The sequence below is a fragment of the Pelodiscus sinensis genome, chromosome 3, assembly GCF_049634645.1.
Source record: "Pelodiscus sinensis isolate JC-2024 chromosome 3, ASM4963464v1, whole genome shotgun sequence".
Taxonomy (NCBI): Eukaryota; Metazoa; Chordata; order Testudines; family Trionychidae; genus Pelodiscus; species Pelodiscus sinensis.
In genome coordinates, this window is record NC_134713.1 from 64,584,850 (window position 1) to 65,161,565 (window position 576,716).

Below are 576,716 nucleotides of genomic sequence, written 5' to 3' on the forward strand. Positions count from 1 at the left end.
TGTTGTTAGTATGTTCCAGGAAGGTTACAAGGATAAGTTGTTCCCTTTGATTAAATCAGCAGTTTTCCTAGGCACCCCTTAAAAGCAAAGGCTAGTTCTTGCTTTGGTTTTAAGGAATTATTGCCCTTAGAATGATTTCCTAGTAACTTCCTCCATTGGCTGCTTTCTCTCGTTGAGCTTTACAGCTCACAGAAACTACATCAAACTGTGGTTTATTTAATCTGTTTCTCCACCGTACTTGAACACAGTGCTCACATCTTTCTGGCAGTCTGGCACAAATACACAATGATTTCTAGAATCCCACACTCTCCTTGTCTTTGGAATGACTCTCCTTTAAAACAGACATCTCTTGCTAACAGATTTTAGGGGTTAAGTGTCGACTTTGGGGAACAGCTAGTAACAAACAGAGAGAGAAACACTTACACCCACTCAGTCATATTAATGGGCCTTGGAGCTATTTTTGAATTGCTCTGCAGAAGGATTTTCACACCTTCTTAAAGTCTTCAGCTCACGTGATCGGGATTAGTTTGGAACTAAGTTGATATTTACTAGTAGGTTGTCGTTGGGTTTTTTTGCATTGGGGGAGGGAAAGACTTTGGTCTCTTCTCTCTCTTTCTCTCTGCAAGAGTTGTACACTTCAGACTTGGTTTACCAGATGGTCAGAGTTTTTCACTGGATTAGGAGATTGTGGAGGCCTAAGTTAGAGCAAGAGGGGGCCCCTTCCCACTCATTCCATGTGAAGTCCCCCCTGCACCAGCCTTTCAGTGCTCCTGCCAGGAAAATGGGGTCAGGGCACAGTGGCTTCCCTCCCCACATGGCATTCTTGTTGGGAAATGGGGTCAGGACATATGGACTTTTTCCCACTCACTGGCAGGAACACCAGATGGGTAGAGTGGGTCTGGGCCTGGGGTGCCCATTTTTTCAGAGGCTACCTCAGCCCTAAGCATGGACCATGTTATTCCAGTGGCTAATCTGCCACTGCTTTCACCTTTTGTTCTTTGGATGGCCAGTCCAGGGAAGAAAATAGGCTATATCCTTACTCATCTTTAGGGGACACCTAAATATCTTCAGAGGCCAATATCTGAAGAAAGTCAATGAGCTGGCATCCCTGGCATTTGAAGTCACATCAAAGATTCTAGGTTAGCAGTGTGTGCATATCATAATAACCACAAATGGATGTCCTTTGAAAACAGGATACAAGAAAGTATGATGCGTTCATGAAATTATCAACAGACTTTCATTTAGGCCCAAGACATCATTTTAAAAATATAATTAATAATTTGTCAGTGTTTACTTACTCCCTGACCTTCCAACACATCCTTGTGGCAATGGATTGAGATACCGGGAAAAGAATGATCAGGCCTGGGTTAAGTTCAGGGGAAGTGTTTGGCCTTATTTTAATAACCTTTTGCCTACGAACCAGAAAACTGCTTCAAATTTCTAGTAATTTAACTTGCATTAAACATCTGACCAATGAAAGTTACTCAAGCCTAAATCCAAATATAGCTTATGTTCCCTACACAATTAAACCAACCTATTTCTTCTCCAACAAAAGTCAAGATATTCTCTACTCCTAGGATATTCTATCAGAACTTGTTCTTCAACATTAGCGGTGACAAATTGATTTATAGCTTCATTTAAACACTCTTTACATGAGAGAGAAGAAACACAATGGAATAACATAATTGCCAAGTCCCAGGCTAGTAAAAACCACACTCGTACAGCTTCAACTTTGCCTTTGCTAGAGAATTTTAGAAAAAAATCCCCACCAGTGAATTTTTTTGCTAAAATTCCCACCATTGCTAGGACCAGTTCAATTGATATAAACACAGGAGAGTCCTAGTATAGATGAGGTTCCAGTGACTTCCAGTATTTTACCATCTTAGTGAAATCTAAGGGTATGTCTACACTACCCTCCTAATTCGAACTAGGAGGGTAATGTAGGCATACAATCCGAACTAGCTGTACTCCTCATTCCACGAAGCCTCCTCATTAGGAAGCCTAATCTGAACTAGCTACTCGGTGCCACGTGTAGCCGCGCGGCACAGGGTTCGAACTGCCGGCATTTAAAAATGGTGCCGGCCGGCTTCATGCAAATGAAGCCTGGGAAATTCAAATCCTGGGCTTCATTTGCAAGTGCGGTATGCCTACATTACCCTCCTAGTTTGAATTAGGAGGGTAGTATAGACATACCCTAAGGGAAGTGATACTAGACAGAATATCTATGTTCACATTAATTTTAAAAAAACAGTTTTGAAAGCTCCCACAGAATTTCTATAACCTGCCTCACTGAGCTGCCTCAGAAACCAAGGGCTCATGTTGCAGAACTTAATTCTTGTTTGATGACAAGCAGAAGAGCCTTTGGACTTCAGCTAATTAAATGGCTTTTGCTACACTCACTGATAAAAAAAAATCTTAAAAACCACTCAGTTGTGTTTCCCATTCTATCTAGAAAGATACTCACAAATCCTAAATGTACTGTTCAAGCCAAAGCCCTGCTGACTTTAGTAAAGGTTGCCCTAATAAAATCCCGCTTCCTGCAAACTCTTTGCATGCAAGTATTCCTGTTGAACTGAATGAGACTACCCAGAGGTGCAAGGTTAGAAATATGCTCAAATATTTGCAGGGTTGCAGCCTACATGAAAACTTCAGGATTGTGCTATAGTTGGTAGGAAGCCATAGGATTAGGGCTGTAAAGTAGTAGCAAGAAAAGTCTCATTTCAGGCCTATGTTCCAAAGAACCCACAGTTGAATTAACTTGCCTGCATGGGTTATCTCTTGAAAACACGCTGTACTAGCTGTATCGTATTCAAAAGCAAAGAAAGAGTCACTGCCACTGAAACAGACTGGGCAAACAAAAATAAACCATTTAAATCATAGAAAGGATATGATGTAAGTGAGGAAGTAGCATCAAATTTATCACTGAAATCTGTCTCTAAGTGCTTGGTACGATCTTGTTTTTGCATCTGTCACTCACCACCTTAATAGGATCTTAATTCTCTGTCTGTATTACTGAACCATTGATTGGAAAACTTATGAAGTTTTAAAATCTCCTCCCTTATGCATGTGTTATAAAGCAAGATGAAACAGTGTTGTTGAAAACAGCTGAAAAAGCTCCCATTTTGTAGAAATGTGGGATGCTTTAACAACATGGGATTTTTCTATTTCAGACATGAGCCACTGATGATGGGGGATTGGAACTTGCTGGGCAGCATCCTAGAGGAAGTGCATATCCATTCCACCATCGTGGGCAAAATCTGGCTCACTATCCTTTTTATATTCCGCATGCTGGTGCTGGGAGTGGCTGCTGAAGATGTTTGGGATGACGAGCAGTCTGAGTTCATTTGTAACACCGAGCAACCTGGCTGCAGCAATGTCTGTTATGACAAAGCCTTCCCCATCTCTCTGATCAGATACTGGGTGCTACAGATCATCTTTGTCTCTTCCCCATCCCTAGTCTATATGGGGCATGCACTTTATAGACTTAGGGCCCTGGAGAAAGAGAGGCAAAAGAAGAGAGCTCATCTCAGAGCCCAGCTAGAAGAGCTGGAGCCCATCCTGGAAGAGCACAAGAAAATGGAAAGGGAGTTAAGGAAGTTAGAAGAACAGAAGAAAGTGAACAAGGCACCCTTGAGAGGGTCTCTATTGCGCACCTACGTCTTGCATATCTTAACCCGTTCCGTGGTGGAAGTAGGTTTTATGATAGGCCAGTATGTTTTATACGGGCTTCAAATGCATCCCCTTTACAAATGCACTCGGCCTCCCTGCCCTAACACAGTGGATTGTTTTGTGTCCAGACCCACAGAGAAGACCATCTTTATGATTTTTATGCATAGCATCGCAGCTGTCTCCCTGTTCCTGAACATCCTGGAGATTATCCACCTGGGACTAAAGAAGATAAAGACAACCCTGCACGAGAGGCAAAGAAGAGAGACAGCGATGGCAGAGGAGGAGACAAGCATTTGCAACTTGAAGAAGAACTCGGTGGTACAGCAAGTTTGCATCATGAGAAATTCCTCCCCCCAGAATAGCTATAAACTTTTGCCCACCCAGCAGGGGGGGCTGCCTGTTTATCTGCCTCCAGCACAAGGGTACAAAGTGCTCCAGACCCCTGCTGATCATGGCCAGCGGGCAGTAGGGATGGGTGCTGAGCAGCGCCGGTGCAGCACAGACAGGCCTAAGAGTGACCAGCACCATGGACAGGTCCCTCGCCTGTACAAGCACCCAGAGCACCCCCAGGAAAGGGAGCAGCACCACAGACAGCTCCCCAACCAGAATGTGGGACAGCCACCCAGACACCCTTCCTCCAGCAGCGAGGAGACCCACAAACAGCCCCAGCAGAGTGTTGAGAACTGCCCAGAGAGTGAACAGCACATCCCAGAGCCGCCCAGAAACCCCGTGCAGCCAGCCAAGACCCCCACTAATGCTGGTCCACTAGAGATTTCCCAAGGCCCCCGCAACATGCTCCGCAAACACAGCCGGGTGAGCAGCTGCAAAGATTACGGGGATGATCGTGTTGACTCTCCAGACAGTGGGCACTATCAGGGCAATCGCAAGGCCAGCTTCCTGTCCAGGGTGCTGTCCGAGAGCCAGTTGGCCAGTGACACAGAGAGCTCCGATTCCAGGAATGGCTCCAGCTCTGAAGCCAAATGCAGAGAGGAGAGCAGCCCTCCCATCACCCCACCACCCCCTTCTGCAATGGGTCGCAGGATGTCCATGGTAAGTAGAGCCAATAGTAGAGCCCTCAATAGCTGCTAGTGAGAGTTAATGCTCTTTGGAGGGCAGCTGAGCTTTAGGCCAGGACTTCGGGTGGCCAATCTCTGGCTAGAGTAACAAATGACATATCCTGACCTAGTAATGGGTTAGAGCCATTAATGGTGAAATGGCAAAAAGGTTGAGAAGAAAAAAAATACAATTATTTCCTATATGTCCCTAATAATCACTGGAGGTTTCAAATCAAAATATCTACCTCCTTAAATTGGATGGTCTTTGGGCTCTAAAGTGAACATTATTAGTAAGAGGTCATTTCTCACTTTATTGGCTTTGGTCACTCAGGTTTCTTTTATATTTAAACTATATAAATATACACCCCAATAGATCTTTCTTTAAGGGATTTTACCAAACCTTCATAGAGGTTCATCCTACTCCAGGTTTCTTCATAGTACAAGGAATTAAAATCCTGGATCGACTGAAATCAGTGTGACAACTCCCCTCAGTTTGTGGGGGCAGGATTTCTCTTGGACTATAACTTTGGGTTAAAGCATTGCCTAAATGGTTTATTAAGTCTTTATAAAAAATGTAAAGTATCAACTAGATTAAGTATTTTTTGCCATAAAACACTAAATACAGCAAGTGGCTAATTTCATTTTTAGCAATTGTACCTATTCTATAACCACACACTCTTTCTGAAACTAGCTTGTTTACTTTCAAACAATTACAATTTGGATCCTGATGCCAACAAAGTTGAATTTTAAAATAACTTAAGCTCAGTAGTTGCAAACTATTAGTCAGGATCACTGGCTTGTGGGGGGCCTGGATTTCAAAAGGGACTATTCCAGTCAGTATAGATTTGCAGTCCTTCCGATAAGAATTATTTTAAAAGAAAACAAGCTTCCTTTGCAAAACAAATTAATTTCCTTAGCATTCTTTAATAACTACCCTTTTTAATAATAAAAATATATGTCTGAATGCCTGCCTAAAAAGCAGAAAATATATTTGTACATTATTCAGCACATTAGCATTTATAGTCTTCAGTTTCAATTGTGTCATAATCTCTTTAACTCATAGACAATCAGCAAATACAATGCGGAAGAAAATTCTCATTCTCTTAAAATACAGAATCATCATTTTCTTCTTTGCTGTTTCCAGTATTGCCTGATGAGATGGATCAGAGTCCATCTTGCTGGTTTTCTATGTCTCCTTAGAGCCTGAGGTCTTTTTCCTCCTCAGCAACACACTATTATGAGCAAATCCTACCTGTCCTCTTCTGTCTACTGTGACTTGCCACAGAATTTTGAATCAACTTTAAGGTCTGGGTCCTTATCTTGAAGGAGTTTTATGACCTGGACCCAGAATATCTGAAAAACTGCTCCAGAATGAAGACACTGGATAACAACCATGCTCCCTTGGCACAGTGGACTCTTGAAAAGAATAGGGAAGTTCAACTGTGCAGGAGTCAGAGTTTTCACAGGAGCCAGTCTGTCTCTAGAGTAAACTCTCCCAGGAGCAATGACAAGGCTCCCATTACAAGTACAAAGTGTATTTTCTTTGACATTGCTATATACATACATAGGAACAGACATATTTATACAAAACTACCCAAAACAAGACACTCCACTGCATGTTTCTCTTATGGAGAGAGGATGAGAGAACAAACAAAACATGACAAATGTTAATCCTGCTGTTTATTGCACTACTGGAAGATATTCAGATACTCTGATGATAAATGCAGCATGTGGACTTGTATAGAATAGAATGGGATTATTTAAATGTTAAGCAGTAAAACCAGACTAGAATTTAAGCAACATCTCAAAGAAAATTTATGACAGCCTTGCCTGATAAGTATCAGAGGGGTAGCCATGTTAGTCTGAACCTGAAAAAGCGGAAAGTGGGAATTTCCACTACATGCATCTGATGAAGTGGGTCTTTGCCAATGAAAATTTATGCTCCGATAAATGTTAATCTATACAGGCAGTCCCCAGGTTACGTATAAGATAGGGACTGTAGGTTTGCTCTTAAGTTGAATCTGTATGTAAGTCAGAACTGGCGTCCAGATTCAGCCACTGCTGAAACTGATCAGTTTCAACAGCGGCTGAATCTGGACGCCAGTTCTGACTTACATACAGATTCAACTTAAGAACCCCAGGCATCCCCAAGTCAGCTGCTGCTGAAACTGATCAGCGGCTGATTCCAGGAAGCCCGGGGCAGGGGCTTCCTGTAGTCAGCCACTGGTCAGTTTCAGCAGCGGCTGACTTGGGGACGCCTGGGGCAGAGCAGCTGGGGTGCTGCTGGGTTGGTCCAGTAGCATGGCCGCTCCTCGGCGCTACTGGACCAACCCAGCAGCACCCCAGCTGCTCTGCCCCAGGTGTCCTGATTCAGCCGCTGCTGATCAGTTTCAGCAGCGGCTGAATCAGGACTCCTGGGGCAGAGCAGCTGGGGTGCTGCCGGGTTGGTCCAGTAGCGCCAAGGAGCGGTGCTGCGGGACCAACCGGCAGCGCCCCACCTGCTCTACCACAGGCCCGGGGCTTTGCTCCCCATCTCCCTGGTCTGCTGGGGGGGGGCACTAGCTGTGCCCCCCCCCCAGCAGACCAGGGAAACGGGGAGCAAAGCCACAGCGGCGGCAGGGTGCCGCGCCTCCCCGGCTTTGCCAGAGCAAAGCCTCAGAGGCGCAGGACCCCTCCACCTCCCCGGCTTTGCTCCAGGTGTCCCTGGTCTGCTGGAGACGGTCCCTAGCAGACCAGGGGCACCCGGAGCAGCTTTTCTCACCCCGGAGGTCGAGGTGGCGGGACCGCTGCGCTCTGGGCGGTCCTGCTGCCTGCGAGCTCCGGGGCGAGAAAGCCCCGTTCGTAAGTGCGGATCTGACATAAGTTGGATCCGCGTAACTCGGGGACTGCCTGTAAAGTGCCATAAGTCTTGCCTGAAATTCTTAAATACTGAGGATGGCAATCTCTGGCAATGTCTTGCCTTTGGGATCAGATCTTCCAAAGTAATATATAGTCAATTTGCAAAATTAAATTATTTCAGTGTTCTTGAAAGCAGCACACATTGTTTAGCACACCAGTGTCTATGGTAAGCACCCTTCATGGAACTTTATCAGTGTGACTGTCACTAGCATTTTGAAATCTGTATACACACCTCAGCTAATCTGTCACTTTCTGCCCACAATGTATCCATGAGATCCCAAGCCAGACACGCTGTTACATACAATTTGATCACTACATGCAGCAAATGCAGTTTGGAACAAATACTGCTAAGAGACTTGATGAAGAACAATATAAATCTTCCAATGCACCAAAAATATTGCCCTAGGAAAATGAAAACACTATACTCTAATGTTACTAGTGTACATATCATTGGCCAAACTTTGCTCCTGTTTACATCAATGAGAGTTTTAATATACAATAAGGTTTAGATTAAAAAAAATTGGTACTATTTACTTACTTCTTCATCAAGAATATTGGGAGGATTAATTATTTGATCTTAATATAAGGCAACAAAAATGAAAACATTTAATAAATTTAAATTGAAGTACAAAATAGTCTATTTCTCCTTTGTTTAATAAAGGCCTGAAATAATTATCCAGACAGACAAAGAATAGCCACCCTGAAACTTGGTAAACCTACACAGCACAATACCTAGATACATTTTCAAACAGCAATTTAAACAGCCAGAAATACGATTCAGCATCCTATCAGTGTGGACACGCTATTTTGAAATGCATTTTGTGTCTAGATGCGTTATTTCAAAATAAGTTATTTTGAAATAACGCTTTAGTGCAGACATACCCCTCTACATTTGCTGGAATAGGGTCTCAGATAGATTTTTCCTGTCATCTATACCATAATCTCTACCAGACTTTGAATAAGGCACTCAGCAACATCCATTGGATGGGGTAGAGCAAAGCTGGTTATGTGCATCTGAAAACACAGTCTCTGCCTAGTTATTCCCCTCATTACAGATAGAATCCTGCTGCACCCCCTATCTGAGATTCCTAGGCCAAGCAAAGCTATTGCCAACAAATGAAGTCTAATCTCTTTCTCTCTGTGAGATAAAAGTTTGAATTTACAAAAGAATCAAAACCATCCACTGCTGCTAGTGTTTGTATGTGAGTCAACAACATCCCATGATTAATGATATTGAAGGCAGCTGGTAGATCTAGTGATCTGATCACAGACACTTGATTTGATCCATTACCAGGAGGAGATCACTAACCAATATTATCAATCTCCTGGGCAAACAGAAGTTTCTACACAGATTGAGAAGGGTTCAGGAGACCTGTAGAGTCTAGATGCTATGAGACAATCCTCCTCACAACTCTTGCTATATTATTATTCAAAAATTTAAGACTGGATGGTGGGCAGTAATTATTATGATTTTTTCACAAAAGGCTACATCACTGCTTCCTTCTAAGTGTTAGGCAATTTGCCCTTCTTAAGAGGCATTAATTTCTACCAGGGATGGACTTAATACTTCTCAACTGGCCCTCCCCAGTTGGGAATAAAATTGGATCTTAATTAGAGATCTAGCACAAAGTTCTTCAACATCTAGGGTACTTCTAAGCAACACTGTCCTTAACTGAGTTTGCCATCTGGGATACATCCTTGTCCTCACAAATGCAAATGCATTGATCTGGATCAGATTACTTATATTTGCAAAACAATACATTTAATCACCAAATGTAGGGCTCAGACCAGCCATTGAGAATAGACAGTCCAGATTAGTTCAATTGACTCTGAAATTTGATAGAAGCTAAAACCATTCTTTTGCATCTCTTATAGCCATGGCATAAGCATTTTAAAAACCTTTTTGAAGCTTTTACCCAAGACTTTCACCATGGGCACTCTCACTTCATTTGTCAGAGGTGATTCATAAACCAAAGAAAGCAGTAAGAGTGAACCTGGGGAAGAGAACATCAAGGAGACACATTAGGAGGGGAGGCCAAAAGGCTATTAAAATATCCTGTGGACAGAGCCATGCTTTGCAAAAACAACATTTTTCCTCAGAGCTCTTCAAAAAACTGCTTGATTTTCATTTAGAACAGTATTGCTTAGATGTACTTCAGATAGACCATCAAACAGGGCCTTCATTATGACAGGAGAGAAGTGCTATAAGCACAAGGTTGGGAGAGAATGAATATTCAGCCCATGATACAGGTATAATTTCCACCTGACACAAACACAACCACCAGAGCATGACTTACTTTATGCGGGAGCTTGCAACAAGCTAGAATATTTCAAGGCCATCATGGTTGTCATGAAGTCCTCAGCTGACTCAGGGACTTCGTCATCTATGTGCATGCTGACATCAATAAGAACGATGAGCCTCAGAGGTTCCAGAACCATAGTAGTCAGGAATTTCATCAGTTCCCACAGAACCTTTTCAGCAGGGTAATCAGGACAGGGATATGGGTCCTCTTTACCCCAGGACTCACATGGAAAATGTACACCTAGCTTATCTGGGCTCAATCTGCTCTATTACACAGCTATAACCTCTCCTTCCCCCAGTTTAATCATGTAACTGAAGGGAAAATGGAATCCTGCTTCAGGACCTGACCGTACAAGTCTTCTTCACATCAGTAGTCCTCCCTTGAACAAGTAGTCACAGAGAAGTCAATGTGAAATGACCCATTGACTTCAATAAAACTACATTCATGAGGGAGGATTTACTGAGGCATGAGTCCTTGCTATTTACATTGGTTATATTTTACCCTTTGGGTTCATTCCTCCATTAACTAGATCAGATACAAAGTGGACCAGTGAAGGACCTGACCTTTTGAATATTTATGTCTGTAACTTTCTTCTCATGAGGAGACCTAGTGATATCAGTAGAACTCCCATTTCTTGACCTAGGAGCGAGCAAATGCAGTATGCTTGTCTGCACTGAAAGACAAGCAAGGAGTGATTGACTCACATCATTCCAATAAGCATTTTATAGTTTCAAGACAGAAAGGGCAGTTTGGGCCTCGTAATATTTTACTTAGACAGCTGAGACTTAACATGTTGTAGCTGACCCACATTGCATACCTCAGAGCTCCCTGTGGGTCAGGAGGCCTGATAGACACTTATCTCACTCTGGGTTCCAGGAAAAGTAAGTTGAACACCACTCCAAACAAAACTGGGAGCTATTTGGTTCCTGGTCTAGGAGTTACCTGAAACTTCTCAGTGAGGAGCAGAAAATGTTCTACTTTGTGTTCTACTTTGACAAAGGGATAAGAGGAGAAATTTATTTCCAAGTAGTCACAAGTGGAAGGGGAAGATCTCTTATCTTTGCTGACTGGTATATGAAAGGCCTGATAATGAAGTAAATGAAAGAGAGGCATGAATGCACAGAATGACATTTATAATGTAGAGATGCCCTATTTGAGCATGATCCCATAGTTGCTAAGGCCAGATCTACGCTATAAACTTAAGTCAATCTACGTTAGGTTGACTTACAGGTACCACATTATTTACCAAGTGGGGAGTGGACAGCCTGGTGGGGTGGCTGGGCTTCGGGCAGGGAAATCTGCACTTGGTGTCTGGTCAGCTGCCACATTCCCACTGGGGAGCTCAGAAGCCTGGTGAGCTGCCCTATTACAGGCAGGGAATGAAGAGCCCAGGCAGCAGCTGAACTTCCGGCAGGGAGATCTGCACCTGGAATATGGTCGGCTGCTGTACTCTTGGTGGACAACAAGGAGCTGGGAGCCTGGGTGGCAGTGCAGATTGGTGTGGGGAGCCTGGTCAGCAGGCCAGCTTGGAGCAGAGCCTGAACATTTGGAAACTGACAAGAATCAGAGCCTGTAGATGTAAGTGACGTGGTGTCTTAGAGGGAAACTGCATTGATCTAACTACACCTGCATAAGACCGACACCTCTCATGGAGGTGAAGTTATGATGTCAGTGTAGTACGATGTCAATACGACATCGCTGGAAGCAAGGTGGTAGTGTGTATGCTGACATAATTAGGTTGATGTAAGCTGTCTTACATTGACTAAACACTCTAGTGTAGAGCAGACCTGTGTCCTCTGTTCTCAGTGAAGATATTGAGAGTTGCGTGTGCTCAGAACCTCACAGGATCAGACCCAAATTGGGTTTCTGATTTTTACCTGTCAGGGAAAAGGTATCAGTGGGTAAAATCTTGGCCATACTGAAGTCAGTAGGAGGTTCCCTCCCAACTCTTGCTGCTTACTTCTCCATTCAGCTTTGGGTTATTTCCCCAATGGTAATATGGCTAGTAGTGTCTAGAGATAATGCAGACAGCTGAGAGGCTGCTGTTCAGTTTGGCCTCTTACAATCTTTTCAGCACACTCAAACGGTCACACATCCTTTTGGCAGCACTTAAGGAATAAATAGCCATTAATTTAAACTGAAACCTGCCACACCCTAAGGCCTTGAACCAGCTAATGGAAATGACTGCATATTAAAATAATGATATGGGTCTGTTTGCTACTCAGACAGCAAGGACTGTGACAGCTGAGTCTCCTCAAGACATTGTGTTGGGATGGAAAACTGAGAAAAGCCACTTTGTTTTACTCAGACATTGGAAAAGCTTTGAACATGAATTTGTTATGGTTGTGTTCCTCTATCAGCTCTTGCTGTTACTTTTCATGCAGTTTATTTCTATGTGACTTTTTAAATTCTTGAATCCTCTGGATTATTTGTATACTGCAAAGTGAGCTCTGGCCAGAAGTGCTCCAATTTTGTTTGTGAGGAAGACAGCTGATGTAATATGGCCTCTAAAGTTTACTTGATCAACTAAACTAGTCCTCCATCAGGCTCACAGACCATGCAGGTTCAAAATGACAAACTGGTGGGCTAATAAGAAATTGATGCTCAGGTGTCTACCATCTGAGAGATGAGTATATTAACAGGGACCGGGCTCTTATGAGTGTAAATCTTTGTCCATTCATCTTTAGCAAACCTACAAAATGTTTACGTTCATTTGCTTGCATGTTTCCAGCATCAGATTGGCAGGATTGACTTACTGACTTTAACAGAGTTACTCCTTTTATGGATAAAGACAATAGGGACTTTTCTGTTACAATTGAAAAATATAATGTAAAAGTATTAAACAGATTTTTTTTGAAAATTCCAACTATATTTTGATGGCACCTAGGTTAACAAATGACCTCTCTGTCTTCTATGAGACCAGTCTCACTCTCTCTTTTTCATTATCTTTCAGAGCATGCTCCTAGAACTATCATCTATCATGAAAAAGTAAAGCCAGTCTGAGGTCAAGAAACAAACTAAGGAATCAAGTACAAACCATTGCTCAGCAGGAAGCAAAAAAAAGCAGCCTGTTTTTTTTCTGAAGCTAAAAAACATGATGGAAGAAAGCCCTTGCTTTATACACTGCTAAGATTTATGTCAGCACATGTAGAGCAACGTAGCCTGACTCCTGTGGTGGGCTGACAACCTGCTTAAAAACCTCAAGATTTCGCTCCCATATACCAAGCAGTAGGTGCTTTGTGTGTGCAGTTATTGCAGATATAGCTGTGTGTCCCTGGAGAACATATGGGAGGCACAGCTTGTAGAATTTCTTTCTAGAAGATGCAAAATCTATACTTTGAAAGGAGTGGTAAGACTTAAGACATCTGCAAGGAAGGGTTAGATATGAAGGCTTTCTGAAGGATACTCTTCTATCCCCTTCCCCAGGGCCTACCAGCCAGTGAATAAAAGATGAAAGCAGCATGCCAGGCAGTTCTCCTGCTTCAACAAAGAGATATGAATCCATGCTGCTCCTCACCAACCCCTACTAACCTCTGCTAAAGTGAAGCTCATAGTCTTTTAGGGATTATTTGCTACTCTGACGCTATCTTCTCAGAGTCAACACCCTCACTTGAAAACAGTGCACAAAAATCAAATTGGCTGATTGCTTTCAAATGTGAAGCATATGCATTCTTCTTCAGTTTGCTAAATGAGAGCCTTAAAACATCCACTCAGGATCATAAACATTTCATTCCTTTGTCCATTCTGTCAGTTCCTATATGGACTGCATGAAAGAAAAAAACCACAGCTGGTTTGACAGGAAATAGCTGCGCTAGATGACCGGATTTCTAACATGTGCATGACCCAAGACAATTGCTTTTCCAATCCATGTATCTTAAAAATAAGGCGTCCCCTCCAAGACTATCCATGTCACTGTCCCCAGTCACATGCTCATCAACTCCTCCTGTTCATTATTCATAAACATATTCTTGCCTTTGTTATCAATGCTCCATTTGTTCCAGTGGAGAATCACATTTTTAAGCAATCTAGTTGGTTGGTGTGTCAGTCTCCCTAATCATGCAAAGCCTTTGTGGTTCTGACAGCTGCACAAGAAATAGTAGTAAAAAGCACACCCCTCCCCCCAAAAAGCACCAACTGTAAAAAGCGATTAGGCTGCTCACTGAGCTTTCCTAGTGCTTTTATCCTGGTTTTAATGACTTCCAGCCATATTCCTCAAAGACGGGTCATTGCCTCAGTTACACACTGTTTGGTTAAGCTATTGCTTGTGTTGTTTTTTTTTTTTAAGTGAAAAATGAAACCGAAAACCCCAGCCATTAAAGCAGCAGCCGAGACTTCTTACAGATGGATAAACAAAGCTTGACTACAGACTGGGAGTAGAGTATGTGCTGTATGGAGATATAAATGATGAAGTGTCTTCTGATAGACTTGAGAGGAAAGGGGCTTTTGTTGACATATGTTCCAGCTTTCCCAGCTAGCTGGAGTGTAGTAGTACCATTCTTTTTTCTGTGAGGGGTTCATTTTCCTTATAAGGACATGGCTGGTTTAAAAAATCATAGACCAGATTCACTCCTGTAGAAGCAAGAGAGGGCAAGTTACATCTCCAGGAGCAGCTGCACAGGGCAGATTGTGATATACTTTTTTGTCTATAAAAAGCTCCCAAAACTTCAGAGGAGCCCTTCCCAAGATAGGCTTGTAATAGTGCAGTCAATTAAATGATAAGCAAAAGCTTGTAGGTTAATGCTATAGACTAAATGCATTTCCTCCACCTTCCCACCAGTCAACTTTTTTGCAGGCTAGCCAGCAGCTCAGCTCAGTCCGGGCTTGGACCAGGTTCGGAACCTATCCCTGCTGTGGCTCTGCATTTAAAGCACATTAGAGCCACCCGGGCAAGCAGCCTGGCTCAGTTCCGGCTCATGCCAGGTCTGGGAGCTCAGCCCCTCCTCTCACCCCGGACAGGGGCTGCTGCACCCAGAGGCACCAGCGTGGAGTGGCAGGGGGCTCCTAGGGAGTGGGGCCGGAGCGCACTAGCTGCTGGCCCCACCCCCAGGAATGTAGAATAGTTGAGTAACTGATAGGGATTCATGAGGTTAAGTGACTGTATTTTACATCCCTACCCCCAGAGGCCTCCTGGGAAGAGTGTTGAAGTAATGTGCGTCACCCAGCGGGCCTGGCTAGGTCACACCCACTTGGGCCCTGACTCAGCAAATCACTGAGCATGCTCTTAATTCAAATTGTATCAAGGCCTTTGTTGGTTGTGCTTGTCACTTCCAGGCTCCCAGCTGGATTTGGGATTGCAGGCAGCTCACATTGTGGTCTTTTTCCTTCTGGCAATTTTACTATTATGGGGGTGCTTGTAGCCATCAGAAATTAAAAAACTGCAGTAAAACTTCCTTGTCTGAATTACCACAACCTTAACATTAAAACAATACAATTTACTTTCTTTAGTTTACACTGTTTATTTTTTGAATTCCTCTCTGCTTGAGCAATGCTAACAAGTCAGCCCATCTCATTTCCAGGTTTCTACTCGTTAGTGGAATGCTGCAGTGTTTGGGTTGAAAATGCTGCAGGGATTTTTGGTCGCTGATTTGCTCTGCATTGGAATTTTTGCTTTGCTTTGCATTTCCATAGAAACAGTTTTATTAAAAAATATTACAGCGCCTACTTAAGTGATGTTGAGAATGAGGATGAGCAGAACTAGCTTGAATCAGTATTATGGTGACATAGTTATGTGAGTTACCCAATACACTACATCAACACGCCTCCAACTGATCTACCAGCTGCGCAAATAATCAGACATGCGGAATTGGGTCTAAAAGAGTGGAGGTTTTGTCCTGTGGTCAAAATTAACCACATTTCGTAACTTCTCCAGAAACTAAACTATTATACTTGCATTAATAAATATGACAATTTCAGAGGCAAGAAAAGTTGATATACACTACATAATGATATGTCTTTATTTCAACAGAAATGGTGTCTAGACAAAATTCAGTTAACACTAGCAATTCAAATGAATGGAAAGGTTTTTTTTTTTTGCACAATACTGTATTTACAATGAGTAAATGAAGTTTTAAATTCATTAGTTCATAACAATGCTTTTTTTTTCCAAAAAGGTAAAAATTCTTAGTAACAGAGAATAAGCATCAACAGCCATCTCATTTATACAATAAAAATCACAAGAAACCACAGTCACCTAGAAAAAAATAATAAAGACAAGCTTAAGAACTAGTACAATAAAATGATGCATTGAATTAAGTTACATTAATCGCATAGAATCTGTGTAAAAAGTATGTAGAAAAAACACCTGATGTAACCTGTTACAGTCATTGACCAGTTATGAGAGGTACAGAGGATTATACAGGTAGATATGTGTGAAAACTGTCCATATACTGTTTGACCTGTGGAGGAAGAGAAGAGGGGTTTGTACCCCCTTGCATACACTGATAAAACCCTGTTTTGAATATGGCCTCTGAAATCTGTAAGGCATATATTAGAGGTGCACTTGTATCCAACTGGTTCTGGAACAAACTCTTAGGGCAATTCCACCCTTGAAACCAAAAAGATATTTGAAATTAATAGCAAACAACAAAGCATCAAAGATCACCAAAGTGTTTAGTATAATTTCTGCTAGTTTGAAGGATCCAGATACTTTCGTTCAGAGCATGAGAGTAGCAAATACAGTATCTATACAGGTAAAATTCTCTTGATTATAGGTCAAATATAGGATAACATTGTCTTAATAAAAATGCAGTGTTCTAAGTATGATAGGTCCAATAGAGAACAACAATCCAGATAATAATAGCTCACTCATCACACCACAGGGTTGTTGGTTTGGCTCTATTATAGAGATGGGCCCATCTGCAAAATCTAGACCTCGAGTTCAAATACTGGACCCAAAGGTCAGGAGAGGTTTGGATCCACGGTTTGATTTGGAGCTCTCTCTAGTTCTAAGAAACCAAGGTGATCAAATACTGACAAATTCTGTTATATTCATTCTTTCTGAGTCAGTTATTTTCTGCATGCCCTTATTTGGCCCATAGGGACAATTTCTGCACTGCATGTGAGTTTTTTTAATCATGTGGGTAGATTTCATATAAATTTAACAAAAACCAGAATAAGGATGGGATTTACCCAATGGTTAATTTTCCTATGGTTTGATTTGGCTAATTATAATGTCTCAGTTTTTAAAACGTGTTTAAAGATTCCTCACTGCCAAAAAAAAAAAAAAAAATTAATTTAGTTGCCCAATGGCAGCTTTATATGTGTATTACAGTAAAAAAACATAACACTAGTTTTAATTTGATATAAATACTACCTATCCTGGTGGAGTGTAGGAAAATACTGTACATTTTGTCCATTGCAAATAATGCCATTATATCTTTCACTCTAAAGAGAATAACTTATTATTCTACAATCCACCAACAATAGATTTTTAATATAAAGAGACACTTTTTGAATGCACATGTATATACATATATAGTATTCTGCAGCATCAGGTATGATGCCTGAGTCATGAAATATTCCAAACAGTATTATAAATTTACAAATATGTATTATAAACAGGTGAACACACACAAACTGTAATCATATATGTATTTAAATTTTAGATTGTCTTGGCAGAGACAAACTACAATATAACCTTAATGTGTAGAGAAAATACACATTATATGTTGTAGGAGGCAAGAGAATGTAAATTTATATGTTAATCTTTTTAGCTGCACCTTATTTTAGATAAAAATAAGACATCCCAAACTCAGCAGCTCCTCTTGGCTACATCATCAACTCCATTGCACTTACTGCAGCTAAACCTTCTCTAGACAGATCCTAAAAGATAGACATTAAACATGATGCAAATGTAGACTACAGGACCTACTAACAAATCATCATAAAACAGATTTCAAATTGTTGGAGATGAAAAAAATTGCGTCTCGTTTAAATGAAGTTAATCAGCTGAACTGCAAAGAATTTGATGTAAATTAGAATGCAAGATAGTGTAGGCTTGACTAATATTTCCTATGTCTTATGGTACAATATTCTGTAGTTCTATTATCTAATCAAGGCTTATTTCTATTTTAACATAAATAGCAATGGAATATATGACTAGGTGAGGATGTGATAGCTTCTGGAAATACAGAGTTTCATCATGTTTTCTTTAAAGGACCAAATTTTCTCTTACACGATTATGCCAACTCTCACATACAGGTTTGTTTTCTTTAATCGGCAATCACAAGGTTAAATATTAAAAATCTAACTATACAAATACACATTTCTATTTAAGATTCTTAACATAAAAGACTTGACAGTGTTGAAGTTAGGATTAACAATCATACTATCAGCATTATTAATTTATCTGGCAGCCAGTTATTCTATTTGACAAAGTTACTTTTATCTAGTTCCCACTCTCTCTTTTAAAGAGAGATAGCAGTTGGCATACTAATCACTGTGGTTTGCCTTTGCAACACAACATTTTTTAATTCCTTGGGAGGGGGGAAATACAAGGATTAGATCCAAAAATATAGTGCATCTTAAAAGCAGCATATACCCTTAGAAAGACATATAATAAATTACACATACAATATATAAAATAATAGTTTTTATACTGCAGCATCAAATTCTGACGCCTGAGTCATCATATGTTAGGAAGTCCGTGATATACATACTGGGATGTCCTGATAACGTGGCTGATTTTTTTTTACGCTACCTCTTTGTTCCAGAATCAGCTTTTAATTAACTTAAATTACTTCCAAGGCACCTCCAGATAACGCAGAGAAACAATACATTATATAATGTAGTACTCATTTGACACAAGTATAATAAGCCTAAATGAAATGAGGTTTTCTGGCAATACAAGTATAGCAAAGGTAAATAAAAAGGAGAACTAGATGTAGACTGGACAAAGCTAGATGTTCAAAAATTCTCACACGTGCTATGTTGGTGCAGAATTCAAGATGGCAGACCAACTGTATCTAGCACAAAGTTTCAAAACAATTTATTAGAAACCAGAAGCTGCTGCTTTCTTTATGAATAACTGCATGATCCATATTTAAAAAGATATGTTTTTGTTGGCTAACCCTCTTAGTTTGCTAAATATTGTAGTTTCCTTTTTTCAATTGCATTTTTGGTCAACTGTTTTAATATCTCACTACAGAATGTTAATTCAACCAGTGTCCAGATGTGAAGCTAATTCTCCTAGATGTTTCCCTTTTAAAGTTAACCAATAACAGTTTTGAGAGCCAAATGGTTCACAATAGCAAAAACATACATGCGTAAATATAGGTCAACGAAGCAATGACAAATCAGTTACTTCTGATGGTGAAGAATGAAATCAAACATGACAAGCTTGAAGGGAGAGAGGAAGAGAGAGAGAGAGAGACTCTTATTTGAGCAGTGGTTTTAAGTATCAGTTCCCATGAAAAAGAAAATCAGGAAGCCCGGCACCAGAACAAGCCGAATCAATCCCAAGAGCTGCAGCATATGTTCTGTGGATGACTTTTTTTGTTTGTTTGTTTGTAACCATTGGAATGAGGTCAAGAGTACCAGTTGCACATGAGTCATTAGCAGGGCAAATCTTCATGACAGGAAGCTAGTTCAAACTTGGTTTTATACTCATAAAACATTGTGTCTATCTATATGGGAAGCCACTTAAAAATAAAAGGCAACAGAAACGTCTTTAAAATACTGTCAGTTGACAAAAAATAGTTATGACACTATAATGTGATTCACATTTAAACTCTAGTTTCACTACGGTCTCACAGAAACAAGACTTCTCTGCAAAACACGGAGCTGCTCTGCAACGTCAATGAATTCAAAGGAAAATCACCCCCTCCCCCGCCAAGAGCTTCTAGCACAGTTTCCTGCACACACTGGCTGGGGTTGGCAGGAAGTGTTCCAAATATATTTTGATCTGCATCTTTTAAAAGAAAGGATGATTTCCCCCCTTTTCAAACATGTGAATTGGGAATTTGTGGCATTTGGATATCTTTGAACATTTAAAAATAAGGATTTTGCACAGAAATGGTTAATACTTAAACATGAATTAGGATTTTAAAAAAACCACATGTCCTACGTTATATACTAATTTCTTTGTACATGCAGAAAAACATTTTTCAACAAACATGGCACATGCTATTTGCATTTCCTCCTCTGTAGCTAGGCTACTGTCGTTTGGGAGAAGAAAGCAGAAGCTAGATTGGCAAGTCTGTTACGGCCCATGAGCACAATCTCAACACAAAAAGAGAGGAGAGAGGGAGCTGATTCCTCCTCCAGGAAAAGATGCTGATTCACTGAGCGCCTCAAAAGAGCACCAGGACACACCCCTAGTGTAAACATTAGAACAATAGAACCTATTGTCACATAGTGCTTGTGAAAAGCTGCTTTTCAAACAGGTGTGCCCAGCTGGTCAATTTTGCAACAAGCGTGAATAAATGTGCACCTGTAGAGCATGGGTGGTGTTGTCCAGGATAAGCCTCAGTACTAGCCACACACCCTGGCGCAGACAGGGCAAAGAACCACAAAATAAAATTCAATACACTTATAATAGTAATACTGATACTACTACTACTAATTAAAAATAAAAATATTAGGAGGACGATTTTCTGTTTATGCTGTACATAGATGTTATGTTTGGAAAGCTGCTGTCACACGCTATCATTCACTGATCACCTGTTTTACCTGATCACTTGAGATACAAGTTCAATACAGTTGCAATTAAGCCAATTCTCTGAGCAGTCTCCTTTGAGACAGCATTCTTTTAGCAGCCGACTTGTGCTGATGGCAATGATATAGAATAAGAGGGTTCTATAACACAACACTTCAAAGGGTAAGCAATCAAATCAGGTATGTTTTGCTCCTTGCAGGATACAGTGTTCACTTGACGTTTGTAAGCAAATATCTGCAAGTCTCAGTTATGGACTTCCATCTTTCAATTGTTTCCTATACAACTAGTCAGACAGATTTCTACAGGTCTGATTTTGATTTCACACTGGTGAGAATCATGAGTAAGTCTACAGAAGTAAATGGAATATACCTGTGTAAAACTAGTGGGAAATCAAAATCAGGGCCAAAGGGACTATATCAATGGGCTGCAGCCTGCTTGAGGCCCAATCAGCACACAGCCATGGCCCATGTGACATCCTTGGGGCCAAACAGATATATATAATGTGTGATGTGGCCCACATAACAGAAAGAATTACGTATGTGGCCCTTATGGTAAGTAGATTGAGGACCACTAGATGTATGACTAGATATTATTTGCCTGGGAAGAGGTGCAGATTTAGGATCTAATCCAAAACCCATTAAAATTGGTGAGCGTGTTTCCATTGACTTCAATCTGCTTGGAGGACTTTGGACCCCAATTTAGGAACAAGTGCTTGTTATATTTTATTAAAGAGCAAAATATACCTTACTGGATAGGAGTCCAAAAGTATAATTAACAGCATTTAAACTTTTTGTCAGGGAAAGAGAAAGAATATAAAAATATTCAAGCAGATATTCTTTTACACATTATATGGTGAATTCAGCATTTGGCAAGATTGTTCTTCCTACATAATCATCTCCTGAGTGTTTTTAATATTAGCTAAAACTTTATTATTTTTCAACTATAAAGCAAAGAGTACAGTATACTCAAGTTATACTGAAGTCACAACTTCATTATGAAAAGAGGTTTGACCAGAAACTCAGTGCAAGTGGCAAAGTTGACCATTACTGTACAGTATCTGCAAGAAAATAAAATAAATCCACATTGCTCAAATGGCACAAAATGGCTGTGCCAAAACCAAAAACTTGTTTATAATAAAAATCTCAGATAAGCTTCCAACACTAAAATTGTATAAATAAGTACAAACTGAATGATATTGCTGAACTGTGAACTAAGCAAAAAAAATCATGTAACAAGTTACCAAACTAGTTCTAGCATCAAAGACAAAAAAGGAATGTTGGAACTTGTTTATACAATATAAATGAAAGTTTCCAGTTGTAGAATGAGAAAAATTGAGGCATGCAGGGACTTTTGCATATGGATATATATATTTTATATATATTATATATAATATGTACAGTTTAGCTATAAAACTTTGATGTGTAAAGAAGCTGTCTTCAATGAAAAATTGAACATTCAGAGGAAATTCCTGAGTTAGGGTTTTGTGACATGGGCCACTGAGAAAAAAGCTGCAGTTGGGTCCTCAGAGGTGTTATGTCCATCCCTGTTAAGATTGAAATTAACATACAAAAACAGACAGTGTTGCCACTGTTTAATTCCCTGCCTGAGCAAGGGATAGCACCATTGTGAAGATAACTCCTGCTTGTAGAGAGGAGGGAATACTTAAAAACAGTATTGCTGCTAAGACCACTGTAGTGTGCACCAAATACGTTCTTCTAGACAACAAATGAATACTGCCACTGGCTGACTGAAGAACACCTGACCAGGTGTAATGTAAGGTTACAAGTCACTAGGTGTAATCTTTCCTAGGCTGCTCATCTGTTGTACATTTATCAGTCATTTCCTGACAGAAGTCTACTGTCACTGTTTGGCTACTCTGTTCTAGAGGGAGCTCTCTTTCTGAGTAAGTACCTTGGTCAGCTCCATCAAGCCCTCTTCCGGCTGTACAATTTTCTGAGACGTTGTTAGGTAGCCAGTGAGCGCCTAGCTGCACGGAGTCTTGCTCTGAGCAGCACTGCATGCCTTCCCCAACACACTGGGGTGTCACTAGGTTTTGCTCTACTCCAGTTGGTGAAGGGTTGATATTGGTGGCTGTTGGCAGATCCATAGGCCTGAGAACAGGGAAATATCGGTGCAAGGCTTGGATCTGTTCAGGGCTCTGCATATCCCTACACACTTCTTGGGAAAGACATGAGAAGTTATCTAACAATTCTCCCATGCATGCTTTCAGCTGGTTCCTTTCAGAGAGTAATTTCTCTTTCTCACACACCTGAAAAAGAAAGAAGGTATCTTAGTTTCAGGAAAGGCCACTTACTGCAGTTAAGGCTTGAGTCCCATTTTACATATGGCTTTAACCAGTAAAAATCACAGACCACCTTCCGATTTTGTGTGGCACAGGGTAAGTCACAGACACATGCAATGCTTTGTTGTCTACCTGTTCTGCATGCACTTTTTGCAGATGGCAGCATGTAAGCAACATGATTGGTTTGAAGAGAATATAGCTGCCAATTCCTGGATGGCAGCTGTTTTTGTCATACTGTGGTCACATGATACACGCTTTTGGAACAGAACTATTTTTTATGGGAGAAATCCACTATCTGTATAAAGTCAGACAAACTGGGTTCTAAGAAGGATTGGGGAAGTAAAATTCACCCGAAAGCCAAAGGTCAGTCTATGATGAGACAACTGTGCATTCCCCCTGCGGTTTACGTTCCAGCCTACAAGTAACGGTAGCTCTTCTGCATGAGTTGTGTGGACCACAAGCTCTAATGTAAAAGTGATCCTGTGGTTACTGCCAGAGCCTTCTCCTTTTGTGGCCTTCTGCTCCTGCCTATGTGCAGCTGGCAGTGTGTCTCCCATGAAAAATGTAGTGCATAGGCAAATCTTTTAATGAGTCCTATGTGATACAGAAGGCCTCATGCTGCCTTCATGCACCACAAGTTAATTTCATTATGCATTAATTAGACTAGCAAGTCTTCTATGTTAGCCATTAGGAACTAGTGAACTGGGGTCACACATGACCCCTGCATTATTTATCTAAGCTCCCTCCTCTTCTATTGGCACCAATCATTACCGTATTGGAACAAGTCCCACAAATAAATACACCAGTGAGATCTCTCTTCTTTCCCTTCTGGCAAGGGCAACTTGTAGGTTTGTTTGTTTTTATTAATGTAGAAAACTATTAAGGTATAAGCAAGAAAATAAGCTGGGTTTCATAATTTGTTCTGAATGTAGCAAAATTAGTGGTCACTGTTCCATTGTTTGGCAGCAAGTTCCAGAAGCTGGGTGTAAACTGTTTCCTGTGCTCATAAATCTTTTCTCATTAGACAACAGTTTCATTATTCCAGCGGCACAAAGCTCTTCTGGGCATCTGTAGTTAGGACTAGAGAGACAGTCCCAAGTTGCCAGGACCTTTCACTCAGAGCTATGAAAATCAGGACAAAGACCTTGGACTGAACTCTATGTTCAATGGGAAGCCAGTGCAAAGAGTGGAGAATCATGGTGATACGTGTCTGACAACTTGTATTGCTTCGTAGATAAATTGAGTGAGCGCACACACACACACACACACACACACACACACACACACACACACACGTGTGTGTGTGCACATATTCTAAAGAAGACCTGAGGGTTTCTCTCAATGAAAAATATTGTCAAAATGCAAAAAGCTGATAAAATGTAAAGAAAAGGCCTGAAATTATGTACAACAGATTTTTAAGCCAGAAGGGACCATTATCATCATCTGATCTGATTGCCTCCGTTACACAGGGTGCTGAATTTCACCCAGTAATTCATGAGATATATTGAAGATGCTGTTTATTGTTTAAGAAAGTACATGCATGAAAGTTAGCTGGAACATGACAATGGGCATCAATTTATTATGTCAGTTTCAGACCCATCATCAGAATCAAGGTTTCTACACAGCCATGAGAATGGGAGAGAGACAAAGAGAACAGTTTACATGAAAAAGAACACCACCTGCCAAAATATTGATAAATCCACCAACAAAACATAAAAACTAAACAGATGCCCAAGTGCATCTTGAAATGAATAAATTATGTAAGGAAGTGTATAATATAATTGTGCAGACAAGGGAGAGAACAAGTGGGTGGATGGATGGGTCTCTGAGAGAAGCGCGCAATGTTATGAACAGGGAATAACATTTCATACTGTGTCTGTCCTTACCCCCCCCCAGTTTAAAGGAGGTTGCTGACAGAGCAGAGGATAGTTTGGGGTGGCTGCTCTGAGCTCCATGCTTGGGGGACCCTGCAGAGGCTTGGGTGGACTGGGGGATTAACTAGAAGGGCCCAGGGCCAGCACAGCAGGGGTTGAGCCACCCCGTACTCACTAGCAGTAGCGGGAGCCATGGAAAGCGGAGTGACCTAGCCCCAGCCTGTTCCACTCCTCCAAGGCACATGTCTGGGATCCAATGCAGTGGAGTAGGCTGGTCCAGGCTGCTCCGCTTCCTACTGTCACAGTGAGTGCAGGGGTGGGCCTGACTATTGCTGCCAGTGCCAGGCCCCCTGGCAATTTCTCAGGCAACATCACTCGGGAGAGGGTGCTTGAGGTAAGTGGTGCAATGAGGGTAGGAGGAAATGGAATAAGAGGTGGAACTTGGGGGGAAGCGGGGAAGTGGGGCAGGGCAGAGGCAGAAAGAAGCGAGGGGGGGGCTGGGGTACAGTGAGGGGTTGTCCCCAGGCCTCCCATATCCCTAGGGAAGGTGCTGGTTGCTGAGGACTGGGAAATAAGGACAATGAAAATAATTCCATTCTAATTAAAAAAGAAAGCACTCCAGGTGACACTATATACATGAAGAAATGGGAACTTATTGATCACCATGTGACAAATTAATTTCAAATAAAGGCCTTGAGCCTTTAAGTCAATAGGAGTTTTGCTACTGGTTTTCTTAGGCAAAAGTTAATGTGCGATCCTGAAATTGAACATTGTCTTGCAATGCATATATTCAAAATGTCAGAATTAAGGCTGTGTTAGCTCTTTTAATTTTGGCATTTCTTAACTTCATGCTTCATTTAGTTCTTTTAATGTATTTTGTAGAGTAAAAAATGCATGGAATATGTTAGGGAAAAAAGCAAAAGTGTTAGAACAGAAGATGTTTTCTAATGTCATCCTTCATGCCAGCGCTATTGCAGACCAGAAGATGAGGCTTTCTGATCAGTTCATAGACATGAAATGAAACTCTGGAAGTGAGGTTGGGACAGTATTACTTTGGTTTCAGGTATCTTCTAGTGTTATTGCTATGTAGCTCTCATTTCTCTGGGTATCTTTAGATTCTATGTCTTAAAGCTTTTACAGTTTCTTTGCTATATTTTCAGTCTACTTTCTAAGTTAAGAAGTTGAAGATAATTTGTGCTAAGCTGAAACAGTCAGGAAAAAAAAGAACCCTGTACTAAGCATAAGAAATTAATTTCACGTGGACAATATTCCACGTAACTGAGCAATATACTCCATCTTACTACTACTAATAATCTTGGTCTACAAACATTTTGCATATTTGAAGATTTTAAAGACATCATCTTGTTACTCCCCACAGCATTTGTGAGAGGATGTTCAAAATTATAATTTCACAGATAGGAAGATTTAAGGCATAAAGATTAAAGTGACTTATACAAGACCACAGAGAGGGTTGGTTGGAGATGGAGACACTCTGGTATTTCAGATTTCCAGTTCAGTGCTTGACATTCTAAATCAAGTATCACTGCAAACTTTAGTTTGTTTGTACTGAAATTAAATAAAATGAAGGAACATATTCCCTCCTTCCCATTATGCACAGCACTGTCTTTGATGCTGTCAATAAGGTATTTTGATTGACATAACTAGTGACATGAGTATGCAAGTGTGAATCTAGATGAAGTGTAATTGCTTTGGTTCAAAACCAAAACAACAACAACAACAACAAAACCCAAACAAACAAAAAAACCTCACTCAACTATTTGCCTTGAAAAATAAAAGGAAGCTGGTTATTGTGATTTACTTCACTGAGCGTAAATTAACTAAAACCAGTATTGGAATTGTTTTGAATATTTATCCATCGTTAACAGAGAGCCCCATTATCAGATTTAATTGAGGCAAGTAACTCACCAATTTGCGGATTTCACATTCTAAGTTCTGAATACAGTCCAATTTCCTTTTGCGGCAGCGCTGAGCTGCAATCCGGTTCTTACTGCGCCGGCGAACATCATGGATGAACTCTAACTGTTCTGAGGTTAACTTGTGCATCTTTATCATCATCTGGAAATCATTCCGTGGAAGATCTGTGATTTGATCTACAGGAAAAGGAAGCTTCACCTAAAACAAAAGAACAAACACCAACCAATAAAGTTACAATTTGCTTGGTTAATGCAATAGGAACAATGTTGTAAAAGTCACTTAATTGTTTTCCCCCCAAACAAATAGAATTGCAAAAGTTTCATAATCTCTTTGATAACAATCAACAGCTCATCAAAGCTAACAAACTAATCAATCCACCAAAGCTTATTGCTGCCCTATATTTGATTTTGTGGGGGAAATAAATTATTTGGGCCAGATTATCAACTGCTGTAAACCAATGTAGTTCCACTAAAATCAACACTGCTTTTCTGATTTGCATCTGCTAAAAACCTGGGCCTATGAAAATAGTACTTCAAAGGAATTCTCATAGACTCTCCTGCACAAACATGGAGCCTAAACCTCTCCAGTGGTAAATGTGTTTTGGGAGCAGTTAATAGCTATTGATTTCCATGCGGGTAGAAGATGCCAAATTCCTCACAAGATTTGGTCCAACTTTGAGATAGGAGTTTTATCTGCAAAAACTAAAGCCCAGATTAGCTGCAATGTTAAAAACGCAATCTAAAACATAAATGTGATCATAAGTTATACATAACAGCAGCTAGGATTGATTTTACAATCAGTCCAATTAACAGCACACCATGTCATTTAGAAGGGTCAGAGTAACTGAAAAAAATCCTTTTTCTTTCTTTACTAATGTATGTAAAAATACATTTACTAAAATTCCAATAAAAATTATAGGACCAAGTCACATTTACTAGAACAAATCTAAAACCCCAGTAATTGAAATTGAAACAAACATTTGTTTTAAGCTCTTGTACCCTTGCTTTGATGCCACAGCTGAATAAAGACACACTAGTCATCTTTTATTTTATTTTGGAAATTCTATCCTTTCTCCCACAGTTCTTACTGAATATGCTTTAATTATCAACCATCAACCCGAAAACTGGGGATGGATCACTTGAGGATTACCCATTCTGTTCATTCCCTCTGGAGCCCCTGGCGTTGGCCACTGTTGGAAGAAAGGATACTGGTCTGACCCAGGATGGCTGTTCTTATGGAAATTAAAGCTGTGAACACAGTCTTTGAAACAGCTAATATGTCTATGCAAAGGGAATATTGATGGATAGATTGAAATAAAAAAAAATGTTGGTCACAAAAACTGTGTTTCACATAATTGTGTGACAAATGAAAGTTATGTGCAAAAAGGCCAAATAACTTATTTTCTTGTTAGTCAGACAAGCTTTCAAGCTAACATAAAGTTCTTCTTTAGGTTCTTACCCACATAGCTTGTCTTTCTTACCAACACAAGTTGGTCCAATAAAAGATACAGAATCATCCATCTTCTCTCCCTAATATCCTGGGACCAACAGGGTTTCTTTTTAGTGTCATACCTATATTGACCAAAAGGTGGCAGTAAACATTTAACTTTTACTGTGATTATACAATGAGCAGTCCCTTGGCACCTTAGAGACTAACAAATATATTTGCTTTCATTGGTAAAACCCACTTCATCAGATGTGATTGTATAGTTCAACTCTTATTTGAAGTAGAATGTATAGTTAACAATTGGCTATCAGAGAAAATTCTCTAGCCAACCTAAAAATTCTGGTGAAAAGGCTCCTCTGATATTCAAACATGTAATTAACATCCTTAACCAGTGCACTTTAAAATATATGGCAATAAAGAGATTAAATACAGGGATAACTATAAAATGAAAACATCTTTTACCAGTTTGTTTACATACAACAGTTTGCTAAGGACCCGTACATAGAAAAACACACTTTGGCATTCATGATAATTTAATCTGTCCACATCAGCAAACATGCCAGCAATTTCCTCACTTCTTTCTTGTTGGCTTTCCATTCCATGCATTCTGATGTCATTGTTCCATTTATCTCCAAGCCCCAGTCACGTGAAACTTGGTACAAGCTTCCCACTGTATCCTTTCACACAGTTTTCATGCAAAGAACTTTGCCCCCCATGAAACTATGGCTCAGACAATGCTTAATATTACAGGGCATCACACTGCAGATCAGTTTAATGGAAGAAAAAATGCCAAGTAGGTGCTGACAGGGAAAACAGTGCTTTGTTTATATTGACAGAGATTGACCTCAGACATGGTGATGTGGACTACCTTGTTTGCAGACTACTACCTAATGATAAGAATGTTTGATTTCCCTTTCATACCCTTTGGACAGTAAACAGTGTCATGTAGTTTGATCTTAAGACTCAGCCAATGCCTGGAAAAGCAGTTTGTGGATTCCTTTGGAAGACGCTGCAGTTTAAATAGGAAAATAAGGCTTTTACATTCATGTTTTGACATTAGGGGTACGTCTAAACTACATGGCTCCGTCGACGGAGCCACGTAGATTTGTTTTTTTGGCAAAGGCAAATGAAGCCGCGATTTAAATGATCGCGGCTTCATTTAAATTTACATGGCTGCCGCGCTGAGCCCACAAACAGCTGAACAGCTGTTTGTGGGCTCAGCGCGCTAGTCTGGACGCTCTCGAAAGCTCTCGAAAGCTCATGATACCTTCTACATGTTTTGTTAGTCCTTAAAGTGCTACGGACTATTGGTTGTTTTTTAAAATTTTTTTAATAATATAGTTATACTTTATGCTGATTGTGGAGCAGATTCTTGACTGGCATAAGCTACAACAGAGCTATGTTGAGTCCTTCAGGTTGAGGATCTGGTCTCCAGCAATCTCTCAAAGGTGAGTAGCCTGCTGTATAAAATAGAACAAAGAGCTGCTTCTGAAACAAAATGAAAACTTTTTTGAACTCAGCCTTTCAGAGAGTAAGCAATTTTCTAGCCACAGTTTGGGATATTTCAAGTCAGAAACATCCACAGAAGCCCCATTCTTTACTACAGCAAGAAGCTATACACTTAGAGTAGGGAGCTGATAAGTATCTACCTGTACAATTATTTTTGCTGGATTTTTACATCAGAACAGAGGCCCTGTTCTTCACCAAAGATACCTCATAAATACTGCAGTCTTTATCACTACACATGCCAACCCATTTTGCTATTGTTGTAATTCATCTCTCTCCTGAATTATGGATGATATGTTCAAAGGAAAGACAGCCAAACTACACTTATGAAAACTAAAATCTGCTTATGATTTTGGGAAGTTTTTCTTCATTATTTCCATGAGAGTGCCTGTGTAAATGTCATTACATCTAATGGCTAAGCAAGTTAGTAGTGACCTAGATAGATAGGGACAGCCCGTGAATCAGCAAGTGAAAAGTGCATACATAATCAATTAATTCTTTCAAGCTTCACCGGCTAATTCCTGCATGGATAGCGTATTTGCTACTGCACTGCTCATGTACTGTAATAATTACTGCTTTTCTTTCACTAAACGGACTGAATCAGGCCCAGTATAATCCACACGAGAGATGTGAACATTCAGTGACTGGAATTTTTCCTATTTAATAAGTATCGTTAGCTTTTTACTTTAATTGAATTTCCAGAGCATCTTACTTGGGCTGCTAAATCTCATCAAACAAAATGCCAGAAAGGTGGCTGAAACTCCTTGAGCCTAACAGCAACCTTAAAGCAACGGAAGAGTCTACAGGGAAGGGTAATAAAGTTGGGAACCCTAGACATGACTGCATCTTTAAAAACAGATGAACAAAATCTTGTTTTCTTGCTGTTTGCTGTGTTTACATAACTTCAAAACTGCCAGCTCGTTCTTTTTAAACTGAAAGCTGCAACCTATGGACGGCCTCACAGCTTGCAGCTCCTGGTATTACACCGGAAGTATGGATTGTATCCTAGGAGTGACTTTTTGTTGTATGTATGGGGATGAGAATTATTTGTTACAATCTGAGGATACAGTCACTGTTGTTATTTTTGATAGTATTTTCCTAAAAGACATTTAGAAGAGAATTTTCAAAAGTGTTCTACGTTGGCTTAAGCTGACTGCCATTGAAGTCACTTAACTCCCAACAGGAGCAGCATTAGGCCAACATTGGGGCTTCTGAACAACCCTCTTTCCCCGCATGCACTCCATGATATATTTGTTCCTGTGCACTGTGGTGAAAGCTTTCAGAAACACAAACTGGTTACTGTATCCAAAATCTCCCCTTCTCTACAAGGATCCTTCCAGCCTATGGCAAACAGACTTGCCAAGCTGAAAACCAAGAGATCTGTGGGACAAGCATGCATAACCTGGAAGGTCAGGTTAAGGAACTCAACTCCAGCTACATAAAATACATAGCTGGAGTCAGCTTACCTTAAGCCGAACTTGGCACCATCTTCACAGAGGGAGGCCAACGGAAGCAAATGCTCCCGTCGTGTACAGACGTGGCCTTAGTCTCATGGAGAGACTGCTCACTCTGCCTTCCCTCTTGAAAATACTCTTGTCTCTTTTTGCTCCACCAGCCAGTCCTTCTCCCACCTGGAGCATGCCAATCATTGTTATCATCCATCCGCCATTGTTCTACAGCCAACAGTTTTCACTCTGGTCTGCCCTTTTTCCCCTCCCTCTGCAGTGTCAGTCTTTTCACTATTTATTATGTGGGCGCTTGGTCATGGGGCAACTGCCCGACCAGCTCAGTCAGCACTGCTGCTCAAGCCATGTGCTGACTGTGTCAGACTGTGAAAATTCCCTTTGGAAAGTGAGTCCCTGGTCCAATGGGCAAGTCTTCTTAAATAGAAACAAAAGACATGTCAAATGTGATTCTCTGGATATTAATAGTTCTTGGAAAACTCAACCTCTTAACTCCTTCTGTCCTTGTGTATTCTCTTCAGAGAAATTGCATTAAAGTGGCCTGAATTTAGATTTTGTTTTTACCTAATGCAGAAGAGTGTGATGAAACAAATACAAATGCATTTTATTACAAATGATGTTTAGAATCAAGTTGACTCAGACTATTTTATAACAGCAAAAGGATATTTAGGAATATAAATTTTAAGAAAGCTAAGCACCATTGGGGAGACAGTTTCTGCTCTGGATGTGCTACCTTGTTCTTGAGGATTCATTATTTATGGTCTTATTTTTGTAGCTATTTTAAGCAATATTGTTGGAAACTGGCTGTGAAGCAAAAACAGTTGTATTCTTGTCAGTCATATTACATTCCAATAATTGACTTCAACTACTCTCCAGAGGCTGAGAGGACTGAGTGAAGAGAAGGATTTGTAGGAAATTGGCTTTCACATTAAACAATATGCTAATTCCATAAAATCCCAGCAGCTCAAAGTCTCTCCTTTTTGTGCTTATAACTGTTCTGCATTGTAACAGGGATAATTCTGTTTGCACCTGCTATTTTTTCTACCAAACATTAACTGAAAACAAAAGTCTCAGTAACTCAGTCATACTCACAAGACTCTTTCCAAAGGAAGAGACAGTCATACAACAGAAAGGCATCCCCCCTCATCACACCAAATATTTTCAGTATTATCTGATTTTCTAGTAAAATAAGCCATGTGCTTTTGCATGGCCCACATTCCCCTAGAGAGCATAGTCACCTGAAGGAATGAAGTAGAAAATTTATTTTCACTTATTTCTCACCTTATCACTATCCCAGGAAATGATATTTCTGTTAACAGCACTTCTGGGCACTGATGACAAGATGGGACCCAAATCAAGAACAATCGGTCAAAAATCTAAGCGACCTTAGATATTTTGATAACTGAGGTCCAGAGTCCATCAGCCATGCTCACATTGGGCAGTCCCCTGAAATCAAGGCAACTACACATTGCAATCAATGGGACTACTCAAGGAGCAAGGTACTGCTCAGCATGAGTGGGAATGCAGACTATGGCCCCTTAGACAGTAGGAATTAATTATACTCACTCAACTATTTCATCAGCTACACTTTAAAATACAAACTATAAATAATTTCATGTGATGTTACATGGAGATTGAGGACTTAGAGACCAGTCTATAAAGTAATAAAGCTAGCAAAGGGCAAAAAGCACATTGTAAAGGTTGGAGAAAGCTCCAATTAAAAGCCTAAGAAGAGGCACTGACAGCAGTGGTTAAAATTTCAGACCGTTACACGCGCTGCCCTCTGATCTTAATGGCAGCTGAGTTGCTAAACCTAGGCATAATGATTTGAAAAAAAACACCCTTCTCCCTTAGGTATTTTACACTGTTTGATACCTTTCCCAGAGGCTAACTTCCAGGGACACGGATATTAGAGAGTATTTTGAGATGTCTATATTATAAGACACTTCTTAAATGAGATTGCATTGTATTTCTATCAGCTGCTCTATTGCAATCTCTCTCTCAAATTCCCTTTTCAATCTAAGATCTGAACTGGGACTTAGAGCTCACACAATCTAATTTCCTGTAACCTTGTGTTGCTTACTTGGGTTCCGAGGAGATCAATACCACCTCATGGAGTATTAATTTACTCCCACTAACAATACTTTTCATCAATACATCTCAAATTGTACATCATAATTACTGACTTGTGCATGAGGCACAGAGAGTTGACTTGCCCAGCATTACATGGAAAGTCAGTGGCAGAATCAGGAATAGAATCCAAGCATCTTAACCTTCAGCCCAGTGCTTATTGAACAGACCACTACTGCTCCTTGCAGCCAGAAGGATTCTAAAGCCAGTGTCAATACCCAATATGCCTGTTTCTCCCATGAATGTTACCCTCCTTTTGTTCTTGCCACCCCATATGCATACAAAGCTCTGAGACCATCCACAATCCCATCTTCCTCATTCATCTCCTTCAGACCCACCTCTGCTGCAGCATCTACACACAATTAGCCAGCAAAAATAGCTAATTAGTCGTTTAAAACAAGCTAACAAAAATCCCAATCTCCCAGCCTCTTTACTACACCATGCTATGCATTTGCCCTCACTGAGTAACAAAATGAATCTGTGCTATGACTGTTTTCTCTCTTCCAACTCTCTCCCTGCTGTCTTGTTTCCCAGCTGTAAATGTGACATTTAAGATAGCGCTAGAGTGTGACATGGCCATGCAGGGGCATGAGAGGCCTCACCCATTGCTGCTTTAGGACTTGGCTCTTGGTCCAGTGAAATGCTCCAGATATCTCTGAGGGTGAAAAGGGGCAAGAGAAGGAACATTGTCTCCACTGCAACACACCACTGCTTCCCTCACAAAAGCTAACCACACAGTGGGAAGTAAGGCACACCCTTATAAAAATACTTCACTGCCATCAATTGTGACTCCAAGTCACAATGTGTCCCGGGCCTGTTCAGCTGCACACTACCCCTTACTTAGAGCCAAGTGTAAAACAACCCTCTCCAATCTCTTCCTTGTAAGTCTTGCTGTTTTGGGAAGCACCAACCACACCTCAGGAGGAAGGTAAGAATAACAATACGTAGCAACAATGGGTTGATGTTTTGAAAAATTAAACCACTTTATACAGAAAGTGAGGGATAAAATAAAATACTGGATTATTTTTGGGTCCCTTCCTTTCTCTTTTTCATCCTAAGTTCTCAAAACCCATGCTAATCAGGCAATGAACTTATCTGCTTCCTATGCTAGAGCAGCAGGTCTCAAGTGAACATTTTATTGGTCTGACCCGGGACAGCAGATACCCAGTTCCATACAAAAATTACTCCAGAACACTCTGCTCAGTTTCCCTAAAGGAGTTCAGAAAAACACCTCTTCTCTTTTCAACTCTCAAGCCCTGTACTATACCCTTCAATCTACCAAGCTTATGCACTTACCCTGAAATACTCACCCCATATTCATAAATTGCCACTACAGCCTTTTTGCCTTTGTAAAATGACCCTATTTCTCTCTCACTGATGGAAGAACATGGAAACTCACAGCTTGTTTCTTGGGCCCATATTCTTTCCCTGCTTCCCTCAATAACTCCTGTAAATTCAAGGATAACATTCCTCGATATTTTATGTAATGGTCTTCTAGTGTACCTCAGTTATGAGGAAAGGGAGGTCCTAGGCAGGAAGTATAATCCAAATACTGTAATAAGTTTGATGAGAGGGAAAGCCCCCTGGTTGCAAATAAAGGCAACACATAGTGAGGCTGCACAGTTTAGAGGACAGACCACAAGTCTGGAAGGAAGCAAACCTGGGTTCTATTCCTGGCTCTGTCACTGACCAGCTGTGTGATCTCAGGTTAGTCATTTCACCTCTTTGTGGCACTGGTTCTTCTCTCACCTTGGGTGCGCCTCATACAGATTGCAAGTGGTTTGGAGCAGGGACTCTTTGTTTATACAGTGCAGTGCTTAGCACGACAAGGTCCTAATCTTGGCTGGGCTCTGTAAGTGCTACCATAGTATCACAGTCTATAAAGCAGGCTGAAGGAAACAGTACAGTTTTAAGAGTGAAAAATATATAATTCCTTTATATATATATATATATCACATATATATATCACTAGGTGACAAAGAAAAAGAGAGGGGACAGCATTTGTACGAACACAAATTTACTCATCACTCAGCTGTTACCTGCTTCTTGTTTAATATTAAAATTTCAGTTAAGTGCTAAGCCTCCAGGAGATGAACTCAGCTATTTGTGATCTCTCCTCTGTTCAGCATGCAGACTCAGCTGAGGAGGAGATGAATACACATTACCCCTTGCCTCTGTAAATTAGAAAGTGCTGGGCAAATGCCAAAAGTTATTTAAGAGAATAAAGGACTGAGTCAACGGGTCACAATGACCATTACATGTGTACTTATCTTAATTCCCTACCTCATGTCCTCTGTCTTGCACAGGACATGATTCACTGTCTGCTTCTGAGAACGACCCAGATTCATCACTGGAGTTTGTTCCATAGGATGGCTCACATTTAATCTGGGGTCTGACTTGGTTGTACATTCCATCTCCCATCATGCCTGGCTCCTGATGTTCAGGGGCCAGGAATCGAGCTCCTTGGGAACAGGGGGAAGATGAAAACTCACACAGAGGGAGGCTACAGGGAGAACCAACACTGCCATCCTCTGCATATGAGTAGGAGGAACATGAGCTAGAGGTCCTGGTTCTGGTTTCCAGAGGAGGCGAGCGAGGGCAAACTTTAATTGGCACCGGGCAGCTGGTGTTGGGCCGCATCCTTCCTGGCAAGTGATCAGCTGTCAGTCCACTGTGGGAATAGGTCTGTGAACTGGGAAGGGACTGGCTGCCTCCAGCCCACAGACCCTTTGGCACAGTCTCAGTGAGGTCTTTGTCCAAGCTGCTCACACCAGAATATGAATGCACCGAAGTGTTTACTTGGTCACAAGCATTTGAAGAGAATATAACACTCCTCCTATCCAGTTCACCTTCCTGCTTATACAGTGTTTCAAAACCAGGTCCTCTGAGAGGCGATCCCATAGTGAAATTGGAAGCATCCTTCTGAACGGCATGGGACTGTCCATAATTCCCTGTGAAAGGGCTGTAGTCAGTTTTCTGGTCACCCTGAGTTGTCCCTTTGTCAAAAGGGCATGCTGGGCTCCTGGCAAAGTGCTGTTGGGAAGTACTGGGGAAGCCAACCAAATCTATGCTTTTTGTTCTGTTGAAGAAAGACCTTAGGCAGGAAGGAGAGGACATACTTTTAGACCTATCAACACAAGTGGGGCTTGGCTGTTTCCGGTCCATTTCAACATCCCCTTCTTTATCCCTGACATCAGGTTCATCTCCAGACAGACAAAGCGTTATGCTTTCTTCATCATTTTCCTCATTCTGAGGCTCACTTTTGATCTGGCCCACAGCAAGTCCTGATTTGAGGCCATTTCCAGAACCCTCTTCACTGAATGTGCTTGCAAAACCTGAGGTACTGATGAGTGATGTGTTGCAGATATTCTTGGTACAAGCAAGCTGATATTTCTTATATCTCGGGTACCGTGTTACCGCGTCTTTGTCCAAACCGTCCTTGCTATTTCTCAGCATGTCAGAATCAGGCAGCATCCCTTCTTCCTTGTCTGCTCCAGAACTAGTGGATTCAAAGTTAAAGGGTTCTTGAGGCATTCTGTCCCTTGGGCAAGATATTTTTGAAGTCTCCGATTCCATAGTTTCCTCCTCTTCACCATCAATGTTCTCTTCATGGTGCATTCTCTGACAGGTGGTATCCTTTTTGCACAGGAATAAGCCATCTTCATCATTCAGCAGCTGAGTCTGAAGGAAGCTGAAGCAGGAGTCCTCCAGGTTGTGCATGCGCAGGAATTCAGCACAGTGGATGACCTCCTGTATGTTTTCTCTGCTGAGTAACAGCTTAGCAGTGTAGGCAAACTGTAACAACGGACCAAATCCCCTGGCAGTGACCTGCAAAAACAAAACAAAACAGGAAAATTGACAGTGTTATCATCAGCACAGCTATTGTCCCAAACTTTTCAAGTGTAGTTAGATAACCTGACAGCTCTAATATCCATAAATAAATACTCTAACGTACCAGTTAATCTTTCATCAGGTCAGCAATGATGCTACTTCCAATAATTAATGCTGCCTGCTTGGTGTTGCTTTTACACCTCATATTACAAGCTGAACTAAACATTACATAGACTGAGTGACTTAAAGAACTATGACCAAGGCATTTACACTGATAAAAATGTAAAAAATACACATTAGCATACACACTGTTAATCAGAATTAATAGTTCTCTGTAAACATGATGCGTTGCAATAAGACAGTACAAATTAGAGTATATTTCTTCTAATTCTGATGCAGAATGGGCTGGAGGATAAAGGTGTAACTTAAGTTTGAACAATGTTTACTGATTGTTATATGAAAATTCGGATGATAACTTTTCCCTCTAGTTTGAAGGCAACCAGGCTAAAGTTTCATCAAATCTATGCTAGCCATCATTTATCAAGTTACTATTTCATAAATAATGGAAGATTTTGAATTTGTACTGCTAATGAGTTCTCTTCAACGTAGGGATGCTAGCTATCAGGGAACTGAACAGTCGTGTAACCGCATGATATCTTTGCAGTTACATGACTATTCAATAATCCCCGTGGGTGGGGCTGGCAGCAGCATAGGGTGCCAGGCAGGAGCTGGTCTGTAAGGGGAGCCAGTTTAAAAACCAGCTGTCCTCACAGACTGGCTGCCTGCCACCATACACTGCTGCCTCTGACACAGAGGCAGGAGCTTGGGGTGGCAGCAGGCTCTGTCCGCAAGGGGTCTGAGCTCCCCACAGCGGCTGCTCCTCATCTCCTGGAGCAGCCTCTGTTTGTGATGGGCCCAAGCTCTGATAGAGGCAGCAGTGCGGGGGGGTGTGGTGGGGGAGAGTGGCACCACAGAGCCAGTGCTGGGGTTTTTAAGCTGGCTTCCCTCAAGACCAGCTCCTGTTTCCTCCCCATCCTTGCTCCCTCTGATACAGAGGCAGCAAGGGGGGGGATGCGAGTAGTTGACAAGATTAATCAATAAGCCTAGGCTTATCAGTTAATTGTCTAGTTGACTACTCATTGACATCCCTACCTCAATCAATGGAATTGCATTGTTTCTGGTTTCCATGAATACGAATTACAGCACATAGGGAATATATTTGCATTCATATTCAGATGCACTGCACTACACCCCAGATTAAAAAACATAGCAAGAGACCTAAAAAAGAGTCACCGTGGCTTAACCACCATGTAAAAGAAGCAGTGAGGGACAAAAAGGCATCTTTTACGAAGTGGAAGTCCAATCCTAGTGAGATAAATAGAAAGGAACATAAACACTGTCAAATCAAGTGTAAAAATGTAATAAGAAAAGCAAAAAAAGATGAGGAGTAAAATTAGTTCGGACTAAGGGCTTTAGTCCGAACTAACGCGTCCCGGAGCGCACTTCCTGGTTTGAATCAGCTGTGATTCGAACTAGCGCGCCGGCGAGATCATGTTAATGGAGCACGGGATATTTAAATCCCCGCTTCATTAACTACTTCGATTGTCTCCATTTGCATCCCTAGTTCGAACTAGGGATGCAGTGCAGACATACCCTTACTGCCCCTGTATAAAACTATGGTACGCCCACATCTTGAATACTGTGTACAGATGTGGTCTCCTCACCTCAAAAAAGACATTTTGGCCTTGGAAAGGGTTCAGAAAAGGGCAACTAAAATGATTAGGGGTTTGGAACGGGTCCCATATGAGGAGAGGTTAAAGCGACTGGGACTTTTCAGTTTAGAAAAGAGGAGACTGAGGGGGGATATGATAGAGGTATATAAAATCATGAGTGGTGTGGAGAGGGCCGATAAAGAAAAGTTATTAGTTCCCTAAATAGAAGAACTAGAGGACACCAAATGAAATTAATGGGGAGCAGTTTTAAAACTAATAAAAGAAAGTTCTTCACACAGCGTGTAGTCAACCTGTGGAACTCCTTGCCAGAGGAGTCAGCCACCCTAGGTTTGAGGCAGTAACCAAGCTCCTGTGCAGGGCTCAATTGGAAGCTATGTGGCTATGTAGCTTAGCAGGAACTTCCAGGTTGACTTTGTGAAGAAACAATTCCTTTTGTTTGTTTTACACATTAATTTAATTTGGTGACTCCTAATTCTTTTGTTATGAGAAGCAAATAACTTTTTTTATTTACTTTCTCTCACTAGTCATGAATTTTGTAGATCGCTATCATATCCCCTTGCTTAGTTGTCCCTCTTCCAAGCAGAAAAGTCCCAATCTTATTAATCCCTCCTCATATGGAAGCTGTTCCATATCCCTGAACATTTTTGTTACCCTTTTCAGTACCTTTCCCAAGTCCAATATATCTTTTTTCAGATAGCGTGACCACATATGCGCATAGTAGTCAAGATGCGGATGTACCATGGATTTCCATAGAGGTAATATGATATTTTTTGTCTTATTATGTATCCCCTTAATGATTCCCAATATTTGCTTTTTTGACTGCCGCTTCACATTGAATGGATGTTTTTGGAGAACTATCCACAATGATGCCAAGATCTCTTTCTTGAGTGGTAACAACTAATGTAGTCCCCATCATTTTATGCATATAGTTGGGATTATGTTTCCCAATGTACGTTACTTTGCATTTATCAGCATTGAATTTCATCTACCATTTTGTTGCCCAGTCACCCAATTTTGTTAAATTCCTTTGTAACTTTTTACTCTGCTTTTGAATTAACTAGCTTGAGTAATTTTGTAGCATCTATTAATTTTGCCACTTTACTGATTACCCACTTCTTCAGATCATTTAAGAATATGTTGAATAAGATTGGTCCCAGTACAAACAGAAGGTGATTTAAATGTGCCATGTAGAAGCCATTTTTTCTTGATAAGCTACAAAATGAGTCTCTAAGAGGAGTAGATAAGGAGCAGTCAATTGTTTTTTGTGAAGGTCCACATTTCTGGTCAAGGTATCGTCAATGTCCACACTCCAGAGAAAACAAACAGACAATAATAAATAAAATAAACAACAATCACAATAATAAAATAATAAAAATAATAATAATAATAATAATATAGTAAAAGATTTCAGGGTCTGTTCAAAAGCACCTGGTGGTTTGGATTTGGCTCATGATCTATCTATGAGTACACCAGCAGTAAATGAGAGTGTATTTGAAATCGGAAGAGACTCCCTGGAATAAATAGCTTCTCATGATAGTTATCTTACATAACCACTAGGGGGAATGACTGCAAAACAAATTGAAGCACTAAGTGGTTCTACTACGTTTTCACCTGTGTTGTTTGCTACAGTGTAGATAGTCTAAAAAAACCTTGCAACTGATTTATTCCACAATACAGCTATCTTCCAGGGTGACTTGATCTTTCAGTCCTAATAACACCAGATGATAAATACAGAATTCAGGACAGCTGGTACCTCTGTTTCATGCAGAGAATGTCAAAAGCAGAGCTCTAGCCATGCAAAGGAGAAAATATGGAAGACACTTCTTTAAGATATATAAAAAACTCTGAATGAAGGGCAGATGAGAGAGACAGTCAGGCCCACACCTTGAATTATTTTTAATCGTACATGGAAATTTGTGTAACTCATCACTCTCCTAATTCATTTACAGACACAGAGGTAAAATTACCAGTAACACACTGAAAGGATAATATTTTCAGCTCTAATAGATGGCTCCAGGGAGGCGTTTCTGACATGTTTCAGTTCAGAGCTAATGTTTTAACTATTCAAACAAACTTTGATAATAAATGCATGCAACCACTTGCTGGTAAGTGTTAAAATTAGCAGAATCCCAGTAGCCTGAAGCGGTCTAAATATTGATTTGGCTTCTACTGTGGTTCTACCTTCTTATTGCCTTTGGAACTGTTTGTAATTAATTCACCGTGATAAGAATGCACATATTTAGGCATTGGAATATGATTATACACATTGTACAGTTTGAAAAGGAAGGTTTAAAAGCTGCATATATTACAGCCACCCATGCACTTCAATTCCATCAGATTGTTTTTTATAGCAGGAATGGTCTTTTAAAAAGATCATGCTATAGATGTGTCAATTTGTGAAATGAAGGTAATGTGTTTTACTAACAGAATTGGGTTTAGTAACCCAAAATAATGTTCTTTGTTTATACATTGGAAAAACTCTGGGCAGATGGAAAAAATGCTATTCACATATCAAAAACCACAACCAGAAAGTTCAGTTTGTGGGAACCTGTATGGAGCATCCTCTCCAAACTGATATGTCAGGCCACTACAGCACTAGCCTCTCATCATACAGCTCTTCCAAATACCCACTTCTATAAAATTAACCACAACAATCAGTAGATAGTAGGAAAAAATTTGCGTGTACAAAACCACAACCTAGGCAACAAACAAGCGCTGGAACAATATATGCATGCCAGTTCTCTGACTGTATGCTACAGCCCTTTCTTTTACCCTTTGCTGTATTTTTGATTGTCAGCTAGACTTTGTCCTCATGTATATTTTAAATGTGCCTACCACACCTTTATCGCATCCTAAGTAAATGAAGAATTTTATTCTGTTTTTTCTTGTGTAATCCCCTGGCCTGTAGATTTTAAATAGCTCATGCTGTGTCCCAGCCACATCGGCTACCTAACTGTGATCGGTCGGTCTACAGAGTCTGGCTCTTTAGCTCAAGTTTCAGACATTCCCTTTTTAGGCTCATGAGGTCTCTGGTTCAGCTCCTGAGTTGGCCACGATGGCAGTTGTCATGCTTGCTCTCAACAATAGACATTTAATGTGGAACTCTTAGTCAATTTTGTTTATGTAGCAACACGAGGCCTGGCTAGTGGTGGAATGGAGGAATCTGATGCTGATCATGACTAGCACACTGTAGAATGAGGAGGTAATTATCAAGAGAATGTGAGATTATAAGGCCATAAGGGACTACTGTGGTCATCTAGTCTGGCTTTCTGTGTAATACCAAATCCATGGGCCATTTTGGTGAATTACACAGTCATAGGATTTTAAACATCAAATTTCATTATTTCAGCTATTTAAATCTAAAATGTCAATGTATTGTAATTGCAGGAGTTCAGACCCTAAAAAGGAGTTGTGGGGAGCTGCAAGATTATTGTAGGGGAGTTGTAGTACTGCTACCCTTATTTCTGCACTGTTGCTGGTGGTGGACTTGCCTTCAGAGCTGGGCAACCAGTGTGAGAGCTGCTGGCTGGGATCCCAGCTCTGAAGTAAGGATGTTAAATATTGAGTAATTTACTAGTTGAGTAGTTGATGGAATTTCCATCAACTACTTGAATAGTCGATAGGCACTTCCGCATTCCTCCTTTGAAATGGGGCTCTTGTACATTTCAAAGGAGGAATGCGGCTCTTGTACATTTCAAAGGAGGAATGCGGAACTCTGCATCCAGCCCGGGGCCAGTGGGAAGTCCCGTTGACTCCAGGCTCCACGCCATGTGCCAGTTTTGAAATGTTCAAGAATCCCCAGCTAACCCTGGGCTCCGCGTGGTATTTCAATGGTGAAGTGCCCTCATGGAGCCTAGGATCAGCAGGAAACTCAGAGTCTCCCGACGACCCTGGACTCCATGCTGTGCTGCCACTTTGAAATGCCGTGACCCTGGGCTCTGCACAAATGCTATGATGGACTCCGAATCAGCTGGGGAATCCCCAGCTGACCCCGGGCTTCACGCCATGGCGGTGTTTCAAAGTGGCAGCGCCACACAGCTGAACCTGGGATCAGCTGGGCAGCACTGCCCCTTTGAAACACTGCCACAGTGCCCGGGTACAGGCTCTGTGCAGTGCTGCCGATTGGAAGTACCCTCTCTTCCTCCCTCCCTTTGCTGCCTCTATCTGATAGACTAGTTGACTCGACTATCCGATAAGTATTTGCTTATTGGATAGTCAACTAGTCCTTAACGTTCTTACTCTGAAGGCAGAGCCAATGCCAGCGATACAGAAGAAAGAATGGCATGGTATGGTATTGCCACCTTTATCTCTGTGCTCCTGCCAGCGAAGCTGAGCCCTTAGTCAGTAGACACCACTTTGTCCACCTAGCTCTCAAAGCAGCAGCTCAGAAAAAAGAATAGTGTGGTATGGTATTGCCACCCTTATTTCAGCGCTGCTGCTGCCTTCAGATTTGGATGCCTGGACAACAGCTGCTGCTCCCCAGCCACCGCTCCCTGGCCACCCAGCTCTGAAGTTAGTGCAAGTAGTAAGTATGGCCCTAAAATAACCTTGTGACTTTCCCCTAAACTCCCTTTTGGGTCAGGACTCCCAATTTGAGAAATGCTGGTCACACTCAAGAAATAGGGTAAATTCACACAAAAGGCCAGATTTTCTGGTGGGAGATCAGATTTCATGCTCCATGACACTTTTTTTTCATGTGCATGAATTTGGTACGGCGCTAGCCATAGGACTTCACTAAATTAATTCCTGTTTCAACATCATATATTTTAGAGAAAGAATGGCTAATTAGCATTAGAAAATACTACACTTATTGGCAAGTCCAACCCATTAATTTAGAAAGTCACAGAAACTAAGGATCAAAAACTCATTTTAGACTATTCTGTCTCTCCCTTTGCTACTCAAAGAATAAATGCTGAGTGTTAAGTTTTAATTGACTTAAGTGACCGGACTTCCACTATTTCCTTTGGGAGACTGTTACTATAACCTACTTAAGACATATTGCTAGGAAATTTTGCTTTCCTTATATTTAGTTTATGTACTTGGAACACTCTAAACACTTCTTCTCCCTCTTGGACATTTAGACAATTACCATAGTCCCTACCTCACACATCCTTTTTTGGTATTAAATCAAAAAACTAGGAAATACTTGGAAAATAATGGAGCAAATTAGGCATGAGCAGTCAATGCAAAAATGTTAGCAAAACTACCTATCCCATTATGGCTGCACACAGAAAGGTGTCATTCTTATTTAGAAATATCCAGAACTGCCTGCAGTATCGTAGGAGTAGTTCAATTGTAGTCATTCTCTAAGTGCATTTGTGACATTTTACTGCAAATGTTGCATAGAGTTCAGGACAGTTCAGTATTACCAATATGTCAATAAATGGGAGCAGAACTCAAAGAAGAATGAGAAAAGTGATCAAGGGGCTGAGAGAAGTCTTATGAACGAAGAGTGAAAGAACTAAACGTAAAAACTGGCTCAGTGATAGCTAAAGAAGAAAAAAATTCCATTTACAATAGTGGGAAGAGTGTAAATGCTGAGGACAGAGAGGAATTGGTTAAGATGTTAAAATGAGAAACTGTTGGGGGCAATGGAATAAAACTGAAAAAGAAAAGATTTTGGGAATTTTTTCATACTCATCCTAGTCATTATCTTTTGAGTGTGGAAGGGTTTCCCAAACAAAGTGATGAATGCCTTATTGCTTGAAACTAGAGAAAGAAGTGAAAAATATATCGCAGAGAAAAAAAAATCTTATCCTGGAAGAAGTAGACTAGATAACTTGATGAGTCTTTTCCAGCTCTAATTTCTAGGACTGAGAGTGACATCATTCATAATTTATCAGAATGACCAAAAGTTGCTATTTTGTAATTAAAATATCTTGGGGGTTTAAAAGGATAATTATTTAAAACCAGCAAGAGGGATTAACCTGTTCCAATGAATGCAAAAAGTTCTGTGGAGTGTTAGCCACATAAGCACTCAATGCCTTTAGCAGGAGCATAAATTGCTGGGACAGAACTTTGCAATGCTTTGAGAACTTAGGGATAGTTATAAAAATAGCTGAAGGCCTTCATTCTGAAAGCACTTATGCAGACCATTAACTTTATGCTCATGAGGGGCAGGTGAAGGCCCAGCTAGGGAAGGCTAGCCCCAGCTCTGCCCCCTACCACCAACCCTTCAGCAACCTGGTCCCATGGAGCTAAGCCCAGCCCTGAAGCCCGATCCTTCTTGGCCAGCCAGGCTATGTCTACACAGCAGCATCTTTAACAAAGAGCGTGTCTACACTACAAGCCATTATTTCAAAATAATGGCGAGCTGGAGGACTTCTGACTCCGACTCCTGTAACCCTAATTTTACAAGGAGTAAGGGAAGTTGCAGGAAGAGTGTTCTTCCTTTGACTTCTTGCTGTGTAGATAGTGCCAAAAGCCGAATTAAGCTATTTTGACTTACGCTACACAATTGGAGTAGCTCAAGTTGAGCTGCTTAATTCAACTTTTGCCCGGCTGCGTAGACGTATCCCAGAGATCCTTCCTGGGAGGAAGGTTAAGAAGAGTAGGCAATTTTGGGAAGTTAATTCCTTCACTTGGCTACATTATTCACCACCCCCTTTCATGTTGAAAGCTAAGCATGTAAAGTGCTTGTAGGATCACAGTTTAAATTTATAATATTCAGAATTTGCAACCCGAGGACATCACAAAAACATCTAAAACAGTACAAATAGTTTCTCTTCATCTCTAACTCAAAACAGTGATTTATGTAATTTCAACATTTTTTTGTGAGGTAAGGGGAAAAGAAAACTTAGATAAAGGCTGACAGTTTGTAATTTGACATTCAAGGTATTAATTAACAATACGGAGTAATAAACACATAAAGAAAGAGGGTATGTGGGTGTTAAAACTGAAATTAGGAATAATCTTTTCATTATTTTATTGCTATATAGTGTTTTTTATATAATACACAACACTAATGTTGAGGAATGTGTAAAGGCTTTATAATCAACCTCAGAGTTGAAGATTGTTTCCTACAAGCTTAGTCTTATTAGTCAAATTAGTAAGGATGTTCTAGGCCAGTAAGTTCCTAACTACAACTTATATAATCAAACATACCCTAAAAATAGAAAATAAGATTAGTGACAGTAAACTGTTCCTATTTTTTTCCCCCACATCCAGAAGAAGATCTCAGGCATTAAACATCTCTAATCTTATTTGCTACAATTAGCATACACTTTATTCTTTTTCTTTTGTAGGTAATGTGTGAGTATAGTATGTGCATTATTTTCAGAGTGTAATAACCAAGATCAGTAAACATGATATTATTTCATTAAGAGTTAAGTAACTTCCTGATTATTTACTTAGTTATTTGGAATAGGGTTTCATGGCAGATTCTGTTTTTCCCAGCCTGGACATTTGATTGCTTGTTTTAAAATCTTTTCCACCAGTTTGCCAGATATCCCACTATATTTGCACAGGTAAATATTCAGTTGCATGTGCAAAATAGATCTAGATTTTCATGATTTGCTATATAAATGCCTATCACCATGCATAAGATTGGTGTGCACAAGAGTAGATGTTGCTTGTGAAACTGAAGTCTTTTATGATAATATAATAACACACAGCAGGCAGGAAAAGGGACCCAAAGATGAAGATGAATAGGATACAAAAATAATGAAGTATTTATTTTTTAAAGCCAGAGACAAATATGGCAACCTTACACTGACTCTTTTGGCTTAATTGTGTAGTTTAAGTATCCCTCAACTCCAAAAGCTTAAAGAATGGTAGCCCTGCAATCACAACAGTGCACATTTCCCCTGCCTGATAATTATCAAGAGGCCACTGGGTTAGACCCATTAATCTAATTTCATTTCATATAAGAAATCAGCAATCAGTCTCTAAAATCTAGTTTGGTGCAGAAGCAGGGAGGCTACGTGAATCTGTATTTGGGCTTTTAAATACAATGTTAAAAGCAGTTCTCCTGCTGGTAAAGAAGCAATGAAAGCACTAAGCAAGTCCTGCAGTTTTGCTTGAAAAATGCCTTTGTGCTCGACCTATTTTTAGCTTGAGTTTTACTTTCTGCCCACTTATGCTGGCGATCACAAATTTCAATGCAAGACTGATCTGATGTCAAATTGATAGTCTGATAACTTTTCAAAGGTGTGGAAATTGTGAGTGACAACATTACAATGGAAACATCTTCTCATCCATGCATTCTGATAAAAGGGAGGTACCCAAACCATAAAGCTTTTTTCCTTCAAAATGCTGATTTATCTTTTTTTCCAGTGAAAATAAAAACTAAAAAAGCAGCCCCACCACCAGAAAAGCTACTCGGCAGCCAGGCTTTGGATGTAGGAGAGCAGCATCTCTTTGAAGTACATCCATTTCAAATGCCTCTTAAAGAGGTCAGACTTCAGTGCTTCAAGAAGTGCCTTAACTCCCTTTGTTGTTTTACTTTTATTTTAGAGACCAAACTGGGAGCACTTTTATAGCATCCAATTTTGCTTTTACAGTAGAAGTTTAAGCATAGCAGCCTCTATGACCAGCTCCAGCTTCTGATCTGGAAGGGAAGAGGTCCATTACAGTTTTTGATTGCCTTGGCAGTAATATTTATAAATTGAAGGAGAAAAAAAAATCCTATTTCCTTTTCCTTTGTTCCCTTGACTTAATGAACACCTAGTAGCATGGGCAGTGGCTAAAAGAGGCAAGGAGAGGCAATGTCTGCCCTGGGCCTTAGTGCTCAACCCCTCCTCTCTTTCCTCTCCCTATTTTGACCATTCCTAAAGGTTCCCACTGCAGTCTGTTGCAGTTTGCAGACTAGTAACTCTTCCCCCAAAAGGTCTCACGTGTGTTAATCTGTATCTGCAAAAACAACAGAGTCCTGTGGTACCTTAGGCTATGTCTAGACTACATCCCTCTTTCGAAAGAGGGATGTAAATTAGACATATCAAAATTGCAAATGAAGCCAGGATTTGAATTTCCCGTGCTTCATTTGCATAATCATGTCACAGTGTTCATTCGAAAAATGCTATTTTGAAAGTGAAATTGCAGTCTAGATGTGGTTCTTTCAAAAAGAAAAGCCTTTTTCGAAATATCCTGTAAACCTCATTTTTTGAAGGAGTACAGGATCTTTCGAAAAAGGCTTTTCTTTTCAAAAGAACCATGTCTAGATGGCGATTTCACTTTTGAAAAAGCGTTTTTCAAAAGAACGCCATGATGCGATTATGCAACTGAAGTGTGGGGCATGCACCAACAATAGAAACGCATGTTGTCCACTGTGAGCAGCTGTGGGTGCCCTACTAATCAGCGAGGTGGCCCCTGAATCTTTGCTGGGCGGCTGCCCAAGCGCTCAGCTTCTAGGGGATATTGGGCAGGGCCTAGGTAGAGCAAGGGTAGAGTATGGGCAGAGTCACTGGCTGGGGAGCTTGCCTCTGCAAGCAGCAGCTTCACCCATCGCCCATGCCTAGTGGGTCAATATTTCAGAGAGGAGCCCACTTGCATGCTCTTTAGCAGATCAATGGCTATTTAAATGCTAGTTTGCAAACTTATCTAATACCTAGGCACAAATTCCAGCTGCTTGTCCTTACCGAAAATGAAGTACAGGCAGTCCCCGGGTTACATGGATCTGACTTACATTGGATCCCTACTTACAAATGGGGTGAGGCAACCCTGCACTAGCTGCGCTCCGCATCTTCCTGGTCTGCTCCCCCCCCCCCCTCAGCAGACCAGGGAGACGCGGAGCGGCTTTTCTCAGCAGACACCTCAGCTTGAGAATAAAGGACTGAGGGAAGTGAGGTGTGGGAGAATAAAACTGAGCTCTGGAGAAATGTTTGGCTAGAGTTTCCCCTACAATATGTACCAGTTCCAACTTACATACAAATTCAACTTAAGAACAAACCTACAGTCCCTATCTTGTACGTAACCCAGGGACTGCCTGTATTTAAAAATACCTCTCTAAAAATAAAACCTGACTGCCCACTCTGACTTCAGACTTTTTTGTCCTGTATTTTGATCTTCACTGGTGGAACCTGGCAGTAGGCCAACTGAATTCAACTGGACTGGGTGGGGTTAAAATTTCAGGACTGAAACCATAGCATTTGAGCAGTCAGGGTCCAAAGACTTGTTATAACTTGGGGGAGAGGGGGGAAGAGACTCAGGGCTGGAGAGCGTTCAGGGTGTGGGTTCTGGGTAGCATTCACCTCAAGAAGCTCCCAGAAGTGGTGACTTGTCCCTCTTGCTCCTAGGTGCAGGGACAGCCCAATGGCTCTATCTGTGGCCTTGCCTGTCGGCACTGTCCCGCAGCTCCCTTTGATCACTGTTCCCAACTACTGGGAGCTGTGGAGCCGGTGTTTGGGGTGGGGCAACACTTGAAAAGGGACCAGGCAGCCTCTGCACCTAGGAACCAGAAAGACAAATCACCACTTCTGGGAGTTGCCTAGCGACCACAGGGACATGATAGACAATTCTGGGAGCCACAGGGAGTCTGCTTTAGCTCCACTGCACTGCTAACTGGGCTTTTAGTGGCCCAGTCAGAAGTGCTGATTAGAGCCTGCCAGGGTCCCTTTTCAATTAGGTGTTCTGGTAAAAACAACAACAACAACAACAACAACAAAAAACACCACACCTGGCAACCCCACGTGACACTATCTATGCTTCAGGAGTGTCAGATCTATAAAATAAACTCAAATTAAGATTAAAGACAAACCAACCACATTTTGAAAGAGAATATAGGACACAGTAGATAAAATAAAACAGGATGAGGAAGAGGAGGGGAACAAACCTAAAGAGAAGTTTGGACATTTAAAATATTTACATGCAAAAGCTGTCAAGTTACACCAGCAAACATTAAAATAGAAAAAAGTAAAGACACACACAGAAGGAACTTCACAATTCAGAGTGTGACTAGGAGAGTGGATTTGGATGACTGAGTATTTGGTAGCAGCAAGTAAGGAAACACACCTAAGAAAAAATTAACAATGCACCACAAATGATACACATTATCTCTCTCTTTTTTAAGCAAGTGGAGTTAAGTTTCAATTATTTATATGAATTCTTTGGACTGCCCTGGAAAATACATTACAGTAGTATATTTTGTAAATACAGCAGGATTGTCACAGCAAGAAATCTCACTACAGCATCTGCTATTATATGTTGCTGATGTAGGGAAGACACAAACATTTGTGTATATAGTTTAATGAAATACTAATGAGCAAAGTTATAGTATAAAAAGCAAGCTGAGAAGGAAGGAGACAATAAGGCTATTGAGATATAAGACTGGAAAAATAGGAACAGATGAAAACAGTGTTGCAAAGGGATTCTTTGTCTTGTTTTTCACAAGATTATCATCAGTCAGGAGATAATGCCTTATAAGATACCAGTATTCCAGTGTTTCCTGTTACTGAAAACTAGCATAGCACTGAATAAAAAAATCACTAGCTTCCTTATGCTGGTTAGGAAGAGAGTATGGTTCAGTAGACTAACATTCCAGATACTGGGATGTTTTAGCTGTAGTGTGGAAGGAATAATGTCAAAAGCTTTAGTATTACACTCAACTAGAGAAATAAGTAATTAGAATTAACTAGTAGGCTGCAAGCATGTATAAATATCCCATTATCCTACAGGTCACCATATTTGTAAATGAAAACTGTATTTGCTTCAGTTTTCCTTTTACTTTCCAATATTTGGAAATGCACAATATATACACTCAGAACATGTTGATTCTTTTCTCCTATGCTTCAAATAGATCTGAGGATTAGTATGGCTTGTGTTTACTTCTTTGTGTTCAGATTTCATTATGACATCAGCACAATTCAGGGAATGCGATTTGTAAATAAAATGCCACGGCAGAACTGACAAAGGGAGTAAAATCTTGTTTGGTTCACAACCTACAAAAAGAGCAGTTAATTCATTCTATGGAAGTGTAAAACAATACCCACGCCTCAATTTATTACTCAATACTATTTATCTCTATTAGTATCATTGGACAGGATATTTCAAATGTGTCTACATTTGCTGCTATTTCAAAATATTTGGGACATAAGCAGAGAAGGCTTGATTGTCCATTGCCTTGCATCTTGTTTAGGTATTTACACTTTTTCAGAATTAGTGCATAGTAGGGTGGCCAAGTGCCCTGTTTTCAATGGAGAATTCAGGTCAAAAAGGGGATCTGACAGTGTCTGACGGGATACCCAAAATCTGGTTACTGCAAGGGAGGAAAGCAGGGAGATGCAGGGTCATCACCCACACAAACTCCTAATCAACCAGGGCCACCTTCTACTTGTGTTGAGTGACTGCAGCTCCCAGCCCCAGTTCCCGCCATGGATGGGAGCGAAATGAGGGGAAAAACAGTGAGAGCCAGAAGGAAGAAGGAAGAAGAGCAAATGGGGCTTGGAGTCTTGGGGGAAGAGATGGGATAGGGCCTCAGAAACAAGGGCAGGACAGGGGAAAAGCCTTGGGGAAAGAGGAGGGTAGGGAGAGGCCGTGGGGACACAGAAGTGGGGTAGGGAAGTTCTGAAACTCCTGTTGGAGCGTCTGATTTTTTAATTATTACAAAGCTGGCAATTCTAGTGCACAATAAGTGTAAAATGATACCAAATGAGACTGGAAGCACTTCATGGGTGTAAATGACAAAGAAATAAATGCAAAGTAATCAGGACATGACTGAGGTCTATAAAATCATGATTGGCATAGAGTAAGTAGAAGTGCTATTTAGTCCTCATAACATAAGAACGAGGAGGTCACCAAATGAAATTATTAGGCAGAAGGTTTAAAACAAATAAAAGGAAATACTTCTTCACACAGTCAAGCTGTGGAACTCTTTAACAGAGGATGTTGTGAAGTCCAAGATTATAGCAGGATTCAAAACAAGACAAGTTCATGAAGGATAGGTCCATCAATGTCTATTACCGAAGATGGGTAGGGATGGTGTCCTTAGCCTTGGTTTGCCAGAAGCTCGGAAAGAATGATAGAATAGGACAGATCACTTGAATAGATCACTTGATGATTATCTATTCTGTTCTTTTCCTCTTGGGCACCAGGCACTGGCCCCTGTCAGAAGACAGGATATTGGGACAAACAGATTTTGGACCGAGTCAGCATGGCCATTATGAGGTTCTAGTGGAGAATCAGAGATAAAGATTTTTTTTAAGTCTTTCAATCTTTCCTCCAGGCATTCAATACCAGAAATGGAGATATAGTATAATAATAAGTACCGATGCACTTGTTTCATTTAGATTCTGTAATTATCTAGAGAGAAAATGAAATATATAGACAATTCCAACTGGAATACAGAATCATAGAATACTATAACTGTATGGGACCTTGAAAGGTTATTAAGTTCAGTCCCCTACTCTCATGGCAGGACCAAGCACCATATAGATCAGGGGTAGGCAAAAGGACCTCTGCGGGCCAGATCCGGCCCACCAAGTGCGTTGATTCAGTTCACAGAGGTCCTGACACTCCCCTACCCCCAGGCCAATCAGGGTCTAGGGATGGGGGATGCGCAAAGTCTCCTCCCACCCTGCTCCTTGTAGGATAGCGGCAGAGTACATAGAGACTTTGCATGCTCCCTTTGTCCCCAAACCTTGATTGGCCTGCGGGTGGGGGGAGAGGAAGCAGGCAAAGTTTCTGCTTGTCCTGCAAGGGGCTCGGCACTTGGGAGTCAACTGCCAGCTGCTGCTCAGCTGGTGGGTGACTAAGCATGTGGTGCTTCCTTCATATGCTCTCCCGACCCCCAAGCTCTGACTGACCTGAGGGCAAGGGGGGAGTGGGGAGGCGCGGAAGCACGTGAAGTCTCCTCCCAGTGCCAAGGGTGTGGGCACCTAGAGGGAACCTCCAGCTGTTCAGAACATCTGGTGGTTCTTTCTAGGGGAGGTGGGGGCAAAGACTTCACATGTTCCCACACCCACAGACCAATCAGGGTCTGTGAGCAGGGAAGCATGGAAGTGTCCTGGCCCCACCCCTTTTAGGAAGGCCTGGGGCTGCTTCAAAATTTTTTGAAGTGTCCCCGGTCAAAAATTATTGCCTACCTCATGATCTCGATCATCCCTGATAGATGTTTATTTAACCTGCTCTTAAATATCTCCAATGATGGAAATTCCATAACCTTCCTATGCAATTTATTCCAGTGTTTAACCATCCTGGCAGTTAGGAAGTTTTTCATAAGGTCCAACATTGCTGCAAGTTAAGCCCATTGCTTCTTGTCCTATCATAGATGTCAAGAAGAAGAATTTTTCTCTTCCTCCTCGTAACAACCTTTTTGGGTACTTGAAAGCTGCTATCATATTCTCTCTCAGTCTTCTCTTTCCAAACTAAACAAACCCAGTTCTTTCAGTCTTCCCTCACTGGTCATGTTTTCTAGACCTTTAATCATTTTGGTTGCTCTGTTTTCCAATTTTTCCATGTTTCCTGAAATGTGGCGGCCAGAACTGGACATAAAACTCCTGTTGAAGCATAATCAGCACAGAGTAGAGCAGAAGAATTATTTTTTGTATTTTGCTTACAATATGCCTGTTATGACCCAATGTAATGTAGTCTTAGTACTGTCTTGTCATATGTGGGTTCAAGTCAGACATTTAAAGCTATTTTGACTCTGTGTGTGTGTGTGTGTGTCAGAGAGAGAGAGTGTACACACTTACATACACAGAGTGATATGTGAGAAGTGTGTGTGTGTGTGTGTATGAAAGAAAGAAAATGCATGCAAGAGAGAAAATAACTTCCATCTGTTTTGAAAAGATTGTGTTCTCCTTGGATTTTTATAACCATCATATTATTGCTACACTGGAGTGCATCTAAAAGGCTACCGTTCTGGCAGTCAACATTATTACAGCTGCATAGCTTATTAACAAAATAAATAAACTCAAACACACTAGCAAGAAAATATTCACTACAATTATTGCTGTCTGATAAAATAATGAGTAAAAAACATCATTCTGCTGTCCCATCTACAAACGTGCATTTACTGCTGTATATGATGAAAAATAGTTTCTTTGTATGGTGAATCATGCTAAAATTTGTTCTTTAAAAAAATGTTTGGAGTTGGTGCCTTTCAATTCCTGAGACACTTCATTTTCTAAATTCAATATGCTCCATTTCCCTTACTGCCCATAAAATCCCAATACTTCCCAACTTTGGATGTAAGCAACTAGTCAAGTGACCACTAGATTAGTCGCTTCCCTCACTTTCTGCCTTGATTAGAGGCAGCAAAGGAGGGGGAAGCTGGAGCCAGTGCTGGAGGGAGCCAGCTTAAAAGCCAGTTCCCCTCAGCACCATCTCCGCTGGGGGGGTAGGGGAGGGAGAGGCACAGTGGGGGACTGGGTGCAAACTGGGAATCAGCTGATTCCCAGCTTGCACCCAGTCCCCCGCTGCCTTTTAAATGTAGTAAGAGCCTAACAGCTCTGCAGTTTCCCCCCTTATTGACTAATTGAGTAGTTGATGGAAATGCCATTGACTACTCGATTAGCTGATTAAACAAAATTTAACATGCCTATTCCCAACACAACTGAACAGAAAATGACATGTGCACATAATGACATACAGTTTTGACACAGGAGAAACTGGTAAACTATGCAAAAAAAACCCAGTGGAGAAATACCAATGAAAGGTCTTTAGGAAAGCAGAAAGTATAAAATGCTGTGGTGCTCTCAGAGACCAAAGGCGAGTTACACAGCACCTTTTGTCCATCTGTCATTTTCTTGCTGGCTCCAAGCAAGGGAAGTGGTCAAAATGGAACCAAGCCAGTAAACTGCTGCTAAGATGATTGTCCTTTCTTTTCCCTTCTCCAACTGATGCCTCTTCTCTTCGCATGCTCATTTTTCCTGATGCTTCCCCACAGCCCTGTTAGCTCTTGAATGATATACTCAAGCAGTGTCTTTTCTTGACAGTGTTAGAAAACTCAGTTTGGGTTTTATTAACATAATTTATCATTTCACTACAAATGTCAGGGTTTTTAAAGATATTTAGAAAGAGAGCAGGAGAGTGACTGAAGGACTATTACACACCAGTGCTGCCAAGCAGCTACACAGTGTTATTTTCTTGATATCATATATATATAGTAGCCCAATGTCTGTGACTCTGTAACGCTGAAATGCTGGCTGTTGCCTCTGGGCGGTGCTGTTGTCCGAGTCACGTCCTTCGCCTCCCGCCGTGGCACTCGGCTGACTTCTGCGCCGCTCAGCCGGGCCGCGGGAGCAAGTGGTGCAAGTGACCGTTTCGGCTCTGCAGTCCCCCAAGTGAGAGGCAGGAGGAGGAGGAGAAGAGGAGGAGGAGGAGAAGAGATAGAGATGGAGAGAGAGGTAGAAGGCGGACGAGAGCTGAGAGAAAGGGGAAGACAGTAGGAGGAGAGAGAGAAAGACGTGGAGGAGAGACCCAAAAATCCCGTCTTATGACGGGCTATTGGCTAGTTGGTCTATAATCTGTTAACTTGTGCAACTCCTTACCCAGTGGTTTGATACCATTTATTACAGAGTGTAATTAGGTTAAATCTAGAGTCTAGTCATCATTCTAATTAAAGAGACACTGCACCCTTTCAAGTCTAGCTTAATATCTATACATTATCACATTTCCATGAAAGTACTGAATAAAAACCCTATCAGGTTCTTAGACTATGCCCACCATGGTAGTATCTGAACACCAGTGCAGAGAAAGATGCAGCAGTAGCCCCTTTGAAGTCAAGGGGACTATTCGTAACAGTAAACACTGTGCTCAGTAGTGTTCGCAAGATCAAGCCCTTCGCATCAGTGGAGGCTGGTGACATCTGAGCAGGTGGAGGTAAATCTGACCTGTGCCTCCAGAGGTCCTTGCAGAAATCCTGGCAATTTCAGATAGTATTGGTACAATATGATTTCTGCTAGCCATATCATTCATTTAATTACAATGGTGGCTGGTTTATGCAAGTTTCTGAATGAGAGAACAAGATCATCTCTAGGGTTCAAAATCTGCCAGGCAGATAGAGAAGGCTCATATCTCATGCAGCTCTGAAGAAAAAAGGAAAGATCAAATAAAAATGGTGGAGATGGGGAGGGGGGGAAAAAAATGGCAAAAAGCAGCAGCTAGGAAAAGAGAAGGGAAGAAGGGATTATCACACCAAAACTGCAGCAAAATAAATATATGCCCACTATATCAGCTCCTCTTTGGACATGCATCTGTGGAAGAAAAGTCTGTATCTTCTTTTCACCATTGTCCCATTGCTCCCTCCTCTATTCTCCTTTTATTTTTCTGACCCTACCTAGAGTGACTACATCCCTCCTTTTTTTCCTCCCTGGCCCTTTTAGCCTCAATTCCAAAGTGGGCTTCACAGCCCAACAACAGGTCCCTTGATACCTTGCCTCCTTCCCTCCATAAACCAACTTAGCTTTTTTCTCTGACTAATTTCACAATGTTTGTGGCAAGGCAGGGAAGAAGATGGGATGCAAAGCAGGAAAGACAGAGCAGCTTTGGAGCAGACTTTCCTGCCCTGTATGCTAGGTTCAAGTGGAATGGCTGCTTAGGAGAAGACATGATGATCTCACCCCCTTTCCTAAATACCACTATTTTTTAGACGAGGTTGTGCCAAGTCTTCAGCTTCCCTCTCAAACTTTTTGCTTGCCCCTTCTTCCGTTTCAATAAGAGGTCCCATCTCGCAGTCTAAGCAGGACAGGCATTGCTCGTCCTGGACAAGCCACCTGTGTTACTTTTTCTTTATTAAAAAAAGTTCCTGTGCATAGTTTCATCTGCATTACAAAGACAAATTAACACTCTTCAAATGAATTACTGAAAAAACTCCTTTGGAAGGCAAAATACAGAGAGAGGTACAGGAATCACTGGAGAAGAACTGAAGTTCATTTTAAATCAGTGTACCATGTACAAATAATGTCTTACAAACAGGATTATTTAATTTAAACCTTAGATCTGTCAAGTTCCATTACTTCAAATGGAGCCTGACGTTCTTGGCTTCATTATGAATCAGGATTATATTACAATTGATGTTAGGTTAAGTCATTGCTTAGATACAAGGCGGCACAAAAAAAATTACACAGCAGTCAGTAAATAGAGCAAAGTCATTGCACTGTTCTGAAAGGCAAAAAGTCATCTTGCTAAATGAGGATCCAAGCTGTCCTTTACCAAGAGTGTTACTAATAAATAAAAGACCTCTGGGAAAAGTGCTGAGCGAACGCTGGGTCTATTTTCAGCTTGCATCAGCAGCTGCTGCCCCTGGGATCACATCTTTACTCATACTCTACCCCATATGTAATCACTCCAGGGCTGCAACCAGTAAGATAATGAAAGAGCATGGCATAAATCTATACTTGAGTGGAATGCTAAATGAGAAAAATAACACAAAAAGGGGAGAAATAAACCACATTTTCAAGTCATTAGGAAGAAAGACTTTGACATATGAAGTGTTGCAACCATTAATAGCACTTATCATATAGAGTGGAGACAAAGAGACAAATTAATCAAACTGACAGAACTGGGACATTTTATGCTAATGCAGGCTCCTGGGTTTTAGTGTGTATTCCTCTGTGTCTGGAAAACTGATACCATTACAGGGCAGGAAATTGCATGAATAACATGCAACAGATCATAAAAATTCACACACTGAGCGCAAAAACACAGCCAAAAGCACTGTAAAAACAAGGCTAGAGACCTCAACAGAGGAACTACCAACAGCTAATGAATGCAAATAAGTACAGGAATATTTTCCATTCATGCATAACAATTAGACGATGGCTGTGACTTCACAGTCTCAAATAACATAGGTAAGATAAAGCCTGGAGAGCTAACATGCAGATAGCCGGGAGAATTGCTGGCCAAGTCAGATTCTAAATTTGTTTGCAGTATTGCAGCCAGCAGTTTACAGCCATTGGGGAATTAACCTGGCCAAGTGCAGTCTCTGCCTAAATCTATTGCCATATTGTTGTTGCATTTAATGTATAAAGGGGAGGAATAAAAGCAGAAATAGAAATAAAAGTAGCATTCCCATTCCAACAAATTAACCCCTCCCAACTGTGTAAATGCAAAGCACACAATTGGAGTGATGGCAAATGAAAAACATTTTAAAGTCATCCTTTTGGGGAATGTATAGTCTCTTCCTGACCAAAGCCACAGATATGTTGTGAGAAGCAGGAAACAGCAGGAACAAAAGAAATGCTGGGAAGGGCAGTGTGGAGCAGAGGATCTTGCCAAGGTTACTTGGTCTGCCATAAAGGCCTCTAAAGAACATTGAAAAATCACTGTCAAAACCAGCACCGGTGAAGTGTAGAGCTAATCATCCACGTAAACATCAAATGACTGACAGTTAATTTCATGGTCAGCAAAGGCATTGCTGACTGTGGTCTGCTTCCAAAAGGAGGAAGATGCTTGGTTGATAACGCATAACGCATACATACAGTAGCAGCATTCGGAGGTGGAGGAATTAAGGCAATAAATAAAACCAACCTGTAATAAAATAGTTACTTAAGTATATTTGGGGCTGCATAATTTCAAATCCAACTCCTGCCTCCCACCCCAAAATATATTTTGATGTGACTGTTAATGCTAGTATTGTTGGACAGATTTTGAGCACCAATGTTATAGGCACAAACAGGGTGAGACTGTTAATAGCATGAAATGGGCAGGGACTTGCGGCTTCCTGCATGAGCAGTAAAGTATCAATCTTGCACATAACTCTAGGGCTGGGGAGCCGCCTTCCACAGTGGAATAGGTGCAGTTCTATTTATTCAAAGATGGAGGGGAGTTGACCAAAGGGTGCAGATACCCTTCCTAGGGTGGAGTCCAGTTCATGAGTGCTCTCTGAAGCACTCTCTAATAAAGCACTTCGGGGGGTTGCTGCAGATTTCATGTGTGGAATCTGGGCAAATATCAAAGATTGAAAATCTTACCTAGCTTGTCTTATTGTTTTTTATATTGTGCACAGCACCATGTTGAAGCTTAATACATAAGAGATTATAATGGAGCCTGTTCTGATGAGGCTATAATCTAAATATACAAAGAAATATACATACACACATAAAATATAGTTAAAATATAGGTTGATTATGGAACCATTTCTTCCTTTCAATTTTTTTTGCAAGTAAATGTAGACAATAATAATGTAGAGGCATCTGATTTCTTCAATTCTTGGAAGGTCCCAGAAGTGTTCTGCAAACATCAAAGATGCATCACTCTTTAAACTTCTCCGATTGTAAATGAGAATACATGTTTTCTTTTCCCAAATTCTAGTTACAGTGAAATCTGAAGACCTTCCTTAAAGAAATATTGAGACAGGTGCTCAACACCAATTTATCTCTCTGAGGAGAGGGACAAGGTGCAATGATAAAAGTTGACAAACATTTTCCCACCTTCTTGGCTAAAGTGACTGCTACCAGGAAAACCAGTTTTGAAAATCTGGTCATAAAAATTCAAAAACTAAGCACCAAGCAAGGCCTTATGGGCACTTTTAGAAAGCATGGATTTGAAAGTGCTCTTGGAAGGCAGAACAGGCATCCACTGTACCTTCAGCCTCGATAATATTAGACTAGTGTAAAGGCCATCCTAGTTAGAACACTGCATTTTCTGAGTCCTACCATGAACTGGCTTTGGCAAAACACAGAGGGGACCATCAAATGAACTTGACAACAGGGCAAAAAAGGAGCCACAAAGCCACCACTGACCACCCTGGGGAACAGCTGTCAAAACTTTAGGATCTTAGAGGGAAACTCTTAGAGCAGTGTTTCTTAAACTTTTTAAGACCGAGGAACACAATTTTTTTTTTAATATGAGAAACACCAAGGATTTTTGGTTGAGCGAAAAAAAAAAGTTCAGGGGAAAAGGGTCGGGAGGAAAGTTATTGGCGGGGGAGGGGCGGGGAAGGTTACCTGCCCCTTTAAGGGCAGCCATTTTGAGTGCTGTTGTTCTCCATGGCACACCTCCGACTGCCTTGCAGCACACCAGTGTGCTGCGGAACACAGTTTAAGAAATACTGTCTTAGAGGGAAAGATAGGACTGGAAGGGCCCTCCAGAGATCTAATCCCCTTCACACACTTCAGTGTTTCTTATTTACCTACGGGTTCTGGTTAACTATGCTTCAGAGGCATCTCAGACACTTGGATTGACAAACAGGATGCATAGAGTGGCAATGCTCTCCTTTGATCTGTTGTTCCAAAGAGAACTAGTCATAAGGAACTTTTACTCTAGACCAGTGGTTGTCGGGCGCCAGGGGGCGTGGCCGTTCGCCCGCAGGGCACCAGGCGGCGGGGACACTTGCGCCCCAGGGGCGGCCCCCCCCATAGCCGCATGCCTGGGGCCGGCGCTCCCCCCGCCAGCGCCGCACGCCCGGGGCCGGCGCTCCCCCTGCCATGCGCCATGCGCCCGGGGCCGGCGCTCCCCCCGCCATGCGCCAAGCGCCGCGCACCCGGGGCCGCTCTCCCCCCGCCATGCGCCGCGCGCCCGGGGCCGGCGCTCCCCCCCGCCAGCGCCGCGCGCCCGGGGCCGGCGCTCCCCCCGCCAGCGCCGCGCGCCCGGGGCCGGCGCTCCCCCCGCCAGCGCCGCGCGCCCGGCGCTCCCCCCGCCAGCGCCGCGCGCCCGGGGCCGGCGCTCCCCCCCCGCCATGCGCCCAGTGCCAGGCCAGCCCCGAGCACCTGGCGGGCGCATGGAAATGCCCCCGCGGGCGTCATGGCGCCTGCAGGCACCGTGTTGGGGACCACGGCTCTAGACAGAGGCTAAAGTTTGTGAGATGTGATACAGACCCTTTACTAAACGCTAATCTCCATACAGGACTACAGAGTTTTGTGAATGAGACAAATCTATCCTACCCTGCTTTTCAGTGTCTGATGAGGAAGATGCTTTCTTATGTGAGAGATCAGTAGTTGCTGAAAGGAAGAAATTGGGGCTTGTGGAAAGCTGATAAACAACAAACTAAGTTAATCACATAAATGCTTACAGTTAGGCCTCTCAATAAAAGTGGTCTGATTTGCACAGGTGTTGAACATGTACAACCTTCATTTATTTCTGTTGCTAAGTTCTTTGGCTTTATTGTCCTATCCTATGTTTGTAGTGTCTAGAACAATGGTGTGCCTGTCCATTCCTGAGACTCCCAGGAACTACCACAATATAAACAACAACAACAACTAACTTAGATGCTTACAAGTTAAGTACCTAAATTCTAAAATGTACTCCTAAGCACACAGCTAACAGAATCGAGCTTTTTTTCTCAGCCTTAGAGTCTACAAAGAGTTTGGCAATCCAGGTGTGACAGCTTGGGGGATCTGCATAAGGATTGTGCACTTATGAATTCTGGTTGATTTTGAAATTGCTGTCTGAGTGAATGCCTTAGTGGATTTGGAACAACCATCTGCTATCAGGGCTGGTGTCACATCACTTCCAGATGAGGGCATGGGTGATGGAAGCTTGCTTTGAATGCAGCCGCAGAGGTATAGGAGAGCACTAGGAGTGAGTCCTCTGCATGAGGAGTATTGTGACAATTGTGCCCACAAATTTATCCTGTTGTGAACTCAACCGTAAAAAAGTGACAATTCATAAGATGTTACAATAACCCTGAATAACCTAATGTCGAACCTAAATCCCCCTTACTGCAATTTAAATCCATTGCTTTTTGTCCTCTTCTCAGAGGTAAACAACATTTTTTTCTCCCTCCTCCTTACATAATCTTTTATGTACTTGAAACTGGCTATCATGTCCCCCCTCAGTCTTTTCTTCTTCAGATTAAACAAGCCGAGTTTTTTCCCATTTGGCTTCACAGGTAATCTTTTCTAGAGGTTTATTTATTTGTGCTGCTCTTCTCCAGTTTAACCACATATTTCCTGAAATGTGCACCCAGAACTGGACACAATACTCCAGCTAAGGCCTAATCAGTGCAGAGCACATCAGACAAATAACTAGGAATGTAAAACTTTGATTATTTGGCTAATCAAATAGTTGATGCAATTTGCATTGAATATTCAATTAGTCGATAAAGGCACTTTGGCCTTTGAAGTGTAGCAACTGCCCTGGGACTGTTGCTACACTTCAAAGGCAAAAGCGCTGCATGGAGCACGGGGCCAGCGGGGGACTCAAGGAGTCCCCTGCTGGCCCCAGGCTCCCTGCGGCGTTTCAAAGCAGTAGCACGGCATGGAACCTGGATCAGCGGGGGAGTCCCCAGCTGATCCTGCACTCCACGTGGCACTGCCACTTTGAAACGATGCGGGGAGCCCGAGGCCAGCTGGAGATCCTAGGCTGCACGTGGCATTTCAAAGTGGCAGTGCCGCGTGGAGCCTGTGGTCAGCTTGGGACTCCCACGCTGACTGTGGGATCTACGCGGCGCTGCCACTTTGAAATGTCTCATGCAGCCCAGGCCAGCTGGGGACTCCCAGATAGCTTGCTGTCTATTTTTTTATAGAGGCAGCAAGAGGGGCTGCGACTAGTCGACTAGCCTGTCAACTATCCGATAAGCATTTGCTTATTGGATAGTCGACTAGTCCTTAACATCCCTACAAATGACTTTTGTGTCTTGCTTACAACACTCCTACTAATACATCCCAGAATGATGTTCACTTTTTTGCAACAGTATTACACTGATGACTCATATTTAGCCTGCGGTCCACTATGACTCCCAGATACCTTTCTGCAGTACTGCTTCCTAGACAGTATTTACTATTTTGTGTAACTGACTGTTTCTTCTTAAATGAAATACTTTGCATTTGTCTTTACTGAATTTCATTCTATTATCTGCAGACCACTTCTCCAGTTTGCCTAGATCATTTTAATCTTACCCTCTAATGCACTTGCAACCCCACCCAGCTTGGCACTGCTCACAGATTTTATAAATGTACTCTCTATGCCATTATCAAAATCATTGATGAAGATACTAAACCGAACTGGACCCAGAAATGATCTCTGTGTGACCCCACTCAGTATGCCCTTCCAGCATGACTGTGAACCATTGATTATTATTCTCTGGGAATGGTTTTCCAACCATTTTTGCACTTACCTTTTAGTAGTTCCATCTAGATTGCACTTCCCTAATCTGCTTATGAGAAGACCATGAGAGACAGTATCAAAAGCTTTACTCAAGTCAAGATATACCACTTTCCTGGCTTCTTCCCTAGTCACAAGACTTGTTACTCTGTCAAAGAAAGCTATCAGGTTGGTTTGACATCATGCATCCAAAGAGTGGTATATATTAGCCAATAGCAAAGCATTCAGGTCCCTTTGCACTATGGACAGGTATAGCAGTGATGCTGGAAGTTTTGGGAGCGGGCGTGCTGCTAAGCTATACCTCCCTTTATCTCCACATGCCTCTCATTGCCCGCTGGAGCTGGGTCCGGCAGTTGAGAGGGATCCTTGGGCTGATCCTTTAGCAGGATCCAGCAGAGCCGAGGATGAGAGGCCAGTGGCTGAGTGGGATCCCAGGACCCATAGCCAGGGTCAGCGACTGAGTGGGACCTGAGCAGGACCTGGGGCTGGCATGGATGCCAGGCACAAAACCTGCGGGTGCTGCGGCACTCTCCATACCTCTACTTCCTGCCCCTATGCATGCAATAGATACGTGAAATCATAGTCAAGTTCTCTACAATGCCCAGCCACAAATGGGTGGGATGTGGCGGGAATTTCAGATGTACATTCTTGCTGCTTTCAGGCGTGAGGGGAGAAAAAATATTATGATTTAATTTTCTGTATTAAAATACATACATTGCTATGTCCTTGTGGCTCCTCCTGAACCAGAGTCATGCTACTAAACCCATCTAGATTTATACACGTAGTGAGCATTATTCTCAATGTACCTCTCCAGTGCACCCTGCAATAATTATTCTGGATTCACCGAAGTGTGTGCTGTGAACGAATCTGAACAACAGTGCACATTCCATACAATGAATCTATAAAACTGTATGCAAAGTAAAAATCCTTAGGAGGAGTGATTGCCTTGCTTGGGGATTAATGAGAATGGCACTTGTGGTTTCAGGCTCATGAAATATAAATGTGTTTAGGGCTTGGCTTTGTTAGTAGCTTTGAGAGTTTGATGGATGTTACTCATGTCATTCTACAGACAGCTCTGCAAATAAAGGGGTTGGGAGTACTGCATGCAAGTCAGATTAGTGCAGTCTGCTGAGTCAATGACAGAAATAATTCCAGACAGCGACTGTGATTTGCCAAGAACATTAATAGTGGATGCAGACGTGAAAAGGGACTACCGCTTTAAAGCCTACTACTTTCTGAGAGGTAACATTAGATATTCCTAATGCTGCTCTTTGGACTGCCAAGGAAAGAAGAGCTTTCATAGTTGTCCAACGCTGGACAGCATCTTCCCATTTGAGGAACAAAGTGCCAAGCAGATTATTTTACCCTCACATTGTCTTTTCCCCCTTCCAGATGTAAACAGACTCTTCCATTCCAAACTCCTGGGAAGCTTCCTCTCAAAGCCAGTCAATGAATTCCTTAAAAATATTATATTCATATGTGCACACAGAGAATGAAGATAAGGTAAAAGGACACTTTATTTTTAAAAAGATTAAAAAGGAATTGTAATCTCCTTCAGTCATCAGGGTGCTGTAATATCGGATATCCTGCAGCCTGCCTTTGATTTTCTCCTGAACCCAATTCATCTTTTGTTAGCTAATTCGCAGCATTTTTTCCTCAGGCCAGTGGACTGGCTTGGATGGCTAACAGCTGCCAGTATTTCTCATGGCTGTCAGTTAAGAAACATCCTAAGGTTAGATGCCTGTTTCCATCCCACCCAAAGTGTTGAATGCATTAGCTTTCTAGCATACTCAGTCTTTGGCAGCCAGAATCTCACTCAGCCTGCATTTCTCCTTGGAAAGATTAACTATTCCAGTCCATGCAAATTAAAGAAATACATAACAGATTTTAGGGTCCGGTCATCATTGGAAAAATGGAAAATTTTATAATGGACCCCAAGTTAATGACAAAAGGCTCTAAGAGAGCTTATGCTAAATCCATTTGCTATCTCACTTGTAAATATTATTCTATTAATGAAAAAAGATAATGGACATTCGTGTCTCTTTTTCCTGGAAGCTCATTAGCTTTGGAAAGGTCCCATTAATACCTAACCTCAGCATTAGCTGTGAATTTCTTCAGACGACAGAGGCACTGGGAACCAGAAGATAAAACAGATTCAAGTGAAGATAGAAAAGTTAATTGAGGAGGAGAAAATCATTCTTATAATGCCAGTGGTATCGCCTGGTTGGTTGTGGAGATACAAACCTGCTATTCCAGGTTCCTGTATCTAACACTTATCACTTAAAAAAATGCCGAAGAGAATTCCATCATGGTCTGAAAAGTTACCTAATACTCTTAATGGATTTATCATCTTGAGTGCCTAAAATTTGTTCCAAACACTAAAATCTAAAAGTATAGGCAAAACTGAAAAAGAGACCTGTGGATGCTAGCTTTGGTTATTTTAGCTGGGGTTTCTTATTTTCTTGTGACAAGTTGTTTTTAAATGCTTTCAGAGTTTAACCAGAATCTTAATTTTCAGGAAGCAAAGAGAAATGATATATTTAATTTATTGTTTTTCTTCTGCTCAGCTTTTGGCTTCTTGACAGGGACTAAATGCCTCTGCACTTTTATTGGCAAAGCAATGCAGGTAATAACAGTGAATAAGAAACCTATTCTTAGAAGTACTGGCTCTTTCACAAGTAAAGTACCACTACAGCATGAATGACTCAATCATCTACTCAAGAGCTATTACTTGCTGCGATGAAGCAATGTTAATTGGATAATGGCGAGCTGCCAGCTAATATTGGCATGACCTACAATACCCTTGGCTGACAGCCATGTATGCTCTATCACACCTTTTTTTTTTGTAATCTGGATGGGAAGTGGAAGCCATTAAAAAAAAACCTCCCAAGTGATATTTAACTTCTTATCATGAATTAAAAGCTTAATTAAGTGCCTTGTTAAAGGAAGGAAGACCAGTTTTTATGATTAAATAAAACACAACAGTTAGGGATATGGATCAAATTAACATTTTTTAGAAACTTATTATTTTCTGAGAACAGAATTAATTTGGCTCACATTTAATAAGAGCAGCTAGGACAAGAACCTAACAGAACTACTAAAAATAGAACAGGTAAAAAAATGCACAAATTTTGGAGAACAAATAAAACAAGGTGGGTGAAAAATTTTATAAAATTAATAATTAATGCTCATAGACATGGTTCTTATTCATTCTATTCTGCACCAAGCTATGAATTTAGTATGTGCTCGGTCATCTGTAAGCAAATTTACTAACGATGTTCTCTGAAATCAATTTAGTTAGGTCTGTATAGAAAGCTATGTGCACACTACTGAATTGATATAAAAATAGCCTGTACTAATTTGGCTTAAATTGATTAGGAAAAGGTTTAAACTAAACCAAAATAAGCTACTCTTATTACTAAAATAACCAACATAAAAACATCTAACACAAGATAGTGTACTGGTTTTAAAAAACAATTTAAATTGAACCATTCCACATTCTGTGGGTAGGCAAGATATGACGATATTTCATCAGTATGGTAGAAACAAACATCTTTTTAAAAAGAAAAATGATTCAAAATAAGTCCATCCACATTGTTTGTCTAATTTAAACACTATCAATTTGACAAGAGACCAGATGTCCTAATTCCAGCCTCTAAACAGAAAACAAATCTGCAACTTAGTCTTGAAAGGAAGATTTATTACTTTGGATAGTTAAAAATAAGCTTCTGTTAAAATAAAACAAATAACTCAGCTCATATGAGCTATTGTATTGACATAAGGTAAGTGTGGCGGTAACTGCTTTTATGCTATTCTGTACACCAGTGCCACATTGAAACCTTAACTGGACATTAACTTCTATTTTTATAATTTCATATTTTTGCCATTTCAAAGCACAAAGAGAACCTAAAGCTTGATGCTTAGAAATATTTGTGGTATATTACAAGTGCTTCTTACTGTTTAGTGAGCTTTTGAGTGATCAGGGCTTTTTAAAAAGGACAACTTAAGGGTACTTTTGTTCTTGTGGTACTAAATATATCCCAAGCTAAATGAGCCTTTTCTAAAAAACATCAGAGCATTAAGTGCTGACAGAAAATCTCTGGGTTTGAAAAGTTTATTAGCCTAGGATACAGCTACTACCTAGCGAACTAATGCTTCGTCCTATTTTCCTGACCCCTCTTGCAAAATTTGAAGGTTTTCTGAATATAAAGAAAGAAAGAAGTCAAAGAAACCATCTTTGATGATGGCACACAACTTTTAAATCTGTAAGTATAGGAGACTATGAAAACCACCAGATAAGAATGGCCAACAAAAGCAGAGAAATTTCATGTGCCATTAAATTCCATACTATGGTCATGCATAACATTGATCTCCAATTGACTAAAAATGTCTATTTGACAACTGAAGTTAAAGAATTTGCATAAAATAGTTATTCAAATAAACAAGTGACTGAATAAATAAGACCTCTTAGCCAATTAGCATATAGGGATTTACATATGTAAGAAACCAATACCTGTACTTTATCCCCCTCTGACAAACAGAATTATCTCAATCTAAAAAAAGTAAAGCCTTGTTGCCATGTAATAAATCTAGGTCAATGGAAAACTAACAATTCTTATTCCCTATATAGTACTTTGTATTTCAGGCCACTGAAAAATATTAAAAGCCAGATTCTCTGATTCTACTGACTCCAATGGTGTATGGTAGCAGATAATTTAGCCTTAAATCCTTACACGTTTTGAATTTCACATATATGGTTAAGTAACAGTGTCATATTAACCCAAAAATAATGCTATATACTATTTTACTATTATACTATTTACTTCAATGGTGATGGTACATAATAGAAATCATGTATGGTTGAAATGTTATATATGGTGCGAATAATTTTTATATTTTAATAGCAGTGTCATTTGTAATGTTTCATATTCTTTTTTTAAAGCTACCAAAATTGCTTTGCAATAAAAATACTGCCTATACCACTAAGTTACATAGGTTTTTCCACAGCAAGATCATGAACGAACATTAATTATGTATAATACAAGTGATGGTGTGGGTTTAATGATTTAAATCATCCAGGGTTTAATGATTTAAATCACACAAAAAATAAAAAAATCATTGCTTTAAATCAAGTTTCCCACTGATACTTCTTCACATATTTCTTAAATAATGGTGCAAATCTGATCACTAAAATATGTTAATTTACAGGTCAGAACAGCATTCTACAACATCTACAAGAGTGTACTTTGTGTATTTTTAGATAACTTGATTTTTATTAATTTAGGAAATAATACATACTACTCATTACCTGTGTCAAGCTACAGATGAAGCAGTAGTACATTAGGAATGGTAAGAACCAAATCATTCACACAAACGCAAAAAGTACTTATTTTTGTTAAACTAAATCTTAAATGTTACATAAATGTTTCATACTGCAATTGTAGCGGCCTCCTGAGTTGCCAGCTGACGGATGTCCTTAACCCCCCTTTTTTTTAATTTCAAATTTTATTAACTCTAACAGACAAGTCTGGAGAACTCTAAATGTCTAGGGGGCTGACTGAAAACAGTATAATAGTATAGGATGAGGTTCCTTTGGGAAAAAATGAGTTATGATGAAATAAAATATGGAATAGACTTATGGCATTATCATGATGGTCTCTGACCATGATGTTCCAAAATACGAGGCATGTATTATGTAACATAAAGCAAGAGAATGATACTCAGTGGCAACTGGCAACTCTAGATTTCTCCTACTGTAGCTTTCTGGACTGTATATGAGGGTGAAAGATTCTAAACCTACTTAACTAATTAAAGAAGATATAAGGATTAGCTAAGCTAAACTTTTTTTTTTTCTAGTAACACCCAACATACCAAACCCCTTGGGAATTTATTTGTTAAATCATACCCTATACTGCAAGGAATAGAGAGAGTCTTGAAGAATGATGCATTGCAAAGTTGATCCACATTATTCTTCAGATATACCTACAGTTTTGTTCACATTATTTTCTCCCAATAAGCATCCTTATGATGTTTCATTCTTGCAGATAGGCCCTGCATCATCATTATGCACTGCTTACACTTGACACATTTTCCTTTTTTTAACCTAGGGAACAAATTTCTTCAAAATATTCCCAGATAGAGTCTTACACCCAGAAGCCACGATAGTTTTTCTATGGCAAAAGTGTAGTGGAATACAGGAAGCTGTGTGTGTGCTGAATAGTATGTTCCCTTTTCCTTTAAGCTCCATTCCACTGTTCCTTTCTATGCTGCCTCTGTCCTAGGGATGCTAGATATCAGCTAATTCAATAGTCGTATAACCACATAAAATATTGTCAGTTACATGACTATTTGGTAGTCTTTGGGGGCGGGGCTGGCAACCAGTGCAATCCAGTTCCCACTTCTGGGGAGCCCCCTGCTACCATGTGCTGCTGCCTCTGTATCAGAGGTAGCAGTGTGGGGTAGCAGCAGCCCCTCTCCACAGGGAGTAGGTCTGATCTCCCCCCGAACAGGGGCTGCTGCCAGCGACCAGCCTTTGTCCGTGGCAGACCCAGGCTTGATTCAGAGCAGCCTTTGTCTACAGAGAACTTGGGCCCACTGCAGACAGAGGTGGCTTCGTGGCAGCCTCCCCTACCCTTCCTACCACACTATTGCCTCTGATAGAGGCAGCAGCAGGGAGTGGGGCAGGCGACTCTGCTGAGCCAGTGATGAGGGAAAGACTTTTAAGATGGCTCCCCCAAGCACCAGCTCCTGCTTCCTCTCCTGTCCACTGCCTCTGAGAGAGAGGCAGCAAGGGGGAAAAGGTATGTGAGTAGTCAACAAGGTTAACCAATTAACCTAGGCTTATTGGTTAATTGTATAGTCAACTATTCATTGACATCCCTTCTCCATTGTTTCCTTTATATTGTTCCTGTCTTAAGACACTGTCTAAACTAATTATGCTGTGTGTGGCCCCAGTTTACCACCAGATAAGTGCAGAACAAAAACAATCCTATCCAGCTTGGGTCTGTCTCTGCACATATTAGTCTGCTGTCAACCAGAAATTGAAGACTGAGAACTTTCAGGAATCAAGAACTAGTTGTTAGGCTGGACAAACTACAGCCATTAATTCATTTTTATGAGACTAAGTGTAGATATTACATATTTGTGTAGCATGTTAACTGTAACGGATTTTTAAATGAGAAATTTAATATTTTTATTATTTTTATACAAATCCAATTTAAATAAAAAAATCTGATTTTATTTGAAAAAATCATAAATTTTTATACCTCCTGATGTGTCCTATGTGATACATATGAAGTATTAGCTACAGTTTATTTATGACAAATTATTTTAGTTTGCAACGTTACGTTGAAATTCATCTGGTACTTGAATCACCTATTTCAATTGGGCTGTCTGGAAATCAGCATAACTGGCATTAATCCAGTGTAGAAATATAATACATAGCAACACTATTACTGACATTGACATGGTGTTAAATGATAATTCTGTTGCTAGGGTAGTTTTTAAACACGCAAAGGTAGTGTACAACAAAACATACATTAAGTAACTTTAAGGTCAATTTAAGAAGACAAGAACTTAGAAGTTATACACAGTATTATTTGAAGGAACCAGAGCAAAGGGTGTATTCAATACATAACTGACGTTTACTGTTTTAGTTTCGGGACTCATTAAATTACACGGACTGATTTCCACTCTAATTCATTAATTTGTACTATGTGGGGAACACAATATTTTATGTCCAGCACAACATCTCCTCCTCCTCATGGTAAAGCCACAAGTGAGCCTCGTGTAGCTGTTATGTCAGATTGATGCATGCTAGTGAAGTGCAATGGAGCAGCAGTTTCCAACCGTCGGTCTGCAGACTGGTGACGGGCCATCAACCCCTGCCTGCTAGGCCACGGAACATTCCCAGGCCTTGCTCCCAGCTTTTAATTAGCCCTGCCTGCTTGGGTTCTCCATAAGGTGTGCGCCCAAAAAATTCACTTCCCTCTCTTCCCCACACAGCAGCAAGGTGAATGGCATGGCTGGCAGCCGAGTGTGCTGCAGCTGGAGTCAGGGCCACGGTAAGGTTGTCCCTACTGGGGCTGCGTGGAGGGCAGGGCCAAGAGCTGCATGGGAGTGGCTGCCGCAGCCACCGGAGCCAACCGCTGCACAATGGTGGCTGCCCCAGCACCACATGATTGGCGTATGCCCCGGCTGTCAGGGCCAAATGCCATGTGGTGGGCGGCTGCCCCTGCGACCCCGTTCTCTTCCTTCCCCGCTTGGCAGGTGCCTTTTCCTGGCCTCCAGCTGCTCCCAGCCAGGATGCATTATTAAGTGGATAGGAAAATATGAATGTGCAGAATGTGTCAGCACTGTCAGACCAGTTAACTCCTGCCTCTAATTCTGGTGCAATTGAGGCAAAAGGTTTAGACTGGAGAATACTCTTTAACAAGTATTAGCAACTACAAGTATTAGCAACTATTTTATTGTTTTTTTAAAAGTGTGTGTGTGTGTGCAGCAGTTTTTCAAATTCTTGTTAACCAGCATGTCCCCTCCTTTTGATTTGATGGATATACCATGGGCTAAAATTACCGCAACGAAGATGCAAATGTACAAGTAAATTAATTACCATAATGAAGATGCAAATGTTTCAGTACCAGTCCGCCAACAGTTTTTGAATGAGTTGGCCGGTCTATAGTATAAAAAAAGTTGGGAACTACTTCCATGGAGTATGAGCTAGCAGGTGTGATTTAGTGGCAAATTACAACAAAAGATGTATTTTCCCGTGAGCTCTGTCTTTAACACCTCCTGTCCATTGCTATTAGGGGCTATCCTGCACCTTTAATACCTATACAATTATTTTCCAAAATATTGTGTTCAGCATATTTTTTCAGCCTAAATCATGTGACTTGAGGCAGTTAAATATCACACTAGAGATGAGCAGAAGGGAAAGGAAACAAGGCTGAGCAAGAAATACAGGGTAAAGAACAAGAACCAAAACACGGCTGAAAAGGGGAGGGTGGCAATTAGAGATGTAAGAAGTATAATCATGTAAACGACTAACCGATAAGCCTGGACTGTTAACGGTTATCCACAGGCTCCCACCCCACTGTTAGGGAGCTGGTGTGTACAGGAAGCCAGCTTAAAAGTTAACAATAAAAGGCAAATGGCCCCCAGCGTGCAATGGCTCCAATGGCTACCCCATGCTTGTGCTTTTGTATCAGAGGCAGCAGCGCTGGGGTGGCAGACAGCTTCCCGGGAGCGGAGCTGCAGGTAGGAGCCAGCATGTGCCAGGAGGCAGCTTAGAAGCCAGCTCCTAGGGAGCTGGCTGCTGCTCTGTGGGTGCGTGTAACCGCTGAAATTTTCAGCAGTTACACAATTACTCACATCCTTAGTGGCAATGAGGCCCAAAATACTATGACAAGTCAAATGATTTTAAACAATATCCTACTTTGAGAGCCAAATGGCATTTTAAATTTCCCATCTAGAAAAGCAGAAGAGTATTAGGGTCCAGATAATGTACTGAATGGTGCTATAGTCATTAAATGACCTCTGTTGGGGTACTACTCTTTCAGCAATGGCAAGAAAAGGAAGCTCAAATATTTAAAAGCTTTGCTATAGTTGTTAGTTTGAAATGCTGGCTGCTTTTTTTCCAGCAGAGATGGTTCTGTGAATGAATACGTTCATGCTTTAATTCTCAAGGGGCATCCAACAATTCTTAACCAACCCAAACAGAAAAATCATAGCAACAGTCATGCAGAGTCAGATCCAAAAATCTGCACATTTGGATTAGTTTTTTAAGACCTTGAGGGTTAGCTGGCTAGCAGCAAGTACACCATTACTGCCATGTGAGAGGGGGTTGTTTTTACAAACAGATGAATAATGACATACTGTACCTCCTCTGGCAGGCTGACAACCAGGTCATTTTCCGTCTGCCCAACCAGCGCCTGTAAGAAGTATTCACTGCAAGCAGCCAGCACAGCCCGGTGGGCTCGAAACTCTTTCCCCTCCACAATCAAAGTCACATCACAGAGAATATCCTGCTTCCGCTGGTCATTTAGGCACAGGAGGATATTGGTACAATGGACTGTTGACTCATACACATACATGGGGGATTCAGTCTTCTCATCCACAGACATTCCGTTCACACCCTAAAATAGAAACAGCAATGATAAGGAGAGATATTGCTGAAGAATGATTCCAGCAATCACAATTTTAACAGACACACGGAGGTAACATAATTAGTGTCTTGCAAGATCTAGGCAGCAAACTGCAGAACTAGTGCTGAGCACATTAATTCTTAATCTGAACAAAGAATTCAGGAAAGTTATCTGGAAAGATGCTTACATTACATGCCTTTGTTCTACCTAGTTTAATGGACTCCCTCCCACCCCCACATACACAGTATCAAAACTAGATTTCAGACTTGTCCTCAAAAAACCTACAAATAAGAGACTACCAATATTTTAAAAAATGTATAAGTAATTACACTTAAAACTTTGGAAAGTTATAGCCAAAAATAGGAGAATATTGGGTCTTCCACAGAAAGAGCAGGTTTTGACTCTTACACTTCTGCTTTGTAATGCCAAGAAGCTTTGCATTACATAAGTTGCATTTGCATAAGTTGAGATGTACACATTCAGGTGGACAGCACTTTTAGAATTTACACTGAAAACCCTGGCTTTACTGAGAAGGAACAAGAGATTGTACTTGACAAAGAGAACCAGTGCTCCCTATAAACCGAGTGCTTGGGCAGCTGCCCAGGACAGATTTAAATGCTGCCCAGATGATTAGCAGAGCACGCACAGACTGCAGCATGTATTTCTGTTGGTGATGAATATCTGCACATGCCTTGGTGCACATACATTTTTTCTGCCCATGGATTGGAAAAAATAGAAGGAACATTGAAGAGAACCTACCTATGAAGACCTCATTTCCTATTGTCTCAATAACTAGATCTGTTTTTCAAAATCAGTGTGTGTGTGTGTCTGAAATAATGCATATTCATTGGTTGTTTAAGACATTTATTGAGAAATGAAGAATAGTTTCTACTTTTTCTAAAGTGCCACAGGAAACTCCTCGTCGTTTCTTCTACTTATATTTCTAAATTAGGAATCCAAGATTCCAACTTCGCAAGTTTATATGCAGGACCAACTCTGAGCCTGGGCAAAGCCCCAGTGAAGTATCTGGGTGCAAAAGAGTTTTCCCCATCTAGAAATGTATAGAAGCATGGATTAAATAGTTTTTTCCTGACCATGCATTTCTATGATGCAAGTCTTCATTGCAAGAGTGCTAACTGGGAGACTCCTTATTTGATTCTGATGTACAACACCCTGTATATATAAACAAAATGATTTTTTTCTTCACTTACCTTCTCTCTCATCAGTTTGGGAATTCTAAGTGTACCTCAATAATTAAACAATTTATTCTCCATGCTTCAATATCTTAGGGTTCTGTTTAGCATGGAAGTCAATCTCATTGTTTGCTTTGCTTTCTCATTTTAATTTCTGTGGCCAGTAAACAACAGAAATGTATTCTATGCTATATTTAGGCTTACCATGCAAAATTCAACTTTTATTTTCTGCTCATTTCAATGGGCAATATTGATGCTGATTTTAAACTATTTTTAAATCATCAATTTAAATTCTCACCGCTTCAGGAAGTTGGGTGAAGTCCAGACAATAATTATTTACTGTGATTAGACAAAGTTTCAAAAAGTTAAAGTTTTATAACCAATATAACACACAGTATCACTATCAAATACTGAAATATACAAAGTAAGTATCCTTAAACACTAATAAGTTCTTGGAGAGCAATTTTTGTTACTTTGTCAAAATTGTGTGATCATTACTGAGCAAAACGTTGCTGTTGGTTTGCGTATGTACAGTGTAACCACCATTTAACAAACAAACAAACAAACAAACAAACTTTTCAAGCCTGCCTAACTCCCATGGTGGATTATTCAGAGTCTTTACAGTTAATTGTTACCAACCAATTTGTTTTGATACACTATAGCTTACATAAATACCTGAATCTACAGTAGGAAGGTGATGCAAAATTCCTCAGCTGTTAGAAGATTTTTACTTTGATAATGTTGGTTTTGTGGGCACTTGTAAACTCAATTCAGCTTTGTTCCTGTGGTTCCAGATTGAAACCTAGATATTTTTCCTAACAATCATCATCATGCAGAAGGTCCGATGCTTTAAAAAGCTATCAGGAAAAGGCTTCAGAATGGACCTCTTTGCTACATGTAAATGCATACTAGAGATGTTAAAATGCATTTAATTCCAGTGGCCAGGGAGAGGGGGCCCGTGCCCCTGCCTCTGACACAGAGGCTGCAGCCGCAGGGGGTGGAGGGGAGCTGTGTGTAACCAGGCACTTTAACCAATTAGCCCAGGCTCATCGGTTAACCATGCAAATGGTTATATTTTCACATTCCCACATACTAGGGTTGTAATAGTGTAGCCGATTAACCAAGAAGCAAAAGCTTACTGTTAATGCTATAGACTACACGCGTTTCCCTCCTCCTAACCAATACAGTTTTTAGCAAACTGACCAGCAGCCTGGCTCAGTCCTCGCTTGTGCTTAGTCCAGGACCTACCCCTTATGCATTTAAGCGTATTAGGAGCTGGGCAGGCAGGCTGCTGCTACCCTGCTCTGCTGCCTCTGTATCAGAGGCTGCTGTCTCTGGTTTTTAAACTGGCTCCCCTTGCGGACCAACTCCCACCTGGCACCCCATGCTTCTGTCTGATACAGGGGGTTCTTCGGGAGTGGAGCCAGAGTGCACTAGCTGCTGGCCCCACCTCCCTGGGACTATAGAATAGTCAACTAATTGATAAGAATTCATGAGGTTAACTCATTCTTCAATTAGCTGATATTTAGCATCCCTAATGCCTACTCACTCTTTCAATCAAAGAATATTCCTCAACTCAATTAAGTTTAGAAATTCATAGATTACAAATCCAGAAGAGTCCATTGTGATAATCTACTCATCTCCTGAATAACACATGCCACAGAACTTCACTAAAATAATCTTAAAGCATATATATAGATAATATTCTGTCTGATTAGGGCTAGTAACATGGATTAATAAAAATGAAGTTTTAGACTTCTGTAAAGCATAAAGACCATGATTTAGATCTTCTTTCAATAACTCTGACATCCCAGAACTACTATAGGAATTCCTAATGAAATGCTTATGACTTATGAATATTTTGCACTTTCTGATGAAGGCCAAGATTTTCAACAGTAGGCGCCTAAGATTAAGCTCCTGAATAAGTGTCTTGATTTTCAGAAATGCTGAATACCAATCATCTACCTCTCATTTATTGTGTCTTTTTATAGATATGTACCCGATCTGCAGTGGAAGGATGTCATTTTGTTTTTCTGCAGTTTTACTTTTTGTTATGGGTTTGGTTTCTTAAATTAAGAAAATTTATGCTCAAAAATTCTTCTCACGAAGTGAGATTAATGATCAGAAATGGTTGCAATCATTTTATTAGGATTATGGTAAAGAGAAAATGATACTCAGCCTACTCACAGCTTTCTGCATAACTGATCTTAGATGCTAATGATAATGTAAAATAGTGTTTTAAGTGGTCACTCCTGATTAGTGTAAAATGTGAGGTTTTACAAGAAAAAATAAGTGGGAAAATCTGAAAGTCACAAATGACAATTAAATGGAGAATGTAGTTTTTCAGGCAAATCTCATATCTGTAATGTCTGAGATGATTCTGAAACTGTAAAAGTAACCTGAAACTTGGCAGATAATAAAAAGAATTGATTATATTTTCAGTTTTAAAAAAAGACACTTTGCCTGAAGTTGCAATCTGTTTATTACAGTAATAGTGCAATAAGGAAATACTTGTGTGAATCAAACATTACATTTTTGGTTACTAGTTAGTAATTTCCCTCTTTAACTATTGCTCTTATCAATTTTTTAAAGAAGTTATTACAAAGCTAGTGGAATTATTACAAAGCTGGTCAGAACATCACCATGTGTTTCCCCACTAGTTACTCAGCAAGCCTTTAACTACAGAAATCCCTGGTTTGAATTTGATCTGTAATGACTGTCACCAGTCATTTCCCTAGCAGCCAGTGGCTATATCTAACCCAATATGAAATTAATTGGTTGTCTAAGCCTACTTTTTTGTACCGCGGACAGTTATTTGTTGACACGTGCCATAACAGTGGAAGTGGAGGGTTCAGGCAGCCTTTCTATACCAAATCACCATGCTGGAGAGGAGAGATGGAAAAGGCTCTTGTTAATTCAAGTATTGTCTGATGGCCTCATTTGGCCCATAATGAAAACAAAGATGACTCTTTAGTTCATGATGTACAAGCATTAAGGTCAGGGATACGAGACTGAGCATTTTACAACACTTTTCTGGAATATTACAGCACTCTAAACAACTCTGCTGTAATATGCCAGGAAAGTTTTATCTGGTGTCGCCTCAATTTGACATTCAATTTTTAGCATGAAAGCCTACAAGTAAAACTGTGTAATTTACCATTAAGAATCACAGCACTGGATCCAGTGCAAAATGAATGGCATGAAATGCTAGGAAACATACCATAGAGGTTGCATTAAGCCCTGTAGAAAAAAGATTCCAGTCACTTTTTTCTGGATCAAGCCATGAGGTCTGATAATAAAGTACAGTTTTTTAAAGCTCTATTTCATAAATTACATTTTGTAATATTTTCAAAAACTACAAAAGCTTTTGTTTTTGCAGATCCAGACTAACACGGCTACCCCTCTGATACTTTCAAGAACTAGTTACCCAGAATAAGGGTTTTATGAATAACTGTAAAAATAACTGCTCGAGCACAAGAAAGAATCCCAGGTCAGACTTAGTTAGAAAGACTGTACAGCAGAAGTGCACATAAATTGGCAACATCTCTTTTCCAGCAGGATGAAGTCATGGTTCTGAGCTTTTCTGCTCTTGCACTGGCTACAAGAGATACCAATTAGGATTCATGTGAAAATAGTTATTGCAAAGGTTAGTCGAGAAACAGTAAATACTCCTTTTAGGATTACAAATCCTATCTTTGTAGAGGGAAGCTATGTAGTGTCTCAAACAGTTGTAAAGGTGAAATAAGGAGAACTGGTTAATCGGTCCCATCTTCCAATTTTCTCCTAAATATCTCGTTCCATGAAGATTACTTGCTGAATAAAAGCAGAAGTTTGGTATTAGATGAAACCTATCAAAGTTCAATGCATCAGTTAACAAGTTCCTTAGAGCTGTGGAAAATGACCAGCATTAAAATCTATTATTTTGAGCTCTTAATTATTTATATTCCTATTACAAAGGAATCATTTATAATCAATATACCCATTTATATCTTTGCTGCCTCTCCTTAAAAGAAACTATTGAAAAAGCTTAATGATTAATTCAGCAGTTTTGAGAGCTCACTAACAGCAGACTATACACAAAGGTCTCTTCAGTGAACTCATTATTTAATTAATAAATGTTGAACACCAAACATTTCGCAGTCATCTGAAACTCCCAAGTATTGCGTGAGTTTTTATCAATTAATTATCAATTACAACATCATAAAACATCAGCATAAAAATAGAAATAATGAAATTTAATTATACATTATTCTTTTTAGTTGCCACAAAAGCTACACAAGACTGATTTGGATTAATAATTCATACAGCAATAAAGTATCAGGAAAGATAATTATACAGTGCCACAATTCTCACACTGATTTTTGTAATTACAGATTACAACCGTGTTAGCAATTTAAAAAGGTTAGAGAGCAGGAGTAATTTGCTATGTCATCCTCAGACACATTAATGTCTTTTTCTTTTATCACCAAAGTTTACTGAAAATACAGCAATGGACCAGTCAAGGCTACACGGGCCTGCTTAAAGTCAAATATACGGTACCTGGGCCTTTGATCATTTGTGACTGAGTCCTTAGTTGATTAGCTTCTTGTATTGTTTAAATAGTATGTGTCTCAAAGCCCGAGGTGCATTGCCAAATGAGAAAAATGCAAATTAATAAAATATTTTCCAGTATTTAGAAACAAGATCATGGAATATACTAGAGGACAATGAACAGAAGCCAAGTCTTTGTATCCATTATGACTATTGCCTATGCAAGTTGAACTGTAGAGCTGGTGGGGAATATTGCTAGAATATTTTTGGTCGGTAAATGCTGATTCATTGAAACAGTTTCTCAGGATTGTGAGGGAATTTCTGGGAAGATTTCAGGCCACTCACTAACCTATTGGCTATTCTGGCATGGGTCTCTCAAAAAACTGAAACAGTCATGATTTGGCTCCAACGTAAAACTAATTTCAAAACCTCAACTTGTTCTGTGAAACAGAATGCTTGTTTTCTAGCTACCCCTTCTGAATATACATATGGAAATTGTCCAATCCAACTGCTAGGATAGTTTATACAATGTGACCTGTCAAATTCCTCCAGACTTTGTGCTCTTCCACATTATTAGAGTTGAGAATACTGAAAATTCATTCTTAGCTTTAGGATAAAGACTTGTCAATAGGTGCATAAGTTTGGAAGCTTACTCATATTGTTCAGTTGTGCATAAACACAGCAGATGAATATTAGCTATAGAAAGAAGATAGGTTCCAGTGCAAAAACAGATGGTAAGCTCCTAGAAGGCAGAACTACATTTTACTGTACGTGTGTGTTGTGCCTACTGCAATGTGACCCTAATTTGGGAGAGAAGCCTTTCAGTGTGACTTGTAAGCCATCTGTTTGAGTCCTGGGCCCCTGGCCTGTGCTCAGGCCTGTAAGTAGAGGTCTAATGGGTCCATCCAAACTGGGGAGCCCTAAGAGCAGGGCAGTCAGTGATACGAACACCGTCCCACAGTCTATAAGCCCGAGGCCCTGGTTCAGGTGGGCAGTAGAATGAAGCAGTTCCAGTTAGTAAGGCTCAGGCCCTGGTTCAGGGTGGGCAGCAGAATGAAGCAGTCCTAGTTAGTAAGACCCAGGCCCTGATTCAGGGCAGGGCAGCCAAACAAACACAGCTCCCCAGGCACAAGCAGGGAGGTGGAGACTGCCACTCGGTATGTGGGATGGCAGAGGGGACGCAGGCAGGGGGGCCCCTCAGCCCAGGGCCCTATTGGTGGCAGTCCTGACTACCACTGGGGGTCAGTGGGGATCCCGCCCATAACATGCTGACACACTCATCCTGACAGTTGTCAGCTTCCCCTGGGCCACTTCCTAACTCCCCCCTCAGCATCTATCTGGCTCCACACTGGCTGCTGGTTCTCGGGGTCATGCAGTCTGAACCCTTGGGCAGGGTGTAGACGGTCTCCTCTTCAAAGCAAGAGCCTGGCAGTCTGGGACAGTCCTCAGCCTCTGCAAGGTCCTCAAGGCCCTCCTGGCTTGAGAGCTCAGGGCAGGCCTCGGTTTCCTCCAGCAGCTGGGCCCTTACTGAGCTCCTGGGCTGGGCTTTTATTCTACCTGCCCCACCCGTTGACCTCTGTGGAGTTAAAGGGGCAGGATCTGGCACAGCCCACCAGGCCTTGGAGAGAGGTTCTTCCCCCTCGGGGTCAGTGAGCAGCCACCCCTGCTCACTACAGACTGCAATATAAAGAAAATGAAATACACCAGCACAATAGCAACCATGTACACAGAACTTGCTGATTACAGATATTGCTATGCTCATAGACCATTCATTGTTTTTTAAGTTTTTTCAGTTGCAGACGAACACAGCTACCCCACTGAAACCCTTAGACTGTCTTCCATATCTGGAAGAATCCTTATCTTTGACTCATTGCATTGATGTTTACATTCTTTGACAAAGGAGAAGGCTCCCAACTTTTCATGAATAACTAATCTGGCTGGATGACACTGCAAGACTGATTTTAGCCCAATCTGAAATTGCTGGATTGTGCTATTTGCATCCAATTGCGAGTACATAATAGTAGGCCCCATGCCATGAAACTAGATCTAAATGTATCGTGTGTGTATCCAGAGGGACTACAGAGGGAAAATCTAACAAACATCTTAGATGTCTGTATACTAATGCAAAAAGTACGGGAAATAAACAGAATGAATGGGAAATACAATTACAACATAATTGGCATAAAAAAGATTTAGGGAGATAATTTAGATGAATGGAATATTGGTATAAAAGGATATAACTTGTTCAGAAAGGACAGGCTGGGAACAAAAGGAAGAGGTATTTCCCTGTATACCAAGGAATTATACTCTTGTACTGAGGTTGAGATAGAAGTAAGGCAGAACTGCTGAACATCTCTGGGTAAGAATATAACCAGTAAAAGCAAGGATGATGCTATGGTGGGGATCTATCTACTATAGATCACCTAAGCAGGAAGAAGAGGTGGACAAGGCGAATAAAATCATCTGAAGCACAGGACTTGATGGGAGAGATCAGCCTCCCAGGCATCTGTTCAGAAAACAAAAGAGCAAAGCACAGATTTTCCAAAAGTTTATTGGAATATGCTGGAGATCATTTTTTAGTACAGAAGGTGGAAAAAGTGATTAGAGGAAAGGTACTTCTAGATTTGAGTCTGACAAATAGAGTGGAACAGGTTGAAAATCTGAAAGTGAAAAGCAGCATGAGTGAAAGTGGTCATGAAATGACAGTATTCATGATTCTAGGAGTGGCAGGAAGGAAAACAGAAAAATTAAGACAGTGGAATTCTAGAAGACAGACTTTAGCAAACTTAGATAATTGATTGGTAAGATAGCATGGAAAGCAAATCTAAAGGAAAAATGAGTTCAGCTGGCATGTTTTTAAAGAGATGTTATTAAGGGCACAAGAACAAAACTATCCCAATAGCAGGGAAAACAGGATATATGGTAAAAGCTTATTCAGATACGAAGCTCAAAAAACATTCATACAAAAAATGGAAAGTAGGTTGAAATAGTAAAAATTAATACCCCCCCCCCCCCAACACCACAAACTTTTAGGGACAAAGTTAGAAAGGCAGAGGCACAAGAGGAAATTAAACTAGCCGGGGACAAAGTTTAACAAGATAACAAATTACAAATACATTAGAAGCAAGAGAAAGACCAACAACAGAGTATGCCCATTACTCAAAGGAAGGAGGAAAAGACTATAACAAAATACATCAAAGTCCCAAGTGTTAAAGTACTTTTTAATTTCACTTTTTACCACAAAGACTAGTAGATACATAATGAGCGTCATTGTAAATGTGTCAGAAACTGAGGCTTAATTAGGGAAAGAGCACGTTAAGATGTTGAATCAGACACCTTCAAGTTGGCAGTGCTTGACAAAATGCATCCTAGAATACTTTAGGAACTAGATAGAGTGATCTGAAAATTCTTTAAGAGAACTCATGGAGATCAGGAGCGATCCCAGAGGCCTGGAAAAGGACAAATACAGAACCTAACTAAAAAAAGGGGAGTAAAGGACAACCCATGAAATTATAGATCAGTCAGCTTAGCTTTGGTATCTGGTAAGATAAAGGAGCAAATAAATAATCAATCTGTAAGCATCAAGAAGATAATAAGGTGACAGATAAACATCAACATGGATTTGTCAAATCAAATCATGCGAAACCAACATAATATCCTTATTTAACAGGGTAACAAGCCTTGGGGATAAGAGGGAAGCAGCGGTTCTGATATATACTTATTTTAGGAAGGCTTCTGATATTGTCTCTCATGACCATCTGTAGCCAGACATGAACCCCATTTTGTTTCTCCCCCAACCCCCAGAGAGCAAGAGAAAGGCAGTCAGCCTTTGATGCCCTGGGAACGCAGGTGTGCTGCCTGTCCCTGACTCTACCATAAACAGAAACCAGACAGTAAATGGGCTAGCTGATGACTGGGAGGCCTCCCGTCGCCGTGATGGCTAGTACCAGTAATTGACACGCCTTCACTGTCCCAGGAGAGGAATCTTCGCCCATCACATACCAGAGGTACCCATTGTCTGCATTTTCCCAGGTGTGAATTATGCTTTGCACCCTTCGTGGGAAACTTGGCATTCAAAGCCATTTTTCCTAATTGGCCACTTGAGACCAGGAAGAAGCCTACATGACCCAAGGGGTATAAAGAGGGGTTTAGTAGCCCACCCCATTTGAGCTCCAATCATCTACACCTGCTGGCAGGTATTGATTGTGGGACGCCCAATCTCGCCCTACTTCTTCCCGAGGGATTGAGAAAAAGACGCTGGCCACGCCAACTCTGGAACGCAGGGGTGAGAATATATACCTGCTAGGTGTCTATTTTGCATGCATTTAATAAGAGCTCAGAGAACCAAAAGGGTTTCATGGTACCTGTAAGTGACTTCTTAGTGTAATTTCTGTCCTGTCCTTTGTAGTGGCTGTGTTATCTGTAACACAGCAGTAGCATTTAACAGCTAAGTTTACCCTGTAACAATAAAATAGTACGGTAACTGTTTAAGCTTTAACCTGACTCCTTCAGTTGCTGTAACAGAACCAAGCACAATTTAAAAGAACTTCAGCCGGTCATAAGGGACTCACTGCCCTGACCGTCGACTGACACCATCTCATCCATAAACTAGGGACATATTGCCGAAATGGACCTACCATAAAAGTAGGTGTACAACTGGTTGGAAAACTAGCAAAAGAGTAGGGATTTTTAGACATTCAAGCTCTAAGGGCATATCAATTGGTGATCTGAAGCAATCTGTCTTGGGTTTGGTTCTATAAATAGCTTCATAAATAATTTGGATAATAGTATAGAGTGTACGCTTATGGTTTGCAGACAATATCAAGCAGGGAAGAGTTGCAAGTGCTTTGTAGGACAGGAACAACATTCAAAATGATCTTAAACTGGAGAAATGGTCTGAAAAACAAGGTGAAATTCAGTAAGGACACATGCAAAGTAGCAAACTCAGGAAGGAAAAATCAATTGTACAAATACGAAATGGGAAATTACTGGAAGAAGTACTGCAGAAAAAGATCACGGTAGCTTAGTAAATCATACGCTAAATATGAGTTAACAGTACAACATAGTTGCAAAAAAAAAGCAAACAACATTCTGAGAGGTATTAGCAGGAGTGCTGTAAGCAAGACACACAAAAGTAATTCTTCCACTCAACTAAGCACTGATAAAGCTGAGTTGTCCTGTTCTGGACACCACACTTCGGGAAAGATGTGGACAAATTGGAGTAATGTTCACAGAAGAGCAACAAAAATTAAAGGTCAAGAAAACATGACCCATGAGGAACCATTGCAAACAGTGTGGAGAAGAGAGGACCAAGAGAGGCAAGATAACAGTGTTTAAGTATGTACAAGACTGTTATAAAGAGGAAGATGATAAATTGTCCACTGAGGACAGGACCAGAAGTTTATCATCAGAAGTTTATAACGTGGGGATCTAGCCAGATTTCTGAATAGCACTACTGGCCAAGATGGCTCCCCCCCCCCCTTAACCTGCACATAGCCAGGAGTATGCAACTTTGGCTTTAAATAAGAATCTTATCACTGAGATTTATGCCTCTGGCACTTTAAAAGTGGATTACTGCAAGATGAACATGTGACTACACCTGAAAGCCATTCAGAAGCTAAAACTAGAGCAGAACACAGAAGTCTACATGTTGTAGGAGACACCTTTTATCAATACCTCAAGAGCAGCACTGGCTGTCTTCAACAGACAGAGTTTAAATCAGATGGTTTTGATGTATAATCCTTTAATAGCTTGGGATCATCATCCTGGAGCCATCACCTGTCCTTATCATACTGCCACAGTTTAGCTCAGTGGAGACATTCAAGCTGTAGGCTCCCTGGATATATACAAGGGAAGTGTCAGAAGGCCCTTTGATGGTGGAATACCTCCTTCCTGGCTGGTCTAAAATAACCAAAATATGTTGACATTCAGGTTGTGGTAGAAAGCCCATTGTCTTAAAATGGCATCTTGAAAGTTTTTTAAGATGGCATTGTGGTTGGGACTTTTTGATTGAATTCATAACATGATTTTGCTGCCAGCAGGTTACATGCATGAGAAGAAATGTTCTGCTGTTTCAGTTTTGTAAACATTTTTGTACTATCTTTTAAACAGTGAAAACAACAGTGTCTGGAGAATGGGAAAAACTCCCAACCAAGCTATGTTTGAGCACTATCAGTTATATTTCAGTATGGCTGCGTCTACACTACGAGTACTCTCAGCAAAAAATATGCAAATGAGGGACTCATTTGCATGAGTCACAATCTAATTTGCATATTTTCTGCTGATCCGTTTTTGTGCTGGGGTTTTTGCGAAAAACAAGCAGTGTGGACGTTTTCTTTTTTCAGAAAAAGGGGGTTTTGCGCACACACAACTAGGATATTGTAATGTTCAGTGCAGAGAGCACCTCCACCATTAGGTGGTGCCATTTATTTACCTTAGCGTTAAGCTGTTATTTTTAATGTTATGTTGTATGCCTGGGGGTTTTAGCAGGAATTGCAGTCCGTCTGCGTGCACCAGAGTTGGTACTTACAGTGCTTACTGAATGAGCCCAGACTCATCAGTTAACCATTTACAGTTACACTTTCACATCCCACTATGTCTCTTCAATTTGGAGTGTGACTCCTATTGCCCAAACAATAAATCACTTAACAAAAGGTGCTACTGAGCAGGGCCCTACAGGACCTGCTGGTTCTCAAAGAGGAACAGGGCAGGGTGTTTGGAGAAGGCACTGCCCATGAACCTTTCCGGCTATATGGTCCCCAGTTCAGGGTCAATCTTGTACTTGGCTTCCCAGAGAAGAACCGATCTCTTCTTCTGCTATCTGTTCACTTTGCTTAGGTTTCTGAGCCTAGGCGTCTCGATATTGGTGGACATAATAAAATTCATTCTGCACATAATCTGTGGCGGGGCAGGGCTGAGGGCAGGTCTGCTGACAGGAAGGGACAAAAGGGACAACTGCCCCAGAACCCGGCAATTCAAAATAGTCCAGAGCTACCACTGCCACCCTCAAGGCCTTTCATCTCTATAAACAGAAAATGGAATTCACAGTTTACATAGACCACAGTGCCCTACATTGGCTCCTTACAAGATAGATCCCAGGGCACCTGTGCAGATGAATTCATAAACTGTCTGAATTTACAGTCACAGTTCACCATAAATTTTGATAGCCCAGTGTGGTTGCAGATGCTCTCAGCCACATAAAGGCAGAGAGGGCCTGGTCTTTTGAAGACATCTGGCAAGAACAGTCTAAGACCCTGTGTTACATTTGGTGCACCAGTAGATTACTGAAGGAGATCCAGATTGGATCGCAATTCAACACAATTCAGGAACAATTACCCGTTGATACAGCTAACAACTTGCTGGTACATGAAAGTAACAAGACTGTCTTGCCAGCAAGCTTACAGAAAACAGTACTACAACAGTATTTTCATGACAATGAAGTGGTAGCCCACCCAAGGTATGAAAAAAGACAGTCAGATATCGACAGACTTTTTGGCTGGGCAGGCCTGCAAATGGTAAGAACTGAGTACTTTCCTGTCTTGACTGTGCAGAAAGGAAAGCACCAGCAAGGAGACAGAGTATTCTTCAGGGAAAATGCCCCAATCTAGTAAACTGTAGAAGTTCATACAGATCAACTTGAAAGATTCACTAGAGAAATACCAGCTGGAAATTAGTATTTGCAGGTAATGCATGACATCTTCTCAAAATATTTGATGCATATTGAAGGATAAGAGGCCAGACAGCAATGGCTGCACTGATGAAACACATATGAAACAAGATGCACCTGCAGTGATCAGGGGAAGAAATGTGAATTGTGGTTAATAAACAAGTTTGTTGATAACTCCAGATAACCAAGGTGAATAACAGAGTCACTAACCCTTTGAGTAACGGAGAAACTGGAGTGAAGTGAGTAAACAAAACCCCTAGTTCTATGCTTATAATTTTAGTCAGTGAAGACTAATAAGACTGAGATATGAAGACACCTTTTGTATTTGCATGTAACAGCAGCCAGCATTCCAATACCCATTACCCTCCTTCTGAGATTATTTTTGGACTCCGCAAACCTATTTTTCCCCTCTGACTTGATATTTAGACAGTAAGAACAGCCAAGACTCCCTGCATCTACACAGATAGGAGACACAGCAAAGTCTTATATCAGTGTTCCAGAAGGCGGAGGAACAAATGAGCCGGAAGCAAGCATGCCAGCCACAAATGCCAGGGAAAAAAAAAAAAAAAGAAGAATCACAGTCCTATCTAGAAGGTGCAACTATGCAACTGGAAAAAGCAGCATGGAAAAAAAAAATCCCAAACTTATTCCTTTCAGGAGGGAACTTACATGGTAATAAAAAAACTAAACAATATGTCTGTGCTGTTTCAAAAAGCAAGAACTTGCCTGGTAGTGGTATTTATAACTTATGCACAGATTCATTACAGGTTGGACCTCCCTAATGCAGCACCCTTGGGACCTGACTGGCCCCGGATGAGGGACTTTGCTAGACCATGGAAAATCATTTTTGGACGCTTGACACCACCCCCCTGGCCCAGCCACTGGCCTCCCAGTCAGCTCCCCACCTCCTCAGACCTCGCTGCTCTGCCCACCCACTGGGCAGCTATTGCTGCCATGGCTTCGCTGGGCAGTTTGGCACTGTGGGCCGGGGCTCCAGGCAGCCATGTGCACCAGGGCTCCCTGGGCAGCCACATGTGCGCCGTGGCTCTCAGCCCCAGTGGGCAGCCACATGCTACCCATCAGCTACCTGCTGACAGCCCACCTGCTGACAGCCTACTGCCATGCCAGCCCCGCAGGAGTCTCTGGTCCTGCAACATCCATGCCGGATCATGGATGTTGGTGGAACAGAGAATCCTGCTTAAGAGAGTTTCAACCTGTACAAGAAATGGGAGGATAAACACTGAGGATGTTCATCATCCAAGAGGGACGGAGAAAAAGATTTGGAGTTACCCCAGCAGGCTCCTGTGACTTCTAATTGGAGACCGGCTGAGAAGAAGAATAGCCAAGGTGTCCTTGGAACCTCAATGCTCTGCCTTCTGCAAGTGTCTATGTCCACAACAGATAGGCCTGACTTAGGGAACATGAATGCACTGATAATAGATCCAGCTACCATGTTAGTCTGCCCGCTCAAGTCCTATATTCAGTCTCCATGACTGAATTTAGCACTTGAGCGGGCAGACTAACATGGTAATGTGCATGGGTTGCAGACTGGCTGGATTCCCAGTAGTTACTATTTTAAGTTCTTATTTAACGGGAGGGGAGAAGTTAAATGCACACAGCATCTTTAGCAGTAGATGGTGCTGTATTTTTATCTTCCTACAAATTGCTGCATCTAATCTGTGTGTTTTAGCAAGAAATTCATTCCAGCCTGTACTGGAATGTACAGTGTATTGTAGTTGGTACTTGAAGTGTTCAGTAAATCCCTGTGATTCTATAAGGCTACATCTACACTGCAATGCTATTTTGGGATACTGAAGTATCCCGAAATAGAACATAAGAACGTCCGTACTGGATCAGACCAAAGGTCCTTCTAGCCCAGTATCCTATCTGCCAACAGTGGTGCCCCACTGTTGCCCCAGAGAAGGTGGACCGAAGACAATGATCAAGCGATTTGTCTCCTGCCATCTCTCTCCAGCCTCTGACAAACAGAGGCCAAGGACACCATTTTATCCCCTGGCTAATAGCCTTGTATGGACCTAACCTCCATGAAATTATCTAGCTTCTCTTTAAACACTGATATAGTTCTAGCCTTCACAGCCTCCTCTGGCAAGGAGTTCCACAGGTTGACTACATGCTGTGTGAAGAAGAACTTTCTTTTATTAGTTTTAAACCTGCTACCCATTAATAGCTATTCCGCATATTCACAGCAAGCCCATTATTTTGAAATATAACGGGCTCACTATTCCAATGTCCCCGTAAACCTCATTCCATGAGGAGAAGTGAGGTTTCCCAATAATGGGCTATTTCAAAATTTGGCACTGGGGAGCGAAATAAGCTATTTCAAAATAAGTTTGAAATAAGATACACAATTTGCGTAGCTCTAATTGCATATCTAATTTCGGACTATAGTGCAGTGTACATACACCCTAAATGAGTGTTACCATATATATGTAGAAAGCAACACATTTGAGAAGAAAAAATTCATTATTTAATCTCGCCTCTCTTGGTTTCCATTTCTAACAACCTAGACAGTGCACTGATTATGACAACTGGGGGATAAACCAGATCCACCATATTGCTGCTAAACATTGTCTACTCAGAAGCTGTCCAAAGTGGATTATGCCTAAAGCAACAATAGGGCCAAGATGATGACTGTTAGCCAAAACAATATTTTTTATTTTGCTGATTTATTTCACTGTGTAACTTGGATAGGAAGACATAGGATTTCAGTGAAGAAAAATCAGATAAAAGCAATTTCTTCTTTTTCCAGAACTCTTTCCATTCCTTATACTGTGGTATTTACAGCAGTGCAGATGCCCAAGGAGGAATAAAAATCTAAGTATATGCATTTCAAAGTTTCACATGGACTACAATTGGTATTGTAATACAGGCCCCAGTACTTATCCCCTGAAGACTGCACTAAGCTAAGGCCTGTAAGTCTTACTATGCTTTGAAAAACTAAGTGTGCTGAGGCCCAGGTGATAGCTTTGTGAGATCCTATAAGAGACTTGAGCTCTTTCCACACAGGAGGTGGCTTGTGATCTGTGGAAGATTCTGTGAATTTTCAGGAAGAGTCTTGCCTTTTGGTTTGAATGCTTCAGATACCAAGCCTTGATCCATCTTACAACTGAGGATTTTGAGATTCTTTTTTCACTACGGAGTGGTAGAGAGCACATGAGTGATTTTCTGAACTTTTCAATTTTTGACATACGTATCATCACCTCTCTTCCAATATCCGGTTTCTGTGCCATGTTCTCTCATAAGGCTGTTTTTGGAAGAAGTAAAAGAGTGCAACATCCTGAAAAAATGAGCTATGCTTTGAGTCAATACTGCATCAATCTTCAGTGCTTGGTGGAATGTGCTATTCTGGAGTATTGTAGAGAGGGATTCCTATTTCAAAGTTCTTCTTGATATGATGTGAAAGGCCAATTTGATAGTACATATACAAATGCAAAGAGGTTGAAAGAGCAAACAATACTATGTATTGTGCTGACAATACTAATTTAGGATCCATGTGGGAAATTATGAGCAGGTGGCAGACAGATTTGTTGTGCTGCTTTCAGCAACCTTTTCACATGAAAAATGAATCAAGTTTATCTGGGTAATCTGTTGTCCTTAGTGCTCTCCTGGGTTTTAGCTCCAGATTCAGCCCAGCCTGTACCAACTCCAGTAGGGATAAACTTTAAAGAATAGTACTTGAATATTTTGAATATTATTAGTGCTTAAAATTCCCACAATAGTGCATGTTGAAAGAATACTCCTGAATGAAACTAGTGCGCTGTTACAGGTTGAACCTCTCCACTTCAGCACTCTCAGGACCTGACAGGTGCCAAATCAGAGAATTTGCTGAACCTCAGGAAGTCAATATTGTCTAGCAGCATTACCAACATTTCCACCGCTTACTGAGCTCTTAGAATAGTAATAGAGAGGTAGCCGTGTTAGTCTGATCTTGCTAAAACAAAAGGAAAAACTATGTAGCACTTTAAAGACTAACAAGATGGTTTAATAGGTGATGAGCTTTCGTGGGCCAGACCCATCATGTGCCAACAAGGTCCGTCTGCTAAGTATATTGGACAGACTTCTCAGACACTTCGCCAAAGAATTAATGCCCACAAATCAGACATCTTCACAAGGAAAAACCAGTTGCTTTTCATTTCAACCTACCTGGACATAGTCTTAATGACCCTAGTACATGCATCTTACTTCAAGAGACTTTAACACCAGAATATAGAGGGAAAAACTTCAGAACTTTCTTTCATGCTTAAATTAGACACTGTACGAATAGGCCTTAACAAAGATGCTAATTACCTTAACCATTACAAAGATAGCTTCCCACTTATCACCCTGATTAGCCATTCATTGACTCATAAGTCGCTATTCCCTCCCTCCCTGTCCCTCACCCCACCTTCTGTACTAAATCTGATTTGTCAGTTTAATAATGTGTTCACTTTTTTCATTGTATTTCTTTGGTATATATGGTCATGCCAATTCTCTTCCAAAATATGATCTTAGGAAGCGAGTCTGGCCCACGAAAGCTCATCACCTATTAAACCATCTTGTTGGGCTCTTAGAAGACATTTAGGGGTAAACTGGAGCTAGGTAACAGCATAGAACACAGAGCCAGGACTAGTGGTTGTAAACAAACTTTATCGGACAGCGGGAAACTTGGCCACACCCATGATAAGTGGACATCCAGCTAACTAAAATCATGTAAGACAACGGATATTGCCAGCCCAGAGTGTGCCAGACTAGAGATGTTCAACCTGCACTTTTCCATGTTAATTTTTTCAGGTATCACCATCTAGTTCAGGGGTGGCCAACCTAAACCTGAGAAGCAGCCAGAATTTACCAATGCACATTGCCTAAGAGCCACAGTTATATGTCACCAGCCCTCCCCACCACCACTCTCAGCACATCCTGCCCACTGGTCAGTGCCTCTTTCTCCTTTTCCTCCTGCCCACTGGGATCAGCTCTTTCTCAGTGGGAGACACTGGAGGGGGGAAGCATGGGTGTCACAGGCTCAGTGTAGAGGGTGGGAAGTGGCAGAATCCTAGGGGGAAAGAGTGGCGGGGGACAGTGCCTAGAGCAGAGCTGGGGGTTGAACAGTGAGCTCCCTCTGGCCCGGTGGAAACTTGGCACCTGTAGCTCCAGCCTTGGATTTGCTACCTGTGTAAGGAGTCGCATATTAACTTCTGAAAAGCCACATGTGGCTCTGGAGCCACAGGTTGGCCACCCCTGATCTAGTTAATGAAACATTGTTGTCGAGTTTTATATGCAAAACTGGGCTTGTGGTTGAGGAGGTCTTCTCTGCATAGTAAGAAAACATGTTTCATTAATTACAACCTCAACTGACGGGAACTATGAGGCTGATCATGATTTGTTCCTGTTTGACATATGGACTATATAATATGAGAGGAACCTAAAAAGTGTTTGCAAGCTTTTTATCTTTGCTGTAACCTACAAGGCATTTAGAAAACTGTCCATACTCCCTTGTTTATGGATTCTCTTGGGTCTCTGCCTGTCTGTTCTGATTAACATGAAGAAAGGGAAGGCATGCAGTTGTTGGTAGGGTTTTATGTATATGGCAGTGTTTCTAAAGCTAAAGCTTCCTGGTTTCTCCTTCTGAGAAAAGACCAGGTGTGTCTCGTTCCCCCTAGATATAATGCTGCTATTCACTTGCTCAGCGCTTTCCAAGATGAATGGTGGGTGTCATGATTGAAGTTCCATGTAGATTGCTGATGACATTTTCTTTGTACGTAGAGCCTCAATGAATAAAATGATTTTCTCTACCCACTTGGAAAAAAAAAGACAGTGGTAATAAATTTACAAGACTAAGTTTCACAAGGCTTATCCATAGTAGGTAGATTTTGCCAAAAATTCCAACCGGTTCTTAAATCTTAAGGTGAAAATTGATTCCAGTAAAATGATTAATTCTATTTAAACCTGTTTATTAGGATTCGGTGCTAAAATCGATTTTAGTAAATTGGTAGAATTTTTTGGAGGAAGGCCTTGTGGTTAAATCTTCAGAAATCCAACCAGAGCTGTTAGGTTAGACAGAATGGCTTTTTCCAGCTAGAGATCTAAGGTCTGCATCATTTGGAAAAAATCTTTTCTTGCTAGCATGTTTTTTTCTTTTCTTCCATGACTTGGCAAATGCTTATATGCTTGTTTAAGGTGCAGAGGAGGATGAAAACCTGACCATTTTGACAGTCCAGAACAATGTAGTGTGGCCAATATAACACTGTAGTATAGACCAACCCTGAGTATGTCAAAATGACCAGATTTTCATTCTCCTTGTGCACCTTACCTGTAAATATCTCTAGTAGGAATCCTAGCCATTGCCTCTGCAATGACTGCCCTAGGTGCTACAGTAACACAAATAAACATGTTGAATAGTAGTAGAGAGGTAGCCGTGTTAGTTTTTCCTTTTGTTTTAGCAAGATCAGACTATGTAGGACTTTAAAGACTAACAAGATGGTTTAATAGGTGATGAGCTTTCTTGGAGGAAGTGGGTCTGGCCCACGAAAGCTCATTACCTAATAAACCATCTTGTTAGTCTTTAAAGTGCTACATAGTTTTTCCTTTTGTTTTAACAAATAAACATGAACTACAGAACTTTAAATGAAGTCAAGAAGGAAAGAAAAAACTGGATATCGTGCATTTAGGAAGGTCCACCTCTGCCTGATACTGTCCTGAGGATTAAATATGCTAGGTTTAGTAGCTATGCATGTGGTAGAGCACTATGAGGGAAAAACCAAAAAGGCATGGACAGAGATGAAAAAAATTATGGGTAAGATCCTCAGGGGGTACATGTGAACTACCGTGCAGTGGTAAAGAGCTGGGTGTTTTAAGAAGTGTCTATGTGCCTATTCTTTCCCAAATGATTACTGGGTAATAACGAGGAATGCAAATAATTTTAAAAAAAAATTCTTCACTGTAACATACAAATACACGTGCCTTTTACCCGTTATGCTTATTAAGGAAGTGCCTATAAAAGCACTAAAAGGCTAACATTCTCATGTTCTAATAATTTGACATTAACTAAGACTAGCCATTTGACATACTGGATCCTATAGCAGGGCCTTTTGTTTAAAAGTGTAACCTTATCATCATCTTTATTAAATTTAACAGTAGTATCTTTGTTTTCCTTTTGTTACAACTTATAATAATTGCATTTAAAGACCAAATTCACACGCTTACACAATTGAAAATATTGCCATTCTTGTAACTAGAGTTTAAAAAGATAATATTTTTCATATGCTGTCCAACACTGAACACATGGTTGGCCCGAAATAAAAACAAATTTAATCTCATGTTAAAATATTTATTACAAGTTTGCTCTACTGCAAAAAGCACTGTGAAATGTATACGGTGTGCTAACTTACACTGGCACATTACGGACCTGATCTAGCAAGATGCTCGAGTGCCTTCAACTTCCACTGACTTCAGTGAGAATTGAGGGAGCTCAACATCCAACAGGATCAATCTCTACGAGGATGAAAACAAGTGGATTCATAATTCCACAATACAAGTAATTTGACGAGAAATAAATCTCTGTTGTTCCATTAGAGATTGACATGTTTATGTGCAAAGCAAGGAAGCTATAAAGCTCTCTAATTTGGATGGCAAATGAAGCTTAATTGAAGTATATTCCTAATTAATATTAACTACGTTGTATAATACAAACAGCAGCTAAAAGGGTATCAATACATCCCACAGACAGTAGAGCTCTAAATCATTTCTCTTGCTACTGGGACCAACCCATTTGACAACTTCTGGTGATCAACAACAATCTTGTGTCTCAATCTAAATGTAAAGAGAAAGTATTCTGGATTATAAAGGTTTAAATCTGCTTTTCCCCCAATCGCATATATGAAAAATGTGCTTTCCAAGCAAACCATAATACACATGTCCCTGTGCCCATATCTTGGATGTACTGTGTTACTAGGACTGTAACAAGAAACGTAAAAAAAAAGTGAAGTAAAACTTACAAATCCAGTATTTTTCGACAATATGTTGCATATATGGCACAGTTTATCTTTGTGAAAAGGCAGTTTTTCAGTCAGATTCAATACAGACTTCGCCATTAGCAGAATCCACTTTTGTAAACAGCATCAGTTAATTCATATTTATCAGAAGTCAAGATCAGGTCACTCGATCCACATGTATGTATGGTTACTTCAAGAAATATATTAACAGAAATGAATAAATTTTAAATATGCCCTTAGGCACGTGACTTGATTGGCAAAATAAGGGAGATATTCACTAATTTCTACTAACTGATATTATTCTTTTCCACCATAATTATAACATATTACATTTCAGTTGATTAGTAATCCTGATATGAAATATACCTATGCCTTTTCCTTTAATAACCGGGGAGATGTGTATTTGTTTCCAGTACTGTCCATAGTGCTTGGCATATTTTTTTTAGACATAAAAGAGGCCAGGTCTCTGGAAAGAAGATCTTTGGGATGTATCTATCAATAGAGCAACAAAGATTTACATTAGGGATGTAAGTGACTAGTCGAGTAGTCAACTATCCAATAAACCTAGGCTTATCGGGTAACAGTGTCACTACCTGACTACTCATCTGTGTGTTGTTGGGTGTCGGGGGGGAGAAGAGGGCAGGGCAGGCAGAGGCGCTGCAGTCTGGGACCCGGTACAAACTGGGACTGTTGAGTCCCGGCTCACGCCAGGTCCCAGACCTACCCCCACTTTGGCTCTACAGTTTAAATGTAGTAGGAGCTGGGCTTTGTGTGTGCCCGGCTCCTTACTACATTTAAATTGCAGAGCCACAGAGGGGCCCCTAATTGACTAATTATGTACTCAATACAAACTATATCGAGTACACAATTAGGAAATTTTCCTGCTCCTTAACATCCTTAATTTACATGAGCAGAGGAAATGGCCCTTTGTTTCTTAGGAATTTACATGTTAAACACTGCCATTCTTACACCTATAAGAATTACCCTTCTGTTTAATTCTCACAAGTAGTGAAAAAATATCCCCTGGTTGTGAAAATATTATGATTTCAAGTGCATAATAAACAGAAGAGAAATCAAAGATTTGAAACAGAGCCAATGTTTCTGCAAAAGTCTTCAGTAACAAAAAACAAAACAAAACAAAAAAAGGTGGAGGGAGAAATACAGAGAGAAAATATATGATAAAGAGTGGGTCCAGAGCTGACCATCAAAAGTGAAAAGCAAGGGGAAAAAGGGAGAGGGGACATCAACATGGAGTCTGAGGTCAGAAGTGATGGCTGGAAGAGACTGAGATCAGGAGGAGAACAGAGCTTTATGCCAGATACAGGAGAATCTGTGAAACAGCAAGTGACAGCCATAGTGAAGGGAAAGGGAGAAGAGATAACTGAGGTGTATTTCAAAGGAGAAGTATGTAGATAGAAAGGGAAGTTGGATGTGGCAAGAGATTGGAAGCAGGAGCCAAATTCTACAGTGTTTGCCCCCAGGGCTAGGTGTAAGGGCGCAAGAGGAGAGAGTGCTGAAAGTGAGAGCAGCTATGGAAGATGAATCAGAACAGAAAGCCTATTTCTAATGAATGAAAAGGAAAATGAAAGAGCAGGAGACAAAATATTGCATATTTTAGTCAGTTTTTTCAGCATGGAGTGGGAGGGAAAGGCAGGCAGAAGATAGAAGAAATGTTGCTTAGAGTGATACCAGGGATGGAGAGTTTGGAAGGGAGACATGGAGAGGAAGATGTTGAGAGAGACGTTGGCAGAGATGAGGAAGAAAAGACAGAGAAGTGGTGCTGATGGGGGAATAAGAATAGCAGCAAAAGAGATGAATGGGCAAAAAGAGGCTGTGGAGGTCAAAAAGTTTCAGGCTGGAGAGTTAAGATGCAACAGAGATCATTCTTTGCAGAAAGGCGCAAAGTAGCTGAGGAGGCAATGGGAACAAATACAATCTCAGCCAATAAGAAAAGGAAGCATGGTAGGTGACAAGTGGGAGGCAAAGGGGAAGGAACAGAATCATAGAATCATAGAATAATAGGACTGGAAGGGACCTCAAGAGGTCATCGAGTCCAGCCCCCCGCCCTCAAGGCAGGACTAAGCTCCGTCTACACCATCCCTGACAGATGTCTATCTAATCTGTTCTTAAATATCTCCAGAGAGGGAAATTCCACCACCTCCCTTGGCAATTTATTCCAATATTTGATCACCCTGACAGTTAGGAATTTTTTCCTAATGTCCAATCTAAACCTCCCTTGCTGCACTTTAAGCCCATTACTCCTTGTCCTGTCCTCAGAAACGAAGAGGAACAAATTTTCTCCTTCCTCCTTGTGACACCCTTTTAGATATTTGAAAACCGCTATCATGTCCCCCCTTAATCTTCTTTTTTCCAAACTAAACAAGCCCAGTTCATGAAGCCTGGCTTCATAGGTCATGTTCTCTAGACCTTTAATCATTCTTGTCACTCTTCTCTGTACCCTTTCCAATTTCTCCACATCTTTCTGGAAATGTGGCGCCCAGAACTGGACACAGTATTCCAGCTGAGGCCTAACTAGTGCAGAGTAGAGCGGCAGAATGACTTCACGAGTCTTGCTTACAACACACCTGTTGATACAACCTAGAATCATATTTGCTTTTTTTGCAACAGCATCACACTGTTGACTCATATTCAACTTGTGGTCCACTATGACCCCTAGATCCCTTTCCGCCATGCTCCTTCCTAGACAGTCGCTTCCCATCTTGTATGTATGGAACTGATTGTTCCTTCCTAAGTGGAGCACTTTGCATTTCTCTTTATTAAACTTCATCCTGTTTACCTCTGACCATTTCTCTAACTTGCTAAGGTCATTTTGAATTATGTCCCTATCCTCCAAAGAAGTTGCAACCCCACCCAGTTTGGTGATATCTGCAAACTTAATAAGCGTACTCTCTATCCCAATATCTACATCATTGATGAAGATATTGAACAATACGGGTCCCAAAACAGACCCTTGAGGAACTCCACTTGTTATCCCTTTCCAGCAGGATTTAGAACCGTTAACAACAACTCTCTGACTACGGTTATCCAGCCAATTATGCACCCACCTTATCGTGGCCCTATCTAAGTTATATTTGCCTAGTTTATCAATAAGAATATCATGCGAGACCGTTTCAAATGCCTTACTAAAGTCTAGGTATATGACATCCACCGCTTCTCCCTTATCCACAAGGCTCGTTATCCTATCAAAGAAAGCTATCAGATTAGTTTGGCATGACTTGTTTTTCACAAACCCATGCTGGCTATTCCCTATCACTTTATTACCTTCCAAGTGTTTGCATATGATTTCCTTAATTACCTGCTCCATTATCTTCCCTGGGAAGATAAACTGACCGGTCTGTAGTTTCCTGGGTTGTTCTTATTCCCCTTTTTATAGATGGGCACAATATTTGCCCTTTTCCAGTCTTCTGGAATCTCCCCTGTCTGCCATGATTTTTCAAAAATCATAGCTAAAGGCTCAGATACCTCCTCTATCAGCTCCTTGAGTATCCTGGGATGCATTTCATCAGGACCTGGTGACTTGCTGACATCTAAATTTCCTAAGTGATTTTTAACTTGTTCTTTGTGTATCCTATCTTCTAAACTTACCCTCTCTCTGCTTGTATTCACTACGTTAGGCATACCTCCAGACTTCTCGGTGAAGACCGAAACAAAGAAGTCATTAAGCATCTCTGCCATTTCCAAGTTTCCTGTTACTGCTTCTCCCTCCTCACTAAGCAGTGGGCCTACCCTGTCCTTGGTCTTCTTCTTGCTTTTAATGTATTTATAAAAGGTCTTCTTGTTTCCCTTTATGCCTGTAGCTAGTTTGATCTCATTTTGTGCCTTTGCCTTTCTAATCTTGCCCCTGCATTCCCGTGTTGCTTGCCTATATTCATCCTTTGTTATTTGTCCTAGTTTCCATTTTTTATATGAAGAACACAAAAGAGTAAGCTTCAAAATAAGAAGACAAGCAGCCCCAAAATACTGCCAACCAGAAACAAAGGATCTCACTCCCTAGGCCCTGACATTGCTCAGCACCAACTGATGTCTCCAGCTTGGTTTCTTTTCATGCCTTACATCTACCCTCACAACCTTGGCAGGCTGGGTTTCTTTTCAAGGGTGACATTTTGGGAGAGCAGGGGAGGGGTGGCAACAACTTGCTTTTCTTTCCGTTCCCCTGACGATAAGGGAGAGAGGGGAAAGTACTTGCATTCTGTGATTTACTCCTCTGCCTCATCCTTTCACCAGCCAACGTGAGAAGCATGCGTGTAAATACAAGTATTTTCCCCTAGCTCCCTGACAATCTGGAGAACAGGAAGAAAAGCAAACCTAGTCCCAGTACGCATGGCTGCTGTCCTCCCGCTTCCCCTCTCCGATCTCTACCCTTGTTTCTTTTCTGTCAAGTGCCTACCACTTCTCTGGACATGGACCAAGTTAAAACAGAGCACAAGATCTAGCAACAGCCATTAGGAAAACAACCTTACCTAAAAGATGGAGTAATTGCCAATTAACAAAACATGGGAGGAAAGGGGGTAGGAGACACTAGGTGGCTGTCGAGCATTTAATACAGATGCGTGGCTTCATTAAATGAAGCTTCTGTCTGCAAAATCCATGAGGGTAAAGCATTTGAAAATGATCTGCTTCGTAAGACTAGAGGGACTGAATGAAATTCCAGCATACTAGAAAGGTAGCAAGAAAACTATAATGTACTGGCTTGTAGAAGGTGATGCATAAAGTACTGAATCATAATTCAACAGCCAACATGAAGTATTTTCATGGTTCTATTCTAAAAGTGATTTATCCAGCAGCATGAGGATTAATGGATCTGAGGCATGAGAAAGTTATGAGTATGCTTATTACTAAAGTATCAGCTTGACATCCTCCATACTAAAAGTGCCCGCCTCTTCAAGAAAATGCCTGTTGAATAAATTAATCATGAACTATGGTATTTGACAGAGAAATTGATATCTAACTTAACAAATGAGACACTGTAGCCCTAATTTCATCATGCATATTTTTATGAATGTTCTTTTTTTAGTAGTAAGTAATTAATCATATGCTAGATTCTGAAAAGCATGTACTAGCTGCTAACCTACGATAGCTAGAAAATGCCTACTCAGGCTAGTAGGTCTATAAAAGTAATTCAACTTGCAAATTACCTCTTTCAGAAATAAGGTTGCCAACCACCATTCTAACATTTTGCTAAGAGTGGCATATAACTCTCAGGATGCTGCTACTCAATCTGTAACAAAACTAAGTAGCTCAGAAAAGAAATTAAAACAACTGATTTGCATAATATATTAAGGAGGGAAATATAATGTAGAAATAGTGTTTGGCTGATGATCCATTTAAGTATAAACAGTGTTTATCGAAGTTGTAAGGAAGCATTCACCTCTTGAGTGGCAGATAAGACAGAATTCAAACCTATGCATAGGAGAATTTCCACTGCCTTACTAATCTCAAGAAGTGGGTTGTGCCCACGAAAGCTCACGATACCATGTACATGTTTTGTTAGTCTTTAAAGTGCTACCAGACTATTTGTTGTTTAAGTTTTTACTAATCTATTGCATTTACAGCAGTATGCAGCTTTCAGACAATTTAGATGTGATTATGAACTGACAATTACTTCCATATAAAATATGCAAATTTTCAGTGCTTCCCTAAGATACTGCACTGAGATCAAGAATCCTGGAGGCAGAAGTTCTGGGATCCTCAGACATAGCAGAAGCACTACAAGCTTCCCCACTTTGTGCTGCAGGTGTATTTCAAGTGTAAGTAGATAACTGTCTCCAAGCCTATTTATTTTCTTTGGCAACCAGATGGAGCCAGCTGGTGATATTTGTGATGAGAACAACTGTTCAGAAAATAAGAGGGGATGTTTTTAAAACAAAGATCTGCTACTGATCATTTCGGGGTGTGTCACCATTAAGTCAAATGTCTTATTTTATTAATGTTGTTAATCTCCAGCAAGCCATTCTGTTTAGGTGAAAAAATACATTTCTGCTTTTCCTTTCCACTTTATGAGACAGAAATTACTAACTCATTAACAATGGGAAAAGAAGCTAAACCTCACTAATTAGTGACATGCTCTCGTCTTTATTAAGCAATCTTTTGAATGAGGTACAAGGCACAAAGCTACACAGTTTATTCATTGAATGCCTGCAGTAACAGTTTCCTGTTACTGAGAGGTTTCCTTGAAATCACTCCACAAATGTATTGCAACCACAGTGCAAAAGAAACTACTTTTCCTGCTCTGATTTCCCACTTGAACTTTTCAAGAAGGTTGCATTTAATTTACTACCAACTCTGCCTCGGGCTTCCTGTAGTCAGCCGCTGGTCAGTTTCAGCAGCGGCTGAATCTGGACGTCAGTGCCGACTTACATACAGATTCAACTTAAGAACAAACCTACAGTCCCTATCTTGTACGTAACCCGGGGACTGCCTGTATTTGCCTAGAAGCCCAAGCCAAGATGCCAGATACTGTAAAAACAGATAGTACAAGACAATTTGAAAAACTTGCATAATTTAAAACAGATGAGGGACAAAGGGCAGACATAAGTTCTTAGTAATATCTGCACAGCAGATTTCACCAGCATGAAAATAATAAACATTTAATAAACAATCTTGACTAAAAATTAGGGATGTTAAAATTAGATCAATTAATCGAATAGTCAATGGAATTTCCATCGACTATTCGATTAGTCAATAAAAGTGCTTCTGCTTTGAAATGTAGCAAGAGTCCCTCCTCCCCCCACCCTTGCTGCCTCTTTTTGATAGAGGCAGCGGTGGGGGTAGTGGGAAGCAACTGGTCAACTAGCGTGTCAACTATCTGATAAGCTTTTGCATACTGGATAGCTGACTAGCTGATTAGTCACTTATATCCCTATTAAAAATGAGGCCCTTTAAAGAAACTGAAGAGTACAGATTCAAGTACTGAGTCTAGAGGCAGAGTAATGAGTGAAGAGGCAGGAAAACATTCACTCTACCTATGCAAAAGAGTCAGAGGGGTAGCCGAGTTAGTCTGTAACAGGAAAAACTTAAACAACAAATAGTCTAATAGCACTCTAAAGACTAACAAAACATGTAGATGGTACCATGAGCTTTCGTGGGCAAAATCTACTTCTTCAGATGAAGTAGCGGGTTTTGCCCACGAAAATTCATGATATCATCTACATGTTTTTGTTAGTCTTTAAAGTGCTACTCTACCTGTGGTTAGGCAGGTACCCCGAATTCTGAAGTATTTGACTCACATCTATTATCCAAAAGTCTGACTTTGTTGAGCACTAAGAAAAGGTTTATTATTTTCTGCCTTCTTTAATCCACGAGTAGATTCCTACTTTCCAACGCCAGAAGGGGCCACTTGAGGTCACCTAGTCTGTACTCCTATAAAACAGTGTTTCTCAACCAGTGGTACGAGTCCTCTTAGGGGTACTCGAGAGAAGACTGAGGGGTACGTCAACATAACTGAAATTTGGAGAAAACTGAATTTTTAAGTTTTACAGCCCTTTATTATTTTTGTACTTTTTACAATAAAAAATTTCATTGCCCACCCAGTTACAATTAAGTTGTTTAAACAAATGCATTGCAATGGTAGAAAAAAAATTTGTGTCTCTGAACACTATAGATACTGGGGGTACTTTTTTTTTTTTTTGGTAAAAGGTACTTCATAAAAGACTGAGAAACACTGCTATAAAACACAGGGCACAGACCTTTCTCAATATAATTTCTAGAGCATATCTTTAGAAAAAACAAATATTGGTTTAAAATTGCCAAAGATGGAGAAGCTACTTATGTTTTGACATATAAGCTAGTTTTTAATCCATTTAGTTGTTTATATTCTAAGTTATATATACTGGCCATCAAACCAACTCAGAAAAACGTACACTATCAACAGGTCAAATCTATGTACACAGCAAAGTTAATTACTTCAAGGAATAAACATCTGAATACAAAGTAAAATAAGCTTTTCAGATATGCGGAAAGCAAATTCAGTGAAATGGAGCAAGTCACTTACAGTTTTTCTACTAGGAACACTCTCCATGCAGGAAGAAATTAGAAAGGAGTCACTGAAACTATGCCAAGCTGACCAATCCTATAAAAATGGAAACCAACACCACCAAACAGGAACAGAATTCAAGTGTAGCTTCTTTCATTAAGAAAAAAGAATTAATGTAGCTATGGCACACTGATACTAAACAATGAAATAACAACTAGTTAAGTGTTCACCAATGCAGTCACTGGATAGCCCCCCAGCAGTAAAATGTCCTACTAGAAGAGATGGGAGAAATGAATGGGCACAAGGTCCTTATAGTCTCCCATTGGCTGCAAGGTACAGTCCAGAGGTATATCCCTAAAATGTATTATGGCAGCTTGAAATGCATTCCACCTGCGGAACTCTGTGTGACAATTAAAGCTTTTATTCTCCAGCAGAACCAAAGTGGCAATTTGCACTTCCCTACACCAATGAAGATGAATCCAACCTTATGTCTTAACAAGAGAGAACACTACCTAAAATACGTATGCAACTGAGATGCACCAGTCAAAACCTAATGGAATGTGAATAGTAGTGCCGCAATAGCCATCATCAAATGTTCACTGCCCACATTCGCTAGTTGATTTACTGCACTAAGATACCACTTATTTCAGCATTAATAAAACAAGCTCCCCAGTACTGAAGTATTACTTTCCAATGCCTAAGATGGTGACTGAAGCAGCAGTAAAGCCAAATCTCAGAAAACGGGGTAAGTTGTGTGTGTGTGTGTGTGTGTGTGTGTGTGTGTGTGTGTGTACTACTATAGATTCCACAATGTCCAAACAACAGAGAAAAATTGTTCTCTTTAACCTCTGAGGACAGGACAAGAATCAAGGGGCTTAATTGCAGCAAGGACAGTTCAGGTTAGACATTAGAAAAAACTTCCTATCTGTCCACGTAGTTAAGCACTGGAATAAATTGCCTAGGGAGGTTGTGGAATCTGAGTCAATGGAGATTTGTAAGAGCAGGTTAGACAAACACTTCTCTGGGATAGGCTGGAAATCTTGCGTTAATTGCAGGGGAATGGACTAGAAAAGTTTGAAGGTCTCTTCCCATCCTTTGACTATGATTCTATAGCTAAATTGATGTACTCTGTTTGGAGAAGGATGAGAACTCTGCTTAAAACTACATAGAGGTATACAGCCAGTACTTGAAATTAAGGGCAGAAAGCAACCAATCTTATCTCTATTGCATCCCAGAACTCCACACAGAATGCACCAAACATAAAATGGAAGATTCGTTATATATATTTCTGTTACATTAAAAACCCAACCTCCAAAAACTAACCAGCCGAAACTCCTTGCTAAAATGCCTTCAAACTTCCCAGATAATTCATGTTTCCCTGACAAAGTATAAACATTTTCAGCCCCAAAGTATTTTTGAGATGAGTTTATAAGGAGCCATCTTCCAACCTCAGTCTCCAGGGCCTCTTCTATTTCTTCACTCAAGTGCCTCTAAACAGTCACTTCTTCTGTAAAGCCCTGTATACCTTCCTCATTCTTCTGTCTTCTGGTCTGTAAGCTTTCTTAGTCAGGGCCTGTCTTTATAGAATTATTTTAGCATCACATTGTGGTAGCTAAATTAATAATAAAACTGAAAGGCAAAGGCTTACAATTGAATGATTAATGGAACCTTAACTACAGTGTCACCAGTACATTCATACATTTCCTACTCATCCCGTGCACATGAAATGGTGAAAATGAAAAAATTAAGAAATGCAACAGATGAACCCAGATCCTCTCTCCCTGAAAATCACCACCATCTAGTTCAGGCAATGTTTCAAATATTTTTGGATCTGCCAATGGCTTATTAATGATCAGGGAGGATTGAGAGGATTCCTTTAGAACTCTGGTTATATATATATATATATATATTGTTTCCAACAGTCTATTCCTCTAGCTGAAAGATCGCTTCTTTCCCTTAAACTAAATCCAAAGAGAAAACTAATCTTCTCTTGATTTAGAGCTGACAGGTGGTACATGCATAATTAAAGATGACCTAACACAGAATGCTCTCATTTCTGGCATATAATCAGACACTTAAGCAAAGCAATTATCAGTAGGCAATCTTTTGTGTCAACAGAGATCGGGATGAAACATTTGTCTGGTCACAAAGATTTTGTAATGATGCTGCATATGCATTTGCAAATACTTCAGCAACATTACAGATTAAATCTCAGTCATCTCTGACAAAGGTCTTTATCATTTCCAGACAACTACAGTATCCTGTCTTACTTTGATGGAAGGCTTACTCTTACAGTATAAGCACAGCAACCAGTGCTTGAGAAATGGTCCCAGATGTCAAAAATCTTTTCAGGGCTCTGCCACGCCATTTCCAAGAAACTGAGGTACATTCGATATACACATTGCCTTATCCCCGATTAGGTCTGTGACCTTTCTTCCTCCTACATTCCCCTTCCACTCCCTCACTCTGTTCTTCAAAGCGGTTCTCATTGTCCTCTTCTGTAACTCTTGACATTATGCCTCCTCTATACCATGCCTTACGCTTCAGCAGACTGCCAACTGACACATGCCAAGAACCTTTACTTTCTTCTTTCAAAAAACCTCTTGAAAACCCATCTGTTCCATTAAGCAATCCAGCTGTAGCAGACACACTGCATTTGTTTCGCATTGCCTCATGCTGTATTTTCCCTGCTTGTGACTCTCTAGGTTGTGGACTTCACAAGCTAGGGATTTTGTTCATTGTATAGCATGCTTTATTTACTGTCAAATGCCTCGTGAACATCTGTCCTGTACAATTGTGCTATTTGGCCCATAAATCATCTTTTATTTTTGGCTTTCAAAGTGCTTCTTTAAGGTTGGTAGGCATTATTATCCCTATTTTACAGATAGGGAAATGGATGCAGACAGTAGTTCAGAAGCTTGTGTGAGGTCAGAAGGATGTGGCAGAACTGAGAATAAAAGCCAGATCTCCTTTTGTATCAGAAGATAGCACTGCCTCCTTGAAATAAAGACTTCCTTACCATCTGAAAGGGAGAAAATTTAACTTAAACCTTTAATATTTTCCCTTCAAACAATATTTTTTTGGAATCCAAAGAGTCTCCAGAGAATGAATAAGCCATTTAAACAGATGGACATTCTAAAAAGGGTCTCCTTGGAGGTGCAGAGTAAAATTAATTTAGAAGAGGAAAGCCTCACACTGAGGTGGTTTCCCTGGTTTTGAGGAAACAGGGGGTTGTAAACCACGATTAAAACCCCTCCCACCTTCTTTGCCCTGCAAAAGAGCTGCTCTTAGCATATAAAATTACTTCAATATTGCAGTGAGAAAAGTGTTTTTTAAAGAGTAGCTTATGGTAATGGATTTTCAAAGCAAAACTAAAGCTGCTTTCCCTGAGAATAGGGTTTTACAGATGGGGAACTTCACAATGCTAGTGGTGGGCATTTTACTGCATTTCACAGGATTTTTCATTATTTAAATTCCTACGTACTTACGTCATACATGAATAAATGACCTTATTGTTCAGAACATGTCTTTGTATGAACATCTCTGCTGTTAGGATTAGTGTTATTTTGCATTTTTCTTCCTTATCAAGTCAGAACAAAAGTTTCTTTTACTGCAGTTTTGGGAACTTCATGCAAATGTCAGTTTTTACACGTCAATTGTCAGTTTAACAACATATAATGATATATGCAAGAGTAACATTAATATTAAGGGTTGGCTTTTTAATGAATGAATCAAAGCTTATAGACAAATGTCTGTTAATGCACTACCATGAAGTTTGCCTTACCAAAAGTGCGAGTAATAAGTTTTAAGATTACAATATTTAACTGTTAGAGGGCTGAGTTCAGCTACGGACATTTTCTTCTAAAAGCATATTTATTTACAAATTCTTTATACAAGCAGCAACCTTTTTAAAGGGATGGACAAAACAAAATTTAGTGTGTGATTAAAAATGATTCAACATGCTCAATTTACCTCACAAAGTAAACATTTTCTTAACAACTTGGAGGAATACTGGTTAGTCTCTTCCTAAGAGACACATATTCAAGTTTAGTTCTCGCTCTACTGAACCCAGTGCTACAGTGTTATTTAGGATTCAATGTCATAACCCTTACTCATCTTGAGTACTTCTGTGGGCTGCTCATGTGAGTAAGGGCATCAGAATCAGCTCCAGAAAGAAGAAAACACCACAGCTATGGAGGCAGGAACAAAGTGTTTTAGAGAGAATGAAGGATGAGGATTGCTTTGCATAACAGAATGCAGAGACGACACTGAGTATAAGCTACATTTTAAAACGTGGAGAGATTACGTCATGAAATTGAAATGGCATGTTAGAAAAATGTTTTATTTGGAAGCGTATTTCTTATGGAGCTCTGCAAACATACAAATATATTCAGTATCCAAAAATGGTAGCTTTCTGGAGCTAAAATACCATATGTGAGGCATGTTAATGTACAATATTTTTATACATGCACAAAAAACCACAGACTGCTTATAGTATGATATCCAGTACAACTGTACGTATCTACCTCATGAAGATACACAGATACACCCCTACACAAAGCAATACACATTAACATAAAATGAAAAATGGAATTTCAATGAGACAAACACCCAGATGAGATGTAGTTAGGCTTTGCCCCCTCCCCCTCACCTCTACTATATGGTAAGCATTGACTAATTTCACCCACTAATTTAACGTGTCCCATCCCATGGAGGACACCTTTTTAATGATGCTCCATCACTTTTTCTTTAACATGTCCTGTTGTACTTTTATGGATGATTTTTTCAGTCATACTCCTACATCCACCACAGAAGCCAATAGGGGTTCACATGAATGCAAATGAGGAATTTGATCCTTATTATTAGAGATGGCTAAATAATGCTTAAAACATTTATTATACACATTGTTTGATATGTGATTTGTTTTAAATAATCCACTCCTCTCTGCTTAATTGTGCCATGCTATAAATTACTCAGTGGGTGTTTTCGTGCCATTTTGAAATGTATGTTATTAAACATAAATGTTTATTCTTTCTCTGCCATCTCTTCTCAAAAGCAGTTCTCATAGATGATAGTGCAGTTCAGTTTTTGCCAAATTATTTGGCTAATGTTTATATAACTTAAAACCATAATTACAGGTGAAGAATGACTACCGTAATCCAGTAACAAATAGAAAACTGTTAGCTCAGATGTTCTTCGTGGACACTATTCTGCTATTTAGGAGGCTAGCTTCACATCAGAAGTAATGTGCACATCAGAATTCTGGAGAGGGGTAACTGAGTGTACTCACTTGTTACCATTTACAACAGATATATTCAATGAGTTTTAATGAGCAGGCAGGTGGAAGAGATGTAATTAAGCAGTACGAAGTTGTCAAAACTTTAATAGAAGTGCCTTGCAGACTTTGATGCCTCAGAAATGATACACATGATCTTTGGGGGAGGTGCTGGTCTTATCTTAAAGCAGCTCCATTCACGTATTCAAGAAATGGCATTAACAGGCAGTTCTGGAGAAAGTTGGGAGGTATGTTTTCTTGGCCTAAGGAAGGCGATTAAATAGAAGCAGCTAGTAGAGGTTTGTGCGAACATGGGATTACGTTCAATAGAAAGATTACAGAGGGAAAGTAGCCTTCACAGTATACATTTAGGTGGATATAATCTTAGCATTTTTGCTGGACTACCATCACTAAATAATCTTTCCTGCTGCTTACACTGTTCATCACTACAATATCTGAATACCTAAAAACTAGAATGGAGAAATAAAAGCTCAGGCATGCCAATTTCTAGCTTCCTGAAACCATAGAAACTAGAATCCCTGGAGCCCATCCGAATGAAGACATTTTAAAAGACCACCACACTAATTTTGGATCAAACTTTCAGAGGTGGGGGGGAACTCACAATTCTTATGCAAGGTAATGGGATCTGTGGATGTTCAGAACCTCTGAAAGTGAGACTTATTACATACGGTACAAATAAACATCTGGAACATGTTATTGTCTCACCAATGAAGTTGTAATGAACATTTAAAAAATATTAACAAAATAAACATCTGAAGTGCTTTATATGGTAAATATCAGAAAAAAACTGATTTCCAACCCTGCAGCCAGTTGTTCTGCAATATTGTCTGCTTTGTGCTGACAACCTTCCCTCCCCCCCATCCTCCTTCCCCCGACTCATTCAGACACAATGCCTTCAGGTCTGTCTAAGTAATGTAATTTACTGGAGTGGAATTCCCTTGATACCTTCTGCAGCACTCAGTGACAATATCATTTATACTCTACACTGTCATGCCATGACACTGATACATTGGCTTTCATCCCTCATTCACTGCAGTGTGTGCAATTTCACCTTCCATTGTGTCCTTTTGTAGAGTGCATGTACAAATTCACTCCATTCATCCCTAATTATAAACCTCTGCTGAAATACTCTCATTAGATTTATATTTCTTACTGCAAATGTCAATCTTATTTGAAAATTCCAATTTTCCTGAAGATTCATCCATTAGCAATAACCTAAAGCACTTTTTAACTGAATGCATTAAAAGCAAAACCAACAGAGCAGAGATACACTTAAAATACATCATTATAGTAAATCTCCATTGCTAATGTTTTGTATTATTCAAGTAATGTAATAATGAGCACTTGACTGGCCAATTCTTTTCTTCTAGCACTAGAAAGGCGTGAGCTAATAATCATCTGTAAGTCAAAGTCAGATCATACTGTACAACAGGGTAGCATTGCTAAGCCTTTGTCATTATGTATGAACATGTGGGAGGGGCATCACAGGCTCAGCATGATCTTTCACCACCACCTTTTGTACTTTTTCACCACAGCCTTAGTCCATGACAAGGTGCAATAATGCAGAAGTGGCTATATTAAGTAAATCTTTGTGTCCAAGGAGATCATTCTAGGGCATTCCAGCTTGGCTTCCTATGTCAGGAAATGAAATGCAAATTTAATGATTTTATGAAAAATAATGCTGGCAAAAGTTCTTGATTACAGGTGTATTTGCCATGGGAAGGAAAGGGAGATTAAATAGCAGATTTTGCTGATTTCCAGATGTAGATAACCTGCATCACATATCCTAACAGGATGCTAACCTTCAGCTGAAGCGCTCTACCACATTCTCTTATAGTAATTTCAATTCAACTCCTTCATTTGCGACTGTTCACCCTGGACAGTCTATACAACAAAAAGCAGACAAATTTAACAGGGAACTGATAAAACTAGAAAGGATCCTTCCTACTTCCTAGGAGAAAATACTGTATTCAAATTATAAAAATATTAAGCCAACCACATTGCTTACTGACTCTTAGTAATGGCAGGTAGAATGCATTGCACAAAAGTATCATCTGAGTGATATGCACAGAGAAGTATCGAATATTGCTCATTGGAAAGCACTGAATCAAGTGAGACAGTTCTCAACATAGGATACAAACTCTTCTGGCATTTTCTTCAAAACAATTTGATATGACTTCATCCATGCTAAACTTAGTAGCAGAAAAAACATTTCTACATCTATATCAAATATGGAGAATCCATAATGAAAATGACAACTAATCTTTTCCTGCTTGTCAGCATCTGGTCACTTACAGGATTAAAACATGCAGATAATTATAACAGATGTAACGTAATTCCCTGCAGAAAACACCACTGCCACAAAAGCTAATTACTCCTGAAGTTTTGCCCATTCCCATCTGAAGTATTAAAACATTGATTACTGCATCAACTCTCTAGCCTTGTACAGAATATCAGCCATTAGTACAATTGATGGGTAAAGATGCTAGAACAGAAATATGCATTTAAATAAAAGGTCAGAGATGATCAGATAAGTGTAGACTAATGACGACACACAACACAGTTCCGCTCATAAAAGATATGGGGGGAAGAGATTACACTGAGCCAATGTAATAGGATTTAATCTTACATAGTAAAAAACCCAAAACCAACCCACCACAGACAGCATCAATAATCCATGGAACAACTGTGTGTAGTTTAAGCGCTTGTGCTATACCACATCCTCTTTACTGCATGGAGTTTCATAGCTTTTTAAGAAAGAAAAGGCTATGAAGGAGAAGCTGAGAAACAATGGAAAAGAAGTTTTTCAGCCTTTGTACCTTTGGCTCTTTGCCTCTTCACAGAGAGGCAAAATTTCAGGAGCATCTGTACTCCTCCATTTCAAGAACTGTAACAAAGTGAAAAGCTAAAAATGCATAGATACACTCATTCTTTGGAAATGCCACAGCTACTTAATGAGTGAAACAGGGACAGCACCAGAGAAGAGACCATAAAGTTATGAATTTCCCTGTAAATGCCAATGTTTCTCTTTCGTGTTTTTCTTGGCCACAAGCTGAAATGTTATTAATAAATGTGGCCAAAGTAGATTTAGCAGCTCAATAAAGGTACATTTTAACTCATTTAACCAACCCTTTAACAGCTGTGGCTACCTGGAGAAACTACCAAGCCAGCAGTTATCCATGCTATCACCTTATAGTGCAAACAAAAGGGTTTCATATGCCATTGGTCAACATTTAGAATTCCTTTTCTTGCTGTTCACAAGGCTGGCAAAGAGCATTTATATTAAAAAGATTAAAATTATGGACCAACAATTCAAGTTCTACAATGATACTATTGGATGGCTGATTTTAAAAATATTTGTGAGACAATTCTGCTTCCAAACCCCTTTCATCACCATCTCTCATTAGCTATACTTTGTTTTTTTCAAATGAAAAAACACTGATAGAGTATTAAGTGTACAGTGTAAGTAACTTCTCTCTCTCCTTCTTATTTCAACAAAGACAGATTTACAAGTACTCAAATGTAGAACTTACCAGACAGAGGCAAAGCTGCATGCAATCCAGTCATCAGAGCTAACAGAATGATTCTGCTTGCTCTACAGATTCTGAATCGTCTGAGTCTTATTTTTAGTTGTACACAAAGGGCAATAAATGGAAAATCTTATTGTAACCACTGCTTTTTTCTTGGCCACCCACACTTCCAACACCTACAGCGCATGTAATCAAATGCAAAAAACCCAGCACTGATGGCTCATCTTAACAAGGGATGCAAAGTAGCTAAAAAAAAAAATCTATTGCATATTTTTCCAGTTTATATTTATGGTTTAATTCTGCTATTTTAACGGTGAGGATACAGATTACAATGCAGATAAACTGCAATAGTCTATAAATGGGGCTTTCATGCATTTAGCCCATTATTTTTGTTCTTATTCACTGTCTGGCAAACAGGTTCTCAAATTGAAGATGGTTAATCACTGACCAATTTTAAAGTCACTAATGAGGATGCAACCAGATAAAGGTACTCTTCCTTTACTAGCTTCTCCCAATGATTTATAAAGAGGTTACTGATGCCCTTTTATCAATGAGAAATTATCCTGATTTTTTTAAAATCCCTTCATACTCATAGTAATAGTATTAGAAGAACGACACAGCCTGCTGATGAATGATTTCATCATGCTTAAAAAATTCTTGCTTTGCAAATTACTTTGTAATTTCATACATGGCACAAATCACAACCTAGTAATACACTGGTTCTATTCACGATTCTTCTCCAAACCTGACCTTTTTCTAAGTACCCTGCACACCTTTTGAAGCAATACAAATGTGAGCATAATTATCTGGTGAAAACCTCCATGGGACTAATCCAAACTGACTGATTTGAGCGGTTTTAAAATAAAATAAAATAAAATAAAATAAAATAAAATAAAATAGCAAAAGACCATTCACAGCAGATTGCCAAAGAGGATCAGTCAAAGAGTTTGGGGATTCAGGAATGAAAAATGTCTGTCATTAACTACCCACTTCTTCAAAATACAATATTATGGCTACTAAAGCATCAACAATATTCTTGCCTCAACTTGCAAATCATAACAGGAAACACATGCAAGTAGCCTACAGACTCATTATTTCAACAAATAATATTAAGACATAAAGTATCAACTCCAGAAAATTTGACTATCTATGCTTGATGATTAATAACATACTAGACAAAACTACCTGTCATCTTCTAGTAATTAACATGGAACCTAATGCACAGCCAGCTGCTCTGAACATATTGCAGTTTACACAATATTGTTAAAATCAGATGCATGCTTTTCTGGTGATTTTATGTCGGAGGAACTTCTGCTGTGTTGTAAAAGCACAGGTATCTAAGTATTATGAAAAATGGGTCATACGCCACTGAGTCTCAACCACACCACCCCCAAGTCGGGCACCAGATGACTGTACACTGTGCTGAAAGAAGTAGAGGGATGGATTTCAGCAGCAGTGAAAACAAAACTTTTATGTGGTAAGATGTATTTTAGTTTTTACTGGCTTAGGTTAGAGAAAGTTGATTTCACTGTCACCATCTTTCAGTATTTTCTTAAAATAAATGACAAGCGCTGGCAGGTACTTGAGAGCTGGCAAAGGTACTGTCCCACCTATGGAAATGCTAGTTATCAGAGTCCCTGTGGTAAAAGGAAGCTTTACCAAGATTGAAGTGAGAGCTCTGACTCAGGCAGGTTGACACAAAGACTGTCACCAGCAACGCCTGGAAGAAAAACTTTGTCACAACATCATTGCCACGTGAATAGAAAGTAAATAAATCAATGATGCTTTGCACGTATGCAGCACTTCACACCTCTGAAGCGAGACACAAACATTAATTAATGGCAGACAGGGAAGAGATGTCAAAATAATTCAATTTTGGTGTGTTGCATCGTATATATGGAACAGTTCTTCTAAAGCCTAGCAATTACCTTTTAGAGTGTAAATGGTATTTGCTTTAATTTAATGACTCCACAGTACTACTTTTAACATAAGCATCAAATGAAAAGGGAGATGGCTGTTTCTTCCAAGTATCCTGCCATATATTCAACAGTGAAGGTGTTACAGCCATCATCGTACCATGGGTTTTCGGTTCACACCCTCCCCACATACTATTTTAGATGATCTCCACACACAAATGCACATGTACTTTAATTTAACGTATAATTGCTGCCTGGTAGATATATCCTTAATATTTTCCAGGTTATATTATGAAGTAAAACTTACTTGATGCAAATGTATTCAATTTTTCAGAATATCAACAAAACCAAACGTTATTTCCAGCTTAGTCAGAATGGCCAGCTAAAAGCAAAACTGGTTCCTGTGTCACTAATATTGTTATGGAACAGACAAACTGTAGGGAAAAACCATGGAAAAAGGCTTCCACCTTAAGAAAGGCTCCGAAAACTGACACCTACTTCTAACCTTAAACCTCTACTGCCCCAACCTCCAAAAAGGAAGTTAATAAAATCTAGCTATCAAACAATCAAAAACCCTTACCCCAAGCAAAATTCTGAACCCAAAAAGACAAACCAGAGACTCCATGAAGTCCACTAGGGACTTTCCTACTTATTATATGTGGAAGGTATTTGGAGGTATAAAATGGAGTGAGGGAGGGAGGGACACACACACACACACACACACACACACACACACACAAAAAACGTGAGCCAGTGCACAGTACTCTCCTCCAGACTCCTAAGACTGCTCATTCACATGAAAGTAAATGTGCATTAATGTGTGGCCATGTTCTCCAAATATGAAGGACCAAATTAACAGGAGTGCATAAACATTTCTGTGAGAGCCTAATTTGTGCATAGGCTGTACCTGATGTGTGTGCTCAAATTGGGTTTACATGTATCCACAGCTATGTAAGTGCTATAGGCAAATCAGATGTGCACTTTTGAAGCCGCGAGCCTGACTTATAGCTAGTGGAGGTGAGCAGGGGACTGACCACTTTTAAGCATGTAGGTGGAAAAATAGCATTTTTAATGGCATGGGTTTTAACTGGCTTTGATGTTTTTTTGACTCTCTTGCTGGTCAAGAGATGTAATTGAACAGGGTTTTTTTGCTGCACATATGAACAGAGATTTTGTAACTAGTGACCGTACATATTATGTCTAGGAGCACACCTGGGTCTCATCCTGCAGGCTTGACTCTTACTTGTCAGCTGCCAGAACTGGAGCAGCTCCTTTAAGCACCAGGAAAGGGCCAGACCCATCATCCAAAAGTGAGGCTCACCAGCAGGAAGAGGTTAAGTAAGGGTGGGCGGAGGGGAGTGGGAGAAGAGGGAAGCAAGGGCTTCTGGAAGGGGATGGTACCAGAGAGGGCAAGAGGATGATCAGGAGGGAGATATGGGCTGCAAATCTGTGTGTGCATGCACGTGTGCGTGTGCATGCACGCATACTCTTTAAATGGTACTCTAATGCTCCTGGTCTGATGTGAATAATATAGCTGTTAAACCATCATGTAAAATATAAGCACCAAAGGTGGGAAAACAAACTATATTTCCTGGTATATGTGGCACATCTGAAATTAGAATCTGCTCCCGGATGCTCAGTGGCACAAAGACCATCTCTCTTCTTACCTATTATCATGACAGTTGAGATCAGCTGGGCTGCTCTTGATAACAGTAGGGAGAGGTATGAATGTCTACTGACTAGGTGTTCCAGTGGTTGTAACGTCAACTTTGAAAACTGGACTTCCCTGTTGGTCCAATGAAACACAAGTTTCTGACCTATAGACAGACAGTAAAGCCTATCTATTTGCTCATTATTTGGCAGATGGTAGGCGGGTGACAGACATTTAGTCATCAAATGGTGTACTTCAAAATGTTAAATTAATTTCCATCTGCCCAAATTGCTGATGGACAGGTTTTAGAAATCTAAACATTAGACTTAAAAAGAAAAAAAATACTTGAAGAGGCCTCTAGTACCTTCAAATTACAGAAATGAGTTTTTATTTAATTTTATTTAAGAATCTTACTGGACTCTCAAGACAAGAATTTACATAACTAATATAAATTCAGGAAGTCCATTATTCCTCAGAATGCCATTGATTAGTATGTTATTTTTCCTCTTTTATGATTTCTTTAAAAAAACAGACAAAAAAAAATGTAAACTTAGCATTTAAATTACAATTCAGAATGTAGCATAGCTCCATGGTGATGTCAACAGGACAGCTGTGCAGCCGCATCCTAACATTGCAATTCAAGTAGCATCTGATCAAAGCCCTTTTTTGTTATACGTTTGTTTTGAGCTATTAGATAATGCAGTGCAACAAAGTATGGGCTGTTTAGGGATGAAAACAGCTCTTCCCAACCTCCCTAACTCCACTACTGTATAAAGGTTCATGAATGGTGCCGTGACATTAATCAATCAACAAAAGCTTTGACTGCACCAGAATTTGCTACTGTGGATCCAGATGCAGGCTTGAGCCTAAGCCAGTAACCAGCTGCTTCATGACACTGCAATTAACCATACTCTTTGGGACAGGGCCTCTGTCTTCTAAGTTTTGCATGGTCAGGAACACATTGCTGGCCAGGGGAAAAAAAGATTTTACAGCATTTTTTTTCAAATCCATGCCCCATTTTTCAATTTAATTTAGTGCTCCAACACCGTACACTGTTAGAATGAAGAATACGGATTATCCATGGAACAATCCACAGCATTATAAGAATTCCTATGTACCTCAGCTTTGACCAGGTAAGAGAGTTTTTCAGTTATGTCCATTCAGTTCCTGACTGCTCTTTTTACTCTGCCACTTAAGAGTGCCATTTTTAAGTTAGTTTCTCTGACATGGACTTGCAATATTGCTAACAATGAACAACCAACAATCATGAGCAAGGCCCCAAAAATCACAAAAGATTTATAAACAACAAAATCTGGTTTATTTCCATTTGTCTTATGGCTTTTAAGCCTCCAAAGTTTTCAAGCTTTTTCCCCTGAAGCTATAAGGACTAAAAACATACTTTAAAAAAGAAAGTATGAAAGCTGAGATGCCCATAATCCTACAATTCCAGGTCCAGCGGCTTTATGGGAAAAAACCCCACACTAAATACTGCAAGATTCATGACAGAATTGCAAAAGTCTACAAGTAGTTTGCATCCACTAGAACAGGGGTCTCCAAACTTTTCAGCCCGAGGGCCGCATTAACTATCAAACAGCAGTTCGGGGGCCGACTACACACTTGAGGTCCAAATAAAAAACAATCAAAACATGGATGTTGTTTTTAATTATTTATTTAATATTATTTTATTCAGTTATTATTTAATAACACATTGATACACTACACATGAACACCTGTATTAGTGTAAATGGTGAAATTGTTTCCTGGATGCCAAAATAGCAGACATTTCTGGCTTTAGATTTGTTGTCCCTAACATCAACAGTGACCTGAGATTATCATCGGACAAGTTTGTTCTCAAATTTCCGTAATTTTTTTTCCGTAGACAAAAAGGTCTCCACGGGCCGGATGAGAGGGCCTCGCGGGCCGTAGTTTGGAGACCCCTGCACTAGAAGATGAACAAAAGTCACCACATCATTTCACACAGGCCACTCAGTTGCTCTCTGATAATGACTTTCACTCACTGCCTAGCCTGGGCTAGAATTCTGTGTCTTACCTAAAAATAAATGTTCTATTTTCCAAGCCTTTCAGCCATCCAACATCTTTTCATTTTCTTAATTTTATGATTTTTTGGTACAATCATTTATTTTGACCAGCTGCTCTTCTTCTAGATCTTGTGATTCACTGACAAACATATATTGTGTGTCTCTACACCCCCAACTCCTCTCTCACACTTCCCATTTTTTCAATAATAGTTACATATTTGAAAATGTTCTTTTGACAGCAGATAGTTTTTTATGAGTGTTGCTGCAGGAAAATATTTAACTGTATTTACACTTTTCACTAGGGATGTTAAAATGCATTTAATTATGTAACCATGTAACCACTGAAAACGTCAACAGTTACACTGTTACACGCGGGCAAAAGTCGGCTTTCCAATTACTCTTTCACATCCTTACTTTTCACCTACATAAACATGATACGCTCCAGTTTTTCCTGATACCAATGGTTCCTACGATCGACTATTTTTATTAAAACTATACTTTACTCTTCATCCTTAAGGAGGAATAAACGTGCCTGCTTTTACTTGGATTTTTTTCTAGATATCCCCCTCTCCTCCAAGATCATGGTAAAATTCATACCTGAGCCGTTAGCTTACATTGCACCTACTATGTTGAAACATTCAATGCCATAACATGAATATTGTAAAGAACAGAACAAGATTTAAAAGTGTCCTGGTGAGTAGCTAGGATGGCAGATGTCCTTACACACACTTCAGCAAGCCCCAGACCTCGGGCCAATATGACTTTTCATTCCATGGATTCCCTTAAGGTTTTTCTGGTAGAGTTATCTGACCAACTGCTAGTGTCACATGCTTGTGCAGATAGGAATGTGGAACATAACCAATGCAGAAATGTAGCCGTGTGCAGGATCCTTATCAAAGCAGCTGCATTGTTGCTCCCAAAAGTGAGGATGTGTAAAAGTGGGGTGCATATTAGCAGGTATGAAACCCCCCAAAAATGTCTTCAGTTAAAATACACTGTCCACATTATGTGGATCTGTTATCTATAGTGGATAATAATTACTAATCGATGTGGAGAATTGGTAAAAAACCAAAAACAAAGATCCGAAGCACAAATTTTATCTCTGGGAAAGTGTATGCCTTTCCTCGAATTTCTCTAGAACAGTTCACATATCAGCGAAAACCAAAACACCGCTCCCCCTGCCCCCGGGCATTTAGTTTAATCAACAAAGAAATTAACAGGATAAAGTTCAACTCCAGCCTTCTCCTAAGCTTGGCTGCTCCTACAGTTACACCCTTGGGATCACTCCACCCACACTTGATATGCAGCCTCCTTGACAGCTCACTTCCTCCACCTGAGGACCCTTCCCTGCATAGTTTCAGCCCCATCTCCAGAAAGCTGATCTCTTTTTGACCTGGCCCAGTGGTGTTTTGTCCAGCCTCCTATACCATCTCCAGCAATCCACAACAGATAACACAATCATATTCTCTGTGTGCACCCTCAATGCTAATGCACAGCCTCTATCATTGTTATGGCAGGGGAAGGAGTATGGTCCAGCAATTAGAGGCAGGACTGGGATTCAGGGCTCCTGGGTTCCATTCCTGACTAACTCTGCCATTGACTTGTTTTATGATTTTGTGCATTAGATACTTTAGAAAAACCTAATCTTTGCTGCAAGCCACTTAACTAGTTGGTGCCTCAGTGAGAGCCTCACATGGAAAGGTCTGAGTAATTGACAAGATGTGGTAGCTGTAACAGACATAAGAGGCGACACTTTATAAAGTCTCTGTGTTAGCACCCTCACTGGTCAATAAAGCAAGGAGACAGAAGGCAATAAAGAGGGTGAGTGCAACATGGAAGGGAGAACGATGGTTCTACCATGCAGAATCTAAGGAACACCCACAGTAATGCCACACAGCATCTCCATTTGAAGCAGCCTCTGAAGAGTGGTTCAAGTATGCTTTGGGAATGCATGTACATGCAGGATTGAAAAATAGAGATAAGAACAAATCAAATACACAATAAAGGAAGTTATCCTGAAGTAACAAAAAGGTAGGCACGTTTCACACAAATACTCAAGCTATTTTTTAAAACTTTTTTGCCAAGGTCTATGATGAAGCAGAAAAAACAAACAAACATAGAAATGCTTCAAAATGACAGTCTCTTTTCAGTTTTCAAATCCAGTCACAGGAATTCAGTAACCATCTAGTTACAACCTAATATTTTATGACATTTTTTAAATGGTATTTATTCACCTTTCTGTCTGAAAATATTTCATTTTTATACTTTTTTATGGAAAAAGTTGAAATCAAGACTTACATGTAATTTTTCTAGGTTCTGTGCTGGCTAGTTTTCTCACGATGCTGGGAACTGGATGAACGGAAAAATTAAGTGGCTACAGCAATCCATTAAGATGTGGACTATCAAAACTTTAGGAGGCAAATTTCTGGCAGCTCAGTTGATATAAACCTAAAACAAAATGAAGACAATCATTAAAATTCAGACATCAAATTTAAAGTAGATGTTACTTTTGGGTTCTACTTCATTCTTTTGCCTAGAGAATCTTCACAAATCAGGCTATAGGGTTCTTGCCTATTCAGCAGCAGCAGCAGCAGCAGCAGGTGGAACCAGGGAAATCCATTCTCAAGGTATTTACATAGAGCCATATATTTTTGAACTCATTTTGGCTCCACAAAACATTATGACTACTCTATAGATTCTTTTCCGACAATTAGATAAGCTCTTTGGGGGCAGGGACCATCTTTCTGTTCTATGTTTATGCAGAACATAGCATACTATAGACTATGACTAGTACACTTCAATATTACTGCAGTACATGACGACACTTACAAAACCAACAAACATTCCCTAGGTCACTATAAGCTCAAGAATATTTACAAACAGAAAGTGACTGATGGGTGGTCTGCCACTATGGGGCCTATTTCCATGCCTCTCTAGTGTCACGCATCCGGGCAGAGTTCCTCTGAGCAGTATCCATTGGCTCCCTAGACAACTTCGAGAAGCACTGGACGCTGTCCAAGGTTCTCTCCTCAGTGTCCCTTTCCAGTTCTGCACCCCTGTTTTTCATTTGTTATCCCAAGCAATCACTTGAGCCCCAGGTCTAGTGGTACCTCCTGCAAGGCTGGGGGAGGGGTTTTTAGAAGTGGATGGGCCCACCTCTGTGGATTTCAAATAGAGCGACACTGCCATCTTCTGTCTTTCTGCTGAGAGATCAGTTTTATAACTAATGGGAGAAGTGTACGCATCACACATGCAGCAATGTGTCTCTCTCTATATAAAACATTTTTCCTGCGGGATGACAGAGTGACATCATCACATCACTCTGCGTCCTGCTGCCCTCCGCCACGCAGCTTCCCACCCCTCCCCGGTGGCCCTGCCTCAGGAGCCCTGACCATGTGACTACTCCATGAAATGAGGGTTGGGGAGGGGAGGGCGGAGATGGTGGCATGCCCCTTGAAGCAGCGTCCACTTGTCTCTGGGTACCATCCCCAGCCTGCCTGGCCCACGTGCTTGCTGCGCAGCTTTGCTCTGTCCGGCCCAGGCCCAGCCACAGTGCTTGGGGGCTGTGCTACAGGTTTCCCCCTGAGCAAGTAGCTGTAGCATGTGTCAATGACTGGGACTAGGGCCCTAGCTCAGGCACCCTCTCCCGGGCCCGCTGCGAGCTGGGCAGGTCTTGGTCACACCACACACGCATCCCTTTAGGGATGGTACGGTTATGCTGCACTAAGGATGCTAAATATGGAGTAATTTAGTGTTTGAGTTGATGGAATTTCCATCGACTACTCGACTAGCCGATAGGCACTTCTGCATTCCTCCTTTGAAATGTGCAAGAGCCCCTCCTGGGTGGAACTCCACATGCAGCCTGGGGCCAGCAGAAAGTCCCGCTGACTCTGGGCTGCATGCCGTGCCAGCTTTAAAGTGTACAAGAATCCCCAGCAGGGGCTCTTGTGCATTTCAAAGCAGAAGTGCCCTCAGGGATCAGCAGGGGACTCAGAGTCCCCCGCTGACCCTGGGCTCCATGCTGTGCTGCCACTTTGAAATGCCACACTGAGCCTGGGTCAACTGTCCCCAGCTGAACCCAGGGTCCACACATACACCGCAGTGGCGTTTCAAAGGGGGCAGTGCCACACAGCTGATCCCGGGCTCAGCTGTGTGGTGCTGCCCCTTTGAAATGCCATCTCAGCATTTCAAAGCAGAGCCACACGGAACTGACCCCTAGCTCCATGCGGTGCTACCCCTTTGAAACGCCACCATGGCATTTGCGTGGAGCCCGGGTTCAGCTGGGGATAGCTGACCCAGGCTCCGCATGGCATTTCAAAGAGGCAGTGCAGCATAGAGCCTAGTGGTCAGCAGGGGACTCTGAGCTGTGCAGTGCTGCCACCTTGAAGTACCCCTCTAGCCCTCCCTTTGCAGCCTCTGTCTGATAGAAGCAGCAAGGGGGAGGAAAATCGACTAGTTGACTTGACCTTAACATCCTTACGCTGCACCCCAGTCCTCCAGAGCAGCCACTCTGTGCTCCGGGCTCCCTGGACTCGCCACGGAGCAAAGCTGCCCCAGATGCCATTCACACAGCATTATACAAAGGCCAATTCAGAAAGGCTGGGCTGAGCCTGAGGGTACACAGCTCAATGAATTTGTGTGTGTGGGGGAGGGTGGTCATGGTGTGTGTAGGGAGGAAGGAAGGGGGATAGGGTGAATGTGGGGATGAGTGGTGCAGTAAGGGGGGGATGGTGGGAGTGAGGAGGATGTAGGAATGGAGGCAGGGGGATGGGCAGTGTGGGGGCGTGGAGGGGAAGGGGTTAGGAAAGGATGGGGGTGTAGGAATAGAGGATGGAGATGAGAGAAGGCATAGGCATGGGGGTGCAGGTGGAGAGGGGTTAGGCAGGATAGATGCGTGTAGAAATGGAGGCAGGAGGATGGGGGTGTAGGGATAGAATCACAGAATCATAGGACTGGAAGGGACCTCAAGAGGTCATCGAGTCCAGCCCCCCGCCCTCAAGGCAGGACCAAGCTCCACCTACACCATCCCTGACAGATGTCTATCTAACCTGTTCTTAAATATCTCCAGAGAGGGAGATTCCACCACCTCCCTTGGCAATTTATTCCAATATTTGACCACCCTAACAGTTAGGAATTTTTTCCTAATGTCCAATCTAAACCTCCCTTGCTGCACTTTAAGCCCATTACTTCTTGTCCTGTCCTCAGAAACCAAGAGGAACAAATTTTCTCCTTCCTCCTTGTGACACCCTTTTAGATATTTGAAAACCGCTATCATGTCCCCCCTTAATCTTCTTTTTTCCAAACTAAACAAGCCCAGTTCATGGATGGAGAATGGAAGTGGGGATAGGGATGGAAAGAGGGGGATGGGCCGTGGGCTATGAAGCTCTGGCATAAGGACTAGCAGCCCAGATTACCCCACCAGTCTTTCTTTCTGCGGGACCCAAAATCTGGTTCTCAGTAGGGCACAGGCGTATAAAGCTGGGGGCTCCCCCATGGCTCCATGTCCCTGCATTGCACCCTGGCTGCACAGAGCATGTCCCAGCCCTGCAGCAGGAGCTCACTTGCCAGCTGGAAGGGCACATATGGAACGCTGCCACTCTGCAAAGACAGGCAGTAACCGGGTGTGGAGAGTGGGGAATTCTCTCCCTAACGGGCTGCTCACATGTAACCCAGCCCCTTCCCCTTGCTATTGAGCTGGGTGCCCAGGAGCACCTGGAATGGAGGGGATTCATTTGGAGTTGGGCCACATTTTACTGATTGTTTTTGGTTTTCATTTAGACGTGAGACCCACAAGTTCTCAGAGCATAGCCCTTCTTGGCAGGTCATTTCTCCATAGCCCCCTAATTTCACTGTAGGGAGGGCAACTTGAAACAGAACAGGGAAGCAAGGAGAAGGGAGAGAAATCTTTATGATCACAAACGGACTATAACATTACGGAAATAAAATACAAATATTAATTCTGTCAAATCACAAATCACTTGTAAAACAAAAAAGAAACAGTCACTCAGTACAAGAAGAAATAAAACTAGAAAATGTAATGGAGGCAAATTTATACATTCATGTTACAATTACACTTGCTACAGTATGTCAGGAGAGGAGGAGGAGAATAGAGGGAGGGAAGGGGAAATGAAGAAAGAGGAGACTTTCAGTGCTACCCTGTTCCTGGAAGGTGTGATTGATGTCCACTGCTGTAAAAAGCATGGGACCGCATCCCAAACATTTCATTCCTTTCTGCAAATGTCTCACTCTGTTTCTCTGTGTTCTGAGATAGCCTTACATTACACGGGGTGTGCCAGAAAGCATCGGGTTTTACACATGAGCTACAACATGAAAGCTGGAATTTCTCTGCCCAGACGTCAGACCAGGGCAGGATGAAACCTAAGCTCCTACACAATTCTTTGTCCAATGCATATTCTGTTGCAGGTTTCCATCTTATGTAGGATTTTTCTTTGTGAAAATAGGGAATGATTAAAACAAAGTTTTCCTTAAAACACAAAAAAACCCTCAATCATAAGATATGAAAAGCAAAGCAAAGGTGCAAAGAAAAGCAGAGATTTCTGAAGTTCTGTTTTGACTGGTATTCGTAACATGAGGGTGTGTCTAGACTACAGGTTTTTTTTAAAAAAATAGTGGTCTTTTTTGGAAAAAAACCGTACCCTGCGTCTAAACTGCTGCTGTGTTCTTTCGAAATTAAATCGTTTTTTGACCGCGGTAAACCTCATTTTACGAGGAAGAACGCCTTTTTTCAAAAGTGCTCTTTCAAAAAAAAAAAAAGGCATTCTTGAATGCAAACAGGGCTTTTTTGAAAGAAAGCATCCAGACTGCCTCGGTGCTCTCTTTCGAAAAAGTGGCTTGCTTTTTCAAAAGAAGTAATTACAGTCTAGATGCTCTCTTTCGAAAGAGGCTTGTAGTCTAAACATACTATAATTGTCTGAGGCTATGTCTACACTGCAGGCTTCTTGCACAAGAAGCTTTTTGCTGAAGAGATCTTCCACAAAAATTTCTTGCGCAAGAGTGCATCCACACTGTAAAAGTGCATCGGAAAAGATTTTGCACAAAAGAGTGTCCATGCAGTCTCACAAGAAAGCTCTGATTAGCATTAACAGAATGGCCACCAGGACACCTGTGCTTGTTTCGATAGCTGTTTTTGCGCAAAAAACCCTGCTGCCTGTTCACATACAAGAAGGAGTTATTCCATGTAGAATGAGGAATACCTATACCACAAAAACCCCTCTGTTCTGTCGATTCACTGTACATTTTCTTGTGTAAAAACACACTTGAGGTGTGAAAGCTCCACAAGATTTTGTGCAAAAATAGCTGTTTTTGCACAACAACTCTGCAGTGTAGATGTAGCCTCAGTTGGGATTGGGATCCCATTCTGCTGAGTTCTGTACAGACACAAGAAAACAGTTAGCATATGCTGTGTGCCCTTTGTGGAAAAGTGCAGAGTACTTCTTCTTGAGATGGCTTTATTGTAACTTTTTTTGAACTGCTGAAAGGATTATTTGGGGCTCAGAATACATTTATAACAAGATTGGTTTTTATGACAGATTTCAAGACCTGAAGGGACTGTTGTGATCATCTAATCTGATTTACTACACAACACAGGAGACAGAACTTCCCCAAAATAATCCCTATAACACATGTTTTAGAAAAACTTCCAATTCTGATTGAACAATATCCGGTGATGGAAGAAAAATCCAGCACTACCCTTGGTAAACTGTTCCAATAATTAATTACTCTCATTTAGCAAATTCAGAGCCCATTTCAGAGGAGGTAAATAATCTTACTTTTTTCCAATTAAAGACAATTTCTTGTACATATAACAAATCTACTATATTCTCATTACATTCAAAGCAAAAGGGACAAATTCAAACAATTTATATTTGTGTGGACTAGCACCAGGAAGAGGACACTCCAGGCTGAAAGTCTGAATGATAGGAGCTTTCAAGATCAGAGAATGGCTGCAACTTCCTCTCCAGCAGATGGGATGTGAAATGAACTTGGGCAGATAACGTGTGCAGGTCAGCCAGGAAATGCACTGATTCAGTGCATCCCCAACTGGCAGGAAGCACTGACCACAAATTAAAGCTCCCCAGTCAGGCCTGCTCCATACTGCAAAATGTTATCTGGACAACTCTTATGAACACCTGAGTTAGTAAAGACAATGCCACGCATGATTAACTGTCAGTGCAGACTAGGGCAAACTGTGTTCAGAACCAGCCCAGCTAACCATAAACACACTGCTCAGAACAGTGGTCAGGTGACCCGATGTTAAAACAGAAATTGTTCCCAGTCTACACTGATGTGATGTGTTTAGCATCTTGTTGGCTGACTGGATTCTTCAAACAACTGTGTTGAACAGCATACAGCATTCCCAAATGGAAAATTCTCAGATAAGGAAGCAGGTTTTCCACCATCAGTCCTCTCATTAGGTGAATTCCTCCTGGGATACACTAGCCAGATACAGGCAAAAGATGTAGGCTTTACCTTTGGAAACCATATGGCTCAAAACTTATAAGCTAAATATTTTAAATGTAGAAATATATTTGAAAAAAAACCCCACTTCCATTATCACCTAAAATTCCCTTGCAGAATATGAGAGGAGTAATCACTAGAATGAAAAATGAGATGATATCTTGTAAATAACCTCTCCAAATGACAAACACAGTTTGACTCTTTGTGTCCCACACAAGAAGGTATTCTTAATGCCAGTACACAGAAAATCATGTTAAATTTGATAAAGGATTCAGTTTCTCTATTAGGGTTAGAGAGTTAAGTTAGAGTTTTCATTAACATGCCATGATAAGATGGAATGGAGACTAGACTGAAATCACTAAAACCACCACAGAATTTTGTTACGAAAACTAGAGTCCCAGGACTGATGTGTGATTTGACAGTGTATTCAGTTTCTTCAGTTAGGACACTTACAACCTGTATGCCATTGCTAGATAACAGCCTACAGGGCTTATGCTTTGGGATTCACTCCATGAAACATGCAGATCATGTGGATTTACTCGAATTCTTATTGAAAGCTGAACATTTTCAGTGCTTGTCATAATTTAACTGATCATAGCTAGGATAGGTAGAAATGGTGTCCCTAGCCTCTGTTTGTCAGACAAACAGAATGGATGACAGAAGAGGGATCACTTGATAAGACCTGTTCTGTTCACTCTCTCTGGCATTGGGCACTGTCTGAAGACAGGATGCTAGGCTAGATGGACATTTGATCTGACCCAGTATGATCTTTCTTATGTTTCTATGTGCAATATTTCTTTTAAAAGTATTCTAAAAATAAATAGTCCTAAAAAGGAATGGACCACTCAGGAAACTAATAACTTTCGCCAACAAAACATAACACATGAAAGAGGTATTGTAAATGCCATGGAAGAGGTAAAACCTAAACAGTAAATAGTAACAATGTCCACCTTAATGTTTTGATTTTAAAAAGGTTTTTCTAGGAAATTTCTGTCAGTTTTCTATGAAGGCCTTATTAACTCAACTACAAAAATAACTGTTTAAACACAAATAGGAAACACAATTCTGGCCCAAAAGTTTATAAGTAAAGCAGAGCTCAATTTCAGATCATTTCAAATTTGGGTAAAATCTGATATTTTACAAGTCAGATAAACATCTGTGAATGCAAAAAAAGTTGCACAATCAGCTGAATGTGGCTTTCATTAACTAATCAGTGGAATACCTACAGATGTACTTAACATTAGGGCAGATAAAATTAAGGGAAAAACAGGTTGAAACAAAAAGTTGTAAAATTCTGCGGTGTTTTATCTGAAGTGAAAGTCTGGCCCTTTGCTTACATATGGCTATAACATTAAGGAATTATGTTTTTACTAGAAGATTTATCCAGCCTTGCTCAGGCCCTTAATTCAAGTAAGTTTTATTTTTCTTCGTTAAAATCATTTGTCTGAGGTGGGGCTGCAGATGAGGGATTTAGTATAGCGGCTGCCCTGGAGAGAGAGGACAACCCCAGCGCTGTCACTGCAGCATCTTGGGACCAGGTGAGAAGCACCTATCCGTGGCCATTTCAGCTGTAGCGGGCACAGCCAGGGGAGGGGTGCATGTCCCCAGGTGGGGGACAGACAGACAAACAGAAACAGACACTCTCTGGAGAGACACTGGATCACTGGGTAGTGCAGTGCCACATATGAAAGGACTGCTTTTTCACTTCTCCATCTTTACTCTCAAAGTAAGCTGGGGAAGTTTAAAAAAATTCAAGTGTCAGTTTGTGGGTTATTTTTCATTCTGTTGCAATGAAAAGTAGAATCATGAGAGGAAAGGGGCTCAGAGACAATTCTTTGTGTGAACTTAAAAAGAAAAGCCAATAAGGCTATGCACACTAATGCTGAGAAAAAGGAAATGGTACTTCATTTCAGCCAAAGTCATAAATCTTACAAGCCAGACTAACGGCAAAACAGCAAGCAAGGGAATTTTTATAAACAGATAATTAGTTGTGAGCTGAGATTGGGTTTACTGTACTGTCTATTTTGTGTCAGTAGCACTGACTCTGTTTCACGAGTGCTCAAAGAATTGTGGCAGGTTTTAGCATTGACTTCCACTGACTTGACTAAGAGATGCATGGCTAGAACTCCCACAAACGACTATAAAAATGAGTTGTGTGCAGATGGATACTTTTGCTCCACATAAAACCAATAATAAAATTCTTCTAAGAACTGAGAAAGATTTTCAAAGCAGAAAACATCCTGACAGCACACAATGTTCATAAATCAGTTTCTGCCATGTGCGCACCCCAAAAAAGCCACCTATCCCAGCCTGCATTTCTGGCCCTATCTTGGAGCCTGCACTCCTAGCTGCAGCCCTTACACTGTCTCACATGCCAAGCCCCTACCCAGCCCAGAGCCCGTTCCTGTACCCACCCCAAATTTGACATGCTAGTGGACCAGTAGCTTTCCTTTCCCCTCCCACTCCGCCTTGCTGCTTCTATTAGAAAGACGCAGCAAAAGTGAGGGGAAAACAATGAGCTGCTTCAAAGTGGTACCTCCGTTTTGAAATCATAGAGCTGAAAGAGACCTTAGAAAGCCATCAAGTCCAGCCCCCTGCCCAAGGCAGGACCAATCCCAAATAAATCAACCCGGCCAGGGCTTTGTCAAGCCAAGACTTAAACACCTCTAGGGATGGAGACTCCATTACTTCCCTAGGTAACCCATTCCAGTGCTTCACCACCCTCCTAGTGAAATAGTTTTTCCTAATATCCAACCTGGACCTCCCCCACTGCAACTTGAGACCACTGTTCCTTGTTCTGCCATCTGTCACTACTGTGAACAGCTTTTCTCCAGCCTCTTTGGAACCTCCCTTTAGGAAGCTGAAGGCTGTTATCAAATCCCCCCTCACACTTCTCTTCTGCAGACTAAATAGACCCCACTCCCTCAGCCTCTCCTCGTAGGTCATATGCTCCAGCCCCCTAATCATTTTGGTCAAGTTGAAAGTAGGAATAAGAGATCCTCCGGAAAAGGGCTTATTTTCCGGAGAATCACGTCTAGACTGGCACTTTTCTCCGGCTTATCCCCAAGCCGGAAAAAAGCGGCAGCCATGTAAATGCAAATGCCGCGGGGGATATTTAAATCCCCCGCGGAATTTGCAATTGCGATGTGTCTCATTAGCATCTCTTTTCCGGAAAGGGATGCCAATGTAGACACAGCCGTAGTCTATAGCATTAATGTATAAGCTTTTGGTTATCAGTTAATCGACTACACTATTACATTCCTAATCCTAATAGCTAGAAAAGGGTGATAGTGTGAGAAATCTATTCCCAGTCACTGCACATGGTGAGCTGGTATTACACAGCAGCACCTGATGATTAGAGTATTCCTCACAGTGCCATCTCTCTGCAAGCCTCCAAGACCCTGGCATTTTATGCACAGATAATGGTTTGATTTTGAGGCATGGCAAATCTGGAAATCTCTCCCAAAAGGACACTCTCCCTCTCAGCTTAAATTAAGAACAGTACTATCAAGGCAACAACTCTTTAAAACTCTTTCATGCCGACAGAAGTTAAGCAACCAAGGAAAATCCATTCCTCTCACTACGATATTTGAGAATTAACTTGACTCAAGGTCATTCACAGTTCTTTGAGCATCTGGGTCAGTCATAGGCTCTTCAAGTGGGAAAGAAGCAGTCATAAGCAGTAGCAAAGTTTCACTTTAGGCAATGCAGCCATGGTTAATGAGGAGCCAACTCCTTAAAATATGTTTAGCTTTGTTGCTATGCAGCTCGGGAAACCAGAGGAGCCGCTGAAGGCTAGCAGCAATGTAGACAGCTTTCTGCTAGCTATGGCTCCAACACACTATACTGATTGTGCTTACTACTTTCTCCCTTCTTTCCACTCATTCCATTTCAAACCCATGCAAGGCCAAGCACCATGGCAGGGCAATCAATCATGCTCTCCTGTTGGCCTGAGGGATCACTGGAGAAATACACATGATGAAGCATATGACGACTCTACAATTTGTCAGCTCCTGCCAGCATGGGGTTAAGGGGCAATGCTTGAGTCCAAAACTTGGATACCTCACTAGTAATCGCTAAACTGGAATTAGGATTCTTTACACATTCAGCCTAGTGATAAGTCGTAAATCTCTCAACACATCACTGGCTCCCACTAAGTTGATTAACTGGATATCTGTCCAAGGTCAAATTTCACCCGAGTAAAAAAGACTGGGAAGTGTCATTCTGAGTATTGGATTAAATGAAAAGTTACAATACAAATTAGGGATGTTAAGTAGTGATTAATTTGCTAGTTGAGTAGTCATGGAATTTCCATTGACCACTCAACTAGTTGATAAGCACTTCTGCTTTCCGCCTTTGAAACGTACAAGAGTCCCAGTGAGACTGTCATGGAAAAGCCGTGTGGAGCCCAGGGCCAGTGGGAAGTCCCGCTGACCCCAGGCTCCATGCGGCGCTTTTGCTTTGAAATGCACAAGAGCCCCTGCTAGAAACTCTTGTACATTTCAAAGCTGGCACGTGCGTGGAGTCCAGGGTCAGCTGGGGAGTCCCCAGCTGATCCTGGATTCCAGATGGCATTTTAAACAAGCAGCGCCGCACGGAGCCCGGGATCAGCTGGGGAGTCCTCAAATGATCCCAGATTCCACCCAGCATTTCAAAGCAGCAGTGCTGCATGGAACCTGAGATCAGCTGGGGACTCCATGCGGTGCTACCTCTTTGAAATTCTGCGAGAAGCCTGACACTGGGCTCCCTGCAGCATTCAAAGCAGCACTGCTGCATGGAGCAGCTGACCCCGAGCTCCATGCGGCTCTGATAGAGGCAGCAAGGCGGGGTGGGGGGGGAGAGGGAGGAGGAGAGAATGACTAGTTGACTATCCTGTTGACTATCCGATAAGCATTTGCTTATTGGACAGTTGACTAGTCCGTAACATCCCTAATACAAACCAAAGTTTTATTATTTAAGACAAAAATTCTTCCAAATTGCCATTTGGCTGTAAGAGCAACATGCAGTAGACTAGGCAGTGACAACAGGTTCTACAGTTGCCAGACTAATCTAGGAGTGTGCCAATGTATGTATTTCCGATCCTGAGCTCAGGGACAATCTACTAAGACACTGACCATACCACTAAATGTGAAATCCACACCCCAATGCAGGTTTCAAGGAAGCTTTTTGGATTAGGGATGTAAAAAGTTGGTTATCTAGTAACCAAGTAACCACTAGAAATCTCAGCGGTTACACAGTTACATGTGCTGTGCGCTCTGCAGTATGGAGCTTGAATAAGCTTTATGCTGCAGAGCCTGAAGCAAAGAAGCCCAGGAGTGGGGCTGCTAGCCCCTGCTAGCTTCTCCTCCCAGGGAGGAGGCTTCCATGCCACAGCAAAGCCACCTCCCTGGGAGTGGGGCTGGGAGCCCCTCCAGCCCTGCTCCTGGGGATGCTTCATTGTGGGCTCTGTAGGTGGTTCCCTGGGAGCAGGGCTGGCAGCCCTTGTTGGCCCCACTGCTGGGAAGTCAGCGCGTAACCTATGGTGCGGGGGAGGAGTTGGATTGGACCCGCAACGGACAGGAGTTGCTTTGGCCAGCTGGAGCATCCCTGCCTGTGATGGGCCCCATGGGGCTGGCGCAGTCCCCTGCCTGGGGCAGGTGGGGAACCACACCAGTCCCTGTGGTTAACCAGACCCAATAAGCATTACCTGTTTAGGGTGATGCTTGCCAATTAACCTTTCACTTTCCTAATTTGGACATATTTGTACAACAAAACAACAAATCCTTCAATTCAGCAGATTCTCTGTATAGATTTTTATTTAATATTTATTTCTATAGCATCTGCTTTTAACAACAGTATAATACTATATTTATTCTTTAGATGTTTTATTATAATTAATTGCTATATATCACCCACTCACACACCACTAAAATAAATATCCTTTGGAGTAGTAAATGTTCCCGCAAGAATTATTTTAACAAGAGTTATAATGAATATGCATTGCTTTTACTTGATTGATTGTAAACTCTATTTAAGAAAAAGCTCTGGATTTTCCTTTGTAGAATATTTATTATTGATTCACCAGCCCCTTTCAAAGGGAACTGCATGATAGACATACAACTTTGCTCTTCTGTAGTTATTTCTATAACTGGAAGTGCCTTACAAAGTCCATGCAAGCTCCATTTTACAGAAAGGGTAAACTAACAGTGACTCACCCACAGTGCTGAAGTAAAAACAGAGTTGAATGGCTTGGCTTGGCTACCATAAAGCAGGGGTGGGCAAAAATCAAGCCCAGGGGCTGGATCAGACCTGCCAAGCATTTCTTTCTGACTCACCCAGATGATTAACAGAGATGCATACTTACATCTGGTGTTGTCCAATCAGCCTGGCCACCACTGATGGCGTGCAGCTCGGGGCCACCCAGGGTGGGCTGCGCCTGGCCGTGCAGGCGGGAAAGGAGCTGCTCGCTGGTGCTGCGAGGGTTAACATGGCCCCCGCCCCGGGCAGCCGCTGCAGCCCACCTGGAGCTGGGCGCCCCCCGTAGGTTGGTGCCCCGGGCAGCTGCCCGGCTAACCCACCCCTTAGTTTGGCCCTGCCGGGGAGTGCCTGTCTTAAGAGGCTGTGCATTGTTTCTAAGATTTCAGTGCTCATGCTTGCTCTCACTCACTCACTGTATGTCTACACTACAGCGCTAATTCGAACTAACGCATCTAGAACTAAAAACTAGTTTGAATTAGCGTTTTGCTAATTCGAACTAGTGCGTCCACATTAAGTGGACCCTGAAGCGGGGTTAAGGATGGCCGGAAGCAGTGCCGGCAGGGCATCAGATGAGGACTTAGAGCGTGGAGATGCTGTCTCAGGCTAGCCGAGGGCTGTGCTTAAAGGGTCCCGACCCCCACCCTAGACAGACAGTTCTCAGGGGTGCCCCGCTTGCAAAGCAGTCCTGGCTTGGAGTGCCCTGAGTGCCCACACTGGGCACATCACAGCACTCGGCCATCAGCCCGGCTGCACTTGCCGCAGGCTGCCATCTGGGGAGAGGGGGCAATTGGGGGGCTGCAGGAGAGCTTCCACCCCCAGAAGCCCGCAGAGCCAGCCCAGTCCTCCCCATCGGGGGGTCGTGCCCCATTCCTCCCTCACCTCCTTCCACTTACCCTTCCCTAGCCCCTCTTCTTGATGTACAAAATAAAGATAACGTGTCTTCCAAAATGGAATCTGTCTTTATTGAACAAAACTGGGGGAGACTGGGAAAAGGAGGTGGGAGAGGGGAAGAGAGAGGCTGGGAGAGGGGAGGGCAACTAAAATGATCAGGGGTTGGGAACAGGTCCCATATGAAGAGAGGCTAAAGAGACTGGGACTGTTCAGCTTAGAAAAGAGGAGACAGAGGGGGGACAGGATAGGGGTCTCTAAAAGCAGGAGTTGGGTGGAGAGGATGCATACAGAAAAGTTCTTCATTAGTTCCCATAAAGAAGGACTAGAGGACACCAAAGGAAAGGAATGGGTAGCAGGCTTCAAACTAATAACAGAAAGTTGTTCTTCACAAAGCAAAGAGTCAACCTGTGGAACTCCTTGCTGCAGGAGGATGTGAAGGCTAGAACTGGAACAGAGTTTAAAGGGAAGTGAGATCAAGTCATGGAGGTTGGGTCCATGGAGTGGTATTAGCCAGGGGGTAGGAGTGGTGTCCCTGCCCAAGGTTTGTGGAAGGCTGGAGAGGGATGGCACAAGACAAATGGCTTGGTCACTGTCTTCGGTCCATCACCTCCAGGGTCCCTAGGGTTGTCTGCTGTCGGCAGACAGGCTACTGGGCTAGATGGACCTTTGGTCTGACCCAGGACGGCCATTGTAAGCTCAGGGTCGGGGGTCTCAGTGGACCCCCTTGATTCTCTTGCACACCTGCTCCTGGGTGGCCAGGCTGGCAGCTCTCCTGCCCTAGGCGGCCACTTTCCTGTGCCTAGTGCGGAGATCGTGGACGAGGTCCACGATGTCGGCACTAGCCCAGGCGGGTGCCCGCCTCTTGTGGTCCCGGGCAAGCTCCCGGGAGCCGCCAGCCTGGTCCCGGGAAGAGGGGGAGGGCTGGGGGGCATCGGGTGGGTGGCTCAATCCGTGCCAGGTGCAGGGTCTGCTGGCTGGGTGCTGGCAGGCTTGCACCTGGCACGGGCACCATAGCCAGCCTGTGCCCCTTTAAGGGCTCCGGGGCCGGGAGGGGGGCAGTAGAGTTTCCCTGGTGTTGGCCAGAGTGGCCACCAAGGAAACCTCCCACTAGTTCGAATTAAGGGGCTACACATCCCTTAATTCGAACTAGCTAGTTCGAACTAGGCTTAATCCTCGTGGAATGAGGATTAGCTAGTTCGAACTAAGCGCTCCGTTAGTTCGAATTAAATTCGAACTAACGGAGCGCTAGTGTAGCGCCTATGAAAGTTAGTTCGAACTAACAGATGTTAGTTCGAACTAACTTTGTAGTGTAGACATACCCTCACTCACTCACTCACCTCATCTCTGCAGAATGGGGGAAGGGAGACAACAGTGGAGGACAGTGGAGGACATGTGGCTTCTCAGAAACTTACCCAACAGAAAGGATGTTAAGTTGCCATTATCTGGCTAATCATATAGTCGATATAATTTGTATTGACTATACAATTAGTCGATAAGAGGCTGCTCTGCAGACTCGCAGTGGAGGTAGCCAGCTGAAGGCAGAACTGAGCAGTACCAGTTTGCAGTGGCTCCAGTAGTCACCCAAGCTGCGGCTCTGCATTTAAGAGCTGCCAGGATCTTACTACATTTAAAATACAGAGGCGCAGCATCCCAGTCCAGCATGAGCTGGGACTGTTTGGTCCCAGCTTGCACTAAGTCCAGCAGCCGCTATTTGCAGTGGCCAGGGCTGGCTGCAGGCAGGGGCTGCACCGGCAGCAGCTCCTGTCCGTGGTGTGAGGGGAGAGGGGTCTGGCTCCCTGCTGGGAAACCCGCAGCAGCAGCTGCTGCCTGTGGCAAGCCTCCTCATCCCCCCCACTGCCTCTACAGAGCCTTTGAAATTCCACCCGCCCTGCTGCCTCTATAGAGCCTTTGAAAAGAGCCCACGGGGCTCTTCCTACGTTTCAAAAGCAGAAGCGCCGCAGGGAGCACAAGGTGAGCGGGGCTCTTGCTACATTTCAAAAGCCAAAGCACCACCGTCGGAACTGGAGTGAACTGGGATTGCTTCAGTCCCCACTCGCACCGATTCCCCCTGTGCTTCTGTCCCCCAATGGGGGGGGGGCAGCAAAGGGGGAGAGGGAGCGACAAGTGCAGTCACTACTTGACTATCTGATAAGCTAATGATTATTGGATAGTCGATTAGTTGCTTACATCCCTATACTCCACTCAACTACTCACTAACATCCCTACCCAGCAGCAGCCAGCACACACACACACACACACACACACACACACACACACACACACACACACACACACACACACACACACACAGTGTCACTGTCACACACCAAGTCCATGCCAGAAACACAGTGACTGTCGCACACACACTCAATCTGTGTCTAAATCTGTCTCTCACACACAGTGTCTCTTTCATGCTCATACTCTTTCTCTCTGACCACATACCAAAATTCATTAAGTGGCACCCTGGGTGAAAATTATTGCCCACTCTTGCCATAAAATCTTACCTCCCAACAACTCTGAAGTATGCACGGCTGCCCCTTTCAAAACACTTTCTGTATCTTTTGATTCCTATGCTTAAATGCTAATTCGAAACTTCTTACAGCTATATTACTCAGTCTATCTCCACCCCACCATGCCTTTAGGCGCCACAGTTTTTAAAAAAATAATAATACTTGCCTTTTCTTTTCCCTTGGCAGATGAGTAGCCTGTTACAAACTGATGAGTTTAGTCAGAACTGTAGCCTTTCCAAATTAAGAATGTGACCTATTAGCATCATAGTGCATCCTAAATATGTCAACACATTGTATAATAGCAACTAGGCCATTTAGTTCAACTCTACTAGTGTAGAACACACATTCCTCTAATTTTTAAATATCAGATGACCTCAAACCTACCAACATCCTGTCTTACTTAATACTTCTAACAAGTTCTACCAAATGCCATAACAGTATCAGAAAGCACTACAGGCAATGAAATTATTCACTAGGAATTCATTTTTTAATCCAAAAATTAGATGTGTCAGAAAGTTCTGACATGGTTTATCAGAGCCTGAGGATCACCCAGGCTCTACCAAAAGCAATCTAAATGACTGCTGAAGACAAAGCACGTATAATAAATAGATAAAACTGCGGTCTGCACTTTGTTTCAAGTTTCAAAGCTAATTTCCGGCCACCGTTCAGAGAAATATTTTGCATTTCAGTTTCTGAGTCACCAATTTTAACAAGGGCACTGCTTGGAATTACTAAGAATGGGAGCTGATGAAAATACTGCAATTTGATTCAGAGAATTCTTTTAAACTGCAACTCATGAACATTTTATATGGTGACGAGACAGAAAATATTTCAGGGCAGATACAGCTATGAAGAAAGCATGGATAAAATACAAATCCATCTTTCACAAAAAAAGTTGAGCTTTCCATTGGACATCTAGTGGTTACCACAGATGTTTGGTAGCCTACTCCCGAAAGCTGCTTCCACTTTCCTGGTTAAGAAATATAAAACAATACGGAGACTCCAGAAACAAATCTGAATCACGGAGGAACGAAAAACATTCCTGAAAAGAATCTGCTACGAAACTGAAATTCGGAGACCGCCGCAGTGTTGTGTCTAAGTTGAGTCATCAGTTCCCTTTACACCCTAATAATTGTCAGCGCTTTGATCAGAATGACTGATCTGAATGCTACTCTGTATTTGTATTTTTAAGAACTTCCCTTGTAAACAAGTTCTCTACCATCCTGCAGACATGCTTACATTTGTGGAACTGTGGGGAACAGCTGTCAGAAACAAGAATTGCTGTCTTCAGCCAACCTAACGTTTTCTGAATCATGTTTTAACTGTGGTACCAAAAAGGCAGCCCAAAACGTGTCTATTATCACAGTAAGATTATGTTGCCTTAGAGTGCTATTTAGATTATTACATTTAAAGTCTCTGTGCAGGAACTCGTCTAGTAAGTAGCTCATGGGGATAACAAAGGAACTCTGTTCCCTTCGGCCCCACAGTGAAGCCAGTTCTTCTAGAAAAAGATAGACCCCCCACCCCCCAACCCGGTTCAGGACCCTCTTCTTTTTTGTTGCTTCTCTGTATTTTTTCTAATTCTTATGTATCTTGTTTAAGATGGGGCAATCAGAACTGCAGGCACTATTCCAAGTGTGGGCATACCATGAATTTATACAGCTACATTGTTGTATTTTCTATATTATTCTCTCTCTTTCCTAATGATTACTAACATTTTGTTAGCTTTTCTGACTATCACTGTACATTGGGCTGATTTTTCAGAGAACTATCCAAGATGATTCCACAGTCTTTTTGAGTAGTAATAACTAATTTAGACCCCATTGTTTTCAATGTATAGTTAGGGTTATGTTTTCCAATGTGCACGACTTTGCACTTAATACTGAATTGCACCTGCCATATTGTGGCCCACTCACCCAGTTTTGTCAGATCCTTTTGCAACTCTCTGCAATCTGCTTTAGACTTGAATTATTTTGTTGCAGTTGTGATGCTTTCTAGGCAAGTGACCTTTGTCCCAAACAAGCATGGTAACACCAGGGTGCTAGTGCACCCTGGTATAATAGTCTTTCTGTGGCTATAGTAGAGTCTATGCCATTTCTATCTGCTCATATTACATCATCTAAAACTCATGGAGCGGCACTTTCATGCAAAGATACACTCTTGGCTAACTTAGCAGTTCTAAAGATGACCATTGACAGGATAATTGGGGATAATTCAGGAAATGTAGTTATAACATTCAGGAATGTATTTGCAACCATTACATTTGGTGCTATGTCACACTCGGGTAATCTTACGTACAACAAAACAAGGACCACATGATGACTCATTTTCTAAATACAAGGTATCAGTGCCACAAAAAATCCCCCTCCATTTTCCTATGCCAACCTACACTTTAGAAATCCTCATCTGGGAGAAACATTTGTGGTGAAGCCTACAAATACAACAGTATTTTCCCCAGTGGCAGTAGTAGAACTGAACCAAATCATCCTAATCTGTGATTCTGGTCAGTTTCATTCTGTTTCATTCTGTTTCTCCTGCCAGGACAACTGTATGCAGGAGCAGCATGTACATGATTGATCAAGAAGGAAGAGAGAACCTGACAGGAAGCAGAAGAGAGAGGGGGAAAAAACCCACAATGGTCAAGTGACACCAACAGTGAGGAGATGGGAGAAGACCTTGTGTGGTACACCAAGGCCTCTAAGCACCATATGTTAACTTGTGACTATATGAAGTCTCTGTCGCTCATTAAGCCAGTAAGATCTAGGAATGTTAAATTGTGAGTAACTGACTAACTGAATAATCGATGAATTTTGCATCGACTATTCAGTTAGTCAATAGGGTGCCCTAGGGCTGTTGCTACACATCAAAAAGTGAAAGAGCAACGTGGAGCCGGGGGTCAGCTGAGAACGCTACCCCGGGCTCTATGCAGTGCTGCCGCTTTGAAGTACTGTGGGGAGCCCAGTGTCAGGAGCCCTGCTGCCACTTTCAAGTACCCCTCCACTTACTCCCCCTTGCTGCCTCTTTCTGATAGAGTCAGAAATGGGGTGCGAGGAAGCGACTAGCTGACTAGCCTATCGACTAGTCCTTCACATCCCTAGTAAGATCTAGGAGTTTTAAAGAGACTGTACACTGAGCCTTTAAGAGACTGAATTTTACATTCTCTATAGTAACGTATCCTCAGATGGATGATGGAAGGATCAGTATTGATGGGCTGTAGAGGTAGTCATTTCCAACACTTTGTGGATAAGGGATGAGGACAACATAAGACGATTAAGAGCCTCTGAAAAGAAAAAAGTGCATGAAAGAAAAAAGGGGAGGGAACTGAATTTAAGAGATGAAAGTAAGAGTTGGTGCACAGAAATTACAGGAGAAGCAAAAGCAAGAACAAGGAGGTTGGTGGAGCAGGTAGAGAAAATACACAGATTTGAAAAAAGGAGTAGATGTGCTGAAAGGAGTAGGCAAAGGTGAAAAAAGAAAGGTGACTTGCTTGCTGGAAACCAATAAAAATGTGTCTGAAAATGTTGTACTGGCTCTTTTTGAAAAATGTTTAGATGGGAACATAAGGGTTTTTGAATAAAGACCAACTATAATAAGTATGTATGATGGGAAAACATCTTAATGCAAGCTCTTATTCAAGTCCTTTAACATATATGTAACAGAATAAAGCTGGCTAATGAAAGAAAGATTAAAGCTAGTTTTCTACAAAAAGATTAAAAAAACCAACAAATAGTCTTGCAGCACCTTAAAAGACTAACAAAACATGTAGATGGTATCAGATACCATCTACATGTTTTGTTAGTCTTTAAGGTGCTGCAAGACTATTTGTTGTTTTTTAAGTTTTTCCAGTTACAGACTAACTCAGCTACCCCTCAAACTGATTTTAAGACTGCTTCTCACATAAGCTTAATTTTTTAAAAAAATCATGTTTATAACCACATATTTATTTAGACTAGCTTAAAATCCAATAGGTAGTTTCAAATCTTCAAACTATCATATCGGGATTCCCAAAAAGAATCTTACATATTTTCCCTGAGGACATTACAATAGTTCACTTACATGACAGTATTTGGGGTAGAGTTTGTATGGTGGATATTACAGGAAGCAATGTTGTGTTGCAATATTGTTCATAGAGCCAATTTGCACAATCCAAAACACCACATCAATGGGTACAAGTCTCTCTTCTTCCTGGCCAAATGGTAGTATCTCAAATGACAAGAACATAGACATGGGCCTGGGTGCAGAGATAAATAAGCCTCTGAAGTATGAGAAAGTGCTTGAATTGGTTTGGGCACTGCCTCTAATGGAAATTTATTACACATTAAAACTGAAAGACATCAGTTTTATGTTCTAGATTTAGTCAAAGGCGGAAGCTGTCTTATGCCAATTTCTACATCTGCCATTTGTCATATTTGTCAGGTGAAATCCTATTGGAAAATATGCTTTAGTGAGGTATTTTTCCTACATAATTCCATGGGGACTCCAACTTGCTACCTTAAACATAAATATCTCTTTCTTCAACTAAACTGGAAGGGAGTTGGGGATCAGATTATGTGGAACAGAAGATATTCATGCACTGGAGACTACAATATTAACTACGATACATATCTGATTATTTGAACTCAACCAAAAATTATTCATTACCCACAACAACATCCTCATTTCCACTAACTATTAATTACACAGAAAATCCCTTTGTTTCTCCTTAAATTCTACAAGCCAAACACTTATTCACTGCTCCCTTTGACTTTCAGATAAATGAAATCCTACTGTATCCTCCACTGGATGGCTGTGTACATTACTGGCAAACTGATGAGTACTTAGTAAAAGAAGCCCTCCTTGATTATTGTATATGTGGTTATAAAAGCAGGTGTAAATCTGCCAAAAATGATTTCTATGCAGAAATTGGCATAAGAGAGCTTCCTTCTTGGTAAATAGAGGAAGCTCTGAACAAATATTTGTTTCCCCATGTTTATTTTTTCTACTCGGGCTTAGGTAAGACAAGAGGATGTTTTATGATTAAACCGATTTAAACTTTCAGAGTTTGTCCTTTGTGCATAATTTGGTCAATAATGTAGCTGGGTTTTTGGTCTCAGAGATGCAATATGGATTCTGTTGCTATCATAATGAAACCAGACACAGTTCACTTCTTCTTTTATTTTTCTATCACCTGAAAGGCATATTGTAATGGCAGAGTTAGTCATGCATTGGTGACTTAAGAATATTAAATATGTTTCAGTCACCAATCTCTACCTCCACGTAAAAGGGTTAAATTTAAAAGAAAACAGTAACTCCCCCACTTGAAGACATGATAAGCACATAGTGACTATCCAACAAAAATTAGCAGACATCCAATTATATACAGTAAACTGATTACTGAAAAAACCCAGGAGACAACAGTCTCCAACCTGACACTTCTGCTATTCTTCTTGTTCTCCTGCAACATGAAGCTTTATTGGCTATCAGTTATCACATGTTAAATAGTAATCTTCATGATTTGCAGAGGAAAATTATTTTCTCCACATGCAGATAAGGGCTTGTATATATGGTGGGGTAACATTCCTTACCAGTATGTGATTTGAGTGAATATATTGTGCCTTAAGTGGTTCATGTTGTAAACCCTACTGGCGTGCTCTAAAAGTTCTCACGTGACCTTTAGCATAGTACTGTCTCAAACAGCACCACTTTAAAAGAGCACTGGGGAATTTTTAGTGCCCAACAGCAGGGTTTACAGCACATCTGTGCACTACAGAAATCAAACCCTTATAGGGTATGTTGCTGCTCCATGTAGACAAGCCTTAAATGACTTTAATATCTGGTTATTTCCAGTAAATGTATGATACTAAAACAGCAATGGACAACTAATCTAGCAATATTTTTTTGAGCTTTACTAGACTAAGATCTCTACTTTCCCTCTAACTCTCCATTGCTTCCCACTCAGTTCATACTGTAATACAGGCTGCTCCAAACCCCCACTCCTGTGAAGACTAGCAGCACCAATTCACAGAGGCCAGACAAGTGACTCATAACTAAGACAGAGACACAATTAGAGAACAAACAACATAGGACAGAAATGTAGTCACACAGCTTAATCTGCTATTGGAAGGTGCTCACATATAACATGATGAGTATAGCTTAAGACTCTACTGAACAGAAGAAAGCTAGTGACAAAAGTGCTACTGTTGATAGATATACATTTAAGTGGTGGAGAATCCTTTAGCTAGCTAGAAAACTGGATTTATTGAATAGACAACACATTTTTCCCCTTATTTGAAAATCCTCATTCTTCAAATCTTGGAAGCTTGGAGAAGACAAATGGATCAGATCCAGTTGCCTGCTCCAAACCTCCACCTCTCTCCCCCTAGGTCTGATTCAGATTTTTTTATTAAGTGTAAATCAGGAGTTGCCCAGTTGGAGTCAGTGGAATTCCACCAGTGTCAAAGTTCGGAGTTAGGTTCTCTAAACCATCCTACTCTCTCAAAAAATGGCCAAGGATTCCTTTTCCTTCAGTGGGATAAAAGCATTTACTGAAGAGCCCTACTGAACTGGGCCTGAGTAATAAAGCAAAAAATTTAACATGGTGCTAAGAGCAAGGTAGAGAGCAATTATAGAGGAGAGCTGGAATAATGGATGGGACAGAGCTTTACAGGACCTTACAAGGGAGTTTGAAGGGGGGGGGGGAAATCAGGGAAGTGATTTAATGAGTGTCCATGGATCATGGTGACACAACCAGACAGGAAGAACCAGAATGAATGCAATTCAGAGATGAGGACAAATATGAGGAAGGAGGAGCAGGAAGTGGCAAGACACAAAGGATGAGTCCCATGCCACCATGCCTGACCATTACAGGGTATGATGTGTGGGAAAAGAGAGAACTCTGAAGAAAAGGGAAATGATAGACACAGTCACCAGGAGGCAGCTGGACTTCAGTGAGAATGAGATGGAGGTGTAAAGACCATAAATGGTAGACAGCTTATTAAAGGCCAAGTGGGAGTTCACGAAGGAGCAGAAAGAAGGATGGAGGAGTACCACGAGATAGGAATGAAAGATTAGCACCTAACTGGTAGGAAAGTAAGGAGGCCTGGCAGGGACAGGAGGACAGTACAGCTCTATGCTAGGAACCAGGATTAGGAGGACAGATGTCACCAGCAGCTACAAGAAGGTTTCAGAAGAGCAGAAAAGTAGAAGATCTGTGAACATGAAGAGGGAAGGCACTAAGAATGAGGGAGAACAGGAAGAAATACAGTTAATCAGAGCAATGGCTGGGTGACAGAGGGGAAAGATGTAGAAATGCAGATTGAAAAGAACAGGAGGAAAGGAAATGAAGAAGGGGCAATAAGCAAGTAAGACGGGAAAGACCTGCAATGCTGGAATCACAAGATCAAACAAAAATGTCTCTAAGTATAAGCATGCCTACAACTCTGCCAAAGACTGTAAAGTCGTTGTCTTAGTAGTTTGGAGAATGAAGCACTCTAAACATCCCGTATTCTTTTCTAAAAGAAAAAGGACTCAAACCCTTGTGAGAGAACTGTCATAAGTAAAACTGCATATCAAAGGCACTTTGAATATCATTTCTGACTCCTTGATGAGAATTAGCATGAGAACTATGTTACATTCATATCAAAATCTCCAGAATGAGTACTTGCTGAGCAGGGTCTGAAAAGAGGAACAGAGAGGTTGAAAGGCCAAATGACCCACTTAATTTCTATTCAAGTTAAGTTTCAAGTTTGGATGACTGCTATTAAAAAGGTCACAAAATCCAAAGCAGTCTACAAATGTATGGCCTCTCAGAAGGTCTTGAAGGAGATAACCTGGCCTCATTTTTGTTTTCTTCCTGAATTACGGTAGTTCATTCTTTAAGAGATCATTGCGTTTCAAGGCTGTCTTCAGCTTGAAAAGACATATTACTTACCATTAATCTTTATATGCAGAGATAGCCATGTGCAATTCAAATATTGTGAACAGTTTGATTTTTTGGCACATGTGCGCACATGCAAGTGTGTGAGTATTCAATAGATACAGATGGCTCAAAAAGAAACAGACCCACAAAAACTATATGTAGCCCAAGGTCCAGTGTGCTTTAAGGAGTAGCCCTGGGAACTACAAGTTGTGGACTACAAACTGCAGTATGTTGGGAGAACTTCCTGGTTCTTGCCAGGATGTACTCTCTCTTCTCCCCAGCAGGGTCTCAGCACTGACTGAGCTGGGAGCAAGTAGGTTGCAAGCAGAGAGGAGGCTGCTGAACTGTCACCTTGTTCTTTGTTCTCTTCAGAATAAAGCCGGTTTCTGGTGGTTTGTCTAAACGAATCTGATCTGAGGTGCACACACACTCACACACACAACACAGCCTCAGGCCTAGTCTCCCAGAGTGAATGGAGGGTTGTTTCTTCTTTTGAAGAGTGAAGCTTGAGGGGAAAAAACCCTTTCACCAGAGAGCCAACTAGGAACCACACTTTAAAGGGAAGTGGGGTGGGTGTTGAATCCTGACTCCTGGATGAGGAGGTGGTTCACTATGGGTGTGTCTAGACTACATAGCTCCGTCGACGGAGCCATGTTAAGTAGTTTACTCGACATAGTCAATGAAGCGGGGATTTAAATAATCCCAGCTTCGTTAAAATAAAAATGGCCACCGTGCTGTGCTGACATTCCCTCTGATCCGGCACAGCGTGGCTGTCTAGACATGGCGTGGTCGACAAGGGAAGACTTTGTCGACCGCTCTGGTATGCCTCATGAGAATCAAAGAGTCTCTGAAGAACAGATATGTGTTTGGATAGACTGTGTATATAGACAGTTTTGAGCCAACCTTGACATCAAGTTTGTAATCTTACTAAGAGTGTCACAAATGTACAGGCTTCTATATGGCTCAGAAGTTGTATGAAACAAGGAGTTACATTTCACTGGCTCTGCTGAAATGTTGAAACAAGGTTAGACATTGTGGTAAAACTGTCAGTAGGTAAGTACACCATGGTAGTGGAAAAGTCCAAAGTGACACTAATGATGCTTATATGTTGAGCAGGCACGTGGGTTGACTGTTCCACATAGAAGTGAAAACCTAGTGAATGGAACAGAGGCGTTGCTGATTGCTGTCTGTGCCTTGAGAAATGAGCCAAATGTCCAGGTAGGGAAAGGCAATTATCCCCATCTAGTGTAACTGGCTGTGGCAGCCAACAGGATCTTGATAAAGGCACTTTGGATAATGGAGATGTCAAGAGGTAGGATAATACTGATAGTGGTCCTTGCCTAACGGGAAACGTATGAATTGTTTGTGTTGGGAATGTATGGTGTTTTGAAAAGAAGAGTCCTGACGTTTGAAGAAGTCATACCAATCTCCTGGACTGAGAGGGAACCGCTGTTGCTAAGATTACCATTGTAAACCACTGAGCAAGGACAAAAGTGTTCAAAGTCTTGAGGTCTAAAACTGTTCTTCTTCCCTTATTTTTCTTCAGGACCAGGAAGTACCGAGAACAGAACACTTTGCAACTAAAGTCCACGAGAACAGGCTTGATTTTCCTCAGGATTCAGAGTGATCGTACCTCCTGCCTCAGGAGCACCTTGTGAGAAAGGCTTCTGAAGAAGAAGAACATGGATAGAGGATTTAAGGGGTGAAAATGAGCTGAAATGGATGCAATAGCCCATGCAAATCCCCTCCAGGGTCTCTCTCTCTGAGGTGATGAACTCCCAAAAAAGGTAGAAAAACAATTCCTGTAAAGGAGGAAAGGGGAAGGATGTAGGCTCTGGAGCAGAAAACAGATCCTGACCGATGATCAATGGGCCAAAATGGATGTTTTGAGGATCTCGCTGATGAAGGCTATGTCTACGGGGCTTTATCGGGAAAAAGTACACAAACTGTGCTCAGCAATTTGTGTACCTTTTTCTGATAACTCTTTCGGAACAGGTTTTCTGAAATTTGGCCTGTCTACACTGGGCCAAATTTTGGAAAAAACCCCGCTTTTGGAAGAGCCCTTCTTCCTCATGGGAGGAGGAAGACAGAGCTTCCGAAAGAGCGAGTCTGCTCTTCCGCAAAAAAAAAAAAAAAAGTGGAAGAGCAGACGCGTTCCTGGTATCCCGGAAAACCCCCATAGTCTAGACATAGCGTACAAGGTTACTGTAGAAGGTTACTGTTTTCTTTTTGTCACAGGTGCACAGACGCCAGAGATTATAGTATCACTCAGGAGTCAAAGAATTGACGATCCTGTCTAGGGCACTGTAAGACTTGGGCCCCTCAAAAGGAAGGTTGTCAACTGCATTTTGTGGGAGGTCAGGATCTGGAAGCTCTCAGCTCTATCATAGCCTCGAAACTTGCAGGCATAGAGAGATACTGGTAACAGTTTGGCCTTCTTTAACAAGTGCCTGAAATTGTTCCCTCTGATCCTTAGCAAGTGTTCAGTAAAATACAGTACAGGCAGTCCCCGGGTTACGCGGATCCGACTTATGTCGGATCCGTACTTATGAATGGGGCTTTTCTCGCCCCGGAGGACGCGGTCGGCGGGACTGCCCAGACCTTCCGCGGTCCTGCCGTCCGCGTCCTCCGGGGCGAGAAAAGCTGCTCCGCGTCTCCCTGGTCTGCTGGGGGGAGGGGGGGGGCGCAGCTAGTGCGCCTCTGCCCCCCCCCAGCAGACCAGGCTTTTCTCGCGGACGCCTGGGGCAGAGCAGCTGGGGCTGCCGGTTGGTCCCGCAGCACCACTCCTCGGCACTAATGGACCAACCCGGCAGCACCCCTTGCTCCTTTGATAGACATGCCTCACCTCATCTGACTTTGAGCTGTCTGTCTGTACAAGCTACAGGCAGTCCCCAGGTTACGTAGAAGATAGGGACTGTAGGTTTGTTCTTAAGTTGAATTTGTACGTAAGTCGGAACTGGCGTCCAGATTCAGCCGCTGCTGAAACTGACCAGTGGCTGACTACAGGAAGCCCGAGGCAGAGTTTCTCTGCCCCAGGCATTCCCAAGTCAGCCGCTGCTGAAACTGACCAGTGGCTGACTACAGGAAGCCCGAGGCAGAGTTGCTCTGCCCTGGGCTTCCTGGAATCAGCCGCTGATCAGTTTCAGAAGCAGCTGACTTGGGGACACCTGGGATAGAGCAGCTGGGGTGCTGCCGGGTTGGTCCCCGCAGCGCCGAGGTGTGGCGCTGCGGGGACCTACCCGGCAGTGCCCCAGCTGCTCTGTACCACGTGTCCCCAAGTCAGCTGCTGTTGAAACTGATCAGCGGCTGATTTCAGGAAGCCTGGGGCAGAGAAACTCTGCCTCGGGCTTCCTGTAGTCAGCCACTGGTCAGTTTCAGCAGCGGCTGAATCTGGACGCCAGTTCCGACTTACGTACAAATTCAACTTAAGAACAAACCTACAGTCCCTATCTTCTACGTAACCTGGGGACTGCCTGTAGCTTGTACAGACAGACAGCTCAAAGTCAGATGAGGTGAGGCATGTCTATCAAAGGAGCAAGTAGTACTGATATCGGTGGCCAAGTTGATATTGGGTAGGACTTGAACTTGCATCAATACCGAGCACCTCAGGGATTGGCTGATGAAGTGGTTCTCGAAGATGAGTCAGTACTGGCTGAAAAGCTCTCACTACTTAGAAAGACCTCAGGTGAAGAGTGTGTTGACATCAGAGGATAAGTCACCGCTGAAGATTGTAGGGAACAAAGGTAAGCAAACGCCAGAAAGTTAGTTAGTACTGGAGGAATGTGTTTCTCATTACCTGTCAGTAGCACTGATTTAGGCTCTTCCAGTGTTAGCGGGAATAGGAGCATTCCTGTAGAATAAAAGCCTGGAAAATACTGGGGACTCTGGACAGGGATGCTCAGGAGTCAGTATGTTGGTTGTTACTGGGGAACTGAAGTAATACTATTGTGTGATGATGATTTTGACTCTGCTCTAGAGTCCTTATGTTTCAGGACACTGAACCTGGTGTCAATATTGATGGAATTCTAAGTGATTTCTCAACACATGGTTTATTGGTTGGCACCATGGTATTCATACCGGAAGGAATGAGAGCCTCATTGGTACCCATATTGGGATACAAGGGGTCCTATCGTTGACTCCTGAGGGATGACTTTTCTCTTCTCTGTTGTCCCATGCTGGAGAAGAGTTTTTCCATCAATGGTCTAGAAGGAACCATAGGGCCCTTTGGGGTTTTTGTGACAGCCAAAGCAAAAATTGTTGGCAGCGCTGATGTACAGGGATTTGCTTGAATCCTGAACGAGTCAAAGAGTGCTCCATCAGGAGGAGTTTGATTTCATCCTTTTCAACTTGTAAGGTCTGCTCTTTAATCCCAAAATTCTCTTAGGGTATGTCTACACTACGAAGTTAATTAGAAATAACAGCAGTTATTTCGAATTAACTTTAATAACATCTACACAGCCAAACCGCTATTTTGAAATAAATTCAAAATAGTGGAACACTTATTTTGAATTTGGTAAACCTCATTCTACGAGGAATAACACCAAATTCAAAATAGCTAATTCAAAATAAGTTCTGTGTAGACAGTTATTTCGAATTAGGGGGCCTCCAGCCCTTCCCAGTTTCCCCTTGTGACCACTCTGGGCCAAACCAGGAAATCTCCTCTCCTCTCCCCTAGCCCCGGGGCCCTTAAAGGAGTAGAGTCTGGCCACTGGGCACATGCGAGAGCCAGGCCTGCTAGCAGCCGCAGACCCTCAGCCAGTGGCCACACAATGGCAGCCAGCCGCCCTCTGCCCAGTCCCCCAGCACCCAGGAGCCAGCCAGGGGACGTAGACAGAAGGCACCCTCCTGGAGATAATGGATCTCACTGAGGTTTGCAGGGAGGTCCCCAATGTTCATGATCTCAACACTAGGCGGAGGAACGCGGCTGTCTATGGCTGTATAGCGGCCACCATGGCCGTATAGCGGCCACCATGGCCAGGAAAGGCCACAGGCACGCCCAGGAGCAGGTGCACCTGAAGGTGAAGGAGCTGAGGCAGGCATACACCAGGGGTGGTGCCACAGCAGGGGCTGCCACTTGCCCCTACTTCCCCCCCCTTGTCTGAATCCTGGGGTGCGCGGTGGTCCACACCAGCCCGGGAGGCAGCGAGCCGGGAGCTGAGGACCCTGACCTGGGCACCGCAGAGGGGCCACTACCAGCTGTCCCAGCACCGGAGTCGGCAGGGTCATCCGGGGAGGCCATACCGGGTAAGTGCCAGCACTGTCCCCTACCTGGGTGGGAGGCGGGGACCACGCGCGTGGGCCATGCCTCCCACGGATCACACAGCCACCTGTGCATGTGCGAGCACATGCCATGCCACCCTTGGGCAGGTGGCTCCAGCTGCGTGACACCCAGGGGCTGTGGCCCAATAGGCACACGTGTGTGTGAAAAGACCTGACACGCTCCCGACCTTGGGGCGGGACCCAGCAGGACGCCCTCCCTTCACACGCCCCCTCTAGACAGAGGCAGGGGACATCTCCCCCCCACCTCGGCCACAGTATACACGGCACAGGAGCATGGGTGTGGTCTTGGGGAGAGCCAGACATCCTGACCATGGCCTCTGTGCAAGCAAGTTGCCTCTGACGGTGCAGGGCACGGTCATCCGCACCTCGCAGGGGGTGCTGGACATCATCCACTGTGTCCCCAGGGAGAAATGACCACTCTCCTTCTTTCTCCACAGCCGCACCAGCTGCACGTGCAGAGCGCACCACTCTGCCTGGGACATGATCCAGCACCCGAGGGTTCCTCCGGACCACCAGCATGTGGCAGGGGTACTGGGACCAGCACCTGGGGGCCCTGCGAGCCCTGCACTGCACCATCCAGGCCTGGGTGCAGGAGGACCTGCAGCTCCACCGAGAACAGCTTTCCCAGGACCGCGCCATGTGCTCACACCTGCAGGCCCTGCTGCAGAGCATACTGCTCTGTGCTGCCCCAGCGCCTGCTGCCCCTCAAGCTACTGTTCCTCTTCCCACTCCTGCCCCCCCTCGCACCTATCCCTCCTTAACCTCCTCCCACTCCTCTTCAATCTCCACACACCCCCACCTCAACCTCCACGCCCTCCTCCCCATCCCCCCGGGGACGCCGAGGCTCCCGCACCCGCTGTGCTGGGAGACATGTGGCCCAACGAGACCCCCTCCCCAGAGTGCTGAGCTTCCCCTCCCCCCTTCCGGTTCCTTCCTCCTAGTTTTCCCCCTCCCCTCTCCTGCCTCCTTTCCCTAGACTCCCCAGAGTTTCATTCCCCCTCCTCAGTTTTGTTAAATAAAGACAGTTCATGTTTATGAAAAGACATGTATTTTATATGACATCAGGAAGGGGGGCTATGGAGAGGTAAGTGGAAGGACGTGAAGGAGGAATGGGGCACGAGCCCCCAGTGGGGAGGATCTGAGGGCTCTCCGGGGTGGATGCTCTTCCGCAGGGCCTCCTGGATCCTGACAGCCCCCGATGGACCTCCCAGATGGCAGCCTGCACCAAGTGCAGATGGGCTGATGGCAACGACCCCAAGAGACGTACAGGCATGCCCAGAGACAGGTCTAGTTCCATGTTGCAGAGTACCGTGGTGTCCCGAGAGAGGGCAAGCAGAGCACTCCGAGACACAAACGCTTTGCTGTCCCTCAGCGAGGTAGACCAGCAAGCAGAGAAACCTGAGAATGTCTGTCCGGGATGGGGGGGTCGGGTCCCTTTAAGCACAGACCTCAGAAAGTGTGTGGAGCTGCTGCCTCAGGCTAAGTCTGACCCTGATGGCCTGCTGGCACTATTTCCGGCCAGCCTTACCTTTGATTCAGGGTCCACTCAATGTGGACGCGCTATTTCGAATTAGAAAAATGTTATTTTGATTTAGTTTTTGTGCCTAGATGCGTTATTTCAAATTAGCTTAATTCGAATTAACTAATTCTAAATAAGTTAATTTGAAATAGCGCTGTAGTGTAGACATACCCTTATATTTGGAGAGGATGGGAGTGTCCAGCAGCTTGAATGTCCATAGCTGCAAGCAAAAGATGAATGGTAGATCTGGCAGGATTTGAAACCCAGAGTCTAATGCATAACCTGTACTTGAAGCTTTGGACAGAGGCCCAAGAAAAACAAACACTTAGATTGGGCAAAGAAGAGGAGAAGGGAGACATCCCCCTCCCCTCCTTTCCTCACACAAGCCCAAACTGTGTTAAACAGAAAAATAAGTAAAATAAAGAAAAATACTAGGCTGTGTCTAGACTGGCAAGTTTTTCTGCAAAATCACCTGCTTTTGTGGAAAAACTTGCCAGCTGTCTACACTGGCCGCTTGAATTTCCGGAAAAGCACTGACGATCTCATGTAAGATCGTCAGTGCTTTTCCAGAAATACTATGCTGCTCCCGTTCGGGCAAAAGTATTTTTCTGAAAGACTTTTGCACAAAAGGGCCAGTGTAGACAGCACAGTACTGTTTTCCGCAAAAAAGCCCCGATCGCGAAAATGGCGATCGGGGCTTTTTTGCAGAAAAGCGCATCTAGATTGGCCACGGACGCTTTTCCGCAAAAAGTGCTTTTCCAGAAAAGCATCCTGCCAATCTAGACAAGCTTTTCCGAAAATGCTTTTAACGGAAAAGTTTTCCGTTAAAAGCATTTTCAGAAAATCATGCCAGTGTAGACATAGCCCTAAAGAATAAGGAAAAATAAGCAAAAAATGTAGTAAGTACTGTGGCGAGCTAGCAAGCACCATGTTGCTCTGTCTTAAGCTAGAGATGGCTGAGGAGTTGAAGGGGTGGCAGGTATGACTCTTTGTATATACCCTCATTCAGGAGGGAAAGGGCATCTATGGCACAGATGTGGACCCACAGACACTGCTGACAAAAAATCTCCAACCATGAATGCCTGGGCATGCATTCGTCCTACGGGTGGAGCTCCCACAAGACTACTAACTGAAGAAGCAGCAGGCTGAATTTCCCAAGAGAGAAAATGGACATCTCTTTTAGGTATGTACACAACCTCATCAGCATAGTTACCTGAATGCTTCACAATCCATAGGAGATTTTAGCCTCACAACACGCAGGTGCCAGATATTTTCCCCGTTTCATAAATAGGGAAGTGAGACACAAGGAAGATTAAGTGGTCTGTCCATGGCCACACAGGGAGTTTGTGACTAAGTGGCGAAATGAATTCAGGTCCCAAGTGCCAATCACCCTTTCTTCCTTGGATTCTAATTTGAGGCTCTTGTTAATTAATGTGGTTTCTGCTTTCTTTATGCATTTATTGATTTTTGTTCTGCTTTTTCCATACCTATGTTTTGAATACCCCCAACGTAATATTACTTGAGATTAACCTTCACTACTATTTTCCTCTGCTTACATTAACCTCTAAATGAATTTCTTTTGCAGTCAGTTTCACATTTGTTTTTATCAGCATCGCTCCCTTCTTGTATAGCCATAACTACATTCAGATATTTTAGTGTCAGCTATAAGTAGTTCCGTTTGCAGTTTTACAGATCTACATTAAAAATAATTATAAAAGCAGAAACATTAATGAGGCAATAGATGGAATAAGAACGGATAAACGGAACAAACCAGACCTATGAACTGCACATAGAAGCCTCAAGCAAATACAAACGGCTTCCTTAACTTTATAGGCATCCTTCAGTCCCCACTGACTTCGTTTGGACCTTGGAGGTGCTTAACTGCTGTTCTGAATCAGGCCTAGAGTCTCAAATTCTGAAGCAAGGTTTCAAGCTGAAGTCCAGTTAAGTAGGGCTCAGACTTCTAGGAATGCGCAAAAAGCCAGAGCCAGTACTAGAATTAGACTAAGGAGAATGAACACATAGAATGTATCCCTTGCTCTGTGAATTTGGGCAAGTCACCTAACGTCCTTATGCCTCAGTTTATTAACATTTCCAGTAAGAACATTTATCTGTCTTTATAATGATATTTTGTGATTTCATTAACATTTGAACACATTATGAGAGCCTCTGAATGACAGGCACTATTTTTATAAATGTGCACAATGCTCCGTTTCAAGTCAAACTGTATAACAAAAAGATTGCTCACAGCAGGCTAGCAATACTCAAAGAAACAGTTCCCATAGGTTGAATCCCTTTGCTCTTGCCTTTGGGAGGGAAGAAAATAGGTCACTGTAGCCCATGTACAACATAAGGAACACCACCACAAACTTTCACAAATTCCATGTACTATGTATCTGGTTATTGGGCTACAGCTAAAACCAACCACAGACTATAAAGATGCATCAGAAGAACACAAATGCTTCTCTGCTATTACTACCCTTCATGAGCATGTTGTGTGCAAAGCCATTAAATAATAAAATAATATGAAAAATGTTTAAAGCAGCTGAACAGCTGCAATAACAACCTTCTAAAATATTTACTATTTAGTACCACTCAGCAGCTGAAAACACAATTGCTCATGAAAGACAGTCAACATTATTTAGTAGCTGGAAAAAGCTACTTGTGAAACAATTAACATTTACTTTGATACTTAAAAATATGTTATGTACCTAACATGAGACCACTCAGGGTACGTCTAGACTACATCCCTCTTTCGACAGAGGGATGTAAATTAGGCACTTTGAAATTGCAAATGAAGCCGGGATTTGAATTTCCCGTGCTTCATTTGCATAATCACGTCATGGCGCTCTTTCAAAAAAGCGCTATTTCAAAAGTAAAACCACAGTCTAGACGCAGTTCTTTCAAAAATAGTCATTTTCGAAATATCCTGTAAACCTCAAAAAATGAGGTTTACAGGATCTTTTGAAAAAGCCTTCCCTTTACCCTCAAAAAAGTGTGGACTGCAGTTTTACTTTTGAAATAGCGCTTTTTCGAAAGAGCGCCATGACGCTATTATGCAAATGAAGCACGGGAAATTCAAATCCCGGCTTCATTTGCAATTTCAAAGTGCCTAATTTACATCCCTCTGTCGAAAGAGGGATGTAGTCTAGACATACCCTCAGAGTCTGGACATACACCATTTCATATTCTTGAATAGATATCTAGCTCAACTCAAAGACATGACATACAAGTCTCTATTGGAATTGAGAATCTAGGGTTTTGGCAAGTTGAAATTTCACAGAATTGGTACAATTGCCACAGCAGTACTTCCTTTGGGATACCTGATCTGAATCTGGTTTAGGATTGAGTTGTGACTACTTCAGGGTGAGCTGTACACACACCTGGATCAAAAACATGATCCAGCTTTTACTATGCATGCCAATAAGGAAAAACTACAATAATAAATATAAATACAGATATAAAATAGCAGTAAACCAACTTATTTTAAATAGTAACAATTATTTAGTATTTGTATCGTGATAAAATGCACAAGGCCATTGATGAGAGAGGTGTCCTTTTACTAAATGCTGTAGCAACATACAGGATAAGACAGAAGAGCTTGCCCTTCTAATAGACACAACATACAATTTATAGGCAAATGTCAATGGCACACATCTTGGTACATTGTTATTTTAAATACCATTTTCCACAATTTCCCCACTCTATTCCTCTGTCAAGGTGCCTCACTCAACATGTTTCACCATCACCAATGAATAGGCTCTTCTTCCACCTGGCCCCCACACAAGATACAGAATCAGACTTGGCATGGCTTTGCCAAGATGTATAGTGCCAATGAAATGGCTGCTTGAGGACTAGCTGGGAGACACGGCCCAATGCAGAAATGGAGAGAGTGGACATTCTAGTCAAGTTCAGAAGGACAAACACTCCTCTCGTGTGAAGTGTCCATTGTTTACACAGAGCAGAAGAGGGTTTTTTTAAAGACCCATTCCAGAAAAAGTAGGCTGAAATGATCTCATTTACTTACCCCAGTGAATATGAAGGACCCAATGAACTGCCCTGGGATTCAAACTTTTTGATCAGAGACCATATTTTCTGGGCTGAGTGCCCTGGCCCAATCCAGTAATGCACTTAAACACATGTTTAACTTCAAAGGTGAGAGTCACACTTGGTAGAATCAAGTCATAGGTCACTTAACTCCTATCGCTGCCCTTTGGCCGACAGTAGACAATTGCTACTACTAAACCATTTTGAGGAATTTACAGTCTAAGTAATAGTAAATAAGTTAGAAACTTATTTATTATATACATGGTCATCACAAAATGGAGGGCAATGTAAATGGGAAAGGAGAATTTTTTTTAAAACTGAAGCCACAGCTATACCAAAATTTGTTCTACTTTCGAAAGTGACTTTAAAAATGGCATTGACAAGTGGTTCCATTTTTTGTGCCTCAATGATTTCCAGAGCAATTTTGCTCAGTTTAGAAGAAAAAAAATATGCTTTTAATTGCCACACCCATATACTCAGCCTGAAACCTGAAAGGGGAACTATGTTCTTTTTGGTTCATACATCATCAGCCATAGTAATAGAGAATCTCATTTATAACGAGGTTACATACTCTGGCCTTTAATATAAGGAAAGGAGAATCGATGATCTAATGGTCTCTTCTGGATTAAAAAAAACTACCAGTGAATTAACTGTATGGAACGGAGATAGGCAAATCACTGTTTATATCTGTGAAGCACACCTGCTTAAATTTGCCATGGAGAATACTGTAATGTACTGCTTCAAAACAAACAAGTACAAAAAGACCAGCCCATCGAGGACAACTCCTTTGCCATTTATCTGAGAAACACACTGAGGTAAAATGTGAACTGGCAAGAGGCTTATTCCTAGATGAGTGTTTTTCCTCTGTATCCAAGAACTTCAACATTAGCCAGCAAAGTTCTGGCAATACTTCCAAGTGATGAGTCTTAGGTAAGTGCCATAGATGAAGTGGTATACAGTTTTTCAGTGTTCACTGCTACAGTTGAATAGATAGCATAGTAAAGCTATAAAAAGGTAAGGAGAGATTCCAAAAGAACAAGCCACTTTACACTACTTGTGCAAAACTACTTACCCAATATATAGTCCTGGGCAGCTCTTTTCAGGCAAATTGCTGCTTTAGGCAGCTTACTGTTTCCAACTGGATGTTGCGTGGCTCAACTCTTTTGCCGTAAGAAACACCTATAGTTATACCTGGAAAAGGATATAAAATCAAAATCCTTTGTGAGAAATATGCAAATCTAGAGAAAGTCTTTTGTTCACTGCACTGGGCCAAAAGCAGCTTTCTGGAGAAATTTATAAAATCCACAAGATCCTTTTACAACACACACAATTGAGGTAGACAAAACTAACTACACCCAGGAACAAAAGATAAAAGATTTTATGCATCAAAGAAGTCAGAAAGCTACCAAGACTCCCACATGATGCTATAAAGAACAAATGCTTGGGGGGGGGGGGAAGAGGGAAGGGGGCGCAGAGGCTGTTTGTTGGCAGAGGGTTGCTTAGAATTGGAGACAGTTGTAATTCTTTGAATTTTAAAAAAAGTTGATGTTTTTGTGAAAAATGTTTTGCAATTTTATAGCTATTTCACATAGACCAGGTTGAAATTTCTTCAACCATTAAGAATTTAAATAAAAATCATGCTGAAAACCAAAAAGACATTTTCATTGTTTTTCAGCCAGTTCTGCCTAAGGATGTTAAGGAGTGGGTATCTGGCTAATTGTGCAGTTTATACAATTGTATCGACTACACGATTATTCAATAAGGGGAGAGACTCTGTAGAACTTCAGCAGATCCGGGACTACTGCTTTTTAAATGCAGTAAGAGCCGGGTAGCTCTTTTACTACATTTAAAAGGCAGAGCTGCAAGGGTCCTGGACCGGCCCCGACTCGTATTGTGTCCAGCAGCCCCTGTTTATGGCAGCCTGGGCTGCCGCAGACAGGGATTGCTTCCACAGCAGCCTCTGCCAGCAGTGAGCCTTGGCCCACCATGGCCAGAGAATGCTTCATGGCAGCCTTCCCTACCGCCCTTCTCCCTCTAATGCAGAGGCAGCAAGGGAGGGCGGGAACAAGTAGTCAAGTACTCGACTTGATTACCCGATAAGCCTAAGCTTATCAGACAGTCAAGTACTTGACTACTAGATTACACCCCTCGCTCTTTCTAGAACATTCAGAAGCAAAAGTAGGTTGAAATCCAGACCCCATTACTGTCAGTAGCAAAACTCACTCTGACCTTACTGGGACATAGATTTCATGACTTGTGTTTAGGTTAAAATATATTAAGCAAAGAGATAAGAGGTACTTCTGTTGATAAAAGGCAGAAAGGCTTTTTATAGGTAGGATCAAGGACAAGTAGTAATGGGCTTAAAGCAGGACAAGGAGTAATGGGCTTAAAGTGCAGCAGGGGAGGTTTAGATTGGACATTAGGAAAAAATTCCTAACTGTCAGGGTGGTCAAATATTGGAATAAATTGCCAAGGGAGGTGGTGGAATCTCCCTCTCTGGAGATATTTAAGAACAGGTTAGATAGACATCTGTCAGGGATGGTGTAGGTGGAGCTAGGTCCTGCCTTGAGGGCGGGGGGCTGGACTCGATGACCTCTTGAGGTCCCTTCCAGTCCTATGATTCTATGATTCTATGATCTTTAATTGTTAGGCATGTTAGCAATTCAGTGATTAGGTAAATTAATGCAAACATGCATGCTCGCCATGTTGGAGGCTACTGTTGCTTGGTTTATTTAAACCTCTTTGAAATGGTCATATATGTCTGAATAATCACTTTTGGTCTGTGAAATTAATGTGAATTCTACAAAAAGAAATTTGCTATGGAACTACCAAACTGACATTTACAAAAAAGAAAGCTGTAATTCTGGAAAAGCAGGTACTGAACAAATTTCTGGAAGTCACGGTGATTAATAAGAAGAACTGACACAGTATTCATTCATGGGTTGCATCACAGTCCTTGAAGCTGTTTCTGTAGAAACTCTGAATTCAAGTGATACCAAGATGCTTCATGACTAGGGATGTTAAGTATCAATACATTGAATAGTCAATTAACCTCATATTTCTGCCCTGAATCTATTTTTGAATAGTCAATGAGTTGCTCCTTTATTTTTTAAGATAGATAGCAAGCTGTGAACAACTTACACTTTGCAAAGAAAAAGTTAAAAAACAACAAATAGTAGCACCTTAAAGACTAACAAAATATGTAGATGGTATTATGAGCTTTCGTGGGCACAACCTACTTCTTCAGATTACAGGAGTATTAGAAGTCCAGATCCAAAAATAAATAAGTGAAGGGAGGGGAAGGGAAAAGAGGAGAAAAAAGGAGGGGGAAAGGAGAAAAAAAAATAAAGAGACACAGCTATAAGAGACTGATAAGAACAACTAGCACCCCCATGGTTTGGTTAATGGATCTCCAAGTCGCCATTTTATTTCAGGCCAATTCCACAAGCCAAATACACAGAGAAGGATTGGAACATAACTTCATTCACAAGTTTAATTCTATGCAAATAGTATGAACAAGGACATGGGCTGGCTTGCACACTACCTCCCACATCTTAATGACTTAGCCAACCAACCCACCAACCATCGGAGGAGCTAATTGTTCTTATACCATTTACATGTTATGTTAGTCTTTAAGGTGCTAGACTGTTGTTTTTTAAAGTTTTTTCCTGTTACAGACTAACTCAGCTACCCCTCTGAAGACTTTACAAAGAGTTGTTCTCACCGCAAAAAATGTTTGCCACTTAACTGATGTACACAGTTATTTCACAGCAACAGCAGCTGTAGAAAGCTTTGACAAACTATGTCATGTGTTGAAAGAGCTATACATTCTTAGTTAAGAACATTACAATTTCTTTCTTCAGTCACCATCTTAAAGTTAACATTAGGAATGAGTTTAGCATGCAATGCTTGAAAGTTTGCAAACTTCACAAATATTTGGATCTCACAAAACATGTTGATCTGTGAAACTTTCCTGCCTGTTAAACCTGTGCTTATTTTCATGCAAATTCTATGTTAAAAAAGACTTTACCGCCTTTTAAGAACCCTCTACTATGTAAACAATAAAGAACAATATGAAAGTAATCATTCATAGTGCTGATACTTTCCTACCTGTCAGTATATTTAGACCTGACCAGTGAAAAAGTGTTTATATTAATTGTTTGTGGTCATACTTCAAATGGAAAAAAAGTCTTAAAAACATTAAAAGTCTTTTTAATCACAGTCAAGCTAGTACCTGATATTACAAGTGAATACATTTTCTTACTGGTAATATGTCTGTAAGGTTCCATATGGTGGTGGTGGGGAGAGGGAGAAGACTACAGTGGAAACTGATTCATCAATATTTAAGACTTTTATTGTTAACTAGTACATAGCACACTGTTGCAGATTATAAATAATTTGCCTTATGTCTGGATAAATCTGTCCTGATTACACATTTGATTCAGTACCAAAGTAATGCTGCTCATCATTGAAATGTGAGAAGTGTTCATAGGCTGAAATGCTCCGAACAAGAATAAGGTAACCCATCAAAAGATGACAAAAGGAAGAGTACAAGTAGAACTAAATACATACATTTCTGTACAGTTGAGGATTAAGTACTTTTTGTATTCAACTGCTTTGCTCTTCAGTTCATGCAGAAATAAATGCAAGGGACACTAAAGCAACAAACAAATCAAAAAGCTCGGGGGGGGGGGGGAGAGGTACTATGTGCAGCAAAGCCACAATGACTAAAGAAGTTAACTCCACAATATAAAACAACTAAGTGATGATCCTCCTCATTAGCCAAATCACCTACACCAAAATGCAAGCTATTTCACGTTTTCTGGAAGCAATATGGAGTGGGGGGGAGAGGAAGAAATTGAAGAATTCCAAAGTTAAATTCACATCATCAGGCCAATATGTAAACAGTTTTGTTTTTCCACTTTTGAATGGACAGCTCCCAATATGCTTAAATGGTTAATACGATTAACTGCACATCAGTGCTGGAATGGCTTGCTCATCTTATGGTTGGAGTGGTACAGTAGTCATCTGTGCAAGATTTCCTCTAAAGCTAATGTCTGGACAATCTTGAATCTAAACAACAACAACAACTACTAACAACTAATAAAATATTAAGTGGAATGAGATTTCTAATGACTCGTTAACTTGGTCACATTGCATACACCAATTTGTCTATGCCCATTTTTCTTGAAAAAATTAAATCTTATTTAAGTTAACATCTTGTACTGCAGTAGAAGCCTTAAGTCCTGCTTTCTGAGTTCTTGATTTCAGGATGGCACTGCACAAAACACTAGCAGACATTGCACACTACATGCATAAAGCTGATTTGCATGCAGCCACTCCTACTTACACACAAATTGTACAGGCTCCAGTAAAGAATTTCTTCGCTACCCAAGACCTTATTCTGACAAGTGAAATTCATTACTCTTCTAAATCTAATGGAAACAGAGACACAGAGACTACTACTATGCATTACACATTTACATCATGCAGGCAAGTTGGACATTATCTATGCTGCTGAATGAAATGATATCATCTTTGCTCAATTAGTGTAGACTGCTTCTCTCAAGACACAGCAATCAAGTGAAAAAAACCACCCCGGCAACTATCAAATGGTTATAAATACTTAGACTGCATCACATAAATATACTATACCACTGGGTCCAATCCATCAGGCCATGAAGTTGAAAACAGAAGACAGACCAAGTATTAGACTACTTCAGCAGTTTGCTGTGGCTTTCTTCTGTTTTACATAGACTGTAATTTTCTTCCTACCAGAGGAAAACTGAAAGTCTAAAATATTACATTGAAGAATGCATGGATTATTCAGAATAATCTCTTCTGTGCACTTTATTCCCACATAGAGGAAGAGGTGGATAAACTCCAAATGGGCTGAATTTTTGAATAATTTTTAGTGGAACATTTGTCACAAGATTTTGAAATTAACGTACAGGCAGTCCCCGAGTTACGCGGATCCGACGTAAGTTACGAACGGGGCCCTTCCTCTCCCTGGTCTCCAACAGACCAGGGAGAGGAAGCAAAGCGGCGGAACACGCGGGCAGCGGACAGGGTTGTCCGCTGCCCACGCGCTCCGCGGCTTGGCTCTGCTTTGCCCCCCCCCCGTTCCCCTTGTCTGCAGACAAGGGGGACGAGGGAGGGGGGCAAAGCAAAGCCAAGCCGCGGAGCACGCGGCCAGCTGACAGCCCAGACGCTGGGCTGTCAGCTGGCCGCGTGCTCCGTGGCTTGGCTCTGCTTTGCCCCCCCCCGTCCCCCTTGTCTGCAGACCAGGGGGATGGGGGGGGGCAAAGCAGAGCAAAGCAGAGCCAAGCCGCGGAGCACGGGGGCAGCGGACAGCCCAGACGCGTCTGGGCTGTCCGCTGCCCGCATGTTCCGCCGCTTTGCTCCCCGTCCCCCTGGTCTGCAGACCAGGGGGACGGGGAGCAAAGCAGAGCAAAGCCACGGAGCCCGAGGGCAGCAGGACAGCCACGGCGCATCTGGGCTGTCCCGCTGCCCCCGTGCTCCGCGGCTTTGCTCCGGACACCTGCGGTACAGCAGCTGGGGCGCTGCCAGTTGGTCCCGTAGCGCCGCTCTGGGCACTACGGGACCAACTGGGCAGCACTCCAGCTGCTCTGCCCCAGGCGTCCTGATTCAGCCACTGCTGGTCAGTTTCAGCAGCGGCTGAATCAGGACGTCTGGGGCAGAGCAGCTTGGGTGCTGCTGGGTTGGTCCAGTAGCGCCGAGGAGCGGCGGCGCTACTGGACCAACCCAGCAGCACCCCAGCTGCTCTGCCCCAGGCATCCGCAAGTCTGCCGCTGCTGAAACTGACCAGTGGCTGACTACAGGAAGCCCCTGCCCCGGGCTTCCTGGAATCAGCCGCTGATCAGTTTCAGCAGCAGCTGACTTGGGGATGCCTGGGGTTCTTAAGCTGAATCTGTATGTAAGTCAGAACAGGCGTCCAGATTCAGCCGCTGTTGAAACTGATCAGTTTCAGCAGCGGCTGAATCTGGACGCCAGTTCCGACTTACATACAGATTCAACTTAAGAACAAACCTACAGTCCCTATCTTGTACGTAACCCGGGGACTGCCTGTATTTAACCCCAGATGTACTTGTGTGTACTGATGAATTCACTGGAAGCCAGACACTTATATGCATCAGTTCCTTGTTTGTACCACTTCTCTCAACACTGCACTTTTGACAGCTTGACTTCTGCAGGAGGAGGGGCTTTCGAAGATTGTGATGTGAGGATTGCATCAGCATGGCAGTAAAAACCAAATAAGCTATTAAAGACTAAGTATGAAATATTTTGCTACAATGTCTGCAGGTTGAGAGATGGAGGGAAGAAGGGACTTTGGTAGAAAGTTTGTTGCCCTCATAACCCCACATCCTCCCAATTTTCAGAGGAGTTTCCATAGGTCAGGGGTCCCAGAATCTGAAAGGAACATCTGGTCCCAGGCTCCATGCAGTGCTACTGCTTTGAAGCACCCAATAGTTTTCTCCCCATTTGCTGCCTGTTTCTGATAGAGGCAGCAAGGGGTGGGGGAAGCGACTAGTCAACTAACCTGTCAACTAGCCGATAAGCATTTGCTCATTGAATAGTAGACTAGTCGACTAGTCATTCACATCCCTATAACATACCAGACAATATACTTTAAAACATGCAGTGAAACACTGCCTGGATTTTATATTTATATTGAAAGTCCTGTAATTGAGACGAGTAAATGGGATTCAACATTATTACTCCCTATATATCACTTTTCAACCATACAGGAATTAGTGTTCTACTAGGACCCAAACTAGGGATGTTAAAAAGCAGTTAATTAGGTAACTGTGTAACTGCTGAATCTCAGCAGATACACAGTTACATGCTGTGGGCTCTGCAGTATAAAGCCTTATATTGCAGAGCCTACAGCACAGGGCAGCAGCCAGCTCCCCAGGAGCTGGTGTGCACTGGAAGCCGGCTTCCAGCATGTACTGGCTCCCGCTTGCTGGCCCTACTCCTGGGGAGCCGGGTGCTGCCCCTGATACAGAGCTCTCAGTGTGAGGTGGCAACCGGCTCCCAGGAGCACAGCCGGGAGCCTGCATGTAACCATTAACTGTGACTGATGAGTCCAGGCTTATAGGTTAACCTTTTGAACGGTTATACTGTTACATTCCTAACACAAACACTGCAGTGCTGATTTGTTTTATCAAAATTTCCTCACTCCCAAAGCAAATTACATGAATGGCTAAAAAGAAAGCGAGTAATTTTCCTATTTATGCTGTACATTTATCTTCATGTTAATTAAAAGGTTAACACTGTCTTCAGCAGTACCATTGCGATGTTCCATCCACCAGCAAATAGGAAAGCAGTTAATTAGGACATTTTGCTAGAGTCATCCTCTTGTACTTGAGAGGGGAAAAACTGTTAACTAAGCGGAGGCTTCAAAAACTTCTTTCATTTCTTAACCTTTATAGGGACTGTGAGATACTCAAGCTAGGCTGAACCGAAACTGCATCTTAACCTATACAGCTTCACATGTGGAAACCATTGGAAAGAAAATGGCCTAAAGAAAATAAATCCCTCCACTTCCATAATTTTAAAGAGGCTTTCTGCTACAAAGAAAAAGCTAAGTAAGGGAAAGACTGGGCTCTTGCAATGAGCATTGTCAAGCAATTTTATCTTAACCTGATGTTTAAAAACAGAGGTAACTAAATTAGAAATTGCTAATAAGGTATACAAAGATTATTAGCCTCATCACCCCATGTTAATTGTCAGAAACTTCACATGGTTGTCTTTTTGTTCCCTGCAAAAGTTGACTTAAGACTCACTTCAATAACAATCTTCCCGATGAAGTTCTCATATAAAAGCCATCAGCTAGAGCTTTGGAGGAATCACATAATGAAAATCTCTCTTTGTAGAACACTGGTGAAAAAGAATGCAGAATATTGTGTACATGTTTAGGTCACTTAACAGCAGAAAGTGAGCAAGATGGACAGAATGTGAAGAGCAAGAAAAAATATTAAAAGAATTTATTAAGAAGAAAAGTTAATACATTAACCTTGCCTCCAGATAAACATCCATGTGTTATTGGTGTTCTGATCTCTAAGGATGCCAACTATCTGGTGGCACTTAGAACTTTTATGATGATTTTAGGGAGAACATTTAAACTAGCCCATTTTCAACTTCAAGCATGACTCATCACAAACCTGATTCCAAACCAAGGGAAAGAATCAGCTCCATGGCTTTCGGAGAACTGTCTCACTCTTTATGCATGCACTGCACTGACTGAAACATAATACTGCAACTAGAAATCCCAACATGCAAATTTTATTGCCCATATCCATTCTTGACCCCTCACTCCACTATGATTTTCATAGTAAAATATAGGTGTGATATGCCCCGGTCCTTGGTCCCTTAGTTAATTCAGTTCCTTTCTCATGAGTTTCTTCACCACTAGGGACATGTCAGTTTGGATTTTATTTAACTCTGATCTGAAGTGTTCAATTTCAGCTGTCAAAAAACTTGCTGCAATGCCTTACTCATTACAGAATCTTGTAAAAAATTATTAGGTATGTTGCAAAGCATTTCCCTTTGGAGACTAAAAGAGGTGAAGGACATAGCGACAGTTTGTGGTTTCTAGTGTGGTAATGAAAATAAATAAATAAGAGGAATACAGGATATAATGTGTTTACATTTGTCATGACAAGTCTCCTGGAGACAGTGAGGTTTACTGCTGCTGTGCTGTCAGTTACACTATAAACTGCTGCTTCATACTACTGGGAGGTCACTGACTGACCTACTTTCTGATGGAGTGGAGTTCATTTGCTAGTTCTGTACACAAACCTTTTTTTTTTTTTTTTTAAAGGAACACTCTCAACAAACCACAAAAGGCCTTTTAAACCAGCTGAGGGGTTTGACCGATGCTGTGTTAGGGTAAGATATTACATAGCCTGGCTCAGGGCCCACTTCCTTAGTCTGCTTATTCTTTTGGAAAAATCCATATTGGATTTTTTTTTAAATGAGGTCAGGCTGCCATTACATTTTCTTCATTGAACTCTTGCATTGCATCAATATCAATGCTAGCCTTATACCTGCTGCAGACTATACAGAGTTACAGGATTAAGACATACAGCTATTAATAGAAAAAATGTGCAGGTGAAAGATACACCTGTTTAAATCATTCTAAGTAGCTGTTGATCTGATTCCATGTTGGGATATGCTATACAGCAGTGTTTCTCAACCAGCAGTTCGAAATATCTATCGCTATTCTGAAATAACTTAGTCCGCGTCTACACAGCAGGCAGTTATTTCGAAATAATGTCAAAATACTGTCAAGCTGGAGGACTTCTTACTCCGACTCCTGTAACCCTCATTGTACAAGGAATAAGAGAAGTCAGAGGAAGAGTGTTCTATTTCAAAGTAAGTGCTGTGTAGACGCTCCCTATTTCGAAATAAAGTATTTCGAAATAAGATACACAATTGAGGTAGCTCAATTTGCGTAGCTTATTTCAAGTTAAGTCCTGAAGTGCAAATGCACCCTTAGAGAAGTGTCTTTTCTTTTTCGCAAACAGTTTTTCAGTTAATTTGTTTTGAGAATTTCAGTACTGTTCCTGAAAGTTACAGAGACGGACTAGTGGGTAGAATACAAGTGAGGTGATCAGCCATGCCTGGAAAATGTAATGTTTTTGTTTATCTCTGCAATACAACAGATGAATGTCAACATCACATAGGAGCATGAATTTGTATCTACCAATTCACACATTATATGTGGTGTTGGTATCTATATAACAGTACATTTGGCTGCCTTGCTTGACTCTTTTCAGTGGTCCATCTGTACCACCCCTTTGTCCAGGGTTGGGCAAAAAGTGGCCTGTAGGCTGGATACGATTTTACGCCAGGCTGCCAGACACTTTATTTACCTGTGGAGGTGAAGGTATGGGTACTCGCAGCTCCCATTGGCTGTGGTTTGCTATTCCTGGCCAATGGGAACTGTGAGACCCAACACTAGGGATGTTAAATTTAGTTTAATCAACTAATTGACTATTCAATGGAGTTTCCATTGACTAGTTGATAAACAGGGGAGCCATAGCATGGATAGCTCCCAGCCCTGGGAACCAACCCCAAAGCTACTCTGCCTCTTAAATGTATTCAGAGCCAACAGGCTCTTAATACATTTAAAAAGTGAGGTGCAAGGTCTGGGTCTGGGCCTGAGCCAAGAGTCACCTGATTCCCGGCTCGCGTTCAGTCCCCGCAATCCCCTCCCCTCTCCTTCTGCACTGACCCTGCAGAAACAGTGCTGGGGGGGGAATCGGCTCCTGCTCCCCCCACTTGCTGCCTCTGATAGAAGCAGACATGTGGAGGGAAGCAACCAATCGAGGGACTGACTATCCAATAAGCTTTATCTTATCAGATAGTTGAATAGTTGCTTACATCCTACCACTTCCTACATCTCCAATTGTTCAGGAATGGCAAATCCCAGCCAATGAGACCTGCAAGTGGCTGTATCTGTGGATGCACAGGAAAATAAAACATCTGGAGGCTTGCCAGGGGCTACCCATGGCAAAAAGCATCCCACTCGAGGGCTGCTTATTGCTCACCTCTCCCTTAGTCCAACATTCAAAACCCAAAGACACTCCTGATCATTGCCATTTAAAACACGAAGATTAGCCTGTAAAGGCCTCATAGCAGCTCTGTCATTGTTACACATAGTGCATAGCACAATGGGACCTAGACATGGCTGGTTTCTATGCACTATTATATTCTGACTGAAAATCCAGGCTCTGCGTTTTCCAGGATAACCCCCCCCCCCCAAATTCTCTGATAAACTTCTTCCCCAAATCCATGTTTTTCTACAATTAAAATTAAATGCTTGAACTTTTGTTTCCCTACCCACAAAACACACAGGTACCAGTTGAACTCAACAGGAGAACCCCCTTTCTCCAAACTTTTATTTTCCAGCTCTTAGTGTTAACCAAACCACTATTTGCTCAGAGCCACCAGTACTGGGGCTCAGATGATCAGCCCTGAGCAGCTGGAGTTCCAGCTATCTGCCTCAGCCCCCACTAAAACAGACAATCTGCCTGAGCCCCCTCCTCCCATTTTAAAATAGGGAACAGAAAGCTCTTTGCCAGTCCTCCAGATTATCCCAATTTCTGATTATCCAATCTGCCTCTAGTCCCATTTAGATCAAGCAAATAGGATTCTATAGTAAATTTAAAGCACATTCAAAAAATCAACCACAAGAGGGAGAGGAGGTGCACCTTGTGTAAGTGACACTGGTAGTTTCAGTAAAATTTAATTATTTAATATATGGTTTGTATTTTTTTCCCACAAAATGTAAAATTTTAAGAATCTCTGGAAAAGAACAGCAAATATGGGAGGTAACTAGCTTGGCTTAACAAAAAATACAAAAGGAAGCTTCCAAGAAGTGGAAATTTGGACACATGACTAGAGGGGAATATAAAAGCAATGCTTAAGCATGCTAGGTGTAATAAGGAAGTTCAAACTACAACTGGAGATGCAACTAGCAAATAATGCGAAGGATAAAAAGAAGGGTTTCTACGGGTATGTTAGCAACAAAAAGATGGTCAGGAAAAATGTGGACCCATACTGAAGGAGGAAAGCAACCTAGTGACAGGTGATATAGAAAAAGCTGAAATATTCAATGCTTTTTTTTTTTTTTTTGCCTTGGTTCTCACAGACAAGATCAGCTCCCAGACTGCTGCACAGTAAGGGGAGGTGGTGGGCAGCCCTCCGTGGTGAAAGAACAGGTTAAGGACTATTTAGAAAAGCTGGACATGCATAAGTCCATGATAAGGATGTAAGATCCCATTTAATTGGTTAACCGGTTAAACGTAGTGTTTAATGGGATAACCCCACGTTTCTCAAACTGTGGGTCCTTGACCTCCTGGGGGATCGTGAACAACTCAGAGAGGGGTTACAGCAACTTAGAGAGGGATCGCGGTTATCACAAAATTTGAGAACCCCTGGGTTAACCAATTAAAGAGGGGGGCCAGGGTTGGCTAGAGCAGCCCCTGCCTGTGGCGGTGGAGGGGGGGAGGGGGCACTGCAGCCCCAGACTGGGACGGGGTGTGCAGGAATCAGGATCTGGAAGCCCCACATGGGGGGCCCAGCTGGGCTGAAGCAGCCCTCCACCTGGGGCAGGCCATAAGCTGCTTCTGGGGATACTGGTTAACCATTACGTAGTAAACATCACTCCTTAAAGGTGGTGCTGACCCGTTAACCAGTTTCCCATTCACATCCCTACTCCATGAGTTGGATCTAATGCATCTTATAGTGCTGAGAGAGTTGGCTGTTGTCATTAGAACACCATTGGCCAAAATCTTTGAAAACTCAGAGTGACTGGGGGAGGTCCCAGATGATTGCAAAAAGGAAAATGTAGTGCCCATCTTTAAACAAAAAAAACAAAAAAAAAAAAGGGACAGACGACCTGGGAAACTACAGACTGGGCATCCTCACCTCAGTCCCTGGAAAAAATCATGGAGCAAGTTCTCAAGGAATCCATTTTGAAACACTTGGAGGAGAGGAAAGTGATCAGGAACAGTCAACATGGATTCATCAAAAGCAAGTCAGGCCTGGCCAACCTAATTACCTTCTTTGATGAGATAACTGTATCTTTGGATAGAGGGAAAGTGATGGATGTGATATACTTTGACCAGCAAAGCTTTTGATATGATCTACCACCATATTCTTGCCAGCAAATTAAAGAAGTACGGCTTGGGTGAATGGACTACATAGTGGAGAGAAAGCTGGCTAAACTGTCAGGCTCAATGTTTAATTGGATTTCTGTATCAAGCAGAGTACTCCAGGAGTTAGTCTTGGGGCAGGTTTTGTACATCTTCATTAACGATCTGGATTAGGGGATGGATTTTCACCCACAGCAAGTTCACGATGACACTAAGGTGGGAGGAGTAAATATGCTGGAGGGTGGAGGCAGGGTCCATAGTGACCAGAGGCAAATTGAAGAAATGGTCCAAAAGAAATCTGATGAGGTTCAACAAGGACAAGTGCAGAGTCCTGCACTTGGGGCCAAAGAATCCTAAGCACTGTTACAGGCTGGGGACCAACTGGCTAAGCAGCAGTTCTGCAGAAAAGGACCTGGGGATTACAGTAGACAAGAAGCTGGATATGAGTCAACAGTGTGCTCTTGTTGCCAAGAAAGCTAACAGCATATTGGGCTGCATTAATAGGAGCACTGCCAGCAGATTGAGGGAAGTGATTATTCCCCTCTATTCAGCACTGGTGAGACCACATCTGGAGTACTGCGTCTAGTTTTGGGGCCCCCCACTACAGAAAAGACATGGACAAATTGGAGTGTCCAGCAGAGGGCAACAAAAATAATTAAGGAATTGGGACGCATGATTTAAGAGAGACTGAAGGAACTGGATTTATTTAGTGGTGTAAGAGAAGAACAAGAGGGGTTTGACAATAGCCTTCAACTATCTGAAGGGGGGTTACCAAGCGGATGGTGGCTAACGACAGAACAAGCAATGGTCTCAAGTTACAGTGGGAAAGGTCTAGTTTGGATATTAGGAAAAACTATTTCACTAAGAGGGTGGTGAAGCCCTGGAATTGTCTCCATCCTTCTGAGGCCAGGCTTGGTAAAGTGCTGGCTGGAATGATGTAATTGGGGTTGGTCCTGCAACTAGATGACCTCCTGAGGTCTCTTCCAACCCTAATCTTCTAAGATTCTAAGGCAAATTCCATGTTTTTCTGTGGGAAACTGATTTCTAGCATCCCTGGCAATAATAAATTAACTTGGAGATATGTTTTTCTTTTCTCCGAAAAGTACATGTGTTCTGAAACTCAAGAGGGGAAATATTCAGTCCTGGAACAATGACAGCCTTTAGGCTTAATGTTTTGTGGCCCATTAGAGCTTGAAAAAGTAGTTTTATACTATGGAAGCTAAATACTGTAGAACTTTATACCTTAGGAAAAAAAAAGACAGGAAATCTCCCTTTCCAACAGCATCAACTTCTAGCCCTGGAATGTCCAGATACATTGAATTTAAATCTCTACCACTGAAATGTGTGGAAAAGCTATTTTAAGTGAATTTTAGAATCAGCTAACAGTTGCTAGCTAGGTTCGACTATGTCACACTTTCCAATTGTGGGGTTCTTGCCCACTTTCTCTGAAGCATCTACAGCTGACCTCTAACAGAGAATATACTGCACTTGTGTACATACTTTTCCAGTCATGCCTCCCTTACCATTGCCAGAATCTGTATGGAGCGGAGGCAGAACTGGGGATGGGGTAAAAGAGGATGAGAGCAGAGAGGGGATCACAGCAGAACAGGGGGCAGAGTGTATCTGGGCCTGGAAGCGGAGATGCTCTGTGGGGCAGAAAACATGTACTCCTTTCTCTGTCCCCCATGGGGGCTGGTGGCTAAGCTGGTCTGGCAGCAGCAGGGTACAGAGTGGAGCTGAGCCTGGAGACAGAGCAGGAATAGGGGCTGAATGAGGTTTGGGGAGGAGCTGGTCTGAGGGGCAGCAAAGGGCTGGAAGCATGGAGCTCCCTCTCTCCCCACTGCCATTCCCAAATACTCCCCACCGTTTGGGGGCCACTAGTGTGATGAACTGAGGATTTTATTCACCTTGTTGTGTTGCATGCAAGTCCTACTGTCCTATAATAATCCCACGTGTGTGCCTGAGTTTCCCTGACAGCTGCTACCTAGATGGTGATGGGAATTCAGGTTATGATAGCCTCCTGCATGCACCCAATGGCAGATGCCCTTGGTAACTTGAGCTCCAGGAAAGGGTAACCAGGTGTCACCTTCCTGGGAAGCAGGACAAAGGCAGGAGGAAAAGCCTGGCTGAGAGGCTGGAACCAGTTGTTGGGATTGGGTAAGTTTGGGCTGCCTTGGGGTGCAGGACAAGATCCAGGCCCTAACTCTGGGGTTCCTCTCCCAAAGATGTATTGTACTGACTGCTTCTGATTACTGTGCTGACAAGTCTGTTCTGCGTTTTGTCCCTGCTGACTAATGAACCTTCTCTTCCACCTGCTGGCGGAGAGTCACATCTGACAGTGGATGGTGGGTGCAGGGCCTGGTGACTCCCCCATACGTTGGTGACACTCTAGTAAACTGCGCCTAGATGGACTATGCACCTGACCCAATAAAGCAATTCCGATGTTCCTTGTTTTTTCTTCTTCTGAGCCATGTGCAGTTGAACCCATACTATTAAAGAGAACCAGAGCTGACAGGTGAAGGGATACAAAACATTCCAATAAAATGTAGAACCCTACATTTCCCCCCATAAATTAGCTGTTACATAGAAAAGACATAATAACGTGAAAGATTCTTACAGGCACCTGCTTGAGATGACACACAACTCACCCTCTACTTTGCCGCTTGTGATCACAAATTCATGGCGATAAAAAGATTATTATCATACCATCCCCTCAAAACACATGCACACTCTCTTGCTTTATGTTTACAAGTACACTGGATCTTAGGATTGACACCCTTTATTATAGCAACAGCAACAACAGAAAGGCATCAGACACATCGCCTGTGGTTTCAATGTAACTCAAAATCAGCAATTCTGGCTTCCAATAAGAGTGCTATGCTTCATTCTTCAGCTTTATAGCCAAGCTTTCCAGACTCCTGGGTAGGCTTAGGTTTCACAGAGGAAGCCACTTATAAATGCAGACATGCAACTCTCGTGCTCAGTAGGAGCAAAATCTACAATTTACAGGGATTTCTTTTCTTGGTATCCCAGGCTAGCATGGCCATAGCTTACCCAGCTATGATTGCAAGATGGGAGGCTGAAATTAAGACCAATGACAAGAAAACTCACACTTACATATTGGCATCAGAGCTACTGTCTAGAATGCACTGAGCCAAAAATACAAAAGGTATGCCATAACCAAGCTTCATTTCTTCCTAACACACACCACAGGGAAGTATAAAATCATCAGAAGGAATTCAAATAAATCTGGGGTAAGAAGGGCAGAAGGAAAAGGCAAACAGTGGAACTTAGAACACTGAATAAAATCAATACATCTCTTTTAAAGGGAAAAGGTGATGCAACATACCGACTAGGGAAATATTTGGGTTTTACTGCACACTCACAGAAAACCCTCCATCCAATGCATAGAGATTGAGGTGCCTTCAAAAAAGAGAATGCTGTGTAAATGGCATTGCTGGAGTAATATAATGCAAACCAAAGGAGGTGAAGTCAGTTTGAGGTAAGGCTGACAGAATTATCAAGGGAAAATAATAATCCTTCTCTAAAGTGTGCAATGCACAGGAACAGAGCAATGCCAGCAAACTAGATTCTAAAGATTTAGGTTATGACAAGGGACTGAGGTTATAAGTTAGATCCTTAACAGGTTAAAAATAGATAAACTGCAATAAATGAAATATTCAAAACGATGGAAATGCTATAGTATCAAAATAAACTCTTCATTTGCCAACACAATTGAAAACTGGGAGTGTATTTTGGACTGGGAGTTTAGCCAAAAGGAACAGTGCATGTGTATTGTAAGACACAAAGAGCAGATTTTGGGAAAGTGCTCTCAAGCCATAAGGACTCATTTTAGAAGGTCATATTCTCAGGCTATGTCTACACTGCAGGGCTTTTGTTGTTGTTGTTGCTGTTTTCAAAAAAAGATACGCAAATTGCAATTTGCATATTTTTCTGATTCTTTTTTCGGAAGAGGCTTTTCCGACATTTGGCCTGTCTACACTGGGCCAAATGTCAGGAAACACACCCTTTTTCGGAACATCCTTTCTCCCTCGTAAAATAAGGTTTACAGGGATGCCGAAAAAAATGCATCTGCTATTCTGAATTTTTTTCGGAAAAGCAGATGCATGCCTTGGACGTGGCAGAGTTTTTCCTGGGATACCAGAGGAATCCCAGAAAAAAAAATCTGCAGTCTAGACATAGCCTAAATAAGGAAAGGGAAAGAAGAAACAATCCAGATAACTGTGAATTAAGTAAAACATGGCAGGCAAGAAACTCATGGTGTTGTACAGATTTTCTACTTAAAAGTTTGATGCTCTTTGAAATGATTTCCTTCAGCTTCCCATATCTTTTTCAGATGCTCCCTACTCTCACGCAGTTTTCTTCACAGATATCTCCCTCACTCTCACATAACTTACCCCATCTCCTCCCACTGCTTCCTAACCATCTCATTTTACAGATTCTCTCTTCAAAGCCTGACCCATACTATAAGCCACTCACATACATATGCAACTGATACAACCCATTAAAATACTACTCTTCCCCCTCCCACATCAACATAACGGACACAAGGTCACCAATATTTCAATGATCTTACTAGGCCTATGGATACCAATGGAGATAATATCATTGTGCAGACCTAAGAATGTGAAGGGAACAGTCCAACTATCAATTTTCTATTATCAAGACCATTTCTATTTGGGAGTACGCCTCCAAAAATACAAGAAATACAGCTCTTTCTTATTGGAATGAAAGACACCTATAGAAAACTAAAGTAAGATGCAACATTCTTAACCTTTCCCCTTGGAATGCAACTCGAATCCAGAACAACTAGTTCACTGTTAACATTACTTAGTTCATATGCTATTAGCAACAAATAGAAGATGGCCAATAGTATGGGTACATAGGCCTCTATTGTAATATACCCAACATTAAAGGAGTGTCCCTAATACAAACTATTGCCAAAAATGCTTTTCAGGATTAAATTCATGTTAATGATCAGCATGTGATTATGGTAAAGAAAGAGTGGTATAAGGGCAACTTCAAAGGACTGAATTAAAGCGTAGACAACAGAGATCAGTGTCTAATGACCCTGCTTGTGGAGTGACATGAGAGTTTAATCTTTTGTTTCTACTGGTAGTGCAAATTAGCATGTGTCTCGGTGCACATAAATTGTTCTGTATGTGGATGGGAAAAATCCACACATATATGGAAAAGACTGGTGAGGAGCCCCACATTTTCTTAATTCAGCTCTGAGTTAACAGCAAGTGGCACCCACACACGTGATCTTTTAGTGTACGCAAAATGAATCATCTTAGCAAGTTCCATTTGCATTATCAAGTGTACTATTTTTCAGGCATCCACTTGAAAATTTGGCCCTTAAGGTGAACAAAATTAAAGCAGACAATTGTTAGACTAACAACACAGAAAGAGAAAAATAAATAAACAAAAGCAAGGGAGAAAAAATACATAGTTTAAGATAACATTTGAAATGTGACAAAGAACCCATAAGGCAGAGAGATAGAGGAATGCTACTTGGAACAATGGAAAATGCAGAGGAGAAAATGATAAGATTGAGACGATACAGTAAAGAGACCGATGTAAGACAAGTGGAAGGAGAAGAGCTTAGAAGATGGAAGCGATGCATAAGAAGGAGCTTACATTAAGGCTATACAAGATTTTTAAAAATAAAAGTTGGGTCGAGGCACAGAATTTTGAACTGCATCCTGAAATTAACGGTTTCCTAATTAATGGGTCTAATATCATTAGACTGAAAACTACTCCAGATAAGGACTTGTCTTCACTTGTGTTTTACAGGACTCAGCAAAATGGGGCCCTAATCATGTTTGGGGAATTTGGGCAATATGCAACTGCAACGTAAGTGCCAGATACCATTTAACAGAATAACACAAAAACACAGCAATGGTTTCAGAGCAATGCACCAAGATAAATCTCTTTGGCTTTGTTTTATTTAAGCAATTCCAGTTTAATTTTTCAAAACAGGGTACTGTTTCTGGATTCTTTTTAAAAAATGCATTTGTTCATACTGACAAAATTAAAAGATCAGCTGCTTTCAATTAATTTATTTGCTTAGCAGGCACATCATTTTTTTTCTGACAAAAATCTGTCTATGGTAAATTACATCAACTGGGGGAAAAATAAAAAAAAAGTCTAAATAATTGCTGACGAGAATTTGTGCCTTAAATAATAAAGCAATTAATGACATTTTAGCAGGAGCACATTCTTCTCTCCAGAAATAAATCCATATTTCATCTCTCATAATTGCTTGGTCAGCTTCAAATGAGCGCAGTATAAATCTTTCCCATGCTGCTACTATTATCTATGATAAAGTAATCCTGTGTTCTGTATGCACTGTCACATCATTTTCATGGCACACTATACTAATTTATTTCCAATAGGATAAACCTTGTGTAGTCCTATGTTACTTTTGTGTAGGAATGTGCCCCCCCCCCACACACACATATACGCCAAACCCTAATCAGCACTAAGATTGCGGGACTGGCAACTGCAGCACATATATACATTCACTAATGGCGCATCTGTGAAAATAGACAAAGGCATTCTATAGTTAAGATTTTTTTTTTATTCTGCCCCACCTGGCAAGCAATTCAGTAACTGGGCTTTGTACATTCATATAATTATCATTTCAATAAAGGAACACTGTCAATTTAAGAATCAGATTGCGTAAACTAATATCTCTTTACATAGACTACTTATGTCATCTTAGATTATTAAAATAAAATAAATACAAATCTACTTTTTTCTAGTATCTGAAGGGCAGATTTTGCAACCCTTTCTAATACACACTAAGTAGGTCACTGATCCTACAATTACTCACAGGCTTAAATTTACTACTAAATGGAGGACTTCAGAGCAGTAATGTTAATCCTTTGTGGAAGTGCTTGCGAGGACCTACCATGACTAAACACACTGAAACCACTGGAACTACCTGAGGAGTAAACTACAACTCCATGAAGTAAAGGTTGCAAAATCTGGCACTATGTTTTTATTTGGTTTTACTTGTTTCTTGAACAATGAACATCAATGGAATTTCAGCAGTTATAGTACTTGAAACCTGAAATCAAAATGTACTGCAACATGAAGGTAGCAAACTCTGAAGGTGGGATATTTGTTTTAAAATAATTTCTTCCAGTGAAATAAAAAAAATAGAATGGGAACATTTTTACTGGCCTTATGTTTTGTAACAGCTTGTTTAACGTAGTTTAAATGTTGAGCCATATTTGACATGGTAGTATCTCTTTACAATCATTTGAAAGTCCCAAAACAAAGGGTACAGGCCACAGAAAGATGCTGACAACGATGACAAAGTAAATTTTAGCCAAATTTATATGACTTTCAGTATGGTTTTCTGTAAAAAGATTTTATAGGAAACTTCAATGGTCCCTAACAAGATATTAATGTACTGTCAGTTACTAAGCAATGGTGTAAGTCAGTGTAGCTTCATTGAAATTAACGAGGGTATGCAGATATACATAGCTGAGGATCTGGTCTCATTAGCTCATTTATAACCGTTTCAACATCTCCCCCTTCCAACTTACAAAAACATACCCACATATGGAGCGTAACATATGAGCTAATCAAAAACACCAGATTTTTATCCAAATTAGCCAACTATTATTTATCTATGTACTTAAGTGGCCCTATCAGTTGTATTTGTGTAGTTAAGTGGAAACAAAGCTACTGGGGATTGGGAGGAGCAAATTGAGGAGACAGACCAGGCTTTCTGATTCACCAGTTCACCCCAGACTTTACATAAGCAACTTTCAGTCTCACAACTAGTTTGGAGTCCATAATGAATCTGAACCCATGCAGCATTGCTGCGAAAACCCCTGGAAGTCTGCAGCATATCCCCTGGCTTGATACAGACGAGCTACCATCCAATAGGGAAATTTTCTGCTACTCATTTGCAGCTGGATTATGACCACTTTGCATCAGTCAGACTGACTCTGGCCTTGGCTCTGGTATACCTAGTACTTGTACTTTTTTTAAAAAAAAATATATATTTATTTTTATAAATATATAAAAACCTTCACTTCCTTCTGATCTCTCTTCTTGTTACCACAATTACCTTAATCTAGAGCCTGGTCATACAGACACACATGTAATTTTACATATGACAGTTCAACTAGGGATGTAAAAACTGCCTACAACAGTTAACTGGTTAAATGATTTGTTTAAGCGGTTAGCCACCAGCTGCAGGGCTGCCTCAGTCCTGCCTCAGCCATGACGTAAGTTGCTCTGGCCCCACTGTGGCCCTGCCAACCAGGCCACTGTGGAGAGGACACTCCGGTTAACCGGAAATTATGATGGTAAGGCATATGCTTACTGGTTAAGTGCTTACCTGATTAACCTTTAACATCCCTAAGTTCAATTGGCTTTAATAGTTCTACTTATTAGAGGAGAGTTACCCACATGTATGTTTGCTGGATTGGGTCCAACATGCACATTTTTTAGAAGCTGACTGGAGTTTTGTAAATACTTGTCCATAAGTGTTTTAAAATCTCTTATCAGCACAGCCCAACATCGAACACAGCTCACCCAGAAAGCCTCTGCTGTGCACAAGCAAGTCTCATAGCTGAAGGATGGAGCTCAGCCCTAAACTGGCTCGTGTTTCTTTGCGGTCAGGTCACAGACACTACACCAGAGTATTCTGTGCTTTTCCCCATGGAAGCTGCCAAGCCACAGAACTGAAATTTCCTGACCTCAACTCCCCCAATAAAAAAAATCTGCATTTCCAACTGTTGACAGATCGGACTATTTCAGAGGAGACAGGAAAAGGAAACGGGAGAGCAAACTCCCAAGTCTAGAGCCAAGTCTACACTGCTGGAGAAGGTCAACCTAAGATACGCAACTCCAGCTACGCAACTCCAGCTACGAGATCAGCAAAGCTGGAGTCGATGTATCTTACGTTGAATTTCTGTGGCATCCACATTACAGAAGGGTGACAGGAGAAACGCTCCCATCAACTTCCCACCAGGGTTGATGGAGGTGCCATCAGCAGTTGATTTAGCAGGTCCTTAATAAACCAGCTAAATCGAACCCCAGAAGATCAATCCCGAGAGCATTGATCTCCAGGTAAATGTAGACCCGGCCCTCCTAGTGAACAAACTGCTAGAATTCCCATCACAGCAAGGAAACGTCAAGCTTAAGCATCTCTGCCCACTGCTTTTCTCTCCATGCAGTGCTGCATGGCTGCAGTCTCTCTCAGATGGCCTGGTCTCAAGCTATTCCAGCCTTTATAGGTGAGAATCAATATGTTAACACCCCCTGGAAACCTACAGGCTGCCACGGCAGATGCTGGAGCACGGGTATTATGAACGTGTGGAAGATATGACAATGAAGAGCAGACATGACAGGTACACTTCCAAAACCAGCTTTCTTTTGCCTTCTGGCACAGATTAGTGACACGGAGCCCTGCTCTGCAGCTTGTCCAAGCAGCTACAATATCTGTAGCAGAAACTGTAGCTGCTTGGACAAGCTATCTTCTCCTTATCCCCAGTGCTCACAATGGAAAGTTCAGTGTGCCCTGCGCACACTAGGACCCTATTGCAGGATTAGGAGCTAGGAGATTATGTAGACCTGAAAATTTCAGACCAATAAAAAGCAGCAAAATCATGTTTATCTAAATCCATTTAATTCAAAACTCCAATCAGCTGATTCATGCCAGGGACCCTGTAATTGCCTCAATTGTTCCAAGCCCCATTTAGCAAAACATTTCAAGAAGGTCAAAAATATTTCACAGACTGGTTTTCCTATACAGGCAGTCCCCGGGTTACGTACAAGATAGGGACTGTAGGTTTGTTCTTAAGTTGAATTTGTATGTAAGTCGGAACTGGTACATATTGTAGGGGAAACTCTAGCCAAACATTTCTCCAGAGCTCAGTTTTATTCTCCCACACCTCACTTTCCTCAGTCCTTTATTCTCAAGCTGAGGTGTCTGCTGAGAAAAGCCGCTCCGCGTCTTCCTGGTCTGCTGTGGGGGGGCGCTAGCTTCGCGTCTCCCTGGTCTGCTGGGGGGAAGCAGCTAGTGCGGGGTTGCCTCACCCCGTTTGTAAGTAGGGATCCGATGTAAGTCGGATCCATGTAACCCGGGGACTGCCTGTATTTGAAAAGCAGATCTTTTTACCACACTCTCAGGCCCACACTTTGGTATTCTGAGCTTCCCCCACGTGAGAGGATGACATAACTCACACCTAGAGTGGTACTGGAAAATTCACTACTTTAGCCACTTGTGACAGCAGCAGTTTTTGCAAGGATAACACATGACCTTCGACTTAGGTCTTGGTAGGCAAATAAAAGAACAAGCCTCCACATCAAATAACTTTACAGAAAAGGCTGATTGAGCTTGAAGTTCACAGCTACACAACTGACTGTACCTAACACCATAATGTGGTCTGCCCCCTGGAGTTACACAGAGTGCAAGTCAGGGGGAATATAGTCCATGGAAAATAGCATTCAACCAGGGACGTATCATTACCAAAAAGATGCTGTTGACCAGGGATGGGGAACTTCAGGCCCAGGGGCCAAATGCGGCCTCAGCTTGCCTGGATCCAGCCCCCGAGGTTCACAGCACCCCCTCCACATTGGGGAATCTGCTGGCATTCCAGCCCCCCTGTTGCCCCACAACGGTGCTGGAGCACACAAAATCTACCAGGCTGAGCTCCCCAAAGGCTCTTGTATTCAAGGGGAATGTGGGGAGTGTCTTTTCTCTCTCTCAGCTGGGCACCACATCAGTGAGGGGTTTTTGTGCGAGGCCCTCGACTGATTTTTCTGTGGGTCAGTGGCCCCCAACCCAAAAAAGGTTCCCTACCCCTGCCGTTGACAAATGGGAGATAACAGAGAGGAGCCATAATTATGATTAGAAGGCTACAGAGACTGATTTTTTTAGGGAAAAAAAAGATTAGAGGGGCTTAGTATGTATAGCCTGGCTAAATAAGGACAATGGCAGGATATGGTAGCAGTCCACAAATATAAAAATAGAAAACACCAAATGGGCAATCATTATCTAGGTATGTGCAAGTTAGGGATGTTAGCGTATAGTTGTTTAAATGCTTAACTGATAAGCCTAGGCTTATCAGTTAATCCTAATGACTACGCACACTGCTCCCCCCTTGCTCCCTCTGTATGGGAGGCAGAAAGAGTGGGGACGTAGGAACTGGAGCCTGTGTGGATCCGTCTACCACTTTCCCCCCCCCCCCCCCCCCACCGCTGCACCTCCCATAGAGGCAGCAGTGCAGAAGGCAGGTGCTAGGGGAAAACCAACTTAAAAGCCAGCTCTCCCTGAGCACTGGCTTCTGCAGAGCTGTCCGCCCCCCGCCCCTCCCGACACACTCCTGCACTGCTGCCTCTGATAGATTGGCAGCAGCATGGGGGGGGGGGGAACGGGAGGTAGGAGCAGGCACACATGGGAAGCCAACTTTCAAGGTGGCTCTTTGTGTGTATCAGATCATATGGAGTCACCTGCCCTCTGCTCCTTCTCCAACCCCACACTGCTGCCTCTCTATCAAAGGCAGTCACCTGTGCCCACTCCCCTGGCCCTCCCCTCCAGTGCCTCCCACAGATACAGAGGCCGCAGCACAGGTTGGCAGGGGGATCCCCAGGAGTGGGGCCGGGAGCCAGGAGTACACTGGCTGCTGGTCCTGCCCCTAGAATGGAGAGCATTCTAATAACCGTGTAACCCAGGCCTGCGCAAAAGGGCCTCTGCAGTCTGGATCCGACCCAGCAAGTAAGTTGATCCTGCCCGTGGAGGCCCTGCCGCTCCCCGTGACCCCAGTCAAGCCCTCATCTTGAGGTCATTTAAAACTAAGTTGATCAAGGAACAGATTTTAAAATATTATTAAAGCTAATTTTACAGAAAAGAGGTTACGAGAAAAGAGTGTCTGTGTATCTGAGCATATACTACTAGAAGTGCCAGGGAGATGGAGTAGATCAGTATTTCTCAACCTTTCTGATACAAGGGACTGGCTTGCTGGCTTTCTAAACTGTATCTGGGGGATCTCAGGGACTGGCCCCAGTCCACGGACCAATTGATGTAATAGATCTTCTCCATTCTGATTTCTATTACTAATGATATTGCCACAAGAAATAAAAACTATGGCAGCATGTACACCAATACCAGACGCAGAAAAACTGAAAGCAGTGAGCTAAAAATGAATGGCCTGAAAAGAAGAAATCAATATTTTAGCTACATTTTAAACCTACCTAGGAAGTGGTGGGGTGAATATTTGTCAATGGGACATGACAACTCAGGGCTTGCACAGTAAAGACTTGAGAATAAAAGGGAAGTAGCATCTATAAAGGATGCCATGAATCCTAAAGCAAAGAGCAACTGATTAATGGCGAGGAAGACCAAGACATAGTTTATGTAAATACAAAACCCAAGTGGTAAAAATACTAACAAAACAGTGGGGATTTATAAACAGCTTCACCTCACAAAAAACAGACAGACAATCTAAAACCATGTGCTCATTGATAAAGATAGCAAGAGCTACCTAAAATGATTACTACTATAATAAGCCATAATGGCTTTTTGTATGGAATTTTACTAAACATGCAAGTATGAGGAAATGCCAATGAAAAGTTGCACACAACTTCCACTGTCACACACTAGTTTAAAGTAGATTTATAGCAAGCTTCTCTATTCCAGACAGAAGTGTTTGAGAAGCCAGTCTTTCCTCCCCAATGCTGCTTTTTTTTTTTTTTTAACTGCTAATACAAAGACTCTCACTTCATTTCCTGGGCATTGTATAAAGCAGTGGATCTAGAAGGAAAGATGTTTGTTATCCTTAGTGCAGTATGATTATTCCTAATTAAATTCCTATAGTCCTGTGGTGAAGTAGATCTTGATAGCCTCATTTTACAGCTGGAGATACAAAGGGGTTAAGTGACTTGTTCAACAGGAGATAGCAAATTAGTAACAGACCAAAGATGAGAACAACTTCTGGCTTGTAGGTCTGACCCTCTATTCCACAGTGAAGTTCTGTCCAGGCAAGTCAATCACCAGGCAGTTTAATTTCCCCTCTGTAACATCGGATTAATAAATAAATCCTTTGCACTTATATAGCACATTTTTTAATCTGTAACTTTTAGAGACTGTGAAAAAGGGGGAGGGAAGCATGCATGAATAGACATATTTTACAAGACAGCATAACAGAGCACAGAGATCTGAAGCACTTTTTCTGAGACACTTATCTAGTGAATCTAATCTACCGTCTCTACATCTGCCTTCCCTACACTATATTGGTGTAATGATGAAAAAATACAAGGGATAGATAAAAAAAATCAATGTTTTTAAAAAAGTAAAATAAAATCAGATTTTTAAAATTTAAATGATTTTTTTATTTTTTAAAAGTCAATACAATACTAAATGTCTCATTTAAAATAACAGTTACTATTAAATCTCATCACAAACATGCTACACCTACACTTACCATCTCATAAAAATGAATTAATGGCTCTAGTCTGTCCAGCCTTACAACCAGCTCTTGCTTCTTGAAAGTTCTGGGCTTTCAATTTCTGTTTCTCATCAGTCTTAGAGGGGTAGCCATGTTAGACTGTAACTTTATAAACAATGATTCGGCCTGTTAGTCTCTAAGTGCCACAGAGCTACTCGTCATTTCTCAGCAAACTAACCCATGCAAAGACAGACTCGGGCTGGATAGGACTGTTTTTCTTCTGTACTTATGTGGTGGGAAACCTGGGCCAAGCACAGGAGAGCTAGTTAAGATATTCTCTAAAGACAGAGGGGCAATATAAAAGAAAGGATAGAATAGAAAGGAACATTGGAGTGTACTGGAAAGAAAGAGGAAAGACATTATAAGCACACACACATATAGCTTCCTGTATTCCCCAAAATTTTTGACACAGAAAAGCTATCATGGCTTCTGGGTGTAAATTAAGAATGTTAAATGTTTTTATAAATAGTCGGCAATTACATGTTTACTTAATTAGATATGGTGGCAATAGTGTGAGTGGGGCAGGCAACTCCCCGGGAGCAGTGTGCATGGGAAGCCAGCTTTTAAGCTGGTCCCCTGTGCATACTAGAAGCTTCTGTGTAACCGTGAAGATTAACTGATGAGTCCAGGCTCATCAGTCAATCACGTACACCAGAGGTGGGGAGTCTAAGGCCCAGGAGATCCAGACAAGATGTCAGGCTCTCCTCTAACATTGTGGACAATGGTGCTCCAGCTCCCCCACTACCCTCCCATGGAATTGGAGCACATAAAATCTACTAGCTAAGGTTCTGGTGTGCGAGGGGAATATGATGAATGTCTTTCTCCTTCTCAGCAGGGGCCACATCAGTGAGGATTTGTTTTTTTTGCTTTTGTTTTTTTTGCTTCTGACTTGTGTGCAGCCCCCAATTTGTGTACCTTTTTCCGATAGTTTTGTCAGAAGAGGCTTTTCCGAAAGTTAGCCCATCTAGACTGGGCCAAATTTCGGAAAAACCTTCTCTTTCGGAAGAGCCCTTCTTCCTTGTGGCGCAAGAAAGACAGGGCTTCCGAAAGATTGTCTCGGCTCTTCTGCAAAAAATGCCGTAAGAGCAGACACATTCCCTGGACGCGGCGGAGTTTTTCCAGGATACCAGACATAGCTTGAGTCAAGACTGGTGGTAGAGGGCTGAAGGGCAAGGCCATCTTACTCCCTTAGTCCACTTCTCCAGTAACTATAGTGAAAGAAGATGGAGCCTGCATTTCAGAAAAGGCTGTGGTTACATGGACAATGCTTGTCAATAACTAAATTGATATACATGGGAAGATGAAAAAAGTTCAACATCTAGCTGCTCTTAGTGTAGTTAAAATAAGTGTGAGTTCAATATCAGTCTTTTTTTGGAGTCAAATACTCAAAAGCAAAAGAGTAGCATTCACTTAGCTCACTTTTGGTGATGTTCTAACAGCAGATTGTTTTCTGCTATCTTTTTCAAAATCAAAGCTTCACTTAAAAAAAAAATCAATCGTTTGAATCAGTGTCAAGTTATTATAATGTAAAAATGCCAAACACCTTCTCTCGGTGACTGCTTAAGTTTTATAGGTAAAAAAGAAGCAATTCACACAAGTATAGCATTAAAACTAGCTCTCTTCTCTCAACAACCTACTATTGCAAATTATATTATTATAAGAGTAAGGTGAGTGAGTCAACAGGTCTGGTTTTAACAGCTCTGTTCCTGACTCACTAGTTATCTTGGGTAATTCATGACTTCTTCATACCTCGGTTTACGTAAGTATGTTTTAGGCATTATAATTAGGGATGTAAAATCCCGGTTAAAAGTTAACCCGTTAAATGGAATGTTTATCCAGTTAACCGTGATCCCGCAGTGGGGGCTGCTCCAGTCCGGCTGCACTGTGCTTGGCGAACTACTCCAGCCAGGCCCAGCCCACCTCACCACACTGCAAGTGGGAGACTGCTCCGACCAGTCTGGGTTGAGCCTACTGTACTGCATTGCGGGCCGGGGAGGGCTGCTCCAGTCCAGCCAGGCCCATCCCACTTCACCGCATGAAGAGGGAAGGGTGCAAAGAGGGCTGCTTTAACCCTTTATCTCTTTAAATATAATAAGGGTGTCTTGAAGTTTAATTAAATTTTGTGCCTATAGGGTACTTTAAATGTAAAATTATGCAAGAGGTTGAACCACAAAACTAGATTTTGTCATTGGGAATACATCATTTGCCCTTTAGTAAACCAGGGCTTAGTTTAATTTATAAGAAACACAATTTTTTAATTTACAAGAAACACAGCTTTTGTTTCTGCAGCTGACTTGTTGATAACTGTGCAGGTCAAGAATTTAAAATGTAACAAGCAAAACCCAAAAAGCCCAGTTTTCTGGGACAGGAGAGAAAGCATGAAAGCACACGGTAGGCTTTCCCTCTTTCTCCCTGATCAGATTTTCCCAAATGCTCTCCCAATTTCAAAAGTAATGGACTTGGGATATATGGAAAGTCCAGTAGACTTGCAGGATTATTTGTCTCTCCATTTTGCTACTCTTGTAATTCTACTACCCTTTATTTTAGCACCTGTACTTCAGCCAAGAGGAATGAGAGCTTCCTTCAGGATGGCTGCAATTAGCAATTATCTGTTAAGAGCAGACCGTGTGCCTATACCTTTACAAGACAGACACAGAAGATACACTCCCTAATGAGAGAGCTCTCAAACTAAGCAGACAGAATGCAAAACACTTGGGAGATTAATGCAGACAAAAGACTGGTTCTTGGAACCTCTTTTGATTTTACTATTTCACTAATGGATGGGTGACAGCAGCGCATACTGATGTGGGAGAGCATACGTGGGTTTCATAGGAGACAGAATGCCAGTGTTCATTCTCCCTGGAGATTCAGTCTCACTGATGTGACACCCACGCTCACACGAGAATTACAACTGTGCTAGCTACAATCTTGTTTGAGACGCTCTTGGTGGGATACTGTTTAAAAATGCTTCTGCAACACAGGGCTAAATTTCAGCCTCATTTCCATTATCTCAAACTTTCCTTTCATTCTTTCCAGATTTTTTGTGGCAGAAGGGACCTGCATTGTCAGCTGCACTCGCAGGCTGGCATGCAAGGGAAATGTAAAGGCTTAATTTAATAAAGGTGAATTTTGTATAGAAAATTATTTTTCTAAACTGGTTAAAAGTTACAACTCCTTACTTCCTGCATGTAATGTTTGATGTAACACCACACAAATGCTAGTTATCTTTGGTGCTCCATAATTAGCTTCAAGATGCAAGAAAAGGTATTTTTGCATCAAGAATGTCACATCGAGGGTTCCAGTAGTTTTGACATCCTGCATTACACAGTGAGGAAAAATTCCTCTCTGCCCCGCTTGTTTGATAAATGCAAAATAACAGCGTACATACAGCTCATCTGACACTACCACTCGGAATCTGCATTGAGGTACAGCAACAAAGCAGTAGTAATGGTCAGAAATTGCTTCTGTGTTTTCTAAAAGGATTGTTTAAATAAGGTCCCAGATGCTTTTTTAAAATTCATGCTTTAATTTTAGAGATGTCTTTGTTGAAACCACTTAGATTAATACCTGGATGCAATGGTGCTTAGTTTTCTTTCAATAGCCAACATGCAGAAGATATCAGAATTCTGCCATATATCCATCGTCCATAAAAATATACTCCAAGTGAAAGCCTGATACACACTTTCTTAGGCTGGAAGTACTCCCACACATATTTAAAAAACCCCAAATAATAAGTTCTTAATAAGGACACCTAGCGTCATTTCTGAAAAGTGGTCATCATTGATCCAACTTGGCTCCCATTCAAATCAATGGGAGTTTTGCCTTTGACTTGGATGGGAGCAGTTAGTCCAATACTTCGCACTTTTCAAAATCCCACACAAAGCTTTTAAAGCCCCCCAGATTAGATCTAAAAAGTAGTAATAGTGTGCTGGGGAAAATCTTCTAGATTAAAAAAAACCAAGGTATTCTGTTTGCTTTTGACTCTACTACTTCATTGACAGGAAATTAAAACAAGCCAGAGCCACATACTCTGCAGGATTTAAAAAAACCCAAAACGTTCCGTGCTCCATTTGTTGGCTCTGCAGCAGCAGCTAAAGACTATTCACAGATTGTGCAAATATCATCAGTGATGTTATAGTCCATAAAACATACCCAATTCCAGATGAAATAAGATGTGTTCTATAACCTTAACAGACAAAACACTGAGAACTGGATCAATCTGTCCTCATTTTACACTCATGTAACACAGTTAAATCAGTGGGGTCTCAGAGCTGTAACTGAGGGCAAAACAGGTCTGTGTTTATTTAAATAATGGTTAAGGTTATATTAATATTCTGCCCCATTTTTTGCACTCTGAAGGATATTCAAAGTTAATTGCATCTTTTTGCTCAAACATATATGAAGATCATGTCAGCCTTAAAGACATAGTGACAGATTAAAACTATAGCTTTTGAAAAAGCAACTACCTCAAGCCATGTTACCAACACCACTTCAGGTTTCAAAAATGAAAGAATATTAAAAATCCAGTTTACTTAACTGCTTATTTTCTTAAATTTATATTTCTTGTATTTTACAATGTACTTGCAGGCTCTTCTGCAACAATGCAGTTATTTGATGTTTAACTTGCATAGGAACAGTCAAATAAAATTTTCAATGGAATTTTGAAATGAACAAACACATTTTTAGTAGCATCAGTTTTGTCAAATACTTAATAAAATGTCAAATAAATGTCAAATCTATCTTAAAATCTATTAAGTTTGAATTTCCCAACTTCATCTAACACACAGAAGCTGACCAGAGACACCCTCCCACACACGAACACAACAGCTGACATCTCAATACTAAATTATTTTTAAAAGCAACACAATTCTTAATGGTTCTCAAAAGGTTACATTTGCTTTCAGGTTCCTAAGCCTATGAAAAAAAACTTGTGCATGTCTCTATTCAGCACACAAAGCACATTTATACATTAAACTACTGATCAATAAATATAGATGGCTTGTTTTAGATGATGAAGCTTTAGTGTGTGAGGGGAGTAGAAGCCTGTCATACAGTTCATAAAAGTATTTATTTTACAGTACTCTATTTGTCAAAAGCAAATTATTTTGGCGTCTATTCGCATTGGTCTTAATCCCTGGCTATTGCAGAGGGTCTCTACACTGTACTTGTGGGGAATGAAGCTCATGTAGACATATCTGCGCTGTCATCAAGCTCAGTGTTTCTCAATTTTTTTTATAAAGTACATCTTTTAAAAAAAATGAATAAGTACCCCTAGTACTTGCAGTTTTCAGACACACACAATTTGTTTCTACCATTACAACACGTTTATTTAAACAATTTAATCATAGCTGAACGGGCAATGACATTTTTGGGTGTAAAAAGTACAAAAATAATAAAGTGTGTAAAACTTAAAACAAAAATTCGGTTTCCTCCAAATTTCAGTTGCGTTGACGTATCCCCCAGACTTCTCTCAAATACACCTAAGGGTACTTGTACCACTGGTTGAGAAACACTGATCTAGCTAATGCAGGTGGCCATGTGAGGAATTAGCCAGGATTCTGGCAGGACTATACAGGCAGTCCCCGGGTTACGTACAAGATAGGGACTGTAGGTTTGTTCTTAAGTTGAATTTGTATGTAAGTCGGAACTGGTACATATTTTGGGGAGGGACGGGGAACTGGAGTTAGGTGGAAAAGACCCTGATTCTCATACAACTTCCTTATTCTAAGAAAAACACATACTGTTTTGATATGAAGGTTTTTTTGGTTGATATTTTAAGTAAAAATTGATCATAAGTTTCAGTGTTTCATGCTATATCCAAATCTTCCTTTTGGGGTACCTGAAAGATCCCAGTTATTCATTTAATAGTCAGAATCTTTGTTCTTTTATAACTAAAAGAAGTTTATTCAATGCATATTACTGTTCCAAATAGAATTTGCTACAGGTGGTTCAGTGAAATGGGTATTAAGTGTAATCAGTCGTCATTGGAGAGCACAGTGAAATATTGATACAATAAAAGCTGTTGTTGTATTCTGCTGAGCAGAAAATGGAAATCCCTTCCTGTGAAGTGTGTGTGTGAATTTATCCACAGGATTAATTTTAAAGAAAAATTCTGTGTTGGGAACAGGAGTTTAGCCACAGGTGGGTGCTCATTGTCCACTCACCCACTTTGCAACCAGACCCATCCCCTCGGGGCTTACCTTGCTCCGCTCCAGGGTGTGGGGTTGGGGCTTATCCCCTCTTTCCTTCTGTCCTGCTCCTCCCCATTCTTGCCCACCCACACCACTGGGTAATTTTTCAGCTTCACCTCTGCCAGGCTGGAAGGGACTTGTTAATTTCACGTGACGCTAACAAGATACTTGTAGCTGTTGCTCCCAAGGTGGACTGTAACACAATGGGTCTCACTGCCTGCTGCTCCTGCTGTTCCCTAGGAAATTAATTTTTCCGCTCTGGGGTGCCCCGTTTTGGCTGGTGTCTTGTTCCCCCCAGCAGACCCGCGTCCTCCGCGGTGAGAAAAGCCGCTCCGCGTCTCCCTGGTCTGCTGGGGGGGAGGGGGCGCGCTAGCTCCGCATCTCCCTGGTCTACTGGCGGGGAGGGGGCGCTAGCTCCACGTCTCCCTGGTCTGCTGGGGGGAAGCGCCCCCCGCGCCGCCGGAGGCGGCGACAGTGGGGGAGGCACCCTGCACTAGCTGCACCCCCCCCCCCCCTCCGTTTGTAACTAGGGATCCGACGCAAGTCAGATTGATGTAACCCGGGGACTGCCTGTACATCCCAAGCTGTTGAGGATTCACTGTTCCAGCACCTGAGCTTGCTAGATTCAAGTTAGCTTGGGTAGGTCACCACGAGCTGCAGTCACACCACATGATTACACTGTAGTCATTCTATGAGAGAATCCGCTCAGGCTGAATAGGGAGTGATGCATGTGTGAAGATGGCAGAGTGTTCGTTTGATGAGCCAGCTCCTGGGCTAAGTTAAAGTGCTTGTCTGCCTGCTACAGCTTCTACCCCAGGAGTAAATAAGGGTTTAATGAGGTGCAGGGAAGTCCTAGCCAAACACCACATTAAAGAAAAATGCCAGGAGCAATGTTCCCTCTATTTTTTCCATCCATGTGCAGAATAAATTTTGTTATGTGCACCAAAGAATGTGTGGATGTGCATCACAAGTAGAAACACATAGTGTAGGTAGCTGTGAGCACTCTGCTGAACAAGTGAGTGGCAGCTGAATCTCTCCCGGGTGCTCTCTCCCAAGTGCATACTCTATAGGGAGCCACGTATAAAACTGTTGTGCTGGATCTGTGCCACTGGATGAGCCCCTCACAAAATCTGGCCATTGAGGTAGCATGGCCAACAACACTGGGATCATTTCATTGTGTGTGATGCATCACAAAATGGCTGCAGTACACCTGAAATTCAGGCCCCAAATCTGTGAATGCTGAGCAGCAGTACTGCTACAGTCATGATTTTAGGATACATTGCATATTGTGGATAGTTTACCATTTGGTAGTTTTTAATTTGCTTTGGCTTAAAGTTACAGAAGTGGCAGTTTGAAAGTACTGTAAATTAGCATATATAATCCGTGGATTATACATTTTTTACAAGCCCCCCCCCGTGGGATATACATGTTAATGGGGTATACAAGTTTATTTTTACCCATTAGAATTGGGTCAGCTCTGATCCGCTGCAGGGAGGACTCCCCTGCCCAGAGGAGGGTGGGTTGCACCTGGCTGCAGCTGCGCGGGCCCTGGGCACAAGTGCGGCTCCCCTCCCTCAGGCCGGCCAGCTTGCCTGCACTACACACTCTGTTCCCCTCTGGTATGTGCAATTGCCATGAATTAGCCTATAGAACCTGGGGGCTATACACGTCCACGGGTCATCTATTTTTTTTTAAACACAGCAAAGAAAAACCACGGGTTATACACGAGTGCGGGTTATACACACTAAAACACGGTAAATCTAGAATTATAAAAAATTATTCTCCTTTTCATTCTCAGTGGGAAACCCACTAATTCCCACAGATTCTCGCAAACCTGAGAAAGTCACCACTACAATAATTTGTGTGACCACAGGCCATCACATGGGAAATTACACGAGATCTTCTAATGGGTATGAATGTTCTGAATTACTCAGTGAATTACTCTGGAATTACTCAGTTCCAGACAAGACTTTAAACAGAGTTCTGGCTGCCCTGAAAGAACATTAAAGATCTTTATACCATTCTTCTGTCATACTACAGTTTGCCCTGGCATCTTAGGAAGGAATTTGCCTGCTTCCTTCCTCACTTCTTGAGTAGTATTTTGCACTGATTGTCACATATGGCTATCACCCTCAATCCCAGAGGAAGGATTCTTCTCTATTACTCACACAAACATCTGCGCACATGTTGAGATTCCTCAAAGGATAAGAGCTACTATATATTTGAGAGAGTTTGCGTGACTGTCTGTTTGTCTGTAAGTCAGTTTGTTCAAGAACTCTGCCTAAACTCTAAGAACTATGACCACCAAATTTGGCATCCAGGACAATGGGATGTGCCTGGAATGGGACTGTTTCTCATAAAAAGGAAAGGGAGGGGTCTGCTAGCAGTGATAGTTATTCTATATAATAACCAGAGGGGGGCAGTAAGAGGCCAGAGATGGGGACTGAGACAGCTATAACCCCATTGGGATAGCAGGGAGCAGGGGCGGAGAAAGAGACAGCCACCTACTATATATTTGAAAAGAGTGTCTCAATGTCTGTCTATCCCCCAGCCATGGGACATGTACCTCTCCGTGGCTGAGGCTACTGGAGGTGTAGTAGCCATGTATAGGTGCTTCTCAACCGGCCCCTGAGAGAAGGCTGGGGTTGTCCTATCTTCCCAGTGCAAGCTGCATACTGAACCCTTCGTACCCATCCCCATTCCAGAGCAATGATTTAAATGAAGAAAAACAAAACATACTTGAGTTAAGAACCCAAAGCAATGTGCTAGTACTATATAAATGTACTTCTAGTACTTCTATAAATGTGTCATGTTACCAAAGCGCTACAACGTATTGGGTAATGTTATATTTTTAAACAGCATCTGTGGCATATGAAACATTTTACAAGCAAGTCAGTGTTGTAGGACTCCATCACAGATTTTTCTTACAAAAAGATTGTCCAGTAAAGAAGGATCTGCCAGAGGCACAAATATAAAAACGTAACAATCCAGACTAAAAGACTCTCAACAGGTTAGTGAAATTAAGTCAGGAGAAGAGATGAAAATAGCAACTTAAATGATTACACAAATAAAGAGAGCACAGGCTTTAAATCTTTTTGGTAATACTTTCATCAGGAGCTGGGATCAAAACCCAATATTTCCCTTCTCATCAAGTGAAACATTACACTGCTAGTGTTTATAGCCAGCAGCCTTACCACCTCAAGCTGTGATCCTGGCAGACATCATAAGGAAGCAGGATTGGGCACGTAGCATAAATGGATGGAAGACAAATGAATTCTACAGAATGCAATCTTGGTGCTCTATTGAATACACATATTCCTCTGAACCATAACCCAGGGATGTAAAATTTTGATTAATTATCTTATTGAATAGTCAATGCGATTTGTATCGACTATTCTATTAGTTGATAAGGGCACCTCTGTCTCTGAAGTGTAGCCACAGCCTTTGAAGCATAGCAAGGAGCACAGGGCCAGCTAGGGACTCAAGCAGTGCCCTGCTGGTCCCGTGTTCTGCATGGTGTTTCAAAATGGCAGCACCACACGGAGCCCAGGGTCAGCCCAAGTGGTGCTGCTACTTCGAAATGCCATGGGGAGCCTGGTGTCAGGGTCCACATGGTGTTTCAAAGTGGCAGCACTGCATGGAGCCCAGGGTCAGCGGGAGAGTCCCCAGCTGGCCCAGGGCTCCATGCATCACTGCCACTTTGAAACTCTGCAGGATGCCCAAAATGGCAGTGCCAAATGGAGCCCGGGGTCTGCCCCCAAGTTCCATGTGGCGCTGCTGCTTTGAAGCACCCTCTCTTTGTCCCGCCCCCTGCTGACTCTTTCTGATAGAGGCAGCAAGTGGGGGGAGACGTGACTAGTAGACTAGCATGTCGACTATCCAATGTTTATCGGATAGTTGACTGGTCGTTCACATCCCTACCCAGCTTGGTGCCAAAGATATGTTGAGCTAACAGAGGCGCTCTCTTTTGGATGAGATGTACACCAAGGCCTTCACTGTTTGTGATTAATAAAGATCTCGTGATACTTGTTGCAATGTTAGGTGAGTTTACTCTTGTTTCCTTGACAAATTCAAACTTCAGTAATTTCACTCAAGCTACCAAAAGTGTCTCTGTAGTTTAAATTAATTATTTTTTTCCTTTCTGTCACTACGAGTGTAATGCAAGGAAATGAAGAATGAGTGCTATATTCTTCTCCATGATTAGCCGTTTATCAGTGGTAAGTGAATCCAGCTATATACAATCTGTAACATGTTTTTTTGTTTCCTCATAGTTAAAACCACTGAGGAAAAGAAAAGTACCATTATTTTGACAATTTCCTTAATTTCAAAAAAGCAGTCTGGAATCATTTATGTAAAACCTCATCAACCAGCAGAGTGAACTACAGGCAGTAGGATGATCTCAGAACATCAGCTCTTTTCTGGTTTACATGTGAAAATTAGCACTAGAATTGCGTGCTCTTTTTCCATTTTGTCTTTTTAGCTGTTACTTTTGCTATCCGGTTTTCTGCCCTTCCTTCTCCCCATTCTATAATCATATTTCTTAACTCCAGAAGTCTAATGCAGTGTACAACAAGTTCAAACAGAGGAAGTTGATGGGAGTCTACTGCCAATTCTACTTTACAGTCACAGCTTGTTCCCAGAGCTCCATCAGCTGCCTACAATCAAGGGCCGCTGACTGAGTTCTGCTTGCTGTCCAGGTTTAATAGGTTCAGCTAGTTAATGAAGGATAGCTAGATTGCATTCCAAGACTTCACATCATTCATGAAACAATTAAGTCTATACATCTTGGTCTGCTGGAGGAAATGGGTAAGTACCTTACTCTACTGGAAGGTTAAATGTAATGCATTTTTCAACTAAATGCTGCACCATAAGGAAAAACATCTTTGTATTTTCCAGTCAGCAGCAAAGCCCTGGGCACCTGCATGGCATCACAATATGCCAACATCTTTATGGCTGACATTGAACAACGTTTCCTCAGCTCTTGCCCTCTGACACCTTTACTCTACTTACACTACCTCGATGACATCTTTATCACATGGACCCACGGGAAAGAGACCCTTGAAGAATTTCACAAGGATTTCAACAATTTCCACCCACCATCAACCTTAGCCTGGATCAGTCCACACGAGAAATCCATTTCCCTGCCACTACAGTACAATTAAATGATGGATACATTTCTACCACCATATACTGGAAACATACCGACCACTACACTTACCTTCATGCTTCTAGCTTCCATCCAAGACACATTTCTCAATCTATTGTATTCAGCCAAGCCCTAAGATACAACCAGATTTGCTCCAATCCCACAGAGACAAAAACCTACAGGATCTATATAGAGCATTCTTAAAAATGAAATACCCACCTGGAGAGGTGAAAAAACCAGATCGATAGAGCCAAAAAAGTACCCAGACATGAACTCCTTCAAGATAGAATTCTGTTGCTTTCTCTTTTGGGCCAATCTGTCATTACCTACAGTCCACAACTTAAACCCCTCCAAAGCATTACAGCCTCTTCCAGACTTACAAACCGGTTATGGACCAAGCAATTGGTTGTAACTCAGTTCATTCATATGTCCGACCCCATAGAGTTACTGTTACTGACCGTGCTGTTCGTAAGTGCGGATCGTGTTTGTAACTCAGAGTCCACCATTTACGCCAGCTTTGGTTCTAACTGTGAACGGTCGTAAGTCAACAGTTCACAACTCGGGGACCGGCTGTATCAACAACCTACAACCTATCCTGGAAAATGACCCCTCGTTCTCAGAGGCCTTGGGGGAAAAGCCAGTTCTTACTTACAGACAATCCCCTAACATGAAACAATTCTTTCCAGTAACCACGCAACACAGCTACATCATAAGCATCCAGGAATCCACCCCTGCAATCAGCCCTGGTGCTAACTTTGCCCACACATCTACACAAGCATTCTTATCACTGGAGACCCAATCACATCAGCCACCAAATCAGAGGCTCATTTAACTGCACATCCACTAATGCAGACCTGCACAACTCGGAAAGCGGCGATGGCCATATTACTCCAAAGAAAACAGCTGCGGGCTGCAAGGATAGGTTTGGGGAGAGAGGTGATACTTTATTAAGAATTTTTCAATTAAATCACACAAATACGTTTTTTAATTATTTTAATTTTTATTTATGAATACAGAGTGCCCATCCCCTCCCCCTGCCTGTGGCCTTGCCGCAGGGGGAAACGTGAGAGGATCAAGGGGCAGCATTGGGAAAAGGGGGCACCCACTCCCCACTCCCTCCACCTCAGCTCGAGGGGGCGGGGAGTGGCCAGCCCGCCTCCCTCTCCCCACCCTGGGCTCCCCTCCACGCTGAGGAGAAGTGGTGAGGAGGGGGGGGGGCGCTATTTCTGCTCCCTCTATCCTCCCGCCCCCCGCAGGAGCATTTTCTTTTTAACTGGTCTGGCCTTCAACCCCCCCTCTCCCCTTTTACGGAGCACAGCGGGCCCCTCCCCCCACCCAGCCTCACCTGCCAGCGCCAGGATCTGGGCATTGCGCAGCAGCAGGCACTTGGAAGGAAAGCCTCGACGCTTGGCTGAGCACACCTTAGGTGTGGGGTCCAGGCAGACCGGCGCAATCCAATTCCAAGTGGAGGCAAGCCAGGCTGGGCAGGCACACGGCATGGAGCGAGCCCAGCCCCAGTGTGCTCCCAGCCTCTTTGCCCCCTGTGGCCGGCAGAGGAGACCTGGGTCAGGGAGTCCAGTTCAAGTGGCAGCACAGCAGGCATGCGCTGCGTGGCAAAGTGACTCTGAGTGCTGGGGTGTTTCAGTGCCCCTCATAGGTTGGCGCACTGGGCAGCTGCCCAGCTAGCCCACCCCTTAATCCAGCACTGATCATGGGCCGCACAGTGAGCACCTGCGGGCCGTATGTTGTGCAGGCCTGCACTAATGTGACCTAGGCCATCAAATGCCAGCAATGCCCCACTGCAATGTATTTTGGCCAAACTTGACAGTCTGTGGGAAATAATTAATGGACGCAAATCAGATATCCGAAAAGGCAACACAAAAACCTGTTAGAGAACACTTTAATCTGCATGGACACTCATTAATGGATCTCCAAGTTGCTGTTTTATTTCAGACCAATTCCACAAGACAAATACACAGAGAAGGACTGGAGCTTTACTTCACATTATCAACCAACCAACCAAGGTACTAATGGTTCTTGATGTCTGTATGGAATCTGGTGTTGGTCATCCTCCCTTCCAAGTGCGAACTAATGGATCTTATCAGCCTCTTGTAACTATTTAGTATTTGAGATGCTATTAGACTATTTGTTGTTTTTTATGTTTTTCCTGTTACAGATTAACTCAGCTACCCCTCTGAAGATCTTATGAACGAACTATTCACTTTCTGTGGATAATGAAGAGAAATATATCATTAACAAGCTTATGAAGGGCTGCCCTACCTGGACACATGTGGAATTAGGAAATGATTTCACAAGATGGTAAGATAAAGCCCAATACTGTGAACCAGCAGGAAGTATCTCATTGAGAAGCTAAAAATCCAGGCAAAAGAATCTTGTAAATAATGTAGCTAGTGAAGCACCAGGATGTTTAATTTAAAAGATATTTCAGAGATACCAATACATTTCACTTTTATGATGCTTTCCATAAAGAATCTCAAAGCACTGCACAAATGTTAATGGCTTATTAAGTATTATTCCTAACTTTGGAATAGGGGAAATGGAACAAAAATTAACCAGCTTGGGCAAAGGTACACCAGAACCCTCTTGTGGAATTGGGAGTAGAATCCACATCTCCTGACTTACAACCATGTACCAAAAGCACACTAAGAAAAGTACCAGGCTTCTCTCACTCTTGCATTCCCCTTACCTTTGCCACTAACTGCATCTCCCAATATTCTCAAAGTCTCCTCTGGCCTCTTTGGATTTAAAAGTTCTGCAACACGAGGCAGCAGCTTTTCTGGTGATCTTTAGAACAGTAGGGACGCTCTTGAATTAAGAACTCCCCATCGCTGTTACCTGAGATTACCTCTCTTCACGCCTCACTCTCCAAGCCTTGTGGTTCAATCTGAAGGAGGAGGAACGTACGGACTGACGTGGCAGCTTCGCTACTCCCCCCAGCCTCCCAGGGCTGATACATAAGCAACAGCTGCCACAGTTTCCTGCTCCTCTCCCTTGCTGGCCTTTTCAATATATGCAAGGCAATGGCACTGTTTGCTGTTGTTACCTTGCACTAAAACAGAACAGCTAAAGCATGACAGAAGAGAAAAAACAAGATAGAGGAGAGAGGTGGCCTGGAGACAGCTGAGAGAAGGGAAGCAGGAAAAAAGAAGAACAGTGGGCACCATGGCCATGACTCTCTTATATGGCTCCTTTACCTGGCACAATTATGCCATTTGTATGTCTCAGCAACAGTTACTATTTCCTAAAGCTGCTTAAAAGGATTACTATACCAATACAAAATAAAAAAAATCCCATCTTTGTGACTGTCACTGCTGCAGACTGGGGAACCAACAAACCTACACTGGAACAGGGGAGCTCTGTAGTCTGAAGAGTCAAATTCCCCAACAGATACAGCCAAATAAGTTTAGTTTCTCTGTGGGAATATGACTTAACTGAAGACGAATTGACAGAGAAATGACACTTTCAGTCGCTTACGAAAAACCTAAGGTTCAATTTCAGAAATGACGACTCTTGTGATAAGAGACTGATTTTTTTTTAATTAAATGCAAGAGTTTAGCCATGTGAAGTAAGGATAGGAGAAGGGTTATGTAATCTTTTCTCCTGTTACTCCCCATTTCCTTGATGCATGCCAGACAAAAATACATTACTTGAACACATCCCACAAGACAATGTTTCATGCTGTGAACAATTGATTGTCATGTGTTGTATGAAGCTTGTGGAAAGAAAAGGACAAAACAGAGCCAATGGGAGCCACGAGGCTCCATGGCCGTGGCACGGGTAAACAAACAAACTGGGGCGGCCAGTTAATGTGTTTGAGAGTGATTCCATGGAACTCTTTCAGAAACACTGGTCTAGTGAATAACACTTTGCCTAGCTCTAAAATCAGTAGCATTTGAAGGACCATCCCTAAGTCTGCTAACCCATGTATACTCCAACTGCATCTCCCAGTAGGAACAAGCCACTGTAGATCTTGCATTTTGTTCTAACACTTCCCATGAAGCAGCAAGATACCAAAGCTCAGATGCAACTTCAAAACTATATAAATATTGACACTATGCTCAGAAAACAAAAACTAGGTAGTCATACCATGGGGTCTTATTATACAAGGTTAAAAAAAAAATCTATTCCCTAATCCCTGCTCCAATTTCCATCCTTTGTGGGAGGGAACACGGGATATCTTAGAGCAGGGGTAGTAAATTGCTTTTTGTCAAGATCCAAATTGGTCAGTGTTTAGATTGCAGAGAAATATTTTTCCAAACTTCAATAACAGTAATGATAATAAGTAAATACAACTTTTGTGGTCCATTTCAAGGTGTCTAGCAATCTTGACTTGGCATGCAGTCAGCCTCTTGACCACCCTGTGTTAGAGTAACAGAATTCTAACTGAGGAACTGCAGAGAAAGCATGATGGGAATGGTACAATAGGCTAGCTAAAACAGCTGAGCCTGCAATAAAGACCATGTGTTGAAGAACGGCTTGGATGATTAATCTGAGCTGGAAACTCAGTCTGAAAGGAGAGAATCTGAATTCAAAACATCTGAAATACAGCAAATGTTAAGTTTCCAGGTTGTGACACAGCAAATCCAGGAGGTCACTCAAAGAAAAAAAAACCAAAATGTGAATACTACCAAAGAGGGGAAGGGAGGAGAAACTGCATGACCTTGAATTAATTAGTTAAATTGTCAAGCAATAGTTAACACTGAGGCATCTTGCAACACTGTTTATATCTTGTCACCACAAACAGGTGCTGGGAAGTCCAGGGTACAAAGGGCCTGGGATGGATGGGAAAAAAAATACATAGAGGATTTTAAATGACCAATTCAGGTTAAGATGTTTAAAGGCAATTTCTTTCCTGGAATGAAAGTGATGTTCAAATGTGACAACAGCACTCTCTGACAAGTGAATATACCTCACATTTAGATTTTACTTTTTTAGTGAGAATTTCCATGATTTTGTGGAAGGAGAAGTTAAGGGGTTTTAACTGTTCTTTTCTATATAGATTTTTATACCATACTCATCACCATTCTGAGATTTGTATTAAGCTTTCAGAAAAGACTACATAATTATTTTTATACCATCAATGCTATAAGCCTACTATTTACCATTTGAAAGGGGAGGAATAAAAAAAAGTCCATTCTCTTTTCAGTGTGTATCAGTTCACTTTGCATACACTGTTATATGAAATATCTATGATTCTACACCTATAGATTTTTTAATTAAAAATGCTTTGACCCACAGATTTTTTCCCCTCCTGCTGCTTTTCTTCACCCCTTATACCAGCCACCTCACTCTCCTTTCTTCTACAGCTCTTTGTTGCTGAATGTCAGGGTCATCAGTGTCACAGTCTGACATGATTAGTGTTGCTGACATTACACCAGTGTTCTACGGAAGCAGGCAGAGGGCAGAAAAAAAAAAAGATTGCAGCCATTTTATGAAGGAGTCAGGCTAAAATATGTATCAACAAACTGAGTAAAAACTCCCACGTACCAATTAAAATAAGGTTTTTGCACCACAAAGCTTTGTGCTACTTCTAAGCATCTCCATATTTTCAGATACATAGAATCGATCCCCATTTCTGCCTCTCCTGCCTGTATCTCTGAGGTATGTTCCTATTTTTGTGAGATTAAAGCCAAGGACTGAAATTACAGATAAAGCTTGAACCTGTGATTCAGCAGATTCTAATGTTCTGAAGTACAACAATCTGGGTACTCTTGAAAGATAGCAGCAGTCCATTACATGTATTGATTTGCAGCACTTTGTCAGCACTAATGATGTTATCTCATTAAAAGAGATAAATGCCCTACTGTTCTACCAAAAGCATCTGCTTCTTATTTCTCAATCTCACACTCCAGCAGGGCTCTCAGCAGCAAGCACAGTGAAATCAAATTGAAATCCAATGCAAAACTTGCTTACAGAGTTGCTTACTAAGTCTTCTTTTTAATTAGGTTTTTCTACTTTTCTTAAATGGCACTTCTGGCTTAGACACTGGGTGGGCGTATCACTAGAAGCAAAATTAGTTTTTTCAATCTATTAAATTTGAGGGAGCAGCAGCTGAGCACTAGTTAGAGAAGTTTTCAAACAAAGAGATGTAATTTACAGTTTCTCAACATTACAATTAATCTTTGTGCAAAAATAACTACAGTATATAGCTGCAACTTTTGTCAGAATAGGTGAAATAAACAGAAAGTAGCATTAATTATTCAGTTTGTTAACACTATGCAACATGTTGCTATGTGCATTGCAATGGTTTTGTTTCCACAGATTTCTAGTTTAAAAGGTAGCAATTTACCATAATGGATGTTTTATACATAATTCCTTTGTGTATAGGGTCTTTAAACTACAGATTATTGAAGTCTATTAAACTCTCTATTTATTAATGTGCGTATGGGGAAATTATTACAATGAAGCAGCACCAGTATTTAAATTCCAGTTATTGAAGACGCTCTCCTAATAATCAATCCAGATATATACTTTAAGATGCAGCTAAAATACTTTTAGAATGGCATCACCCATACTTTTTCCTACTATTGTAATATGAATTGCTTATGGCTATGTAGTTGATAAACAAAGTAAAACCTAAGATGTCTTTCAGAATTAATGTTACAGGTTGCTGCTGTCAGACCACTGCTCCCTAAATATCCTGACATAGCACAATGCTTTGTTGCTATGGATAAATTCAACAATAAATAATCATCGGTGGCCTTATCTATCAAAATCAGTCGGGTTGCAGTTATATCTGGGAAGCACTGAACTCTATAAGGGCATGTCTACACAGCAGGGCTCAAGTCGAATTAAGCTACGCAACTTCAGCTACGTCAATTGCATAGCTTAAGTCTAAATATCTTAACTTAGCTTTTGGTGCTGTCTATACAGCAGGAAGTCAAAGGAAGAACCCTCTTCCTTCAGCTTCCCTTATTCCTCATGAAATGAGGGTTCCAGGAGTCAGAGTAAGGAGTCCTCCAGCTTGACATTATTTTGAAATAAAGGCTTATAGTGTAAACGCGCACTAAATAACGCTTCTGTGGAGGTCTGACTTTAGATCCCATTACTGTACATGGCTCAATGGAGGAAGAACAATGAACTTGCACAAAACTCATCAACTTTGATCAGGGTCTGACCACAAGCAGACATCCAATGCACCCAATCCCTAAGCTTCAGAGCCTGAGCTCCAGCCCAAGAACACAAACCAAAATGGCTATTTTTACCACTGTAGGATGAGCCATGGTCTGCAGATCTGGCCACAGGCTGTTCTTGCTGTGTAGATGTACTTTTGTGATCAAATGTAGATTAAACTCTCTTTGCAGAGTGCTGAAGGAGTGTGTGGGAACTTCTTTCAATCCTTTCTGATCAGTCCCTTTCCAAATGCTGTAAGTTACTGATATTCTTCCAAGAAGGTGTTATGTTTCCATGCAATTAATTTCAAAATTTAAATTTAGTTTAATCCAGTTAAATGTATTACAACAGCATCAGATCTAGGCCTCTGGGAAAGGCCTTTGGATTTTATTAACATAAATAATAACATTTTATTATAAAAAGAGAAGGATGGTGTTTGGTTACATTACTGGGCTGGGACTTGGGATGTGGGTTAGATCCATCAGGCTTTGGTAAATCCTTCCGCCTTGCTATACCTCAGTCCTTATTAGTACACTGGGAGGTACAACTTTCCTACCTCCCAGATATACTGACAGGGTAAATTCATTTATGCCCATGAAACTCTCAAACACTACAGAGATGAGAATTATGAAAGTACCTAAGCAGAGGAACAGACAATTTAACTTCCCATCAAGCCACTAGCATAATCTCAACACCAATTAAATTAAACTACAGTTGTAAAGAACAATTACTACACCTAGTAAGCACAAGATAAAAAGGTGTGAAATAAGGTATCTGTAAGCCATCCTACCACATAAAGTAGCAATGTGATGTTGCTCAGTACTGTTACTTGTCTAGCTTTCCTCAAACACAGGAATACACATAATTTAGATAAAAAAATATGCAAATCAATGTTGGTAATGTGGCATCCAAATAATTGTGCATACCCGGATGAAAAGAAGAGATTGTAAGGCAGAAATGCAAATGTATAATATCTGGATGATATGAATTGGACCTTGGGAACCTCTATGTAGTGTTTGGGGCTGATAATCTTTTAAAATGTCAAGGTTAATTTGGTTTGTTTGTACCTGTAAACTTAAAGATGAGGAAATTTTGCAAGCTTACAAAATGGAGCCTAAAACTCCATTTTGTATTTAAACATTCTCTCTAATGTCATCCATTTAAGATCTACATTCTGACACGTCCACAGGTGACTGTTAGATTTTAAAAACTCGCTCACCTGTTGGGTACGATTTGCATAGATTATGAATATGCATGAGCATTCCGAACCAACCTATCAGTTTGTACCACGCTCAAGGTGCATCTTTTGGCAGCCAATCGGTTTAAATCATTGCAGTCTATGCATATTCAAGGTCTGACTGAACAATGGTTCGTTCTGGTCCTCGGGCTTATCCTGAGATCAGGGCGTCGTTTGCATCGGGCTTAGGCTTAGGCAATAGGCTAGGAGTGAATGTCAGTATGAAAAAGGTCCTGTGAAGATCTTGTCTTTAGAGAATTGGACGGAAGGTCCTCTTCTCTCTTTTAGGTTAGGCTAGTTAGTTTAGTAATTAGGTAGGTTAGTTCACGTCGTCGTGTTTGTTCGTCAGGCTGCGTTGGGTCAAAGCATTTCGGCCGTCGTCGAGTCCATACGTCGGGCGCGTCGCGTTTTAGAATAGGGTTTTATTTTAGGTTAAGGTTAGAATAGGTAGAGATGGAGTCTAGCTTCCATCGCCGGTTCCAGAGGCACCGAAGAGCCTGAAGAATCGCTCTTCACGGAAGGTGAAGTCCGCAATTCTACCCAGTTCTTCGTGGGACTCCTGGCTGTTCCTCTCTTGAGGTCCGGAAGGACCGACGGATTGAGGTCGCCAGCTTTGACCCTGAGACAGCCGGCAAGGGATGCCTGGTCATTCCTCTCCTGAGGCTTTCAAATAGCCAAGGGATTGAAGGTCGCCAGCACCACCTCAATCGTCCTCCCATCGCCGTAGACTCTGTAAGTAGGAATAGGGACCTGGAGGGACTTCCCCTTCTTGTCCGTGTAATGTAATAGGGGACTGCCCCCTTATTTGTTAACTAGAGGTATATCATTTTTACAAATTATACTGTTTGTTAAATTTAATTTGCTTAATATAGTCTTGTGGTTGTCACTGAAAACCCAAGTCTTAAATTTTATTTCACGCGCCATCTCAATCTAAGCATTGACACTCTGCTGGTGATCAGATACGGAATAAGAGTCCCAACCTGAAGTACCATCCCTAAGCGGATGAGTTTGGGTTATTTAATAACTCTCTGGGAAGCGTCTTTAAACACCTTTGACCTTCCTTATTCTGTTCGATAGACAGCTAACAAGATCAAGCCATAGTTTAATCCTGAAAGTGATCTTGTATATAGAGTGAGAGCGTTCATGGCAAGAATGAACCAAATTTTGCCCACTCATACAGGTTCTGAGAAAAGTTCAAGCCCTCAGGCAGGCCTGTGCAGTTATGCTATTTCCATTGCATCCAGAGGTGTTCTGCAATAGTTCAGAGATCCTCAAAAAAGTACCAAAAATGAGTGGACAGTTTTGAACTACATGCTGATTCCCTATAAATCAATGTACAAATCACATTTCCTTTCTCAAATTACAAGCTATAGGCCAGATAGCATTCTCAGTTACACAAATACAACCCAATTACTTTCACTAGATTTACATGGGTAACAGAGCAGAATTTATCTTTGGTTGGTTATTTTTTTAAAAGGTCAACATTTCCATAAATTACAGTAAAGAAATGTTTAGCTTAAGTAAGAGAAGCATTCCTTTAATCTTTTAGAAATCAGTCCTATTTCTTGATCAGAGAAAAAGGGTAGGAAGATTACAGCTAAGATGTGAAATCTATTATCTGTTCATTTCTACTGTAGACGAGCAATCAAATAAAATTACAATAACAAATGATATCCTTATTCATAAAGGGAAATAACACTTTTGAAAAGGGTGTGGTTTTATCTTGATTTTAGTAAGCTTATTTTAACTTCCCACCACTGCAGAATAAAAAAGTTCAGCTAACATTTAGCCACAATCCTAAGGAATCTCTCACACAGGAGTGGAAGAAGGTACAAAATGGTAAATGAGACTCTTGTCACTATCACAACATGGAATAAAAATTGGAGGTGCAAAAATTGCCGGAGACTATCCAAAGTACTGACACTTACCGGCTAAAATCATGGTGTAAAAATCTTCATCTAGTATGCAGTGCTACTATAATTAAAAAAGGCATTATGATATGCCTCTCTAAAATATCCCTCTCCTTTGCTCTTACACAAGTGTCTTGGCATTGGTGATAGCACATGACAGACATATGAGCATCAAACTGTAACCTGACAAAGTGGTATTAACATTTACCTGGTGTGAAAGTTATGATGTAGCCTTATACTTACACCTCTGTACAGGCAGCAAAAGCAGCTGCTTCTGCCAAGCAGTCAGTCATTCTGTCTATCCTGCTATCTATAGTTCTGAAATTCATGTGTCACCAACTGCAGTGAGTCTCCAGATCTAATAAAAATACTATTCTCCACTTCTTTAGGAGAATAAAAGTTCTCAGCTGGGAAGAAGGGACTTTTCTATATTGCAATCATGCCAGCTGCATTTCCAAACATTTCCCAATAAGGAGAAATATAGTATCTTTGCAGTGATGTTTATCTAACTAATTTTTTTTCCTATCAACATTAGGGTTAAATATTACAATTTTGCCAAAGAAATATTAACTCTTTGGCATCCTCTTACTTCCACGAAAGCCAATTTGCTAATCATTTAAGTATTTATTCCCATATTCACAGTTAATTTCAGAGCTTAAAGATGAAAGAGATAGCAGACCCAATGGGAAGAGAGCTCTGAGATGGTCTCAGATCAATTTGTGAGCTGGGGAGAAATTAACTATATTTAAAATTAGCTAACCAAGCAAGTTAACTAATGTGAAGCCAGTCCTGCTGTTGCAACTGGGGAAGACAACATTAGGCCCTGGATAATATTATATTATTTCATATTCAAATACATTTTAACAAATATTGAATGTATCATGCTCACCTAGTACATGTAGTGCTTGACCAGAAAAAATTCCTTCAAAACGGGAATTTTTTTGTATACTTAGTGTTCTAATATCATGTAATGCAGCAAAGTTGTCAGAACTATATGCCTTATATTTCATCTAGTCACAAAAGTGAGACAACTGGAAGAAGCCAGTTTCTGAAAGGTTAACATCCATCCAGATATTGTAAGTGTTCCAGTGACAAAGTAAGGAACAGCGACACCATTCATAGATTCAAAAGCCAGAACAGACCACTGTGATTGCCTAGTCTGACCTCTTGTGTAACATAAGCCACAACCTCCCAATTCCCAAATAAATTCCTACAGCATATATTTTGGAAAAGTCATCCAATCTCATTTTAAAACACTGCCAGTGTCTTTTCTAATTTTGATGTTTTATTTGTGTTTAACATTTATTTTACGTTTTACAGTTATTTTAAATTCAGTTGAACTATTGCTCACAACTATTAATACATTTAATGCACAGAACTAATCCATCAATTTATCTACACTTTGCTAATGTTAATGTTGGTCCCAAGACATGAGACACAAAGTGGGTAAGGTATTATCTTTCATTAGAGAAGTCTGTCTTTTTCCCCCCAACAGAAGTAGGTCTAATAAAAGGCATTACCAGGTTATTGAAAGAAGACAGAAGTAGTTAGATTTCAGTTTTGACTTTTATCTGGAAATATTGATCTACTGTGCAAAGTGCTTCAACACTGGCTGCAGTACAGACTGTTAAAAATTCAGTTGCAAAATATCAGTTGTTGAAGTTCAAAAAGCTTTTTGTTACAAAGTTTAAGAAAGATTATGGCAGGAAGTCTCTAAAAGCAACCTGATTGGTGATATTTTGTTCATTGGGTTCAAGAAAGAAAAGCCTTCTCTCTGGACTGTTCTCAAGGTGAAGACTGATATAACAATTAAAATAAAAAATGTAAGCAGACAGGACATTTGTTTCAATACCAGGAGACTGAAGAAGGAGCCATGAAGTGAGGAGAACAGCACATTGTGCTGTTAAATAGGAAGGTAGGAAAGCAGGTGAGCAACCTGTGAAAACAGGTCTTTGTAGTGCATAGTTGAAGAAAAGACTTTTAAGTGAAATTAACTCTAAGGGGAAAAAAACCAAGCAATGATAATTTTAATAGTTGGTAACACCACAGGCACACCACTAGCAAGAAGCTAATAGATTGTTCAGACAAATTATCAGAAAGTCTGAAGACCCCGATCCATTACTAACATATGGACTGCAAACTGTGCTACTATAGCAGTATATGAGAAGATGCTTGATCAGAAAACTCTCACAAACATTCCTTCTAGAGAGTCTTTCCCAGGTCTTATGTGGGAATTAAGAAAAAGACATTCCTGTATGTCTTGTTCAGTTGGATCAATGCCTGATTATACTGATAAGCAAATCTCTTAACGGGCTTATATTTTTATGTTCTGTGGAAAGGATGGGAAAGAAATGTAAACTTGTTTGATCTGCAGCTGAACAGGGACCTTCTAACAAAAGTTTCCTCCTGGATATTCAGGTTTGCTGATTCCTAGATGATAAACTGATTCCAGAGTTTTGCTTGAGCTGAGAGAAATGTATTGGTCAGGGTTTTATTTCAGAGTGGACTCCAAACTACTTCAAGTGGTTAACAGGACAGCTAACCAGGAGACTCTTTCTATATGAGGAGAGGGATGACATAACATCTCCTCTTGTTGCAAATCTCCTTAACTACAAAAATAAATCAGAACTGTTCTCTTGTAGTATAAAAAAAATCATTTTGACGTGATGCCATCTTAGACCTCTGGATGGAGGGGGCTGCATTCTGGGAATATTTCTAGAGAATTTAAATTGAATGCTTCTACTCATAGTGAATCCCCAGTATCCTATGCTGAGCTGCCCTGAAGATCTGTACAGGGAGGAAAATGCCACACCCCACACTTCCAGCCACCGCATATTTCTTCATAAGAGCTACCTCTGTTTTTCTGTCTAAGGAAACTGTGCTTGTTAACAGTACAAATGAGCATTTGTATGAAATTATTGCCAAGCCCACTTTGGGAATCACTTCCCAACTTCTGATCTCCCCAAAAGGAGTTACAGTATAAAGTCTGTGCACGTATCTGCTGGATAGAATAGCTAGGCTCTTCTAGCATGACTTCACAAATGATGAGCACCGAGTAAATGAACCAGGTAATCTGACTCATAAGAGAACATTCTTTGGATCTGCAACTTTTGCATCTGAAAGGTCTCCTAGATTTTTGTGAAGAACTGAAGACCTCTCCACCTAAAGCACAGCAACAAAAAAGCCTCCATAAAAATGAACACCATAGCCTTACTGAATCTAGGAAGTGTGCACTCTAGAAATCCCTTTCAGGATTGCAGTTCATTATGAAGAAATATAGGTAAGCCAGGACATTCTTAAACCTAAATTCCGTCGCCTGATTGATCTGTCTGGGTGCAGAGTAGGGCTGTAAAAGGATAAAAAGTACTAACTGTGTAACCGATTACAATTCAATTGGTTACACAGTTAAACACTGCTGGCCGGCAGCGCCGCAGGCTGCCATCCCCGAGGGAGTTTAACTGGTAACTGGAACCTATCAGCATCAGCTTATCGGTTTCTGGCTTAACTTTTACATCCCCAGTGCAGAGCTCCATAGATCCATCTTTTGACCTGACTAATAGCCAGAAGACACCTCATTTGCCAATTATACATTGGCCCTGTTGTGATACAGTAGAGTGTCCCATGTATGCCTTCAGAGTTCTTGCAATCAGTTCTTGGCCTTAGAGGCCTATATTCTTCAATTACTCTGGTGACAAAATGCACAAACTGCCAGATCACCAGAGACAGAGCAAGAACACAATTTAGAACTGTTGTGTAGAAGCAAAAATGAGGAAAGGAAGTGGTATATTGCTGTGACTGGCAGCTAACAGCCTGCTGATGCCATAGGTTAGAAGTAAATGTTGCTCCCTGCACTGGTGGCAAACAGAGAGAGTGTGTGTGTGTGTGAGAGAGAGCGTGCACGAGTGCAGCCAATATATCATGGCATTTTTTAAAACCTGAAAAACACCTGTCAAAGAAAATACTTTTAAAATCTGTTAGTAACCCAACATCCAGAAGAGAAAATTGCTCATGACAGCAATGAAGAAAAATTACTTAAAAAAAAAAATCCTTCCTCTACCTTACACGTTGCATAGACAGAAATACAGAAACATGTCACAAAACATGGAAGCACTTGAATATTCTCATTCCAGACTCCTCAATTTCAGAAGGAAGCAGTGCCATTGTGAAGAAACGTATGGAAGAAGGCAGTGTCAGAAAAACTGCTGGTCTGAAACAGGAGCATAGAACAAGACATAGTGGGTCTTGAAGAGTGGATGTGAGCTGAAAATTAGCCTGCTCATCAGCACACCTCACAGGGAAGTTTTCCGAAGGAAGGTAAGCAGCAACAAAAGTAAGAGGAAAGAAAGAAGGAGAACAGATCAAAGGGGACGAGGGGGGAGAGGGAAGCTGTTCCCAACACCAAAGGCAGATCTCCTGAGACATGTCTAGGCTGGATAGCTGTCCAAAGCAAAAGAGCAAATAGTGAGAAGAGATCAGCTCTTCATTTTCAAAGCAGTGAAACAAGCATTTTTTTTATTTTTTTTTTTTAAACTGGGAAATGTTTTATGGGTACAGGAAACACACTGAGATTTTTCTCCTGTCAATATATAGTAGATTTAGAGCATTAACTTCCCTTATCAGGAGTGATACTGATATTTCCAACAGCACTTAAGGGAAGTAGATGTTCAAATCTTATTGAATTTCAGTTGGATATGGCACAATGGCATCCTGCTCCATGACTAGGAGTCCTATGCACAATACAAATAAATAACCCCACAACAAAACCAAAGTCTAAGGGGAGGGGACATATTACCTCTATTTTATAAATGGGCAAAGGCCTCTTAGAGAGAACAGAACACTTCCTGCACAAAAAAAGGCTTTTATGTCAGAGCTGAGAATAGGACATTGAACAATATACCATGACCAGAACTCCCCTCCCGCCACAAAATCCTGCAGTAGTTTAGGATGAACACAAAGAGGGAAAGAATTAGGGTTGTTAAAATACGCACTTGCCATCCCACGCTACGGTCTCTGATACAGTTATATTACCAAAATATATAATTCCTGCAATATTCTACTATTAAGAAAGTCTGGCATAATAGCAAAGTTACTACTTCGGGTTTTTTTAGGAAGTGCAAGATAAACATAATCTTGTAAAGGTAGTCTATTTAAAACCTTACATAAACAAGTTTGTTCATCTATATATTAATCAACCTAATTTTTCATTATTTACCACTAAAATATAAAATGCTGTAAATTTGACACATTCCCAAATCCTCTTTTTTTTTTTTTTTTTTAAATAGCACAAGGGAGCATTTTGGTTGCTCTGGGTAACAAACCAACTCAACTGAATAAGTGTAGTCTATTTTCTGGTATAATGAAGATCATGCCATGACTGATTTAAAAATGAAACAAATGCTTTGCTATAGCTAACAGTGTTTAGTACAGTACGCTTACTTACAATTGTGCATATCCCCCTCCCTCCATGGTCCTATTAAATAATCTCTGGAAAGAATTAACCATGAGTAATATTCCAATTCTCCCTGTTCCCCATCCCTGGCAACCCCGGTCATGCTGGCATGAAGACAAAGCAAACTCATATTGCATCAGAGAGCCAACTCATTTTCTATAAACCTTCCAGTTAGTAGTTTACTGCTACTGTAATCCTGTGCTGACAACAGTGCACCCTTCGTTTTGTGCATGTGCGAGATTTTAAGATTTTCTTAATGAATAATGTTTTCAAGTCATTCTCTACACTGGCTCCGCCCTGTACTGTAAACTAGACATTACCTTATACAAGAATGAATCTGCTGCATTCCTCTGTCTAGCTGCCTCACAGCCGATTTCCTACACTCCCCATCAGAATCAACGGCAACACTGTCTCCCACCCCTTTCTCCTCCTCTCTCCCGCCACCCCCTCCTTTTTTTTTTTCTTCACTGCCTCACTGTGTTTTTGTGTAAATGATCTCACATGACTCAACAAATCCATCTGCCTGGAGCAGGCCAAGTTTGGAGCCTTCCCAGGAGGGAGGAGAAGAATTGCTTTGTGGAAAGGACCTGGAGCTTTGCCCTTTCTCTGGATCAAATTACCCGCCTGTCAGGCCTGACGGATTTGGCTAAAAATAAAAGGAAGCAGGCCATGAAAAGCAGATGAATGAGCTCAGCAGTTCCTTAGATAACATAGGCTTGGTGTTGCCCAAAGCTCCCACAACAGAAACTTCAAATGCTGGGCATGTAAGTGCAATGCTGCAATTCAAGCAAACTTGGTTGTTTAAAAAAAGTTGTTGAAAACAAACAGATTAAAGCAGACAGACGGAGAACAAGAAAGCTGACTGATGTAAGCTCCTATCTTATAAAATGCAAAAGATCGTGCATTTGCACTGCAGGGAGAGGAGAGAAAGACATTTTAAAACTAGATATGATGTCAACTTTTCAGTCTATGCCAGCAAATAGCTAAAAGTCGTTTGTGTAAATGTATGCCCAGAGCCCGCAGTGGGTATTAAGCACTTAGCTTGGCAATGTAATGACACACTGTAACAATCTGTAATGTGAAGCAGTCAGCAAAGCCCTGGCTCTGAAAGCTATTTCTCCTAACCATTAACCATATGTTTGGCTCCTCAGCTATCCGACCGGGTGTTCCAGCTTACCATCTGGTTCCTATCCACACAAGCAACTGTAAAGCATAGAGTATTTCCCTCTGGAACTGCATGTTTCTTTCTGTCTCTCTCAGATTCCTCCCAGCAAGCCTTCCTTCTCATTCACCACTTTCAAAGCAAACTTTTCCTCAAATAATGCCACCAAGGCCTTTACTATAATTACTCAGGAATGTACTGCTATACTGTAAACAAGGCCAGAAGTGACATTCCAGTTGTACACAATGATGGCTCACATACGTGTGCGCACACACAAAACTGGAAATTACAACAGCTGATACATCATGTTAAAAATAGAAGCATTCTTCACAGATCCAGGAGTAGTTTTATCACCCTTCACACGTGCTACACTTTCTGGGAACTGTGCTTTTAATTCTCCCCTCTAGTTCCTATCCCTCTACATTCAATCTGGATTACATCCGCTTCATTACTACACAGCAGTACATTTTCAATAATGAATTCAGCAGCAGAAATATGGTAAATATATGCCCTGTCTCCAAAGATAGCTTCGTAGGCCCATCTATTTTTCACAACACAAAGGAACTTTTAAAAAAGTTAAGGAGAGAGGAAAGATTTTTGGAGAAGATGGAAACTTGGTGATTACTAAATAAGCTTCCTTTAAAAATGATAAAAAGGCTTTTATTGTATTTCATTACATTGTTTTAAAAGGCTTGTACCTTACGTCTGTTTTATGATCTTGTGAATTTTAACTAGCATTTACATTCTAAAGCATTTTTATCCTGCTCTGTTTCTAAAGTGGCCTATGGGAGATCAACAATAATTTTTTCCCCCAGGTTGTCTGATTTAGGATTAATCATGACATAATATAAAATATTCACTGATGCAAGCAATAGGAAATGCAGCAAATGCCATCCTTGCTTCATTATAAGAAAATTTACACACTGCAGTGAATCAGGTGTAGAGTGTTTATTCTAGTTACCGGTGCTACCAAAAAGGAAGGTGGGGGCACTATTCTTACAAGTGTGTATGCATAGGGACTATAAACATACCACACATTCATATTTCTAGGAAATGGATTTCTTTTTAACAGAATGAGCTTTTCTACCAAGATATATGGAACAACTCTATTGCTAGAATAAGCAGTTTTATATTAAAGAAAGGCAATAGCTCTCATATTTCGCAGTGAAGCAGAACAGTTCACACCAACTCTGGTGTTTTCAAATGTCAGTGTTCTGTCATGAATCTAAAAGTGTAAAGCTGTGACTATGCCATCTCCCGCCTCACCCGCCAAGACAGAATGGCCAGACGCTAACAGAAAGGAAATGTATAGGAATTACTAGTTCAGAATGGCTTGATTTAAGCGGTCTTCCTCTGAATATTACATTACTGCTAATAATGATCATCTTCAACTTGCACTGACTTGCTTATTAAAACAGAGGCACAACTTTTCTAAGTGTCCCCTAAAATTAAGAGAATGAAGTGCAGAAGGCCTACTACAGGCCCCAGTCAGCAATGAGATGATCCTCATGAGGAACCCCCGCAACTTCACTGGGGCTGCCTGCAAATACATGTGTTTGCCCACAATGACCCAGTTGCAGGATCAGGGCCACAGTTACGAACTCCACAGTTAGTAATGCAAACTCCTACTGTGGGGATATAGTATCTGCAGTCATTTTAAAACTTATAGGGTGAATGCACGATGTATAAATTTTAGGCTTAAGTATTCCAGCTTGTCTACACGGTGAGATAATACACATGGCGGGGATGGGTTTTCTAAAGCACACTGTGTTGCACATTAATAGGTCTCTGTAGATCCTGCTGCTGTTCATTAGATATTCCATAGTGAACTTAAAGATATGGCTGTGAACTACCAGGGAACATTAAGTGCACTCTATCAGGGTCTATATGGATCAATTACTATGCAACACCCCCACATAGGCATACCACACTATGTAGAAAAACACTAAGGCTGCGTCTAGACTGGCAAGTTTTTCCGCAAAAAGCGCCTGCTTTTGCGGAAAAACTTGCCAGCTGTCTACACTGGCCACTTGAATTTGCGCAAGAACACTGACAATCTAATGTAAGATTGTCAGTGATCTTGCACAAATACTATAATGCTCCCGCTCAGGGATAAGCCCTCCTGCGCAAATGCTTTTGCGCAAGAGGGCCAGTGTAGACAGGTAAAAAATGTTTGGGGCAAAAAAGCCCCGATGGAGAAAACCGCGTCTAGATTGGCATGGACGCTTTTCTGCAAAAAGTGCTTTTGCGCAAAAGCATCTGTGCCAATCTAGACGCTCTTTTCCGCAAATGCTTTTAACAGAAAACTTTTTCCATTAAAAGCAATTGCGGAAAATCATGCCAGTCTAGACGCAGCCTAAGAGAGGATCTAAATTAGTTATTTATGACACAATGTAGCAAATATCCTCCTGGTGTATTTAAATGTTCTTAATCCCATTTTAGGTTTCTTAAAATATTTTAAACACAAAAACCTCAGACTGTTTGCTCACATCATAAGATAAACTAAAACCCCACCCTTCATAAGGCATTCAGGAAAAACAAGGATTCACGGATGATAGTCTTGCCTTTGAGCTGAACCGGAACACTTAAGAAGATTATCAGAAGTTATGAAATGAATAAAGAGGAATGGAAAAAGAATAGCTTCTTGCCTGACCACCAATACTGGTGGTGGTGGTAATGGTATGTGTGATGTAATGGACATGCAATATAATTGTTATAGATTTTTCAGGCCAGAACAACTCATTGTGCTCATCTAGAGTCTAGACCAGCCTCCTGCATAATACAATCTTCCCCAAATTAATTTTTGCTCCAAGTCCAATAGCTGTGGCCTAACTAGACTTATCTAGATTTAAAAATTCCCAGTGATACAGAACTTATTATGGCCCTTGGTAAGTTGTTCAAATGGTTAATTACCCTCACTGGTTACAGTCTGCAACTAATTTCTAGTTCAAAACCATCTTGTTTAAACGTCCAACCATGTATCTTGTTATTCCATGTCACCTTAATGTGCTATTCAATCCCTGACAATGGGCCACCCTGTTTAAATATTTGACTTGATATAGTTTAATAGGAGTTAAAGGTAATGCCAGGTACTACTTGAATCCACTGAACTGTCTTCCCAGTACTGGTGGTTTGCAATCACATTTTTCCTATTTAAAAAAATGTTTTTCTCCCCATTACATTGGGTAAAAGCCAATATCAACAAAATAGAAAACTGATTAACTATAAAGGATTATTATTTATTATTTGTATTACAGTGATGTTCGGGAGTTCCAGATAAACTGGTGCTCCTGTTCTCTAAGAAAGACATAAGTAACAGCAAGAAAGTCTTTGCCACAAATAGCTCACAAATCAAAAAGACAAGACCTACAATGTAGAAGGAGAACCAAAAGTGACTTGTCCAAGGCCACATTTGTACAAGTGACTTGGACACTGGTTACAGTGATTGGTCCACAGTCAATTGCTTACCATTCTAGAATTTATTAGCTCTACTTTTAGGCATCAAATTCTCCCACTGATAGGCAAAAAACCAACAACATATAATGCACATAAATCATCCTGTCTTGGGTGGGAGAGCCGACTTGTAGAATAAACACCCAACTGAAGGTGTTATATAATCAAATAAAAATTGGGCCAGGCTGCAAGGATCTTAAATTAAAAAGCTATTTTGTGGTTAAAATCCTGAAAATTAGCGATGTAAAATCCCATTTAATTGGCTAACCAGTTTAACTTATTATTTACCAGTTAACCAATTAAAGCGGGGGCGAGTGGGTAGCAGGGGCCTGACATACCCCCACCATCACAGGCAGGGTTCCCAGCCCAGCCAGAGCAGCCCCAGTCTTGCACCCTGCCCAGCAGATGGGGAGATGCTCCAGCCACACCCATAAGCCTCACCTGTTACATGTGAGGATTACCTGCTAAACCTTCACGTCCCTACTGGAAATGCCATTAACCTAGTTATTCTGGGTGCTTTTTAAAAAAAGACACAACACTTCCTTAAGCATGCAATATTACCCAATGATTTATGTGAGCCCATGGATCATGACTCCACCAAGGTCTGAAACACATCACCATATTAACAGTGGAACAGGTAATGCCTCCTAGAGTCAAGGTTGCCCAACATTTCCCATTATGAAGACAACACTTTTAGTTGCTTACAACTTTGACAAAGTTTAACCATTTGGGCTGAAATTTCCGATCCTGGGTATCTGTGTCAAACTGAATTTTGTTGGAAAATGTCAGCCATGTTGGTTCAATTGTTTCTCAAAACAAGGTTAGACCAAAAAAAACATTTTGCCCATGTGAAATTTTAGTGTTTTGTTGTAAAAGTTCAAGTCCCCACATATTTTTGAGCATACACTTTCAATTAGGCAAGGGTTCCCTTTCTATTATGGAAATACCTTTTGCTGTCCTCATGAAAATCAGGGAAGTGGTAGTGCAAATGGAGAGTGGGAGGTATTTGACTGGGTGTGCACCAAGATCACAGGAGGAACTGGGGATGGGGTGAGAAGGACACTGGGACTGGCTGAACAAAAGGAGCTAGGTGAGGAGGGGGAAAAGGGAGGGAAGACAAAGAAAAGAGAAATGTAGGGCTGAAGGGACCTCAAGAAGTTACTAAGTCCAGTCCCCTGCACTGTCAAAGGACCATATAAACCTAGACCATTCCAGACAGGTTAAACTAGTACTAAAAACCTCCATTGATGTTGATTCCAAAACCTTCCTTGGTAACCTATTCCAACTACCCTAAAGGTATGTCTAGACTACATGGCTCTGTTGATGAGGTATAACAGGGTGGTCGGCAAGAGCTTCCCTTGTTGACAGCAGAGCATCCAGATTACCACGCTGTGCCACCAAACAGCTGATCGGCACAGCACGGCAGCCATTTTGATGTAAATGAAGCGGCGATTATTTAAATCGCTGCTTCATTTTCCTATGTCTAGAAACCTAAACTACATGGCTCTGTCGACGGAGCCATGTAGTCTAGACATACCCTTATAGTTGGAAAGTTTTTCCTAATATTTAACCTAAATTTCATTGGCTGTAGATTAATCTCATTATTTATTATCCCACTTTAAGTGGGCATGGAGAACAATTGATCACTGTCCTCTTTATAAATTGCCCTTAACATACTGGGAAAGATATCAGGCCAGCCTGGACCTCCTCAGAGTTTTCTCAAGACACAACATGCCTAGTCACAAAGACTGCAAGTTCTTAGCGAGGCACATATGTTAAAAATAAAAGTAAATTGAACATGTTTTCATCGTCACCAGGAAATTACTGTGCTGCTAAGGTATCCCTGGAATTCAAACTTCTTTGGTAATAGGTGGACATAACTGATCAATAAAAAGCCCTGTCAGAATCCCCATCAAATTAAACTGGTGGGGGAAGGGAGAAGGCTCTGTGCGTTGCCACAGCTCCAGCAACAAGCATCACCTCAATCTTCCTTAATGTTGTCAGCTACAGAAGATGCCTCTCAGCTAAGTCCCTATCTCAAACAAACAAGGAAACTGCATTAAAAAGGTGACCGAGCTGACTTATTAGCAGACTGATGTCACTGCAACCTAAAATTCCTCTGCCTCACATAGATGAGGAGATGCAGCAACAGCATATAAATGAAGCCCCTGAAGCGGGATGAAGAGTTGCTGAACACCACCATAAGAAGGTAATGAACAGCCACCTACTTTACCCTGCCAGATACGACAGACCTGTCAGCAGACACTGATGGGCAATATATTAAAAGGCTGCTGACATATTTAAGCATCATTATAGACACACGTTTGTAGGACACAATGACGCTATTACCGTTTTCATCCCCCACAGCCCCAGAAAACAAAAATGATGGACTCTAGGCAGTCAGAGGAATATGGATGAAGTTGCCTTGACATGAAGTAGACAAAATTTCTCAAATGGGAAACACTATAATTGGCAAAGTCATTAACATCAAACAGTGGCTTCCAAAGAAATGACTTACTACAATTTGAGGGTGGCTGGCACTTTGCCCTCCTCTTTTCCTACAAAAGGCCCAAATCCCCTTCTACTGGCTTTTACCAATGATGTTGACAATTTCTCTGCTGCTTGACAATACTATCTGATTATAAACTGTTGTATGATCCTTGTATGTAAATACTTTGTTAAAAAACCAACTGTATTGTAAATAGTTTCCAGTTACTCAGGAGTTTGCAAGTACATTGTCATATACAAGGTATTTTCTCACAATGCTATACAAAATACTAACTTGTTCAGCTCATCTTCTATTTAAAGATACCAATCTAGAAGATGCAAATAAGTGCTTAAAACCCTGAAGTTATTTGTGAAGAATAGCACTAGATAAGTCTTCAAACATGAGACAAATAGCTTAATCTAGCTAGAATCTGGACTCAAACCCCTCAAGCCTAAACTATTTCAAGTTTTTATACGTCCACTCTGACTGCATTTCCTTCTTTATGTCTCATGATACTAGACTTCAACATTTGATGAAAAAAATGTGTAAAGAATCTTTCTGCCTTGAAAGAGTGAAATGCTATTGTGTACAAAATAAAAGTGCATGTTGTCAACATGAACCCTTTTTACACACATTCAAACTCTGTTTCTCAACTGAACACCACCCACTCTTGAAATCCTGTACCAGCCAGATTAGCAAATGTGCACATGCTTGTACTCTTGCAGAAACAATAGTTTCTTTCAGTCCATACAATCGTCTGAAGAAATAGGCTAAAATGTCATGGGAAAAATTAGGAAATATCTACATAAAATGGTTCACAACAAGAAGGGTGGAAGTGTTCAATATAGCACAGAAGAGGAGAAACTAATAGAGTTGTTGCTAGTCCTTCTGTTTGAAAAGAGACTTCTTTTTGCTGACTGCTCAAAATAAAAAAGTGGTTGATGTTGAATTAGATTGGGGCAGGGAAACTTTTTTGGGTTGGGGGCCGCTGACCCACAGAAAAAAATCAGTCAGGGGGGTGCATACACAAGTGAGAAGCAAAAACAAAAACACAAAAACACAAACCCTCACTGATCTTGGTCCCAACTGAGAAGGAGAAAGAAACTCCACATAGTCCCCTCACACACTAGAGCCTACAGGGGCCCAGGCTAGTAGATTTTGTGTGCTCCAGCCCTGTAGTAGGGCAGTGGAGGGGCTGGAGTGCTTGCACAGGCTCCCCAATGCTGTGTTTTTTCCATAGCCAATCCTTTATGGCAAAACATTTCTATTTTGCATATTCTGTGTTTTCTTTAGATTCACAAAAAAAAAAATCTAATAAAATGCTGCTGGACTCTCATGCTACCAAGTGAGTTCCAGGGAAAGGGAGTTTTGCAGGATGGGTGTAAATACTATCACCACTCACTTCCCTCTCCATCCATTCCTGCCCACACACGCTATTGGGGAAGGTACATCTTAAAGACAGTGTAAAGCTGGCTAAGTGCTCTGAGCTATCTGATGATCCATGCATCTGAGTCCACACTATTCTTAAGCAGCACCTTCTCATTCAACTGAGTATATTGTGACAGGTAAGAAGCTTCAACAAGGTAAGCTAGCAGCAGCAGCAGGAGTGATCTTTCTGACCTCTGTCCCAGAGGGTCCTAAATACCAAGCTGGATGGTTTTTATTTAGTATGGGTGTGTGAAAAGACTTTCCCACTGACATTGGGGTTGGGAGTCTCTGCATTATAATACAAAAACATATATTCTAGAACTATAGGCTACAACACAACTACTGTGATGGATCACTTGAAATTGGTCTATTTTGTTTGTTCCCTCAGAAGCATCTGGCACTGGTCACTGCCAGAAGACAGGACACCATTGATCCAAACCAGCATGGCCTTTCTTATCTCATTAGATCAATAACATTTTTCCAATTATAATTCCAGAAAAAGTTGATACCTCCTTTAGGGATCTAAAATAGGTTTCTTTATCAAAAGTGGCTTTTCTAGGCATGCTGGCCTGGGCTTACACTGATTTTTTTTAAAGGAACATAAAATCCCATTTAATAGTTAACTGGTTAAATGGGGATGGACAGACTGGGGGAGCGCCTGCACTGCGGACAGAGGTTGCTCCAGCCCAGCTGCTTTTGACCCTGTGTTGGCTGCAGGTTCCCAGGCCTCCGCCTGCAGGGATGCTCACCATTAAGAGTGATGCTCCCTAGGTTTTTGTTTGGTTGTTTGGTTTTCCTTTAAAAAGTAGCTCCTCACAAGAAAAATTCTTGTAATGTCCATTCAAATACAAAAGCAAGTTAAGGATAGCAATTGTGGCTCAAACTCTAGTTTTAGCTTCTAATATAAACACCCGTGTGTTCTTAACTCTTACATGCACTTCTCTGGACCTTCTAATTTGTTAAGGTTTTAGGTAGTAATTCATAAAGATCCACTAATGTAGTATTTTTGTAATGCATCAGTAAATCAAAATATGATTTATGTCATGTCAGGCTGCACACAACCATATGGGAATGCCAGAATTTATCAAGCACTGTTACTAATAAGTGAAGCTGTAAAATGAAAAGTAAAGTCAAAATGGATGTTTACGATCCACACCAGTTCCAGACGAGTCCAGGCATCTTCTGGTTGGTTATGTCCTGAAATGTGGATGGTCATATCATCTATAGAAAAATCTAATCACATCTTGAATTCCTTGGAGCTTTTGTGGCAATAGGTACCATAGGTTAATTGTATTACAACAGTAAATGGGACATTGTTAGATGAACAATTTCATGTTTTAAAAGAAACAGTTGTTCCTACACTGTCTTTCTTGATGGGATTAAAGAGATCGCCTCCATGGATTAAATTTTTCATTTTCTTCCCTAACTGTTCTGTAATGATGCAAGGGAATGATTTTTCTTTCTGATGACTCAGTGAAACACTCAAATCCACTAGCAACCCTTCTTTCACCTTTTGTGTCCGACTGAAGGAAGCTGAAGCTTCAACTGGCTGTCAGAGTTCCAATGTCCTCACTTATAACTGTCTTCAGGAAAAGATGTTAGATACCAGAAAACTTTAGAGAGTCAACAAAAATGGACAAATATTTAGGAGAGAAACTGAGCAGAAGAGATCTCACTCATTTGTCCTCTGTCCTCATTATCATTCCACCATTATAATAGGAAACAGAATACATCACAGCAAGAAGCACTTTGGGCTTCCCACTGCTTCCAGTTGTCCCCGATCTCTTCTGTAGGGACCTTGCATCAATTTAATGTTTAGTTCAGGATCTTAAAGATCTTCTCACTTGCAGACTAGTCTGAATCCCCCCAGAAGGGGAATGGAAGCTCAATCAAGACTTCGACCTTGTTCTCAACTCTGCAGCACTGACCTCAAAAGAAAAATAACTGCTAGAAGGGACATATGAAACTCCTTAAGTCAAGTGCCGAAAATATTCCTCATTAGTCTTGAGGTTAACAAACTGAAGCATAAAATCCAAGTAAGTCACTGTTTTAAAATATAGGAAACCACCTCCCCCCCCCCCCCCACCTTTTTTTTTTTTTTTTTTTTTTTTTTTTTTAAGAGAATGGATTCCCAATTACCAGAGGCTGTCTCAAGGATGCATAACTTGAACTATGGATGTTAAATTTCAAATAATTAACTAATCGAATAGTTGATGGGATTTCCATAGACTATTCAATTAATGGATAAGGTCTAATGCACAGCGGGCTCCTGTGCATTTCAAAGTAGAAGCATTGCATGGACCTTGGAGTCAGCAGGGGACTCCCCACTGGCCCTGGGCTCCAGGCAGCATTCCAACTTTGAAATGTACAAGAGTCTCTGCTGGGGCTCTTGTACATTTCAAAGCAGACGCTGGGCATGGAGCCTGGGAGGACTCCCACTTGCCCCAGGCTCCATGTGGCGCTTCTGCTTTGAAATGTACTAGAGCTCCAGTGGGGACTCTTGTGCATTTCAAATTTGGAACTGGTGCTGCTGTGCCCCTGCCCCCTTCCACGGAGCTGGAGCTGGGGGGAGGAGGGAAAACAGCTTTTAATCCGGCTCCCCCCAGCATGCCCTCTTCTCTCCCACTCACGCTGCCTCTTTGTGATAGAGGTGGCAAAGGGGGGGGGGGGGGGGAGTGACTAGTGTGTCAACTATCCTATATGTTTTTGCTTATCAGATAGCTGACTAGTCCATCAGTTGCTTACATCTCTAACTTGAACATGACAGCAAGCAGCAGTTCCTGATGGACAGATTATTTTCCATAGGAAAAGCGCAAACCATGATTTTCTCCTGGACAGGCCTTTTCAATGACTAATATTTCAGCATAATCCACATGCTAAATCCCCATTTTCTAGTCAGTCATGCAAATAAGCCAAGTTGCCAGAGAGAAACCTAAAATACCAGATCAATGAGCATCCTCTCTTTTAGAAATACAAAAAGTAACTCCTCTAATTCCTTACTTGCTAGAAAGTCTGTTACACACAAAAATTATGTTAAAATGTGAAGTTATGCTTAACATTAACCTAGGGAATTTTTACAACAGAATATACAGTTTTAAAGGGATTCTACAGTTTTAATGAATTCCTAGAACCCTGAGACAGAAATTACAGGAAAATCAGTGTTGGCTAGACATTTCAATATTTGTTACCATAGAAACAAGACAGTAGATTTAGGTTTTTGGAGTTATCCATTTCTATACAATATTAAACTTCTTACAGCCTCTGCATATGTGTATTATAGCTAGAACACTTGTCAATCCTGATAAAGACTACAATGCCTTAAGTGCTCAATGAAACGGGATTTGAATGTTTTGAGTCTATTGAACAAAAAATCTATTTTAAAAGATCACTTTTTAAAATTTAATACTTCCAATATTCAAAAATGACACTTTATTGAATAGAGGGGATAAGGGAGATTTGTGATTAAGATACCTACAACATCTCTACAACAAAGAAATATAACAAAGGTAAAACAACTTTATCATTACAATTGCATCTTTATCTATGCAACTTAATGTTACCAACAAACAGTTCTGATCATTTTATTAATTAAAAGTCTCTTATTTTTAAATTTCTTTTGAAAGAAGGCTTATTTTCAGGAAGTTGTTTGTAAGCTATAGGAAAGGAATAGGCTAAATGTAGAATTTAAGCAGGGTGAGGTAATGTCTTGACTTTTCACTCACTTTCCTTTAATATTTCATGCAGGCATTTGAGATACAGATGTGTTGTACTTTCAGCCTTCAAACAACAGAACCCACAAAAGCTTTTGTAAATTTGCAGTGGTAATCAACATGAAGAAGCTCAGCAACTCAAACTAAGAGGCAATATATTTATTCCACTGCAGTCCTAAATAATCAAGATATAAAAAGTGAAGCTTGTTCACACTACTCGGAAGATGATGTATGATGGCACCTTGAGCTGCCAATGCACAAGAGAGTCCTGGGCTGAGTTTACATTTAAATATTAGGTCAAGAAAGGAGCATCAGCAGTGGTGAAAAAACCAAACAAAAACAAAAACCCACACCTCTTACCGACATAGCTAGGCCAACTCAGTCTGCAGTACTGATGCATGTATGTCAATGAGAGGATGCTTCCATGCACCTGCCTGCGATGATTGGGGGAATGTGGTCCTTCACTAACAGAAACCCCCCACCTCTATCAGCATAGGCTGCACCAGTACTACAGGGTTATGCTGGCACAGCTTCCGTACTGTTGATATAACCTTTGATTGGCAGTAGGGACTTTGATCCAGCTGTGAATATTTGTACTAGCATTGGCCTGACCCACCTGAATTTCACATCTCCTAGAACTGGATGTCTGTAATAGTGGTGGGCAATCTGCAGCCTCTGGACCACATGTGGTCCATTAAGGTCATCTGATTGTGGGTCATGAGACATTTTGCTGACATTGACCATCTGCAAGCACTGCTCCCTACAGCTCCCAATGGTCATAGTTCTCTGTTCCCGGCCAGTCAGAGCTGTGGGAAGCAGCAGCCAGCAAGTCCCTACTAGGGATGTCAATGGTTAATGGTTTAGCATCATCCTATGAGGTGATGCTTACTGATTCCCAGTTAACCGGTGGCCTGGAGCTGTCCCCCTGCCTGAAGTAGGCAAGGGGCTGCTACAGCCCAGATGAACCCACCACTCCACGGGCAGGGGGCCTGCTCCTGCCCAGATGGCCCAGAGCAGCCCTCTGTCTGCCCCAGTTAACAGGATTGTATTTCCCTAGTCCCTATGGCCACTTCGCCTGCGTGTGCTGCATCCAGAGCTCCCAATAGCCAGGAACAGAGAACCACAACCATTGTTGGTCCAGCCTGCAGATAATCAATGTTGGCAAAATGTCTTACAGCTCACCACTAGATTACCTGCTGGGCCACCCACCACTGCTATAATGGCATTGATCCTGATATCTTAGCCACAACTGATTTAGTGTTGCAACTCTCACTTGCAAGTGGGGTACAAAAAAAAAAAAAAAAAAAAAAAAAGAAAAGAAAAAGTACTACTGGAGGCTCCAAATAATGAAGCTTCCACTGGAGGAACAAAAGGAAAGCTTGAGTATAAAAGCCTTAAATTCAATGCTGATGCAACACACACATTTGTTTCCCCTCAAGTTACCAGTGTGATGAGAGCTAAAACAGTTGACCACAAAAGCAAAGAAAAAAACCTGTAACACCCTCAGCTTCTGAAACAGTGCATTTTTATATCTCAAGTACAGGTATAAGTTAGGCAGTAGAACTAACATTTTCTTTCTAACCTCCTAAGATACAGACTTCAAAAAGCAAATAAATCTAGTATCTTGCAAACTCAACTACTATCTTAATGAAACTATTTAAGCCCTTTTAAAATAAAAAAGGTATTCTTAAAGGGGCTCCAAGACAATATTACAACAAATGGAAAATACTGAATACTTACTTTAAAGAGGAAAATGGTAAGGCAATCTAAGTTTTAAATTGAAAAAAGAAATTTTATATGTCATTTCCTGTGTAATACATTGATTTGAAAAAACCTTGCATTTTTCTTTTCTTTGGTGTCGTTAAACAGTGGAATCTTTTTTAGAATATCTGAGATATTTATTTCTGCCTACTTATGTTATTAGCAACTTTGTTATACATAACTCTAAATACAAGAACAGCAACAGAAAGTGAGTTTTTCCACTTAAAAGAAATAGAAAGATTGAGAAGAATCAGGTCCTGTAACGCTTATAAAGATAAGGGTAGAAACAAATTCCAATGCAGAAGAAGAAGGCACAATTTTATTTTCACTAACTATTCAAGAAAATTAATTAGTTGGCTTTTTATATTAATTGAGTAGTATTTGTGTGATATATAATGGCGTTGTGTGTTGTAAAGATGTTATCAATAGAAGTTTGAGACAGGCACCATTATTCATAAGCAGCAAAGACACTTAGGACCTATAAGAACACCAAAGCAACTTCAGAGTAACGGATATGCGGGCAGACACAACACGTTCATAAGTACATAATGTAATGCACTGCAGGGGTGTCGGAACAATTTTTATAGTGAGGGTGCTGAGAGCCATTGAACCAAACTGTAAATCCTGGATATAATGGAAACCACTTCAAGCCAGGGAATGCTGAACCCCCCACCTCCAAAGCACCATCTATGTTGCACTGGTATTTAGTATGTACCTAAAAAAGCATTAAAAATTTGACAAAACACATATGTAGTTATTAGGATAGCAATTAATAGTTTAGGGCAGGATAGAGGCCCCATGACTGGTCACTAGCAGTTTCCCATGGATACCTAATAAAATGTATAAAGCTGCCAAATGCTGCCAGGGTAATGTTTAATCACTCACCCAATGAATACATAACTAGTGTATCCAGGTGGGGTGGTGAGTTGAGATTACTGACTACATAAGTGCCTGACACCATACACTTTACTATAACATCTTATTTATATTCTATCTTCTCCCCACCATGCAAACAGGCCTTTTCATCTCATCCACCTGCTGTGATTTGTCTTCTATATTCTTTGGGCCATGCACTGTTTGTAGAGTGCTTAGCACAATAGGACCTTAACTATGTCTCAAGGTGCTCTGTCTCAATTTGCATCCTGATTATTTATTAATATCATTATCCACTTACAAAGTGCCAAACAAAGCCTAATCTATTTTAAATATGACATTGTCTTTTTTGCACCATACTGCAGACTTTAAAAGAAAAAAAAAACCTAATTGTGCTTTGCTTTATTTTTATTCTTACAAATGGGAAAAAAGGCCACTGCCATTCAATTAAATTGCTAAATATTGTGCCAAAGAATCTCTGATTCTGCGTTGAAAAATTAGAAAGGCATACATAGAACAGCTTTTAAACCACTTAATAAATATGTTTCTTTAAAGCATACAAAAATAATTAGCGGTGCAGAAAATGATGAAGCAATTGTGTTCCTCCTGTTTCACAACAGAAGAAGCAAAATTCAATGATGCTGGAATGTGGCAAATTTAAAAATATGCATAAAAGGAGATTTTTTTTCACACCTCATGCAACTATCTTGTGACAATGAATTCCACAGAATCCTTGAGGCCAAGAACTTAGCAAGATTCAAAGAGGGAATGCACATTTATATGAACAAAATTATAATAGTTAAATGATAAATAATTTGGAAAAAAAAAAGATATAAAATGTCATGTTTCCGTCTTAAAACCCGCCTTTATCTTCATGAGTAGGCAGATGTGGAATTTTCTGCCCACTGTGGGGGTTCCTCTGAAGCATCTGTTGGAACACAATCTCCTCATCTATATTCTCTGTACTGTTAATTATTTCTGTATGCTTTAAAGAAATAGATTTTTATTAAGTGGTTTGAAAGCTGTTCTGCATATGCATTTCTAATTCTTTGACACAGCACAGAATATCAGACAGTATGGCAATTACTATATACACCTTTTCTATTGTTACTGGAAGATTATTATATGAAAGAGTAGATGAACAGGCATGAGTCAAGGGAGGAGAAATGAAAATTTATTAATTCGTAAGAAAGTTAATGAATTGTGGGGAAGAAAATTAATTAATGGTGGGAAACTAACAAGAGAATAAATGGAGATTGAACAGAGAGGTGAAGTTATTAGATACGTGCAAAAAATAACTGTACAAGGCATGGAACAGATATGTAAGAAGGGATAAGAGTCCCACACACAAAAGACCATGATTTTATCATCTCAATAGATTGTTCAGTTAGAAACTGGCAATTGAAATCAGCTGACTTACAAAATGAACAGCCGGTAATGTTTAAATTACAATGTAAAAAAATCCAGTCCTCAGTTTCCCTGTGATGTTTCCATATTTTAGAAGGCTCAAATTGAAAAAGTATAAATGTATTGGCCTGGTAGCACTTATAGAGCTAAAAATCCATACATTCATTAGCTGAATTTCTAAAGACATAACGATCAAAGTATTGATTTATTCAAGTGGTTTTTTTTAAAAGAGGGATAACATGGTGAGGCAGGTGCAAGACTTGCACATTCGGATGCCTTTATTCTTTTCAAAGTGCTAAATCTCAGCAGTGATCTGTCCTTTTGGTCCAGTTATTCTTTGATTCTTTGCCCTATGTTCATTAACACAGGCAAACTGCCTTCTACTGACAACATCTGACCAACCTTTTTTTTTTTTTTTTTTAAAAAAACCCCAAAGTCTCAAATTACAAGACATCTTCTAAAACACTAATCCATGTTCCCTTCAGTGCCTTCAATCCATTTGCTTTGGCAAGAAATGATAATGTAGCAATAAAAGATTGGAATCCAGTACTCTAGAAGCACTTCACATTACTGCATATTCACATTAACAGCTGCTTGATTTTTCTTAGTCGATGTTATATTTAATCATTTATAAAAATGTGTTTCAGTTTTAGAAAAAAAAAATCAACTGACTATATCCTCTTCGGGTTATGCTCTTGACTGAGGTTTGTCTGACTTACTGAGAAACAAGCACCTGGATCAATTCATGGGCATCCAATGAAGCTGTTAATTTCCCCTCAGCACATCAACTTACAAAAAAGGCATTAGCAAATCTCAGCATGCGATCATTCTCAGAATCAGCTTAACAAAAGTTTTAATAGCAAAATCATAGTGTACAAAATATTCCCCAGTTAACATGAGATATTAATAAAGGGTAAAAAAGCATTATTTTTGCGATAGTACTTAGAGACTCCCTCTTTTGTTAGGCACTGTACAAACATGAACTAGACACACACTCCCTGCACCCAGAGCTTACAATTTAAGAAAAATAAGTTAAAAGTAAAGTACCAGGACGCTGAGAAACACTTTTCTAAATATCAGTTAACTTATTTTTATGAAAATATTTTGCTAATTTGACAGGTTTTAAATCCTCTCACATTAGTCTTTTGGTTTAGAGGCTCATTCTAATTAAAATTGGAATGATTCCTTCCTTTAGCATAATCTTGCTCCACAATCTGAAATTATACAAATACACAACAGGAAATGCATGGATACAACAGGGATGTTAAATAGCGGTTAGGAAGCTAAATCAAGTAGTTGATGGAATTTCAATTGACTACTCAATTAGATGATAACTGTGTTAACTACGGCTCTTACCACATTTAAAGAGCAGAGCCGCAGCAGTCTACCTGGCACAAACCGGGACAGCGTCTCTGCCATCCCTGTCCCCAGGAGAGACAGTGCAGCAAGAGGCAGCAAGGGTGGGAGAGGAGAGACTAGTGGAGTAGTGACTGGACTACCTAATAAGTCTAGGCTTAATGGGTAGTCAACTAGTCGCTTACATCCCTAGGAAATAGGCTAAGTAATTTCACAGTGATAACTTCTATTCTGACATCACTTTGTCATAAAAAAGTAACTACTCCGGATCATTCAATAGAGGTACTTCTTACCTTTTGTTTCAGTCCATCACTAAGTGTGCCAATGAACACACCAGAGCAGTGGCTCTCATCCTTTCCAGACTACTGCACCACTTTCAGGAATCGTATTTGTCTTGTGAACCTTCAAGATGAATCTCTTTTAAAAACTACTTGCTTACAAAATCAGACAAAAATACAAGCATCATAGTCACTATTACTGAAAAATTGCTTACTTTCTTATTTTTGCCATATGACTATAATATACATTGATTTGGATATAAATATTGTACTTGCATTTCAGAGTATATTATATTGTATGAACAAGTCATTGTCTTCATGATATTTTAGTCTGCACTGACTTTGCTAGTGCTTTTTATGTAGCCTGTTGTAAAACTAGGCAAATGTCTAGATGTGCAACTCCACATACATCTTGGAAGAAGAGCTCGGCAAACCTGTGGTTGAGAACCACTATGTAGAGTAAGTTTCTGAAAGGATACTGATAGAGCGATAGTCATTCCTCTAGAATGACATTATGAGGAACACAGGCACCCTTGGCACTCCATTGCATATGGTCTACACCAGTGGTTACAAAACAGTAGATCGGGATCTACCAGTAGATCTTGGAGCCTGTGGCAGGTAATCCCGACTGGTTTGGCCAGGAAACTATCCAGCGCTGGCATTTCAGCAGCCCCTCCACCCGCTGCCATGCTGCCCCTGCCCTCTGCCTTGGAGCTGTCCCCCTGGGAGCCTCCTGCTTGCTGTGTAGGGTGTGGGAGGGAGAAGTGGGGGGTGCTAATATCAGGGTGTCCCTCCCCCCACTACAGTACCCTGTCTCCACACAGGGAAAAGGGGATGGGGGGGGGGTGTTTGGCAATGCAAATCTCTGTCACTCACACACTGTGTGTGTCTGTCATTCTCAAAAACACCACTTGTCCTTCACTCATCTCCTGATCCAACACATACGTGGGTTGTTACTTCTTTTACTGCTTGCAAAGTGTGCTATTTTTGGTTTTTGACTGGTCTGTGCATTTCATAATTTTCATTTCTCTCCTGCTTAAATTTAATTTTGAGTATTGAGTTCTAAAATGCCTAACCTGTCGTGGCTAGAGTAATTATCCCTATGGTTATTGCTGCTCCTGGAAGTGGCTGACATGTCCTGGCAGCTCCTAAGAAAAGCAGACCAGGTCTCCACATGCTGTTCTTGCCTGAGGACACCACTCCCATTGATCAATAACAGAGAATCATAATCAGTAGAAGCTTTGGGGCAGTGCCTGTCAATGAGGGGCAGCACATGGTGCCATGGAGCCATTGCTATACATGCCAGCTGCTATCAGGAGTGGTACAAGGCCAGGGCAGGAGACAGCCTGCCTTATCTTCACTGCTCCACCACCCAGAAGTCATCTCAGTTAAGTGGTGCCCAGCCAGGGCCTACTTCCCGAATCCCTGTCCCAGCCCTGAACTCCCTCCTGCCCCAGACATGAGTTCCCCTGCACCCAAACTCCTTCCTAGAGCTTGCACCCTGAACCCCCTCCTAGACTCCAATTACCCACCCTGGGCTAAGCCCGGAGCCCCTCCCACACGCCAGATTTCTTTGCCCAAGACCAGAGCCTGCACCACAACCCTCTACTCCAGCCTGGTGAAAGTGAATGAGATTCAGGGAGGAAGGCCTCAGAGAAAGGGCGAGAAAGAAGGTGGGCAAGAATATTTGGGTCTGAGGTAGATCTTACATTGCACTTAAATTGAAAAAGTGATCTTGTGGTTAAAGAGGCTTTAGACCACTGGTCTACACAAACTCTTCCTCTACTATTTAAGCTTCACGTAAATCCCACGTTGAGGGACTAAATGATTTAACCACACTTGTGTGGATTCTTTGCAAGACGGTGAATTTTACCTATTAACCTTACAAAGCACAACCTTTCACTCAATATATTTAGGTATTATTATTAATCTCTACAAATTCTAATGTTAAGTGAGATCAATGGTGCAAATATCCTATTCACTGCAATGGAACTTTGTCTTAAAACAATGGGACTTCTGACAAAACTGCTAAAAATAGGCAAAAATAACGTACAAAGCTCTGACTGCATAAGCAGCACTTAAAACCACAGAATTCTTATTTACAAAGTGCCTTTGCACTGTGTAATTTTGCATGCTATAGTGCAGTGCATTTTCATTTTGTGAGCATTACTACATACCAACTCCATTACAATAAATTGTTCATGCTTCTACATTTGATTCAATGCAAGTTTTTTACTTTAAGGGGGAAAAAGTTATAAGAACAGATCTTTGTATAGTAAGATTTACCTATACAACAAAAAGTTTTAAAATGGAACTAAATCAAAACTGGTATGGTAGATTGAAGAAAAGGGCATCTGGAATGGAAATCAAGTTGAATAAGCAAAATGACGAAACCACGGAAAACCAGAATATGCAATTAGCATACCATATCAGGACTTCTTCAGTGTTGATGTTTTTGTGTTCTAATGCATCATGCACAGTAATACAGGGTAAGAAAACTAAATACTTTGCATCATCCACAATAAGTTTGTGTCTTGGATTTTGCATATTCATATTATTTCCCACCTCATAACTAAAGAGAAAAGTACACCATTTTTAAAAAATAATTGCTTGTGCTACCAAAAAACAAAACATCTTACAAAAAGAGAGCAAAAATCAGAAAAGTGTCTATGAATTACCTAAGACATCAGAGTAGCAAATCAGGTATGAACCTTAAATTCAACTTAGACTGGCAGGGACCAAAAGTTGCTACTATCTGATAGATATTTGATTATTTGTATTAACTCTGAAGGTCTATCTCCTCCCCAGTAAGGAAATAGCCATCATAAAACACTATTACTACTTGCCTTACTGGCAGTCTCAGAAAAAATACCAAAGACAATGTCTGAAGAAAGGAATATTCAGTGCATGAGAATGAAGGCAGGTGCCAGAGGAGGGAAGAGGAAAAAAAGAATGAAGAGTGGAGGGGGCTTCAAAAAGGGAAGTGAAGTGTACATCTACACTGCCATGGAAAAAAAAAAAAAAAAAAAAAAAAACCCAAACGCAACACCAAGTCTCAGAGCCTGGGCCAGATGACATAGCCTTGCAGGACTCGGCCTTCAGAAATAAAACTGCAGTAGATGTTTGGGCTCAGCTGAAATCTAGGCTCTGAAACCCCAAGAAATTTGAGTCCACGTTCCAGCCCAAGCTTGAACAGTTACTTTATCATTTTTAGCCCTGCAGCCCCAAGAGCTCCTGGCCTGGGTCAACTAGGGCTGTGCTGTGGGTCATTTATTGTATGCCTACTTTGCAATAAAAGACAGCAAAAGCTATGCAGAGGCACCTAGTGATCACACTATGGAACCGGATTCTCAAAGGTAAAGATAAGGAGAAAGCTCACTTCATCACTATGAATTCGTCTACACTACATGGCTATTTTTGGATATCGTAGGTATCCCGAAATAGCTACCCTGCATCTACACAAGCCGCCCGCTATTTCAAAATATTTTTCAAAAGGGCGTACCATCCTGGTAAACCTCGTTGCACAAGGATTAAGGGATGGCTTCAAATAGCACGTTATTTTGAAATTCTGTGCTGTGTAGACGTGCCAAATTTCAAAATAAGCTATTTTGAAATAGATTCGAGAGAAGATATTCAAGTTGCATAACACAAATTGCATATCTTATTTCGAGTTTAGGGTGCTGTGTAGACACACCCTAAGGGACAAATTCTAATACCTTTACACTCAGTAGTAATTATACCACATCAGACAAGTTAAATATAGTATAAAGTACTTTCCATACTTGAATAAGGATATAAAATCTAGCCCTCAATAAATATATCCTTTATTTTTGTACTGAAATGTTGGGAAGTGCATAACCCAGCAGTCTAGTCCTCCCCAATAATCTGGGGAAGCTCTTGACTTTTTTATTCCCTTGATTTTTCCCTTACCATAACAAAAGTTTGCCAACCATGCTCCAGAAGACCCTAAGAAGTTCTGCCATATCGAACATATTTGTGTTTCCTGACTGCATACAAAAACTATTCAACCTTGTAGGAGATGATAGAAGAGCATTTTCTTTTGCATTTTCATATTAAAGTTTCAGGAGAAAGAAAACAATTTACACACACCAAGTATATTATGTATAAGCAAACTACTGGCAGAGGCTTTGATGTGTTTCAACACTCCTACTGGGGTTGGTAGAATCAGACTGAGCTAAGAAGAGTTGATGAGTTTGAGATACTTTTGTTCTCATGTTTGATGTTCATTCACACTTTGAAAGTAAAAATGTTGGAATGTGCTCATTATTCCTGCACAGTAAACGTGTGCTTCTATCAGAGGCCTAAACTAGTTGTCAGCAGTGTAATGCAGATTGTACACAATGTGGAATGCTTTATTATTTCTATGTGTTTCACCCACAAAAGTGTGAATTTGTAAAAGTCTCATACAATAATTATTATAAAAATTGGTGATTTAGTTTGGTCTCAAGAAGTTATGCATGTTCTCCCTAAACTTACAGAACTGACTTTTAATCTTACTGCTTCCCATCTTACTCTGGAGCAGTCTCATTAAAAAAGAAAGAATGTTAAGGAGGAAAAATCCATGAATCTGATTTAATATGAAGAATCAGTTTCTTTTAAAAGCAAGAAAATGAGAATAATAACAAAAGACTGAATTTATACTTTTGTGGCATCTATTTGTAAATTCTTTGTATGAATAACAGAAGCACCTCAATTTACCTGCTTACTATTATCCAGCCTGATTGCATCCAGTTAAATCAAAGGCATCTCTTATGGAGCAGGAAATCAGGAAATTAAAACAATGACAATTACAGGGTACTGCCACAGAATGCTAAGGAGGAAGCTATCTATTGGGAAATGCCCACCTACCAGACTCCAACCTGGTTAACAGGATATCTTTCCCCCGCAGGCTCAAATGGACCATAAACTGTTTGAAACCCTGGCTTAGAGTAGGGTGGGGATAAAACTGGCAGAAGCAGCATGATTGAGAGGAATCTGTGAGAGACACTGGGAATGCTGATAGGCTGTCTGTCTCTGACAAAAGAGATGCAGGTAATTGGGCTCTTTGGTACTTACCAAAACTGAAAGGAAAGATTAAGGTTTGAGAGAGAGAAAATATAGTATCACTGTGTGTAAAATAGAGATAATCACACTAACCTCCTTTGCAAAGTTCTTTAAGTGCTACATATAAAAGGCATTATAAAATGGCTACATATTATTATAAACGTACACAACTTTTTTTTTTTTTCATTTTATCTCAATATTATGTACCTTTGGACAAATAAATGAACTTCATTTTGCAAAAACTGTTTTTTAATCATTTTAATCAGCTGGTGGCCCTAGACCACACACAGATGGGCCTGTTGTGCTATCATGTACGGTAAACTGGGGGATTGAATATAAGGGATCCAACTGAACACCAGTCGAACTGCAAGACCTTCACCAAGAAAAGGATGAAGGGAGTGAAACCTGCCCCGAAGATGCAAAAGGATCTAAACCACAGCTTGCCCTGTCACGGTGACACATACCTATAATCAATCACATTCATCTGTATTAAGTGTTTAAGAAATACACTGAGGACAAACAGGCTTTTAGCTCTGTTTGGATGATACTATTACTGCTCCAATTGTATTTAAACATAAATTGAAAGCATTTTATTAAAAGGAGAGATGGTCTAGCCTGGCTTTAACTTTTGCTTCTCTTTATCCTTGGCTAAAATTGCATTCCCTCCTGCCCCACTGACAATTTTCTTGCTGGGTAATTTGTAGGTCTGCCTCCAAAACTACTGCAATGACTGTTTCCTCCTCACATACACTTTCACAATGGTAGAAGCACATCACTCCTCATAAACCCACCTGATTTCACACTTTTCATTTCTAAAGCTATCTGCAAACAGTACTAGTTTCAGGGGAGGATTAATTAATCTCCATCTTGTCAATGAGAAAAGGAAAGGAAAGGACTTCCAAAGGCCACAGAAGGAATGCATGATAGAACCGGGACTAGAATGCAGGTTGGGTTGTCAGATGGTTTCAACAAAAACACTGGATACACTTGACATTACATCACAATCTACATTACATCTTATTTAGAAAATACCAGACATTTATATTTTCTCAATTTGTTTCCCGAACAGAAAGCTCAAATACTGGACTGTCTGGTTCAAAACCGGACACCTGGCAACCCTAAATGCAGGACTTCTTCCCCAATATTGTTAGACTTCTGTTTCTCCAGCTGTGTGATTTTGTATCAATAGGTTCTGAGGATCTAGTATTATAATTTTATTAATCCCTTCTCACTGTCACCTTAGTAATACAGATAAATAAACCATTAACAAGCCATACAAACCCACATTTAGGATTAATTTAGTACTGATCTATGCAATGCAAAAAACTTACTACAGGCAGTTTTCCACTAGGGATGTGAATGGTTAATCAGTAAACCTCACCCTTAACGGGTAAGACTTACCAGTAACAGTTAACTGGTGGAGGCTGGAGCAGCCCCTTCACCTGCTGCAGGCAGGGAGCTGCACCAGTCCCACAGGAACCACTGCAGCCAGGAAGAGGGGGCATTCCAGCTCTGTTGGAGCATCCTCCTTTGTTAAATTAGTCGACCAGTTAGACAAAATTTAAACAGTTAACTAACTTAATGGAATTTTACATCCCTCTTTCCCACGTTAGACCCTGCATCTTATTAGTATTTCCCTCTCTGAGCTCATGGGGATGGGCAGGAGAATTCTCTTCAAGTTCATTTTGATGAGTTGTAGAACTTGAGGGTAGGGGAAGGAATTCCTCATGACCATGTCTACTCTAGGGATGCTGCAGCTGTGATGTTGTAGCACTTGCAGTGCAAACACCTCCAAAATCCACAGATGGGGATTTTTCATTGAATGTAGTTAATCCACCTGCCTGAGCAGCTAGGTTAACTGAAGAATAGTTCTCTCGATTAATCCACTTCTACACAGGGGTACGGTTGATTGAAGTACAGCACTCAAATGTGTGAATTTTTTTACAACCTTGTGAAATATACTAACTAAATTTTAAGGGCAGACCAGGCTTACGTCTTAATTTTGTTACTGTCGTCTTGTTTAGGTCAGAAAAGATAGATGGATGAATGTTGCATGACAGATTAAACGAACATGTAAAGGGGGAGATAAATATTTAGCATTCATGTTTTACCACAAGAACTCGGGCCTCCTGTGAAATCATGGCTCCATTGCCCAGGGTGCTTACAAAAGGCATAGTAAAAGATGGTTCTCACCTCAAAGAACTCACAACCTCAGGCCATGTCTAGCATTTACGTTGCAAAAACTTTTGCCACACAGAGGGAATATAATAATCGTGTGTTTGTATAAATGCATAACTGCTGAAATTTTTAGCGGTTAAATGTTTACATGCGGGGGGAGGCAACAGACTCCTACCTGCCCCTCCTCCTGGTGCCTCTGATAAGGTGGGGAGAGAAGGTGGCTCTGCGAAGCCCATATGCACAGGGAGCCTGTTTGAAAGCCGGCTTCCCATATGTACTAGTTCCTGCCTGCCCCATGAGTGTAAATGTGTAACTGCTAAAAATTTCTATCAGAGGCAGCAGTGTGGGGGGAGGGGCTCTACAGGAGCAAGCCATCTCCCCACAAGCACCAGCTCCTGCCTGTCCCATTGCATGCAAACATGTAACAGCTGAAAATGTCAGCAGTTACATATTTACACAAATAAATAAGTACACACTAACATTCCTACACACATGTGCTCTTACAGAGGCACAGCTTTACCAATACAGCTGTGCCATTGTAAGCTTGGAAGAGTAGACATGGCCTAAATAGACAAGGATGGGAAGAGAAGAGAGGGTAACTGATTTGCCTAAAGACAAAGCAGATAAACATCAGGAGTCAGGGAAGTCCCACGGAAACCAGAGACCTAGCATCAGATTCTTTCTGTGCGTGCTCTGCTGCAATTTAGTCTGATAATCTCCATAATTCCATATCCAGAAAGAATCACTGAGACTGGTTTGCTGAATTTGCAGCCACTATTTAGGTAGAGATGATATCAAGCAGGTATTCAATCCTTATCCAGTATAATACTACACAACAAGATGGGAGAGCAGTGGTGATGAAATTTTAATTTATCTGTAAAACACGAGGCAGCCAATCACAAAAAATCCATTCACTAAAGCCTTTGCTTTCCATAAATTCTCCGATTTGTTGCTAGCATTACCACTGGACTCCTCCTGGATTATTGCCCTTTGAGCTTTTAATGTGCTGGATGATGCAAGCTCAGATAGGACAGCAGGTGTATTCCTAGAATTAATGGGCTCCCTGAATTTAATCAAGAAGAGTTTCCGTGGAACACAAGCAGTTTGTTTGGCTGTGTCTTTCTACCGTGTTTGAACGTTTTTAATACAATAAACTTCCAATAATCCGGCATCTTTAGGACCCGGGGGTGCCGGATTATCAGATATGCCGGAGTACCGGAAGGGGGGGAACTATGAGAGATCCGGGGTGTGGGGAGGTATGGGAGGGGAGGAGAAGTCAGCAGTGAACTGTGAAGCCTGAGAGAGGGCGGCGCTGCGGGACCAACCTGGCAGGACCCCAGCTACTCTGCCCCCGGCTTCTCCAAGTCAGCCGCTGGTCAGTTTCAGCAGCTGCTGACTTGGGGAAGCCAGGGGCAGAGCAGCTGGGGTGCTACCGGGTTGGTCCCGTAGCGCTGCCCCTCACCTGAGAGGTGCTGCGGGACCCACCCGGCAGCACTCCAAATGCTCTGCCCCCGGCTTCCTAAATCAGCTGCTGGTCAGTTTCAGCAACAGCAGACTTGGGGAAGCCCTGGGACAGAGCACTCCAGCTGCTCTGGCCCCAGCTTCCCCAAGTCCACCGCTGAAACTGACCAGCAGCGGCCTTGGAGAAGCCCGGGGCAGAGCAGCTCCAATTGTCCAGCTGGCCAGAACACTGCCAGGTTCCAGTTGGTGCCAGACTATCAGGAGTGCCAGACCACTGGATGCTGGACAATTGGAGTTTTACTGTACTCAGATTATTACAACCTGCTAGTTGGTCCAATAGTCATTTCATGCTTTTCAATGAAGGAGGTTTATGCACTTATGTGTATATGTCCTCAGAGATGAATATATGCTACAAGGAACTAAACATAATTGAGAATGTGTGACACTTTATCCAGATGGGATAGAGGAGTTCTTTAAAAAAAATAATTCCATCTTTAAACTATTTAATAACGTTAAGTTTTTAAATGACTATAATACAATGCATTCTGCTAGCAATAATAATAATAATAATAATACCACCTCAGGTGGGTGGTAATTTTAGTTCTAGCATACTTAAGCTTTTCCTCAGAACAAAACTACCCAATATTGGTTAAAAACCAGTCAGATGCACTCCTCACTCTCACACATTACATTGGGGCCCAAGAATAAAGGATACATATATGAGGGGATATGCAAGTGCACTCACAATATATATCAGTATGTTCAGTGAATTATCCCTTTTAAGTACTCAGCATTAAAAATAAAAACCTAAATACCTTATGCAGTTACTCTGACACACACATCAGATATAATCCTCTCCACCACACAAAGTTGGATCCCTCTACATTCAACATAATACTATTTACAACAAAATGTTCTTTAGGCAGATAGCAAAAGATCACCTAACACAATGTAAGCTGATGAATATTTATAAATACATTGTGTAAGGATGTAACATGGTATGAAAGTTGATTTTTCCATGAACGAAAGTACAGATACATCAAAAAAGATGAAATAATTAAAGTATAGTTAATATGCAGATACAGGATAATAAGCCACAAATTACTAAATACCACCACAATGATTTCTAATGGTGACAACCTCTCAGGGCACACCCAGCAATGCTTCCAGAAGCAGGAAATAAAATAACATTCAATCGCCTTGATTAAAAGGTAACAATGTTCAAAGAAAACAAAATACAAGTATAAAGGACCCTTAGGAGATCAAGAAAATAGTTTTTCTTTGTGTTTAAATGCCAATGCATAGTATACTTACTCATCTGATATGTAGCCTACAGCTCCAAGCACAATCTGCAAACAAAGAAAAACAAAACAAACTGCCTATATATATTTCTCTTATAAAAAAGTGAAATGTATTTTGATATTGAAAATGATGGAGTTGAATGCCTCTAAGTTTTGAAAATTAACATTTCCTGCAATATCAGCTTTCACAGAACAAAGTCTAATGAGTGAAATAATTAAAGTATATCCTAGCTTACAGAGACAAGCTTAGAGAAAAATCTGTGCAAGCCTGAAAACTTGTCCCTCTCACCAACAGTAGTTGGTCGAATAAGAAATATTGCTTCTCCTACGTCTCTCTAATATCATGGCTAAAATATTGCACGCAGAAAAAAGTTTGACAGATTTTATCTAGTATATACTTTAGTCGTTAGAATCAGCATTTCTTAACAAAAGTGCAACAGTAAGCACACATATTTAAAAAGGTTTTTTTCTCATCTGAGTAGAGAGAGAAATTCTGGCATATGCATCACTTCCATTAGAGCTAATGAGAGTGGCACATAATACCTCCAGAAGTTAAATATACCCAACATACACCTTTGCTGGTCATTAACTGCTTTCTAGAACCAAAATCCATTCCAGCAGGTGATATTACTTCTCATATTTCTCAGCAGTCCACCAATTCAGCTGTGTGAAAGTGTAGCTGCATAGTAAATGAAGGTATCAGTGGTAAATGCAACATGACAAATTCTATCATACTTTATGATAAAGTAATAATATATGCAAGTGTCTGATATATGGGATGCGTACCCAAAACAGCCCACACTTTTCCCTGCATTTATTGAAAGTTAAACTGAAATACTTAAAGCTGAAACAGTCAGATAAACTAAATCTTCCAAAGTGAAACTCAAAATGGTTGTCAACAGTAGGGATGTAGGATTTAACCAGTTAGACTCTTCATGAGACACCCGTCAGCGCCGCGAGGCCAGGAGTGCTGGCAGCCCTATGGAGCTTATACTGCAGAGCTTACGGTGCAGCCAGCTCCCTAAGAAGTGGGGTCGGGAGCCTGTGTGCACTGGGAGCCATCTATAAGCCAGCTCCCGGACCCATTCCCAGCTGCTGCTCCATGCTGCAGGCTCTGAAGCATAAATCTTAGGGATATTAAAATGCATTAAAGTAACCATGTAACCGCTGACAAATTTCAATAGTTACACAGTTACACGCAGAGGACAGGCAGCTCCCTGGGAACTTGTGCATGCAGGCAGCTGGTTCATGCAGCAACTGCTCTTTAAGCCAGCTCCCCAGACATACTGGGAACCTGCATGTAACTGTGAAGGTTAACCAGTGAACTCAGGATCATCCGTTATCCGTGTACATGCCTATACGTTCACATCCCTAATAATGCTTATATTGCAGAGCCTACAGGGAAGCTGGCTAGGGATGTGAAGATTTAACTCACTGTTAGGGTTAACTGGTGGGGCTGGAGCAGCTCCCCACCTGCCATGGGCATGGGGATGCTCCAGTCTCAAAAGGGTTAGGGATGTTAGCAACTAGTCAACTAATCAATAAGCAAGAGATTATAATCAATTAGCACCATCGACTAGTCGCTCCTCCCCCCCCCACCCCGCCCCACTGCGGCTCTGCCACTGTAAAGCCCAGGGAAGTCGGTGTGCGAAATCACTAGCTTAGCTCCTGCTCTGCGGGTGTCTTTTCATTCATCACACCTCACACAATGTGAGGTGTGATGAATGAAAAGACACCCGTGAGAAGTGGCCATGCTAGCAATTTTGCGCGAAGGCTTCCCTGGGCTTTACAATGCAGAGTCGTAGCCAGGGAGGTTTTGCTGTGAATCGGCGCGAGCCAAACTGAGCACCGCAACTGCATGCTGTTGTTAACTAATCGAACAGTCAACAGAAAATCTATCAACTATTCGATTAGGGAAGTAATAGCATTTTTATATCTCTAACAGGGGCCCACTATCAACAGTAGAGATGTAGGAGTTAACCAGTTAAATTCTTCATGGGATGTTCCACAGCGCCGCAAGGCCAGGAGCGCTAGCAGCCCTATGGAGCTTATACTGCAGAACTTACAGTGCAGCCAGCTCCCTAAGAAGAGGGATCTGGCTGTGGGGCACCCTGACCCTTTGTAGGCAGGGGCTCCTTCAGCCTCCAATTGAAGCAGTCCCTATCCATGCAGGAGCATGGGGGGGGGGGGGCATTCCATTCCAGCAGGGAGCCTTTCCAGCTGGGCTGGACTGCTCCTCCTCCCTCCCTCTCCCTCCGCTCATACGTCTTTAATTGGTTAACCGAGTAAATAATATGTTTAACCAGTCAGCCAATTTCACTTCCCTAAAACTGGTATCCTGGTAGCAGGGCCAGCAGCTAGAGCTGGTGTGCGCTGGGAGCCAGTTTATGAAGCTTAGTCTCCAGCCCCCATAGCATAATTGTATAACTGCTATGATTTTTAATGGTTACATTTTTTACCGGGTTTTACAACGCTAGTCAATGGCCAAATTCATGTAATCCCAACTTCTCTACATTCAACTGGTCAAAATGAGCTGACCTATATACAACAGATGGAAAAATAGAGGTTAGCTGGAAAAAGCAAAAAAAAAAAAAAAAAAAAAAAAAAGGGAATTCTTTGTAAGACCATATGAAAAACAGACAGCATGTTTCCCCAGTGCCAAAGACCCACAAATCTGGGTCTGATGTGAAATATGGTTTTGAAAATGTTAATAGTTTTCAAGGTATTATCAATTTGTGTGTATGTTCTTTTCACTGTGCTTTTAAAAAAAAACTAAGCCAATAAAGAATTTCTTTTGAAAAAGGCACGCAACGGGAAAGAAATCAGAATTTATTTTGGTAGTACAGGTCTATTGATAGAATTATTGAAGGTCATACTTTCTAAGCATAACTTCACATAGTAAATATTGTGTTATAGATCTTTAATAAATTCATATTTTAGATTATATTTAAGCAAAAAGCTGGAATAATTGTTAAGTGTCAACCCCCTATGGCTATCAGCAGCTATGAACAGTAACTTAATGCAATTATTCTGAAAGCAACGATAAGTGGGCAGTCAAGCGAATTTGTAACTTAATGGTTTAATCAAGAAATTAAACAAGCAGGAGAAATTAATGACAATAATTCAACATTAGACTATACTTACTACAAAATATGAGAAAGTATTGTAAACATTACATAATCTCATTTAAAGAGTCTGTGTAATGCATAGGTTTTACCAATATTTACTGACATTAATCTCGTTAAGCTACTTGAAGTGTTTTATTCAGTAACAGGATTGATTAGCTGAGAAAACAGAGGTTTCATACAAAAGTAACTGAAAGCTCTTTTTGTCAGCGTGATGAAATTTTTTAAGTAATTTGTTTAGAGTCTTAGAACACAAGACAAAACATTACGAATGGTTCTCTGATTGACAAATATGAAATATGTAAACCTATCTTGCCACTACAGTTTATATAGGGTCCGAAAGCCAGATAAGAAGCAATACTTCATTTCTCTCTTTTTCATGCTGCTCAATAGAACTTTCCATTTTCCCAGAAACGGATCTTGCCTCTGAAGCAGTGAAAACATCATCCATTCCACAAGAATGTGAAAATATTCATGATTAGACTGATGGAAATAAATGTATACCCAGGCAGAACCTCAGCTAGTGTGAAGGGTTATAATTTCCATGAAGCTAGAACAGCTAACACTAGCTAGAATTCTGACCTGCCACATCTGATATCTTTTGGCGTCTTTCATCAAGTATTGACACTCATCCTGGTTATTTGCTTTATTTCTACTTCCCCGTAATAAATTTCTCGGAAACAAGTTTGGATTCTACATGTTCCAGAACTATTACACACAATGGCTACAACATTTTCATGTAAGTTGCATATTAAAATGTTATCTCATATTGCATACATAAGGGATACCACTTTCTCATTACAGTTAAGTTGCTTTTTAGGAAATCAGAAGGATTTCATTATTTCAAGTGACAAAGATTAAAGGACTCTAAAGTACAGCACAGAATTTGATAGTTAAATTTTTTAACTTTAGATCTGAAATATTTCCCAGAGACATGCAGAAGACTGGTCACCAATGGTGGTTTGTTTTCATTTTTGAAAAGAAAAAAGAAAACAACAACTCATTATCAGAATAATCCAGATTATTCTACGAACATTTTATTGTTCACTATAAGAAACTGCATTTACAGTGCTCAAACCAAAATTTTTAATTTTGGACTTGAAGGAAGATTTATCCTTCAAATCTGTGGTCCATTTGGGACCTTTGTGCACTTCTTTAAAAATGAAATTATATATATATATATATATATATATATAAATTTTTTCAGAGAGAGAGAGAGAGAGAGAGATTTTAATACCAACCGGGTTATGGTGCTGAAAACCAAAAACAAACAAACAAAAAGAATGATAAAAATTACATATTGTCTTTGTTCAGATTAACCTTGTAAATGTTTTGATCATATTTTTTCTATACAAAGTTAATGTAAGTGTCTATTAGTTGCTTCCCTGCACCAAACTGGATCTAACAGCTATTGATCTTCCTTGTCCATGAATCCCATTTGTCTTCTCTGCTTCAGCCTCTCTCTGCCTTTCCATCAGTCTAATAAAAGCTTGTAGTTGAGTAGAAGCATTAGCTGACATCATTCCCATAGGTAAATGACTCAATCTTTTCCCTGCTTTTTCCTTAGTGATTGAGCTGACATCACCCCTCCTTTGAAACAGGAGCTGGCGAGAGTATGACATCAGAGATTAGTAATCCTTGAACAGTTTTTCCAAGAATTTGTGAGGCTAGCAGAACAGTCTCCAAACCACCAAAATCGCATCACACATTTATAGGTGGCCAGCTTTCAAGTTAGGCCATCCACATCATAATTACTGGAATCTATTGCCAGAAATTCTTCAATTGATTCAGACTTGGAAAAGTATAATACTAATGGTTACATCTGTAGAAAACACACTGCTGCTCTTCAAAAGCTTCAGAGAGGTAAAAACAATGAATAATCTAGCAGCACCTTAAAGACTAACAAAACATGTAGATGGTATCATGAGCTTTCGTGGGTACAACCCACTTCTTCAGATGACAGGAATATTAAAAGTCCAGATCCAAAAATAAATAGGGGATGGGGGGAAAGGAAGGGGAAAAAAGGCTGCTCTCCAGCCACACACACACACAGTAACAGGCTCTCACATCTATACACGTTCATGATTTTCATAGTATCCTGAACTCCAAGGCCAGAAGGAAATGTTGTTAAGTATGAACTCCTGTATAAGACAAGCCATAGAACTTGCTCAAAATAATTCCTAGCACATATTTTTAGAAACATGAAAGAAACTGCCAGAGATGAAGAATCAATCATGACCCTTGGTAAATGGTTCCAATCTCACTGTGAAAGGTTTATGTCTTATTTCCAGTCTGAATTTTTCTAGCTTCAATTCTAGCCATTGGATTGTACTTTTTTTCCTTCAAGACTGAAGAGTGCATGGTTAAATAGTTGTTCCCTATGCAGGAACTTACAGATAGTAATCAAGTCACCCTTCTCTTTATAAACAAATGCAACTGAGCTCTCAGTCTATCACTAGAAGGCGTGGTTCTAATCTGACTCTTCTTTGAGCCCCCTCCAATTTATCAACATTATTTTTAATTTTAAGCATCAAAACCAGACATAGTATTTTGGCAGTACAGGCAGTCCCTGACTTAAGAACAGGTTACGTTCTGAACACCTGATCGTAATTCAATTTGGTCGCAAGTCGGAAATACCCTTAAACACTCTGCCCGCGCTGTTCGAAAAACTTGATGTACATGGTTGTCAACTCGAAAATATTATAATGGGGTTAATGGGAGGTTGGTTGTAAGTATGGATGGTCGTAAGTTAGTGTGTTCGTAAGTCGGTGAGTTGCTGTAATTGCACTGGTGTCCACTCCAGAAGTAAAATAACCCCTCTACTGTTACTCAAGATTCTCGTAATTATGCATCTCAGGATCAGATTAGCTCTCTTAGACACAGCATCAAACTGGGAAATCATGTTCCACAGATTATCCACTCCCTCCATGAAATCTTTTTCAGTCATGGCTTCAAGAATAGAGTCCTCCATTGTGAAGTATGGCCTATATTCATTATTCCTAGATTTAGATATTTATATTTGGCCATAATGAAACACATAGGCTGTGTCCAGACTCAGGGTTTTTTTCGAAAAAAGTAGCCTTTTTTCGAAAAAACCTCACCTGCGTCTAGACTGCAGCCGCGTTCTTTTGAAATTAAATCGAAAGAACGCGGCTTTTCTTTCAATGGCGGTAAACCTCATTTCACGAGGAAGAACGCCTTCTTTCGAAAGTTCCTCTTTCGAAAGAAGGCGTTCTTCAATGTAAATAGGGCTTCTTTGAAAGAGAGCATCCAGACTCACTGGATGCTTTCTTTCGAAAAAGCAAGCCGCTTTTTCAAAAGTTCAACGTGCAGTCTAGACGCTCTCTTTCGAAAGAGGCTCTTTCGAAAGTATCTTTCGAAAGAGCCTCTTTCAAAAGAGGCTTGCAGTCTAGACATAGCCATAATGTTTGCTTGCACTCAACTCTACCAAGCAATCCAGATCACTCTAAATCAGTGACATGGCCCCTCTTCATTATTTACCAGTCCTCCAATGTTGGTGTTATCTGTAAATTTCATCAAAGATGACTTTACGTTTTCTTCTGTGTCATTGACAAAACGTAAAAGTACAGGAACAAGAACCAACCCCTGTGGGACTCGGAGAAACACCTGCTTGACAATGTCCTAATCTACAATTATATATTGAGACTTGTCTGTAACATTGTGGTAGTTGTGTTAATCTAAGAATACAAGACCGACAAGATGAGTAGTATCTTTTAGTGGACCAACTTCTGTTGGAAAGAGACACAAAGTTTTGGGCTTACAAAGAACTTTAGTTAACCCATTTAATATAAGGCATGCTACTAGTATTGGTCTAGTTCTTTAATCAAAATATTAGAGAGTATCAAGTCAAATGTCTTACAGAATTCAAGTATACTATGTCAGTTGGACCTCTCTGGTTTGTCATTTTTGGGACCTGACCGGCCCTGAAAAAGGGAATTTGCCAGACCAAGAGATGTTCCTTTCTACTGGCACCCCAGTCTCGTCTCCCCTCTCCACTGCTGGCCCTACTCGCCCCTGCTGGGCTGCTGCAGCCCTGGCCCAGCTACCAGGGCTGCAACATGCCTGGCCCTACTACTGGGGCTTCCACGCCCTCGCCCCCGCTATCAGGCTTGCTGCATCCCTGGTCCCAGCACCGGGGCTGCCGCAGCCCCAGTTGTGCTACTGGGGCTCAACCCCGAGTACAAGCCCTGGTAGCTCTGAGCCTTCAGCCCTCTTGCCACTGGGCCTCCCAGCCAGGACTCCCTGGTCTGGCAGCCAGACGAGGGAGGCTCAGTTTTTGGAGGTCCAACCTGTATTACCTTTATCAGACAAACCTGTAATTTCATGAAAGACTCAAAGTTGCTGTGATCATGGGATTTATAGTAAGTAAATGAAACCATTATTCCATATTGTGTGATACAGCCTAGAGCCATGTAGATTATGTCTCTTATTTTATTTCAATTGTTTTAGAAGCTGTTCCTCATACAGCAATACTTGAGATTAAATTTTTTTTTCCTAGAAACTCCCAATTATTTTAGTCAAGTATTATTACTAGATGTGGTCAGTGCACAGGGCTGCTTTATACTGTAAACAAGCAACTGCCATATTGGATCATACCTGTGGTTAAACTGGTCCTTACCTCTAGCAGTAGTCAGTAACAAATGCTTCAGAGGAAGATACAAGAAGCTTTGCATTATGCAGATTTGGAATAATATGCTCCAACATTAAGGGTATGTCTGTCTATTCTTACAAGAAGATCAACATTCCAGAGGTCGATCTTCTAGCATTCAATTTAGCAGGTCTAGCAGGAGACCCAAAGATCGAATGCTGAGGGCGTATGGTACTCCTCACCGGCGTATGGTACTCCTTCCTCTGTGAGGAGTAAGGGAAGCCGATGGGAGCAAATGCTCCCATTGGGCTCCCACTGAGGGGATGCCGCGATGGACTGGCTTAAGGTAAGCCGACTCCAGTTATGCCTATAGACCAGGCCTAACTGTCCTCCTAATCCTTCACAGTTGGACATTGGCTTACACTCTAAAGCATGAGGTTTCCAGTTCTCTACACTACAGGCTGTCTTCCCACAGGATGATGACTCACATTCAAGGTCTCAATCCTTATCCTCAAGATGCTTGCTCAGTGGTGTTGGCCCAGATATCTAGAAGATTGCCTGAAGCTCCAGGATGAAGATTAACTACTGTGACACAGGCACCCTTTCATGCCAACAGGCAGAGTATACAGGTTTTTACAAGGATTTAGTATGTGAGATAGATGCACAGTAGTTCATGAAAGGACGGCTCTTGGCTTTCTGTAGGGATCTCTCATGCCACCCTTTCATGAACTACTGTGCATCTGAGAGATCCCTACAGAAAGCCAAGAGCCCACTGATTATCGTAACCTTTGTGAAATTTATGTGTGCAAAATATTTAAAGAATTACGTATCGAAACAAAATGTTTTATTCTTAAGGGCTGAAAGTTAAAGCAGGTCACTGGGAGGTGACATACGTCAGGCACATCTCTTTCACACAGGAGGTAACAGATGCCGATCTCTGTCTGACCAGGGCAATACTGCATGCCTTACAATGGATGCCTATTTGCATAGGAGGTAAATAATAGTGAAAAGACTCGAACAGTCTACAAGAGAGAAAAATCTATACAGGGAAGAGAGAAGGGGGGCATCAGCAGGGTGTGATTTTTTTGTGTCTAAGACCTAAAGGATTAGGTCTGATATATTAGGGAATTAAAAACAAAAACAAACAAACACAGAGGAAGCAAGAAACTGTCAAGTGATTTCTCTCATGAGAAGCGCATCACAGCTATCCTGGCCGTAAACTGTAAGTGAGCAATACTTTATTAGACGTGTTAGTTAAGTTTAGGCTCCAGAATGCATGTTATAAATCAGGTGTGGGGAACCTAGATTGCCTGGATCCAGCCACTAAGGTTTGGGGCTTCCCTACCTCTCACTCCAGCCCTGATGACCATCAAAAGCCTTGCCACCACCTTCCACTCAGCATTTCCATCTGTTTTCTCTGACGTAAACAAACAGCAGCATAGATGCATTTTAAAACAAAAACAAAAAACATACATTACACGCACACAGAACCTGCCAGCCCCAGGGAAGAGGAGGAGGAGAGATAGAATTACATGTGACACCACACGGCTTAATGCACTGTTGGAAGATGCTCAGATACTTTACTATAGGGATGGGGCAGTGTATCAGAGGGGTAGCCGTGTTAGTCTGAATCTGCAAAAGCGGCAAGGAGTCCTGTGGCACCTTATAGACTAACTGCAGTGTAGGAGCATAAGCTTTCGTAGGCAAAGACCCACTTCGTCAGATGCATGTAGTGGAAATATCCAGAGGCAGGTATAAATATGCAGGCCAGAATCAGGCTGGAGATGACGAGGTGGATCCAATCAAGGAGGATGAGCCCCACTTCTAGTAGCTGATCTGGAGGTGTGAATTCCAAGAGAGTGGAAGCTGCTTTTGTAGTTAGCAAGCCATTCACAGTCTTTGTTTAATCTAGAGTTGATTGTGTCAAACTTGAAGATGAACTGTAGCTCAGCAGTTTCTCTTTGAAGTCTGGTCCTGAAGTTTTTTTGCTGCAGGATGGCTACCTTTAGATCTGCAATTGTGTGTCTAGGGAGATTGAAGTGTTCCCCTACAGGTTTTTGTATGTTGCCATTCCTAATATCAGATTTGTGTCCATTGATTCTTTTACGTAAGGACTGTCCAGTTTGGCCGATGTATATAGCAGTGGGGCATTGTTGACACATGATGGCATATATTACGTTGGTAGATGTGCAGGAGAATGTACTAGTGACAGTATGGCTGATCTGGTTAGGTCCTGTGATGGTGTTGCTGGTGTATATATGTGGGCAGAGTTGGCACCGAGGTTTGTTGCAAGGATTGGTTCCTGAGTTTGAGTTATTATGGTGCGGTGTGTAGTTTTGGTGAGAATATGCTTCAGGTTGGCGGGTTGTCTGTGGGCAAGGATCAGCCTACCTCCCAAGGCCTGTGAAAGCGAGGGATCATTGTCCAGGATGAGTTGTAGATCACTAATGATGCGTTGGAGAGGTTTTAGCTGGGGACTGTAGGTGATGGCCAGTGGTGTTCTGTTGGTTTCTTTCTTGGGCTTGTCCCGTAGCAGGAGGCTTCTGAGTACACGTCTGGCTCTGTCAATCTGTCTCCCCACTTCCTCGTGTGGGTATTGCAGTTTACAGAATGCTTGTTGAAGATCTTGTAGGTATAGTTCTCTGTCTGAGGGTTTGGAGCATATGCGGTTGTACCTCAGTGCTTGGCTGTAAACAATGGATCGTGTGGTGTGTCCGGGATGGAAGCTGGAGGCATGCAGGTTAAGTATAGCGGTCGGTAGGTTTTCGGTATAGGGTGGTATTGATGTGACCGTCACTTATTTGTAACGTGGTGTCCAGGAAATGGACCTCCCGTGTAGATTGGTCCATGCTGAGGTTGATGGTGGGGTGGAAGCTGTTGAAATCATGGTGAAATTCTTCCAGAGTCTCCTTCCCATGGGTCCAGATGATGAAGATGTCATCGATGTAGCGTAGGTAGAGAAGGGGTGTAAGTGGACGAGAACTGAGGAAGCGTTGTTCCAAGTCAGCCATAAAAATGTTGGCGTATTGTGGGGCCATACGGGTGCCCATAGCAGTGCCACTGGTCTGGAGATATATGTTGTCACCAAATCTGAAATAGTTGTGTGTGAGGATAAATTCACAGAGTTCAGCCACCAGTTGTGCTGTGGCATCATCAGGGATACTGTTCCTGACAGCTTGTACTCCATCTGCATGTGGGATGTTTGTGTAAAGAGCCTCTACATCCATGGTGGCTAGGATGGTGTTTTCTGGAAGATCACCTATGCATTGTACTTTTCTCAGGAAATCCGTAGTGTCACGGAGGTAACTGGGAGTGCTGGTGGTGTAGGGTCTGAGCAGAGAGTTCACATAGCCAGACAGTCCTTCAGTTACTCCCTATAGTAAGAATCTGTACAGAACAGTTGCTGAGCTGCCTTTCCTGCATTGATACAATTATTTCAGAACTCTTCATCCACTTTAAGTAACTAAATATCACTAATATACAGATACACTGTACTCAAATTAGGCTAAGTGTGACGGGGTGCCGAAGTCCTGCGAGTCGCTGACCTCCGGACTCCACACTGAGGGCGAGCGACAGAGTGGGGGAGGGCCCTGGTCTCCAGGATATGCAATTGGACTCAGAATTGGCAACCCCATAGACTGGGGGTACGAAGGAGTTGTTCCAGAGGCTGCCCTGGCTGGCATAGATTTGAGACTTGAGGGTTGGAGGGGGAATTAGGTCGGAGTGTGGGGTCCAGACACTAGTGGGCTCACAATGAGTGTGCTCACAACTGGCTGGGTGAGCATCCCACATGGCGCCGGGCAGGTCGCACCAGGACACTAAGCACAAATATATTTACTCAATAAAGAGATCTCCACCTACACATGAAACAGAATATTACAGATTTAAGCATACTAAGTTCTCAACCAAAAGAAAAAAAAAAGGAGTAGACAGTGACGAAAAGAAACCTTTCCTGATGCCTCTTCTGGAAGGCAAACCTGAAACAGAGTCTCCTGTGGTTAGAATAATTAGATGGCTTCTTTTTCTCCACCATTTTGACTATTTTCTAAGCCAGGAGCAAGGCAATGAGTGAAGAAGTGATGTGAGGCCTGGAGTCTCTTGCCAATGGACAGCAAATGCATCCTTCTACTCAAGCACCACCAGTTCCTCAATATCGGATACAATATCTGGGACTTAGTTATTTTCAGCACACATTGCTCCTGCTTTACTTTTCTGTCCACTCTCATGCTCTGGTGTCTTGCTCAGCCAGTTCCTGTGTGTGCTGAAGTGGAAGGGGAAGAAAAGGGTGTTAAAGGATTCACATTTTACACAAGCTACTGCAAGCTTCTTTAACGGACTCTGGCATTTAGGCTATCCCACCTTTTAAGCTACCACAGTGAAAGCTGAAATGAATTTTTTCAGTGTTCTTTAAAATATCAGGAGATCCAGAGGAGCCTGTCTTCTGTTCTACTACATAGTTTCTTTGCCCAAAGGAAAGTCCAGGGGAAATTATTATTTGCAGCTGGTGGGGTAGGTACTCCCCCACCACATACTCACAGCTTGCAGCTGTCATGGATGACATTCAAGGGAGGTAGATATGTTTACTCACCAGATCTGTTGCACCACCACTTGAATAAAGTTTTTACTTATAGGAAGAAATACTAATAGTATCAAAATGGTTCCCTGACGGTTTAAGATCTAGGATTGGTGTTATGCCCTGCCCTATACTTAATTTCTACCCATGCACAAAATTGTTGAGACTACAGAATAATTCAAGTGACTCCCCAAAAAGACTGGTTCCAATTTTCTGTGCTGATTCTATCCCATTTATGGAGTCAAAGAGGATAATTTCAGAAGTGATGCATGCATTTATACTCTGCTTTAAATGTTTCTGAAAATTGTAGGGATTATTGGTTGTGATTTTTGGGCCTTTTCTCCTTGAGAAAAAAGGAGAATTCAACATCATCTGTTAACTATGTCTGTTGGAACTTGGGGTTAGTTCAGACTTAAGATGGGGGCGGGGGAAGGCTGGGAATTGAAACAGTGTGTGCCCAGGGGAGACAAATGATTGTGTATGACTGAGATTTGAAGCTAGTAATAGAAGAGAAAGCGTGCTCATCTTCCACAAATCTTTCTAATATTAGAGTCGAGGGAACATTGTTAACTATGGCCAGACTTTCATTTGTATCTCGGAAGAGTTATCCAGGATGGATTCCTAAGTTCCAGTGGACCACTAATGAGAACTCAAGATTTTAAAAGCAAGCAAAATAGAGCACCAGGTCTCCAAGACTACTAAATACCAAGAGGAATTTGGAGAGATTATGATAGACTGGTTGGAACAGTTTGTTAGCTTAAATTTCTGCTAGCCATGTTATCATGTCTCAGAACATACAGATGACATGGATAGAGAGAGGCTTGTTAACCAAAAGTCCTTCTTGCTGCTCCCTCCAGCTTCCTGTGTAGAGGATCCCAGAAAAACTGGAGTCAATGCTTGAATTTATTACGGGAAAATTAAACCAGAGGACATGGAATTCCTGATTCAATTTCTAGCCAAGACTTTTGTGCCTCACATAGAATTAAATGTTGCCACAATCGTTGGAATGAAAGGATGGCTTCCTTGGCATCTGAAAAGGATGCTGCAAGGTCTGATACATATGCTACCAAATACTACTACTTCTTCAGGGCATTCTCTTAATGAAGACTGGGTTGTTCTGTCTGTGCAGCAGCTTCTTATGGCCTTCTTGACATGTGGTGGGTGACAATGTCCTTTACACAGAGGAACAAAGTGTTTCTAAGAAAGAACTGAAAAGAAATACACATACAACGCCTGACTCGGAGAAAGAACTAGCAATAAACTCCATTATCAGACAGCAAAAGGAGCAGGGAAGCAACCTATGTAGTGGGCAAACTGCACCCAACTGGTGTTCTATGTGCAGCCCACAAGACATTTTGTTTACTGTTGCCCATGCACATGGTTGCCAGATTCTGAGAGTTTTCTTCAGATAGGTTTTTTCCTACTGACATTACTCAAGTGAAATGAACTTAAAGAAAGGACATATGAAATAAGGTGCATGCTCATTGCACACAACATTGACTGAGAGCCATGTGTACCCTCTCCATCCAATCAAAGTGCTTCTACGGTTTAAGACAATCTTGTGGCCCACAGAGATAAATGGGGGCCACTCATGCAGTCCACTTACTGTTAAAATGGTATTCAAGAACAGATCATTGGTGGAAGCCTTGGAGAGAGCTGCAACACACAGGGCCCTGGCTTCTAGGTGTTATCACAACACAAATTAACAATTAGCTTCTCCCTAATTATCTGTTTCTTCTAGAAGTACAAAAATGAGGTAATATTGCCCCCTGATGGGAGTAACCAGCAGGGTGGGATAAAAAAGAAACAGCATCTCGGCTTCCAGGCACCAAGACAAACAACAAGTGAGAATCTACTAGAAGAAAAAGGTGACAAGAACATAGGCAGAAGGGCAATATACACTTGTGCCAATTTCTAAATAGGACTGTATTTTGTTTGTGGTGTTTTGTTCTCATATACTGGCAGAGAAAGAGCATCATGATCTTATTGTAGTCAACAGTCCAGTCACCAATGCACAAACATTTATTTAGCAGTTACAAATCAAGCTAACAGACAATTTAAATATTCCATGTTTACATTTCCTTTAAATTAGTAAGATCTAGAACCGTAATGCCCAACCAGTACTAAAGCAGTAGCTATAGCTAAACTAGCCACACTCAACCAGCTAAATAGCCACATGTGGCTCTTGGCTAGCGAGTTGGACACCGTGGATCTAGAGCAAGTGCTAATTAACTGCCAGCATTCTAGGGTACTTCTTTTGGACCTTATGCACAGTTTATCATCTATCAAATATCTCCCTCACCTTCATTTTCATCTTGATCCATATAAAACCTCTATTTATTACACAACATTCCATCAAGAACAGCAAGTCATTTTTTGGGGGTAGAAATAGCAAGAAATTAAAAACTGTTTTCAACTCAATTTTTAACTTTTGTCCTCCTTCCATTAGAAAGTATGACCAAGTTTTTCTGCCCTCATTTGTATTTACATGGAAATTACTGTAGAATATAATTTAGGTTTTATTTGTGTTACCTATTAGGTTCTTTGAACAAGAGATTTGTGTGTGTGTGTGTCTGTGAGCAGAATGTAAAAAGGCTATGCCTTTCTATAAAGATCTATGTGAACTGAACACTGTGTTTATGTGCATGCATGTGTTACTTTTACACACACACTCTTCAAAGTTCTCCAGCTCTCTTATCACATGTCCTTTTCTCGCTTGTTAGTTGTTTAAGTGGCAGAGGTTTTTCCCCCTGTGTAATTTGACTCACTGTGTCAGTGTTTTACAATAAGGGTGTGTCTAGACTACAGGGTTTTTTTGAAAAAAGTGGTCTTTTTTCGAATAAACTTCTGCTGCGTCTAGACTGCTGCAGTGTTCTTTAGAAAGTAAATCAAAAGAATCCAGCATTTTTTTCGACTGCCGAAAACCTCGTTTTACAAAGAATAATGCCTTCTTTCAAAAGTGCTCTTTCAAAAAAAGGCGCTATGTAATACAAACTGTGCTTTTTCGAAAGAGAGCATCCAGACTGCTTGGGTGCTCTCTTTCCAAAAAGCGGCTTGCTTTTTCAAAAGTACTGGTTTTAGTCTAGACGCTCTTTTTCGAAAGAGGCTTTTAGTAAGAGTGCTATGCAGGCCCAACTGATTTTGAGAAGCAGAGAAAAAAATACTTTGAATTCATTTAAGGGACTCTCGTCTTCTTTTGATTTCACACTATGAGACAACTATGTCCCACCCAGCCTTTTTACTATCGTATATGTTCTAGTTTAAAGAAATGGCTTCCTGTAAGCAAACATTTTTTCTTTGGTTACAGTGTTTTTGAAGTGATGAAATCATGAAAGGATTTAATTTGCATGAGTGCCTTTTTTATTTTACCATCTACTCAAGTACTTAAATGCATGGAGCTATACATCTATTTTTGGCATATGATAGAGGTATATAGCAACTTCTGTAGTTGAATTTGAGTTTGTATAATTTCTGAATTATCAACTTTGTGTCTTTGCAACATTTATACCAGTGGTTCTCGACCTGCTACCCAATCAACATACAGCTGAAGCCTATGCAACATTCTCACGGCCATACAAAGATAAGAATGTGTGTCTGCGTGTTCCCACAATGGTAGATAGGTTGAGAATCACTAATCTATACAAACTTTTTATATATAAATATTGCAGTACAAAAGTTTAAGCCTTGCAGCTGAGTACATGTATAGGGATTTTCAACTAGAAGTCTTTTTCACACAAATACACCCCTTCCTCAAGCACTATTTAACCATCTAGCATACAACTAGAAAGTGAAAACAATGCAGTCTTGCCAGGAGATATAAACTCTTAGGCTACATCTAGACTGGCAAGATTTAATGCAAATACTCTAAACGCAAGAGTTTTTGAGTAAGAGAGTGTCTATACTGGCATGTGCCTTTGCGCAAAAGATTTGCTTTTGCACAAAAGCATCCAGGCCAGACTTCACACTCTCTTGCGCAAGAAAGGTCCGATTGTCATTTTAGCCATCAGGCTTTCTTGCGCAAGAAATTGATGTTACCTGTCTACACTGGCCTCTTGTGCAAGAGGGAGCGTCAGAGTATTTGCGCAAGAAGCACTGATTTCATACAGTAGAACGTCAGTGTTCTTGCGCAAATACTTGCGGCCAGTGTAGACAGGCGGCAAGATTTTGCACAAAAGCGGCCGCTTTTGCGCTAAATCTTGCCAATGTAGACACAGCCTGTGGCTAGTGTGCTAAGAAATAAACAACAGCAGCATCCTCCAAATTAAACTGAAATGTTGTCCCACTTTACTAGTTGCTCAGGTCTCTCTGTGTCAGAGCCTTTGAGTTTGGTTTTCTTTTACTTTTTAATTTTCCCATTTTATTTTGCCTTCCATTTTTTCAAAGCATGTATCAGGCACAGCTAATTCAGAACTGACACCATAAATTAATATTAAGAAACCACAATTTGAAAATGTAAGCTGTTCCTATACTACTAAATATATTGAAGTCTTTCAGTCAGAATCAACAAGATAGGAGACATGATAATTATTATTAGAAATCTGGTATATCCTACAACTTAGCTTTATTTAATTAAATTCAATAACTCAATTCCTATCTCCAGCTGTATGTACAAATCCCCTTGAAGTGCAACATTTGTAACTTCTATCAACCACTGACTGATGCCAGACATTCCAGGCATGTCCAAGTGGAACATATCTGTTTTGTTCCTCAGTCTACATCTACACTACAGTAGAAAGTTAACTTAAGCTACACAGCTCCAGCTACATGAACAACCTTAAGTAGAGTTACTGTGGGGTCCGCACTGTAGGGGGGGCAGGGAATTTACAGGACTTCCCTGACACTTCTTGTCCAGGAAAGAGTAACAGGGTAGACCAGTGAGTGATCTGCAATCAATTTGGTGGGTCTTCAGTAAACCCACTAAATTGACCACCAATGGATTCATCTCCGAGAGGCGACCCAGACTGTAGGGTAGAAGTAGCCTAAGAATGATAGTAGGTACTTTCCTTCATTTGATTAAACGTGAATGGCATGCTGACAGACAGTATCAGTGAGGAGAGTTAACATAATGGGATCTTCACATTTTTATTGAAGACAGACAAGAATATTATAGTACCTATTGAATACGTGTCCATATTTTGCTCAGTGAGAATATGCAGTGCATATTGATATCAACTCTCTTTCACTATTAGTCTGCCACTACACTTACTGCATTCTCATGCTCAATTAACATTCCCTCAAAAAGAACAGAATATGAACACAAATTTAGTATATTCACCAGCACTACAGGTACATAGTAGCTAGAGTATTAAACAGCAAGCATATAGTTAATGATCCTGCAGAATATAAGTAGAAGATTGAATGGAACTTTAAAATAAATCTGTATTTGCAAATGCTAACATTAAGCTCCTTGTGGGTAGTTTGAAGCGGAGGGAAAGACCTAATCTGAATAATAGCCTTGTAATATTCCAAATATTGAAACTTAATTAATTATGTTGATCCTTAAAATTAAAGTTGCTTTCAATGCCGCCCAAATAGGTGCAGTTTTTATAGAACAATAGAAACAGTCTTTTGACCTTTGATGATTAGACAGGGTTTGGCCTTTTTTTTTTTTTTTTTTTTTTTTTTTTTAAATTTCTGGGTCTCTACAAGTTGTGGAAACTTTTAAAGACAAAAATGTGACTCTAGATAATTTTAAAGATTTCATATTCCTAATATGGGCAAATTTAAACCGCAGCCTTAGTCATAAACCTAAACGAAGCAAATCAGTAACAGTGAAAGAAAAACTACCGCAAGCAAAACCTGATGCAGTACGAATATCATTTGAACCAGTGGGTTACAGTACATCACAATGTACGCCAAAGGAAGTGGGTGTAATACCTCTCTCACTGTTTCTCCTCCTTCCCCCAACCTCATTAGACCACCTGTAACAGTCTCAGAGGAAGCAGACAATCTCCCACATACTTTCCAGCTGCACTGCAACAGCCACAAAGTGCACATGTGTAAAAATACATATGTGGAGCATCAGTGTCAGAAATCTTTCTGATGATTAACCTACTCTATTTAAAAGACTAGCAGAAAAAACACAAGGGCCAACAGATCCTCCTCAAACCCACACAAGACTGGAAAATGATGGTAAACAGAACATAACCTCTGTTGACTACTGGCAGCTGTGGTTGAGATTAGCACTCACCAGAAAACGTTTGCCCTTCTGACCAGCATTTTCCACTAATGATTGAATAGACTGGGGTGTGGAGAGAACAAGATTGGTAGAAGTGGGGACAAAAGTGTTTTCATTTACTTTGGCCTTTGGGTACCAATAACCAATGTGATACGTTTGTCTTTGAAAAATTAGTATTATGGGACAGATCTTGTCACTGGTACTGAAGCAAGACTGCCTAGGTAGATCAATAGGGAGTTCAGGATGGACTAATCCTGACCGATCCCAAACCAGGGAGTTTGCTAGACCAGGGGAGGTTAATGCCACCCCTTCTGCTGTTGGCCTCTGCTCCCAACTGCTGGCTCCCCACCCCAGTCTCCATCCCTCTACCCCAGCTCTGTCCCCTAACCATTGCCTTCCTGCCCTTAGTGAGGCTCTGCCCCAGATGCCAGGCTCCAACCCCCAGCCGGCTCTCTGGTTCAGTATGCTTCAACCCTGGAGCACCCACAGGGTTCCCAACAATTCCAGACCATGTATGTTGCCAGGCCAGAGAGTTCTGGACTGGAGAGGTTATTAGTGTATTACACTAATAAAAAAGAACACCAATAATGAAACAGGACTTTGTGGACCCTGAAACCTGAGCCCAATAGCAAAACCCATCTAAGGGGGATTTCTTTGTGGAAACTACAGGGCAGCTGCGTTTCAGATGGTTTTAATACCCGGCAAAATTAGATCAGTACCCTTTAAGAAGTCTTCTAGCCCTTAGAAAACTTCAGTGTAAGGTATTTTTAGATGCCCCTAAATAAAAAAAAAAGGGGGGGGGGGATTCCCATTACCTGGAGCTTGGGTAGGAAATGCCCAAGAGTCCTCACGCCTACAAGATGTCACACTACTTTTATTTTGTTTTTTTAAACATTAGTATTTTATGGAAACTGATAAATTTGCATATACTGCAACAGTGATTTTCCCTCCATGAGTTGCCTTAAACTTGTTAATATATGGGGGGAGGAGCAGAGGAGTTAAAAATATAAACTAATATTTTAAACCATGTGTAAACTCTGTGTTTCACTTGAACAATTATTTAAACTAGTGGTTTCTTTAACTGAACAAATCTGCACCTGCAAAATGAATCACTGCTCTATAAACATAGAGAGAAACCTTTCCAAAGTTATGTGTTTAAACATTCTCTACTACATTTTATATTTAATTTTTGTGGAAGAATACTACTATGGATATTAAGAAATTTCTTCAATCTCCAAAACATTTCCTTTATAGGAAGCTGAAGACAAGAAAAAATAAAAACTTCCACAAAGGACAAACTATTCAATATGATTTTAGGATTACATTATTAACACCACAAGACACACACACTATATTCCAGATTAATCCACAATCCTTGGACTTTCTGATCAATTTTTCTTTGACCACAGAATCCTCCAAATCCCTGAACATCCCACAATGAGGCACTTATCCTCCAGTTTAGCAACCCACTTTTCCAAAAGCCACATCTATACTTACTGCACCAGAGATCGATCTTCTGACAATTGATTTAGCGGATCTAGGTAAGACCTGCTACATTGAATGCTATAAGGGTGGTGCTGGCCGGCACCGGTACTCCTGGCAGTCGCACAGTGTAAAGGAAACGCTCCTTTGGCCTCCCTCTGTGAAGACGGCACCAAGCTCAGTTTAAGTTTACGTATTTTACATAGCTAGAGTTGCATACCTTCACCTGATCTTCCAGGTTTAGTGTAGACCTGGCCTAAGTTACCTACTTGCATCAGTACAAATTATTCATCGATTGCCACACCAAAAGGGACAATGTCATCATTTAGTCTGACCTTATAACATGGAAATGTAATTTATGTGCCTAAAATTTCAAGACTGACACATTACTGGATTGAAAAATCTCACAAAATATATTTTAACAGTACAAAGTTAGTTTGGAAAATCTGTCTCCCTGTGTTAAAGAATCGAAGATCAATAACAAGCAGTAATCAAGAAATTCCTTCCAACATATTTACTTAGATTTATAATATATCAAAAAAGTAATCTCTAGGTGTCAAATTATAAACATACAATCAAATTAAAAAGTAAAACTAGCAGCTACTTACTCTACACTCACATACAAAAGTAGTATTGACACAAGAAGTCCAAAACTACTGCAGACATGAGCCACTTATTTGAGCTTCTTCCTCTCCTCCAGACCTCCAAAACATGCAGGTCTTGTAGCATGGACTGAAAGTTTAAATTTGGGTTGCAACTGGCCACAGAGGGTGAGCAGCGAGAGGACAAAGGTGGTAGATTCAAACATTGATTGATAGCCCTTCTCAGAGAACACCTGGCCTACAACACCCTCATTTTAAATACTGAGAAGCCACTGACATAAGGGTCTACACTGATCACAGCTGTGCAGTATTATATGGGAACACAAGATGAAAGTCTTAACTGGGCAGATTCCAGGCCATTTATTAAAACATAAATTTTGCTTCTTGAAATTAAGGCATGTTTTGGTAACACTGATGGTGCAGGGATTTCTCCAGTGTTTCATTATGATCTCTGGCTCACTCCAATTTTATATCATATAAGAAGGTGCCACGGAAATAAATTAGAAGTTATTTTAAAAGGTCAGGTGAAATACAGTCCAATTTTTTGTTTTGTTTAAAGCAGGACAGAGGCAAGAAAAGCAGTAGCTCTGGTTAATTCTTTACTCCTTGCAAATACTGGCAGGTTAGAACAGTTTATACCTTGTAGGTGAAAGAGTATATCTAACAAAAAAAAATTATAAAGCACTTTTAAAAAAAATAAGGTGCTTGACAATTTTCAGCTAATGTCCATCATAAAAATACAACTAAAAAAAACCCATCCCAAACCATATCATTTTTGTAACTAAATAGATACAATAGACTATTGATAAGTAAACGCATTTTAAATAAAACATATTTATTACAAAAATCTAAGTTATCAGGACGGGCAAAACTCAAAGGCTACATGTTCAGAAAAGCATCCAAACTATAGGGGCTCGTCTACATTGGCCCCTTTTCCGGAAGGGGCATGTTAATTTCAGAGATCGTAATAGGGAAATCCGCGGGGGATTTAAATATCCCCCGCAGCATTTAAATAAAAATGTCCGCCGCTTTTTTCCAGCTTTTAGAAAAGCCGGAAAAGAGCGTCTACACTGGCCCCGATCCTCCGGGAAAAGCGCCCTTTTTCAGAGGATCTTATTCCTACTTTGAAGTAGGAATCGGGGCCAGTGTAGACGCTCTTTTCCGGCTTCTCTAAAAGCCGGAAAAAAGCGGCCGACATTTTTATTTAAATGCCGCGGGGGATATTTAAATCCCCCGCGGATTTCCCTATTACGATCTCTGAAATTAACATGCCCCTTCCGGAAAAGGGGCCAGTGTAGACGTAGCCTAGATGTTTACCCGAAGCTCAGCTGAATTATCCTAAGGTGACTCCAGTCTGTAAAGTAGGATGGAAAATTTCCATTAGTACAAGATCTCATACTGCAGAACTAGAAATGAGCAAACACATTTGAAAGTTTCAGAAACTTGAGATTTGAGATCAGTTTTTTAAATGGGTAAAAGTTATTGTATATCCCCCCCCCCAAAAAAAACCCCAATAACTTGCAGATTATTTTTTCATTAAGATAACTGCACCAGCACATGATGTTTATGCCATAGCAATATTATTTTGGAGTGATTAAGGCTGCTTTCTGATTAGTGAATATACTTAAAAAAAAAAGGTTCCTTTTACAACCTATCACTTTGTTGATGCTTCAGTTTACAAGGAAATCATAGTTCTGAATTGGTGGCACCACATTAATATATATATGGCAACATGTTAACATCAAACATGAAGATAATGACTGCAGGATCAAATATATGGAAAAGTGCGGTTAAGAAAGAGAGAAAAGAAAGAAATATCTGAATATTTTCAAAGTGAATAAAGGAAGTGGATGGCCAAATAAATCACTTTTGTTATCACTGTTCTCCCTCTCCACCTATAGTTTTGAAGTCTCTCCTTAACTTTGAAGTCCTTTGCTTTTGAGGATTTTAGTCAGATGTTATTTTAGAACAGTCTGAAAAGGTTTTTGGTTTTATAAAGTTCTGAAGTGACATTACTAACCTTGTTACTCTTTATTGTACTCCAGTTCCCATGAAAAAGAAGTTGTTTGAATCACTTGTTGCATTTTAACTACTAAACTCATCTTAAATAATGGATTGGCCTCACCTCAGTCAAATATCTACACAATCTTTAGAGGAAAATTTTATAGTTTAAAGTTACCCCTAGTTATTTCAAGTATCCCTAGTCTCTGTTTCTCAGGAGGTGGTGACAGGGGAGGGATCACGCGAGGATTACCTGTTGTAATCCCTCCCTCTGGGGCATCTGGTATTGGCCACTATCGGCAGACAGGATACTGGGCTAGATGGACCTTTGGTCTGACCCAGTATGGCCATTCTTATGTTCTTAAGTTGTGTAGAGATTATACTTCAGCATCCTAATAATTCTTTCCCGAAAAAGAAGTTGAAAAACAATACAACTATTTGTATGTAGCAGTCAGCTAACATCAACTTCAGTCTTTCATGACAACATCAGACAGCTTTAACTAAGTGTGTCTCAATGTACTCCCAATTTAGTGTCACAGAATAACAAAGCTTAATAATATAGTGGAAGCCAAGTAGTGGAGCATTTGAGCCTGTGGCTTTGGGTGGTGGGAAGCTGAAAGGAAGAACAGGAAATGTATTGATTAAAAACAAAACAGACAGGTCTGTGCACAAATGAGCTTGTATATTAGTTTGCATCCTTGAATTCTGAACTAACAATCAAGGCTAGACAAAACTATTGTGCTGTGACTATCATTCAACATGCCGAATGATACTAGCTTCAAACATACAAAATAGCAATATTTTAAGGGAGAGTCTGGATACTGTTTTAGTAATGCTTACTGCTTTTCAACTTGGAATTTGTGGTTACCCCCATTAAGCACACACACATTATGAATTAAGTGGAAGGTAAACATAAACTGGTAGAGGACTAATTGTCCAAGAAACTGTCTAATGAATGAATCATTGATTCCACTTTTAGTCTAACAGTAAAATAAAGAAAGAAAAAAGGTCAAGAAAGGTAAACGGTATTAACATAACGATTCTTTGCAAAAGTGTTTAGGTTTTCATTGTCATAGCTGTAAGTTCAAGGCAAACAGCCACATTGTAATGCAGAACTACAGTATGTATTTTATGTACCTGTGCAATGAAATACTGCAGTTTCTTTTTATCATAAGAATTCTGCACCACATTTTTCTGCACCACACATTTTGAAGTATTTACACAAGAATGCAGAATGGATTTGAAAATAAACTCTAAATCATAGGGTTTATAATCTGAAGTGTTTGGAGGGCTAAATATTCTGAGTAAAACTGTCACAAGTACCTAAGTTACTTAGGAACATAAATCTCATTAGCTTGACTGAGGTGCTTCTAAAAATGGAATTTGTGTGACTATGAGTCTTATATGTTTTTGAAAGTTTTACCCTTTCTGTTGGTAGGATTTTTTTCTAGAGACAGTCTGAAATGAGAACAATGACTCTAGATTCCTTTTCAACGTTGGGCATCTGATCCAGCCCATCTCTACTCTTTACCCATACACAATTACTTTATGTACTTCACTAGGAATTTTCCTTAAATAAACATTTATAGGAGTTGGCCATCTATTCCATCCCATTCTTAAAAAACCAGGACCATCATATTTTTGCAGATCCTGAATAACTACTAGTTTTATATTTATCAAAGTAAGATTTCCATAGGCTTGTACAACTATATTATTCAGTGTGCTTTTACCCAGTAAAAAGGTGGCAGAAAGAATCCCTTAATTCTAGTTTGGTTTATACCCTTGCCCTTATCTTGTACTTGAAGAAATCCACTAAACTCAGAACCCAAAAAATAGTTAGACTATAGAGGTTTAAAAATATTATTCCACACATAATGTCTTCTAAACAAAAAGGGCAGATGCTCAGCTGTTGTAAACTGTCTATTTAGTTCAGTGGTGCCAATAGCAACTTTCGCTAGCTGATGATCTACCCCAAAATGTTTGTTTAAAAAAAAAAAAGTTTTGAAGAGGTCTAATAAGACGGCCTGAAATACCAAATCCTTATAAAAAGTGATTTGCTGTTTCAAGCATCGCAATACTAAAGGCAGTAAATCTACAGCTAATTACACAAATGCCAATATACTAAGTAATACAAAAGCAAAGATTTGTTTTGTCATCTTCTTTGTGCATAACGTCTTGAAACTTTTTAAGCAACATTGCCATCCTGAAAATAGAGCAGTACCACTTTCTAAATAACTTAAGGGAGCAAATCAGAAGTGTTTTCAAAGAACATATTGATCACGCTAATATTACAGCTGAAATACTTAGTACTTCAAAAGCCTCGTATTATACCCACAGAGACCTGTATTACAGGATTGATATAGAACAGACTACTTTCTATTTAAAAAATGCATTACCTTACCAAAAAACACCCCAAAGAACAATGAAACACAATTGTCACAGACTAATATTGTTTCTTCTCCTCTAACAATTCTCATCAGGTTTTAATTTCTCTACTCAACATAAAGGGAAGCACCTAGGAAGAATGTATTTAAGGACAAAGAATACTAGAAATCAGTTTCTTGTTTGTATTTTTACTACTAGAAGACAAATTTTCTCCTAGGGAATGAGCAATCAATTGTGCAAATTGCCATTTATTCTCCAATTCTTATTTTCTATTAACTTTCTTTGTAGGATCCTTTGACAGCAAAACAAAGAGCAATAAAGGTTGTTCAGCAATATTACCATCCTGCACAGTGATTTAACTGAATGGAATTAAATGGAAAAATGACTTCATAGGACGAGGCAGCGTGTGCCCTTTTTTTCTTCCTGAGACAAAGAAGATTAGATATTGCACTTAAATTTCCTCTAACAGTGCAACTTAAATGTCTATAACACTTAGTGCAAAAGAGTTTGGGAACCGAAGACTGGAGGTTAGGAAAAAATGTCATAATGCAAATAAAAGCAGCAGTATCACAACCAATGGTGCAACTAATTTTTATTGGGTGGGGGGAGGGAGAGGGAAGATATTTCACCACTGTAAAACAAATAATGAAATCTTCCATAAGTTTAAAAAAAAAAGTAATATTTTCCAACCTTTCACTAAGAGTAGGGGTAAAAAACCACATGTTTTAAAGGTCTTGCACATTTTTATTATTAGAAGTAGAAACCCTACTGATACTGATGAGTCATTTGTATTGGCGGAAACCAAGAACACCCATCTTCTTCGTGGGTTACACAGCACTCAGTGTGGTTTTCTAATCATTACCGGTCAAAGTAGTTGACTGAAAACAAAACAAGAGACAAGAACTCACCTTTGCTCCCAATGCTTGTTTAATACCAGCTGATTAGTTTATCATCCTACAGATTGCTTACATTGACTACTTTTGGTTACACAAACAGGAGTCCCTTTCAGAAAAAATAGTAAGTGTCGTTAAACTTTAAAATAATCAAGATTAAATCCAGCACTAAAAGTGGATAATACAATCCATTTCTGCAATGACCTCTACAATAGATTCAAGCAAAACACAAACCAATTGCAAATATATGAATTCATCAGAAACTGTCACCTTTCGGAACCTTCTGAATCTTCAGTACAGAGTCCATAAATACAAAAAGGACCAGTTGCACTGGAATATAAGTCTTCATTCTCATTCAAATGAAGGAGTCCTTTAATGTTAATTACAGAAGTTACTGTAGTTTATAGGGTTTAAAACACACAAACAAAAACAAGACCCAAGAGCTAGCACAACTTTGAAAATAAAAGACTACATTTAACTTTGGGGTATTAAGTGAAATTCTACACTGAACAGAATGAGGAATTCTGCTTTAAAAAAAGCAGATAAATTACCTAGGAAAAATGCCATTTTAATGTTAAATTTTACATTAGAAACAAGAAAAATAGTTACAGAAAAGGAACTCCACCATCCCTACTCACACAAAAAAAATGAACCCAACTAACACACAAAGAAAAAAAACAAACAAAAACCAACACAAACACACATCCTATTAAACACTTGCAAATGTACTTCAGACATAGTTTGGACAGAGGTGAAAAAAACTGCAACTTTTTCTTTTTACCATAATCCTGGCCGAACCAAATGAATGTTTTTGATATTATTTGGGAAAGAAACTAAATCAGAACAGTGGCCAGAGAACTACAAATATGTAGCAACATCAGTCTGCATCTCTTACTGAGGATAGTTTATAGTGAGGATAACTCTGAGCTGCAGCAGACACGTGAGTCAGCAAGAGCTGCCTGTAGGAAACTGCTGACACGCTAAATTGCTCTGCATACAGTGTGCACACCTACACACAAAACAAAAACAGAGTGTTTGCAAATTAGTACATAGGAACACCTCCATACTTACAGTTCTTGTTTTCCTAGTTTAGATCTAAATTATAAAATAATCACTAATAATAAACCCTTTGAATGTCAGCTATAACAAGCAACTATGTTCAAGTCTTAAGGGGCACTTGTTTTAGCTGTTTTTATTTGACTAGATTTAACTCATTTCTCTTTGCAAAAAGAATTGTTGCTTCTAGACCACAAAAATTACATGGTGACAGACACCTACATAAGTTCCTGGTTTTCTAAACGGGGAACACTCATGAACCTACACATTAAAAACGTGTACAGTTTGGGTGAACATTTTGAAACTAAGACCAAAAATACATAACTTCAAATTTCAACAGCCATCAGTTTTAAACAACTGGAAATTCCCAGCTTTTCCTCCTTCAAAGAGTTCTTCAAACAACACTTTTTGTTGATACATTCTGACGTCCGGTATAAATGATATTTACACTTCCATGAAATACAAGTTTTTAAGAAACAAGTCTCAATGGATGAGACAATTTCAGGTCATCTTCCATATCCTGAGCATGACAAGAAAGTGTAGACTAATGACTTCTCCCTGAGGCTCTAGTTTAAATGTCAAATAAAACAGTGGCTTGCTATGTATATTTATTGTAGAGAATCTTTGGGAGGAACTTGGGATAAATCAGGTATTCTGTTTATTGTAGTGCGGAAACCTATCACTTTTCCCTTGCCCTCTTGTAATGGTCTAGTTACCATACCAATACAGTTTACCATCCCCAAACTATTTTGGTTGGCCTTTGCATATAACTAGAAGAAAATGCTCCAGCAACATCCCTTTTTTTGGCTGATCAAAGATATGGTATTTGTAACCAGTTAGTAAGATTCCCAAAGCCCATTCTATCATTTTTATTAGCATATTTTGAACATTAGTAGATGTTCAGTCAGTGCTGATAGGTTATTTTTACTGAACCAGTAGCATCAATTTAAGATCATTGAGAGATCTTAAGGTCACACAGAAATTTGTATCAATTCTACTACTTGATTTTACTTAAATTATGAAGTGCAATAATAATGGCAGAATAAGTATCATGCTTTTCAACACACTACAAAGAGGTTCCAACTTAACTTAAAAGCAAAATGAGTACATTGCAACTCAGTTGGCTACAGAGTCCTACATTTTCTGATGCAAGCTTCAAATGTGTACTCATTCAGACTGCTGCCAAGGTTAATGTATTTTGGCTGAAGCCATGGTGACTTTTTGTAAAAAGCTGAGTAAGCATTTTGAACTCTATCCTGGTGAGCCACTGGTAGAGTTAGAGTTAGGGAGTCACTGTTCACTCAACCACAATACCATATCCAATTTAAAACCTATTTAGATCTTAGCAGAGAATTGCATTATCTATAAAGAATCTGTCACACTCTCCTAAATTGACTGTAATGGAGAAACAAATCTCTTAGATTGTTAAAGGAAGCTCATATTTCTCATTAAAAACAACTCCAATTTTTCTTTGCTACAAAATACATTGTGTATATCCATTTATTCCAACTCAGAAAATAAGCTATATGCAAGCTCTACATTATACACCACACCGAAAGATAACATAAATCTATGGTTTAGGATACAACAATGTGCTCGTTAGAACACGTCACATGAAATATACAAAAGACATAGAAGTCAGGCTAGTAAATTGGAGAAAAGTTATTTTTAACTGAACCTCTGAATCAGAGCAACGCTCTTACAAAAAGAACTGGCCTTTGCAATTGCATATAATTAAAGGATATTGTTTAATGTATTTGGAACATCAGAATTATAAAAGGAAAAGTGATTTCCCTCCCTCTCCCCAGCATACACAAAGCATATGCAGTTCTAAGAAATCACCCATTCACATTGTCATACAAAAAATGTAATCACTACTGAAAAGACTAGTTAGGACCTGTCATATTACTTTATGCCCCATTCTGAGATGTTTTAAACACACACCAAGCTGAAACTGGATAAATTTATCCTTCCAGATGCATTCTCACTGTAAGCATGAGTAAAGTCCTACTGAAATGGATGGATATCATAAATAGGTAAGAAGAAAGTATTCCTCTTTATTGTTTTGAGGAATGAGAAAGAATGACTTCCTTAATAATGATTGTTTTTCATGGTTGCAGGCACTTCTAGAGCAAGGCACAGCAGATATTAGCCAAGATGGTCAAGGATGTAACCCCATGCCCTTGGCGTCCCTAAGCCTTTAACTGCCAGAAGCTGAGTAATAAAATGCTCTGTTCTGTTCACTCGGTCTGATGCATCTGGCATTGGCCACTATTGAAAGACATGCATACTGGTCTGACCCAGTACAGCTATTCTTATGTTCTCATGAAAAGATGGCTAGTCTGACAAATACTGCAGCCTGTAGAAAAGAATAGCTATGTTACTTAATTACAAGACAAGCTTTAATAACCAAGCTATTGAAGATTTTAGATAACTAAATATGGGAAATTACTATTATACATTCCATACCACATATTATACACAGAGGTTTCCAGTTTCATCTCTCCCACTGTCACTTATGTGCGTACATGAAGAGATGCATAAGCCTCTGTGCAGCATGAAGATTGTATTAAACCTCGTTAATGTCAATGGGTCTCCAAGGCCTTCTACTACAATGTCAAAACATTTACCAGGATTTTTCACATTAAGAATATTAGGTGTCAGGATATGGGCCATAACTCTCAGCCAGCAATGTATGTTATTTCAAATGCACAATACACTACTACTAATTTTCTCCTAGATGCCAAGGTTCTATGGCTAAAAGCAAAGATGGGAGGGGGGAGACAAGGTTATCACAGTATCTGGGGTTTATTTTGTTAACACCTATAAAATTCCATTAATTCTAATGGCAGTTACATGTGCCTCTATGATAGGATGCACCCAGAAACACTAGCCCTACCACTCAATTTGACCATTGTTAACAACTGACTAATCAGGATTTTTATTATACTAAATACATTTTGGAATATATTACACAATAAACTAATGGGTATACCCTCCTCCCAGTAGTCATTGTTGTCTGCTAGTTAAAAATGTATGTTAGTGCACATTTAAAAAAAATTCCGTGTCTAATTTTGCATCTTAACACTACTTGTGCTTCTACAAGACTTTTTATTAGTAGTTTTGCTATTCTGCACACATTTTACAATTTGGTCAACTGAGGCATACTTTGTGTAAGTGGTTTGGCTCAATATCACAGAGCTGGTAAAATGGAAAAAGCTAGAAATAGAAACTTGAAATTTTGACTCAATTTTCAGCACTTACTATTTAGACAAGATTTCCATTCACTTTATGTATCAGTGTCCAACACCTTTAAATCGATCTCTGGAGTTCCAAGAACACCAATAATTAAAAGAACATATCCATGACACTTCAGTGAAGTATTATGTCTGCTGACCTGCTACATAAGCACGTAAATACTACAGTGATGGGCTCCACACAAATGAATACAAGTCAATCTTGGATTTCAGAAGGATATGCACTCATCAGAAGCAGAATTTAGCTTTTAATTTTCACACTGAAGAGTCTTCCAAAATGTTAGATTAATACACTGCTACTACACAAGCACTGTAATTAAATGCTTCACCCACTTCCTTGGCCATTTTAACCTATTCAAAAGATATTAAAAACAATTATTCCACTTCCTATCAAAATTTCATTTTCCCCATATCCAAAGAATTGTCAAATAATACAAGCAAATACTACCCCTAAACACACTCCTACATGCAGCTGAATAAAAAAATCCCATACAAAAGACTCCTTTTCTAATCAAAACATAACCCGCTGCATTAAGGTGCATGTGTGTCTTATGACAATGATGAAATCTTGAAAAATAGACTTTCATCATTAAAACACTGACAAATCTTCAACAGCAGAACAAACAGCAACACTACAATTTAGCATTGCTTTTGAGATACTAATGTCTGATTCTAACAAAATGCTATTTCTGCCAGTTATCATTACCTTAAAGAATGAAAAATGCAGTTTACTCCAGAGCTGCCAGGGCTTCAGTAATAAGGGTAGGATGATCTCACAATAACTGAAACATTTTAAGCAAGACACCCGCTGTATTATAAAAATAGCCTGTTCCACAAAAGGAGAGGCATGATTTCACACTTAGCTGCAAACGCTCAGGCTGTCATGAAAGAACTGCCTTGCCTACATGTTATATGTTAATGATCTGAAAAAATTATCAGAGTTACCCCTGCTCTCTAAGTTTACTCAAAAAAATAAAAATAAAATGCTTAATAAAAGAAACGGTGCTTTACCTTCTTTACAGATCCCACTAGGCAAGAAAGAAAGTAGGGCTTTTAAATTAAACACACTAAAAGGATTACATTTACAAAAAAATGCTCTGAAGCAAATGGTGTAATCTGAGAAATGCATATCTGACAATGAAGAAACGATCTGATGCTTGCCAGAAATCATTAAAATTGAGTCTTGTTTGCCACAAGACCACCACCAATAACTTAATTATTTTAAGGCTGTTACATGCACTGATTAACTACACTATTGTTTGGCAACAACTTACAGCAAGTTACAAACTAGTTGAAGTCAGGATTTGAATCCCAAGTGCACACAGGCATTTTAGGAGTGTGCCCAATAAAAAGACAGGTGTCTAATAAAAAGCCACAGAAATAAGCAGGCTACTGAGGTGACCCCCTTTTGATGCAGCAGTAACTTGGAAAGTGCACACAGGCGTGCGCGCACACACACACACACACACACACACAAACACAAACACCTCTGCACTGCAGGACACTGCAACGTGATCACTAACCCAAAGGAGAAAACGGGAAAATCTGGGAACTGAACACTTTCATGTCCCCATACATGGGACACCCTGAACACAAAATCCCATCAAAAGAAAAGGGAAGGAGTGGTGCTAATGAGAAGAGCTTTATATACAGGATGACTTTGGGGGATGGGGGGGGGGGGAAGAGAGAGATCTGGCAAGAAGTAACTAGCCACTCAGAAAAGATTAAAAAATATCACCCTCTATCACACTGCTTAAGGGAAGTGTGCAAGGAACCCAAAGGGAACTGGAATCCCGATCGCTTTGCTTTATAGCAGTACCCTGCTCCCTTTTTGTTAATCGAGGCATTCTTTGATCGCCTGGGGCGGGTAGCCAAGAAATGCCTAGCAAAACCTATTTTTCTGGGTGGGTTTTCCTTTTTTGTCGTTACACCGGGTCGCCGCTGCACAAAAGAGCTAAAATGCCAAAATAAAACAGGCGAAGAGGCAATGAGGAGGAGGTAGCTAAGGGGTCTATGTCTCTCATCCTCCCCTGCTCTCCCAGTTCATTAAAAGGCCTCGAAATCTGACAGCTGCTTTCCTCCGCTCGTAAAAAACAAGAGCCCCCATGCCTGACTTATTACTCTTGCGCTCCTCCTCCTGCTTACTCAAAACACCCATCAGCGAGCATGCAATATACCAGCTACACTTTCCCCTGGCGCGCACACTAAAGCAACTGCGGGCTGGCCATCATCAGACACCCTCTCTCTGCTCCTCCTTCATCCCCACCATAACGCCCATAAAAGGCACCCTTTTCGGTGGTCCCCAAGCGCCAAGCCAAGCTGGTGTCCCGGCCAGCAACAAACAGCCGAGCTAGACTCTCTAGCTCACACACACACACACACACACACTTCAGATCCTTTTACACGCTTCCAGTTACGCAACGTTTCTGTGGTTCCCACTTTTAGAAATGACTGTTCGCCCTTTTGCGACCGGGGCTTGTTTTTAAATGTGCCCCCGCAGCAGCTGGCTGGGAGAAAATCCGCCGCCCCCTCCCCTCCCCCGCCGGCTCTCCCAGCTGCACACACCAAACTTCATCTCCATCATTCCCCGGGAAAAAGAGCTGAGAAAAGGGAGACTCACCTTCTCCGACTGTCTGCAACTTTCGAGCTTTCTCCTCCGGCTGCAGCCTCCCCAGCCCGCTGGGGCTCGGGGGCAGAGTGGGACGCGGGGAGCGGCTGGGGGCTGGATTGGCCGATGCCGGGGAGGGGGTTGTTTTTTTTGCGGTGAGGAATATGCACCCGCGGAGACGCACCTCACATGGCGATGGCTTAAAAACCAGCTGCCTCCAAAGTCTTTGCAGAGAAAAATAGAGGGAGGGGACGGGGAGCAGCAGCAGCAGGAGGAGGAGGGAGGGAAGGAAGGCTGCAGCAGGGGAGAGGGGCGTGGGGAGGGGGAGTCGCACAGGGATCGCTACGCTGCTGCTGCTGCTGCACTCGGGGCTGGCGGCGGCTGCACAAGACGGCGGCAGCTTGGTGCCTTCTCAGCCCGGCGGCGTGTTGCGGCGGCAGCCCCCGTTCTGCAGGTTACACTCTCGCCGCGGCTCGCGCTCTCCCCAATGGAACGCCGCCTACTCCCCTCAATCGCTACATTGTTGACATTCGCAGGCTGACATCATCCCCCGCTCTCCTCCTCCTCCGCCGCCGCCGCCGCCGCCCGCCTTTCCCATTCACAATAACGCTACGTAAACCGCGTAGCGCTCTCCCTGGGCGGCGAGGAGGCCTTCTCGGAGAAATTGGCGTAGCGCACCTCGGCGAATAGCGGCTTCGCCTGCATCCCAGCGCTCAGACACGCAGCGCATGCGCATCTTACGCTCCCCCCCGCCGCCTGCCTCTCTCCCCCAGCATTCTCAGCGACTCAATCCGTGTCTCTTTCTCGCTTTGCTCTTAGCGTCTTCTCGCGGCGGCCTCCCTGTTTGTGCTCGCGCGCGGCCGAGGGGCAGGCTGGGGGTTGTAGTCCTCGCTGTCGGGGCTGGGGTTCCCGACTGATGCAGAGCCCTGGACCTGGGAGGTGATGCTGATGCTCTCACGGTGGCGGAGGCGGACCGCGCGCGCCAGTGGAATGGGCTCTGCTGCTGCCTTAGAGCAACGCGCGCTCACACAGGAGCCGGGCCCGCAGGATCCTGGGGCTGGGGAGGGAGCGCCGCGGGAGCAGCGATTCGGGGCTGCCGGGGTTTTGCATTCAGCGGTGGGGAGTTACCAGGGGCTCATCAGCTTCCCAGAATCTAGCGTTAGAATTTGCTAGGAGGCCTGGCACAAAATCTGTGCACGCCCAGCCTTCCCCGTGACAACAACAGCATCTTCCTTCCATTCCAGCGATATTTCCCACACACACATCCCGGCCCGAAAACCCCGGCCCAATGCAGTAGCCAGTCCACTGTACTCAAATGTCATGTACCAGCCTCTCCAGATAATAAGAATGGCAAACACGTCCTGAGATTTAAAAAATAAACAGTATGTTTGTATGTGGGGAGGGGGGTCTTCTTTGCCTTCTGGTTTTGGAGCGTTTAGGGGGCAGTTGATTCACTTTTACAGGTCGTTAGTGCAACCAGGAATCTAGCATTTAAAGTGATTCTTACGTCCTCCCTTGATTCCAGCTCCTGAGACATCAAGGAAAATGCCAAATATCATGTCATATAAAATCATGAGAGCTAGCACATCTACCTTGAACACAGTGAATATAATTTATTATGCCTGGGATATGAGGATGAGAAAAGGTTTTCTGAGAAAGAAGGTGACCTGGCAAATGAATCATGCCAGGACAGGGCTAAGAATGAGATCACATGAAGGGATTTTTCTAATGATAGGGATTTGGATAACTAGTTTTTAGTAAACGTTTTATTGGGTTACTGGTCTTGGAAAGGTGATCCTAAGAAAATCTGCAGTGAATTGAGATAGTAACCTAGCTGACAAAACTACAGTTAGTTTATTAATATTTCTGTATTTGTGAATGTTTTTGTTCTGTCAGAGTACTGTGTATGTTTTTGTTCCATGTACCTTCTGTTTACTTAATAAAGAATTAATAAAAAAAATGCAAAAGAACAGTTTCTCCCTTTTCCAGCTGTTCTCAGTGAACACATTTCTGATGCTCCCTTGAAAGACTGTGTCTGCCATATTTTCAAGGCTTAGTTTAATCACAAAAAACATTGTAGATACATCAAGTTAATGCAATGTAGCTGTCAGCATTTTACAGAAACTACATAGTGTCATTGCTTTGGGATTGATTCTCTAATGTCTTGCACTTTATGTAATCACAACTGTGCAAAATGAGTGTCAAACTTTTAATTTAGTAAGATCTTACATCAACTTTTCATAGGTACAAAGTGATTACATCAGCTGCAGGTAAATGGAGAATCAAGCCACAAACCTATACATTTTTTGAGTGTTATTCAAGTAAAATCTTGTTCATAAATGTTATCTAAGCATATAAAACACACACACACTCCGCTTTAAGCACATGTAAATCCTGTGGCATTCAAAGAAACTACTCCTGTGTTTAAATGTTTGCAGGATTGAGACCTTGTTTGTGTTTATTGTTTTATTTATTATAGAGCTACCAAAAAAATTTAAAATATGAGAAACAAAAATGAAGGTACCAAATTACTAGTCATTCAGCATCACTGCAGAGCGCTTCAGACAGGACTCAACATGTCTCCAGTGCCACTGCCACCGCTCAGTTTCAGATTTAATATATTCCATTGGTACCTCTTGCACTTTGGGAGATTTAGCCGCAGAAGATTCAAAGGTGAACTGAGTGTGGTACCTTAAGAAAAGGAGATTTAGAAAAAGGGAAATTTAGTCACCTTCTGGCATTGGCAGTCAGTACTGAAGACCAGGGAAGTCTGAGCCTCTTCAAACATCCTTGCATGGTCCCACCTATACTCTGCCCCCAGCCCCCTTCCTGCTTTCCAGCACTGTGCTGTGAGGGGTTCTTCCCCTCTGAGCAAAGACCTAGGTGAGGCTAATGCGTGCAGACCTGCATTCTAGGCCTGGGGGGAGAGGAACAGTGCCTGTCCTACTGCCCAGTACTTTGAGGCTGCGAGGGGACTCTGGGGCTGAGGGATTCCACTGCCCAACACACTGGGGGTGATGAGTCACATCATTGCCTGCCCAATTTCCCAGCCCTCTGGAGGGAGCAGGGGAACCTCAGTACCTGCCCATCAGCTTGGCACTCCAGGGTTGGGGGGCTTGGGTTGCCCAGGGCTGGGGAAGGTAGACAGGTGACCACATAGGGCTGGTGGGAGAGGTGGGGCCCTATGCAGAAAGGACAGGACAGGGGCTAGTCTTCCTAAACTCAGGATTCACACACAGCCCATGCCTTCTAGCCTGGTTGAAATCAGACTAAAACCATCTGTTATATTGTCCTGTGAAGCTATGTCCACTTCATAAGTTTCTGAAAGGAACAATATTTGGTATTTAGTTTACTAGCTGGTATTTTAAAGTGACTATCTACTATATATTTGAGTTGGTCTGTCTGTCCAGCTGCCTGTCTGTTTAAGAACTCCTCCTCAACTGTAAGAGCTATGACCACCAAAGTCAGTTTAAAGTTTCCTCTTATAACTTAAAGCAAAGTAAGGATTTAGTTGTCCCAGGAAAACGAGATGTGCCAGGAATGGGATTGCTTTTCATAAAAATCATACAGAAAAGAGACTAAATCACCAGGCAGGTGAAAGAGGCTGGCTGGGGATACCCCCTCCCCTCATCTGGGACTGCCTGAGCCCCAAGCCTCCCATCCCTCAGAATCCCTTTAGGAAGGGCTGGGAAGGCTGAAGACCCCCCACCAATTCATATGGGAACGTGGATGGTTGTTCCCCTTTGTCATGGAGCCAGCGGAAGTACACAGTTTGTTGCATTCCTCACTCTGGCAGGGGAGCACGGGGGCAACAAACCTGAACCTGCCCCAGCAGGGGGACAATGCACTCTTCCCCTGTCTGAGCCCGCTGGAGCTGCAGTGGTCATGGAGAGGCGCTTCTAACCTGGCCCCAAGCTACTGCAGAGAGAGAAGGCTAGGCTGGGGTAGTCCTCTCTCCCCTGGGCGGCCAGCATACTGAATCCCCTCATCCGTAGCTCCATACTGGAGCAATGATTTAAATTAAGAAATAAAAATATTAATTGAAAAAAAATTTAAAAAGTGAATAGTCCTTAGGGACCCAAGAAACACCAGGTAAATCTTCTAGTAATAATATATCTTGACTTAAACATAAAACTGAAAATTGTCTGTTCTAATTAAGTGACTTTTGGAATTTCAGTTCCTGATATTCCTTCCATTTTAGTCAGTAGCAAAACTTCCATTGACTTTAGTGAGAACAGGATCATGCCTAGAGGGGTGAATATTCAGTGGATTATGAAGGGAATTAGAGGTGCATTGGGAGTTAAGCACCTAAGTTCTTTTGAAAATCCTAGTACAGGTAGGCACATAAATACCTTTAAGAGTGGTCAAACTACTCTTAAAAGAAGATGAATTTTAGATCCTTGTGTGCCATTCAGGAAGTGTTTTTATCAGGGCTACTTGTATTTGAAAGCCAAAGAATATGCAGGTTTTATACTAAAATCTAGTATTCAAAAATCTAGAAAATCAACCAGTGATTATTATGAAACACAGAGGAAAACAGAAAAGTATAATTCAGTGGAAATCAGAGTTTTTGCAAAAACAGTATGTTTTTCTCACAATACATACATTGTCTTTAGAATATTTTGTGATTTTGAATCTACCTAAATGCTAGGAACAAGGGAGTCACAATTTAGGGCAACAGCACATGTGTTCCTCTCTATGGCCCACCAAGAGCTCTGAGGCTATCATCTCTCTTTAGTAGAGACACACATCTCTTTTGCCCTCCTGACCTGGGTATTTCCAGGTTTGTGCAGTGTCTGTGAATTCTCAAGCAAGTCAGACTACCTAAGCAAGCCTGCCTTACTTTTCTCCTCAGTGGGTATAAACAGAATAATTCTCCAGAGTTTTAAGATACCACACAGCTTTTCCTAAGCAAGTCTATTTATTCTTGAAGCATTACAGAGAAAACACAACAAAACAACAAAAGTACCTACATGCATGCTAATAAGTTTTCTAGAGAACACCCCAACTTTAACAAAGTCTCTGATAGAATCAACCCTTTGAATCCCACCAAGGATTTTTTTAAGTAGTTATAAATTTAAAATTACCTTGTCTCAGAACCAGTACACCCTTGAATCTAAGAGTCCTTACTTTTTACAATGTGCTGCTGATCTTGTCCTTATGTAGCAGGTGATTAGTGAACAAAAGTCCCCTCTTTAGGGAAAAGCTTTAAAGGCTCACTTCTTGCATAACTGAAGGTGATACATTTTTATCCATGTCTTCCTGGTGATGTCCTGGGAAACCCGGCTAAAGTTAAAAGTTAATTTTTGTCTGCCCATTGTTTTAAATAGTCCTTTGCAGCTCATAACACTTCCTAGACGAGATTACATTAGTCATCTCCCTCAAGACAATCCCACAATAATACACAAACATTTGCATTTTTAAATCAGTAAACTCCTCAGATACTTAAATTTAATTCAGTGAGATGTAATTTAATTTAATAAGGTTAGTCCAGTAGTTTGCCATGTCTGTCAGACTCCAATCATGCTCTCATTGTAGTCCACTGTATTTGTCTCTCATAATTCTGGCATGCATAATTATTTCCAAATAAACCACTTGTCTTGTCATACCTCCTAGGCATTTGATCTTACTGCAGAGTAAGTTCATGGAGAAGGCCATGTTTTAAATGCAAGCCATTATCGATCTCTCAAAAAATGAGACATTTTACTAAAAGAAAAATGTTTCGATGAGAGTAAGCATAGAAATATCAGTCAACAGGTTGTATATTTCAGAGGAAACAAAATTGCCATTTCAAATATATTTACAAAATCACAATTATCTAAAAATGCCAAACAAAGTTAAATTGGTACTTTTACTTAAGTAATTTTATACTTAAATCTTTGAAATATACGCATTAAGGATTTTTGGGGCTCGTTTTCTACATTATCTTTGCCTTAATTAGAAAGTTTTCACACAGCCCCATGTATCCGTTCTGATGTCTGATACTCTCTTACAATATTTTTCAACATTTTCCTAAAAGTAACCAAAAGCTTTCCAGAATATCCTCAACTATAAATAACTATGTTTGATCATATTTAGAACATATTACAACTATTTAAAATACCACACAACTGTGTAAAAAGCATATCCCAATAGCCCTTTTTCAGAGTAGATTTGCATATTGGGTCATGCAACATGAGTAGTCCCAGCTGTGCTACCCATTGGTGACCTCAGTAGATAACAATATATGTTAGTCATTAAGAAAGCATGCAAAACCTATAGATTTTTGGTAAATGAACTCCTCCTAACCTAAAGATTACAAGAACAGAGCTAAGCATTGTTCAGAGCTACTCCCACAACAACTTCTCATTGTATGAAATGGAACTGACTTAAACATCATAGGATTTGATATGTCAGTGCTGATTTAAAAATCTTATACTGACCTTTCATTGTTGTATTCTTTGAAAAATCAAAGCAATAATGGAAGAAGACAAAGGAGCCAAATTCTGCAGTCCTTAACTGAGCAAAACTCCTGTTTACTTCAGAGAGAGTTTCGCTCTGCTAAGTGCAGGATTTGGGCAAAATTACAGCTCTCCTGAAGTTGAAGTTCTTGGTTGTACAATTGTGTACCATTCCTTACCACATACAAGTGTACCATATCATTGATGATTATGTAGATATATCTTATTAATATTAATTCCCAATGAAGAGATAATTTTAAAAATTGTCTCATTTTCAATTTAATTATTAGGAAATTAACAGATGAATATTCATTGCATCATATGTTTTTATTATACATTCCAGGTAATATTTTTACTAATATGACATGAATAATGTGCACTGACTCGGTAACTATGACAGCTAAGAAGAAATCATGAAATGATCCACACTGTAATGTTTTCACAGTATGGCTTGACACAACATCACAAGAACCACGAAAGAGAAAATACCAAGTACAGCGTGCAGATAGTAAACTGTGATTCTTTAAGGATTCACTGAGTTGCACTGAGATTCAATCCCTTTTGAAATATCTTGAAGCATTCAAAAAGCACCACTGCAAAGATTAAAATTGTGGTGCCAGGAAGCAAAACAGAAATGAATATTTAATCATTGCCTTTTTTTGGAAAAAAAGGAGGAGGGGGAATGTAATATAAAATGCATTAGAATAACAAGGAGGGTATCACTGAAAATGTCAAAACTTCCTGAGATGTTTGAGAACTTTCAAGTCTTATAAATATCAGTGATGATGTAGATCAGGGGTGTCCAAACTTTTTTCAAAGAGGGCCAGATTTGATGAAGTGAACATGCGTGAGGGCCGACCATTTTGCCTGACATTCTTTGAACCATTAAAATTAAATGCAAATTAACTATTTTATGCAAAGTTTATTGCAAACGGCATACTTTTCATTTCGTCACATGGATGACAAATCTAAACAGGTGTTAAATCACCTGCCTTTCATATCTGAAGGCCAGATGAAAAAAAATTCAGGAACCTGAAATATATGTCGGGAACATTGTAAAGTACATTACATATTATTGGTAATAAAGGTTGTCTGTCAACTTTTAAGTTCAAAAAATATGAACAGGAACATAACACCAAGTATACATGTTGTGTCCAAATATATTTATAACTGATTTAGACCAACTGACATTAACTGAGATTTTACAATGTATTCATCTCAATACATATGGATTCATTGGGGGCCATAAAAGATAGATATTGCCAAATTACCTGTGGGGCCGTATTAAACCTGAACACGGGCCGCAATTGGCCCACGGGCCAGACTTTGGACATGCCTGATGTAGATACTTAACATTTGAGATTTTAGCCCTTCCATTTTTATTTATTCTTTGAACCATTACTTTCTTTTGTAGTTTTAGCCATGTCTCAGAATGTCTAGAACAGTTTTTTTTTCTAGCATGCTTTATTTTATAATGCAACATAGAACAAGGGACATTTCAGTGGAATAAGCTTTAATAAGGCATATCCTGTAGGCCAGGCCCTTTGAATTTCTTGTTTCTGCAACTGCAGGATTATCTGCAGACTCTGTTTCTTGCCATAGAATCTCTCTTCTCTTTAAATCTACACTTCTAGGTTATTTGACTACAAACATAGTCTTCTGTCTCCATCAACTCAAAGGAGTGCCAATTTTGAAAATGTAAGGATGAAAATTTAAAACTTATCCAACTATAGGGCCATCTACCATGACATATTCAAACATTAATTTATCTGTCCCTGCTGCTGATAAACCAGTGTGGTTAAGCCAGCATTGCAAATGGCATATGTACTATTAGGACTGGACTAAATCCCCTTCCAACATTGTGTCGAGAACTCTTGCTCAAAGACAGTGGAAACCTTTAATTTTCTTGCCACTTCACAGGCTTATTTAGAATAGCTTGTTTTTGAATCTTTCTTAGTCTTTTAATTTTCTTTACAGGCAAAGTACAGACAGATGTGTAAATACCCTCAAACAAAAACAGCTTAAAATGCCAGTTGTTAAATGGAATTTATTTCTAACAAATACTGAGATTCATCAGAGAGTTGAAGAACCACTTCTCTCCAAAGTTATCCAGAAAAGAAGATAGAAATGTCTAGGACATGGGTTGAGAAGGAAGTCAGAGTGTCTGTCACGGGCAGGATGTCAGTGGGCACTTGATAGAACATGCCAAAGGGGCCAACCAAAAGAATTCTTGTACCCTATTCAGAGAGGGAAAACTTATGGATTTGACAACTTGGAGGACATTCACAGAGTGGTCTAGAACAAACAGGGATGTTGGAAACTTGTTTGTGTCTTATGCAACAACTTCCAGTGTGGGAAGGATTTAGATTCAGACAGGAAGCTTTCTTGTGCATTTCACTGTCTATCAGTAAATTAAATGACATACTGCTGAACAATATAGGCCCCAACACTGACCTGCTGCAAACATCATTAACCCCATAATATTAAATTCTGGATTGTAAATAAAAATAAAATAAATATTTTTTGTGTGTGGAGAAAAATCTGCTTAGCACCAATAAATTGCTTCTTTTAAGGAGCCTTTTCTCTTTTACTTTACAGAGTCTTTAGCATCAATGGGGGTTTATGCACATTCATCAGTGGCTGACTAGACCCAAATGATTAATTAGAGTAAAAGCTTGAAGGTAATTATTATACATAAAATGTTGTTTTATTGGGGAAAAAACCTCTGAATTTTTAGTAGGTATGATTCTTCTGTCCTTAGAACACTAGACTGAAGGCTTTATGGAAAGATTTGTGTTTTCTTTAAGATTTAAGGCTGCAGTGAAAGCACAGGACATGTTGCTATCATTGTAGGAGTTTCACAGTGTTGGTTTTCAAAGGCACAAATGGAAGGTATGTGTAACTCCCATTGAAAAATCTATGGGAACCAGGGTGTCACTGGTAAAAGCACTTACATGCTGAAGTCCCATTTTTAGGCTTCACTACAATCCACAAAACTCCTGCTCAGCTGCCACCTACTCCTTGGGATGCTTAAACTCAGCTGATGTTTAAGTTTCTTCTTCTGGGCATGTGCACTGCAGCCTCACTACAGGTGTGTAGCCACCTGTCTCCTGTTCAAGTCCCAGAGCCATTCACAAACAGGAGAGGAGAAGCATTGAACTGCCCATACTCCTGTAGGGGCCCAATCTGCAAGGCATACTCAGAGGCTGTCTATTGGCCTAGACCCCCTCAAGTTAAACCATGTTGGAGAATGACACTTACTTAGAACCTAGCGAATAGGGCATTCTCCCAGGTTGTAGGAAACCACCTGCTCCAACTCCCCTCTCTGCCTGAAGAGGCACAAGGATTTGAACAGAGTTCAGCCAACTCTCAGGAACGTGCTCTAACAACTAAACTATGGAATAGTCTGATGTAGAAGTCCTATAAGTGCCCCTGTTGAAGTTCTACTTGAATTTAATAATAAATAAATAATAAACGGGGTAAAGAAAGAGTTAGAATACTATAGCCTAATGGTTAGCATGTTTACTTGAGAGGTAGCAGATCTCTGAATCACATCTCTTGCTTAGGTGGAGGGAGAACTTAAATCAGGGGCTTCTATATCCTAGGCTAAAGGTCATGAAGGAGATCCTAACCCGTGCTGTTTTCTTCTGGGTCCCAAGTGCCTATCTTCTCCCAGTTCGTGAATCACAAGCAGAGACAAGTGCCTCTGGTTAGCTCAGACTTTTCCACTGAACTTCAGGAGGACCGGGGATGAAACCTAGCTGGTCGCGATCTCCTATTGCCTACCTTAGGTGGCTCCCTACTTAGCAAGCCGGCATTGTGGATTACATTATAAAACACGAATCTCAACCCCATTAATTGTTCGGGATAATAGGCAGCCCTGTCAGACTTTGCGGATCAGTGTTGTGCCTATGATTTTTTTAGGCCCTTTTGGGGTTCTGGGCCTGTGTACCTAATTGCCATGGGTGTCTTTGAAAAATCTCTCCCTTCATCCTTAATGCAGCAATGCTTTTGTGATGGCAGTGTGCTGTCTTTGCTTTTGAAAGGAAACATGTACTTTGCTGAGTGCACTGTTGCTTCAGCATGAGGAGGGATTTCTGTTGTGTTCCAGTGATGAGTCATGCAGGATGTAGCAGATGGTAGAAAATGTGAAGCCACAAGAATATTCAGAGACCTGTGGGATTAAAAACTGGAACTGGGGAGAGGGGAGGAAGAGGCGGCTGTGTAAAAAGCCACTAGAATTGATAGAGGCCAGCAGGGTGAAATGTAAATTCACTGGAGACAGAAGCTTCTCCAGTTGTGCATGCACACACGGGCGCGCGCACACACACACACACACAAACACAGAGGAAGCTGTGAGGAAAGAGACTAATGAAGCTAAATATCCAGGGAGATTATACTTTATGCAGCTGAAACATGCTTGTACTTAGTGAGGTTACAAGTGGTTTTCCACTTTAAACAAAAGCCAGAGAAGTCCATAAAGGAAGTGACAGCAAACAATAGGGATCAAGAACTAATTCAGTAGAGATGACATGTATAGCGATAGAATAATAATTTGCATTTCCTCTAGAAGTAAATGAATGATGGTCTTTTATCAATGGGCCTAATGTGGAGTCATTCTTCCAGCTTGAAATGTGTGTCATCTAAATCTTTAAAAACAGCATTATTCTGAACATGTCTTAGGCCTGGTCTACACTAGGCCAGGAAGGTTGGCTTAAGGTATGCAGCTCCAGCTACGAAAAATGCACAGGTGGAGTTGGCTTACCTTAAGCCGAGCTGTGGCGGCATACACACAGCGGGAGGCCAGCAGAAGCAAATGCTTCCATCTGCTTCCCTCACTCCTTGCAGAAGGAGGAGTACCGGATGCCAGCAGGGGCTTTCCTCATTGTTCGATGTATGGGCCTATACTAAATCTGCTAATTCAAAAACTAGAATATTGACCTCCAGAGTGTCAATCCCACAATGTCTTTTCAAGTTTATTTTAGTGCAGTTAGGAACACGATTAAAAATCATGAATATTATATTTGGTTTTACAGGTGAGAGGCCTTTTAGCTAAGATTCATTTACATTAAGCCAATTACATAATACCCCAACATATTTATGATTTTTCACTCAGTTAATACAAAGAGTATTACATTAACTTTCTTATCTCATTAGCTGCTTCAGCTGTTTATTTCTAGAATAGACTGTACCAAAATGTTCTTCTGATGATAAAGAAAAGTGAAATTAACTTTAGTGATTTACATTGGTCTCCCTCAGAGAAATTATAAATGTAAACAAAGATGTCACATATATAGAGGGAAGGAAATTCGATTTGAAAAAGTCTCAGTCTCCAATAATGTAATGTGTAATACAGGCCAAGCAATTTGTTTTTATTTATAGCATATGTTTTTAAAGTTTACAGTGTCCTTTTGAAGAAAGGACTTGGTCCCTGTAATTTATACTTAATAGTGTCGATTTTTGTTTTTCGCTTACAAATTTTGCTCTAATTTGTCAATAATACATTCTTTGTTTAAAAGGTAAAATGCACATTGGGCAAATACTCTACAGCAATCTGCATAAAAAGTGATGACAAAGAGCAATTAGCATTTCATTATTATGCAGTGAAATACTTCTTTACTCCAAAGTGACTGTAGATTAGGGTTTTTTTTCCCTGTGTGTAAATCTCATCAAGCATTGTTCTAAAAATAATATCTAAGATCCCAATGCACTTTTTGTTAATCGGAGTCTTTGGCATTCTATTGAACTTTATATGGAGAGATTTCCCCACAAGATGTTAAAGGATTATCCAAAACATTTTTTTCTCTTCAGCATCTGAGGAAGTGAGTTGTAGCTCATGAAAGCTAATGCTCTAATACCGCAATACATTTGCTAGTCTTACAGTGCCACTGGACTCCTTGTTGTTTTTGTTGAAACAGACTAACACAGCTGAATCTCTGAAACCCATTACCCAAAATATTCATCATCATAATAAGCATCAGAATTTTGATAGATAAAATAAGACAGAGGAATTTAATACTTTGTCCAATTAAAGTGTTACCCTTTTTATCTCTTGGGATCACCATTCAAACTACCCTCAGATCACACACAAATAGAAACGTATTTCTACCACACACAGCTATTTTATGCAGAACAAAGCGTCAAGATATCATTTTCTGTGCAGGCTTGATTTTGAGTATAGATTTCATTACCATCTCAGCATAGGATAATCAAATTCCTTTAGGGCAAAGATGAGAAACATCAAAGAGGCAATATGGAAGACAGGCTTTGTTGGTGCATGCTCTGTCACCTACATTGCTGGTCCTTGCCTGCCTTTAATTTGTCAGGAAATGCTAGTAATTCAAAACCTTTCTTTGGACCAACATATATATTAAAGTACCAAACCTTCTGAAAACTGTGTGATTTCTTTTTAGTTGAAAATGGAATAAAAGATAAATTCACATCTCACTAACATAAATGGCCTCTTATAAGGATCGTAATAGCATCCGTACATTAACTTCAAATACATGTTGTCTGCACCTTTTTGATAAAAGCATTTTTCTGCTATGTTTCCCCCGTTTATTCCTTTAGCATTTGGGAGAAAATTCTGTGCTTATGAAAATGAATCTAATGTTAGGTAGGCCCAGGTATAGCTGAAGACAAGAACTATTGATGTTTCCCTGAGTGGCTTTGCCAATAAAGGAACAAAAGTCCAGTATTCTGTTTCTGGCAGCATCCAGGAACTGATCTTCTTCTTTGGAGAATCAAAAACCCTGAGGACACCTAACTGATTGTGAGATGCTATGTATGGACTGGGGGGAAGAGGAGGAGTTAATCCTGACTCTCACATGAGATGAGTTTATGTCCCAAAACATGAGGAAGTTTAATTTCCTTGTATCCTTTTCTTCATATAGGTGCAAATGTTATTTCTACTTAACAAATTCTCTAATCTATTTTGTTGGATTCTAATCAAGAATCTGCCTTGTTCATGTCAGTTGTCAGGAAGATTAATGGGTTGAGAATACATATAGAATTGTTACATTTTTAGTTAAAGCTCAGGGCTTGAAAAGTTTCCCTAAAATACCTACTTCCCTGAGTATTAAGCCATTTATCATGGTGAAAGATACATGAGCTACCATGCCCTTCCCTCAAGTCCTCCTGAAATAAATGAACACATAAATACTTTCCCCCTAAAAAAATGTGCTATTAATAGGCTCTCTTCTCTGCTACAAAAACCGCTTGTTGCTTCCTAACTTTCTAATGGGGCTTTCCAAGTTCTTCTTAAGCAAACCCAGCTTCTCAGTGGGAGGAGTACAGAGAAAGAAACATTAGAACTGAGATTTCACCTCTTCCACCAGCCTGCAGGCAGAGGACTCCACGGCACCGGAGCTCGAAATAAGATATGAAATTTGAGCTACACAATTGCGTCTCTTATTTTGATCTTATTTCAAAATAGCTTATTTCGTACAAATTTCAAAATAATACAAATTTCATGGAATGAGGTTTACAGGGACGTTGGAATACTGAGCCCATTATACTTCGAAATAACGGGCTTGCTGCGAAGACGCGGGATAGCTAATTCGATATACTCCAGCATTGCAGTGTAGACGTAGACCACCTGACCATCCTCCCCACCACCAGTGAGTGGTAAAATACATGCCACTGGTGGGCAGAAAATAAAGAGGGGAAATCAGTTTAGAGAAGGCATATTTGGAGCAGCTATGATCCCTGTTCCTCCTCTATTCTCCCATCACCTCCAGATGAAACACCAGCACCTGGGCACTCAGCTCCAATTAGCTTACTCTGTTTCCCTCTGGGGTATGTCTAGACTACATGGCTCCGTCGATGGAGCCATGTAAACTAGTTTACCCGGCATAGGCAAAGAAGCGGGGATTTAAATAATCCTCACTTCATTAAAATAAACATGTCCGCTGCGCTGTGCCGACGATCAGCTGATCCACACAGCGCGGTAGTCTAGATGTGGATCGGTGGTCTGGGGAAGCCTTTGTCGACCGATCCTTTAATCCTCATTTCACGAGGCATAAGGGATCGGTCGGCAAAGGCTTCCTCAGCCCACCGATCCGCATCTCGACTACCGTGTTGTGCCGGATCAGCAGATCGTCAGCACAGTGCGGTGGCCATGTTTATTTTAATGAAGTGGGGATTATTTAAATCCCTGCTTCTTTGCCTATGCCGGGTAAACTAGTTTACATGGCTCCATCAATGGAGCCATGTAGTCTAGACATACCCCTGAAGAAAAAAGCAATGGCTCTATTTAAATTCCTCCTCCTCTCTTTGCCTACTCCAAGTTATTATTTGCCCTATGTGAGCAGACAAGTGGCATTTTCAAACCCTCATTGTCAGTTTACTTGCTCCAGTCTTCAGTTTTCAGTGTCCCTTTGTTTTGTTACAAGATTTTTTAATAAAAGAGCCAGGTTGGGGGTGTTTTGGTACTGGTTACAACTGTTATTTATGTCAGACCAAAGATGCATATGGAATTTAACAATAAGGATAGTTTCTGCATCTTGGAGTTCATGGTCTCACCACATTAAATCCAACCATGCCTCTATTTCCCTTTCCTTATTCAAGGTCTCCTCAACTACTGCTCTCTCTATGTCTACACTGCTGAGAAAAGTTGGAAAAAGATCTTCTGCTTTTTTCTGAAAGAGGCTTTTCTGAAATTTGGCCCGTTTACACGGGGCCAAATTTTGGAAAAAAACTCCTCTTTCAGAACATCCCTTATTTCTCTCACCGAGAGGAATACAGGGATGCAGAAAGAACACGTCTGCTTTTTCGGAAACTGTTCCGAAAAAGTGGATATGTTCCTTGGACACAGCAGAGATTTCCAGGTTACCTCTGGTATCCTGGAAAAGCTCTGCAGTCTAGACATGGCCTCTGTGTATTAATGACCCAAGTCCCACACCTGCCATGAGCTTCCCAAAGACAGCATCACAGACGCTGCAGGACTAGGCCTAATACTGAGCTCAGTCCTAGTCTGTTAATATGGGATTGTTTTTACACCTTATCACTCCAGAGTTCTTCACATTGTCTTGTTACTTTTAGATTAATTTAAGCATGTTACTTGCTTGAATAACATTAACTGCATTTAGGGCAGATGCCATCGTTAAGCTATGTATGATTCCTAACTATTTCCTTGAGACAACTGAGCTAATTAAGAGCATATCCATTTGTATAACAGGTAGGGTTGCCTACTCTGACTAAGCTATTCTGGGAGATATTTTTTCCCACCACGATGTAATGCAGCGATGGGCAACCAAGAACAGTGAGTGGTCCTCTTTCATCTCAGTGAGCTGCAGCAGCCCATGGTCCACTGGGATTCCACCTGTGGCCCACAGACCCCTGTCTGTCGTCCCCCCCCTCCACGTGCCTCTTGTGCACTGGGACACTGGAGCCATGCATTTCCTACTGCTCTCCTTTCCTCCCAGCACTTTCAGAGCACCATAAATCACCTGATTTGTGCTCCATGCCGCTCCTGTGCCAGCTCTGGGAGGGAGGGGAAGGAATGGGGACAGAGCAAATCAGTGAATTTGTGGCACTCTGAAAATACTGGGAGGGAGGCGGAGGAGTAGGAAGTGCAGGGCTCCAGAATCCCAGTGTATGAGAGGCTCATGGGAATAGGGGGCAGACAGGGAGTCTATGGGCCACAGGTGGAGCCCATGGGCTGCAAGTTGCCCATTACTGATGTAATGTCATTTTCTTAAATTGTCCTATTAAATTTCCCTGTTTGATTTTAATATGTACTGGGAGATTGATGCTGATTCTGTGAGACTCCAAGTCAATCCTGAAGGGCTGATGATCCTAATAACAGTCTATTACCCCCACATTAAGTTTTGCTCTTCAGAATTATATTTCATCTGCCTGTGGTGTGGAGTTTCTGTCTTCCATCATTTATAATAACCTAAAAACTTTAGTGTCATGAATAAACATCAGGTGCTTATTGCCCCTTTATCTAGATCGGGGGTGGGTAATAAGCAGCCATTGTGCCAGTCTCAGTTCGCCAAGGTTATCCCTGTCAGGCCATCAAGCACCTGAGCATCTGCAGATATGGCTGCTCGCAGCTTCCATTGGCTGTGATTCACTGTTTCTAGACAATGGGAGCTGCAGGAAGCAGTGGCCTGGCCCACACCACTTCCCGCAGCTCCCCATTGGCTGGGAATGGTGAAACGTGACCAATGGGAGATGGGAGCAGCTGCACCTTTGGATACTCAGGTAAGTAAAGCATCTGGTGGCCCACCAGGGGCTAATCCTGCCAGATTGCATCCCACCCCTGATCTAGATCATCATAAAATACCAGAGTCATACTAATTCTGTGGTATTCTACTATTGCTATACTTCTGAGTAAGCAGTCCGGTACTATGGTGGAGTGACTTGGCACAAAACCAGGCACAGTCAACAAGGCTGATCTTTGCAGTAACAATACTCATCAGCATGAGGGTTCAACCTGCTTCTGTAATCCTGGGTGGGGAGCCTTGCTTTGCTCAAGCAGCCTCTGTCATAAAACCTTCTCTTGAATACCTCATTTTGGATGTGGAAAGCTAAGTCTGGGACAGCTCCTTGCTCACCTATGACCAGTTAGCACCACCTTATCATGCTATCATATAGCCATTTATTATGATAGTTTGGTTTCCTTAGTTTGGTTTCCTTTGTTCAACCAATTTATGGTGTATAATTTTATCTCGCGGTAAATTATTTTTATCAGTAATCTTTTAAGAGGGACTTTATCAAAAGTATTTTCAAACCCAAGTAAATTATATCTACCAAATCCCCATTTTGGTGGATCTTTCAAATAGTTACATTTACATTGAAGTTAATTTGGATTTCACAGATTCATAGAATACTAGAACTGGAAGGAACCTCGAGAAGTCATTGAGTCCAGTGCCCTGCCCTCACGGCAGGACCAAGATCATCTCAGAGATGTGTCTGTCTAACCTGCTCTTAAATATCTCCAGTGATGGACATTCCACAACCCCTCTAGGCAATTTATTCCAGTGTTTAACCATCCTGACACTTAGGAAGTTTTTTTCTAATGTTCAACCTAAAACTCCCTTGCTGCAATTTAAGCCCATTGCTTCTCATCCTATCCTCAGAGGCCAAGGAGATCATTTTTTCTCCCTCCTCCTTGTAATACCCTTTTAGATACTTGAAAACTGCTATCATGTCCCCTCTTAGTCTTCTCTTTTCTAAACTAAACAAGCCCAATTCTTTCAGTCTTACCTCTTTCAGTCTTACATCATCATAGCTGAGGTTAGACTCTAAGTCTGCCATTTATACATAGCCAGCTATTTTAATTTCTTTGTCCTCAATCAGACTCAGTCAGTATCCTCAACACTGAAGTGAAGACACCTTGGTTCACCTTTGGCTTCTATTTTGCAACTGGACAGTTGTTCATAACATCACACTTGAGAAGCAATCTCTTTTTAAAAGTTGCATTGCACATGTCGATCCACAGCTCGATTCCCCTGCATTTTAGTTGCTTCCAGACTCTCAGATCAATACCATTGAGACCTTATCGCTTACTGCACTTGTTTCTCAAGTTGCTCCTCTATCTCTTCCTTAAAATGTTTATCTTTGTAATATCACACTCTTTCTCCCACAGGAAGTGTGCTTAGCATAGGAATTTCCACATCATCCTGTGCAGTGATGACAGATGCAAATTCCACAATTTCTTAATCCTTATTAATTGCCTCTTTAATCTCCTAGGGACTGGAGGGCCCTCACACACACATGTAGAGTTATTTATGTTTCATCTATTTGAATCATTATGCATTCTTTATCTTAGTATCTTGTCTTTCTCTCTCTGATTTGCTATCTTTATTTACCATTTACTTGATATAATTTTATGATCTAGTCTGTTGGGATGGTTCAGGTAATTTTTCCTCTTTTTGGCACACGAGCTCTTCTGGTGTTGTCCCAGAAGCATTGTCTCTAAAGTTTACTGCATATACCATTCCTGCATTTCAGAACATAAAAACATAAGAATAACCATAATGGGTCAGACCAAAGGTCCATCTAACCCAGCATCTTGTCATCTGACAGTGGACAATGCCAAGTGCTCCAGAGGGAATGAACAGAACAGGTGATCATCACGTGATCCATCCCCTGTCACCCACTCCCAGCTTCTGACAGACAGGCTAAGGATACCATTCCTGCCCATCTTGGCTAATAGCCATCGATGGACTTATCCTCCATGAATTTATCTAGCTCTTTTTTGAATCCTGACAAAATCCTGGCCTTCACAACATCCTCTGGCAAGGAGTTCCACAGGTTGACTATGCATTGTGTGAAGAAATACTTCTAGTCTTTATGGATACATCTACTCTGCACACTAAGCCTGGGTTTGTGGGACCCATGCTTGTGGACAGGGGTGGACTGGCAATCAATATAGGCCCGGGAAATGGGTTGAGAACGGCCCACTTTTTCACATCAAAGAATTTTTTTTAAATTTACTCTTTGACCCCCATTAGCCAGGCCTCTGCAGGTAACACTCTCAGGGCAAGTTGGACACATGACCAGAAGTAAAAGGTGTCATGTGACCAGGGCCGGCTTAGGAAGTGTGGGGCCCAATTCGAACAGTTTCGACAGGGCCCCGGCAGCCAGGATTTTTTTGTCGAGCAAAAATAAATAAATAAATAAAAATAAAAAATAAAAACACCGTGCACAAAAAAAGAGTCACGGCCCCAGCTATAGGGCAGAGTCATGTCTAGCCTTCCCGACAAACCCCGGGGACGACCTCCCCATCCTGTGGTGCAGGGAAACCCCTGCACTCGACTCACCCCTCCAGAGGTGCAGGGAAGCCACCACGCTCCTTCTCCGGGGCCAACGCCCTCTCTCGCAGCGTGCCTGGCACGCCAGCACACTTCCGGCTTTAGGGCGCAGGGTGCGGGGCCCGATTCGGGGGAATCTGTCGAATCGGCCTAAAGCCGGCCCTGCATGTGACCCCTCTCTAAGGACTTTTCCCACCATCCTCCTACCAACAGGGATTAGTTTGGCCTCCACCAAACCTCCCTCATGCAACTATCCTGCAATTGCATTAACCCAATGTGTGTGATATTAACTCAGGGGCTGAGGGGGTGGAGAGGCTGGGGGAAGTGTTCCTTCTAATAGTTTCCTGCCATGAATAGAATGAATTTTGTGTTGTGCACCAGTACTGAGTTAATGTGGCTTGTTTAGATGTGCCACTGTAGCACCCAAGTTACTAATAAATATCTTATAAACCTCTGCCTTTTCCCTCTGCTGCCATGTCCCCTCCCCTTACTCCATCAGCTCCCCTGTTGCCTGCTTCCCCCCCACCACTCCTCATCCTCCTCTGCTGTCCTGACTCCTGCCCTTCTCACTGCCCTCAGCCCTCCTGCGACCTGCCCCCCTCCACTAGCCCTTCTCTCCCTGCTGTGCCCACTCCTCCAGTAGCCCTACTCTGATCAGCCCTACTCTGATCCTCATCCCTTCTCTTAACACCTCTCTCTACACACCTGCCCTGCCTCTTTCCTCTGGTGCTAGTCCCTCCCCTGCAGGTGTCTGCCCTTCTGCTTCACCCCCAGAATCCCCTGGCACCTGCACCTTTCCTAACTCCTGCACCCTCCTGGTGCCCCCCCTTCCCTCACAGTGCCTGCCCCCTTTGCCCTCTTTTTCCCTGATGCCCACCCCTCACCACCCTCTGCCCCCGTTCCTCTCATGCCGCTGTGCCCTCACACATGAATTGTTCCATCCCTGCCTTCCTCATGCCCACCCCTTCTTTCAAGCTTTCTTCCAGCACCTCCTCCTCCCCCCTCTAGCTCCCAATGCCCTTACCCTCTCTTCTCCCAGCATAACCCTGTCCCCCCTCCCACTGACACCTCCCCTCCTGCCCTTTTCCTCATTGTCTCCACTTGGCCCCCTGGCATTTGTTTCTCCTCCACCCTGTCCCTTGGTGCCTTTCCCTTTCTTCTCCTGCTATGCCCCCCACCCCTCAGCACAAGCCCCTTCCTCTCCCACCCGTTCCTCCTATTTTTCCCCCTTCCCCTCCCCGGCCCCACCTTCTGCCTTCCAGTTTGTGGCACTGGAGTCTGTGATCGGGGCCCAGAAGTCCCTGCAGCTCTGGCCCCAGATGCTTCCAGGACTCCAGACCACTTGCTGGGCCTGGAGCTGGGTTGCGCGGTGCAACTCTGGGCTGGGTGGTTTTAAAGTCTCGGGCCGTGACGTCATGCCACTCCCGGGCATCTCCCCTCTCAGCTGTTGCGTGGTGTTTGAGCACGCCACACATGCGCTCCCTTGGCCCCACTGTGCCCCGTACATGGCCAGTGTCGGGGAATTTAAAGTGCGGGGCTGTGGTGCCCCGTCACAATCCCCCTCCTCCTCCAGCAGCCACCAGACGGCCCTTCAGCCCTTTGGTCGGCCCTTTGGAGGACGGCCCACCGGGAAATTCCTGGTATCCCGCTGGGCCAGTCTGCTCCTGCTTGTTGACTCAGTGTTTCCAAGCCTATGCTTGAGCATCCACAGTGCATTGTGAACCCAGACCTGGGTGTCACAGCCATGCTAATATGTCCACGCTGCACTACATAGACCTTCTGACTTGGGTCTGTGGCTGGACCTGCACCCATGTTGCAAAATGACAGGGCTTGGATCCGAGTCATAACAGAACTCTAGCTCTGACCCACTTCCCCAACAGAGTGATAGAACCTTAATCCTGAGGGCTTACTGACCAAGTTAAATTGACTTGCATGTGGATGGAAAGAGGGCTTTGGCTCAAACCTGAGTGGGAGCCTGGGTTTAGGTTGTGGTATAGACATATGCAAAGAACACTCAAGTCTCTCAATTTCTTGCTATGATTTAATTTTCCTGAGTTCAATGTAATCTTATATGTCCCAGTTCAGTGAGGCACTTTATGATAGGCAGAACGGGCAGTGCCATGTTTAGTGAAGGTGACCAACACTTCCCACGCTAAGACCCTGTGGCATCCCCCAGGGTAAAATCCAGATTATAGGACAGCTATGCTCCCTGAATTCTCTAGTCTGGTGTTCACTATGGCAGACTTGACATTTGGCAAGGGGATTATTTTGGTACCAGGATGCCTTTTGCTGACTCTGAGTAAATCTGCTCATATTTGGCTAAATTATAAACCTATGAAAAATCATAGTTCATACTTGCTCTTGTTTTGGCAGCTAAATTCTCCACAGATTTCATCTGCACTGAGCAAGTTGAAGTTCCTCCTACCTCCTACTTGCTGACCAGTGAGTGAGGATATGTCTACACAGCAAAGTTATTTTGAAATAACAGCCGTTATTTCAAAATAACTTTACCAGCGTCTACACAACCAAACCACTATTTCGAAATTAAATCGAAATAGCGGCGTGCTTATTTCGAAATTGGTAAGTCTCATTCCATGAGGAATGGTGCCAATTTCGAAATTACTATTTCGAAATAAGTGCTGTGTAGATGCTTATTTTGAAATAGGGGGCCTCCAGCCCTTCCCAGGGTGCCCTGGTGGCCACTTTGGGCACAACCAAGAAAACTCCTCTCCCTCACCTCCTCCCCGGAGCCCTTAAAGGGGTAGACTCTGTCTACAGTGCCTGTGCCAGCTCTAAGCCTGCCAGCCCAGAGCCAGCAGTCGCTGCACCTGACTCAGTGGCTCCAGCATGAGCCAGGCAGCCTTTTTGTAATGAACACGTGTCTTTTATTGTACAGCAGGAAGGGGGGTTAGGGAGGGGTAAGTGGAAGGATGTGAGGGAGGAATGAGGCACAAGCGCCCAGTGGGGCACACCAGGGAGACTGTTACTGCCTGCAGAATGTGCTGCCGGGCTCGCAGCAACACATCCAGGAGAAGCACCAGCGTGCCCAAGGGCAGCTCCGACTCCATGCTGCAGAATGCTGTGGTGTCCTGAGTGAGGGCAATCAGAAAACGCCGAGAAAAAGCTTTGCTGTCCCTCAGCGAGGTACGCAAACAAGCAGGGAAACCTTAGAACCGGCTGTCTGGGGTGGGTTGGGGGGTCCCTTTAAGCACAGGTCTCAGCCTCAGGCAGCAGACACACAAGGTAACTCCTGACCTGATGCCCTGCCAGAACCGGTTCTAGCAGGCCTTAAATGCGATTCAGCAGCCTATCAGTGTGGATGCGCTATTTCGAAATAGCAAAACACTATTTTGAAATGCATTTTGTGTCTAGACATGTCATTTCGAAATAAGCTATTTTGAAATAACGCTGTAACGTAGACATACCCTGATTGAGCATGCTCTAGTCCAAGGTTACAAAGGTTGAATAGGTCTTTCCCTGTAATTACTGCTCCCAGCTGAGCTCCCCAATTCTGTGAGGCTGAGCACAGGTATGGAGACTGTCTGTCCTGAGCTCTCAATATCTGTTCCATGCTGGGCCCAGGCAGGAAAGAGAAGGCAGAACCTCCTGACTGAAATGCAGACAGGACAACAGGTGTGGGTGTAGGTAAGACCAGGACTGGGACCTGTGAGAGAGAGGACAGGAAGGACTAACAGGAAGGACTGACTACCTGAACATGTTGCTTACTGGGAGAAAGAGTGTCATGCCAACAAAGAACCTGGTGGGGAAACTGGGGCTGGGATGAGGGGCCTTTGGAGAGATTTTGGAACTAATTAAAAGAGGAGACTTGTACAAGGAGCTGGGAGGAAAGGAGCAGGGTGAAAGTAAATGCCAGGACTGACCAGTATGCCTGAATCCCAGTTAAGGGGCATGCATGTGTGTGTGTGGGAGCTCTGGGCCCCCAGAAAAGGCAGGACCTTGGGCATAAGGGACAGGGCAAAGGGTCCAGACTCAACCCTTTAAAGAGGGTCCCTAAAATGCTGCCGTGGCATTTTACCAGTACGCTGTACTGGCCATCCTGACCCACTTTTACCTCTGGAAAGGGGAGACTGTGGTGAGGATCTGTGGCGGGGTAGAGACAGAAGTGGCACAGGGACAGGCTGGAGGAGACACAGGCAAAAGGGGTTAGTCTTAGAGGCAACAGGTTCAGAAGGGCCTGCATTCACTTGAACACACTCCCCTTCAGAACCTGGAATGGAATTCAAAATTCCTCAATCTCAGTATTTGTTGTCAGCAAGTACCCGTGCTGCCCATGAGCATACTATATATGTCTTCCCCCTCCAGCAGCTGGTCCACATAGAGGATGACAACCTATTACTAATGGCGGGAGTAAAATCCATCCTGTGCACTGACCGAGGCAGAGGTCCCTTGTTAAAAAATAGTATGTGATCATGTAAATAATTCCTATGGACAGGGGACTTTACACAGACTTACAGCTAAATATATGCACAAGCGTCTCACTGAATCAGGGCCAACTATTCTCCATGCAGCATCCTTTAATTCTGACCTACAGTGCCCCTGCTGCTTCAGTCCCTAGCTTATCTCATCTGCCAGCTATGGGGACTTGTCACATTATAAGGTAGCTTGTCAATTGTACAAATGGAGATTAGGAGAAGCCCCCTATCTTTAATTTTTAATTGTGATTTGAACAAATTCTCAGAGGTAAAGGGCCAGTGTACTAACTCATCCAACCACTTCGTTCCATGTAATTTTCATTTTAACTTGTCACAGAAAATATCTTGAAAAAAAACCTTTCAACTTGGTTATCTTTGCCTTTATGTTATTACCTCCTCTTAAAAGGCATTAATTAAGAAGGAAGAAAAAAAATCATGTCTCTGGCCATAAGAACCTAATGTACTGTATGAAAATTAAAATGTAACAAGAAATGAAGACTGTAATGTAGTAGGTTATTTTATGTACTTTATGGGGAAAAATTGGCTCAGCTCACTTCAAAGCAAAATATGCCTATGGTAGAGCACAGAAGTAGGAGGAAATAATAATTATATCTGAATTGGCTTGCAGCTAAATTCCATAAATGAATATGGGTGTGACAAGACAAAATGTTGTCTCAAAGTTAACATTAAGGAAAATGAAGCGGGCATAAATCAAATGTCATTGGAAAAAATATCACCTGCATTATTACACATGAACATGAGTAAATTAGATTACTTGTTATCAACATCCTCTTTCGAAAGAGGCTTGTAGTCTAGACATACCCTGAGTGTACAGACTAATCTCCTTCTTATTAACCTCCATAAGCAACATAAACATATTCCAATGAAAATAATATCAATTTTATATGAACCTTTCAAATACCCCTAAGGGTCACAAGTATATTTTAGCAAATGACAGAGAAAATGCAGAAATAAAAGAAGTCCAGGTTTTGTTGAAAAGTCATTAGGAGATATCAGAAAGTCAGTGTCAAAGGAAGAAAGGAACAACACATGCATATTTATTAGACAGGAAGCTCCTTGGGGTGGGGCCTATGTGTTTGCAATGTGGCTAACATACAGGCACCTTGATTGACACATGGCTGTAGGCCTGAGAAAACTGGGCATGTGCCTAGGCCCCCCTGCTGAAATGGGGCCTCAGCAGTTCCCTGTGCCTTGCTTCCTGCAAATCCAAGTTGATAGTTTCAAATCAGCAGGCTCTATGTACAACTTTTTCTATTACCGCTATGTTATATATTTGTTTGCCGTAACATTTTAAAAAATTGCTATTTATTTCTGACTGTCATGTGGTAGGGGACGTTAATTTACACCGTAGTCCCCAAAGTTATTTAGATGGCCCTGCATAGAGACTCTACCATAATATAAATACTAAAGTTGTGTACAGTGGGATAAACTACCCGAGAAATGTTTAGACAGTACAGTGATGGGGCTTTAGACAAACTTTAAGTAGCTAGAGAGGATGAAAGAGTCCCTAGTAAAAGATGGAACCTTAGAAAGTGACCAAAAGGAGGACAAAGGAGCTTAGATGTTCAGAAAATGACTAATTATTTCCTCAACATTGAGCCTGCGTACACTGATCTGGCTGTAGTGTGTTGCTCTGCAGTTGCTTTTGAGGCTTTAGGGCTATGGTAGCCTCAGCTCTGCCTGCAGCCTTCTCTGTGTTGTAATGACCAACCAATTTGCGTAGTCCTTGGTACACGAGTTCCCTTCCAATTCCATCCTAAAGAACAAATCTTCCAGGGTGAAGGGATTCCCTGAACATGCCATTTTGTAGGCAATGCTATCTGACAGAGATAGGGCCACCTCCTCGCCCAGCATGCTTCTGTCTTGCCTTTTTCCTCGCAGAAACTACATGGACTCTAGTGGTTGTGCCTCCACCTTACCCTTTTATTTTAAATTCCCTCCGCCATTTTCACAACAATCCCTGTGCAACAGTCAAATGATGCTTTTTTGGCCCTCTTCCCAGGACATGAGCGGGACAGAGATTTTCCTCCTTTGACAACTATATGTAACTAAGATCACTCTCGCCCAGCCCTAGTCTCCACTCTCACGCCCTTGGGACTTCCTTCCTGCCTTCATCAGCCTTGGGCTGATGGGCTAATTGGGATCTTATCCCATCCAGAGGCTAACCTGATTGCCTAATTTTCACTGTCAGCTTTCTCCAGGGGGAACTCATTTACATCTGAATGATCAGACGCAGGCTCACCTGTTCTCTCCCTGCAAAGGAAGATGCTGGATGGAGAGGTGCTCTTCAATAGTAGGTCCTATTTCCTTTCCTCCCCTGGTTCATTTATCTGGGAAGAGTTCTAGACCATGTCTGCTGCCTCCCTAAATACCTTCCAGGAGCAGTGGGTGCTCTTTTGGCTTCTCTGCTTGGTGTCCCCTTCTGGCTCCCTGCTTATGTCACTGTAACCCTCACTTCTGTTCCTGTTTTGTCATCCATTGTCTCCCATCCTTGCTTGAGCCCTATGTTCAGTTGCTCCTCCCATACCAGTCTCTGCCCGGCTCTCCTCCCCCCGACCTCGTTCTCCATAGGTGTTCACCTCCTGCAGTCTGTTCTAGCCTCACTTCTCACAATAGGTAATTCCACAGGACAACCAGGCTGAGCTTAGCAAACTATGCTTTTAGGACCGCATCTGTACAACTCTGTCAAATCCCTGTACCATAGAAGCACATTCATTCAGCCGCATGCGTAGTGATCTTCATATGCAGAAGAGGTGGCAGGATTTGACCAACACAGGAGCTTTGCTTATATGACTAGGCTTTGAGTAGTGTTCTTGTTCTAGAGCAGTGGTTCTTAACCATACTGCAGCCTGCACCCCTTTGGTTCTCAAAATATGTTCTTGTACCCTTTATTAAAAATAGTTGAAGTAGGTCAGTTTTAAACCTAAGATATATCATAAAAATCTGGCATGTCTCGCACCCCCAGAAAAAGCAGCTCGTACCCCCAGGGTGCACCCCAAGTTAAGAACCACTGTTCTGGAGGATAATCATGTGAATGTCAGATAATGTCTATTTTATGTAAATTCAAGTGATCAAATGCAGCAGTTGCCAACTCTTGATAAATTTGGTGTTTCTTTTATGAAGTCAAGTGTTTACATGGGATTCTCAACCTTCATTAAAATGAGTATATTTCTCATAAACTGATTGCAGGACAAAATCAGGAGAACAGAAACCTAACACTTGGAACCGAGAGGAAAAAATAAGCAGAACTCACATTTATTTTTAAAAGGAATCTCATGATTTTTAAGCCAGTCTCTTGACTTTTTGAGTCTGATTCATGGTTTTTGAAAACCTGGGGTAGGCAATGTTGAGAACATAAACTTTGAAGCATCCAGAAATAAATGAGTTAATAATGTTCCCGGAACATTTCAGGACATAGCTAAATTGATCAACAAGCAGGGGTAAAACTAGAACAATTGAGATGTTGCATTTGCCTGGTACCAAAAGTCAGATGTCAGAGTACATGTTACTTCTTAAAAGACTAAATGAAAAATTATAGCTCCTCTGTACAAGAAGAAAGAAAAGCTTTATTGAAATAATCCCTTTTGTCACATCTTATAAAAATATTATGAGGACAGCATGAATAAAAGCATTAGAAAATCAGAGGTTTTAATCTTGGGAATTCCTGTAAAGGCAAGTTTTCTTGTTTTATAGCATAATGAAAAAAGCGCAGTTACTTTAGATACCAGCAATCCACCTTTCTGGGATTTTCAAACTGCCTTTGTTAGAAGTGCTTCTTCAACATTTTGATCGGCCAGTGATCTCACTGGTTCCTTAGGAGACTTCCTGCTTCGGGTGTACTTACAATTTTTTTAGGTTACTTTTTGAGTCTTTGGCTAGCTGTTCTTCAAATTCTTTTTTGGCCTTCCTAACTATATTTTTATACTTCACTTGTCAGAGTTTATGCTCCTTTCTATTTTCCTCAATAGGATTTAACTTTCCCTTTTTAAAAGGATGCATTTTTGCCTCTAACTGCTAGTTACTTTGTTGGGTAGCCACAATGACACTTTTTTAGGCCTCTATGTTTTTTAATTTGGAGTATACATTTAAACTGAGCTTCTACTATGATGTTTTTAAAAAGTTTCCATGCAGCTTGCAGCGATTTCACTGTTGGCAACATCCCTTTTAATTTCTGTTTAAATCACTTCCTCATTTTTGTGTACAGATGGTGTAGGGCCTAGGGCAAGCTCTCAGGCACAGGGCCTGGGACACACCCTCTCCCCATTGCAAGCCCCACCCCCCCTACCCTTGCTGCATCCCACCCCATCCCGCCCCACTCCAGTCCACTTCTTCCCCTAACCCATGACACTTCCCACTCCTACTTTACCTCCAAGCTGGGTGATTACCGGGAGCCTGCTGTGGTGGAAGTGGCAGCCTGGTCTACTCTGCCCCGCCACACTTTCCTGGCCTGCTGTGCTCTGCTTGGGGTGGCTCTGTTTGTATAGCTACCCTTTCTGAAATTAAATGCTACTGTGGTGCGCTGCTTTGGTGTTTCTCCCCACCCCCAGAGATGTTACATTTTATTATGTTATGTTCACTATTTCCAAGCAGTTCAACTCTGTTCAAAACTGCCTTTCTTCTTACGGGTTCCAGGACTAGCTGATCCAAGAGTCAGTCATTTAAGGGGTCAAGAATCTATCTCTGAATCTGTTCTGAGGTGACATGTACCCCGTCAATATGGGGATAGTTGAAATCCCACATTTCACTGAGTTTTTTTAAAAAATGTATAGCCTCTCTAATCTATCTGAATATTTCTTAGACCAATCCCTGATGAGGTAAGACAGACCTCTTTATACTAGCAGAAAGCCTTAGACCTATCATCCATAGAAGTCTACATGTGGTGCAATGGAGAAAAATTCTGCCTTTAGTTTCACAGGTATAACTTTCTTTGAGGTAGTCTTTCCATTATCCTGCACCTTGTATAGGCATTGACATTCATGGATAGTGGGTGTAAATCATGAATAAATTAGAATGGTATTGATTTGTACTCATCTTGTACAAACACCCATGACTATGCCAGATGGAGAGCACTGGAGAAACAGGGCACTGACTTCAAAAGGAAGTTACATCACAATAACTGAGACAATAATTGCACTCATGTGTCTGACTTAGACCACCTTACATGAGCCCTGTTCTCTTTTAATTTTTGTAATGTGCCTAGTAAATTTGACAAGCCCAAAGCAAATATATTTGATAACAAATCGCATTATTTTCCTTAACCCCTTGCCCCACAATACTTAATCTACATTTCCTCCTGACCAAAGGAATCATACTAGACTACATAATGGAAAAGCTATTGGAACAACATGTAATTCTTCTGTGTGAGTGTTGCAGATATCTATTCTGGAATTATTTGTTGCATGCCTTCTTCCCAATTGCATGTGACAAGAAATTGAACCTTAACTATCATACTGGTAAATACTCACTAATATTTTAGTTAACAAAGCTTTGTGTATGTGTTTTGGGAAAGGACGCAGATTGAGTGCAATGTTGTCACAATATTGTGTTATTACTATTGTTAGGGTGACATTATCACCTAGTTTATTTGTTCCATCTGTTTCATGCCTGTTTTGCTATGATGCTAGTTTGAAAATACTGAATCTGTTTGTTTGTTTGTATTCATATTAGAGATGACTATAAAGATTAAAACAGCAACATAAGAATGGTGCCTGTGATAGGATTATCGTAAATATAGAGAAGACACAATATAAACACATAAGCTGCTGGAGGGTATAGGATATGGAGAGGAAATGAATTAAAGGCAGAGGAGAAGGGATGTTCTTATGGCTCAGGCATCAGACTGGAACCCAAGAGATCTGAGTTTTGTTCCTGGCTCTGCTGCAGTGATTCCTTTGTGACCCTGTATTCTGAAGCCGAAAGCTTCTGTGGGCTCTCCCTAGGCAAGGTGTGGGGAACCCTGGCTCTGTGCCCCTGGAAGAGGTAGGGCCTCAGGTGGAAGGGGAGGGGCCAGGGGGCAACCAGTCCTCCATGCTGCCCAGATTGCAGTGCTGGGTTCCCTCCCCGGTCCTCAGAGCAGTGTGGATTGATGCTCTAGCACTCTGGTGGTGATTTAAAGGGCTCATAGTAGCAGCAACGGTGGCTGGAAATCCTGTGCTCCTTTGAATTGCCAGGCCCCCTTTTTCTCCCTCTGTCAGCAAACCTGCCTGTACTAACCACTTAATCTTTCAGTGCCTAAGTTCTTTATCTGGAAAATGGAAGTAATAGTACTTTCCTACCTCACGGACAGAGATGTAGTGAAGATATATCCATTAAAGTTTGTGAGCTGCCCAGACATTAAAGTGGTAAGTGCTGTAGAAAACCAATAAAACACTATACATCATAACCCTTTCCCTCATGGAGAGTTTTGCATGGTGAGCATTTGTTGACCAATTTAGTATAAACAAAAAAGCTCGTCTCTTTCCAGGGAAAGAAAACTCAGTGGCTAATGGTATTTATTATAGACTGTTTTAAGTCACATAGTGGAGTGAGATACTTCCAATACAAGAGGGAAAATGAAAAAAAAATCCATCTTGCCAGCTAGGACAAGGAAGAGAAGAAGATGAAAGAGAAAGATGATAGATGTCCTAGCTGGAGAGAGTGAATGTGTCAATAGAAAAAATCATAAATCCTCTTCAGTAGTAGGAAAGAGTTTTGAAGGCTTATGGCGTATGAGCTTGATTTTCCACTGCCATGAACCTTATAGAGTCAATTACATCAATGGAAAATGGGTGTAAACTGATACAAATCAGAATGGTTGCATTTTACACTTGCTTTATACTGGGGTGAATGATTACACAAGAGACAAGCTATTGGAGAAACCATCCACATATATTTTTCCAGCATAGTTCAACTCAGTGGTGCTAATTGATCTTTTCATAGCTTATTTGTCAACAAAGCTTTAGACAGGATTTATTTGAGAGGGGTAGATTGCTGTAGTAGATGCTATCACAGAGTTATACAGATGCAAAACAACACTTCAGGAACTAATCCTAAATAACTACTATCAGATTCTAAATTTGTGTATATTTGGAGTCAATAAGAAAATCGTTTCACTGCTTATTATCTTTGATTAGATAGGGGTTTCAGTTTTGATTTAGTATTAAGTGTCTGATTTGAAACACAAAGGAGGTACCACAGATAACGGAGTTGTTTAAAAAGTGACATCAAAAGCAGGTTGTTGAATTTCCTTTCTTTTTAAAATTGATTTTCCTTTCACTACAATTATTGATGCCTGGATGCATATGTATGCTTAAAAAGAAAAATTAACTTTATCAGTGCAATGACTATCATGCACTTAAATGTCCCATTGTCACACACCAGGGACATTTCCTAACAACAGAAAAACATCAAATAATACAAATGTAGCTGACTGGTTTTCCATTAGAATGAAGGCAAGCAGATTCCCCTGAATCATTATTGTGTTCTTTTTCATGGCTCACATGTGGCTGAATGTTATTTCCAGACTGAGGCTGACAATTTCCTGAAGAAACTTCATGGTTCATTACCTCCTTTTATCATAGCAACACAATAAATTGCTGTAAAGTCAGCTAATGTGATAGAAAATGTTCACATTTTGACAAAAAGTCCTGTTTTTTTCAAAGCTTCAAAAATACATTCAAATCACCTGTCATTCTTTATGTGCACAGAGATATTTAGTATTACTGTGTGGCATGTGGAACAAAGGCTGCATTTTCAGTGTAAATGCCACTGTTTTATGGATCTACTTAGATATCTTCTTGAGGAAATCAATATGGAGTACAACTACTAACTGTTCAGAGAAAAGAAAACTAGCTATACTTGTTGCTTTGGTTGCCTCAGCTTTCTATGCTTCTATCATGCTATTAAGAAATATAAAACAGAAAATGGGGTCATCAGTCAAAATTTGCTCATGTGGAGTGCTTCAGCGCACCTCTGTAGTGTGATTATATGAACTGAGAAATGTATTGATGTATGGTATTGTGATTATAAGCTGGCTAATGTATGTTTAGAACAAGGACTAATAAAAAGTGTGAGATCTGGAGAAATGTGCAGAGGTTGAAGGTGGTCCTGAGTTCTAATGCTGGTGCTGTTGCTGACTCAGTGTCTGACCTTGGTCAATTGCTTCACCTTTCTGTCTCAGTCTTCTCATCTGTACAATACTCACCCAACTCCCTCACAGGTGAGGATCAATTAATGTTGTACCTAGCTGTGAACTTATAAAATGCTTAGCGATACTATAGTTTTAATTTCTATTGCTGTCCAAATCTCACCCTTGGTCTCTCTTGTCCTCTCACTTAGCCTATTTGCCTCCTTTCTTCTATCTTACTCAATTGCATTTCTTAAACTATCCCAACCCAAAGGTCTACTTGACGCATCTCTGCTGCTGCTAAAATTGTCACTGAAAACAGTATGTCAGGAGGGGGAAGGGAAAACGAAGAGAAAAGCATCAATAGCTCCCATGCACACAAAAGGACAGTGCCTATGACACGACCCCTTTTGAGCATGCCAGCCATTCCCCCTACTTCCTTTCTTCTTTGGAGTGGGGTTGTGAGGAGGGAGCAGTTGCTGCTCTCCCCTGAAGATCGAGAATGTGAGTATGTGTACGGCACTTGTGAGAAGAGCACAAAACAGTGACATTTCCTGCAACCCTGCCCTTCTCCCCCCTTTCTTCTCCTCTACCTAGGCAAGTTCCATGCATAATCTAGCTCTGAATCATGAAGACTCACCAAAGACCACCCGCACATGAAATGGAAGAATCAACTATTTAGGAAGTAGAAAAAAACCCTATTGAAATAATGGTGTTATTCTTTTAAAAAATAGATTTTCATTTTACAATGTTAGATCCCAATCCTGCATTCTGTACTGAGAGATAGCTGTCAAAGGAGTGGGTTTTGTCCAAGAAAGCAGGGAAGAATAGAGTTCTCATTTGTTATTTCCGCTATCAGGAAAGAGCCATATTGGGCTACATATTTTGCTGAATGGCCTGGTGATCAAGTTCTCAAAGAAGCTTTACTAAGCTGTTGCTTACGTTCCCTGGGAAATAATTACATGGGTTCTTTGGAAACCTCTTCAGCCAATCAGAAGGTAGATTTTATCCAGGGCTAAGCTTGGATTCTGGAGCCTTGTTGGCACACTCTTGTTTATTATCATAGATCACTACTCTCAATGGCACAACATGAGAACAAGATGGATAAATCCCCAAAAATACAAGCTTCTATACTAATTAAAACATAATTTTCTTTACTCCACGTGATATGTAGCCATATGAATGAGGCAGTTAAAGCAAGTTTAGTGTAACAGAGCATTCCCAGGGAGGAGTGAGCAGTCCTGCTTTTAAAGGCAGTGATTGGTAGAGACCTTGAAAAGCAATTAAGGGAATGACATTCCATATGTCAAATATTAAATCAATTGTTTGTATGTAGCTGACCTCTGTAATGTGGCTGGGATGCTGACCTAATTAATGTATATTTGTGTCGAAAAGTACACAGGTAGTCAATCATAATCTCACATGGTGGAAATCATTTTAAAGCAGAGATTTGCTTCCTAAAAGCGTGCCCTAAGCCAGAAGATAAGTCTTTCAAAGCCTGTATTTACCACATGTTACACACATTTAACTCTGGGTGATGTGATTTCACTTGCAGTTAAAGCTAATCCAACTCCAAGGCTCTGCACAGACAGGCAATGTTTAAAAACACTGGGCAGACCAAACATTCCACTTTTTCTCACATGAATAGTAAGTGAAGGAGTATAGTCCAAATGCAGACCTGTATATTGAGGCATTGAGATGAAAGGAAAAAGCTAGGTATGGAGTCACAAAGCAGAAAAAAAAAAGAAAGGCAGAGAGTAAAAGAGGAAGCAAAAAGAGAAAACTTCAGTAGAAAAATCTCAAGCACTGGCATAGGTGATTTCAACTTCACAGAGCCACTCTGAGCATACATTAAACCAAGTTCAGCTACTCTATGTTCCACCAAATATTTCATATTAATAATTAAGAAGTGACTGGCTATCAGAGTAAGATTCAAATAGATGGAAGGGGAGTTTGGATCACCTTTCTTAGGGCTGCAAAACTTAACTAGGAGGTATCATTACTGAACTACTGAGAAATGCTGATATACTAAAGGAATAAGGGATATACATCTTGCAGGTTTCTCCCCCTCCTTTCTTGCAGACACTTATTTTCTCCTTTTATTCTTCTTGATTCACTGCTGCTGTGCATACACATACAAGGGCTTGATCTTGCCCTCTAATCTCTGCGGTGTGCATCACTATACAGCTCTGGGAAATCAGCTGACACACACAGGCTCAATAACTGATTTCTCCAGATAAACGGCAATCGAGGCTGTGTATATACAAGAGAATGCAGTGACTCGGTGTTCTGAATCGACGTTTTTTGTGGTGCACCATTACCCTCCTTTGCTGGGTACATTCTTATTGAAGTAGGTGACTTTTAAAATTGTCCCTTATTCCTGCATTGGTGAATGGGTTGTTCACTGAGACCTCCCTGGATGTCTTGCTGCTGCTTTGGACTTTCTTCCCTAGCTCTTGCCTGAGTGTGAATGTGCACTAGATAAGCTGAAGCATTTTAATCCAGAATCTCTTACCTGCAAGGTATGAGTAGAACCATTATGCCATTACATGCACACCTTTCAATGGCACCTGGAGGAAAATAAAAATCAATTTTACTTCTTTCTTTCTTTATCTAAGTGCTGCAGTGCTGTTGGCAGAAGCCTAAACTCACACAGCAGAGCCCTGAAAGCCTCAGACACAGAACCACTAAGACAGAAGACCAAGAGGAGAATCCTGCATGAAATATTCAACAGGGAATCAAGAAAGAAATCTGGGAAGCAGGAGGCTTGCTGAGATCACTTTGAAACGCTTGTGAAGTCACTGCCATTTGCCCCCTCTTGGCCTGGGATGAAAAGCAAGCCTAAAAGCTGCACAGAATTATATTTGTAAGAGCAGGGAGACAGACAGTCAGACAGAGAAACCGTGGGAGCCCAAAAAAATAAGTAGCGCATTTAAAAGAGCTAATTACAATTTTTTTCATGGAGATTTATCCATTGACTGTAATTAAGCTCACTCTATTTTTGCGATCTTGGCAAGATCTAAGAAAAAAAAGAGAGAGAGAGAGAGCTTGCAAGCCAAGCGGATTTTTTCTAAGCTCTCTCAGCCCTAATTAAAATCCTTTGTGTAAGACCAACTAGCAATCAGATTTCTAATAGATCTGAGTCCAACTGCCTTGGCTACCTCTACCTCCGAACACAGTTGTTGGGAGCAGGGCCACAGCCAGGGTTTGCTGAACCTGGGGGCGAGAGGAGACGGAAAAGAGGTATACGCTCCCTCCCCCCCCCCACCCTCACCTCTTCTGCTGCTGCTTTGTTCTGTTCATAATCTTACCAGATGGTTGAGGCAGGCAAAAGAAGAGACTGTGTGAAGCAGGCAGGTGTTGAGGCCAGCAGCAGGGAGAATGGTTGAAGAAGTTGGTACAGATTTCACACTATGGCTGCTGGCTGAGGGCTTTGTTATTCCCTTTCTCTTCCTGCCTCATGAATGCATTCACACACACCATTAAGGGCTAGATCCTCACCTGGTGTAAATGATGGTAACTCCAAGGAAGTTAACAGAGAAATGCTAATTTACATCCGTTGAGGATCTGACTCTAAGTTTCCGCACATCCAAATTCCACTCTTCTTATACTGCTTCTCCTATGCATGGGTGGGCATAATGCAATTACCAGTCGGGGAGCTCTGGCTATTTGCTGTAAATCTATTATTCATTCTCCATGCGCTACATGGCAGACTCTCCACCCACTCCAGTGTAATGCTATTGCCATACACGAGTGTAAATGAGAATAGAATTGGGTCAGAAAACTCTACAGAGAACTAAAAGATCTACAGAAATCAGTAGGGGTATGGAACAGTTCCCTTCATATTCCATGGTCCTTCCCAATCCCCTGTTACACTCAGAATGGAAACAGTGCACCTCTTGGAAAGTAATGCAGTTTAGGATTTTAATATGTGGCAGCACCAAGGTTTTGTGTGCATATAGAATTAGTTCTTTATTTTTTTTAAATCTATCTGATATTTCATATAATATAGTATACAATCCTGCTGCTGTTCTCATTCAAGTGAAAGACAAAATTCCCATCACTTCAATGGGAATAAGATTGGATCCTATTATTGCTCTGAGGAAACTATAATAACAGAACAATACTCTGAAATCCAGACATCAGTTTTTAATTACTGTACAATAAAGTACTCTTGTCAGAAATCCAAATTCGGAGAATTCTTTAATGCTCTTCCAGTTTGGGATTTGTGTAAACCGACATAAAAATAAAGTATATTTCCATTCTGAACACTCATCCACGATGATCTAAAAAACAATGGAATTCATGCCCCTAGAGTTTAAAAAAACTCAACTGAAAGGCATAGAACAAAAGAAATACCACAATTATGAAGCACATATAGTTAAGTTTATATATAAAATATCCTTTGTCTGATTATTTTTATAGAGAATTAAAAATTACAAGAAAAGGAAAAAAAGATGTCACTTTGTTTTCTCCAATAATCTTCATGTTTATCTCTTAATTCTTTTTTTTTCAGTTTGACCACAGAAAAAAATCAATCTTCTACATTACGGTTAAGGATTTCATCTACGTTACTGTTAAGGATTTCTTTTAACAGAAGTGTTTGCATTTGAGAAAACTTTACCCTTAAAAAAATGAAAACAATGATATACACTTCCTTCTAACAAGAACATGAGGTTCTGCATGGCACAGGGATTTCTATTTTGAGTCTCATGCAAGCTTATGAGAATTTAAGTCCTGTTTCTGGAGCAAGCTTCATGAAGGCAGGAGCCTCTGCCCACAGGTAGCACCACTGTATATGTCTGCACTATGGAGTTAACTCAGGTGACTGGCACTTTGGTCTGAGCACTTAGGTTAGCCTAGTCCAGGTGTTAGCAGCCACATTGCAAAGCCATACCCAGGTTACTGCATCTTCACTGGTATTGCACATACTTGTGTGTCACCAGGACTTCTAGGTGCTGGAGTGGCTGTGGTGCCATTCTTTACACTAGGGGTGCTGAAAGCAATATTTCACTTCAAACTTTTTACCTCACCTCCCCTTCCTTCTGTCCATGCCATCCAGTTCTCCAGAGCTGGGGCCAGGAGTGAGGCCATGGCTCTGGGGAGGAGGGGAGAAATGCAAACGGGGGGGGGGGGGGGGGGAAGGGGCAAAGCTGGGATCTTCAGTGGGGGAGTTGCCCTGGGCCCCATGTTTGGGGTACTGCAAGGGGGGGGGTTGCCCCAGGTCCCACACCCTCCTAGGGACAGCCCTGCTCCCATTATAAACAACCCAAATAGAACAAAGGAAAGTGACTTGCTAGTGACCCTGAGACAGGAGCTTTCCACGTATGCTCAGCAGTGTTCATATACTCCATGTTAATACACAAATCTTAGTAATTTCCTTACTCATATTTTACATTCATATTATGGTATATTATGTTAGATTTTGCTTTTTTGACTTGAAAAAAATTCAAAGTATAATGTATCCTCCCCACACCTTGCCTCTCTGTTCCCTTCCTTCCCTTAAGAAAGGATCATGTTGTATGTAGTGGCCTAAGGTACCTGTGGAAAACAAGTGCCTCGTTAATAGGAAATGGAACAGAAATGCCATAATCATGGTGGAAGGGGATTTGGAGGATGTTAATAAAATTCTTCAGAAGGTGGCTAGAGAAAACTCCTGATGATTTAACCTTCTGTCCTTGAAGGGCTCCTGAAACAGTACATTATAGTATTCAAAAGTGGGAAAAAATTTCATCCTGCTTTAGTGCACTCTAAACCCCATAATTTTTTAGAAATACATTTCCTCATATAGCAGCCACATGAGTCACTTCCAATAGTGAAGTATGTTCCATTCCCCCTTTCAAATGCAAGCACAGTCAGGTTTTGGTGCGCTTTGTGTTGATACCAACCAATGCTTTTGCAGTTTTGGTTAATGTTTCCTTTCCAAAGGCAAATAGAGAATTTCTTTGGCAATGTCAACATAGAGGCTGTCATCCGAGGAACCACTAAAGGACCTCTCCTGAGTTTTTCAGTGCTGCAAGTCTGGTAGTTTTGCAATGTGCTCTGTGTTAAGACTGTACTTTGCCCTGAGTTATGATCTGATTTGCTGAGTAAAGATTTGCTGTCTGAAAAATTACTTTCTAACCCTGTGCTTTCTCAAGAATAGCCCATGCTGAGTTCAAGGTGAGAGAGCTTAATGAAACAGAATGACATGCCAGTCCCTGAAGTTGCCAGGATCCCCAAATTAAAATGGTAGGAAGGCCCGACTCTATTGTCCTGGGTGTTTCAATGGGGGAGTAGGTGAAGGAAACTTATGCACAGAGGGAATGGAATAAACTACTAAAATATCTGAATAAAATAAAGACACTCTGAAGTGCAGGAAGCAAGCACATACTGGTCCAGGAATTAAATTACTCAAGGTGGTGAGTCATCCAAAAGCTATTCAGCATTTGTGGTTAAAAGAGAAACCTTTGCCAGAGAATGACTAAAATCTATTGGCAGATGCTTTAAGGGAATCATGACTGGGCCTAAACCAGTGTGTACGCAAGAGAATTATTTTTCTGCTCTTTTTACTGAAGCAAGGCTGTGGGTGAAAAAAATCCACCCCATCCCTGCTTACGTGGATCATTACAGCGTTCTGCTAGCCTCCAGGGGCATTTCCAATCAGGGTGCGAAATGAAGCCAGGTTCAGATTTACATTTCCTTGCTCAGGCTTGGCTATGTGATTGTGTGTGCATGCTTTAAAGGCTAGCGCAGGCAGTGTACAGAGGACTGGCGTGCACTCATTCTGGACACATTGTATGGTATAGAGGAGAAAGGACAAATTCCAGGTATCTTGCACTTTTGCTACAGAAACAAGAACAGGACAAATCTCAGAGGGGCAGGAGTGTTAGTCTGTATCTGCAAAAACTGTGAGGAGTCCTATGGCACTTTATAGACTAAATCTGACTAAGCGTTTTTTACCCATGGAAACTTATGCTCAAATAAATCTGTTAGGGTATGTCTACACTTGCCCCCTACTTCGAAGTCGGGAGGCAAATGAAGCATACCGAAGCTGCAAATCAAGCCCGGGATTTAAATATCCTGCGCTTGATTTGCATGTTCCCGGCCGGTCGCCATTTTAGAAATTCACTAGCCCGGAGTAACTGCCCACGTTTATACGTGACAGTGAAATGGGAATACGATTTAAAGCCATAACTCGAATTAGCTGGTATTCCTCCTGCAATGAGCTTTACCAGCTAATTCGAATTAGGGGCTTTAAATTGGACTCCCGTTTCACTGCCGCGTGTAGACAGTGAATTTCTAAAATAGCAACCGGCTGGGAACATGCAAATCAAGTGTGGGATATTTAAATCCTGGGCTTGATTTGCAACTTTGATATGCTTCATTTGCCTCCCTACTTCGAAGTAGAGGGCAAGTGTAGACATACCCAGAGTCTGTAAGGTGCTCCAGGTAAGGTTCCCTCTAAGCTGTGCAGTAGCACAGCCTCATAGATGCTTAATCAGTCCTACCCTGTCATGCAGCTCGGTGTGCAGAGCCCTGAGTCCCTGACTGGGCAGGGCTGATTAAGCAGCTGTGGCGCTGTGCTGCCATGCAGCTTAGAGGGAACCTTAGCCACAGGACTTCTGTTGTTTTTAAAAACAGGACAGGCTTTTTCAGTCTAGACAGACTGTTACTTGGAGTTCTGTGTAACTACTAGTGGCTATTATTTTGCAAGGTGTGGCGTCTCCCCTGCCTTCACTTCCGTAAAGTGGAAATGGCCCGAACCTGACAGGGTCAGCCTTATTGCAAGTAGTCTTTTGAAAAGGTTGGCTTAGACACATACCAACCTGCCCTCATTGTTACTCAAATGGGATGTCACTAATATATTGCAGAAAGGACATTGCACCATCTGTGGGAAAATATGGAGCTTAGTTTATGTTTCCACTGCCTATCAAAAGTAGTGTTCATGAGACCTATTTTCTTTGATTTCTTCCGAAATCCCCAATGCTTATGTTCTGAATCCAGAAGCTCACAAATTGTATTCATTGTCTTTACCAAATGTCAGTGACAAGTACTGTAATCAAGCAGGTTTTATTTTTTTTTTAATGAACATATTTGGTTGCTTTTAGTCAATAGACTTCTCTGGCTGTAAGGAACTATGAAGCAAAGCAATACCCTGCCATACACAGGCACTTAATTCCCTCCAGACAAGGTTGAAATGGAGCCCTGGCATCATTTAGAGAAGCCTTCCCACACCTGCTTTTCATTTCCTCTTGCTATTTCTGGTAATAAAAATTGGACCTGTTGCTATAAATTTGGGCGCAAAAAGTCATTTATGCATTTTTTTCTTAAAAGTATGTTTGTGATTGAATGAATGTCTGAGACTATAAAAAAACAGGGTATTTCTGGAAAACGTAAAAGAAAAGAAAGGCCTTGCCCTCTTTTTTATTTTTACTGCTTATCCAGCTGCAAGTATCCAGTTCCACTGAGTCCTTCTTAAGTGTCTGCTGTTTTTTTCATCAAAAATTCTCTTTACATTGTCTTGTGCTGGAGTTGCCCTTCATTAAGGACTCAAATGAAAACAGAGTATTATCTTGTTTTGGAGCAGAAGTTGAGTTTTCTGTTGGAATGTATCACTTTTTGGCACTTTATTTCTCTGTTTTCAAGTCCTTTCTCATTTGAGCCATTTATTCTCAGTTATTTTGAAACTTCTTTCTGATGTTTGTGAAGGATAGGTCCATCAATGGCTAGTAGCTAGTGTGATCAGGGCTGCAACCCTATGTTCTTGGTGTCCCTAAATCTCTGACTGCCAGGAGCTGGGACTGGACATGGCAATGTGACATGGGGACAATTCCTTTCCAATGCCAAACAGATACTTTCTAGCTCATTATTTATTATGGCAGTTTTTTCCTTCTAGCCACAGAGAATCCAAGATGATCTCTTGAAAGAAATATGCACTTGTTAACTGGTATAAAGAAATTTAATAGCTAAAATATTTCCAGGTTTCCTGGCAATATACTCTCAGATTGTTTTGATGTCTCTTGATGACATTAAAACACTGGCATTGGCCACTGTCAGAAGACAGGTCCTGGTTAGACAGACCTTTGGTCTGACTCAATATAGCCATTCTTATGTTTTTATCTCAAATCACCTTAAGTATTCTACTTAAACAATAATTTTGTGAAAGGCAGTAAATATAAAATGAGATGACTAAACATCTGATGGAGTAAATCCTTCAAAATCTGAAAGTGTTAAGGGGGGGATTTTCAGAGCAATTAGGAAAGGCAACGTGATCAAAAATACTTTCTATGAAAATGCTAATTCGAAAATTCTTCCTTTGAAATTTTGGTTACTATACTAAAATAACTGCAAATAATTGTGCTAACATAATAAGTAGTATAATAATAGTGATCTTTCAGTTTATGCCCAAATGGATCACACAGGGTTTTATAAACTCCTCTGACTGATTTTACTAACTATTCATCAGGACATTCAAATCCCATATTTTGGCATTTAAACTAGCATGGAGAAAAGAGGCATTTGCTCAGCTGAGGTCCTGATCCATCAATGAGCTAGTTGCAGACAGAGCCCTGCATCTGAGCAGAGTCTATTGACTTCAGTGGATTTCTGTGTGGGCACAGGGGTCCCTTTGCACAAAGCTTGTTGCAGGGTTGTGGTCTAAAACCTAGAAAAGCCTATGATGCTAAGGATTTGATGGAGCTTCAACTGAAATTAATAAGGACCTTTCCTTCCGCATGTCAGCATCCACAAGTAGGTTTTGAACATCTACATTTCAAAATTGACAATCCTGAATCACTTTGTCCACACTGAAATGCGGCTGACTTTGGAGTGAAGCATACCAAAAGTTTCATCGTGAACAGAAACACTGCACAACTGATTATGACAGGATGTGAATAATACTACACCCCTTTGAAAGTGCTGGGGGAATTCTAGAAAGGCAGCGTATAATTACCTCAACTGAAATCTGGCTCAGACTCAGAGGTTAAAACCCCATCTTGAAAGCATATTTAACTTCCTGTTCAGTCTCTGATTCTCATCGCTTAACAGAATTTTCCTGGTAGATTCTAATCTCTTTCTGATTGAAACCACCTCCCCCCCCAATACATAGGAAACAAATAATCTCCATTGTGCCATCAAACTGAGACAGAACGTCATCATGTGATCAGTGGGTCACAAATATGTGGGGAATTTAATTTTTAAAATGTGCTGACTTTAGAAATAGGATCACTGAATTGTAAACAAGCCCCTGCTTACTGTGGGGCCACTGCCTGGGACTAACATTTCATCTTCCATCACAACAGTGGATTTTTTAAAAAAATGTTTGAAGGCACTGCTGGGAGACAGTCACGAAATCAAGGAGTCAGTATCAGAGTCTAGAATCAAGAACACAAAAAGTTGTTATTGTAAGGGGGTGGGAGGATTGGGAAGACTGCCCTTGATTTAGGAACAAATGGTTGCTATGATAAGATGGCCCAAGAGGATGGTGTCTAACACAACATTGAGAGAACCTACTTTTAAACCCCGAGACTGAGTAAAATCTATATATAAATGGGTCACTGAAATGTGCCTAATGTTGTCTACATGTAGAAATCCTACAGAGGTTGCTTATTATTGGATAGTACTAGATTGAACAAAGTAGGTCATTTTGCAGCTTTGTTCTGAAAACAGAACAATGCCCTCAATACTTTAAATTTTGCGCTTGAGGATATGCAGGGATCCTTACACACACACACACACACACACACACACACACACACACACACACACACACTTTATTCTCCGATTATTTTCTGAAATTAACACCAGTTAAATTACCAGAGTCTCGTTCAAGTAGCCACTTGACAATCTCATATGCCAGACATTTGCAAAGGCTATTTATAGAATTCATTCTAACTATAGTGGTGCTCCTCTTTTTAAGGATCTGTCAGCATTGCCGTTATAGACTCCGTCTATCACATGGCAATAAAAATTTACTCTAGGCTATAGCCTGCTATGTATGTATGTATATGTGTGTGTGTGTATATATATATATATATATATATATATATATATATATATGTATGTGTGTGTGTATATGTATGTGTATATCTATCTAGATTATATATCTATATCTATCTATCTATCTATCGATCTATGGGCTCTTTTCATTAGAAGAGCTAAAAAAAATCAGTTTCTAATACATTTGAACTCTTAGGTTGTGTCTACACTGCACCCCTTTTCCGGAAAAGGGATGCAGATGAGACAAGTCGGAATTGCAAATGAAGAGGGGGATTTAAATATCCCCCGCTTCATTTGTATAAACATGTCTGCCGCTTTTTTCCAGCTCGGGGCTTTGCTGGCAAAAAGCGCCAGTCTAGACGGGGATCTTTCAGAAAATAAAGCCTTTTCCGAAAGGTCCCTTATTCCTGATTTTAAGAGGAATAAGGGACCTTTCGGAAAAGGCTTTATTTTCCGAAAGATCCCCATCTAGACTGGCGCTTTTTTCTGGCAAAGCCCCGAGCTGGAAAAAAGCGGCAGCCATGTTTATACAAATGAAGCGGGGGATATTTAACTCCCCCTCTTCATTTGCAATTCCGACTTGTTTCATCTGCATCCCTTTTCCGGAAAAGGGGTGCAGTGTAGACACAGCCCTAGTGCTGAAAAAAAGGTGTCCTATCATGTCAACTTAAATTTTGTATATTCAAGGATCAAACCAGGCTTCCCTTGGTGGGTAGGGAGTGGGGGAGAGAAATAGAACCACTTAGAAGGCAAGAAACCATGAATTAGAAACCTCTGCATCTTCATCAAGCGAGTTTCTTGCTAATAGCCCAATGTGGTCATGGGCACAGGGATTCTGTATGTGTGGTGGCTGCATGTGCTGGATCCTTCAACTGTTGGGGTATTCCTATAGCCACAGGGAAGTCAACAGATGACTTGTGCAGATGATTGGGCCATTCATGCCATAGAGGCTGCTCTCTGTGCCACCTCTGTTGTCACAGAAGTAATTTTCTTGGCACAAATGTGTGTCAGCCATATTTGTCTGTCATGAGCTGCTGGTCTGCGCAGCCAGATTTGTATCAGTACAATCTGGGAATATCTTCACACTTGTGTTGCTCATGCTACTTCAGCTGCTGGTGCCAGTGGAAGAGGGGTGCAGTTGTTTTCTCACATTGTGCAACTTCCTTTTTGGGTATCCTCCCCCACAAAAGCCTGCAAGACTGGGAAGCTGGCTAACCCGGTCACCCCCTCACAGAAGTGGCTCCACCTATACAAGACCTGTGTTCAAACCTGACTATGGCTTGATTATTGTATTACAACTCTGCTCGTAAACAGGGTAGAAACATGATATGCGCACAGGTATAGGATCCACAGGTTGTAATGTGGAGTCAACTTGTTTACAATACAGCTCAGAAGATGGACCTAATAGGGGTTTGAATGTAAAGGCTGCACAAGCACTCACGTATCCAATCTGTGCTACACTCTCAATACTTCCCTGTGTTTGAAGGTAGAACCATTTTGTCTGTGTTCCCTTTCTGTCTAGCTATATTTTTCCTCTCATTTCCCAGATGGTGTGGAATGCAAGAGGAATTCTACTGTCTGGCAACCCTAGTTCCTTGCCAGCTTTTAACTAATACGGAGTCTAGATACGTATTGATTTTTCTGCTTTTCACAGACTGCACTCATCATTCATTTTATATTAGTAAAAAGCCCATTAGTAATAAAAATAAAGGATGAAAGGTGCAGAGCCCATTAGAGTACTTACTCTATATGGATGAGCGAAACAGTTAAAAGCACATCTGCTTATAAATATGCTGATACAGTTATTGGAATAGTGACTAAAATCAGAGCATAAGATCAAGAGATGAAGATGAAATCCCTTCCCCCTCCCAAGTGGAAGGGAGATATTTGCTATTCTATGGCACTGCTGAATGTATGTAGCCTCAGATGCTCTACATGAGTGAGATGGGAAGATTAAATAGTGGAATCAAGGAATGTTACACAACAGCCATTCAGTGGTAGACTCAGGCTTGAAGGAATTTCCAACCGGTAATGGTGAAAGTGAGAGCTAAGGAGGTTTAAGTATAAAAGGAAAAGACGGTGGTGTAGTCCTGAAATGAGTTTATAAGAAGCAGAGAAAGCAGAGTTGCTTCAGCACATTAAGGAATAGTCTAGATTGCTCCTGTTGTCTTGTAGATAGAATCATTTAATTGATCCCCTTTTGACTGTCTGACACAACATGAGGATGGTGTATGCAAGAGAGGCATTTGTATAAATACTGTACAGTGCCAAGTGCTTGTCTGTTTTTTGAATATGAACAAGAAAACATGTTTTCAATGAATATTTTGCACTTTTGCATTGATCATCTACTTTTTTTAAGCGCATAGAATTTGGAGACTAAAGCATTTGGGTTTTGACCACTACCAATACACCTTCTAGGTACTGAAGCTTGGATTCATAGGCTAGAGGTTTGAATCCTTGTGACTCTAAGGCTACGTCTAGACTACATCCCTCTGTCGGCAGAGGGATGTAAATGAAGCACTTTGAAAGTGCAAATGAAGCCGGGATTTAAATATCCCGCACTTCATTTGCATAATTGCGTCATGGTGCTCTTTCGAAAAAGCGCTATTTTGAAAGTAAAACCATGTCTAGACGCAGTTCTTTTGAAAAGGGAAGGCTTTTTTGAAAGATCCCGTAAACCTCATTTTTTGAGGTTTACAGGCTCTTTTGAAAAAGCCTTCTATTTTTGAAAGAACCGCGTCTAGACTGCGGTTTTACTTTCAAAATAATGCTTTTTCAAAAGAGTGCCACGACACGATTATGCAAATGAAGTGCGGGATATTTAAATCCCGGCTTCATTTGCACTTTCAAAGTGCTTCATTTACATCCCTTTATGTAGACGTACCCTTTTGATAAAGTTAGTTATTTTGAAATAATGTTGCTATTTCAAAATAACTTAGTTTGCGTCTACACAGCAGGCAGTTATTTCGAAGTAATGTCAAAATACTGTCAAGCTGGATGACCTCTTATTCCGACTCCTGTAACCCTCATTGTACGAGGAGTAAGGAAAGTCAGAGGAAGAGTGCTCTATTTTGAAATAGCTAAATTTGGTAGCTTATTTTGAGGTAAACTCTGCTGTGTAGACGCACCCTAACGGTACGTCTACACAGTGGGGCTATTTCAGTATACCAGAAGTATCCTGAAATAGCTATCCCGCATCTTTTGAGTGCATCTGCTATTTCAAGATAGGTCTTGAAATAGCCAACACGCTATTTTGGCATCCCTGTAGTCCTCATTCAATGAGGGTTGAGGGATGTATCAAATAGCACGTTATTTTGAAATTTGGTGGTGTGTAGATGTGCCAAATTTCAAAATAAGTTATTTCGAAATTCAATCCAAATAAGATACTCAGTTTGCTTAGCGCAAATTGCATATCTTATTTTGAGTTTAGACACACCCTAGGATGGATGCATTAGGTGGTGTCTTCAAAACCTCAAATCCCAAGTCAGAATGCCTTCTAGAACTATCAGAAGATGAATTGTATGTTTGGTACAGGTTAGCGTGTACTGTACTCAGATACTAGAGGCAGTGGGTAAAGTACAAGAACATGCAGACAACAGAAAGTTATCTATCAAAACAACAGTGCAACTGGTAAACACTAGTTCAATAATATTTCAGCTGAGGCCAAGGGATCATACTGAAGATATTCCAAATGCGTTGTTTATTTCCATATTCTCTCTGTTCTATTCCTAGTCACACTGTAAATGAGAGCTTGCCTTATTCCAGTGGTAAACTGCAGTAGCAATTCCAAACGCCTTGTGCTGTCAGAAAAGAAAGGTGATTTCTGGAGCAACCTCTTTGGATGCTGAAACCCAATCTGCGAGCTGATGCATTGTGTTCACGGGGTGGTGACAGAAAGATGATGGTTGTGCTATACCTCTGCTGGGTAGCTGATTAAGCAATGCTGTGGTTTGGCTTGAGGGTGCTATAGTCAGCAAGGATGCGTATTCTATTTGAATGCACCGAACACAGAGAAATAAAGGCAGAGGGGAAAATAATGAGGGAGCGAGGGAATTAGAAGGAAATTACTGGACTCTGTGTATTTATTTAAATATTTTTGTTTAAATATTTTTACCCCGTCTTTCTATTTAAAATATTCAAGGCGGTGTACAAATAGTATGTATCAAAATAAGACTTTAGATAAGCCACTTAAGAGGCTAGCACTAAGTGCCATGCTAATGGTGGATTCTACATCCTGTCCCTGGAGAGACTTCATCTAATGGGACTTTTCAGTTACTATGTTTTTACATAAAAATATTGGATGTCTATGAATATAGAGCCCTGATACTATGTGGAAAAACTTACTGGGATTTTAACTGCCTTTTGTGGAGCTAGATATCAAAGGTCCTGTCTCTCCCCAAATATCCACTAATTCAGTTATAACTGTGCAAACCCCTTTCTTGCAACATTTGTATCAGATTAAAACAGGTTATATTGGTTTTAGATTGCTGTACATTTAATAAACCAGGTTTAAGTCAGTTCAGGAGTATACACATACAAAATAGTATTTGTTTAACTAAATCAGTTAAAAAAAACCCACACCTTTGGTTATCTCAGTGCAATTTGTGTGTAGAGCCGACCAAAGGAGTCGGCTAGGGATCAAAACGTGGTATTATAGTATTAATTCAGTCACAATTGTGTTGGGCAATGGTCTTAAGGGCACAGACTGAAGGTGAAACGAAAGAGAAAAAGATATTGCTCTTGCACAAAGCAATTAGTTTAATAAATGCAGTTTGGGGAGAGAGTAGAAGAGACAAATAAAGGGATCATCCCCTTATTAAATAATTAATGTTTGATTCCTGCTCATGGCGGTGTGAACAGCTTAGTTTTTGTGCCTCTAAATATAAAGCTGAAGCATAAAAGCCAAGTTATACACTGAAAACTTAAGTGAATTCAGAGAAGATATAGTGGCATGTGAGCTCCACAGCCAACAGGCAGATGATGAGTGCATGGCCTATGTACCCATACTAGTTATATAAACTTTTCTATACTTTGCTGTTGAGTGGAAAGTAGAGGATAAGCAAAGATGCCTGAATATACTCCTTATAAGATAATCATAAAGGATGGGTTGACTACACTGTCACCATGACCTAAGGTTAGGTCCTAATAAATTTGCCTCTGAGCATTTCAAGTATCCAAAGAAAGCAGAAACAAGAAAAGCTCCCAAAATTTATGCTTAAGCTTGTTTGTCTGCACTATATTGCCTACTCAAACAATGACCAAAATTGCAGCTAAAGATTCAAAAAACAGAAAAACAAAACTAACTCCACAACCCACAGAACACAATCTCTGAGAGAAAGCATGGCACCAGGACTGAACACTTGGATACTTCACACAACACTCCGACATCAGCAATTTATGAAGACTATGCCTAAGTAGAGCTGAATTATTTCTGCTTTCCAAGGGACTGGACTTCTGCCCCATTGCTTCTGGGAAGACAGCTGTACAGTTCCTGAAATCCAACTACCAGATAGTGTCCAAACCAGGCAAAAGGGGTGCTATGGTAGTCCTCAACTGTGATGACTAGGTTAAAGAAATCCATCCAGTGTCTTTCTGACATCACCTACTACAAAGCATTTAAAGGAGACTCCAAACCACAGTTTACTCAAAAATGTAAATATATCACAAATCCTTCCATAAACAACTGCAAGAGAAACTCTAAACCTCATCACCCATAAACCCACTCCAGAACATTCTACAGGCTTTCCAAAAAACACAAACATAGGAACTCAAGCAGCTCTATCTTAGCTGGCCATATCACTCATAATGAAGGAATATCAGGATGCATAGAATCTATTGTCAAACCATTGAGAACACTAAGGGCCAGCTTTCTCCAGGACACAACTGACTTCCTCCAGAAACTCTACAATATCAACAACCTCCTTCAGAATGCCATCCTTACGACCATGGATGTCACCTATCTATATATGGATATTAATTTCACTACGGCATAAATGCCCACCTCAAATATCTACAAGACAAATGGACAACCCTCAGATATCTATCCAAAACACATTGTCAAGTTCATCCATTTCATCCTTACCCATAACAATTTTACATTCAACAAACACTTTGTCCAAACCATGGGAAGAGCTTGGGTAGTAAGAATGACTCCCAACCTCATCTGGATGAATGCACCACAAAAATCAGCACTCTACCTGAGATACAGCAATGATATTTTCATCCTCTGACAGATGACCTAAAATCTTTCACAGATTTCCATCACAATTTCAAGCAGCACCACCTAGCCTTTAAACTCTCTCTAGAACATGCTACATTAGCATCAACTTCTCAGACATCACAATCAGCTTCAACAATGGAACCCTACAGACAACTATGTTCAAGAAGCCCAAAGATCACCACACTTATCTTCACATGTCCAGTAACTGTCCCAAACACATCAAGATATCCTTTGTTTACAGCAAAGCACTCAGAAATCACAGAATATGTTCCAAAGTGAAAGTCCAGGATATTCACTTTAACACACTTAATACTGCCTTCATCAACAAGGACATCCACCAGAGAAGTAGATTGCTTCTTGGAATGGGCCACCTGAATATCTTGAGAGAATCTGCTTCAGTACAAGTATCAGAGGGGTAGCCATGTTAGTCTGAATCTGCAAAAGCGACGAGGAGTCCTGTGGCACCTTATAGACTAACTGAAGTGTAGGAGCATAAGCTTTCGTGGGCAAAGACCCACTTCGTCAGATGCATGCAGGAAATGTCTGGGATTTTTGCAGAGCAGTCATTGCAGCTTAGAAAGAGCCCAGAGTCCCTTACATCCACAGCTGATTGGTCCATTCCCCTGCAGTCATAGCTGCTGGATCCCACTAAGCCCGACTCCCAGCCCAAGGGAGAGAGTCCAGCAGAGAGGCAATTACTGATGGTGGCCACGGTGTTCTGAGCTTGTGCCAGTCAACCTGTCATCAAGACAGGGAGCAACATAGCATTCCCCTTGAGATACACCCTCCAATTGTATCCTCTGCCCCCTTTCCAGCTCCCTCCCTCACTCCAGCTGTGTTCTCTTTTAATGAACTTGAAATATGGTAACCCTAGCTTACATGGACTTAACTCTGTAAGCAGCTACATTAAAATGTAGCTTCCACCAATTCAAGTTGCCCACTACCCCAACTTAATAACTCCACCTCTGAGAGAGGCATAGTGCTTCAGTTGGTATAGTTAGGTCAATGCAGTGTCAGTGTAGTCTACACTGTATGAGGCACTGACTCTGCATTGTCTACATGGACTGTTGCGGTCTTTCAGAAACTGTCACACTGTGGCCTATACTGGCAGTTAAATGTCCTCTTGGTGAGGATACGCACTGCCAACACAGGAACGTAGTGTGGATGTGTAAAACTGATTGAAATACTGTGGTGGCCGTATGTCAACGTAATTTAGGCTGACACGGTTGTAGTGGAGACTTGTCATTTGTATACATGTATTTGCCTGCTTTAAACTTGTAATAACGCTCTCATTTCTTTTGGCCACAAGGGTTGTCTTCGGTGAGAGGACTAGAGTACAAATCCATGTAGAGTAAGGACACATCTACACAGCAGGGATAAAGCTGAATTAAGCTACGCAACTTGTGCTATGTCAATTGCGTAGCTTAAGTCAAAATAGCTTAATTTGGCTTTTGGAACTAGCTACACAGCAGGAATTCAGAGAAAGCGCACTCTTTCTTTGACTTCCCTTACTCCTCATGAAATGAAGGTTACAGGAGTCGGAGTAAGAAGTCCTCCAGCTCAACATTATTTTGACATTATGTTGAAATAACTGCTGGTAGTGTAGACACAGACTATGTTATTTCTGAATAATGTCAATTATTCCAAAATAATACTGCTGTGTAGACATACCCTAAGAGTTTGGGCTCTTGCGACTGGGATCAACCTGAATATTTTGTGATCTTTCATATATAGCAGAAATCTATCACTAAGTCCAGTTTGCCTGGATGGGGGGACTATCTGTGACTCCACGGTAAGACTTTTACAGTGCTTTAGGAGTTCACACTTGCTACTGGGTTGGTGAAATCCAATTATAAAAAACAGAACTAGTTTGGGGGCTCTGCTCTTGATAGTCTGCCCTGAGGCTGACAATCACAGTCATGAACCATTCTAAACACACTAACCCTCCTCAGATGCCTGCCCGCCAATCCCCCATCTTCCATATGGCTGGAGAGGTGTCAAGGGACCTTTCAGAGTGAAGTGGCCCATTAAAATATGTGTTAACTACTTACGCTAAACAATCTGCTCCACCTTGTATTTAGCTGTGACATTCTGTGTACGTTTCCCAGACCTGAAGAAGAGCTCTGTGTAAGCTTGGAAGCCTGTCTCTCTCACCAACAGAAGTTGGTCCAATAAAAAATAAGTATCTCTCCCACCATCTCTAAAATTACAGCTAGACAGTTTTATTACATCTCTCTCAGGGATTCCTTTGTACAGGTCTTCTAATCAAGCAAGTCTATGTGTAATGCCCCCTTTTAATATAAGGGATGTGTACTGAAGAATTCCCAAGTCACATTTAATGTACACTCAAAGATGTTAGTTTATTGGCATCCATCATTTACCCCATTTACTTTAGAATAGGCAAGATCTTTGACTACAGAAAACTGCCATTTTTAAATAATTTGGGTGTACAACATCAATGTTTACTTTTAAGCATCATTATTAGTTTTAATGTTCAAAATTGCAGTAGCCATTAAAACAGAAATTGTCAAAATATACAAAATAAATAGTCTTAAAGCAAACTAAGGAGTTCTTAAGTAACACTTTCCTTTCTTTATATAGCTGTAAATTCGGATTGTCATTTTCTGCGTGTATGGTGAAATTGACATTTACTGACATTTACCGAAAACCATCTAATCCTGCCAAGCCTACACATAAAGGAATCTCTGCGAGTGCAAAAGCAAGGATAAGCAACAAGAAAAAAAAATGTGAGCAAACAAAATCCATTCAGACCTTTGCTCTGCCACAGTTATTTCATAACCTATTTATTACAGTGAATGGCTTTCAAGGGCTTGACATGAGTGCTCATTTGTATAGTCCTGTTCCCGGATAGTCTTACAGTCTTATCTAGTTATGTCATGGCAAAAAAAAAAAAAAAAAAAAAAGAAGAAAGCACAAAAAACAACCAAGAAAACCTCTACAACCAGTACTTGGCATAAGAAGTGTGAGCAAGTGCTAACACAGTAATTAAATGTACCCAGTGCTTTCTGACTTCACAGATGACAGTCTGCGGTTTGCCTGCCCACCCAAAGTGTGTGGGAGGGCAAACCCAAGTCTTCGAATTATAGCTGTAGCGAGTGCCTCGTCACTTTCTTTATCAAGATTTTCACAGTGACTGGGAAAGGGTCACACCCATTAGCACCAGACGTTATCTTTCCTCTCCCACAATCAAATTGCACAAGATACCTCTATCATAATATTCACTATCTTATCTCTGTACAGTGTACTTTTTCTGTACTATACATTTTGCATTGGTTCTGTACCTACATGTAAGAAAAATAATAATAATAAAAAAGCAGTAATTTAAAACTGAAACTGAAATTCCATGAAATGCCAGAGGCATGGTCAAAGTCTTGATGGTTATCAGCAGACCCAAACAATTAGGAATATTTGGATTTTCAAATCCCTCACAAAAGATGAGAAAAGATGATAAAACCCCTCCCAAAAAAACCCCCCAAAAAACCAAACCCCAAACCAAAACAAAGAAAACCCCCCCAAAAAACCTAAATGGTCATGGGTTGAGAGGTAAAATTGGAAGAAGTGGACAGTTTTCAACATGACAAAATATTAACAGTGGAGGGCTCCAAGCATCTGTGGTAGGAATGGTGTTTTTAGTAAGTCGATGATCTAGAAAGGAGGGCAAACAGTGAGGCTTTACAATTGAAGATGACACAAAATTGCTTTGCAGAGTCAAGTGGGGACTGCCAGGGACTACAAAGAGACAAAGTTAAGAAAGTGAACAGCACAGCTATACACAAAGTTCATTACTGACACATATAAGATGCTACATACTGGAAAAAATTATTTGAATAACTGATACCATTGTTGGGTCCTAAAGGAACTGAGAAACAATTCACAAAAATCTGCATTCTCCAGTCCACTAAGACCCCTGTTGTACTATTTATAAGTCTGGAGATGGCCAGCAAAGAATTCCTGTTGTGTAGGGGAACTCTGCCAGAATAGCCACCTCCTGCCCTGCTGTGTAAGGGGTGGAACAGAGTGTGCCAGGGCATTCTGAGGCTTAGAATAAAGGAGCCACAAGAGCTGTACTCCCATATGAGAGAACTGAACTACTGAGCATCATTACATGTCAATAGAGACCTATGAGACACAGTCCATGTAAGTTTAAAACCAGCAAAGAAAATACAAAAGTCTATTAAAAATGGGATAGTAAGTATTAGTAAAAATATCATGCCATTATAGCAAAAGTATTCCAAATGAAGTATATCAACACGGTGAAGTTCTGGCTACTATTTCAGAGAAATGATAGATTGGAGCTATCTGGTAATAAAAATGATTAGGGGCATGGAAAGACTTTCATATGAAGAGTGAAAGAAAAGATAGAGACTACTTAGTTTAGAAACTAAGTGTTTAAGAGGGGACATGATAAAGATATAAATGTTTTGTGGCACACAGAAGGTAAATCCAGCCCTCCTAATTATCCTTTCTCTTAATAAAAAAAGATACATTCAATGAAAATGAAATGTAACAATTTAATAATAATAAAGGGAAATACTTTTTTTACACGATCTGTGAAACTCACTGGCACAAGATATAAGTGAGGTCAAGACCTTAGTAAAAGTCAGAAGCGATAATCCATTTATACTGATGAGAACATCCACTGTTAGGTTATAGAAGAGAAAAATAATTGTAAGGAATACAAACTATAATGCTTCAGAACATAAGTCAGCCTTTATCTGATGGGAGTAAGGAAGAAACTTTCTTTGTGAGCAGGTTATTCCATAACTGCTTACCACAGAGTCTTGCATCTTTTCCAGGAACATCTAGGAGTGGACACTATAAAATGGGATACTGGGCCCACTGCTTTGATCTTGCTCGGGAATTCCCATATCACTAATGCAATAGAGAAATCTCATATTAATGTGAATGCAGTAAACTCGGGCTTCAATTTTATGAAGCTGTGAATTGGCAATAATTGATAGAATGGGCTAATGACAAGATCAGCACTTCTCCACTATTTATCTCTTAAAATGGCTGTTGCTGGTGTGTAGCTGTGGCATCTGAGTGAGCATGTCAGGGTATTCAGGGCAGAATGCAAAAGCCAGCTCTTCTCCTAATCAGTATTAACCCCAGAAACCTACAACAAATTTCTGCATGAAACCCAAGTCTACACCAGATTCTCTCAGCAAATAGCATCCAGTTACGTCTGGTATAGGAAGCCTAGTCCCACTGCCACTTGGACCAGTAGGAGAGCAATATCCAGCCTAGGAAAGAACATGCCAGGATAATGTTATTAAAGGGACTGCTTGCTATTATATTTATAGAAGTGATCTTTTGGTCTGATGTTCTGTGATCTATTGTCCAGAATGGTCAGGGAAGCCATCTCATTCTGTGGGCGTCTCTAAAGCTATGTCTACACTACACTGATGTATTGGAAAAATGTACGCAAATTGCATCCTGCAATTTGCGTACCTCTTTCCAATATTTTTTTCAGAAGAGGCTTTTCCAAAATTTGGCCTGTCTACACTGGGCCAAATTTCAGAAAAGCCTCCTCTTTTGAAGAGCCCTTCTTCTTCATGGGAGGAAGAAGACAGGGCTTCTGAAAGATAGCGTCTGCTCTTCCGCAAAAAAAAAAAAAAAAAAAAAAAGGACGAGCAAATGCATTCCCTGGATGTTGTGGTATTTTTCCAGGATACCTCTGGTATCCCAGAAAAAACCCATAGTGCAGACATATACTCAATCTCCAACTGCATGAAGCTGAGACAGGACACCAAGGGTATCACTCCATAGTTGCCCTGTTTTCTGCATTCCTTCTTAAGCAACATTGTCAGAAGACAGGGTGCTAGGCTGGATGAATCATAGGTCTGACCCAATATGGCTGTTCTTGTGTGGAATGTCTAGAAAAGATAAAGTAGATTGACTTGTTTGACTATAGAGATAGTCATAAATTAGAGTTGGGCCAGAAAATCTTAAACTCTGTCAGAAGAGCATTTTGCTCAGATTTGAGAAATATTGTGTCTTCTTGTATTTGGGAACAGAAGTGAAAGATGCCTCAAGGAAGCCTTAACTTGTGTGACTGGTGCTTGCATAGCGAATTACAGTAGGTTTAACTGACCTTGGCAAAGGCACAGAGATTTTTTTCTTTTCACAGCAACAATCCCTTTTGGGGGATATTTTCCAACATATTAACTGTAAAAAGGCTTCAATCTCTCATCCCCAACAATACATATAGTCTTGGCAAAACTTTATTTTGATTATTTTAAAAATTATCTGTATAATATTAGTGTTTATTTTAGGAATTTTTCTGGTTTTATGGATTTACATTTAAACATGATGGGAAATGTGCGGCAGGGTGGTGCAGCTCTGAGCATTTACCATGACAGCGCACTCTAAATTCAAAACAGTTAAAGCTTTATAATGGTTCAAACAAATTATTAAAATATACAAAGAAAATATTCTTAAATCAAACTCTACTAGTTCTCACGCTTCATATTTCTTACTTTGTCTACCTGTATATTTTGATTGTCACTGATGTAATGTTTTCCATTGGTTTGTGTGTGTACAGTGAACTCGACATTTACCAACATTTACTAATAGCTATTTAATCCTTTTAAGCCTAAATACATAGCATGTGTCATCACCTTCATTTTTTTCTCCTCAAAATGTTATTGAGGCTATGGAGAAGAAAATCTAAGTGCTTAGAACATAGTGCAATTATGCAAGGCAGGATTTTGTTTCACATTTCTGTGTATATTTACATTTATGCACCAAGATGTCAGTGGGCTGGCAGCTAGAGTAAGGTGAAGCTAATATGACTCTTTTTTGTTGTTGCTGTTGAAGAGACTGATGCACTAGGACCAGATTTTAATCCTTTTATACCATGAGCAGCCTCATTGATTTCAATTGAGTAAGAAACTCCTCAAGATAAATAAAGTTATCAGAATCTAGTTCTTAATTATTCCAATGAAAAAGTTTCGGTCGGGAGGCAGTTATTTCTTACCACAGAATATCTGGTGGACTGTAGAGATTGTCACATCAGCATACATTCATTTCTCATTAAAGAGAAGAACTGCCGAAAGTTATTTAAGGAAGGCTAGAGAAAAAGTGTAAAAGTAGAAACAGCACTAGGAAAAAAAATAGAGCCAAGCTCATGCAAAATGAGAGCTCCACTATTCTGCCTCCAAAGCTCAGATTCTGCCTTCTTTGCTTATTTCTATGAATAGCCTCATTTTTACTTGAGGAGTAAGGGAATACTGAACATTGGCAAAGAGGGGCATAATCTAGCCTAGAATGATCATAATAAAAGCAGGAAGAGGACAACCAACAAATGTAGATGTGGTTTACAGATTATTTTAAAATAGCATTATGCCTTTGTCACTAGATGTTCTGGATCACTCTGGCATGAACAGACTGATCCAAGAAAACAGATTGTAAGCTCCTTGGGGCAAAGTCCAAAGTCCTGTCTGTTTGTCTACAATGATGCACACTGTAGAACTAGTGACAGCCAAGGAAGTCTGGGAGGTACGATATTTCTGAAGTGTCTTACAAATTGCTATTTCCCTTGTCTGCAAGGGAGTTTTCAGACCTTCTTCCTGAGATTGCCATCTGCTAGCAGCTATGTTAGCGTTGATTGCTGTGGTAGCATCCAAAATACAATGACCAAACCTTGGTACACTGGTATGTAAACACAGTTATTGGGCTATGCACCGAGGAGCTATGCAGGGACTAGGGTGCAGAATTTCTTTCCTTTTCAAGGACACTGAAGAGTGGCTATAGACCCTCCCAAGACAAATCTCTGTTGGGAAAACAATGTGTGCATCTGCATAGCTGCAGAACCACTAGCTCTACCTAAAACTCCCCGAGGAGGAGCTCAGATGGTTTCATGGAGCAGACCGTGACTGTGCAAAACATGCAGATCATCTGTCTGACCCTCCCCTTTCCACAGTGGAATGGCACCAGCATCTACAATGGCTGCAGAAGAGGTGTGAGGGGGAGGGCATGTTATGACCGTAAAACAGTGGTTTTCAACCTGTGGTCTGTGAACCCCATGAAATGTTGCCTTTACCACAGAACAGTGGTTTTATCTGGGAGTCCAAAGACGATGTCTACGATTTCCAAAGTGGCCTGTTCACACCTCCATTCAAAAATGTTTAAGGGCCCATAAATGAAAAAAGGTTGAAAACCACTGCCCTATAATATCCTAAAAACAATTGCAAATTAAATCTTTCATAGGTGAGAAGTAGTTTGGTAAAACATCTAGCTGCCCACTGCTCTAGATGATGAAGCAAATTAGTGGGAGTATGAATGGAAAGTTCAGTATGCTTATCTGAGTCCTTAGACTGTGCAGCTTGAGGTAAAAACTGATGTCATCCTAGGAACACAGACTATTTATTTTTGCAAATAATAAATGAAAAAGAGTACAAATGAAAGGAGAATGCTACTTCCTCATTCCATCAATTTGATTTGATGTAGCACCTGCACAGTTGGAGGTTAATTTAAACTACAGGAAACCTGGGGTTCTAGGAATGCTCTAACTCTGATTCCATCTCAATTATTCTGTTCTATTTGGATTTGTATACTGAACACATCACCATGGTATCTGAATGCCCCTATACTGTATTTATAAGAAACCAGCAATTGCTTTAACTGTCTAGCAAGAGAACTATGGAAGAAAACATAATTTGCTGTAAAAGAATACATGTAATGCAAGTGTACATAGGAAGGTAACCTTTTATCTAGTAAATACCAGAGACAAGGTATAGTGAAAAAAACTCCAGAGTGATTTTTTTGCAAATAATTCTTTTCTATATTGCTCTTACTGGGATCTGCATAGTTTGTCCTAAGCAAATAAAAAGTTCAAATAACTAAGTTATATTAAAATAAATTTATCTCACATCTGTTTCACAAAATACGTGATTTTCACTATTTCATTATGCAAGTCTAGCAGAAATGGATTTTTTTTTTACAAACAATAGATATCACATCTTTTAAGGTGTTAATAGATACCTTTCCCTAGGGGTATCATGACTTGTTCTTTACCATTGTTTCCCAGTTATGGTACAGGATGTATGATAGTAAGACCCAACTGCTAAAAGACTCTGCTACACGAGCTAAAAATATTCTGTGGTCAATCCAGAAAGATATGAGAATGTGCCAGAGGTGGGCGTGGGGCTGGCCATGTACAAACGCCTGTCAACATGACAACTGGAACGTATACAAAGTCATTGTTTGAGATTTTCTACACCTTTGGGATCTCATCTTCTGCTAAAGTGCACAAACATAGATGCTTTTTTGACAGTGCATCAAAAGCCACCGCTAAATATAGAAGGCTGTCACATGCTCTTTTTAGTCACATTTCAATTCATTGCAAAGTACAGCAAATATCTTACAAGAATTCTTTCAACCTTGCTACAGGTTTGGTGCACTTTTTGCTTATTCACTCCCACCTCCACTTCTGCAGAACTAAAGAAGATAAATAGTGAATAAAAAGGAAGCTTTGATGGTTCTATATAGCTGTCTAAATGTACAGACATGTCTGAAGCAACATGGAAAGTGGTGACAGAGAGCATGCGTGAGTGAGTCTCATTTAAAACAAAGCAGTCAAACTTAAAAAAAAAATGTATCTTGGATCAGTGCCCAAAATCTTCAGCTGATGCCTCAGTGAAAAGTCTGTACTTAAACCTATTTTCCCTCTGGTTTGTTATTTTATTTTTATGCCTTATATAATATGACTGATTTCATAGAAATCTATTTATGTACTCTAGGATATAGACCAAACCCTGAAACTGTTACTTAGTTTTTATTCAGGCAAAACAGCTACTGCGATTAATGTAGTGAATGAGTTCAGACTAATGAAGTTTATTTCTGAATACCAGGGGAGTTTTTCTTGCATAAAAATTATAAGATAAGGCCAGGTATTTTGCTTATATTCTAGGTAAAGAAGCCTTTATAAATTAAATTAATGGAGATTCTCTATCTCCCAGAACTGGGAGGGACCTCGAGAGATCATCTAGTCCAATCCCCTGCCTTCACAGCAGGACCAAGTACCATCCCTGACAAATTTTTGCCCCAAATCCTTAAATGGCCTCTGCAAGGATTGAGCTCACAACCCTAGGTTTAGCAAGCCAATGCTCAAACCACTGAGCTATCCTCTTGCACCCCCTTCCACTCCCTCATTTAAAACCATAGAATGTTAGACCATGCCATATCTTATTTGAAGGATAAGTGTTTTTAGATTTCCAACAGCATCTTTGATTAGATGGGCGGGGCCCATGTAACAAGGAGCTAATGTTCCCACATAGGCTAGGGGCATCCAGTCTTTTCAACCAAATGGGCAAACATATTACTTCAAAAGAGTTAAGGGGTCACAATCAATGTGGTAGGTCTGGTTCTCTGCCCTGCTCCATTCCCTTTGGCTATGTCTAGACTGCAGGCTTCTTTCAGAAGAAGCTTTCGGAAGAGATTTTCCAAAAACAATTCTTATGAAAGAGAGCGTCTACACAGCAAAAGCACATCAAAAAAGCGATCTGCTTTTTTGAAAGATAGCGTTCACACTGAATGGACACTATTTAGCAGGTAAGCTGTGATTACTATGGACAGAGTGGCCAACAGGGCACCTGTGCTTTTTCCTCTTTCCTCTTCTTCTGAAAGAACTCTCCTTATTCCACACACGCCTTTTTCTGAAAGAGCTCTTTCAGAAAAAGGCTTCTTCCTCATTGAAAGAGGTTTACTAATGTGGGAAAAACCCTTCTGTTATTTCGATTTTTTTCAAAAGAACGTGATGGCAGTGTGGACGTAAGTGAAGTTTTTTCGGAAAAATAGCCGTTTTTCTGAAAAACTCTGCACTGTAGACATACCCTTTGGGTCACTCAGGTAGTGGAAAGCTCCTGCAAATCCCCTACTGAGAACTATCCCAGTCTGAGGGAATTCCCATCAATAGCAGGGTGGATGTTTCAGATGCCTATTCCCCTCTTTCTATAAGTCCTAGAAAAGGGGGCAGACTGAAGAAGGGGGATGACTGGAGGGCCCTAGCTGGTATCACAGCTGACAAGTGTATGTTAAGGGCAGCTTCCAGGCAGTTGGCAACCAGAGCTCGGACAGAGAATCAGGAAGCAGTAATTATTTGTTGGGTCTTACTGTCACTGAGGCTTTAGGGGAGGCAGCACTTAACACACTTATCCTAGAAGATAGCAATTAGAGTGGCTGATGCCCTAAGTTGATGCTATTAAGATCTTGGCAATAACGGGCCAAGAAAATAGAGCAAAGCAAATGCTCTTCCTTGCTCCACTGCCCTCAACCACTAATATTTTATGAATTTAGAATGATAGGAGTCATTAGAACTCGCTCTCACTGCTAAAAGTTACACAACATGTCCCTCTGAGAGCTAGCTCCATTAGTACAAGTCTCTTTTAATTTTGAAATGATTCGAGGTGCCTTTATTTTCATTGTGCACCCTCCCTCTGAAAATCAGGCCCCTTTAAAGTGTTCCTGTTGGGTGTTTGCGTGCCCCTCGTGGCTGGGAGTGGCATAGCAGGCTCATTCCTCACCTATCACCTCCTGCTGACAGCTGCTCTGGATCTGGGGTGCCCTTCTTCTTCTTGTGATTGATCCCTCTGACCAACTCACGATATAGTTCCATGTCCTTTGTAACAAAAATAAAAAGAAATATCCAAAAATGTCCCAACACAAAAGATGCTCCTGCCCTCTCTTGGGCAATGTCATAGCCTGTCCTTGATGCTCTCTTCTCTGCCCCACCTTGGGTTCAATAGTTCTTATGGAGGGCTTGTATGCTCCTTTTTCAGGTTTGGTGAGGGAACCCAGTCCCACCCTCTTCTCTGCATTCTGGCCCAGGAGCCCTGTGTTAAGCAGCTCGATCTGCTTCTTTAGATACACTGCTGACTTTCTGGGCCATTTCCCCATCCTGTGCTGTTTCCCTACAGAATGTGCTCAACACAACCTGTCCTCCATTGCTTAGGCCTTTGTCTGGTTCTTAGGCCTCTGGCTTCTAGGTCCTCTCAGCTCCTCATTTCTCTGCTGTAATGTCAATACCTCAAGACTGTCTCTCTATGCCTGGCTCCCTTTCCAGGGTAACCACAGCAATTATTTCCATCCCCATGGCTTTCTTCCATATGCCTTCATCAAATCCTTCCCTGAGAGAAGGAACTCCTGACCTCCACCACTCTCCTTTGTTTATCTGTGGATTCATCTCATGGCTCTCTCCTGTAGCTTTCACTTCCTTTACTGAAAAAGAGTCAGCTTCTCCTTAGCTGGGTCTAATAACAAATTACGCTACACACACCCTTACGGTGTGGCAAGGTGGGCTATTAATATGTCAGATTCCTGTTTATTCACCTATGTGGGGAAGAGGCGCCCCAAACACCTAAGAATGGAGGCATCCAAAATCAATTTTAAAACGTTAGGTCTGGGCACTCTTGCTCCTACACATTATGAAGTCTACACAAACCCTCTCTGTAATAGATATCTAGTCCCTGGCTGTTGCACATGGCCTTCACCAGCCCAATATAACAGCTTTGTGAAGAACATATGACATATCTGAGCACAGGCAGATGCCAATACAGTAAAGCCAATGACTAATTAGATTCACAGGGTTGGATTACTGTGTATGGCTAGACTCTAAATTATGCCAGCTAGAGTGGTCTTCTAGGAACTGCTTCACTGTCCAGTAATTGTTGGAGTGATGTACGTGCTGCACCACTCCTTCCTGTTTCTTCCAAAAACCTGGGGAAATAAACTTAGGGATCCTCAATGAACTCCCAAAATGCAACCCTTCAGCCATTTTGTGAAATGCAGCAAAAGGAAGGTTCAATATATCTAGGGTTCTGCTTGACAAATAACTAAATCAGCTTGAGCCCCACCCTGCATGAAAATTGGGAAAAGTAAAGGTACCCTTTCTGGGTGCCCTTAACAGGTACAACACTGCCCTCACAGACACTCCAAGACCATGTTCAAATTTGAGAATTTTCATTAGGGGAAATGGAATATGGTTATGAACAGCAACAGAATATGTAAAAAAATCTAGAAGATTTACCTGGTTTTGCTTGGGTCCTTAACTCAAATAAGCTTAGTTTTTATTCATTTAAATCATTGCTTTGGGGTGGGCCTGGGAATGAGGGGTTCTTTATGCAGGCTACCTCATGGAGAAAGGACAACCCCAGTTCTCTCTCACTGCAGCAACTTGGGGACAGGTGAGAAGTGTCTCTCCATGACCACTGCAGCAGGCACAGCTGTGGGAGGGGGACAGACATACAGACACACACACAAACAAAATCTCTAAAATATATAGTAGATAAAGAGTATCATACTCACCCTTCCAATAACTTTGGCAGTAACCTAACTTCCTTCTCACCTGTCAGTCAGACTACCCCACAGGCAACAGTCATATAGGTATACTACTTCACCCATCCAACAACCATACTATCCCTGGAAGCCAACTACCTCACAAAGTGTAAGTTCCTATATAGTTATTGTGACTCCCCAACTCTCAGTAGGAATTGTGGGTAGGTAGCATATGCAAATGAAGCTCTCTATGTTAGCAATATTCTATTTTCAACCATGGAGGGGGCAGAAAGCTCTTTTCCCTCTGGTGCTTCATTCTAAACAACAGCATGTGTCCTTAAACCCTAAGTGCACTGCTATTTAAGGAGAAAGCAGAAATCCTAATTGTGAATTTTCTTACTGTCTTTGTGTTTAAAATAGACCACTTGGAGAATTCATCTTTGAAGTGCAGGTAAAGCAATGTAAAAGCCATGGAATTTAGGAATTACAGGTACTTCTAAGCTGAGATTTTATATGCCATAAAACCTGATGAAAGCTACGGCTATTGCCAAGTTATAAACCTCAGAAAATAGGTGTTGATAATGGAGATGCTATCGCTAATAGACATTTAATTACAACAGCACCGGCAGGTGCTGCAGTAATAATAAAAATAATGGTCCTTCACAGATAAAGCATGGCTAATGTCTTTTCTTGATAGCCTCCCAGCATGCTAGAAGGGCTGAGAAGCACACAAGTGCAATTCATGGCATCTGTAGTTTCCAGGGGTTTTATTAAGAACACTTTGCTGACACACTAACCGCTCCCATTACATTTTGATTTCTATGTGGCTCTGGCAAAGAATCTAAATAAACTGAATCTGAAATAACAGAAAAATATGAAATAATTGTTCTTTCCTAAACCTTGTATTTATTTTGTTCCCTTTCACTGTATTTATCTTTCTTTCTGTGTCACTATCTTTTTATGCTGATAATGAACATGGTGTGTAATTACCCAGCCACTAGAGATTATCATTGGACAACTAATTCTTTCTCCTTGGCCTCCCTGGAAAAGTGAAGAAGGTGATCCCAAAATATTACTAGATGTTGCCTACCCCAGCTTTGCAGAAGCACACAGAACCAAGAAGATGGTCCCTCAAAGCCTCCAGCCATGTCTTACAGTCACAATAGACTGAATATGTGGAATATGATTCTCGAGGATGATCTCAAAGTGGTGCTCAGGAGGAAGATACAAATAAACAAAATAAATGAGGAAATACATGAGAATGAATTTTCTTCCTTGTGATAGAGTGATTGGCCTGCACTGGTCCACAAGGAATTAAAACAGTCCTGTGTGAAGGTTGGAGCAGAGGCCCAAAACGAATAGGACTAGAGATAATCAATCAGGGCCTGTCTAGGCCCTATAAGAGCTCCCGGAGAGGAGGAGCTCAAACTTGCTCCAGTTCTGGAAGGAGAGGAACTTAGATGCCTGGTAGGGAAGGTACCATGGACAGAGCAGTGCTTGAGAAAGGCAGGGTGAACCAGGAGGGCTCAGGCCTGAATAACCTCCAGGCTTTGGCCCAGGAAGGTACTAGGCTGCAAAGGAGCAGCCAGGACAGGAATAGGCAGCATCCGACCCCTCTTTGCCAATGATGAAGTGGCCAGTTCAGACTGCAGTTTACCTTGAGGGAAGGGGCTAGATGACGAACAGCAGTGGGTCACTGAGGCAAGTGATGGCTTAGGAGGAACAAGGGGAAGACCCTGGTGTATGGGTGCTGTCATGGGGCAGTACTCAGGGGAAGGGGCACTAGTGTCTGTGAGGTTCAGGGGCTTAACGCAAATGGTGGAGACAAAAGGGACATATGAAACATTGGTCAGAAAAGGTTGCTCCGAGCTGGAGAAGAGTTAATACCCAGAGTGAGCCAGTGGCAGGTGCCATGGTGGAAAGTCATCAACCTGTCACATTCCTTCAATCAAATACAAAATCCCTGCCACTAAATCCTTGAGTAAAGCTGCTTCCTGACCTTAAATTTGGCAACCAATTTAACTTCATGCACATGAAAAGGCCTAATGAACAATTCACACTCAATAAGCTGGCCAGATATCTTAGCCTCGTTTTCAGTTGGTGGGATGGCTATAAACAGACACACTTCCTCCAGTGTCCTATTATTTGAGAATATTCAGCAAAAAGTTTTAGCAATTTTTTGCTAAAGAAAATGTGAATGAATTATGGGCAATTCTGTTTCGATAGTTACTGTTCAGGCAGCCTGCAGGTATTCATACACAGTACAATGTATTCTAATTGCTAACTGGATGAACATGTAAAGAACTTTTGGAATAAAAACAGCCCTGTGAAAATTGAAAGTTTGCCTTCCATAAACATGTGACTGACATTCTTTCCCTAAATGTTGGTGCCATTAAAATACAAACCCATGTAGGTTTGTGGAAGGCACACACAAAAGAGATATCAACATGGCCTAAGCAAATCAGTTTACAAGTTCTAGTGAACATTCACAGAATTTGTTTATAGCATTCAACCAGTTCTCCATAGGCCTGAGCTAAAATTAAGGCTATGTCTACACTCGCGGCTTCTTGCGTGAGTAATATGCAAATGAGGCTAAACGTGGAATATTGCTGAGCCTTATTTGCATACCTAATGAGCCCCTATTTTTTTTCAGAAGAGGCTCTTGCGCAAGAAGGAGTGTCTATACTGCCCCTTCTTGCACAAGAAAAACCCTCTTGCGCAATGCCCTTCTTCCTGAAAAGTAATAGGTGTAACGGCGTTGCGCAAGAGGGTTTTTCTTGTGCAAGAATGGGCAGTGTAGGCGCTCCTTCTTGTGCAAGAGCCTCTTCTGAAAAAAATGGGGGCTCATTAGGTATGCAAATGAGGCTCGGCGATATTCCACTTTTAGCCTCATTTGCATATTACTCACGCAAGAAGCTGCAGGTGTAGACATAGCCTAATTGTCTTTAATGGGATTGGATCAGGCATCATGTGAGCAAATGGGTCCACTCTTGTATATGTGTATTTTATTTTTACTCTATAGCACCTGTCACATACCTCCATTAATTTTATTTTATAGTAACCATTGCCCATCACCATAGTATATAAATATATAATCTATGCTGTAGCCAAGTAATTGCCTGTTTTTTTTCTAATAAGGAGCATTGTACTGGTGACTCCAGGACCAGAGAATTCTGAGTGTTAATTAGCCTTTGAGAAAATAAAATCCCTGCTGGGTATTTAACCCACATTAGTTTGGTTTTAATTTACAGTGTCTGGGTCTGAGTCTGTTATTAGAAACCCTTACAATTCAATAGGATTTGTCTGAACTACCAAAAGGGTTATGGAAACAATCTTCATAATGTCATTTCTATGAGACTGAACAGTCTTGGAGCATGAAGGGGATTACTGGACACGTTAATTTGCTTAGAGCTAACAGATTTTCCTTTCCCCCATTGATAGCTCATTTTAATTGTAAAAAGATCTTAGCCTAAGTTCTAATCAAGCATATGACTGACAAAGTTATCACTTAGAGACCAGTGTTAGACACTAACTGCCTCCAGCAGATTAACTAGGGCACCAGTTACAGCAGAAGGCAGCATGCAGAAAACAAAGGCAACTGAAAGTATGCATAATATAAACACATCTTTGTTTTCTATAGGCATGAAGTGCATTGTCAGGGTGTCATATTGGATATTTTCCAAAATGCTGTTCAAGGATGATAGCCTGGAAATTACCTACAGTCCTGAATCAGTGGTTCTCAGCCATGGTACACATACCCCTAGGGGTATAAATAAGTCTTTCGGGGGATTCATCAACTCATCTAGATATGTGCCTACTTTTATAACGGGCTACATAAAAAGCACTAGTATATCAATACAAACTAAAATTTCATACAGTGACTTGTTTCTACTGCTCTATATATTAGGCACTGAAATGTAAGCACGATATTTATATTCCAGCTGAATTATTGTATAATTATATGGTAACGATGAGAAAGTGAGCAATTTTGCAGGAATAGTGAGCTGTGACACTTTTGTATGTTCATGTCTAATTTTTGTAAGCAAGTAGTTTTAAAGTGATGTGAAACTAGGGGCTAGGCAAGACAAATCAGCCTCCTGAAAATAGTATGGTAATCTGCAAAGGTTGACAGCTACTGTCCTGAAATACAAGGGTTGTTAGTTTGCTATCAATACAATCATGTTTTCTCATGGCAAAGGGAAAATCCGAAGAAGAAAAAGTAGAAAAGAAAATCAAACACCGATTTGTCTGTGTAAAAGCTAGCCACACTGCAGCTACACTTCATTATTAACATAGAGCATTCTTAACTATTCTGTATACAGCTCTGCAGATCTGGTTTAGCATAAATCCAATAATATATGCAGCATCTGGTAGATGACAATCTGTCATATCCAACAATAAAGTCACAGCATCATGTGTATTCTTATGCAGCTGTATAGTCTGATCGGTGAGGAACAAGACTGCAAACATATCACAGAACGTGCAGACTCCCACTAAAGACTTGGCCTTCTTTCACTCAGTTTTTTGCATCTGTCTTCCTCAAAGAGTTTATAGCCTTTGTTGATATTTGGTCGGCATTCAGAGCCATCCTTTGAAGTTTAAGTTGCATAATGTGAGATTCTGCTTAATTGATGACCTCTCCTGCGCTTTGAGTTTCTGATCTCTACAGAAAACTTTTTGGGGGGAGTCTCTCATCACCTGTTCTGATAATATGTCCATCTAAGATGAGCTTTGATTATCATTGCATTGATGCTGGCTGTTTTGTTTTTTTAAAGAAAGTCAATGTTTAAGACTTTGCCTTATCAGGGGATCTTCAGAATAGAGAGAAAATTTTTCATGTGAAATTTTTCAAGTTGCTCAAAGTGTCTATAGTAAACCATCCATATTTCACACCCATATAAAAGGGATGCTATCACTGCTGAATTGAATAATCCAGCAGTGATAAGCACTGGAACAAATTGTCTAGGGAGGTCATAGAATCTTCATTACTGGATATTTTTAAGAGCAGGTTAGACAAACACCTATCAGAGATGATCTAGATCAGTGGTTCCCAAACTTTTCGGCTTCACGCCGCCTTTTTGATTTTTGAGAAACCCTCGCGTCCCCCTCCCCCCCAAATAGCAGCAAAACTTGTCGAGAAAAAAAAAAAGGAAGTGACCGGGGCTGAAAAACAAGAATAGCAGCAAAACTTGGGGTGGGGACTAGATCACCTTGTGGCCCCCCTGTAATTTGTTCATGCCGTCCCCTGGAAGGCACACACCGCAGTTTGGGAACCCATGATCTAGATGGTGCTTGGTCCTGCCATGAGTGCAGGGACTGGTCTTCATGACATCTTGAGGTTTCTTCCAGTTCTATGATTTTATGACTGTATAATCACTTGACTGTTGGTGGTTAGATGGTATGCTGGTTGAATGTTCTACAGAGAAGACTTCCAAAGATTTGGATTGCCTTTCATACTCTGTTTGATATTTCTTGATCCAGGGAATTGTCACTTGAGATGGTACTGACAAGGTACGTAAAGTGATTTATGCTTTTGTAGGTGTATCGCCTTAATAGAGATATTTGGCTCAATGGTAATGATTGATTAATCTGATTGGAAGAGGACTAGAAATGAATGCATAGCTGAGTGTACGGTGTCGATAGGAGAGTACTGGCTTCTTCAACCATAGGATCCAATCCTAAGAAGGTGTGCTGGGAAGAGATGGGGATCCACCTGTTCAGGAACTAGAAGAGGGTCTTCGTGCATTGACTCTCCAAACTAGTGAGGAGGCTTTGGACTAGGTTCAAAGGGGGCAGGTGACAAAACCTACAGGTAAGCATAAAAAAAACTCTTAACAACAGGTTAGATGTTGGTGCAGGGGAGGGAGACATGGAAAATTTCAATAGTCAAAGGAGCAAGAAGAGGGAAATTAGTGGGGCAACTTGCTCAACATATTGGATCTCTACACAAATTCAAGGAATATTGAGAATAAACAGGGAAGCACTGCAAGTCTCATGATAAGTCTCATGATTACAATGCTGGTATAGTGGGATAAATCTTGTTCAGGAAGGGCAGGTGGGGTAAAATGTGAGGGGGCATAGCGTTATATGTCAAGAATATATATACTCTTTATGAGGTCCAGAGGGAATCAGAGGCAGAACCATTGAGAGTCACTAAACATAAAAGGATTTAAAAATGGGGTGATCTCATGGTGTGTGTGTGGCGGTCTGTATAGACTAGCATATGAAGAAGAAAAGGTGGATAATACATTTCTCAGACAATCAGAAATATCCAGAATACAAGAAATATCCAGAATACAAGTAATGGGGACTTTACTTACCCACACATCTTTGGAAAAGTAATACAGTAGAACCTCAGAGTTACAAATACTAGAATTCAGAACTGACATACTTCATTTAGAACACACACACACACACACACACACACACAATCAGGCACGCACACACACACACACACACACACAATCAGGCAACAACAGTGGACCAAAAAACATAAGCTACTTAAAAATAAAGGGAATGTTTACAAAAAGATTTGGCTAGGCAAGGAATCGGTTTCCATGCTTGTTTCATTTATTGTGATAGTTTAAAGAGCAGTTTACTTCCCTAGTCAAGGAATAGAGAGAGCTATGCTACATTACAGTCTGAAACCAGTAAGAGCTTTGGAGTGGAAAACCTAGGTCAGCCTCAAAGAATTGGAAGTTTCATTGATGTCCAGCTCCTTTGGTGCAGCTGTTTTTTAAGTTCTCCTTTTCTTTAGACCTGTCACTGAACAAAGTAAATTTCTTGTTTTCTTCAGTTTTCCTTTTGTAAATAACAATGTTTTACCATCAGGCATGTCATCCTTCTGTGACTATCCACTGGAACAGGAATTTTACATGCAGAAGTGATGCAAGTGTTAAAAAGGGTAGTTTATCAATGACTTCTGTGAGCCAGAGTGATGTGTCATTCTGGCAAAGAGCCTGTTAAAGAGGAAGCCCTGTTCTGTAATGTGTTCAGCTGGGGATTTCTGAGAACTCTTTTACACCCAGTCATTATCCATTTCACACTCTGAAATGGATGGTTATGTTTGCCTATGTGACGCAGATTTTAATAGTTTTCTAAAGTACTAGATCATTTAGCTCTCAGCTAATACAAAAACCAAGCTAGTAATTAACATTAAATACTGAGAAATGAATCTGATGTGATGAACACTTGGCACACAGTGAGAACACTGTGATTTCACCTTTGGGAACTGTAGTGCTCTTGCAACATAGCTAGTTGTTACAGATGAGCAAGCAGAGCTCAAACCAATAATACAATATGGTTATCTTTCTGGATCTAATTGTTGCTACATTTTAAAGATTTCCAGTATGCCTCATCTTCCCCTGAGTAAATAAAACTGTGTTCATTTTATAACAGCAATTTAAATGTATATACTAACACCTTTCATCTCCCCTAAATTCCTAAACGGTGCACATATTATAAACATATTACAGCACCACTGAAAATGTAGCTGCTTCTGGGGTGGAGAGTGTCAGACTGTTACAGCACAACACCCTGTACAACAGTGTGGAGGAAGGAAAACTCAGGCAAAGGATGTGAGAGTATCTTTAGTCTCACAAAGAGTATAAAGTCCGCACTGGGCACACAGAGGTGTTATTTTTTTCCTAATGTCAGATTTAAAAGGGGGCCTTGGGTACCATTGGCATTCCCAATACCACTAGGCAGCTGCCTCCTAATCCTGTAGGCACCTAAAGTTGTTAAGTGCCCAAGTTACTACTGGTAAAGTCCTCTAAGTTTCTTCCAATGGATATGTGCACTTAGTTTCCAAGCTGCTCAGCAGTGTTTGGTCTTAATTCCTGGCAGGATTCACAAACTATGTGTTCCCAAATATCTTGCATGTGGGATGCTATCTGATGGGTGTACTCAGAACAACCCACACAAAACACAGCCAGGAGGAGATACAATCCTCTTTCTCTTCTGATACCTAATAGTGCAGTGGTTAATGCACTCATTCAGGATATAGGAGAGCCAGGTTCACATTCCCACTCTGTCTGAGTCAGAGCAAAGAGTTGACTATAGTTCCTGTACCCTCTGGTAATTTTCAAGCCATTGGGTATTCTGGGTTCAGGAATCCCACGGGACTGGATATTCTGGGGTGGGGTTCTCACAGTTCAGCTGGTTGAAGCTGTTTTATGTTTTCATGAAATAGCTGACTAGTCACGGGAGCAGAGTGAGAGTGAGACTGAGTCTGTAGCTCAGAATCAAGGCTCTCACCTGAGATGCAGGACTCAAGTTCAAGTCCTTGCTCTGAATGGAGATCTGGACCTGGGTCTCTCCCATCTGAGGTGAGTGCTGGAGGTATAAGGAGGCACCATTTCAGTTCTTTGGGAAATGGGACTGAACTGGTTTAGGGGAATAACTTCAGGAGGGGGTTTATGGCTATGAATCCTATTAGGTGCCTCCTTCCAGCACCTTAACTCTTCAGCCCTGTTGGATGGTCCAAGAGGGGAATATGAGAAATTTGTGACATGAATTTGCACTTCTCTCTTCTGACAGGTTAAGTGTTATCTACATGTCACAGTTCGGAAATCAGAGGTACTGAGCAGTTCAGTAATTTACACAACACGGCACAATTTTAAATGACATAAATTATGCTACCTGCACAATAGAAATATGCATAGTGCATGTTGGAACTTACTTTTTAATCTATATGATACACTATATAAATCAGATGTGGAAGTTGTTCTTCTGTTCGGAGAATCTCTCTGGATAATCTCTCTGACAGTTCTGTTGTCAGTATTCCCAGTATAGTTGAAGGTGAAGACACAATTAAGATTTGGTGGATCAGATCCAACATCTCGTTTACAACACCTTGTATTTCTGGTCTCACCAGTGCACATGACTGCAGCTAATAAATTCTGTAGTAGAAATCAGTCACTGATGGGACTGAAGCCCAGGGTATGTCTAGATTGGATCTCTCTGTCGGTGGAGGGATGCAGGTTAGACAGGTCGACATTGCACATGAAGTGGGGATTTAAATATCCCATGCTTAATTTGCATAAAATGGCTGCCATTTTAGCCAGCTCAGCACTTTGTTGGCAAAAAGCAGCAGTCTAGAGGGGGATCTGTCGAGAAAGAAATCCTTTTTCGACAGATCCCTTATGCCTCCTGCAAGGAGGTTTACAGGATCTGTTGAAAAAGGCTTTCTTTGTGGACAAATCCCCCTCTAGACTGCTGCTTTTTGCTGACAAAGTGCTGAGTCAGCAAAAATGGTAGCCATTTTAATTCAAATTAGGCATGGGATATTTAAATCCCCGCTTCATTTGCAATGTCGACCTGCCTAATCTGCATCCCTCTGCCGACAGAGAGATGGAGTCTATTCATACCCCCAGGTCTCTGGTTTCTCCATCACATGCTGTAGCTATGCAGCAAGTCTGTTACCTTAAGGCAGGCATGTCCAAAGTCCGGCCCGCGGGCCAATTGCGGCCCGTGTTCCGGTTTAATACGGCCCCACAGGTAATTTGGCAATATTTATCTTTTATGGCCCCCAACGAATCCATATGTATTGAGATGAATACATTGTAAAATCTCAGTTAGTCAGTTGGTCTAAATCAGTTATAAATATATTTGGACACAACATGTATACTTGGTGTTATGTTCCTGTTCATATTTTTTGAACTTAAAAGTTGACAGACAACCTTTATTACCAATAATATGTAATGTACTTTACAATGTTCCTGACGTATATTTCAGCTTCCTGGATTTTTTTTTCATCTGGCCTTCAGATATGAAAGGCAGAGTGATTTAACACCTGTTTAGATTTGTCATCCATGTGATGAAATGAAAAGTATGCCGTTTGCAATAAACTTTGCATAAAATAGTTAATTTGCATTTAATTTTAATGGTTCAAAGAATGTCAGGCAAAATGGTCGGCCCTCACGCATGTTCACTTCATCAAATCTGGCCCTCTTTGAAAAAAGTTTGGACACCCCTGCCTTAAGGCAATAATAGCTACGTCATACTATACAAAGCAAAGTCAATAGCTAAGTAGATATGTAAGCAGACTCTTATTTCCTCAGAGCAACAGCTAGATCTTCATGTGGGTTTGAACGATGTCCTGCAAAATAGGCTCTACTCTTGACTTTGAACAGTGTTCTGTAAAATAAATAACCATAGAAGCGTAGGACCAGAGGGGATCTGAAGAGGTGTTAGAAGAGAACAGAACAGAATTCTTTCAGGTCTGATTCTTCCCAGATCAGCTCCTCTGCTCTGTTTCTGCAAGAATAAGTAAGATTTTTCATTCAGTTTCCTTATATCTGTCTTCTGCAGTAGATTTCTATTTTTTTTTAAGGAGTAAAGGTGCTACAGGACTATATTATTACTTGTTAAGTTGAAAAAATTGCCCTTTCGGGAGATCAAATCAATACTTGCAACTTAGGGCACGCAGTGCAATAGTTCCATGGATGGTTAACATTCCTCTAGTTAGAGTGTATGCTAACAGTCCTTGAAGACAGAGAATAGGCCTCCTTTTTGTTCTGTGAGCTGCACTGTGCAAAGAACTTTATTAGCACTCCAATAAATAGTAATAGTACCACCGTAGTTCTCTATACAGTATTTGGAAAAAGAAGCAACTGGGGTGTGTAGATGTTGACAGGAGGTGATTTTTTATGTATGTGTGTGGTGAAATACCTAGTGAGGAAGGATGGTCCAGTGCCTAGAGACTGGGACATGAGACGTGAATGCTAAGTCCCTGCTCTGCCACTGACTTCCTTAGTGACCTTGAGCATCTCATTTAGAGTATGTTAACATTGCAATCAAAGAGGGATTGCAGCATGTATAAACATACTTTTGTGAGCTTTAATCTAACGAGCGTGGCTAAAAATAGCAGTGAAAACATAACGACAGGAATGCTAGTGTGGGCTGTCCAAGCCTGCCTGGAACTCTGGGCATGTACTTGTATGCTGGGGTCTGTGCTATTGCATCTATACTGCTGTATTTAGCGGCACTCACTAGATTGAAGCATACACAAGTGGCAGCCAGACTACCAACTGCAGAACAGTCCCTGTGCTTCAGTTTCCCAACTGCAAAATGGGAATGGTAGCACTTCCCTATTTCATCCTGGTTAGGATGAATGCAATAATGATTATAAGGTGCTCATACACTATGACAATGGATGCCATAAGTAACTCATGTGGGTGTGTCTAGACTTCAGGATTTTGTCGACAAAAGTGGACTTTTGTCGACAAAACTATACCTGCGTCTACACTACCGCTGAGTTCTGTTGACAGTAAGAACATGGCAGTTTTGTTGACGGCGGTAAACCTCATTCTATGAGGAATAATGCCTTTTGTCAACAGAGTTCTGTTGACCAAAGGTGCTATTACATCCACATTGTGCTTTATCAAAAGAGAGCGTCTAGACTCTCTGTCGAAAAAGTGGTTTGCTTTCACGACAAGAACTGGCTGTAGTCTAGATGCTCTTTGTCGACAGAGGCTTTGTCGACACTATGGGTGTGTCTAGACTACAGAGTTTTGTCGACAAAAGTGGACTTTTGTCGACAAAACTATACCTGCGTCTACACTACCGCTGAGTTCTGTTGACATAACGTCGACAGAACTCAGCAGTTTTGTCGACGCTGGTAAACCTCATTTTACGAGGCATAACGCCTTCTGTCGACAGAGTTTCTGTCGACAGAAGGTGTTATTGCATGTAAACTGTCCTTTGCATCTACACTACCATGTCGACAAAGCAGCTTGCTTTGTCGACAGAACTGAATGTAGTATAGACGCTCTTTGTCGACAGAAGTTTTGTCGACAGTATCTGTCGACAAAACGTCTGTCGACAAAAGCCTGTAGTCTAGACGTACCCTCAGATATACAGATATCCATTTAATACACTGCTTCGTCTGCACTCTTGTCTTATCCATCTCCACTTCAACTATAGGTACATTTAAATAGTTCTCCTGGTATAACAAAATATTCTGTTAGACTGTTTCCTCTTTTCCCCTCCAAATGTAAAAATGTCACCTGAAAATTATTCTGGCAATATTCTGTTCTGAATCTGGGGGAGTTTTAGTAGCTAATTTAGCAGCTGGTTTTGTGACCAGAACTAGCAATAAGTATAAGTGAACTAGCTGATTGTGACTTAAGACAGTTTGGCTTTATAGGACCGTATGTGGATATGAGAAACAGTATCAATAACATCCCAAAACATTTCCAAACCAGGTTTGTTTGTTTATTTGTTTGGATAAAATGTTGGCACCCAAGAATACTCATTGGTGTGGTATGAACATTTACTCACTGGCGTTGATTGGCATGAAAAAAATAACCCAATCCAGGCACAAAATCACCTCACCCAGCTTTTTCTATTATTGCTGGAAATGAAATGAAACAAGATAAATTATTTGCTGAGGCGTGCATGCTAACTACCAACACTTGTCATACAGTAGTGGGAAACAGCACTAGTTTATGAGTCCAGACTACTGAAGATGATATCAAGATATGTTACCAACATACCATACCTGAATAAGAGCAATCTCCTTCCAAATAACATCATTGTACAGTATATTGGTTAACATATGGACACTTCATTGGCAAATATTACTGACAAAGACTGATGCAACTAAACATTATCCCCGTCATGCTTTCCACTGGCTCCCATTTTGAATTGCTTCAATTTCAAACTTCTTGCTTATTCTAGTTTATTTTCATCTTCGTCCTTCTTTTCTTCATCATACTTGCTTGTTGGGTCTTATTTTAAACTCTATTGGGCAGAGACCATGTGTATCATATGTTGGTATAGCACCTAGCAAAATAGGACCCTAATTCTGTGAGTGGTCATTAATTGTTACTGCAATACAATAAATAATTGTAAAGTGCCTGAGTGGAATATCTCCAACTGTGCACTGCATAGGGAGCAAAGAATATTGAATGGCTGCTTTCTATTTTTATTAAATGTATTTATTTTTAAGGAGACAGGCCTATACTTTCAGAGAACCAAACTCTTTACTCAGTCCTTACTTACCGATTTCAATAGAAACTTTGAGCGAACACTCAAGTTTTGACTGACACTGTAAACTGAAGCACCTTTCCATGCACTTTAAACTGAAACAAGAAAATGTGGTTGTGAGCAAGTTTCTGGAAACTACAATGATCTGGGTTTCATAAAGAAACTGCGGAAGAATCACTGTCATGTGTATAGAATTGTGCCATCACAATGAGAGCTATAGAAAGGGTCTAGACTAATTGAGAACGAGTCCAATATTTGCACATCAGAATAATGTATATCCTTGAAAATTATTTCTTTAATCCAAACTACATTTGGTTCTTGTTACAGATGTCTTGCTAGGCATTTCAGAGTCGATATTATTCGCATTTTGAATAGCTGATCACAAGTACTCAATAAAAATGTTGAAATACTGCTTTACACTCTTCACCCATTCCCAGATACTCAGAGTCATGAAAGTTGTTCAGAAGGGCCTCCTTTCATAAAGCCTCTTGTACAGATAAGTTACGAAAGTAAAATGAAGGTGCTATTGTCTTGTCATATTACTATGGATGCTTGGAAAGGAGAAGTCTTTTACCAAGTTAGCCAGAAAGGCATTAAAGTGGATGCAAGAGACTTTCTTTTCCAAATAGAACTTAATTGTCACCTTCATTGAAAGCCTGAAAGAGTAAGAATAGCGGCTCTCAGGACTGCACTCCATGTGGCTGTCATGTGAATCAGAAGATCCTTGGCAAGGCTTTGGGTTCCAGACCACACAAATTGCAGGGACTGAAGATCACAAAGTTAGGGCAAACCTAGTGGTGAAACAACAGGAACCGCATAATGCCCATGGAAAGCCAATGTCATGGTATGACTTTGGTAGCTGCTCCTGCTCTCCCTTTGGCATGCTGTGTCTGTTACTTATTTTAGAGCCCTACCAAATTCACAGGTAATTTCCGTCAATTTCATGGTTATAGAATTTTAAAAATCCTAAATGTCATGATTTCAGTGATTTAAAATTGGAGTCTCACAAGGTTGTAATTGCAGGAGTCCGGACATAAAAAGGAGTTGGGGGAGGGCTGGGTTGCAAGGCTATTGAAATAAGGGTTGTAGTACTGCTACTCTTACTTCTGCACTGCTGCTAAGGGGTTGATGGTAGCACTGCCTTCAGAGCTGGGCAGTTGAAGAGTGGTGGCTGAAGTCCAGGAGCACATCCCTGAAGGCAGAGTCACCTTCAGCAGCAGTGCAGCAATAAGGGTGACACAATATGGTATTGCCATCCTTAATTCTGTGCTGCTGCCTTCAGAGATGCGCTCATAGACAGCAGCTGCCACTCTCTGACCATCCAGCTCTGAAGGCAGAGCAGAAGTAAGGGTGGTAATCCTGCTACCTCCCCCTAAAATAACCTTGTGGCCCCTTCTGCAACTCCATTTTGGGTCAGGATCCACAATTTGAGAAATGCTGGTTTCCCCCTGTGAAATCTATTTGGTACAGGGTAAGAGCACACAGACCAGATTTCTCAGCGGCAGACCCAATTTCATGGTCCATGATGTATTTTTCATTACCATGAGTTTGGCAGGGACCAACGTATTATGCAAATTACTGCAACCTTGAGCTTCCTGTCTGTTGGCTGTATCTGGAAAGAAACCAGTTGAAATATTCTAAAACCTTTCCAGACCGTTGTATCTAATTGCACGCTAAATACACAAATGCATCTTGCCACTACTGAGTTCCCTGCCTCTGTAAAGTCTGTTTGTCAAGAAACAAAACTAAAAAATTGCTTTTCAATTAACAGGGCAGGTTAGGCTCACATCCTGCAATGACTCATTTCTTTTAACTGATGATAAACTTCCTGACCTCTTCCACAATCTGCCAGCTCACCATGACCTTGTTAAAAGGCCACACTAACTTTTTTTTTTTTTTTTTTTTTAAAAAGACAGTAACACAATACAGCTAAAACGAATCTTCAGTGACTGAATCTACTTGTGGAATTTTGGCAATGGATTGGGCCATACTATAAGAAGCCCCCAAGTTTAAAACTAGCTCTAAAAATACCATGTTAAATACAAATGCAAGTGGAAAAAGCAACACAGTAAAGTGAGGCAGTAGAGGAAATAAAGGAAAAATACATTCTATCAGATCTTAAGGGCATCAGTATTCTTATATTTTATATGATTTAGATTCAAGTCCATTAGATCAGTCCCTGCACCATGTGAGTGGGAAAGTTCCCTGGATACCAAACTACAGGATCAGCTGGACTAAATAACCTTATAATGACTGATCTGTAGAATATCTGTGACATTTTATATCTATCCTTGTAGTTGCGTGGCTTACTGATTACATAATGAACTACAATCTGAAACACTCTGGAACCAACCAAATAACCAAATGGCGGGGGGAGCTTAGGTTGGGGGTTTATATGGCTTTCTTGTTTATTTCTGATAGTGCCCAGTTTTGGAGGCACCCCTGCATGGCCCATAACTTGAGAACCTTATGATTGTTATTAAAGCAAAGCAAGAACTCCACCTGTTTGGTTATACTGTACTAATTAGATGCTACTGGCATTCAGAGTTGCTGTCAAGGCTATTTTCCACGCTGGCACTTTGCGAGCAGAAGGTGGGGGTCTGCAAAAGACCTTAAAATACACTGCCACCAAAGGCTTCTGTTTAAAAACTCACCAAGGTCACAAACTTCCTGACCTTTGGGTATGCTGCCACTACCCAAATGTAAAAACCCCTTTACGGAGGAAGGAGCACTTGGGAACTTCTCCCTGTAGGGTAACCCCTAGCTCTTAACCCTCTCTTAGGAGAGAGCTTGAAAACAAACAGTCTCTTAATAGATGACCTTCAGTTCAGGCACATGGACACAGAACCTTCTGCCTTTTAGGACTACAGGAATTAGATTGTAGTCTTAAAAAGCTAATTTTATAAATAAAGATAGGCATACATGGTTGATAGGTGCTACAAAGCAAATAAAAGAGATTTAATCATAGAGAATTGCTTCCTCTGTATTTAGTTTCAGTTACAGTGTGCAGGGAAGTTTAGCGCAGAGGAGTTTAACCAAATTAAATTCAAAGAACATAACCTGATCAAGTCTAACTAAACACTCTCTGTTCACTTATGCTTTTTGTAGGGTTCAGTCTTTCCTTAGGCATAGATATGGCTAAAAAATCCATGCCTTTATTAAGAACATAAGAACGGCCGTACTGGGTCAGACCAAAGGTCCTTCTAGCCCAGTATCCTGTCTGCCAACAGTGGTCAGCACCAGGTGCCCCATGGAGGGTGGACCGAAGACAACGATCAAGCGATTTGTCTCCTGCCATCTCTCTCCTGCCTCTGACAAACAGAGGACAAAGACACCATTTTATCCCCTGGCTAATAGCCTTTTATGGACCTAACCTCCATGAAATTATCTAGCTTCTCTTTAAACTCTGTTATAGTCCTAGCCTTCACAGCCTCCTCTGGCAAGGAGTTCCACAGATTGACTACACACTGTGTGAAGAAGAACTTTCTTTTATTAGTTTTAAACCTGCTACCTATTAATTTCATTTGGTGTCCTCTAGTTCTTCTATTTAGGGAACTAATAAATAAGGGTATGTCTACACTACAGCGCTAATTCGAACTAACTTAGTTCGAATTAGTTAATTCGAACTAAGCTAATTTGAACTAACGGATCCAGACTAAAAAACTAGTTCGAATTAGCATTTTGCTAATTCGAACTAGCATGTCCACATTAAGTGGACCCTGAACCGGGGTTAAGGATGGCTGGAAGCAGTGCCGGCAGGGCATCAGATGAGGACTTAGAGCGTGGAGCTGCTGTCTCAGGATAGCCGAGGGCTGTGCTTAAAGGGACCCGACCCCCACCCTGGACAGACAGTTCTCAGGGGTGCCCCGCTTGCAAAGCAGTCCTGGCTTGGAGTGCCCGGAGTACCCACACTGGGCACATCACAGCACTCGGCCATCAGACCGGCTGCACTTGCCGCAGGCTGCCATCTGGGAAGAGGGGGCAATGGGGGGCTGCAGGAGAGCTTCCACCCCCAGAAGCCCGCAGAGCCAGCCCAGTCCTCCCCATCAGGGGCTCGTACCCCATTCCTCCCTCACCTCCTTCCACTTACCCCTCCCTAGCCCCCCCTTCCTGATGTACAAAATAAAGGACAATTGTGTTAAAAAATAGAATCTCTCTTTATTGAACAAAACTGGGGGAGACAGGGAAAAGGAGGTGGGAGAGGGGAAGAGAGAGGCTGGGAGAGGGGAGGGCAACTACAATGATGAGGGGTTTGGAACAGGTCCCATATGAAGAGAGGCTAAAGAGACTGGGACTTTTCATCTTAGAAAAGAGGAGATGGAGGGGGGATATGATAGAGGTCTATAAAAGCATGAGTGGGGTGGAGAGGGTGCATACAGAAAAGTTCTTCATTAGTTCCCATAATAGAAGGACTAGAGGACACCACAGGAAAGGAATGGGTAGCAGGCTTCAAACTAGTAACAGAAAGTTGTTCTTCACAAAGCAAAGAGTCAACCTGTGGAACTCCTTGCTGCAGGAGGCTGTGAAGGCTAGAACTAGAACAGAGTTTAAAGAGAAGTGAGATCAAGTCATGGAGGTTGGGTCCATGGAGTGGTATTAGCCAGGGGGTAGGAGTGGTGTCCTTGCCCAAAGTTTGTGGAAGGCTGGAGAGGGATGGCACAAGACAAATGGCTTGGTCACTGTCGTCGATCCATCCCCTCCAGGGTCCCTAGGATTGGCCACTGCCGGCAGACAGGCTACTGGGCTAGATGGACCTTTGGTCTGACCCAGTATGGCCATTCTAAGCTCAGGGCTCAGGGTCGGGGGTCTCACTGGACCACCTTGATTTTCATGCAAACCTGCTCCTGGGTGGCCAGGCTGGCAGCTCTCCTGCCCTAGACGGCCGCTTTCCTGTGCCTAGTGCGGAGGTCGTGGACGAGGTCCACGATGTCCGCACTAGACCAGGCGGGTGCCTGCCTCTAGCGGTCCCGGGCAAGTTCCCGGGAGCAGCCAGCCTGGTCCCGGGAAGAGGGGGAGGGCTGGGGGGCATCGGGTGGCTGACTCGAGCCGTGCCAGGTGCAGCGTCTGCTGCCTGGGTGCTGGCAGGCTTGCATCTGGCACGGGCACCGTAGCCAGCCCGTGCCCCTTTAAGGGCTCCGGGGCCGGGAGGGGGGCATACGAGTTTCCCTGGTGTTGGCCAGAGTGGCCACCAGGGAAAGCTGGGGAGGGCTAGGCTCCCACTAGTTCGAATTAAGGGGCTAGACAGCCCTTAATTCAAACTAGTAAGTTCGAACTAGGCTTAGTCCTCGTAGAATGAGGTTTACCTAGTTTGAACTAAGCGCTCCGCTAGTTCGAATTAAGTTCGAACTAGCGGAGCGCTTGTGTATCGCCTATCAAAGTTAATTCGAACTAACATCCGTTAGTTCGAATTAACTTTGCAGTGTAGACATACCCTAACTTTTCTTTATTCACTCTCTCCACACCACTCATGATTTTATAGACCTCTATCATATCCCCCCTCAGTCTCCTCTTTTCTAAACTGAAAAGTCCCAGTCCATTCAGTCCATTCCTGGTTCAGTCCATTTCTCTCTCCTCAGCTCCTGCTCTAAACTCACACATAAAAAGAAAACTGAAACAGGTAAAAATTGTTTCATATAAAAAATCTTTCCCTCTCTTCCTATTGGCTCTCCTGGCTTCCTGACAACACTTCCTGGACACCCACTGTTCTGGGTTTAACCCTTTACAGGAAATTTACTTATTGAATGTTGGAATGTTCCATCTATCACAGATGCACTCAAACAAGCATGTCAACATTAGGCGAGAAAGCACAGAAGACCTAACAAAGTTGTATGGGTTTGCTTCCAATAGACAAGAGTTAGGGCCTTGCTGGCAGTGTGAAAATCCCTCCCATTGTTCTTACTATGTTCATGTTAAAGACTGATGCCTTGAATAATTCTAGAAGAAACCCTAGACAAATTGGGGATAATTAAAATGAATGTTCTTTCCCCACCATGGACTAATATTGCCCAAACAAACAAACAAGCAAGCAAGCAAACAAACAAAAAAGGGCAATACCAGACTTCCTAATCTAGAGTAAAAAGTAGCACAAAGGCACTCTATGTTCTAGGCTCTGAAAACCTGCTGAAAGATCTGCTATAAGAAACTCTAGTCCATCTGCACTGCAGCCAGCTCAGATCATTGTGGTCCAAATCTGAATCCTTTCCATGCCATTAGTCATTGCACAGGGCATGAACAAGGTTCTTCCATTTTGCTGTAACAAGCTATTTGCCAGAAAGGCTGCCTTGCTGTGTTTCTGTAGCTTTTCATGAGGGTAGGTTGCTGGGCTGTCACTCAACTCCCAACCTGACCAGTGGAGAGCTATTCATTTGGTTCTACCCTTGTATGTATCTGGCTTGGGTGACCCTACTAGGAGTTAAAGTCCTGCCACATCGCCCCCAGCTCTCATTGGAACACTCAAGTTTTCCTGCCACATCCAGGTACAGTCCCCAATCTTTGTGGTACAACCACAGAGCTCAAGTGGGGAGATGGCAGGGAGAGGGCTAGGGTGTGACAATGAGAATGCATTAGTCTTACAACTGCATTGCAGGGAATATGAACAGAGTAATAAAGAATTGGTAGAGGAGAGCTTTTGCTCTTAATAGCCACCAGCAGCTGCATTTACGCATTAAAATGTATCAAAAGAGCAATCTTGGTACTGTAATGCAATAATAAAATAAATTCAAACTCATCCAAAATTCTTAACTTGGTCGTAGGTCCTGCTGAGAAATAGCTGATTTAATAATATGTGAAAGTGTGACTCATCCAAGCAGATTGTGCATGGGAATGAAAATAATCTGATGTAACAGAAAAATTTACAAATCTAGTAACCCTCCTCTCTCAAAACCTTTAAAAAACCCCACAGAAGGCCAAGGATCAAAGCAATGAAGTGGCAGCATGCTCTACATTGAAACAGTAACAGACGTGACTTCTTCAGACAACAGTAGTGCAAGTTTACAGAGGTTTTTCACAGGCACCGAAGGAGAAGGTAATATCATCACATGCATCAGAGATTGGAAGCTGAGCTCTAAAGCCACCCAGGCTTATCACTAAAATATTGTAAAGCATGATTACAAGGTTCACTAGAAATATCAGGAGTTGAATGCCCAGACGGGGCAGGATTAAGAAGGCTGCAAACAATCCAGAAATGCATGGTTGGTTCATGCTTACTAGAAGCAATCAAATTCGAGTAATGTTCACTTCTGGCCTGTAATACTTCTCTCTTTATTCTACAAGCACTCCTTCTACAGCTAATAGATTTCCTTCCCTCCTTGCTTGTTCTCCCCAACAACACAGCATTGTCAATTTGATGATCTTGGTTAAAATATGAACAAGTTAGTGGATTTCTTATATTATAGAAAAATCTCAGATAGGTAGCCATGTTAGTCTGTATCTGCAAAAACAACATGGAGACCTGTGGCACCTTAGCTATGTCTACACTGCACGCTTATTTCGAAATAATTCATGCTATCATATATATAGTAGCCCAATGTCTGTGACTCTGTAATGCTGAAATGCTGGCTGTTCCCTCTGGGCGGCGCTGTTGCCTCCCACCGTGGCGCTCAGCTGACTTCTGCGCCACTCAGCCGGGCCGCCGTGCGGGAGCAAGCAGCTGTTTGGGGTCCGCACTCCCCATGCAGGACAGGGGTGCTGTATGGGGAGCATGGGGCCCAAACGGCCTCTTGCACCGCTTGCTCCCGCACGACGGCCCAGCTGAGCGCCACGGTGGGAGGCAATAGTGTCATCCAGAGGGAACAGCCGGGGGTGGGGCCTGGACGAGCGTGCGTCTCTGATGTCAGGAAAGGGTGCTGGATTCAAAAGGAGGAAAGCAGAGTAGACACAGAGGACGCAGAGGAGACAGAGAGGAGAACAGAGGAGGCAGAGGACAGTGAGAGAGAGATTGAGAGAGATGCAGTAGCAGGAGGAGAAGCGAAACACAGAGTGAGAGGAGGGAGGGGGAGAAGAGAAAGAAAGATAGACGGAGAGAGACACAGAAGGCAGAGGAGAGCTGAGAGAGAGAGAGGGTGAGGCAGTAGGAGGAGGAGAAGAGAGAGGGAGGCCGTTTGTGCCGCTTGCTTCCGCGTGGCGGCATGGGTTAGTGGTGCAGAAGTCAGCTGAGCACCACGGTGGGAAGCGAAGGGAGGCGGGGTGGTGATGTATACGCCCAGGGGCTGGGGCCTGGATGAGCATGTATCCCTGATGGAGAGAGAGGAAAGTGGAGAGAGAGTGAAAGGCAGGAGGAGGAGGAGAAGAGAAAGGGAGAGTGAGAGGCAGGAGGGGGAGAAGAGAAAGAGAAAGACGGAGAGAGAGGCAGAAGGCGGAGGAGAGCTGAGAGAGAGAAGGGGAGGCAGTAGGGGGAGGAGAGAGAGAGAGAGAGAGAGAGAGACGGAGCGAGAGACCAGAGGCTCAGGAGAGAAGACCGACGTGGAGAAGAGACCTGAAAATCCTGTCTTATGACGGGCTAATTGGCTAGTTTCAAAATAATGGAGTGTGCACCTACACAGCAAACCCATTATTTCAAAATAATTTCAAAATAACAGGCTACTTACCCTGACTTCTGTTACCCTCATTTAATGAGGAGTAAGGGAAGTCGAAGAAAAAGTGTTCTTCCTTTGAGTTCCTGCTGTGTAGACAGCACATAAAGCTGAGTTAAGGAACTTTGACTTCAGCTACACAATTAATGTAGCTGACATTTCATATCTTTATCTTGCAGTGTAGACGTACCCTTAGGCTATGTCTACACTATGCTCTCTTGCACAAGAAAATATGCAAATGAGGCAAAGTGGTGAATATCGCTGCACCTCATTTGCATACTTAATGAGTTGCCATTTTTGTGCAAGGGGCTTTTGTGCAAAAAGGAGCCACCTACGCCGTTCTGCCGCCTTTTTTTCAGGCCTTAGAGGCTAACAGATTTATTAGGGCATAAGCTTTCATGGTTTTACCCATGCAAACGTATGCCCTAATACATCTGTTAGTCCAGGGCTCACCGAACCGCGGCGAGCCCCGCTTGCCAGCCGCGCTGTCCGGCGATCTGTGCATGCACAGATCGTTCTGAGCATGCGCAGATCACCCGAACCCAGCTCTTCCGGGTTACAATCTATTTGCCACAGGCGAGTAAATTGTATTATTTATCGAGCTCTGCATTAGTCTCTAAGGGTACGTCTACGCTACATGCCTCTGTAGGCAGAGGCATGTAGATTTGTTTATTCAGCAAAGGTAAATGAAGCCGCGATTTAAATGATCGCGGCTTCATTTACATTTACATGGCTGCCGCGCTGAGCCGACAAACAGCTGATCAGCTGTTTGTCGGCTCGCCACTATTCTGGACGTTCCCCCTGTCGACATCAAAGCCCTTTGTCAGCAGCCCCGGTAAACCTCATTCCACGAGGAATAATGGGGCTGCCGACAAAGGGCTTTGATGTCGACAGGGGGAACGTCCAGACTAGCGGCGAGCCGACAAACAGCTGATCAGCTGTTTGTCGGCTCAGCGCGGCAGCCATGTAAATGTAAATGAAGCCGCGATCATTTAAATCGTGGCTTCATTTGCCTTTGCCTACAACCCAAATCTACATGCCTCTGCCGACAGGCATGTAGTCTAGACACAGCCTTTGGTGCCACAGGACTCCTCATTGTTATATCATAAAAAGCTGATCTTTTTATGGCTGTTTACGGATGTGTACCAGCTGCTATTTCTTACCAATACACCATACCTCTTTCAACTCTGTATATAACCAGGGAATATCAGCTAGGAGTAGACCATTACTGGAATACTGTGACCTGCACAGGCAGCTTGTCCTTAAAATGGATACTGACAACTTGCAAAAGATTCAGAAAGTGCTACCAGAATGATTTGGGGTCTAGAAAACCTGCCTTACAGTGAGAGATTAAAGCTCTAGCTATTTAGTTTTTCCAAGTGTAAGTTAAGAGCTGACTTGATCGTCAACCTCTAAAAGTCCTCATATGGCAGGGGTGGGGAACCTTCTTTGGGCTGGGGACTGCTAGCCCACAGAAAAATCAGTTGGGGGCCACACAAAAGTGAAAAGCCAAATGAAACAAAATGAAACACTGATGTGGCCCCTGACTGGGAAGCAAAAAGACATTTCCCACATTACCCTTGTGCACCAAAGCCTGGGGGGTGGCTAGGCTAATAGATTTTATGGGCTTCCCTAGGCTTTGGGATGAGGCCAAAAATGAGGGGCTCAGTGTGTGGGAGGGAGCTGCTGGGAAGCAGGCTTGGAGTGGGGGGCCTGGGTGGAAGGGAAGGTGTAGGAATAAGGTGGTTGTGTACAGACTGGGTGGGAGGGGGTACCAGGAGAGGGCTGGGGATTGGGGGTGGGAGGTCTGGTAAAGGAGCAGTCTAGGGGTGGGGAGGTGAGCAGGAGGACGTGCAGGAGCAGGATGGGGGAGTGGGGTCTGGGCCATGCTAGTTCAGCGTCTCCAATGCTGGAGGTGAGCCCTAAGCATCAGGGTCTGGATCCAGGCAAGCCAAGGGCTGAATCTGGCCCCTCAGGTTCACCAACCCTGAAATATGGGGAATAAATTTCTGATAGCAGACGGCTCTTTGATCTAACAGAAAATGCAAATTTTGAATCACTAGAAATACTTACCTAGAGATGAGGCTTCTCCATCACTTGTGGCCTTTAAATCTAGACTGGATATGTTTTTAAGAGATATACTGTAGCTGAAGCAGAAGATAAGGCTAGCTGCAGAAGTTAGTGGTCTGTGTTCTATGGCTTCTGTAATGCAGCTGGTCAGCCTAGAAAGATTATCATAATGTCCCTTCTGGCCTTAAAATCTATACATCTGTAACATGAGCATGAATTAGGAAAGGCCAGTAAGGCCAGTTCTACACTAAAAGGAGACATTGAAGCAAGATACACAATTCCACCTACATAATTATATAGCTGGAGTCGATGTACCTTGTTTCATGTTTCCCAACGTCCTCACAGCAGGAGGCTGATGGGAGCAAATTCTCCCATAGGCTTCCCTTACCCCTTGCACAAGCAGGAGTTCCAACACCTGGTGGGAGAGGGGAAGGGCTTCTGAGTTTGATTTAGCAAGTCTTAACTAGACTCACTAAATCGAACTGGAAGAGCGATTGTAGCAGTAAGATGGGAATAATGTTAATAAATGATACAACAGTAATTGTCATCTATCTTGCAGGAGCATAGTGACTATCAGTTGATTAATTATCAGTTTTTTTAAGTTTGTCATAGGAAGAGGACTGTGCAAAAGTGAAGTTTCATTGTACGAACGGTAGAAGAGAATAATATGTGGTTGTGGTAAGGTAGAAAGAGAAGCAATATTTTGTGCGTCTGTATTTAATTAGATGTTTACAGTACACCCTCTCTATACTCTAAGCCAGCAGTGTGTAACCTGTGGGTTGGGGTCGCAGCCTGGCTGTCAGGGTCAGGGCCTGGAGGAGGGATGGGGGGGAATTGCAGTGCTGGGCCAGCTACCATTTTTTTTCCAGCGCGGTGTATACATGGTGGGGGCAGAGGGAGCAGCAGCCGAGCTGAGCGGCATTTAAAGGGGCCACGCTTTTTTTTTTTGGATCAACCAAAATTTTCCCGGCGGTCACACCAGGAAAAAGGTTGCGCAACATGGCTCTAAGCAAATGTATAAAGAAATATATAAGGATAAAAAAAGTTAATGAATTGAAGAGCAAAAATCTAATTCATTAAGATGATCCGTATTTTAAACCCTCAGTTCTGTTTATATGTCTTTCATGCCACTGGTGTACTTTCTCAAACACATGGAAAAACAGGTGGGTCTTACCGCATACTGTGTAGGTCAAAGAGTAAAGCTTTGTCAGGTGTTCCAGAGTCAAGGGCTCTCCACTGAGACTATTTCATCTGAAACCCTTTCTTGCATAACTGCTGTCACATCAGACAGGAACAGGCCTGCTGACTGGGGTGGGGGAGGAGAGAGCAACTGCCCCAGTGCCTGATCATTCAAAACGGTGCAGGCCCTTTAAATCGCTGCCACTGCTACTGTGGCAGCAGTGTTGGCTGGAGCCCTTTAAATTGCTGCCAGATCCCCAGGTGATGCTAAGAGGGCTGGCTGGGGGGAGGGAGAGGCACTGTTTGGCTGGTGCTAACGGCTGGCGGTCCTTACCAGCCCTTTCTGCCTGAGGCCAGGCCTCTCCTTGAATAGCGAAGCTGGCCTTACTCACCTTGCCCAGTAATTTTGTCAGCTTCCCTAGATGGGAAATGACATTCTCTCTCAGATAGCTAGGTGTTTAACAACTAGATCTGTATAGCATCTTACATCAGGCTAACTCAAAATACTTTACAAATGCTGCTTGTAGGATAGGTACTGCATGGTATATCTTCTTATCCCCTTCTCACAAATGGGGAAAATGAGCACTGAGAGATTAACTTGTCCAATGTTCCACCAATTTGCTGTGTGAGCCAAGCATAAAACTAACTTTTCCTGTCTCCCAGTGTGCTGCTGTGACCACTACACAGTACTGCCAGGTTTGAAAAAGTAACCAAAGAATGATACAGAAACATCTTGAGATTTACCCAAAAATTGTATATGCAAGGAATTAACCAAACTGGAAATGCAACCTTTGGAGACTATCTGTATATCATATTAGGCTGCAATATTATAATGAGCTCTGTATGGGTGTATCTCTGCATCCACACAGAGTTCATTGCAGGACTGGAGCTTTAATGTGGCTAGTTGAAATCACAAGACTCCTGTGTTTCCTGCATACGTGGTGATCCTGGGAATAATTCCCCATCTAAACCAAACTCTCCAAGATTATCAGTGCACAAAACTGTAAACAAATCAAGCTCAGTGCATTTTGAAAAGCAGCTTTGAACACCCCAAGGTGGACGGTAAACCACAACAACAGTAACAGGAAAAGCAGCACCACAACGAAAACCTAGCAATCCATTTGAAACTAAATTCATTTATTAAACTAAAAGAAATAGCTCAACAGTACAAAACTCCAGCACCACCACCCTGACCACATGAGATAAATGAGAAAAACTATATTCTTGTGGGCACACCTCAAGCACGCTTAAAACAACAGCCTGCTCCAAACAGTTTCCACATAGCAAGGTGATCTCATTGTTTGATAAATAACTCTATCCAGGCAACTGTAATAAATCAATGATTTCACAGTTTTGTTCACTACATATAACTTGGGATTGGTATGAGCATAATGGATTTTTACACTACACTGATCTCTTCTTGTTCCTATGAGCATTTTAAATGAACTGCAAAGTATTTCTAACAGATGCAGCTTTTGGAGTTGAATGGTAGCTTGTAGACTGGCTTGTAGGATTCCACTTTGGAAGCTAGAGTACGTCTAAACTACATGGCTCCGTCGACGGAGCCATGTAGATCTGTTGTTTTGGCAAAGTCAAATGAAGCTGCGATTTCAATGATCGCGGCTTCATTTAAATTTACATGGTTGCCGCACTGAGCCGACAAACAGCTAATCAGCTGTTTGTCCGCTCAGCGCGCTAGTCTGGACGCTCCCCTGCCGACATCAAAGCCCTTTGTCGGCAGTCCCGGTAAACCTCATCCCACGAGGAATAATGGGGCTGCCGACAAAGGGCTTTGATGTCGGCAGAGGAGCGTCCAGACTAGCGTGCTGAGCGGACAAACAGCTGATCAGCTGTTTGTCGGCTCAGCGCGGCAGCCATGTAAATTTAAATGAAGCCGCGATCATTTAAATCGCGGCTTCATTGGACTTTGCCTATGTGTCTAATCTACATGCCTCTGCCGACAGAGGCATGTAGTCTAGACACAGCCCTAGAGAGAAAGCCTAATTAGAGCTCATCAGATACGGCACAAAAAATCTTTCCGAAATATTTAAGTTCAATTTCACCACTTTTTGGGCTTGCTTTTTGTGAATAGTCAAGAAACTGAGGTTTACTGACAGTGATGCCTGTGCAAAGGGAATTTGAAGCTAGCATGCATATTCACACTGGAAGAGGTATCATTTAAACAGATGGGACATGGCTTGATAAGTGGATGAGAGGTACCCCACACCCTCTTGCTGGAGCTCTGGCACAGAAACACCTAAAGAAGTCAGATAAGCATCTGACCACACCCTCTGCAAGTAGGATTGTACAAGCAGAGACAGTTTTCTGTATCAATGACTGTGATGATGACAGAACACTACAGACCAGTCAGTTTAGATAGCTTGGTGTATTTTAATGGAATAGGAAAGAACTAAACGGATGACTGATTTTTATTTCAGGCTATATATATGCGCTCAAGGAATAGGGGAACAGAAGTCTTTTTTGCTAGCTTTAGTGCTCCCCAGTTCTGGAGACTGACCAGGGGCTAATTCTGCTCCTGGAATAACTTAGAACACCTCTGGGCTACTATAAACTACCCGGCTACGTCTAGACTGGCATGATTTTCCACAAATGCTTTTAACGGAAAAGTTTTCCGTTAAAAGCATTTGCGGAAAAGAGCATCTAGATTGGCGCGGACACTTTTCCGCAAAAGCACTTTTTGCAGAAAAGCGTCCGTGCCAATCTAGACGCGCTTTTGCACAAAAAAGCCCCGATCGCCATTTTTGCGATCGGGGCTTTTTTGCGCAAAACAATACCGCGTTGTCTACCCTGGCCCTTTTGTGCAAAAGCTTTGTGCAAAAGGACTTTTTCCCGAACGGGAGCAGCATAGTATTTCCGCAAGAAGCACTGATTTCAAACAGTAGGAAGTCAGTGTTGCAGAAATTCAAGCGGCCAGTGTAGACAGCTGGCAAATTTTTCTGCAAAAGCAGCTGCTTTTGCGGAAAAACTGGCCAGTCTAGACACAGCCCCGCTGACTGCTAGTGACCCTTTGGGGTTGTTTCATCAGTAGGTAAAAGTGAGAAAACAGAAGCCCTCTGGTCATGTTCTTGTACCTTAGTCATAGGCTAGAACGTCCCTGCTGACTATGCTACTTTGTTATTGTCCCTATATTGGGAGCATCCCTGAGTCTCTGGTTTAGCTGACAGCATGGAAAGACCATAGCAGGATCAAAAAATAGGCCCATACATTCTTTGTGTAAATGCAATGAGAGAAAGCTTAAATTTAAACTCTTTCTCCAGTCTGTAACTCTTACTGTAACCTAATATTTCTAGCAGTTTTGTCTTCTGTGTCACCCATGTGGCAATTCCCCAAAGATGGAACCAGTTATAAGCCAAGTGGGTTGGGAAGAAAACATTGAAATACAACAAATATTAATGATAATTGGGAGTCATTTAAGAAGATGTTACTAGAGGCTTGAAAGGATAGAAAGCTTATTCAGTTACAAAAACCTTTCAGTTAAGACAGGAAGTGAAAAGATTAAAAAAATCAGTCACTTTATAACCAATGGAAAAAGGGGGAAGTTGATAGCAATAACAATAATTCAGCAATCATGAAATTCAGGCAATCAAGATAAAGGCATCAATGAAAAAAATATAAAGGAAATAGGGTTCAGGACAAGAAGAAAAAAAATTAATGAAGATCCTAGGAACAAAAGAAATCCAGGCAATAGTACAGATTTGTTACTATAGGTAGCTAGGGAAAGCAAAGCTGCCAATAACCATGGAGAAAAGGCTATTGTTTTCAATAAATACTTTTTGTTCTGTATTTCGAAATAGCATGTCCACATTGAGTGGATCCTGAACCGAGGTTAAGGATGGCCGGAAGCAGTGCCGGCAGGGCATCAGGTTAGGACTTAGAGTGTGGAGCTGCTGCCTCTGGCTAGCCAAGGGCTGTGCTTAAAGGGACCCGACCCCCACCCCGGACAGACAGTTCTCAGGGTTCCCCGCTTGCTTGTCTACCTCGATGAGGGAGAGCAAAGCAGTCCTGCCTTGGAGTGCCCTGAGTGCCCACACTTGGCACATCACAGCACTCAGCAATTTAGCCTGGCTGCACTTGCCTCAGGCTGCCATCCGGGGGGGGGGTCAATCGGGGGGCTGTCAGGATACAGGAGGCCCTGCAGGAGAGCTTCCACCCTGAGGAGCCCACAGAGCCACCCCAATCCTCCCCATTAGGGGCTTGTGCCCCATTCCTCCCTCACCTTCTTCCATTTACCCCTCCCTAGCCCCCCTTCCTGATGTAAAAAATAAAGGACACATGTGTTCAAAAATAGAAACTCTCTTTATTGAACAAAACTGGGAGGGGGGGGGATTAACCTGTGGGAAGACTGGGAAAAGGAGGTGGGAGAGGGGAAGAGAGAGGGTGGGAGAGGGGAAGGGGAAACCTGGGAGGAGGGAGCTGGAAGGGGGAACCCAGGGGAAGAAGGAGGAGGGGAAGTATAAAACTATGATACACCATATCTTCAGTACAGTGTACAGACATGGTCTCCTCACCTCAAAAAAGATATTTTGGCCTTGGAAAGGGTTCAGAAAAGGGCAACTAAAATGATTAGAGGTTTGGAACAGGTCCCATATGAAGAGAGGCTAAAGAGACTGGGACTGGGACTTTTCTTAGAAAAGAGGAGACTGAGGGGGGATATGATAGAGATATATAAAATCATGAGTGGTGTGGAGAGGGTGCATAAAGAAAAGTTCTTCATTAGTTCCCATAAAAGAAGGACTAGAGGACACCAAATGAAATGAATGGGTACCAGGCTTCAAACTAATAAAAGAAAGTGCTTCTTCACAAAGCAAATAGTCAACCTGTGGAACTCCTTGCCACAGGAGGCTGTGAAGGCTAGAACTATAACAGAGTTTAAAGAGAAGTTAGATAAAGTGATGGAGGTTGGGTCCATGGAGTGGTATTAGCCAGGAGGTAAGAATGGTGTCCCTGGCCTCTGTTTGTGGAAGGCTGGAGATGGATGGCACAAGACAAATGGCTTGGTCATTGTCTTCAGTCCATCCCTTCCGGGGTAGCTGGTGTTGGCCGCTGTCGACAGACAGGCTACTGGGCTAGATGGACCTTTGGTCTGACCCAGTACGGCCGTTCTTATGTTCTTATGTTCTAAGCTCAGGGCTCAGGGTCGGGGGGGGGGGGGGTCTCACTGGACCACCTTGATTTTCATGCAAACCTGCTCCTGGGTTCGCATGTGGCCTTTGGTGGCCAGGCTGGCAGTTATCCTGCCCTAGATGGCCACTTTCCTGTGTCTAGTGCGGAGGTCGTGGACATTGGAGGCCTCCCCCCAAACCTCGATGAGGTCCACGATCTCTGCACTAGACCAGGCGGGCGCCCACCTCTTGCGGCCCCGGAGAGCCACCAGCCTGGTCCCGGGAAGAGGTGGAGGGCTGGGTGGCAGCGGATGGCTGGCTCATGCCGTGCCAGGTGCAGGATCTGCTGGCTAGGTGCTGGCAGGCTTGCACCTGGCACAAGGACCGTAGCCCGACCATGTCCCTTTAAGAGCTCCGGGGACGGGAGGGGGGCAGAAGAGTTTTCCTGGTTTGGCCCAGAGTGGATAGGTATCGGTGAAGCTGTACACCCACCCACCCTAACCCTATCCCTTTAAGATTAATTGTCCACAAAGTCTGGGAGTTGGTCATGTCAGAGTTTAATATGCAATGTTTACTTGGCACAGTAACAACTATCCTTGAAGAACTGTGTTCCAAGTGACTCATCAGGCCTGTATTTTCATGAGAAGGGACACAGTCCTGCACTTTGGACTTGATCTATCACACTCTGCACATCACAAAAGATATAAGAGCATCTGGCAAGCAGTGAAGAAACTAGAAGCTGTTGAACTTCATTTATACTGCGGGAATGATAAATAACAAAGACAGGCTACTACTTCAGAGCAATCTGGTAAACGTATTAATCTAGGAACAAAGAATGTCAGCTATATTTACACAATACGGGAGTCCATCCTGGGAAGCAGTGACTGTGAAAGCGATGGGGAGTGTTTTACCTGTGGGAGGATAATCCGCTGACCATGAGCTCCCAGAATGACTCTGGGGCTATAGGGTTAATATGCTCCTCGGACACATAAACTCTCTAGTAGGAGTAAAGGGGTTATTTTACCTCAGTATTTGACACTGCTGCAAGAATTCTGTGTCCAGCTCTGGTGTCCACAACTCAAGAAAGATGTTGATAAATGGGAGAGGATTCAGAGAAGAGCCATGAAAGTGATTATAGGATTGGAAAACATGCCTTATAGCGATAGACTCAGAAAGTTAAGTGGTGACTTGATCCCAATCCATAGGTACCTACATGGGGACTATTTAATGACGGGTTCTTCCATAGGCACCAACTTTTGCTATAGTCAAGAGGTGTTCAACCCCCTAGCTCCTTCTCCATCCTGCCCCCACTCCACCCCTTCCTCCAACCCACAACCGTTCTGCCTCTTCCCACACCTGCTCCATCCCTGCCCTGCCTCCAAGCTTCTGCCCCTGCCCTGCCTCTTCCTGCACCTGATCCATCCCTGCCCTGCCTCCATTCCACCCCTCCTCCAAGCCTCTACCCCTACCCCACATCTTTCTTTCCCCTCTCCTAAGAACCTAATCATGCCATATACTTACACCTCCCTGTCCTTCCCAGAACATCATGAAGCAGCAGCAGGAGATACAGGGAGCAAGGGGGAGGGGTAGATTAGTGGGCTGATGGCAGGTGAGAGGTGATCGGGGAGGAGGTTGAGGGGGAAACTTGGCTGCTGATGAGTTCTCAGCACCCGCTAATTTTTCTCCCTGGGTATTACAGCCCTGACTCTTGAGAGTCCTGCAGTTTCTATCCCACAGGGCTTCTTGGGGTTGGTTCAGTATTCCTGGTATATGGGGGTCACTACTCTATTTAATCAAATTTAGCCTGGCCATTCCACTATTTGGGGTGCTGAACCAAACCTGAGCAGCGCTGCAGCATGACCCTGTGTGCCTGCAGGTAGGTCCCAACACCGGAATTGAGAAACTGATCCTACACAATAAGGAGCTGCAGGAGCTGCTGCTGCAGGATCAGTTCAGGGTGATGGTGGGAACCCGGCCCACACCTCAGTGACGTTGGAACAATGCTTATAATGAGGGGTGCCATTGAACAAAACTGTAAACCCTGTAATATCATGGAAACCACTTCTAGCCAGGGGATGCTGCTGCATTCCCAGAACCCTAGTTCCAGCACCCCTGCCATTCCTTCCCATTCACTAAGAAGCAGAGTGGGCTCTGAATGGAGACTGGAGGTATTGCCCTATCTGCCTCTGAAGCCACTCAGACATCCTCCTGGGAGCATGTCCCTCCAGCCTTCCATCCTACATGGGCTGTAACTGTGATCTAGCCTTTCCTCGGAGATCAGCTTTTAGGCCCCAATTCAGGAAGCTGCTTAAACAGGAATCTAGCTTTGAGCCTATGAGTTGCTCCCTTTGATCAAAGGGATTACACATAAACATAAAGTTAGGCATGTGTTCAAGTCCTTAAAACAGATTCTGGGATTGCAAGGGAAAGAGTCTTGGTTCAATTCCTTTATTAAAAATGGATATGGCTCCAGTCAACATCAATTGACTATGCAAAAGATGAAGTGATGAGAAGGCCCTCAGTGTATATGTAACTACCACCGGGCAGATCTGAATCTGGGACCTCAATGTAGGAATCACTACCATTTTAGCTGTAAAGCCAGCTGGCTCTCATCTTAGGCTGTAGAACTCCCTTGTTCTTCTCTCGCACTGTAAGTGGACTGAGTGCCACTACAGGGGTCAGTGAACCACACTAATTGTGTGGGTTACACATATGCCATCAGCGTGGGCGGAAAATAAGCACATACACACTCCTCCCCCGAACACAACAATATTAAATGTAATTCCACTAGATGGCAGCACAATAAATGCTTATTTTTGTTATTTTAATATCTCTGGGGTAAGGTTTTTTTAGTGCTCTAGCATGTGATACATTTGGAAAGGATTTCTAATTTAGAATTTTTCAGCTATTCAACTAATGATCATTTTTTTCTTGGTATTGATTTATATATTTTAGGGTTTCACAAGAACTGCAGGGGCAAAACACTGTGAAAAATTCATCAAAAGTTCCCTTTCAAGTCTGTGAATTTTCAAAAATTGAAATTGATGTAATTTAAAGTGTTCTATTCAGTTTTCTGGCACAATGATTGTTGATTACTATTAGCACAACAGAGCCAATGCAATTACAGTGCAGAAGAGCAAACTGGATTCGTTTTCCTTTCACAATCCCACAGTCTGTTATGTTGTGATGCTGAGGAATTCCTGTTGAGGGAGCTGCTGCTGTAGCTGAGGAAGAAGGTCCCCTCCCTCCAACCAGGCAACTCCATGCATAGTACCCCTGAGTCCTTGGGTGGGGCTCATTAAACAGCAATGAGCCATGTTGCCAAGCAGTTTAGAGGGAACTTTGGAGAACGGTCAGTGTGACAGAGATGGTGCCTGAGGGCAATCAGAGAGCAAGCATGAAAAATCAGGACACTTTATTGGGGCATACAATTGCATATGTAAGACATAACTTTTAATGTCAGGATTTCTAGATGGGCTAAGGATACCTTGCCAGTGGCACAAAATTAGTTATGTGTGGGTGTCCTCCCTTTATGGTGAGAAGCTGGAGAAATTGAGTGGATGATCTCTTCCTAGTAGAGTGAGACATCTGAGGGGTGGAATAGATCTCTCCTAGTGCTTCAGAGGGACAGCTGAAGGGTGTGGTGGGGAGTGTCTTGCCCATGTAGCTGAAGCCAGTAGGGAGCTGGGCGCCTTAGGGAACAGCTGTGATGCAGCTGCAGAGAACAGGGCGCTGGTTTGGGTTCATTACATACCTACTGCATACCAAGGTCTCAATTCCATCTCCATTCCTCACACTGAATTGCTCTCTGTGGCACTACTCATGGAAAAAAGCGCCCCTCAATGTAATAGTGACAGGACTGGATCCCAACTTTGCAGCAGACACAGCTGCTCTCTCAGCTCTAAAGTGAAGACAGATGTAGTCAGAGCCATCTTCCACTGAGCTGAAAACTAGAGGATGTAGCCAAAGGACAGCAAGTATGGCATGCCATGCTAGCGTTTGCAAAGTCTTTTCTGATTTAAACCACACTTCAGTGTATTTTTCTTCACCACAGGAGTGAGAAAAGCAAGTGTGAATAAGGTAACCTAGTATTGAAAAGTGATAGAAATGTAGCCGTGTTAGTCTGGTGTACCTGAAACAAAAAACAGGACTGTGTAGCACTTTAAAGACTAACAAGATAGTTTATTAGGTGATGAGCTTTCGTGGGCCAGACCCACTTCCTCAGATCAAATGGTGGAAGAAAATTGTCACAACCATATATACCAAAGGATACAATTAAAAAATGAATGTATTGAAAGGCACACTTTGCCAGGGCTTAGCTGCCATGCTTCTGTAATTCCTTTCACATCTGACTAGTAAAACCAAAGAACAAACTTAACAGGATGAGAATTTGGATGGCAGAACAAGGAGCAATGGTTTCAAGTTACAGTGGGGAAGGTGTAGGTTGGATATTAGGAAAAACTATTTTACTAGGAAGGTGGTGAAGCACTGGAATGGGTTACCTAGGGAGGTGGTGGAATCTCCATCCCTAGAGGTGTTAAAGTCTCGGCTTGACAAAGCCCTGGCTGGGTTGATTTAGTTGGGATTGGTCCTGCCTAGAGCAGGGGGCTGGACTCAATGATCTCCGGAGGTCTCTTCCAGCCCTAGGAGTCTATGATTCTAATTTGGGGTCTATTGTCTATACAGAACTTATTGGTATTAATGGAAGTAGCTTGTGATTAAGCTGAGAAGAGTTGCACATAAAAGCCCAAAACAGTATGCGTAACAGTAGGAGTCACATTTCCTGGCTTCAGTTCAACTGTGTGACCAGGTTATTATGTCGCCACCCACCTTGTCTCTCCAATACCACAGAGCTGGCACGGCTACAGCACAGCATGCATGTTTAGTGTGCTAAGAACATGAAGGCAAGCCACCAAGGACCATACTAATCTGAAGTGTACAAAGATCTCTGAATAACCCACACTGTTTTCAAACGATTGTTCTTGACACAGCAACTATTTTGTGGATCAATACTTTTATTTTGTTATCTTGGTGCTATATAGAAGACCATGATAATACTGCCATCCTGTGGTCAGGATGGTTATGATGGAGCGAGCCTGTGTATAAGATTGATAAGTAAAGCTAATATTTAGTTATGGGTATTTTAAAAGCCATAGCCCATGACATGTCCATGATTTTTACTAAAAAATACCTATGACTAGAACTTAGCTGCTCCAGAGCCCCAGGGCATCCGTGCTGCTTGGGGGGGCGGGGTGGAGCAGTGCAGTGCTTTGTGACTGCTGTTCTGGGGCTGCCCCTGAGACTGCTAATTCTTCAGTGGCTCCTGGGACCACTGGCCACAGCCCGGGGCTGCCGTAGCTGCTGGCCCCAGTGACTTCTATGGCAGACTCACAGCCTTAATAATAAGCACACCGTAGCGCTTTCCTTAGGGCAGCGAGGTCTGTGTACCACTCAATGTATGTCTTTTTGTCCTGAGTGTATCTTCCAGTGGATTTTCTTTCCCACAAGACTTTTGTCTTGACCAGGTAGTTTTTCATTTTAATGGAGACTGAATTGCAGAGTTTAACTGAATTCAAAGGAATCTAGATTTGTGGTTAGAAGAGGAAGGGATAGAGGGGCATGGGGAAGATGGAATCATAGTACATTTCCAAAGGTCAAGGGTTCCTCAGGTCTGGAATCATCTCCTTGTTTTAGTTCAGAAAATAACTGGAATTAGAGATGGCAGAGCCTGGGAGTGGCTTTGGGTTTGCAAAAGAAAAGCTGGAGTAGTTCAGATCCAGGTACCATGTTATCTCAATTTTCTGCATTGTGGGCTAAGGAGGTGGTGGCAGATAACTGTTTCTGATGTAAGATCTTAGAACTGCCCCAGAAGTTCTGTTCCTGGTACGATGACCCAGTCAGCGACTATGCAGACAAAAGAAATACCTTGTTGCCCAGATGACTCCTCCCTTGATTCAGTTATTGATTCTCTTCAGTCTACTCTGTCACACTTTACTCCTTAGCAATCTTCAGTGTAGCTTGCCCTTAACAAGCTACAGTTTGTTTTGCTGTATTTTCCATTCTTACTCTTAGGCTGATGAGCATCCTGGTGTAAGTCTCAAGACCATTTTGAATTTCTCCACTACAAACTCACTCTCTTTTCCTTTTGTTCTATCATTTTGTTAGCCAACCAGCTCTATTTTCCCTTCCTCATTGAATCCCACACTTGAAATTTCAACTGCCCTTTTTTTTTTTTTTTTTTTTTTTTTTGGCCACATAGGCCCTGTTCCCAGCCCTTCTCCTCTCCTCTCCTCTCCTCTCCTCTCCCACTGCTCAGAATTTTGCCTATTTCTTCTCTGAACAAAATGTCTAAGGTTTGGTGCTGTCTAGCTCTGCCCCTTTGTCCTTCCCTTGCCCTTATTTACAAGCATCACTTTGGCTAATATCTTTATTCTGATGACAATGACCTTTCTTTCTCACATCCCTTTGTGGGTATCTTGTCATCATCTCAAACTCAACATGGCCAAAGTTTATGCACAAGTCAGAGATGGAATTAGACTCTATGAGTCCTGATTCTTGATCATCTGCTCCACCTGCCTCCAGATCTAAAATTTTGGAAAAAGTTGGGTCTCAACCACAGGGACCTTTCCACAGCCACAAAAACAAGTTCCAATGTCCAATATTCTGCGTCAGGTGGTTTCAAGTATAAAGGCTATCTGTCCCTTTTACTTACTGAATGTTGTACTATAAGCATTTTACCAGTAATAATGAAAAGGATTTAGAGATATCTTGTTCTAAAAAACAAGAGAGCCCTTTTGTTATGTGATATATTTTATCTGGTAAACCCCAGCTACCTGAGATATAAAAACATCCACATCCTCTTGCATTTTGACATTCTAAAATTTTGTTTTTCAAAGCTACTAGTTTCTTAACTAATGTGATGCATTCATTTAAACCAAAAAGTGCTTCGTTTTAGCCCAGCAATGGCATAAATATAGGTGAAGTGAACCCTACTTTTGCAGAGCAAATATATTAGCAGAATTTTTTGTAAATTCGACTTTGAGTGGGGAGCGGCAGATGTTTATTCAGTTTGCATATTTCTTGTGGTTTGCGGTTTCTTGTGGTTTAGGTATTTGAAGGGTGTAGACACTAGTGAGTGAGAGGAATTGTTTATCATGATATCTGAAGCAGTTTTTGCAAGTTGGTATGACTTTTTGGCTGCCCAGGTAAAAGTCTGCTTCCCAAGCAACTGCATGAACCAGTCCTGCTGGTTCCAAGAGCATGATAGGGACTCTTCTCCCAGGACTATAATTCCCTTCCAGAAACAGGCTAGTGTTGTTGCAAGATTGGAGTTGAAAGTAGGCAAATATATTGTTTTTTAAATAGCACTATCAGAGAGCCCCATTGTAGCTAATAAGACACGCCTTTCCTCACTGTGATTGTCCTTCTTGCATGTTGCATTCCTTTCCTACCACTGTTTGGGTGAGATCCTCAATTCTACTCTATTTCTGGTACCATACAGAAAAGCGATGGAGATGCGCAATTCTATCTGGGAGAGATTTTCCTTGCTGTGGGCACTGCAGAAGAGAGCCTGACAGCTGTAAGGCCATCTTTGGAGGATGACCTCACAGAGCTCAGGGGTAGGGGCATGCCAGGCAGGATTTGGAGAGGGCATGTCATGCTGCATTGCAGAGATTCCAGGTACTGCTGAAGCTCATAAGGCAGCCTGAGGAGGTTGCCGTAACTTAATGGGGTCCCAGATCCCTGGTAGGCTGCCCTGGAGCCATAGGCCCTGGAAACTCTTGGGTCACTGACTATGAAAGATTGCCTGGTGAGTTGCCCTGGAGCTATGAACCCTGGTAGGCCCAGAGTCTCTGGGCCTGGGGCAGACCAACGGGCGGGCTAAACTGGAGACACAGACCTTCGGATTCCAAGAAGGTGAATGGGCGAGCTGACAGGAAACCAGGTAGGTTTTCTGATGTAAACTTGCCTGGCTGGTGGAATTTGAAACCTCCCTCTTTTCCACCAGAACTTCAATGAAATTGAATCACCTCTGCACAATATTTCAATGTTGCCAAACTAGCAAATTCTGACCAATGATTTTTTTTTTAAATTTCTGACCAGCTCTAGGCCGCTTTTGTGCTAAAGCCACCGTAGCTCCTCCCTCACTTGGGTGAAAGGGAGCAGCACATGACCTCACCTATATTTTTTTTATATTGTATGTTCTTCAGTGCAGGGGTTATTGTACTTAGACTGGAAAGCATCTTCTAACGTATTTTGAGCACTGGCACAATAAAAACAACAATACTATCACAACAACACATAAAATGTAAAAACGACTTACACTTTTCAGTTGGAAACCGAGAAGACTGATATAGCCAGAGAGAATTCCACCTGTTTATGGGTGAGATGAAAATGAAGATCAGAAGTGGCTTTACAGAACACCAAGATATTCCTCCTTTTGGTGATCAAACACCAAACTACTTGGGGAACTATTAGACAGCACATCCTTTGGAGACTACGGGGTGAGAGTGAGAATTTATTATAGTGTCAAGTCTGGCAATATACTCTCCCAAAGGCCTGCTTTCTGATTAAAAGATATGCGATAGCTGAAACAGAACTTATGGGCTTGATGAAGATATTACAGGGTGGGGTTATATGGTCATGTAATGAAAGCCAGGTTCCAATTTGGCCTTACAATCTTTTCAACTTCTTCCTACAATTCTGTAATGTTCACGTGACAGGGCTCCATTCTTCATGTTGGTGCTTCCTGCTGGCTGTCTTGGGGATTAGCTTCTCAGGTCATTTTGCTCTTTCCTCATGGTGTGTCACCCCCTGTCATGTCTGCTCTTGGCACCCCATCCCAGTGACAACTGCAGTTAATTGTCCAGCCACTTCCCCAGGAGTGGGGAGGAGGGCAGGACCCAGGCTCACCAACTAACCGGGTGCATGGTCCAGGACCCGGAGAAGGCTACAGCCATCTGCTGCACCCTTCCACTTCCTCGGTGTATTTCCCTGGGCAATTCCCCACAGCCCTAGCACCTTCTTCACCCTTGCCTCAAAGTCTCAGCCTGCCAGTCCTATGCAAGAGTCAGGAGTTCCTGCTAATTCTCTTGTTCTTGTCCAGCACTGCCCTGTCCAGGGTGCTAGCTTCCACACATCAGCAAGGCATCTAGTTCTCTCTTCTTGAACTCCAGGTAGTAATTCACTGTGCTCTGCCCTGTAGCTGGATCCTGATTGGCTGCTGCTCACAATCCCTCTCCTATTGGCTGCTTCCAGGACAGCCTTTTTAGGCCTCTATTAATTGCTTGCATGCCATTGTGTGTTTGTTGACCCATCACAATCCTAGTCCCATACTTTTAGGTTATAGAGTCAGTTAAGAATATTCCTATTGGCTTTGGCTGCCTGTCTAAAGCATCACATGAGCGCCCCTTTTCTGATTGTTCTTTATACATCCAGATGTAGCAAAGAGAGTAAAAAAGCCTAAAACTGCAATTCCTGTATTCCTGACTATAAGAAAGTGGACTGTGTTATTATTTTAAGGGGCTTCCCTTTCCTCGTCTGTTTATTCTGCTCACATGTCAAAGATACAAAACCAAGAAACTTCATCTGGAGCCACATCTAGTGATTATTTCCCTCTTGTATTCACAGTAGCTCAGTCTCATGGCTAGGCCTGTTCTCACTGGGATTCTTTGTTGTGTGCTTTGCCTGACTCCCCACATTCACAGGTAACAATATGTTTTTTTCTATAGCCATATTAGAAGGCCTAAAGCCTTCCTCTGTAGCCAGACTGAAGAGCAGCAGCCATTAGCTGTAAAGCTTAGAGTTACCTACTCACATTCCATCCAAATTGCATTAAAATTGTGTCACACCAGGCTGTTAAGAAGAAGATTCTGTCCTAATGGCACCCAGTGTCACCAGATAAAGAAACAGATCTTAAGAAGGGTAAAGAAAGCTTAGATTAACCATATTTCATCTGGCAAGAAACTGTTTATTAATAGTGGTGGTTGTGGATTCCTCATTCTATGAGTATGATCCTCACTTTCCTATTGTTTGTCTGTATGATCTCTGTCTGGTTTTTAATTATTTCTGTTTGCTGCATGATCAATTTTGTTAGGTGTAAATCTACTAATGTAGTGAAGTCTTATTGGTTAGGAAGTTTCAGTAAAACAGTTGGTTAAAGAATAGCTAAGCAGGACTCAAGTTTTACTATATAAACTGGGGTCCAAGAAGGAGACCAGGGGGAAAGAGGAAAGGAAAAAGGAAGAAAGAAACAGAAAGAAGAAGAAGGAAAGACCTGGAAGAAGAACTCACTTCCAAGACCCAGCCTAAGATCAGAGCTGCCAGAACTCCTTTGCATGACCATGACATGCAGCAACCAGGATTCAGAGAGACTGACCTTGCCTGGCCAACAGAGGAAGTTTGCCTGCCCTGATCAGGATAGGTGAGCATGACATTGCATGCTTGGCATGTGTATTCTGCTTGCTTGCTAACTGTCAATAAATAGAAAGTAAGGATATTACAGTGTAAAGGCTCTTTCCATGGTAAAAGATCCTGCAAACCTTCAAGAAGTTATGTCCTGAACCCTAGGAATTGGGTAAGCGTGGGTGTCCCTAGGGCATGGGAATGACAGAGAAACCTGTGCAGGTAACAATAGAGAAACCTATGTGGGTAACACATAGTGCACTACTGTAGGAGTTTGTACCCTCAAGAACCATCTTTCCCTCCTGATCAGATCCCCGGGCAATATTAGAGATGCAGCAGTGTGTAAGCTTCCTATGTGTCTCAGTACCTACCTGGATAGAATACCAGTAAGACAATAACAATACCTAGCTCATATACAGCACTTTTCATTAGTAGATCTCAAAGTGCTTTATGAAGGAGGAAAGTAGCTTGCTCCCATTTTACCCCTGGGGAAGCTGAGGCAGGGAGCAGTAAAGTAACTCGCAGGCCAGTCACAAAGAATAGAACACAAGTCTTCTGAGGCCCAGTCCAGTGCTTCACCAACTAGATGCACAGTCTCTCCAGAGACAGCGTGTGAAAGAGAGAGAGGAAGAGAGAGAAAGAGAGAATTTTAGATTCTGTATCAGTATACACTCTTAGGCTGCGTCTAGACTGGCAAGTTTTTCCGCAAAAGTCCTTTTTCTGGAGCAAGCTTCACAAAGGCAGGAGCCTCTGCCCACAGGTAGCACCACTGCATGGCTGCGTCTAGACTGGCAAGTTTTTCCGCAAAAACAGCCGCTTTTGCGGAAAAACTTGTCAGCTGTCTACACTGGCCGCTTGAATTTCCGCAAGAACACTGATGATCTCATGCAAGATTGTCAGTGTTCTTGCGGAAATGCTATGCTGCTCCCGTTCGGGCAAAAGCCCTCTTGCGCAAATGCTTTTGTGTAAGAGGGCTAATGTAGACAACACGGTATTGTTTTGCGCAAAAAAGCCTCGATGGCGAAAATGGCGATCGGGGTTTTCTTGCGCAAAAGCGCGTCTAGACTGGCACGGACTCTTTCTGCAAAAAGTGCTTTTGTGGAAAAGCATCCGTGCCAATCTACACACTCTTTTCCGCAAATGCTTTTAACAGAAAATCTTTTCCGTTAAAAGCATTTGCAGAAAATCATGGCAGTCTAGATGTAGCCTTAGTGTGTCAGCAAAGGTCCAATTCATATTAATTCTGGTGTGTGGGTGGGGGAGTTTCTTTTTATATGGATAATTTGTGTACCAGTAAGTCAGATCACCAAATCATTTAATACACACAGCAATCATGGCAGCAGAATCACCACCAAAAGAATGGTTCTGCATCATTAACTGGCTAATTTACCCAGACTGCACAGCTCATCCATCCAGCATCCAATTGGCTGCTCAGAAGACCTGTCAGTGAACTTCGCTGATGAGAGCAAAAATTAAATTTTATGCTGGAAAATTTCAGTTTTTTGGAAAAATCCAAATGAATTATTTTGGTTTGGATTGGGTTAAGTCAAATAGAAATATTTTGGTTTGTGGTACCACATCATTTGGGGCCAATTAGATATGGATGTGTGTGCCTAAACTGCTACCATGTCTCATAGAAATTGTAGCTCAGGAACTTCATGCTTCCTTTCCTCCCTGAGGGCTGGGCTCCTTGGCTGAGTTTGGCTCTATCACGCTGGCCAGATCTCAAGCACCCCAAAAAATGTCACCAGAAAAACATGAGAAACAGATACATACCCTTCCCTGGCTGGTAAAAGCAAAGAAAAACTGTCTTGTGGAAATCGTTATTGCCTCTTCATACAGCTTGAAAAAGCAGTGGTCTACTCAGTCTTCAAAAAGCCAACTTCAGCCCTCCCTGCCATTTCATTGCTAGTCTCCCATTCCTGGATAAAATATTTGAGAAGGTAACAACCATCAAGGTACAACATTGACCCCTCCCTAGTTACACTAAACAACAACTCTTTCATTGTTATGGACACAGGAACGTCTCCATGCTCATATTGCTGCACCACCCTCCTGCCTTTGGCACAGTGACCACAAGGTACTGCTACTAACCCATCTACATGCGTTTGGATGGCTCAGTACTACAGGGGCTCCAATCACTCCCCTTTGAAGGAATGCAAAATGGTGATTTGTATCTGCTCCTTCTCTCTGAAGGCTTTCACCAACAGGGTCCCACAGATTTCTATATTATCTTTGCCTCTCTGCAATGAAATCACTGGGCATAGTAGTGAGATGCCATGGGCTCAGCTGCCATCAATATGCAGATCACACCCAACCCTCTCTCATTGCCACTTATGCAACCATCACTCTTAGAAAGATATCAGAATGGCTATAGGAAGTCAGCTCTTGGGTGAGAAGCAGCTGGCTCTGGCCTAATACAGGCAAAATGGAGGTGATGTGGCAGGGGAAAACACTTTCAAGATCTAGCTGAGATACTGCTTGCACTTTCCACTGATGGCAAACGGCCTTAATTCATCAAAGAGGTGTGAAACTCAGAGTCTTGTTAGACTCCTTTCTAAGTTTGGATGGCCAGGTAGCACTGATATCTAAAAACACTTTTTTTCTCCTCCTGTTCTTTATGAACCCTTACCCACAGATGAGGATCTAACCATGGTGATCCATGCATTCATTCCTTTGCAGTGTGTCTGAAGCTGAACATGAAGATGATGTACAGATTTGGCTACCTGTTTTTTCCAGGGCTTAGGACTCCATGATCTAGTGCACATCAGCCCTGTGTTCAAGACCTTCCACTGGCTTCCAGTCAATTTCAGATGCCAGAAAGACCTTGGCCCTAATCTTGAAACAGTTAATGGTTCAAGGCTCAGCTACATCAATAACTGTATTTCAATCTATGGGACAACACAAATCACAATGACAGAATGAATTCCCAGAGCAAATGAGGTAAATCCAGACTCTGTTTTTAGGAAACACTGCAAAACCTTCCTTTTGGAAGAAAAAGTCTTTTCACCGTAGCACAGAAAATGTTCATGCTCTACCCCTCCTGTAATAGAAACAAATCAATCAGCCAAAACACAAACAAAAGTCAAACATACACTAATAAGCAAAAATAACCCAGAGCTTTTACCCTAAGAGGAGAGAAGTGCCAGAGACTCCAACAAGTCTACTAGGGACTTCACCACTGCTATTGATTTTACCTGGAAAGGCTCAGATACCATGGTGATGGGCGGCAGTATAAAACCCTCAGACCAACAGAAATGATCACATACATAAAGTTGAGTGACCCACTGTGTTATAAACATTGATTAATTTGTCTGATACCGATATCTACAGAAGGACATTGTAAGTATTACCCTCAAAGCTTTGACGTGCGGCAAAGAGTAGCTTAGTGGTTCAATTACCTCCTGGAAGAGTTCTTTAGGTGTGCCAAATAAGCAGATGCAGTTTCTATGAAAAAACAAAGCTGCTGCTTCTTGTGAAGCTTTAGTTTCCTGTGGTGCCAGATGTAGCTAGTGTTTTACCAGTTCTTTCTTCAAATAGCAGTGCTCAGGGGGGATAAACTTTACTTAACCTAATTAATTTTAATCACAGCTTTCAAATCTCATACTGTGCAAAGAATTACAAATTGGAATACATTAATAGAAGCCATGGTTTATGCTGCAAGCTAATTGTGAAATGTGCATTTACATTTTCTGCATGAGCTTGCAATTACCATTAAAATAAAATTCAGTTATGTCCTTTTAAATTACTAAAATGTGAAGAACAGATTGAGCTGGTCCCATTTGTTGTACTAAATGACTTGAAAATGGCCTACATTTCAAAGAGTTAAATGACTCTCCTTGAACAAGAGGCTTTGGAAAATGATTTCCTGTTGTCTAGAGTTAAGATGCTTCCAGGCATTCTTGTTGTTTAAACAGTCTTTATAAAAATGGATTATAGGTTTAAAATTTCCCACCTGCTTTCATATAGATCCATTGAAATAAAGCAGTCAGTTTAACTCCTACTTAGATTGCCTTTTACCAGTAGTAGTCTGAAGCAGCAACCACTTTCTCTCATTACATTTAAGGCCTTATTCTGAACTCCTGCAGAGTTTAGAATCATTCCAGAAAGTGAGCTTCCCAGTGAAGAAGCGGATCCTTTTTTCTTTGTATCTGTTGGGAAAAGAACAATGGGAGAAACGTTTACAAGGAACTTCAAAGCCAGGTAAAATCCAGCTGGGGGGAGGGGGTTATCACACACCGAAAACATTGACCATGTGTATCAAAATGTTCACTACATTTCATAACTCTTATATAATCCTGATCATAGGTTTAAGAGATTTTATCTTAGGGTTGGTAACATTTTCAAAAGTATCTCTAAGGGTATGTTGGAAATGAAGGTGTGATTGTTGCATGGGGAGGCATACCCACGCTCAATCTAGCTAGCACTTTCAACAATAGTAGTATAACAGATATGGCACAGGCATCAGCATGGGCTAGCAACCAGAGTACATTCCTAGAGTACTGGGAAGGCTTGCCATCTGCTATTTGTTATCCATGCTAGCTAGCCAAGCTATAACAACACTTGCACCCTCCTAAGGTCCCAAAGCTCACACTTGAGCCAGAGCCCAAGCAAAGCTTAATTACAAGCCAAATAGGAAGATGCAAATGTGATGAGATACCAGGGGGCAATCTGGGACTGGGGTACCACTGGGCCCCCTTAACTCTCTAGCTTGGGCTGTTTCTCACAATGCTTTGCTAGTGACAAGCAGCAACCCCTTCCATATGCTGCTCTCATTCAGCACAACTGTATGTGGAGCCCCACTCCCATGAAGATTTGCATGAATGCTCCCTGAGACACCCATAAATCTCACACAGAGAAAGACACCAGCCAATCACCCCAATCCTGCACTTTATTGTCATACCTTGGTGAGAAACCTGACAGTGTAAGTTTATTACTAAATCTGCAGAGGACATGCACAAGCCTTTGCAAAATAAGCTAAGATTTTTCGAGCACTTCAACCAAAACCCATCATTTTAGGTAAAACATAAAACAGATTTATGAACTACAAATAGGTTTCAAGTGATTATAAATGAGAGGCACAAAAGGTCAGAGATGGTTACCAAAGAAAAGAAAAGGTAAGTGCACTGGTTAAAGTTAAACTTTAGTCTGGCCTGCCTCATAAACAGGCCACAGAATTTCCCTGAACTAATTCTTGTTTGAACCATATTTTGATTTAAAAGCTTCCAGTTGTTCCAATGGTTAATTATTCTCCCTGTTAAAAATGTGTGCCTTATTTGTAGTCTAAATTGATCTAACTTCATCTTCCAGCCACTGGAAATTTTATACATTTCCTCTTTCTATTCAAAGTATTGCCAGACTTTCAAAGGCTCTTCAGCCATCCAGGAGGTCTTCTTCTCTGGATGACTGAGGGAATAGCCAACACTCTAATCATTTTTTTTCTTGTAAGTCCCAGTCCTGCAATCTGATCCACATAGGTTGATTCCTTTCACCTAGATAGAGTTCTACTGATTTCAGTGTAACTCTGCATAGACAGAAGGGTCTGCCTGAAGGAAACAGATTAGAGAAACAGAGCCATACATATAATCAGGAAGGAGAAACATGGTTTTAAGGGTTTGATTTTTTTTCTCAGGATAAGAAAAACATCAGCTTTTCAAAATATGTTCCAGAGAGCGGGGATGTGCAAATCCTTCACATTTACCTGATAGAGTCCAGCTCTACATTAAATCCATAAAAAGCTATGAAGAAAAGGTTTATAGAATACACATTTTTTGTGGCTCAGAGAAATGATGAATGTCTGTACAGGATTCATGGCACCCCTTGCCTATAAACTAATGTACAGTGTCTCCTGCTGGATATATTTTGAACGGCAATAACACTTTCAATTAATTAGAAAAAATCTTTTACTAATTTATAACACTAAAGTCAATAGAAACTGTTACACAATATGTTTTCCATTCAAAATTCAGAGAGATTATTTTGCAGTGAAGTGTTTCAGAGTCACAGAACCACTTCATTATGACAACATTTGGATATTGTTTCTACTTTGCTATGAATCAAATTTCACTATAGTAGGGTTCAGGCTTCCATAAAGGAACCATCCAGGGAAGCACAACGGCAGTTACATTTTCTTTCCTCAATTAAACCTGGTATAATTTAGCATTTTTTGTTGAACAAGATTCCTAACTAACCTGGCTTGTCTAGTGATGAGACATATCACAGCCTTGACACTGTAATTACTAGTCATTCATATAGTAAAAGGTCAAGTTTCAGTCCTTTCGGGAAACCACAACAATCTTTGTGTATGACAGATGATAATCTTTGGCTAAGCTGTAAGCTTCAAGCTTACTAAACCATTTCCAGTATATTGGGGCTGCAAGAAAGCCATGTTTAGAATGCTGAGCTTAAAATAAGAGCTAGTTGCAATATTTTTTCATAGAATACAATACAAAATATATTGATGTTGAAAGACTACAAAGGTGAAGGATTGGTGGAGGAGGCTACCCAAAATATCCCTGAAAACCACTGAAGCCAAAAGCAGGAATAAAATAAACAATGTTTTTGCTCTGCAGCTGCACTTCAAATTTACATTTGCATGAAAAAGTTTATCAGAACTGTCTTCTCTTTCTCAAAGTTGCAGTTTATGTGTTCTGATAGTATATATAACTATGTAAGTGATCCTCACCTGGTGTAAATTGTTATTGTAATTACTTATTTGTTTTACCTTAGCACTTAAGAGCCATAGTCATGGAATAGGACCTCATATAGCTACAGTGAAATAAGGGAAGCTCTATTGGTCTGGTAATACTTAACGCACAGTCCTCACAAAGTTCAGAGCAATTGCTCCTATTTTCCCTCTATGTGGTCTAGGAAGGGCACCCACCCTTGACTTCTGGTTCCTGAGACATCGTTTCTTTTATGTGGAGCCACACACGTCTCTTCCTTTTAACTGTGGCATTTCTAGGCTTACCATTTTCCTGATTGACTATATTGTGACCTTCAACAGCAAAAGACAAATTGCTCAAGTAGACCTGCTTTGCTTCTCTCCTAAGAGATGGTAAATGGTGTAATTGCCAAGAATTGTAAGTTGCCACACAGCTAAGCAAGCTCTTTTATTCCTAAGGTGAAAGCATTGTATAAAAAAACATATTAAAACAATAAAAGAACCTATACACATGCTAATAAGCTTACCAGAGACCATCTGCCAACACCAACAAGGGCTCTAGCTAGAGATTAGTCCTTCAAACCCCATAGAAGGCTTTTCCTGTGGTCGTCAGTTCATAATAGCTTTTGCTAAGAATTAAACTCCAAGTCTTATGGGACTGCAGTAGGCCAAAGACCTTCCAAACCTTCCCTAAGGATTGGGAGCCCACTTCAATCAGAAGTCCTGTCTTTTTGTTGGATCAGAAAAAAGGCCCAGAGTCAGTTGAAACTCAAACTATATAACCAAAAATTATCTCTTTATCTGCTGGTCCCTAGAGAATCCAGTTTGAATCCGTATATGCAGGACTCTTCCAGTGATGGTAGGTCTCTGAAGGTAAATCTACACAGCAGTGTTATTTTGGAATAACTGACTTATTCTGAAATAACGTAGTGCTTGTCTACACTACAAGCCTTTATTTTGAAATAATGTTGAGCTGGAGGACTTCTTACTCCAATTCACAAGGAGTAAGGAAAGCCAAAGAAAGAGCGTTTTTCCTTTGACTTCCTGCTGAATAGACAGTGCCAAAAGGCAAATTAAGCTATTTCGACTTAAGCTATGCAGTTGACATACCTAAAGTTGCTTAGCTTAATTCAACTTTAGCCCTGCTGTGTAGACGTACCCTGGTGATGTTACATCTGACAGAATGTGCCTTCTGGCCTTCATTCCTGGAAGGCTCTGATGCCCCTTTCCTTGGAATTTATCTACAATCCTTCACTAGTATACAAATTTCTGTATTTTAATATAATGAATGCCTAAAATACTAATTTAATTAAACCCGGCTGGTGCAAGATATTGTCAAACCCCTCACACACAGTATTTTACATTTTTTTAAATAAAATGCCTATTGTAATCAAACAAAATATTTATATTTACTTCTTTTCAAATTGCACTGAACAGAAGAAAAATTCATTATAAAAGTCAACCAGTTCAGTCGATGGTTAAGGAGACTGCATCTACAGCTATGTTCAACAGAAAAGGTTCCAGCCAGCTCTCGCTTATACTAATGTAAATCGTTGGTAATGTAAACCTTTGGAACTAGCATATGTAAAATAGACACAAGTTTAAATCAACCAATTATAAAATATGTAGTACATTATTATACCCTGCATCTGCAGGATAGTAATATGGAGTGAATGAACTTTATGTACACACAGATCTGGGTGACAGGAGAGAGCTTTCTATTTGTAACATTTTAATATCAGAACCGTATCCAATTGTATGCTAATCAACAAGTCTTAGCATAAGATCATGGATCTCAGGTTTGCTACAGAATAAGGGAACTGGTAAATCAGATCGGTCTTCCTTGGAATTTGTAAAACAGTAATAGAATCACAGAAACATATGGGAAGGGTCCTTCAATGGTCAAGTCCAGTCCCTTGAATTGTGGCAGGTCTAAGTAATTATTTTATTTTAACCTATTCTGAAAAACCTCCAGGAATGGGGATTCCACCATCTCTTTTGGAAGCCTGTTTCTGAGCTTATGTTTGCCCTGATATTTAGAATGTTTTTTCCCCTAATATGTAAGTTAAATCTCCTTGCTGAAGATTAAGTCCATTACTCTTTGCCCTACCTTCATTGGATATAGAACAATTGATCACCATCCTATTTACAGGAGCCTTTAACATACTTGAAGACTATTATCACTCTACCCTTCTGAGTTCTTTTCTCAAGACATGCCCAGTTCTTTAAACCTATCCACAGAGGTCAGATTTTCTAAACTTTAATGATCTCCTTTGGTATTGATATTCCCTCCAAAACCTCTTTTTACTCAGCTTCTCAATAACTCAGCTTGACTCAGGCCTTCTTAATTCGGATATCTTTATCTGGCATATGGCCGGATGAAGAGATGGATGCAGGGTACATCACAGCTACAAAGCTACACAGAAACCTCCCTCTCATTGCATTTGCATCACACATTTTTGGATTGGATTGGTTACTTTGCAGGAGCCAATCCCTGTGCAGTATACATCTTATCTCTATGTCTCTAATGATGTCCTGTATTACCTAGTTCAAAGTAAATATTTCCCTGCCTGTTCTCTCTCTTATCTTAGTTGGCTTAGGCATTCCGTTTTGGTAGCCTACTGACCTATTTACTTATCTTGTTTAGCACCAACTTTCTGTTTTCAAAATGATGATTCATTTCCTTCCCTAATTCTCACTTCCACAAAATGAGGCCTCCCTCTATGTGTTAATTACTCATGTCAGGCCAGGCCTGAACTACCTTTGGACTTTCTCCAATTTCTCCACATCTTTCCTAAAATGTGGCATGCAGAACCAGATACAATCATCTAGCTGTCCCAAATGGAGTGAGGCTTCATCAGTCCCAAATAGAGCAGGACAACTACCTCCGATCTCTCACATACAACAGTGCTGTTAATACACCCCAGAATGATATTGACCTTGTTTGAAACTGCCTCACAGTGTTGACTCATATATTCAATTTTTGATCCTCTATGACCCTCGGGTCCTTTTCAGAAGTTTTACCACCTAACCAGTTATTCCCAATTTTCTGATTTCTCCTTCCTAAATGAAGTACTTTGAACTTTTTATTAATTGAATTTCATCTTTGATTTCAGATTCTTCAGTTTGTCAAAGTCTTATTCTATTCCTTCTAAGCACTTTCTGTCTCCTCCGTATCTTGGTGTCATCATTTTATAAACATACTCCCAACCCCATTAACAACATCATTAATGAAAATATTGAAGGATACTGAACCCCTCACTGACACCCTGCAGGACCTTATTTTATATGTTCTCCTGGTTTGATGGCAAACCATTGATAAATACCCTTTGGCTGCGTCTAGACTGGCAAGTTTTTCCGCAAAAGCGTGTACTTTTGTGCAAAAACTTGCCAGCTGTCTACACTGGCCGCTTGATTTTGCGCAAAAGCACTGACATTCTACTGTCTGACATCAGTGCTTCTTGCGTAAATGCTTTGACGTTCCCGTTCGGGCAAAAGCCTTTTTCCGGAAATGTTTTTGCGCAAGAGGGCTAGTGTAGACAACTGAGAACTGTTTTGCGCAAAAAAGCCCCGATGGCGAAAATGGCGATCGGGGCTTTCTTGCACAAAACCGCGTCTAGATTGGCATGGACGTTTTTCCACAAAAAGTGCTTTTGCGCAAAAGCGTCCGTGCCAGTCTAGACGCTCTTTTCCACAAATGCTTTTAATGGAAAAACTTTTCCGTTAAAAGCATTTGCGGAAAATCATGCCAGTCTAGACATAGCCTTTAGGTAAAGTCTTTCAATCATCTACCTTACAGTAATTTCATCTAGATCACATTTTCCTAGTTTGTTAATGAGACTGTCATGTGGGACTGTGTCAAAAACTCCACTAACCATCAAAATGTATTATGTCTACTGCTTCTTCCCCTAGGCACTAGGAATGTGACCCTTTCAAAGAAGGAAACTAGGTTGGTTTGGCATGATTTGTTGTGTACATGATGGCTATTATAACCCTGTTCTTCTCTAGATGCTTACAAATTGATTATGTAATAATTTGTTCCAGTAACTTTCAAGGTATTCAAGTTAGTCTGACAGATGTGTAATTTTCAGGGTCCTCATTGTTTCTCTTTTAAAAGATTAAGTACAATACATTATTGAAAATGTGACTTTTGCTGTATTTCTTTTCCAGCAGCTGTGTTGATTGTTAAAGTCTTGCATTGTGACCAGGTCTTGTGTTTTGGATATTTCTACTATGTTTTGTTCTAGAAATGCCTTATCCATCTCTTTATGATTTGGTTGTCTACAGCACACCCCTATTTTTTTATCCTTTGTATCTTTTACTCAGAGACTTTCATCTGGTCTGCTTCTGGCCTCCATCTGGGCCTTGCAACAAGTGTATACATTCTTGTCATGTACTGCAATACCGCCTTCCTTTTTATCCCACCTGTCCCTTCTGAACAAACTATGCCCCTCTATGCCAATATAACAGTCATGAGACTTATCCCATCAAGTCTCTGCAAAATAATAACAATAAAGTAAAATAGCTCAAGATTCAATATTTTGGGAAGGCCCTAAAATGGTTTGCAGATTGGGTAGGAAAAAATATCAAAAGAAAACAGCATGGCTGCCTGTTAAAATTCTGTAAAAGCATTTTAAAAATTAAAAATATTGTTCTGGTATAAATAAGGGGCTCCTAGAGAGCTATTAATGCATTATACATTTGAGGTCTCCTCCTGCATGTTATTACAGGAACATACTGTGCAAACACTATGAAACAGTATACCTAAAGATGTATCTCTGCAATTTCAAATGCACAGGTGGAAAGCTTTAACCACTGAATTTAAGGCTTTTATTTTATGATGTTTAAAACTGGTTAAGAACTGTAAAATGATCATCCTTTTCTGTGACTTGTTCTAGTGGCAGGTGTGATAAGGAATATGGACTGGTTGCCCGGTCGTAAGAAATTGCATTCTGGTGGATGAGGGTAGGTAATCTTATTAGAAGATGAAATATGAGTCATCATTTAAAAAAAAAATAAACACTGTGAGCGTTACCTTTGCTTCACTATGTCTGACTTCACCAGATTATTTAATTCTTTGGAGCTGCTGTAGCAGTAAAAAGACCAACTGCAACATTTGATGGCTGAATCTTAGCAGTACATAGTGGGCCAGATTTTTTAAAGCATTTAGACATCTAAATATGCACATAGGGAACTAATTGAGTTATTGTAAAGCACCAAAGGCCTAACTTCCATTAGACACTGTAGTGTGTCAACATAAACACTAAAAGCCATGCCTTAAGCAGCTACTAGAGAGTTCCCTGACTAGGAAGTCCTTCTGTTTATTAAACTTCCCTTGAAACACATCCTCATCCCCTCTGGTAACTATACAGAACCAGGAAATTTAAAAGCACTGCACAGGCACTTAGGTGCTTTTTAAAAGCCCAGTAAGTACCTATCGGCATCTTTAGGCACTAAAATACCTTTAAAAATGTAGTCCAGAGTTCTGTCTTTTTGCCTGTGCTCTACACATCACCATGGAAACTCTTGGCTTCTGGGGGCTGCAGTGATATTTTCACAAGATGCTGCTGTCTGCGAGAGCAGATGACAATGCTGATGATCCATGTCATGCTTCCTTTGCTTACTCCATCTGCATGGTGATTGGTTTCGGAGAGGTAGAAAAACTTCAAAAATAGACTGCAAAGAGAAACTGTTGAGCTGGAATTCATATGCAAATTTGACCCTAAACTAAGGTTTAAATAACACATTGAGTGGTTCTTGCATTTTCCAATCAGGTACTCTCACCTTCTCATCATAGCTGGAGATGAACCACATCCACTCTGATTTAATAAGACGGATATGACTGATGTCACACTCCCATCTCTGTATCCCTTCCTTTTTTCTTTTCTCTCCAAGCATCTGAGGAAGTGAGTTGTAGCTCATGAAAGCTTACGCTTTAATGCCCTAATAAATATATTAGCCTTTAAAGTGCCACCAGACTCCTTGTTGTTTTTGCATGGTGATCATCTTTCGCTTGTGTGTGTGGTCCCTCTTGCACTGGTGTCTGAGACATGGTGATTGAGTGGAGATTCCTCACTGGCTGCTGCATATGTTATACCAGTTATGGGGATACATAAAATAATTTTCTTAAAAGTATTCACTGAATGTTTTTAATTAACATAACGGCTAAATAGACCCACTGAATGTGCGATTTTGTCCTGTGTGTTAGTGGTATTCCCGCTAGCTTCTGCTTCTCTGATCTGTCAGATTACTTCTATGTATTGCACACATACCCCACTTCCCTCAGATAAGTACAGCAAGTACCCTCATTTCACTAGAAGAGAGTTTTAGTGACTAGCCCAGGGTCACAGTGGCAGAAATAGGAATGGAACACCAGGGTCTTAAATCATACTATTCCCACTCCTGGGAATTCTGTATCTCTCTGTTATCACACTGATCCATGCCACTGTTAAGACTGCATATTTGTGATGATACAACATCTGAACTTTCTTCCATCCACTGTTGTCCTTGCTATGAAGAATCTCCAAGCGACAGGGAACTGTGGCTGAAACACAAAATCACTACCTGTTCTTAAACTAGTGTGTGTCATGTTGAGAACTTCAGCATTTTGTGCTTTGGCTGAATAGGGTAAAAGAACTGGCAAAGGGACACTATTACTGAATATCTTGCAATGCAGTATCATAACTTACACAACAATAGTTAGGTCCAATTGGATACCACTGGGAAAATTAACCTAAGTAAATACCAGACACGGGATCATAAAGGGTCACGAGAGCTCTAAAAGTGATTAGTGTTCATCATCTTATGCTTAAGGGATTTGTATTTAGACCAATTCAATAAGTGAAGACATAGTCTATAAATGACTCATTTTGTCATTCTGTATCTCTGTGCTTTCATGAAAATAAACCGCAGCAACGTTTAGTGTTACACTAAATTTTTGACTTGTATTTGGAGGCAGCTGCTTCTCCCCTTTTCCCCTCCAGGCTTAATACAATGAGGCTGGACAACAGGGCAAACATTGCAGTTGGTAACAATGTTATTTGAGAATGGCTTTGTCCATTGTGCTGATCCCACAAATATTTCCCCAGTGCAAAGATGATGTTATGCTGGCTGGAATCCAGGGCTGTAAACTTCTTTCTTAGAGATTTTTCATGTTATAGCTTTTTCATGTTTTAGCTTTTTCACTACTTGTCTTAGAATTCTGTAACTGTTGCATTTGGAGCCCTAGAACTGTTACAGGAGTGTTTTACAAATGTTCTTTCATTCCAGAGTTAGAAGGACATTAAACCAGGGCTAAATTTCTTAGGGCATGTCTACACAGCAGCGTTATTTTGAAATAACAAAGAAAGTGACTACACAGCAAGCCTGACATTTCAAAATAATTTTGAATGGGCTTCTTATTCCGAGTTCTGTAACCCTTGTTTCACGAGGAATAACGCCTATTTTGAAATAGTTATTTTGAAAGAGGGTGTGCGTGGATAGGACACCTGTGGTTATACCTGGCGGCCACACTGTCCACACTCACCAGAACTCTATAGTTCCCCTTCCCCTGTAGCCCTTAAAGCTGAAGGCACAGGGGAAAGGGCTTGTGGCACAACACAGGCCCTGCTAGCCCTGTGCCACACAGCAGCGCCCTGCTCTGCCCTCCCTGCTGCCATGGCAGACACCAGAGCTGCATCTGAGGCCCCCACAGCTGTCAGCCCAGCTGCAGCCAGCTTCCAAGCCCCTGCCCAGGGATGAAAGAGGAGGGCCCCATCCTGGTCTGGTGCAGAGATCCTGGATCTCATTGAGGTCTGGGGAAAGGAGGTAAACCTCCAGGATCTCTGCATCAGGTGCGGGAATGCAGCCATTTATGGCCAGGTGGCCAATAGCCTAGGCCAGAAGGGATATAACCACTCCTAGGAGCAGGTGCAGGCAAAGGTAAAGGCAAGCCTATATCAAGGCTAGAGAGTGCAGCTCCCACTCTGGGGGTGGCACCCCACTCCTGCCCCTATTTTGAGCACCTCCACTGCATCCTAGGATGAGGGTCAGTCCCTTTAGTCCCTCCCCGTGTTGTGTGTTCTGGACTGGAGAGGCCTGTCTCCAGCCTCTCGGAGGGTGTGGCTGCAAATGAGGAGAAGAAGGTGCAGGAGGAAGAAGGTGAGGAGGCCAGCACCGACACCATGCCTACTAGCCACGGGTCACCCAGTCCCTGGAGCAGGTACCTCCCTCCCAGGATGTATCCCAGGGCTCAGATGAGGCTGGGAAAGACCCATCAGGTGAGTTCCATACTTTCCCTAGACACACACAGGGAGGAGTTGGGGGGTGGCGAGGGGCTGCGCACCCCTCACCTGGCCTTCTTGGCTTGGGGTTCGCACAGCAGCCAGTGCACATAGGTGCACATGGAGCGGCAGTCCAGAGCAGACAGCCTCAATGAGGCTGCCACACAGCAACCTTGTGCTGTTGCTCACAGGGCTCCTGTACAGGCCTGCTTTACTCCCAACCTTCCAAGATACCACTAAGTAGGTCGGGGTCATGGACACACACAGCAGTGCCACACACGGCACACAGGCATGCCCACACTTTTGGAGTGGCATCCACTCCCAGGCAAGCGCGGCAACGCAGAGGACACTGAGCCCGGAGGAAGTGGAGTGAACCTCAGTAGCATCCTCACTAGAAAGAGGAGTCTGCTGCTCACACACACCTCCCCCACCACTCTTCCCACATCCTCCAGTGTGCAGGGATACAAATCCTCTCCCTGTGGGATACTGCCACTGCCGAACCCCGTGTGTGCATGTGGAACAGACGGAAGCTGAACCACCCTGTCACCCCCCCCTCCTGTCCGCAGGCTCCTGGCCTGTCTGGCACCTTCCCTTGCCTGCTTGTCCCAGGGTCAAGGGGAAAGCAAGACCCCCCCTCCCAGGACATCTGTGCACTTGCAGGAAAGGGCCAACTGTGTTGGCCACAGATGGACTTGCTCAAAGCGTTTTATCTTCATCTGACCCAAGACCTTTTGGTGTCACCTCAGAGGGCTTCATGCACCCTGTCTCCTGGGATGACTGTCCTTATCACTTTTCTTCACAGCTGGATCAGCTGTGAGTGAGGCGCAAGCCACATCTCCTGTGCCCGCCTCCCAGCCCCACGAGACCCACAGGCACTGGTGAGCCCAGGAAAACTTGTAGTGAGAGCACATTACCAGGCTACATGCCCTGCAGCTGTCTCTGAAGCAACAGGACTGAAGACTGGATGTAGACCCAGAACTGTGCTGTGCTACTTGGCAGGAGCTGTTGCAGCAGGCCTGGAGTGTGTGTGTGGCTTTCACCACCACTGTTGACCACCTGGGATCACCATAGAACAGTCCAACAGCTGCCCTCACTCCTCCTGCCCCAGCTCCTGCTCTCGCCCCTGTGGCTTCTCCCCCCTGTGGCCACCGAGGGCCTTGCACACAAGGTGGTGGGAACGCCTGAGGCAGGTGCCAGTCCCAGACCCATTCCTGAGCCTCTCCCTCTCCCTCATCCCCCTTCTCCCCTTTCTTCTCCCACCTGTCAGGTTCTTTCTCCAGTGCCTCCCCAGTTACATTTACCTCAAATTAAAAAAAACAGTTTATTCTTTCCAAACTAAAAAGTGAGGTTTATTGTGTCTGCAGGGGAACAGGAGGGAAGGAAGGTGAAAAGGGAGGGCAGAGGAAGGGAGGGATGTGGGAGGAAAGGCACAGAAGGGCACTGCAGAGGCCCCAGGAAGAGTCTCATGGCGCTATTTCAATGACCATTTGTAGTCTAGATGTGCTATTTTGAAATAAGCTATTTCGGAATTTTTATTCCAAAATTGCTTATTTCAAAATAAGTGTGTAGTGTAGACGTGCCCTGAGTATTTTCTAAGTATGGGTGTGAGCTTGTGCAAACTTTTACATTTTTTCCTTCTGAAACACTTAGAATTTTTTGTTTGACAGGAAATTTGGAAATCTCAAACTGTGTGTCTTTTGAAAGGTTTCAGGACCCAGAAACACAGTCTTACCCTCCTCTCCCGGCCGCAGGACTCAGCCATGTATCTGGGGTGTTGTTGGCAGCTCTCATACAGCATTGCCCTGAAATTCAGCATTGAAAGCTAATAAAGTTTTACAAAATTATCTAAACAGGCTGCTTCCCACATCCCCTTTCCTGTGCATTGTCTTGTAAAGTGACTCTGGTAAGTACTTCTTTTGAGAGAATTTGACATAATACAGTTTGTTGGTGCAATGGGCTAATGCAGGTTAACTTGCCTTTCACGCTGCAGATTCAAAGATGGATTCTCCCCTCAGCTGTTGGTAGTCCGTCGTGTCCAACGATGATGTCAACTGAAAGAGATGAGCACGTGCAAAGAACCTATGCGGAAAAGTGTTTAAAGTGGAAAAGCTGTTGCACAGGGGCAGTTCCACTCTCTTGGCCTAAGAAGCCTGGTTCCAGTGGTATGAAAAGTCATCACGGCTGGAGACTTTCTAGGCTGCAGTGGATGGCCATGTCATTTCCTTCACTCAGTGCCTTGTCATGTCCTTTGCTCTCAACAGAGTGTTGCAGAACTGCCTTCCTGGTTGTTGGATCTCACTGTTGATCTCATCTGCACAGTCCGCCAGAGCTGACTTTGCATGTGTGGTAGGCAAGTCTCTATCTCACTGAAGGTCTCAGACCTGTTGGCTACCCTCACCTGGGTTAGCCCACCTGTCGAAGCGGTTTATCGGGGTGTGGCCACTGCGCATGCTACAGCTTCTTGGAGCCACAGGTGAGAGCTGAGTGCCAGGTGGGGACCAAAGGTGCACAAACTGCCCCCGAAGAGACACAACAAGTCCCCACACCAGAGGTGCTACCCCTCCCTGGGCACCACAGACAACCCAGCTACCTCCTCAGTTACCATCCCTAAAAAGCCCTTAGATAAGATACCCCTTCACTCCCTTACAGTAATTTCAAAAAGACAAATCTGGCTTCCTGGGAAGCAAAGAGAAATTCTCCCAGACACTGGCGTGCCAATGCTACCCTGGGCTTAAGAGAGGGTGCTGCTGCCCTCACCTACCATCTTCTCCACATCCTCTCCTTACCATCTCCACTTAATACTGTGGTGTAGTTTTGCTTTGATTTGAGGCAGTGTGGGAACTGCCTCTCTTCCTCTGCTCATTGATAAACTAATTTGGCTCGAAATTCCAAATTGACAAGAAATGTTATTCAATTTATAATTGAATACTATCATGTTTTTCCTTCTGAAACCCTCAGATTTTTTTAACAGGAAATTTGGAAATCTCAACATTTTGTTCCATTCCAAACAAATTGTCAGTTGTGAAATCTCTATCACTGGAGGTTCTAAACATCAGGTTAGACAATCACCTGACAGGGATGGTCTAGTTATTACGTAGTTCTGCTTTGAGTGCAGGGGACTGGACTAGTTACACTTCTCTGATTTCATGATTCCTGTATGTTAAGGATTTTTACACTCCCTATGAAACTGATACTCCATTTTCCCAACAAGCTCTAATTAGCAGAAGTCATCAGAGTGTAACATAAATAATAATTTGGCCAGGGAAATGAAATACTGCCTTAGAACTTATAAGATACAACATCACTTTTAAAATATATCATCTCTTATGTACAGACTCTGACACTGTTCCCCTGGAGAATGTTATAATGATCTCAAAGTTTCACATTGAATTTGGTCACTTGAGTTCAAAACTACTATTACAAAAGCGGGCCCAAATAAATCAGCTAAGCAAGGTTAAAAGTCTGTGACGCTAGGATTTCCTTTGCTGTAGCCATCCTTGCTGCCATTCACTTTTATTATATTTTTAAGTCAATGTATGAGAGAATCTTTTTACAAATAACCTCCCTGATTCTGTCTGTAAATGAAGTTTAAGAGGATATAAATAGTTGAGGGTATATATTTGACTAGAAAGGCTATTCTTACCAGTCCACTGTCTTTTTCTCGCTATGTGACTGGGTTTTAGGCACAGGAAAGGGAGTTTAGAACTCTCAGACACTATTTCTGTTGTTATCAGTCACACAATCCTAGCCTTCTTTGATGCACTTGATAAGTGATCTCTCATCACTCTAGGAAAATTTTTTAACTAGATTAAGGCCACTTAACAAGTGCACTTCTAGAAAGTGACTATGTAAAAAAAGGGTACCTTGTCCAGCAGATCTGTTCCTTGTGGCTACGTCTACACTGGCCACAATTTCCGGAAAAGGGATGCAAATCAGGTAAGTCAGGTAAGTCAGGATAGGGAAATCAGCGGGGGATTTAAATAAACATGTCCGCCACTTTTTTTCCGGCTTGGGGAAAAGCCAGAAAAAAAGCGTCTAGACTGGCGCGATCCTCCGGAATAAAGCCCTTTTCCGGAGGATCTCTTATTCCTACTTCAGAGTAGGAATAAGAGATCCTCCGGAAAAGGGCTTTATTCCAGAGGATCGCGCCAGTCTAGACGCTTTATTCCGGAGGATCGTGCCAGTCTAGACGCTTTTTTTCCGGCTTTTCCCCAAGCCGGAAAAAAAGCGGCGGACATGTTTATTTAAATCCGCGGGGGATATTTAAATTTCCCTATCCTGACTTACCTGATTTGCATCCCTTTTCCGGAAATTGTGGCCAGTGTAGACGTAGCCACTATATATTCAGAGCCAAAGCAGCTGAATTGCGGGAAAACAGTTTTGTTTATTGCTATTCCTAGTTAACATTGTAGAGCCAACACATCTTACAGGCTACGTCTACACAACGAGTTTTCTTGGCAAAAAATATGCTCGTGATCTCATTTGCATATTTTCTGCCAATCTGTTTTTGCGCTGGGGTTTTTGCACAAAAACAAGCAGTGTGGATGTTTCCTTTTTGTGCAAAACCCCCTTTTTCCGCAAGATCCTTATGCCCCAAAAAAGGAGGTTTACCGATCTTGCAGAAAAAGGGGGTTTTACACAAAAAGGAAACGTCCACGCTGCCTGTTCTTGCGCAAAAAGAGATCTGCAGAAAATATGCAAATGAGATAGTGACTCATGCAAATGAGTCCCTCGTTAGCATATTTTTCGCCGAGAAAACTCGTAATGTAGCCACAGCTATTGTAGTTTAGACAGCTACAGCTGTCTTCTGCTACTCCTCCTGCAGCAATAGAATGGTTCATTACCTTCCAATCAGCCACACCTGGCCAAACTGCAAAGGGCAAAGGAGTTGCACAGGTGTCACCGAAAATGCAACCTGAAGACAATGGGTGTTACACAGCTGTCACTGAAGGCTCAACTTGTCCTGAATCACCTTTTTGGTCTTATCCCAGACTCTGATGCCATGTGATACTTCAGAGTGCTCAGGTTAAAGATATCCCTCCCCTCATCTGTCAAGCAAGTACATTAAACATAGTGCCCTTGAGAGACAATACAGGACCCCCACCAGTGGCACTTTTACCGGTAAGCCTTGTGCCAGCTGGCATGGGCAGCAAGAAGGGCCGGGTTCAATATCTAGGGGATCCTTTTCAACAGTGTCCCACAGAACTGGTTTGAGGTCTCATGTTAGCTTCTGGGTGCTTCTCAGGGGCTATTCTTCCCCTCCCACAAGTGCAGCATCTAAGGTAGAAATAGGTTTTTTACAATAAACGTAGCCTAGCATTGATCTGGGAAAATGGCACAAGCAGGATTTATTAACACAAAAGTATGAGCAAGACACCCATACTCAAACTGCACTGGGCAGCACCTTTTGTTTCAGGTTCTGAAATGCACCACTAAACTTCCTGTAGTGTACCCCGCTCCAACTTAACACTCTCATTTGTCCCTGCTCAGTGCACGCTCCTCGTCCAAAGGTGTTGCTGCACCATGGCGCGGGGGTGGTGGTGTAAAAAACCATCTCTGACATCCAGGCGTCTGTTGGATGCCTGTCAGTTAACTTCTGCCACCACCTGACTCTGTGCTGTGACCTCTGTGGGTCAGACTTTAAGTGATTGTCAGCACTTGGTGATGTTTTGCTCTGAGCAGGCTGGGCAGAAATGACATCCCACCGTACCAGTGATTTCAGCAGTGATTAAGCACTTTAACAAAAGGGCTCCAATGAAACCTATTTAGCTCTATCTTTATACAGTGGGGAGGAAAAGGTAAAACCAGACTGGGACCTTTAGGAAGAATCCATGCTTTCTGGCTAAGACACGTGTTCCAATCTCAACAACATTGATAATGGCATTACACTACTCCTGCATTCAGTACTAAAGTGACTGGTGACCCACCATGAAGGCAAAGTTGATTACTTTGAGCAACACAGTGCTGTCTGCTGGATACCTAAACACAGTAGGTGTGTTCATGTCAACAGAGTTTGCCTCTGAATTCTCTCCCTCTCCGAGCTGACTGTCAGGGGAAGAGTTCATTCAGACCTTGCTTGAAAGCCTATTTGCTTTTCAGACTCAAATCCTACTTTAAGTTTACAGCTAATGCTAAGGATACATTCCTGAATTTCAGGAAAAGTCTAGCAAATAGGACTGAGGTTTCCATGCATGCCATGACCTCACCTATAGCTTTCAAAAAAGCTCTAATCAGTCATCTCTTGCAGCATAGTTTCTGAGGTCATAAAAGCGATGGACCCAAATCAAAAAATGAGATACAGATTCAAACTTCCCCAGTGATGAGGGAATGGTTAGAACTGGGGTGGTGGTTGATGCAACTTTACCAATAGGGTTCATTAACTTTCAGCTGTTGCTATGAACTGTCAGTGCAACTGAACATTGAAAAGTGACTAAGTAAAAATGGTATTTTCCTTCTCCACAGGTGCCCTTTATAGCTTACTGTCAAAAATATTTTTACTGCTGCTTTTACTGCAGAGACATAACAGTTCTTAAAGAGGAAGCTGGGTTCATTTTGCTTCCTACTTCATTTATGGTCTTTAGCTAGGGACCAATTTAATTGCTGGAATTGTTAGAAAGTTGAAATAACTTTATTTAAAGGTACCACTTGGATTTTTCAATTCTGTCTGTTCACAAAATAATCTGTTCACCTGCAAACTTTTGTGATGACTCTAAGGGAGAATAAACAGAAGGCCATCATGCCATTTTTGTTGAAAGCTTGTACATGCTTTGACTGAGGTGAGACAGTTTTGTTTTGTTCATGTTGCTGATACTTGTAACTTGTCCATTCTCCTGTGGAGAGTTGAACCAATTCTTAAACATGCTCTCATGCTAGACCTTTGGTACACCAGCGAAGACGTAGTTGCACTCCCCAAGATACTAAGAAACACGGAGGTAGTAAATAAATCATAGAATCATAGAATCATAGGACTGGAAGGGACCTCAAGAGGTCATCGAGTCCAGCCCCCCGCCCTCAAGGCAGGACCAAGCTCCACCTACACCGTCCCTGACAGATGTCTATCCAACCTGTTCTTAAATATCTCCAGAGAGGGAGATTCCACCACCTCCCTTGGCAATTTATTCCAATATTTGACCACCCTGACAGTTAGGAATTTTTTCCTAATGTCCAATCTAAACCTCCCCTGCTGCACTTTAAGCCCATTACTCCTTGTGCTGTCCTCAGAAACCAAGAGGAACAAATTTTCTCCTTCCTCCTTGTGACACCCTTTTAGATATTTGAAAACCGCTATCATGTCCCCCCTTAATCTTCTTTTTTCCAAACTAAACAAGCCCACTTCATGAAGCCTGGCTTCATAGGTCATGTTCTCTAGACCTTTAATCATTCTTGTCGCTCTTCTCTGTACCCTTTCCAATTTCTCCACATCTTTCTTGAAATGTGGCGCCCAGAACTGGACACAGTACTCCAGCTGAGGCCTAACTAATGCAGAGCAGAGCGGCAGAATGACTTCACGAGTTTTGCTTACAACACACCTGTTGATACAACCTAGAATCATATTTGCTTTTTTGGCAACAGCATCACACTGTTGACTCATATTCAACTTGTGGTCCACTATGACCCCTAGATCCCTTTCTGCCATGCTCCTTCCTAGACCGTCGCTTCCCATCTTGTATGTATGGAACTGATTGTTCCTTCCTAAGTGGAGCACTTTGCATTTCTCTTTATTAAACCTCATCCTGTTTACCTCTGACCATTTCTCTAACTTGCTAAGGTCATTTTGAATTTTGTCCCTATCCTCCAAAGAAGTCGCAACCCCACCCAGTTTGGTATCATCCGCAAACTTAATAAGCGTACTCTCTATCCCAATATCTACATCATTGATGAAGATATTGAACAGTACGGGTCCCAAAACAGACCCTTGAGGAACTCCACTTGTTATCCCTTTCCAGCAGGATTTAGAACCGTTAACAACAACTCTCTGACTACGGTTATCCAGCCAATTATGCACCCACCTTATCGTGGCCCTATCTAAGTTATATTTGCCTAGTTTATCAATAAGAATATCATGCGAGACCGTATCAAATGCCTTACTAAAGTCTAGGTATATGACATCCACCGCTTCTCCCTTATCCACAAGGCTCGTTATCTTATCAAAGAAAGCTATCAGATTAGTTTGGCATGACTTGTTCTTCACAAACCCATGCTGGCTATTCCCTATCACTTTATTACCTTCCAAGTGTTTGCATAGGATTTCCTTAATTACCTGCTCCATTATCTTCCCTGGGACAGACGTTAAACTGACCGGTCTATAGTTTCCTGGGTTGTTCTTATTCCCCTTTTTATAGATGGACACAATATTTGCCCTTTTCCAGTCTTCTGGAATCTCCCCTGTCTGCCATGATTTTTCAAAGATCATAGCTAAAGGCTCAGATACCTCCTCTATCAGCTCCTTGAGTATCCTGGGATGCATTTCATCAGGACCTGGTGACTTGCTGACATCTAACTTTCCTAAGTGACTTTTAACTTGTTCTTTGTGAATCCTATCTTCTAAACCTACCCTCTCTCTGCTTGTATTCACTACGTTAGGCACACCTCCAGACTTCTCGGTGAAGACCGAAACAAAGAAGTCATTGAGCATCTCCGCCATTTCCAAGTTTCCTGTTACTGCTTCTCCCTCCTCACTAAGCAGTGGGCCTACCCTGTCCTTGGTCTTCCTCTTGCTTTTAATGTATTTATAAAAAGTCTTCTTGTTTCCCTTTATGCCTGTAGCTAGTTTGATCTCATTTTGTGCCTTTGCCTTTCTAATCTTGCCCCTGCATTCCCGTGTTGCTTGCCTATATTCATCCTTTGTTAGTTGTCCTAGTTTCCATTTTTTATATGACTCCTTTTTTATTTTGAGATCGTGCAAGATCTCCTTGTTAAGCCAAGCTGGTCTTTTGCCATATTTTCTATCTTTCCTACACAGCGGAATTGTTTGCTTTTGGGCCCTTAACAACGTCCCTTTGAAATACTTCCAACTCTCCTCAGTTGTTTTTCCCTTCAGTCTTGCTTCCCATGGGACCTTACCTACAAGTTCTCTGAGCTTATCAAAATCTGCCTTCCTGAAATCCATTACCTCAATTGTGCTGGTCTCCCTTCTACCTTTCCTTAAGATCATGAACTCTATTATTTCGTGATCACTGTCCCCTATACTGTCTTCCACTTTCAAGTTCTCAACTAGTTCCTCCCTATTTGTTAAAACCAAATCCAGAACAGCTTCTCCTCTGGTAGCTTTTTCAACCTTCTGAAACAGAAAGTTGTCTCCAATGCAGTCCAGAAACTTATTGGATAGCCTGTGCCTCGCTGTGTTAGTTTCCCAATAAATGTCTGGATAGTTGAAGTCCCCCATCACCACCAAATCTTGGGCTTTGGATAGTTTTGTTAATTGTTTAAAAAAGGCCTCATCCACCTCTTCCACCTGGCTAGGTGGCCTGTAGTAGACTCCTAGCATGATATCACCCTCGTTTTTTACCCCTTTTAGCTTAACCCAGAGACTCTCTACACAGCTATCTCCTACATTCATCTCCACTTCAGTCCAAGTGTGTACATTTTTAATATACAAGGCAACCCCTCCTCCCTTTTTTCCCTGTCTGTCCTTCCTGAGCAAGCCGTACCCTTCCATACCAACATTCCAATCATGCGTCCCATCCCACCAGGTTTCTGTAATACCAATGATATCATAGTTGTATTTATTGGTTAGCAATTCCAGTTCTTCCTGCTTATTACCCATACTTCTCGCATTTGTATATAGGCATCTAAGATACTGATTTGATCTTGCCTCCCTGTTGTGCCCTGACCCTCCTTTCTCCTTGCCATTATAGGCCGTAGTCCCCCCCATTTCCAACCCATCTCCCAGTCCCGCACATGCAGCACTTACCTGTGGGCTTTGCTCACCTGCCCCCGACAAACCTAGTTTAAAGCCCTCCTCACAAGGTTAGCCAGTCTGTGTCCAAACAAAGCCTTCCCGCTCCTAGAAAGGTGAACTCCATCTCCGCCAAGCAGTCCTTCCTGGAAGAGCACCCCGTGATCAAGGAAGCCGAAACCCTCCTGGCGACACCATCGTCGCAGCCAGGCATTCACCTCCAGGATGCACCTCTCTCTGCCCGGGCCCCTACCTTTGACAGGAAGGATAGAAGAGAATACCACCTGCGCTCCAAACTCCTTCACCCGTACTCCCAAAGCCCTGTAGTCACACTTGATCCGCTCAGTGTCACACCTGGCAGTATCATTTGTGCCCACGTGGATGAGTAGCATGGGGTAGTAGTCAGAGGGCCGGATAATCCTCGACAATGCCTCCGTAACATCTCGGATACGGGCCCCTGGCAGACAGCATACCTCTCGAGATGAGCTGTCAGGGCGACAGATGGGTGCCTCCGTTCCCCTCAGAAGAGAGTCTCCAACCACCACTACCCTACGTTTCCTCCTCGCAGTGGTGGCAAGAAGAAATGTCAGATTTCTTCTTGTTACCTTGTTGAAAGTATTTTCTGCCCTAGACCCAATGGATGCAAAATAATTTCCTCAGTTAGGTCTCTGCTATGGTAGTCTGCTTAATGCTGTTTCCAAGGGCAGGCCCATTGCTCTCCTCTTCACAAGCAGCAAGGAAAGGAGCCAGGTCTGACTTCACTATGAAGGTATGAGGTAAGCTGCCTTATGTCAATCTAGGCAGGAGTATATCTACAGTTAAATGTGTCTCCCACCAATCTAAGTACCCCATTACACTACCATTGTAACACCAGCACCCTGAGCAGTGTTCAGCCGTGGTCAATATCTGGCAGTTGATGTGGTGTGAGTGCAGACATTGCATCAACTTTGTTGACCCTAATAGTCCGCCAGCAGAAGTCCCACAATGCCCAACACTGATGAGTCTAGTCACAATTGTTCATTCCACTGCCCAGAGGTCATGCATGTCACAAGCACCTCCCACCCCCAGTTAAACTCCTGCATTCTTTTGAAATGCCTTCTTCTAGTTACCATAGTTTTGGATTCAAAACACTCCAGGTAACAGCAAGTAGAGAAAGGGGACAATTGTTACAGTTTGCTGCAGTAGGGACTAGAGAATGGTGGGACACAATCTGTTATTCCCTTCTCATAGCCTGCAAGCCAATTTACAGTTGCATTTTGTTACTGGGACTCAGGCTGGTAGCCTGTTGCCTGAGAGACTATGTCAGAAGGACAGGGAAGATCTGGAAAGAAAGAAAGGTTGGAAAATGGTTTTGGGTAAGAGCTTGACAGATTTTGTACAGAAGTATCGTAATGGTCCTTGGAAGCCTGGAGCCCTCACTGGCCCCAGTATGTTCCTGCAGCCCTGTAGAAGAGAGAAAAAGAAGAAGCTAGCCAAAAGGTGGAGTCAGACCGCCGTAGGGCTAGGACTGACTCAGGTACCACCGATAGCCACAAAATGCAGAAGCAAGTGTGTGTGAGAGAGAGCCTGGGGCGTGTGACTGGAAAAAGCAGGCAGAGGAAAGCAAAGCAGCAGTTGGGGCCTTGCTGAAGGACTCTCAGAACATGGCCCAAGCAGACCCCAGCGAATGTAAGAGCCAAATTTGTGCCTTCCAAGCACAGCTGGGAAAGCGGAGGGAATAGTGACTGTGAGAAAAAGGGCTCATAGCCTAAGGAAGAGAAATGGATCAAGAGGCCCTATGTATATCTTCCTTATTGTGACTATGAGAAGGATGATTCTAATGAGCTTCCTCTAGGCCCCTTTGGGCCATCCCCATGTGGCTCTTTGCTCCAAACTCTGGGAAAGCTGTAGAAGCCCCCTGCTCAAAGCTGCAGAACCCCCAGCAGTAAACACCATGGCTAGAAATATTGGGCCCCAAGAATGAGAGGAACAGGTAGAGACCAGGCCTTTCTCCTCTGACCAGGTTGGGTCACAGGGAAATTGGCTGGCCTGTTAAACAAGAATATAGCCCTTAGGTGGCTGGAGGGGATAACTGACACCAACTGCTGGTCTCACTTGGCAGCCTTGGTCAAGGAATGAATGACCTCAGTCATCCCTCTGGACTTTGCAGGGGGATCTCTACTAGAAATGATGACCAAAGGGACGTGATAAAGGCCCTGTTCCTGGGAGAAAGCCCTGTAGCAACAATCTATCAAGGGAAGCAACAGGCAAGAGAGAGACCAGAAAGCAATGTGGATAGAAAAAAAGCTGGATTTTAAACAGTCCAGGTTGAGGGCACTTGACAACCTGGCTGTGCCACTTGTGGTTTCAACAGACTTTGATCCAAAGGTTTCTCTCCATGATTCATATGGCCATGGTAGGTAGGGACCCAGAAATTACAGTGCTAGGAGAAATAGTGGTTGGGGCCAGAAAAACCTGCGAGGCGCAGAAAGAGAATTGATAAAGTAGCTGCAATAGCTCTCCCAGGCAACACCATTGGAGTAGGCCAAGGAAAAGTAGAGAAAGAAAGAAAAAAGATAAGCTGTATGAAAGAACCTGCCAATTCCTCGTGGGCAGAGATTTGGAGAAGGCTCTTGAGGTATGAATCAAGGAAAATAATAGATGGGCTGCTTACTCCAAAATTCTTATTGAAGCTGGCTGAACATAAAGGGAAGACTCTGAGTGCAGCACCTGTTGACCCCTGTAAGGAGGCTGGGCACTTCACACTGCTAATGGATGGGGATAAAAGGCTGCCATTTGTTCTCCTGGCCAAGAGGATCTGTGACATTGCATGAAGTAACCCCTGTGAAAGCAAGGACTGGAAGAGACATACACCTGCCAGAACAATAGTGCATAGAGGGAACAAAGCGTGACAACCTGCAACCCCACATCCTCCAGGACCAGTGGATGCAACAGCTGTCAAAAGCTGTTGCTAGCACTCAAAGGCAGGTTGCAAAAGTCTTGGGAACAAATGTTCAGAAAATGGATATGAGAATGGGTCCAATTCTAAATCCTCAGGAACAGCAGATAGTGGATATGGTTACATAGTAATTAGTTAAGGAAAGAGTCTTATGCTCTCAGTCCAGTTTAGGCAGGCTCTGTCAGAATCGACAATAAAGCAAGTCCCACAGTCTAGAAAGGAAAATAAGGAAAGAAAAATATTCTCAAGTGGTTTCATTTCTCACAGGTGAAAAGTTGGAAGGGAGCTAGGCCCAGTAGGCCCTAATCAAATTAGGAATGATAAATTTGTTGACTTCCAAGTGAATGGTTGAAGCACATTGGGAGCCCAAAAGTCCCTTGCATGGTGAGAAATGACTTGGATCCAAATGAGTTTAAGTGATTGTTAAATTTAGTTTAGATGTATAATAATGCCTGCTGCATTCTAGGAAAGGGAAACATTTATTTTGTGTTTGAGTACTACCTGTAAGGATGTCGGAAAATATTGGAGTTGATGCACTCCTGTGTGCTACTTTTGATCGTGTTTGGATTCACACCATCTCTGGTGGTGTGAATTCAGAACCTGTTGTATTCAATTACAAATACAAAGTGTATACGGCTCACTTTATATTTATTTTTATTACAAATATTTGCACAGTAAAATTTTTATTTCTCAAATCATTACATGCAAGTACTGTAGCATCATCTCTTTATCATGACAGTTGAACTTACAAATATAGAATTATGTAAAAAAACCCTGCATTCAAAAATAAATAATGCAAAACTTTAGAGCTTACAAGTTCGCTTCGTCCTACTTCTTGTTCAGCCACTCAGACAACCAAGTTTGGTTACAATCTGAAGGTGATGATGCTGCATGTTTCTTGTTTACAGTATCACCTGAAAGTGAGAACAGCTGTTTGCATGGCACTGTTGTAGCTGGCGTTGCAAGGTATCTATGTGCAAGATGTGCTAAAGATTCTAATGTCCCTTCATGCTTCCATCACTATTCCAGAAGAAATGCATCCATGCTGATGGTGGGTTTTCCTTGATAACCATCAGTAGGGAGAGGCCCAGCCTTAATTGTATGTCTTAGAAGCTGGCACCTGGTATGCACAGTAAGATCCAAAGAACTTTTGTATGAGTCATTTCTGTCCCACCATGCAAAACTACCCAAAAGACGGCACTCTTAACATTGGGCAGTTGTATGCTAGGATACCTACCAATGGTGCACTGCACCATTCATCAACACAATCACTTCTGGTATGCATGGCACTGCTACAAGGGGCCAGAGAGGCACATGCACAAGCAATATACTGTGCTGGCTATATACCAATAAAGCTTGCGTTAAAACTTTGTAGCATAGAAGTGCATGAGAAGAACTGGGAGGACCACATTAAAACTCTCTACAGCATGCTCCACTTCATCCAAAGCAGGGATCTCAAACTCCCAGCCTTTGGACCACCATCAGCCAAAGTGATTGCACAATCTGGCTCAAAACTCCTGGAGAGTTGCGAAGGGGTGTCTGTTATGGTCCCCAAGCTCCTTCCCTTCCTACCATCAACCCTTCTGGTATAGCAGGAACCATGGGAAAGTGGAGCACACTGGGCAGGATGTGTGGGGGGAGGGCACAACCTCCTGCTGATCTCCAACACTGCATCTTCAGAGAAGGGGTGCTATGGGGTAGAATGATGGCAGGAAGGGGCTGGGTTTGGGGGACAACAGACAGCTTCCCTGGGAGTCCTGATCCAGATTGTACTCCAGGTCTGGCTGGGGATGGCTCATGTTCTGAGAGTTTGAAACCCCTGCTCTAAAGAACCCCTCAGAAGCAAGCAATAAGTTTTAATGGTCCCCTGGAAATAGGGGAGGAATGAAACCAGCAAGGAGCTACAGAGAGCACTCTCCCTTGTCAAATTATCACTGCAAACGGAATATTTCACGATTTCGGTGGCAGCTAGAGAGTGACCCATATGGTGTGCAAGCTGATGTAAGACACTAATTCCCTGTGCTCACTCTAGAAAGCAGCCTGCATGCAGCTGTTATACTCTCCCTACCCCAGCCCCATGTGGGGGTGGGAGTGGTTGGGGAATAGGAATAACTGACTTCAAACCAGCTGGGCACAGCTGTGCTTATGGATTTATGCTGCACCAGGCTTCAGGGTATTTCCCCCATCTGGAAACCAGCAGAAGCAGGAGGCAAGATTGTGACTGTCATACTTACCTCCGGCTATCTGTCCTGGCTGGCATGTGGGGATGGTGATGGTGGTGTTTCTGCAGAAAAGATACTAGATTCTCAAGTTCAGTCTGTATGATGGTATAACCAAGCATCCCCTCAGTCCTAGCCTACTGCAGCTCTTAAGAGCCATACATAACCCACTTCTGGGGGCACAGATAAGGGAGTGGAGCCCAGGACATAGCTGACCCTTCTGTCCTAGATGTACCCAGTGGAGCAATCTCACCCAACTTGATATTCTCTAATTGTACTGAAAGCAGATAGGGAGAATAGTCCATTCATATAGCCAGAAGACAGACTCAGATCTTCCGGCTTCCATTCCTCTCTGCCATTCACCATGTATAATGTTGGTTAGGTCATTTCACATTTTCATGCCTCTATTTACCCATACGTAAAACACACCAAAACCCTTCTGTGCTCTTTTAACTAATTTTGCAAAATTCCTTTGAGATCCAGGAACGTAATTGCAAAGCATAAAGGAAAACCTATTACAAAGTGTAAAACAAAATTATGAATGAAAATTGTGAGAGATTTCAGTAAGGCAGGATTGTTAAAGACATTATTTAGTCTAAATTCAGTTCCATTACATCACCCTGATTGAAACTGCCAGCCATGTACAGAGGCAAGGAAAAGATGGCACAGTTTAACTATGTGGAGCAGATGGAAAGATTTGTTGCACACTAAACTGACCTAATTCCTCAAATCTGCCAGATTAGAGAAGGGGTTAAAATGCTCAAACTGACACACACGCACTGCCAGGCATAATGAAAACAACTGCAACCTGTTTGAACTCATTTAAAAATCCCATGCACCTCGGTCAGTGAAAATATTAAAGCTGACTACCGCCAACTTATTTCACAACAATCAATTCTGGAAAGTATTTAAATCCTTAAAAAAAGTTTTAAACATGTTTGTTACCTGGCTTAGCAGGATTCCTCCCCCTAACCCCTAGACTGGGAAACTCCTATTCCAGGGATTGGGAATGTTCTCCCCACAGTGTTCCCATTGTTATGTTAAGTATATTTTGAACATGGCATCTGAGAATCCCTTGGTAGGACAAGCAGTCCAGGGCAATGGGACAGTGTTGGGATAAAGTTACTGTTATCCAAGGACAGGGAAACAGCATGTTCAATGGATTGATTGCAACTGCCTATGTACTCCAGTGAAGCTTCTCACACAAAAGGATGTGTCTTAGGAAAAGCACCAGGTAAATGTCTTCAGAATAGATTTGTTGATGTTGACATACAGCTATGGTGGGAATGGTTTGTCCACAGCTGTTCCTCCAAGTGCATCAAGGAAAACAGTAATTTACAGTGGTTGAACTCTCTGCTTCCCATGAGTTGTGGGATTCCCTCACAGATCATGGATGCCATGGAAGTGGTGGGGCATGACAAGTCTGTTAAAGTCTTTCAGCGTTTATTACTCTGATTCCTGGTAATGCAGTACATCCCTGTAGCAGAAAGCCACACTGATCATTCCCACATCATATGAAATCATTCACCATTTTATGTACAAGTTTTGAATTACAATCATCTTTTCATCAAAAACCCACCCAAAAATAAAGCCCAGTAAAGCATTTTGGTAGAACTGCACAATATACTGAAGCATTCTTTCAGTAGACAATATCTTACACAACACATACTTTGACAATAAATGCAGAACCTATTACTGTTTTGAGATTGAGGAGGCAGTGTCCAGACAAAACTACATATTTCACATTCATGAACAGAGGGAGAGTTTTAACTGAATAATAGGTGACATGAAAAATGTTGTGAACACTCCAAAACAGTTGAACAGAAAAAAGTAAAAGCACATTTCTAAACAACTTTAAAGCAAAAGCGTCTTGAAAATACTAACGTCACAGGAAGAAATTGTTAATTCTTCTTAGTCATTGCTGTCCTATTGGTTTTTGGGGGAAGTTGTGGGGCAAATACATTATTGGTGGAATTAGGGAAGGGAAGATTTAAAGGCAAGAGAACATAAGCTCTATATTCCCTCTGGAAAATAGATAGTTCTGCCATTCTAAGTAGTGAATGGAGCTGAATTCCATAAAACATACAGTACTTATTTTACAGTATGAGACCCTTTTCAATGTAAACTTAAAAAGTAATTTATGTACCATTAAATGAAGTTAGCATTGCTTTCTTTCCATTATTCTAATTTTGCCATAAAGTGACTTTGTACATGGAGTGTTAATTTAAAAATGTTTCATTATGACATAGAAGAACCTCAATAACTGTCTTCGGAAATGATTTTGCAATTATTAACCATGCATGTGAAGTCAAGCATTAGTATTCATTCTATTCTACTTCATGCTTAAAACACATGCTAAGAAGCTGCTGAACACAGACTGTGTCCATTTTGGTAGATGGACAGATGTATGCAAACAGCAATGCTTTGGATCACTTGTGCTATTCCTAATACTACAGTTATTTTCTCTGCCAATTACATTTTGCTATAAATATGTGTGCCCTTAAGTTGATCCCAATATCAGTTTCAGCTAACTAATCAAATTATCTGCTAAGGTTTCGGGAATGATAACCCTTCCTTTATTTAAATAAAGTGACGGAAGATTTTTAACTCCAAAAGGGCTTGCCAATAATAGATTTATTTTAAAGTTAGAATGGCATAGTTTGGTAAGTTATCCTTCATCTTTGATATTCTTACACACTGACAATAATATCAGAATTTATCAGAGGATTTTACAAAAAAGCATTTACCAAGTGCTATTAATGAACTCTTGCACCAATTTATTCATCTGAACAGAAGCCAAACATCACAAACTTTTGATCACATTTCTGGTATTTTGTTGATACAGAGACTAAGTTTTCATTTTATATTTTCTCTCTGAAAAATTTATATTTGCAAAAGACTAACGTTATTAAAAGTGAGCCCGAGAACTTAATTGTTTATGATTCTATTAAAAAGTGACTAATTTGAAAGCTCGTTTATAATCCAGACAATCCATTTTCAGTGATTTATGCCCAAATAATCATGGTGAATATAGATATTAATCATGTTATGTTTCGTTTGAGTTCATTAAATGCGACTCTTTAGTCACAAAGACAGTAGGCATTCTGTGGTGGGCTTGCTTGGAACACTTCTCAAAATGACTGAAATAATTAGGATTCATGAAGCAGACTAAGCCATTTCTCTCATTTCTTACCAGCTTCTTCCATCTGCATTCCCTACTCTATATCATGTTTTTTTATTTAAAAATAAAAAACTCAAATCCTCATTTCTTTATCCAAAACAAACTTATTTACATGTATGGTGAATACCGATGTTTTCTTTTCAGTATTTCAATAAAGGTTCTAAAAGATTCCAATATCTAATATTAAGGGAATGATTATATAGAACTTTATATTCATTTGCTTTCTGAACTGTCTTCCAAAGATGCTACAGGCACAAAAGTTTTAAAGCTTAACACATGCTTCCACACATTTTGGATGTTTCTTCTTTTATACAAGGGAAACATTTTACTTAATGAATCACCCTCATCATTTTTTGTCCAGTATGATTAGGAGAAACTGCATGCCACTCCACTCCTCCTCCTCCCCCCCAAAAATAAAAAAAATAGTAAAGAAAATACAGCCTTTTGCTTCAATTATTTTATGAATGCAAGATTACAAGAAACAGATTAGTCAAAATGCAGGACTATCAAGCACTGAACCAGTGATGTTGGCATCAGTCTGACTACCATTTTGCACATGGAAAAATGCACTAAGATTACAGGTAAAATGCATCACAAATGCACAATGAATTACTCTGGTCAATCAAGTTCAGGTCTGCAGCATGGTGCATGAGAAAATGACTGTCACTGTAAATTTGCTTGAGATGAGACACAAGAACAAAACCACTCCAACAGAAGTTTTTGTTTTGTTCTTATTGAGGTAACATCAGAAATTAAAACAAGATCTTCCAATTTAGCAGCCATTTTAATGCTTGTTAGGGTAGCCTTCACACACTGAGCACATGTACAGCCACAATTCACTGTATTTGTGTAAGCTGAGTCCTGGTGATTAATTCAAGTCACTGTTCTCCCACCTTGTTCAATGAACCTCTCAAACTCAATGTCCATCATAGGAAAAGGAAAATAAATGCCGTTCTAAGTGTAGAAGACAAATATAGGCATTCTGAACACACCAAGAAGCTAACACTCATGAGTTGTCATAATAAGGGGTAATACAAAAGTCTTTTCTGTGCATATTTTAAAATTGAAAGGTCCCAGTGAATCATGATGTGCCTTGTCGTTTCTGTTGCTGATTTCTGATGACCTCTAACTGTTTTTTGCATTGCTGGTAATAAGTTGAAAGACTTTTGTTTTCATCTAAAAGCTTTTTATGTTCTTGTACTAGACGGGATGTGTTTTGCTGGTCTTTTTCATCCTGGTCCAGTTCTGCTATTAGCTCTTGTCTAAAGATAAAAAATGTCAGGATTAAAACATTACAGGAGAATGAAGAGACCCAGCTCATTTCAAGTGTAGTACAACAGAATGGCCTTATAGTTAACCAACCCCCCTCATCCCAACCCGAAAACCCATTTATTAATCTTTAGTTCAGTCTCAATATAACATATGTAGTAATGGTCTATTTCCAAATCAAATCTACTGGTATGCAATTAAAACTAATTGTAAATCAAAATCCTAACAACTTTTCATGCCTTTTTTATAATAGCTTTTCAGTTCAAATTAACAGAATCCAAAGTACTGCAGATAAATTCTTAAAACTTATTTAGACACCATTTCCCTGGATTCATAGCAAATAAGTAACATTTACAAATACATGAACTGAAAGATATGGTGCCTTAAAAATATTTACAGATACAAACACACATCTTCTCTATACATTGTTCCAAACTATAGAATTATTTAAAAAAAATCTCGCTAAGCAAAGGCTCAAAACTACAATAAAGTTCATGCAATGGGGCCTGCAAACACACGCACACCACTACTCTAAATTACTAGGACACCACATAGGTGAAGGAGTCTGATTGCTCAAAGCTCATGGCATAACTGAATCCTAATGTCTTGCCATAATTCATTTAGACTTTGTCCCTGATCCTGCCCGTTTGCAGACATGCTTAATGTTAAGCACATGAAGTAATCCTACAGACTTCAATGAGACTCACATGCTTAAGTATTTGCAAGACTGGAACCTTAAAACGTAAATTCTGTCAAAGAATGTTTTTTCAATGAATATTTATTAGTAATTGCTATTAACTGTCACTCAAACCCTTCTCTCTAATAAAGCCTTTAATGAAAGGCAATGAGACAAATAGTACTCCAGTGCACTAAGATTCACTTCTTGCCAAGAGAAAAAAGAGATTTAGAAATAGTGAGATGAGACAAGTCAAGTGTAAGTTTAATTTTATGGCAAGAGTTATTAAAAAAAAAGCAGCGTGGTGTAAACACATGCAAAAATAGGAAAATTGTTTAACTCTTTTGGAAAAAATGTTAAACTAAATGGTTTTTCAGTTGCACCCTTGTTAACTATTTTCATAACTATCATTTAAGATAACTGATGCAGTAAGTATTCAAAATGTATTGCAGTAACTGTTTTTAAAGGAGCAAAAAAACCTCAGTAGGCAAACTATTACTTTACAAAATAATTTATCTGGCAGTTAGCTAGAATGCATTTTATTTTATCATTTGTTTATAAGACCACAAGTTGCCATCAATGTTAAGAGACAATGCAGTAGAGAAGAAAGTTAGTGACACTAATCCCCACTGAAAAATCTGTAATTACTGTAAGAAAGCTTATGTTATCCACAGCATACCATTTTAATTACTTAATTCACTAATAAAGACGTGATATCGCCAACACAAACAATGTTTTTCTTTGAATACATATGGATAGATATTATGGATAAGAAAAGAACAAGATTTATCAATAAAATGGAAGAATTTTGTGTTTGGATAGTCTGGAGAGGAAGGTGAAATGAACAAAAACACTCGCTCTTCAGGGTGAGAGCCTAAAGTTAAGAAAAATAAAATCATCCTGAAAATAGGTAGTTACAGGCTTTTCAGAAACAATACTATTTAAAAATATTAGGGGGCAGTGTCACCACACTCGCTACACTCACCAACTTCCCTCTCTGGGGGTAAGCAGCCCAGCTCCCCCAACTCCGGCCTCTGGGGAGAGCCAAGATGAGGCCTACCCTGGCTCTCTCTCCCTGGCCGCCAGGCCCCTCCTGAGGCCAGGCCAGCCACAGCTCTCTTCCCACTCCCGGCCGTCACGCACCCCCCTCCAGACCAAGGCAGCCCTGACTCTCCCCCTTCCCAGCCACAGGAGGGCTGGGCTGGGATGAGGCTGGCCTGGCTCTCTTCCCTTGGCTGCTGAGGGGTTGGCCAAGGCTCTCTTTTCCCAGGGAGGGTCTGAGGCCACCCTAGCTCAGTCCCCCCTACCCTGGGGCTGCCTGGCTTGCGCTCTCTCCGAGCACCGGGGAGATGGGGTGGGAGGAAAGAAGGAGAAAGGCCATGCAGCTCCTGGCTTTGCCCCTCCCCCCCTTCCCAGAGCACCAGGGAGGGGGATAGAGGCAAGGCTGTGCAGACTGTCCAACAGGAATAACTTGTTTTTATATATTGAGGGAGACTATATTATTTTAAAATTCAGAACCCGAGGGCAAATAGTTTGGAAACCCTAACCCTCAGCATCCTTAAGCTGAAACAGAGGAGCAAAGTTAACTTTGCCCATATTTTGTCCTCTTCTCCAATCAGAAGTCCCATTCTGTTCCCCTGCTCCTGTGACCTCCACTGTACAGGTGCTTTAGCCACCTCTCCTCTCTGGTCCACCTCCAATTAACATCAAAGGACAGCTCCTTTTCTAGAGGGTTGAAAGCCTCACTCTTCCCACCTATCTTACCTCAGCCACTGGTTGGCAATTTGCTGGTTACTCCCATCTCCAACTTCAATGCTCCATGTATGCGACCTCCCCAACATTGCTTTCCAACGTTAGAAAAGGGTATGGAACCTACAGTGCGGCGAGGCAGGGCAAACACAGATGTACTGAAGGCCAGTATTCTGACCTAGTGATCACTTTGGGTCCAATCCAGGAAAGAACTCAATCACATGCTTCAATTCAACTCTGTGATATCCATTAGATTACTAAGGTCCTTAAAGATAACATATTTTGGGCAGATAGGAACTTAAATCTTTAGGGGAAAGAAGTCTTGCATTTGTGTTATTTAATTGTATCTAGTGATCAAAATTGATAGTGTGATATAAAACTTGATAGTGTGTTGATACACTGGCGAAGTAACTACGCAAAAATTATATTTAAAAATGTAAATACATATTTTAATAGTTAACTATTATGAAATTAAATTGCTTTTCTTTTGAGGCTTATTGCAATTGCCAGCTAATGTAAGCAGCTGTTACTGATTGCCATACATAGGCGTTACAAGCTTTATAATGTAAAAATTTACAGAGGATATTACAGAAGACAAATATAACATACTTTTTTTCAGCTACTGTTAATAGATTTATGGTCAGGAGCACAAATATTCTGTAATTTTTGGGAATGTAATTTGGGAATGGTGCATTGATTTTTCTACATGAGAAATTACTGGATTAAAATAGCATTATTATTGTAAAGTAAAAGGAATCTGTACAGAAGAACAGAAAGCATTTACAAGCATTTTACTTACTTTCTCTGCAATAGCAATGCAATTTCTGTCTGAACTTTCATATATTCTTGTGCCATTTTACAGTGCTGTTCAAATACAGCCATAGATTCTTTGGAGTTTGGGCATGGTGCTAGAGGCTGAAAATAAATCAGACATGTTAAAATCTAATAAACTGATATCTCAATACATAGTGTGTTAGAATGTGTCTGCAATATATTTATACCAGCTTTCAGAAACTAGTAAGGTTTTAAAAATAAGTGTTAAACTCTGCCCTGGAAAATCTTAGTGCATTGTTGCAAAAGCTGTATCAGACCAAACATCTTATTTTATTGCTCTATCACTTTGTAACAAAGGATGATGATCATCCATTGAACAAAACGTTGGGATGAGACTGCAGCATTTCATTCTATGACCCTGAGCAAATTTTGAATTCAGACTTTTAAACTAAGATTTCAATTTGTTTTAAGGATCATATTTTCCCAGGGTTTATTTTTAAAAGCTTGATTAAATCTGAGTCAACCAATCTCAGGTTACAGAATAAGGTTCTTTAGCCATATTCAAAAGTTAGTCAGGACACAAACATCAATGAATATGCAAAACAATATTTTAGCTCATATTTATATAACAGGGGAATGTTTTAAGGCTAGTTTAGACTGAATTTAAATTCAAATCACTCATAAGATATACAATTATTACCTGTAACTGGTGATCTAGTGTAAGATATGCCATTGGGATGGAGTTATCTGACCCATTGGTATCTGTAACAAATACCACCATAACTATGATATATTTTTAATTGAGTTAACTGTACAATTCCATGTAGGACATTCATAAGAAACTACACTTCCTTATAAAATATGGATTACTACTTAACAAAACTAAACATCAATATGCAGAGTGATCATTTTTTTTCTGCTTTGTGTTTATTAAAGTTAGTAGAAAATGACATTTGAGTATGATCTTTTATACAAAAAAAGAAACAAAATATTACACCTTTATAAATTTGTGGATATCCTTTTAGTTGACATCTGCTAAATATGATGTAGGACACATATCTCTCCAATGCTCTTAGGGAGAGCAGATGAGTCATGCAGGGAATCTATAACATCTCTGTTGAGCCAGGGTGCTGTTGCTCTCTTCCAGAGAGAGAGAGCACTATGGGCCTTCCCAGAACTTTCTCTCAAAACTACACCATGTGCTTCTGGAATCTTACATGCTTTACGTCTTCAGAAGCCCAAGATCTGAGGGACATAAGGCTATTGCTAAATCTCAAGATACAGCAGCAGGGTTAAGTGAAGAAACTACTGGGTTCCAGCACTGTGAGACTTATCAGGAGAGCAAATGGTAGAGGATAAGTGGGAAAGAAGTGGGCTGCTTAGTCACACCCCAAAAGCACCTGCTGTAAAGTAGAGATGGTGGTGGCAAAAATGAAAAGGTATTGCTCCTCAAAGACTACTGAACTCTAAAAGCAATTTCAAAATACAAAGGAAGTGGAAGTGCAGAAAATGAGAAACTGCTTCTTCCCACTCCCCCCTTAAACAGCAAAATGAGAATTAGAGGATAATGACTAATCACAAATACCAAAAAGAGAGGGCTATAACTTGCCCTAAAATGAGGAACTTTTTGAAATAGTTTTCAGATATCTTGCATTGTTTTCACAGTCAGATTTATGCAAGCCATGAACTAAGACTATCCTTAGAAAGGAGCCAAGATTCCGGACTTCGCTTCCTGCATAAAATTTCTTTGGCAAATGTGTCAAAGTCTGTCCACCTTAGAATGTCACAGAGAACCCACTGTGTTAGTATACTGAAGTACTGATGCTTTTATAATGGCTTGTAAGGACTGAGTCTAGGACTTCTTTAATAAGATTCCACTATAACATTATGAGTATACAAGTGTTTTATTTAAAAAAAAAAAAAAAAAAAGTGATGCTATGGTAATCAGAAATGTTCACACACTTTTAAAATGAAAGTTTTTCTGCATCACTTTGTAACTGCACATTATCCCATATTCTCCCCCTCTTCTATCCCTCCAGAGATATGTGCCTGAATCTACAATGCTTACTTATCCTGAGTAGTACTTTATCCAAAAAGATGGCTCACTGAAATCTAGACATGTATATTTATAATATTCACATACAAATAAAACAGGGTGGGGAAAGTGCTTTGGGTTGGGGAACCACAGAAAAGCAGGTGCACACACAAGTGAGAAGCAAAAAAACCAAACAACTCTTCCCTCTCCCAAAACACATCTCATTGGCCTGACCCCCAAGTGAGAAAGAGAAAAAAAACCCCACAGATGTGCCCCAACTGAGAAGCAGAAAAGAGACACTCATCTCACTTTACCCCATGGAGCTAATGCACAAGATGGGGGAGTAGTGGAGAAATTGAGGATCAGGACATGCCCCCAGGACTGGATTAACTCTTCTGGGCGTTTGGGGCCAATTGATTGTGGGGACCTCTACACTCTCAGGTGTGGTCTGGAGGTAGGGCCGGGTTAGGGTTAGGGGGGGGAGGAGGGTAGAGTTCAGAAGTGAAGTGCCAGTTGCAGAGCCTGGGATGGAGAGTGTGGGAGAGGGCAGAGCATGTGGGGTCTAGGCAAAAGGCAGGGTGCAGGAGCAGGCTAAAGATGGAGGTGTGGGGATTGGGCTGCCTACTTGGCACCACACCCAGGGAGCACAGGTGGCTCTGTATCACCCTGTGCTTGCTGCTACTAGCCCCCCACCCCGCCACTCCCATTGGCTGCAATTTCCAGCCATTAGGAGCAACAGGGATGGAGGCTGCAAGTAAACATTTGTTGCATGTTCTAAAACGCTGAGCAGAATATCATATTTATTGTAGCATCATAGGAACATTAATTATTTTGCTTTTAATGAACTATAGCTAAGAACTGATGTAATTTCATGGAGTATACTTAAAAGAATTTGTACAACCAATGAACAAATTGCAGTAAAGGTTTAAATGAGGCACAAAACTAAATCAAACAGTTGCTCTATTATTCAATTTCTTTGTGAAGTTTACACACACCCACTTATCTGAATCAAAATAAATTATAAAATAAACTTTTCAGAATGTTAAAGACAAGAACAAACAAAAGAACAAGAACTGCACAAGCATCACCTGTAGATTCATCAGGTGTCCATGGAAGACTACGAGCTGGCTTTTCAGAGGTTGGTCCTGAGGTAGTGATCATTCTCACACTAGGACTGGATGATCTACTGCTGTTTCTGCTCTCCTGCATAAATAAAACAAAATTAAGAGACACTTCCATCATTCTCATGTGACAATGACAAAACAAGAGAAGGAAGACCAGTACAATAATTTGTTTTACTAGCACTTTTTGAGATGAGTAACTGATATAAAGAAAAAAGCACGGTCATTTCTACAGTTCTTTTTATCCTGGACGTTCTCAAAAGGCTTAATAAGCTTTACAAGCATATATAAAATTACACAGGGATCATTTCAGCCTGATCTAAAATTTATCTTTAAAAGTGTAAAAGAGAACAAAAATACCAAAAGATGATTTTTGACTTCAGTGTATAGAAACTAAGATAAAAGCTATGCAATGTATTCAAAGGGTTCCATTCTGAGCATCCCATTAGACTCTACTGCAAAAATTTTGTGTAGAGTCAGAAGCTACATTCACACTAGAACATCTTGACTCTCGCCTGTCAGAAAACTAAGGAGCCAAGTTCATTTCAAGTGCTCCAGTAATAAGAAATTAAACAACTGCACACAGCTGGAAGAAGTTCAAATGTTATTCTGACTACAGTACACTATTATGTATTATATGACAGCTCTTACAAGGATTCGTATGTCATGATCATACGTAAGAATTTGAGCTGTTCAAGGCTCAGGTTACATGATTCATCTTTACAAAACACATGAAATATTTTAACCAAGAACAAGGGAAGAAAGAAAAATGAAACCCAAGAAACAGACTTCTCTCGCCTAGCCTAAAAGGCTAGTAATCCTCTTTTAAAAATGCTATAAAATTCACTCTTACCCTAACCCATTACTCCTCCTCAAAGTTTGACTTTTAAATGGACTATGTCTTTCTATTATTCCATTCCTCCTTGTGAGATGTTTCCCATGTAAGATACTGCATAAGAAAGATTTAAAATTTGATAGACTCGCTATTTTAAAATGTATTATGGTAAACAAAGACTTGATAAAAGTACAGGCTTCTTCAATTTTTTGGGGGGAGAATGTTGAATTAGTTAGTCATAAGGTGAATTTTTCTTAAAAAGCCTGAAAAAACCAAAAACATCCTAAGTGTTCCCAAAAGTTTAAATTTGCTATAGTTTTTATAACACATTTAGTACTTGAAAGTTAAGCTTGTCATTAATTTTCCAACTTTATTGTACTAATAATTTTAGTCTTATAAGTGTAAATTTTAAATCAAAATCCAAATATGAACACGTTTTTACATCCTGAGGTATACATTATTTTGACTAAATTTATAATATTCTTTTTCTACTAATTGCAATAGTTTAAGTCTCTCTCGAATCAGGCAATTAAACGTCCACACACACACACACACGGCTCGACAAATAATGTAATCTACTCGACCGTGGCAAGTTGATTACAAGCTGGCACTGCCTGATCTGCGCATGCGCGGCTCGCCGCCGCTTGGCAAGCCCTATGTGTGCGCACACACAAATAAGAAAACCCAGACTCAATCCTATACTATTTTAATAAAACTTATTTATAATAATGCAATTAAAATATCTGGGGGTAAACCAGGGGAAAAAAAAATCAGACATCTAACTCAGTTTAGTCGGTTTATTATATTTCAGACAATTTAAAATATTACTCTTGTTCAGTTATAATGGAGATATGTATATATGCAAACAGATTATATTCATTCAGTACATCTGCTTCTTAAAATTAAGAATAATCTGTAAAAAGTTGTAGTACACTAACATTCTGACTTTCTTCCCTCAAACTTATTTCCACCAATTAAGTTTAACTCTTTGGGTCACTTTCTGATGCCAGTGCATTCTACTTCATCACCTGAAATGTAAATGCAAACAAGAAAGAATTCCAGACCCTGAAGAATCAAAAGGTATGGCCATAAGGTATTACACACTTGTCAATGAGTCCAGTAACCTGTCTGTGACAGAGGTCAGTATCAAATGCACCAGAGGAAGAAACTCTGAAGTGGTTTTTATTGTACCGTTTTAATTATTCTGCATTTCATGGTCTTATACAAAAACAGGGCTGTGCTAAATACAAACTGAAGACATTTCTGAGATAATACCAGACTTTAGAACTGATTTATGTATTTGGAAGAAGCTCATGTGGTTGAGTCTTTCTGCTGATATTGGGCGAATCTGTTTTACTGAAATGTTCTAGAATAAGTCTACATTGCAAGGCTATTTTGGGATACCAAAGGTGTCTCGAAATAACTACCCCACATCTTTTGAAATAGAGTGAACATTTTCAACACTATATAAAACTTAGTAGCCAACAGTCTTCCTTATGGAAAAAATAATGACATTAATTGAGGAAGGCTTTTATTAGATTGGGCATAAGGTAGTTTTTTTTGCGAAAAATGTTCTAGCTGAAATTATCCTTTAAAATAAATATATGAAATACTCTGCTACATTTAGATTATTGAGATATGCCAATAAACACAGTCACTTCTTAGACAACATTATTTAGACCTCATTACCAATAATAAATAGAAAGGGTCCATGTATGTTAAATATTCTTCAGTGGGTATGTATAAAACAGTGTTCACATGCTTATTTTAATTGCTTTATATTATCTGATACATGTTTTTCTGTGATCTATTGCATTGTTTTCCACTTCACAAGAAGTTGTGTGAAATATGAATAGTTGACAATTTAAGGAAAGAAAATGTAGGAAAAGTATCTATTTTATCATAGCAACAGCTATAAATCCCATGTCTTCTCTATAATGGTAGTTCAAATACTAAGTTACCCCAGATGCTACTGCTGTAGAAGTGTATTCAAAAAAGTTACAGGCACAGATAGCAATGCAATAGATCACAGAATAAAAAGGAAAGTTAGAATACTGCAATTTAAAAACAAATATACAACCAGTAAAGACCAAAGGTCATTTTGAGGCAAGAACGCTGGCACAGAAAGATTGATCACTGTTGGAAATAGATGGAAATGCAGCACTTGCGCACAAACAGAAGCTCAATCCAACACCAGTGAAGTTAATGGGAACAAGCTCAGACTCAACATCAAGAACATTGACCTGGATAAAATTAAACAAAATGTGACTCAGGGCATGTGTACTTAACCTGGAGGTTGTCAAGAGGTCCCAACGGATCCACCAGCTCTTTCTTTATGGATTGACACTGGAGGAACTGGGAGTCCCATTTTTTTTATTTTAATATGGGTTTTAAAAAACTGGAAGAGGTTGAAAGCCCTGAGGCTTAGTGTGCTCAGTTGTTCATGATCTCAATGCAACACTCAGCCAAGCAGCAAATCATTATGTGCAGAGCATTAGGCTGACCACACTGATAATGCCATTCGATGGCAGGAATTAGATGCTATATAACTCTTCAATCACACCAGCAATACAATAAAATATAATTGTGATTGTCCTCCAACTGCAAATGGTAGAAATCAAGTGTATAACAACAAAATATGAATTCTGATGTTAAGAGGGGGAGAACAAGTGGTCTCCCTTGACGCAGACAACAAAATCAGACAAATAGAAAGACAAAATCTCTGATGATTGTGATTAGTTTTTTGGGGGGGGAGGGAGGGGAGAGGGACATGGTGGAGGGGACAAAAACACTCAGAACTCCAAACCTCCCTCTTACACATTAGTTTTTTTCCCCAAAGACAACGTACACACAGACCTTTAGCTAATTTAGCTATAACTACTCAAAAGAGATCTTGCAGTCATCCACTCGATGTGCAGCAGCAGTCAAAAAAGCAAATAGAATGTTAGGAATCATTAAAAAAGCTGCAGAGAATAAGACACAGAATGTCTTATTGCCTCTATATTAAAATCACAGTATGCCCACATCTTTAAATAGTGTACACAGATGTGGTTGCCTCATCTCAAAAAAGATATCTTGCCATTGGAAAAGGTTAAGAAAAGGGCAACAGAAGTGATTAGGGGTTTGGAATGGGTCCCATATGAAGACAGATTAAAAAGACTTGGACTTCAGTTTAGAAAAGAGAAGACTAAGAGGGGATATGACAGAGGTCTATAAAATTATGACTGGTGTGGAAAAAATGAATAAGGAAAAGTTATTTACTTATTCCTGCAATATAAGAACTAAGGGTCACCAAATGAAATTAATAGGCAGCAGGTTTAAAACAAAAGGAAGTTTTTCTTCACTCAGCGCACAGCCAACCTGTGGAACTCCTTGCCAGAGGATGTTGTAAAGACTAGGACTTTAACGGGGTTCGAAAGAGAGCTAGATAGATTCATGGAGGTTCGGTCCATCAATGGGTATTAGCCAGGATGGGTGGGAATGGTGTCCCTACCCTCTGTTTGTCTGGAAATGGATGAAAGGAGAGGGATTCACCTGAGGATTACCTGTTGTGTTCCCTCCCTCTGGGGCATCTGATATTGGCCATCTGATATTGGTCACTGTAGGCAGACAGGACACTGGGCTAGATGGATCTTTGGTCTGACCCAGTATGGCCATTCTTATGCTCTTATGACCATATGATGCATGTTTTTTAATCATCATGACAGTGAGATTAGGATTTGCAGAGGAACTATAAGATGAGGATGAAGACTGATCATGATTTAATATTTATATTGCAGTTGTGCTCAGATGCACTCAGCAGGACTGGAACTCCATTGTGCAAGGCACTGTACAAATTTATCTGAAGACATGGTAAACTAAAATTAAAAATAGTTTAAAATGGTATGCACACTGAATTTAGCCTAGATTATATTTGTCCTCCATGACACGACTGTCAACTCATATACCATATTTTGGGAATTGAAGAAGGGTGGTTCTAGCATTTATGTTCACCCATCCAGCACCTGAAGTTGTATCTCCTTTTAAAGTTTTCCATGTTTGATCTTCAGTGTGTTTCTAAGAAAGAGTGCTGGGGTAAGTACACCTCTTATTCTGGAGAATAACCTACTGCTAACTCCTGCCATTCCCCCTCCCCCTCCGAACTGATAAACGAAAGAGCATGATAGAGCAGAGAGGGAGAAGCAATCTTCAATTTATTAGGTCTAGATCATGGGTTCCCAAACGCCGGGGGGGGGGAGGAAATTCCAGGGAGAGCGCGAGGCAACCCAGACCCCCTTCGCCCCCCCATCAAGTTTTGCTGCCCTGGTCAGTCCCCCCCACCTTTTTTTTTTGCTCAACAAGTTTTGCTGTGGGGGAGTGAGGGTTTTTCAAGAATCAAAAAGGGGACGTGATGCCGAAAAGTTTGGGAACCACTGGTCTAAATCATTTAAGGCTTTATAGACTGTAACCAGCATTGTGAAGATCATCTATCATTTCATGGGCAACCAATGCAGTGTGGGCAGCACAAGGGTTTACAGGGAATGGAAGCAAACAGTGCTGTAGCGCAGGGGTGGAGAATCTCAGGCCCAGGAGCTAGATGCAGCACCTGGCTTGCCTGGATCTCATATCTGAGCCTCAGGCCCACTCCACCCCCCCCCCCCCCCCCCCCCGCAATGAGGAGCATGCACAAGTGCTCCATTCCTCCTCCCACCAGCCCCCGGGGCTGGAGCACACAATCTACTAGCCTGGGTCTGCCCCTTGCCCAAACCCCCCACAAGCACCATTCCTCCTGCCCAAAATCCCACGGGTACCCTACGCCCCCTTCCCCAGAGCCAAACACCTCCCCTCTCTGCTGTCACCCAATCCCCCTTTTCCCCCAACCTTATGTCCGGATCCCGAAGCAGATGCCTGTGCTCTGCGGCTGGCTGCTAGCACGTGCAGGCCGGATGCTGTGTGTGCTGGGGACTGTGAGTGGAATGGCGCGGGTCACTGCGGCCTGGCTGTGAGAGCGGCTCACCCGAGCAGTTCCGGGTTCCAGTTGATGCCGGACTATCAGGAGTGCCGGACAACTGGATGCGGGACTAATGAAGTTTTACTGTACAATGAAGACTACATTAAGTATGGCTTCACCGTCATGGAAAAAAAATGAGATTGATCATCCTCAATGCGTAGTATGCCACACAGTTCTTAGCCATCCTGAGCGACACTTGACGAACCACTGTGCTTTGACAGAGAAACCAAAAGAGTTTTTGCTACTAAACTTCAAATTTTGAAACGCATGAAGCTGGACACTACCGGAGCTTTTCATCAAGCATCGGCCAAAGTGATAGAAGCTTCTTATGAACTGTCATTGCTCATCACTAAAGCCAAGAAAGCGCACATAATCAGAGACACTCTTGCTTGTTGAAAGCAGCTGATATTGTGCTTGGTGTCGAAAGCAAGAAAAATCTATTGGAAGTTTTGCTTTCTGACAATTCCGTGAAGTGTCATTTCGATGAACTGGTGAAAGATCTTAAACTTCAAGTTGTGGAGGCAGTGTTGGCTTCTCCTTTTTTTGCAATTAAGTGCGACGATACCACTGATGTAGCACAATACTGTCAGTTGCTTGTCTACATTTGATTCATTAACAATGGAACTGTGAAAGAAGAACTGCTTTTTTCGAAGAAATTGATGACCACATAAAAGGCTTTTCATATTACGAAAATGATTTCCAACTTTTTTGAAGAAATTAGACTTTCATGGGAAAAACTGGTCTGGGTATGCACAAATGGTGCTCTAGCAATGCTTGGCTCTCGCTCTGGATTTGTGACGTTGGTGAAAGAAAAAAAATCCAGCCGTAACCACAACTCACTGCATTATACACAGACAAGCATTAGCCACTAAAACCCATCCAGATGACCTATGTGACTCATTGAATTTGGCCATCAAAGTTGTCAATTTTGTGAAGAACAGTGCTTTAATTATGAGATTTTTTAATGCTCTTTGCATAGATTTGAGAGCAGATCATAAAACTCTTGTTTCACACGGAAGTACGATGGCTTTACAAAGTTAACATGCTTTTGAGATTATTCGAACTAAAAGACAAAGTGGAATTTTTCCTCAATCAACAGAAGAAAGGAGAGAGATATTTACAAACCAAACATTTGAACTTTCACTGGCATACCTGATGGACATTTTTTAATCTTTGAACATTTTGAAGCTGCAAGGAAACAATGCTGCAAACATTATAGTGCACTATGATGCCATCAAAGTATTTATGGTAAAAATCCAGCTTTGGAAACATCAAACACAAGCTCAGACGCCTAACTTTTTGTCTTTTCCGACATTTTCATCACTCGCTGAAAATGAAGGTTTCCAAGAAGTTTGTAAAGAGGATGTGAAGAACAAAATAGTGTTTCATCTGGACTGCCTGGCTGACGAATTCATCAGCTATTTTACAGACAACTTTTCTGGAGACCCCATTCATAAATTAGTATGCAATGCATTCAACGTTGATGTTGATTAATTGCCAGAAGTATTGCAAGAACAATCACTCAAAATAAAATATGATTCAAGTGAGAAAGAATTTCAAAAACACAGGAATTTTGGATAAAGTATTTCCCAATGTACTCAAAAGTTGGAGAAGAAGCACTATGTATTATTCCATTTTCGTCAACGTACCTCTGTGGAAAAAGCTTTTCAAGTTTAGTCACATTAAAAACAAAAAAATTGACTGGATGTCAAAAATGATTTGCATTTCGCACTTACATCTTTCAAACCTAGGATTTCCAAAATCGTGAAGAAAACACATCATCCTTCACATTAAATTCAGTTTGTTAGTACTATTTCTTATGTTAAATTACATTTTTATTAAATTTTTGTGCCAAGAAAAACTATTTGTGTTTATTTTTAATTTTAAATTACAAATTGAATTTTTTGAATTTTTTGTTAAATTTTGAGGTTGGATGATGGTAAAGAAGAGGTGGGGGGCGTGAGGGTTTCTCAAAAATCAAAAGGGAGGCATGATGCCGAAAAGTTTGGGAACCACTGAGCTAGTTGGACAAAGACCCACTCGAGTGAAAACTGAAGAGGGCAATATCTAGGAGTCAAGCTTGCTTTTTGCACTCATTTTTTTGGGGACCAAAAAGATTTGACTTGGTATTACAAATTGAAAAGTCTATCTCTAAGGCTCTCATTGCTTTCCGTTCAATCTACCTCAAAAGCAAAAACTTATTTAAACCGAAAGTCTAAAATGTTATCCACTGTGTATTTTTATGACATTTGAGGTGTTATTTTATTCTAGTTATCTTGTATGCTTCACTATTATTCAAATGTGTACTAGAGCACTTCAAAATGAAAAAAAAAAGTCTGAAGAGAGTTTCAGATTGACAGACTTAGCAGAAATGTAAAACAAAAGAGTTACAGATTTCTAACCCTTAGCTTGGCAGAGGTAGGAGGGAAAAATGGGAAAATGTGAAAGCTATTCCAACTCCACATTTTCCTCTCTGTACAAAGGTACCAGAAGAAAACTGGGGTGAAAAAGACTTTTGCTACTATTCTGGTCAAGAGAACAATTATTTGGCAGGAACACAACTAGAATCCCTAAGAATGTAGCACAAGCAGCTTTCAAAGGCAGGGTGTACGAGAGTTAAAAAGATCCAATACAGATGCTATATTTCTAGCTTACTGGTATTATCTGGTACCTGCAAACAATCATTTTTAAATGCCCCTCCTCCCCGCAAAAAAACCCCCCACAAAAAGAACTGAAAGTTAAAAATAAAACAACCTGCATCAAAATATTTAATACTGCACAATACAGTGTCATATGGGTGAGACAGACATGCACTCAAACCTTAATTATAAAACAGGTAAACATATTACAAAGCAGTAAGTAAAAATTGTTCAGTTTCAAATCCTTTCTTTAATTACACTGTATGACTAAATAAACGGAGAATGATTTATTACTGTGCTTGTATTTGTAGAATTCTTTTAAAAAGCCCTGCTTACATTCTATGTACAATGAAAGTGTTCTGAATTTAAAAAATTGATCCCGTTTTCTTCTGATCTATGCACATATTCACAAATATACTAGACAAACTAGATTTTGGGGATAGGACAAGATTTGTGTTGCTACAACACTTCATGAAACTGAAGAGAGATCAAATGTTAATCTCTTTGATGAGTATACACCCCTAAAATTACCACCTATTTTGGATTACTGCAGTAGCCTGTTTAATATGGAAACCTGATTAACCTGATTATCACACAGAGCTCCTATTTTTCCATGTTCAAACTACAGCAGGGATCTTAAAATTACAGTAGAACCTTGCTAATTCACACTAATGATCAAAAACTCACTGTGAATTACCAACATCGACAAATTAGCAATTAAATGAACAAGACAAAAGAAACAAGGCTAACGCAACACTAACTGTACTCTGGCATTTGAGACATATCTTGTTTAATTTTAACATTTAATACTTTAGACTGTATCATTATGCTTGTTACCATGGTATCCAGACACCATGACACAAAAAGCAATAGATACTAGCAAATATCTTGTAAAAGTATTGACGTCTTAGGAGCAAGACCTTGCTATGTTACTTTGCTATTACATTTTAATCCAAAAAAAAAGTGGAGAGATATCACCATAATGATTTAGATTTGATAATACTACGTTGAGGTTCATTATTAGTACATACAAAATTATGCAGCATGCACAAACAAAAAATGTTTTTGAATGTTACATGTGCTACTTACGCAAGTTATAACCAAGAAACTGGCACCTAGACATCTTTCATAATCTGCCCTTTCACATGTTTTATTTTAGGTGGTAAAAGAGGCACTATAATTTGTAAATTAAATGATCCCTAATCACACAAAGTTTAAAAGACCAGCTCTCCATAGTATAAGATAACTGTTGATTTCACCTAAATGTTCATGAAAGACAAATAAAGAAGCCACGGGCTGAAAGATTTTACCTGATTGGATTCAGTTCCAGCAACACTAAGATCTTGAATGGATCTCCGTCTCTGTTGTCCGTTTCCTCCTGGGGGGGGGGGGGGGGGGGGGGGAGACAAAACAAAACACTAGAATCTGCTCAGAAACAAAATAAGAAGGGTGCGACTATTGCAGCAGGAGCTTGGAATTTGTACAAATCCACAGAGAGAAAGTGGGAGAGAGAGAGACAGCTGCAGAATTTTAACTCAAAAAATGCTGGCCTGTCAACATAAAGTATCTCCTAATACAATAACCACTCCTACCACATGAATAGCTTCTGCACTGTACTCCACCATCTTCTGTCACATGTGTTTTAACAGGCTTAGCACTTGGAGGTTGAGGCTGATGACGACATCTATTTCAAGTGAGTTACGTTATGGGCATTTCTAGAGCAAGGCTGCTACGATAAGATGCTGCCAGCTCTAACCTGTTGTCCTCTAAAGTAGCACACAGCAAAGCCTTCTGTCTATGTTATGTTCCTGTCACTTATATTAAGAAGCTAGAAGAAAACTTGTTTCACCTCAAGTCAAAATGAAAGCTCTTGGTCATCTTTTTATGAGCATAAACAGTTCCTAATCTGAAAATCAGCATAGGGGTTTTCTATCTAAATCACATATTAATCTACTAAACACAATGTCATAATCTTTTCTGTTTTCTTTCTACCCATTAGTAATTATCCACTAGTGAGAACTGAAAAGTTAATACTGGTATACCATCAAATAAATGTTTATGAAATTAAATCTTATGTAAAATACTATGCATTAAGCAACTGAATTTCCCTCAACTTTGATTTTTTAATATTGTTTATATGGACTCCTAACATGACAGGTCAGCTGTCCAAAAGGAAACACCAAAATATTATGAGTAACAGCTGACAATACTCAGAATTCTTGGTCTTCAACCTGCATTATATAACTTTCTACTAGAACAGCACTGAGAATGCGTACTGTAACATTTACAACATCTACCCTCATACTCTTTAACAGTCAGAAAATAAATCAATGTTTTGTAACATGCAGCTCATTTTTTAAACTTAGACATTTACATATTGTTCCAATATGACTTTGCAAACTTTCTAAATATAAGTTTATTTGCACACCAATTAAAACAAAAGGTGAAACTGGCTACCTAATTTCATCTATGCAGTTCAAGAAATCACAAATTATGAAGTTCTTCAACTGCAGTCTGATCTCTTCTAGAAACACACTATCAGAAAATGCAAAATTCTTAGTACCTTCTTCACCAGTTTGTCATTTGACATTAAATGCAAGAGGCTATAAAAATACATGAGAGAAAACAGCTTATAGATGAGAGAATGGGACAAGGCTGTCTGAAAGTGGTATAATATTCTCAGTTCTGACCCTGTTTATAATTAGACAGGAAATCAATTTACAACCTCTTAGTAATTTAGTTTTCTACATCAGTAATTTTGGGGAATTACCCTAATACTTACCAATGCAAAAGTGATGTTGTGAGGCTTAATGTTGTAAGTGAACGGTTATTCTGCAAGGCACTCAGTAAGAATTATTAAACTCTTCCATTTAATATAACTAATTGGCCATTAAAACAGGATTACTCATAAATGGAAGAATTATACTGTTGATAGTAGTGGCAACTCATCTTGGAACTCAAGATATAGATGAGCTCCCCATGACTGATACAACAATTATGTACACATTTCATTCAACAGCACCATTCTAAAATTAGCCCATCTGAAATAAGCTTGCAAAAATATCTGGAATTCTCATTTCAGATTAGCAACATTTGTGAATTTAAAGAACCCGGCACATGTGTTGCTGAAACATTAGATGATAGTTGCCAAAAAATTAAAATAATCAGGGTGGGGTGGAAGTAAAAATGAACACTTTTTGAAGGCAAGAAAAGACGACTAGTTGATTGTGTTATAATTAGTAAGAAATCTCCAAGTTAGTAGTAGCATGAGACAAAAGCGAGCTCTATTAGGCAATGTCATTTTAATTAGTGTAAATACTACAGACATCTGGCAAATGTTCAGACAAAGGAGAAACAAAGATTGCAAATCAACAAATACTTGTTGCTCCAGAATCAAGATTAATGTCAATTCAGGAATATGAACATAGACTACATTTCTTTGACTTTAAATAATTAGCTCTAGTCTATACTTTTTTTTAAAGTTGTTTTGAATGTTCTCTTACTCTACAGTTTTAAATTATTTGAACACATACTATATTTCTACAGAGACTGATGCCCCCATTCAATGCAGCATAATCTATGAATGAAGCAGAGGGCTTCAAAAGGAAAAATATGTTTGTATGAATTTTAAAGGCACCAAGCTGGGATTCAGGAAAAGCTGGATTCTATTCCTGGATCTGCTACAGACTTCCCCTGCTAACAATTCTTATACACAAGAGGACAGAAATAAGGTTGCACTGGCAGCCTTAAAAATCTAGCCTTTCCTAACTTCTCAGTGCTTCATTTTGCTATCTTATTGGTTCTAAGGTAGTTTTTTCCTGCATGTAACATGTTACCTTAATATAATCACTGTCAGCATTTTTAATACATAGGGTCTGTCTGGTAATGTTACTATTATGTATTTTGCATAAGGCCAATATTTTAAATACATAAATAAATACATATTTAATACACAAATTTAATAAATATTAAATAAATATTAATTAATTTACACTAGAAAGGAAAATCTCCCTCTGCCCTCCTCCCCCTTAAAGCCCTCAACCTAGTTAACTTTTACATAAAGAGGAAGTTCTAACTTCACCTGGAGCAAGACCCTTCAGTGGAACTTGAAGTTCTCTCTCAGGCACTTTGTCCTGAAAATATTCTCTGATGCACAGCCCTGTCACCATCTAAATAATACTTCAATCCAGGTGTTCCTTAGAGTACCTTTGCTGGCATACCTTCTTAGATGCTAAGATACAAAGAGGAATATCTCAACTGAAGACCATAGGTGTATGTAGTACGATTCCTTTATGGCATGCTTTTAGAAGGCGTATTTTCCCTTATATGTATAGAAATGTGGACTTTTTCCTGTCCTGTGCATCTCCTAATGTGCACAAAGTTTTCCATGCCAATCCAATTCAGGGAGGCTTGAAAGTTTGCATTTCCTTCTTTAAAAATGCAATACTCATGAACACGGTGAACATATTCTAAGGCCTCTGAAAAAATACTACCCTTAATATTAAAGAGGTATCTAATAATTTGGTTTAACTCTTTTCTTTTAAAGCAAATCTGTACAAAAGATTTTGTTTAAGGTAATATCTCACCTGAAAAACTGTTTAAGTGAAGTCATTTGTAAATGAGGGACAGAAGCTGGACATTCTAAAAAAAGGAATGCAAGTTTATAAAAGCATATTTTATTTTGCATTAATTACTGACTGTGTAATTTATCTCCAAATCACATTTAGCAGTGTGCGCTGTAATTTTAGTTATCAACATTTGTTTTCATTGTGTATCCAAAAGTTTAAGGCTATTTAAACTGAAAAACTGTAGATGTGTTACTGATGACTACATAGGAGTGCTATCAGTTTGACAAAATGAAGAAAATTGGCATAGCAGACATTAATGCATCTATGCATTTCTACAGTTTTTATATAGATAATTTTCAAAATATCAACTAATGCTCTTAATCTCCATCCTCAAGACACACCTGTGAGATGTACATCATCAATGATACAGATTTCACCAAAGCTCTGTATTTATTCTGTGCTGCAGTTATATATTAAACTGATTTGGGACCTGTCTAACTTCTCTGGGGGAGGGACTTCATGGTTTGAGAAATTATGCTTTACACGGTACTAATGACCACAGTACTATAAACTCAATAAGCCTCACTTTGGTAGTCTGGCATTTTAGTTAATGATATAACATAACTTGAGCACTTTTGGCTGTAAACACACAAATGGAGTTGCCAGTGTATGAATACTATAACGTAAACAAGATTTATCAGATATTTCCTGACTGCCAACTTTTTAAAATTGTTGGCCTACTTATCTTGGTTGTATTATGCATTGTATTTCAATACATACTTCAAAACATTGGTGGGCCATGGTTTTTATCTTGTTGAAAGACTTTTTAGAAACACTGGTTTGCAGTGGTTATGCTATATCTGCTGGAACTCAGTTGTGCTTTTGTATGTTCATATGAATACATACATATAACTACCTTTGAAGATTAGTTATCAAACAGTTAATTGGAAATGAGTATCAAATCCATTTTACTCATTTTTTAAAAAGATTTGAATACTAATGGAAAACTCAGGATTTAGTGATTTTAAGCGTCAGTATCTCAGATAAATGACGATTATACTCATTTAAAATGTGTTTGAAAAGCATTTAGAAAGGACAAGAGTTTGGGTGTTTGCAGGACAAAGAGCTTTGATATATATTTTTCACTTTCAGCTATTGCATACTTAAACTAAATAGCCCGATCAGTCCATCAATATGAGACCTCCAAGTAAAACACAGACATAAGAAATGGTGATTTGGGAGGTAGCTCTTGCACTAAGTCAGTTCTGTTTCAATTCCTCAGAAGTACTATGGAGCACCTTTGCAATCCTTTGGATAAGATGCAAAATGAAATGCTTAACTAAATGTAGTCATTTGAAATCCTGTAACACTGGTAGGTGAGAAAGGGTGTTGGTCCTTGTGCCCTAGCCAAATTCTAGTTAGGGAAATTGGTGTACCTTGAATTACTCTGACAGCTTTATTTAAATAGGGTAGTCTGCACATTGTCCCAAAACGATGTAAAGTTCTGCTGTTATCTACCCTGGACATAGCTTTATTTCAGTGGCTAGTAAGAGATCTGTATATCTAGTTTGCAAAGCTCTTTGGATAAAGAGTTACATTTTGTATATTCTACATCTAATTGTCAGTCTATTAATAAGGATCTGTAAACATTTTAACACTGGTGGAAGTTAACAAAATTGAGTTTTTGTTTGTTTGTTTGTTCTTTTTTTAAGGTGAAGTTAAGAGGGTGAAGGCTTTCTGGAAAGGGAAAGCAAGGGGTAAAAACAATAAAAGAATGTTGGGGCTGCCATCTTGAGGATTTTAGAGGAAAACCTGGCTGCACTGTAAGAGTTTGGAAGCAAATATACTGCTCATAGATGACAACACTGAGTCTGAACTAGAGTGAACATAACTAGGGATTACCAAATGAAATTAATGGGTAGCAAGTTTAAAACAAAGGAAGTTTTTTCCCCCCCAAGCAGAGCAGAGTCAGCCCCTGGAACGCCTTGCCAGAGGATGTTGAGAAGATCAGGACTTTAACAGGGTTCAAAAGAGAACTAGATACGTTTATGGAGGTTAGGTCTATCAATGGCTATTAGCCAGAATGGGTAGGAATAGTATCACTAGCCTCTGTTTGTCAGAGGCTGGAAATGGATGATAAGAAAGTGATCACTTGATGATTACCTCTTTTGTCCACTCCCTCTGGGGCATCAGGCATTGGCTACTGTTGGAAGACAGGATACTAGGCTAGATGGATGGACCTTTGGTCTGACCTGGTATGGCCGTTCTTATGTTCAAGTCCTGACTAGGAATATGAACGTGTAACCGTGTACACAGTTAATCAATGAGCCCTGGCTCACTGGTCAACCTTCACAGTTACATGCAGGCTCCCAGTATGTATGGGAAGCTGCCTGTCCCTCATGCCTCTGATACACAGGTATGTGTAGGGCAGGCAGAAGCCAGTATGTGCAGGAAGCCATTGCCTGTCCCCTCACTCTCTCGTATGTAACCGTGTAATTGCTGAAATTTACAGCAGTTACATGTTTACTTAAGTGCATTTTAACACCCCTAGTCTTGACTAAATCTGATATTTTATCATCTAAAGGGGAGGGAGGGTGGGATCTGCCTCAGCTTGCTCTGTGTAAAAAGGGAAGCTTCAGGGAGCTGCCATTTTTAAACACTGTATTTTCAGGGGATGAGTCAGACCACACTGACCCTTTTGCAGTGCTTTTCATTCCCTGTACTCCCTCCAGCCATAAAACAACATTCCCTTCATTCATCCATCCAGCCAAATATCAACCCCCTGCTACCTAAGTTGGTGCAATCATTCTTGACAACAGAGAGTAGTCTTTGGGCCAGAGAGTAAGAATGACTCTATGGTGGGCAAGGCACTCATTTAGGATGGGGGAGACATAAGTTCCAAGTCCTGCTCCAATGACAGTGCATGTATATTTAAAATACTGCACATACAGGCTCTCTCTGCAATTTGCTTCATATGGGGGATGGTCTTAAGTACCAAGAAATGCAGTCCAGCCAAGGGCTCAAGCCTAACCAATTGAAACACAAGGAAAAGGGGACTGCACACTGGCAAGCTTTTAATTTTTTTAAACAAGGGCATCCATTAAGGGTTTATTTTATGGTTTTCATCTGCACCCTATGCGAACTGGAGCAAAAAGTATTTTTTTTTAAATAATGTGATCATTATTCCATCATCTTAGTCAATAGACCCACTCATGTGGTCTGTGATACCTGTTATGACGACTGCAGGGACATCCAGAATGTTGCCAAATGAAGCAGTTTTACGATGGCCTCGTTTAGGCTTGGAATAGGCTGAAAAAACACATACACACACACAATACACATGCAAATAGCTACAACGGTAACACAGCAAATTATTAAATACATGACACTGCAATTTTCATAAACTGCTGTTAAACTAAACTACATGCAAAACATGTCACACAGAATAAAGTGCATAGCTTTCTATTCATGCTTAAAAATAGTAAAGAAATTGTTAAAAGCAAAACAGAACTAGCAGTCAATACAACATAATTAGCTGTAGTTAGCAACACAGATCTCAGACAAAGCAGCATGGCAATGAGGAAGGGGAAAAAAACCAAAAGTGCAACCATGAGAATGGAAGACATATATCACTTTTTTCAGTTCACCTGCATATCGTACTTTTTAAATTGTTTCAAGCTGTATAATACAGCATGAGTTTTTTTCTAGTCCTAGGCTAACATTGTTTATAAATAAGTTTACATTTTCATGGTGAGTAAGCATGAATTTAATTTCTGTAACTGTCATCTTCTGTAAAGTGAAATCCAAGTGATATTCAAGATAAGCTCACTTTAATATTGCAAGATTTGAAGAATTGCTTCAAGAGTTTATAAGGTGACCTCTGACTAAACGTTTGCTGTTTTGTAAAAGTGGCCATTGCCTACCAACCTAACTACTTTAGAATAAGCACCCCATTCATGGGACTGTTGAAAAACAAAACAAAAAAATATCCCATATTTGAAGTGGAGTATGTAGTTATTCTAGTCACACCCAAGAGCATAAAACATACTTTAAAAAGTTCATTTTGCCACATGTGATAAGAGGAAGCAGTGGTAAAATAAAGACCTATAGTTTAAAGATTAACTATGTTTCATTTGGAATAGATTTGTGAATGCATCTCCCAAAAACTGCTCTGGCATGTTTACCTGAAAGAACTCAGTGACTGACAAATATACACCGCCTGATTTGTTTCTGTGGCAAGTCTAATAATAGATGGAACAAGAGGATTAGATAATTCTTAAAATACTTTTTGATTTATTTATTCTTGATGATAGCCTTATCCTCACATAGCAACACAATTTCTTTGTCCAGGATCGTATTATGTTGTTCTCTGTAACAGTTAATGTGATTAAGAAATCACCACTGTTTGCTGTTTCCAGCTTAAATCACAATACCTGCCCGAGATTTGCGTGGCCTGATTTCTACTAGTTTGTCACTGCCTGAAATGAATGCTGTTTCCTAATACTTGTCCCAGTCGAATCAACTAACTTTATTTAAGGAAAATTAATAAAAAAACAGCCATAGCAAAATCTCAGAACACAATACTTGGATATAATTAGTGGTATCACTTAAAAGAATCCAGTTAAGGAAGATTCACTGGGCTGATTCCAAACTCACAGCGGGTGGTCAAATGAGTTACATTTGTTCTATACCAGTGAGAGAGACAATGAGGCCCACAATATTAAAATGAATCAAAACACTCCAGATTATTGTTAGGTAAAGACAACAATTGCTTTGAGGTTGTCAGACCCTTCCTGAATACATCTCTCAACAACATATGGATGAGGGCTATCAGGAAGTAACTGTAGTCCACAAGTTACAAGAATACAGGCTGAACATCTCTAGCCCGTCAACTCTCTGGACCGGACCTGTGTCGAACCATGGGAGATCAATATCGTCTAGTAACATTGCCAACACTTGAACTGTTTATTGGGCTCCAAGGAAACATTTAGGGGACCAGAGATGTTCAACCTGTAATAAAACCCCCAGTAATCCTAAACTGATACTATCATATTCAAATCAGACTATAAACGCTTTAGGACAGGGACTAAGGCCACATCTATACTTACCATGTTGGCGTTCTAGTGTTCGATTTAGCAGGTCTAGTAAGGGCCTGCTAAATTAAACGTTGAGGGTGCTCCAGTCGATGCTGGTACTCCTCGATTCACAAAGAGTAAGGAAAGTTGACGGGAGTGTTTGCTCCCGTCGCTCTCCCGGTGTGCAGACAGCACCAAGCTTGACTTAAGGTATGCTGACTCTAGGTTATGTTATTTACGTGGGTACCTTAAGCCGACTTTCCGGGTCTAGTATAGACCTGGCCTATGTCATCCCACACGTATGTACAGTGCATATCACAGTAAGCCTTTGGACATTACTACAGGAAAAACCTTATTCAACTCAGGAAAATGAGTTTAATGGTCATGGTACACAAGAAAGTCAGAATACCAAGTACATACTAATATGACTACTACAAATTTTCATGGTGATACAAAAATATTGGCTCAAAAAGATAATGTCTAACTGGTATTCACTGTGCTCGGATTCGGTAAATCTAAAGATTAGAGATGTAAAATCCTGTTTAACTGGGATCTCCAGGGTGGGGGCCCACCGCACTGCAGATAGAGACTGCTCCAGCTGGCTGAGCTAGACTGCCCCCCATGTGGAGGGCCTGGCTGGGCTGGAGCACCCCTAGCCCATAGGGCGGTGGGCTTGGCTGGGCTGCCGGTTAACTGCTGACATCCCTACTAAGGACATATGTTAATACAAAGAAACATTTACAATTATGAAATAAGTTAATAAACCGTGAAAACGGGACCTAAAAAACAGACAGTGCCTGCCAGGTATAATGTTTTGTTAGTTTGCTTATTGGGAAAACATTCACCTGCTCTGCCTTTGCTGTAAAATTATGCATTTAAATATGGCTAGTACCCTAAATTTCATCATACATAAATAATTTATCATATAAATAATGGGGCAGCTTTTGCACCCTGGCAAAATATGTGTAGCTAAACATTTTTACAAAGACACCCAACTTCTGTTTCTCTGAAACAAGAGGGTTATATTTATATCTGATCTTTTCAACAGCATAACTATATTAATAATTTGCACTTCTTTTCCGCCAAAACTTACTTTTCAGTTTACCGGTGGAAATATTATTGCTTTTAAAAATCTATCTACTGCATTTACAAAATTTTAAAATATAGTTTGAATGAAAAGTAATTCAAATAATAAAAATGACAATGAATAAAGTAACACTCAGAAGCAGAGGTTTTAACTTGCATTAATGAAAGAAGGCTCAAATGAAAGAATCACAAATTTACAAAATGCAAGCAAAATCTGACTTATCCACTGTATATGTAGTCAAATCTTTTCTGTAATCTTAAACTACACATATTTTAAAAAATAACACCTTCTTTCAGGCCTGAGTGCTAAATGTGAAAGGAGCTGGGTTTTTTATAACTAGACTTGGCAGGATTTTATTTAAATTGATAGAGATTGATAAATGTTGATTATAACTGAGATACTAAAACTGAGGAAAAACATCCATCAGTAACAGCTGGTACAAGTGTAACTTCTCCCCATACTTTGTACATGCAGGAATTGACCTCACTGGTATTGCAGCACAGAGTGCCCTGCTGCCATGAGAAGGAATAAGCAGGGTTGTGACAGGAAAGCTGTATAAGACTCCCCTGGAAACAATATGAGGTCAGGGACAGTGGATCCCATCAGCCTGTGATCCAGGTGGGGCAGAGCAGAGAAAGGAAGCTACTCTGCTGAATGTCTCTGTCCCAAGATCGGAGCTATTCAGCAGCAAGGTAGCCTCCCACAGGGACAGGGAATCATCATTCTATTCCTCATAAACCTGGGGTGGGGAGAGGTCTCTGCTTTGTCTGGCTAGGTCACAACTTTCCTTGCACCTGCAAAGACTGGGTATCACTGGCCCTTCAGCAGCATAGGGAGCCCTCTGCAACCCTATTGTCTCAGCCACTTTTTCACTAGACACAAGTGCTAGGGGGTCCCTGCTTAGCTCCACCAGCACTGTAGTTTTGCTTGCATCAGGGGCCTGCAGAGACTGGGTGTTGTTGGCCCCATGGCCGCCCCCACTATTCAGGGCTGGGTTGGGGGTTGTCTTCCACACAGCCTTATCTGATGGAGCAGAGATTCCTGACTAGGACTGCACACTCATTTGTACCATATGAAAGTTAGTAGAAGCAGCAGGAGGCAGGGGACCAGCAGCTTCTGTTGGCCATGAATGGCCAACTGTGGACAACGAGGGCTACAAGCAGCTGTACCTGAAGATGCACAGGCAAATAAAGTCTCTGGCGCCCTGCCAGGGGCTAAGCCTGGTGAACTGAGTCATGCCAGGAGCTCCCTGAAATTCTATTTTCAGACCTATCCAAACTCCTAGCTCAAACCACTCTTAATTTCTTGTGACCATAGGAACAAGGCAAAACTACAAAAATTAAAAATGAATCTATATTAACTATCAAAAATACAAAAGCCAAAAATCAAGTTCTGCCAGGCCTATTCATATAAATTCTTAAAAAAAAAATAATGGATAGATTAATAAGGAAGCCATGCCCAAATAATATTTACCGGGGATCATCTTATTAAAAGTAGGTTTAAGAGAAACATTGTTTAATGTGCACATAATTTCATACTACTTTCAGCAACTTTTCACTGTTCTCTGCCCCCAACTTATTTATTTTTACCTGTGGTAGCAGTAATCCTTGCTTCTATTTCGGACATGTCAGCACTCATCCGCTTGCTTTCTCCTGAAACAAGAGTTGATTGTGGTCGTCCACGAACATCTGATAAGCTTTCCACGCTGCTCCCACGAGATGGAGGTAAACTCAAACGACCAGGGTCCCCCTATTAAAGAAAGTTAACTTAATTTCTTTTGTTCAAATGTGAAGTAAAAGTGTTCTTAAAATAAACAACATGTACAGGGTCATCGTCTGAGTGTGCTACAGCATGAAATATATGGCAGAATGTGGGTAACTGAGTAAGAGACATTCAATTCTCATCCAAGGAGTTCAGTCACAAATTTAATTAACATTTTTTTCATGGAAGCATATCCTCTTGAAAGCATAAAGAGGCATCCAAATATTTAGCATATCTGACACGTACATACTTTGCAATTCTGATTATAGAAGTGGGATGTGAATTTCTGTTCTCACTTTCAGGTGACAATGTAAATAAGAAGTAGGCAGCATTATGGCCCATAAATTTAAACAAACTTGTTTGTTTTAGTAACTGGCTGAAATAGATGTAGGACTGAGTGGATTATAGGCTCTGAAATTTTACAGAGTTGCACTCAAAAACAAAACAATATAACAAAAATAACCTACATTTGTAAGTTGCACTTTCATGATAAAGACCCTGCACTACAGTACTAATACGAGGGGATCTGAAAAAAAAATGTCTTTATCATGTTTACATTTGTAATAAAAATATAGTGTTCACTGTATACTTTTTATTCTGTGTTGTAACTGAAACAGATATGATTGAATATGTAGTAAAACATCCACATATTTATTAAATTAAAATTGGTATTTTATTAAAGTGTGACTAAAATTGTGATTAATCTGGATTAATTTTTTTAGTTACTCAAGTGAGTTAACTGCAATTAATCAACAGTCCTAATTTTAAAACAAATGTTACTCCAGAAAAATTAAGCATCAACTTCTGAGCTTAACTTCTGATTTCTGAATACAAGGGTAAGAGAACAGTGATGAGGGAAACTCCCCTCCACCCCCGTATATTTCTGTAGAAAATACTTATGCAGGTTGAAACTCTCTAAATCAGGTCTGGGAACATCCGTGGTCTGGCAGGACCACATATGTTCCAGGACTAGAGAGTCTTGGTAGAGGGCTAGCACCTGGGAACCTAATACATAGAAGCAGGGCTTCCTAGCAAGGTTGCTCAGTAGGGCAGCGGGAGCCAGGTGCGTGCCAGGGCTGTACAGCGCATGGTGGCAGCAGGCTGTCTGGTGTCCCAATGAAACAGCAGGAACCTAGCATGTAGAAGTGGCGGAGCTGCCCAGTAGAGCAGCAGGAGCTGGTAGGGAAGCAGGGACCAGCACTGTGTGTGTGTGTGTGTGTGTGTGCAGGAGGGGGCGGAGAAGAGTGGGAGCAGGCTGGGAGGCTGGGTGGCGGGGGGGAGGAGGAAGATGGGACGACGACGACAGACAGAAATGACCTGCCCTGGTCTGACAAAATCTCTCATCCAGGACTCGTCATGTCCTGAGGGTGCTGGACCAACCTGTACTGTAGTATTATTAATTAAATTGTATATTTTTAAAACAAAAATCATGTAACCAATAATTAAAGCATGTATAGATAGCACCAAATATGTTGTGATTTATATAAGCACTCAGCATTGGCCTAACTTTGCTTTGACTCACTGAAGATTTACATTAGATCTTCAAAGTTATGAGCTGCAGAGTTATGAACAGACCAGTCAGCCACATTTGGAACCATAAGCACACAATCAGGCAGCAGCAGACCAAAAAAGAGGCAATAGTATTGTGTTAAATGTAAACTACTAAAAAAGGAAAGGCAGCATTTTTCTTTTGCATGGAAAAGTTTTAGATGTGTATTAAGACACCATTTAGTTGTAAACTTTTGAAAGACCAAGCATATGTTATGTTCAGTTACAAACATTTCAGAGTTGTAGATAACCTCTATTCCTGAGCTATTTGTAACTGGGGTTCTATCGTAGCTCTATTTTTCAATCCTAATATAAACTGTGAATATATTTTCATTATTCAAATACATGTGTAATCTCTCTTTTTTTTTTTTGGGAAATCATACCAATCTCTTGGTCTGAATGCCTTCTTAGAGCAATGAGTTCCACATCACTTACATATTATTTATAAAGCAATTCCTTTCATCCAGTTTAAATTTGCTGACTAAAGCTTTCACTGAACATGTATTATGAGAAAAGATAAATAAGAGATGCCTGATTTACCTTCTCAGTATCATTTCTGATTAGATATACTTCTTTTGGGCCCCATTATATCTTCCTTCCCTCACCTAAGGAATCCCAGTCTTTCACTGGTTCTGGCAGAGAAAAAACAAACCCACCAGACACTAGTGTTCCTCCATGCTTAGTCACCTAATGTGACGTATTTTGTTCCTCCTGCCTGATCAAGGAACAGTCTCCTTTTGCTCTTAATTTTACCGACATTCACATCATCTCTTTTTCTGCTCCCCAGAAGATGCTGCTTTACTTCTGCGCTTTCTACTCCTTTCTCACTACCAGTGGCTTGTTAGCTAGTTAACATTGTAGTTTACTTTCCCACACTAATATATCTCCTTCAGCAAGGCTACTCAGCCCATGGCCTGCTTGTTTGTGGCCCGCGGTGCAGTTTGGGTTTATATGGGGCTCAACTTGCGGCCCACGGGTAGGATCCTTTGAACATGGCCTCCACTGGGAACACACTCCATAATGGTGAGTCAATATAATGGTCTTTTGTTGATATGCGTTTTAGCAGTTAAATTCCTGGACTGTCATTGCTCGTTAGAAGTGCTATTCTGTGGGTGGAAATTGGGTAAATATTGCATTTTATTAATATCAGCAGAACTGATTTAAATGGGGCCAGCATGTTGTGTAGTCTTGCCTTTATCTTTGTATTCATGCCCAAAAGTGTGAAAGAAGCTATTTGCATAGATATTTGCATGTATATGCAACCACACTTAAGGTGAGCTGTATCATTGTGGTCCCCAGGACTTTCACAGTTGAGAAGCCTTGTCTGGGAGGAAACATTTGGCTCTTCTCTCAGTGGTGGTCAGCAACCCTGAAAGGCAATTTCTGTTTACATTCCTTTCTTACTCGTGATAGCAGTATTCAAGTAGCTAAAAGGGTATTAGAAGGATGAGGGAGAAAAATTGTTCTCCTGGATCTCTGATGATCAGACAACTTTCAGTCTGGGTGGTTTAACATCAGAATAAATTGCTTAGGAAGGTTGTGGAATCTCCATCAATGGAAATATTTAAGAACAGGTTAGATAAACATCCATCAGGCATGATCTATTTGGTGCTTGGTCCTGCTGTGAGTGCAGGGGACTGGACTTAATGACCTCTCAAGGTCCTTTCCAGTTCTAGTATTCTATGATTTCCTCTTTGCACCATTAGGTCTTACAGAGACGACTATATGTGTGCTTAATTTCTAGCTGCTTTTAAAGATAAGCCTCACCATTGATATTAATTCTTCTATTGACGTAACTGTAAAAGGAAATCCGTGAAGAACATCTGATGCTGACCATCAGTAAATGCAAAGTGGACTACATATTTAGAGATGATGATGTACAAAATTATTCGTACTGTCCTTTACTGAATAAAAGAGCTTATTGTTAAGGAAAAAAATCCTGTATTTTAGAGCACATAGTTTTACTATAATGATTATATTAATCTAACGGCAATTTTATATTTAAAGCACAATATTTTTTTCACTTGCTTACCGACTGCTTTGTTGGATTTTTCATTTGCTGAGCCAGTTTTGATTCTAAGCGTTTAATGGTATCATTGGTGGCAGGTCCTTGAAAGTCACTTGGTTCCATGTTAGCATCACTCTTGTTACTGGTGTTTGTAGAAGTGATGTCCATAAATGAGCCTATTAAAAAATATTTTTGTTTTTAAATTACTACTTTGAAAAACATTAAATCAAACTGAAATTATTTAGCTACTCATTCTTCACTCCTTAATAGCAACCTTATAATTTTTAAAGTAAAATTTTAAAGCAGTTGACAAAAACTCTGCATCACTGCAGTAGTGAAGTTAAAAAAAACCCTAAAGAATCTCTCCAAAGGCAAAAAAATTCAGAACAAAGTATTTCTTCTTGCTTGAACAGCAAGTTGCCCTTGTTCTTAAAGTCAACTTCAGCTACTAATCTCAAATCATTAACAAAACCAGTGGACTCTGAACAAAACTGACAGTTTTGCTTATAAAGTCTTATAAATCACGAATCCTACTGTACAATGAAAACAGATTTGTAGGGTAAGTATAATTAAAACATTCATTTACAATTACATGTAACAGATCTAAAACATTACTTTAAGTATGTTTTAAACTTATGTGCTAAACACATTTTGTGTATTCTGTCTAACGAAGACCATTCAGTATAAAATGACAGTTGATAGGATTTTGCAATAAAATTTATTGGACAATTCAAAATTACTTGCCCAAAATATTCTTTGTGCACAAAAGTGAAAGTCAGAGTTTGGGACAGAGGGAAGAAGACAGGCATGAACAACTGTAGTTATTAAGCTACAAGAATGAGGAAAATAGTGCAAAATTTCATAAAGGGAGAATTTAAATATTTTTCCCCTCCAAACACTGCTGTGAGTTTGAGTGATCACCAGCATTGTGCACCAGGAAGGAATTTTCCCCTTTGAGACAAGATTAGTAGAGGATCTGGTGGATATTTTTTGCCTTCCTTACGACACACTTGGGGCCTTTTTACATTACAGTACAAGCTTTGTTATCCAGCACTTTAATATCAGGAACACACTGTTAACTGGCATCTGTCATAGATGGCAATACAATTCTTCCTTCAATTAAACAGAAAAAAATTCAACAGCCACCCAGCATCAATTTAGACATTAAAAGTTAGTAAAGTTTGTAGTAAAGCAGTAAAGTTTGTCATTTTTTGGCATACAATACCCTGAACAATGTCAGATATTATTTATCCCATCCTGCAACTAATCCTTGCGCATGGTGAAAAATTCATGAACTATTGGTTGAATAGTTTGAGTAACAAACATTTTATTAACCAGCAACCCCCATTCACCATGAATGTCGGATAACAAAGTTTGTTTTGTAGTAGGAAGAAAAGTTACAAGTTTAATCAGTACAATTTGTAGTTTCATCATAATTTGCCGAGTGTGTCCTGTGCAGAAGTGATGCTCAAAAGCAGTGGCAGGCAATAATTTTTTTTATGAGGGGAGTACACTTAAGTGGTCACAGGCCACACTTTCATATTAATGGAAGAGGGGTATGACCTGGAATGGAGTTTGGATGTGGGAAGGAACTCTGGGCAGGGTCTGGTTGCAGGGTCAGGGAGGGAGTGCAAGGTGTAGGCACTGGCTCTGGCCAGGAGGTGCTTACCATAAGTGGTTCCTAGCTAGCAGTGCAGTGGGGCCCTCAGGCAGTCATGCTGCCTGCATGCTGTCAAAGCTGCCAGCAAATATGTCTCTGCATGTCTCTTGGGGGTGGGGGAAGAGTAGGGGGAGGGGAGGGGGAGTGGTCTGTGGGTTTCCATGTGCTGCTTCCCCCTGCAGCTCCCACTGTCAGAATCCAGCTAATGGGAGCTATGAGAAAAGTGCTGGGAGTGACACCCGAAGACACGCTTGCCAGTGTCAGCTCCCAGGAGTGGTATGGCCGGGACTGCAATAGATAGGCCGACTCAGTGCCTCCGCTGAGCTCCAAAACATTTTCCCCCAATCCAGAGTGCCATCATGGCTGGAAGAAAATGTGGGATATGGGCTGTATTTTGCCCACCCCTGCTCAACGGGACCAGCTGTTAGGGGTAAACAGGAGTAAGATTTGAGAGATGGCAGTTGGGCTCTAGTAACATGCAAGTAGAAACGGAAACTCTACATCTTAGCTGACTTTGGCTATGTCTAGACCACAGGCTTCTTTTGGAAGAAGCTTTTTTCAGAAGTCATCTTCTGAAAAAACTTCTGAAAGAGTGTCCACACTGCAAAAGTGCATCAAAAAAAGGATCTGCTTTTTCAAAAGAGCGCCCAGACTGAATGGACACTCTCTTCATGTAAGCTGTGATTGCTATGGATGGAATGGCCACCAGGGCACCTGTGCTTTTTCCTATCAACACTGGAAAAATGGAAGAATGCAATTGCAGTGTGGACATTCCTCAAGTTTTGTCGGAAAAATGGCTGTTTTTCTGACAAAACTCTGCAGTGTAGACATACCCTTTAAATTAACCTTCATATGTACCCTTATTCTGCATCGTGGGAAGAAGGTGATTCAGAGTTTGGATGGACCCTAGGGATTAGACTAAAGGAGGCAAGATTTGAATATTTGTTATTTGGTTTAAGATCCTTTACACCACAGTGCTGAATCTCCCACCGCTCAAAATCAAAATTAGAGTTGCAGGCTGCACTCTACAAAAATCCTTGGATCTGTTTTATTTCCCTGATTAAAAAGTGTGTGTGGGGAAGCTGGGGGGAGTGCGGGAAGAGGAAGATAACTTACATTTATACAATCATACCTGTACTAGTGGCAGAATTGCTTTGGCCTTCATCTGAATACTGACAAGGATACTGCAGAGGTTCATCAGCTCCTGGAAAGTACTATGTAGAAAGTAAATTGTTATGTATTAAGACAATTAATGCTTTCAGAAACGTACAGCAGCTATATAGATAACATGGACCTCAAATAGACCCTAGTTATATGAATGTAGCTAGAGGGAAAAAAAAGGTAATTTGAGAATGCTATATTGTTTGACTGCTGCTAAAGAACGATCTGTAACAATTCAATTCTTGCTTTTCCATAATACTGCTCTGCATTCCCTCCACCCCAAAAAGCACACAAACCCAAACCTATTTTTATTAAGTGCCTTCAGAAAGATTTGTTATGCACTAAGAACAATGCAACATAATGGAAGCTTCTTACAGGGACATAAATCAGGCAACATCCAGTTTAATTTAGCATAAGTATAGAATGATACACATTCTATTCAAGTGTATGTATATGAGGGAGCTGTGTCAGGGAAAGTACAACAGCAGTTAAGAAGAGAGGATGGAACCTCATCTTGAAAGTGTTGTGAATAAATCCACGGTGACTTAATAGCACTAGTCCTTCAAACACTTCGGCTACGTCTACACTGGCCCCTTTTTCGGAAGGGGCATGCTAATTTTGAAAGTGGGAATAGGGAAATCCGCGGGGGATTTGAATATCCCCCGCGGATTTAAATAAACATGTCCGTCTAGACTGGCCCGATCCTCCGGAATAAAGCCCTATTCCGGAGGATCTCTTAGTAGGAATCTCAAAGTAGGAATAAGAGATCCTCCGGAATAGGGCTTTATTCCGGAGGATTGGGCCAGTCTAGACGCTTTTTTTCCGGCTTTTCCCCAAGCCGGAAAAAAAGCGGCGGACATGTTTATTTAAATCTGCGGGGGATATTTAAATCCCCCGCGCATTTCCCTATTTCCACTTTCAAAATTAGCATGCCCCTTCCGAAAAAGGGGCCAGTGTAGACGTAGCCTTCTTGTTTAGCTTAGGTCATCTCTACATTATGAGATAAGTCAAATTTATTAAGGTCAATTTTTTAGCACCCAATTTGGTCAAGTCAGAGGTGCATGTCACCAGTGCAGGCAAGAATTTGCTTCAATTCAAAGTAGTGTGTCCCAGGGGGGTGACTACTGTCAACTTTGAGTGATGCACTGTGGGTAGCTATCCCACAGCTCCCGCGACCCTCTGCATTCTGGATTATGCTTGCAGTCAACAATGGGACCAAAACTGTGCAGATGGTTATGGGTACATATTGTCAGTGTCCCATAATGCACTAGTCTTTTCCTTCTATCCCTGCTTGAAAGTAATGGCAAATAGTCTCTTCATGCGTTTTTCCCCCTTGATTAGCCATGCATATGCTGAAGTATATCCAGAGTGTATTCAGGGTCCTCTGGGAAGAGGAAGAATCTCGGGATGTTACCAATATACTCCTTTGCAAAGCACCCGAGTTGAGCTACTGGCAAATGCTGCTGGCATTCGATCCTCTGGACACAGTGAAATACCGGTTGTGGTGCCGTCTGAGAAGCACAGACCGGTGGGACCATAGTGGGCACGGGATGATCAGCAGTGGCTGAAACTTTCACATGTGTAAGGCCACTTTCAAGGAAGTTTGAGAATTGCTTTCCCCAGCCCTGCAGTGCAAGAACACCAGAATGAGACCCACTGTGACAGTGGAGAAGCAAGTGGAAATTGCCCTGTAGAAGCCTGCAACGCCAGACAGCTCCTAGTTAGATGGGAATCAATTCGGCGTGGGGAAATCTACAATAGGGGCTGTTAAGTATCAGAGGCGTAGCCGTGTTAGTCTGAATCTGCAAAAGCGGCGAGGAGTCCTGTGACACCTTATAGATTAACTGAAGTGTTGGAGCATAAGCTGTTGTGATTCAAGTAGCCAAGGCAATCAATACCCTTTTGCTATGGAGGGTAGTGACTCTGGGAAACATGGAGGCCTTAGCCGCAATGAGGTTCTTTAACTGTGGTGGGACACAGATGGAATACACATCCCTTTCTTGGCACCTGCCAAGAACTGCGAGGGGTATCTTCTTAATGGCGCTGCAGGCATTATGAGATCCCCAGAGCTGTTTCACTGACACAACATGGGAGGGTTAGGAAAGGTACAGGACGCACGCATAGTTAGGAAATCCTGCCTCTTCAGAAAGCTGCAAACTGGAACTTTCTTCCCAGACTGGAAAGTTACCACTGAAGGCACTGAAATGCCAATAGTGATCCTTGGCAACCCAGCTTCCCAGTTGATCCATGGCTCATGAAGTCTAAAATGGGCAGCCTGGACCACGTAAAGAGCAGTTCAACTAAAGGTTGAGCAAGTGCCGAATGGTGGTAGAATGTGCTTTTGGATGTTAACACATCCCTAGGGATTGAGGCTGCCCTTATCTCCCGCCCTGTCATATTCTAGGGCCCCTAAGAGACGAAGCTATGGAACTCAGTTAGGAGCGAATGTGGTTCCTCGAGGGCTAGAGGGTCTGCCTGTGTAGGTAGCTATCTTGGAAGGCTGCCATGCGGTTCTTTATGGACTGGAGATACAACTTAGAAGAAAATATATAATACTGGTTCATGGAAGGCATATCTTCAAAAGTCAATACTGCAACATAATCCCTGTTAAATTATTTACAGATTAAAAGAGAAATTTATACCCGCATCAAATGTGTCATGATTTTGACAATTTCTTCCATGGAAGGTCGTTGTGAAGGATCCTTAGACCAACAACGAGTCATTAAACTCTCAATAGGCTTAGGTAAATTTTTGATCAGTGGTGGCCGGGTACCTATAATTAAAATCAGACAAATCTTAATTTATATATCAAGCTACTGTTTAAAGTTCTGTCATTGCCTGATTTTTTTTAAACAACCTACTTTGCTATTTAAAATAATTAAAGATTCATGGTAATCCTCTTGCTCTGTGGGGCCTAAATCAGAAGCCATGCAGCTTAGCAGGAACTTAGACCAGAATCCCATTTTGCTAGGTGAAGTTTAAACATAGAATGGACAGTCCTGACCCAAAGAATTTTATCTCAAACAAGAGACAATAGATGAAGAGAGACATGAAAATATGTAAACAAACAATGGATCACAACAAAGATAAAATGAGAGTTCTTCGCCCCATTAATTCACACATCATAATTACATGTAGACTGTGCTTACTGACTGTGCTAACAGACAAGAAAGAGAACCAAAAATGATCTGGTTTAGAAGAGTGCTTAAGATCAATGACAACAATCTATGAGGTCTCAAACTGGCACCTACTGAACAATGAATAATTTTTCAATTATGAAATATGTAATAGTGTTATATAACAAGCACACAATTTAACTTTAAATGCACCAAAATGAAAAATTATTTTCAACTCACCATTGTGAACTGCCCACATTATGCGGAAAGCAGGACCACCAATCTCATCAAAAGGTTTCCTACGGGTGATTACCTCCCAAAGAATGATACCCCAACTGAATACATCACATTTTTCACTGTAATTGCTACCTGAAAAAATATATATATATAATTTGTGTCTTTCCTACATGATATATGCCTATAAATATGTAGGAATAGCTATGTATGCTTTAATTTTATTTCAGAGTATAATATCTTTGTTTTTCACACAGAAAAGACAACAATCAATTCCATAAGAGACACATTTTTAAAAATTTCTAAGTCACCTAAGATACATTTAAAAAAAATACACCATTCATATTAAACACTTGTTTCGAGGTTGTAAAACCTCTTTTACTATAATTTTCAACAAGTTTCTAAGCGTTCTTTTTGCAAACTAGTTCCTTCACTGAAACTAACACACAGTGTTTAGGACAGTCTTATTGTTAAATATCAAATGTGATTTTATTATAATTAATCAGTCTCTCAAATGTAGAATAATTCCATTGTCATTTTGGCTACAGTGCCTTTTGTAAATCTCTCTCTGAAATCACTTCTTCCGTGACAACAATAAATCAGTCATCAACACTCACCATCATCTCTATCATTTTTATTTAAAAACATAACTTCCTTAGCAGAACCACCAAGACTATCTTAAGAAATAATGTTATGTCATTGTACCCCTGTTTTCCGCACCCCCAATGCCTACCTATCTATTATCCTCACTCATTCTGTCGTGCCTGAAAATTAGTTTTAAGTTCTCGAGGCTGAGATTTCTAGGCCTCCCATGAAGCATAAAGCAGACACTGTGTGATATAAAATAACGAATAATAAAGAGCAAAGGAGAAAAATACTTTGTTAATTAGAGAAAGCCATAAATATCTTAAATAGACACAAATGGTAAACAAATTCAAGATGTAAAGTATATTTTTGTCTTCTCTGGTTGATAGCTGAAACAAAAATGATAGTAAGTACCTAAAGACAATCTATTCTGTTTTCTCATGAAACATATGGAAGAACCTAATAATTTAAAAAGTCACTTCTAGATAGCATTTCTTTACATAGGAAGACACCATTTTACTTCTAGAGATAGTATTGCGTTTATAGCACCTTTCCCACGCCTTACTTTAGAATGACATTTATTTCAAATTTAAATAATAAAGAAACACGTCTGTGAAGCTATAGGAGCATTGACACATTTAATACTGCAACAAAACCCAGCAGCATTAAAGTAATTATATCAAAAGGTATTATGACAAACTGCCATTAGTAAAACAAAAGCTTCTTTCTACTCTTTCATCATTCTAGTAAAAATAACTTCAGTTCTCTCCAAAGCCATATCAAATAGATATTTGAAAATTTAGAAATTATTAAGTATAGATAGGCTTAGGTTATCTTATTGTGGATATTTAATGTAGTAATTAAAATTAACATTGGTTAACGAAGTTGAATGAATTTTATTTTGAGGCATTAATTTTAAATTTTATATTTTCAAAGTATTTAATAATTCTGTGCAATTTCTTTCAATAATACCAATACAAATTTTGGGAACCAAAAGTATATAAAAATTCCTGTCCAGAAAACTTGATCGAGTTCTAAAATTGGGAAATTTTAAATTAAAATGTTACATGTTCCTACTTAGTTGAATTTACAGACTGGAGAGCCACTAACAAGTGGACGGCTTAACATTTTCACTGAAATTCCTGGAAATAGGCAGGCTTAAATGTAGTCCTTATTCTGCTTTTAATAAAAATCAGATCTTCAACTTTTTAAAATAAAAATAAAAGCTAACGTTGTGGTAAGTGAACATTTAGAATAAGTTTTGGCCAATATTTAAAGTGAACTACACAGTATAACCAGGACAGTTTCTAATAAACTGGTACTTAGAGCAACTGAAATAAAATTGCCAGTTGTAGGAGATAGATCAAGGACTGGCCTACTATGGCAACTTATCTAGAAGATGGATCTATATTTATAATTTAGGTTGAGATATAGCTACATTGGACAAGGATGTTAAACAGATCCCTGAGCAATGAAGCTTTCTTGACCTAATCCCAAATGTAGATATAGCTATGCTGATAGAGGAATGCTTCCGTTGACCCAAATATCAGAAGATGGCGTGTCAGCACCAAAGGAAAAAACTTTTTCCATCAGGATTATGGTGATGTACACATGCACCTACACACCAGGTTTATGGTGACGTAGCCATGGCGATGTCAGGCTGTGTCTCTGCTGGCAAGGTTTGGTGACAGAAGTGAGGCCGACAAGCAGGAGTTGCCATAACTGGAAACCTGTCAAACTATTTTTTCAGGTACCCGCAGTTGTCAAGTATAATCTCAAGTATATATATTCTAAATCAGTGGTACCCAACGCGGTGCTCGTGGGCAACCATGTCACACGCTGGGCCATTTCTGTGCACTTGCTGAGTGATCAGGGCCAGCCCCTACCCCGGGCACAAGGTGCATGGGCAGCGCCGCCCCCCGGGGTGCGTGGCGCATGGGCTGTGCTGGCACCGGGCACGCGGCACGGACCCTGGGCGTGCGGCACAGGCATGGCGCTGACCCCGGGTACGTGGCACAGGGGTGGCGCCAGCCCCGGGCGCACAACACATGGGCGGCCCCGGGGTGCATGGACTGTGCTGGCCCCGGGTGCACAGCGTATGGGTGTCCCTGCCTCTGGGCATGCCGTGCAGGAGCGGCGCCAGCCCCAGGCACGCAGCACGTGGGTGATGCCAGCTCCTGGGCGTGCGGCACAGGAGTGGCGCCGGCCCCGGGAGTGCAGCGCATGGGTGTCACCGGCACTGGGCACACAGCATATGGGTGCCTAGGCTTCATGCTGCTCCTCTGGAGCAGCAGAGAAATGCCTCAGGAGAAGCACAATGCCTCAGGAGAAGTACAACCTGCAGTTTTTAGTCGGGGAGGAGGGAGAGCAGCAGCCTGTAGAGCTGCTTCCTACTCCCCTGCCAGAGTCCATACCCCGGGGCTGTGTCTACACTGGGCCACTTATTCCAGAAAAGCAGCCGCTTTTCTGGAATAACTTGAAAGCTGTCTACACTGGCCGCTTGCTTTCCTGGAAAAGCAATGCCGATCTACTGTAAAATTGTCAGTGCTTTTCCGGAAAAACTATGCTGCTCCCGTTCGGGCAAAAGTCCTTTTCCGGACTTTGGGGCTTTTTTCTGGAAAAGCGCGTCTACATTGGCCACGGACGCTTTTCCGGAAAAGCATCCTGCCAATGTAGACGCGCTTTTTCCGGAAATACTTATAACGGAAAACTGTTCCGTTTTAAGCATTTCCGGAAAAGAGTGCCAGTGTAGACACAGCCCCGGTGTTCCTGGATAAGGGACACCCAGAGTAGAGGATCAAGTGTATTCAATCTAATACCTTCCTGGAGAACTTAATTCACTACTGAAACAACTAGGGAAAAAAACAAACCAACCAAAAAAGCAGTCAAAAAAGCAGTTATGAACATCCAAAATTAAACTTTTAATGAAACTTTCATTCCCAGAGGGCAAATTCAGCCCAAGTTACTCACAGGTCTCAAGGCGTCTGATGTGCATAATGACTGAGCAATCCCCCATTTAATTACATAGTAATTAAACAAATCCTTGTCTTTTTATTTTATATTATCATTGAGCTCCCACATGAGATGCCAACAAATAACTTTGATTAATCTCCCCACTTAACTATTAAATACAAATTACAATTTTTAAAACTGAATTATTTATAGGATCAGAGAAGAAAAGATGGACTAAATTTCAAGGGATAAGGAAGAGAAGGCAGGTATTGGGAAAAATGGGACTATGTTGAATTGTAAGGTAGGTAGGGACCAAAAATAGAGGTGGCTATGCTTGCTGGACACTTGTGGAGAATTCTAATGACCACAGTAAATCAGAATACTGTGTGGACAGAATCAAAGCACATTTCAGTGCAGTAAGAATTGGGGATTATTTTGTGATCTCAGAAATGATATCTCAGGATGGTAATGCCAAACAAGATACATAATTTACTGTTATTCATAATTTACCATTATAGTCTATTCAGTTTTGTCACTGCAAACTCCAGGTATCAAACTATCCCCATTTGTTTGTATTCCTTTCCTAAACATACTGGTACAGCAGTCTTTCCTTCTAGTAAATTAAGGATTTCTTTCCTTAAGTTATTTTTAATCTAAAATTCATTTATTTAATTATAAAATTTTATAACACAACAGAAACAATGAATGTAAATGAAGCTCTCAACTGATTTCTTATATCAACTCATTCAAAATAATGTTCTTAAGTAGAGTAATACATGTGAAACTGTACATTATTTTGTTACCTTCAAAAACTTCAGGTGCCATCCAAGCAGCACTTCCCTTATTGTTGGTCATGTGTGTTTGAATATCACAGGCTGTACCAAAGTCACAGATTTTTAGAACTGTCCCCCCAGCTACCAACAGCAAGCTGTCAAGAAAATCCCAAATGTTTAACAGAATTTAGAAGTCTTATCAAAATAATAAAACATTATTTTATTCCAACAACTTTTATTTAAGGCCTGCTTAAATGTATACTATAATAATGTATACTAACACGGCAGAATTTGCTCATCTAAGTATAACATTACCTTTAAAAATTACTATAGTATATCAGTAGGTTGTGACTTGCTAATTATGATAAACTGAATTTTAATTTTAGTCTTTACAAGTATAAACTGAAACCTGTAGTCCAGCATCCTTGGAACATGACCAGTGCCAAACCAGAGAGTTTACCAAATCATGTGAGATTAATATGGTCTAGCAGCATTACCAACACTTCCCATGCTTACTGGGCTCTTAGAAGACATTTTGGGGTAAATTAGAGCTAAATTAAGCAAAGAACACTGAGAGCAGGACTGGTGGTTGTAAAAAAAAAAAAAAAAAAAAAAAAAAACACTTTACTGTGAGAATCTTGGCCACACCCATGGAAAGTGGACAGCCAGCTAACTAAAATAATGCCAGACCAGAAAGTGCTGGACTGAAGAGGTTCAACCTTTACTTTAAGTATGTAAGAAAACAGTTTATTTAGGCATAATTACTTCAATCCACTAAGCACCCAATGGAGACAAAATTTGTAATTTATCATAAACATTTAACATAGGCTCTGCAGACAGGTGGTCAGCCATCATGGCTGCTATCTTGCCAGGTGAATAATCAGAACTCCCATTAGGGATAGTCAATGAGGCTTTTTCTTCAAATGGAAGGGTCACTATTGACCATGTGCTCTAGTACCTATGGAGCTGTCTACGTCTAAGGTCTACTTCTAATTTCCCCATTCGGCTAACCAAGTTTCTGCTAAAACAGACTTCACCCGTTATATGGGGCAAGAACAGGCTTTATGTTTGCATAACATGTAGTGGTGAGTACATGGTTAATGGAACACAAGACAATCAGCCTTTCTTGATTGTCTAACTGAAATTTAAAACGTGGCTTTTATTTAGATTCAATTATTTGTATCTAAAAATACAATTGATCAATGAAAGTTTTCCTCCAAATTCAATGGAAGTAACAGGATAAAGAGAAATCACAAATTGCAATTTTAAGAACAAAAAATTTAACACTAACTAGAAACATACTTTGGCGGTTTCAGGTCCCTGTGAATTAGAGCTTTTGGTTTCATGCTGTGGAGATATGCCACACCTTGGGAACACTGTAAACACCAACTCATTGCATGTGCAGCAGTATAATAAGGTAGAGGCTCAGCGCCATGCAGTACTGCAAAACAAAAGTACAAACTAAAAAGAACTTTATTGCTTATTACCATAGAAACAATGAAACTAACAACATTTCATTAACAAGCTCTATGAAATTCAAATAGTTAATCAGAGAATCATAGAATTGGAAGGGGCTTTCCAGTCCCCTGCACTCATGGAAAGACTAGCTATTATCCAGTTATTTACTCTCATTCTTTAGCACTGCTCTTGAAATCTTTTATATACAATTTAAAAAATGTAAATTGCTATTAATGGAAGTTACCTGAATAATGATTTCCTTTTTAAAATGGTACTTGGTTCATTAGTAAATATTTATATACAAATTCTGCCATTTAATGGCTATTTATATAATAATGTCATTAATTTTCAGCTGTATCCAGTGTAGCCTGTATTAAGTAACTACTCAAGGAATTGATGGTCACTTTAAGTCAGAGGTTTTTACAGGGAAAAACGAAAGGAGTCAGAATTTAAATCGTGTATTTGTACAAATAATCATATGGTTAAAATGTTTTTGAACTATTCTGGCTATAGAGTTTTATATTTTGAAAAAAGGTTTTCTTAGCACTTCAGCTGCAGGGAGACACGTTTAAATGATACTCACCATTATATAGAGAACCTCCTTCAGCATACTCCATAACAAGACACACCTTTGGGGAAGGAGACAAAATATAGGGATGTTTTAAAGTGCAGTGTAAGGGAGGGCAATAGGTTTTGTAATTTGAAAGGATTTTTTTTTTTTTAAGAGGAACTGCAAAGTTTCCATAATTGTCACATTTAACTATAAGATGCAGAATTAAATTGATACTTAGATCTCATTAAAGGTTAGGAAAGAGGAGAGGATGCATCACTGTATAACCTTTAAGGCTAAGGTTGCCTTCAAATTACAATTAGAATAAATTTACTGGGAGAGTGAATTAGAAAAGATTAACAATTAAAATTGCAAGTTTTTATTAGAACTAAAACCAATAAATTATTTAACCAATTTAATATCCCAGATCACTAGTAATGTCAGCCTATCATGTTGTGAATTCAAGAATTCATGTTTGTCCTCTTATAGTGCTTGCTACATCACCCGAGGCATTTGTGAGGTCATCAGCTATTGCAGGGCAAAAACAGAATCCTGATTGACAGTAAGTGAAAAGGAACTGATTTTCATAGAATCATAGGACTGGAAGGGACCTCAAGAGGTCATCGAGTCCAGCCCCCCGCCCTCAAGGCAGGACCAAGCTCCATCTAACCTGTTCTTAAAATATCTCCAGAGAGGGAGATTCCACCACCTCCCTTGGCAATTTATTCCAATATTTGACCACCCTGACAGTTAGAAATTTTTTCCTAATGTCCAATCTAAACCTCCCCTGCTGCACTTTAAGCCCATTACTCCTTGTCCTGTCCTCAATCATGTGCACCATCATTTCTGTAGCAGCAATTTGGAATCAATATGAGGACTGCACATCTATGAAGTCACATACATGTATATATACCACACTAATTTGTTTGCAATTAAAAAAAAAATCAGCCTAGGGAGTAAAAAATGGGCAAATGAAATGTGAATCAGTTTTTAGAGGCTACCCACTGGGTAATTTAAAAAAAAAAAAAAAAAGCTTAGAAAAATCAACCTATGAATAAGAAAACCAGGAACCATTTTAGAAGCACAATACTAAGGTGGGTATGTTGGCTGAATATATATCTTGCATTACTGTTTGATTATAGTGAGGATTACACTTACTGGATTCAGACAGGCTCCATATAACTTGACAATATTAGGATGGTTCACACGTGACAACTGTCGAAGCTGCAACACAAAAGTTCACCACCATTTTTCAATCATAAAAAAAATTAGACTACCATTTGGTTACTTATACACAGTTAATTAAAATAACCCAAACACTGGCCTAGAACTTGAGAGTCCTGAAACCTTGGCTCTGCTACAGACTTTGTGCATGACCTTGGAAAGACAAATCATAAATTCTCTGGTGGCTCAGGTTCCCATCTGTAAAATGGAGAGAATAGCACTTTCCTGTCTCATAAGAGATTATATTAGCAGGAAGACCTATTAAAATGGCTCCAAAATGTTATGATTCTCAATCAACATGCATAATTAAAAATGTTAAGTAAATAATAATGGAGTCACATGCTTCAAGGCTAGCATGTAAGCTGCAGATCATTCACATTCCAAATACAGAAATGCACAAATAGATATGACATTCTGAGGATTTTGCACTCCTCTAAGGTTGCCAGATGGTTTCAACAAAAATAGCGGACACACTTGACATTACATCATAAACTACATTACATATTATTTAGAAAATCCAGGACATTTATATTTTCTCAATTTGTTTCCCGAACAGAAAGCTCAAATACTAGACTGTCTGGTTCAAAACCGGACACCTGGCAACCCTACACTCCTCCTCTAGCACTGTTTATTGCCCATAGTTGGAGGCAAGAATACCTGACTTCAGAGACAAATGTCCTGAATCACTGCAGAAAATCTTCTGCGCAAAATGCTTCCTTTTGCATTAAAGAGAACTAATGTCCACAAAAATTAACTATAAAATAAATTCTAGATGTTAACACTTATGCCAGCCAGTCATTTGCTTGTAGCAATTGATAGTGGGCATGTGTGGATTTCTACATCTGAAAAAATTGAAAACTATTTTTTATTTTGCAAGCTGACAGAAAAAAAAATCAAAGTAGGAAGATTTAGCTTTCACACAGATTTTTGGGAGAGATTTTGTAGCACCCTCTGAATTTCACTATCTACTCAACAAACACATTTCTAGAAATTATATGTTTGTGTGAGTATGTATTTTTATATATAAAAATATAATCTGAAGTGATACTGAACAGAACTGAACCGAATCTACACAGTGCAAAAAAACCAAACTAACAATATCCTGAAACCAATTCAAAATAAAGCATTTATGAGGAGTCTTTCTTCTTAGATTCTCTCTCATAAAGCCCAATAAAGAGACCTTACCATTCAACAATGTTTAGATTTATGTAAATGTTATTCAGCTCTCACATACTTGGCAATGAGTGCAGTATAGTTACACAGAGATGTATTAAAATACTTTTTAGTCATAAAATGTTACTATGGTTGAAGGAACTTCAAGGATTTAATCCTATTTTGTTTCATATATCCTGGGCACCCTAGACTCTCATCTACTATGCTTTAAATGTGAACAGAACTATAATATAATGAATTTCATGGCTGTTATGGACTATAAACATTCAGTCCTAGAATATTTTCTCTCTCTCAGCACTTCACACATTTCTTAAGTACCTATATCTAAAAAAGATGAGGAATGGAGAAAATGAGGGGTTTATTCTCAAATAAATGAGTTACATGTACTTTCTTCTAGATTTTTAAAATAATTAAAAGTCAATTAGTATATTAATGGAAACAAAACATTTCACACCATGACTCCTCCTCCCAATCTTAACCAATATTGGATGAAGAATTTCATAACCTCTTTGTCTCTCTACAAAGATTAAATGAGCTAGAGCGCATAAAGAAGTTCTAAACACCCCACAATCTGGCTGGCAAGGATTCCTGCAATGCAGGAACAGGAGAAAACAGCCAGAGGCAAACTTCAGAGAACCTTCTTAAAAGTTCTGGTGGAGGAGGCATGGCCAGGGGTAGGGTATGTCAGTGGAAGGACATAGCACATTACTAGTTTGGGGGTGAGGGAGTAAAATTTATTTTCAAGCAAGCTTACAGTACCTCCACAATGAATGCCTTTCTTTCAGATTCACTTTCTATTTGTTTAATGGCTACATCTTTTCCTCGCCATTTTGCCTTGCAGACCACACCAAAGGCTCCTCTTCCAACAACCTAGATCAAGATAGCAAGGAACACTGTAGCTAAGAAAACAATTTCAGCTTCTTGGTAGCACTTCACAAATATTTAAAGAAACATACAGTATCAAAAATTAGAGTAAAGAAATCAGACACATGAAGTTTATAACAGAGCTTTAGTTTCGTCAAGTCATAAAGTACATCTTATATCTACTAATTCTACGGCTATGCTCATAAATGACATGTTCATAAAAAAACAAGCTACATGCATTAAATACTTTTTCAAATGTATATGTAATTTAAATATTTAAGAAGAAATGTGACATTACTTATTTCACACAAGATCTAGTCAAAAAGAACCCAGGAAAAAAAGCAAGAATAGTTGTTTTCTGCTTATTCTTTTCTTCATCCTTCCCATGAAATGTTTACCTTAAAACTTGGCCTGGGAAATAGTATAATCTTACTGCATATATTCCTGCTTATTAGTTATACAGAGTTTGAGCTCTAGAATAAAAGTACATTAACACATCTATTTTAGCACTATGACAAAGCACGGCAGAACAGTGGTTCCCAACCTTTTGTATAACCCAGACTGGCAAACCCATTCAAAAACTTTCGGCAGACTGGTATCATTTTCTTTGTATATTCATTATACAAATAATGAATATGCAAATATAATTTTACCATACACCAAAAGCTCCATCCCCCAGAGCTGCCACGAAAAGCTGGCTTCAGCTCCGCCAGAACCCCACTTTGCCAGAACCCCATTCCTTAAGGCTTAGAGCACTACCACCACCAGACCCTGCCCCCCCATTCCAGCCTCCCATTTTCAGAGCCCTGTTTCTACCCAACCCCTCCAATGCCCCACCCGTGCCAGCCATCAATATTAGCAGCATCCCCATACCCACCAGTGCCAGCCCTGCCTCTGTAGCTGCCCACTACTAGTCCCACCAGAGCGCCACAGTTCCAATTCCCCACCTGGATGCCCTGATGTACTCCAGTGTCAGCACCCTGCCTCTTAGAGCCCCCAACTCCTTAAGACAACCCATAATTCAGCAGCCCAAGAGCCAGGCAGAGAGAACTGGGAGAGAAGAAGGACGCTGCTTGGAGTGACCCACGTGGGACTTGGGCAGAAAGTGGCCGGTCCCAGCATGTGGGGAGCAGTTGCACAGGGATTAATGGCTTGGTGTTTGCCCAGCTGTGGTGCTGCGCAGGAGAATCGTGCCACCAAGACTCCGGGCCCGGGTTGAAGCTGGTGGCTCCCGGGGCTCCTCTACTGGTCAGCGAAGGGCACAGTCAGGGTGGCCAGCAGCAAGGGAGGCCCGTCACCACTTCATGGTGTAGTGAGGTGAGGCGGGATCCGTGTTTGGTACGTGTGAGGTTGGCAATGTGGCTCCAGCCTCCCTCGCAGCACTGAAGGTTTGTCCTGTGACAGCTTTCCCTGCACATCAACTTCGGGCTGCCCTCACACTGCACTCTTCCCTGCCTGCTGACATGACCCCCTCACCTCACTTCCCCGCAGCTCCGGCTCTGGCCATGTGGTCTGTCACTCCAGCTCTGGCCCTGACTGGGGACGCTGCCTGCCATGTGACTCTCAGCTTAGCTACCCTCAACCACCATTCAAAATTAACACCTGCCTCCCACCCCTCAGCAGTATATCCCAGCCTCCTGGATTACCGCTTTCTGCTGGTGCCAGCTAACACAGTTAAACCTATAACTCAAGTGGCAGGAATTTGTGATGCAGTCATGAAGGCCAAGGCTTCAAAAGCTATGCATGTTGGGGTGTTATTACAGTTACATACAACGGAATCTGATTTTACCATTCGGATTAAAAAGAAAATTATAAACAAAAATGAATTTTATTTAAGTTGCAAAGAAATCAAACACTACAAAGCATTTTGAAAGTCTAAGAAAGTCTTCTACAGAAGAGTTATTTCTAATACAGGCAGTCCCCGAGTTACGCGGATCCGACTTATGTCGGATCCGCAGTTACGAACGGGGCTTTTCTCGCCCCGGAGGACTGGAGCAGCGGGACGCCCAGGTGCGCTGCAGTCCCGCCGCCCCCGTCCTCCGGGGCGAGAAAAGCTGCTCCACATCTCCCTGGTCTGCTGGGGGGAAGCCCCCCAGCAGACCAGGGAGATGCAGAGCAAAGCCGCGGAGCACGCCCGAAGTGGGACAGCCCGGGCGCGCCTGGGCTGTCCGCTGCGGGCGTGCTCCAAAGCTTTGCTCCCCGTCTCCCTGCAGACCAGGGAGACCGGGAGCCAAGCCGCGGAGCGCGCCTGGGCTGCCCCGCTGCGGGCGTGCTCCAAGGCTTTGCTCCCCATCTCCCTGGTCAGCAGACCAGGGAGACGGAGCAAAGCTGTGGAGGACGCGGGTGGTCCCGCCACCCGTGTCTCCCTGGTCTGCTGGGGGGGGGGGGTGCCCCCCTTCTCCCCCAGCAGACCAGGCTTTTCTCGGTGCTACTGAACCAACCCAGCAGCACCCCAGCTGCTCTGCCCCGGGCTTCCTGGAATCAGCCGCTGATCAGTTTCAGCAGCAGCTGACTTGGGGACGCCTGGGTTTCTTAAGTTGAATCGGTATGTAAGTCAGAACTGGCGTCCAGATTCAGCCACTGTTGAAACTGATCAGTTTCAGCAGCGGCTGAATCTGGATGCCAGTTCCGACTTACATACAGATTCAACTTAAGAACAAACCTACAGTCCCTATCTTGTACGTAACCCGGGGACTGCCTGTAGTTCACTTTCTTGCTGAAAAGGCTCTTGCAAACATCAGCACAGGATGGAGTTACAAAGTTTGGTAATGTACTATGATAAATTGACCAATAAAAACAAACTTCTGAGTTAAGAAAAGATGACACAGTGCCCATTTAATTATAAATGACTTGTGGACAAATTCTGCAATTCAGACAGTGAATTTGCATATTGTGTTAGTTATGGTTAAATCTGACTTGTAAGCACATTCATCACCAGAGTACCTAAATATTTACATGAAAGCTTCTAAGACTAAATAAATATGCTTCAACTGAGGAATTATTAAAACATTTGCCGGAAACATAATTAATCATGTAGTTAAGAACGGAAAAAAGGAAACTTACCTTCTGATTGTGCATAATTCAACAAGTTTTACTGTGTGCCAAAAACTCACTATAAAAAGGGTCTAGTGCAGTGGTCTCCAACCTTTTTAACGACAAGATCACTTTTTCAGTTTAAATGCACTGTAAGATCTACCTTAAGCCCAAATACCCATCCCACACTTCTTTCGAGGCCCTGCCCCTGCCCCATCCCTTCTCTGAGGCCTCACCCTGCTCACTCCATCTCCCTTCCTCTCCCAGCCTCACTCACTTTTACCAGGCTGGGAAAAGGGTTTGGGGTGCAGGCTCTGGTCTTGGGCAAAGGGGTTCAATGTGTGAGAGGGGCTCCGGGATTAACCCAGGGTGGGGGATTGGGGTCCAGGAGAGGCTTCAGGGTGCAAGCGCTAGGAAGGAGTTTGGGTGCAGGGGAACTCATGTCTGGAGCAGGAGATTGGATGCAGGAGGTGGTTCAGGGCTGGGACAGGGGTTCAGGATACAGGCTATGGCTGGGCACCATTTAATTGAGACGGCTTCCGGGTGGTGGAACAATGAAGTTAAGGCAGCCTTACTCCTACCCTGGCCCTGCAGCACTCCTGAAAGTAGCTGGCATGTACAGCAAAGGCGCCATGTGGTGCCCCTCATCTACAGGCACTGAGTCCACAGCTTCTATTGTCCATGGTTCCCCATTATCAATTAATTGGAGCTGCAGGAGTAGTGTCTGCAGGCAAAGACAGCATATGGAGACCCCCTGCTCTGCCTTTCTCAGGGGCTGCAGGGAAGTGCCAGCCATTTTCAGGATCAGCAATTACCATGAGGATAATTACTGCAGCCACGACAGGTTAGGCATTTTAGAACTCACTACTCAAAGAATTACATTTAAGTGTAAGAGAGAAATGAAAATTATGAAATGCATACTGACCAGTCAAAAACCAAAACTAACACAATTTGCAAGCAGTAACAGAAGCAAAAACAAGAACCCACATATATGGATTGGGTCAGGAGATGAGAGTGAAGGACAGTGTATGTGAGAGTAACAGAGACACACGCAGTGTGAGAGAGTGACAGAAACTTGCATTGCCAAACACCCTCTATTCCCTTCTCTCTGTATGGAGATGGGGTACAGGAGAGGGGGCAGGGGAAACACTGTGACATCTGTGTCCTCTCCCCCTTCCACACCCTGCACAGCAAGCAAGAGGATCCGGGGGTGGGAAGTACAGCACCAAGATAAAGGACAGGAGCAGCAAGCAGTGGGTGGAGGGGAAACTGAAGTGCTAGCGCTTGATACTTCCCGCCAAATTGGCCAGGATCACCTGTCAGAGGCTCCAAGATCTACCTATAGATCCCGATCTACTGGTTGCTGACCACTGGTCTACTGGAAAAGGAGGATACATTTTAAAAGGTAGACTTCCTTTAGTAAGTAAGCCCAGCTAATGGCTTTGGAGAGGTCAGTGTCAAGAGCCAACACAAAGTCCTCCAGATTCTTTTAACAGTCACAATGGAGAACCAGGAGAGGCAGTCAGAGAAATATACAGCATCTAACAAACTACTGAATGACAATATACAAGATCAGTTAGGGTATTAAAACCATATGTCACCATTTTTTATTGCTCCTAGTACTGAACCATAAAACTAATGCCTAGGCTTCAGCTCAAAGTAAAACACACAGAGGCATTGCCAGAGATAAAGGAGTGACCACTTTCAGGTTCACATTAAAAAGACATACTTTTAGTCTCTTGGCCAGCCATTTTAACAGCACAAGAGAGAAGCATTGGCCACACTTTCATTTCTTCACATTGATTCCTTCATATCTCCTGCTGCTGGTAAAACTATATGGGTTTGGACAATCACACACATTCTCAATTTACATGAACCCCACATTATTGATTTGTTACTTCAGTAGTTCCAGTAACAGTAGTTGCTCTGCAGCACTGGAGTTTTGGAGAATGATCTAAAAATAAACATTGGTATGAAAAATTATTCTCTATTATCTCTGGGTACCAAAAGAAAAAAAATCAAGGAGTGTGGGGAAATGTGCAGTATGTAGTGCATAATCCCCTTTCATTTTTTGTAACAATTGTCTGTCAAGAATAAAATAGGTGGCTCAAGAAACAGGTGTATACTATTCAGAAAGTTTTGAAAAGTCATTCATTTACATAACTTATATTTTGTTGTCTCCCTTTCTCTCTCTGCGTCTTATGGGAACTTCTACAAAAAAGCATACCAGAGAAATTTCCTATTTTATGGCAGTGATTTTATATATATAAAACTTAGAGCGTTGTATTTATACTTTTTCCAATGTAAGTCATTCTAACATTTTAAAAGCATCATTCTAAATAAAGCCTTAAATTAAATTCTATATAAGGTGCTTGTAGCAGAGATGATTTTTCTTTGTGTATATACATCACTAGCACACTTACCCAGTATTACTTGGGCCCTTAACTCAATTTTTGTTTGGAAAATAAAATGATAATGTACATGTTTCATTAAAATCACTAATCTGGGGTGGACCTGGGTATGAGGGTTTATTATGGGGGCTGCTCTGGGGAGGGAGGACTACCTCAACCCTCATTTACCACAGCAGCTTGGTGTCACATGAGAAGTGCCGTTCCATGGCTGCTGCCGCTCCATCAGACATAGCTGGGGAAGAAGTTCATGTCCCCGGGCTGAGGCAGATTCAGGTTCATCTGCACCCTTAGCTGCCTAGAGTGACTAGGCAGCAAACTATACACTTTCCCCTTGTTCCCAGATAAAGGGGACCAGCTAACATTTCCATACGCATCAGGGGAGAGTGTCAGCCTCCTCTCCCTAAAGGATAATGGGGGCTCGAGCAGTCCTAGATGGGGAGAATGAGCCCCCAGACAGCCCCTTTCCCTGGCCCATTGATTCTGTCTCTTTTCTGTATGGTTTAGGAGAAGCAATCCCATTCCAAATACAGGCAGTCCCCGAGTTACGCGGATCTGACTTATGTCGGATCCGCAGTTACGAACGGGGCTTTTCTCACCCCGGAGGACGGGAGCGGCAGGACGCCCAGATGAGCCGCGGTCCCACCGCCTGCGTCCTCTGGGGCGAGAAAAGCTGCTCCCCGTCTCCCTGGTCTGATGGTCAGACCAGGGAGACGGGGAGCAAAGCCTCGGGGGACGCCCGCAGCGGGACAGCCGCGGCGCGTCTGGGCTGTCCCGCTGCAGGCGTCCTCCGCGGCTTTGCTCCGCGTCTCCCTGGTCTGCTGGGGGGAGGGGGGAGCGCAGCTAGTGCCCCCTCCCCCCCAGCAGACCAGGCTTTTCTGCCCACGACGCCTGGGGTAGAGCAGCTGGGGCGCTGCTAGGTTGGTCCCGCAGCGCCGCTCCTCGGCGCTACTGGACCAACCCGGCAGCACCCCAGCTGCTCTGCCCCAGGCGTCCCCAAGTCAGCCGCTGCTGAAACTGACCAGTGGCTGACTACAGGAAGCCCTAGGCAGAGTTGCTCTGCCCCCAGCTTCCTGGAATCAGCCGCTGATCAGTTTCAGCAGCAGCTGACTTGGGGATGCCTGGGTTTCTTAAGTTGAATCTCTATGTAAGTCAGAACTGGCATCCAGATTCAGCCGCTGTTGAAACTGATCAGTTTCAGCAGCGGCTGAATCTAGACGCCAGTTCCGACTTACATACAGATTCAACTTAAGAACAAACCTACAGTCCCTATCTTGTATGTAACCCGGGGACTGCCTGTATATACCATTTTCTCAGAACAACCAAACCTTTATTTTGCTTTAAGTGATAAGAGGAAGCTGAATTTGGTAGTCCCAGCTATTACCATTTAGGAGGAGTTCTTGGACAGACAAACTTTCTCAATTAAATTGCAGATTAAGACCCTGCTTACTACCATGCAATATTGACTTGATTATACATGGAGTATATCCATGGATGACATCAATTTCAGAGGTCCTTGTTTAAAGGTCTTTAAAATGTTATCTTATCTTGCAGGATGTTTTATAGGTTATTTACTTATAATGAAGTTATGCTTATTCAGATCCCCAGTTCAGCATTCATCTGATTCTTAACTGTATCAGCCAATGCATATACTTTTATCAATAATAATGAATAGCTCTTCACTTCAGACTTATCCAGTGGAAAAGTGCTGCTTATTGTAAAGCAGCCATGTTGGGTAAAAGAGGGAAAATATAACACTTCTTTGGTTAACAGCTTTAGTATTCTTTGGAAAATTCTACTTAACTGCAGCAGCAACAAAAGAAAGCCCACAACACATCTACTAAATTATGATCTTGAGGACTGAGTGGGGGTTTTAAGAACAACCAAATTCATACATTCCAACTGAGTTTCCTTTTCAAAGAATAATTTTATATTAAGATTTGCTTGCTCACATCAAAGAGTTTAGTGAATATGCAATTAAACATCTTAACAGTCTGTTTAGTTTATTCCTAAAATGACCATTTCCCTATTTGGTCTAAACTCTCAATTCTTTTTGAAGAGTTTATTAGCATTTACATGGTTTACTCCTTTCAAGGAAGTGTTTATGTCTCAGTCTGAGGTGGCAATTTATCAGCAAAGGCTTATTTTAAACCTCACCACTTTTATATATTTAAAAGAAAAAAGAGATGGCATGAAACTTTTTTAAGTTTAAAAATGACATATCTGAAATTTAAATCAATGTTCCGTAATCTGTCCCAAAGATTAAAAGTACTGTAACTTAGCAGCAATGTAAATATATTGCATTCACTGGAATAGATTATTATGTTCTGTCATTATATCCACGGTGCTCAAACTAACAGGCCCAAGGTTTAAATATTAAAGGTTAGTGCCAACATTACCGGCTTTCAGTGCCTACTGCAAGATCATTTTCACTTGGCAGGCATTTCTCCAAGGGCAGTATGGTAGAAAGGAGGATTTTAAAAAAATTCTCTATTCCAGCTGTTCCCAACCACCAAGTTGCAGACCAGCGCTGGATCGCAAACTACTGGCTGCTGGGCCGCCGTGCCTCTCGGGGCGGAGGCTAGAGCTTGGGTACACCACCCAGCGCCTCCCCTCTCGCCACAGCTGTTGGGAAAGGTGTGCCCTGTCCTGCCTCTCAGCCAATCAGTGCTGGGCAGAGGCAGGGTCTCCTCCTGGATGTGGAAGAGTGGCTCACAGTGTGGCGGGAGGACCATGCGGAGACCAGCAAGGCAACCTTAGAGCAGCTGCGCTCAGCTGGTGGCAGAGAGGCAGCACAGGGCTAGGTGAGGTGGGTGGGGCAGGCACTGAGGGCAGGGCTACTACTGGGGAGCGCTATGAGGTGGAAGGCTGACACTGAAGGGCACTGGGGCATCCGGGGTGGGGGGCTGGCACTGGGGAAACCGGGGGCAGGGGTGGTAGAGGAGAGCTACAGGAACGGCACTGGGGGACTCTGGGAATAGGGCTAAAATTGGAGACTGGCACTGGGGGAGTTCTGGGGGTGGGGGGGTTGGCTGCAGTGGGGCTCTGGAAACAGGAGGCAGGCACTGGGGGGGGTCTGGTAGTGGGGGCTTTAAGGGATGGGGCTGGCACTTAGGTGTTTGGGATGGGCAGGCTCTGAGGGTGGGAGACTGGCACCAGGAGGAAGGGTTGGGTGCAGGGAACTCTGGGATCAGTGGCTGGTGCTAGATATAGTGGAGGGGTGGGGGCTCTAGGGTTAGGGTTGGCACTGGGGGATTCGGGGGCTGGCTGCCTGCCTTGTGGCAACTGCTGGAACTAAAGCTGGCTGTTCCGAAAGCTCTGGCCCCCAGAACCATTGGGTATACTGGTAACATTTCATTTGCACATTCATTATTCACATAAAATGTTACCAGTCCACCAAAAGTCTGAATGGGTTTGCCGGTCTGTGGTACAAAAAAGGTTGGGAACCACTGCTTTGTTCCAACAGAGGTGAAGTTGTTAGTATGAGTATAAACTATGTATACACATTCTGAGCTTTATAAAATGGCGCACTTGATTATTACAGGTTGAACCTCTCTAGTATGGCACTCTCTGGTCTGGCAATATTCATGGTCTGTCATGATTTTTGTTAGTCAGATGTCTACTTATCATAGGTGTGCCCAAGTTTCACACGGTCCCATAAAGTTTGTTAACACCCACCAGTCCTGGTTTCCAGTATTCTGTACTGTTATTTAGTTCTAATTTACCCCTAAATGACTTCTAAGAACCCTGTAAGCAGAGGAAGTGTGGGTAATTCTGCTAGACAATACTGACGTCCAGTGGTGCAGCAAATTCTCTGGTTCAGCACCAGTAAGGACCCAAGGGTGATGGACTAAAGAGGTTCAACCAGTACTGTATTTCAGTGACACCCAAAAGCTCCAAAAATCACATTTTTTCCACAAGAAAATTTTGTCCTCTGCATATGCAGTCCACAACATGGACAGTGCTCAGAGAATAAGGCATTAATTCAGGATTTTTTTAATTCTCTCCTCATTGAGTGGTGACTTCATTTACTGCACTGACCACGGAATTATTTCCACAAACTCTTGTATTGCAATCACCATAAAAGTGACGAATTCACCTTTCCAGAAACTTACGGGACAGATGTGCTACCCACATTTTACAGATGGAGAGCTTTACACAAAAAAAGTACATTCATACCTATGTTTTAAAAATTAGATTAGTGAAACTGATGCAAGTTTGTATATATGCACTTCCTCTCCAGCACTCAGCCTTTAAGAAGGCAGAGGCCATTACAATTGTGATTGTCAGTTAACTCTTAATTGTGTTTTAAGAAAAGGTGCCTGAGCCATATAAATGAGTTGAGACTGAGAAAGACGGGCCAGTGAGGTAATGGGGTAACTGAGAGCTGCCTGAGTCAGTCAGAAAAAGAAGCAGGTAATCACTGACTTCACTCTGCACTCCTCAAACTCAGGACCTGACTGTCTCAAACTGGGCACACAAAGTCAGTTGCTCTTTGTGATAAGCCATATTTTCCAGAATTTAAATAATTTTTGTAACTTTTCTAAAACATTTAGAGTGTGGCAACAATATTTCAGCAGTTGTCTCAACAATTCAATATACTGAGTTAATATTATCTCCATGTTACTGCTCAATATTCCTGGTTACACATGGATCATTAGTTCTTTTAGCCACAGCTCTGTACTGGCAGACCACTTACGATTAATTATCTAACATGAATAGGAATATGATTTTGCAACAGTGATCATTAAAATGATGAATATGAATAAATTTTCTGAAACATCCTTAGATAAAATGCCCGCAAAATTAAGTAGTGTTGCAATCTAGCCTTCCTCGTCTCCATGTCCATCTATGGCAAGGCAGATGTGCCAAACAACACTTTCTGTGCTTTTCTGCAATGCTTGGCGTAGGATCCAAGCCCACCCCTGCTGGGTGGGAGAAATGTTGGGTGGGAGAAATCTTCTTACTACCAGGGTAGTTAAGCACTAGGGATGTAAGCGATTAGTCGACTACCTGATAAGCAAATGCTTATCAGGTAGTGGAGTATGAACTTGACTAGTTGCTCCCCCACCCTTGCTGCCTCTACCCTTGCTGGAAGGAGCTGGATAAAAGCTGGCTCCCCCCTTCCTCAGCACCGTCTCCGAGGGGACAGGGGAGGCAGTGGCAAAATGGCACAAGCGGGGATTGAAACAGTCCCACTGCTGCTCCTTTCCTTTGGAATGTACAAGAGCTTCCTGCGGCTCTTGCACACTTCAAAGGAAGAGGCATAAAGGGGAACTTGTGCCATCAGGGACTGCTTTGCTCCCTGCTGGCAAGGGTTGCCGCTGCCTCTCTCCCCTTGAAATGTACAGGAGCTACCATACATTTCAGAGGGAGAGAGGCAGAGGGAACCCCCTGTGTGTCTCCCTTTGAAATATACAAGTGCTGAGAACGGCTCTTGAACGTTTCAAAGGAAGAGGCGCAGTGGGATAGTGAGTGATCTCCTTATCAACTAATTGAGTAGTCGATGGAAATTCCATTGACTACTCAATTAGCTGATTAATTGAAATTTAATGTCTCTCAAGTACTGGAACATAAATTGTCTTTCAGGGCTGTAACAAGGGCGAGGCGAGTGAGGCACTTGTTTCAGGCGCATAGCTGAGGGGGTGCAGAAAAGACAGCTACTACGCTGTCTTTGCTCATGCCACATTAGCACCGCAGCCTGTGCTGAGCACAGTCTTGCCTGAGGCCCCAAATTAGCTAGTTACGACTCTGAGGGAAATTGTGTAATTTCCATCAGAGCTTTTTAAGAGCAGGTTAGACAAGTGCTTGTCAGAGATGGTCTAGATCAGAGGTCGGAAACCTACAGCATGTGTGCCATAAGTGGCACGCAAGCTGATTTTCAGCAGCATGTGGGGCCAGAGCTCAGCCCCACCCTTCCTCCCCCATGCAGCCACAGGAGAGCCCTCTCTCTTCTCCATAGCAAGTTGTGCTGTGCTGGCAGAAGGCAGCGTTGGGGCCAGCCCCAGACCGCATGCCGCAGCAGCAGTACCTCTGGCCTCTAGGACTGGCTTGGGACCATGTGGCTGTGGCAGTTGCTGCAAGGAGGCATTAAGCCAGGTAAGTGCCCTGCCTCATGCCCATAATAGGATGTTTTGACATTTTCTAAATCAGTTTTGTTTCTAAAATAACTTCAATTGGATATTTTAGTTAAATTTTAAAAAGTTTAAAAGTGAAACCGAAAGAAAATATTTTAATTCACCTGATTTGTAATGATTTTAGATTATTGGTTCACAAAATCTGAAACTTGTTTTTCTTGACCTGATTCAGGACAAGAAAACATTCTAAATCTCATGGGACTAAAAAACCATTTCCTGCTCAGTTCTAGGAGACAAAGGACCATGAATTCAGGCCCTAGTGGGAAGATTTGGCTGTTTCCAACTTGTATTATGGAGCTGTACACATTACAAAAGTGTCCTCTTAGTAGGGATGTGCTTGGACTCAATGGTTAACCTTCACGGTTACACACAAGACTCCCTGAGAGCACTGGGTCCCACTGGCCCCTCCACGCTGCTGCCTCTCTGATACAGATGCAGCAGCACAGGGGGTGAAAGGGCAGGTGGGAGCCATCTTAAAGTTATAAGAAAAACCTCTGTAACAAATTTGGTGGTCCTAGCTCTTACCGTTTAAGAGGAGTTCTTGAACAAAAGGACTTACAGATTAATGGACAGACAGATGAACGTATATATACAAAAATTAGAAACCAGGGGTATTAAGCTGCGTGTAATCTGGTAACTGTGTAGCTAACAAAATGTTTATATTGTTAACGTAGAGGCGCAGTGAAGGTAACTGCTGGGACCCGGCACACCTGGAACTGAGCCAGCTTGCCTGCCCTCTGGCTCCTAAGTCCTTTTAGTGCAGAACCCCAGCAGGAGTAGTTGCCAGGACCTAGCTTCAGTCGGACTGAGCTAGCCTGCCAAAAAACTTACTCACAAAGCCACAGGGATAGTGGTGGGGTTTACCCTATCTCGATAATTTTAAATAATGAAATGCCATCTGGAAGTTGGATGTATGTTTGACTTGTAATTATTTTGTTTGCATTTCTGCTATCAGGGTTCTCTGATCAAGGAACATCTATGGTCCTGCTGGACCACGGTAGTTGCTGGACAAGAGAATGCCGATTTTGGGAGGTGCAACCTGTAATTTGGGAGGTGAGCAGCAACCTGGGGGGAGCCAGGCTGAAGTAGCGGGACAGGTCAGGGGCTGGGCAGCGGCCTCCAGCAGCCTGCAGCAGTGGGGCTAGAACTGGCAGCAGCCCCTGACAGCCTGCGGCACTGGGACTGGGTTGGGACTGGGCCAACAACAGCCCATGGCAGCGCAGGGACAGGGCCAGAGCCATGGGCAGCCTGTGAAAGTGGTATCAGAGCCTATGGGCTGCCGTATGACAGTGGGACCGGGGTCACGGCTGGCGACAGCCCCAGTAACACACAGTAGGGTGGGGCCGGAGCCCTAGACAGCCTGTGAAAGTGGGGCCAGAGCCTGCAGGCTGCAGCGGGGCTGCGACTGGAGTCTAAGCACTCGGTAGCCCCTACCACAACCCAGTAGGGAGCCTGGCAGGGCCTGGAGGTAGTCCCCCTACCTCCCTTACTCATCCTCCCCACTCATCCTCCCCACTTGTCCCCCCTTCCTCCTTGGCAGAGTCAGCAGCTGAGGGCTGTGGCAGAGAACCTTATCTAGTCTGGCAAATTCCCTGGCTCAGGACTGGTCTGGTCCCCAGGGTGACAGATAAAAGATGTCCAACCAAAATACTGTATATTCATGTGTTATCCAATGAAATGTGGCCAAACCATACTGAAAGTACAAGCACAGATCTTATGTTTATTACCTAGGACTTGGGGCCTGTAACTATTCCAGAACTTAAAGCCATTAATAACTAGTGGCGGTGCTATCTGCTAATCGGACAACCTAAATAATACAAGACTAAAACTGAGATTACACAAGAATTCTTTGGGATTTTTTAGTTTAACTTTATTGAAGTTCATTTTAGGACATCTAATTGATGTTCACATACTACAAAACAAACATTTTGGTCTTTTGTAAAGGGTGATCATTCTAGAATTATTGATCTCTACATGTAGTACTAACAGTTTTCTTGTGCACAGTGGTATGTCCTTAGTTACAGTATATAATCACTAGCAATTGTGAAATCAATAAAACAACAAGAAATGGGCGACAAGGAAGAGGTTCATATATCTTGGAATTTCATAATAGTGGACAAATATTGTTTTTAATTCACTTTTTCTATTGCAAAGTAGTTTGTGTTGTTTCTACTGTAAGATGAGTTTATCCTGTAGGCATTTTTAGTACACTCAGCACTGTGGTATCCAGAGACCTATCAAGAACTGCTGGTAGATTACAACTTACAATGATAAAACAGCTATCAAAGTTTCTCCTTGTTTGTCAAAAGTCCCTTTCCCTACTTTTAAAAAGAATGCATCTTCTCCCCCCCCCCCCCCCAGCTTCCCCCCAGATTGAAAGGAAAGTCTCAGGATGACAGTATGATACAGTAAACTAATTAGTGCATTAGGACTCAAGACTCTAATAGTCTAATTCTTGCTGAGGTCTCAATCTAGGCACTATTTGGGCACACAATTTTGGTGCACCAAATCCTAGCTGGGCAGGTGTTGGCATGCATATATATAAAAGACACCAAGATTCAAATATCAAGACAGAGTTCTACCTCCAGTTAGGCACTGTGTGGCCCTATATTTCCCCACCTGGAAATGACATTATAATTACAGGTCTCGGGTGTTGTGAGGATTAGATATGCATATGGTATTTTACTTTTTCAAAGTACTAAGTACAACATATACTATATTTGCTGTGGGGTATTCATTTTTGTGGATCATCATTAACCATATGATTTCTAAAATTTCCACAACCTTAACTTTTTCCACAGGATAAGGGCAAACTATAAGCCACATTTCAAAAGGCACCATAGGGAGAAAAAAAAATACCTACCAACAACACACCAGCGTTTTTTTTTTTTCCAAACACAAAAATACTTCCTCCTACTCAGTTCCTCAAAACAGAAAAATTGTTTGAAAGGATGGAATTAAATGTTTAATAGGAAGAGGAATGTGTATATTTTGACAAGATATTTCATAGAAATATTAAATTGGAAGGGACCTCAATAAATCATCTAGTTCAATCCCCTGCACTTGGGCAGAACTAGCTAGATCAGGCACTCAAACTTTTTTCATCATGCCTAGAGATGTGAAACCGGTTAACTGGCTATCCACTAAGCATCACCTTTAATGAGGCTTACTGGGTAACATGTTTAACCTTTACCTGGGAACTGCCTCCCACCCACCCCGGGTGGAGGGCTGCTCCAGCACACATGGGCTGGGATCCTGCAGCCCAGAGAGGGGCTGGAAGCATGGGGCTGGAGCAGCCCTTGACTATAGCACAGGGACTCCCTCCCTGCACATGTTTAACCAGTTTAATTATTTAACAATTATTTAATTGTTAACCAGTTTAACAGGATTTTACATTCTAAATCATGCCCCCCATTCTTTATGTCTGTAGTAATTTAAGCTCTCTCACCACACAAGTACATATACTGATAAAAAACACAATCTACATTTAACTCTCACTAAATGTTATAAACAAGAGGGCACTGATTCAAACAGAGTCATTTAAGTACATAGCAATATTTAAGTGAGATATTGCTTACAAGCATTGCCAACTTTACTTCACTGTTGTAGCAGTGGTGCTGCCATTAGAGCTGAGTGGCTCAGCTCTGAAGGCAGTGCTGTGGCCAGCAATAGCACAGAAGAAAAGGCTTCATAGTTATGAACAACAGATTTACAAATTGACAGTTCACCACACATCTCATTTGGAATGGGAGGTACACAGGCAGCAGCAGAGACACACACACAAAAAGCAAATACTGTACAGTATTGTGTGAAATGTAAATTACTAAGAAGGGAGGAAAGCAGCATAAGAACATAAGAACCACCTTATTTGGTCAGACTAAAGGGTCATCAAGCCCAGTATCTTGTCTTCAATAGTAACCAATGCCAAGAGCCTTACAGGGAATGAAAGACCAAGAAATCATCACATGATCTATCCCATTCCCAGATTCTGGCAAACAGGTTAGGGACACCATCTCTGCCCATCATGGCTAACAGCCACTGATGGACCTATCCTTCATGAATGTATCTAATTCTTTTATGAATCCTGTTAGCGTCTTGGCCTTCACCACATCCTCTGGCAAAGAGTACCAGTGGTTGACTGTGTAGTTTTTCTGCACAGTACAGTTTCAAAGTTCTATTAAGTAAATGTTTAGTTGTAACCTTTGAAAGAACCATAAGGTTTTGTTCAGAGTTATCAACATTTTAAGAGTGGTGAACAATCTCCATTCCTAGGGCATTCGTAATGCTGATTTTCTACTTTATTTAATGCTGTGGGTAAATTTCAGTAGAAAGTTTCTCTCCCCTAATAGCTTCTCATGCCTCTCAATATATTCCATATATTCCCTCCCCCTCCAATTTGAGAACATCTGATATAGGTTATCTTGTTTGTAGAAAGGGAAACAGTAAATAATTTTAAAGACTGATTAAAGCTAAAGTACCTTTTACAGATTTCTGGTGACTCAAGGTGAAAGTCAAAGATACCATGATACCTTGCAAACAGTGTTCTTGGAAAACATTACTTTTCAATAAAACTGTTTATAGTCTCCAAAAATACACTTCTGTGGATGCAGGCTAACTATCACTATTTAGCAAATGATGCTGTAAAGCTCAGAACTACTGGTTATCACATATATGAAAGGTGCTATACAAGTCTAAGTTCACATCTGTATAGTTATCAGTCAGAAGAAAAGATCTTTTTCTTTCAGCAGTAATTAATCTGCTAAAGAGCTAAAAACACATAGATTATAATGATGCCAATGTTTGTTAAGTTAATTTTTCTGCAAGTCAGCATATGTAAATCCTACCAAGTTCAATGGGGGTCTGCCCATGTACAACAACTTGACTTAAACAGAGACTTCACAGGGATGGAGGGATTCAGTTGAATCGAACAACTTGCAAGATAAGGGCCTTAATGAGCCGTTAATATATCTCCATTGAACCTTTCTGGAAAACAGATTGCTCTAGAGAATTTACCTCCACATAAAAACCAAACTAAGCCACAAATACTTTTATCAGAACTACTTCTTAATCAACTGCATACCAGTTTCAAAGAATTTAAGTCAGCTCTTCCACAGCCAATCTTTCGCTGAAACACTCAAGTAGGAAACTCCCCCCCCCCCAAACTAAGTACAACATAAATGGACAATTACGTCACAAGTAATCAATACCAAATGCAATAAAGGGTCACACATGTACTGATGTTAATTTAACAGCCACTGGATTGTACCATCACTTACATTAGTTCAATAGATCTAAAAGGAGTCTTTTATGCTTATGATAATGTAGACATAAAAAATTGGGATATGATCATCAGATAGATACCATAGTAATGGGTGTATAATAAGTACATTGAATCGGATGGGTGGAAGAGAGAACAGAGACTTACAAAAATAGACACAGACAAAATGGAAGCATTACAATATAGTTTAAAAATTCTCCATTTGACAGTGATAAAGTTGGGTGGTTATGATCAGTGAGTTAATCAGAACATATAGAAGTCCCACAAAGTCTGGATTAAATTTAGACTGTTTAAGTAAAAATTCACCTATACACTATGATTCTTGCTTCGTGTTTGGAATATCTAAGCTCCCTGGCAGCTCAGGTTAACAGCCTTGCATCTAGCCATACATGTTTTCTATGCACATTATTGCAGTATTTAGACACTTCCGAGAGGGAGAATAGCACAGAATTTACTATACAACGCTCAGCTCTACGTGCCTGTGAGTAGTCTCACGGCCTCTCTCATAAGGTTGGGGTTTTGCTTCGGTGTCTATGAGCAGAATCTTCACTATCACCCCCACACCTTTGTGCCAACTGACTACCACTCTCGCCCCTCCTTTCTCCCCACTTCCCCGCAGCTGGCTGCCTGCCAGGACCACAACACCTATCTAGTTTGTAAGCGTCTTTCGGGTCCTGTAGGGTGAAAGCTGCCCTACGAGCCCCAGGGAGCTGTGCAGAGGGAGGAAAGGGGAGTCTCTGAGCACGAGGTTCGCTCACCTCTTCCACCTCTATCTCCTTGTAGTCAATTTCTTCGAAGTTGAGGACCGGGGGAGTTTCGATCATTTCAGCGGAGGCGGCAGCAGACATCCCTTCGCTGTCAACTAGGGCAGGAGGGGGCAGGGCCGGCCGAGCCGGGCCGGGGCAGAGGAGCGGCTCAGGGGGGCCGCCTCCCCGCTGCACAGGCTCTGGGGAGCGAGGGCCTGGCGGAGGCGCCTCCTGGGCCGCCGCGCGGGGCGAGGCCGCATCCGCGGCGATCCGGGGCTACTGGGGCCGCGCGGAGCCCCCAGCCGGGGGGGCCTCGCTCCGCATCCTGCGCCTCGGGCGCGCCGCCCGCCCTAGGCCGCGGCCTCCCTGGAGCCTGGGACTCGCCTGGACTGCGCGTCCCCAGCAGAGGAGACGGGACGGCCCCGGGGGCGGGGCCCCGCGGCCTCCGCCAGCCCCGGCGGGGAGGGAAGGCGCCGCTCAGAGCCGAGCTCCGGCCGCCGCTACTGGCAGGGGAGCCGCTTCCTGCTGCCCGGCCGGGGGGCGGGGGGGAGTCTCCGGCTGCTGCTAAGGCCGCCGGAGCGGGGCCATGGCCTGGCGGCGGCTGCGGCTCCTCCCGGCTCCTCCCCTCGTGCGCGGCCGGCGGCGGCCCAGCTCCGCCCCCCCCCCCGCCAGAGCCGCCCGGCAGCCAGGGGGAGCCGCCTCCGAGCCGCACAGACGCCTGGGACACGCGCCTAGGAACGGCCCCGCCCGGCGCCGCGGGGGACTCAAGCGCCGAGTGGGGCACCAAGCGCAGCGGCTGTTGGTAGCAGCTCCCCCAGCAGCGGCTCCCGGGGCTTCGTGTACCAACGGCGGATCCCAGCCGTCCCTGGGAGGGATTGCAACGGGCACAGCAACCGCCCCCAGCGCTACGCTGTGCAATGGCAGGCGCTGGTCTCGTGGCTGCATGGCGAGCAGTGGCGGTGCTAAGGCTGCTGCCTGTTTGTCCTAGTACCACGGGCTGCACCGTGCCCCAGAAATGGGCCGTAACAGGCCCGGCTTGTAGGTGGAGAGTGCACAGGGCAACATGCACTGCTCCTGGCCAGAGCATTTAGCTCCACGCTCCCATTGGCAGGGAACCTGCTGCTGGCTGCTTCTGGGAGGCAGCATAGGCTGCAGTACCAGGAGCAGCAGGGAGTCTGTCTTAAGAATATAAGAATGGCGAATAGTAATAGAAATGTAGCTGTGTTAGTCTGGTGTCGCTGAAACAAAAAACAGGACTATGTAGCACTTTAAAGACTAACAAGATGGTTTATTAGATGATGAGCTTTCCTGGGCCAGACCCACTTCCTCAGATCAAAAAAAAAAAAAAAAAAAAAAGAATGGTGGTACCCAGTCAGACCAAAGGTTCATCTTGTCTCATACCCTGTCTTCTGACTGTGGCCAATGTCAGATGCTCCAGAGGGAGTGAACAGAAACACGTAATTATTAAGAGATCCTTCTTAGGGATGTTAAATTTCAATTAATTAACTAATATAATAGTTGATGAGATTTTTCCATCTACTATTTGGTTGGTCGATAAGGACTAGGCGGCATTCTGCCTTTGTAATGTACAAGAGCCCCACTAGGGGCTGAGGGTAGCCGGCTTAAAAGCCAGTTTCCCCCCACAGCTCCAGCTCCGTGGGAGTGGACAGGGGTGCAGCAGCAGTGTTCCAACTTTGAAATGTACAAAAGTTACTACTGGGCTGTTGTACATTGCAAAGTTGGAACACCGCTGCTGCACCCCTGTCCACTTCCACGGAGCTGGAGCTGTGGGGGGAAACTGGCTTTTAAGCTGGCTACAGTCAGCACCTCTTCCAGTTCCTCCCCTTGCTGCCTCTTTCTGATGGAGGCAGCAAGAGGGGGAGAAGTGACTAGTTGAATAGTGTGTTGAGTATGGATGTTAAATTTTGATTAATTGACTAATTGAATAGTCCATGCAATTTACATTGGCTATTCAATTAGTTGATAAGGGCACTTTTGCCTTTGGAGTGTAGCTACAGCTTCAGGGTAGACACTTCAAAGGCAAAAGCGCTGCGGGGCACACAGGGCCATCAGGAGACTCAGGCAGTCCCCCGCTGGCCCTGTGCTCCCTGCGGTGTTTCAGAGTGGCACCTTAGAGCCTGAGGTTAACTGGACACCCACTGAGCTCAGGCTCCACATGGGACTGCCGCTTTGAAACACAGTGTGCAGCCCAGTGTACCAGGCTGGCCCTGGGTTGCATGTGGTGTTTCAAAGTGGCAACACCGTGTGTAGCACAGGGTCTGGCCCCAGGCTCCATGTGGCACTGCCTCTTTGAAACACCCTCTCCAGTCCCCCCCTTTGCTGCCTCTTTCTAATAGAGGCAGCAAGGAGGGTGAAGCAACTAGTTGACTAGTCCTTCACATCCCAAGTGTTGACTATCTGATAAGCTTTTGCTTATCTGATAGTTGACTAGTCGATTAGTTGCTTACATCCCTAATCGCTCTGTCATCCATTTCCAGTCCCTTACAAACAGAGATTAGGGACACCTTTGGCACCCTCTGCATCACTGACCATGAGCTGCTCAAGGTAAGCCTTTCCTGTCACAGTCCTGTCACACCCAAAGCTGGAGTACCTGGCTACACCCCAAAGCTCTCTTCCTCAATCTTATTCCAGAGCCCAATTATCAGAGTCAAATTATCTTGGGTTGAGGGCAGCAACAGTTTTCTTCAACTGGATTACAAGAAATACAGTGTGAAAACCGCTAGACTGTACAAATACCCTCACACTACTTAAGTCCTGCACATTCCAGGGTGCAGTTCAGTCCAGCGAAGGGTTGTATCACTGATTACCCTATAATGCTGAGTGTCTCGCAATGCTTTGCTGCTGTAATACCAGCCTGGGCTGCTCACAACTAGAAAGTCACACTCTGAGGTCCGGTCTACACTGTGGGGGAAGGCCAGCTTAAGGTATGCAACTCCAGCTACGTACATAATGTTGCTGGAATCAACGTACCTTAAGCCAAGGTTGGCATCATCTCTACAGTGGGAGGTTGACAGGAGAAATGCTGCACTTGACTCCCCTTCATGAGGAGTACCGATGCTGATGGGAGCTCCCGCAGCATATGATTTAGCAGGACTATGAACCCTGGAAGATGGATTGCCAGTGTGTCGATCCTCCAGTAAGTGGAGACATGGTCTAAGTGTGTGTATAGCTGTGATCTTGGTAAAGCTATGTTGACTTCAGTAGCTTGTCAATGATACTGCAATCACTCTGTTTTCCACCAGTCTTGCTAGGGTTGCCAATCCTCCTGGATTGTCCAGGACTCTATGGGAATGAAAAAATATGCCATGTGATTAAATCTCCAAGAATGGAACCAACCCAGACTGACAACCCTACTACTACTTGCAAAATGATCACATCATTTCCAATCTTGGATTTTCCCTGAAATGAATTTTGTACTGTTCAGCTTTCACTTGGGCAAGTCAGATATTAAAGGTGCGTTGCTCCTGCAAAAACAATGAGGAGTCCTGTGGCACTTTAGAGACAATGGGTATGTCTACATTGCACACTTTTTTCAGAATAAGCTATCTTGGAAGAAATACTCCGAAATAACTTATTTCAAAATAGCACATCTACACTACAGGGAAGCTTCAAAATTAGTCTGAGGCAGGCTACCCCAATGTAGAAGCACTACCTTGATTTAGTGCCCCAGGAAGCACTAGGGAGTAATTACTTTGAATGGCCCTGGGGAGGAGCTATTTCAAAATAGCAGCAGTGGAGTGTCCACACTACACTTATTTTGGAATAGGCATTATTCCTCATGGAATGAGGTTTACAGAAGTCAGAATAAGCCGCCCATTATTTTGAATTTATTTCAAAATAACTGAATTGCTGTGTAGATGCTCATATTGTTATTACAGAATAATGGCCATTATTCCGAAATAACACTGCTGTATAGATGCACCCTAAACATTTATTAGGGCATAAGCTTTCCATGGGTAAATCCCACTTCATCAGATAAATTGGAGTGGAATTTATGGAGTCACGGAATTTATGGAGGCATGGGTGTGTGTGTGTATATATATATATAGAGAGAGAGAGAGAGACAACAAAAGAAAAAGAGGGTATTTGTGTAAATGAGGCTAATGAAGTCAGGGTGGAAGTGTCTCATTCACAGCATTGATGTGGAAATGTTGATAGCAAGAGGGGAAATTACCTTTGTAATGGGTTAACAAGTTAAGATCTTTATTGAATATTCAACAGTTTGATATTTTAATTGCAGTTACTGAACAGTTCAAACAGAGCACTGGATTAGTTTAGATTAAAAATGAATGCAGGCTTTTAAGTAAAATCAAGTATAAGAGATAAAGTTAGAAATGGTTACAAACAAATTAAAGTGAATAGACAGCTAAAAGTATAAAACTTACTCTAGAAAGTTTTGGCTCAAGGCTTTGTTCACGACAGATATTCCTATCCACAGTTTTCCATCAAGATGGAGACTTACCCTCTCCTCCATCAGAATTCCTCCCAGAAGCCCAAAGATGCTGGTGCCTTTATTTTCTTAGTTGAGGGTGAGAGAGAAAGAAAGAGAGTGAGAGAGAGAAAGAAAAAGAGAGGGAACTTAGGCTGTGTCCAGACTCAGGGGTTTTTTCGAAAAAAGTAGCCTTTTTTCGAAAAAACTTCACCTGTGTCTAGACTGCAGCTGCATTCTTTCAAAATTAAATCGAAAGAACGCGGCTTTTCGTTCGACAGCGGTAAACCTCATTTCACGAGGAAGAACGTCTTTTTTCGAAAGTCCTCTTTCGAAAAAAGGCGTTCTTGAATGCCAACAGGGCTTTTTAGAAAGAGAGCATCCAGACTCACTCGCTGCTTTCTTTCGAAAAAGCGGCTTGCTTTTTCGAAAGTACTGCTTGCAGTCTAGACGCTCTTTTTCGAAAGAGGCTTTTTCAAAAGATACTTTCAAAAAAGCCTCTTTCGAAAGAGGCTTGCAGTCTAGACATAGCCTTAGGGTTTTCTGCCTCTTTCTTTTAAACACTAGTGAACTCTTGAAGTGGATTCTTCTGAAGATTACACTTCAAATCAATGTTTCTTCAAATAATAAAGGAGGAGATATGGAGTCTTGTAGTGAAGATGGCTGATGGTATTTCTTCCCTGCTACATTTGCTGAAATGCTTTTGTCTCCTGCCATTTTCCTCTCCGGCTCTCTCCAGGATTCTGTGTACTACAGGTTGAACCTCCCTTGTCCAGCACCCTTGGGACCTGACTAGGGATGCTAACTAATGTGAATTTGTGTAAACACGTAACCGTTGAAATTGTTGTTGGTTACAGGTTACATGGGGGGGAGGGAGAGCAGGCGAGCACAGGCTCCCACCTGTCCCCCTACCTAAGTTTCCTCTAAGGTGTGTGCCTTCATGGCTGTTCACAAAAAATTTTAAGCCCACCCACCTCGTTCAGAGAACCTCACAACACCACTCACTTTTCTGCAGGACCTGAAAGGTGGTGGCGAGGTGGGTTCTAGCCCTGTGTCCTGGCAGGGCTGTGTGGTGGGCAGCTGCTCTGGTCATCTGGAACCGGGACCAGGGTTGCGTGGTGGGCGGGCGGCTGTTCTGGCTTACTGTCCAGGCTGGGGGCTGCATGGCAGGGGGCGGCTGCTCTGACCAGCTGTCTGGGACTGGGACCAGAGCCATGTGGCGGGCGGGCAGCAGCTTTGGCCAGCTGGCTGGGTCTGGGACCAAAGCTGAGACTGGAGCCACATGGCGGGTGGGTGGCAGCTCCAGCCTTTTGGATGGGATCAGGGCCAAGGCCCTGGGGTGGATGGGCTGGTGGGTGCTCCAGTCGGCCAGCTAGGGCCGGGGCCGCATGGTGCATGGGTGGGTGTCTGCCACATTGCAAGTGGGCAGCTGCTCTCTGTGAGTTGACTGGCTGGGGCAAAGGTGTCAGTTTTCATGACTCCCTAATCATTAACACAATGTATAAAAGTAAACTGCCTCACCAATGTCCATCCAGTGAAAATGACTAGTTAACAGCAGTAAATAGGGCAAAAGGGAATTCAAAGGAAGTGTATTCTGCACTAAAAGAAGTCTAAGTCCCACCATCATCAAAAATATCATAATAAACAACATTACATTAATGTGAAGAACTGCCGATATAAAGTGACACAAAATCTAAGTTGCACCAAGAGTTTCTATAAAGTTGTTAAATCTCCAAAAGCTTAACAAAAGAAGGAAACGTCTGAATGATTAGAAAACCACAGGGTTTGCCCTCCAAACTTTTCAGTTGGCGCTGGGGAAAATCTCTCTCTTTGAAGAAAATTGGATCCATTTTACAGAGGCCCTACTTATGCATGAATTTCAGAATACATTTACTAGAAAATTCATTATATGAAACATTTATCCCATGAATAAATTAGAGACTGAAATACAGTGCAATAAAAGTTTTGCTGCTAGAAAGATTTTTATGGGTGAAATAATGTGAGAATTAGTAACATTAAATATGATTCTCTTTAAGTGAGCATAGTCCCCCATACAATTATTTTGACATTCTCTGGCATGCATAATCACAGATATATTCAAACAATGTTGGCAGAAGAGAATCAGAATTTAGGAAGACACCAAAAATTACTGGAATGGAACAAGAAACCAGTCCTACACCTCTGAAGTTAACTTGAATTTTGCCATTGACTCCAAAGAATGCAAATTAGAACTCAAAAGTTGTGGCTTCTCTCCATTGCAAAATGGTTATTAAGGGTATCTGAAAATAGTTTTCTTTTTGTATCTGTTGCTAGGTAGGATACTCAAGCATGACATGACTGAGTTTAATTAAGCTAAATCTCCACATGTACCAAATAGAATGGGTCAAAATATGCTGTATGGTTTGTTGAGTCATTAGATCATCTGCTAAAAATTTCTACGCTCAAATTAATATGTATATAAAGCTGTCATATTCCATTATGCTAGATGTACATAGCTGTGCCTCCGTTTCCCCTCTGTACAATTGTGAGGCCACATGCATTAGTGATTGTGAGGTGGTTATATTTTGGAGTGAAGGAGGGCGGTGTGAGTTCCTTGGTAGGCAGACTGCATGTGTCCTAGTGAGAATGGGGAGCACTATTAACAAGGCCTTGTAAACCTGAGCTCAGATGTCTGCAGAGAAGAGTCATACTTCCCTCAGTTGATGCAGCTTCTCCTTCATCTGGCTGTGGGGCTCTTTCCATGTGCTTTTCACATTGGACCTATCTAGCCCCTTGAGTCTACCTCATGCCTTGTCCCCTATTTGCCCGCTACGGGCCCTGGGGAGGCAGAGAATAGCTGAAACACAGTGTTAATTTTATCTCCTGTTTTAGTATTATTTATTCTATAACATATATATATGTAAGATATTTGTTAGTAGCTGATGAGTACTACGGTGAAACACATCCGAACAAGCACACATGACCTCAATATTGGTGCACAAGACAAAACTCCCTCTGCTCATAGATGGAAAATCTTAGAGGGAACACTGCCCCCTACTGCTGTGGTTAGGGTATTCATCTGAAATGTAAATTCAGGTTTAAATACGTACTCTGGAACAGAAATTTGACCAAATCTCCCCTATCACAGATGAGTATTCTAAAACTAAGGCTAATCTGAGGAGACAGTTTCTCCTGTGGAAACTATTCCACTTTGTCTAAGTAATTATCTGTTCACTCAAGCAGTGATTAGAATGTGTGTCTCCTTAGACAAGTACCTTAACCAGCAGGCTAGTGTCATTATCATACTTCTTGGCTTAAGATGTACTGAAGCTAGGGTTGCCAAATCTTCCAACTGGACAGACCAGATGCCATTTGTGGCAATAGTGTCCAGTCTGGGAGAGTTGGCAACCCTAACTAAAGTATTTTATACAAAGTGGAACAGCTTTAATGGAAACTATTTAAGGGAACTATTAAAGTAAACAGCTCTCACAATGGCTCAGTGGTTAGGCTGCTCCTTTGCATGAGGAAGACCTAGGTTTAACTTTCAGTTCCTGAGCAGGGATTGAAAGTTAGGTCTCCCAGAGGAGTGTATTGACTGTGGATATAAAGGGGACATCCTTCTCAAAAATTGTCAATGGCACCTAAATTGCCTTGTGAATCTCTAAAATTTAATTTTGGCAGACTCTTTTCATTTTTGTTTAGACTGCAACCATATGAATGTTGGCAGAAATCAGTGAAAGGTGTTAATTGATCCTAATCAATATTTTTCAGTGAAAAATAAGTATGACTGAAAAATGTTGCATGGGTCTAGTTGGTGCTTGGATAGGGAGCTTTGCCTTCTCATAGGCACTCTTCATCTGGGCCTGATCTATCATTATGTTACACTAGCAAAATCAGTGGACATACACCAGCCTAAAACTAGAGTAACAGAACAATAAATCAGATTTTGTCTTTTTTAGCAGCTCTTCTTATATCCTTTTTCACTATTGTTTAGGGTAGAAGTAACTTACATTTCTTATGAGTACTGTTGTATTGCAACCCCAGTGGCGGGAGGCGGCGGGAGGGGGGCTCAAGTCAGAGATTTGGGAGGTTGCAATACAATACCTGTAAGAAATTTAAAGTGTGGGGTGGAGTATGGGGGCTCAGGTCAGGGGATTGTGGTGAGTGTGGGTGGGCTCAGAACAGGGGGTGGATAGGATATGTGGGAGGTGCAGGAGTTTGGAGGTGTGGGGGTCCAGTGCAGGGGGCTTTGCTCTATCTCCATGAGGAGAAAGGGAACACCAAGCAGCAACTCCATATGAATCTCTGGGTGGGACAGGTTCAGCACCCCTGCCTACCCTAAATGGAGACCTGGGGAGGCTCAGGGCTGTGGCAGTCTTGAACCAGTGTAGGAGCTCATCCCTAGCTGGCCCCTTTTCCCTGCCTGCCTGCTGCTTAGGAGGAAGCTCTGGTAGCCCAGCTAGGAGCACACCATATCTAGTCCTGCAGCACAGTACCCCACCCAGCTGGCTCTTTCTTGCTGGAGCGGCACACTAGGGTGCACCGGCTAATTTTCACTTTTGGGTAGAAGAAAGTGAAGTTAGAACTGGATGTCCATCATCTCCCTTTTATTGATTGTTCTCAGATCTTGACAGTCAATCCTGTAACTTGTAAGAAACATTGGGAATCAACCAGTGTCAGCTTCCCCAACAAAGTTGGTCTGTGACTGGTTGCCTCTCTTTGTGGCCTCACCAGAGGTATGAGTACACTAGAGAGCAAAATCAAAGCTGATGCTGTCGATCTTCCAGGGTTCGAATGAGCAGTCTAGTTAAACCAGCTGATTCAAAGTGAGAGGGGCGCCCTTGTTGATGCTGGTAATCCTGCTTTCATGAGGTGTAAGGGAAGTCAAATGAAGAGTGTTCTCCCTTAGACTTCCTGCAGTATAGATAGCGCCAAAAGCCGAGTTAAGCTATTTTGACTTCAGTTACACAATTAACATAGCTGAAGTTGAATATCTTAATTCGACTTTGTCCTGTAGTATAGATGTATCCTGGGAGTGCGGCCCTAAATTTAGGTTCAACACCCAGCAGTCAGGACTGGTATGTTGAGTGCTAGAAACTTTTGCAAGTTCCCCTTCCACTATTCTCTGCCTGCTTGTCTGTCTGTCCTTAGTTTGTGGTGTGATTTTGCAGTGTGGGAGTGACAGTTTGGCACAGGAACCATTATTTTTGAATGTTTGGAAAGCATCTAACTAATAGTGGGTGTAACCACAGCTAACAGAATAATTATTATGATTAATTAAAGTCTTTTCTCCTAATGAAAAGTCATAAAGAAAAGAAAAAAGTACTTGCAGTCAGAACTCTTTAATATGTCATAGTACTTTGAAATACATGCAAAGTATGCACTCTTTTCCACAGCATTTTTTTTCTTTAGTGAGAGACAGGTAGTTGATTTTTCCATCAGTCTTTCAAATCTTTGTGCCATTTTCCAATGTCATTAGGACAATGAAGACCAAACTTGCAAGTGCTCAGCACCTAGCAGTTCTCCTTGTGACATTAATCCAAAGAACCAACACAATGAGTTGGTTTTTGGAAATTTGGCCACTTATTTTGGTGCCCAAATGGAAAATGAATTCTGAGAATCTGGCCCCAATGTCAGATTCTGAGCTCTTTTGAAATTCCAGCCATATATCTTCAGCTGGTTTCCCACCCAGACCCATGGTATGGTTCCAAATTATTCTGACCATCCACCAATCATTCTGAGATGTCACAATACCATAAAATGTATTTTATAATAATTAAAGGTTTTTAATATTTTGAAGAATTTGAAATGTAGTCAAAATAGAAAAAAATGAAGGCAATATTTTCCAATCTTCAAAGTAATTACAAAATGGCAAATACAAATTACTCTGCTACATTCACTCTAGACAATAGTTCCCAAAATTAACAGCTCATAGCCACATAACAAGAGATCTTACCAATACATTTCAATATCTTGTTTATTTAAATGTATATGTTAGAGCATTTCTCCATTCCAGCAACTGTCAAGCTGCTCTGTAAGGGTATGTCTACACAGCAGCATTATTTTGGAATAACTGATGTTACTCCGAAATAACAAAGAACACATCTACACCACCCTTTATTTCAAAATAATGTCGAGTTGGAGGATTTCATACTCTTAATCCTATAACCCTCATTAGAGAAGTAAGGGAAGTCAAAGGAAGAGTATTCTTCCTTCCATTTCCTGCTCTATAGACAGCACCTAAAGCCGAGTTAAGCCATTTTGACTTAAGCTATGCAATTGACATAGCTGAAGTTGCGTAGCTTAATTCAGTTTTAGCTCTGTTGTGTAAACGTACTCTTAATCCCCTTCTTTCATTTCAGAAGCAAAATGTATAAGAAAATGTCCCCTTTGCTTCTCTGACAGAGTATGGCATAGCCATTATTTATAATATGTAACACCGAGTCTGAGACTGAGTCCTTCTGCATCTGGCACCTTATGAATTCTATCCAGGTGGTTTTAGTTAACCACAACAGATAATCAGTTTAAGACTAGAAGATTTACTTGATGTTGCTTGGGTCCTTAATTCAATTATTTTTTTATTTTGTTATGTAAAATGAAAATGTACATGCTTTATTTAAATCATTGCTCTGAGATGTGGTGGGGGTTCAGTGTGCGGGCTGCCTGGGGAGAAAGGACTACCCCAGCCCTCTCTCACCACAGCAGCTTGGGGACAGTTGAGAAGCACTTCTCTGTGGCTGCTGCAGCTCCAGCGGTCACACCCCAGGGGTAGTATCCCCTGGGCTGGGACAGGTTTAGGTTCCCTGCCAGAGTGAGGAATGCAACAAAACTGTGTACTTTGCCCTTGCTCCTTGATGAAGGGCATCAACCAGCAACATTCCCATACAAATAGGTGTGAGGAGCTTCATCTTTCCTGCTGTTAAGGGCACCTGGGAGGTAGGAGACTCAGAGCTGGGACAGTCCCACATGGGGGGGGAGGGTGCACCCCCAGCCAGCCCCTTTCACCTGCCTGGTGATTCTATCTCTTTTCTTTATTGTTTTATCTCATATACCAGGCACAACTCTCTCAAATATATACTGTAGTAGATTTAGAGAATGTATTTCTTTCTAGAAATCACTAGGCGGTGGGGAGGCCTAATGATTAGGTCCTGGAATTGGCCCCAGGCCTAGGAACTCTGACTCACTATATTAGTACAGTCCTTAAGTTTGGGGTGTGTCCCCAAGAGTCCAAATTCCCCCCCCCCCCCTTAGTGAGGGTTTCTAGTAAGTTTCCCCCTTTGTCTCAGGGGGTGGGGTTGAAGGCTTATTTGCTCCTGTTGCTGGCCAAGTGGGAGGGCTTTGGTTCAGGTCCTGCAAACTGCAGAACCATGCTCCTGTGTCCTTGTTGGTCAGCTCCTAACTGAGCCAGGCTCCTTCCTTTTATCCTCCCTCCAGGCTTGGCATTGGCTACCGGTAAAGCAGGGTTGGGCTAGCTGGGCCAAAATACTTTGTTTAACCCCTGTGATGCCAGGCCCTCCTCTCTTCATTCCCTCCCACTGATAGTCTAGAAAAACGGAGGCACTAGTCACATTAATTATAGACTAGTCTTATTGTCAGGTTATAAAGGCTTCTTTTGAGGATACTCATCAAGGAAGTAACAGTTACTACCTTTCATAGAATCATAGAATACTAGTACTGGAAGGAACCTGGAGAGTCATCAAGTCTAGTCCCCTGCACTCATGGCAGGATGAAGCACCATCTAGACCATCCCTGAAAGGTGTTTGTCTAGCCTGCTCTTTAAAATCTCCAATGATGTAGATTCCACAGCTTCCCTTGGCAATTTATTCCAGTGTTTCAGGCCCCCAAAAATCTGGAAGTTTTTCTTAGTGTCCAACCTAAACCGCTTTTTCTGCAATTGAAGCCCATTGCTTCATGTTCTATCATCAGATGTTTAGGAGAATCATTTTTCTCCATTGTCCTTGTAACAACCTTTTAGATACTTAAAAGTTGTTATGTACCCTCTCAGGGTATGTCTACACTACAAAGTTAGTTCGAACTAACAGACGTTAGTTCGAACTAACTTTCATAGGCGCTACACTAGCGCTCCGTTAGTTCGAATTTAAATCCGATCTCCGCACTAGGCACAGGAAAGTGGCCAGCTAGGGCAGGAGAGCTTCCAGCCTGGCCACCCAGGAGCAGGTATGCAAGAGAATCAAGGGGGTCCACTGAGACCCCAGACCCTGAGCCCTGAGCTTACAATGGCCGTCCTGGGTCAGACCAAAGGTCCATCTAGCCCAGTAGCCTGTCTGCTGACAGCGGCCAACCCTAGGGACCCTGGAGGGGATGGACCGAAGACAGTGACCAAGCCATTTGTCTCGTGCCATCCCTCTCCAGCCTTCCACAAACCTTGGGCAGGGACACCACTCCTACCCCCTGGATAATACCACTCCATGGACCCAGCCTCCATGACTTGATCTCACTTCCCTTTAAACTCTGTTCTAGTTGTAGCCTTCACAGCCTCCTGCAGCAAGGAGTTCCACAGGTTGACTCTTTGCTTTGTGAAGAACAACTTTCTGTTACTAGTTTGAAGCCTGCTACCCATTCCTTTCCTTTGGTGTCCTCTAGTCCTTCTTTATGGGAACTAATGAAGAACTTTTCTGTATGCACCCTCTCCACCCCACTCATGCTTTTAGAGACCTCTATCCTGTCCCCCCTCCGTCTCCTCTTTTCTAAGCTGAAAAGTCCCAGTCTCTTTAGCCTCTCTTCATATGGGACCTGTTCCCAACCCCTGATCATTGTAGTTGCCCTCCCCTCTCCCAGCCTCTCTCTTCCCCTCTCCCACCTCCTTTTCCCAGTCTCCCCCAGTTTTGTTCAATAAAGACAGATTCCATTTTTGAACATAATTGTCCTTTATTTTGTACATCAAGGAGAGGGGCTAGGGAAGGGTAAGTGGAAGGAGGTGAGGGAGGAATGGGGCATGAGCCCCCGATGGGGAGGACTGGGCTGGCTCTGCGGGCTTCTGGGGGTGGAAGCTCTCCTGCAGCCCCCCAATCTCCTCCTCTCCCCAGATGGCAGCCTGCGGCAAGTGCAGCAGGGCTGATGGCCGAGTGGTGTGATGTGCCCAGTGTGGGTACTCCGGGCACTCCAAGCCAGGACTGCTTTGCAAGCGGGGCACCCCTGAGAACTGTCTGTCCGGGGTGGGGGTCGGGACCCTTTAAGCACAGCCCTCGGCTAGCCTGAGAAAGCATCTCCACGCTCTAAGTTCTTCTCTGATGCCCTGCCGGCACTGCTTCTGGCCATCCTTAAGCCCGGTTCAGGGTCCACTTAATGTGGACATGGTAGTTCGAATTAGCAAAACGCTAATTTGAACTAGTTTTTTAGTCTGGATCCGTTAGTTCGAATTAGCTTAGTTCGAATTAACTAATTCGAACTAAGTTAGTTTGAATTAACGTTGTAGTGTAGACATACCCTCAGTCTTCTCTTTTCTAGACTAAACAAACCCAGTTCTTTCAGTCTTCTCTCGTAGGTCATGTTTTCTAACTCTTTAATTATTTTGATTGTTCTTCTCTAGACCTTCTCCAATTTCTCACATCTTTCCTAAAATGTGGTGCCCAGAACTGGACACAGTATTCCAGAGAAGGCCTAATCAGTGTAGGGTAGAGCAGAAGAATTATTTCTAGTGTCTTGCTTACAACACTCATGTTAAAACATCCCAGACTGATGTTTGCTTTATTTGCAACAGTGTCACACTGTTAACTCACATATTTTAACGGGGCTTTTCTTCTATGAACACAGAGGAATGAATTTTAATTACAGTTGTTTGTAAGTAAGAAATTGATGCAGACTGTGTCTCACTAATAATGAGCTTTCTGTTTGCAAAATCATAATCATTATTACCAGAGAATGTCACTGTAACAAAGATTGGACAGGATGTTATAATGTTTAAGTTTCTCTTTTAAAAAACCTTTTTGTCTGCCATAAGCATGGTGAGTTTGGAGTGCTATTGTCAGGGTCTAGATATTGCTTGTACAGCATGGAAAAATATTTAAAATATGTATTAAACACCTCCATTACAATTTTTTTTCCAATACTACTGTACAAAATGTATGCAAGGATATTATTTAAAAGGTATGCATCTATACTGAAAACTGTGTTCTTTATTTATCTAAGTGAATATAGCTGATCAGAAAATGATAAATATATCTTGCTCCGGTAATAGTAGTAAACACTTATCTCCCTAGCTGGTCATTATGTATTGCACATACTGCGATGTTTTTCTATTTGCATACTATGAAGATTATGAAGTTTGCAAGAGATTACAGGAACTACAGGAAAGATGGGTGCCCTGTTTATGATGAAGATTAAAGAATTAATGTGGTGTAAAAGGAGAATGAAAGGAGACACACAGTATCCTTCATCAAAGGGACAGGCTACAGCATGCCTGTCTTATGAATGGAAGGTCACAGCTGTCCTGTCTGGGAGAAAGACTTTGGGTAAGCTAACTTATATGAGACAGGAGAATGCCTGCTTAGTTAAGTCTAGGCTCTAGAAGAAGTATCCTGATTTTGTTTTAGATGTAATCAATAGTTTCCAATACTTCTGTCTCCTGGCTATTATTTGATTTCTCTTTTGTTAAATACACTTAGGCTATGTCTACACTCGCGGCTTCTTATGCGAGTAATATGCAAATGAGGCTTAGCGTGGAATATCGCTGAGCCTCATTTGCATACCTAATGAGCCAACATTTTTTTCAGAAGAGGCTCTTGTGCAAGAAGGAGCGTCTACACTGCCCCTTCTTGCGCAAGAAAAACCCTCTTGTGCAATGCCGTTACACCCATTACTTTTCAGGAAGAACGGCATTGCGCAAGAGGGTTTTTCTTGCGCAAGAAGGGGCAGTGTAGACGCTCCTTCTTGCGCAAGAGCCTCTTCTGAAAAAAATGGTGGCTCATTAGGTATGCAAATGAGGCTCGGTGATATTCCATGCTTAGCCTCATTTGCATATGACTCACGCAAGAAGCCGCAAGTGTAGACATAGCCTTAGGGTACATCTACCCTGCAACACTATTTCGAAATAACTAGTGCTATTCCAAAATAACTTAGTCCGTGTCTACACAGCAGGCAGTTATTTCGAGATAATGTCAAAATACTGTCAAGCTGGAGGACTTTGACTCCTATAAACTTCATTGTATGAGGAATAAGGGAAGTCAGAGGAAAAGTGTTCTATTTTGAAATAAGTACTATGTAGATGCTGCCTATTTCAAAATAAGCTATTTCAAAATAAGATATGCAATTGATGTATCTTAATTTGCCTAACTTATTTTGAGTTAAGCCCTGCAGTGTAGATGTACCCTTATGTTAGTTTTCACTATAAAGAAATCTAAGTGCCTTGAGTTAAGTGGAATGGTGGTCCCGAGGGGAAACTGGTAAACTGTGGTGTACTGTTCCTTGGTGAATAAGGTATCTGTCCTTGAAATGTCCTTTGGAACAGGATCTGGGCATTACAGAGAGACACTCTGAAGGCATGTGGTACTCACAACCTTGGGTACCTTGAAGATGCATTGCACCAGATAAGTACTTACAATAGAGATAGTCACAAAAGAGCTGTTTGCAGCTCCTTTAGCCTATCTCATAAGATGTGCACAAGGAGGCCTAATTAAACTTTCACATGCAACCTTAATTCTGACTTTTTCTAACTTTTGAGTGCTTGACTTTGCTACCTTAACATAATTTGTGTATGAAATTTTCAAGGTTTTTTAAAAAGAAACTGGAAAATCAGAAATTCTATTCAGTGTAACTATTGATGTACATGTGGTTCACCAGCAGGGCTGAAAGCAGTAGTAGATTATCATTTTCTCCTTAAGGGAGATGAGACACACATTTTGTTAGTGCATTTCACAGATATTTGTTGACAACAGGGAAATATAGACACCCAGGAGTCCTACATGAAATTATCTTTGAGAACTTGTGGTGGGTAAGTGAAGTTTGGAGAAGGGAACAGAGGATCTGAACAGCTATAAACCAGTCTGTTTAACTTTGATACCTGCAAAGATATTTAAACAAATGATGAAACAATCATTCTGTAAGCATCTAGAGAATAATAGGGCTATAAGCAATAGCTAATATGGATTTGTCATAAACAAATAATGCCAAACCACCTTAATTGCCTTCTCTGATGAGGTTACTTGTCTAGTAGATTTGGGAAAGCATTAGATGTGATATGTCTTGGTTTTATTAAAGTTTTTGATCAAGGGTGCTTTGCAGAAGTATGGGTGTTTCAGCGGGGGGCGGGGGGAGAAGGGTGGCACAAGGCCAAAGTATTCCATCCTTCTCCATGGCTGGCTGTTCTCATGGTAGGATAATGGCCCTTTCTTCTGGTGCCACAGCAGTCTCTGGTGGGTGAAATCTGTAATTACAGCGCCTCCCCAGCAGAGTCTATTATTCTGCAGGAAGAAAAATGTCTGTGGAGGACATGAATTCTTCACTTATGTTTTGTTTTCAAAAAGTGGGGGAGCATAGCTCTTTAGTACCCCTGATTCCAGCTCCAGTGCCTTTGGTGTAGTCCCACATGACAGTCACATAAGAAAATTTGGGAAATGTGATCTATATGAAATGACAATAAAGTGGAAGTGGGTCCCCCAGGGGTCTCTCCTGGGTCTATTCAATATGTTCGATAATGACATGGATAATGGTTTGTGTCATACACAAATTTTATAAAGCTGGTAGGGCTTGCTAGCAATTTGGAGGACAGGATTAGAATTCAAAACAATCTTGACAAAATGCAGAATTGATCTGTAATCAACGGGATGAAATCCAATACAGACAAGTGCAAAGTACTTCACTTTGGAAGGTGTGATGAAGCGAGGTTTCCCTCCTTGTTATGGTGTAGATAAGTCTATGTGAGTCTCCCTTTTCTGCATGAATACTATGTTCACCTCAGTTTCCCCATGTATTATGTCAATGCCTACGTAGTGGAAATAATTATTCTGCAGAAAGAAAAAGGTCTGTGGGGGACATGAATTCTGTACTTACGTTTTATTTATTAAAAAGTAGGGGAGCCTGGTTTCCTGACTCCCCATAGTTCTGAGACCCTTGGGGCAGGTGAGATGATGGCCGAATCCATTGTAACCTGATGACCAAGAGGGAGATGCAACCAGGTGACACTTTGCTCCAGAAGCAAGACATAGAGTGGGCAAAAGACAATAGGTGTGTCCAAGGTCAGGCTGCTGGAAGCAAGTCAGTCTCCTGTTTGGGGCTTGGGCCATGGGCCATGGGCCAAATACAAGATGGACTTTACTGTACCAATATGGCTTTTCTGTAGCCATGTTGGAAGGCCTGTGCTAGGCCTGAACCATAGCTGCCTTCTGCAGCCAGACTGAAGAACAGCAGCCATTACTGTAAGGCCTGGAGTCACATACTCACAATTCCATCTAAATTGTATTAAAAAGTGTCACACCAGGCTGTGAGGAGGGGACTTTGCCCTCTGTCACCAGATAAAGAAACAGATCCCAAGATGGGTAAAGAAAACTTAAGTAACACCATTCTGTCTGGCAAGAAACTGCTTATCAATAGAGAATGTTGTGGAATCCTCATTCTATGATCATTGTCATTACACTTTTCTATTGTTTGACTGTGTGATCTCTGTCAGGTTTGTAACTGTTTCTGTTTGCTGTATAATTAATTTTGCTAGGTGTAAATCAGTTAAGGTGGTGGGATATGATTGGTTAGGTAATTTTGTTATGATTGGTTAGTAAAATTAAAATAATTGGTTAAGATATAGCTAAGCAAGACTCAGGTTTCATTATATAAACTGGGGTCCAAGAAGGGGAAGAAGAAGATCAGAAGTAACAGAAGGAAGGAGAGGCTGGAAGAAGACTAGGAGGAGGGGGAAAACCTGGAAAGAAGAACTCACCTCCGAAACACAGCCTAAGATCCAGAGAAACTGATCTTGCCTGGCCAACAGGGGACGTCTGCCTGCACCCGGATTGGTGAGCATGACACTGTGTGCTTAGCATGTGTATTCTGCTTGTTTAGGAATTGTCAATAAATAGAGGATAAGGATATTATTGTGTGATGCACTTTCAGTGGTTTAAGGTCCTGCCAACTCACGGGAAGTTACACCGTGAGCCGTAGGAATTGGGTAAGGATGGGTGTGTAAAGTCACAGGGTTGCACCTTGAGGCCTAGGAACTGGGTAAAGGTGTATGTCCCTACAGTGTAGAAGGGATAGAGAAATTTGTGCGGGTAACATTACTGAAAGTGATTCCTGTACTAGCAGACTCTGTTCTATATTGTGTTCCTGTTGACTAATAAACCTTGCGTTTTACACACTGTCTGAAAATCACTACTGACTGTCAAGTTGGGATGTAAGGTCGTGTTGGCTTCCTCATGGGTCCTGTCCAAGTGGATTCGCTGCAAGAAGTGCATAGTGAGAACAGGAATGCTGAATTCTCCAGGGTCAGACCAAGGAAAGCCATAGTTTCTTGCCCTAGACAGTGGGCCCTGAGGGGATTCACACTATCCCAGAGTCCTGTCTGGCGTTATACAGAGCAGTTCCTGAGCATTGGGCCCATGACTCCATGACCGAAGGAAAAAAGCCAAATATAAAATTTCAAAATGGGGAATAACTGACTTGTCATACTGCTGAAAAAGATCTGGGGTTTATAGTGAATCATATATCAATTATGAGTCAATAATATCATGAAGTTGAAAATAAGGCTATTGTCATTCTGGAGGGTGCTAACAGTAGAATTATATGTAAAACATGAAAAATAATTGTTCTGTTCTCAGCTGGAGTACTTTTCCAGTTCTGGGTGCCACATATTAGGAAAGATGTGGATAAGGTGAAGAGAATCCAAAGGACAGCAGCAAAAATGACAAAATATTTTGAACACCCAATCTATGTGTAAAGGTTAAAAACCCTGAGCATGTTTAGTCTTGAGAAACGATGACTGAGGAGAGGCTTGGTAACAGTCTTCCAAAATGTTAAGAGTTGTTATAAGAGCTAAGTTTTAGCTCCAGTTGAGATCCAGAATTAAAAGAAGATTATTTCTGATTCCAATTTAGATGAATCCAATAGATCACGAGAGCAGATCATTTTGCAATTTTTTTGCGGTTCATGATAGTGGAAATACAGAAGCAACTGTCCATGTGTAACTTCAACTCTGTGCTAAAATATTACAAGAATAGCTTGTGAGACTTTGTGGATGTAAAACCTGACCATGAATCCAAATCCTAACCCTGATTCTATTTTGATCTTGGACATTGAAACTTAACCTTACGTAGTGCCTCTTTGAAACATTTCTAGTTAAAATATTATTATCTATATATTTTACCAAACTAAACTGGAGAAAATAAACATGTAGCATACTGTGATAATGACTATAATTTTTATTTTACTAACAGATAATTCTTTATTCATATAGTACATCTCTCTGAAAAGCATCTGAAAGAAATGAATCTCAAAACTTCAAATATATTTCTTATTCTTGTTAGTACAGAATAAAACTAATATCATGGAAGAAAAAGAAGATTCTTACAGTGTAATTCTATTTGTTTGAAGAGGTGATTTGTGGGATTCTCATTCTTGGGCAGTCTTTTGCCTTCTGATTCCAGGCTGGTAGCAATTTCTGATTCTGACCCTAGCCTAACTCTGACCCTTTCCCAGCTTCCGGCAAACAGAGGGTAAGGGCATCACCCCTCCCCATCGTGGTTAACAGTTATTGATGGACCTGTCTTCTATGAGGGTATGAAACCTACAACACTACTGTTAATATATCCTCGAAAGTTTGCTTTTTTTTTTTCAACAATGTTGCACGGGTCCCTCATATTTAGCTTGTGATCCACTATTACCCCCAGATCCCATTCCGTGGTACTCCTTCCTACGCAGTCATTTCCTAATTTTGTGTATGTGCAAATGACTGAGCTTTCCTAAGTGGAGCACATTGCATTTGTCCTTATTGAAAGCCATCCAAAGATAGGGATTAAAGCTTATAACAATAGGTTGTACATTTATGGTGTCATCCTAAACTCAATGGCAATCTCTTCACATAATTTAATGAGAACTGGAACAACCTTTTGTTAATGCAATTTTTAATCTCTAGATATCTAAGTTCAAATTGTAGTTCAATGAAAAGTGAGAATGATTTTATCTCATTTTATTTCCAATGGGCTTGATCTTGATTATACAAATCAACGGGAGTTTTCCCATTGGCTTGAATCAGAATAGAATCATGCCTTCTCTGCGCACATTTAAAAATCCCAGAGCAGTTTTTCACAATTTAACATACCTTTAACATACCTAAAGAAATGTCTAGAAATGAAAAAAGCTGAAGCGTCTTACTTAATAATCATGGACATGAGTCATATACATTCTGTGGGGAAGGCTGCACAGTATTTGCCTAGCATGAGGTATAGTTACAAAAGTCAGTGCTATTTATCTCTCACTATTAGGAGCAGTAAACCCACTAATGACTTTAAGAAAAATAAAATTAAGAAAAAATATGCCTGACAGTGCCCTTAAATTCTGGGTAGTGGGCAGCAGTCCCATCTGACAATCAGAAGTCTGTTACCATACAAATATCTTTCACTGAATATGAATGTTTATTAGAGATTGCCAGAAGTCAGTGTAGTTATCTCCTGATGCCCATGGTAGTAGACAAATGTTCACATTACCTCAAAGGTAGTAATACCACTGGCTCCAATCTCCTCATCAATTCCAGAGGAGCAATAAGGAAAAATCAGTCTCAACATCCTGGACTTAGTTGGTTTATGTCATGACCTCAATATTTTTTAAACTATTTTTGGTGGTGTTGGTGTATTTGTGCTACCTAATGTATGTTTCATTCATTCCATTTACAATTATTGGATGTTACAATGAATGGAAATTAGAAGATATTTTTTCCTTTTTTTTTTCCTTTTTGAAAGGTTTTACCAAAGATTTTGAATAAAACATTTTTTTCAAATAAGTAATTCTCTGTTGGCAGAAATAATGCTGTAAATATGTTCATGTTGCCTGAATATTTTTTTAAGTTGGGATTTTGTTTTAAATTTATTTCTCCCTTTGCTGTAATTAACTGTTCATGAAAGGAAATCAGTACTAAAGAGAAATACATTTTTAGTTCTCCACAAGGTGGTACTGTGGTACTTTTTCTGTTATAGAAATCTCTTTGTTATATTGTTTAATTTTTTTAATAGGTTCTGACTAAAAACAAAGAAGGTAGCGGCAGAACTAAAATGGTCTTATTCAAAAGTTTTGTTGCGTTTCCACTGGTTCTCTTTTCAATGTGCTTTCTTCTTACTTTTAACTTTTTTTAGAAAAATAAATAATTTTATTACAAGGTAGAATTGTTGGAATGGTTTTCCAATATTGGTTTCATTTCTTAATCCTTTATGGGCAGATACTTGTTCAGTGAGATCATTTTAAAGTGTTTTCCCCTCCAAAACTATACACATGAACAATAGTTACCATTAAGTTAGAAATTGACCTCAAACTCGCTATCTTTATATTTGTACAAAAGTAAAAAGGGGCACCTGCCATTATTTACAAAAAATATATAACAAATTAAAATAAAATTAAATAGCCCTCTTGTCTCTACACAACAGTTCCATTGTTAATTACAATGTCAAAACCACTATTGGCCTGAACAAAACCCCACAGAAATCCATGGGAGTCCAATCAACTTATGTATTTTTGGATCAGACACTTGAGGTTTGATTTACAAGGTACAGAGCACTCTGCTCTGATTCAAAGCAAAGCACTTAAAACCATGCATAATCCCATTGAAGCCAATAGAACTATATACATGCTTCGAGTTCAGTACGTGCTTACGTGCTTTTCTTGATCTGGGCTAGAATGCCCCTTGCAGGACTGAGTTTTCCAGTACTTTCTGATAACTGGTATCCAGGCTTATATTCTATCTTATCTATTGTGCAGATGCTGATTATACAAGACATGATATAGACTAAGTGTGGCCTTCATTAAAAAGCAGGGACAAAGGATCAAAGGGTATGTCTACACTACAGCATTATTTAAAACTATCTTATTTTGAAATAGTTATTCCAAATATCTTATTTAGAAATAACACGTCTACACACAAAATGCATTTTGAAATAGCACATCCACACTGATTGGATGCTGAATCACATTTAAGGCCGGCCGGAACTGGTTCTGGCAGGGCATCAGGTCAGGAGTTACCTTGTGTGGCTGCTGCCTATTTGAGGCTCGTGCTTAAAGGACTCCCCCGGGATAGCCAGTTCTCAGGTTTCCCTGCTTCCTTGCCTACCTCGATGAGGGACAGCAAAGCATGCTCTCTGCATGCTCTGGTTGCCCTCACTCAGGACACCACAGCACTCTCCAACATGGAGCTGGAGCTGCCCCTGCGCATTCTGCTGCTATTGGACATGTTGCTGCAAGTCTGGCGGCACTTTCTGCAGGCTGCCTCACAGGAGCTGCAGCAACCCAAGCCCCAGGCCTTCTTCCAGACCCTCCTGGGGTATGTGGAGAAGCAGCTGTAGCACCTGGACGCCGGCATGCCATAATCCTGAAATGCTGAGGAGACCAACAATGGATCCAAACCTTGAGGATGAAGAAGGACACCTTCCTGGAGCTCTGCAAGTGGGTTGCCCCTGCTCTGAGACAACAAGACATGCATACGAGGCCCGCCATTCCCCTCCAGAAGCGTGTTGCCATCTCCCTTTGGAAGCTCTCCACACCAGATAGCTACCAATCCGTGGGGAACCAGTTTGGCATGGGGAGATCCACCGTCGGGGCTGTGCTTGTGCAAGTATGGCAATCTTGGGTGACTGTCCCACGAGGAGGGTGGAAGGAGGGAATGGGCTGCCATACGGGAAGGGCGGGGTGGAGGTGGTGTAAGTGCCTTCCCTGGGAGGGTTTGTTCTGTCCCAGCTGCACAAAGCCCTGCCTGCAATGGGCAGGATTTCTGGTGGCTGATTCTGGTGTGTGGGGGAACAGGGAATTAGAGAGGAGAGGGGGGAACTCTCAGGTAATTGTCAGGGTTTGTGTGTTCTTCTGCAGGTGGTCAGGACGATCAACACCATCTTGCTCCACCGAATCATCTGCCTGGCAGAGGGGTTTGGCACCCTGGGCTTCCTCAACTGCCGGGGGGGCTATTGACAGGACACACATCCCTATCTGCGCCCCGGACCACCAGGCCTCCATGTACATCAACTGGAAGGGACACTTTTCAGTGATCCTGCAGGCCATGACTGACCACCGGGGCCACTTTGTGGACATTAATGTTGACTGGTTGGGCAAAGCACATGACGCACGGGTCTACAGCAACTCTCCCATGTGCCAGAGGCTGCATGCCGGGACTTTCTTCCCTGATCGCCACATCATGGCCTGTCTGCCTGGTGGGGGATGTGGCCTATCCCCTACAGCCTTGGCTGATCTGAAGCCCCATACTGGACACCTTAACCCCTCGCAACAGGCATTTAATGACAGGCTCAGCAGGGCCTGCATTGTGGTTGAGGGTGCTGTCAGGTGGCTGATGGCCCATTTTAGATGCCTCCTCACCTGCCTGGACCTCTCAGAACAGAATATTCCACACGTGGTGGCAGCGTGCTGTGTGTTGCATAATGTGTGTGAGCAAAAGGGAGAGGCCTTCCTGCCAGGCTGGATGGCAGAGGCTGAGCACTTGGCCAGCCTGTACGCGCAGCCCCACACAGCTGCCCTTCGGGGGGCAGTCCACATCTGGGAGGCCCTGTGGGAGAGCTTCTACCCAGAGGACCAGTAACAGGAGGACCTTTCCTCGGTCCAGCCTACTGGGGGCTTGTGTCTCACTCCTCCCTCACCTCCTTGCACTTCCCCCTCCCTTCCCCCCATTCCTCATGGAAAATAAAGATAGGTTTTTTTTGAACAAACTGAGCTCTGTTTATTGAACCAAACTGAGTGGGAAATGAAACTCGGGTGAGACTGGATTAAGAAGGTGGGAGAGGAGAAGAAAGAGGGTGGGAGAGGGGAGGGGGCAACTTGGGAGGATGGAGCTAGAAGGGGGATGAAGGGGGAAGAGAAGCTCAGGGTCAGAGCGGTGCCGGGGCTGCCACCTCCCAGCACCATGGGTGTGTGGGCCTTGGCATCCTCACGGTGTGTGGAGGGTGTGGAGGGAGAAGCAGGAGGGGGAGAGGGTGTGGAAGGAGGAGCGATCACTGGGGAGGCAGCAGAGGCTGGAGCGGCAGGAGGCAGCATGCTCTGCACCAGGGTCTGGAGATGGGCACAGATGGCATGGCCCTGGGCAAGCTGCTCCCGCCAGCTCTCCCGCTGGAGTTGCAGGTCTTCTTTGACCCAGTGGTCAAGACTGTGGTGCAGGGATCACAGTGTCCCCAGGTGCTGCTGCTGGTATTCGTCCATTGGACGGATGGGCCTGCAGAGCCCTCGCGTGCAGGAGGATGTCCCTGGTAGTGTGGTGTGCCCTCCACTCACAGCTGGTTCAGCTGTGGAGAACAAGAACAAATGGTCAGTCATGCCTGAGGACACAGTGCCTGAAGCCCAGCCCCACTCTGCAAGGCGAGGACGACAGTTCTCCTTGCCATCAGAGCCGATGTGTTTGAACACAGGCCATATTCTAGATGTCTGGGGGCCCTGCTATCCTTGGGAGTGAAGCTGCCCCGAGATTGTGCCCATGCCCCTGTGCTGTATTTCAGTGGGGAGTGAGGGGTATGTCCCCTGCCTCCTTGTAGAGGGAGGTCATCCTGCTGTGTCCCACCTCGGGGTCAGGAGCATGTCATATCTCTCCATACACCTTTCTGGCTAACAGGCCAAGGCCCTTGTGTGGCAGCCAGCTGGGGCCATGTGCCCAGGAGTGGCATGGCACGTGCTTGCACGTGCACAGGTTGCTGTGTGATCTGTGGCCAGCAAAACCCAGGCGCGCAGTCCCTGGTCCTCCACCCCCCTGCATAAGGGGACAGTGCTGACACACACATGATGTCCCGTCCCCGGCCTCAGATGATGCCTGTAACAGGTGTGCAGAGATGGCGCGGGGGTCCTGGCTCAGCTGGGTGGTGACCCTGGCCTCCTCTGGCTTCTGGCCCTCCTCCTCTCCCTCCTCCTCTGTGCTGTCATCAGGGCCCTCAGCAAGGACGACATCGGCCGGCTCTGTCCCGGAGTCGATGACTACCTGGAGGGAATGAACTGTCCCACCTCCCAGGATGCGGTCCAGGGCATCGAAGTAGGGGCAGCTTTCTGTGTCTGCCCCTGCTCGGGAGCTGCCCTCTCTGGCTCTGGCATAGGCCTGCTGCAGGTCTTTGATCTTAAGCCGCACCTGTTCCTGGGTGCGGGTGTGGCCTGTGTCGGCCATGCTGGCAGCCATCCGGCCATAGACAGCTGCGTTCCTGCATCTCGTGCGGAGATCGTGGAGGTTGGTGGCATCCCCCCAAACCTCCATAAGGTCCATGACCTCCGCACAAGACCAGGAAGGTGCCAGTCTCTTCCAGCCCCTGGCAGGCTCTTGGAAGCTGGACGATGGTTCCTGATGACTGCTGGAGGGCTGGCTGGTACCGGCTGTCTGTCTCATTTTGTGCCACTGGGTCAGAGGCAGCAGCACAATAGCTCAGGGCTGGCAGGCCTGGTGCTAGCCACAAAGGCTCTGGGCAGACTCTACACCTTTAAGAGCTCCGGGGAGAGGGGGGAGGAGAAGAGTTTTCCTGTTTGTGGCCAGAGCGGCCACCAGGGCACCCCGGGAAAGGCTGGAGGCCCCCTATTTCGAAATAGCCCCTATTCCCTGTCTACACAGCGCCTATTCCAAAATAGCTGTTTTGGAATAGGTACTATTCCTTGTAGAATGAGGTTTACAAATTTTGAAATAAGCCCTCCACTATTTCAAACTAATTTTGAAATAGTGGTTTGGCTGTGTAAACATAACTTTGCTGTGTAAAAATACCCAAAGTGACCTCCACTTACATTTAAATTTAGTTGCTATTCATGCAAACATGATTAAAACATTGCATTATCATAGTGTTTTTCACTAGTATTTTCTATAAATGTTATTTAGACAAACAAATTTCCAAGGAACACATCTGGGGCTGTGTCTAGACTACATGCCTCTGTCGGCAGAGTCATGTAGATTAGACAGATCAGCAAAGGCAAATGAAGCCGCGATTTAAATGATCGCGGCTTCATTTACATTTACATGGCTGCCGTGCTGAGCCGACAAACAGCTGATCAGCTGTTTGTCGCCTCGCGCGCTAGTCTGGACGTTCCCCTTGTCGACATCAAAGCCCTTTGTCGGCAGCCCCGTTATTCCTCGTTATTCCTCGTTATTCCATTATACTGGCACTAGAGATGGGAAGGCAAAGGAATCCCCTTGCTCCTAGAGCCAGTTGCAGGATGGGGTTCTCATGGATGTAGCAAAAACAAAATTATGAACTGTTAAACTGTTTCACCAATAGATGGCGCATGCACACCTATTGGGGATGCAAAAAACAACATGTACCTCCTACCTTTGGTTATATTCTTGGATGATTCGCATGATCCGATTGTTGTCAATAAAGATTTTTCTTCTTCCCTTATTTTCCTCCCACCTTCACACTGAATTCCTTTAAAGCTCTCAGTATATTTTTTATATTTTAGAAAGTTTCGTTATAAATGTATGCCTCAGTAATATCACCTCTTCTAAGCCTGCTCAAGGATTTCAATATTTATTTTTGTGGGCAGTTAAGATTGTTTTCTTTTTCAGAGTATTGGATTAGGTGTCCCAATACTATAAGCAATGACTCAAGTTTTGTTTGGAAGAAGACTCTGACAAAACAAGAACAAGCAACTATCTTGGAATTGTTACTATCTGAGGAACTAGATAGGAACTATCTTAAGAATTCTATCTATCTGGCATTGCTAGATAGAAGATATATGTTAAAGGGAATGATTCCCAAACTGTGATCTGTGGATGACTACTAGAACACTTGCATCTTATTAAAAGCAGTTAAGAACACATCAAATAATTTTCTAACACTGTTTTGATGTGTAAGAAATTGCTGTAGATGCCACCAGGATGCTACGTTATCAAGAATAGAAAGAAAGATGGCATGCACAGTTGTGAATGGGAGAGGAAGAGTTCAACAAAACAATGTCTCTATGCACACTATAAAATAAAACAAACTTGAGAACCCTAGTTTCAAGGCATTAGATCCTGGGTAGAATGTTTTGAGGTTTTTCCCTGGCTGCACCTGTGTCTTCTCAGCATAGTTCAAAGTGGTAGTGGAAGATCCTTCAAAAGGTTCTGGGAATCAAATTATCACACTTGGGAAAACAGAGCAATGAAGCATCAATAAGATTAATGAACACTTGAAACATCTGCTATGTGGATTTCAACTTTAATTAACATGTCTATGCAGTGCCTCCCATGAAGCATAAGAAGACAGTTAAGTCTTGTCACCTCATAAACCTGACTGAATCTCTCTTATTATTTGAAACAACCACAGACTTCAGCTTTATGTGACTAGAGGCTTCCATGGTCTGTGAGCTATTGTGTTATGTGGAATTTCTTCTATCACACTTCCACAGCTGTGACACCATAAAAAGGGTAGAGGCCTATCTGAGATGGCCAGGTAAAGAGACTACATGGCCAACTTTAGGACAATTGTTATACATTTCTTAATTCTAGAATGTGCTTGAGAAATAAAGTATCAGGAGCAATTCTCTTAGGAACAATCTCTTATTTTCACTTATTCTCTTTGACAGGTATTGATGCTGCATGTGTTTACATAATGCTGAAGGGTGAAGAAGGAATACATGTGTACAGACTGGGAGTACATATGTTTTCCATCTTGAGATTATTGGTTGATCATCCTTGAAAAGAGTCCAAATGTAAGTAAAATCATCAGATGAAAAATAGAGACACTGGGCTTTCTAATAAATTATTGTTTGCTGTGTTACTGTAGCCATGTTTGTCTCAGAATATGAGAGAGACAAGGTGGATGAAGTAATATCTTTTATTAGATCAGTTTCTGTTGGCTAGAGAGACAAGCTTTGAAGGTATACAGTGCTCTTCTTTGGGTCTGGGAATGGTAAATGCAGTATCAGAGGGTATGTCTACACTACAGCGCTAATTCAAACTAACTTAGTTTGAATTAGTTAATTCGAACTAAGCTAATTCGAACTAACGCATCCAGACTAAAAAACTAGTTCGAATTAGCGTTTTGCTAATTCGAACTAGCATGTCCACACAGAGTGGACCCTGAACCGGGGTTAAGGATGGCCGGAAGCAGTGCCGGCAGGGCATCAGATGAGGACTTAGAGCATGGAGATGCTGTCTCAGGCTAGCCGAGGGCTGTGCTTAAAGGGACCCGACCCCCACCCCGGACAGACAGTTCTCAGGGGTGCCCCGCTTGCAAAGCAGTCCTGGCTTGGAGTGCCCGGACTACCCACACTGGGCACATCACAGCACTCGGCCATCAAACCGGCTGCATTTGCCGCAGGATGCCATCTGGGGAGATGGGGAGATTGGGGGGCTGCAGGAAAGGTTCCACCCCCAGAAGCCCGCAGAGCCAGCCCAGTCCTCCCCATCGGGGGCTCATACCCCATTCCTCCCTCAGGGTATGTCTACACTACAAAGTTAGTTCGAACTAAAGGACGTTAGTTCGAACTAACTTTCATAGGCGCTACACTAGCGCTCCGTTAGTTCGAACTTAATTCGAACTAACGGAGCGCTTAGTTCGAAGTAGGTAATCCTCATTCCACGAGGATTAAGCCTAGTTCGAATTTACTATTTCGAATTAAGGGGTGTGTAGCCCCTTAATTCGAACTAGTGGGAAGCTAGCCCTCCCCAGGTTTCCCAGGTGGCCACTCGTCTGCCCCCCTCCCGGAAACTCGTCTGCCCCCCTCCTGGCCCCGGACTCCTTAAAGGGGCACAGGCTGGCTACGGTGCCCGTGCCAGGTGCAAGCCTGCCAGCACCCAGCCAGCAGACCCTGCACCTGGCACGGATTGAGCCACCTACCCGATGCCCCACAGCCCTCCCCCTCTTCCCGGGACCAGGCTGGAGAGGGATGGCACGAGACAAATGGCTTGATCACTGTCTTTGGTCCATCCCCTCCAGGGTCCCTAAGGTTGGCCGCTGTCGGCAGACAGGCTACTGGGCTAGATGGACCTTTGGTCTGACCCAGTACGGCCATTCTAAGCTCAGGGCTCAGGGTCGGGGGTCTCAGTGGACCACCTTGATTTTCATGCAAACCTGCTCCTGGGTGGCCATGCTGGCAGCTCTCCTGCCCTAGGCGGCCGCTTTCCTGTGCCTAGTGCGGAGGTCGTGGACAAGGTCCACGATGTCTGCACTGGACCAGGCGGGTGCCCGCCTCTTGCGGTCCTGGGCAAGCTCCCGGGAGCCGCCAGCTTGGTCCCAGGAAGAGGGGGAGGGCTGGGGGGCATCGGGTGGCTGGCTTGAGCCATGCCAGGTGCAGGGTCTGCTGGCTGGGTCCTGGCAGGCTTGCACCTGGCACGGGCATCGTAACCAGACCGTGCCCCTTTAAGGGGTCCGGGGCCGGGAGGGGGGCAATAGAGTTTCCCTGGTGTTGGCCAGAGTGGCCACCAGGGAAAGCTGGGGAGGGCTAGCCTCCCACTAGTTCGAATTAAGGGGCTACACACCCCTTAATTCGAAATAGTAAGTTCGAACTAGGCTTAGTCCTTGTACAATAAGGTTTACCTAGTTCGAACTAAGCGCTCCGCTAGTTCGAATTAAGTTCGAACTAGCGGAGCGCTAGTGTAGCGCCGAGCAAAGTTAATTCGAACTAACTTCCGGTAGTTCGAATTAACTTTGTAGTGTAGACATACCCAGAGATAGATAGTTAAGCATAAAGAATTGGCACAGGTTGCAAGAGACCAATCAAGATGAAGTGGGCAATTGATACTTCTGCAGTTATAAAAGGAAGGAAAGTTAGTGGATTACGGATTGTTATGATGAGACATAAAACTAGTGTCTGTATTGAGTCTATAATCGTTGGTGTCTAGAAAAGTTATGAATTTAAGCTCCCAGGTTTTGGTATTTGCAAGGCACTTAGTGCACACTAGCTCCACAGTTAGTGAGCTCTAGCTAAACCACCTCTGCAAGAAGCATAGAGTTTGCTATGCTCTGGATAGAGTACTGGGATGCCAGTGGGGGCACTATGGTGTAGTATTGCGTCCTGTCTGGCCTCCGGCACCCTTCCCACTATGCCCATTCTCACCTCTTTGGTCATCTGATTAAACTCTACTGCCCTGTTCAGATGAAAATCAGTTGACCAAGCCCCATTATTGCACTCTTTTTAAAATGAAAGTCCTCTCCCTGTTTGCTTGGTGATGCTCAGGAGATCCCTGGCTTGGAGCCATGTTGAGGTGCTAGACCTCATCAGCATTTGGGGAAAGGAGGCGGTTCAGTCCCAGCTGTACTCTAGCCATGGGAATTGTGATATCTATGGGCAAATTTCTAGGTGCATGACCAAAAGGGGCCATGACTGGGATGCATTGTGGTATAGGGTCAAAATGTCTACCACAAGGCATGGGATGCAAACCACCACTCTGATGCTGCGCCCACAGCCTGCAGGTACTACAAGAAGCTGGAGGTGATCCCATCTCCACCATGAAGACCACCGTGAATACCTCAGGAGTTCAGGGGGCTTCCAGCAGTGGACTGAGTCAGACTGAGGATGTTGGGGCCATGTGTGCTGAGGGCAGAAAGATCCAGAGCCAGAGGAGGACTTTGCATCCGTAGAAGCTTGCAGTCAGGGGCTGTTTTGTACCCATCGTGAGATGAGTCGCTTGCAACACTCAGAGGCTGTGGATGATGCGATTAGGAAGTGGTTGGGAAAGTACTCAAGCAAGTTGCTGGCAGAGGGAGGGTTACAGAAAGGAGGCTGGATTCTGTGTGATGTTGCTACCAGCAGGAGGTTGGTAGCACATTTCTGCCTGGATTAGATGGCAGAGCAAACATGACCCCTGAAGGCTGACATTCTCTCGCCACTGTGCTCTCAGAGCGAGGGGGACCATCGCTGTGCCTTTGCTTCCCTGCTCACCCTAAGCAATGAAATATCTTCCAGGGTGAACACAGCCTGGCTATTACTAATAAGTGGCTATTACTAAAACTTTCACTCCCCCACCACAATGCTGTCCCCAATTCACTCCTGCCAAGAACAGAGTACAGCCCTGCACAAATGATAACCCGGCTCCCCGACATCCCAGTAAGAGATTCTGGTACAAGGGGTTCCCCTGACCTGCTGCACAAAGAGGTACCCCTGCCCATGCTGCCTCAGCAAGGGTTTTCTAGGCCCTTTTCCTGCCCCACTGCACCTAGTGTTTCCTTTGGTGCCCTTATTGGTGGACTCCTCATTGTGGGGTTCCTGTATAGTATGTATATTTCCTCAGGGCTGGCAGTGCTAGGTATGTGGACAATGCAAGTATTTCAAAGGGATAGGGAAGTTCTGTGTCTAGCATTAACAATGGGCCTTCTGTGACATGTTTCAATTTCGTCCTTGATAGAGCTAGTCTCAGGAGGTTCTAAGTCCTGCAGAGTGTCTGAGATGGGTACGGAAGTGCCTAAGAAACACTGGAGAGGAGTTTTTGCAAGATGTCTTGAGCCACACAGATGCCAAACACAAAAAATGGTGGAGAGACAGCTACAGGAAGCAGTGGAAGGAAAGCACGCAGCGGCTCTGAAGCATTATGGAGTGGCAAGCAAACATGTTGGAGGTGCTGCTGTGCAACCAGCCCTCCCCTGCAACTTTTTCCACTACAGCCCCCCAACCCTGCCAATGCAATATGGGCACCACCATTGTCTCCAGATACCACCTGCCACACTCCACACTTGGCTGCCCAACCTCCACCCATGCAGACTGTAATAGACTGCTGATGTACTCAACTCCCTGTCTCTGAGGGTGCATCTACATTGCAAGGCTTAACTTGAAATAAGCTACGCAAATTGAGCTATGTCAATTGCATATCTTATTTCAAAACAGCTTACCTGTATTTAGAAATTGGGAATGTCTACACAGCACTTATTTCGAAATAGAGCACTCTGCCTCTGACTTCCCTCATTTCTCACACAAGGAAGTAAGAAGTTGGAGTAAGAAGTCCTCCAGCCTGACAGTATTTTGACTCTATTTCGAAATAATTGCCTGCTGTGAAGACACGGACTAAGTTATTTCAGAATAGCTCTAATTATTTCGAAATAGTGTTGCATTGTAGACGTATCCTCACAGTGCTGGTATTTGTTTTATGCTTCACGGGTGTTCTATGTTTACATTGTGTTGTCCAGTGCATGGACCAGTGAGAGTAACCCTCGTATGTGTGGCAACAAACTTTACTGACTTTCAGCATCTAATTGCTGTCTCAAGGCATCCCTGATCCTTACAGCCCCATGCTGTTCTCTTCTAATAGCTCTGATCTCAGGCTGTTGAAACTTGGCCTTCAGGTGCTATGCCTCAGCAGTCCAGCCCTGAGTAAAGCTTTCACTTTTCCCGTCACAAATATTATAGAGGGTACAGCATGTGACAGTAACCATAGGGATGTTATCATCTGCCAAGTCTAGCTTCCCATATAAACATTGCCAGTGGAATTCAGACGGCAAAAAGCACAACAGTTGCTCTGCACCTGCACAACCTGTTATTGAACCATTCCTTGCTGCTGTCAAGGCTCTCCGTGTATGGTTTCATGAGCCTCAGCATTAAAGGGTAGGCAAGATGTCCAAGGATCACAATGGACATTTCCATTCCCCCCATAGTGATTTTGTGGTCCTTGAAGAAAGTCCCCTCTTGCAGCTTCCTGAACAGGCCAGGGTTCCAAAAGATGCATGTGTCATGCACCTTTCTATACCAGCCTGCATTAATGTCCATGAGATGCCCTCAATGATCCACAAGTGACTGTAGAACTATGGAGAAATACTCTTTGTGATTAATGTACTTGGAGGCGAGGTGGTCTGATACCAGAGTTGTAATGCCCATTTGGGCAGCTTGGGAAGCCCATTTGTGCAAAGCCATCCACAATTTCATGCCTGTTGCCTAGAGTCCCAGTCTTTCAAAGCAAGATGTGATTCATGGCCCTGCACACTTCCATCAGCATAGACTTTTCCACTCTGAAATGATTGGTGACTGTGTGAAAGCTGTCTGGAATAGCCAGCTTCCAAAGTGTGATCAACATGTGCTTCTCCCCTGGCAGGGCAGCTCTAATTTGCACGTCCTTGCACCGCAGGATAGGGCAAGTTCAGCACTTTCACTTTTCCAGGTGGATATTTCAGTTTTAAGAATGCTCTAAATAGATCCTCTTGGTGTTTCCCTCTGTGTGTGGGATTGGAGCAAATCCGGTTGTATCTTAGGGCTTGGCTGTATACAATAAATTGAGAAATGTGTCTGGGATGGAAGCTAGAGGCATGAAAGAAAGTGTAGTGGTTGGTAGTTTCCGGTATAATGTGGTGGAAATGTATCTGTCATGTAATTGTCCTGTAGTGTCAAGGAAGTGGATCTCACGTGTGGACTGATCCAGGCAGAGGTTGATGGTGGGGTGGAAATTGTTGAAATCCCTGTGAAATTCTCTTTCCCATGGGTCCATCTGATGAAGGTGTCATCAAAGTAGCGTAGTAGAGTAAGAGTGTTAGGGAGTGAGAGCTGAGGAAACATTGTCCCCATGAAAGCTCATGATACCATCTACATGTTTCGTTAGTCTTTAAGATGCTACTAGACTGTTGTTTTTTAAGCTTTTCCTGTTACTTTATAATCTGATGTGATTATCTGCTCTCAGTCTTTGTGTTTAATAAGTGCTATTACAGACTAAGAAGCGAGTAAAAGGTGGCTTACTACAAAATCAGAAATATCCCTGAAAAGCAGGAACTCCTGAGAAGACTGCCAATGCTATGCCATAGAAAATAATGGACCCACCTTTAAAAGTTATGGCCCTATTAAAGCATAAAGATATTGCACTCAAGGTGTTAAAATAACAATTAAATATGCAGCTCTACTGCAAAAATACAAGGCATTTCTGTGGAAAAAATACCACGACAAGAATGTGCCATAACAACTAGAAATAAAAATAAATACATTCCTTTAATTAGAAAAGGAATACTTCAGACCCGTGCATAGTTTTGTGGGCGACATGAATCCATTAGCCAATCTTTTAATAAGCCTACTTTGTGCTGGATTCGGCATAGCTTTGCTGTGAGAGTGGACATAGCTATTAAGAATTTAATATACTTCTGGCAGAGCCAGAATGCTGTAAAGAAAATAGAAGCAAAGACAAAAAAAAGTGTTTTATTTTTTGCAGTTAGGTTGTAAATTAATGGGAAAACCCTCTATTATTACCATGTTATGTCTGAAAACCTTAAACACACAGAAGTCAAGCCAGGTTCCTAGAACAGTGCTAATGTTGCTATACTGCATAACATATCTGACATGTTTCAGCTTGGATTACCCTTGTGTTAAAGTCATATATGCAGTCTGGTTAAGTGCATGGCATCTTCAGAATTTCTTGACTTTTGTTCATCTACTTTAATTTTTTATGGTTATTGTGACGGGGAAGCCGATCCCCGCACTCAACCCAGCTGGCCGGCGGGCGCCGACAGCTGGGGAGGACCGGAGGCGGCCGCAGCGGGGGCCTGGCAGACTGCAAGTGAGCCCCGATCCGGGGCTCGCGGGGCACGGGCAGCGGGCGGAGAAGGGGAGGACCAAGCCCCGGCGAACCCTGGCGGCTCGCTGTTATCCGCAGGTGGGGAGAGGGCTGTCGCCGCCGCGGACAGCCCAGGGCTGACGGCCGGCACAGCTGCCGGCAGTCGGGACACCAGGCGGAAGGGCGCTAGGACCCAGGAGGGGCTCCCTGGCGCGGTGAGTGCAGGAGGGTGGGGCACCACCCGGGACGCCCAAAAGGGTGAGCGCAGAGACCAGGAGGGGGGAGGAGAGCAGGAGCTGGCTGTGCTCTCAAACCCCACAGGCGGAGACGGGGTGTGCGGAGGGCGAAAGGAGCCATGAGCCACAACCCCCCAGGATGCCGCCGCAGCTGACTCCGGCGGGAGGCGTGGCGGGGACGGACGGAGTTCCCCGGCAGCAAACACCCTACCAGGACGGGCCTGGCGCCGGATGGTAACGAGCCGAGGAACCAAGTGGAGGCCAGCGGCATGACTGATGACCAGGGCCGGCGGGCGTGAGGCGGGGATTTAAGGAGAGAGACTAAAAAAAAGGGGGCGAGACTAAGAAAAGGGGGGTGCCATAAGGCCGGACTGTGCGGACCTTGCCACAGTGATGTTAAAAAATAAAAGGAAAGGTTGGTACAATCATTTAAGGTATTGCATGTTGTGAGTATGAGGACTAGTAGTTCACCATGGAGACCTTTGTGCTGTCTAGTCCATCCATGTGTCAGAGTAGGTGGTGGTCTTTGATTAGTTCAGATTTTCCATTAATTGTAGGCTATGGATCCCATGGTACTTAGGATAAAACTTTTAAAGGTTCTTACATGACTTAAGAATTCAAGTGCCATTTTCAAAAGTGACTTTAGCATACTAAGGAAACTAAATTCCAATAGCACTAAAACTTTTAAGTCCTTCAGTACGTTTTGAAAATAGGACTTAGATTCCAGAGTCATTTAGGCATTTTTGAAAGTTACTCCTAGCCTACAGGGTTAGGTTTCCCCAACTCTGGCCTTTATTGACAATGTCTGCGATGTCGTAAAGGGGATCATAACTTATTTGTTCCTTATAAACCTAGGTTCTAAGGTACTTAGTTTGATTTTACTCAGTGATATAATAAGAGTTTGCCTGAGTAAATAACTGAGTTAGAAGCTTAAATATTTACTTTTTTTCTTATTCATTGCATAATAGTGCCCAGAGAACTCAATCTAGATCTGCTATAAAACTACCTTATTGGTGTTGTGCATGACCCCAAAGAATTTGCAGTGTAGGTAAACCATATAAATGTGCCCAATTACTCCAGTAATGAATTCTATATATATTTATATTATAATAACTAATAAAAATTGGAAGTGCTTTGCCAGACATATTAACCATACTTTCTTCTCAGTTTCTCTCTAATTTAATTACGTGTTGATAGTGTCCCTAATTTCAGATGCTTTTGACCCAAGACTGGCTTCTGGAATTTGGAATGTCTTATTGCCTTACTCTCTTTTCCTTTTCAAAAAGATTCCCTGGAATCACCTTGTTTTCTCTTTCCCTCGCCTCTGTTTTTCAGCCTAATACTAGAGTCAGCTAATAGAGATCCAGTGTGTTCAGATGGCAGTAAACTTTGGAAGTTCTACATTACATTTGATACACTCCTCCACAGGGAAGTCTGACAGACTTGCTGGGACCTGGGAAAGGTGTGGAGGGAGGTTGACTTCTCTGTGCTCCCAAAAGGGGTAGGGCCTCAAGTGGAAGGGGAGGGGCCAGCACCACATGGTGCATGCCATGCCACGTCCCCTCCTCAGAGCCACCCAGAGCATGATGCGTTGCACTCTGGTGGTGATTTAAAGAGATCAGTGCTCTAGATGCCACTGCACCTGCAGTAATAGAGGCAGGGATCTCTGGATCCTTTGAATTGCCAAGCCCCGGGGCAGCTTTGTCCTCTACACATCCAAAATCATAGATACCATATATAGGTCTTGGCAAGGCAGAACTCTACCCCTGATAAAGGCAGTGCTTGCTGGAAATATTTTGTGATCACTACTGAGGAAGGATTTTGATGAAACATGGAACTCTCAGCTGTAGTGGTGCTAGGGTGGAACTGATCCCAAGGCCTTCTCCCTACCTTTCTCATCCAGCAATCCCTGCATGACCATAAACCCACATTAGGCAGACTGAGGCAGCAACACCAGTCTGCCTTATTGTATATGGCCCCCTCCATCATATCTGACAGGATCTCATTCCCTACTCAGAAGCACTGGTTGCAACAGTCATAGACAGACATTGATATAACCAGCACATTCATTTTTAATAACTGAGTCCTATGATTTACCCCACCAAGCTTCTCTAATGTCAACATGTCAGCTAGGTCTCATCCCCCCCTGCTGCTCTCACATCAAGATCCTCTTATTTGTTTCTCAGAAGTGGAACATTTGTATATGAAGTAAGAAGTTAGAACCCCCTTCTTATGGCACAATGTCCCTTCTTTTGTTACTCGTCATTCTGTACTTATCTTCTGGACCAGCACAATCCTCACACAACTTGGCTGCCTGAAGTCTGATGGTCTGATTATTCAAAGGAATTGAAATATGTTCTTCTTCACCCATCTAGCTTAGTTTAAGTATCCACATTTCCCTCTATAAAATAAAACAAAGTCATGAGAGCATCTGTTACCTAATGTTTGCCACCCACCAAATTGCATGATAGCAGTAACTCCAATGTGAACAAGAAAAAGCTTCCATTAAAAAACAGTACATGCGGGGGGAGCGGAGAGAGAAGACAGAAGGATCTTTTAATTGTGGCCAGTACTGGAGAGGAGGCAGAAGTCGTGTGTTGCAGGGAAAAGTCACCAGGAGATTATTAAGCTACTGGGACTCCCAAGGAGCACACGATAGTAGCAGCAGCTCCACCATCCTTTCACAGGATGCAGTGCATGCTTCCCTCTCCATCATGACACAGTTTTCACTGTCCCTCCTTGCCCCCTTTCAGGTCACAGCATCTATGGAGCACAAGCAGGGAGCAGGCCTGATGATGGGAGGAACATAGGGGGCAGCTGCCCTAGGGCCCAGCATTTTAAAAGGGCCCAGGGCTGCTGAAGCCATGGGCAGTGCACTCTTGGCAGCACTAAAGAGCTGGCTGGAAGAGGCTAGCCCCGGTTCTGCCCCTTCCAGGAGTGCAGAGCTGGGCTCCCCCATCATACCCAGGGGCTCAGCAAATCTGTCAGCTATCCTGGCAGGGAGCATTGTGTGCAGTCCCCAGTATATTGTGACCTGAGCCTGTTCAGGGATGCAAAGCACTATGCACAGAACAAAAGGCTGGCCCCTGCCCCAAAGAATTTACTGTCTAAACAGCTGTCTACACAGCTACATACCGTATATTCCGGCGTACAAGATGACCTCTGAAGTTAAAAAACATCCCCCAAAAATCGGGGGTCGTCTTGTACGCCGGATGCCCCACCGCCGGAGCCCCTCCGCGGCTTTGAAAGCCTCGGGGGAAGCCGGCGGGGGGGCATCCCAGGCGCGCATGGGCTGCCCCCCCGCCGGAGCCCCTCCGCGGCTTTGAAAGCCTCGGGGGAAGCCGGCGGCGGGGCAGCCCAGGCGCGCATGGGCTGCCCCCCCGGCGGCTTCCCCCGAGGCTTTCAAAGCCGCGGAGGGGCTCCGGCGGGGGGGGGGGGGGGGGGAGCCCAGGTGCTCCTGGCGGCTTTGCTCCCGGTGCCTCTGGTCTGCTGGGGACCATCTCCAGCAGACCAGGGACACCGGGAGCAAAGGAGGTGGAGGGGCGCTGGGGTATAAGATGAAACCCTATCTTTTAATTAAAAAGATAGGGGGTCGTCTTATACGCCCAGTCGCCCTATACGCCGGAAAATACGGTAGTTCATGGCAAGCTGGTGTGTGAGTGTACTAGACTGCTGTGCTCTCACTGGTTATATAGATCCTGCTGCGTGCACTGAAAGTTCCATTAGGCGCTTTGGCCTACTGCAGTTTGAAACAGGAGTAGGTCAAAGCACATGACAGAAATTCTAGGGGGCATGGTAGCAAGGCCCGAACTCCTGCTGGCTGACTAGTGCATTGTACAGCTGTTAGGTAGATGTCTGCTATTGTGTTTACTTTTACCAGTACCAGCTTGCCATACACTAATAGATCTTGTTTATGTGGTCAAGGACAGTATGGATATGTCCACACTGCATCGCTATTTCGAGATAACTAGAGTTATTTTGAAATAACAATGCGAGTGTCTACAAAGCCATTCTGTTGTTTTGAAACTATTTTGAAATAATGGACAGCTTATTCAGAAATCTGTAAACCTCTTTCTATGAGGAATAACGTCTATTCCAAAATAACTGTTTCAAAATAAGGCATGTATAGACACTCCACTACTGCTATTTCAATATAACCCCTCACCCGGGCCATTCTAAGTTATTCCTCCTCAGTGCCTCCTGGGGTTCTAAATCAAGATAGCACGTCTACATTAGGGAAACCTGCCTTGGACTAATTGTGAGGCTTCCCTGCAGTGTAGACATGCTATTTCTGAATAATCTATTTTGGAATAACTATTTTGAAATAAGCATGCCATATAGACATACTGTACTTAGTGCAGCCAGTGGTCAGAGCCAGTGCTAGAGCTGGTAGAGTAGTCAGAGCTGGGGAATATTCCCAGCAGCTGCAGTCAGGCCAGCAGCAATATCCAGGGCTGGGGAGCAAGGCCAGAAGCTGGGGCTGGGGCAGATGGCAGGGCCAAGAGTGCAACTGGGAGGGGAGCCCGGTGGCTGAGAGGCTGGTGGTCACCCAGGAAAGCCTGGAGGCCAGCAGCAGTGGGCCAGGATTGACCTCCCTGGTCTGGCAACCAGTCAGGTCCCGAGGGTGCCAGACCAGGGAGGTCCAACCTGTAGTTGGAATTAGGAAGAAAGAAGCTCTGGAATACTAAGCAAAGGCCAACTGATGACTTCACTTAAATGGGACCTCTTAAAACTGTACAGCCTGGGAATACCCTGGTCAGGAGGGAGACACATGCATGTCTCAGCCCATGAAAGGAGCTGAAAAGCGTGAGAGTGGGTGTTCTCAGTACAGTATGGAGGTGGGGACTGCCAGTTATAACCACTTAGAACTCATTGTCCAGGAAGCGTGCTTCACAGGGAGATATGCCATAGGAATAACAAATGTTGCTGAAATGAAACACATTGAAATCAACAATGTCTTTGCTTGCTGAGCTGTATTGCTTCCAGCAGGTATATTAATTATTATTACATATATTTATTTATTTATTCATTAAAGAGTACTTTACATTGCTAGACACATTGCCAGTCTCCAAGGGTTTAGAATCTAAATTAATCAAGACAAACAAACACAAGACAAAACAACATTTGTAGCAGAGATTGTGTGCTGGGATTACTAATGAAAAGAAATTGCTTGAAGATGTGGGTTTTAAATCAATATTTGAAGGAGAAATCATAGATTTTAGAGGCAAGAGGACCATTATGATCATCCACATGGATCTGAAAGGTCATACTGTAGTAACATACACACCAGACTATAATACAGGAGGCTTCTGGGGAGCACTGCTGAAAGGGTCAATCCAGGGTGAATTGCTCAGAGAAAAAGCTATTTACCGCCCAAAACTGGGTGGTCATTCACTATAAGGTACACCAACTCAATCACAAAGAGAACTTTTGTTTACCACAGTGGCTAGCAAAAATCCATACAAGCAATTCCCTTCAGAAACTCCAGTTTTCCTGTGCCACCATCAGTACCACTCCTTATACAGATAAGGGGTTATGACAATCAATCCCACCAAAACAAAACAAGTTCTTCATATCCCAAAGGACCAGCCACATTCCCAGGTCAATTTATAACTCAGACTTTACCCAAAAAGCATGCTATTAGCCAATCCTTTAGCATCTAAAATCTAAGGGTATGTCTAGACTACATAGCTCCGTCAACAGACCCATGTAAACTAGTTTACCCGGCATAGGCAAAGAAGTGGGGATTTAAATAATCCCCGCTTCATTAAAATAAACATGGCCGCCATGCTGTGCCGATGATCAGCTGATCCGGCACAGCGCGGTAGTATAGACGCGGATTGGTCAGCTGGGGAAGCCTTTGCCGACTGATCCTGTAAGCCTTGTTTCCCCAGCTGACCGATCCACGTCTAGACTACAGCGTCTAGACTAATGCACTGTGCCAGATCAGCTGATTGTTGGCACAGCACAGTGGCCATGTTTATTTTAATGAAGCAGGAATTATTTAAATCCCCGCTTCTTTGCCTGTGCCGGGTAAACTAGTTTACAAGACTCCGTCGATGGAGCCATGTAGTCTAGACATACCCTAAAGGTTTATTTATAAAAAGAAAGAAAAAAGGGGCAAGAGTTAAAATTGTTAAAAGGAATGAAATACATACACCAATTGAGGAAAACTCAGAGCCTTGTTTATAACCTTGCCCATGTGGAAGGACTCCGATGGTTTTTGTGGTGTAAAAGCATGTCCCAAGATGGAGTTTGTCACATGAGAAAGTCATAGGTCCATGCATGACTTAAGTCTTTTTTAAGCAGCAGCCACTCCCATGCTAGTCTGAGCATTCATAGAAAAGACCATGAAATATGGATTTGCACCATCTAAGGTACATTGTCAGTCAAGTGCTGCTATTCACTGGACTAATAGTCTTCTCATAATAGACTGGCCAAGACTCCTGTTGATATCTCCCAGAAGCAAATGTTTGAAATACAAGTACTCATAATTTCAAGTACAAATGATACATGCATATGAGCAGTATAAACAGAATCAGTGAATCATAAGTTTTTCATAGACATCTTGCTTGGTCCACTTTTCTACAAGATTTGGTGCAAACATATAACAACAGTTGCGACAATGATTTGTACATTCATATTACACAATCACAGAAATAGCCCATAGACAAGACTTGAATCTACAGTCTTCAGGTAGCGCTTAGGGTCACTTAGGCAACTCTCTAGCTATTGCCCTGAGGTTCCAGCTGAGTATTGGATAGGGGGTTGCTCACAGAATGAGGACTCGGAGATTTTGCATTTTGTAAAGGTAGAAGGGAATTGAGGGGAAAGGCTGTGAGGCCAATGAGGTGCATAACATCTGAGGCTCTGCCGTGAATAAAGCCTTTCATCTGAGCATTGTGGAAGAGAGCCTTTTATGTTTCCTTTGTCTGAATGGGACAAATTTGAACATGTACTGCTTTTTTAGAGAGGTGAGGTAACATATTTTATCGAACCAACTGCTATTGCCTAAAGAGAGAAGCTTTTAAGCTGCCTAGAGCTCTTCTTCAGATCTGGGAAAAGTTCTCAAAATGTCACAGATAAATACAAGGTGAAACATATTGTTAAGAAAAAGGAGTTGACACAAGATGAAGTGGGTGATTAACACCTCTGCAGTCATAGAACAAAGGAGAGTAGTAGATTACAGATTGTTGTAATGAGACATACAATCACTATTTCTATTGATTCCATGATTTTTTAAATGTCAGTTTAGGGCTTTGTCTACACTGGCAAGTTACAGTGCAGTAAATCATCTCCCAGCACTGTAACTCCTGAGGTGACCACACTGGCAAGATACTTATTGTGTACTAGCTCCATAGCTGCTGCACTCTAAGGCCAGGTCTACACTGGAAGATGTAAAGCACTGGCAGCTACAGCACTGCTCTCAGAGTGCAGACGGGAAAATGCTGTTGGGTGTGAGCCGCCAGCGCATTAGCATGACTTGCAGTGCCTCTGGGACCAGTGCATTCTGAGCAGCTATCCCACAGAGCACCTCTTGCTCTTCTGCTGCAGAGGTTTGTGGAGCGATGTGGGGGCATTTTGGGTTCTATCCTAATGTCCCATGGTGCATTGCTGCACATTCCAGCAATCCCTGTACTTCATCCACATTTGGCGCCGTCTTTCAATGGCTTCTGTGTTGTGCACTTCTAGGTGTGAGTGGGTGGATCCCCAGCTGTTGACAAAAATGCTCATAGGTCTCACTAGCCCATCATGCATAGCAGCTGAGCTATTTTTGAAGCTGCAAAGTGACAATGAGGAGTAAACGTGTTCATAAAACACAAGATTTCTTGTCAAGTATCAGAGGGGTAGCCGTGTTAGTCTGAATCTGTAAAAGCGGTGAGGAGTCCTGTGGCACCTTATAGACTAACTGAAGTGTTGGAGCATAAGCTTTTGTGGGCAAAGACCCACTTCGTCATGCATCTGATGAAGTGGGTCTTTGCCCATGAAAGCTTATGCTCCAACACTTCAGTTAGTCTATAAGGTGCCACAAGATTTCTTGTGGTGCTCATGGAGGTGCTGACCAAAGTGGAGTGCTGCTTTTTGGGCTTGGAAAACAATCACTGAGTCACACACTACCTTCCACAACCAACCAGACAATGGGGTGCTAATTGTTCTTATGAGCCTCTTGTAACTATTTGAACCATCTACTCACTGTCTCTCTTTTTTTCACCTCCCTTCCTTTTCTCTCCCCCCCCCCCGCCCTCTCCCCCTTTCCCTTATTTATTATTGGATCTGGACTTCTAATACTCCAGTCATCTGAAGAAGTGGGTTGTGTCCATGAAAGCTCATGATACTATCTACATGTTTTGTTAGTCTGTAAGGTGCTACTAGACTGTTGTTTTTTAAGTTTTTCCTGTTAGGGTATGTCTACATAGCAAAGTTATTTCAAAATAACTTTACTAGCGTCTACACAGCCAAGCCTCTATTTCAAAATTAATTCAAAATAGCAGTGCGCTTATTTCAAATTTGGTAAACCTCATTCCATGAGGAATAATGCCAAATTTGAAATAACTATTTCGAAATAAGCGCTGTGTAGACGCTTATATCGAAATAGGGAGCCTCCAGCCTTCCCAGGGTGTCCTGTTGGCCACTCCAGCATCAACCAAGAACATTCCTCTCCCTCCCCCTTCCCCAGAGCCCTTAAAGGGGTTGACTCTGGCCACAGTGCCTGTGCCAGCTCCAAGCCTGCCAGCCCAGAGCCAGCAGTCACTTCCCCTGACTCATGCATCTGACGAAGTGGGTCTTTGCCCACGAAAGCTTATGCTCCTACACTTCAGTTAGTCTATAAGGTGCCACAGGACTCCTCGTCGCTTTTGCAGATTCAGACTAACACGGCTACCCCTCTGATACTTGACTTCCCCTGACTCAGTGGCCCCAAAACATGAGCCAGCAAGCCACTGGCAGCCAGCTCTCCACCGCTCCCCAGGAGCAGTCTGCCAGCTCCCAGGAGCTTGTCAGGGCCTGGAGAAGGCAGATGCCTTCCTGGTCCAGGGTGGAAATCATGGACCTTCATCCATGATCTCTGCACTAGATGGAGGAATGCAGCCGTCTATGGCAGGATAGCTGCCAGCCTGGCCACCAAAGACCACATGTGAACCCAGGAGCAGGTTTGCATGAAAAACAAGTTGGTCCAGTGAGACCCCCAACCCTGAGCCCTGAGCTTCCCCTCCCCCTTCTTTTCCTTGCTTCCCCCTTCCAGCTCCCTCCTCCCAGGTTTCCCCCTCCCCCTCCCACCCTCTCTTCTCCCCTCTCCTGCCTCCTTTCCCCAGTCTCACCAGAGTTTCATTCTCTCCCCCCCCTCCTGTTTTTGTTAAATAAAGAGAGTTTGTGTTCATGAAAATACATGTATTTTATTTTACATCAGGAAGGAGGGTTAGGGAGGGGTAAGTGGAAGGATGTGAGAGAGGAATGAGGCACAAGCTCCCAGTGGGGTGGACCAGGGAGGCTCTTAGTGCTCCTCAGGGTGGAAGCTCTCCCGCAAGGCTTTCAGGATACTGACAGCCCCCCGATAGACCTTCCAGATGGCAGCCTGCAGCAAGTGCAGCCAGGCTCACAGCAACGCATCCACGAGAAGCACCAGAGTGCCCAGGGGCAGCTCTGGCTCCATGTTGCAGAGTGCTGTGGTATCCCGAGTGAGGGCAACCAGACCATGATGCTTTGCTGTCCCTCATCAAGGTAGGCAAGCAAGCAGGGAAAGCTGAGAAATGGCTGTCCGGGGGGGGGGGGGGGTGTCCCTTTAAGCAGAGGCCTCAAATAACCTCAGGCAACAGCCACACAAAGTAACTCCTGCCCTGATGCCCGGCTGGACCTGGTTCCGGCCGGCCTTAAATGCAATTCAGCATCCACTCAGTGTGGATGCGCTATTTCAAAATAGCAAAACAGTATTTCAAAATGCATTTTATGTGTATACGTATTATTTTGAAATAACTTATTTTGAATTAACTCTTTCGAAATAAGATATTTCGAAATAACACTGTAGTGTAGACATACCCTTACAGACTATCTCAGCTACCCCCTGAAGCTTATAAAGTAACAGTTAAAGGTGAGCTTTACAAAACATGTTTCTTTGTCGGAACTCAGGGAAACTATGAGGAGAAGCAAAAGCATGTTGTGTTCAGCTGAGCTACATGAAAATATAACTAAGTATTTTATATGGTAGAGAGTTATTTTTGAGCACTTCTTCCATGATGGTGGGAAAAAAATAGTTGATGGAATTAACCCTAATGCTACATTACAAAATAGCATCCCTTCTTATGACTGTGTTACTTCAAAGGTCATGTCATAGGACATGTAGAATCATAGAACACTAGAACTGGAAGGGACCTTGAGAGGTCATTGAGTCTAGTCCCCTGCCCTCCCAGCAGAACCCAGTACCATCTAGACCATCCCTGATAAATGCTTATCTAACCTGCTCTTAAATATCTTCAGAGATGGAGATTCCACAATTTCCCTAGGCAACTTATTCCAGTGTTTAACCTCCCTGGCAGTTAGGAAGATTTTCCTAATGTCCAAACTAAACCTCCTTTGATGCAGTTTAAGCCCATTGCTTCTTGTCCCATCCTCAGAGGCCAAGGAGAACAATTTGTCTCCTTCCTCCTTGTGACACCCTTTTAGATACCTGAAAACCGCTATCATGTCCCTTCTCAGTCTTCTCCTTTCCAAACTAAAGAAGCCCAATTTTTTTAGTGTCCCTCCAAAGGTCATGTTCTCTAGACATTTAATCATTCTTGTTGCTCTTCTCTGGACCTTCTCCAACTTCTCCAAATCTTTCTTGAAATATGGTGCCCAGAACTGGACACAATACTCCAATTGAAGCCTAATCAGCGCAGAGCAGAGAGGAACAATAACTTCTTGTGTCCTGCTCACAACACTCCTGTGAATGCATCTCAGAATCATGTTTTCTTTTTTTGCAACAGCATCACACTGTTGGCTCATACTTAACTTGTGGTCCATTATGACCCCTTGATCCCTTTCTCCAGTACTCCTTCCTAGACAGTCGCTTTCCATTCTGTATGTGTGAAACTGATTGTTCTTTCCTAAGTGGAGCACTTTGCATTTGTCCTTATTAAACTTCATCCTATTTACTTCAGACCATTTCTCCAGTTTGTCCAGATCATTTTGAATTATGACCCTATTCTCCAAAGCAGTGGCAACCCCTCCCAGCTTGGTATCATCTGCAAACTTAATAAGCGTACTCTCTAAATATCTAAATTGTTGATGAAGATATTGAAGGGAACCGGTCCCAAAACAGACCCCTGTGGAACCCCACTTGTTATGCCCTTCCAGCAGGATTGTGAACCATTAATAACTACTCTCTGAGAACTGTTATTCAGTCAGTTATGCACCCACCTTTTATTAGTCCCATCTAAGTTGTATTTGCTTAGTTTATTGATAAGAAAGTTATGCGGGACCATATCTAATGCCTTACTAAAATCTAGGTATACCACTTATCCACCACACTTGTTATCCTATTAAAAAAAAGCTGTCAGATTGGTTTGACATGATTTGTTCATTACAAATCTATGCTGGCTGTTACCTATCACCTTGTTGTCTTCCAGGTGTTTGCAGATGAATTCCTTAATTACCTGCTCCATTATCTTTCCTGGCACAGAAGCTAAACTGACTGGTCTGTAGTTTCCTGGGTTGTTCTTATGTCATATCGCTTCATGGATCTAAGAGGGGAAAGCCACCAGAGATTCATTAAGGTGGTCATCCCTTTTGGTTGAAGTTGGAGAGTAGGGACATCCAACTGCAGTAACTCCAATTGGGCCATAAATGGAAAAGATGGCATAAAGCCCACCCCGTATCTTACACTGAATGTAGTTCGGCCAGTATAGAACATATACAATCTGTGTTCCTTTAAAAAAAAGCCTAAACACATTTTTAAAAGATTTTCCCCTTTGTAATAATACTATAATGAAGGAGTTTAAATAGAAAAGATGAGTGTTAGCAGAAGCTTTTCTTTCAGGTCCACTGAAACCTGCAATATAAATGATAATTAAACCATCTGAACAAATAGAGGGCTGATTTTCCATAACTACATCTGAGTCAAAGGTAGCAAAATAAAAATGCCTCCTTAGTTTTTAAGGTATCCAATTAAATTGCTGGCACTACTGATAATGGTTGTTTTGTCCTAAAGCCCATTACAAAACATATCATGCTTCTTGAAAGGGAAGAGGTTGCTGAGCAATAGTCCCCATAATTGGAAAAATCATAAATGTAACAATTATTTTTCTATGACTATAGCTTACACAATTTCTTCTTCTCTGCAGGGTCTTTATTTTAAAGACCATTTGAACAATCAAGCTATTATAGAGTGAATCATATTGAGGGCTACAGTGAGGGAGCTAATCTCAGCCATGGTGTAACATCACCAGAGTTAACTGACATTACACCAGGGATGGATTTGGCCCTGGTTGTCTCCTGTGTCAGTGTAGTTCAAGATGCCTATGCTTTCCATGCTGATAAGGTATCTTTCTGTAATCAATCAACATTTTTAACAGAGGGTGAAATGCTGACTGTAGTATTGGCTTTATCACTGAAAGTTGCAGCTTTATTTTTGTGTTTCAGTCAAATCTTCATCTCCTAGCAGCAAACAACAGTAAATGTGATAAGTTTCTATGTAGGATGAAAACATATGATGTGTACATGGTCTTAGAGTACTCAGAGACTGAATTCTATTAATTATGATTCGTGCTGATTTGATATAGTGTTCATATTTAAGCTTAACAAAATTCTGGGAAATTCAGTTTATTCTAAAAACTCTACTGGAAAAATCTTGTATTAGTCCCTATCTTGAAAGAATAAATTCATATTACAATGATCTTCCTTAGTGTGGGGGAATTTTAGTTTAATCTGTCCATAGAATGCAATTTATTGTATGAAAAATGTGGCAGTTCATTGCTCTGCATTCCTTCTGCTCCAAAGTGGCTAATTTTTAGTATATCAAATGTAGACAATACAGAATTTAAGTGGTAAAAAGAGGGAACATTTCTAGCCATAAATGTTTTGAAATGTTGTCTGTAAATAGAGAGGATATGTTGTTATACCCCAGACACAGCTATAATTCCCATGTCATTGAGTTACAAAGGGATAATGTGTATTTATTTATTCTTTTGGTATTTAATAGGAAATATAAGACCTGCATTGTATTAGACATGACCAGATCTGGACTCTGAGATATAGAGGGCCTGAGGAAAGTAGAAGAATAGTGTCAGAGTCCAATGTTTGTGTACGTTTATGTTTGTCTTAATTTTTTTTGTATGCAGGGATGTTGTAGCTATGTTGATTTCAGGATGTTATGGGAGCAAGGTGTGTGTTGGGTAACTTTTATTGGACCAGAGCTGAAGAAAAGTTCTGTGTAAGTCAAAAGCATGTCACTCTCACCAACAGAAGTCAGTCCAATAGAAGATACCTCATCTACCTTGTCTCTTTAAAGAATTTTGTCAGTTGTGAAAAGTTAGAAAGAAACACAACAAAATAATGTCCATAGACCATGCATTGACCTTCACAAAGCAGTAGCATATAGTGTTTTGCATATCAGATTAGGAGTCAGTGAAGGTGTGGAAATATCTCTCTGCCTTCTGTATGACATGCACATACTTGTTTTGCTCCCTATGCACCCCAAGTGCACTATAGCATGACAGAAGGGAAAGATGGCAAGGTGTGGCAAGGCAGTGCCCATGTGTGGATCACCCTACATGTTATTCTAAAGCTGAAACTCTGGAATGCAGTAGCCATTTTGTTTAGAGCCTGTTACTCTGGCATCTTTGTAACTGTACATACACACCTAAGCCTTGGTTAATGTCAATTAAAACAGGAGAGGAGGCTCTTGCCACACCAATCAAGGTGGGGGGAGGGAGTGAAAATCCCTTAGCTGAGCACAGAAGAGGAGGGTAAACTTCCCTCTGCCTTTAGCGAAGGGACCAGAACTGAGTTCTGTTCTACTTTACTTTAGTCCTTACACCTGAGGCAGCCAACATGGAGTGAGTTGTATAGTTCCCTTACATACACAAGCATCTTTCCATCATCACTTATTTTTGGCCAGAGCAGGATCTGGCCCATATAAGTAATGTTTATGGGTTCATCAAATAATTTATTTTCTCTGCCCACTTTTTTGCTTTAAACTAAAAAAAAAATCCAGTGTAATACAATTAAGTATGAAGAAAATGAGTTTTGCTTCCTCCATGGTTTGTGTGTTTTATAGCCCTCCAAAGACTTTGAGAAGACAAAGGCAGATTCTCAGCTTGTATAGGCTGCCATAGCCCCATTGCCTTTAATAGTGGGAGTGGGAGAATGGCACATAGGGAGCATGTGGGAGGATGGAACCCTTCGTATGGGCAATGGATTTGTGCTACAGTAGCAACAGAATGTACAACTCCCTTATTACAGGCAGTCCCCGGGTTACGTACAAGATAGGGACTGTAGGTTTGTACTTAAGTCGAATTTGTACTTAAGTCGGAACTGGCGTCCAGATTCAGCCGCTGCTGAAACTGACCAGCGGCTGATTCCAGGAAGCCCGGGGCAGAGCAACTCTGCCTCGGGCTTCCTGTAGTCAGCCGCTGGTCAGTTTCAGCAGCGGCTGACTTGGGGACGCCTGGGGCAGAGCAGCTGGGGTGCTGCTGGGTTGGTCCAATAGCGCCGCTCCTTGGCGCTACTGGACCAACCCAGCAGCACCCCAGCTGCTCTGCCCCAGGCGTCCTGATTCAGCTACTGCTGAAACTGACCAGCAGCGGCTGAATCAGGACTCCTGGGGCAGAGCAGCTGGGGTGCTGCCGGGTTGATCCAGTAGCGCCGAGGAGCAGCGCTGCGGGACCAACCGGCAGCGCCCCAGCTGCTCTACCAGAGGCGTCCGCGAGAAAAGCCTGGTCACAAGCTGCGCCCCCCCCAGCAGACCATGGAGACGCGGGCGGCGGGACCGAGACGCGCGGCGGTGCCACCGCCCGGGTCCTCCGCGGCTTTGCTCCGCATCTCCTTGGTCTGCTGGGGGGGGGGGGGGGGGAGAGGGCAGCAGACCAGGGAGACGTGGAGCAAAGCCGTGGAGGACGCGGACGGCGGGACCGGCCAGACGTCCCTCGGGGTGAGAAAAGCCCCGTTGGTAAGTACGGATCCGACATAAGTCGGATCCGCGTAACTCGGGGACTGCCTGTACAGTGACTTTTGATAAGGTTTCAGTAACTTTGCACACAGATCACAGATATGGATCAATTTAAGCACTGTTCACTCCTCCCAAATACTAGTGTCCTCATTTTTCACTGGTAATTGTGAGCAGATAGCGTGATTCATGAGTGCTCAGCACCTTCAAGAAGCAAGCTACTAGTGCCCAGCCCTGTAAACTCAACCAGCCCTGAACTTTCATTGAAAACAACCAGAGCTCCTTTCAGGTGGAGCATTCTCTGGATAAGGCTCTCATATGGGTATGGTAAAGTTTTCAAAAAAGATGACAGAGCCCACAGCTCTGGCTAGACAAGCAGAAGCAATCAACAAAAGAGTGATGAAACAGCAGAGGAAATTGCACTTTGTAAACAATCCTAATGAATGTGGGTGTTATTCTAATTTTAGTGATTTTTGCATAATGGTGTTTGCATTTCAACCATTAAAGGACACAAGTTCAAATTAAATTTAAAAAAGTCAAAATTGGGAGAGAGGGAAAGAAAAATCAGTATGTGCAGGAGACTATAATATTTCATTTTTATTTGCCATGTGCTTTTGCAAAAGCTTTTTTTCAATTACAAAAGAAAAAAAGAATTACAGATACAAGTTGGATAAAACTCATTTTCCCTCTTTTTAAAGTTTTGACTTTAAATCCCTCAGGAAAGGTATAGCAGGCTCGATTGTAACTGATAAATAGATTACTGTGCAGCAAAGGAAACTAGGAGCATAAATCACAGCATTCACAGACTGCATTTGTATTTGAAAACCTGTACATGTGCAATCATGTTATTATGAAGTAAGTGCCATGCCTCAGATTCACAGTTAGTAAAAATAGCAAAAATGTAGTTATATACACCTTCAGCTTCAGTAAATAGATATTCCTGCAAACATCCATTGCCCTTAAAATTTGATCCTAATTATACATGGGCCAACTGATGGCTCCATAATCAGTATGAGTCTTATTTTCACAGAACAGCTCAACTGAAGTAGTAAATTATGAGAGCAGAGTGCACATGGTTTAGGAATGTCAGTGAAGTCCTAGGCATGAGCTCATTTGTTTTCAATTTAGGCCCAGCTGTTATTTCTAATATATATTTTTTTAACTTTAACCTGGTGATCTTTGATATTTTCAGATTTTTAAACTTTTACAGGTGGAACATCAACTTTTTAACAGCTCCTGATTATAAGTTTCAATGATGTCAGCAAAAGATTATCATCATTTTAGCAACATTAGGATTTATTAATTTATGACACTGAGGTTTACACAAAAATAAACCAGGACATTATGGAGAGATTCTGGTAGTTTCTCCATATGACGTTGTGACTAGATTTCTATTGCAAACCTGATTCTGACCTCACCCCCTCACCCATGTAAGTTCACTAAAACCAAACCAAAACAATCTGCCTGAAATGTCATGTGTGTTGTGCTTTATTAAATAGGAAAGTCTGTGGGTAAATCAGACAAAGTTTATGTGAAATAAAAATAATTTGAAAAATGAGTGGTGTTTCACATTAAACATCCTTCTGTTTTAGTTTTCTTGGAAACAGCTCAAAACCAGTTTTGTTAAGAAACTCCAGGTCTGTGATCCTAACAGTGAGGACCTGATCCCTTCTTGCAGTAGCAGTTAGTATCCAAAATTGATGATGGAGTTGCAAGTAGTAAACCCCTGCCTGTTCCCTTTCCCCACTCCTTCCTATGCTGAAAGGATGAAAGAAGGCAATGTATGTATCACTTCACTCTTTGGCTATGTCTAGACTGGCATGATTTTCCGCAAATGCTTTTAATGGAAAAATTTTCCGTTAAAAGCATTTGCGGAAAAGAGCGTCTAGATTGGCATGGACGCTTTTCCGCAAAAGCACTTTTTGCGGAAAAGCACCTGTGCCAATCTAGAGGCGCTTTTGCACAAAAAAGCCCTGATTGCCATTTTCGCGATTGGGGCTTTTTTGCGCAAAACAAATCTGAGCTGTCTACACTGGCCCTTTTGCACAAAAGCTTTTGAGCAAAAGGACTTTTGCCCAAATGGGAGCAGCATAGTATTTCCGCAAGAAGCACTGAGTTCTTACATGAGATCGTCAGTGTTCTTGCGTAAATTCAAGTGGCCAGTGTAGACACCTGGCAAGTTTTTCCGCAAAAGCAACTGCTTTTGCGGAAAAACTTGCCAGTCTAGACACAGCCTTTGTGATCAGTGCTGTCAGTCTAGCTCTCCCTTACCTTCCTCCGATACCTATGTCCACCATTGAGTAAGCTACACCCTGATTCACCAGTTCTCTCCATTCCAAACTATGCTCAAACCTGATGATCACACCCACCCCCTGCCCAGTGAAGAAATTTACCAGCCACCATTAAACTCTGTCCAACTTAACTGTCATCTGCTTAGAAATGCTTCCCCACAACCCACGTGTGCCTAGAATGAGAATCTGCTTTCCTGATCTTTGCATAGCTCAAAGCCACACTTTGGATCCTCTCTCATCCAGTTTCTAAGATACAAAATATTCTTCCACAACTATTCAGATTTATAAAACATCCCGCCCCAGGTTAAGACCCTCCCTTGACGTACTGGGGTGCAATCCAGACCAGTGGAGAGCTGTGTCATCCTTGCCCCACAATCTGGGGTACCTTGTAATGCATTACTTTGGTAGCTCCTAGCCTGGATGCCTCACAAACAGCTTGCAGCTCACTCCCAGATGTGTTTGTGTAACTGTTACCTCCCAGTCATACTTTCAAAAGCCTGGATTGTATTGAAGGGTGACCCCAACACACTCTGTCCCAAATTTCCCCCCAGAAATGTAAGTCCCATACAGCCCAGCCTAGCCCTGTCCTGGACAGTCTTCTCTTATTCCTTTAAAGGAAGAAGACAACATCTTACCACCTTAAAAGAGGTTACCCAGACTTTCAAATTGAAACCCACTGAATTAGATAAAACAAATTTATTTACTACAAAGATAGATTTCAAGCAAGAATAAGCATAGGCAATACAGTCGGACATAGTCACAAGATAAAACTCTTTCTAATGCTAAACTTGACAATTAATTTTAATTTGAGGCAAAGCTCTCACCCACTGTCCAAACTTCCTCTAGGTCAGAACCTCTCCCCAGAGTCCAACAGTGGTTTCTTTTATTTTCTCAAAGTGATGATGAGTTGGACAGAGTAAGGGAGTAATTTGGGGTGTCTGCCCTCCTTTTTTCAGTCTTTCTTTTCCAGGACAGTGTGTCTGATATTGGAGGCTTCCTGGTGGATTCTTTCACCTGCCTATGATCAGATGCAGGTTTCCTTTTGTTTCCTCTCTTTCCCTGTCTGCCTGATTACTCTATTTACTGTGTAAATGCCTCACAGAAGCCTGTATGTCCTACCCTGTTCCTCCTCCCTGTGCTCCAGGGCTATGACACCCTCTGGCGTCATGGTGTACTGCATCTTCCAGAAGCTGGAGCAGCTTCAGCTCCACCATGGGCATATTTATTTACACTACATTTAGGAGTGAGCCTCTGAGCCTTTGTCCACAAACTCAGGATAGTGGGGCTCATACCAGCGTTCTAAAAGAAGATATATAATAGGTGCTTTGATGTTGCTTCCAAGCCCATCCTCTCCCCTTATCTTTAGAGCCTTAGCTTCAGCCCCAGCCAAAATGGAGACAATTATTTTTAGAGTGCTAACATGAGTCCCAGGAGCACAGGTCTGTGGACCAGGTTGGGATGCTCACTCCTAGGTGCTGTGTAGACTTGTTCCAAAGTTCTTTTCCTGACAGTGAGTGATACTGCCCACAGCAATATACCAGCCACACTCCCCAGTGGCTGTAGGGTAACAGACAACTCTGGTATTATTAGTCCCACTTGTTTCCAGCGAAGAGTGGTACCAGCCCTTGTGGAAGGTGTTAAGTGCCTGCAATGCGAAGTGAAATCAATGAGAGCTGAGGGCACTCTTCAGCTTCTAGAAGGTGTGAAGCATCTCAAAAGGTTAGGTTATAGCCTGTGACTGTATCAAATGATGTATGCTGGAGAAAAGCCAAATGATGAAACAGGACATTGGACAGAGTTGTCCATGAAAAGTCTTAACAGGAAAAGTAGAGAAATCAGATCTATTGTTGGGGGCAGGAGGGAGGAGGAGCAAGTGGGAAGTTGCCACCAGGTACCGGCGATCAAAAGGGCCCAGGGCTCCTGCACTTTAAATTGCCACCAGACCAGTGTGCCCTGGGTGGCAATGAGGGCGGCCAATAATGTGGGCGGGGGGAAGCAGGAGGAAGGAAGGGGAGGGGAGAGACTGGCTTCCCAGCCCCCTCCCCTTCTGCCCAAGGCCCTGCCCCTTCTTTCCAGGGGCCTGGTGAGGCTGTAGGCCTCGCTGACAGAAACTGAGTGTTTCACTTAGGACAAAAAGGTTTTGAGAAAAAATTAAAAGGAATAACTTTTCATCAAGTTTACTCTATTACTGGACAAAACTTTCAGGGTATGTCTATGCTAGCCCCCTAGTTCGATCTAGGGAGGCTAATGAGGGCGACCAAAATTGCAAATGAAGTGCGGGATTTAAATATCCCGCGCTTCATTAGCATGTTCCCGGCCGGTCGCCATTTTAGAAATTGACTAGCCCGAAGTAACTGCCTGCGTCTACACGTGGCAGTGAAACAGGATTCCGAATTAAAACCCTAAATTGAATTAGCTGGTATTCCTCCTGCAATGAGGTTTACCAGCTAATTCGATTTAGGCCTTAATTCAGTTATTTCCTTAATACAGAAGACTCTTTCCATTGCTCCTGAGCCCACTAAAGATACATATTACAGGGGGCATAGTCAGGAGTGTTAATGACATAAAATCCTAATTAGGTATATAATTAGGTTTAGAGAACATGACCTAATGTTTAGAGAACATTAGGTATCTAATTAGGTTTAAAGAACATGACCTATGAAGCCAGGCTTCATGAACTGGGCTTGTTTAGTTTGGAAAAAAGAAGATTAAGGGGGGACATGATAGCGGTTTTCAAATATCTAAAAGGGTGTCACAAGGAGGAAGGAGAAAATTTGTTCTTCTTGGTTTCTGAGGACAGGACAAGGAGTAATGGGCTTAAAGTTCAGCAGGGGAGGTTTAGATTGGACATTAGGAAAAAATTCCTAACTGTCAGGGTGGTCAAATATTGGAATAAATTGCCAAGGGAGGTGGTGGAATCTCCCTCTCTGGAGATATTTAAGAACAGGTTAGATAGACATCTGTCAGGGATGGTGTAGACGGAGCGTGGTCCTGCCTTGAGGGCGGGGGGCTGGACTCGATGACCTCTTGAGGTCCCTTCCAGTCCTATTATTCTATGATTCTATCTCAGTAGGCCCCAGTCCATGCTTAATTTTACACATTTGGGTTATGTCTTTCACTTTATCTCGAATACTCACATATGTAAAGATAATTGTTGGCAGTGGGGTGACAGGTTTGTAGAAATGTTGATGGTGCCCAGATGGGTCCGAGCTCCTCCCCTCCCGTTCCTTAAGCCTTTGGGAGGCAGTTTGGATGCAAAAGAGGGTTTGAAGAGCAGGCTCTGGAACAGAGTTTGGGTGCTGCATGCAGGCTCTGGGCTGGGATGGGTGGCGGAACAGGCTCTGGGAGGAGTTTGGATGCAGGAGGGCTGAGGGTTTCAGTTGAGAGGCGAAGTTTAGAGGCATGGAAGAAGATGCAGGGAGAGGGGGAGGGTTCAGCACTTATCTGGGCCCCCATCTGGCAATGGCTCCTCTGTGGGGAGACTGAGGGGTCTCTGTATGCTGCTGCCCACAGGCACTGCTCCTGCAGCCCCAACTGACTGCAGGGATTCTCAGGGATGGGGCAGTATGCGGAGATATTCTCCTCCCCAAGGGCTGCAGGCACATGGCAGCTGCATGCATAGTGAGTGGCCAGGAAACCGTTTTAGTCCCATTGTGCTGCTGCTGGTGGTGACGGGCCCCCTGGACCCTTTCAGATTGCCCAGGGGCACAAGACAGTACTGGAGGAGAAACCTGGCCCAGAACTTTGCAGGAGTAGGGCCCTTGGGTCAGGAATTTTTCTGGAGCCTGGGCACCATGGGCCCATATAACTCACAGTGTTGGTGGGCAAGATTTTGGCCACACATATATGCAAACATCATGAGAGGATCAAGGCAGCTGCATGGCACAGGAGCATCCACTTTAGTCCACAAATACCTGCTAAATCTCATTAAGGCATCCATACAACCTTGTGTCTCAGAGTAGCTTAATTAAATTATTACCGGCATGCTAGGCTTTTAACTTGGCAGCAGGGTGTTGCATTCAATAAACAATACTAATCTTATACTGCAAATTGGCTGTAATACAAACAGAGAAAAAAATCAAGTCTCTTCACAAGAAACTATTAGCCATATAATGGAAACAATAAGTGAGTTTGAATTGTTCAGCTAATCATCACACATTTTTATCACCCCATTCCTTTTTCCTTTTTAAGTTCTGAAAGACAAAGTCAGAGAAGTTAAGTTACCAAGTTCAGGTTAATTTTTTTCTACAAAAGCTTCAGTTTTTGAGGATTTTGAGGGGAAAAACAAACCAACCCACTCCCTGTGGGTCTTGATCCTGGTTTATGCTGAGTATTTTATTGAAGTCAGTGGGAGGTCCAGGCAGTGAGCAACTCACCTGATGTGCTCAACATATTGTAAAATCAGCAGAATGGCATTGACAATAATTTTCCCCAAGAAAATCAATGGCATAAGACATAGTGGCAATTAATAGCATAAATTCTCTAATATTGTCATCATTCGGTGAGATACTCCTGAGTATGCCTACACAGCATCTGTGGCTGGCCTGTGCCAGCCAACTCAGGCTTGTGGGGCTTGGAATTTGGGTTTGTTTCACTGCTGTGGAGACTTCTGAGGGGTAGGCAGGGGCCAGGGCTTTAGGACCCTGTGAGATAGGAGTATTGCAGAGTTTACCGCCAGCCTAAGCCCGAAAGTTTACACAGCAGTGAAACAGCCTTCCAGGCTAAGTTGGCTGCAGGTTTTCTTCACTGTTTATAGACATACCATAAGGTACTTGCAAATCCATAGGGCAGAGGTGCGAAACCTTTTTGTGGGTCAGGGCCCACTGACCACAGAAAAATCAATCAGGCGGCACACACTAGTGAGAACAAAATAAACAAAAAACAGCTCTCACTGTCATGGCCCCCAGCTGAGAAGGAGAAAGACACTTTCCACATTCCCCTTGCACACCAGAGCCTATAGGGGCCTAGATTAGTAGATTTTGTGTGCTCCGGCCATGCAGTGGGGGGGGGTGGGCTTGGAATGCCAGTGTAGCCTCCCCAATGCTGGATAGGAGCCCTGAGTCTTGGGGGCTGGAACCAGGGAAGCCGGGGGCTGTATTCAGTTGCCCAGGCCTGCGGTACCCCACCCTATCATAGGGTTTTTTTGTACCTATGAACCCCTGTTGTCTTTTAATCAAAGCATTGGTATTAGATCTTGTTTTCATTGTCCCACCTCTCTCCCTGGGAATACTTCTCAGCCATCTCAGCTCCTTCTGGCCAGATGCATGCTCATGCCTCCTAGAGCTTTTGCAGGGGGAGTGCAGCTCCATCATTTTTCCATGTGGGTGTCATGAAGCATAGCCTTTGGGTTTAGGGCAGCATGGCCTAATGACCAGAATCTAAGGGTCTGGGACAGTTTAAGGTGCAGTGTAAGGGGTTGGGCAGGCCCACCTTCCTGCACTGGTCCCCAACCCAGGGCCCTGTCAGTGGGGGAGTGATCCACTACTCACTCAGCTGGGAATCCCACTGCAACACACTGAGCTCACTAGGGTGGGAGATACCACTCATACATCTTCCCTGTGTCACTTCCAACCAGTTCTGGCATTGGTGTGATCCACATGGTTTCAGGGTCCTCAGGCTCTGAAGCGCCAGTCTCCCCCTGAGGCTCTTGTGGCTTTGGAGGCTCAGTGTAGTCTCTTGGGTCTCTAGCTCTCATCATCTGGGTCACAGGCTGGGTTACCTCTGGCATTGTTTCAGCAGATTCTTTCTTTCCAATGTCCATCCTCAACTGAGATGAGCTGCTCTCTTTTATACTGCTCTAGCACTTGGCGCATGCCCACTGAGGCTGGAGGGATGGGATTTCCTCTCTCCACAGGGTTTTAACTCCTTCTGTCTAGTGTGGGGTATGCATACCCCATCACAGTGAAAAAGTGCTTCCTTTTCCCCATTTTCTATTTAGACTATAAATACTTTGGAACAGGGAATATCTATTACAATGCCTATGTATAATGCCTAGTAGGATGAGTCTGTGACCCACACTGTGGCTGCTGAGTGCTATAAAGAGATGATAATATATTCTGTTTTCTAATCACCTGATATTGTACTTTTACAGTATCAAAACTTCCTTAAAGTAATTATTCATCTGTTTGATCCCTAATTGAATTTATCAACTTTGTGTGAAACCTATTGCTACCTAGTGTATTGTGTTCCTTTATCTTATTCAAATACTTGATCACCACTGTTTTAACAATCTGCAGTAGAACCTACACAAATATCCTCAGGGAGACATTGTTAATATTCTTCCTAACAAGTACAGAGACAAAAAAATCACCAAGTTTGTGTCATTTCTTTTTCAGTACGTCCCTTCTAACTGGTTTATGTAAATATTCAAAATTAACCTGAATAAGCAGAAATACTTTTTTTTGGTGTACCAAATTGTACATAAGCAGTAGGTTGTTAGATAAAAAATATTTGTACGTTCATATATTTCTGCTATATGGAAACGCAGGAGTCCTTTGGTAATATATTTCTTGGTGAATCTATTATATATAAAATGGAGTTACAATTTAGCTGTCATAAAACCAGGTAATATAATTTAAATAAAAATATGTACTTACTTCATAGGACCTTTTTATGCATCAATTATGTTCCTTTGCTTGCCAACTAACATTACAATGGTAACCTCTGTATGAATTTTATATCTGGTAGATATTAAATTAATAAAAACATATCTAAGAGTTGAACTACAAGCCCTAGATTCTGTTAGCATCTGTTTCCGGTGAAACAGGGAAAAAAAGGGAGAGAAAATGTTACTTAAAACGAAGCCAATGGAGTTACACTATTATAAATCTAGTGTGGTAGAGTGGAGAATCAGATCCAAAGTGTCTAACTGATCATCTCTTAACTATTTTGAGCTAGATATTGCTCTTACTAAAATCTTTTTTAAAAACTGGTATAACTCTATGACTTCAATAAAATTATTGCTGATTTTTTTCACTGTTGTAAATGTTTTCCTCTTTCTTTTAATAAGCAGAGCTTTTGGCAACATCCCTCTCAAGCAGACTATTATTCACAGTAGGTTCTTATTCTCCAACCACTATCACTGGTGTCAGTCAGAAGCAACTCCACTGCTGTAAAACTATGTAACTGAGAAGACAATCTAGTTCTGTGAATGTACAATGGACCTAAACATCAAGAAATCAAACAAACTGGTTAACCTTCAAAAAAGTGTGTGCTGACATGGTTTTTCTGTTAACAGTAAAAAAAAATAAAAATAAAAAAAAAAAACTCTACACAACTTGTTAAAAAATTTACTACCTTACTTTCCCAACTTCAGTCAGGGTAAGCGTGTGTCATGAGGAAAATCTGGAAAATCTACTAAATAGGGGTTTAACAGTTTTAACATGGAGCCTTGCATTTTACAAGTTATGCCAGGTGTATGTCATAAAGTAACAATTTAGGGTCTCAAAGTTATGTAGTCATGATGACGCATAACTAAGCATTAACAGACATATAAGAGCTTGTTATTTTCTTTATTCAGCAGAGAACTCTTCTTGCAAATATCTATTTTACATGTTAAGCCTTACAGACCTGTTTCTCCATTTTGATTTGTGGAAACCAGCCCTTAGCTATTAATAAATAATCAATTTTCCATTGCAATTATTTTATTTAAGTAACTCAATAAAAGAAGACTCAAAATTTTAATTACGCACTGGTTCCAAAGTTGCTTTTGTAATATTTCTGCAATAAAAATTTAATAGTAAGTTCATTATATATAGTCTATTAAGTACAATCAATGAAATTTTGTCATTCCTGTGATTAACAGGTCTATTAAATAAGGAGGATTAACAAACCTTTTAATTAGTGGTTTGAACTTATTTCTTGTAGATCAATGGATTTTAACCTGTGGTCTGCAGACTTCTGGGAGTTCATCGTTTATGTCCAAGATTTCCAAAGGGGTCTGCACCTCCATTAAAAATTTTCTACAAGTCTGCACATAAAAAGATCCTGAAAACCATTGTTGTACATTATTGTTTAAGAACTTTGGTTCATATAAGAAAATAAATGTCTTCAAAGGTTGTTAATCTTTGTAGATTTTTTCTCTTGGGCTATGTGTTCTTTAGTAATTTTCAAGAACTTTCTTGGAGACTGAGTACAATGCAGTCAGATCCCAAACCCTGCCCCTCTGTTGCAAAGGAACCATAAAACTGCCCTGCTGTGCTTTGCAGAGTGGAGGTATCCCATTTGGATTCGACAATGCACTCTGTTCTTTTCAGAGCACTGAATGTTCTTACTCAAATGTTGCAGGTAAAGGATAGGATTGCTAACATGGATGATTTTATCTGCTTCTGTAAAGATTGGCCAGAGCAATTGTGTTTGGAAATGATCATTACAATGTTCAGGAAAAATGGGTTTGAATTGGCTAGTAGTAAGTATCATTTTTCCTGTGCTGAAGTAAGTTCTTAGGGCTTCCCAAACTGTGGTACAGGAGCTTGATGTTCTATCATTTCACTTCACAACACTTGTAAAAAAATGGTACATGAACCAATAAAGTTTGGAAACTGCTGTTAGGCTGTTTTTTCATAGATAAAGGCCTAGAGGCTTAACACAGTCTTCTGAGGAACTTAGTTATTTCCTTTGTGGATGTGTATTTTAATGTAAAATCAAAAGGTATTTTTCAGAAACAAGGAGTTTTTTCAATTCTTAAAAAAAGGAGTTTTTATAAAACATATCCTAGCTTTTGAAAGGGACAAATCAGAATTTCCTAATCATGTCTTTGTAAAATGGAGGGAATGGGAGAATAAGAACAAAGACAGTGATGATAGGAACATGTACTTAAACTGAGTAAGTGCACCATTAGCTGGTTTTGAGACCTGTAGCTGCGGAACAAGGAGCTTCTAGGATTCTGGTACAGCAGTAGCACTAGAAAAATAACATCTTGCTTTAAATTAGACTCTATGCCTGAAACAGCACAGAGTGTGTTTTACTGTAATGTTCAGCATCTAGCATAATGTCCCATACCAAGCCAACCAACTAACCAAACACACAAAACACAAATAAATAAATGAAGCATTATTGTTGTTATTGTATGATAGTCCTATAAAAAGTAATGTAGGAAATGACAAAAAATTAAACCACTAACTGATATAATTTCTAAGAAGATATTTGTAATTGATTTCTTGCTGCTTCTGCTGCCAGGAACATAAGGCACCGTATGATACTGGGCATAGTGCTACTCTGTAAAGACTGTTAACAGCAAAACCATGGCAGTCTCTCCAAGATGATCTAGAAACATCATTAGAAACACCTGTGATGTATAGGAGGAGAGCTGGCCAGCACCCAAGGTACGTCTAAACTATGCTCTATTTTTGAAAGAGGATATGCGAATTCCCCGGGAATTTGCATATCTTCTTCTGATCTCACTTTCAAAAGCAGATCTTTTGAAAGTGAAAGTAGTCTGGATGCCTTTTTTGGGGGGAAAAAAAACCTTTTTCGAAAAAACTGTGTAAACCTCATTTTTTAAGGAAGAGAGGTTTTTTTGAAAAAGGGTTTTTTTCCCTGAAAAAAATGCATCCAGACTACTTTCACTTTTGAAAGATCCGCTTTCAAAAGTGAGATCGGAAGAAGATATGCAAATTCTGCATATCTTTCAAAAATAGAACGTAGTCTAGACATAGCTCTAGTGACTAAGGGGCTAAACTCAGGTAGTTAAGGGGGTTGATAGGAAATCAAATGGGAAAGACTGTTGAAATGTAAATTGAATATAGATACTTGGTTGTTGTTCCTTTGTGTGAGTTCTAGGTTAGCAGCTGGAGAAAGCAAAATGAAGTAATAGAATAGAATTACCATGCCTACAGGAAAAATTGGGCATGAGAATGGACTGGGCTTTGAACTGCGGATCAGTACAGATTGTGAGTAGACAGAGAAATGTATATTTAATCTCGATCAGGGTATTTTTCTTTATTTTGCTGTTTGGTTAACCTTCTCTTTGTGAATTCCATGTGCCTTCCTTCTCCCACTGAACCATATTTAAGCTGCAGCATGAAGAGACTGTTTCTTTGTCTTTTGATCCGTTGTTTTCTCAGTTGTTCTCTAACACGTAGCAACTAAGTATGCTTTATCAAGTATATTTTTTGTTTTGTTAATAAAATCACTTTTTAAGGTGATGACTTGATTCTTGTGTCCTGAAAGGTAATACCAGGTCTGTGTGTGTGTGTGTGTGCTTGTCTAGACTGAGAGGTCAGCTATCAGAGACACAGTTTGTTTTCTGTGTTCTTTGTTTGTTTTTTCAAGCTCTGTTGTGTGAAAGAGTTCGGGGTTCCTCTTGGGAAGAAGTTCAAGTGTTTCTTCCTGGTTTTCAGAGTTTATGATGGTGGCAGCCTCTCCCCCAAGGCCAGGGAATCTGTAATCTTGGGGAGTTTTTTAAAGCAGAAACCTATAGCGGCAAGGTATTTAAGGTCTCTTGAGGGCCCCCCCTTCTGTACTTGGAATGCCAGAGTGCGGAACAGCCCGGACAACATCTTTGAACACTAAGTATTTGTTAGTGATTAAAATTACTTTTTTTCAAGCATGTTTGCTTTAATAGTTCCCAGCAAAGAACTGAAATGGACAGTGTTCTTGAAACACGTAAGGCCAATTCTTAGGCACAGCTAATCTGAGCTCAGCACAAAGAGCTGAGTTGCAGTAATGATGGATTTCCTCCACTCTGATGTCTCCCACACCCCAGTTCTAGGGTTGGTGCAGCAGACCGTTCAATACTTGGAATAGCCTAAGAACTGCCCAGCTGCTCACAGTTCCAAGAGGCTGTTGCATCAGTTTGGAATCACTGGGGTGAAAAAGTAATGTAGCTACACCCCCTTTCCTAGCCATATCCCCTTTGACCCTACATTGGCTGTATGTGATCTGAGGAGTCCTTTAAACTGGCTTCATGTACCCTTTTAGCTGCTGGAGCGGCACAAAGGTCTATGTAAAAAATCAAGGAACTATCCCTTAGTACTGGTATGTGGTCTTGTCAGCCGACGGTCAGGGCAGTGAGTCCCTTATGACCGGCTGAAGTTCTTTTAAATTGTGCTTGGTTCTGTTACAGCAACTGAAGGAGTCAGGTTAAAGCTTAAACAGTTACTATTTTATTGTTACAGGGTAAACTTAGTTGTTAAATGCTACTACTGTGTTACAGATAACACAGACACTACAAAGGACAGGACAGAAATTACACTAATAAGTCATTTACAGGTACCATGAAACCCTTTGGTTCTCTGAGCTCTTATTAAATGCATGCAAAATAGACACATAGCAGGTTTATATTCTCACCCCTGCGTTCCAGACTTGGCGTGGCCAGCGTCTTTCTCTCAATCCCTCGGGAAGAAGTAGGGCGAGGTTGGGCATCCCACAGACCTCGGGAGACAATCAATACCTGCCAGCAGGTATAGATGATTGGAGCTCAAATAGGGTGGGCTGCTGAACCTCTTTTATACCCCTTGGGTCATGTAGGCTTCTTCCTGGGCTCAAGTGGCCATTAAGGAAAAATGGCTTTGAATGCCAAGTTTCCCACGAAGGGTGCAAAGCATAATTTACACCTGGGAAAATGCAGACAATGGGCACCTCTGGTATGTGATGGGCGAAGATTCCTCTCTGGGACAGTGCAGGCGTGTCAATTACTGGTACTAGCCATCAGGGCGACGGGAGGCCCCGGGTCGTCAGCTAGCCCATTTACTGTCTGGTTTCTGTTTATGGTAGAGTCAGGGACAGGCAGCAAACCTGTGTTCCCAGGGCATCAAAGGCTGACTGCCTTTCTCTTGCTCTCTGGGGGGGGGGGGAGGAAACAAGATGGGGCTCGTGGAAAACCAAGATGGGGTTTTTGTGTCTGGCTACAGGTCTACCTAGCTGTACCTACAGTGAACAAGGCACATAATTTGACCCTTGTTTTCTTCAGGAAGTGTGCTGCAAATTATGTGTAACTAAAGTGCAGACTGGCATTGCACAGGCTGCAGGCAATGTGATTGTTGAAAGATCACCCAGTGTAATCACACATTAGGTTTCCTTTCCAGAATCATTAGAAAATGGCTGGAACAATGTTTTCTCCACACAAACTTTTAATAGGTTATCAGTGATCTCAACTCACATGTAGCCTACCTTTCCCAATTCTGCAATGTCACACTCAAATGTCATCTGAGTTGGATACCATTTTCCATCACACAGAACGAGTCTGACATCAAACAGCCTGCACCTTCATGGGGGGAAAGAACTTTGTGCATCTTTTCAAATCTGTACGAGAAACTGGATCTGTAATAGGCACAAACAACTAGGCTGTTCTGGAGATGCCCATGTGAAATACAAAATAGGCAATATTCCTACCTTGTCAGGAAGAAACACAGTGAATCAATTGTAGTGTACAATGCAAGTGAAACAACAAAATCGATAGCAGTTGAAAGAAGCTGAATTTAACCCTATGAATGTATAATAAGGATGCATGCTACATTTTGCAAACAGTAACTCTCCTCTGACTCTAAAATCTATCAGAAAGTGTTGCTAAATATAGCCTCCTGGCTAAGAGAACCCATGAGATGAAAAACAGCACTTGATATTTTTGTACTGAAATTCAGGCTTGTTAATAAATCTCCAATATAAAAGCATTACACAACCAACAACATTATTGTTATTTGTTTACTGTTTAATGGAAAAGCTGACTTACTTTCCTGATTTAAAAAAAAAAAGATAATTAATGTTACCCAAACAGACACCATTTTAAATTCTCAGACAGCTTTTAGGGCATTGTGATTCTTTAAGCTTCTTCCAATGCATTCAGTGCACAAAATATTATGATAGCCTCTTTCTCTGACCTCAGCTAATGTGTTGTCGACTGTAAATTCACCCACATGCTCCCTATTTCAATAGCATGAAAGAAGTGGCATCGCATATATTTTCTGCAGTTCTCGACATTCAGCATGCTACAAAATTCCAAAATTAGGCAAACACAATGGATTGATGCTGGGGACATTTAGGGTGAATGAGATCTTCTAGTTTATACATGAGACAACAAGGTAAATTAATAAGGGAAATTGACAATCATTTATACATGCCAGTATCAGCAGGCTTCTCAGCAAAACTGCTAACGAAAGGTCACAGCTCATCTGCTACTGAGACAACCAGCAGTGAGGCTAAAAATTATTCATTTTCAAACACTATTTAAGTACTTTGTTCACTGTGGAGGCAGAAGGGCTTCTTTTTCTTCTTCTTTTAACACAGAGAAGCAATAAATCAGCCACTTTAAGAAGACCCAGCTAGCCCAACACAGATCGATTTCACAGGCAAGTCGATGGGCTGCTAATAGAATTACAACTACCTGTCAAAACAAGGAAAACATATCTGTGACAGTGACAAAGGGCAAATCAATTGAAGAAAAGTTTTTTTTCTTCAAGACACAGATGCAGAGACCATGAGTGTCTTTCAAGAACCTGCAATTATGACTAATAGCAATATGTTTTCACCATTATAGAAGCTGATCCTGTCGTCCTTGCCCACGTGGGTGGAATAGTTCTACTGTGGTCAGTGGGGCTATTCAGATAAGGTAGGGCTGATAGATGAGATCCATAGTTCTGGTTATCTCAGTGATTTAGGTTATGAAATCTATTTTTTAAGGTTTTCATAAAACAGCTGCAAAAATTTGGTCTAGGTGGTAGAGCTGAAAGGGGACAGTTTCTTTATCCTCAGATCTTCCTAAATTGTTGTTTCAATTATCTATCTATCTATCTATCTATCTATCTATCTATCTATCTATCTATCTATCTATCTATCTATCTATCTATCTATCTATCTATCTAATCTACTTAGCAGTTTCAGGTGGATTTTAATATTTGTATAGCTCACACATGGGATCAATTATGACAGTGATATTTGGCAAAATATTACATTAGAATATAATTTTGCAGTAATTTGGAAAAAAAATAATATTGTGAATTGTGGAAATTTGTCATTGTGCTATAACTTTGTTTTGATACACATTTCATATATGTAGTATAAGTCTCAGATAATAACATATTAAGATTAGGGTTGAGAAAAGCTCTGTTAAGTCAATTATATAACCACAATTCTATACACATGTACTGATGCCACAATCTGGAATTGCTCTATAGCCTTCTCTATCAAATGCTGTAGTCACAATATATTTACCAAATCAGCATAAGCACAAATTACCCTGCTTAGCTGGAAGAGCAGTAAAAGAATATGAAATCATTACACAATACAGAATAAAAAACAGGACTGTGCTTCCTAATCATGTAATTAGCAACCAGAAAGGGGAAAGGGCTACATGATAAATCTGTATATCAATCCTCCCTGTGGGTATGTCTACACTACCCTGCTAGTTCGAACTAGCGGGGTAATGTATGCATACCGAACTTGCTAATGAAGCCCGGGATTTGAATTTCCTGGGCTTCATTAGCATAAAGCCGGCGCCGCCATTTTTAAAAGCCGGCTAGTGCGAACCCTGTGCCGCGCGGCTACACGCGGCACGGGGTTCGCACTAGCCGGCTTTTAAAAATGGCGGCGCCGGCTTTATGCTAATGAAGCCTGGGAAATTCAAATCCCGGGCTTCATTAGCAAATTCGGTATGCATACATTACCCCGCTAGTTCGAACTAGCAGGGTAGTGTAGACATACCCTGTGATATCAGATGTTACTTGGGGCTTGAACAAGACTCCATCATTCTTGTCTATCATGCTGTTTGCCAGGATGGTAACTGTGTTTCTATAACTTCACTTTTTAAAACAAGATAGTTGTTGGTGTACTGCTCAACTCTCAGGTTGGAAGTCCAGTGAATTGCTTTTCATCTTGTCCTACCATTTGTCCTCTGACTTCAATGACTCTACAGGCATTACAGTTTCCACTGACATAGCCATAAGAACTCATGGACTACACAATTCTTCCTATCACATCAAAATGCAGTCCCCAGAGAAGGACAAGATAAAAATATTTATGTAACTACATTGCATGAAAGTTCTTTCTTCTTTCTTCTAAAAGCAAACAGCCACAGAAATCAAGCATAAAATACTGCCTTTAAGAGGTGGACATAAACTTTGGGTGGTATTTGAATCTGGCATGGCTCCAGATCTGAGCTTTCCAGATAGCCTTTATGACCACTGCTCTTGTTTCACCACAGCCGCAGCACCTGGGACTGCAGGGCGCACCACCTCACCTGCAACAGCCACCCACACCCGGGCCAGCAGGTGCAACAGGAACCTGGAGGACTACCAGCGGCGGCACCTACGGCTACTGGAGCACCAGATCTGCATCCAGGAGCACTAGGTCTGGGGAGGCTGGCAGGAAAGCCTCCCCCTTCCGCTCGCACAAATTGTACAGCACACAATGTGCTGCCACCATGGGAGAGATATTGTGTTTGGCGAGGTCGAGGCAGGTGAGGAGGCACCTAAATCTGGCTTTCAGGTGTCCGAAGGCCCCCTCAACCGTGATGCAGGCCCTGGTGAGCCTGGCATTGAAGGCCTGGTGGGAAGGGTTGAGGTGCCCTGTGTACAGCTTCATCAGCCAGGGCTGTAGGGGGAAGGCTGCATCCCCCACCAGGCACACGGGCATGTCCACGTCTCTGATCCTGATGTGGCGGTCGGGAAAGAAGGTCCTGGCATGCAGCCTCTGGCACACGGAGGAGTTGCAGAACACCCTGGCGTCGTGTGCCTTGCCAGACCAGTCCACATTAATGACCGTGAACTGGCCCCAGTGGTCACACATGGCCTGCAGGAGCACAGAGAAGTACCCCTTCCTGTTGATGTACTGGGAGGCCTGGTGTTCCGGGGCATGGATGGGGATGTGCCTCCCGTCGATGGCCCCCCCGCAGTTGGGGAAGCCGAGGGCACCGAACCCCCAGATGACGGCATCTGGGTTGGCGAGGTGGACCACCCTGCGGAGCAGCACCCGGTTGATGGCCTTGAACACTTGCAGAGGGACACAGCAAACCGCGAATCACTGGGGCACCCGGGTGGCTGGGAGTGTTCGTTCCCTGGCACTGCCCTGCGCCCCACCCCAGAAGCAACCCCTGCAGGTGGCGTGTAGTACGGCCGGGACAGACTGAACCCTCTGGTGCGGGGCACTTTTGCCTCCTCCCCCCACGTTTTCCCTGGGGCGGCCAATCCCCTCCTTGCAGCTCCCCTCCCCCCCGGCCCAGTGGCTAGTGGGTGCTGAACCTGCATGAGCACTGCTCCGATGGTGGATCTCCCCACGCCAAACTGGTTCCCAACGGATTGGTAGCTGTCCAGCGTGGAGAGCTTCCACAGGGCGATGGCCACACACTTCTGGAGGGGGATGGCGGGCCTCATACGAGTGTCCCGTCACCGCAGAACAGGGGCGAGCCACTCGTAGAGTTCCAGGAAGGTGTCCTTCTTCATCCTGAAGTTCTGGGTCCACTGTCTGTCTCCCCAGCACTCCAGGACGATGCGGTGCCACCAGTCGCTGCTGGTGTCCAGACACCAGATGTGGCGGGGCATGCTGGCATCTGGACACTGCTGCTGCTCCTCCACGACCCCTGGGGAGGCCAGGGAGAGAGGCAGGGGGTTGATGTGCACCAGGTGGTGCAAGGCAGCCTCCACCCATTGCTGGCAGGCTTGCAGCAGCAGATCCAAAAACTGGAGCAGCATGCCCAGGGTGAGCTCTGGCTCTATGTTGCCAACTGCAGCGGTGTCCCCAATGGAAAGCACCGACACAGGCAGATGGAGAGAAAAATGCTTTGCTGTCCCTCGGCAAGGTTGGCAAGCAAGCGGAAAAGCTGAGAACCGGCTGTCCAGGGGGGTCCCTTTAAGCACGAGCCTCAGATAGCCTCAGACAGCAGCCACACAAAGCAACTACTGACCTGATGCCCTGCCGGAACTGGTTTCAGCTGCCCTTAAATGCGACCCAGCATACAATCAGTGTGGACACGCTAGTTTGAATTAGCAAAACTCTAATTAGAATTAGTTTTTAAGTCTAGATGCGCTAATTCGAATTAGCTTAGTTCGAATACCCTTGGATATCTGCACCCAGGAGGTGAAAGTCCATCTGTCTTGTATCTTGGTGTGTTTTAGGTTTGTAAGTTAAACTCCATTATCAGGTGCAAGCAACCCCAGTAATAAACAAACAAACAACCCTTCCCCCCGACCACTTTTAAAATATTCAAGATAAAAAAAATAGAAAAAAGAGCATATAGATCTCTGCTGCTTTATTAAATAGTGTGAGAAAGAAGTATTGGTTCAAAGTTAATGATGAATGGGGGTAAAATTCCCTTACCAGTGACATGGCCTGATTCTAGTCTTATGTCAGTGTCAATTAGGAATAATTCTACTGAAGTAAATTTAAATTCTAGTTCCACTGAAGTATATGACAAAGCTCCCTGTGATGGTGTTTATAGACTCCTCACAGACATTAAGGGCTTGTCTACATGTGAAGATGTATTATGCCGATGGGAGAGCTTCACCCAAAGGCATAGTTAATCTACCTCTGTGAGAGGTGGTAGCTATGTCAATGAGAGAAACTCTCCTGTTGACATAGCTCTGTCTAGACCAGGAGTTATGTCAGTATAATTACAATGCTTAGGGGTGCGGATTTTTCACACCCCTAAGAAGCATAGTTTTACTGATGTAAACTTGTAGTGTAGACCTGGACTAAGGAAGGGAAAGAGCAGTACTGGACCAAGAAAGCCCCACTCCTCAGCAACTCCCAGACTCAGCAGTGGGAATGGGAAAGGAGAAGGAGAAATAAAAAGAAGGCAAGGCCAGGCAAGTTAACGTGGCCTGAAGGGCAGAAGCCAGTTTTCAGTGCAAGGTCATGCATTTAGGGAGTGACACTGGTAGACCAGCCAATCTGCATTGTGACCCCCCCATAACAATTTAATAAGACTCAGAGGAGTAGCCCAGGTTGGTCTGTAATATAAAAAACAATGAGTACTCCCATGGCACTTTAGAGTAACAAATATGTCATATCATGAGCTTTCATGGGTAAAACCCACTTAGGTGCCACAGGACTCCTTATTGAATTTAACAATGAATGTATCATTCTTTTCTATGTGAATTTCAAAGAGATTTACTAAACTAGCAATCAGCAACTCATTTTGTAGTAACGGAAATCAAGGGTAGATACTAAGTGTATTTGTCTGTGTTTACCTAAATCTTTGTTAGAAGTTTAACAATGTTATCAAATTATCTTGAAATTGCTAATTCCCTTTCATGTCTTAATTATGTAACAGTGTCCAGTTAAACTTAAGATCAAAGACTTAAGATACTGAAGGAAACTAATAATATTATCTACATTGTCTTCAGCTTACCTAAATTTTTAATGCTGGAAGATGGGTTAATTGACTTATGTTAAACAGTGTAACTGGATTACCTGTGTATGCATAGTAAATAGGATGTTAACTTCAAAGTAATAAGATAGTGTGTATTCAACCAAGAATATGCTGTGCTCAACACACTTAACAGCTCACTTCAGCTATAAAAGTAAAGCTCTGGGCCTGATCTGGCATCTCTAGTCTGCTTAAATTTTGCACAGGGAATGTATAAATCGTAAGATGGAGAGCTTCCAAATAATTAGCTGGAATACCCTGGAAAATGCATGGAAAGACTATTTTGCATCTAAACTGCTTTTGGATTCTGACCTGTTAGAACGATTCCAAAGAGACTTTGACAAGCCAGCAGTTTATTCCATCACTATTGTGTTCCTGAACTATTAACACTGGAAGCCGTTGTGTGTATATTGACCTTTTAATCTCTTGAAATGTTCTTCTTTTTTCCTTTTATTATTAAACCCTTGATTTTAGATACTAACGGATTGGAAATGGTGTGATTCAGGTAAGATCTAAATTTTATATTGACCTGGGGAAAAGTGTCTAGTCCTTTGGAACCAGTGAATTTTTCATATGGCAAATCAGTTTTTTGGTAACCCCTCACTATATTAGTCTTTAGAGGGGTAGCCGAGTTAGTCTGTAACTGGAAACAGTTAATAAACAATGAATAGTCTAGTAGCACCTTAAAGACTAACAAAACATGTAGATGGTCTCATGAGCTTTCGTGGGCAAAACCCACTTCCTCAGATGACTGGAGTATTAAAAGTCCAGATCCAAGAATAAATAAGGGAAGGGGGGAGCAGGAGTAGGAGGGGGAAAAAAGATAAAAAGGACAGTGAATAGATTGTTCAAGTTACAAGAGGCTGATAAGAACAATTAGCACTTCAATTGCTTGTTTGTTTGGTTAAGTCATTAGGGTGTGGATGTGTGATCCAGCCCATAACTCTGTTCATTTCAATTTGATAAGAATTAAACTTGTAAATGAAGTTAAGTTCCAACCCTTCTCTGTGTGTTTGGCTTGTGAAATTGGCCTGAAACAACACGGTGACTTGGAGATCCATTAATGTGTATCCAATTTTGTTATATTAGTCTTGTTTATGTAGATGGTAACCAAGGGCAGGAATATCCAAAGGAGACTGTATTTGGCTTTTTAGTTAACCAGCATGGTACTGCAGATGCTCTTTCTTTTACTGGTATTGTGCATACATAGAATAAACCACCAGTTTTGGCGATAGTCTGCCCTATTACATGCAAGCTGCCCTAAGCATAGCATTTCCAGCATGAGGTTCATCCAGGCACCCCATTCAAAAAGACTAGCAACAAGAATTTTTGCAATAAACTGGGGTCTTATCATTTGGAAGTGATGGAGGAGGAGACTCAGTGTATTTGTCAATCAGGCTACGTCTACACTGCCGGCCTTTGCCAGCAGAAAGTATGCTAATGAAGCACTCATTAGCAACTTCTCGTGCTTCATTTGCATAATCTCTGCCCAAAGCTTTTTGCGTAAGAGGTTTCTGCACAAAAACTAGCAGTGTAGATGGATCCGTTTTGTGCAAAATCCCCCTTTTGCGCAAGATCTGTATACCTCCTTTTTTGAGGCATAAGAATCTTGCACAAAAGGTTTTTTTTGTGCAAAACGGATCCATCTACACTCCTTGTTTTTGTGCAGAAACCTGTTGCGCAAAAAGCTTCAGGCAGAGGTTATGCAAATGAAGCACGAGAAGTTGCTAATGAGTGCTTCATTAGCATACTCTCTGCTGGCAAAAGCCGGCAGCATAGACATAGCCCCTCAGTACGAATATGAGTTGTCAACATAAAATGGCCACAAAAAAAGGCTAATGCAGTCTTAAGATGCATCAGATGAAGTATTTCCAGTAGAGACAGGGAAGTATTAGTATCACTATACAAGGCACTGATGAAACCTCATTTGGAATACAGTATGAAATTCTGGCCTCCCATGTTTAAAAAAGAGATTAGTTCAGACTGGAACAGGTACAGAGAAGGGCTACTAGGATGATCTGAGGAACAGAAAACTGCCTGGTGAGAGGAGACTCAAAGAACATGGTTTAGCATAACCATAAGAAGTCTGAAGGGAGTTATGACTGGTCTCTATAAAGACATCAGAGGGAGATATATATTTGCAGGCAGAAGAGTACTTTAAGTAAAATGCCAATGTAGACGCAAGAACAAATGGATATAAACTCAACATCAACAGGTTTAGATTTCACTCTAGGTGAAGGTTTCTAACTATATGAGGAGTAAAGTTCTGGAACAGCCTTCCTAGGAAAGTAGTGGTGGCAAATAACCTAACTGGCTTCAAGACCGAGCTTGATACATTTATGGAGGGGATCAAATGATGTGGCTACTCACAGTGGCATGTGGCCTATTGGTGACTGCCTATAGCAAAAATCCCTAACAGCCGGAGATGGGACACCAGATGGGGAGAGCTCGGTTACTACATTGAACACTTTCCTAGTATCTGCCAGGTGGGTCTTACCCTTATGCTCAGGGTCTAACTGATTGCCATGTTTGAGGTCAGGAAGGAATTTTCAGATTGGGTCAGACTGGTGGAGACCCTGGGGATTTTGTTTCTTCCTCTGCAACATGGGGCATGGGGCACTTGCTGGTTTAAACTAGTGTGAAAGGTGAATTCTCTGTACCTTTTTGTCTTTAAACCCCATTGTTTGAGGACTTCAGTAACTCAGCCAGATGGTAGAGGTCTGTTTCAGGAGTTGGTAGGTGAGGTTCTGTGGCCTGCAGTGTGCAGGAGGTCAGACTAGATCAGTGGTTCTTAAACTTTCGTACTCATGTTCCAGAACTTTTACATAGCAAGCCTATGAGTGAACCCTCCTTGTAAATATAAACACCTTTTAATATATTTAACACCATTGTAAAGGCTGGAGGCAAAGTGGGGTTTGGGGTGATGGCTGACAGCGTGCAACCCCGCATATAGTAACCTCATGACCCTCTGTGGGGTCCTGACCCTCCCCAGTTTGAGAAACCCTGGACTAAACAATCACCATGGTTCATTCTGACAAAGTCTCTGAGACTATGGACTTGGCTACACTTTAGATTAGATTGACGGAACAGCAATCAATCCAGCTGGGGTCAATTTACTTCATCTAGTATAGATGTGATAAACTGTCTTTTGATTGCTCTCCCATTGACTCTAATACTCCACCTCAATGAGAAGCACAGGGGGAATCGACAGGAGAGCATCTTCAGTTGACACACTGCTGCATAGACACTGCAGTAAGTAGATCTAACTACATTGACTTCAGCTATGCTATTCTCATTGCTGAAGTTGCATAACTTAGATTGATCTCCCCCATAGTGTAGACAAACCCTATGAAGTGAGGCCCATGGGTTGCATGTGGCCCACTGGGGCTCCACCTTCAGTGCATGGCTCCCTCGTCTGCCTTCCTCCACCACATGCCTCTCATGCACAGAGATACTGGAGCCCTGCATTTCCTACTCTTCCCCTTCCCTCCAGCACTTTCAAGCACCACAAATCACCTGATTTGTGCTCTGTCCTTGCTCCTCCCCCTCCCTTCCAAAGCCAGAATGCCACAAATCAGCTGTTTGCGCCTGTTCAACCTCTAGGAGGGAGCAGGAGGCACAGGAATGGAGAGCAAATCAGGCAATTCATGGTGCACTGAAAGTGCTGGGAGGGCGGGGGAGGAGTAGAAAGTATGGGGCTCTGGTGTCCCAGTGTGTGAGGGGCACATGGGAGAGGGGATAAACGGGGGGCTGTGGGGCAGTAGGTGGAACCCCAGTGGGCCACAAGCTGAGATGAAGGAGGGCTACTCATGCGGTCCCCTCACTATTCTTGGTTGACCATTGTTGGTCTGGACTATGGACAATGACCCAATTAGAAGGGTAGGGAAGAGGTGACCTGAGACATTCCACATTTCTGCTTCTTGGGTCCTGGGCCAGGACTCTGAAGAAAGGGGAGGCCTTTTCTTTCCAGGAACTTGGGTCCTTTCCCATTTGGCCTGCTGACTCCTAAGTGAAACCTATTACATTCCCATTAACTAAAGTGGGACCAGGATCTCCTGAATGAAACCAAAATGCAAAACCAAAGTGTGAAGAGAATGAAGCTCACACTATGCGAACCATGAACATTGGCATGTCTTGTCTTGTCAATTTTGCTCTTCACTTTATGGGTGCAATACAGTGACTTCAGTGAATTTTCCAGGACTTCAATGGGTATTGCACCAATGTATCTGAAGGTAAAACTGAGCTTTCAGCTCTCTGGAGGAAGGTATGAGCTGGAGAATGTAATATGTTTGTAAAGCATTGTGTGCTTTAGTCCACAAATCTTTTAATTCAGCACCAGACTGAGTCATCTAAATGCAAAACACCTTTTACTTTGCATTAAAAAAACACAAAGCAATATATTTTGCCTACAAGTAGGATTCCTACAGCATTTTTCCAATGCTACTATCTGTTAGGATTTTCTGAATAGTGCCATGACTGCTTTAAATAATTTTCAAATAATGATGTAGAGAACAGCTGAAATAATATGAATAACACATTTATTTAAATTAAGTATTTAGATTAAATATGTATGTTACAAAATATAAAAGTTTATTTATTCTATATGAGGTATCCTTTCAAAATAATGATTTACTGTTGGTCACGGTATCCTTCAGTTATATATCCATGTTCAGTTTCTTCCAGTCACTCTCACTGTGGATTTAGATCTTTGTCCTATCTGCATTACAGTAACATAATGTGGAGTGACTTGGCAGCAAGTTCACAGCTACTACTGTACAGAAAACAACAGGGGAGTCCATCTCTGAGTCACTGAGAACAAAAGGTATAAAGTTAGATCCAAGCATTGACTGATCACAGAGTAAGTGACTCTCTACCCATAGACCATGCCTCTTCCCAGAAGCTTACTCACTTCAAAAGTAGAGCTAAAGCTCCAGTTAAGAGGGCAGGTATCCCAGTTAACTTTAAGCAGATATCAAGAGAAAAAGGCAAGCAGCCAAAAGGGTCTAACATCATCCGTATGCTACAACTTTTGTAGTCCTAGCTTCATAGAGCTTGTGGTGTTTGCAGCCCAGCTTGATTTTGACATGCTAACGTAATTTTAATCTACGTGTGATGTTACTAGGCTCAAATGGCCAACTTGGAATGATTAAAACTTTGAATTTTTCACAGTAAAACAAAACAAAGAGCTGTAGAATGAGGTTTTATCTTTCCATCTACACATTGGAGATGAAGAGAGTGCCTCTCTACTATTATTCCAGGTTCCCGCCTTGAGCACCAATGTAGTCCATGGAATTTCATGAGCATACAACTGATGTAGTACAGTGGAAAATCAGATTGGAAGGATACAGCAGGTAGATCAAAGGACCAGCTGGACTGAAGCAATGCTGATAGATGGAGTACCATTTGTCATTGTTTTTCAAGATGATGTTATGTTACATCTCTACTTTTAAGAGATTTTCTGTAAATCGGGTACTCCATGAATCAGATAATTGTTAAATTCATTTTGGAGCTGATTTCAAACACCCAGTCCTAGATACCGTGTTCCTTCATTTCCCATAAACTACAATAGGATTTGTAGCACTCAGCACTCAGACTAGACCCTTTTTTTAAAAGGTTGGAATAGTACAGGTAAATAAAGCTCTTAAATATTATAAAAAAATCAGGAAAAATCTTGAAAATTGTTGACTAAGCATTTTTTAAAATACAATTTTCTGTGTATTATTAATAGTAAAAATAATAATATATGTACTTTTAAAAAATTAGTATCTAAATTAATATATGTGAAGGGTTTCAGGAGTCTTCAGTGATGTCCATCTATTCTTAATTTAGATGAAAAATTTCACATGGAAGGAAAAATAAAAAATACAAGTAAATGTAACAGAACTAAAAGGTGGTATTTTTAATTTAGGGATTTTTATGTTATTTACTGAAAAAAACTCACATTTCATTTTCAGGGGAAAAATAGTCCTTGTTTGATATAAAAAAATGTAATTAACTTAGAACTGATTTATTCAATATGAAGCACTATTACAGAAGTACAGCAGATGTATCATCTATAAACCTTTTGCTCTAATTTATTAGTTACTTCATAGAGTTATAAACTGTATTAACTCTCGGGTAGAAATCAAGCACTGTTACAGAGCTCTTGAGCAGATGTGCTGCAAGAAATCCTTTTGATATTTTTTTTAAACCTGGAGAATAATGACACTGCAATATCATGTGGTGAAAGAGCAATAATTTGATAAACATTGTCTTTCCATTAGATTAGAGCAATTAATCTGATTCTAATTTAGCTGAAACATTACCATACGGGAATCCCTAGAGCCCTGTGAATAATCTCTAAACACATTGACACACTCAGCAGACAAACATTATCTCACTCATACTGTTCTTCCATATGGTCTCCTACCATGGTGATGGAGAGCACCCTGCTGTTTCAATCAAATAAATGTCAATTATCTGAGATAGATTTTTAGTTCACAAGCATAGGCTTGCAATTCAGCCAGTGAGGCTTCAGTAGAATTGTTTGCAGTTCTTCTCTGAAATTGTCACTCTCGTTTTCAGCGGAGTCCCCACTGTATTGTCTTCAGACTCCGCTGCATCATCTGAAGTTACAGCGACTATGTATTGAAAATTACCGGTGCAAGAATCCATTTGTGTTTGAATAAGACAGAAAAGGGAGAAAGCAACAGAGAAAGGAAAAAAAATGGCAGCAGAATTTACCATGAAATCTCCTGTGTATTATGCTCATTCCTGGAATGTTTATTACTCATCTGCATATATAAATATAGTAGAGCTTTGCGTAGGTGAAGGCTGCTTAGATAACTCATTGATATCCTGTGGCCCAACAGGCCTACCAACAGAGGAAGGGGACAAAAGGACCAGTTACCCAAGAGCTCAGTGATACAAAAGGGATCTTTAAATTGCTGCTGATGTGGCACATCGTGTGCTCCGGGAGGCACTGAGGGCCACCTAGCTAGAGCCCTGGCCCTTCTGGAAGTGTGAAGCAGCCCCCTCTGCCTTGCCTTGCCCAGGGACCCAATGAGGCAGTGTTGGTCCCAATTTAGAACCAGATCCCCTAAAGTATTGAATATTCTCAATTCCTATTGATCTGTCCCTGTATCAGCTTACTTTATGTAAAAATTCTGTTATTTCAGGTACCAAAGCTTGCTTCTATTGAACGGAGATATTACACAATCGTATTTGTTCTTTGAGATTGTCAGATGGGCAGGAGATGGAAGACCTAATTGCATAGTGCTGGTTTGCTTTGTTAATTCTTTAACTACTAAAACTCATATAGCAGGAGAAAGTCATGTCAGCTTATACTGTCTCCTCAAAAGTCTGTTGGCATTAGTAGAGCATATTGATAATAGATATTTGGTTAGTTAATGCAGTAATAAGCTGTATGATAGAAATACCAAGGTACAGTCTGACACAGATCTTGAGAGAGGTTTCATATCTTAAATGTTTGTCACTAGCTATGCTGCATATATGGCTTAACATCCCTGCCAATCTTACCTAATAGAATTTATCTAGGGTTATTTTTTTTTTTTTTGCCCTGTTATAATTTTGGCCTTCTCATCCTCACATCCTCTGGCAAAGAGTTCCACAGTTTGAGAGTGTGTAGTGTTAAGTAGTCACTGCTTCGACCTTTGAAAAGGTGTAGTGTTTCATTCCATTCCCTGTCCTCCCTCCCATGCCTAATTTTGCTGGCCCATGCTCTGTATGGGTGTGGCTATGTTGGAAAGACTAACTTTGGTTTTAATTCAAGCCTTATGGCATTCTCCCTCTCAGAGAGACATAAGGAGCAAACTGAACTCAATTTCTGCACAAGGGTACTAGAATGGAAAGTCTCTTTCTGCCCCTTTTCCCTCACCCCTGTGCTCATCACTACAGAAAGGCACAAACTAGACTAGAGTAAGGAAATCCAGTCTGCATTGCTTAGTGTAGTATGCTACTTTGAGATTATGTGCAGCATTTGAGAGCCATAGTTTTTACAAAGATACTTCCCTCTAAAGAAAGGAAAATATTGAGGCATAAGACAACTATACAAGCCCTCTCCAGAGGGAAGCTCTCTTGCTTCTCTGGGTTTTCTTTAGGGAATTAAAGCAGGAGATGTATATATTTTTTATCAAGCCAAACTAATGAATTAATTATGTCAACAGAATCTGTGTGTTCTGAGAAACAAAGAAAGCTGAAGAAGATTCAACAAGAGAACATGTAAAGGATGAGCAGTCAGGTCAATGAACTAAACAAAATTCCATATTCATTTCAATGATATATGTTCTTATTTACTCAGTTACAATTTTTGATGTGAGACTGGAGCTATACACTGAAGAAATGGATGTAATCAGCAGTGGGCCAAAGGAATCTCATTTCATGGTTTATTACATAGAGGGCATAATATGGAGATTTGTTTGGGTTTAATACACAAACTATTACTGATCTGAGCTGTAAATGTGTTATATATAGTATCCTGGCTATGCATCCATCCTATTGCACCAATCTCTCTTCAGCCCCCGTCATAGTGGGTATGTCTAGACTACGTGGCTCCATCGACAGAGCCATGTAAATTAGTTTACCCGGCATAGGCAAAGAAGCGGAGATTTAAATAATCCCCGCTTCATTAAAATAAACATGGCTGCCGTTCTGTGCCGACAATCAGCTGATCTGGCACAGCGCGGTAGTCTAGACGCGGATCGGTCGGCTGGGGAAGCCTTTGCCACGTGAAGCGAGGCTTACAGGATCGGTCAGCAAAGGCTTCCCCAGCCTATTGATCTGCGTCTGGACTATCGCGCTGTGCCGGATCAGCTGATTGTCGGCACAGAACGGCAGCCATGTTTATTTTAATGAAGCGGGGATTATTTAAATCCCTGCTTCTTTGCCTGTGCCAGGTAAACTAGTTTACATGACTCTGTCGACAGAGCCATGTAGTCTAGATTTATCCAGTAGTATCGGAGCACCCGTATTCATGACTGTTCAGCATCTTGGAGGATCAAGCACAAAATTTACCTTTTTTGTAGAACTGTCCTTTCCCCTGTATGGACAGCTGGAAAATCAGAGATCTTGTTCACAGTAGCAAAGTAATTTGCATGCAGAAGCTATCCATTCATTTCAATAAAAGATGGGATATTTGGGCAATGTTGTGTGGTTCCTGGCATCTAATCCATAATTTTAGGTTACCTGTAATTGTATATTTTATAAATAAAAAGTGCCTTTAACTTAATGGATTTGGACACTCCGTCACCAGTAATGTAATAATAAAGGTTTCGCTTGAGGACATTGTGAAATACAATGTTAACGTTGTTCAATAAAACAATTAATATGATCAATTTGACTTGAAATGTGTCTTGTTGTGTAAACCATGAGGTTATTAACTTTAACAATGTCAGAGTGTTCTCACTATCAAATTCAATGAAATTAATGTCCAAGGAATAGCTAAGAGACACTATGAATAGAAGAAACTATTAATGCACTGTTGACCATAAATATGCAGAGCAACCTTCAAACACGTAGTGAAGGATTTAGATAGGACCTGTTGATCAAAGAGAAAGAAAGAGAGTACATCTTGAGACCACACAGTGGTATGGGAGGTGTATGAACAGATGCAAACAGAGAAACAAAAATAACTTTTAAACTCAAATAGAAGATTTGAGAAAGAGGAAAAGTGCTGCTGAGTAGCTGTAACTTCTATGGAAATCAATGGAAAATGTGGGTGCTTATTACCTAGAAAGAAGTCACATTCTGTGTTATAGGGAGAAAAAGAGCACAGAAAGACACAGATGTTGCGGTATTATAAAAGTATGCTATGGACTCGGACTTACATGTGCACATACACACACACACACACACACACACAGAGTAATCAAGAACTTCAGGGAAGTCATAACTTTAAACCAAAATTTTACATTTGTCACAGTAACTTGTGCAGTAATTAAGGCAAACAGTGCAAATCTCAGAATGATACTGGGAGTGCATCAAGTAGCCAGAAATGAACATTCAGAAAAGATGATTGGAACTGGGATGTTTATTTCTGGGAGGAGCATTGCATTCTTTCCTTGCTTTGAGGTCCTATTTCTAGGCTGGTTGACCACGATTATGTGTATTTTATTGCTTAGGTTGCGGAGTTTAGCAATTGCCCCATATTGGGAGCAGTTCATAATCCCTTCCTGAGTCCATAGCACACTGGGTCCATAGAATGCACCCCCCTCTGTGCACTCTGTAAGCTCCTTGGTTAAATATTGAAGACCAAATGTAACCCACCTCCTCATCTCTATATCTACAAAAGGTTCAAACCCCAACAAAAATGCTAAAAACAGAATAGCTGGGATGGAGTGCAACCTGAGAGAGATTGCACGATTGCCTGGTGCCATGTGTAGGTGTAACCCACACACCTACTGGGTTTGGTGTATTGTCCGATGTAGAGGCACTTAAACCACTTACAGTGAGAAATAATGAGTTTCCTCTACTGCCTTAGCTGAGCGCTAGCTGGCTTTTAGCTCAAGCGGTAGAGACTCATGCACTAAGGTCCAAGTTCAGTTTCACCTGTCAGTATTACATATGAAGAGGGGATAGAAACTGCATTCTGTAACCTTTGTGTAGTTTCCTTGTATAAAACATTTTTTACTTTGAATGGAAACCTAGATTTGTTTCTCTTGACAAATTAGTCCAATACATTTCCTCCTCCCAACTCTCCCTTGGTAATGCAAAAAAGTTCACTCTGCAAGTTTACACAAATGAAAACCTTTTCCTGTTCTTCCCTTGAATTTCTGACAAAATCACTACACAATGTTTGGAGGCAGAGTTCATGTTTTCATCATTTTCACAGTTGAAAGAGACCCGAGAAAATTGTGAAAACATTGAATTGCAACCTGGGGGTTAATCCATAAAAGTAATAGATTTGAGCCAGGATGGAATTTGCAGGATGTTTAGTCAAGCTTTTAAGGAAATTGGAAAAGATGAGTTTGATCAGCCTAATGTTCTTCAGCCAGGACGATAAAAGCCACTAACATGACATGCATAGGCATCAACTCTATGGATGCTCCAGCTTTAGAGCACCCATAGAAAAAATTAGTGGGTGCTTAGCAGTTGCCGTCTATAATGCCTCCTGTTGATTAGTGGCCCACCAATCAATTCTTCCCCCTTCCTCCCAATACCTCTCACCAGCCAAGAACAGCTCTTACGCAGCATGCAGCAGGCCTTGGGCTGGGAGTGGAAGAGAAAGGATGAGATGTACTTGGGGAGGATATGGAACAGGGTAGAAAGAGGCAGAGTAAGGGGTGAGAAGAGGTGGGGCAAGGGTTTGAGATAAAGAGTGGAGTGGGGGGTGGAGCCTTCTATTCACATTTTATCCTGCTAACTCTGTTGCTCACTGAAGCAGCATGACTCCAAGAAGGGAGCCAGGATCCTTTCTTTTGAGAGGCAAGTAACAGCCTTTATATACCTTGCTGAGATTGTGTGGGCTCTTCCCTACTATAGTTGCCTTAATAGGACAGGGATATCCAGTCAGCGATTCTCCCCTTGGTGGTTGTTCTGGAATTATCAGCTGGGAAATAGCTACAGTCTCTTTAAGGTTCAACCCATGCGACTAACGGTAAGATGGAGAGGAACCTGCTTCTTGTTGAGATGTTGGGAGAGAAGAACAAGATTGCATCAGCAGATGTCCTCTCTATATGACAGTCAAGTGGGATGGAGTCACAGATAACATCCTTAGGGTGTTTGGGAGGATTTAGGCAATCATATAGGCAATAAATAGTTACTTATCGCTGATAGGTTCCCTTCATAATCTGTCCTAGTTTTTATGACTTCAGAACACAGGCGGCTCATGCATCTTCCATGTGCAAATTGTCACAAAAGCTGCAGAGCCCATCAGTTGGGCTATGATTTTAAATTTGCTTTTTCCTCTAAAAATCTAGCCACTTTTCCAAATAATTTTAAAATCATTTCAACTTACAATTTCTTTTACAGTCAGAAATTCCATTCAGTTCTCCTGTTCCCATGTGCTATGTTTACTAATACAAGAGAAACTTGGTGTGTCGTGTGGCTGAGAAAACAGCTTCCATTCGATAAGCGGCACAGCCTGCTAGAGCACGGTCAAAATTACCTATTTCTGACAAGTCTATATGGAATTTTCTGTGCTGTATTTTCAAGATGTGACATAATCACTAGGTAGTCTACGTGTACCACACCGCTGTTGGAAACACAGTGGAAGCCAGAAGTTGTCAGCAATGCTAGAAAAGCCAGAATTCAATGTCAGCAGAATGGAGCAGTGTTCTGCTTTCATTGTGCATTAATTTAACAACCGAAGGGCTCTCTCATTCCCTGATGACATTATAGGGTGTCATGTGAGCAGTTCTTCCCCTCTAGCTGAGCACTTTTAAAATGCTTATTGTTTGTCAACTAAGAAAAAAGACTAAACTGAAAATGGTTCAGGCCTCCGCATTTAATTTTGAAGGATAATGATTTCAATAAAAATGATAATTTAAAAGCTAGACCAACCTCTCATAAAAGGATGCTGAAATTGCAGGGGACCCTGCCTTCCCAAATTTAAAATCCAGTTTACTTCTCTATTATTTTTATAAAGAAATTAAACTGGGAGCATTAAACAATTAAGTTTAATTACAGAGAGAAAGTTAAAAGTTGCTGGAGAGCTATTGAAAGGCACAATGGTCCAGTGAGGCTTGGAGGGGAGCAAAAGGTCAGGAAGTCTTAAACACCCCAAAATTAAAAGTCGTATTTCAGTATTTTGTTCAATAGTCACAACAAAAATACTGTGGGGCATATTTATAAGTTCAAATAATCCATTCATATTTGTAATGTTTTTTAAGTACATTAGAAGCAGGAAGCCTGCTAAAAAACCTGTGGGTCCCCTAGACGATCGAGATATAAAAGGAGCAATCAAAGACGATAAAGCCATTGCGGATAAACTAAATGATTTCTTTGCTTCAGCCTTCACGGCTGAGGACATTAGGGAGATTACCAAATCTGCACCGTCCTTTGTGGGTGATGGATCTGAGGAATTGTCCTGGATTGAAGTGTCATTAGAGGAGGTTTTGGAACAAATAGAAAAACTTAATGTTAATAAATCTCCGGAACCAGATGGCATTCATCCAAGGGTTCTAAAAGAACTCAAATGGGAAATTGTTGAACTATTATCTGTGGTTTGTAACCTATCCTTTAAATCGGCTTCCGTACCTAATGACTGGAAGGTAGCCAATGTGACACCAATATTTTAAAAGGGCTCTAGAGGCAATCCTGGCAATTACAGACCGGTAAGTCTAACTTCAGTCCTGGGCAAATTAGTTGAAACAATAGTGAAGAATAAAATTGTGAAGCATGTAGAAGAACATAATTTGTTGGACAAAAATCAACATGGTTTCTGTAAAGGGAAATCATGTCTTACTAATCTATTAGAGTTCTTTGAAGGGGTTAACAAACATGCAGACAAGGGGGATCCAGTAGATATAATATACTTAGATTTTCAGAAAGCCTTTGACAAGGTCCCTCACCAAAGGCTCTTGTGTAAATTACATGGCCATGGGATAAGAGGGAAGGTCCTTTCTTGGATTGAGAACTGGTTAAAAGACAGGAAACAAAGGGTAGGAATAAATGGTAAATTTTCAGAATGGAGAGGGGTAACTAGTGGTGTCCCCCAAGAGTCAGTCCTGGGACCAATCCTTTTCAACTTATTCATAAATGATCTGGAGAAAGGGGTAAGCAGTGAGGTGGTAAAGTTTGCGGATGATACAAAACTGTTTAGGATAGTCAAGACAGAAGCAGACTGTGAGGGACTCCAACAAGATCTCACCAAACTGAGTGATTGGGCAACAAAATGGCAAATGAAATTTAATGTGGATAAGTGTAAAGTAATGCACATCAGGAAAAATAACCCCAACTATACGTACAGTATGATGGGGGCTAATTTGGCTATGACAAATCAGGAAAGAGATCTTGGAATTATCGTGGATAGTTCTCTGAAAACTTCCACACAGTGTGGAGCGGTGGTCAAAAAGGGAAATAGGATGCTAGGAATTATTAAGAAAGGGATAGAAAATAAGACACAGAATATCTTACTGCTCCTGTATAAAACTATGGTACGCCCACATCTTGAATACTGTGTACAGATGTGGTCTCCTCACCTCAAAAAAGATATTTTGGCCTTGGAAATGGTTCAGAAAAGGGCAACTAATGGAGGTGTGCCTAACGTAGTGAATACAAGCAGAGAGAGGGTAAGTTTAGAAGATAGGATACACAAAGAACAAGTTAAAAATCACGTAGGAAAGTTAGATGTCAGCAAGTCACCAGGTCCTGATGAAATGCATCCCAGGATACTCAAGGAGCTGATAGAGGAGGTATCTGAGCCTTTAGCTATGATCTTTGAAAAATCATGGCAGACAGGGGAGATTCCAGAAGACTGGAAAATGGCAAATATTGTGCCCATCTATAAAAAGGGGAATAAGAACAACCCAGGAAACTACAGACCGGTCAGTTTAACGTCTGTCCCAGGGAAGATAATGGAGCAGGTAATTAAGGAAATCCTATGCAAACACTTGGAAGGTAATAAAGTGATAGGGAATAGCCAGCATGGGTTTGTGAAGAACAAGTCATGCCAAACTAATCTGATAGCTTTCTTTGATAGGATAACGAGCCTTGTGGATAAGGGAGAAGCGGTGGATGTCATATACCTAGACTTTAGTAAGGCATTTGATACGGTCTCACATGATATTCTTATTGATAAACTAGGCAAATATAACTTAGATAGGGCCACGATAAGGTGGGTGCATAATTGGCTGGATAACCGTAGTCAGAGAGTTGTTGTTAATGGTTCTAAATCCTGCTGGAAAGGGATAACAAGTGGAGTTCCTCAAGGGTCTGTTTTGGGACCCGTACTGTTCAATATCTTCATCAATGATGTAGATATTGGGATAGAGAGTACGCTTATTAAGTTTGCAGATGATACCAAACTGGGTGGGGTTGCAACTTCTTTGGAGGATAGGGACATAATTCAAAATGACCTTAGCAAGTTAGAGAAATGGTCAGAGGTAAACAGGATGAGGTTTAATAAAGAGAAATGCAAAGTGCTCCACTTAGGAAGGAACAATCAGTTCCATACATACAAGATGGGAAGCGACTGTCTAGGAAGGAGCATGGCGGAAAGGGATCTAGGGGTCATAGTGGACCACAAGTTGAATATGAGCCAACAGTGTGATGCTGTTGCAAAAAAAGCAAATATGATTCTAGGTTGTATCAACAGGTGTGTTGTAAGCAAAACTCGTGAAGTCATTCTGCCGCTCTACTCTGCACTAGTTAGGCCTCAGCTGGAGTACTGTGTCCAGTTCTGGGCGCCACATTTCAAGAAAGATGTGGAGAAATTGGAAAGGGTACAGAGAAGAGCGACAAGAATGATTAAAGGTTTAGAGAACATGACCTATGAAGCCAGGCTTCATGAACTGGGCTTGTTTAGTTTGGAAAAAAGAAGATTAAGGGGGGACATGATAGCGGTTTTCAAATATCTAAAAGGGTGTCACAAGGAGGAAGGAGAAAATTTGTTCCTCTTGGTTTCTGAGGACAGGACAAGGAGTAATGGGCTTAAAGTGCAGCAAGGGAGGTTTAGATTGGACATTAGGAAAAAATTCCTAACTGTCAGGGTGGTCAAATATTGGAATAAATTGCCAAGGGAGGTGGTGGAATCTCCCTCTCTGGAGATATTTAAGAACAGGTTAGATAGACATCTGTCAGGGATGGTGTAGACGGAGCTTGATCCTGCCTTGGGGGCGGGGGGCTGGACTCGATGACCTCTCGAGGTCCCTTCCAGTCCTATTATTCTATGATTCTATGATAACTATAATGATTAGGTGTTTGGAACAGTTCCCATATGAAGAGATGCTAAAGCGTCTTGGATTTTTCAGTTTGGAAAATGGACACTGAGGGGGGATATGATAGAGGTATATAAAATAACGAGTGGTGTGGAGAGGGTGAATGAAGAAAAGTTATTAATTAGTTCCCATAATATAAGGACTAGAGGACACCAAATGAAATTAATGGGTAGCAAGTTTAAAACTAATAAGTGAAAGTTCTTCTTCACACAGCGCATAGTCATCCTGTGGAACTCCTTGCCACAGGAGGCTGTGAAGGCTAGAACTATAACAGAGTTTAAAGAGAAGTTAGATAAATTCATGGAGGTTGGGTCCATGGAGTGCTATTAGCCAGGGGGTAGGATTCGTGTCCCTGGCCTCTGTTTGTCAGAGGCTGGAGATGGATGGCAGGAGACAAATTACTTAATCATTGTCTTCGGTCCACCCTTTCTGGGGCACCTGGTACTGGCCACTGTTGGCAGACAGGCTACTGGGCTAGATGGACCTTTGGTCTGACCCAGTACGTCCGTTCTTATGTTCTTATGTTAATTACCATTGTTATTTCTTTGTTGCCATACAGTAGTAGCTTAAGACTTAAACAAATGCTTAATTTTGTCCATTGTGAGAGGTATATTGACTTCACAGTGTGTAAAGTTAAGCATACACATAAGCTGTTGCAAAATCAGGGCCACAGAGTTCAAACTTATTCCCACTGAAATCAAAGAGAAATTAGTCACAGATTTCAATAGCTGTATTGAGGGTTTTGGTGGAGGCACTTAGCTTTGTCTCCTTACACCAACTGTAGAGCACGACATGGTCCTTTATGTCTCGTTGCTTAAGCATTTTCATATTCCCCTACACTATTAGATTGGAGAAAACTGTTCACAGACAGAGCTAATAGATTTGCCTTAATAAAACTTTGATGAAATTGTCAGTTTAACTATGAGTTAAGGCAAAAAGATTTTCATTACAAACTTCTTTGGTCCTATTACCAGTGATGTCAATGGAGATTTTTCCATTGGCTTCAGGAAAAACTAGGGCCCTGTGTTATTTCTGTGAATTTCTATTTTTGCTCTTATGTCTCTTTTTCCCCCCCCAAGTTTTTCATTATTTTTGTCTAATATGGCTTCCAAAGCTTGCAGCTTTCAAATGTTTTAACAGATCATGGGCCAAATACATCTCTGCTGTAGCTCCAGAGTCCAACATTCATCAAAGGGTGAATTTAGGCCAAGTAAGCTGAAGTTGGATGTTAAACTGCTATAAGTTCACATACCACTGCACAAGGAGAGGAAAAACACTATTAATCTCTTAGTGGAAAATGGTCCCCAATCAAGTTTTCATATGCAGTATTTCAAAGATGTCATAAATTGCATTGTATGGCTGCAGATAATGGAAAGTCTAAGAGGCAGATTATGCTCTCCTCTCTATAACGCAGGGATGAGGAATCTTTTTTGCGTCGGGGGCCACTGACCCACAGAAAAATCAGTTGGTGGCCGCACACAAGTGCGAAAAAAACCCTTCACTGATGTTGCCCTCAACTGAGAATGAAAAAGACACTTCCCACATTCTAGGGCAGCTCAGCCTAGTAGATCTTGTATGCTCCAGCCCCAAGGTGGGGCAGTGGTGGGATAGCCAGCTTGGGCTCTTCAATGCTGAGAGGGTCCTGAGCCTCAAGGCTGGATCCAGGCAACCCGCAGACCTGAGATTCCCCATCCGTGCTCTAACGGGACCTCATCTCAACCCTTTACTGCCATTGGTGAGCAGTTTCGGGTACAAGTATTTCTACTGAGGGCAATGGGAGTGTTCATATTAGTAATTTATCGAGTGGGAGTAAAGGATTCATAATGTAATCACTGATTTTGGTGACACCACTTTTGCAATAAGGTATGACTCAACAGAAATGGCAGAATCGATCCTTAAATCAATAAAGTTACACTCGACTATTATGACAAATTATAATGTAAGTATAATAAGAAATTACAAGTTCTGTTCTGGTACTTGTCTCATACCCATCTCTGTACTATCCTTCCAAAAGTGCAGTAGATTGCAGTAGAAACACACATGTATTTCTAAGATTCTGGGGAATATTATGTTGTATTATGTGAGAACTAATACGTAACTATGTACAGATCCTGGTAATGAATGTATTTTTATGAGCACAAACAAAAAGGGCCAAATTATAGCTGCTCATACTATAACTATGTCATTTCCTAACATCAGAGTGCAACCGTAATGTTCCATTAACATAGTTTTCTATTGGAATTATGCTAATTCCTCTTTCTCCTCAGTGTTTATGTTCTTCAAATATTTGCAGACTATTATCATGCACCTAGAATGCTGTTGGTGCCATATAAATACTAAGCTATAACAATGAGTCCTCCTTACCTTCACTACTCCTTAGTTATTGTGAAATAATTCAGTGTAATCAAGCATTATGAGAAGTAAAAAGAGAGATTGCATAAAGGATAATTCCAAAAAGATTTATACGTAGGCTAAGGTAATGAAGTGTGCTACTGTAATATATAACAGAGAGCCGTATGGAACAATATTTACTGTAGGAATTATATAGCATCTTATTAAACAACTGTACAAACAATAAATAATCTTCACAACCAGTGTTGGTTTATCCTATGGGCAAGGCCTCTGGAGAATTTTAAATGACGGTTATCTTCCACCCATCAAAAAGCAAGAGAAGATTCTCAACTGATTTTGGGAGGTCTTTCCATTTGTGTTTTCATTTGAATCACTTGTATTTCTGATGTCAAGTATCAGAGGGGTAGCCGTGTTAGTCTGAATCTGCAAAATCGGCGAGGAGTCCTGTGGCACCTTATAGACTAACTGAAGTGTAGGAGCATAAGCTTTCGTGGGCAAAGACCCACTTCGTCAGATGCATGTCATTTCTGATAATGTATTGTATTTCTGATAATGACCGGATGAATGGCTCTTTGTTTGCCAGTACACCATGGATGGGAATTGCAAAGACATCTTTGTCCCTTCCGTTCAAAAGTCTACTGATTTTTATAAGCTGCTGAAGGATTTCTGAAGTTTCTTTCAAATCCCATAGGTGCTTTGGAAAACCTCACTCCATATCCAGAGCTTTTTTGTTTTCACTTGAAATTTTGCCTCTTTGTTGACTTCTGTGTCAGTACCCTATATGATTGAGGTATAATTTACAGCTGCTCCACGAGTTACGACCACCTCCAGTTATGACCATCCGCACTTACGACCAAAGTGGTTGTAAATGCAGATCCGAGTTACGAATGGCGATCCTCCGCACTTACGAACAGCGCAGTCGCCATGTAACTCTATGGGATCTGAGTTACGAACACTTTGAGTTACGGACCAAGTGTTGGTCCGTAATTTGTTCGTAATTCAGGGAGTGGCTGTATTACCTTTCTTGCCTTTCAGTAAAGCAAGTGGAGAGAAAGGTGATAACTTCTTAATAGAAAGAACAACAGTAACTTTGAATCCATTTCTTCTAAACTTCTTTTTTCTTAAAGCTTCTTTTTTGTATTTAAAAGTAAGGGAAATCAGAGGTTTTACCTGTGGGACAGGTTCTCCCACCTTAAAGCCAATGCTCATGTTTTCAAAAGCAAGTAAATAAGCTGGTGTTCAAATCCATAACGTTAATTAGCCCCTGTGGAGAATCGCCCCAGGGGCCACCCCAGCTGGGGTGACCCGGTGTGAGCCGGTTCCCACATTTCTCTAGCCCTCGGAGGGGGGGCAGGAAGGGGAGAGAGGATTGGGACTGTGGGTCCAATGCCCTTTTACCTACGTTCCCCATTCCTGGGCGACTTCCCCTCTTAATAGGGTCCGCTCCAAGGTTACGGACGGCCCCCTGGAACAATTCCTTGGTCCTTCCTTCCATATATTCTGTAGTCCTAGTCCCCTGGCCACCTTTGGCCACCCCTGGGTCCTCAGTTCAGCCCAATACACTCGGCATGCACAATATCTTCACTTGTGACTAATTAATCTGCCTGTCTGCACAGACTCTGTCTCATGACTCAATGGGGTGGGGACTAGGGGGACCCATACCCTCCCACTCCTCTGGGTCCCAGCCCAGGGCCCTTAAGGTAGGAACAACTGCCGCTACCTGGCTGGTGGGGGAAGACCCCAAAACCCACCAACCGCTCAGGGTTTCGGCCCACCCTGGGCCTCTTCCTACCCATACCCGGACTCACCACGCATGGCACCTTCCCAGAGCTGTCTCTTGTCTGGCCCGTCACCCCTGGTACTGCTCTGGAGTCCTTCCAGCATCTGGGCAGTTAGGCTGAATCTGGGGGCCTGGTGCTCGACCTCCTATTGCTCTCTCAGGCTCGGCCCCTTGTGGCTGCTCGCGACCTGCTTGGCCGCGGTAGGTGAGGGTGGGACTTTCTTCCCTTCTGTTGGGCCAGCTGGCATTTTTCCTGCTGGCGGCCCAGCTCCTCCTTCCTCTCTCTGGCTCGCCTCACTACCGGCATTTAAAACACCCGGCACCCGGTTTGAGCATGTGCCACATCAGAGCGAAGGCGGGGCCGGCTGGCTGCACTGCTCGACCGCAGCTCTGACCCAGTGGCAGGGGCTTTTCGCCCCATCAGAGCCCCTAACGCCCAATGAACTCAATGAATGTTTAGTGCCTAAATATCTTTGAGGATCTGTGACTAGGATCCTAAGTCCCATTTTCAAAAGTCACTTAGGAGCCTAAGTTCTATTGGCTTTCCATGGGACTGTGTCTTCTAAGGCTACATCTAGACTAGCACTTTTTATTGGAAAAAGGTACACAAATTGTGCTCCACAATTTGCATACCTTTTTTCAATATTTTTTTTGGAAGAGGCTTTTCGGAAAGTTGGCCTGTCTACCCAAATTTTGGAAAAGCCTCCTCTTTTGGAAAAGCCCTTCTTCCTCATGAAATGAGGAAGACAGGGCTTCTGAAAGAGTGCGTCTGCTCTTCCACCAAAAATGTTGGAAGAACAAGCATGTTCCCTGGGTGGTATCCCAGAAAACTCTGTAGTCTAGACATAGCCTCCTTGACTAAGTTATTTTTGAAAAAGGGACTTTGTCCCAGATTTTATTAAAAAATACTTAAGCATTGTTCCACTCAGTTTTTCAAGGTCTAAGTAGCACCTAAGAGCCCAAGTCTCATGGAAAGTCAATGGATGCTCCTTTTGACCCTTTTCTCATAGGCTGATACTAATGAGTAGACTCTTGTGTCCATGTGTAGTCCCATTGCAAGGGTCCTCTCACATACACTAATTTACAGAATTGGGCTTGTGTATATGTTGAAAGTATGACCTAAAATAGCAGTCACTGATGTCATAGAGACCTGGGGGGAGAGGAATTCCATGGAACTTTAGGCTGTGAGAGAAAATCTAGCAGATAGTTGGGCGCCTTCAGACTAGACAGTAATGTGAAGGTTGTTGTTGCCAGATACTTTAATGATAAAGGTTAGGGTAAAAATTCTGCCCTTTAATTTATTCATCCTGTTGCAGTAGTTGCACAAGAAAACTGAACTGCCCAGCTGTTTTTGCTGGCACCCTAAATTCCTGGTCATCACCTTCTATCATTTTCCCCACATGTGTCTGTAACACAAAAGGGTACTGTGGATCCAGGGCAATGAAGGATGAGGAGAAGATGAGGGAGTAAAGGAAAGCCTCCCAAAAGAGAGAAACTGCTGCGGTGTTTTGTTTAAATCAGTGACTACAGTTTGAAAACAGTTCAAAGCCTGCCAGCTCTGGAGTTTGGTTAGTCCAGTGATTGCTGTTATAAGATACAATAGTGATATAGATATCTCAGAGCTCTACTAGATTGTGAAATGTTGGTGGGAGGTTGATGAAACATCAAAGCAACTCTTTGCTAGCTGTGAAGGGCCCTGTCTTAAGTGGATTTAACTGGTACCCAGGCCATCCAAAATCACTAGACCAGGTTATTGGCCTATGTGTCCTTTAACTGGTAAGTGAAACCTTGGGCATGGATGTTTCTGTTCTGTGAAGTAGAGTTCAGTGGCTGTCTGACCTTTTGGTGTGACTGTGAAGAGTTAAAAGAACACTAATCATGCAGTGCTGATGCCTTACTCTGCTGGGTTTGCACCTGCAACCTGCTAATCTTCCAGATTACCCAAACATTACCTACCTGTGGAATAATGGAAATGGGACAAAAGGCTTTCTCCACTCTGTCTCTTCCACCTACAAAATGGGTCAGCTCTCCGCTCCTCCTGGCTGCTTGTCTGGGACAGCCCCTTTCTCTATTTTTTAATCTTTCCCCAACCCAGTTAGAGCATCAGTCAGGAGGTAGGGGAGTTCTTCCTTTTGATAGCTGCCCTCTTTCTCTCTTCCCCTACCCCGAGAGAATAGAATACCAATCGATGCAGTTCGTTTTCAAATCTTGGTGATGTCTATGAGCATGCACTGCTCTTGTCACCCTGCAACTGGTAGATAAAAATGGCTGCTAACCTAAATTTTAAGAACCAAATAATTTTTCAGTCATTTGTAGCCATTTCCTTCTGGAGCCCAGGTGTGGCTTCTTCACCAGGGGATTATTTTTTGGCAAATAAAGGAAACAAACAGATATATTTAGTTACTGAATAAAGCAAACAGTGTCTGAAAACAATTGAAACACTAACTTTTAATTCATCTCTCTTATATAATTTGTTGTTTGTGTTTTCTCTTTTCAAGTCTGAACTCCAAAGATGGCTGCAGCAGCAGTTGCTGGAATTATCCCTGTGCTTCACTCACTTGCTGGTGATGAGACCAGTTATTACATCGGACGTAAACTGTGGTTTGGCTTTTTAGGGTTATACGCATTGGTGATCTATGTGGAACGTTTGCCCTGGATCTCTCTCAGTAGTGACTTTCAGTGCCATGGTAACATCTCTGAACCTTGCATGGGAGAGTGTTTTGAACAACATTTCAACAAGCCTATCATTGGGACCTGGTACTTGTCTTGTTTCCTGTTCCTTTGTGTATTTCTCCTGATGGAATTCTTTGTCTTTCAACTGAGGCACAAACAAGCCAAGGTCAAAGATGGGCAGGAAAAAGAAGTTGAATTGAGCTCAATGATAGGAGTCCAGGAAGAAAGCCAAAGCCAAAAAAGTGTTCGCATTATAGATTTTCACATTCAGAAGTCACTTCTGTGCTTGTACCTTTTAAACTTCTTACTGCAGCTGGTAATCCAGTCTGTGTTTCTGTCTATTCTGCTCAATGATCACCTGCCACGGGTCAATAACTCCTCCATATTATGTAGCACCAAGCTCTGCCCAGGTCCTTACAACTGCCTGGTGATGGGATCAATGGAAAAGAGGATGTCAATTTACACTCTGGCTACACTGGCTATGTTTATTATTATCTTTTGCTGTGCATTTTTCATATATAGTATTCATCATTACCTGCTGAAAGGACTAGAAGAGCTGAGAGCTAGAGACTTGTGGCTGTGGGAAGTTTGATACTGTATTCAAAGCCACCAAATGGGTCAATTTCCACAGTTACTTCTGAATTGTAGAGAGCACATACAAATCTCAGACTTTTTCTTTTCTCCTCTAATTATTTTGTTTTCTGATTTAGTGATACACAGAAGATATCTGCTTTTTTTTGATTAAATGCCATTGGGAATCTTATCAGCATCTCTTGCTATTGAGTTATGTCATGTAATAAATTATGAAAATGGTGCAAGTTTCCATTCTGTACTCCAAATAAATTTTGTCCACGTCCATTATCAAAGCAATATACCAGGATAGTAAACTATTACTATGCATCTGACCATTGATGCTGATCATCAGTGCATAATACAGTGATGATAACAAATACCTCTAGCAGCTAGCATTTGGACAATAGATGGGGAAGATTCTGAGATATTTCAGAGATTTCTTTCCCAGGTGTATGGTTGGTGGATCCTGCTCAAATGCTTAAGATCTAACTAATTACTGTGGTACTTGTACCACAACCCCACTAGACTTGAATTTACCCCTTTGGGTTTCTCAGAAGGAAAGGTGGCAGCAGTGGGGCCAGCTCTGGGGCCAGAAGTCTGATGGTTGGAATCTAATGCAACAGTGTGAACAAGCCTAGAACCAAATTCATACCACAGAGATATAATTAAGAAATAGGAGAAGGAATTAAGAAAAACTTCTTAGGTGGAGTCAATATATTGTTAATATGAATATAATATGACATCTATTAGGCTACGGAATAGGTATATTGTAATGAGACGGAGGCATAAAGAAAAGAACAGCTCTGAAAAGTATTACATAGGAAGACATGGTAATGTGTGATATGGATGAAAGAAGGTGGGCAGATAAAGTATGGATGAAAGAGGGAGGAAGGAGTGCAAGTTAGCCCCAGCTCTTGACAGGAATGCAAAGCTACACATGCCTTTGCAGGTTGTGCAACTCCCTCATGTACTGTGTACTTTGGTGCTTCTGGGTATGTCTACACTACAGCACTAATTCGAACTAATTTAATTCAAATTAGTTAATTCGAACTAAGCTAATTCGAACTAGTGCATCTAGGCCTAAAAACTAATTCGAATTAGCGTTTTGCTAATACGAAATAGCATTTCCACATTGAGTGGACCCTGAACCGAGGTTAAGGAGGGCCGGAAGCAGTGCCGGCAGGGCATCAGATTAGGACTTAGAGCGTGGAGCTGCTGTCTCAGGCTAGCCGAGGGCTGTGCTTAAAGGGACCCGACCCCCATCCCGGACAGACTGTTCTCGGGGGTTCCCCGCTCACTTGTCTAACTCGATGAGGGACTGCAAAGCAGTCCTGTCTTGGAATGCCCTGAGTGCCCACACTCAGCACATCACAGCACTCGGCCATCAGCCCAGCTGCACTTGCCGCAGGCTGCCATCTGGGAGGGGGTAAATCGGGGGGCTGCAGGAGAGCTTTCACTCCGAGGAGCCCGCAGAGCCACCCCAGTCCTCCCCATCAGGGGCTCATATCCCATTCCTCCCTCACCTCCATCCCCTCTCTAGCCCCCCTTCTTGATGTACAAAATAAAGGACACGTGTGTTCAAAAATAGAAACTCTCTTTATTGAACAAAACTCGAGGAGACTGGGAAAAGGAGGTGGGAGAGGGGAAGAGAGAGGGTAGGAGAGGGGAGGAGGAAACCAGGGAGGAGGGTGCTGGAAGGGGAAAGCCAGGGGAAGAAGGCGGAGGGGAAGTATCAAACTATGATATGCCATATCTTCAGTACTGTGTACAGATGTGATCTCCTCACCCCATAAAAGATATTTTGGCCTTGGAAAAGGTTCAGAAAAGGGCAACTAAAATGATCAGAGGTTTGGAACAGGTCCCATATGAAGAGAGGCTAAAGAGACTGGGACTTCTCAGCTTAGAAAAGAGGAGACTGAAGGGGGATATGATAGAGGTCTATAAAAGCATGAGTGGTGTGGAGAGGTTGCATAAAGAAAAGTTCTTCATTAGTTCCTATAATAGAAGGACTAGAGGACACCAAATGAAATGAATGGGTAGCAGGCTTCAAACTAATAACAGAAAGTTATTCTTCACAAAGCAAATAGTCAACCTGTGGAACTCCTTGCTGCAGGAGCTGTGAAGGTTAGAACTATAACAGAGTTTAAAGAGAAGTTAGATAAAGTCATGGAGGTTGGGTCCATGGAGTGCTATTAGCCAGGGGGTAGAAATGGTGTCCCTGGCCTCTGTTTGTGGAAGGCTGGAGATGGATGGCACAAGACAAATGGCTTAGTCATTGTCTTCAGTCCATCCCCTCCAGGGTACCTAGTGTTGGCCGCTGTCGGTAGACAGGCTACTGGGCTAGATGGACCTTTGGTCTGACCCAGTATGGCTATTCTTATGTTTTTATGTTCTAAGCTCAGGGCTCAGGGTCGGGGTCTCACTCGACCACCTTGATTTTCATGCAAACCTGCTCCTGGGTGGCCAGGCTGGCAGCTATCCTGCCCTAGATGGCCACTTTCCTGTGCCTAGTGCGGAGGTTGTGGACGTTGGAGGCTTCCCCCCAAACCTCATTGAGGTCCACGATGTCCGCACTAGACCAGGCGGGCGCCCGCCTCTTGCGGCCCCGGGCAGACTCTTGGGAGCCGCCAGCCTGGTCCCGGGAAGAGGCGGAGGGCTGGGTGGCAGCGGGTGGCTGGCTTGTGCTGTGACAAGTGCAGGGTCTGCTGGCTGGGTGCTGGCAGGCTTGCACCTGGCACGGGCACTGTAGCCAGACCGTGCCCCTGTAAGGGCTCCTGGGCCGGGAGAGGGGCAGACAAGTTTCTCTGGTGGTTCCCAGAGTGGCCACCAGGGCAAGCTGGGGAGGGCTAGCCTCCCACTAGTTCGAAGGAAGTGGCTACACAGCCCTTAATTCGAACTACTTAATTCGAAGTAGGCGTTAGTCCTCGTAGAATGAGGTTTACCTAGTTCGAATTAAGCACTCCGCTAGTTCGAATTAAGTTCAAACTAGCGGTTTGCCTGTGTAGCGCCTATGACAGTTAATTTGAACTAACGGCTGTTAGTTCGAATTAACTTTGTAGTGTAGACATACCCCCCGATAGCAATACTAACCATTCCCACCCAAGCACAATGATATTCACTTTGCTTGACTTCTCTTTTGTTTTATACACCCGTATTGTATTTCAAACCTAAGTACCTTGCTTAGCTCCACAGAGCAGATTAGTAACAGAACCTGGAATAGATGCTAGATCTTTTGTTGATGGGCATGTACAAAATGGATTAAGAGTTATTTAAACTAAGGGCCAAGACTGGCATAAGAACAAATGAATATAAATTTATATACATGAATATTATATAACATAGGCCATCAACAAGTTTAGTCTTGCAATTAGATAAAGGTTCCTAACTATCAGAAAAGTGATGTTCTGCAATAGCCTTTCAAGGGAAGTAGCGGAGAAAAATAATTTAACTTGTTTCAAGACTTGGCTTAATAAATATATTGATTGGGATGGTATGATGAAGTTGCCTATAATGATATATGTCCCAGCTGTGACTGCTTTTAGCAAATATCTCCAACAGCTAGAGATGGGATATTAAATGGGAAGGACCCTGAGACACTACAGTGAATTCTTTCCTGGTTGTCTGGCTGGTGAGTCTTGTGCAGATGCTCAGGATTTTACTGATTACTATATTTCAGGTCAGGAATTTCCCCCCAAGCGACATTGGCTGGCTGAGACTCAAGTGTTTTCTTGCTGTCCTCTTCTGCATGGAGCATGGGACACTTGCTGCTTGATTTTGAGTAAATGGTGGATTCTATGTAACTTGAAGTCTTTACATCAAGATTTGAGGACTTCATTAACTTAGCCAGAGTTGCTAGGCCTATTATGAGAGTGGGTGGGTAAGGTTCTGTGGTCTGTGATGTGCAGGAGGTCAGACTGGATGTTCATAAAGATCTCTTCTGGTGTATGAAGTTGACTGGAAATGGTACTACTTCATGGGAAGTAAAAAGGTCCACAGAAGAACCAGAGGTGGACTTGGTGATGCATGAAGCCCACCTCCTTTTTAAAGTAAGATTTCTTTGCTATCTAGTATCTATGAAAGACACACGCTGAAATATTTCCTATCGAGTTCAGGCACCTAACTAAAAGTGACCTGATTTTTATAGGTGCTAAGCATCAACAGCCTTTGGTGATTTTTACTATACCATTAAGACAGAATTAATGTAAAGTTCAAAAATTCTAATATATTGCCACAGGAAAATGAAAAAACAAACAAACCCCAACCCACAACCACCAAAACCAAGAGATGTCGGAGTGTCCTGAAAGGCTTCACCTTTGCAAAACCTAAGTTCTCATTCCTCTTTAGCAGAGAGCCATATGGTGCCATATTCCACCGCTGCTACCCTGCTTTCACTCTTTGATGATGAAATTACAACCATTTCTTCAGATGGCATTCGGGGGGAGCAAGGAAGGTTTATATCCATACATTGTGGGATAGAGAATATTTTCCTCATCAAATATTATTTTCCCAAGGTTCTTGCTTTTTGAGCAGAGAGTCATATTAGCAAGGCAAGATCAACTATGGAAGATCAATATGAATTCTACACTGGGTATTCAATGTGTGTTTGGAAAAAAAATCTATCCAATTTTCAAAGACTATAACCACAGCACTGAGGTCCTGGGGTTATTTTGTTTTGTTTATGGCTGTATTTGTAGTGCTTAATATAGACGGTATAGCATTCTATTGTGCAGACAAAGTGGAAAACGAGTGGCATCAAACCATGCCTGTGATAAACTTCTGTCCCTTCAGTCTTTTAACTACTGCACTTGTATTGTTAATTTCCCAGTAGTTAAATTATGTCTGTAAGACTACCTTTATTACCTGCTTTTCTGTTTTTGTTACCAGACTAATGCAGATTATCAAGGACAATTGTTTAAATTATAGATTTTTTTTCTTTCTTGCTTGCTTTATTATTATAAAGCAACTTTAAAGACCTTTTATTTCTTCTGATTGTTTAAAATGGCTCTGTTAAAATACGATGTCTTAGATGTGCAGATATAATTATAACCGATGTAAAATTTTGTGGGCTAGGACAATACAGGGGGATTCTTAGAAACTCAGTAAAATGGAAAGGGTCAGCAAAGGTTTAGTAGAATTTGATAGGAGGCCTCTTACAAATATCCAGATGAAATTACAGCCAGTTACTCTGTGAGGGACACTATTCTGTGATTTAAAACAAATAAATAAATAAATGAATAAATAAAATCTCTCATTCAGAATAAATGTTTGTAGCATAATGACCTGATTCACCCACAAAGAAGAAATAAATCAGACAGCTGAGAACAGAAGAGGGATTAATCTCAAAAGTTTGTGCTAGTCTTTGTTTCCCTGCCTTTCACTGGGGAAAAAAAAAAGAACTAACCACTCTGTGTTATAGCTCAGATTGCATGGCTCAGAGAAAGTCTAGATGGGCAGGGGGCGGGGGAAAGGAGGAACAGTTGAGAGAGATTTTCTATTATTTAGAGACAGAGGAACTGACAGAAAATGGAGAGAAATGGAGCCAGTCAGTCCATCTTTGTCTGCTTGAGGCTTAGAACAGACACAGGCTAACAGTGACTGCATTCAGCTAAAGGACCACCGACAGCAACCTGAGTGCTGCATTTGATCATATAGGCATAACTGAGTGGGAGATTTCACTAGCTGCAGTCAGCTTATTGAATGAATAATTATGATCCTTTTTCAATTTCATATTTGATCTCTGGCATTTTCTGACCTGAATAGAAGGAAGCGATTACACTACCGTATACAGTAGAATGGTCTCTGCTCTAATCTGTTTGAAGTGATCACCTCTTGGCATGTGATGCAGGTATTTTGCTTTAATTCCACTAGCATACATTTACAGCTATCTGTCTGTATTATGGGGTTGTGGGGCCATGTTCTGGAACTGCCCAGTATGAAGCCAGTCAGGACTCCGGAGTAGCATCCCTCCTCTGAACTCACTGATGTCAGATCAAGATGCTCACTAAGGTTATGTCTAGACTACATGGCTCTGTCACCAGAGCCATGTAGATTAGTTTACTAGACATACCCAAATGAAGCCGTGATTTAAATAATTGCTGCTTCATTTAAATTAAAATGGCTGCTGCGCTGTGCCGATCAGCTGTTTGCCGGCTCAGCGCTGTAGTCTAGACGCTCCGCGGTTGACATCAAAAGCATTTGTCGACCTCCCTGGTATGCCTCGTGGATGAAGTTTACCGGGAAGGGAGGGTGGGTGAGGATAGCCAGACAATGGCAATGCAGAGGCCCCTTGTGGAGAGGCCTGGGGGAGAGTGTCATGGCTGGCCTTGGCTGAAACTCTCCCTCAAGGCCTTCCAGATGAGCACAGTCTCCTGATGGGCTTGCTGGATGGCAAGCATGTGTGGCTGCTCAAAATCCCTGGCAAGCCATGCAGCTTCTGTCCCCCACCCTGACAGGAAAGTCTCCCCCTTGTTCTCCCAAAGGTTGTGAGCACACAGCAGGCTGACAACCTCCACAACAATGTGGCATCTGCTGAGCCTGGTGTTGAAGGTCTCCTTCGTGGGGTCCAGGTGTCCTGGGTAGGGCTTCATCAGCCAGGGGAGCAAGGAGTAGGCTGCATCACCCACAATGTCCACCTCCCCAACTCTGATGGAGCGGTCAGGAAAAAATGTGCCAGCATGCATCCTCTGGAAGAGGCTGAAGTTCCTGAACATGCGGGCGTTGTGTGCTTTCCCTGACCACCTGACATACACGGCAACTTGCCTAAGTTTTAGGCTCCTAGAAATCAATGGGATTCACAAAGCCTGAGTTTGGTGCCAAGGCTCTCTATACAACACCTGTGAGAGATAGGTACTCTCCGAATGGGATTCACAAAAGGCAGCACTCTAGGCTACTCCTCTCTCTCTGGCACAAAGATACCTTCATTAATTAGACACTGTAAAATGGATTCAGTACTGTGGGAGAGAGAACAACTAGGCATGAGAAAGATTTTGTAGCTGGGGGCATAGAGTGCTCATCTGGAAGATGGGAGATGTGGGGGGACAGTAACTCTAATTCAGTCAATTTTTAAATTATTGATCCAAAGTGAAACAGAAGTGGCAATAATTTCCCTAATACATTTATTTAGCTTCCACACGGGTATTCCTTTATTAGTCTAAAGGCCATTTAGTGTTGATTATTTCCATGAGACAAATACAAGCTTATAAACACTTACCCTTTATATCCCAGCAACACTACAGTTATAAACAATGGCCACCAAATATAACAGGATCAGGCTTGGGAGATAATTCATGAGACTCAGGAGGAGTAAAGAAAAGCTTTGACAAAGAAAACCGTAAAAACCTAGTCTTTGATAAATGTAATAAACAAGTGATGTCATTGCTGGTTATTGGATGTTAGATGAGACCGGAGGAGGTAGTTTAAGGCTGAACCCTGTCCTCTAGCCTGGTGAAGACCCAGCTAGGCCCCTCTCCAAGGTTTTCATCTTGTTGGCCAAATTTTTCCTTAACACTGGACTTAGCATGTCCTTATAATATATTAAATGACTTTATATGAAGCAGATCACCCACCTAGTTTTCAAATAACCACTTTTAATGTTTTTAATTAACTCAACCTAAATCTTAAATAAGATAATGCTAATATTTCAAGGATCACTACAGATTTAACACAAACAACCCTTCTTTTCATGATCTCATTCGTTCTGTCTTTTTGGGTCTATCACTCATGTTAACATCCAAATTCAATTTAAATATGTGTTTCACCCAGGACCAATGTAAGCCTTTATAACTACAAACAGCTTCAATAGGAGAGGCGGAGGGACCCATCCCCCCACCCCACACACACACATCAGAATTGCCCAGTGATTAAGACACGCACTTGAGAGGTCAGAATCCCTGTTCAAATTCCTTTTCCCCCTCAGATGGAAGGAGGGTTTGAACTGGGGATCTCTTCTGTCCCAGGTGAAAACTCTTCCTACTGGATTAAAAATTATGAGGGAAGTCACTCACCTTATCTTTCCCTTTTGTGCAAGCTTTTCTATAAGGGCTCAATCCAATAGGCACTGTGGGTGAGTTGGGCAGACCAATGCCTATCTTCTCCAGATCTGGGCATCAGTCTGGGGTTTAGATACCTGGCATGAGAACTAAAGTGCACATGCTGAGAAGCAGAAACATTGGTGCTTCAGAAATTTCTACTGCCAAAATTTAGGTGCTGAATGAATTTAGGATTTGTGGGCAGCTGAGTGGAGGTTTTACAAATCCTAACAGGTCCAAGTCTAAGATTTAGGTGCCTAAGATGGGAGTGAAGAACTTATGTGCTTTTGTTAATCTAGCCTCAAATGACCAATAAGTTCTTAGAATGTATTGGAGCCAAGTTGTTTCAGAAGGAGAAGGAAGCAATCAGAAGGACCACCATTAGAGATTTGATTCTGACCAACAGAGAAGACTTGGGTGTTAATATGCAGTGGAAGATGACTTGAATAAAAATGATTAATTGAAATGACAAGGAATGAAAACAGCAGAATAAAGATGATGCAGACTTTAGCAAACTCAGAGAATTGGAAGGTAAGGTTATGTAACAAGAAGGACTTTGTGGCTGTGTCTAGACTACATGCCTCTGTCGTCAGAAGCATGTAGATTAGACACATAGGCAAAGTCAAACGAAGCCGCGATTTAAATGATCGCGGCTTCATTTAAATTTACATGGCTGCCGCACTGAGCCAACAAACAGCTGATCAGCTGTTTGTCCGCTCAGTGTGCTAGTCTGGATGCTTTCCTGCCGACATCAAAGCCCTCATCAAAGCCATCATCGTGGGATGAGGTTTACTGGGGCTGCCGACAAAGGGCTTTGATGTCGGCAGGGGAGCGTCCAGACTAGCGCGCTGAGTGGACAAACAGCTGATCAGCTGTTTGTTGGCTCAGCACGGCAGCTATGTAAATTTAAATGAAGCCGCGATCATTTAAATCGCGGCTTCATTTGACTTTACCAAAACAACAAATCTACATGGCTCCGTTGACGGAGCCATATAGTTTAGACGTACCCTGGGAGAGCTCAAAATTTCTCAAAAAGGCAATATTAGAGGCACATCAACAAACGCTCCTGACTTGAAGGAAAGATGGGAAGGAAAAGTAAGATGACAATATGGCCACATCTAGAGCTTTTTAATAACCTGAAAATCAAAAAGGAATCATACATAATAAAAACCTAGACAAAAGACTAAGGATTAGTACAAAAGAGCAGGACAAGCATTTAGGGACAAAATCAGAAAGGTTCATGTACAAAATGAGTTACATCCAACCAGGGGCATAGATACACTAGGTTGTATAGATGCACTTGGAACAAGAGAGAGATGAAGGAAGTGTACTAACAGGGAAGGAAAGCTAATAGCTTATGAGATTAAGAAGGCTAAGGTATTTAATGCCTATTTGCTCCAGTCTCCACTAAAATGGTTAAATGTGACCAGATGTTTAACACAATTGAGAACAATGAGTTGAAAGAACAATAGCTCGGCTAAGGAAAGAACAGGTTAAAGAATATTTTGCTAAATTAGATATATTTCAGTCAGAGGACCTGATGACATTGATCCTCATGTACTTAAATAACTAGCTGAAACAATCTTGGAACTGTTAGTGATAATTTTCAAGAACTCTTAGAGGAGGGGTGACAACCTAGAGGACTAGAGAAGGGCATATATTGTATTGTTAAAATGGGGAACAAATGGACCAAGGGAATTCTCGATCAGTCCGTCTAACTTTCATGCCTAGAAAAATACTGCACCAAATGATCAGTTTGAAAGGATAATGGGGTTCTAAGTAATGGCCAATATGGATTTGTCAAGAACAAGCTGGTATCCCTTTTTGACAGGGTTACTAGCCTAATAGATAGAGGGGAAGCAGTAAATGTGATATATCTTGATTTCAGTAAGGCTTTTGATGCAGTCCCACATAACATTTTCATAAGCAAAGTAGGAAGATGTAGTCTAAATGAAATTATTATAAGGTGGATGTGCAACTGGCTGAAAGATTGTAGTTGCGTAGTTATCAATAGTTCACTGTCAAACAGTGACAGATTTCTCTAATGAAGATGAGCAATAAACTGTTATGGGTCCAGTACCATTTAAGGTTTTCATTAATGACTTGGATAATGAGTGGAAAATTTGCAGACGACACCTAAGTAGGAGTGGTTGCAAGCAGTTTGGAGGATGGGATTTGAATTCAAAATAACCTTAGTAAATTGGAGATTTGGTCTGAAATCAACAAGATGAAATTAAATAAAGATAAGTGCAAAGTACTATAGTTAAGAAGAAATATAAAATGCACACATTCAAAATGGGAAATAACTGTCTAGGCAGTAGCACTGCTGAAAAAGATCTGGAGACTAGTGTAAATCACAAATTGAGTAGGAGCCATTGATATTAGGCTTTGCAGTCTATATATATATAAAAAGAGAGAAACAGATTTCTCCTAGATGGGAGGAGACATTATTGCTATTTACCTGATCTTCCCTTCTGGAATCTTTATATCTGCGGATATGCATGTGAATATCCACGGCTCATTTTTGCTGATGTGAATACAGATGCAGATACAAATTTTGTATTTAGAATCTTGCAAATTTGTGGATATCTGCTTTATATCCCCAGGTATCTGCACCTGCTATTTGTGGACCATTTTTGCAGATGTGGATGTAGATATCAATTTTTGTTCTATGCATGGCTCTACTTATTTTTGTTTTAAATCTAATCATTATTAATTTCTTGGAGTAATCTTGGTTCTTAGGGTATGTGAAGGGGAAAATAACACTTTCTTCATTACTTTCTTCATATCACTCATGATTTTATAGACCTCTATCATATCCCACCCTTAGTAATCTCTTATATAAAAATGACCCATCACAGTTTTTTTAATCTCTCTTGATATGGAAGTTGTTCCATATATCTGATAATTTTTGTGGTCCTTGTCTGTAACTTTCCCAAATTCATTATATCTTTTCTGAGATGGGGTAACTATAACTGCATGCATTATTCAAGGTGTAGGTATATAATGGCTTTACAGAGTGGCATTATGATATTTTCTTTCTTATAATCTATCCCGTTCCTAATATTCTATTAGCTTTTTGACTGCTCCTGCATGTTGAGCAGATGCTTTCAGAGAACTACTCACATTGACTCTACAATCTCTTCCTTGAATGGAAACAGCTAATTTAGACCCCACCATTTTCTATATAGTACTGGGATTATATTTTGCAGTGCACATTACTTTGCACATTGAAACTTAGTTTGGAACTTAACTGTTCCTTCCTGCTCTGACTGAAAATTCAGTGATACATCTCTCTGTTTTTATCAGTAGTTGTTGCTTCTACATCCTCATGGGCTGCCCCACTCCATACCCACAGAAAGCCTGAACTTGATTAGGAGGATAAAGAAGAGGACATGGGAGGACATGTTTAGTGAGATCCAGCATGCAAGTGCTACATTGTTCCATGAGCAATGAGCCTGGAGGGCTGATATGGCAGACATCATGGAGAAGGAAAGAGAGAATAGGAGAAAAAACGAGGAATTCAGCAGGAAAAGTAGAAGGAGAAGCACCAGGACATAATGAATTTTCTCAGCAGCAAACACAAATATACCGAAGCTTGGACTGACCTACAGGTATTAAAATCCCTGACTCCACACCCTTTGCAGTCCTTGGAGAATTCTGTACTAGCTGCCTCCCACGTTTCATGTGGCATTATGGCCCAAATCCTTATCTCTACTATACCATGTCAGGAGACAGAAAGGAAACCACAGATTCCTATACACTGAACCACGAGAATCATAGCTGGTGTACCTGTAGTTTGAGGGCAATACATTTGTGCACTGAAATGGACAGAAATGTTTACTGCCTTTCCAATTTCAAGTCCCAATCCATTGAATTATGTTTAAAGTTTTCATTGCATTGTCTGTTGTTTAGTCCACTTGTTTTTTCTGAGCTACTTTTACCATATGATAAATTTATAATTTTCAGAGAATAAGATTGCATTCCTTAGTTCACAACACACATTGCAGAATACATAGCGGTACTCAGAGCATACAATGCTTGTACATTTACAGCAATCATTACATAACCTTGTGTCTGGCTTGATGTTCAAAATCAGCAGACAGCTGCTCCAACCCTGCCATCTACCCTAGTGAAATCTTCTATCCATTTTGTCTCACAGATGTTATGCAGGACACAACAGACTATTTAACCACTGGGATATTTTACTTACTGAAATCCAATCTAATGAGTATATATCACTAGCATTCCTTCAATCTGCCAAAGCACATTCAGCTGTCATTTTGTATCTGCTTAACTGGTAGCAGAATCCTTCCTTGTGCTATCAAAGCAGCCAATGTATGGTTTCATGAGCCAGGGGAGCAAGGTAAAGGCTGGGTCCCCCAGAATCACTATTGGAATTTCAGCATCAACAATGGTAATCTGATAGTTTGGAAAGAATGTCCTTGCTTGTAGTTTTCCGAACAGGTCTGTGTTCTGTAGCCTATAGTGTGAGCTTGCTTGCTTGCCTATATACCTTTCTTATAGGTTTCTTATGGTTTTGAGTATTTGTTTGATTATAATAGGTTATAACAGATTTATATTATACTACGGGCAACATCCAGTATGTTGAGCTAAGGCTAAGGTAGTATGTTTGGGACCTTTCATCTAGATAGGTGGAGATGAGTTAAACATAAGATCCGTATATAGTGTTGACCTTTAACATGGGTAGATAAAGGAAGTGCTGAAGCTGATTGATATCGGGGGCTTCCTCGGTTCACACTCTCTTAATCTTAACAGGTGCTACGGATGGTGTA

General features: G+C 41.8%; 3 protein-coding genes and 2 long non-coding RNA genes across 18 annotated transcripts; 2 read left to right on the forward strand and 3 right to left on the reverse strand.

Moving 5' to 3' along the window:
• Positions 1-3,186: 3,186 nt before the first annotated feature.
• On the forward strand, positions 3,187-19,306 carry GJA10 (gap junction protein alpha 10). The gene is made up of 2 exons (XM_075923182.1): positions 3,187-4,719; positions 19,199-19,306. The coding sequence occupies exons 1-2, from the start codon at positions 3,187-3,189 to the stop codon at positions 19,304-19,306; spliced, it is 1,641 nt and encodes a 546-aa protein (XP_075779297.1).
• BACH2 (BACH transcriptional regulator 2) lies at positions 15,866-269,224 on the reverse strand. Of its 8 annotated transcripts, none has more exons than XM_006133289.4 (7): positions 268,474-269,224; positions 154,594-154,712; positions 118,961-119,110; positions 72,597-72,851; positions 35,519-37,063; positions 26,682-26,888; positions 15,866-22,848 (listed from the first exon to the last, which is right to left on the reverse strand). In XM_006133289.4, exons 4-7 carry the CDS (start codon positions 72,837-72,839, stop codon positions 22,369-22,371), a joined length of 2,475 nt encoding a protein of 824 aa, XP_006133351.2. In that variant the 5' UTR covers positions 72,840-72,851; positions 118,961-119,110; positions 154,594-154,712; positions 268,474-269,224; the 3' UTR covers positions 15,866-22,368. The 8 variants fall into 8 exon arrangements, with proteins under 8 accessions (XP_006133351.2, XP_075780008.1, XP_075780009.1 ...); XM_075923893.1 differs by lacking the exon at positions 268,474-269,224 and adding an exon at positions 266,560-268,414; XM_075923894.1 differs by lacking the exon at positions 268,474-269,224 and adding an exon at positions 235,706-235,730.
• On the forward strand, positions 206,506-220,178 carry LOC112547486 (uncharacterized). 2 transcript variants are annotated; one of them, XR_012902601.1, is made up of 3 exons: positions 206,506-206,637; positions 214,520-214,596; positions 220,048-220,178. It is a non-coding gene; the product is annotated as an uncharacterized LOC112547486 (long non-coding RNA). The 2 variants fall into 2 exon arrangements; XR_003091221.2 differs by lacking the exon at positions 220,048-220,178 and adding an exon at positions 214,755-214,892.
• A 1,669-nt stretch (positions 269,225-270,893) lies between the features above and the next one.
• Positions 270,894-330,832, reverse strand: LOC112547483 (uncharacterized). 2 transcript variants are annotated; one of them, XR_003091216.2, is made up of 3 exons: positions 330,750-330,832; positions 328,970-329,064; positions 270,894-271,152 (listed from the first exon to the last, which is right to left on the reverse strand). It is a non-coding gene; the product is annotated as an uncharacterized LOC112547483 (long non-coding RNA). The 2 variants fall into 2 exon arrangements; XR_012902293.1 differs by lacking the exon at positions 270,894-271,152 and adding an exon at positions 322,108-322,316.
• A 68,621-nt stretch (positions 330,833-399,453) lies between these two features.
• Positions 399,454-470,373, reverse strand: MAP3K7 (mitogen-activated protein kinase kinase kinase 7). 5 transcript variants are annotated; one of them, XM_075923896.1, is made up of 17 exons: positions 469,716-470,369; positions 451,997-452,107; positions 449,999-450,064; positions 448,874-448,919; positions 448,135-448,273; positions 446,863-446,987; positions 442,529-442,657; positions 441,815-441,945; positions 439,144-439,225; positions 436,376-436,527; positions 432,624-432,783; positions 428,101-428,181; positions 421,615-421,682; positions 411,808-411,922; positions 409,385-409,446; positions 408,710-408,825; positions 399,454-405,478 (listed from the first exon to the last, which is right to left on the reverse strand). In XM_075923896.1, exons 1-17 carry the CDS (start codon positions 469,803-469,805, stop codon positions 405,298-405,300), a joined length of 1,854 nt encoding a protein of 617 aa, XP_075780011.1. In that variant the 5' UTR covers positions 469,806-470,369; the 3' UTR covers positions 399,454-405,297. The 5 variants fall into 5 exon arrangements, 4 of the variants coding, with proteins under 4 accessions (XP_075780011.1, XP_075780012.1, XP_075780013.1 ...); XM_075923897.1 differs by lacking the exon at positions 428,101-428,181 and having other exon boundaries at positions 469,716-470,367; XR_012902602.1 differs by lacking the exon at positions 409,385-409,446 and having other exon boundaries at positions 405,339-405,478; positions 469,716-470,373.
• Between the last annotated feature and the right edge of the window lie 106,343 nt (positions 470,374-576,716).

Bases quoted from the DNA above. Each gene is read 5' to 3' on its own strand.
- GJA10 (XM_075923182.1), top strand. From the start codon at position 3,187: ATGGGGGATTGGAACTTGCTGGGCAGCATCCTAGAGGAAGTGCATATC. The intron at 4,720-19,198 runs GTAAGTAGAGCC...GCGTAAATATAG, and splicing joins TGGGTCGCAGGATGTCCATG to GTCAACGAAGCAATGACAAA.
- BACH2 (XM_075923891.1), bottom strand. From the start codon at position 111,080: ATGCAGCTTTGCCTCTGTCTG. The intron at 37,064-72,596 runs GTACAGTATGTC...TTGTTTTTGCAG, and splicing joins TTGTCAGCCTGCCAGAGGAG to GTCACTGCCAGGGGATTTGG. The intron at 22,849-26,681 runs GTGAGTTACTTG...TTTCTTTTTCAG, and splicing joins AATGTGAAATCCGCAAATTG to GTGTGTGAGAAAGAGAAATT.
- MAP3K7 (XM_075923896.1), bottom strand. From the start codon at position 469,805: ATGTCTGCTGCCGCCTCCGCTGAAATGATCGAAACTCCCCCGGTCCTC. The intron at 439,226-441,814 runs GTATAAATTTCT...CTTTCTACATAG, and splicing joins TCATGACACATTTGATGCGG to TACTTTCCAGGAGCTGATGA. The intron at 408,826-409,384 runs GTAATAATTGTA...ATTTATTTTCAG, and splicing joins CACTAGATCACCAGTTACAG to CCTCTAGCACCATGCCCAAA.